The 576716-nt window shown below is 43.8% G+C and overlaps 2 protein-coding genes across 2 annotated transcripts; one reads left to right on the top strand and one right to left on the bottom strand.

The window, feature by feature from the left end:
- Nucleotides 1–98027: 98027 nt before the first annotated feature.
- Nucleotides 98028–290951, bottom strand: MTBP (MDM2 binding protein). The gene is made up of 22 exons (XM_069220682.1): nucleotides 290780–290951; nucleotides 268830–268913; nucleotides 267198–267271; nucleotides 266965–267116; nucleotides 266279–266337; nucleotides 265192–265336; nucleotides 259080–259194; nucleotides 226663–226797; nucleotides 225076–225170; nucleotides 212515–212587; nucleotides 209533–209650; nucleotides 207642–207815; nucleotides 196829–196942; nucleotides 177314–177478; nucleotides 166289–166382; nucleotides 166017–166172; nucleotides 140694–140789; nucleotides 126536–126802; nucleotides 119099–119336; nucleotides 110730–110843; nucleotides 102163–102228; nucleotides 98028–98481 (listed from the first exon to the last, which is right to left on the bottom strand). The coding sequence occupies exons 1-22, from the start codon at nucleotides 290844–290846 to the stop codon at nucleotides 98443–98445; spliced, it is 2640 nt and encodes an 879-aa protein (XP_069076783.1). The 5' UTR covers nucleotides 290847–290951; the 3' UTR covers nucleotides 98028–98442.
- A 448-nt stretch (nucleotides 290952–291399) lies between these two features.
- Nucleotides 291400–425417, top strand: MRPL13 (mitochondrial ribosomal protein L13). Its single transcript, XM_069220683.1, has 7 exons — nucleotides 291400–291535; nucleotides 323108–323231; nucleotides 370401–370494; nucleotides 372391–372451; nucleotides 403792–403878; nucleotides 413761–413882; nucleotides 425134–425417. The coding sequence occupies exons 1-7, from the start codon at nucleotides 291509–291511 to the stop codon at nucleotides 425156–425158; spliced, it is 540 nt and encodes a 179-aa protein (XP_069076784.1). The 5' UTR covers nucleotides 291400–291508; the 3' UTR covers nucleotides 425159–425417.
- Nucleotides 425418–576716: the final 151299 nt, after the last annotated feature.

Raw genomic sequence — 576716 nt, 5'->3', positions numbered from 1 at the left:
TTCCTTTCTAATTAAAGATTTTTGTTAAAAACGAATGCAAAACTCGAATGTGGATTTTTAACGCAGGTTACAAACTAAATTTATGTGTCAGTGGGGAGGCATCTTGGCAATCCTATGATGGTCAGAGTGACTGACAGCCAAGAAACGACTTCCCTCCTAAACGCATATTCATTGTGCTCAACCTGCAGCCAATCCATAATAGAAACATATTTTAAACGGTAAAAAGTGCCCTACAGGAATAGACATTATTGGAAATGGCCCATTTTTGCAGGGTTATCCCCAAACCTTTTGCCCTCTTCCCACAATTTTTTCTGATCTGTTTTTAGGGTCGAGCTTGCGTTGCATGCGCTCACGCATGCGTATCGCAGCGAGACGCTTAAGGTATTAGAAAAGGGCTTGGAGCCCTGTCGACGTCACGTCAGTGTTTTTCATTGGTTAGTGGGCTTGCCTATTAAAATCCGCTTGCTTTCATTAGTCGAAGGCATGCATACGTCATGCATTTTCCGGTGGCTAGCCCTCCTCGAGTGCATCGACCAAGTACAGAAAACATGCGAGGCTCGCTGTTTTCTGTCCGGCTAGTGGACTACTTTTTCTCTATTTTCCTAGTGCGATTTCACTTGGCAGAAATCGAGCGCTTTATACAGTTAATTGCACTTTTTCGGGTTACGTACATAAAAGCACTTTTGCGGTTAGGTGAAAAGTCGGGTTAGGAGTTTACAACGCGATCAGCTCTAACATGAGCAAACGCGAGACCCGTTGCATTGCAAATGCTTGTTACTGGTTTATTGTCTCTGAGCACTTTACCATTGCAGATCAGTGCTAAAGTGCAAGTGGATTGTGTAAATTTATAGATGATTGGTTTATCCAAGATTGGCATATTACATTTACTGGTAAGTACCAAGTATAGTGCACTAAAGCCCATATTGATACTATTTTTATGCACATTTGCATCATTTTTGTTACGCAAAAGTGGCACATACTTACAAAATACAATTATATGTTGTGAGTTTGCACCGCTTTTGCAAAACAAAATAGCACAAATGTGGCACACAAATAGTATAAATATGGGCATAAGTGTGCCCAGGGCCTGTAAATCAAATGCTACTAGTGGGCCTGCAGCACTGATTGTGCCACCCACATGAGTAGCCCTGTCTCAGACCTGCACTGCAGTATCTGTGTGTGCAGTTTTGAACTGCCATACCAACCTGGCAAGTGCACCCACTTGCCAGCCTCAACCCTTCCATTTGGTACATGTAAGGCACACCTAAGGTAGGCCCTAGGCAGCCCCATGGGCAGGGTGCAATGTATTTAAAGGTAGCACATGTATTGTGTTTTTTTCACGTCTTGATAGTGAACTACTGCCAAATTCGGGTTTCACTTTTGCAAGGCCTATCTCCCATAGGTTAACACTGGGATTGCCTTTAAATATCTTTTAAGTGCAATTTCCCATTGGGAGCAGATAGAGAAATGAAGTTTGGGGTCTGTGAACTCACTTTAAAAGTACATCTTTTAGTGAAGTTGGTTTTTAGATTGCCAGTTTGAAAATGTCACTTTTAGAAATTGGGCATTTTCTAGCTTAACCATTCTGTGCCTCTTCTTGGCTGCTGAATCCACGCCTGGGTCCAACTGACAGTTAGGCTGGTTGTGAATTCACTCTAGACAGTGACACAAAGGGTGATGAGGTGCGTCCTGCATATGCTGATGGGTCTTTCTGGGCTAGAGTGGGAGGGAGGAGCTGACCCAATCATCTGAAAGGGCTGTGCCTGTCCTCACACAATACAGTCTCCAACCCCCTGGAGAGTGTCTGTAGCCAGGCCTGGGTAAGGCAGGATCTTGTGAACAGAGACTTTCCTTTGAAGTTTGCCTACTTCAAAGGCAGAAATGAGTATAAGTAGTGGACCCAAAACAGAGACTTGCAGAACACTTCAGGATCAAGAGGAACCTCTGCCAAAAAGAAGAGCTGAAGAGCTGTGAGAAAGAGTACTGCCCCTTTGCTGTGTGTGCTTTGCTGGGTTGCCCTGCAGTTGCTGCTTCTGCTGTGGAGAGGACAAAGACTGGACTTTGCTGTGTATCCTGCATGTGAAGGTTCTCCAAGCGCTTGAAGCAGAGTTTGCCTCCTGTTGGAAGTCGCAGGGATATCAAAGACTTCAAGTTCATCTGCCTACAGCACTGGGAACTGGGTTTTGTGCTGCAACAGAAGAAAAACCATGACAACACCATTGCCTACACCGTGACCCAACGGCACAGCACAGAGCCTTGCCCCACTTTGCACCACAACCCTGGTCTCACCGATGCCACCACCTGATGAAGTCACTGAGCCACTGCTTGCACCATGACCTGTGGGCCCTGCACGTCACATCGCCTCGCTTCATACTGCAGCCCTGGTATCCCCGATGATGACGCTCTACGCTGACACCGACGCCGCTGCATGCTCCTGCCTGAGGACACAGATTGTGAAGAACACAAAGCACTGTCCCGTCCCCCACTGCAGCTCCGGTCCACCAACGCCAACGCCAACGACTTCAGTATCGTCAACAGACGCCACTGCTAGCACCGCGACCCATGTGCACCGCACAGAGCCAACCCCGCATTGCACCACAGCCTAGGGCCTACCAAGGACGCCACTTCAGAGACAACAATGCTGCTGCCTGCACGGCAACCTGGAGACACTGCAGGTTGCACCACCCCACTTCAGACCGCAGCCCTGGTCTCACCGATACCGCAGGATGCCATCACCGAACCGCTGTCTGCAAGTGACCTGCGGCACCACAGGTCGCATTGTCCCGCTTCGCACCACAACCCCAACGCCATCAACGCCAGAGCTCCTGACTTTATCATCTTTGCAGAGTTTGATCTGCGCATCTGACCTTAAGGGCCTAAGGATGCCTGCTGATGCCGTTGACACTGCACTTCGGATCTCATCGCAGGGATCGCGATGCCCTACATTTCCGAGGTACTGTTTGTGGGTCTTCCTGACACTGTAGCTGGCCCGCGACCTCACAGTTGGCCTGAATTGTTCGATTTGTTGTTCGCAACGCCACGATAGCCCCAGACGGAGGTATTGACTTCAAGGAACTGTATTTTTAAGGTAATCCTTGCAAAATTGATATCTTTATTATTACATTTTGGATTTTTCTCGTTTTGATCTTGTTTTACACAGAGAAATATTGGCTATTTTTCTAAAACTGGTGTGGTGTCCTTTTGTAGTGTTTTCACTGTATTACTGTGTGTTATGTGCTAATGCTTTACACTCCAACCTTTCCTGTAGTGAGAAACACTTCTTATCAGTGAAAATCACTGAAGGTCAAGATACTTTCACAGTGTAACTAGACACTCCCTGTCCAGCTGAATGACTAAGTCTAATGTCCATATAGCCAGAAACTATAGTTTGAACAAAATACTTTTTGACTGGCAGCGCTATGACAGGGCTGATGCGTGCCAGTGAGAGTGTGGTCTTGTGTGCATATGAAAGGGATAAATGAACATAGGTGAAAGAGAGCCTGTTCACATGTACTTGGGGCACAGAACACACATTTCCCCGTATGTGGAACCGTTATACGTATAACACACACATACAGTCATTATTTTTAAATGGGAGAATTTTAAAGTGCATAATAGTGTTCTGAAAAAATATTTTTAATCTGGAACATTTTTCCGCACTTGAAAAATTTCGAAGTGTCACATTTACAAGCATCAGGCATCTTGCATCCAATGGCCTGTAGACTAGTTGCCACATTTATAACAGAAAATGCAGCAATTTATTTAAATAGAAGGAATTTAGAATGAAGAAGCATGCTCCACAAAAGATTAAGACATAATTGACTCAATATTTCATGTAAATATTTTTCTTCACTTTAAATTTCTCCAATTAAAAAAAATGACTGTACTTTTTAGCTATAAATATAGCACAGTATCTACAGGCCACTGGGAACAAGAGGCCTGTTGTTTGTAAATGTGACACTTTGAAACAGTACGTAGAATAGTAATAAGCAGATTTCAAGATTGGAGGATCTAAATAATATCTTAGCTGAAGCACTGTCTGGATTCAGTGAAGGTTTAGGTACGGTTGAGCAATGCTTACATTTGGTTTACATGTAAAGTGTAAGAAATATGTATTTGCTAAGAGGGGCTTTTTGCATTTCGCATTTATTGATTTAGGTTCCACATTTGCCTGTGTTAACATGAATAAACTGAGGGAGATTATGGAATTAATGTGTTTTTGTGTAGTCTGCATAGCACTATGACAGCAGTAGCTAGGTATGGCCAGGGGGGGTGGGCGCACTGAGAATTTTAGACTAGCCAGAACACAGGGGTTTTTGTTCTGTCTCCCCTACTCTTTGTTTTATATACAAATGGATTGGTGTATCCAATGGAGTGGCTGCCCAGGACACCCCCAGTTTTGTGAATGTCTTTACCTGTATTATTATATACAGATGGCATGGTGATCATGCCAAGAAGTGCTAATGGGTTAAAGAGCCAATTGGTCATAGATTTCATTTTCGGATGGTATGGGTTAAACAACAAATTTATCCAACACCTTTATTTAACAATGGGTTCTAAATCCATAAAGAGTAAGGCAGCGTTTATCAAGAAGAATGCTTTGTCCCTTTTTCCATCACTTAACTAGCTAGGGATTTCTTTCAATATGCCTAATTCATGTCCCACCTACTGCAGTCCAATAGGCTCAAGGTTGTTTAGTTACGTACTCGCCGCCCTTCGCTCAGGAGGATGAGAGGCACGTCTGATAGCACACAACGTCTCTACATGAAGGGGCCCCCACCCAGACTCAGGAGCCTTAAGGCCAGGGGCAGATCCAGTCAGTGCTGAGGGGCCCCTTGGGTCTCAGGGGCTACCTCACCACGGGGGCTAATTTTACCCTACTACACTCCCCAATAGTCATAACCCTTGTCCTACTGTGGCTCTATTCCCACTACACACCCCAATCCTGACAGCAGTTCACATACAGTGTTGTATATCCATATTTTCGCTCCTCCAGGTGGGTTTAAAGGCTCATCTTCAGTTCAATGTTCAATACAATCTGCTTGTGACCACGCCCTCCCACAATCATGCTGCACTCAATGTCCGTGTTCTGCATATTCTGTTGGCACGTGCTTGAGGCATATGATATGGCATTGAATGACAATTACTGTAAAAAATCAATAAACATGGTTTAATTAAAAGGTTGTTTAGTTAGTGGGAGCAGTTTTTAATTTTCAAACTCGTTGAGAAATAAACCCATTAAACCTCTGACAATTAGATATAGTAGTAAATGTGTTTCCGTAGTTCTTTATGGTACCGCTTGTTGGGGTTACGCAGAAGTGACTGGGTTCAGGCAGATGAGAATGAGTTCTGCAGACATTTCCTTTGTTTCCCCCATAGCAGTTCACATTTTATTTACCAGCACCAACTAGGCCTATCCTGTCTGGAGGATAAAATTAAGTCGACCCTTATCCTCTTGAGGATTTCTATCTGAACTAACCCTAAAGCAACTTTAAATTAGGAAATCATGAGAGTGCCTAAAGGAAAACGTCAGATTTAGGATTCCCTGCTTAGAGTATGTTTTTTACCAACCTAGGCTGTCGGAATTATTTGATGCTCCAAAATATGAGTGAAGTGAAGTGTGTGAACTATGGATTAAGTGGAGATTCTCTAACAAGCAACAGTTTCTCAGAAAAAGTACTGAGTACAGGTAGATCAATTATTGTTCTAAAAACCACTCTAGGATAGGAACCATATTTAGATTGCTTCCCACCTTGTCATTAGTGTAGGACTAATTACTCAGCTCTCGTCATTCCCTTTAAGTTGGGCCCTTGAGCATAATTCACCTTTACATCCATGTGAAAATGTAACGGCCTCAGACTGCATTACCTTTTTTATTCATCTGTCACGTTTAGAGGAACTCATGTATGAATTTTTTAGTACCTTTTTTGAGGACATGAAAAATTTACTGACTGTAGAATAGCTTTTTTGTTTCTGCAGATGTTACCTACTCCGTATGTTATATTACAGGACGCTTTTTTAACGCAGCTGTATGCTTTACTGATGTATTACTGGTGTTTTATGGTTATTTTAAACCAGAATAACCCATATATTGATTGACTGATACTGTTTGACTAAACTGCTGTGTCTATAAAGCTTCAGGACCTTATTAAAAACCTTGGCCCGTATTTATACTTTTTTTTCGCCGCATTTGCGTCGTTTTTTGACGCAAAAACGGCGCAAACTTGCAAAATACCATTGTATTTTGTAGGTTTGCGCCGTTTTGCCACAAAAAGCGGCGCAAATGCGGCGCTAAAAAAAATATAAATACGGGCCCTTGTTTTTTTAACAAGCCTATGGCTTAGTTCTCATATTATCACTGCCTCCACGCCTCAGCGCCATGAAACATTTTTGGAGTACGTGCGCTTTATACGAAAGCTGTAACATAACATAAAGGGTACTGGATAGGTGGGGCTTCCCATGAAGCACACCGATTGTGTACCATGGAATGCCCCTTAGCAACCTATAGCAAATAAGAAACATGGCTAGTGGACATCCACTGATGGAAGGAGTATTGCACCATCTCCGGTTCATAGCGCTCCCTAAGTGGTGTCTAACAGTTAGGGACACACAGCCAGCAGAAGAAGTGTTCCTATTTACTGACAAGGCTGGAAGACTCCACAGGCCTCACGTTAAGGTAAGTCACCATACAAAAGTGCAGGTGCTCCAGCTGCCTTTGAAGCTGTGTAGATATCCCAAAGCACACATCCCTCGGTCCATCACTTACTTTGTCAGCCCTCTGCTGCCACAGCTGTCTCCACCTGCACTTGCCCTTTACCTTTCCACCTGACTACTGCCATTTTTAAAGCGCAGGCGGCAGCCATTCTTAGGTCTGCACCTCGCATGGCGGGACTGGGATCCCAAAGCAGCACTGGCAAACTTTATCAGACCAGCCCCTAAAGGGTGCATAGTGCTGGCGCGTCCTTTAGACCTTATATATCTGTTGATATCTTATTTTATAAGGGGACACATTAGGGGAGGTCGCATGGACATTTGGACTTTGACAGTGAGAAAGGGTATGGTCTCAAAACAACTCATCAATAAACATTTCAATCAATAATATCACAATTGTACATAGGGAGTCAGTAACTTGAACGCACCATGACCTAAGTGGCCACAAATCACCACACCAGTTTAGTACAGTTTAAACATTTATTTATCTATATTAACAAAGCTAAGATCACGTAAATCAAGTGCAGAACCATATGATAAAGATACACAAATGACACTGGCTGTCCAAATCTCCTAAATAAATTCAGCTTCTCCAAAACTAATATTATTAAACACTCAAGAATAATTTTACAGAATAATAACACTATCAAATGAATAATTGAAACAGAATACATTGAGTTATGGCAGATGAATCAGAATCAATATCAATTCATTCAACAGTCAAAGGTTGGGGTATGTGGCACCCTAATCTATTACAGAAATCAGATTGCGCATGTTTGGGCTTCATTCAAAAGTTAAAATCAGGCCAAAATATATTTTGGAAAACAGCTACATACGGCGCTAACAAAACCAGCAGTTTGCTTCTAAATGGGAAAACATAAAAACCTGCAAAAAAACAGATACACAATTTTAGACCTATCCTTAATTGGGTTCAGCAGGCAGCGAGGATTTTCTTCAGCAGAGCATCTTCACTGTCAGCTTCAGATGGGCAGTGACATAAGGGAAATGGTTCAGTAAAAGTGGGCTTAAAGTACCTGAACCGTCAATGGCAGTAAACTAAGATTAAGCAACAAGAACAGAACAGAACAGAAAAGACTGCAAAAGAATTGCAAAGCAACTGAAAAAAAGCTGAGCAGGAGCTAGAGAGACTGAGACTGAGGAAGAGACAGAGTGGGAGAGAATGACTGACTGACTGACTCATCACACAAGGTTTTTTATGAAAGTCTCAGAAAATATGTAAATTGTCTGCCATTGGACAATTACTAAGGTGACTAGGAAAGGACCGATAAAAATCAAGTAAGTTTCATAATGTAACAGCTTTCTTCGGTGGCATCTTTTCAGGCTCCAGTTCTCACGCAGATGTTTTCACCAACTGCTTCTCACAGTGTTCACAAAGTGCAGACTGTACGCCATTGTTTTTCCCTGGCACACTATCAGCTAAGAAAGTTACAAATATGTTGCAGCTAAGGAACATTTCTCATGTGCTGCGCGATGCTCTGAGAAAGAATGAGATAGCTTCTTCCCTTCACATCATCAATTCTAAACCTTTCTCTACATGTGGAGTTAACTAACCTAACGTGGGTTTCAGCTGAAAGAAAACACTCATTTAAAATGTGCAGTGTGAACATTTCACAAGCCCTAAACTAAAACGTTTTGATTTCATAAATTATTAGTTGATCATTGTGCAGTTAGTAAAATACGAAATACATTTCACAGTGTTTTTATTTCAGTAATACATTTGTGTAACATTGTGCATTTATTAGTAAAGTGTAGGCCACATTTAAATGTGTGCTCATGTTATTTCATTTGTGCACTGTTTAAACTTACATTAGTTTAATTAATTAATCACACAATTTGTCAACACTAAATTACGCTCTCTCAATCCCTCCTCCGATTACTAAATAAGTCATCACAAAAGTTACCCCAGTTACTACTTGTATTAATTCTCATTAGTTTAAAATGAAGTTTCTCTAAAATCTCCATTATTTCTTTTATTCACTCTTCGGTCGTTAAGTCTCAAATCGCGATACTTTTCCCTTGTCATTTTTTCAAGTCGTATCTCCTCCCTCCTCAGATCATTTCTCTCCCATTTATTTTTAATCAGTTTGAAAAGATAATAAGAACCTGTAACACAGATGACACATGGAATCACAATCAAGAATGGGGTCAGTCTTTTCCCTACGATTCCCTTTCCAAGATTGCTTAGCCAATTTTTCACACTTATAACACTTGTTCCAATTATCTCCCAAACCCCAGGCTCTTTCAGATCTTTTAAGTCAGTACTCATATTTGTCAGGTTCTTAATAAAATGCTCAATTCCCTTACTATTGTCAGGGATATATGTACAGCAATGTCCAGATTTTTAAAATGTACAGACTCCCCCTTCCTTTGCTAAGGGGTAGTCATTTTAGTATTTATCAACGTTTCAGCTCCAGTAATTTTCGTAAGCATGTTATCCACAATAGTAGACATCTTTCTAATCTTTATGGAATTCAGAACAACTCCTACAGAGGGAATTATTGCTCCAAATATATTTCCAATTATCCCAGAAGTACTATCCCTTTTTGATCTTAGTTTCGGGTTTTCCTTCAAATTTAGTTTGTCATCTATTTTGTCAACTTGATATATCTATGGTAATACAACTCCCAGGTAACAAGTCCCATGCCATCCTTTAGGAAGATAATAATAATAGGCATTTTCCCACAAATATAGTAAACACCGGGAACGGCTGGATCCTCACCATTAAGCATAACGTCCCATGTATTCTTAAAGAGGAATACATGTCTGCACTCACTCGTTCCAACAAAGTTAGTATCAGTCTTCGACTGTGGTCTAAATATACACAGCTTTCCTACGTGTAGGGCATTTAAAGCAAGCTTCCCTTCCATTTTGACTTCCGAATATGCAAAATCATTCTGATTGGTCCTCAACACTAATCCCTTCTCTATCTTCTCCGTCAATGCTTTTCTCCTGTCATCAGTGTGATCTAAGAAAAACTTTTCTATTGGTGAAATCAAGCATGTTAAGTTGTTCCTATGTGCAGAGGCTGTCCCAAATGTTTGCGTCGGCTCAAAGAAACCTCCCACTATATCTATCTTCTTCACTTTGGCCATTTCACTCAAGTGCGGGTTAAGTGGAATATAGGAAAATACTACATCTAGGTTAGAGTAGAAATACTGAATGTATTCCTGATTATAGAATTTTGTTAGTAAAAGACTGCAACTAATGACATGTTAAAAGAAGACTATGATAGGTAACTCCTTTCTGGACAGAAGAAGGAATTTGCATGCACACATAACACTCTCTCGCATCCATTGTTCCAACATATTCATACAGCAAGCAATAGAAAACGTTAGAAGAAAAGTCTCCTTGTGAATTGTCTACGTGTAAGTATTTCTCATCCCTGTTAAACTTCCCTATCTCTGAAAGTGTAGTAATTTCGGTAGGACTACTATAACTATTCTCGAGTGTGTAATGAGCAATTATATTTACAAATAGTAAGCACACTAAACACACACAATTTCCAAAGCAATACACACACATTTACAACACCCTTTAGACTTTGATCTAGTTGGTTTGTTATCCATCCTGTAAAGAATCAGAAAGTTGAAGTAAAAGAAGAGAAAAACTTATGCTGTGCAGCCAAAATCAAAAACGAAAATATCTACTTCACGAATATTTACAGCTCCCTGCTTTCAGTTCTTTTCCTGGCCTGCCATCAAAAATCAGTTCAGCAGGTTGTCAAAGTCAGTTTCAACTTGTCAAAATCAGGTTTCAAAGTATCTTTAAATAGATCATAGTCTTTCAAACAATGACCTCCATTTGCACCTGTAGCATGTAATGTTCTTCTTATTCAGCTGGTACTTTAGTCTCAAATTTCAACTCATAGACAAATTCAAGTTCCAAAATCCTGATCTGGAGATTCACGATCAAAACAAAAAGACAAAATTCTCGTTGCCACTCATCTGTTGTCCTATACATCCATTCAGGACCAGAGTACTTTCTATTTACAACTTTCTTCCTTTGCGTTCTTCTGTTTGCAAGTATTTCTCCTTCGCTCAGCTCATCACCTGTATTTGCTTTTGTTATTGTGTCTGGCTCTTCACATATTGTCTGCAGTAGATCTGGATCTTTTTCATTTGTTTGCGACTCAGGCTACTTGCCTCCTTTTAGTGATTTGTCAGACAGTGTCTCTTGCGAAACTGGACTTCTTATGTAGGATTTACACATTGACTTGATGTACCTGCACCATCTGCCAAATCCAGAGGAGTCAAGTCAGCATGACTTTGATCTAACTCAGCTCCTTCATCAGCTGCTTCAGGAAACGTAATACGTCTCAAATGATCTTCCCACTCATCTACTTCTGGGAGAGTTCTCCTCTGACTTAACTCTTCTGCTACATTTGCTGATTCTCCTTCTTCAGGAACCTCTATTTCATCTCTCAGAGGTGTACCTGGATCTTCACCAGTTTGCACTGTCTCTGACTCTCTCTCTACAGTCTAATTCCTTGCCCCTTGAGACTGCACATCAGTTGTGGGTACTCTCAGCAAAGCATCTTCTAGTGGGTAGGGCACTTTTCTCTTGTGGCTGGCATGAATCCAGTTCGGGATCCCTGCACACTTCACAGCAGTTGTTGTAACAAGAACAACTTAGTGTGGCCCCTTCCACCTAGGTTCCAGACAAGTTGTTTTCACGTGCTTCTTGACCACCAACCAGTAGCCAGCCTGCAGAATGTGACACTGGTCTAGGGTGGGGGTACGTTTGTCACTTTCACCTGATAAGAGAAAGAGCGAACCACATCAGCTAGGTTCTTGCAGTAATCCAGCACAACATCATCTGTTATGTTTACAAGAGCATTGTGGGGACAGCTGGTAATCTCATTGCTTGACCCATGAGAATTTCATGGGTAGAAAGTCCTGTTCTCCTGTCAGGAGTGTTGATCATGCTCATTAGGACCAAGGGCAATGCATCTGGCCATTTCAAATTTGTGGAGGCACACATCTTCGGCATCCGTGCTTTTAGTGTACCGTTCATTTGCTCTACCAATCCAGATGCTTCAGGTCGATAGCTACAGTGCAGCTTCTGCTCAATTTTTAATGCTGAACACAGCAATTTTATTACTTCACTCTGAGTTTCATGCACAATTCAGTCACTTCAAAACAATCATGTTCGACTTCTTGCAACTTCTCAGGCTCAACAATTTTGGTGGGGAGTAATGTTGCTGGGTTAGGTACTATACGCCTTTTTAGAGTTGCATTGGTTGAGCCCAGTATAAGGGACTCATATTTGGTCAACCTAGCATTAGTCAAGTACTGGGTCTTTGTACGTGTCAATAAAATTTCAACAGAGTGAGGGACCAAAACTGTAATGGGATGTCCCATTACAACACCTTCGCATTGGGACAATGAAACACAAACCACTGCAACAGATCGCAAACAGAGAGGTAAAGCTGACGCAACTGGATCCAAAGTAGCAGACAAATATGCTACGGGCTGTTTACTCCACCATGTGCCTGTACCAAGACAGAAAATGCACAAAGATCTATTTCATGACAAAACAACATAAATGGTTTCGGATAATCAGGCTTTCGCAAAGCAGGTGCTCTACACAAACTCTCTCTCAACTCAGTAAAGGCTTTCATGCAAGCTTCATCAAATGGAACCGGTTCTGGGACATCTTTTTGTCAATATTTGCAAAGGCCTTGAAATCAGAGAGGAATTGGGAATCCACTGGCAGCAATAGCTTACCACTCCCAGAAACATCCTGACATCTCTCTGTGTAATCGAGGGATTCATTAGTAGGATGGCTGTAACCCTCTCTTTGGAAACATACCTTGTACCTTTCTCTATTTGGCGTCCCAAATATTTCACTTCTTTCTGACAATACTGTATTTTCTCTGGGGACACATTATGTCTGTTCTCTCCCAAATGATTCAACAAAGCAATTGTATCTTGCCTGCAAGCTTCTCTTGCATTTGAAGCAACCAAAAGATCATCAATGTACTGAACTAATTCTGATTGAGAAGGCATTTCCAATGGTTCCAAATTCTTTTTCAACACCTGATTAAATATTGACAGTGACTCTGAAAAACCTTCTGTAGACATTATTTCTGAATTTAAAACTGAAAAGAATTTGGCTATTCTCATGAAGAGGCACAGAAAAAGAATGCTTGTGATAGATCCACCACTGTGAACCATTCGTCATCACATGGAATCTGAAACAGTATCACTGCTGGGTTCGGTACCACTGGACAACATTTCACTACTATTTCATTAATTTTTCTGAAATCTTGAACAATTCTGAATTTGCCACTTGGTTTTCGCAAACCTATGCGAATTACATGGGCTGCTCAGCACTTCTCTCAGAACTCCTTGTTTCTCAAGATCCTCATTTACTAGAGTTATCCCTTCTATTACATCTGGTGTCATGTGATATAGCGGGGTTTGTGGGAAAAATGCATTAGGCTTGACTACGACTTTGACTGGGTCAACTCCTTTGATCAGACCAATATATTTTCTAGATAGGGGATAGAAACTAATCAGTGGAAACCCTTCATTAACTGAATCACATTTGGTTTGCACAGATGAATCCACCTCATCATCACTAATCATCTGAATAGCAATCCCATCATTTGAAGAGGTGATTGAGCATTTCGTTTTGCACAATAGATCTCTTCCTAGCAAAGAGATTGGGCTTGAGTCACAAACTACAAATGTATGCATTCCCTCAAAATTTCCAATTTAAACAGGGACTTGTTTTGTAATAGGATTCGTTAGGAACTGATTTGCTACTCCTACAACCTGGATTGTTTTCCCAGAAAGTGGTACATTCAGGACTTCTGCTATTCTTACTGTGGAGTGTGGATCTCCTGTATCAACTAGAAATGAGACATTATGACCTATTAACTTTCTGTTTAGATAGGGACCCTTCTGATCCACTTCTAATGAAGCTGCCAACACACATTCTTCTTCATCCGAACTCTCACTCATCATTTCATTATTCGACTCATCCTCACTGTGAAGTGTAAAGTGTTGTGCAGTTTGATTTCTGTGATATAACTTTTGACCCATGTTCTGCTGAGGAAGCATTGTCTACTACTGGACCATAAGAGCTTGAGGTATCTGCATTTGCTGCTTTGGTACCATTTGTACCTCAGGCTGCATTAACTGTGTCTGTGGCATCTGATAATGTGGCATCTGCATTTGTTGCATTGGTTGCATATTTTGGGGACTTTCCATTTGCTGAGGAATCTGTATCTCATTGCTTTGGACATTAAAATTTTGACCCCTCATTCTCGGACCTTTCGAATTTGGGAAAAGATTGCTTTCATTCATCTGTGTAACTACACCATCCTGCACCATCATTGGACATTCACGCTTCCAATGCCCGAAATTTCTGCAACTGTGACAAGGTAACATCCTTTTCATTGCCTGCACATCACCTGAATTGACCATCACATTCGAATTGACGTGCTTACCACCTCCACTTCCACAATGACCTCTACCTCTTGCCTGATTCTGAAACAACATGTTTCCCAGTTGCTGAGGATAAATTCCTTGCTGCTGTGGAAAATTTCCCTGCATTCCTGATTGTGCCGCTTTAATCTGCATCACCATTGCCTTTTCCTTCAATTTCTTCTGCTTCATTTCAATCTCATCACTACAGCATTTCGCGAACTAGAACACCTCATCAACCGATTTTGCGTGCCAACAAATCAAATGACTCTTAAGCATCTGGCTAATTTCAGGTCTGACAACTTCAACAAATCTAAACACAAAGTGAATCATGTCTTTCGGCTCAATTGTCTTGGTTCCACTATAATGTTTAAACGCTTGCAGCAATCTCTCATAGTAAGCATGTATGGACTCTCACTTACTGTGCTGTCCTATCGATTCTCTGCCAATCAATGCTCTTAGGGGAAATTCTCGTTTTCAGAAACTCAATCACTCTGTAGTACGACTTCATTACCTCATGCAACAGTGTACCTATGACTGGATCTTGTGGAGGCTCTTTTGTTGGCCAATCTACACTCCTTTTACATTCAACTCACAGGTCTGCTGGAACCACAATCTGTAATAATGTATTTAGGGCCTCCCACAGAAACTTTGCAAGTTTCACACACCTATCTGTTTGCTGGTACCACTCCACTGGCATCTCTCGCAAACTCGGGTAGTCATTTGTCAATGACAAAATATCACTTCTGCTCCAAGGGACATGTACAAAATATCCTCCTTGAGATTCTCTCATCGGAAATGCCCTATCTGAATTATTATCTGCTAGTTGTACATTCAAAGTTGAGGGAGTATTTGTGTTTACAGGCTCCCCTTTCTTTTTGTCTCTCTTCTTCACCCATCTGCCTTCCCATTTATCCAATGCTTGCCATAGTTGGATACATTGAATTAATCCCCTAATATGAATTTTCATTCCTGGTATTTTCATGTTCTCAAAATCTTTTGAGTCAAGTTCTAATTGATACCTTCTCAACTGCTTCGTTTTGTCAAGATCTACATCATATTTCTCTGCCAGGTCTGTTAAGTTTTGGTGAGTCAGTCCTGCCTTGTGTGTTATCACTCATCATGCGTAACGTTGTTCGTCTTCAGTGTATGTATCTGTCCTATGTACGTCTAACTCAAATTTAAGCATTGTCATGTTAATTGATTTCTCCCTTTCAGTAAGTGTCCTAGCCCTTGTTTCGCTCAACTTTTCTAGCCAATCTGTCAGTTGTTGGGCTGTCATCCCCTGTAATGAAATGTTATTACTGTCTACCCCGGATATATTTTGAGGTGTGGTTCTCGATGTTTCCAGAATCTGTGGAGACCTGGAGCAGTTCAAATCAATCAGTGGACCTGTTCTGTCAAAAGCTTGGTTTGCTGCAGTTTGGATCATAGGGGTTGGGATCATTGAGGTCTGGTTCTGTGGAGTTATGACTCCTGTATGAACATTCGGGCCTATATTTATACTTTCCTGGTCAAACAATGACTCTAAGGCCCTAGCCCCTTATTTATCCTCCAGTGCAAAAATCACGCACAGGAGGGAGGTGGGCCTAAATAATATCGCCAAACTTGCTTAACGCCATTATTTAATGCCTGGGTCAGGGCAGGCGTTAGGGGACCTGTGGGCCTATTTCTATTGTGGAACACCAAGGAATAAGCCCACAGGTGCCCTCCCCAGGGACACCTGCACCCACACCAAAGGGATAGCGGAGGATGGGGGACCCCATCCCAAGCTAACGCAGGTTTGCATCAAGAAGTGTAAATATGGGCCTCAATCTCTCCATTTCTGTGTTTGAAGTGAATATACTCTGTATGCTATTTTCATTATTTCCCTGGGAAAACAACAGAACAACTGGCCCAATTATTATTATTTATTTAATTTTTTTAAGTTTTATTGGTTTTACATTTCAGATACATATTGCAAGCTATACTTTTGTCTACAGCAGGATCCCATTTATCTGCATAGGATACAAACAAACAACCAAACCCCAAAGCCCGCGTCCACTGGTCGTTGAAGAGTGGTTAGTGCCAGTCGCGCTCTGCCCCCACCCCATATGGGTTGTAGCAACGCTGCATTCAGATTACCAAAAAAACTTTTGGGGATGATAATCGGCAAGGCTGCAAAATAATATAACAGCCTAGGCAATATCAGCATATTCGCGATCGCCACCTTTCCTGGAGGCGATAGCGGTAGCTTTTCCAGAATCGCAACAAACCTTTTATGGAGGCCAGCGCTCTCCCCAAATTGCCATCTCTGAGATCTTCCGCGTTATGGTATATATTATGGTATATATTTATCCTGAGGTATTTGAACGTTTCGAAGCACCATTTCAGGCGCCCCAGCGGGGCGGTCCCCTGTTTTTCAGGTGGCCACCTTGCTAGCGGGAACGCACACGACTTTTCCCAGATTACCACTAGACCGGACATGCCTCCAAACTCAGCCAGTAATGGCATTACTGAGGGTATCACCCCGTTGCCTTTCCGAATGTATATTAAAGCATCATCTGCATATAGCGAGATTGCGTCATGGATCCCATTCATGACTATTCCTCAGCTATTTTCCATGGAGCGTACTCTTGCCGCTAATGGTTCCATTGCTATAGCGAACAATAACGGGGAGAGGGGGCAGCTGTGTCTCGTGCCCCTGGAGATTGGAAAGCTGTCGGAGATAACTCTGTCCATCTTCACCCTGGCTTGTGGGTTGGAGTACAATGTCCAGACCCAGCGTGTGTAATTGGGGCCTATTCCCATTCGACGCATTGTGGCCAGGAGGAAGTCCCACTCTAGCGTGTCGAATGCCTTTTCAATATCCAGCGATAACACCATTTCATCGTATGCATCCAGGGGGGTGTCTCCCATTATGCTCAATAATCTACGGATATTCGAGAAGGTGTTTCGCTTTGGTATGAAACCATTTTGGTCGTTGTGTATTAGGGTGTGTATGATGGGGGCTAGTCTATTTGCCAGTATTTTGCAGTCTAAGTTTAAGAGCGATAGTGGGCTGTAAGATTTGACATCTGTGGGGTCACGGCCCTGTTTGGGGAGCACCACTATCATGGCTTCTCTCTGGGATGTGGGCAGACGTTCATTGGCCCTCGCTTCTTCGAACACCTTCAGCAGATGGGGCTTCAAGCGAGACGAGTAGGTAGTGTAATACTCCAATGGAAGGCCATCTATACCAGGCGCATTGTTCCTGGGCATCTGCGCTAGGGCTAAATCTATTTCCCCCACCGTCATAGGAGCTTCGAGGGAATCCCTGTCTGCTTGAGATAACTGCGGCAGGAGAGAGCCCTCGAGGAAGGACTCGAGTTGCGGAGAAGTGCACGAGGTGCGTTTGGTATATAAATTTGAGTAATATTCTCTGAACGTTTCGTTTATCTCGGTTTGTGTAGTGGCCATGTCCTGTGCGTCAACACGTATGGCCCCGATGGGGGATTGCTGTCTATCCTCCCACAGCAGCCACGCCAGCATTCTACCCGATCTATCTCCTTCTGTTTGCAGACGCATTAAATGATAATTATAGTTGTGACAGCGGAGTTTGCTGTCTACTTTGTTATATTTTGAGCGCACTTCTTTTAGCACTTTAATGGGGGATTTCCTTACGTGCTACTGCTATTTCCACCGCTCTGAGCTCCTTTTCTAGTTTGCCGATTTCCGCCTGCAAGGTGCGTCTTACTCCCCACGTGGAGGATATGCATTGCCCACGTACCACCACTTTATGGGCATCCCACTCTACCGCTCGTGAGTTTGCGGTTGAAACATTTGTTTCCCAGTACTGACTTAAAGTGGTTTTCAGTGTTTCTGCAAATGCCTGGTCTTGTAAAGATTCCACTTGCAGTCGCCACGTAGGGATCGCCTGACGTGTCCTACCCCAGTCCAGTGTTACTCTCAGTGGTGCGTGATCTGACAATGTCTTCGCTAGGTATTCTGACCCACTGACCAGTGCTCCTATGTCCTGGGTTCCCCATATTATATCTATTCTAGTGTGAGTTTTGTGTGGGGCTGAGTAGAATGAGTATTCCCTCTGATGCGGGTGGCTCATACGCCATATATCATATAGTCTCATATCGCCTGCCCATAACTGCAAGGGGCCTGTGGTTTTTCTCTTTGCTATTGAGCTCGCTTGAGCATTGGATCTGTCCAGTGTTACAGTTGGTGTGCTGTTGAAATCTCCGCCCCAGATGGCCGGAGCCGATGGGTTTGTCAATAGTGTCGGCATGAGAGTGCCCAGGAAACCTGCAATCCCGCTGTTTGGAGCGCATATACCGACTACAGCTAGCTGTCTACCATCCAGCTGGCCTTCCACTACCACATATCTGCCCCCCTGGTCTATTTTGTGTGCCGTTTGGAGGAATGGGACACCGCCTGCAATCCAGACCAATACTCCCCTCGCGAAAGCTGAGTATGTAGTGCCTATCAGCTCACATCCCCACTTCGCGCGCAGCTCCTGCAAGTCTGCTTCCAGCATATGCGTCTCTTGTAAAATAGCAATGTGTACTCCCAGTCGCCTAAGGCGTGCGTGCACTCTGGATCGTTTGCTCGGCGCTCCCAAGCCCCTCACATTCCATGTCACTATAACATACTGGTTTATGTTACTTTTCACGTGAGGCGCCATGTGGGTTTATGAGATATGCCTATACGTGGGTTCCTGTCATTTAGCTTGGCCTTCCTGGCCACCGCCCCACCAGCAGAGCTATTTATTAAGGGAGCCGTTTGCAGCAGTGTTCCCTGTGTGAATCCGACGCGGGCATTTTTACTAGTTTACTAACCCCTACCACCCCAATTGGATCCCCAATCCTACGAACAACTTGTGTGAAACTACTAAACACGTAAGTGTGTGAAAAAACCTGTATCCGATTGGATTTCCGTGGTGGTGTTATCTTGTCAACCAGATGTGGCTCTTTTGCGGGGCTCACATCTTTCCGCAGACTTAATCTGCTGATACAGTTGGGGGCCCCCAGAATGTAGGTCCGCCCCCCCCTGCCACCCGCGCCCCCCACGTCATTCCCCGAAGTGTTCTTCAACAGTTAGATATGAGTTTGTACAAAAGATACTCGTTGCTGGGGGTGCACGCTCTTCAGGTGCCGCCGCCGCCCTTGAGCCCCCGGTGTCCTCTGGTCCCAACCGCTATTAGCGCCAGCGCAAAGGTGGGACAGTTGTGTGTCGTTAAAGTTCATCCGCGGATCTGGGGGTGACAGTCGGACCTTTCAGCTCTCCTGTTATTGTGGAATCGGAGATGGCCGTGTCGGAGTCCGTGCACATCTCAGGGGTCGTCTTAGCAATCGCAAAGTTGCTTTGCGTGAGTAGGGGAGTCTCTTCCAACACTCTTGCTCTTTCTTCTGCTACCTGGATCGCTTCCTTGAGGCAGAGGTTAGCCATTCCTCATCGCCTTCCGCTCCCTCCCGGGGGCGAGCGAGGCTCCTGGCATGCAGCCATGTCCAAGCGTCCTCAGGAGAGGTGAATATGTGGGTGCGATCCTCCGATACCACTCTTAGTTTCACAGGGAACAACAAAGCGTATTTAATATTATGTTCACGCAGATGCTGCTTGATTTTAACATAAGAGTTACGTTGACTTTGCACTTCCTGTGTGAAGTCCGGATATGCATTAATGATCGAGTCCTTGTAATTATATGGGCCTTTATTGCGAAACTGTTGCAAAATTGCGTTGCGGTCCCTGTAGTTTAAAAATCTAGCAATCAGTGGTCTAGGCGGCTGGCCTGGGGCCGGAGGTCTGCCCAGGATTCTGTACGCCCGGTCCACGGAGAAGAACTTGGATGGAGCTCCATTTAACACTTCCTTGATTAGCCAATGTTCCAAGGATATTTCCGAGTTTGGTTGCCGCGTATTTTCAGGAAACCCCAGGAAGCGAACGTTGTTGCGGCGCGCCCTGCTCTCCGTCTCCTCCGATCTTCTCCGGAGTACTTTCAGCTCCGCATCAAGGTGCTGAATTTGTTTTTGATTGTCTCGAGCCATGGGAGTTAGTTCGGACACCCCTTCTTCAGCCGTTTTCACTCTTTCCGACAGTTTACGGTGATCCACTCGTAATAGATTCAGGTCTTGTGAGACTGCATCTATTCTATTTTCCAGGGAGGATTTAGTGTCCATAATCGCCTGTAATACTTTCTCAAACTGTACGGAGTGTGACATGAGTGTGTTTTCTAATGATTGTAGGGACGGGTTTGTCTGCTGGTCGCTGGGTGTCGCTCCATGAATGTTGCGTTCTAGGTTCTTGGATGATTTGGACCTGCCAGCCATTGTGTCTGCCTAGTAGGTGCCTTGTGAGGTGCAGCAGCGCTCGACTTGGCGTTATCCTCTCGGCAATTTGCCCTTTTGCCGTTTGTTCTTGACGCGATGTGTGCACTCTTACACTCTGGGTTCAACGTTGGCTAGTAGGGCTTGGAGGGAACTTATTCTTAACTTTTGATTAACCAGTTCGTACGTCTGTTTGTTCACGAGCTGATGCGGGGGCTGCCAGCTCACCCGTCAATCTCAGCGTTGGGTCGCCCCGGGGTTGTGTGATGCGCCCCTTGCAGGATTTGAGTCACATGCCCGTTGAGCGGGAATGCCAATCGCCCTGGGGGCAATGATGGAGTCAGGCAGCAGTAGCACAACTGGGGGGGGAAGCGGCAGGAAGCGGAGAGAGGGGAGCAAAGCGAGACGAGTCAAAAGGGGGAGTGGGTGTCTGACCCCCAGGCGGGTCCGCATCCACTCCAGCAGCCGCTGGCCGAGGTCCGGAGGACAGAGAGCAGCCAGTATCTTCCGCCCCGGCTAGGTAACGGGCCCCAGGTGTGGCCCCCCTGCTCTCGGGCCGGGCCCACTCTCGTCCCCTGTGGCCGGCCAGGGTGGGGCCAGTGGGGCCCCTGTGTGGCGCTCCGCTAGTGATGCGCCGCCAGCGCGGGGGGAGAGGCACACGGGTATGGTGCGCCACCATTTTGAGTCTGCCGGGCAGCCGCACCGTGACGGAGAAGGAGCGGGGGTGGAGGAATTCCAGCCGCTCCCCCACTCGGGAGCCGAGCCCCCCAGGCAAGCCCCCCCTCACCTTAGCGTCCCACGGTCACCGGCTCAACACTCAGCAGGCCCCGCCGCGGGTCGAGAGCCACAATCTGCACCGTTCCACGGGCAGGCGTCCCGGGCTGACCCGGTGCAGGCCCTGCTCCCCCCCGACTGGCACGGCGCAGAGATCTCTTCCGATGTGGCACAGTTTAATCCGGCGCGGCGTCCCAGTCCGGGGCCCTCGTCCCTTCCTTTCACGGGCGCTTCGTCCCGCCGCGGGACCGCCGAGCCCCGCTCCGGTCCTCCGGCCAGTCGGGAGGAGCTCCGACCGGCGAGAGAGAGGGCTCTCCTGCTCCCGACGTCCCAGCCGCTCCGGCCACTCAACAGCACAGGCAGAAGCGCACCAGCCCGCCCCGCGGGCGCTGCCAGGGGGGCGCGATTGAGTCTGCCGATCCGAGGCCGCCTGTCACCGGGCGCAGCCAGGCCAGGCGCCACGTATGATGACTCCCGGCCTCGCGGAAAGGCCCCGTCTCATCGGCCCCAATCTGGCCGGCACTAGGCTCCTCCGGGACGCGCCGGCCGGCCGAGGGCAGACCACATCCCCCTGTGTGCCAATGGGGTTCCGGGGGCGCCCTGCAGGATATTTATAGCGAGAATGGGACGGAGCTCGCGAGTTAGGCGTCCATCCCGGCCGCCATTTTGGCTCCTCCCCCCAACTGGCCCAATTGTTACTGGTACCGTTAATGCTTCTGGACTTGTCTGAACATTCTGATCTCTTGGATAAATTATTCCTGAACTCTAGCCTGTCAGGTTATGAATCCCCAACCGAATCCTACAGTACTGTGTATAACTCAGAATGTTCTGAACTCGCTCTGGAGGTACAGAAATCTAAGCATCTCTCTGAATATTCTGAACCTGTACTGGGGACAGTGATCTAGGTATGGACTCTATTTGGACTGTCACTGGTCTCTGGGATACTTGTGGTTGTACTGTAATAATTTGCTTGGAACTTACAGCCGGAATAGTAGGAGAAATCTTAGGCAGCTCAGCTGTCTGCATCCCTGGTGTGTGTGTAACCGTTATAACAGGAATATCAGTTGTAACCTGAACTTGGCTCTGCATACCCACAATCGGCAGTGACATCGGGGCACTTGGATTAGTACTAGTATTTGGCAGTGGTTCTTGTTCTGCATATGGTGGGGGACGATTCCTCAGTAACTGTAATATGAACTCCTCATCGTCTGAATCTTCATTATAAGCCAATGATTTTTTTGCCTCAGCTGACTTTGACCCCTCCTCTTCTGAAGAGTCTCTCGTCTTTGTTTTAGCCTTCTGTTTGACACAACGCTCTGTCTCTTGTGTAATTGCAGGAAACATTGTAATTCCCTGTAAAGTTTCAGTTCTCCAAAATTTTAATTCATTGTCCCAACTAGCCTCTGCTAAAGTCGTTTCCGCTTTTCTCATTCTTCTCTCAAATTTTAATTTCTCTTTATGTCTGGCCACTAATTCCTAAATGGCTAAAGCTTCTAATTGTGCTGGTCTCGGCAGAGGTTTTAAATCATACATCACTTGTCTCAAATTCTGTAATATTCTCAAGTTAAAGGTTCCATGTACAGGAAAAGGTAAACTCCCTTCCTTCTCTGTGATTTTGCACCAATGTTTTAACCAAAGACATGCTCCGGTACCTTTCTCCACAATTACAAAGTTTGCCGGAGTATCTCCTGGTGGACAAATTTCTCTTATTCCAGCTGGAATATACTCATCTCCCCTAAGTGCACTCTTTAATGCTTTGAAAAATGTCATCTTTTGCTGAAATGTGATACAAAACTACAAATTTTAATTACAAAACATGAAGTAATTCAATCCCAAAATCCTTTTCTCTTGTCTCCCTAGACCAATAGCCTCTCACGGTTGTCCACCAATCCGCTTGCGACTCTTTTCCCAACCAGCCTATCTCAGCGCGGACCTATGTGACATCACTCACACGTACACAAGCTGACAAATTCTTGTGGCTTGTCCTCCCGACACTCAAAATCTCACAAACAAATGTGGAATATTGAAAGCACTAATAATAAGTCAACACACCAATTTGTCTGCTTGTTACAGGTAGGGAACACAATCACTTTAGAAGCCTCAAGGAATGTTCGATTGCGGCATTTAACTCTGACAACTACTTATTCTGAACCTTTTTCTGACTTGCAAGCAAAATTCGACCAGCAAATCTTACCCTTGACCAATACCAGATCCTCTTTGGGCCCTCAAGAATCACCAATATCAGTCAAACTATCACTCCTTTTAACTTTCACAAACTCAGGAATTTTCATCAACCACACCCGATTGACCTACTAAAACAGACCAATTACAACAACAACGAAGTATCTCAGATACTTGTAATACCCCAGAGTCTTAGACCATCGCAGGGTCCGTACATCAACAGCCACATGGGCAATTTTTGATCACAAAGCACCACTCTCAAATGAAGTTCAACGACTTCCCTACATACACCCTTTGGAGTATCCACACTCCCTAACAAACTACGTTGGAGTACGCAAACTCCCTAATTCTCACAAACATCTCAATTCACCTGCAATTTGCTTAAGCTGTGCAAGCTCAAATATTAATCCATTCACAGAATCACAAGAGGAACGCTGAGAAACATCTCAAACAAGCATTTGCAGATCCACATTTTTGCAAACAAGCATTGGCAAATCCAAATGTCAAAATTTCAAAGTTTCAAACAAGCATTGGTAAAGCCAACTCTTACAAGAGAGGACCATAAACCTTTCACTATAAAGGCAAAACCATCCTCTGCTATCAAAACTGGTGGCGCATCCTTTAGACCTTATATTTCTGTTGCTATCTTATTTTATAAGGGGAGAAGTTAGGGGAGGTCAAATGGACATTTGGACTTTGACAGTGAGAAAGGGTATGGTCTCAAAACAACTCATCAATAAACATTTCAATCAATAATATCACAAATTTACATAGGGAGTCAGTAACTTGAACGCACCATGACCTATGTGGCCACGAATCACCACACCAGTTTAGTAAAGTATAAACATTTATTTCCCTAGATTAACAAAGCTAAAATCACATAAATCAAGTGCAGAACCATATGATAAAGATACACAAATAACATTGGCTGTCAAAATCTCCTAAAGAAATTTAGCTTCTGCAAAACTAATAGTATTAAACACTCCAGAATAATTGTACAGAATAATAACAATATCAAATGAATAATTGAAACAGAACACATTGAGTTATGTCAGGTAAATCAATAACAATCAATTCATTTAACAGACACAATTTGGGGTATGTGACACCCTAATCTATTACACTAATTAGATTGAACATGTTTGGGCTTCCTGCAAAAGGAAAAATCAGACCAAAATATTATTTGGAAAACATCTACATATGGCGCTAACAAAACCAACAGTTTGCTTCTAGATGGGAAAACATAAAAACCTGCAAGAAAAACAGATATACAATTTTAGACTTATCCTTGATTGGGTTCAGCAGGCAGCGAGGATTTGTTTCAGCAGAGCATCTTCACTGTCAGCTTCAGATGGGCAGTGACATAAGGGAAATGGTTCAGTAAAAGTGGGCTTAGAGGTACCTGAACCGTCAATGGCAGTAAACTAAGATTAAACAACAAGAACAGAACAGAAAAGACTGCAAAAGAATTTTAAAGCAACTGAAATGTGAAAGAATAGAAAAGAATCTAAAGAGCAACTGAACAGAAAGCTGAGCAGGAGCTAGATAGACCGAGACTGAGCAAGAGACAGAGTGAGAGGGACTGACTGACTGACTGACTCCTCATCACTCAAGGTTTTTTATTAAAGTCTCAGAAAATATCTAAATTGTCTGCCTTTGGACAATTACTAAGGTGACTAAGAAAGTACCAATAAAAATCTAATAAGTTTCATAATGTAACGTGGCATCTTTTCAGGCTCCTATTCTCACGCAGAGGTTTTCACCAACTGCTTCTCACAGTGTTCACAAAGTGCAGACTGTACGCCATTGTTCTTCCCCGGGACACTATTAGCTAAGAAAGTTATAAATATTTTGCAGCTAAGGAACATTTCTCATGTGCTGCGCGATGCTCTGGGAAAGAATGAGATAGCTTCTTCCCTTCACATCATCAATTCTAAACCTTTCTCGAAAACACGCATTTAAAATGTGCAGTGTGAACATTTCACAAGCCCTAAACTAAAACATTTTCATTTAATAATTCATAAGTTAATCGTTGTGCAGAGTTAGTAAAATACGAAATACATTTCACAGTGCTTTTTACGCTCTCTCAGTAGCGAGCAAGCCTGACCACTACAATTGAGATTGGGGTGTTCTAACCCCTACAAGAAAATTTGGGGAAAAATGGCAAAAACAGTGATTCTACAACACATTTTTCATTATAAATTTAACTGTATTCATTTTTAAAGCATAATGAATGATTACCTTACAGTGCACCAGGATACGGCAATCTTTATTGGGGCTCTTCAAAGATTCTTTCACTATCACCCCCCCAACAGTGCCACTCACTCTCCATAGCCCCTCATTCACATGTATTTCTTTTGTTTTATAGTGCCTCTCTTACCAGTGTAGGGTGTTGCAGCACTTTACATCACACACACAGATGCAATGAATCAAATGTGTGTAAGTCAGTGTATAGAAAATGTTACATATGACAGAGGGGACTACAAGGTGTAGAATTTACATGTCATCCAAACTGGTAGGCATTTTTTGAAGAGTGCTTGGTCTGGGGAAGCATAAACACAGGATTTAGAACATAACAGTGGTTAGGGTTTCCTCTTCTAAAATGTTGGTATGTACGTCGGTGACCCTTAGCAATGCTGGGAGGAACGACGTTTAAACTCTTCCACTTGGGTCCCATCACACCCCCTGACCTACGTTAGAGGGAAAGAGCAAAACCGAAAGGAGCAGACAAGGCAGCATTTTGCAGCTGCCAGGCTCTGATAAAAATAACATTTTAAAAAATGAGGGGGCATGATGGTGAGGGGTAGGGAGCAAAGGATGAGCGGGGGGAGTGGGAGTAAAAAGAGAGCGACTGAGTGATCCACATGATATCTCTGTCTATCAAATGCCGTGGAATGATGCCAACGCTGATGCACGTCCTCTTAGACAGTGCCTAACGAGCTGAATTAACCATAGTAGACAATGGCTGAAAGAGGCTCTTCAAAAGACCCTTTCTCTTTATGTTTGTGTATGTTGTGGTGTGAAGTGGCAATAGCTCTTGCTATACAGCGGTCTGTGGATGAAACCTACAGAAACACGGGCAACTTAAAATGCGATCCTATCTTGCCATGTCTGGGTTCTGGTTACCTTTACAAACCATTTGCTGTTCAGAATCGTGGTTTATGACGTCACCAGAAATCCTTGGTAGTTAGCTCCGCTGTAATTATGCGTCAGGGGAGCACCAAATCATGCGCCAGGATTGAATAAATTATGCGGCAAGCAGTACTAAATTTGTCAATAAAAGCGTGCTGGTGCCCAAAGCTCTCCTATGAAACACTCGGCTGCTGCAATTAAATCTGCAAATACAGAACATCAAGGCAGCAAATCCTAAAGCCTTCTCGGGCCTCTTTAATCCATTCACAGTCACTCCCTGCCTCTTCAGATCACTCATGTAGCTTTCTGCTCTCTCCCTTAGAACGCTTTTTCTTTTTTCTCTTCCTCGCCTTTCCCATGTGTCTTTTGCTCGCAGTAAATGTCTAATGCAGAAAACTAAGGGCCAAATGTAGCAAAGGTTTTTACCCATTCTGTGTCTATGGAAAAAAGTGTTTGTACATATGGCCCTAAGCTCCGGTCCTTAAGAATAAGTACAGGTGCGCCGCACCGGAAACAAGGACAAACTAAGCACTGGCGGCAAGAAAATCCAAATTACACTGCATAATACAGCAAAAAAAAATGTTTGTATTACTTCATAATTTTGGAGTTTTTAGTTATGGTAACGCTGTCTGGGCAAAGAGTTCGCTTCATTAGTAATAGCTTAACAACAAAATACATAAATAAGCAACTGAAAGATGACCATTTAACCATTGCGAAGGGTCTTCCAAAGAGCGCAAACATATATCACCATGTTTTTAGTAAGTCTGAGCTAGAAACAGTTTTAAAAAAAATTGCAGATTAGGCAAACCATGATGGATGATGTGGCAAATGGTAAATCGAAATAATTATGTGGGAAAAAAAAGCTGCAGAGTAGCATAACTCCATTGGCTCTGAATATAGGGCGATATTGCAGTTCGCCATTATGTATCCTATAATCGCGTGAGAGCATTTTTCACGCTTTATATTGATATAACTCCGTATAAATGATACTTTATCATGTTTCTCTTGGCAATTCAATACAAATTTAAAAGCATATCTTTCATTGCATATTCTTCTTAATAACACCACGTACTAATAATACATTCCGATATGAAAAGTGAGACAATTTAATCTTGTTACTACAATAATTATTTCTTCAAAATGTCACGCTGAAACATATTTGTCTTCATGAAACATAAAATAACATCGTTTCAAATGACATACTACCTACCAGTGCCAGGACTGAAAAAATATTGAAACAAAGCACAAAAGTCGTTCCACTTAATCACCAAAACATACTTTGCTTTTCAGGGAGTCTAATTTGTTGGCATAAAGATGAAACTCTACACATTTATGGGATTTTTCAAGTACTTTTTGTAAGAGGCAAGATGTATCAGATAAAAAATAGATTTATTTCCTAGTTTATGAGTTTAACATACTTTCACGAGATTTTGCATAAAAAAGTATGACAACTCGTTTATCTCAGTGGAAAAGAACAGTGCGGATGCCAGATTTCTTTGGAGGGGGGAGAAGACAGTGTGATGTTGCACAGATAACATTTTTTGAGTTGTTGTAATCCATTAACCGAAGCATATCGATGCAAAGCATCACTGACGGTTTACGCCTACCCTACAAGGGATGTGCACATTTTCCATCAAGATGAAGGTCCAAGCACAAACCGCAAAATCTCCTATCAAAGTTTTCAGAAAAAATAATTTGTGGCCTAAGTTTCCTGGATGGACTTCCAAATTGCACTAATATGACTACACATACTTGTAAATTATGGGTGACATGCTAATACCACGTGGCAGCATCTGTCGGAGCCCTACATCTGGTATCTCTTGTGAAGTGAGTGAAATTTAAGGCAGCAGATATTGGGCCATATTTATGATCCGGCTTGGGCAGCTCTTGTACCAGGCTGCGCGGTGCAAGAGTGGCGCAAACCTTCAGCTAGTTTTTTTAAGCCGCGCAAAGCCACTGTATGTCGCTTTGAATGGCTTCAAAAATCTTCCGTAATGCAACTCAGCACAAATCACGATGGTTTTTGACGCATTTCCAGATTTACCAGGTAACTTGGTTAACCTTGGTAAACCTGGGAATGCGCCAAAAAGATACGCTTCCCCAAGAGTGGCGTAACGAGGACAAATATCTTCATTTCTCCTCATTTTTTCCTCCTTCTATGTGTGACGCAAATGTAGCACACATATAAAGAGAAAATGCATCTCAGGATTGTTTTTGTGCAGGAAGGTGCTCGTTCCTGCACAAAAACAATCCTGCCTACAGCACAGGCACCCTCGCACCCTGGTGCAAGGGTGCATGCGTTGGTGCTCGGCTGCCAGAATGATGCCAGCGCGAGGGAAGAGGACAGGAATGTGCCGTATTGCTTAAATACGGTGCACACCTGCCCTTTCCCTGTGACGCAGGGTAGACAGCAAGTTGAATTGCTGCACTGCCCTGCACCACTAAAGCCATACAGATGCTCCTGAGTGCATAATGCCTTTGTCAGAACCCGTTCAGAGGTCCATGGGTCAAGCGGGAGCAACTGGGACCAATAATGGAGGTTGAGGCCTTTTGCTCCTGATGTCCCAGGGCCTAAACTGGTATGGATCCTGAGCAACTGGGAGAAACTGGGCCAAGTACTCCCTCAGCATTTTACTCCCAGTGGTAGCGCAGGTCGATCAGTCCAAGGGTTGACAAGGGAGCGGGGGCAATAGACAAAGGTTCATGACTCAAAATACTTTCAATATCAGCAATAAATGATTATCCAGTCAAATACTTGCTTGTAAAAAAAAAGGAGCATTCATATACCAAAAAAACCTAAAATACAGCATTCACAAACAATAGACACAGTCCCTCTGGCTCAGGGCTCTAGATTTTCAATAGGGGGTTCCTGAGTTCCACTCCACTCTTGCTCACGTTAGTGGTTATTCCCCATTCACTATTCAGGTTAAGCCTCATTAGCAGCCGGAGTCTCAGGAGTTCCACCCCCACTCCAACTAAAGTCAAAAGTGTTCTGGCTCAGAAGTACCATATGGAAGACAAGTTCTGCTGGGGCTTTCCAGACTGCTAATCAGTCTTACTTGCACAAGCAGGAACTGCACAATCAGAGTCTCTAAGCGTGCCCTTCCTCACAGGCGCTGAAGTTGCAGTGGCTGTCTCCACCGAGTACAGCACACGCAGCCCTGCTGGGGCAGCGGTTGGGTGTCCTGGACTTCCTAACACGTGGTCCTGTGGGGACAGCAGCTCAGTGTACTTGACTATCCTCCCATGCTGGTAAGTTTCCTTGGCTCCTCCCCACAGACGAGTTAGATGTTCTTAGTGCAGATCCTCAGTCAGGGCTTTGGCACGCACAGATTACCACAGCAGATACATTAGCTTGATGATGGTCTTGACCAGACAATGCTCTTTGCCTTATTCCTGGTGGCCCCACCTGCCATATTTTGTCACCGTCCTCATCTACAAACAAGCTATGGCCCAGTCTGCACAGCAGGAATCATCATGATGGACCCATCTGGCATAGGGGCATCACACACTTCACTCCACACATGGGCTACAGCCCGACTGGCACAGCAGTAATCTTAATGGAGACCCAAACTGGTATGCAAGGTTGTCAGCTTCACTCTGTACATGGGCCTGATCAGCACAACAGTAATGTTCACAGTGGCCCCATCTGACATATGGGGTTGCTGACTTCACTCTGCACATGGGCAAGGGCCAGACTGGCACAGCAGCAATCTTCACCGGGGCCCTACATGGCATATGAGGGCACTGACTTCCCTTTGCACACAGGCAATAGCTCATTTAGAGCAAAAGCCATCTCCTCACATCTCGCTTTTGAGAACCAATCATCAGGATCTCCCACTGGACCTTACTCCCTCCAGCACTATCTTCTTCCTCACAGGGTGCAAAGATCTTGGCAAGCAAGCAGTCACTGGTGCTCCAGGACAGGTGATCTTGAATTTCCTGAATGATGTCCCTCATGCAGCTGGGAAACTGGAAGGCATTAGCTTCCAGTCAAGGACACAGGCAGAAGTCTTGCAGAGCATGTCCTTCTCACACAGCCCAACTGGCTACTTGACACTTGAGAATTTGGGGGCCTTGAGCTCCCTGTCTTCTAATCCATTTCCAGACACCAAATGTGATATAGAGCCTGAGTCTTTGAAGTTTGTATTGTGGGTCTTCTTTCTTGTGAAGTGTCCTCTCTTCTGCCATGCCCTTCCTCCAGAAAGCAGTTTGTCACGGCTAAAGTGACTCCAAATCTTAAAGCCCCACAAAACAGGCCATTGGAGTGACTAGAGATTCATCCACAATGATTTATGAAAAAGTTAACCCTTTCCAGTGACTTTTCTCTGAATCAAAGAGTACCCTTTGAAGGATACTGAAGAGCCCGGCCCTCCCTTCCTCCAGTGTGTCCCAACCAGCTCACAGGAATTCAGGAATCCACATATCTCTCTCAGGGCTTCCTATCACTCCTCATTCTCCTCCAGTCAGCCCTGTGTCTCCCAAAATGGAACTCAGAATCTTTAACGTAATGTGACTTTTGCAGGCACACATACACCCAGCACATGCATAACTCACAGGCATTTATCGTACCATTAACAAGCACACATACAATGCGCACACGCAAATAACACATACGCACTGCGCAGCACTACATCTTTCATGTACTGTACTATTCCAGGCACAAAAACACACAGCACATGAATATAACACACATGCACTGCACATCACTACATGCTAGCCTAATGTAGGTCAAGGATGAGTTAAGCACACAGCAGCAGAACTTTACAGAGTAAGCCTGTAGGCCTCACTCCAGTGACACAGGTAAAAAGGCCTGTTCGCTTCTACTACTCACTACACCACCACTGCATTCATACTGCTTAACTCCTGACAAAGGCAGTAGTCTTACACCACTATGGGGGTAGTACTATGGGTACCCATCCTAGTTCAAACAGACCGCAACAGTCCTATGTCATGGCGCACACCCATTATCTGTATTTATCCATGACAACAAAAATTAGTTCCAGAGATCCAGATATCATTAAAGCTGGGGGCTGTCGGGCAGGTTTACATGTCCATAACCATGCAAGGGACTTTTTCTTCCCAAAAGCCTTGTATGCGGATGGCCACCCTTTGACATCCAAATTTTGCAGAGATGATCTTTCCAAGAGTTTAAACCCTATAGGTTCTGTTATATTGTTTAGTTCAGTGGTTCCCAACCTGTGGTCCAGGGACTCCTGGGGGTCTGGGAAGCCTCCTCAGGGGGTCTGCAACTGCCTATAAAATTAAATGATATCAACAGATTAGGTCCCCAGCTTTCAGTAATGACTCATTATGGGGTCCCTAGATTCTAATAAAGGTTTAGTGGGGGTTCCCCGGCTCCAGTAATGATAAAGTGGGGCTTCACAGAAGTCAAAAGGTTGGGAACCATTGGTTTAGTTATTAAGTTCAGGGTAATGGTCATATGTATAATCGTCTTTTTAATGTATTCATTTATCTATTTAGCCCCAGAAAGGACGACAAGTCAATTTAGAAAGCATTTATGCAAATGAGCAATTATAATAGACAGTACATTCTCCTCATAAAGATTTCTTTTGTTTGCAAAATGTTCTTGAGACGGGCAAACTGAGGAGACAGTCCTTAATTTGATGGGGGCAATTGGCACTCATTATTGGGGGCAGGCACATATGTTTTTGCGTTAGACATTTAGCAAGAGTCAGAAAGGGAAAAACAAAGTGGAACAATGGCAGAAAAGAGATGGAAAAACCACAAAAAGTGGCTTAACGCCACTCTGTAAATACGACACAGTGCATAGCGCCACCACTAGGTGATCATAAATATTCCCGTTAGAATTTCCACAGTGTTTTTATTACAAAACAAACAATGAGCAGGTGTGTGGAGTTCTTAGTCTGTTGGTTTGGGGAATGAATAATTCCATCCAAGGATCAGAAAAAAAAGTAAAATGTGGCTTTTTCAAAAGTAGTATACAGACCTACATAACAAACATAACTAAACAAAGGTATTTTAGAAACGTTCATGTTCAATTTGTTTAAAATAAGATCTCAACAATTGTATTTAAATTTAAGATTTAATAATTAAAACCAAACAACTCAGCTAATACTAAACTCACGGCAGATATTAAGTCACAGGAGGTTAAAAAAGCAAACAATGTCCTAATTATGTTTTATAGAAGCACAGTGAAGTTCTGATTAACCCGCCTGGCACTCTTTGGGACACAAATAGAATGTTGGGGTTCTATGTGGAATGTACAGGGAGAACTATTATGTGGTGTGTCCGTTGGGGGTGGCAGTTGGAGCTAAGGTGGGCTCTCTTGCAGTCTTGCTGACACCGCTCCTTATATGAAGTTCTTCTTCAATAAATACCCTGAACTCTACCTTAGCTGCATGGAGTTTCTCTTCTTGATACATTCCAATCCAGAATTTTAGCACGTCACAGTCCTACATGGGGGGAGGGCAGTTATCAAAATGATTTCTTTAAAAAATAATGAGAAATAAACTGAGATCAATTAAAAACTGCCAGGGTGAACATCTTGACAACATCTGCCTTGATGCAGCAAGGCCGTATTTCTTTTTCTTAGCACCCCGTTCTTGACAAGCAGACTGTGCCTGTGTCAGTGTCATGGATGCAGATCAAAGTCAACTAATGGATCACAACGAGGCTGAACAATGCACTCTTCTTGGGGCCATATTTTGCATACGGCTACTTTCCTTGTTTGCGCCACAAGGCACCTTGTAGGCCGGGCTAATCTGGGGACAATGCACCCCTTTACAAAGAATGCACTGCCCTCAGGGCAGCCACGAACCTGTGCTGAAAGCATTGAACTGAAATACAAAGAAGCTGCTTCAAAGTGGTTCTGTGTTTCACAGAGCAGGTGGTATGCCACCTGCACTTTGAAGGGAGATCGCTCCTCTTGTGACTGCACCTGCTTTCAGGGGGATGTCTGGAGGGTCCATGGGACCCTTTGTCCCCTCTACAGGGATGCCTTTAGAAGGCACACTGGAAGTGTGCCAGCTGTCTGTAGCACACTTTCAGTGCGCCTCCTAAGAGCATGTTTGCCTCTGCGCCCTCGTCTCTAATATAGCGCAAGCATACAGGCAAAATGATTCCCTCATTTGCATGGGGCCACGCCCCCATCCAAGTGAGAGAACACCCTCTCATGATAGCTCTGGCACTACATGACTTCATTGTAGAGGCCAACAAAGATTATAAGATCTCATACTGTTTAAGAAATTTCAGGGAAACCTTAAAAGAAGAGGAGAGACTTGTAAAAGGAATAATGGAATTATTATTTGGAATCAGTTGAGAAATGGTAAGTATACCTTTATTTAACCAGGTTCTCCAAAAAAGCGGTTTACCATTTAAAATTATCCATTTATTATACCAAAGAGGACTCTGAAGTGATTGATCTCACAAGAAAAGATCATCCACCAAGTATGGCTTCAATAAAGAACACAAATAAGAAATTACTGTGTGTACCCAGTATTTAGGAGGATGTGGCATGTGTAGAATTTGAGTATGAGAAAAAAGAGAGACAGGAGCTAATTTCAATTGAAACCATAATTTGGTTGAAGGATCCGAAGATGCAAGCAAAAAGCTCTGACAATGTTTAATAATGAAGGCTTTATGATAAGAAGAGAAGTCTGAAAGTTAACACCTCCAACTGATTTTGATAGGTTTAGGCATTGTAGAGAGACACAGGATGGTTTCCAGTTCCATAATTTTTTTTATAAGAGTCTATCAATTGCTATAAGGTATTTGGCCGGGATTTTAATAGGTAGCATCATGAGGAAAAAAATCAACAATTGGAATTACGATCATTTTAATAGTATCCAGGCGACCCCACCATGACAGAAACCTTGCATTCATTTTGTAATTTTAGCAAGAAGGATATCCATATTATATTGCAAAGTATCTTTGAAAGTTTTATGGTAGAAGATACAGAGACGTTTAATCTTGGCAGGGCTCCAGGATAAACCTGTCTCAGTAAAGGGAACTTTACAACTGAACTTATTGAGGGGCATTGCATAAGATTTTTCTATGTTAAGTTTATAGCCGGAGAATTTCGCATATGATTTTAGTTCTACAAAAGAGCTAGGAAGAGATGTTTCAGATTTAAAAGCATGTAGGAGGATGTCATCCGCATATGCTGTATATTTAACGTGAACCTTATTTAACTGAAAGCAGGTGAAAGTGTCAGAGTGCTTCAACTTAAATAAGTAGGGTTCAAGTGCGAGAATAAAAAACATGGGTTAAAGGGGATAACCTTGCTGTGTGCTCCTATGTAGGGAAAAGTAAGAAGATAGAATACCATTGACCAAAATGAACAAACATTGGGAGGAGTATAATAAGAAATTGAGTTGAAGATATTGAGCTCCAAACCCATGCCAATGAAGGGCATGCACTAGAAAGTTCCAGTCAACTTGATCAAATGGTTTTTCAACATCTAGCGCAACTGCTGCAAGGAAGTGGTTGATTTTGACTGCTTTACAAAGAATATTAAAAAAGACTCACTAATTATCCATTATATTCCTATTTTTAACTAAACCTGACTGCTCAACATCAACTAGATCGGGCATGAATTCATTTAGACGGAGGGCAAGTACTTTGGCGAAAGTTTTACAGTCTTTAATAATAAGGGAGATGGGTCTATAATTCTTACATTAAGAGGGGTCCTTGCTTTTTTTAGGGATAAGACAAATCATCCTCTCTGTAAAAGATTCAAATCTTTTATTTAGTGATAGGAAGTGAGTAATTAATTTAAACAGTTTAGGGAAAAGTATTTTCAATAATTGGAAGTCAAATACAACTAAAGAAGGCAAACATAACATTCAAATCTTAGCTGTGTCTCCAATTTCCATGACTTTAAGGTTGTGCTGTCGGAGGAAATCTTGTAGTTTGGCTGGGTCTTCAAAGGTATAAGATTCCTCTTCATGAGTTATTTTAAAGAAGGATGGGTGAACTAAATCATATCTGATATTTAGTTGTGTTCTAAACTCCAAGAAACTTTTTCATCTTGCAGTGGTTGCATTGGAAACATCCTGCGTAACGTGTATTTTGTGTCCAGACCATTGGAGTGGATCCGCTTGTTTAGCTGCAGATAAGATATGTAGTAAATCAGTATGCTGCAAGAAAAGAATAATGATGCCTCTAGGTGTCTGTTCTAGAGATGTATTAGAAGGTTTAGAACCCAAACCGTGAGCCCTTTGAATATTAAAGATGATGTATTCTGGTAGATGGACAATTGAAGGGATAATCCTTTGAAAAAAGCAAATTACGTTGGTTCCTACAGAGTTCTCTGGGATTCCATAAAGTCGTAGGTTCTTTCTGTGATTTCTATTTTCCAAGTATTCTCTAGTTTTTTTTTAGAAGTTCTAATTCCTTTGTCAGACAAGAAACCTCAGTAATAGAGTCCTCCACATCACTGATCTGCAGTTCATTGGCAATAATGTGTTGTTTGTGGGTAAACCATTTCTCTTCAATGCGAATGAAGGAAGCATTTGTTTCTACCCCAAAGGGTTTCAAGGCTCTTATTTCCTCCATGATATCTTCTAGGGCAGTGGTTTTTAAACTTGTTAATGTCACGCCCCCCAGTGGGAAAAAATAAATCATCGGACCTCCCCCCTCAGAATTTTTCATAACTATTCTATTGAGTTAGCAATGTTTAAAAATGTTCAGGATTATTTAAACATTGCAGTTACGTTCTGTTACCTTTTTAAAAATGCAATAAATATGTTTCTGCTTAAAACAAAGCACTATTATCTGCATAATTCTTCTTTTGGCCAGGGCCTAGCAATCCCCCCACCCCTGGGATCACATGGGGCCCCTCTAAGGGGGCCCATCCCCCAGTTTGAAGACTCCTGTTCTAGGGTGAAAGAAGGAGGAGATTTGAAATGCAGAGTTAGAGTCCTTTTTTGATCTTTTGATGGAGGCAGATGTTTTCTTTTAGATATAGCGGACGTTGAAGTAGAGGACCCCAACTGAAGATCACCAGAGCCTTCCACGAGGACTGAGAGGTTCTTAGGCACAAAGTCTTTTTTTTTTTTAGGACGGATAAAGAGTTTAGTAGAAGATGGGAGAGATGATGATTTGTCCTTTTGCTTTAAAGTCCTACCCATGAAGGAAAATGAAGATATGAGGCGTCACTTGGATTCCTCTGGTAACTGAGTCTGTGATGGATAAAATGCTGTTGCCAACTTTGGGGAGCATAAGGAAGATGCGAATAGTATGTTGCACAGTTGGATCTATGTAACTGAAATAACTGAAGAGTGAATTTATGAGTTAAAGTATGAAGCTATAATATTCCAGCAAATGTAGGCACAGTGTGAGGAAATCCTTAAAAGACTTACACAATGGCTAAAACCATTTTTGGAGTAGACAAACATAAAAGAGACAAATACCCCCAGTTGTTTTAGCTAGGGGAGACATAAGTTTGTGAGGTAGTGTCAGAAGGGGGTGTTCCCCTCAATGTATGCTATAGACAAGAAAGCAGGTTTAAGAGTGCCCAGTCAAGGTAATAATACATACCTTCATTGACTGAAGAATAGATCAGGACAGATCAACATATGAACATGGTGCCATCATGTCTGGTGAAACTTCGAGTTTCCGTTTCCTTAACACTGCCAAACGCCTCAAGAAAAAGAGTCTCTCAGGAACATACAAGACTCTAAAATGTGGCCATTGCAGGAATCAACTAGCGGCATAAGAAGGAAAATATGCCAGAATGACATCTGTAAAATATGAGGATGACCCAGGAACATGGCGCCGACCTTCCGATCACATATTTTGGGCTCAGATAGCAGGTAGGTGATAAATCAGCACCGAGCCTTTGAGAAAACACCGGAGCCAACCGGGAGGCTCAAAGTCCAGCAGCCATCTTGGCTAAGTATGCGACGTGCTCACTCCACCATGACCGTCTTAATCAGATCTTTCACTCTAAATGCACCTCAGCAACTGGGTGGTGAAAAACTGGCCACACTGATGCAGATCTCTCCCTGGCCGTCAACCAAGCCACAGAGAGATACAATTACAAGCATTTGCAATGCAGTGGGTCTCGCATTTGCTGGAGTTAGAGCTATGGGCTTTGTAAATTAGGAACTGGACTTTTTCTTGCCACATAAAATCGGTCAACCCTGCCTCATAATTTGGTATTTTCCTGCCACATACTTCCATTGGCCCTAGCATATAACTAAAGCACTTCCATTTACCTTCTTCCTCTATCTGCAGCCAAAAATGAAAATGTTGCCATTTAGCATCCTAATTTGAATCTGCCATGCTAATTCCAATTTAATACCACTTTCAATACCCCACCATCACAGTTGCTGGCTGGCTAACACAATTCCCAAAAAAAGACAAGACACAATTCCCAAAAAAAGACACAAGACAGCCACGGAGGAATAGTGAAATAAGGATGTTACGTTGGCCTGAATCATGATCATAATTGCAATAAAGAGAGATTAATAAAACATATACAATTATCATATAAACCCAATAAAAACCTTTATCAGAAATAAAATGTTGGCATTAGACTACAATGCTCAGAACAGCCCCTGGAGGACATCACAATGAAAATAGCATTTGTAAGAAACCTGGACATGTAGTTAGCTTCTAGATGACATAACCACATGAAAAGAAAATGCCCAAACGTAATGCAGTGTAACCATATATTTAGCCCCTAGAGGGCATAGTGCATTACACATTTTCAGGGCTAGCAGGTCTACTGCAATGATATTACAAACAAGATCCTTAAAACACAAATTACTCTCAGCTGTAAAACAAAAGTTCCAGCCATGAGAGAGGTTAAAAAGACACTGAAAGGTTGGAGAGGTTATTATTTTGGGATCCCCCCTAACCTAGTGTGTGGACCCAGAGATGATGTAGACTGAAAAAGCAGGTTGTGGTGAATGTTCGGATGGTGGTCCCCTTGTCCTAGGACCACCATAGGCTGAGTTTTAAGCAAAAATGTATTGTAAAAGAATGCCATGCAAAGCATTACGTGACGACCGAGTGCAGCGAATTAAAATATCATTTGTAGGAAATATGGTCATGTAACCATATAATTACCCCCTAGAGGGCATAACCACCTTAAAATAGAATGACTCAAAGTTAAGTAGTGAAACCATATATTCAGCTCCTAGAAGGCATAGTGCATTATACTTTTTCAGGCCTAGCAGGCCTACATCAATAGTAAGCCCCTTAGAACACAAACGACTCCCAACTGTAAAACAAAAGTTCCAGCCATAAGAGGGCGGGAGGGGTTATTATTTTGGGGTCCCCTCTAACCTAGTGTGGGGACCCAGAGATTACCTAAACAGAATTGTGTTGTGCTGAATGTTTTGGTGGTGGTCCTATTGTCCTAGGACCACCACAGGCTGAGTTATGGGCAAATATGTTGTGAAAAAGCATGCTTGCAAAGCATTAAGGGTTGAGTTTTCCCGAGTGCAGAGAATATTGTAGTATTGGCACACCCAATAAGCCGAGAGAGCCACGTTGTGGATTTCCGTGTTTTTAATAAAACATTTATCAGTTATAAGTGTTTTTGGGAAAACTATGGAGTGCAGATGGGAGAGCCAAAAGAAATTACTCTGATTAGGTAACAGTGTGAACAATGTGACCAGGGCTTCAATACCACCAGTGGAGTTCACGCTGTTGGCGCTGTGGCTGTCATGGAGCACGAAAGGAAGAGACAGAAGGAAAAAAGTAGTTCGCCCACACTGAAGTATGTCGGCAATCATGCAATTATCCATGTAACTGGGTCAGTCTGCAAGGCGTAACAAAACAGCCCCAAGGCAGGACAAACGTAAGGCATTTACCAACAACATCACAGGATTTTGGAAAAGCAAGCCTACAAACGAGTGAAAGTGATGGGTGTGCGATGGGCCTTGGTTAAAGCCCACAGACACAAGTAGTAGGAAGGGATACCTTTAATCATCATATTAAAAGTGACAGTTATCCCGCCCCCCGGAAATGACGTCATTTCCGGTGGCTGGGACTTCCGGTGTCCCTGAAAGCCCTCCCCGGAAGTGACGTGTGTGCATGGGGGTGTCAAGTGGGATGTGCCCTCATGGTGTCACGTGTTAGCCCTGTGTCTGGGTCCTAGCCCCTGGGTTTTGGCCTATGAGATGTGTAAAAAGTATGACTTAGTGATGTGCACGTGGTTTCAGAGCTTGAGAGGGACAGGTCTGGACATGTCAGACATTCATGCCCAAGTGGCTGTTAGGGTGCCTCTGCATAGGGCTGCAAAGTGGGCGGTCTGGTCAAACCTCCACACTGTTGGCTAATCCAAAAAAGTGGGAATGGTCAAATGCTGCTTTTGTTAGAGCCAGCCTATCAATTTAGAGAGGTAAATCTAAAACAGCTGTGTGCCTATAGGGTTTCCCAGGGACACAGTGGAGGCTAAATTAGAAACTGGCCCAGTAATTAAAAGTTTGAAACACAACAGAGGATGAGGGGCATAGCAAATCTAAAACAGATGTGTGCCTACATTCTTTCCAGGGACACAGTGGGGTCTAAATTAGAAACTGGCCCAGTAATTAAAAGTTTGAAACACAACAGAGGTTGTTGTGGCATGGCTAATCTAAAACAGAGGTGGGCCTACATTCTTTCCCTGGGACACAGTGGGGGCTAAATTAGAAACTGACCCAGTAATTAAAAGTTTGAAACACAACAGAGGTTGTTGTGGCATGGCTAATCTAAAACAGAGGTGGGCCTACATTCTTTCCCTGGGACACAGAGGGGGCTAAATTAGAAACGGACCCAGTAATTAAAAGTTTGAAACACAACAGAGGATGAGGGGCATGGCTAATCTAAAACAGAGGTGGGCCTACATTCTTTCCAGGGACACAGAGGGGGTAAATTAGAAACTGACCCAGTAATTAAAAGTTTGAAACACAACAGAGGTTGTTGTGGCATGGCTAATCTAAAACAGAGGTGGGCCTACATTCTTTCCAGGGGTCACAGAGGGGATTAAATTAGAAAACTGACCCAGTAATTAAAAGTTGAAACACAACAGAGGATGAGGGGCATGGCTAATCTAAAACAGAGGTGGGCCTACATTCTTTCCAGGGACACAGAGGGGGCTAAATTAGAAACTGACCCAGTAATTAAAAGTTTGAAACACAACAGAGGATGAGGGGCATGGCTAATCTAAAACAGAGGTGTGCCTACATTCTTTCCAGGGACACAGAGGGGGCTAAATTAGAAACTGACCCAGTAATTAAAAGTTTGAAACACAACAGAGGTTGTTGTGGCATGGCTAATCTAAAACAGAGGTGGGCCTACATTCTTTCCAGGGGTCACAGGGGGGATTAAATTAGAAAACTGACCCAGTAATTAAAAGTTGAAACACAACAGAGGATGAGGGGCATGGCTAATCTAAAACAGAGGTGGGCCTACATTCTTTCCAGGGTCACAGAGGGGGCTAAATTAGAAACTGACCCAGTAATTAAAAGTTTGAAACACAACAGAGGATGAGGGGCATGGCTAATCTAAAACAGAGGTGTGCCTACATTCTTTCCAGGGACACAGAGGTGGCTAAATAAGAAACTGACCCAGTAATTAAAAGTTTGAAACACAACAGAGGTTGTTGTGGCATGGCTAATCTAAAACAGAGGTGGGCCTACATTCTTTCCAGGGGTCACAGAGGGGATTAAATTAGAAAACTGACCCAGTAATTAAAAGTTGAAACACAACAAAGGCCAAGTATTGCTAGCCTATAACAGATGTCTATTTCCAGGTCCCACCAATCATAGAGCACAGGCATAATTACCACAGTGAGCATGGTATAAGAACCCCCCACCTTCACAGACCTCTTTTTTTCTGAACTACATACTGACATTTGTGGCAAGCAGGGCTGTATCAGGACATCATGGCTGGAAACATGAAGGGCAGAGCTCAGACTTGTGATGCTGAACATCTTCTACTTAAGGTCTGTAAGTGTGGTGTGTGTATGTGTTTTACTAAAGTTTAACAATGACATTAGCCCCAACCTGTTTAACTATACATAGATATGTAAAATGCCTGCTTTAAAAAAATAAATAAAAAACAAATACAAATTTAAAAGCTATTAGTGTATTTTTGAGATACTGTAATTACTTTATGGGTTGGTTTTGTTTAATTGGTACTTGTAGGGTCGTGGGCTATCTATTTGTATTTTTGCGTGAGCGCACTCATTTTGTGGGATGGCTGTATTGTTTAATTTGTACATGTTGACTCTGGGGTTGTGTATGTGTCGGTATTTTGCGGGGGAACACTTATTTTGTGGGCTGGTCGTAGGACTTAATTTGTACTTGCTGGTTCTGGGGTTATGTCGAGGTATTTTTTAGGGTCTGCACTTATTTTGTGGGTTGGTTATAGGGTTTAATTTGTACATGCTGGTTCAGGGGTTATGCATTTGAAGGTATTTTTGAGGGTCTGCCCTTATTTTAGGGTTTGCTCTAGGGCTTAATTTGTACGGGATGGTTCAGGGGTTGTGCATGGGCAGGTATTTTTGTGGGGTTGTATTTTGGGGGTTGGTTTTAGGTTTAAGTTGTACTAGCTAGTTCTGGTTCTCCCCAGAGATAACCAGCGCTCTGGGACACCACGTTATTAATTTTTTCAGAACTGTTCTCAGAGACATGTTTAACTCAGCCTTGGTATTATGTGTTCATACATATATAATTGTGGCTTAGGGCATCTCTGGGGGGTACTGTTATTAACTTTAGAGCTCAGCTCTCTGCTTTGTGTTGCACTGAGCTCTAAAGTTAATAACAGTGCCCCCAGAGATGCCCTAAGCTCTGGGGAACCCTCTGTAATTATTCACTAATGTTAAAATGCTCTCAGAGACCATGTGGACCCTGAGAGCATTTCAGCATTAGTAAATAATTACACCGGGTCTCCCGGGCTCCCGCGGCCTCCCAGGGGCCCTCTGTAATTATTCACTAATGTTAAAATGCTCTCAGGAACCACGCGGTCCCTGAGAGCATTTCAGCATTAGTAAATAATTACAGCGGGTCTCCCGGGCTCCCGCGGGAGCCCGGGAACCCTCTGTAATTATTCACTAATGTTAAAATGCTCTCAGGAACCACGCGGTCCCTGAGAGCATTTCAGCATTAGTAAATAATTACAACGGGTCTCCCGGGCTCCCACGGGAGCCCGGGAACCCTCTGTAATTATTCACTAATGTTAAAATGCTCTCAGGAACCACGCGGTCCCTGAGAGCATTTCAGCATTAGTAAATAATTACAACGGGTCTCCCGGGCGGCCGCGGCCGCCCGGGAACCCCCTGTAATTATTCACTAATGTTAAAATGCTCTCAGGAACCACGCGGTCCCTGAGAGCATTTCAGCATTAGTAAATAATTACAACAGGTCTCCCGGGCTCCCGCGGGAGCCCGGGAACCCCCTGTAATTATTCACTAATGTTAAAATGCTCTCAGGAACCACGCGGTCCCTGAGAGCATTTCAGCATTAGTAAATAATTACAACGGGTCTCCCCCTGTAATTATTCACTAATGTTAAAATGCTCTCAGGAACCACGCGGTCCCTGAGAGCATTTCAGCATTAGTAAATAATTACAGCGGGTCTCCAGGGCAGCCGCGGCCGCTCGGGAACCCGGTGTAATTATACATTAATGCTAAAATGCTCGCAGGGACCACGCGGTCCCTGCGAGCATTACAGCTTTAATGAATAATTACACTGGTCTCCGGGTGGGGACCAGGTGTCCTACAAGGGGTAAGGCGGCTCTCAGAAGCCGCTGGGGGTTCCCTAGCAGCTTCTGAGAGCCGCCTGGATGGTTTAAATACAGAGAATGCCGTGTTTGTTTCAACGCGGCATTCTCTGTAATTAAACCATCCGATCGGCTCACCGAGAACTCGTAGGGGTTCCCGAGGCCTCGGTGATCCGATCGCTTGCCGCCATGGTGCGGCATTTGTTTTTTTTTGTTTTTTTTTTTTTAAAAAGAAGGAGGGTTAATGGCGCGTGGCCATGGTCTGTGGGGCCCTGACCACGCGCGCTAGGGCCCTAGGGGCCCGTACACATATATAAAATAAAAAATAAATGAATAGCGTTTTGGGGGCCTTGGGATTGGGGCTCCCAGGGTCCCTTAGGGCAGCATTTTTTTTTTTTTTTTAAATACAAATAAAGTTTGGGTGGCCTTGAGGGCCCTGAGCACCAGGCTCAGAGACCCCAGGTCTCCATGGGGCATGCTTTTTAAAAAAAAAATATATATATATATATATATATATATATGGCAAGTGTGACCAGGGGTTTAGGAGACCCTGAAGTCTAGGATATTTTAAAAATAGAAAATCACATAAATTAAAAAAAAAATAAAAGCTGTTGAAATAAATAAAAAATAATAATGATTAAAAAATAACTAACCCTGGTAGGGAGCCTCAGACCCCTCAAGTACCCCACACCACTCACCATAGTTCAGGATGGCATTGGATCTGATTTTGTTGCCCTGAAAAACCCAGGACCTCACACATGCTGCATCCACATCCGGCCATTTTCTTTTTTTTCAAAACAAAGACTGTGTGGTGTTGGAATTGGCTCAGCTTGGAGTTTAGACTGAGCTCCGCCCCCACACATGGTTCACAGCCTTGTTCAGCTAAGGTGAAAACCAGGCATGGCTCCTAGGATCCGGTTTCCTGGCTATGTCTTATAGAGCCAATCTTAGAGCTCGTATTATGCAAGAGCGCCACCATGTGGAATTTGTTTATTAAACCGTGTATAGTTTTTGAGAAAAGTTTTACAGTTGTCAATATGTATTTATACTTACAGAACATAGGGATTCAACAATTTGAATCTTGATATATATATATGTATATATATATATATATATTTTTTATTTTTTTTCCCTCAAATTAAAAAAAATATAAAAAATAATTTACATTCGGGGTGCTTTTATGAAGGGTTCTGACCTAGAAGATGAATTGTGGGGTGCTTAAAGGTAAATCTGTCTCTCTTGTACACAGGACTGTCAAGAGTCTGGGGAATCCCATGTGGAAATGGAGACCGTGCAGCAAGGTGAGTTACAGGCCATAGGTCGTTCTGAACTACGTTGTCAGGAATGTTATTTTTTATTTTACTGCTAATGGGAACCCATGTGCTTGCATAGGTTATGATGCTGAACTCAGGTGTGCGATTGCCTCTCTCCAACAAATCCTTCATGTTCAAGATGGGTCAAACACCTTGTCACAGGATAACGTTTCTGCAGGTAAATATTAGGGTTCTTTTTGTAACCCCTCTGAAAACCTAACAAGCCCTACAATCAGACCTATATTTGGTCATCTTAGTGAGTTCGTATAGTCTATGTATTATCTTGTATGTGTAACATTATTTTTTATGTTTTTTATCCCGAGGGGTCCCTATGGATGAAGCGATCTGGAATTTGGATGCAAAGCTTAAAAGCCAGCCCCGCAAAAGGAAGTCCCCTGGTTCTAAGGACGGCCCGCCTATTAAGAAGGGCCCCTCAAGCCGAAAAACCCAAGGTGATTTTTAGAAAATGTAGAGTCTGATGTATACTGTCCTTAGTGTGTCTAAACGTCTTTCACACCCACCGGTATAGCAGCTATAACCAACCCTAATATGTATTTTGCTATCTTTACATCCTAGAATCATCACCCCAGAGCTCCGGAGACGCTGGCCCTCAGCCTGTGCAGCGGATGTCGTCTTTAAAGGTCTGCACTGGGACTGCTCAAAACCCCACCGCGTCATCGGTACACGTGAACCAACCCGAACATCAAGACCCGCCCTGCAACCCCTCTACAGCCACCGATCATGGTCCAGGTACAACTCTTAACGGCACCACACCATCCGTCATAAAGGGAATACCTAGTACAGCGAACACTTCTGCAACAACTATCCCGGGTATGGGGCATGGACAAACGGACATTATCGATCGTACAACACCAAACGCCCAACTGTTTGTACCGTGTGAGGTCTCTGGAGGGTCCCCAAAACAGTGCAGCAGTCCTAAAATAAATCGGTTGTCCTTAAAGAGTCGTAGGAAGAAGTTCCAGACCCCTGAGCTGCAATCTGGGCCTTTAGACCTGTCTTTTAAAAATGTTGTTAAGGTACAACCGGTTCCCCCTAGGGCCCAGAGTTCTAATACCGGGGTGTCAGGCCACACTCTAACCCCTACAGGGTGTACAACTATCCCCTCCGTGTTATATGACTCGTCATTGGAAAATGATCACCCTGCAGAGGATCCTTACTCCCACTGTATAGGACTTCTTAAGGCTCTAGCTGGTACTACCCAAAGTTCTGAAGCCCCGGCATCCCCTTGTGATACTTCTAAGATGATCCCCTCAGGGTTACAATCAGTAGGGTCTCAATCAGTAGCACCCAGCCACAACACTGCCTCTACATCAGCGGCCATTCGTTATTGCGATAAACATTTAACCTCCCCATGTCTGATGTCCCCCGATACACCCCCGGGGGCATACGACCCCACCAGTCCTTCGCCAAGTGCCTGTGCGCAGTGGTCTTCACCCTCCTCATCAATATACCCAGACAGCAGTATAGGGTGTAGCGGAACGCAAAATCAGAGTTTTGGAACACCCTCGAGCGATGATCAGGGCTCTCAAACTCCTGGGTGTTCACACTGGAACCCTGTTTTTACGTCCCGCTCTGGTCCATCAACAGTGAGTGGGGGTGATAACGCCAGCCATTGTCTTATAACCGGGGTGGCTCAGGGAGTTGGCAATCATACCTCTAATGTCATAAGTACGGGCCTTGAAACCAACCTTTCAAACCGTACTAGAGTTCTAGACAGCTACATTAAAGAAATCCATCAGTCGTTCAGACAATTAAAATGCCAGCTCCGTCTAAAAACTTTAAAACTGTGTAAGAACGGCGGTAATATAGCGGCATCCAGAGCTAGCATAAAGGCTTTAAAACAGCTGATGGCTCGGTGTAGAAACACAATGGTCCAAACTTGCGCTTCAACAGTTATAGCCATGGGTAACATACCATCATGACTGGGCGCTTACATACACGGGGAATGTTAGAGGTACATTTACCAGTACAATGGGCCGTAGGTCTAAATATGAAAAGAAGCCACAGCACCTACTTAGTAGAGCTCTAAGAGTTTTACAAGCGTTCAATAGTCAGAGGTCATGTCAACCCCCAAAACCAACACCCATAAGACCTCAAAATATAGAGTTAGGAGGTGCTGATGGTCTTTACAGGCCCTCTGGGGGTGACGGTCCGAGCCGTCTCAGCCTTAAGCAGTCTGAAGGAGACCCATCCAAACTAGGTGTAGGGTCAGTGTCACCATTTGTAAACAACACAAATATTGTTCAGATCGGCGGGGGACAGTTACCAAAAACCAGATGGGCCCATAAGAAGCCAAAGTGGCTTGGTAGCTCTAGAAAACGCAAGGTTGTAATAAAAAAGTTAAAGAAAGCCAGACTCTGCGTTACCAGAAGGTCTAAAAACACATCTACATCTAACCATACCCCTGTGAGCTCTCCAACAACCAGTAATTCTCAAACTGAGGCTTCAGAACCAGTATTTATGGAAAGTGTGAGACGGTATAGTCGAGTTGTAGAGCGGTTTAACGCTACAGAGCACTATGAGGAGTTTAGGTTTGTTAACCTAGATCGCCTACACTCCTCAGATCATGGCATTATAGCTATACATCAGGCTGTGCAAGCGCTAATCGAACGATTGTTACACGATGTGGGTCCTAATGATTTCTTTCAGATGCGTTTTCAGGGACAGGGTCTCAATAGTGCCCTGTTCACCAGACGGTCATCTCGGGATGTGTTTGACGCTGTAACGTTTTTAGAAAACCTATCTAAACTTTTACAGAGCAAGGCTGAATTATTAGCGTACGGGTCCTTTAGAATCATCGCCCTCGTTGTTAGGGGTCGCGAGGGTGGTGCTTCCAGAGCCTTAAAGAGCGTTATGTACAGTAAAATCATTGGCAAGAAATCTCAGTGGTTGCTCGATTTTAATACCGGAGCTACCAACATGTGTCTGGCCGCAAGCATTGCAGGCTTATTGATGGACCGCTCTACCCCAGATGCCGTCATTATGTCGATGGCTGTAGCGGCACATGAGGCACTTCAGATACCGTCTGACAAAATGGTAGGTTTTGGGGATCTGGGCCTTTTTGAGAATCACTTTGCCATGACGGTTAAAGTTCTATACCATGCCGGTTCTTGGAAGTACTTCACTACCAATGAAGGTGTGAAAAACAAGACCGTGTATGTGCTGCATCATGAAAACCACTTTTACGGTGTCTTGAACCTGAAGGGTTTTCTAGGGGCCAAGTATGTGTGCGAGCATTGCGATCATATTTACAACAATCGGACCAAACACCAGTGTGAATTTCACTGTAAAATGTGTCAGAGGGACGGTTGTGTCAATGACAATGCTCAGAAAGTGAACTGCACAAAGTGTAAGCTGTTTTGTCGGTCGCAAGACTGCTTAATCACGCACATCGGCCTAGCCCAATGTGTTCTTAAAGCCGACTGTGGGACATGCAGTCGCTATAAACCTGTCGACCACAAATGTAAAGGCATGGAATGCCCTAGGTGTACCGAGGCTTTTATAGCCGGAACAACACATGAGTGTTACATGCTCAGAAGTCACTACCAGAAAAAAACAGAAGACTATATCGTATTTGATATAGAGTGTACGCAAGAGACGGGTGTGCACCAGCCAAACTATATTTACGCCCACCATCTAACAGGTGATGAGAGCTGGGAGTTTGAAGGACGGTCATGCGTGAATGATTTCCTCATCACGTTCATGCAACCTCGATACCAGGATTATACATTTCTGGCTCACAACTCCAAAGCATATGACTCATTCTTCATTATCCGTGACCTGATACATGAAAAGCTGCCCATTAGTCTCATAACCCAAGGTTCCAAACTAATGCTGCTTAAGGTTGTACCTTTTGACATTAGGTTCATAGACACCTTGAATTTTCTGCCCATGAAGTTGAGCAAACTGCCAAAAGCCTTTGGGTTTGAAGGCTGTAAAGGTTATTTCCCTCACTTTTTTAACACCTGGGCTAATCAGAATTACAGCGGCCCTATGCCTCCGCCCGACAGTTATGGTTGCGAGTACATGATGCCCTCTGAAAAAGATAGTTTTCTACAGTGGTACGATGAAAACCGTGAAAAATGGTTTCATTTTCAAACTGAATTGAAAGCATACTGTCAGGCGGATGTTATGATATTGCGAAAAGCATGCAACCTTTTCAGAGATATTGTGGTGGCGATGACAAAGCGGGTCCTTTTTGTTGAAACCGAATCACTCAAGAGTAAAGAAAAAATAACTGTATACCTGGACCCATTTCAAAACATTACTCTGGCTTCAATGTGCATGTCTATTTATAAACACATGTTTTTATTGCCTGGAACTATCGCCTTAGTACCACCTGACCTCTATAACGGCAAGCAGAAACGTTACTCCACCCCCTCTATTCAGTGGCTCATGTACGTCTCTGCGAATGAGAGCATCTTCATTCAGCACGCTTTGCAGGCCGGCGAATACCGGCTGGGTCGCTACTATCTAGACGGGTATGCATTAATTAACGGTGTACCAACGGCCTTTGAGTTCAACTGGTGTTTTTACCATGGATGCCCTCAGTGTTACAAGCCCCATGAGTTTAATAGACTGCAGGGAACCACGTTTGAACATCTGCACCGCAGGACTATGGCGAAGGCGCAGTATATTGAGAGTTGTGGGTTTGTTTTGAGAACTCTCTGGGAACATGATTGGGTAACTGAGCTATCGAAAGATGGTGAACTGAGCACTTTTATTAAGAGCCAGCAGTTACCTTCACCGCTGGAACCCCGTGACGCCTTATTCGGTGGTCGTACAAACGCCATTCAATTGTACCGTGTAGCTGGCCCTGGTGAGAAAATACATTACTACGACTTCACAAGTCTGTATCCGTTTGTGAACAAGGTGAAGTTGTACACTATGGGCCATCCTACAATCATATACCGGAACTTTAAACCTCTCAAAGAGTACTTTGGAATCATTAAGTGTCAGATTCACCCACCGCGGAAACTTTACTTTCCGGTGCTCCCTTATAGAGTCGAGGGTAAGCTAATGTTCCCCCTATGCCGTACCTGCGCTGAAAGTAAACAGCTTAGCGAATGTCTGCATAGTGATGAGCAGAGGGTGCTGGAAGGGACATGGTGTACCATCGAGGTGCAGACGGCCCTAGAGAAAGGGTATCGCCTAGGTAAAATCCTGGAAGTCTGGCACTTTCCAAACACAACAACCCAGCTCTTTTCTGAGTACATCAACTTGTTTCTCAGAGACAAGCAGGAGGCCTCGGGGTATCCAGAATGGTGTGTCGATGAGCCCTCAAAGAAAAAGTATATCGCTGATTACAAAGCTCGCGAGGGTATTAAACTGAGACCTGCGTTCATTAAGGTTAACCCCGCCCGCCGTCAGCTAGCTAAGCTCTGTCTCAATTCCTTGTGGGGAAAGTTCGCACAGCGTACCAATTTGTCAAACACATCCATCGTCACAGATCCAGATGAGCTTTTTAAGTATATATTTACACCGGTTTATGACATATCCAGTTGTGAATTTATTGACAACGAGACGGCCGTTCTATGCTGGAAATACGCCAAAGAGTACCCCACAACGTGTAACAATATAAACATCTTTATAGCCTGCTTCACAACCGCTCACGCCAGGCTAGAGCTTTACAGGTTGCTGGACAAGCTTCAGGAACGGTGTTTGTACCATGACACTGACTCGGTTATCTTTGTGAGCAAAGAGGGTGATGAAGATCCTCCGCTGGGTGATTATCTAGGGGATTTGACCGGCGAGCTCGAAAAGGGGGAGTATTTACAGGAATTTACCTCATCAGGCCCTAAGACGTACAGTTATAAGACCTCAAACAACAAGGTTTGCATGAAAGTCAAAGGTATCACTTTAAGCGTAAACAATACGATTAAAATAAACTTTGACAGTCTGAAGGGTCTGGTGCACGAATACTCTGCCTCGAGCGATCACAAAAATAGCAAAGCCATTGTTGTAAACCACCCTAGCATTGTCAGGTCCAAGAAAAAATGGGAAATTACAACCCAACCTATGTATAAAACCTTAAGAGTAGTGTTTGACAAACGGGTCCTCACATCGGACTACAAAACACTGCCTTACGGTTACTAAAAGACATTAGAGGCTCGAACTCCACCCAGATATGGACACTAGACTACAACACCCATTCTCCTGCGTTTTAGCAGGTCCCTCCAATAGCGGTAAAAGTTTTTTTATAAAGAAACTGCTAGAAAATGCTCCCGGTGTTTTATCTCAGACCCCTAACAACATTGTGTGGCTTTATTCATGCTGGCAGGATCTTTACACGGAGCTCACCCTAAAGTTCCCCCACATTCGGTTTATAGAGGGTATCCCCGATAATCTCAACGACGATGATTTGCTACCAAAACAACTTGTAAACATGGTCGTGGTGGATGACCTCATGCGTGAAGGCGGGGACCACCCCGAGATTGAGCGGGCTTTTACGCAATATTCACACCACCGTAATCTGAGCATATGCTATATAGTGCAGAACCTGTTTTACAAGGGCAAGAGCAGCCGGTCCATAACTCTCAACGCCTCATACCTGGTCTTATTTAAAAACCCCAGAGACAAACTTCAGATCTCAATTATAGCTAAACAAATGTACCCGGGAAACACCCCGTTTTTCATGGAGGCCTTTAACGATGCTACAGCAAAACCCCATGGTTACTTACTGGTGGATTTGAAACCCAACACTCTTGAAGACTACAGACTACGAGCCGGCATACTACCACCTGACTTCCCTGTCGCCTACACGCCTAAAACAATGCCCAAAACCTATAAAAAGAACAAGTAAAAAGATGTTTATAACATTTACACTCTAAACCATGTAATATAAGGACCCCACAATGTCTGCGAGGTTGCGGCGTAATTTAGGCCTTCTAAAAATGTTGATCACAGCCAGCCCCTCTAAAAGAAAAGCAATCCTTTGCGCTGCCTCGGACGACTTAGTGGCCGCCATTTCAGAAATAGCCCTAAACACCCTAAAAGGTAATGTCCCGATATCAACGAGCCAGTTCCGCGTTCTGAAGAAGAAGCGCCACATTATTAAGAAGCTCAGCAATAAGAGGGCATAGCTCCTTTCCAAAAGAAAACTGTTCAAACAGTCAGGAGGCTTTATAGGGTCGCTGTTAGGTATAGCTATACCCCTAATCACAGGGTTACTGTCGAGGTCCTGATGGAGCACGCCCACAAAATGTACCTCATACCACGGCAACAGCTGGAACATCTTGGCCCTTCTAACACGGATGTCTGGGACATACGCAAAAACGAAACGCAGCGTCTCGATGCTGAAATCAAAGCCATTTTGAACCGAACTGATTTAAAACCCCACGACAAAGCAGGGCTTTACTCAGGAGCCCTTCAAAACTTTCTACAATACTACAAGCAGCTAACCTCTGAAAAAAACAAACTGACGCTGTACACCCCAGATGCTGAACAGCAGCCAGGACCCTCTACGGCGTCTCAAGACATAGGCCCCACACCCACAACGGATGCCTTTGTCTTAGACCTTTTAAAAAATATCAGTCAGAAATATAGAGGGGCTGCTCAAATGTTGCTCAGTAAAATGACTACTACTAAAGATTTGACCACCTGGAACGACCGGGGTGAATTCGTTTACAAAGGGCAGCCGGTTGCTGGTTCCCATATGTATGATCTGGTCCGGGGTCTCACACACGGTAAAACCCTATCGACACAAGACGCTCCTAGAGGCTGGGAGCAGTTCCTAAGTGCAGCTGCGGAACTCAACATTCCCTCCACGATTATCGGTAATGCAGAGAATCGCCGTAAGCTTGAAAGATTAAAAGATCCGGCCCCAGCTGTTTTTACAAGGAGCCCCGCTATATCGACATCACCTTTCTTTCCACAACTAACACCCGTTCGGAACAGTGCTGCTCTTCCTATGGAGCCTAAAAAGAGACTATTCAAAATGAACACCTGGCTACCGCTCTAATTTTGCACACCTGTACAGTTTTTGTTAAAAGTTTTTACGGTTTGAAAAATTGTGCTTCATTTTATATGTTTAACCTTGTAAATGTTAGTGTTGAAACATGCTTGTAATAAACACTTTTAAATTTTCATCAGTAGTCTGCCATCTTTTTGTTTATAAATGGTTTGAAAATGTGCGCAGTGTGAATTAAAAAAAAAAAATGCCAAGGATGAAAGCATGATTAAGATGTTTTTTATTTTAGGCACACATAAGTACAAATAACAGCTTTACAGTACCTTACACTTTTGACAAAGACCATATTCTGCTTTAACAACGTGCGACATTGTCCTGGAGTTTTCATTCACATATTTCATAACAACACCATCGTTGTTTACTAGATCGTCTGAGTACAGATTTAAAAAAATTCTAAACGTTATACCTTCAGACATTTTACTAATAAAGTATATACAATGTTCCCCACATGTGATGGCCATAGGATCCTGTACCCGAAGTTTATTATACACAACAGTGGGTGATGCTTTTTTTACATGTTTGAATATCGGCTTTGTATAAATACTATGCTCAGGGAATTCGGCTAAACTATCAAACACTATAACCTTGTCCACATCCAGAAACAGAGCCGCCCAATGTGCACCACCCCTGTAATGGGGATCGGTGTTAAAGACGAGGGTGCGGGGCCTTTCTGGACCTATCTTTTCAGGTAGTCCATCGCTAGGGTATACCCCTAGAAAGTATTTCTTAGCATGTTTATGTCTACTTAAGAAGTCCCGTATCTCCGTAGTGTCCATTTTATATATTTTTTAAAAAAATTAAAATTGTTATTTTTGTATTTTACACTCTTTCAATGATAGTCAAACATAAGCTGACGGGCGTGGTTGACCTGGATAACGCTGTCGAATACCGAGAACACAACCATGTTCACATTGGCCGCCAGCGCCTGTGTAAAACGTATTTCCGCTTTTAGATTTCCATTTTTGATCAAGTTGTAATGGTCGCCGTCTTCCATGTCAGGCGTCAGGTCGAACGCAAACAGAGTGTAGCCGGCAGCATACCCTTCTCTTGAAACAACTACTCCAGAGTCCCTCAGCTGTTTCCCCCGTTATCGAGACCAGTCCTAGATATTCCCGGACAAAATTTGATGTTCCAAAATTCGGCGTGAAAGGTTTTGCGGGGATCACGGTGCCCTCGTGAACCAGAGCAGCATAGTTGATATCATAGTGTTTGAAGTTGAAAGGGTTTGAGTTGTAGACGCCACTAAAAGCGGTATTGTCCACAAACCCTATGATGATGAGTTTCGGTAATTGCCCCAGAAATAGATTCTGCTGCTGCGTTAATTGGGTTCCGGCGGGGATGCTGAATATCTTCAGAGCAACTCTTTCAATGGCATACTTGGCGTTCGATAATTGTAAAGCTTCAGCATGGGCCAGTCTGACACTTGGGGACACTTTCACTCTCTTTACAAACAGGCTCGCTGACAATATAACCAGTTTATACTGCTCTGCATCACCGCTGATGAGACAGAAAGCGTCTTTGTTACGATTGAGTTTGATCTTAAGATCGATACCGTTGACTAACAGTTTGTCTTGGAAGAAAAGGTCTGAATGTACGCGCCCTAGGAGGTCAAAATGCCTACTGCCAGCGACGAAGCGGGCTCTTTTTTAAAATCCCTCATTGTCCCCGTCCAAAGCCGTGTTCTCCAAATGCGCTTCGGTATCTCGGTAGAAGAGCCCCACTGAAAGATGTGTGTCCAGCGCATTGCGACTATAATTTAGAATACTCTCTATGTAGGCCCTGTAGGCATACATGTTATCACTCTGTGTGACGAGGCGATCGCCTAGGTTAATGTCCACTTGATTAAACATTGCTACGATGGGGTAGGCTATCGGGGCCACTCTAGCATCATCCTCGATGTTGTCACCGTTCGCTTTGGTTATTTTACAGACGAGGTGCAGGAGAGTGTTGTTGAGATCAAGGTACATATCCGTGGACCCCGACACATAAAACTCTATCGGTGCAAGGGGTGTCAGAGCGCCATCGGCGACACTTCCATGAAAAAACTGTTTTCAATGCTAGTCTGTGTGGGTTTGAGAGAAAACAGATCTAACGCAGATTTGGCGCATTCACCCGATGCACAGTGTACGAAGGCCATGATCGATGTTTTAAAAAATATTCGCACTAGAACGAGTTCTCTTCTTCCTGGTCGATCTCTTCCGTCTTACGGCTCTTCTTTTGTGAGGGCCTTTTGAAGTAGTCCGGCGCTTCTTATAGGGCCTTGGTGGACCCCTACGCCTCGAAGCCCTGCGCTTCCTTTTAACACCACCATGCGCTTTATACAGCAACCCCGCTCCTTCTTGGGGCTGTCCATTCATGCGTTCGGCTACCGCAGACGTTACACTACCCACGACATCCTGGGCGATGTTTGTAGCAGCCGCTTTAACATGAGGTTTTGCAATTTCGAACCCTCTTCTCAAAAAGGGCATGGCTCTCCTAAACATGCTCCGGAAGAAACCACCCAATCCCGCCCCATACATAACCGGAGCCCCTTGAAAGTAGGGCTGGGGGCCTCCATACCCCGCCTGAACTCTATAATAGTCCCTGTACATAGAGGGATCCCCGTAGGTTTTCATGATGACCATTGCAGCTGTCTAATAGTCACCTTCGCGCTGTGGCCTTAAATGAAGCTTGACAATAACTTTCCAGTATTTAAAGGCAACCGGCTCCGACTGATCGTTGTACACCATGATGGTTATAGTGTCAAAATGGTTCTTAGAAATTGCAACATAGTCGAGTTTGTGATGTTGTATATTAACCATCGTGTTATTTTCGCCCTGCACAGGGACCCACCTCAACAAAGGTGAATAACTGTCCCCGACCCTCTGCGGCTCTACAATATCGCTATAAACGTAGAGTGTATAAAATCCTCCGTTAATATCGGGACATGTAGGGTCTGGATCCACCTGCCTTTGCTGATGTTGTACGGTCCTTAAAACCTGTTGTAATTTACCACTACATTTAAACACAGTACTGAGCTCTGGGGCTTTAAGAAACACTTTTCTTCTAACGTAATCCAATACCAGATATATATTTGCATACGTCTCGATACTGCCTATAGATTTGTTGATGGCCTCGACTACCGTCGCTACGGTGGGGTAATAGCCGTGTGGGAAAGACAGGTGATAGGTCAGGGTATCCTGAGGGCGCTTTATATGAAATTTCACATCGGCCTTTGTAAAGGTATTCCAAGTTCTAGGGTACTGTATTTCCGTTAGTGCCACCTCCCACGCGCCTTTCAAATCCACTGGTTTTGCAAGTTTCACCGTATAACTCGAAATCTGATTGTCTGGGAACATGTCCTTCGAAGCATTGGATGGCAGCGTGATATAAAAAGGGGAGTTCTCCATCATGGCGCTTACAGCTTGACCTCACACACCGTGCAATGAGCTGGCCAGGACCCAACTGTTAAATTTCTCGGGCCACCCACGCCATTTGACCAACGCCTGTCTCCGGGCACCGCTCCCTTTCCTTTTCAGAACCTTTTCAACCCTGTACACCCTGTTCGGATCGTAGGGCACCTTTTGCAACTCTTCGGTGTAAAAGACACCCGATACCTCTTCCCCAGCGTAGTCTTTTAACCTGTAAATATATATCCCTTCTTTAAGCTGCACACTTTCCACTATGAATATCTCATCGTTGAATGTTTGCTGGTAGCCTTTGGTGAAGACCCCCTTCAACTTTGAAACCCTGACATGATCCCCTTCTTTTAAATTTGGTTTCTTGACCTTCGGCGTGAGACGCCCACCGTACACAGTTCTCCACACCGTTAACGAATTATCCCTTGTTACCTTAACAGGGGCCATTTTGATTGTCCTGTGGTAGGTGGCATTATAAACATCTATAAAAGCCTTTAGAACATCCCATCCACGTATCTGTAGGTGTTGTTGGCGGTGAAATATCGCCACATCTTCGACTTTAAAGTACGGTTAAAACGCTCTACAACAGCAGCCTTTACCTCTGTGTGCGTTACAAAATGTTGAACAGCGTGCTGGTCTAATAATTTTTGGAAATGTTTGTTTAAAAATTCCTTTCCGGCGTCTGTTTGTAGTTTCTGGGGCACACGCCCGCTAGCGAAGATGTCTTTAAAAGCAGATGTAACGCTGGTACCACTTTTATCGTTTAATGCCTCTGCATAGGCGTACTTGGACAAGACATCTATGACTGTTAATATATACATGGCGCCATCGTTATGTTTTGCTAGATCTTGAAGACTGATTATGTCGGCCTGCCACTGATAATCAAGCTGTGCGTTAACAACGGTGGCCCTCCTCTTAAAGCGTCTCCTGGCAGGTTTGTGCAGCGAATAAGCCTCTTCCCCAGCTAACCAAGGGGGTCATTCCGACCCGGGGATGCGGGAGCACCGCCAACAGGCTGGCGGTGCTCCTCAGGACATTCTGACCGCGGCGGTTCAGCCGCGGTCAGAACAGGAAAACCGGCGGTCTCCCGCCGGTTTTCCGCTGTCCTGCAGAATCCTCCATGGCGGCGCAGCTTGCTGCGCCGCCATGGGGATTCTGACACCCCATACCGCCATCCTGTTCCTGGCGGGTCGCCCGCCAGGAACAGGATGGCGGTATGGGGTGTTGTGGGGCCTCTGGGGGCCCCTGCAGTGCCCATGCCAATGGCATGGGCACTGCAGGGGCCCCCGTAAGAGGGCCACACTTTGTATTTCAGTGTCTGCTTTGCAGACACTTAAATACGCGACGGGTGCCACTGCACCCGTCGCACATACCCACTCCGCCGGCTCCATTCGGAGCCGGCTTCCTCGTGGGGAGGGGTTTCCCGCTGGGCTGGCGGGCGGCCTTCTGGCGGTCGCCCGCCAGCCCAGCGGGAAAGCCAGAATGGCCTCCGCGGTCGAGCGGCCATATGGCGGCTCCCTCCAGGCGGGCGGCTCCCGTCGCCCGCGGGGGTCAGAATGACCCCCCAAGTCTTCACACTGGCACGTTTTACAGATTCATTTTCAGCTCGAGCCCTTCTAAATAGAGCTTCGGAGCCTCCGAAACTTCCAACCCCATGTTTATCGTAATAAAGCTTCCTTAAATCCGCATCCGTCATGCTGTCTCCCACCAACACCACGAAATGAAAGACGCCTGTTTTGTGTAAGGTCATTTTATTAAACATGAAAAACATAAAAGTGCGGCTGGGCTACACAACCAACGTGTATTTGACATTTTGTGCTACATAGCTTATAGATGTCATAACGCTGGACCGCTGTGGTCTTTTTACAATCGTACACATAGTACAACACCCACTACACGTTACTCAGAGCATGTCCTTTTACAAACCCTAAGCGCCACAAACTTTGATATTTTTATAGCTATACTCTCAATAGCTCTAGACACGACTTCCCGCTCCCCACGCCTATAACTCTGAACACTCAGGATACTGACAGAATTCAACAGTTCATACAGTTCTAGCCAGGACCATTCAGAACCTTTATTTGTGAGATAATCTTCAGTCATGTTCTCCAAAGCCTCGTGTATCCCCGTCTCAGGTGAAAGTCTTAACTCTCGATTGTGATCTTTGTCCGAGGTCCGGCATTTAACAGATGCGTTTAGCCGTCCATTGATACACCACTTGGCGATACACACATGACTGCTACATTGCAACAAGGCCGAAGGTTCCGAAATGTTCAGATACCGCAGAGTCACAGAATGTATTTCAGCTATTCTTTCTTTAACCAGCACAAAAATCAATCTCCCGATACAGATGTAGCCCGGGTGTAACTCATAGACATCTTGCATCTCGATACCCGGATTCCCCGCCTAAAAGTGAGTAAGTATGGAGCGTTAAGTAACACATTTATGGTCTACTTTTTTTTTATTTTTATTTTTTTTTATTTATTTATTTATTTAATTTTTTTAAAACAGCTTTCGTGGGGCTAAAGACATCATTCTTCTGTTTTTATAATAAATGTCACACATTCGTCTTTCTATAACCCGTTCTAACATACTTATGTCAAAGTGGGGACACATCCCATGCATGCGGTCGAGTTTTGAGCGGGGCTCAGCAGCGTATCGGATCTCATTGACAGCCGCAGCCAAGACCTTAATCATATCACTGTGGACACCTTTCTTCACAGCAGACAGCCCATACACAACCCTTAACAACTTATATACCCGGTAAGGGTCTATCCGACTACAAATGTGGCGAATTATTCTTGCTGTGTATGCATCGTATAACATTCATGAGCCTCCTGTTGAGGCTCATTAATTTTATGCCTGTAACAAAGATCATAATAATCCCGTTTAACACAAGCGTTCACAGCGGCTGCTGCAAAACCTTTAACTGGCCATATGGTGGCCCAGGGTACGCCCGGAGCTTCCTTTTCAAAATCGCGGCTAGTGTAGGTGCAGACACATTTCTTACGAGGCTCTTTGTTCTGGCTTGTAATACTTTCAGACTGCTGGAACAGCATAAGCAGTAAAAATTTACAGCGTTAACCTTTGGAGTTGACCCTTCTAGAGGCTCTCTTTCTTCAGCTACGTTCTAGGGTTCAAACAGAAAGCACAAGACACATTATTAGTTAAAAGTATGACATTAGAGTATACAGGCATAAAAAAAAAAAAAACTGTCATTACCAACCTCCATATTCGCGTCACACTCAGAGGCTCCTCTGAAATCTTGGGAGTCGCAGAGGTCCATTGGGGTAGAAACATCGCCGGAGCTTATACCTGATGGCTGTACAATAGCGGCCTCTGACTCGGTGTCCTCCTGGACGCCCATGTCTTCATAGATGGGCGAATTCGGTGGTGCTACACATTCTTCAACATCTTCAATGTGTATGAAGTTAGATGCAACACTTAATTCATCTTTCGAGGCATTGCTGTCGCTGTCGGCCCCCTTAATAGGGGATATCAGGGTCGACACATCCTTGAGGTTGAGCTTTTCAAGCCGATAGCAAAGTTCCTCTTCAAAACCGGTAACATCGGTATCCTGGGTGGCAGGGACACCCTGTTGTGCATTCTCATCCATCGTAAGAGGGGGTAGGGTCCGGTAATATCTACCAATAGTGTTCAGGGCCCCTGAGGAGGCGGCTTTTCTTGCGATCAGATTGTATCTCTTCATGACACCTTGCAAAACTGTTTCAGCCCTGGTTCACGGTTTGACAGCCCGTTCTAACCAGCTCCTTATATGCAACATTTTTAAAAAAAGGGGGGCTAACACGTGACACCATGAGGGCACATCCCACTTGACACCCCCATGCACACACGTCACTTCCGTGGAGGGCCCTACAGGGACACCGGAAGTCCCAGCCACCGGAAATGACGTCATTTCCTGGGGGCGGGATAACTGTCACTTTTAATATGATGATTAAAGGTATCCCTTCCTACTACTGACACATAACAACAGGTCGGAGAGCACTTGCGCGCTCAACCTAAAAATGGCCCTTCACCCCAACTCTCCTGATTTGTGTAATTTGTCTAGTAACAAAGGGGTTTACAAACAGGCCAGGTCCTTCTGCAAAGCCAAGAGAGAGAAAAAACCTCCAGGGAGCCTCCAGTAGCAATTCCCCAACCACCCCCACAGAAACAGTGTGCTCCTTTTTGAGGTAGGGTAATTATTTCTTATTCTCTCCCTGGTCTTGCAAAAGGGCCCAGGAGGTATCTGTATGCCCTTCACCTTACCCAAGGGGATTATTGAAATTTGAATGTTTTTTTAATTACTTCAGTTGCTGAATTTGCTGTCTTTTAAGATTTGGGCTTGCAGAGACATTTTTAAGAATTTGCAGTTATGACAATACAAACGTACACAAGTCAGTGCTTAATTTGAGCCGGTGGTTTACGGTGCGGGGCACCGGCACTTATCTTGGAGGGAAGGCATTTACTTTTCTGCCTGAAGCATTTAACTGCGAGCAAAAGACACATATGGGGAAAGACGGAGGAAGAGAAAAACGAAAAAGCGTCGCAAAAGGAGAAAGCAGAAAGCTGCAAGAGTGAGCTGAATGGGAATGAAGTCGCTGTAAATATATTAAAGAGGCCCGAGAAGGCTTCGGGATCACGCTGCCTCAGTATTCCGTGCTCGCACATTTAAATGCAGCGGCCGCGTGTTTCAAAGGACAGCTTTGGGCACCGGCACGTTTTTATTTACAAATTAAGAAGTGGCACAAGTCGATACGGTTGGCTAACTTTCATAAAACATGGGATCATTCTCTTACTGCACATCGAGGCATTAGTGAATCTACGTTTGTGTCTCTCGCCCCTTTAAAGGTCGCCAGACTTGTAACACGCAAATACACCAGACACGCCAGTGAACAGCTGTCAATTATGTGGTTTCAAAACTGCAAAGTTTTTGTGCAGGAGCTTAGTGTGCAACAGTGCACCATTATTCCTTTTAAAACAATAGGATTCGCTTATGGCTATCCACCGCCTACGTTTGGGAACAGTGCCACCTGGTGGTGAGAACTAAAAACTGCTCAGTTATATTACTTGAGGAAGAGATGCACGAAGTTTGTCCCTAGAATAAGTATTACTTACTCCAGCCGAAAGCCGCAGTTTGTGCATGCCTACCTCTAGGGCCGGCCTTTAGCATGTGCGAGCTGGCCCCTCGCCCAGGGCGCCGAACCTTAAAGGGGTGGTGGAGATTCCGGCAGCAGTCTCCCTACACTTAGATACAAAGAAAAATATGTTAACACTTTTTCTGCAGCCTGCTAGCGCCCTTGTCTGGTTTGTGTTTGTTATTTTTTGATGGGCTTCTTAAATGTGCCCCTTCGCCTTCCTTTTACTCCTACCAAATGTTAAATACATAGACAATTAAAAAGGACGAGTGGGACGGGGCGCCGAATTTGGTTTCGTCCAGGTCGCTGATTGAGCAAATGCCAGCTCTGCCTACCTCACACACGAGTCACAAAGTCAGAAACACCCAACTGAACCCCGAGTAAAGTCGAAAACATCCAAGTTACCCATAGCTGCCAAGTTTTTAGTTTGCTTATGTGTGACATTTTCGTGTGTTCATTGTGCATACGTGTGACATTTTGGTGATTATGTGCGACTCTCTGAGTGACACCATATCGCAAATGGAAGAAATCAGTCACGTCCGCGGAATTAGATTCGTTTCGGAAATAACTGCTTTTTGCTGAAGGGAAACATAGCCTTACAGTAGTAACAACGCTACTGGAGCTCTCGCGCCAGGATACAAACCTAATTCTGGAAACAATTCCAGTCATAATTCTAGCCCTGCAGTGTGCATCCCTCTATCTCGGGCTACGCCAAAGAAGTAAAGACAGACATTGTGTACTACATTAAGGCAGGCACGGTCCCAGCAGGTCTACCTCACATGTGTATGGTTCAATGTGTTAGTTACTTCACTCTGACATTCGAAACCTTAATTCAACATGAGCAAGAATGTCCTCTGGTGTGCAGGGGCGTCACAGCAGCCAAGCCTGGCCGGAAATACGTTATCAATCAGTTGAGAAATGTGACACTGGAGCACTGACTAAAATATATGCAAAGAGTGCAATGTATGCCAAGACATTTTACCTGTTTGAGATTCCTGATAGAGGTGTGGGTTTCAGCAGTGCGTGAAATGGAAATATAGAAGCGCAGTTACTCTTTGTTCAGAGTACTTGTTCGTTCCTGAGAAGTGCCGGTACTCATCCACTGTGATGTATTGCAACGGTGCTGAGAAGTGCAGGTACTCTCCTCTTCAAATTAAAAAAGTGCAGCTTCTCAGTACCGGACAGTGCCTGCCCATTTAAAGCACTGGATTTCTGTGATTATAACCTACCCGCGTCTGTTGCTGCGGGCACTGGCACCACAGCCAGACAAGGTGGGGTTTAAAGCGGGCACTTAATATTCCCAGAGGTGATGTGTGGGCAAAGCCCGCAGGCCAGTGCCACTGTATTCTAGTTCTCTGGGGGTCAGACTGCCCACACGCTCCTCCAGAGGATGCAGCCCCCTCTGCTGCCTACTCGGGCTGCAGTGTCAAGACGTGCCGCGACAGGCACGCGATCTGCAAAGAAACACACGGAGCCAGGATTCAGGTACTAACTCTTTATTCAAGCTCTCACTAACCATATTCTAACTTTTCCCGCCTCCTCACTCCTATATGCAACTTCTTTAACGTCACTCCGGTGCAACCTATTTCGCACCTTCGGTCAGGGGGGTTTCTCTCACCCACCCCTTCCGCTTCTATTCTAGTGGTGGTGGCCAGTTCCGGCCACAACACTACATCCCTTCCCAACGGGGGAGGAGAGGAACAAATGTAAAAGAGATGAAACACAAAGGATATGCTTGTCGTTTGCACACGGCTGATGATTGGCAGCGAAAGTCTCTTTTCCTTCCGGATGTGCCCTTTCTTTAAGGTCAGTCACACGCATATAGTCTGCATATCGCCGAGACGGGCCTTGGTTATACCTCAGCATGTATCTCCCTTCTCTCGACCGGTCCGACACCTGGATCCTCTCTGCACTTTGGTTGGGTGCCGTCGCTCCTGCGAGTTGGTTCTGTGGTTGTTCTGCCATCGGGCGAACTGTGTGGTGTTCTTTCTGTTCTTCTCTTGTGGGTTCTAGGCATGCAGGTTCCACATCAGAATCTGCTCTTTCAATTGTGTTTTTCCCGTCACTTTCGCTGGGCGCCGTTTGGGGCAGACGTTTGAACAGTGCCGCGTTGCGGGTTACTGTCTCTGGCCCTCGCCGGGCGCATGGTGCGGCGCATGGTGCCCTTCACCGCAGTCACGGTCCACGGCCATGTCTCAAAAGGTAAGCGGAACTTCCCTCCAGGGTGACGGTCTTTTAGCAGGACGGCATCGCCTATTTGCAGGGTTATTTCTTTGGCTCTCCTCCTTTTGGACGCATGTGTGTTGGTACTGGTTCTCCTTGCTGTTGACCTGTCGGGCGGTGGTGGTTGGTTTGCCCATGATGGGTGATGTGGGATAGCATCCGTTACTGTTCTCCCGAAACATAGTTGATTGGGGGTGGCTCCGTGGTGGCGTGGGGCGTGACTCTGTACTCTCTTAGGAAGGTGTATATTGCTCGTTCAGGGTTCTCCGCTTCTGCCACGGCGATGCGGATGACTTTGTTCAGGGTTTTGACAAACCTTTCGACCTCTCCATTTGCTTGTGGCCACCGGGGTGTGACGCGTCGATGTTTGGTGTTTGTTGATGCTAGGAAGTCCGCCCACTCACGGCTGTTGAAAGGAGGGCCATTGTCTGTACGCACCTCTCCGAAGAACCCATGCGTAGCCATCATCTTTTCAAACTTAGGGATGACTGTGTTTGCAGATGTTGAGTGCACCACCTCGACTTCTGGATAGCGCGAGTAGTCGTCCACTACTATGATCATGTGTGAGCCGTCGGGGAGGCTCCCGAAGTCTGCACTTACTCTTTGCCACAGTGCCGAGGGTCCTTTCTCCGTGATGACCGGTGTTGGGGGATCTGGGCTTCCACTGGCTTGGCAGACGAGACACCTCTTGACTGTGTCTTCCACAAGCTTGTCCAGACCTGGGAACCACACTTTGCTCCTGAGGCGGGCCTTGGTTTTGACAATGCCCTGGTGTGCTCCGTGTGCGAGTGATACCATTCTGGCCATCAGGGTGGATGGAATCACCAGGTGGAATCCCCTCAGCAGGCAGCCTTCTTCGCTCACTGAGAGCTCCTGGCGTATGTTGAATAGTGCGTGCAAAGAGGGTTGGGCTTCTTGTGTGCAGAAGGAGTCTGGGCATTGAAGGGGCCTCCAGTCTCCGGTTCGGGTGGCTGCTATGGCGATTTGTAGACATTCGTCCAGGAAGGTTGCTGTTGTGACTTCGCGGAGTGGTATGGGCAGGGGTTGTGCGCGTTCTACCACCAGCTTCACGTATTCTTCCGTCTCTTGGGCTTCTTCCACTTCTTGAGGTGTGGCTTGGCGAGCGTGTCGGGACAGGAAGTCTGCTGGGTTCTTCGTGCCCGGTTGATACTCGAGTGAGAAGTCATACTCTTGGAGCTGTAGGGTCCATTTCTCAATCCTCGGCGGTGGTTTGGAGGATGATCCTTTGAAAAGGGGTAGTAGGGGCTTGTGGTCTGTCACTACCGAGAATGGTTTGCCGTATAGATAAAGATGGAAGTGTTGGCACCCCCAATGGATGGCAATGGCTTCCCGTTCGATCTGTGAATACCGCTGCTCTGTTGGCGTGAGTGTGCGGCTGGCAAAAGCGATGGGGGCCCATACCCCACCTTCTTGTGCCTGTGTTAGTACTGCTCCTAAGCCCGTGGGGCTGGCGTCGACTACTAGCTGTGAGTGGCGTTGGGGGTCAAAATATGCCAATATGGTGTCAGCGGAAAGTGCACTCTTGGTGGCTTGGAAGGCATCTTCTTGCTCCTTACCCCATTCCCATTGGTGGTTTGCTTGTGTGAGCTGTCGTAGGGGCCCTGTGAGGTCTGCGAGGTTTCTCATGAATCGGCCGCAGTGCGTTACCATGCCCAGGAAACTCCGGACTCCTGACACTGATGTGGGTGCTGGGGCTTCTTGGATGTCTTTCACTTTCAGGGGATCCGGTCAGATTCTGTTTTTTGAAAATCGGTATCCAAAAAAACAGATTTCTTGCTTCAAGAATTTACATTTTTCTTGGTGGAGCGTTAGTCCATTTTTTTGTGGTCTGGCAAACACGGCTCGCAACCTCTTCAGGTGCGTTTCGACAGTGGGGGCGTGGACCAGGATGTCATTGCTTACGTTGAGGACTCCCGGGAGTCCTTTTAGGACTTCTTTGATGACGTGTTGAAAGACTTCCGCCGCGCTTGAGATGCCGAAGTTAAGTCTCTTGTACCTACACAGACCATTGTGGGCGGAAAAAGTGGTTATGGGCCATGAGTCGGGGTGCAGCATGATCTGGTGGTAACCTGATCGAAGGTCCATTTTTGAGAACCAATATGATCCCGTTAGCTCACTGAGGATGTCATCTAGTGTTGGGGTCAAATGTCTCTCCCTTTTGATTGCCAGGTTTGGCACACGCATGTCGACGCAGATCCTGTCGGCTTCCGGTTGTTTGGGCTTCCTTGCGACCACGATGGGGGATACCCACGGTGTTGGGCCTGTTACTTTCTCGATGATTCCTGCTTGTTCCAGGAGTTTGAGTTTGCGTTCAACTTTGGGGCGCAGGGGGAATGCTACCTGGAGATGTCTTAGTGCTGTGGGGGTGACTGTGTCATCGATGTGGAGGCGTAGTGGAGGTCCTTTTAGGCAACCAATTCCTTCAAACAATGCCTTGAATTCCTGCTTTAAGTTGTTGAGTGCATTCACATGTACACTAAATGCAAAGTGTACCAGGTCGAGGTCTTGTGCCGCTTGGCAGCCAAGTAGGAATCCTGCACCATTTTTGGAGACATATACTTTCGTGGCTATTCCAGTGGTCTCATGGGAGATTTCTGTCGTGAACGACCCTGCTATCTCTAGGGGTCGCCTGTTCTCAAACGCAAAAACATGTATGTTGGTGGGTCGGAGTGCCGGCAGTGGTTTGAGTAATTTGTTGTATATGTCGATGGCCATTAGGTTGATGGATGCACCTGTGTCCACCAGTGCTGGGATTGGAGAGCCTTGAACCTTGACTTGGCATGTGGGTAGGCGTCGCCCTCCGACGGCGTGTATTATGTGGACTGTGTGTTGGTCATTGTCCATGTCACTGTCTGAGTCTGGGTCTTGCGTGGCTTCAACCATTTTGATGGTTTTTCTTGCGGTGTTGGTCGTTGGTTTTGGTGTGGATCTGCAGACTTTCGCAAAATGGTTGTACTTCCCACACGCGCTGCAGATTTTTCCCCACGCAGGGCAGGTGGTGGGGTGTGGTGCTGGCCCGCCGCACCACTTGCATTATCTGCTCCTTTGCTTTTCTCTGTAGTTGTCTCCTTTTTGTCGCAGTGCATTTGCTATCACTGCATTGGCTGCTTCAGCTGTTCCTTGTGATGTTGGCGCTTGTTCCATGTGGGCTGCTCGTGCCCGTGACAGCTCTTGAGATCGTCCGAGTGTGAGAATGTCTTTCATTTGCATGTTTGGCTGTTGTAGTATGCGCTCTCGTTGTTTTGATGACGAGCACCCTTGGATGAATTGTGCCCTTATTTCGTCCTCTTCATCGGGTAGTGTGCAGGTGCTGGCTAATTCTTTCAGCCTGGCATAGAAGACGTTGACGGATTCATCAGTTATTTGGCGGGCTTGGCGTAGTAGGAACCTTTCGTAGTCCGGGTTTGCATACGGCTCAAAATGTGCGGTAATGGCCCCTTTTAGACTTTCGTAGGTTCGGGGCCGCGCTTCTGTTATGGATTTAAACACTTTATGGATGTCTGCCCCGCCAATGTGGAGAAGGAGGGGTCTGCGTCTCCTCGGTTTGACATCTAGGGCTTCAAAGTACGTTTCGAGGTGTTCCACCCAGACTTTCCACCTCGCAGCTTGGGTGGGGGGGTGCGCCTGTTATGGTGAAAGGTTCTAGTGGTGGTATGCCAGCCATTGCAGGAAAAGAGGAGGGGCCAATCGTTGTGGTAAGGTGGCGAGTGTGTCTTCGGAGGTACGGTAAGTGTTTACTTCTTTACATGCACTCTTTCTTTTATTCATATATATTTTTTTTTTGTGTGTGTGTCCTCTTTGTTTTGCTTGCGTTGGTTGAGAAACAGGGGGGAAAGGGTTTGGAGTGGTGTGATCTGCGCATTGACAGTTTGTTTTGGACGGCTGGTGTGTGTTCTCCTGGCCACCGGGGAGAGAAGACTGCTCAGTGCAGCCGTTATTGTCTGTTTTTTTTGTTTTTTTCTGGTGCTGGGGCCTGTTCCTGGTGGAGTGCAGGGCCTGGGCATGCACGCTGCCGCGTGTGCAGGGCAAAATACTGTCATTTACGGGATTCCTATCCCGTTTTAGGTGCTGGCTGTTGGGGCTGTGACGGCATTCGGGCGGCAGCCGGGGGTTTCTGCGGGCGTTTAGCTGCGCACGCGCCACTGTCTTGGCGCGGCCCTCTTGTGTCGGCAGAGGTGCTGGCTGTCAGCGTTGGCGGCTGGTGACTCACCGCGGGCGGCTGCCGCTGAAATCCCTGGCGGCTTCTGGAGCTCTGATCGCTGGGACCACCTGGAGACCGGTGGTCGGCGTGGCGTTGGTACAGCAGTCCTTGACGGCTCGGGGAGTCAAATCGGGCAGACCTTCTGCTTTTTTCCCACGTTGGCGCTTGTGCCCAGCGGGTATCTGTGCGTCGCTGGGTGTGCAGTGGGTATCGTCACTACCTGGATGGTAGGCCCATTTCTCGTCACCAAATGTCAAGTCGTGCCGCGACAGGCACGCGATCTGCAAAGAAACACACGGAGCCAGGATTCAGGTACTAACTCTTTATTCCTGCCTCCTCACTCCTATATGTAACTTCTTCAACGTCACTCCGGTGCAACCTATTTCGCACCTTCGGTCAGGGGGGTTTCCCTTCGGTCAGGGGGGTTTCTCTCACCCAGCCCTTCCGCTTCTATTCTAGTGGTGGTGGCCAGTTCCGGCCACAACACTACACAGAGGATCTCCCCGACAGAGCCCTCAAACTTGTAGACATTCTCAGACGGTCCCTCCAAATGAAGGTTGGACTCCCAACCTGGTTCTTCTGTCTCCTGTCCGCCCTGCCACCTTATCTATGGCGACGAGCAGTGGGGCGGCACGCGTGTCATGCTCCCTAATGCAAGCAGGGCAGTGTAAGAGGGGTGGAATTCTGGAGTAGGGGCTCCGCACTTATTCTTCTTGAATGTCATGATTTTCACAAAATGGATAACACATTTTAAATAGCTCCTACCCTAAACTACCAGCCCAGCCCAATCATAAATGCTGCGCCCCTATTATTGTATGCGCTTGTCATTCCCATCATCGTAGTGCGTTTGCAGTTTCTGTAAATGGTTCAGTGATGATGAAAAGTTAAAACGTGCTCTATACCCGAGGTGCAGCTTTATCCTCACAACCGAGCGCTTTGGAATTATGTTGAATTCATTTGGGAGATGCTCGCTCCTGTGACGTGCCATTAGGCGGCTTCACGGTCATCATATCGTTTTCACGTTCGGCCCCTTTCTCCAAGTTCTGTCAGGGTTACAGAGTGGGCAAGTGCTCGAAACCGCCAGCGCACCATTCATGTGCAAAAGCAAAGATGCACATCGTAAGCTGTCACTGGGCAAGGGGTGGTAATTGGATGAAAAGGCAACTCGAAGCCTCAGCAGGGGAAAGGAAAGTTTAAAATGTGTATGGAGCAAGTATGCCCAACTCCTTCAGACACTACAGTGAGTTTCTGAGTTCATCAACGGCCCGTTTTGTAAATATTTCACAAATATTTTACCTCTAAAATCTTATCCTCAGGGAGGACACAGGCGACTGACTCTCAGAGCCTCCGGTGTCTTTTCCTCTTGGCCTGCTCACAATGGTCCCTGGACTTAGAATGTCCAAGACTCAGGCAGAGTCGGTGCTCAAATAAGTGCTGGGTGGGTGGGACTTAACGCTGCGCACGTGGGGTGGAAGAAGTCCGTTACCCAATCAGTGATAGTAAAAGACTTCAAGGAGGTAGGGCAGCCCTGCAGGGCAGGTGACAGCATAACACTGCCACTGAAGTCCAATAGGCGGCGCCCTGAGCATTAATGACACGAGAAGGCAGCAATAAGTAGCCATGTATTACTTCCAGGTGACTGAGGATCTGAGCACTGCTGCAAATACTGACTGATTGTTGGCAGAGAACTTATAATAAGGGTGACACTCTCTGGGCCTTGAAAAGATGTGAGAAAATATGGGAAATGCGTTAGTCCGATCCGAGATGCATGGCTTTTGGCAGGGCTAGCGCCAGGGCCGGACTACCCGTAGCAGACATCGGGCATTTTTCCGGAGGGCTGGAAGTGTTGGGGCCATTGTTTTCAGCAGTGGTGGCCGATTTTGTTACTAGGGGCCGGTTTTTGGTTTTGTTGTGGATTCAGGCTATCGGAATATTTCTTGTGAAAACGTTTATTGCCTCACTAATTTCTTTTGAATTAAACTGATAACGCCCCAATAGAAAATTTAAAATCGTAATACTAATTACTAACATGAAAAAGGATTGCTAGGCATAACCTGCTATTGCTTTCAAGTTTTAAAAGCATACTCTGAACTTAACATAACCTGTGCACCTTGAGTCGCAAACTTGCTAGGCTGGAAAATTTTTTGATTAAATGTTTCTTTCATAACCTCTTTTTGACTTGGAAGATGCTACAAAATTTGTCTTAAAAGAATGACACCAGTATTAACTATATCCACCCACTAAACTGCTTTGGAATGCACTGACATGTATTTAGAAAATAACAAATTGCTTGCATGGACATGGGAACGGAGTTGGGGTTACACTTATGTACATTACGTTTGTTCTTGCAGAAGTGAAAGGATGCTTAGGAACCGAGATCTAGATTGCCAATTCCAGCTGCTAGTCAAAGAAATATATTGTGTTAAACCTGCAACATCTCCAGAACATGTTTAGAATTGTTAATAAACATAACAAATAAAAACAAATAAAAGGTATCCTCGGAAAAGAGCAGCAGAGAAGAAGAAGAAAGAAAACGTGCAAGCTGGCGAGCTGATGGCAGAGAGAAGCAGAGCAGCAGGTGACCAGAGGCATGATATCGCCGCTGAGCCAGAGTGACCGAGACCGTACTCTAGAGTGACCACACCGAGCTGACCACAATAGCAAAAGAGAGCAGCTTTGAGAGTAGTAGACACCTGTGAGAGTCACCTGGCTTCAGGTTTGTTTGACTACAAGAGTATTAATTCCGCTGCAGAATAGATTTAGGCATTGTTCTGAGACTGAGGGCCATATTTATACTTTCTGACACAAACCTGCGTTAGCGCAGGTTTGTGTCAAAAAGTATAGCGCCGGCTAGCACCATTCCAGGACGCCATTTTTAAGGAATGGCGCAAGCCGGTGCTAAGGCCCAGTTAGCGTCAAAATACATGATGCTAACCAGGTAGGGGAGGCGTAGGGAAAACTGGAGGTTGTGCGGGAAAGAATGGCGCTAGTCAGGTTAGAGTAAAAAAAAAAATGACTAACCTGACTAGCGTCATTTTTTTGATGCACAACCCCCATGGACATGACTTCTGTCTTAGTAAAGACAGGAGTCATGCCCCCCAGCCCACTGGCCATGCCCACGGGACTTAAGTCCCCTGGGCATGGTCATTGGGCACAGTGCCATGTATGGGGGTCCGAGTTAGGCCCTCCTATGGCACTTAAAAAATACAATTTAAAATACTTACATGTACTTACCTGGGATGGGTCCCCCCCATCCTTAGGTGTCCTTCGGGTGTGAGTGCGGGTGGGTGGCGGTGTTCCTGGGGGACAATGAAGGGCACCTGTGAGATGTTTCCATTGTCTGTGACCATGGAAAAAGGTCCTAACGCCTGCCCTGACCCAGGCGTTAAATAATGGTCCTAATGAGGCTTAGCTCCATTATTTAAGGCCCTCCTCCTCCCGTGCGTGATTTTTACACAGGAGGATAAGTAAGGCGCTAATGCCTTTGAGTCATTTATTGCCCGGGAATGCCTACCTTGCATCTCATTGACGCAAGGTAGTTTTCTGCAGGCAAAAAATGAAATTAACTCCAATATTTTGGCTCTAGACATGTCTAGCGCCAAAATATAATTATGGAGTTAAGTTTGCGTCGGATTTGCGTACAAAAAATTATGCAAATCCAGTGCAAACAGAGTATAAATATGCCCCTGAGTTTGATGAAGAGTTGCAGAATAGAACAATAGCTGTAAGCACATTAGACTGATAGAGGTAGGAAACTGTAGAAGATTGAATACTTTTAACTTTGCTGCAAAGTATTCCCAGACTACGAGACAAGACTATTACAAGTCTTGTGCATTCTGTAAGACATAGACCGATGGAGTAGGGACAGATTCAGGACACACTTCCTGCATGTTTCCTCTAACCTTTTGTTCGATTATTAAAAATATATTAATTAACCTAAATATTTCAAAAACTCCTAAAACACTCTTTATTGACACTAAAAAATTTACTTGTTTGTATTGTGAAAATATTGTTTGCATCTTATTAAATGCCTAACAGCCACTCTGATCTAAAGATCCATACTGAGGGCCCAGACAAAGAATAAGTCGTAGCATGGAGAAAAGAGAGATTGTTTATTCAAACTGTGATGGTGTTGAGTGATGTGCAGTGCACCCAGCAAACCAACTTGAGCTCATAAAGAAAAGCTTACTTTTATTTTCTTTAAAATAGGTAAAGCTGGGCAGTTGGGTGGTATCTAGCCTAATGAGAAAATCCTTGCTAAACTCTTTTGTTTTAACTTGCAGATGGTGTAAACTAGCGATTCACGACAAAGCTCGGATGTGACAACATAAATAATTAATTCATGGGGACAAGGTGGTGCATAGGTAATATATTTAGCTAAATAATTTAGTAGTGCATGTGCCCACTAATTAATTACACTGATGCTTGCTTACTCTTTCAGAAAAGGACTCCAGCCAATCATTGCTAGAGGCAGCTAGACATAATATCAGAGGCCCCCACTACACAGCTGAGGAGCCACACCTGAGTTTAATACATGACTTTGTTTTCAGTTCTCCAATCCCTGTTTTCCACGCCTTCCTAGTTCTACTTTGCAAAGTCTAACATGGTAGAGTTAGCAGGGTAGCGGAGCTAGAGACGTGCTTCTGGAATCAATTCAGCTTCATGTCACTCCCTCAGGAGACCAACACCAGGTTAGTGTTCTCAAATTCCTGACAATCCAAAAATGGACTCACTCGAATCTCTCTCTTTGCAAGATCATGAGTGGTAACTTCAACCCAAAGTGAATGGGAGATTTTATACGGATTGGAGCTACCCTACATGGATCTCCGAACCATGGCCCAAAACAGGAAGCGTCCTCAAATTCGTACCTTATGTTTCCTTCTGAATTGTTCCTTGCATGATTGTTTTAGGTTCATCTGGTCTCAGGACCTGTTTTAGGTGTTTCCAAACAGCTCAACCTAATCATCCCAGATTGGGCGAGGAGGGTCTAGAGGAAGGAAGACTGTTACGTTACTACACAGGGTATTGTTGGAGTCACTACAGACAGACATATCCCGGATCAGAGAGGTCTGGAGTAGGTACGCAAAAAGGGATTTGACAGACAAGGAGAGGACTAAGGCTCTAGAACGTAGTAATGAAGCATCAAGTAAACCCAGATAGTTCCGTAATTTAATTACTTGCATCAAATTTACTTGGCTCAGAAATTACAAAGATCCAGGGCAAGTGATGCTTGCCCAAGAATGAAGGGGAAGGTTTCGATCACATGGTGTGGGACTGTGGGCAAATTTAGGAATACTGGTGCACAGTGGTGGAGACAATTGACTAAGACCCCTGAGACTTGTTTACATAGGCTAGTTCCCAGATCAAAAAAAGTATAAGACCACAAACGAATTTGTGGATTTCACATTCATAATAGCCAAGAGAAGCATCGCTATGTGACGGAAACCATCGGCAGCACCCCTACAAAGCTGTGGCTGAATTATCTTGAAAAGTGGGGAAATACTGAGACATTGACCCAACAACTTCAACTGCAAATGAGGAGGAACTGAGACTAGTACAGGGGCACAGCCATGATAGCCCAGCAGCCAAAAGAGATCACAGGCTCCCCTAGTTCTACAACTTGAGAGCCGATGTGAATTAAAAGAAATAATGAGAGTTCCTGAGAAGGCATCTAAGGCCTTTGTATGAGGAATTTAGGGTAGACGTTTGTATTGTGGAATACAGAGAGGCAGACGTGCACACACTACAGCGCTAGGAGTGTAGCCGGCCAAATAAGACAAAGTCTTAAACTAGGAAAGTAGGACACCAGAAACTAAGGGAAGGAATACTGCAAGTTACAGTGACACCTATTTAGGACCAGTGGCACTCTGCTTGATGAGGCACACAAGGTCTAAAGTTTGAATTTTAGTAGTTCATATAAATTGTCACTTGCAATAATGAGCTGGGCAGCAAGATTATGGAGGTTCTGTTTTTTAATGACTGTGGACGTGACCACTGGAACAGTCTCTACTGGTGCCTCACTTTTATCAAGAAATTAGGCTGATGAAAATAATGACAACAGTATTGTTGTGAATTTGAAAATCAAAATTGATTTAAAAAAATAAGAAAATGTGGAGGACATATACTTGCAATACAATTTCAAATTAGAAAAGTACGGGTGCTTCTTAGCAGGTAGGCCAACTTCGAACAGATAAAAAGCCCTAATTTAATTTTAACATGAAACACAGGGAAATATGATTATTATTAGTGCTCAGAACGTGGCTTTGAAATTACAATAATCTGAAAACATAGTTAAAAGAAAGAAGGATTAATAACAAATAAAACAAGTATTTGCATTTTAGCCATGATGTACAGCATCAGTAATATAAAATAAAAGGTGCAATGAGACAGTAGTGTCATTTTGTAGGCATGCACATGCTCTGTCGCGCATCAGAGCCTGCCCAGTGATGCAGTTGCAATTTTTGCTTTTATATTTACCAATCCAAGATGGATGGGCCAGCAGCAATTTGCTGCTTGGTCCTATGGAAAAAACATCGATTAAAAAAAGAACGCATGGAGGGAGTGATGAGACGGCAACAAGGAGTAGTAGGATTTTAGGGGACAGCAACAGGGAGTGGGAGTGGGAGAAGGTAGAAATGGAGAGAAGGCAGGGGAAGAGAAAACAGCACTCAAGGGAGAAGCACACAAACAAGAAAGCAATGCGGGGGAAGCACACAAGATTGGCTTCAGCACAGAGGGGACTGGAGGAGAAGCACACGAGGAAGACAGCTGGAAAACATGCACTCTCATGAACAGCTTAACCAAAAAGAAAAATGTAGTTCTTGAAAAGTAAGCAGTGGAAGGACAACGAATCAACATCAATCCAATCAGAGGGACAAAAATGCCAACCAATAGTAAGCAATGACCAGACTTTAAGCCCACTGTAAATTCATAATAGGTGTTTAGCAACCATGACAGATTGCATTATCTAGTAGGATCAGCCTGAAAAAAAAGACTAAAGAATGGAAAGAAAAAAACATTGGGAAAGAAAACAATTGATTCACCGGCCCTTGCATGGAAATACATGTTTTTCAAGAGGATGTGCATATGATCAGACAAAAAACATTCATATAGTGTACAAGAGAACAAGTAGGTAAAGTTGGCTCAGTCCACTGTCCCATGTTACACCGTGTTGGGTAAAAGAAAATGTGATTGGCTGTTGAACAGGCCACTGGATGAGGACAGCTGAACAAAATTACCCGTATAATTGTAAGCATGTATGTTTTATTTATGATTTTTAAAATTACATTAGGCTGCTAGAACACAAAAAACGCTGTCTTTAGGTCAGACCTAAAACAAGGTTGTACAGAGGATCAGACGTTAATCCCTTGCAGCAAGCAAACTGAGACTGAGGCGCTAGTGTTTAATCAATGACCTTGATCGAACATGTGCCGCGTTCATTACTGGATGAAGGGAAACAGTAAAAAAGTTACATACCAGTCATCAGTTTTTGGGACTTTTTTTTTGCGCGGAACAGTTGACCACAGAGGAGGGTTGGGATTAATCTATAAAAAGCTAAGAAACAGGAATACAGTTTCAGGCAAGTAGATATGTTTCTTCACTGACCGTGGCAGCAAAGCTTGCAGGCATCGAGTCCGAAGGAGTTTGTGCACAGCCGGGACTATTTGCTGTGAGAACCTGACACAATTCTATGCACATCTAGATAGTGGCCCTTCTTAGAAAACCCTGCAGGGTGTCTACCGAGAACTGCTTCCCAAAGATGAGATAAACGGAGAGACTTGTGCACATTCGGGTAATGTCCAACTGTGCATGGAACAAGCACTACTTGTTGAGATCATTATCATGATAATCTTAAAAAGGGTTGCCACCTTTTTCTCTGAAACAATTAGGCAAAATATTCAGTTGACGAGCCACATTTGCACATTAAGCCTAGAAAGCTCTTTTGAAGTGAACATTTGGCAGCCAGCTGAAGGTCACCCCCTTGGGGAGAGCAAGAACTAAGATTCCTATTGGAGGTTGAAGACTGAAGCGAAGTGTACGGAAAAGCAGAGGAGTCGTTGCTGCGCTAAACACAGGAGTACTGCAGACGTGAAGCACTTTGCAGCAGGTACACAAGAACAGTAATTGCAAGGAAACACAATGCTTCTATTCCCCACAGCCACTAGAAAACTCTTGGCAGTAATAACTCTTCGTGTTTCGCTCGCGTTGCTTTGTTCGAGTCGGTTGAAAGGCGTGCGCTTGAATGACAAGTGATATTATTATTTTTTTTTTTTCTATGAAAGAAAATCGAACTCTTAATGCACGTTTAGAAACAATAGTGTTGCAGTCCGGTCTGTAACTATAGGTGTCAATGAGAAAACCGTTGTCATGGTAACGCCGTGCAGATCGAAAGAGAACTAGCTCGCCTATTAAATAACTTCTTCACTTTAAGGTTCAAATATTGTTCGCCCTCAAGTTTAAAGTTGTAGTGAACGCAAAGCTTAAATCATCGAAACATCATATCAGCAGTCCAGTTTTTTTTATGGCATTTAAATTCTGAAGTAAGAAGAAAAAAAAAAATATCCAGGTGTCCAAATATCTCTCGTCTGGAAAGATTTTTGATTTCGTGACCAGATATTGTTTGATACTTTATTCCATTTTTACTGCATCACTATATTAACCTAGGAAACTCTACAGACCTCCAAATCTCCGTCTGAAAGTGCGATGATATACTAAAACGTAGGATTTAAATTGCCTAGAGAATATTTAATATTTCCTAAAACAACTTCATTTGGGGTTTTTAAAACATAGAAATAGTGTCAGTTTCAGCCAATCAAAACATATAAATCAAAACCCAGTCTTCAGTTGTGATATATGTTTTTTTTTTTTTATTCAATCGTTTTTACTTCGTGTTTGAGACAGATGGAACTATACATCTTCAAGTATGCATGGATTGTATGCATGGATGGGTAAATAAACTGAAGGCATTATATCCTCGACAGCTTACAGAACAGAGTTCCGGGCGTAGGCCTTTTCTCTCCAAACACCTCTTTGGCTTGGCAGGAGCAGGCTGTGGGTCTTTGCTGCAGACATTCACCAAATCAGCTGGATATTAAAGCTATGCCTTCTGAGTGTTGGATTACACCGAGGAAGGTTTAGTCATTTCAATGAATATTCAGGTAGGAGAGTTTAGAAGAGGACAGAAGCATTTTCCGCATACAACATGTAAAAGGTGATTTCTGGATATTTCTAATTGCAGACCATGGAAGGAAGAAGGTTATCCGTCCTATGACACATGGCTGTGATGGATACTGGGCTCAGTCTTTATGTCCAAGCCTGTGCCTCGAATATCACTAAGAAAGGACTGAAGAAATCACACCATCCACCAGAACTATGTGCACAACGAAGCGAGCTCAGTCTTATCTCACCAACCTTAGCCACTACCTACATTCTGGTTTTACCCACATGAAAACAATCCCAGGCTTTCAAAATGAATTCATGCACGTTTATTTTATTTATTTATAAAGTTTCATATAGCATGGACAAGACCCATGAGGGTATATTTTTTTTAAACCCTGATCATTTTGAGAAAACAGTTTTCACAGCTCACAAAAAGGAAAGCGCACCCCACATATGAAGGGGAAAAGACCAGTAGAGTTTCAATGTTGTGAGTCACAGGTATCTAAGTAGACACGCACCCAGTGTATCACATTGACTCGAGTACACATCCACATATTTTGCCAATGTTACATGGAAATGATCAGCAGAAGTGGCAGATCAGTCAGTATCTGGGGTCAGTGTCAAAAGGTAATCACGGTGGGGGTGCCAGATGTCCTTCGGTCTGGAGGTAGTGGGCTGCAGAGAGGCATAGAGTTCACTGGTGGTATCACAAAACGTCATATCTCGTAGACAGGCAGCTCTAGTCAGGGTACAAGGGGTACCCCAGTAAAGGGCGATTTTCCGCTTGGCCAAAAGTAAAGCGAAAGCCGCAAATCGTCATTGGCAAGGGGGCAAGGGTTTAACATATCCCAGGAGGGCTGTCAAAGGGTCTGGGGCTAAAGTACGGCTAAGCATCATAGACACTTTAGAGACAATATCTCCCCAATACAGATCAATGACAGAACAATTCCACGGTAAGTGTGCAAAATCTGCGTGGTCTGAGTTACATTTCGGACAACGGTGAGGCCTCGTAGGGTCAAATTTGGCAAGTGCTTTCGGTGTGGTGTAAGCACGCTGTAGAAACTTAAAATGTAGTAGCTTGTGCCTGTGGTTGTTTGAAATCAGTTTAGTTTGTGCACAGCAGTAGTACCAGGTTTTATCAGGGATAACGTGTCCTAGTTCCTGCTCCAAAGCCTTCCTGCATTTTTCCTCACCAGTGTGTCGCAGTGGCAGAGGAAACATGGTGTAGCCGAGATATCGGCCTGCTGTTGTCTGGGGTAGTGATAACCATGGACAGAGGGAGCAAATCTGGAGGCTCTTCAGGGTACACTGGTGAAGTGGTGAACATAGTATTGTATAGATGGTGAATTATGAATCTATTCACCGATGTTAGGGCTGCATCTCCAGCAAGTTCCATGATTAGTTTCAATCTGCCCTTAAGGAATAGGTCACCAATCGTATTTAAGTGAAGTGTGGCAGGTTTCTGTTGTACTAAATGTCCCTGTGTTAGAGGTAACCAGGGGTTATTTTGTAAAGGTATGTGTGGAGAGTGCAGGGGCAGGTCACCCAGATACTGTTGGAGTTGGAACCAGGCCCAGCATATTGTAGCGAGAGTTTGTATATCCATAGGATCACGACGAAGACCCTTAGGCAGCAGGGAGGAGAGGGGCAATTTGGGCACCTGTGCTCCCTGGAGTGAGCTATGGTGCTCCAGCATCTGGGTGGTACCAGTGATAATCGAAATGGGATTGAGCTACCAAGTAGTATAATCGCATGTTCGGGACTCCAAACACACCTCAGTCGTAGGACATTGTTCAAGTCTGCCATCTGCTACGTGGTCTAGTCCCATCCAGATGAGGCCTATCAAGCGACCGCAGAGAGGGTGAAAAAGCGATTAGTCAATGCAATGGGGATGTGAAGGAATAAATAGAGAAAACGCGGCGAAACCACCATTTTGATAAGAGCAATGCGCCAGCCACCGCCAGAGGTACTTTGATCCATCACCTGCGTGGTGAGCTTTTAAGCCACAGGGACACAGTTCAAACTTATCACTTCCAGTTTGTCACTGTGTAGGAAGATGCCCGGTTACTTAGGGGGATCAGTGCAACATCTCAAAGGGAAATCCAACTCTCAGGGTGCAGTGGCTTCAGTGAGAGGGAATAATTCTGATTTATACCAGTTAATCGATAAGACTGAAAATGATCCAAACTGAATGACCTCACAAATTAAGGGGTGAGGGGTATTCGAGGCGCCGGCTCACAAATAAATAACAAACTATCATTTGCTTACAGTGAAGCTAACAGTGGGCCCCTCTGAAATTGGAGTCCCCTACCCTAGTGTTGCTCCTGTAGGTGTCAGACCAGTGGGTCCATGGCGGTAATGAAAAGCAGGGGGAAGAGGGGACATGATGACGGGAAGGGAGGTGAGACCACCCCATTTACCTTAAAATACGCCACAGGATCCTTGAAGAATAGCACGATGAGATCACAGAAGCCTTTAGGAATTCCCAAATTAGTCCGTGTTACCCACAGGAATGGCCATTCGAACAAGACTTTCTCAGCAACCAACAGGGCAACCGCGGCTGGAAGAGCTGGGGATATCCAGTTTAAGACAGCAAATAGGGCACGCAAATTTATCAAGCTCGAGCGATGCGGTACGAAGCCCGATTGTATGGGGGAGATTGCCCTTTCCATGAGCAGCGGGAGGTGCGTCGCGATGACTATCGAGTATTTTGTTGTAACTCAAGAGTGTAGTCTGTGTGAGGTGCACAGATGAGCTGGATTACCGGGTTTCAGTAGTAGGGTGATAACGGCTTTGCGCAGCGTGGGAGGGAGTGAATCTGCCTTCAGTGATTCCACACATAGCTCCAAAAGATGGCGGCAACAATGTGCATATAGGCTTTATAAAAATTCCCATTGTAAGCCCGTTGAGACCGGAGCCTTGGCACCACTCAGAGCATCAATGGCCTATTCGATTTTGTCGCAGGTGATCGGGGCAGCTAGGAACTGTTGCTGCCCAGGAGAGAGCCACACCATTGACATTTCTGCCAGGTATTCAGCCAATGCGGAATCATCCCTGTTGGAACGCGTGCTGTATAATCTTTGATAGTAGTCTGACAACATCTGTACGACAGAGGTGTTATCAGAGACAGTGGTTCCATCCTCTGCCAGGAGGCTTGTGACATATGTTGCATGGTAATTTGGCTGGAGAAGTTGCGCCAGGGTAGATCCTGGTCTCTCACTCTCCCCATGGAGGCACTACAGCATACTTTCCCTTATAGGTGACCTCCCTCGCCACCAACTCTCAAAATTCCTGCATCAGCTTAGCTAGTTAGGTAGCCAGGAGGTGTCAGGCTCAGTAATTTTGGCAGGGTGCAAGCCCTCAGCTCATTTTCCACCCTAGCCGGGCCAGGACGTATACTACGAAGAACCCCTGAATGTTTAGCGATACACACCCCCCTTATGTAAGCTTTAAAAACTTCCAAGAGGTGGGATGTTTGTCCACTGAACCAGCATTGAGTGACACATACTCCTTCATGGAGTCTCAGACCTCAGCGAGGAAGGTGTCATTGAGCAGAGCATTCTCAGGAAACCACCAGTGGCGAGCTGTCTGATCTCGCATGGCATGCATAAGGTTGTGACAACAGAATGATCGGACAAAATGCGGGGTTTATGGGTGATCTCAGAGCCATAACTGGGTTCCACCTGACATATACCAATGGTCAATCCGTGTCCACACGTTATGTGGGCCCGAATAGAAGGTAAAATCTGTTGTGTGGGGTGGCGGAATCGCCATTTGTCTAATAGTTTAAAAGTGTCAAGGAGTTCAGTAGTGCTTGCAAGGATCTGGGTTTAGTGACTCTGGTGGAGCTGGTGGTGTCAATGGAAGGGTTGCATGTGATGTTGAAATCTCCACCCACGATTACGAAATCCGCCTGAAAGCTTCCCATAATTACAGATAGGCTATGATAGAATTCTGGGGAGTCAGTGTTGGGTGCATAGACGTTAACGAGCAAGATCGACTTGACAGCCAGCGTGCCTGCTACAAGGAGATACCTTCCCTCTGTGTCAGGGATACAGTCATGGCACACGAAGGGTATACTTTTATGAATCAGAACACAGACCCCATAGGAGTATGAGCTGTAGTGGGCGAAAATGCAGTGCGACCCCCATGGAATGACATCTGTGCAATTTGGGTGCAGAGAAAGAGGTCTCCTTAAATCCATGTCAGTTCAGACATGAGAGGACCTGCTCCCTTTTTTCTAGGGTTCTTTAAGCGTTGAGTGTTCCACAACATGCATGTGAGACTAAGTCCATGTGCTCTGACAGTACGTGTGGTCATGGTGTACAGTGATTAAAGGGTTGGCCTACAGGCTCTTGTGAAATAAATGTGTTGTGGAATCCATAAAACACAAATAAAGCCCAATCCCCCAACTCACCCCGGAGGAACATCCTTTGGTGAATCCCCTTAGAAACCCAAGTACTCAAACCAGTAAGCATGGTGATGTACACCTTGACACTGTGGCAGCGTTCCTAGAGCAACAGTTAAAGTATATCTTGGAGGTTTGTTGACTCATTGGTAACATAGGTATACTGGGCCTGTGTGCCTGGCATGATGCATAGCCGCTGTAGTGTCCGACCATCTCCAGTGAAGAGTCCAAGTAGCGCATAGGTGGTCATGGAAGAAAGGAGAGGTGGGGGAGAAGCCCACAGAGGAGGATCCTGCTAGGAGCCCGCTTTAGAGCTAGTGGAGGGCCACCCAGGTGACATCCGTGCAGATGGGCTCGCACTCCATTTGTATTGTTTGCAAAACTGGAGAGCATCCGAGAGGGTTTGTTAGATATGGTGTCGCCCATTCGCCTCTATTCGTAGTCTCGCCGGGTAGAGCATACTGTATTTAAGACCGAGGTTCTGGAGGGTCCGCTTCACATCTACGGTTTTCGTACGTGCCTCTTGTACAGCTGTGTAAAGTCCGGGTAGATGGACAGTGTCACCCCTTGGGGGTTTCTCACGGGCCAGTCTCAGTGCCGTATCCCTGTTCCAAAAATTCAGGAGGCGAGCCACGACCAGTTGAGGAGTGGCCCCGGGTACAGGCCTCTGTCCAAGTGATCTCTTTCCACGACGAAAGTAGTTGTAAAACCTTGCTTGCCAAACAGTTCAGCCAGTAGGTTTTTAACAAAGCCATATGGTCAGCCCATGTCCACTGATTCAGGAATGCCCACTATTCGTATGTTGTTGTGACGGGAGCGTGTCTACAAATCTTCATTCTTGGTTATGGTGGATTTTAATTTAACATGCGTTCTACCTTCTCGTGCCATTCCTGGACTCCCACTGCATTGTCTTGAACTTCGGATATCCTGCATTCAGCCCCATCCAGTTGCACGGTGTGTCAATCCAATTTTTCACCCATGCGGTCTAGTCATTTGTTAAGACTATCAAAACGTGCATCAATAGATTGAAAACCATCATGGTGGAATTATGTGCAGGCTTTCAAAGGAGGGGTCTTGGTGTACTCTTTTGGGGGTGGGGGGAGGGTTTTTTTCAGAATCCAATAGAGGCTGTTGGTGGCAGGGCGTTCTGGAAGCATCAAATGATGGTTTATTTTGCTTGGTGGAGAGGTGATTATCAGAGTGTGCCTTTGTGGGAATGAGCCTGCAGCGCCAGGTGGAAGCCAGATCACCCCAAGACGGGTTGCAGTGGAGGGCAATTCCAGTTGCAGAGAGGGCTGCTGTGAGCAGGTGGTAGCAAGTTGTCTTGTACAGTAGTTAATAATCAGCAAGCTTGTGTTATGGTGACTGAGCAGTTCAGTGGTGGGAGAGTAGGGCTGTAGCGCAGGTTGGCCACCCATGCTGTGATGCAGAAGGGATGTCCACTACAGGAGCAAAGTGGAGCTAGGAGGGAGGCCCCAAATGGATGTCCCCACAGAGTGGCCCGCTAAATGGGGCAATCAGTGTGGTCTGTGTGGAGCCCTCAATCTGTGATGTAGCCCAGCTGCCTCACATGTGCGGAAGTGCTTGGCTCCAGCGCTCCCCGGTACCTGTTTTGTAGTGCGACCAGGTAGAGGGGTGGTAGTATACCCCCACCCTGGGCTGTAGTGCATCAAGCGGGCGTGGGCATCTGGGGAGGACAGGCACTCCATGAAGCAAGTCTGCTGCACATACACAGCTCAACTTCGCCAGCCCAGTAACACTGGCTGATTGTTTCAGAGTCCCTGGGGCCTGGTCTAATCGCACACAGCCTGCAGGTGTGGCCTGGCCTCTAGTCCAAGCGCCACAGCCATTGGGAGAGCATCACTCAGGATCCCGAAGTACAGGGGGCATAGAGGTCAGCGCACATACAGGCAGTGCTCTCCTCCAATCAAGGTAGGGAGGCAAGATGGTGGGACCAACGACCCTTACCAAGGCTTCAACCTCAGTCTCACCTGCAGCCCCTATCGCTGTAGGGACTCCGAGGGCCACGTCAGGCCTCGGTGGCAGCTTCTGTGGAGGGTGGTCTGACAGACCACGCAGAGGGGGTGCTCAGCTCCAATGGACAGTACATCATCCAGCACACTTCAGGCCTCGTTGTCCTGCATGAGCGGGGGTGGATGTGCACCTGGGGGCAACAGGATCAGACGGGTTTCACTGGAGCTTTAGCGCCGTACGCCCGTCTTGGTCGCTGGCATGGCCACACTCCCGACCCATGAGGGTATGAGAGCACTTTACAGATCAGAGGTGATAAGAAACAAGAGACCAAACAACATGTTGGTGAAGACGCATGTTCTGTACTCAGTAACCTACTTTCCATTTGGTATATGACGGAATCATCACTAAACTATAAGGTAATTTCACCTTGGAGACTGGGCATCTTTAAGGGCTGGAGACTGGAAAGGGCATTGAAGAGTATAGTGGCATCTAGAAGTTGAGCTGGGTCTGGCTTCCCCCGCTGGGCCTGAGAATGAGGAGGGACACCTCAACCAGGGATGAGGGGTGCAGGTGAGAACATCTACAGGGGGTGCTCTATGCAATGCAGAGACCCACACACCTAGGCGCACACTAAGAAGATAGAAACTGCTGCACGACTGACGCATACAGGCCCGTATTTATACTTTTTGACGCTAAACTGCGCTAACGCAGTTTAGCGTCAAAATTTTTTGCGCCGGCTAAGGCCATTCTGAAGCGCCATGCGGGCGCTGTATTTATTGAATGGCGTTAGCCGGCGCAAGCAGACCGGCGCTGCCTGGTGTGCGTGGAAAAAAACCACGTACACCAGGCAGCGCCGGGAAAAATGGCGCTAGGGCGTCTTAAAAATGGTGCAAGTCAGGTTGACGCAAAAAATCGCCTCCACCCGATTTGCGCCATTTTTAACGACGCCCAGATGCCATTTACATGACTCCTGTCTTAGTAAAGACAGGAGTCATGCCCCCTTGCCCAATGGCCATGCCCAGGGGACATATGTCCCCTGGGCATGGTCATTGGGCATTGTGGCATGTAGGGGGGCACAAATCAGGCCCCCCCTATGCCAAAAAAAAATAATAAAAAAAATAAAAAATTATACTTACCTGAACTTACCTGAATGTCCCTGGGGTGGGTCCCTCCAGCCTTGGGTGTCCTCCTGGGGTGGGCAAGGGTGGCAGGGGGGGTCCCTGGGGGCATGGGAGGACAGCTGTGGGCTCATTTTGAGCCCACAGGTCCCTTAACGCCTGCCCTGACCCAGGCGCTAAAATCCGGCGCAAATGCGGGGTTTTTTGCCCCGCCGACTCCCGGGCGTCATTTTTGCCCGGGAGTATAAATACGACGCATTTGCGGCGCAGTCATTTTTTTAGACGGGAACGCCTACCTTGCATCTCATTAACGCAAGGAAGGCGTTCACGCAAAAAAATGACGCTCTTTACTCACAGTTTGGCGCTAGACGCGTCTAACGCCAAAGTATAAATATGGCGTTAGTTTTGCGCCGAATTTGCGTCGAAAAAAACGACGCAAATTCGGCGCAAACGGAGTATAAATATGCCCCACAATGTTTATCAAGGGAATCATTCAAGAGTGGCTGTGTGGTCCAGCCCTGTCAAGGGGATGGTCAGGACCTACCCCAGCTGTATCAGTTATTAACCGAGGGGCCAGTCAGAATCTGGCTGTTGCAGGAAATACACTGCTTGGATGGACAGACCTACTTCCTCCTGGGTGCGAAGGGGCTTTTCACAACCGGCAGGAAACACAATACATCCCGGTAGTCAGGCAGGCAACCATAACTATGTCCTCCAGTAAAAGCAAGACAGAAGCCTTATTGAAGGAGATGCCGAACAGAGCTGCAGCCCAGAAAACGGACACCACAGTAAATCAACCTTGTTTGAAATGGAGTCTCTAGTTGGAAGTGGTTTGCACCCTGTCCAAGTAGGGACCCTCATTCTTGTCAGGGTAAGGGAGTCACACAGCTCAGATGACCCCCTGCTCGCCCCCTTGGTAGCTTGGCATGAGCAGTCCGGCTTATCTCAGAGGCAATGTGTAAAGTATTTGTGTGTGTCTATCTATCTATCTATCTATCTATCTATATATATACATACATACACACACACAAAAACACAGTGAAACCACCACAAAATGACAAAACCAGTTCAGAAAAATAGCCAATATTTATGAGTAAAACCAGATAAAAACGACAAAAATCCAACATACACAAGTAAATATATGAATTTTTAAAGATTAAATCTTAGTAAAGCACCTAGAAATACAATAGCTCCAACTGGAGCTATCACAGCATCTTGACGGAGTCGTTCCCAACAATCTGACGCCACTCATGAGGGAGTACGGACCGGTCATGGAGTCACACAGACCTCAGGTACAGTACCTTGGAAAACGATGAGGAAACAAAGACATTGCACTGAGTCTGGGAGGTGAGGCGTTTCTAGAGCCGGTGTGGTGTTGGTTCCTTACTGCTATGCTGCAACGGCATTGGACATGCAGCACCAGTCATTGCACTCAGCGGGGGCCACGGCTCTGGTGCAGGCAGCAGCACGGAGTCCGACAGTGGCAGCGGTTCAGAAGTCACTCTGGAGTCGATGTGCTTATTTCTTCTTGGTTACACCAGAACTCACTCCCAAGGGCCCAGGAACTGGATTTGGCACCACATGGCAAGTCAAGAATCTCAGCAAGTGAGCCCAGGTGCTGGCAGCTGACATCTATGATGTACCCAAGACTTCTTAACAGGAGGCAAGCTCAGTCCATGCCCTTGGAGAACCTTTGGAAGCAGGATGTAGAAAGCAAAGTCGAGTCCTTTCATTCCCAGGACGCAAGCAGCAAGCAGTGGGCCAGAACAGCAAAGCAACAGGCAGAGTGGCAGTCCCTGCTACAGCATCCAGCTCTTGTTCCTGGCAGAATGCCCTAAGTCCAGAAGGATTCTAACTTTGTGGGGTTAGAAGTCCACTACTTCTACCCATTTCTGCCCCTGAAGCAGGCAAACTTCAAAGGAAAGTCTTTGTAGTGCACAAGACCCTGCCTTTTCTGCCCTGGCCCCAGACACACTCTAGGGGGTTGGGGACTGCTTTGTGTAAGGGCAGGCACAGCCCTATTCAGGTGCAAGTGTGAGCTCCTCCCACCACTACAGCTCAGGAAGACCCATCAGGATATGCACGGCACACCTCAGATCCCTTTGTGTGGCTGTCTAGAGTGAATTCACAAACAGTCTAACCCAGACGTGTACTCCACAGACAGGAAGAGGCACAGAATGGTTAAGTAAGAAAATGCCCACTTTCTAAAAGTGGCATTTTCAAACTTACAATTTAAAAAACAACTTCACCAAAAGATGTTTATTTAAATTGCGAGTTCAGAGACCCCAAACTCCACATCACTATCGGTTCCCAATAGGAAAAAAAGAAAAGATATTTCAAGGCAATCCACGTGTTACCTAAGGGAGAGATAGGCCTTGCAATAGTGGAAACCAAATTTAGCAGTATTTCACTATCAGGACATGTAAAACACATCAGTACATGTCCTACCTTTTAAATACACTGCACCCTGACCACGGAGCTGCCTTTGGCCTACCTTGGGGTGACTTACATGTAGTAAAGAACAAGTTACTTACCTTCGGTAACGCATTATCTGGTAGAGACTCTATCTAGCTGCAGATTCCTTACCTTTGAATTCCCTGGCGTCAGCTTAGAATCCGGAATCTTTTTGCTGAGCAATACCCTGCACGTGCCGTCGGGTTGCGTTGTTCGGATCCGCATGCGTCGTCCGGCTCTGCATGGCTTCGTCAGCGTTGTTGGAGCCATCTGTGACATCACAGTCGCCTATAAAGGCACCACCCAGGCACGCGTACATCATCTCTTTCTATTCACAAAACTTCTACGCCAGAAGCGCAGTCATGTATAGAACCAACATTAGTCTGTGCAAAACTAGGGCCCTGAAAAGGGATGATCCCTAACCCTACTAGACATAGCCGCAGAGCGGGGAGGCATGGTTTGGTGTAAGGAATCTGCAGCTAGATAGAGTCTCTACAAGATAATGTGTTACTGAAAGTAAGTCACTTTTTCATCTGATAAGGACTTCTAGCTGCAGATTCCTTACCTTTGAATAGATACCCAAGCCATAACCTCCTGGCGGTGGGCTGTGGATACCACTCCTACACTAAGAAGTCCTATAGGACTGTCCAGGCAGTAATGTGTTGCAAACGTGTGCAAAGACGCCCACTCTGCCGACTGACAGATCTCTAGGACTGGTACACCTCGAGCTAGCTCAGTGGTAGCAGCTTTCCCCCTGGCAGAATGAGCTTGCAAGCCCCCAGGAGGCTGCTTCCTGGCCAATGCATAGCATATCTTGATGCAGAGAATGACCCAGCGCGAAATGGTTAGCTTCTGCACTGCCCGACCCTTCTGTGCTCCAACGTACCTCACAAAGAGTTGGTCATCCACGTGGAACTCTTTTGTGCGGTCAAAGTAGAACAACAACGCTCTTTTTTGGTCCAATCAATGAAGTCGCTCCTCTTCTTTAGAGGGATGAGGTGGAGCAAAGAAAGTGGGCAGGGTGATGTTCTGACCCAGATGAAATGGGGCCATCACCTTGGGGAGGAAAGAGGCATGAGTTCTGAGAACCACCTTGTCTGGATAGATAGTGAGATACAGTGGCATTGAAGACAGAGCTTGCATCTCACTCACCCTCCTGTCAGAAGTTATTGCCACTAAGAAGGCTGCCTTGATGGTGAGCAGCCGGAGAGGATAGCTGTGCAAAGGATCAAAAGGAGCACACACCAGAAATGTGAGGACAAGATTTAAGTCCCATTAAGGCATAACAAACGGCGTAGGGGGAAACATATGTACAAGCCCTGTGAGGAATCTATGTACAATGGGGGATTGAACAGAGAAGGCTGATAAGGCAGCCGAAGAAATGCTGATAAGGCAGAAAGATAGCCCTTGAGAGTCCCCAAGGAAGAACCCTGTTGGGCTAGGGAAAGAATGAAATGAATATCAGAAAGAGGGTCAATAAACCTTTCAGTACAATAATATATGATGCGTTTCCAACAGCAGGCCTATACCGTTTTAGTGGAGGGACACCTGGCTGCCAAAATAACTTTACAAACTTCGGGAGGACGGTCAAAAGCCATCAACTGGTACCGCTCAATCGCCATGTGTAAAGGCGCAGAGTTGACAAGGTTCGGGTGGAGAACCCTCCCCTGCTGCTGCAGCAGAAGATCCTCCCGAAGAGGCAGCCTGATCAGAGGACTGATGCTCATTTTGAGAACCCTGGGATACCAAACTCTCCGTGCCCAATCCAGAGCCACTAGGATGACTTGGGCCCGGTCGCTCCTGATCTTCTTGAGAAATCAGGGCGGGAGTGCTATGGGCGGAAATGCGTACAGGAGGCCTGAACTCCACTTGCGTCAAAAAGTGTTGTCAAGCGATTGCCGCCTGGGAAACACCAACACACAATACTGCTGACATTGAGCGTTCTCTGCGGAGGTGAAACGATCTAATCAAGGCTCTCCCCACTGCTGAAATAGTCCTTGCGCCATCTCTGGATGGAGATACCACTTGTGATCCGCTACGCATCGACGGCTGAGCTCGTCCGTCATGGCGTTTAGAGAACCTGCCAGGTGTTGAACCACCAGGGTTATGCCCTGCTGTTCCAGCCATGTCCAGAGACGCAGAGCCTCTTGACGAAGGGGCCACGACCCCACACTGCCCTGCTTGTTGCAGTACCATATTGCGGTGGTGTTGTCTGTGAACACCTGCACTATCTTCCCTTTCACAACAGGAAGAAATGCTTTCAATGCTAGCCGGATCGCCCGGAGCCCCAATAAGTTGATATGGAGTCCAGATTCCGCCGGAGACCAGAGGCACCTGCTCTCCACCGCTCTTAGATGGCCGCCCCATCCCAGAAGTGACATATCTGTCACTACTGTGAGATCTGGCTGGGGAAGGTAGAGGAGTCTGCCTTTGACCCAATTGCAGTTCACTAACCACCACTGCAGGTCTTTTGCAGTTCCCTCCGAGATGTGAACTGTGTCAGTAAGATTTCTCTGATGCTGCGCCCACTGGAACTTCAGGTCCTACTAGCCTCAGAGTCTGTCTCATCGAAATCCAGGATAGAGGCTGAAACATCGATATCATAAACTGAATATCCTGGACTCGCTGCTTGGGAGGATAAACCCTAAACTGCACTGTGTCCAGAACAGCCCCAATGAAAGGGAACTTCTGAGAGGGAGTCAGGTGTGACTTTGGTACATTTGTAGTGAACCCCAGCAAATTCAGGTGATCCACTGTAGTCTGAAGTTGGGTGACAAGTGCCTGGAGCGTAAAAAGCCTTCAACAGCCAGTCATCGAGGTAGGGGAAGACTGAAACCCCTAACCTGCACAGATGAGCTGCTACCACCGCTATCACCCTGATGAACCCCCAAGGGGCACTGGTGAGACCGAAAGGGAGCACGGTAAACTGAAAGTGCTCGTGGCCCACCTTGAACCGCAAGTAAGACTAGTGGGCCAGCAGGATGGGGATGTGAAAATATGCATCCTACAAGTCCAACGCTACCATCCAGTCTCCTTGGTCTATGGCAGACAAGACCTGAGCTAGAGTGAGCATCTTTAATTTCTCCTATTTGAGGAAGAGATTGACATCCCTTAAATGCAAGATAGGGTGAAGACCCTTGTTCTTCTTTGGAGTCAGAAAGTAGCAGGAGTAACAACCACTACCTACTTCCGACATCGGGAACCTTTCAATGGTTCCCTTGGACAAGAGAGCCGTAACTTCCTCACGGAGCAAGATGAAATGATCCTCAATCAGCCGTTCTTTCAATGGAGGGATAGAGGGAGGGAAAGATTGGAGAGGAGTGAAATAGCCCTTCTATATGATCTGCAAGCCCCATTTGTCCGATGTTATGGACCACCAGTGAGGGAGATGATATTGAATGCAGACCCTGCCACTTCAGCCTCAGAGGCAGCGCTGAATAGAACCTGTCAACTAATTAAAACAGCTATGCGAGTAAGGAAGAATCCCAGATTAGATGCACAGACAATGTTACCTTTATTAGAGGTGGGGTTACTCAAAATGCCACGCATACTGATTTACTATCGCACATCAGAGCTGCGATATATTGTGGAGTGTAACAGGTCAGAAATCAAAAAGTATTGTTTTCTCACGGAACAACAAATTGCTGGCGACTGGGTTTGGAAAGCAGTTTGGCTGGCCAAAAAACACAAACCTTGGGAGCTACAGTCCTCGCCTGTTGCAAGGGCAACTTTAGCTTTGTGGGAGTCGGTGAAAAGTCATTGAAGATTGATAAAGGCATTTCATCCTGTCCATCTCCGCTCACACCGACACCGATTATAGGTAATCGGGACTTTATTCCAGCTGTGGAACAGGGGGCATGCAGTCTGGCAGGATGCAAACGAGTGGGAGATTTCTGGGATACAAAGGGGCCTCAAAACATTTGAAAAAATGAAGGCTGTTGGGATGCCAGGGTTTAAACAAGAAGTTATCTTCACATTAGGCACTAGGTAGCACACAAATTACTTAAACATAGGCATGCAGACCGCTGTCCTCTTATGAACCAACATTGAAAAAGCCAATAGGTCTTGCATATGCTGTATGTTGTAGAACATGGCTAAAAGTTTGTGATGTAGAGGAGAGTGGTGTGGCAGAGAATGGAGTGAAGTGGCGTTGCAGAGAGTGGAGTAGAGGGTCACAGAGAGGCATGGATTGTTTTAGGGTGGAGTACAGCAGAGTGGAGTGTCGTGGAGTAGAGCTCAGTGGAGGGATGTACAGTGGCATGGAGTGGAGGGGCACAGAGTGGTGGGAAATGTTGTAGAGTGGAGTAGACTGCCATAGCGTGTCATAGATTGGAGTGGCATAGAGTGGAGCAATATAGAGTATCGTAGATTAGAGAGCCGCAAAGTGTCAGGGTGGCAGAAAGTGGAGTGGTGTAGACAGGAGTGGAGTGGCACAGAGCAGGCAAGGCTCCTATGTTAGGGCAGAGGAGCACCCCATCTTCCCCTCCAGCAGCCGCTACAAATCACCTTTAACAATTGAAACAATAATAAACCATGTTTATTGTGGTTTTGTTTATTAAAGGGGCGGGCATTGGGGATGACGATGAGGGGAGTACACTGTGCCCTCCTCTCAGTGCGCATGTATGTTTGGCTGGCCAAACATACATACACAGTAGGCTCTCTCCAGCCCAGAAACAGTTGCTGGGCTGGAAAGAGCAAGCACAGGCTCCCAGTCTGGCTGGGAGTGCCCTGGTTGGGCGCTCTCAGCCAATCCTAATGCTGCTTTAATCAGCGTCAGGATTGGCCGCAGGGCAGGCTGGGAGCCCGTGCCTGCAGTGCAGCAAAGGAGCAACGTGGCGGAAAAGCAGGTAAGTGATTTTCTTTTTTTTAATGCACTGCCCCACCCCAGCAAAACCCTGCGAGCCGCTCCTGCAGAGTGTAGTAGACTGGTGTAGAGTGGAAAGCATAGATTGGAGAGGGCACAAAATGTCAGTGGAGAAGAGTGGAATTTTGTAGAGAAAAGTGTCACTGAGGGGAGTGGGTTAAAGTGGCATAGTGTCAGAGAGGAGTGATGTAGAGTGGAGTAGCAAAGTGAAAAACTGTTGTGGAGTAAAGTGGTGTAGAGTGTCAGGGTGTAGTGTTGTAGAGTGGTATAGAGTGCCAGAGTGAAGTGGCGTAGATTGTCAGAGTGGGGTGTTGTAAAGTGGAGTATAGTGGCATAGAGTGAAGTGGCTTGGATTGAAGCAGAGTGGAGAAGACTGTCAGAGTGCAGTGGCATAAAGTGGAGTAGAATGGCATGGAGTTGAGTGGTGCAGAGTGGAGTATGGAGGAATACAGTGGAGGGACGTAGAGTGTCCTGGAGTGTCGCAGAGTGGTGTAGTGTGTCAGTTGAGTGACGTAGAGTGACATAGCATACAGAGGAGTATAGTGAAAGAGAGCAGTGGAGTCGAGCGCAGTTGAGTGGAGTGACATTGCGTCCAATGGAGTAAAGTGTCATGGAGTGGTATACAGTGTTGTAGAATGTCGCAGAATGGAGTTTTGTACATTGGTGTCTCCTAGAGGGGAATGGAGTAGAGTGTCATGGAATGGAGTGGCGTATAGTGTTGTGGAGCAATGTAGAGTGGAATTGATTAGAGTGTCATGATGGCGTATTGTAGAGTGGAGTAGAGTACAGGCAAGTAGAGTGTTGCAGTGTGTCATGGAGCAGAATGCTATATAGAGTGGAATGGCGTAGAATGTCGTAGAGTGGAGTTACGCAGAGTAGAGTAGGCATGGTGTGGTAGCACATGGCCTTTACAGACAACACATTTTCAATTGCAATGATCAGTAAATTTGCACACATACATTTTTACTGATAAAACTATACAGCACACAAAGGATAATGTATGGAAATGGCATAACCAAGAGTATTCATTTGTTTTTATCATGTTAAAATATTTGTTTTCAAAATACTTCAGAATTACAAAAAAAGTGCTTCATTTGTACTTTCCTAATTCTGATATATTCTGCACAGTACATTTTGTTGTGTGCTAGAAAAAAATAACATCCTACAGTCTTTCCTCTCAGATGGCCACCCAGCAGGATTGCTGCATAAGTCCTAGATATTAGACCTCTGTCTTTTGATGCCCAGCAAATGTTGCAAGATCAGAACAAAATTTAAAGTCTTGTTTCTAGGAAGCGAGCACTCGTGGAATAATACAAGGAGTGATGATAAACAGGTGATGCTCCATGGGAGGGGCAAAGACATGCTAAACAGCCTAAAACAAATAGCAAGTTTTCAGAGCCTCCCCCAAGATGTTTTTGCATGCCACAGCTGCTTGGTAGGCTTTAACCAATAAAATAGCTAATCACTAATGCTGACGATAAGAACATTCTGGCTGAGCTCTGCTGGTTTCTTATGGCAGATCCCCACCATAGTAATACTCCAGGATAGGAAAGAATGGTCTCAGAGTTAGGCATAACTCTGACAGGCTTTGGAAAGAGATGTTCTAGGACATCTGCAAGTGCATTTAGCGAGTCCAAATATTTGTAACACTTGGATACATCAAATTATCCATTACTGGAGCAACCTAGGTAAACTGGCCCAAGGTCTGTGGTCTGAGCGAGTGCACAAACAGGGACTTTCCTAATCCTCGATTGACTGATGTGGCAGAAGAGAGGGTGGGGAGATGGAAGTGAAGTTTGTTTTCTTGCTTTTTATTTAAAAAAATATTATTGATATGGAAATCAGAAGCTTGAAATATCTTACTCACAATTTAATCTATAAACCGCATCCCACTGTTTGAGTTGCTCCCCACTCAGATAGAGCACAATTGGATTTTTTGAAGAAACGCTCAGTTGTGTGCAGCATTAAATAAATAGTGGTGTGCAGGCAGCTCTGCTCCGCAAAAGTTTATGGAACTCTGCGCTATGGGCTGCACAACGCAAGCGCAGACAGTCTGGGCTGCAGTGCGCACTGGAACCTGGGAGCAGAGACCAGAGGGAGGCGAGACGAGGAGAAGGAGAGGAGGACCCCCTGGAAGACCCAGGTAAATCCTGATCTCTTTCTTTGTTTTTTGTCATTGTTTGTGTGCACTGGTGGACAAACAAGGACTGAAACTGCAGCTTTTGCTGCCAATGGCCCTGGCCTGAATTCAGGCATAGGCCATAGGCAGTGAAAGCTGCAGTTTCAGGCCACTTGTGCACTGCACATGGGGCAGGCGGGTGCACAACAGGCCTGGCAGTTTTGGTGCCTACGGCCCTGGCCTGAATTCAGGCCAGGGCTGTAGGCAGTGAAAGCTGCTATTTCAGGCCTCTTGGGCACCAGCCTGTCCTGTGTGCACTGCACACGGTGCAGGCCAGTACACAACCGGCCGGGCAGCTTTCGCTACTGTTTCAGGCCTCTTGGGCACTGGCCTGCCCCATCTGCACTGCACATAGGACAGGCTAGTGTACAAGAAGCTTGAAACTACAGCTTTCACTGCCTATGACCCTCCTGAATACGCCCGATCTCAGAAGCACTAAGCAGGGTCGAGCCTGGCTAGCCGAGATCTGGAGCATTCAAGACTCCGCGGGTCATGGAATTCCACCTCTGCGGAATTCAACTGAGTTTTTATTCAACTCTATGGAATTCCGCTGAGTTGGACTCCATGAACTCTGCCCGGGTCTATAAATAACAAGTCAAGCCAACACCCTGTCCCATCTAAAATGCAAAACAAAGGAGCATGCAATACAATCAAATCACAAGAAATTAAGCTTATGCCCAGAGTTTACACATCTTTGTCTCTAAAACAGGCAGTCTAACCAGCTCTCAAAACCATGCTGGTAGCAGCTTAACAAGTTTATATTTTATTTACAGGTCTATTGATTTGCAGAGTGCTAAAATCTTTGGATGCAGCCAAGCGCGGTCAGCCTTAGTAATACTGACTTGTATACATACTCTAGTTTGAAGCTTTATTTAAAAGCTCTTGCTACCAAAGTGAAAATATGAGTTGACTGGTTATGAGTAGTTTCTATTGGAACCAATTTTGACCTTTGTGTTTATGAACAGTAGATACATATTTAAATATGCACCAGGCAGGATGTAGCAAGGTGGTGTTTTATTTCACAAGAACGTCTAATTGTTAACTCTTGATTGTACTCTGTAATATGTGTTTGGTATGTGCCGTACAACTTGGAGCCCTAATTTAATTTATTATTAACAATGTGACCCCGCCTGTGCCAGAATGTAAATGTCCTTTGCAGGTTGTCCTCCAGACACAGACTTCGTGTGGTGATGCATGCAACAGCAGGGTGGTCTCCGGCCTGGAGTATGCACAAAGGGGTGTGAATTTCTGCATTTCACTGTGATCAAGAATGATGAAAGGCTGAGGCTCAACCTAAGGGTCCCCTTTGCCTTGCACAAAGGGCCTTTGTAGTCCCGCCCATCCCTCTACCATCTATGAAAGGGCAGTGCTTCAGCAAGTTTAATCAGCAGCCCCTTGCTAACAAAGGCAGTTCAGTTTCTATTCTCCTCAGCGCAGTACCTGGATTGCCACCAGAAAGCAAGCATTATACCTTCAGTGTCTTGTGCCATGAAACACCCAGGCGATCCAAATGTATCCAAGCTTGTTTTTTTTAATAATTAATACTGTGATCACAAGACATCAAATCCAGCATTTGCAGAATTTCCTTCTCAATGTTTGTATAATTTACCCATATGCCTACTAACATTGCTGTGATCTTGAGGTTACTTCTTCTGTTATAATCAGCTGTTGGTTGTAATGCATTGTCTGTACAGCTTCTAGGTTTCTCTGCACTGCTCAGCCAGTGTATGATGTCATGGAATGATGCTTGGCGACTCAAGGAGTGTGACAGAGGGTGTGCTGAGCAGAAAGGATGCTGCGTCTGGTAGGGTTTCCTATTAAGTCGCTTGTAACCGTGCAACCTTTTCAAAAAACCTATAACCTGTTAAACTACGAGAACTAGCTACCTGTCTTATACTTATGAAGAGAGAACTATTTATTTATAACCGCTTCCTTCGACCAGAGTGTAAAACTCTTGATATTTCCCAATATATGTGTCCCGGGATTACTTTATGCTTCCAACTCCTGCCCTGATCAGCTGACCTTACTGGAGCAGTGGTCAAGTGATGAGCTAGAAGGGGACAGACTGTTCAACTGAATCTAATGCCTACCAAAAGTAACTAAAACACCACTATCTTCTCATGCAAATTAAGCTGTTTATCTCTGCATTCTTGCATCCTCAGACAGGATGCTCTAACTCGAAATGTATTCTCTATATTTCTTAATCCTCAATGAATAACTGACCTTTACTTAACCCCTGATTGACGCTTCTTTTTTCTTTCAATCGGCCCTCTCCTTCTTTTCTATCTCGAGCATGCCTACTCTTTCTGAGCACAACCTTTCCAAGTCACATGCACCTTTCCCTTAGAGTCTATTAATGTATTTCTGCAATTTACCCACAGCTCATTTCAAAGATCACAGGCTCTCACTAGGTTTGAAAGTCATACCCCTGCAACCAAACAATACCAATCCCCTCTTGTTTATCTATTAATGCCAAAGATCTGCATGAATTTACATCCCTTCCTAGTAATAACCACTCCAAAACATATTCATTTTAATCTACCAGAGGAAAAAAACGTAATGCATGCGTGGAATGGTTTGCTTAAGAGAAAAAGACTACTTCCATTAATTAGTACCACTGTCGTAACTAGTAACCTTGGGTTCTTGAGCAGCGTGCAGCGCAGCGTAAAGCACTTTTAACTCATCAGTGGTAGTAAGCGCTACATAAATGCTAATAATGGCATTACACCCCTGAAAGCACACACACCTGGGATTGGTTCAGACGCAGGGAGTGCTGTAGGGAGTGTGGAGGCACTGGCTCCCTTCTGCACTTACTATGACATTCTCCCAACTGGGAGGAAGTTCTGGATGATACAGATATAATGTTCAATATTACATTCATTTGGCTTCTGACATGTTAGTTAGGCACTGCAGACAGGCTCATAGGCTCACTCAGATTACCCAAGGGACCATCTAATCACCTTATTGCTATGTGCGGCTGAACAGGTGCTTCTGAGAGTCCGGGGCAGGGAAGACGATCCCAGCCACAGTGCCTGACTAGAAGGGATTTGGGAACTGATAGGGAGGGAGGGAGAAGATATCTTTGGTACTCGGTGGACAAGACAAATTGTACAAATCACTGGAAACAATATTTGTGTCACTTGGTGGCGGGTTTAAGGCGTTAACTTGTCCAATGTTTATTAGCCTGCTACCCATTACTGGGGCGTCCTAGATATACAGGCCCATGGCCTGTGGTCTGAACCAGTACACAAACACTGGGCTAGAGAAATGCACATTTTTTCAAGCTCTTCTCAGGGGACAAGGATATTCCTAATCCTCGATTGACCAATATGGTGGAAGAGAGGGTGGGGAGATGGGAGGGAGGTTTGTTTTCTTGCTCTTTTGTTAAAAATAATATTTTACTGACTAGAACATGAGATGTTTGAAAGATCCTAATCGCATTTAACCTATGAAACAGACCATAGTTGCTCCCCACTGGCCCGCGGCTGTAGTAGGGGATATCTTTATTTCATAAAATAATATTGTATTTACTAAAACAGAACTGATCCACAAGAAGCACTGGACAATCAACAACAGGTACCAGAAGTGTAGGACAAATCCCCAAGATATTTTTTAAAGAAACCAGAATACACGGAGGTAGTCGAGAAAGGTTGGATGCATCTACTGTTTTGTTTCTTGCTGCACACTGAAAAAGCCACTGACGTAGCACTTAGTGGCATGCATGGCTTCAACAGTCAAGTAATGCCTAGGATAAATAAATAAGTTGTTTTTAGCCACGTGAGACGCCACATGGAGCCCTGTTTTTAATATACTGCAGAAAATATAGTGAGTTCTTATGCCTTTACTATAGCACAGAGCATGCCTCTTGAAGATTAAAAAGAAACATTTCAAAGAAAAAAGAACTGAAGACACATGGCTCCTGGTAACTGGACAGAAAATCAGGAAGAAGCAAGATTTAAGATTTTGATTGTAGCTACTGCAGGCAGACTAACTCAGGTAACTACATAAAGAGGACACTCTCCCTTAACACACCTCTGCACTCCCCAACATCCAGTTTATCACCTAAGAAACGGAAATCAGAAAAGGCTTCACTAATGGTTGCCAATGCCAACTCATTAGAAGCTCCGACATGCTTCTTATGCAATGGATTAAAGTCCTAATAATCTTCCAGTACATTTGGTTTTAAGTCAATAGAAAGGGATAGAAGGATATCAGAACTGCAGTATTTCATTATAAGTGTGCAGTATTCTTTTTATCGGATCCGCCGAAAAGTGTTTGGTAGGCGGTCCTCAGCCAGCTATAACCTACCACCAACACTGCACAGGAACACCCACATTCAGATTTAATAAATAAAATATGATTTAATAGATATCTGAAAACATGTTACAGTAACAATCATATGTACAAAAAGAGAAAAAAAGGAAGCTTACTGCCATGACATTATCAGAGTTTAGCAGATAAACCAATGACCACTTTTTCACTGGACAACAGCCACACACATACTCTAGGAGGAGTGACAGGTGCCTTGAATTAGTAATGCAAAGAAAACATTTCAACAGGGAGGGTAGTATAAATAAATACCAATTCATTTCAGAATGTGTCGTAAAAATTAAATAAACAGTAAAAAGGCAGACAGTGCTAGTGCGGTTGTAGTTCATTAATGCATAAACTGAAAATTCTCTTATATTCACTATGCTTTGTTTAGTTGATACATTTTGTACAAAGTTCATAAACCAGCTCAAGAAGACATTCTTTATCACTTCCGGGTGATCTTCTCCAGTTCCCAATGAATCACCTGAAAAAGATGGGAACACACATTCAGGAAACTAGAATTAAGAAAACATATTTTATCCGTTTGTGTAAAGAACATTGTAGATTCTCCAACATATAGCAAAACTATATATATATATATATATATATATATATATATATATATATATATACACATATATACATATATACATATACACACATATACACACATACATACACATATATATATAAAAATCCATATCAATATTTGTCTGGGATACCAATTTTACAAATATCCTGTTTTGGAACAGGTTTGAAGGATAAAAGTCCAGCTCTCATACATTACTGGTGTAGCGATCACGGACTTAAAGGCATGATCCTAAGATAAGGTGATATGCACACAAAGACGCAGTTTCCTGAACAACTTTTAAAGAACCAACAGCCAGATGTAAGAAGCACTTTGCGTTTGAAAACTTTGCCATTGACAAAATCACAATCTACTCAAGCTCATTTTGCAAAGGAAAAAAAGACTTTCAGAACAAGAGTATTTGCAACCCATTTTAAATCTGAGTTAATAGGGGGCGCGAAAGGGTGTTCCCTAATAGTTTCAATTTGTACTGTGATGCATTAATGGTTTCGCATCACAATTGGGGTGACAAGCTATTGAAAAGTTACCAACCCCTCAAAAGATATGGTAATTTATTTGCAAAGGGGAAGCTGTCCCTTCTGGACAACTTTGTCTTTGAGAACTGAACCAGTGGAACTGGATCTCTGCCTGTTACCTGCCGATATCTTTCAAACACAAAACTTTTTTTAAAGGAATATAAGGTTCTTAAAAAAAGTTTGAAGTTTGCGAATGCATACGCATAGGATCGCGGTCAGCTGTTCCATGAAGGCCACCATCCTTGTGTTCATAGCCAATCAAGAGTCACAAATAGCAACCTGCCTAATTTATGTTAATTAGGCAGGTCGTTCTGCAACCCTACAACTGGACACCATTAGAAGCCAGCTATTAGGACACAGGTTGCATCACAAAATACAGACAAGTCCTAAAAGGTCTGTAAGCGATTTGCACCTTTGTTTGTGCCCTGTTATTACATCGAGCCCCAAACTAGACGTCAATACAACAACAGAACATAGAAATAAAAAGTGGTACTTCCAGCACCATTCCAAAAGCTACAATTTGTTATCAGTGAATACTCAATTGCATCATGGTTCCAATGGGCAGTTTCACAATTGTAGCTGCGAAGAAAATTAATCTGTGAAGCACAAACTTGCAGACAGGCACCAAAAAGATCAATATTTCGAAGGACTGACAATGCTTCATGATGTCACTCTGTAATTCTTACTTTGTGAATTCAGGAAAGCATTCAGAGCTTACCAAGCCCCCAAGTCCTAGATCTACTTAAAGCTCCTGTATCAAAAAAGTCCATACTTCTGGTAAAGAATTTCATGACCCAAAGAACACCTGTTTGTAGGAAGCAAAGCAAGTAACGAGAAGTATCCAGAAACTATTCGTGTGGTGGTTATCAACCAGAGGTAGTATAGGCAGATAAACAGAAACTATCTTTTTGCAAGTTCTCTCAGGCACACGTGACTTACGAGCAGTTTGGCAAACCTTGTGACAAGTATTGCCACTTTACTGCCAGATCACTGAATTTCCACATATCTCCATAAAGGTCTGGCAAGGTTGAACAGTTAAGCTTACACTTGAAGAGTGGTGAAATAACTAGTATAAGCAGCACATGTATCACTCACAATAAATATTATATCCATGAAGTGTATTAATTCAGAAACTACATAGGAGCTTTACAGTCACATACCTAGTTGGCAACAAATTAGCCACGCGTGGCGCTTTCTCCGGAAGAGCAGGATTTGAGCAGCAGCAGTCTTGTGCAAGCGTCCATTGTCTCTTATGTGTGTTTAGACTCTTTTAAAAGTGTGCGATGTGGAGGTGGGGGTGGGGGTGGCACAGTACATGTTGCTCTGTTCCAAAGTGTGAGCACGGGACTGGGTGTTGTTGGAGCAGCCATCAGCGGTGCAAGCTCTTCGGGTGGTAGTGTATCTTGGAAGGCAGGTAGCTCACAAAGTGCTGCACCACATAAGTCGCACTAGCCTCGCGGAGATGTCAGAGTGGAGATACCTTTTCACACTTCTAATAAAGGTGACAGGCCACCACATGGACCTGCTCGCAATGCTATATGTTGGTGTTTCACAAGCAAGGTTGCTTCTTCAAGCACACTTCTCAAATCAACTGGCTTGGGTCAGGCTGGTAGTGCAGCACTGTCTTGAGCCTTCGCCCAACATAACAGCGCTAAGTACTTCAGAGTAGTACCAGCACAACAGATTTCACCCGCTGGTTGTGCGAGGCAGGTACTAAGCACACAGGGCAGTCTATTTTCTCAGCTGGACTCAACAGCGGAGATCTCCTCAGTACCAGAGAAATGCCCTTACCCATTAAAAAGAAGGCAGGTAGGGCTTCTGTTTCTGATCTTTTTCTACATCAGTGTGCGGAGCGTCTTCTAGTAAAAAGGTGAGCCCTGGATATGTTGGTGGGGCTAGTTTACATCCAGTCATGGGAAAAGATGCAGTCTCCCATTGTCCAGTCAAGTTTACATTTAGTACTGATGATCTGGGTGGAAAGAACCACAGCAAACTGCATTTTCCTTTCAGTCACCAGAGCTCCATGGCACTCACTAGCAGTTGAAGCTGTAACTTTCCTTTCTGGGATTCAGGTAGACCGTGTCTGCTCTCAGCACAAGGAACAGAGTGTACTATGGATCAGTAGGCCGCACACCCCTTTCTGTGAAGAGTGAGCTTCTGGACATGGTTTCAGGGCTGCTCTCTGGCCAGCTAACACCCTGGCTCCCTGAAACACGTAAGGGACTTGTGATTTTCCCAGTCCAGTCATTAGGTCAATACACTCACTGCCCGTGCAAAGGAACTGTTCTGCATACACTAACAACAGATAGTATAGAAATGAGCGAAAGGGATATTTCAACATGATTTGTCAGGCTCCGATATGTAAAGAGAAAAATGTGTTTCTCGATGCACAGAATCAAACTAGTCAAGGGAAAGTCTAGCGAGAATGCACCAAAAAAACAATCACACAGAAAAAAGGAGAAATATGGCAATAAAAGAGCACCCTGAGGGCCAAAAGAAGCAAACTGAAAATCTGAGCGCTTCCTACCTGGGACCCAATTAGGTCATCAGATAACTGGTGTGAGGTATGCTATTTGAATACTTTTAATTACTCAATTACCACTCTTTTTCAGCCACCTAAAATTCGCCACGTGTGGGGAAATGCAAAACTGGCATGGGATCAACACCTGTTGTCTTGCTAAATCTTCGAAGGTGACCTTCTTGCTCATATTATGGATGAAGATTCCGATCAAATAGCCGTATATTTATGAATTCTCGATATATGTAACAATAATTACAAAACACAACTGATAAGTAACTCCCTTTATTACTTACTTTTGTATATTTGACTTGGTCTACTTGTATATTTATGATCCATGTGTTTCTAAGTCAATAGGTACATATTTGAAGAGTGAAGCTTGATTATGCAGATATAGCTCACACAATAATGATCAAAATACTAATATCTGGAACAGAAATAAAGTAGACTTCTGAGGTCAAATGTTAATTTCATTGCTGAATCTGTACAATTCAAGCAGAATGTTTGACACAACTAAACAATTTGTAGGGTGCAAAATATTACCTGTTTGACATTGTTGTTTGCAGTTTTCTTCATTTCGTCATATAAACCTCTAGAAGTCTTCAGATCCTAAAAATGAGGCAGACAGCCATTAAACTGTTGCAAGCAAAAAAAGTGTATTTGCATTGTTGCACTTTATATTCAAAGATGTTTCCATCGGAAGCTGGGCACTTATCGCATCACATCTGTAAGCATGCAATATTGACTTTCAATAAGAAATTAGTTACTTTCCTGTATCTCTAGTTCTCTGGTGTTGGTACCTTTTCTAGAGTCACATGCTTGAATCATCCCCATCATCAGGCTGGGAATCTGCTGTACTTTTAAATTTAAATTAGCAATAAACAATGCTAATTGGCAAAACTCCCAGCAACAGTTTTGCCTAGTTCACATGTGCATAATTCGAAACAACCTACATTTCAGCAAACGAAAAGAGCGAGCTCTGCTCTGTACTATATGCCACAATAGAACAGACTATATAGCACAAGCGTGCCAATACCAGGTAGTGAGCCTCTGCCCAGAGAGCAGGGGGGATTTTTTTTTGTCAATATATGAACTAGTGAAACACTGGGGAACTAGAGTTATGGTTAAAAATAAAATCAATTGTCTCCAGCATTAAATCCTTCATAGATTCACATGCTTGAATCTGAATAGCAAATGGTAGTGATATAGCAGGAAGTAGGCTCACTTTCCATGGAACAGGTTTCGTAGTACTTTTTGGCCAACTGCTATGTTCAAGTCCAAGAAGTAGCACTTGATGATTATGTGTCTACCACATAGCTGCTCCACATATTTCAAGGAGTAGTATACTCACATGGAGTGCAGCTGTCACCAACATGCTTCTGGGGTAACAACACCATCCTTGCTCCTATGGATCACTTTCCTTTGTTATAGCAGAATGTGATGTGGCCTGAGAGCCAGCAGGCATTGTCCTGTTTAGATATGGGTTGTCCCCTGACAGGGCATCCAAAAGAAACAATTGGTCTGATTGTCTTGTTTTTAGTTATGTCCATGTCAAATTTTATTTACCTATGAAAATTTAACAAGCGTAGTGCACTCTCAGCTGATGCTGAGATTTGAAAAGAAGGACCCAAACACGGGTGCGTTTAAATGGAAGCCCTAAAGCACCTGAGACAAACATTTGGGTTGGTGCACAAAGTGATTTTCTTCAGTGAAATGCAGAAATAGATCAGTTGCCCTGAAGGACTGAAGTTCCCCAACATATCTTACAGAAGAAAATGACAAGAGGAGTGCAGTTGTTTAGTTTATATATGTAGTAATTGGCCTACGGATGAGCTGAAAGTGTTGAAGCATCAGATGACTGACGCTTTACCTTACTGTCTTGAGTTACCATAGCCCACAGACTGTTAGATCAGGGAAAAGGTCTTAAATTAGCCTTTCATGAGTTGTTTGAGGATCCTCTGGGAAATGGGGGCGGGAACAGCGCTCAAACTTCTGAACCTCGATATTGCTGTCAGATGGACTTTTACTGACATCTATCTAATCAACCTTAAGGTTAGGTAGGTATGGCAGAATCTGGTGTAGTAATATGGAAATCGGACTCAGACCTAATTAGCCTAGGACTATGTGCAAACGCTTTCACTTGGATCAGTCATGACAAGGCTGCATGCTTGTTTCAGTATTGCCCTACAAATGGCAGAGATGTCCAGATGTTCCAGAATTGTGGGTGATCAAGAACTAGGTTGATATGTAGCGTTTTCAAGTCCGCATTCAGGATTTGACCTTTGCTCCTGGTGAGAAGTTTCAGCGCTATCAGTGGACTTCAGGACATCTTAAGGAGGCCTGGGTACCAAAACTGGCATGGTCGCACTATTGTGAAGCCATTTTAGTAATAGCTTCATACATGTTATTTTAGCAAACTAAGCCTGCTGCTGTGCACTTTAACCTAGATATATTTTAGTCAGCTTCATTTTATTATTTTAACAATAGCCACATTTGCGGTCTTGTTTTATTTTCTCTATCTAGCTGATCTTTGCCTCGGCCAGCACTGCATTCTTAAACAAGACATTTCTTTCACTCTGTGCTTTTCTCAAGGCTGCAGTAAGATAGGTTGCTGGCAAAAGTGGTATGCTTTGTCTCCAACGTTCACAGAAACATACTCACTCTTACGTGGGGATCCTTTCTTAGAACATCAGCTGTTTTATTATAAAAACACTACTTTGAACCATGTATGTTAGAGGGAGTTTCCAACCAGATGACCACGGCTGTATACTGACTGCTTCACTGCAGCTGCTTATGTAGACTACAGGCCTCTTGCTCAGGTATGAGGGATGATGTCTTCCCAGGGGAACCTGAAGGGCAGAATTAGAGCTTAACATGCTGTGCTCGAACATAGCCTAGGAAAGAACAATTCTTAACGATCTTAGTGACAATATGGTAGCTTTATTTTTATGTTTCCCTCTCCTTGTCACAATTTTAATCCTGTCATGCATCGTCCTAGTTATTGCAATTCATGCTTTGTTATCTAAAATGCAGTTACTTCAATAAAAGCTTATTGAACTATACTCTGCCTCTGATTGTCCTTGCATATGTGAAACTAATGTAACTGAGAGAAAAGGATGATATCTGAGTGACCACAATTTCTCCGAGGAGTCAACTGTGTCATGCGCTCTGTTGCCCAAAGATCCCTGCTCTTGGATGGAGATGAGGCACTGCTAGTTAGCCGGAACAAAACCTGGATTAGGCCGACAGGTGTCACCTGTAGTGGGTTCAGACTCAGTCCCCCACAGTGCAAGTTATTCTGCCACCCGAATCCAGTAGTCTCATTACGATAATGAGAACCTACGCGACAGCACTATGGCTTTCAGTATCAGTGAACATGACTCTCATGACTTTCCTCAGCACTTTAGGAACAAGGGAAAGTTGTGGAAAGACGGAGGCAAAGATGTCTGAACATGTCATCAAGAAGGCACTGCCTCAGGAGCCGGGTTAGCAGTTCCTGCTTGTGAAGTAGAGGCATTTTTTGTTCATCAGGCTTGTAAACGGGTCTAAAGTAGAATGATCCCACTTTCTGAACATGTGTTGCATTTGGTCATGATGAAGCACCCACTTGTGGCAATCCGATAGACTGACAAAGATTTGTAGGCTTTTGTTTAAATCCTGGGAGGTTTTCTATCGAGATACCCACTGTGCTCACTATTGCCCAGTACCACAATCAGTATGCCCTCTCTGAGAGGGTGCAAGACCTCATGCCTCCCTGTTTAGCAATGTAGTTTATGGAGGTCGTGTTGTAGTTTCTGATCAGGTTAGCCTGGCTCAGTAGCCCTGCAGGAACGCTTGCACATATTTTTAATTGCTCGAAACTCCAAGCTGTTGATATGGGGAGATTCCTTTTCTGACTACAGAACGTTTGACTTTAGCTCCTGCATCTGAGCGCCTCATGGAAGAGTCTGTTATGATGACTATCAGAGGTTCAAAAGGGAAAATGGTGTTGATGTGGTCCGGTAATCACCACAGGAAAGCTTGCTTGAGATGGAGACTTTGACAATATTGTTCTATGAACTTGTGGATTGCTGATAGGGCAGCTCAAGCTCCAGTTCAATCTGTCTCACCAGTAGTCAGCAGAAAACAAATGAGTCTTCATGACAATAGGCCCAGTAGTGACTTGTAAGCCCTGTCTGAGACCTTCTCTCGCCAGGGGAGTTGTGATGCCAGCACCCATTGGTTTGCAGTACACCTTCCGCTGAAGGAAATACCTTGAGTTTTGTGTCTAGGCAAGCTCCCTGAAATTGGAGTTGTGTAGTGGGAAAGCTGGAAGACATTTATACATTAAGTGTCAGGCCAAGGTGACAAAATAGATTGATACAAGCTATTGTGGAGACATAAGAAGTCTCTGTGGAGTGTGCAAGCCATTGTGGAGGCATACAACTTCTGTAGAGTGTGCTTTTTCTAGTCAGTCGTCCAGGTACACAAATACCTGGTGACCTTGTCTCTGAAGAAAGGCTGCCACCAGGGCCAGACACTTCAAGCCACATTTCAGGGCAAAAGGGAGGAGTTTGAACTAACTGTGCTACCCTGCACCACAAAACCTTAGAAACTGCCTGTGGTTTGGCTGAATAGGGAAGTGACACTAGGTGTCCTGTGGATCCAGGGCAGTGAAGACCTCTACTTCTTGCTGCAAGAGAAGGACCTCTTGCACAATAATTATCTAAAATGAGGGCTTGGCTGAATCCTTGAAGCTACATGACTGGACTTGACTCTTCACCTTCCTTTTTCATTAGCAAGAATCTTGAGTAGAAACCTAACTGTCTTTGGGCCTTTGTAATTTTTCAATTGCTCCCTTGAGAAGAAGGATTTTCTACTGGAGTTCAAGTTCTAGTGCTGCTCTCGTTTGAATGGATGAGTAGGTTATATTTTCAGTAATTCAAAGGTGTTTCCGATCTCCATTATCAGAATTATTCAACAGTTGGTGGTAACTTTGGTCCATTTGGAGGCAAAGCAAGAGATTCTTCCCCATATTACCTATGTGGGAGTTAGTGGTGAGACCACCCTCTGGACGTCAAGCGCATTTGGTGTTATTCTGTAAGCCGGACTAAACGGGGCCCCTCTTCTTGCGTGCTAGCAGCCTTGCCTAGTCTACGTTGCTGCCCCTGACAGCTGGTAAAAGCCCGCATTCAAGACATCTATGTCAGTCAATGATGGCTCCTGAGATATCAGTTCCTTTTCTGAACATTGCTTTCACTTTCTCCAGTCTGTACTTTGCATAAAATCCACTAGTGGCATGATTCCGTGCCACATCTGGTGGTCATACTGTTCAGAATGACCACAGCATTTATTCCCTTTATTGATGATGCTACCATGGAGCCAACTCTACATCCCAGGTGAATAAATTACTTCCCTTTGATGATGCTGTTTATGGTAGATTATCTAAATCTTATAATATCCCCAAGGTTCCCAAGTGGAATCTGGAAGATTTTTCAGCAAAGTTCATGTACGCCTGTGGAAGGCATTGTTTGGCTCTACGTCAACCGCATTCCTCCCAGACATGACAGTCAGGGCAGCATGTATGTGCCACTCTAGCACGCTGATGTTTGTTTCTTTCTTGACATCGCTCACACCCTGGGACATGGAGTTTAAAGAACAATTACTTTTGCATGCAAATCTTTAATTTGGAACCTTTTAGATGGAAAAAAAGAGACCATTCCACATAAAGTGGAAGAGGGAGGGCGGTGAGACACAGAATCCACCACAAATAGCATTACCGAGGGTAATTAACTTGTTCTTCAGACTGATACTTCTACCGACAGATTCCTCACCGTTAGAAGAGATACAAAAGCTGTACCTTCTAAGGTGATGGGAATATGAAAAGGCTTAGATCAAAAAGTCCTTCTGGAGAGAACAAAAGAGGTGATCGACCACCTGATGGTCTTTGGAACAATCAATGTTAAATACAACACTCTTTTTGGGTCTAAACAATAGTCTTGCTCCTCTTCCTTTGAGGGTTGAGGTGGAGCAAAGAACGTCTGAAGTATGATGCACTGCCTCACATGATAGGTAGACACAATCTTTGGTAGGAAGATCACTGTAGATCACAATACAAATTTGTCCTGAAAGAAGGTTTTGTACAACAGCTGGGCTGAAAGAGTATGAAGATCACTCATGCGATGGGCTGAAGTTATCATAACAAGAAATACTGTTTTCAAAGTCAAGAGATGTAATGGGCAGCTGTGCATCGGCTCAAAAGAGGTTCGCATAAGAAAGACGAGGACCAAATAAAGATCAAATTGAGGCATCACACAGTGTTTAGGAGGTAACTGATGAGTTAAACCTTTCAGTAAACTCATCAAGGTGGGTAATTTAAACAAGGACAGCTGGTCTGGCAAATGAAAAAAAAAAAAGGGCAAGAGGGTCTACAAATAACCTTTCATAGTGCCCAGTGCAAGTTCTTGCTGGGCCAAAGATGAAAAATAATCAACTATACATCCAACAGTTTGGCCTGCAACAGGTCTGTATTATGGGTGCCACACCAAGCCACAATTGCGTCCCAGCATCAGGTGCAAACAGAGATAATAGAAGGATGCCTCGTGCAAGGATGACCTCCACTACTTTAGGAGGCCAATTAAACACACTCAAATGTTGCAGCTCATTTCCATACTTGGAGATATAAATTATGCAGGCCTTGGTGCAATACCCCGCCCTCCAGCTGTGTCAGAGGATCCTCCCAAAGCAGCAGCCTGATCCGAGGACAGATCCGAGTGCCAGAAGTTCCAGGTACAACACTCTCCTGGCCCAGTTTGGCACCACTAGAATTACTCAGGCCCAGTTGTTTCTGATCTTCTTCATAACTCAAGCATGAGAAACAGTAGAAGAAAGGCATACAGGAAGACCTGTGCTCCCCTCTAGGGGGAATGCATTTTGAAGAGAGCCTTTTTGTAACTCCAGTGTGCAAAAGTGCTGACATTAAGCATTCTTGTTGATGGCAAAAAAATGGAGCCAGTGTTCTACTCACTGCTTGAAGATATCCTGCATCACCTTCTGGTGTAACTTCCATTTGTGACCTGCTAGGCATCACCAACTTAGTATGAGCACTCTGGCGTTTAAAGATCCTGCTAGAAGGTTTGCAAATGGCACCTTTGACCAGTTGTGTGGGTTAAATTATCCACATCTTCTTGGTAGTACCCACCCTCTGCTGTTGGAAATGGAGGCAAGTGCAGTTGTTGCAGTCATCAGTGTTGGAACAGGAGGCTCTGCTGGGCAACCCCTTGCTTGCCTCTCCTCTTGAAGGCTGTAGTGGGATAGATTTACTTATAGCGCTCATTCATAGAATGTCGCTGAACGGGGAATGACTCTGCCCACCTCACCAGACTTCAATCAGTGCTGGACTGCAAGGCCTAATCTCACATGTCCTACACACACACACACACACACACACACACACACACACACACACACACACACACACACACACACACACACACACACACACACACACACACACACACACACACACACACACACACACACACACACACACACACACACACACACACACACACACACACACACACACACACACACACACACACACACACACCTTCACCAAACTCTCCCAAAAAAAGTTCATCCTCCTTGGCTCCTTCAAGGAAAGTGTTGCACCAATCATCAAGCGGGGGCCAAGAGAAATGGAGACTCCCAAAATTATGATTTGCCATGTTAATTTTCATAGGAAACTTTGCCCTCCAATACTGAAAACACAACAAAATGGAACTACACCAAATTTAGCAGAAAGTTAAACCGTAAGACAGAAAGTGTGTTTTTTTTTTGACTTGGTGTAAATCTGAACTGCAGTTTTTCATAAATCTGTGCTTGATCATGAAGGGATTAAAAATTCGGTTTATCTTGATGGTTGGTCCGGCAGCACCGAAATTTAAAAAGAAAAAAAACAGCCCCGGATTGGTGGAAGCAGTTTTTCTCCCGTAGGCCATTTCGGTACTGCAAGATCGTGGTGAGGACTGGTCCCTTGGTTGCAAGCGGTTTGGTTGACCACAACCCAGAGAAAAATATAGGGCCACTATATCAGGATTTGGGAACTTGGTCCTGGTTTCCTAGAAATGTTTACAGTTTAAGGGGACAGGGTACAGACAGCCTGATTCCCTGGCACGAGTGGTGGTGTGTGATGGGGACGGACCCAGAGGGACCACCTCCAGGGGCCAAATTTAATAAAAGCTTGTTTTGAGTTGTGGGTACCGCTGGAGTACCCTGGTTTAGAAAAAATGTAAAATAAAAGAAGAAAATGTGGGTTGCTGTGTGCAGGTGGTGGTGTGCAAGGGCAGGTCCTGCGGCCAATACCCTACCATGCATGGCCTCAGTCAGAATCTGTACACTTGGCCGGAGTCTTGAGCAGTGAGGGTTGAACAAAATGTCTGGGTGGAGGCTAGGGCCTGCACCCAGGCCTGTCACAGCTAGCCAATCCCCTGCTGGCACACGTTCGTAGGCAGTGTACAGCAGGTGCATTGGCTCAATATGGTAAAATAAAAATTAGGTATGATATTAAGCTATATTAACTTAGGTGGGAAAAAATACCTTAGAAAATCACTGAAAAAATGTTAACGTGACTTTAAAGGTAGGTGTTGTATTGCATTAGAAGGCATTTATAAAGCACAATCGGCCAAGGTGTTGAAATAAGAAAAAATGGTGCTTAAACGCCCCCCCAAATAAAACGCAGTGAAATTCACTAGTTATAGTTTACTGAGCTAACTATAACTTGCGCCACGGCATACACTGCTTATGATCTCAAATAATACATTATTCATGAGCTGTTAAATTACCATAATTGATGACATCTCAATTACCTCATTGATGACACCACTGATATCGTCCGGTGACAGCATCCCACACGGTTTGTGGTCTTGAAGTAATTCAACATGGTATATCTGAGGCTAATTTTCTATCACTAATCACATTATAACGGATATAGCCTTTCACCACATACTGGACACATCTGTTAAATCACCCAGATTAGCACCATTTAGGTATGCAAACCTTTACAAAAGGAGGAAGAGAATTCATTTGAAGAAGCATTAGGTATCAGATGCATTAGGTTAAAAATATACCTTCAAGTAGAATTTTGATATTTCGAAAAGACGTTGACAGCAGGCTGTAAAGCACTTGTGATCTTCTCCAATGCCATGTTTTTTAAGTGTTTGAGAAACAACCTCTTTTAGCATCTGCAAGACCAGAGAACATATTTACTCAGTGGTAAAGGCACTTTAGTATGAGCTTACAGTAGATTTGCACAGATTTTACTCAAAGAGTGTGGTAAGCGATTACTTGTGAACAACCTCTTTCAGCATCTGTTACCACACAACAGATTTACTCGAGGAAAAAAGCAAGCCAGTACAATCGTACAGTAGATTCATGAGCTATACCTCAAAATGGAGTAAAGAAACTGCTCATTTAAACAGTTTGCCTGCATTTACTCCCTTGCAGATTGTTTTGGAATAGGTTTCAAGCACACAGATGCTGGACTGACATTAGAATGTGTGTGAAGAAACCTACTGAAGGCCATGAACACTATAAATTAATTAAAATCCCCTTCTTTCATAGGGAAATTATATAACAACTCTAGATAACATGACATTGGGCAACTACATTTTTCATGTCTTGCTCTTCACTGCAGATTTGTAGTGTGTAGTGGCTATTACGTTTTACTCAAAGGCATTAGAGCAGGGGTCTACAACCTTTTCTGTAATAAAAGCTACTCCTGTTCAATGACAATCCGAGCTACTAATATTAGAGTTGTAATAGTGACCACATCAGACAGAGGTACATTAGTGACTACCCTATGCAAGCTGACCAGCAGTAACCACCTTAGTGCATCAGGCAAAGTTGTCAAAAGTAATGTAAAAAGGTTTTATCAATGCTGAATGCCTCTAAATTGGTAATACATCACAGTTATAGCTTCAATGTCCCTGACACCAAGGTAATATTAGTAACGAGTGTCTTCAACGTCCCATGACTTATCATTCAAATATCAGCTTTGAATATATTTTGGAAATTCAATTATTTTTCTCCAAACATCAGATTACAATTTCTGAATAATACACACTTTTCATGTATGGTACAAATATATCAATTTAGCCAAGCAAAAGCTTCTAATTCAGTAGGCTGGGGTGGGCACAAGAGAGCTATCACAGGTAGCAGGAGAGCTATCAGAAACTTGCAAGCTACTTGTTGGAGTAGTCTGCATTAGAAGATGGCTCAAAAGCCTTACAGACCAGCTGCCCTGGAGACATACCCCATAACATCAATTCCACTACATCAATTTAAAATCTACATATTATCTAAACCTCTTATATGGTAACAAACAGGTCACTTACTCTTAGAAATCTTCACTCAAAAGGAGATGCATCCTATTGCAAAATCCTTATTGAAAACCTTTTCAGCTAGAATGCTGGACCTGAAAATGTATCTTTAGCCATCTCTGTTTTCCAGCATCAGTTGATGCGATATGGAGTGGACTGCAGCGTCTTTTGGCCCCAGTAGCAATGACTTGTGGTTTGCTTGTATAGTGCCACACCTCATGGACACGCAAACAGAGCCATTTCAATTCTATTGGTGTTACCTGCCATCATGTTCACCTTCCTTCTCAAATCTTTTTCCAGTACCACAATCTAAATGTTCTGGCTTTAACCCACGTAAAACGTGATGGCATCATATGCCGGACTCTGACTCTTATGCTTCCTGCATTTGGTATCTGGAGAATGATCATTACCCTGCAACACCAAGTGCTCTAGAAAGGGTCTTTAAGAAGCTCAAGAATATCCAAAACTTGCTAAGGAAGCAAATGAGAAGATGGCTAACGTCTCAAGAAGTTCCATGGACAGAAATTGTAGAGTAAGACTGGATGAGTTATCTAAATCAAATGATCCTCCCTCAGGGGGAACACCAAAGAAGTAAACATTCTAGAAATAAAAGGCCAGGATACAACAAATGATGAGCCCGGTCTAGAATCTCGTAGCTCTAATCCTGTGAACTACTCTCTGCATTACAGACACCAGAAGAAAGCAGTAATGGAGTTTGTACTTCTAATCCAAAGATAAAGCACTTCCCAGATAGTCTTTTTAAGATAACTTCACAGACCAGTTGCAAAGTTGTTTTATCCAGTTTAGTTGTGCCATTTATATAGCATGCCTAAACTAGAAAGTCTAGAGAATAGAAACTAATAAGGTTACATTTAGAAGGGGTACAGACTGAAATGGTAAGAAGCGCAGCAGAAGTTACAAATCAAAATAAGCAAAATAACCTGTGCCCAGTTCAGGAACTGCTAACCTCATTTAGGAAACTGTGTGACAGGGTGGGCTTCAAGGTGAAGGCAGTGCTGGAGTAAGGTAAACCTTAGTACAGGTAATAGAATGATCCTTGAGTAATCTGAAACCCGGGAGAAGGACTGCCTCAGTGCAATAGAAGATTTGAATGTGGGACTTGCAGGAGAAGGGAGTCCCTTTTTCTTAGACATCTGGAATCACTATAATGGTAATTAGAATGGCTAGATAGGGTGAGCTGTGGTTATGGATGCCTTGCTGGTAAAAAAGCATACATTGATTATACAGATGGCCGTGATAAATAGACTGCTTGGGTCATGTAGTATGCCAGAGATATGATCAATGTTCCTTGCAGCTTCAACAAACCTAGCTGCAGAATTAAAGATGTTTTTCGTGGTACAGTGTCTGTGAGCGGCACACCAGCAAGTTGGGGTTCCAAAGTCTAGTGTGGATAGCTGTTCCAAGATGGTTGGCTTATCAGAGGTGCCGGATTTGCTTTTTGGCTCAGAGGTGGAAGTTGGCAGCTTTTGCACTTCAATAATGTGGGAGCTCAGTGTAAAAAATGAGTCAAGCATGAACTCCACTAATTTACCTAAGGGCGAAAAGCATGAAGATAAACTTTATTTTCTTAAATCTTTTATGTTTGAGATTTTCATATACCATTGAGTGCCATTAGTATATTGGAGCAGAAGGACTTCAGAGTTTTCCATGATTAGGCAAACTACCTCCATGTAAAGATTGAATAACACAGACTGACCTCTGGGAGACACCGCAAATTGATCCCTTGGTAGATGGGCAACAATAACTAATATTCCTACTGGTGGCAAAAAGATCCAGTGTCAGAGCCTGTTTACACAACGAATACGATCCCAACCACTCTTGTTTGTTCAACTACCACACTGTAGTGGTACTGCATGACAGTGGGGTTGATTTTGGCATGACAGATTTGCTTATCATGTAGTTGAGGTTGGAAATCTTTGCAAGGGTGATTGTTCGGAGTTCCAAAAGGCTGATGTCTAAGAGTCTCTCTAGGTAATACCATGGATGCACTGAATGTGAGGCCTTGCAAATATATCTCCTGCATCCCTTAAAACAGGCCACTGTGTAATCCAGTTAAGATGTTGAAATCACTCACCCAAGAGAAGATAATCTGAGTACTTCCAGCATTGTAAATCTTCAATCACTTGGGGATCCAGAAAAATGTTTTCCTTCAGTGACCCTAAAATAGTTTCTACTGAAGCAAAAACCAATTACAAACTTCATATTGCAAGTGCATCTGTTACACAAGGAAGATGCATTAAGTGAGAGCTGTAATGCCAATCGAATTGGAACCTTTCAAACAATAGACCTCGTAATACTGGAAAACGTCGGTAAGGGAGAAAAGGCCTTCAGAAGTTGTGTCTCTAGATTTGAGCTGATTTAATGAATGATATACGTTAGGGTTGTGGAAAAGCATGTTTATATTACACAGGTTCTTGATCAGAAAACGCGGCATACTGGTCCTGACCGACCATTTACCCAAGTACGGATATATAACAGAAGCTCATCTCGAGTGAATTGTTGTCACTACCATGACCTTTGTGAATACTCCTGCAGACGACAACAAGGCGAAAGGCAGTAATTTGAAATAAAAATCCTGTCCCGCAGAGTAAATCTGTGAAATTCTGTGACAGGAATGTGAAAATAGGAGAAAAGTCCAGGTATTTTAGAGATAATTATGTCAGCATTTGACCTTTTCTTTTTCACCAGCTTCTTTAGGAAGTAAGATTCAAGACAAGGTGGAAATACTCTCCTTCCTTTAGGATAAGGAAATATCTTTAATTGCAGGAACACACATCTTAAACTGCTACAGTTCTACTATGTACATTGCATGTACCTCACTCCTGCACTGGTTATTTGCAAATGTATCCCCTAGCCGTCTCAGATGTGGCAATGAGGAAGCAGATTTCAATCACATGACCTGGGCCATGCAGTGCCCTCCAAACTTTTTCAAGAGGTGTTGGTGAACTGGTCAACCAACTGATAGGCAGATTATATATTCTCATGCCCAAAACATGGCTCCAGGGTTTAATGCCTCCTCCCAAATCCAAAGGGGCACACCGCACTTTTAGCCATCTCATTGTTTCCCCTACGAAGTGATATCGCTATTTGATGGAAATCCTCCTGTCCTCCCTCTCTCACACTCTGGAGGTCAGAGCTTGTGAAATGGGCCGATGCCAAGGACAACACTATCAGGTGCTTGAGATACAAAGCTAAGAAAGCCACAACAACAATGTGGTGGGACACTATTCTGCTGGGGCTGGCCCAGAGGGCAGATGTGAAACTACCATAGGCAGTTCCTTGCTGGGTCAATGGCACCGTTACTCAACTCTGTGGTACACCACAGCCCCATTCGCACTAAAAGGCTAACCGTGCATCCACAGAACTCTTGATATAAACATTATAGCGTGACATGCATTAAGCTGGCCCTTTGACCAGTTTAACCTAAATACTTCCCCCCAGGAAATCATTCAGTGGGAAGTGTAAGGCACAAAAATGAGGATACTTTCTGTTCTGGGATGTGGTGAATATTTCGACGCATGGAAATACTCATCTGGGAAAGACCATTTCCGTCACTTTGGGATATAGTTCCCACTCGTGGTCCTGTAAGCGCAGCCAGCAAAGCAATGGTTCTCACATCGAGAGTGCCTGAGTTGGTACACCCCGAGCACCCTCTCTGAAAACCATGTATTGGGTTTTGTAAGAAGCAGCGAAAAGTAAGATCAAGAGAGTGAAAACATGGTGTCAAACCAGAAAATCATGTTACTCATTTCACAGATATAAGTATCACACTATTGTGAATAAATAGTGAAGCTTATAAACACAGGCCTGTACGCTACAGGGAAGAGTGTGCATTTGATGTCAGTTATCAATATGGTACAATCCTCTTGAACCATGGAGTCCCTAATCAATGTAATACATGGTTACAGCTTAGCACATTTCAACTATATATTGTTAGAGGCAATTAAGCAATAAATTTTAGTCATGGATATAGGGCTCCCATTTCTCCTCGAACAGGTGCATCTGTTCATTCAACCTACATATCGATCTTTCATAAGTTGCAATGTGGACATGATTTCTGTCCACTGATGAGAAGCAAGAGAGGAATCCATCTTCCAATGATGAAGTATATAGAATTCAGCTACCACAGTGGTGAAGCTGGCTACCTTTTCTGCTAGTTAGTGATGCCCAATAATAGCCATGTAGAAGTGCAAGTTCCAAGGAAGGGGTTATATGCAAACTAATTGTAGTCTGCAGGGGTTTCCAAACTACCAGTATGGCTGTATTTTCAGACATAGCCAGAGAATATGCATCATATCTTCACCTATTTGGTTGCACCTCCAGCATGTAGAAGCAGGAATCATTTGTGCTACCTATAGCATGTAAACGATCAGTGCCAACCACAAATGATTCTGAAGTAGCTGAATTCCAGCCGACCTCATCCTTCTGTTATGATCACGAATGAGAAGGTGCCCTCTCTGGTTAAGTAATGGTGAGTGGTTTTGTTGTCAGACAGAACGTTAACAGCAATGCAAGAGAGGAAACCCTTGAAGGTAAGACAAATTACCTTATTTTCAACACATTTATGTGGAGGCGAGACTGTCGCAGATCAAGGCCCCCGCACTGAGATGCCACCTAAATAATCTCTCCATCTAAACAAGGAGGCATCAACCACAACTGTAGCCTGCAACTTTCAGTTGCGAAGAACTAAAAAGACAACACCATTAACAGACTGGAAGGACATCCACCTATGTTGATCTGGGAGGACATAATTGATGATCTGTGTCTGAACTAAGAGGCTAACCTGATGCTAAAGCCATTGTCTCCTTAGGCACCACTGACATCATTGGGTCATGCTTTTATTCTAGATAGCAGATGAACATGCCATGTGGATCCAAAAGTAACATTTTCGTATGGCATCTATGACATGTTTAAACCCAGAAACCATAGGAGGAAAAACGTGACTTAGCTGATGCGAAAAATGAGAAGTGTTGTCGGTGAAGCACAGAGAAGCACTCCAGACCTTCATACATGAGGCACAGAAAAACAGAAACTGGCAGCATTATGTCTGATGTCACATTCTAGGAGGGAAGGGACACACTTGTGTGGTGCTATCTGGTGGCAGTGGAGAACTACTGCTGGGGAAACGTTTCTGCATCCAGTCCGGCACCTGGAGAATATTCATATTGTGAAAAATACGGAGGCAGTTATATCTATCAGAAATCATATTTTCTTCTTCAGATAAATTAACAAGTACTATTGCCAGACCAGACTTACGGCCTGATTTAGTGTATGGTAGATGGGTACTTCATCAAAAATGTGACATATTTCCCATCCACCCTATCACAAGTGCATTATATCTTAATACACTTGTAATAACGCAAACGGGATATCTATCACGTTTTAGATGGTATAAGTACCTGTCTGCCAAACTCTAAATCAGACCCTTACTCTTTTGTCAGTCTAGTAAAACACCAGCAGTTATCAACAGATGCCCACGCTGATCTAGTCTGAATCATGGAACAGCCAACGATACCTTTTAAGACAGGTGGTGGACTAGGTAACATAGGAAATTGAATGCAATGTGAAGCTAATTATGCCATATCATGTATAAGCACACATCTACCTACAGATATATCTCCCTCTCTACAAGTAGTATATATTATAATGCAAAATAGTATTTTACAATAAGTAATGATAAGAATATCAATATATAAGGCATGTATTTAAAAATTCACAATCATACCTACAAAGCAAAACAAATCAAATTAAGAAATGCAAAGCTTCTTTTTTTATACATGGTCAATACATTTATTCAAAATGATAAAACTGAACATTAGTGCATTTTCCAGTCAGGGATCTCTGGCTAAAGGCTGCGTAAAGAACCTCTTAGCAAGCATCATATTGAAAACTGAAATCTCTCAGTCCACTATACAAAAGGCCCTGACGCCCATGGATCATTTAGAGACCCTTAATATTAATTAGTGCTGTATCGAAGGACCCTACAACTGGGCGCCTATTGTGTGAATGTCTCCAAATGAGGGGTTCATTAATGCCAGTTCATGGTGCCCTACTTCTGTTGCTACTCCACCATGCACCTTTTGATTTTGGAGCGGAGTGGTGTGCAGTTCATAAAATTAATACCTGGTGGTTCTGTACACTGATAGTCTTCTCACGCTGCAATATAGTGCAGTAAAGTGCTAAATATTCATGTACTTGCAGACTGCCCATCTCCACTGTAACCTGTAATTTGTTCCCTCTGTGTAATTTTTCTGCCCTGATTTTCTCTACTTTGATCTCTGGTCCATCACATCAGACGCACCAGCCTCTTGGGCTTCCCCTAGTACTTGAGAGTCTCATAGAAGCTATTTGTAAGCCTGGTCCATCTCCCACCCTTACAATCGTCTAACGCCTTTTATGCTTCCTCTGGCGTTTAGTGTATACCTGCAGCCTCTGCTCAGGCTTCCATATTGCTGATCTCCTAATGAAACCCACAGTCCACATCCCACTCACTGGTGGACTCTAACTTTCTCAAGTTCTTTAGCGCCCAGCCCTGTTTCACATGTCTGTGTGTCATGGTAACCACTTACATGAATGTTTTTCCTGGATAAAGGCAATCAATAAAACTATACTTTTTTTTAAAAGAGATCAGTTGTCATATTAGCTTGCTTCAAAAGCACTGATATAGCAATAGAACACTACATACAGGAGAACTGACAACTAAAGACAGCATTGGCTGAAATGGAGTACATTCACCAGCAGTCTCTGGATTTTAATAACCCAGTGGCAGACATGCAACAAAACGCTTTCCACGGTTACCCACAGATTAATTCATCTACATTTTCTAAGCCTCTTGCTGTCTCCAGCTACAGAGTTAACAAGAACTTGTTTTCGAGCAGGTGGAAACAATTATATTAACCATAGTGTGGTTATGTTATTACCTTGCTAACACCAAAACAGGAATTAGAATAAAGACTAAAATGGTTTGGGGTATTAGAATCTGATAATCTGTGAGAGGAATGTCTATTAGTTTTCAATGACAGCAACATTTAGGACCATTTTAAAGTCTTGGAATAGGATTTTAGAATTTGAAAATATGTAGCATTAGATCTTTGTACCCGTGTATGTTTTTGCGATCTGGATTCCTTTGTCTGTTTTGAAAGCTCTTCTGGTTGTGGATTTCCTTTGCTCTCACATTTACTTTTATTATCTTGGACACTGGATTGCTGACCAGGATTAGAAGATGCAGACAAAGATCTCTCTGAGCGAGGTTGTGAGGAAATTGCTGAATGATGGTGTCCACTGCTGCCACTGGCAAGAGATACAAGGGAATCTGAGCTTTCTGATTTAGACAGCCTGAAATAAAAGCAAACAGAAAAAGGTTTTTACAAAGTTTTCCAATTTACACACATAGGACGAGTGAGAATTACTAAAGTAAAATGGCAAATGTAGACTAGAGGAGAGCGCACGACCTCAAAGTAACTGTGCAATATAAACCAGTATACTGTAGAATCTGGACATTAACTGCCTCTTCATACCATACATTACCATGGTTTTATGGGTACCGTCCATTTTTAGACAATGGGATCCTTGGACCGGATGACGCATTTAGCCTTCACTACCTGCTACACTGGTGGTGATAGTCTGCTGTGAAACCCCTCTTCTTGTGAGAGAAGCAGTGCTTATTTGTTATTTTTATGCCTCCATTCTGAACAAGAAGATCTGTATTTTGAGCAAGCACTAGTCCTGGATCTTGACGGACCTTCAACTCCTCCTTCATTCACGCAATGAAAAGCTTAGCCTCCCATTTCTGTACGTTTTTGGGTGCAGCCCCTGACAAATATGACAGTAGCAGAGTTGTCTTCTTTCCACATACACCGAATACAAGAGCTTGAACCAGCTAATAGTGCATCAACAATGATCTTAGGCATAGGTGGATTCTAGTTATTTGGGCAGTCTGTAACGGACGTCCTCTGATTCACAGTTCATTTGCAGGCTGGTTGGTAAACGTTGAGCACAGTGCTCAGTACAGCCCTACTGTTCTGCTCTCAGCAGTCATCATCTGGTACTGATATATCACATCTATCCCACCAGGTGCATCTGTCTAACAGCACACATCACCACTACACAGGGAACTACATTAGTCTAACTGCAGTCCTTGTTTTTATGCAGATATGTGTCATTGTAGCACAAGTGTCCTAGGAAAAGAAATGGTCACTTGCCAGTAAGAATAGTTTTGCAGCCTGAAGAGTTTTCTGGATGCACACGCTGTGCATTATTCCGTCATCTAGTGGCTAGGTCTAGAAGTGGTCGACGACCCCCAGAACAAAAAAAAGGAAACGGACACTTCTAGAATTGGTGGTATGTCCGTCCCCTGTGTGACGTCAGACGGCGCCCAGTATGTTCTTGTGCATAGTAGCCATCTTCAGATTATTTTTTCTGGCTTGGAGTTTGTTGATTTTAGTCTGTTTTTCCCTTCCTACCTGATTGCATCGGTTCCCATTTGTGGGGAGGTTGGTGGGTCACATGTGAATCCAGAAAACTCTTCATGCAGCAAAACTGCACCTACTTGTATGTAACCATTTTGTTTTTGCAGCATGAATACTTTTCTGGATTCAAACTCTGTGCATTAGGTTATGTAGCAGTATCCCCTTCTTTGGGTTGACTGGAATGAAATGAGGAAGTCTTTGCAAACAGGTGCTGCAGTACTTTTTTATCATACTTGTACTACTTTTTTCATTTGTATGCACACAGTAGTGTTCAGCAAATGTGTGAGGGGAGGCTCATGTTGCTGCTGCGCAGAATGGGTCTACAGGCGGGTTTGCCAAGAACGCTAGAGTTGTGCCCTTCTTTTTTGCTGAGTGAGCTTTAGGATGTGAGGAAGGGTCTTCCCTGCAACTGAGTCACAGAATTGTATTGTTTCCACAATCCATCAGGTGATTATTCCCTTTCTTACTGGAGAACCCTTGGTTGATTCTGCGTAGGAGACGAATAATTGGTTTCCCTTGTGAAACTGTAAAATTTCTTGCAAAGAGTATATCAAAGCCCTCCTTACATCCAAGGTGTGTAAAGGCCTTTCCATTTGAGTTTGCAGTTCTTTGACGGATACGGCTATTTAAATGCTTTGGCTGGCATGTAAGTTGCAAACTACTTTGGGTAAGAACTGTGGGTTTGGTCTGAAAAGCACCTTGTTTCTGTGTATTTGCATGAATGGTTCCTGTATTGTTAACGCTTTCTGTTCACTTACTCTGCACAGTGATGTGAAAGCACTCAAGAATGCTGTTTTAAGTGCGATAGATCGGAGGTCTGCCTTGTGCACAGACTCAAAAGGTTTTGACATCAATTGTGTTAGCACAGTGTTCACGTTCCACATAGGTGTTGGCGCTGTTCTTGGGGGAGCAATTATTTTGGAACCCTCCAGGAACCTTTTCACCACTGGTAAGGTGAAGAAGCTGTTTTATGACATGCCTCTGGTGTATGCTACTATGGCTGCCAATTGCACCTTAAGTGTTGAAAATGTTATCCCACTGTCCAACAGGAGCGTGAGGTATGTTAGTACCATTTCCTGTTTTGTTCTGGTTTCCATTGCTTTGTTTCTTGAGCACCAGTTAAGATATTTTCTCCATTTTGCTGCATAGATTTGTCTTGCGGTAGGCTTCAAGGCCTCGCTTAATATTTCCATGGTTCTAGGTGGTAGTCGTAGGTGTCTGAACTCTGTGTATTCAGGCACCAGGCTGCTAGGTTGAGTGTTGCTGGCTCCTGATGGTACACCTTTCCCCTCCTGCGTAGTAAGGACTCTGATCTTGATCATTTGTCCCCTGGACTTTTCTAGTAGGTTTCAGCACCAAGTCTGTCTGGCCCATTGTGGAGCTATTAGGATGAGGTTTGTCCCCAGTTGTCTAGCTTTCTCCGGCACCTTGGACATTAGGGGAATCTGTAGAAAGGCTTAAGCAAATCTCCCTGACCAGGTGAGTGACAGGGCATTCCCCTCTGATTGGTGGTGTTGAAACCTGGAGGCGAAGTGTTGGCATTTTTTTGTTCTTTGGTGTTGTGAATAGATACATTTTTGGTTTGCCCCAGACCCTGAAGATCTTCTCCGGAGTTTCCTGTTTCAGCTCCTACCCCTGTGAGGTGATTTCTTGTCTGCTTGGTCTGTCCACCTGTGTGTTTTCTTTCCCAGATAGGTGGATAGTCTGCAGGTAGATCTTCCCTGGAATTGCCCAGTGCCATATTTCCTGGGCTAGTTTGCCCAGGGTGGATGACTTTGTGCTTCCCTTTTTGCTCGTGTATTGGTTGTACTATCTGTTCGTATCAGTACATTCTTCCCTTTTATGTGTTTCTGAAAGGGCTTCGGAGCTTGGAACACTGTATTCATCTCCACGAAGTCAATGTGCAGCTATGTCACTCCATTGCCCTTGTACCTTCAGGTTGACAGTGTGCGCTGCCAACCCTTTGTAGGATGAATCTGTTGTGATAGTCACAGTTGGAGTTGTTTTTTTGAATGGACTCCCTAAGGTTAAGTTCTTGGATGTCCACCATTGTATCTCCTTTTCTATCTTTGCTGTTACAATCACTAGATCCTCCCACCTCCTAGTGGCTTGAGACCAGTTGTTGCATAATCATTCCTGGAATGGGCGCATATGCAGTTTTGCATGTGTTATGAGCAGAATGCATGATGCCATCATGCCCATTAGCTTCATGACCATCCTCACTGTCAGGGACCGCCCCTCTGGTAATGGTGAGCTTGCTCCACCACCGCTTTAACATCTTCTGAGTTGGGAATGCCCATGCTCTCTTGGAATTTAGTGTCTCCCCCAGGAAAACTTATTGATCAGGTTGCAGAGATGACTTTTTGTGATTTATGGAAAACCCTAGGCTTTCTAAGGTTGTGATTACTGTTTGAATGTCTTATTTTCATCTTTGTTTTGTCTTTGCCTTTACCAGCCAGTCATCTAGGCATGGGTACAAATGTATTCCTTTTCTTCTCAGAAAGGCTGCGACTGCTGCAAGGCATTTTGTAAAAACCCGTGTTGCCGATTTTATGCCAAAAAATAAGACTTTGAATTGGTAGTATACTTTCTAGAGTACATATCGTAGGTATCCTTTATATGCTTGGTTCATGGGCATGTGTAGAAAAGCATCCTTCAGATCTAATGTTGCTATTTAGTCCCCTCTTTGTAGGAGTGGGATTACTCTCTGAAGTGTTGTCATCTTGAAATGTTGTGTGTGGATAAACCGGTTTATGAACCTGCGGCCTTAGGCTGAGGACTTGTTTTGAAACCAGGAAGAATGGGGAGTAGCTCCCTTTGTTTAGTTCTTTTACATGGTACCTTTTCTATTGCTTGATTTTGTAGGAATGTTTTGACCTCTTTCCTACGTTGCACAAGCTCCACCTTTTGATATCTTTTTTGTTTTGGGGAAATTGGTGGTGGTATTCTGACTAGTTCTGTACAATAGCTGTGGCGTATCACATTTAAAATCCTATTGTCCATGGTGATTTCTACCCACTGCTGTGGGCAATTTCCTCTTCTGCTTCCCACAGGTGTTTTGTGGGGGCCTGTTTCCTTTGGTTAGTCACTTATTGATGGCTCCTCCACCTTGGGCAATTTGTCCGCTTCCCCTTCCTCTTGCCTGAAAGGGCAGTCTTGCAGGGTGTTGCCAATGATGGTATGTGGTCTGCTGTGCGGCTTGTTGCGAGCTGGTTTGGTCTTGTTGTGACCCAATGGGAAGGTTATCCTAACTGTAGGTCTTCTGAGTGTGCTTCCACCTCTCCTGAATGCACCTTTGCATTGTAAGGCTCCCATCGCCTTAGCTGTCGCATTGACCTTTTTAATCTGTTGTAATGACTCATCCACCACTGGCCCCAATAGTGCATCCACTGTAAAAGGTTCATTGGTGGAGGCATGTACTTCCTGCATCAACCCTGATATTCAGAGCCAGGCATGCCTCCTTAACGTTGTGCCTCTGCACATCTGCCTGCTGGCAGTGTCTTCTGCATCCAAGGCTGACTTCAGACGTGTTGGTATTGTTGCTTTGACTCTCTTTTTGGCTTCCACAGGAAATTTTTGCATGAGCGTCTCAATTTCTTCCCATTGCCCATATTTGTTTAGGAGGGCACTGGAAGTAGATCTCGCCATTGCGTTGCAGCCTCTCTCTCCATATTTCTTCCTACCATGTCAAGCTGCTTGCTCTTCCTTTCTGGTAGGGGACCTGTTGGGGTATGTGTGTTGCTCCTCTATATGGCAGTATCAACAATGATGGAGATTGCAGGTGTGTTCCCTGGATTTATTTGAGGCCATTAGTTGAAGTTTTATACTTTTTCTCCACTCCGTGTTAACTGCTTTGGCTGTTGCAGGTTCCGAAAAGGCATCTTTGCCCTGATCTAATATGCTGGGTAGCATTGGGAGTTATAGGTACCTCTTATTGACTGACATTAAAGCCTCTAGAAGAAAACAGGAATCTTTTGCCTCCTCCAGTTGGAACCCATATAGGTCGGAAGCCCTATACGTACATCGTGAGGCTGTCGGGCAGTGATGACCTCGAGGGGTATGGATCTACCTCTTCTTCTGGGCTCTCTGTCAAGGGTGTTCCATGGCTCGTTGTCGAACCTCGTCAAAAACTGTTACTTCTTCCCCTTTTGGTTTGTATAACTGTTCTTCAGCTTCCTCTTCATGAGGTTCAGGTGTCGGTAGGGCTTCTAATGCAGATTCCTCCTCCTCAGCTTGGAAGGTTTACAGGGAATTCGTAATTCCCTTAAGGAGGCGTCAAACTCCTTTTGTTGAAGAAGCGCTGCTATTTCTGCCTCTACCTACTCTTCTTCCTTTTTAACGCTTGCGCCTTTTCAACGTTGGGGATGGTCTTTTCTTGGGCGTCAATGGTTTGGCCTTCGAAGGTCTTGGTTCTTCCTTTGAGGTCTCGCGACCTGTATGGCCTTTCAACATTTTAGGTGCTTTGTCTTCATCGGTATCCCATGGCTGGGATCTGTGGGCTTCTTGCGCTCGCAGCTGACCTTCGATTTTGATGATGTCAAGGCTGCCCTGTGCGGCTTTTTGTCCAAGGCTTTAGCCTCCAAGCCTTTCAGTGGTTTACCTTTAGAGATATTCTTTCGGCGTCCTTTGCTGCCTTCTTTCTGTGTCTGCTTCAAGGATTTCGATGTCCAATTCTCCATGAACTATCTCTGCTTCTTCCACATTTTCGCCATTGTCGCTGGACAGTCCCAGATCTTTGAGCGACAACTATGGCTTTTGGCTGCTGGACATGGTTTTCTAGTGTTCCATTCTGTTTTTGGCGTATCCTCAGGGTATTTGGTACAAACGCAGTGCAGGCCTTGCAGTCCTCATCCCGGTGGTCTTTAGGCAGACAGTGGTTGCAGGTTTTGTGGCGGGTCTCGCTGCAAGAACTTGTGTGGCAGTTTGGGCAAAATGCCAAGGTTTTTTTTCCCCATGACCCCTACCTTGCCTCATTCTCAGACCATGCGTTGACTCCGGCAGGGTCCCTTGTCAGAAGGGCGAGTGAAAGATCTTCTCTTCTTTAGTTTTCTCCTCTGCCTGGTTCAATACAGTTTTGAAATTTTCCAAAAACTTTTCATAGCTCCTCTATTGCTTCTGGACCCAAGACCCAATGGCGGAAAAAAGAATCTGAAGATGGCTACTACTTATAGAAACATCTGGAGTGACATCACACAGGGGATGGTCATATCATCAAATTGTGGTTGACGACACCCACAAAAAAAAGAAAAAAGAAAAAAATGGGGTGGAGGGTGAGACAGACCATTCTGGACCCAACCACGAGATGGTGGAATAATGCACAGCATGTAAATCCAGAAAAGCATTCATGCTGAAAAACAATAAAACCCCTTACAAATGACAATTCACTTTATATTGCATTGTGATAACCAAGTATATGGAGCAGGCATTTGTCAGAGCAAGAGTTATGCACAGAAACCTAAGAAAGTTGAAACTAACTGAACTACTGGGAAAAGGGAATCATTTTCTTGACAAGTTTTAGATGACCATTAATCAACTGTGTAATAGAAAAATCCTAACCTTGGGAACTGGAATAGGTGAAACATGTTCAACAGAAATAGACTTTACAGAAAGGATCTATGGGCATCAATAAACCTATGCTGAGTGAACAGACTATAAAGGGTCATAAAAATAAAGTACTACCCAACAGATCACACTGAGCTAGATTCACAACTTTTTTGTGAACATAGGTAGAATGCTGGTATGCAAAATAAATGAACAAAGATGCCTTAAGGATAAGAGTAGTTTTACAACTGTAAATTATAGTCATGGCGGTAGAAAAATGCATCAGCATGGCAGTTTGCGCAATTGTAGCTTTAGGAGTGTAGCAGGAAAGTGGGAGTGTCAAAGATGAAGCTGATGTAAGGTACTCAAACAATCTGAAGGGCAATTCTCTCACTGTATATATATGAAAAGTTACTTTCAAAAAGGTTGTATTCATTGCCTTACATTTGTGGGACTACACAAGGACTGACATAAATCAAACGTGTGAGGTATTTAATAGTTGAGTCTTTGTGTTTGCCTCTTTACCTTTTGCTTGGTATAGGTCCATCTAGATCCTTTGATCTACGCTTTAGCCTTAAGCTTTCTGATCTGATGTCACTCTGCACGGATTCCCCATCAGGAACACTTCCAGGTTCAGACAGAACAGCAGGAGAGGGCAGAGGGCTTAAAACACAGGGAATAGGGCAGCATTCCCTTGTGCATGTTGTCTGGGTTTCATAGCGGATAAGCCGAGATTGAAGTTCAACAAATCCAGAGTCCCTTTCTAAAGCTCTTCTGTTATCCAGGCAGTATCTAGAAGAGGCAAAGATGGAGGATCAAATCAGATTTGAGTGCATCAGGTTTCTCATGTGTCATACTTTCTTTAACATCAGCGTTGCTTGCAAGTTTAGTTCTTCAAGGTAAAAACATTTAACATCCCAAGAGTTATCAATGAGTCATTTTACAGTCCTGAGGATAACATCTGGATAAAAATACAATATGTATTACGTTCCATACACTTGACAGACCAAATATTTCACAACTGCAAATTGTTTTCCCATCCAATTACATTATGAAGCCAAATGCATATTCACATAAATACAAGTTACTTTAGTCATGCTTACATGATAGAAACAAATGTAAAAATATAAAAATATTATCACAGAAACCAAACATACAAAATTAATTACCAATGTCAAGCACCAGCAATCGAACTTAGTCCCAACAAGTATTCTTTGTATGTATTTGAAGCTGCAGATGTTCCAGACCAGTCCTTCATGGAAGATAGGTTCTTCTTTATTGATGTATACACAATTATTTGTTGAACTTTAGTAGCAAAATGTGTGTTTTCTCTCATGTAGTTTTGAATGAAAAACACATGGAAAATCATCACTGAAGCAAAAGTAACCTACTAAACCAACACAGTCAAAAACAGGAACAGCACTCTTTTAAAAACTCTAAATCAAGCCAGTGTCAGACCCACCAGAAACAGTCACAGGCAAATTCAACATGATGATTAGTTGTTTCAAGGAGGAAATAGAAAAGATGAGGACGAACATCTATAGAACTAGAATCAAACACTATTTGACATATACCGCTACAACAAACTCATCTGGACAAACTACACCACCTTCAGCATCTACACCATTGCAAACCTACTCCAATTGATATACTACAAAGACAAAATTCAATCATCAAAAGGGATGTTTAATACCAGAGGAGCAATAAAGCCACTGCTGGACATTGTCAAGGCATCCCAGCAGCCCTCAAGAACGGAGAGTCTTCCCATTGCTAAAGGCAGATCCAGATGACTTTGCCGACTACCAACAGATGGCTCACATACCAATCCCAAGGCAAGATGAATCGAGAAGCCAGTTATGAACTAGCTACATGACTGTACCCGAGTGACTGATGAAGCCCAGGACACCACCAACAGCGTTTCAGTCGTCTCCACTTTAAGTTCTGAAGGATTTGAAATGGTCACTGTGGACTGGGTAACATCCTCTTGTCACCAATAGGCTTTGACAACAACTTCTTGAATGTTTCACCTCCTATGTGACTAACAGTTTTATTAGCTTGATAAATAAATACCTTAAGATCAAAGAGTGCCCTATGACCTGTTGAGCATCTCATGACATTATCTTCTAGCCGGTCAACTTAAGCCTTTTGGTGTACACATGACAAGCAAAACCTCAAAATTCACCTATAGATGACATGCAGCTCCACTTTAATATCTGAGAAGTAAAAACTCAGCATAGCATTATTAGTTCCCATTATTGTCAACTTCAGCTCCCAGATTATATAAAGAACTACCAAGGCTAAGGGTCTCTTTTATCTCTGCTATCTTGCATCCAAATCAGCAAAGCAGGTATGCATTCTTGAGACTTTCAGAAAGTATGTGGGAAATACAGTGGTAGAACGTGGGGTTCTGGCAGAAAAAATACAGTCATACGACCAAACTGGAAGGAGAAGGAAATAAACGGCACTAATAGGGAGAAACAATAATGAGTAGGGAATGAAAGAAACTGCCTTACAAGTAAACCAGGGGAGGCACCACACTTGCTTAAGGGAAAGTTGATGTGGAGATGCCAAAATATCAGACAGTATAAGCACCCTAATAATAGGATCATGAAGAAGATTTTTGATCTAGTACTGAAGGTCAGATACCAAAGCAGTAGTAGGCTTCAGTTTCTTTGAGGTCTCCATTGTGGGTAAAGCTTGGAGTGGTCTGTCAACTCAAGAGTGTAACCTAAACCTTTGGCAGATGGATGTGCACATTACATGCCTCTTAGTATATCTGTTTGGGCCAAAAAATGCTTGAGGACAGTGCAGGATAAAGATCTGGTTTGACTCAGCTCCTGGTCCACGGCACGGCTGATAAACTTTTGATGTAGCTCTTGGAAACTGCCCATGATCGTCACTACCCAATATTCACCTTGGGAAAGAAAATAATGCAGCATCCCCACTAAATGAAAGACAGCTGGCAAGTATGAATAACAAGGCATATATCAGGTCTGAAATGTGTTTCTTCTTAAACATTCTCAATGAAGTTCCAGTTTAAATGAAAACAATTGAGTGAAACTATCAGACTACAGCCTCATCGCTCAGAAGCATCCATTAATCTAGTAGCTTTTCCTGGAGTACTTCTGTTTGAGAAGTCAAGGGCGGCCACTGAAACATGAACAAGTACAGTCTGCTTTACACTTAACTTTGCATAGTGGAAAATAACACAGATGCACTTTATTATTTGCATTTTGGTGGGCTGTTTCATATGGTCCAATTGTCTTTCTCTCGTCCATTTATTAAGACTGAATTATAGTTAGTTACACTAACTGTATAAGAAACCATTGGATATACTAGAGTTTGATGGATTTAGCATGTAAAACAAGGAAACTGCACAGTTGGTTTTATTGAACACAATGCACTAAATGAGCTTGTGAAAGGGAGTAAATCAGGAGCAAGGAGGACATTTTTGGGCGGTGGAAATGCAGACTGTGACAAGGCAAATCCGGGACCAGGTGGTCAAATCCAGGATACTTCACTTGAGCAAACTATATACTTCTAGAAAAATCTCCATGCATTAGTGTATAGACAAGGATACAATGTTTTCACAATTTAAATTATATTTTAAAAATATACTCACTTGGGTATGGTTTGAAAGAACAAATTGCTGCTACATAGGTAATACTAAAATGGCCCATTTGTATACTGCACATCACAAACCAAACTATGTTTTGGCTCACACACAACAACAGGGCCAGTGCATTTTTTGGGAAAGAGTGGGATTATTTCTTCAATCTTTATAAATTTATATTTAAAAATGCCAGGTCAGTTTTTTATGGTTTATGACACTCACTGAAATTACATGAGCCAGATACTACTGAGACCTTCCTGAAATGCCAAGTGCCTTCTTTTTTTCCAGCTGTGGGGTTAAAAATACTTTCAGACAGAGCGTGTTTAGCACACAATAGTTTTAATGTCCAGACACTGTTACGTTGTTTTTGTAAAATAATCCGTATTTAAATGTGTTAAGCCTTAAACAGTAGCAACCAATCTTGTGGTTAGTTTATCACTGCTCGCCCTCACCATGGATTCCCTCACAATGGATTGCCGAGTGAGAAGCTGGGGAGCACAGTCAGCTTTGCCAGGATGATGCCAACATCTGGGCACCAGCACAGGAATAGCAATTTTGTTTGTCAATATTACAGATGCAGTTGAAGAGTCTGTGATTCTCACCTCGTTTTGGCATAGTCACAAAGGATGGCTGCCAGTGCCACCTTGTTGTGCAGTGTTGAGGACTCCTGTGGCTTCAGAGGCACAGGCCAGTAGGGCTGCTGCAGCTAGGGTCTAGAGTAAAGGAGTGATCAAGACATTCAAGGTTTTCAGCAGGGTGGCAGCGGAGAATGTACAGGCAGAAAAAGCCAGACTGATTCAATGGAGGGGGTGCAAGAGGTGGAAGGTGGGTGTGTTGGAAGCCAAGCAAGATCACATAACTATGGGACCTCAAGCAAACAAACTGTAGCCCATGGGTCTGGTGAGGGATGCAGGATCTGGACCTAGGCTACTGCAGTACATGTGGCACTGTATTTACATGACAGTCTCCCCGTTACCTTTGTTAATCTCTCCTTGCTGACCTGCTGTCATGCTCTTTGCACTATTCTGTTGGGAATCAGCAGAAAGCATACACACCAGGAAATCTACACCTTCTCCTTTCAGGTTCCAGCAGGTGTTTTTCCCCATTGGGCAGGAGGCTATCCCTTACTTCTTTAGGGATCACAGCCAAGTTTTACTGCCTCCAATCCAGCCATTTTTCTCCGAACAGGTGTGCAGAGCTTCAAGTCAAAGTGGGTACTCTGAGATGACCCACAGGGCCAGCTTATATCTGGATACAGTGGCAGTTGTGCCCAAGCCAGAGGATCACTCTGCTTCAGAAGGGTCACCTAATACCCGGAAGGAACCATTCATTTAAAGGTGCATCTTTCCTTAGGTGCGGTTTAGTGTCAATTACCACCCAATGGCGCACAGTCACTTTGATATCTTTAGGGCACTGTTTCTGGGCTCTTGCTTCTTTGGCAGATCATGACATCGGATACAAGTTTAAGGGTGGGGGTTTGTCAGGTGTGCAGCAGCAACCATACCTTCTTTCAAAGTTGGATACTAAGAGCTTTTCCTGCCCCACTGAAAGTCATGCAAATTCAAATGAGACTCCTATATTTGACTTTACAAAAACTGCAGAGGGGTGGAGCACAAGGGGCAAGCAAGGCATAAGATGTTGCTAACTTCTGTCTATTGATGATGATGATGTTCCTTCATCATTGTTGAAGACCTTGACATCTCATTGACTGGCTGACCGGGCTCTGTGTGTCCGAAGATGACAAAGTACGGATCACCTCATACGTTTGGTAGCCTTTGAGAGTGAGGCTGCGCCATGCTGGATGGTGCAGTGTGAGGGTTTTCCAAGTGGCAGTGTGGATATTGAGGGACTTCAGTGGGGACTTCAGTGTGTCCTTGTACCAACTCTTTTGTCCTCCATCGGAGCACTTTCCTGAGTGAGGTCTCCGTAGAAGAGCTGTTTGGGGATGCACTTATCTGACATTCTGACAACATGCTCAGCCCGTCTGGGCGTTTATAAGCACTGTATGAACTGATGGTAGACTGGCTTTGGAAAGGACTTTAGTATCCAGAACTTTTTCCTGCCATCTGATTTTCAGACACTTGCGCAGATAAGACATGTTGAAGTGATTGAGCCGCCTTGTTTACTCCCGTATACAGTCTAAGTCTCGCAGGCATACAGCATAGCTGGAAGCACAAATGCTAAGGAGACCTTCAGCTTCGTTAGTATGCTCATCATCAACATTCCCAAACGTTGGAGTGCAAGCTGCAAAAACAGAGATGGCTATCATAAATCTGCAGTTTACCTCAGCATCTATTGACATTGCTCATTAAAGGGTACTACCCAGGTAGGAGAAGTGGTCCACATCCTGCAGTCTCTGTTCATTTACAGTTCTTGCATGAGGTCTGCTGAACTGTCTGATCACTCACCTGGAGCAGGGCTTGCTGCCCAAAATGCAATGTGGATTCCACAAGGGATGTGGAATTACCGACATGATCTTCTCTGTGCATCAACTACGAGAGAAGTGTCAAGAGCAGAACTATGAACCATACACAACTTTTGTGAACCTCACAATAGCATTTATCTCAGTGAATGGTCAGGGACTGTGGAGGATCACGTTGAAATTTGGATATCCTGACAGATTCATACTAATGGTACAGCAGCTTCATGACGGTATGATGGCTCATGTCCAAGATGGCGATGAAACATCAGAGTCCTTGATCAATGGCATCAATAGTGTATTCTAGCAGCCACAATGCTCAGCATGATATTCTTCTACTAATCTGACCGATGCCTTCCAGCACAGCGATGAAGGTGTAGGCCTGAAGTACACACCTAAGTGGAAAGTCTTCAATCTGAGGGACTGCAAGCCGACACCAAGGTGAATAAAACTGTGCTGCAAGATATTCTCTTTGCTGACTATTGTGCTCTGAATGCTAGGACAGAGCCAGAAATGCAAGCCAGTGTGGATAAGTTTCCCACTGCATGCAGCAACTTTAGTCTCACCATCAAAACAACTGAGGTCATGCCCCAGCCAGCTCCCAATGATCCATACACAGAACCATCTGTCTACTACATAACCTTTGAACCATCTTACAACCTTCAGCATGTACAACTCATAATCAGAGGAAGAAATAGGGACCCAGGTAAGATTTACACAGCGAGTGCACGTAAGCAATCACTCACTGGGGTGCAAGTAAGCAATCACCCACTGGAGTGCTAGTAAAAAGGTAAGTATACCACAACAATGGATCCTCTACTACCAACTATTAGTCTTGCCATGGTTCTGTTACAGGGGCAGTAAGTCATGCATGATAAAAAGGAGCACCAATTTGAACGTACTCATAGTTACCCGATAAAGTCTAAAATCCTGTTGGGGAGGAACATTCTTAAACATGTGGTGCAGTGGTTAGAAGACAGTGCTGCACGTTCATACTCTGCTTCCCACTGCGTCTGTGCCAGGAACCTGTTGGATGTTGCGGTCGATTTTGAGGGTGTGATACCCAGTCATGGATAGCCACATATTGCCAATACTCAGAGGCCAATAAGCCATAGTCAGACTGAATTTGGGAGCGTTCTAAAAGATCATTTTGATCATAGAGGTCTCCTAACCTTTTACAGTTAACTTCTTGCAAAGGCAGGAATGCATCCCTCTGCATTGCAGAAGGGAAACCCGGGATCCCAGTAAGGGGGTTTGCAGTGAGATATGGGTGTAGAGTTTTTTTGGCCAGTTTAACTCTATCCCAGGTCCAATGGTGGTGTGTACTACTGGCGAGATGTAAACCCCCGGTGGGCAATGTGTTTTGGGTAACCATGGGATTTTCCAAATATTGATACCAGCAATTGTTTTGTCAATAAAGCACAAGTGCTTTTCAGAGTGCAATCGGCTCCACTCTACCATAGATCCCAGCTGGGCTGCTTTGTAATAGCACATTAAGTGAGGGATACACAGACCCCTCGCCCCCCATCCCCCCTTCCACCTCGCTCCCTCCGCCAAGGGCAGATATGCCTGCTTCCTGGCCATGCATGCTCACCTGCCCTCCCAGATATCGTTTTTAATTAGATTTTGTGGTTTTGCAAGTAGCTTAGGGGGTGGTTGTAATTGAAGGGTTCGCATTAGGTACAGGACCCTCTGCATAGCAGTCATCTTTACGGCCGCTTTCTTAACCAACCAAGAGTTGAGACCACCCTGCGACGACTGCAGGTCAGAGCGGGTAGATGCCACCAAGGCTGTGTAGTTACACGCCGCTGTTCTACCGATACTGGAGTGAATTTGAAGGCCTAAATCCTAAACTCCTTCAGTAGCCCATGGGGTTTGGGAAAGGCAATCTACTGTTGCTTTGTCTTTCTGAGGAACATTGAGATTAAGCTTGTGTAATTTCTGCAGGTTGACTTTGATAGCCTACTAAAGACCCCAAGCTCCTACAATAGTGGGGGTATGGCGGTGTGGGGCTTTGTGAGTGATATCATAACATTATCCAGACATAATATGATTTTATGCTCCCGGTTGCCCATAGTCATACCGGATATTGCGGGGTTCAAGTAAATTTGTTCTGCAAAAGGTGCCATATATAAAGCGCACAGGAGCGGTGAAAAGCTGCACCCTTGCCCTGTTTCCCTTGCTGTACTGAAGGGGCGGGTTGTTAAGGCACTGACTAACTGTGGCCATGGGTCGAGCATAGCTACTCCAGATACACTTCCAGAAACGAGCCCCCAAGCCTGCCTGCGCAAGCACCAACTAGAGAAACGGCCAGTGGCTTTCTCAGTGTCAATTGGTAGGAAAAGGGCAGGTACTCGGGAGAGGGTTGTCTTATCAATGAGATGAAATAGCCGCTTTGTGTTGTCACTACTACCCCTTTGTGGTATAAATCCCGCTTGGTCAGGCTCCACTTGGCCCTGCATGTAGAGGCCCAAAACGGTAAGCAAGGATATTGGTGGACATCAATACATCTACATTAAGAAGGGAGATGGGCCTGTAGGACTAGCAGAGGGTGGGCTCTTTCCCGGGCCTTGGGATGACAGTGATTGTCGCTGCTTGCACTGCGTCAGTGAGTGTACCCTGCTCACTAAATGAACTGTAAAGGCGAGTGAGGAGAGGTGCCAGCTGTTTTGCAAAAACCTTGCAGAATACAGCAGAGAAACCGTCCATTCCTGGCATTTTATCTAATTGGAGCCTCGCTATTGCTGTTAGTACTTCATCTTCGCCTATGTCACTCTATAGCCACATACGTAGCAGTCACTGTGTGGTCTAAATCGTGTTGCCGAGTAGAGTTTGGCATATTAGCTTTCTAAGGCCAGGGCTATGTCGGCATCATTATGAACTGGGTGACCTTGTGGCCCCTGAATCTCAGAGATGCTATGTCCTTGGATTTGGGCCCTCAGTTGCTGAGCAAGTACCTCCCAGCCTTGTTACTGCTGGGATACTTTTGTTTGGTGCGAAGGAGGGTATATTCTGCCCTACCCATTTCTAAAGCCTTAAGTTGCTTTCGGGCCAGTGTTAACTGCCTCCTTACCCTATAGGGGACAGAGTCCTTATGCACATCTTCCAGCTCCTTCAAATGATGCTTCAGTGCGGTACGCTGATCCTTACTGTCTGTGGCTGGCTTGGCTAATATAGCTATAAAGGCAGCTCGGAGGACAGCTTTGAGTGTGTCCCACAATAGGGATGCAGCAATATCGGGGGTGTAATTGTTGGTAAGGAAATTGTGTGAAGTCTCCACAATTTCTTTGAGGACAGAATCTTGTGAGAGCAACCTGGGGTTGAACTGCCATATCTGTTGTGGTAATGGTGGCAAGGGGGTGCGCAGGGTGACAAACTGGGGCCTGATAAGAGTGCTGCTGCTCCAATATCTATAGGAGTAGTGGCCATTGCTAAGTGGGAGGAAACTAGATAATAATCTATCCTGTCGTGATGGGCGACGGAAAAATAAGCAAAATCTTTTGCTGTAGGATTCTGTGTACTCCACACAACCACCAATCGCATTTCCTGTAGCAACTGAGTGACCGCTAAAGATCAAGCTCCTGTTTGCCCGATTTTGTGTGCTGATCAGTCCAGAGCTGTGTTGTGGTTGTGATATATGTACTGAGAGTCTCATGGAAAGGAGTTTACCTAGTATATCTGCTTGAGTCTGAACCACCGGACCCAGAAAGTGTGATGCAAGTAAAATTGCTACTCCTGCTTTTTTCTCATGCCCAAAGAAAAACATTGCTGATAAAACCAGCGGGAACTCAGGCATTTTCAGTTCTTTTTAAGGAGTTGTGTCTCTTGCAGTACTCTCAAAGCACTGAAAGGAGCGCTAATTGTTTCGCTGGAGCATTAAGGCCACAGACATTCATGCTGAGGATTTTGATCATCACGGAGGTCTTGGCTGTGTGGTACCGTTGATAGTGCAGTCCCAGGACACCCCACTGGCGCCTCCTTGTATCCCAGCTTGGTAGTTCTACACATTGTAGATGCAGTAGTTTGGCCACCAAGCATGGTGTGGAAAATGAGGGTTGAACTGGGGATAACAGGTTCTCCAATCTCTAGAGTTAAAAAGTCTGAATGGTCAGGAGTCATGTCACTGAATGTAAGCATAACAACGGGCAAGTCTTGATAGCAGAGCCCTGTCACCGTTTGGGCGTGTGGTCAGCAGGCTAGAGGGCGGTCACAGCCACGTCCCGGCATCCCTTGGTGGGGAATGCTTTTGACCGTGGGGGCAGCATATGCTCCCTCAGCATCCACACAAGCCAGACTGCGCTGCAGTGTGCTAAGAGGAGTCCTGGTTGAATTAAGGCTTTAGATGTTGGACTTCTTGTAACAAGGCTGATCTTTCTCTGTGACTCATCAGCTGTGGGTTTGCCAGGTTTCTTTAAAATGGCCTGGCGGTGACACCTGTCCATGTCTGTGGTCAGGAGCGGACTAATGTGTCGAGGGATGAGTTTCTTCAGCCAGTGGAAGTTTCAGACCTCGAATCAACAGGTCCTTGTCTAGGGTGTGAACCCTGTGCGTCTCATTATTCCAGCAAAAAATAAATGGAAGGGGTGTCCCCATTTCAACCGGACTCCATTCTCCCTGCGGAACGTAGTAGCCAGTTTAAGTGCTTAGCAATGTGATGATGGAGAGGTCCTGGTAAATCCACATCTTCTTCCCTTCAAACATGATCAAGCTATGATCCTTCATTGCCGCCATAATAGCTTCTTTTTGGCAATATGGTGGACCCACGTCAGTATGTTCTGGGGTGTCCCTGGGAGCTTAGAGGGATGCCCGGCCTATGTGTGCGATCCAGGACATTGTCTTTCTCTGCAAGATCAGGCAAAATATGACAGAACATTTGAGTCATGTAAGCCTACAGATTCCCAGTCTGCTTGCAGGGAAACTCCCTTAATTCTTATGTTGGAGTGACAGGATCAATACGAGAGTTTCCAGTTAGTATTGCAGTTCTGCATTCTTATCCAGCAATTCCAAAAGATTGCGCCACTAGCCATCCATTTCCTCCTCTCGTGTGTTGCTGCTCCACTCTAGGGTTTCAACCTAGTGCCCCATGTCCCCCATCTGGTGCCAGACATCTTTAAGATTAGCTGCTACTTCTGTTTCAACGCAGCTATGTTGTCTTACAGGCTACAGAACAAGCTTTACATGCAAGCACATATGATCGGTGCCTTCCCGGAGACTCAACTGTTTCCTTCTTGTGGCGGGAAGCCAGAGGGGTGATGCAACTCAAGCCTGGTCCCCTTCCCTGGCAACTGGCCTATTAAACATGTTTCTCAGGGTGCTATCGTTTTTGGCACAGTGAGTCGCCATCAAACAGTAGCTCTGGTACGCTGTGGATCCTCACTTCCGACAGGTATGTCAGCCGTCCTCATGTACACCTCCCCTGGGGTCGCTCATTTTTGGGTCACTCTTACTAAGCCCACAATGCAGAGGCCTCACCAACGCAGAGGGTCACCCCTGTAGGTCCACTTCAGTTCCTCAAGGGAACAAAAGTACAGAGTGCCAAGGGCCAGCACCACCAGTTCACCTAGCGTTCTCACACCACCCGGTCTCTCCTCTGTACTCAATAGACACCAAGCCGCAGGGTTACTGCTGTTTTCTCTCTGTGTGTCTATGTGTATCACCAGGGGCCTTGGGGCCTATGCAGTCTCTGGTTCTCCCTGAATCCTCTTTGCTGCAGGGCAAGGCTTCCACTCCTCCAGGCCCCAGTCAGCACCCTTTGTGTTGGCCCCGATAGGGTGCTGTCAGTCTGCGCTGGCAGGGTCTAGCTGCTGCTCATCTGGCCACTACCCCCATTAATAGTGGTGCACTGTGGTCTCCCAAAGCCTGCAAACAATGGGCCCCCAGCAGCTCCAGATCCGTTTTCTCCACCAATCAGCCCACTCCTCCCCAACACACTGTGAGCAAAACACGAGCAGCCGTCCTCCGCCCCCCCCTGCAGCCACTACACGGGGCTGCCAGCACTGGTACGGTCCCGTCAGAGTGCTGCTGTTCAGGCCCTCCTCATGAGCCTCTGACTCACTGGCAGTCCCCAAAGCAAAGGCAATGCCATGCGACGGGCAGAGGGACAGGTCACAACACCCCCGCCATGCCGAGGTCCGGGGCAGCACCATCACACCAGCTCCGCCAGGCGCTCCTGTATGTGTCACGCGGCCGCCATATTGAAGTTGAGCTCTTGGGCCAAAGTTGTCTCGCCCGCCGCTCTCTCAGCTACATCAATGGCAGGCGAGTATTTCAGGTGCTGCCTTCGCTTTGGGTACTCACCCAGACCGTTTGTTTGTGGACTTGAGCGGCAGAACTCCTCCGAGTTGCTACTACTCGGGGCCATATTGGACACGCGCCTCATGAAATTGGATTTTTAATGCATATTTAGGAAAAGTAACTTTTAGAAAGGTGCCTTTTCCCTACCTGAAGCACCGGGAGAGTGATTTACATTACTTTTACAGCAGCTGTCTATAAAGTACTTAAAGTTAAAGAGGTAAGAAAACTGCTCCTACACCATGAACAATCGCCTGGGAGTGAGGGGTGTTTTCTTCCCCTGGCAGGAAGATCAGTTGGGGTGAGCCTAGGAACATAATGAACTTCAAAGGGTCTTCCCTGTCACAAGTAAATGTCAGGTGATACCTGGAAAGAACCAGCCTGTGCCTCCATAGTCAGATTGCTATGAAACCTAGTGGGAGGAAAATGATCTCAGAACTGTTTATGCGTGACCGTAGACGAGGGGTCTGCTCATTACCCTGGCCACACCTCTGGCTGGGCACACCTTTTCTGCACAAGGAGAGACGAGTTAACCATCTTGGATTTTGAGAATAGGGTGCATAGTGGAACTGTTTGCAGAAGGGCACGCAGGAACTGCTGTGCAAGTGGCTTGGGTTGCCCTGGGAAATTTTACCCAATGGATTATGGAAGTGCCAGGAGGCACCCCCAACCCACTACCTGATGCCAGGAATAAATTTGGCACTCCAATGCACCCTCCCCTGAACATTCTCTGGACCTGTGGAAGACCAGATGAGAAGTGAACTTCTGTATGAGACCTGTGAGGAAACCTGAAGGGCTGGACCTGCTCCACACTTGTACCCTAGACAAAAGAGGTGGACTCCAAGAAGCAGTTAGCCGACCTATGTGGCTATTGGGACACAATAAGTTAAAAAGGCTTTTTCCCCAAAGTGCCCAATGGACCAGTAGTAACTGGACCTGGAATGGACCCTGCCCGACACCCTGAGAGTCCCCAAGTGCCCCACTGAGGTCTCTGTAAGCATTAGAAACTTACATCTGTGGTTGTTTTGGCAACAGGTGAACATTTGGAAACTTTTGAAAACTTTTCCTGCAGATCTCCAATGCTTCAGCAGGGCCTGCGGAAAAAAGTATCTAAAAGGTAGCTCCAAAATGTTGGACTGGATTTCAGCTTAATCCTGCTTAGAGGTCCCCACAACTCAGAAAGAAAGACTTGGTCCTATTCCGCACTGGCACTTACAAAGTTTGACACAAAATGTATAAGGCTCCAGAGATCAATAGGGACCAACCTGCTTCAGGTATCTGCCCTTTAGTTCCACAGCGGTGTGCACAATTTCAGTGGCAGCCAACACAGGGAGTATTTTTTTCCCTCAATAAATGACAAAATCCCTTTCTGACGTGGGGCCACCTTTTCAACCTTTTAACTTCCAGACATTTATCGGGACCAAACCACTTGGTGGATACAACCCAGACTTCACAGCCTCCTGAAACTGCACCTTGGTCCCGATCTAACGGGTCCATTGACTTACACTGGGTGAAGTATTTTCTTGGTGGTTTTTCCACTTAAATCTTTAATAAATAATGTCTCAATTTCCCCTACATAGATTTTTGTCATTTTGGTGTTATTTTGCTTATTACATTTTTCTCTCTTGTCATAAATTGGAACAGGGCTTATATTTTGTTGCATCTCTGACTTTTAACTAATTTGGAACATCTAAACAGATGTGCTTAGGTTTACATTACTAAAACCTTTGACTGGGTCTAACGAGAAGGGGAAATTTTTACGTGAGGCTGACTTCCGTCCACCCGACTAATATTTCACTTTCTTACAAGAGTCATCAACAGCAATCTTTTGAAAGCCAAAGAGTTAAAAAAAGAAAACCTCACTGACCATAAACGTCTCACAAGATTCAGAGTCACTACAGAAATGTTACTGCTTTGCATGAGCACCCAACTTTGTATGGTGCATTACAAGTGTTTTCAAGTTTCCTACGTTCATACTTGAATAGCTCATCTCATCCAGAGGTATTAAATGCATTCCATTCTGGTACTTGTTCTAAAAGTGACAGCACACACAAAACACAAGAATTCGCAGAGCCAGAAGGTGTAGTCCTGGAAAGTGACCCATGAGTTTGTTCTTTTTCCTTTTTAGTTGGTAACATACACAACACAAATCAAAAGTGTAAAATAAAAATTACAGTTGAAAACAGGCAGGCATATATTGTTGCATTGCTAAAGCTTCCATTAACAACACCAAGCAACCTTGTCTGAAAGTGCTATTCCGCTTTCAGAAACATTAGAGCTGTGAATGATTGTAGCAAGTCTGAAAGCAGAACCAACATGTACGATCCTTCATATCAAAACCAAACTGGAGTAAAACATACTCAAGCCCATGATAATAGCTCCCGGCTGCCTTTTCAAATGGTAACTGCCTCACTTTTCTTGGAGTAAGTTCTGGGGTCAACAGGAATGCATTTTCACTGAAAAAAGGTAAAGAAAACAGTTAAATATTTTAAAAATACCATTTAGAAGACAAATGCATATAATTGGAATAGAATATGGAAGACATACAGGTATAGTGAGATAACAGCACTGTATGGTTTTGGTATTTTGAGTAATACACACACACCCACACATTATTATATATATATTTATATATATACAGCCCCACTACAAAGAGCTGTACAACAGGAGCCATTACCATATTGGTACTACAAGACAAATAATGTCCCTGTAGGTAAGTTTTCCCACATTTACATCGTAAGTCACTACAATGCATGGGACCTTACAAAACAAAACTGGTATGTATAGGTAAGTTAATAGTTACATGCCGGTAGCACTTCTCTGCTTGTTGAACTATGAGGCCAGTGCTCAAGCATGTGGAGAGAAAGCCATGTACCTAATGGAACACATATTTTCACTGCAAAAGCTGAATAAGTGGTCCAGCATTTCAAGTAAAGAATAGCCAAATTCCACACACTACCTGGGGAGCTGGATCATGTATCTACCTTATACAGTTAAATATCTCTAGCTATCTATTTTCACCAGAGAAAAACAAAGGTTAAAGTGATGTCATACATAGGAATTGTAATAACGTTAACATTCCATTTAAAAAAAAAAAAAAAAAAAAAAAAAATCAATTGAACAAAGGTAAAAGGGACATTATAGTTAGGTGAAAATTTCTGGAGGTAAAATATACTATCATGAACTAACAAAATTACTAAAATTCACCAGTTATAGTTATCTCAAGCAACTATAACATGTACCCTAAAATAACTAACTCGCGCCCCCGCCATGCAGTCTTATCACCCATGATTTAATTTCAGGTAATGCAGATATTGAAGTGATGTTATCAATGATGTCATTCAGCTTATCATAAGTGATGTAATATCTAAGGTATTTAGCAGTGCGTCGCGATGGTGTGAGTTAGTTACTTTTGCCCATGTGCAGTAAGGGGTTGGGCGCAGGGCCTGGCCGAAACCCACCCCTAGGCACTAGCCATGTCATGTAACAATATAAAGGTGTCATTTTAAGTAATGGAGACCCTACTGGCTTTGTCAAAGGCTCAAAATAACAACATAGTGTCACAGCCTACTGGCTTTATCCAGGCTTCAGCACATCAACATATACGAAGCAAACTTATTGGTTTTGTCAGAAAGTCACTAATAACCATAATCAAAGTGTATTTCATAAATTCACACATTGCAATGTTTAATAACGGAGACCTTTTTTATATCCGAGGTGGATGAACTTTTTTTTTTTAAATGTTTTTTAGTTTTTTAAACGGTTGATCAAAATTCAAATAGTGCCAAAGTTATTTTATACATATATACACACACACACACACACACACACACACACATATCTACATATCTTACCTAGTGGCGGTCGTACCTAGGTAGTTATAGTTAAGCCTGCTTTTCCATCTTGCTCCTGTGAGAGTCAGACTATGGGATACCCTGAACTCATAGGGGACATAGAGGGACTTCCAAATTGGGCAAAAAAAAAAAAAAAAAAGTGCATCTGCTCCCAGTAGGCGGGATCTTTGACAATGCTCCTATTGGCTGGGAGCCAACTTTTGATCTATTTTACTGCCAGCAGTGATGCATCAGAAGCTGCTCCCTGCAGGCGAAGCCATGCTGGCTCCTGCTTATGTAGAAACACGTCTGGGACTGCAGTGGTCTTGGGGACCCGCCACCCCCGGCCCACAAGACTACGGTGGGTGCCTAGTGTGGGAACCCACTGTTAGCAGTGCTGTGCACTGGGGGATGGTGTCTACGAGGCCGAAATCAGGCCGAAATGCCTCATGCCCCAGGGGATGGAGTACCAGGAGATGAAACTGGCCCGGAGGGGAGGGAGGGTAGGTTGAATGCCTGTTCCTTCTCAGTCATGCCGGACCACAGGAATGGTGTCCCAGGGGTTGACATTGGCCTGCGGGGGAGATTGCATTCACCCCCCCTTTCATAATTACACTGGGGAGGATGCGCTACCCCCAGCACCTCCTCACTAAAAATCACACAAAGAATAGGGTCCTTGTGGCCAGTAATGGCTTGGGGAGGAGGGGTCATGTGCCCTCCTTCCTCCTAAAAATCATGTCAGGCTCTGGGATGAGGTCCAAAGGGCCGATAATGATCGAGGAAGGGATTCTCCTCCCCTAAAATTCACCCCCTACCTTTATTTTAAGCAGTGGCCCTGGGGATAGGGACCCCAGGGCTTAATCAGGCTTGAGTAGGGTTACATAGCACTCTCTCCTTTAAAATAAATAAGGCCATGGGGGATTGTGTCCCCAGGACCTAATGAGGCTTGAGGAGGGGGGCCTCGATGTCCCCCCTTTCCTTAAAATAGAAAAAAAAGGCTCCGGGAGATGGGCACGCGTGCTAGAGTGTGCAATTTTTATTCAGAACAGCAAAATGCACAACTATCCACCTATGAGATTCGACCACTACTGAAAATTTCCTTTTCTCATTAAATGTATTGACACTAAAGAGTAGGTTTAACAATATATAAAGAAAGAAAATAAACTGCAATGTAGGGAAATGTAGCTATTTGCTCACATTGTTCTACCTTTGCAATATTTACTTTTATGCACACTGGTGAGGTTTCATTAGTAGATGCTTGCATCTAGTATAGGGATACAAGGGTGAGGTCGTTAGATGTGCTGATTAATGCTCTGAATGCTTTACCAGCACACAAAAAAAGATGAGTGCTGCATTAAAAAGACATTTAATTTTTTAGTTGTTTAAGGAACCTAAATATCCTACAAATTAATTCAGCAAGGTGAATTACAGGAAATAATTAACAGTCAATACCTATTTTTTGTGAAATGCAAGCTTCGAAACCACTGGGTAATACTCAACACACCTTACCCATGTAATACACACACAGCCATAATTATTGTGCTAACCTTCTGTTTGAAGAGCATCGTTTGCTACATATTCCTGCCATCTAGCGTTGGGCCCTGAAGAATAAGTTGCTTACCGTAACGATCTTTCTGTTGGATACACTTTTTACCTGCAGATTCCTCACCTGTAGAACAATCCCAGTGCCAGACTGGAGCTGGAAACTTCAAAGCTCTTCTGTTACCTGTAAAGAATGCTAGCTTTGGTCGACGCCTGAAGTGATGTGCGATAACGGACCTGAAGCCATATAGTGCCCACCCTGGTGCAAGAACGTCAGTTTCCATTCATTTTTTCCAAGCCTTCGAGGTGAACGGACAGATTGACATTGCCAGAGTACAACAGTACCAAAAGATAAACTGGGTTCTTATTAACTTTCCTTATAACTCATCCACCAAATGGGAGACTGTGGGTCATGGGGAATCTGTGGGTAGAGAATACACCAGGAACACCATTACCAAAGGTAAGTAACTTATCCTCACCTGTAGAACCAATTTCAGATCAATACCCCACCCCAGGAGGAGGACTGATGGATGGTTAGACGGGGAAATTCCACACAGATCTGGTAAAGTGTCTGTCCGTGCATACCTCTGAATCGAGGCAGTAATGCTTGGCAAATGTATGCGGGGACACCCGTGTTGCCACCTTGCATATCTCTGCTACGGGGATCCTCTGGCAAGAGCATAAGTCATAGACTTGGCTCTAATGGAATGAGGTCTTAAATCTTCTGGAGAATCTTTCTTGGCCAAGGTAAAGCAGGTCTTGATGCAAAGAGTAATCCATCTTGAGAGAGAACTTTTTCTGCACCGATTTACCCTTAGCACCACAGTATCCGACGAAGAGCTGGTCATCCAGATATATGTACCTGACACGGTCCAGGGATAAGTTGACTGCCCATCTAGAATCCAACAGATGTAACCGCTCCTCCTTCTTTGAGGGAGAGGGCAGGGGGTAAAAGTCTGGGAGGTTGAAGGACTTACTCAGATGGAAAGGATTCACCACTTTTTTTTTTAAATATGAAAGCAGCACTGCTTCTCAACACCAATTTGTTGGGATAAAATCAGGTAAAAGAAGGACAGGAACTGAGAGCTTGCAACTAGTTCACCTGTCTGGCTGAGCCTATAGCAACTAAAAATACAGTTAAAAATAAAGTGACAAAAATGTAGGTGAGGAACTGGCGGGCACACATGCAGGTAAGAAAAGGTTGAGTTTATTCAGGAAGCTCCAGATCAAGCAGCTGGACTCCACAGTGCGATCCTCCAACTGCACTCTCTTCGCATTCCACATTCTACCTAGAATCCTCCAACATTCCACCTCGGTCACTAATCTATGTCTTGAAAAGAAACATAACAATACAACAGTAGGGTCCCCATAAGAGAAGTCAAGATTAAACTAAGGTCATAGGAAGGTAAAACAAAGGGAGTTGGAGGATGCATATTCATCAACCCTTTTAGAAAATGCCTGAAAATGGGGGACTTAAAAGGATGGCTGGTCCGGCAGACAGAGGAATGCAGACAGGGCAGTCAAACACCTATTAATAGTGCGTACAGCACAACCTCTTTGAGCAAGAGAATATGCGTATTGCAGGATCTGGGACAATTTGGCATACAAGGGATCCACATTATTGCCCACACACCAAGCAGTCAAGTTGCTCCATCTAGCAGAGAAAGCAGATTTGGCTGAAGGGCATCCCACTGACAAGATTACCTCTACCACCTCCAGTGGCGGCTAAAAGGAACGCAAAAGTCCTCTCTCAAACTCGAAGCATGTAGGTGGAGGCCATGGAGATTGGGATGGAGATCCACTCTCCTCGACTGGGAGAGAAGGTTCAGCCTGAATGGAAGGTGAAGAGGGGGATATCTGGAGAAGTGCAGAAAGTCTCCATACCACACCCTTCTTGGCCAAACCCGGACATTAACTTTAACTTGGGCCTGGTGTTGGCGAATCTTCCGCAGAACTTGAGCAAAACATAATGCAGCTGAAAATTCCACCTCAACTGAAACACAACCTCCAAGTCTACACTCAATGAATACTGGAGGGCACAGAACTGCTGCCATTGTGCATATTCCGAGGAGGTGAAAAAGTCCACTTGAAGCACGCACCACTCAGCGAAGACTTCCTGGATTTCCTCAAGTAGAAGACGCTAATCGTGATTAGCAAGATAATGCCAGCTCAGGCTGTCTTGCTCTGACATTCATAGACCACACTCGGTGATTAGCGGTGAGCCAGAGCCCTTGACACTGTGCCTAAGACAACAGTCTCAATCTTACATGCGAAGGAGGTAGGACTCTACTTCCCCTTGCTCGTTGCCACACAAACAGCTGTTGTGTTGTCCGTCAAGATCTCCATAGACCACTCTTGGATGGAGAGAGGTAGGTCTTTAGCCCCAGCTGAATTGTCCACAGTTCCAGCAGGTTGATATCAAGGACCTGATCTCCGATCTCCAGATTCTTAAAGTGGGCTCCCCACCCGAGGGAGGAGGCATACGTCGCTACCACAGTCACAGTAAAGGCCATCTTACAGCTCAGGTTTGCCTCATTCTTCAACCACACCACTTCTGCTGCAGTGCTGGGGGCCATCACAATGGTGTTACAACAGGACTGACCCGTTCTACAATCACTGCCTGTTGAGGCACCACTACAGGGCCCTCATGTGCTAACAAGCTTGTGTGACTTGGAGAATGCAGGAAGCCAGCAAACCTAGGAACCATAGGATTCTTAGGACTGGGACTTGTGTGCCTTAGAATGGGGCCATAACCTGGATTTCAGTAATCCTCTGAGGCAGAGAAACCGCACTTAGAAGGGTAGTGTCCAAAACCAACCTTATGAACCACTGGAAGGTCCACAGGTAAGATTTGGGTACGCTGACTGAAAAATCCTGGTTGTACAGCAGAGATACAGTCAACTGCAGATGGCATGACACCCTCTTTGGCTAACTGGCTTGGATTAACCAGTCGTCCAGATACAAACATAATGAGGATACCTGACCTTCTGAGATGGGCTGCAACCACTGAGATGGGAGCAACAACTTCGGATCTGCATTAAAGGTGCATAAGAAAGGGAAAGGACACTGTTGCACCAGGATGGGCAGTTTTTGGTTTTGGTGTCGTCATCTGACGCCACTGCTGGTGTCAACCAAAGCCAGCACCTCCTGCTGGCGACGCGAAAGCTTTAAAGTTTCCGGATCCAGTCTGGTAACTGGTATTGTTCTACAGGTGAGGAATATGCAGGTATTAATAGCCTTCAGAAGTTTACAACTTGTTTTTCTTTGAAGTAGTTTAGGTCACAAGACCTGTTGTGACTCCACCCTTGGTCCACAACGCACAAAGGCATTGGCTTCACTTCAGTTTTTTGCTCAGCAGGCGAGTAGTGTAAGTGGAAAGCAGTGTTGAAACCAGTGTGTGCTGAATGTTGAAACAGGAAAGAATGAGGGAAAAACATTTATGTTTATCACTGACTTCTGATGGAGAGTGGGCACTTGTGAATCTACCGCCCTACACGCTATGAACAGATGGTTTGAGGGTAATTAACATTTTCCATTTGTAGCATTTATGGCTGAAGATACACATGCCCAACATAGACAGTAATGCAGTGCCTCCTCAAAGCGGTGGCTAGTGAGAGGATGATGATGTTTGGAATAATGTTCTTAGGACAGCTGGGCCAAATAAAGTCTTTTGATGGGCTAGAATATCCACACAGTAGTGCTTGGTGAACATGTGAGAGGTTGACCAATTGGCTGTCTTGCAGCCAACTGCAAAGGGGATGTTACCCAGGAAAGTCAAAGTGGCACTCCCTTTACTTGTGGAGGGGGCACAGGGAATGTCTGCTTGGTCTTAGCATAGCACATCTGCAATTACCAATCCATTTAGCAATGCCCAATTTAGAGATCAATGAATCAATCAGGATTTATAAAGTGTGGCTAATCACCCAATATGGTATCCAGGCGCATGCAGGTCCCAGAGCATTATTTGAACAGCCAGGTCTTGAGGACCATTCGAAATTCTGAAAGTGAGGTGATGGTCTGGAGGTGCGTGGGGAGGCTATTCCAGGTTTTTGCTGCAATGTGAGAGAAGGAGCTTCCTCCACTTCTGCTTCGGTAGATGTGGGGAGTAGCGGCAAGTGAAAGAGAGGCAAGATGTAGTCTTCTCAATGGTTGGTGGAAGTTCAGGCAGTGGTTAATGTATGAGGGTCCTTGGTAGTGTAGAGCTTTATGTGCGTAGGTCAGAAGCTTGAATTGGCATCTCTTCAGTAGAGGGAACCAGTGGAGTTGCCGGAGGTGGGGTGTGATGTGGGTTTGTCAAGGAAGGCTGAGGATGAGTCTGTCTGCGGCATTCTCTATGGTCTTTAGCCTCTGTAGGAGGTGTGCAGTAATTCCTATGTAGAGGACGTTGCTGTAGTCCAGTCAGCTGGAGACGAGGACCTATGTCACGCTGCGTCTAGTTTGTGGTGATAGCCACTTGAAGATCTTACCTAGCATGCACAAAGTGAGGAAGCAAGTGGAGGAGACAGCGTTGATCTGTGATTTCATGGTGAGCTTGTTATCAATGATGATTCTGATGATTCGGGCATGGTTGGAGGAAGTGGGTGCGGGTCCAAGGTCTGATGGCCACCAAGAGTCGTTCCATGTGTTGCTGCTACTGCCAAAGATCAGTACTTCAGTCTTGTCTGTGTTCAGCTGCAGGCAGCTATTCTTCACCCAGTCAGCAACGATTGTCATGCATTTGTGGAAGCTGGTTCTGGTGGTGGAATGGTTGTTGGAGAGTGAGGATGAGTTGGGGGTCGTCTGCATAGGAAATTATATTTAGACCGTGGGATCTGACGATGTTGGCCAGCAGGGTCATACATGCGCTGAAGAGCGTGGAGCTGAGAGATGAGCCCTGGGGACACCGCAGGTGATCTCCTTGGGTTCAGAGGTGAAAGGTGGGAGGTGGATCCTCTGGGTTCTTCCAGTGAGGAAGGAGGTGATCCATCTTAGAGTGTCCTTTGGATGTCGATGTGGTGGAGTCTTTCAATCAGAATGTGGTGGTATACGGTGTTGAAGGCTGCCGAGAAGTCGAGGAAGATCAAAGCTGCTGTTTCTCCTTGGTCAAGACGGGTTTGTATGTCATCTGTGGCGGTGATCAGGTTAGTTTCAGTGCTGTGATTGCTACAAAAGCTGGATTGGGAGGTGTCAAATAGCTGGTTCTGCTCCAGGTATGTCATGAGTTGCTTATTGGTGAACATTTCTGTTACCTTCACTGTGAATTTGAGCAGGGAGATTGTACGGTAGCTTTTGGATTTGGCAGGGTCAGTGGAGTTTTTTTTTTTTTAAATAATGGTCTGACTTTGGCGTGTTTCCAGGCATCAGGAAATGTTACCGTGGTGATAGAGATGCTGAGCAGGGTGGTTACTTCCTGGCCGATTCTTTGGTTTTCAAGGTTGAAAATGTGGTGCAGGCATTGGTCTCTGCGAGCTCCAGAGTGGATGGATTTCATGGTGGAGTTGAGGGAGGTCTTGAAGGCTGCTCTGTCGGAGGCATCCTTGCTGGCGCGCCATCTCCTCTCCAGCCGTTTGATTTCACGTTTTGCTGTTCTGAGTTCTTGGCTGTACCGGCTGTCCTTTTGGGAGGATTTTCTCTGGTTGTGCTCCTGAAGGGGATGATGCTATCAGCGCATTTGATGATCCAGGCGTTAAAGTTTTCCACTCCCTGTTCGAGGTTGGTGGTAGTAGTAGTAGGGTTTTTGGTGCTGGTCATTTAGGGGTAGAAGTGCAAGGGCTGGAGATGCTGAAGTGGATGATGGTCCATGTGAGTTCTGTGACATGGCTGTATTTGATGCAGTTGCTGGAGATAAAAATGGGGTCCAGCGTGTGTCCTGAGGTGTGTGTAGAGTCATGGATGATCTGGGTCAATCCGAAGATGTTCATACTGTTGTCGTTGGGGTTGTGGAAATTTAGGTCACCGAGGAAGATGTAGACCCTGGAGTCTAAGGCTAGGGGCTCAATGAAGTCTGCAGTGGTGTTGTAGAAGCTGGAGCACGGGCCTGGGGAGGGTCGGTATGCAAGGGTGTCTCTAATGGTTGTTCTGTCGTCCGTGTGAAGCTTGAAGTTGAGATGTTCCTGACGCGTCCTCGAAGCAGTGGATTATGAGCATATCTCCACAAAAGAAAGAAGCACTTACTGCATTAAATTAAGAGGAAGTACCCTTGTTTGGTGGAGATTGTTTGGTCTTGTCGTCTTATCCACACCAGGATTCATGTGATCAGTAATGAAGACGCTCCAGGAACAATCACATTGCCCAACCTATAGACATAGGTCACTGGATACATGCCCAGAAAAATTATTTTTTTGAGGTGCATCAAAGGGGGCCTTAGGCCCCCCGCACCCTGGGATTTGTATTACCTAATTTGCTAATTCCTAACAGAAATTTGCAAATTCGGAAATGCAAAACCATTTGCACCTATAGGCATACATATGAAAGAGAGTGATTCCGGTCTTAAAAGCTTCAGAATTCCTTGTGTTTGGTGAAACAACGTTGGCAGCAACTCTGGGAAAGTGATCTTTTTAGAACAGTATATGAATTGTATTGGATCACGTGGCTAATCCAAGAAAATATCTGATGAACTGTGATTATTGATAGAAATGTGAACTGTGGAGTTTTTGAACACTATTACAGCAGGATTATGGGGTCAAAATTGGGGAAAGAATTGGGGAAAAAAGGGCTGCAGAAAAAAGCATGTGGTTTTTCCCCTGAAAATGGCATCAACAAAGGGTTTGTGGTGGTAAAATCACCATCTTCCCAGCTTTCAGGGACAGGCAGACTTGAATCAGCAAACCACATTTTTCAACACAATTTTGTCATTTCACAGGGACATAACCCATTTTTACTATTTTCTGTGCTTTCAGCCTCCTTCCAGTTAGTGACAGAAATGGGTGTAAAACCAATGATGGATCCTGGACAGCGAAACATTTCTGAAAAGTAGACAAAATTCAGAATTCAGCAAGGGGTCATTTGTGTAGATCTTTCAAGGTTTTCCTACAGAAAGTAGCAGCTAAAATAAAAATAAAAAAACATTGAAATTGAGGTGATTTCTGTCCACATTTTCTTCTATAAGTTTTTCCAGCTATGGCAGATTTTTTAAAGCAATATACCGTTACGTCTGCTGGACTCTTCTTGTTGCGGAGATATATAGGGCTTGCAGGTTCATCAAGAACCCTAGGTACCCAGAGCCAATATATGAGCTGCACCTTGCAATGGGTTTTCATTGAATACCGGGTATACAGCAATTCATTTAGTAGAATATGAAGAGTGAAAAATGGGCATCAAGGAAACCTTTGTATTTCCAAAATGGGCACAAGATAAGGTGTTGAGAAGCAGTGGTTATTTGTACATCTCTGAATTCCGGGCTAGCAAGTGATTTATAGGGCATTCTCAAATAGATGTCTTTTTACACACTGTATTACTTTTGGAAGGACAAAATGTAGGGAAAAACATGGGGCAATAAGACTTGTTCTTCAATTCTGTGTTCCCCCAAGTCTCCCGATAAAAATGGTACCTCACTTGTGTGGGTAGGCCTAGTGCCCGCAATAGGAAATGTCCCAATACACAACATGAACACACAGAAAACTGACATGTTTTTTGCCAAGTGCCTAGCTGCGGATTTTGGCCTCTAGCTTAGCCGGCACCTAGGGAAACCTAGCAAACCTATACATTTTTTTTAAACTATACACCTAGGGAAATTTAGAATGACTTGTGGGGCTCTCACCAGGTTCTGTTACCCAGACTCCTTTGCAAACCTCAAAATTTGGCAAACAAAGATTTCCACAGTATTCAGTGATAAGAAGTTCTAGAATCTGAGAGGAGCCACAAATTTCCTTCCACCCAGCATTCCCCCAAAAATGGCACCTCATTTGTGTTGGTAGGCCTGGTGCCTGCGAAAGGAAATGCCCCAAAAGGCAACATGGATACATCAAATTTTTGCATTGACAACCGACGTGGTTTTGGAAAGTGCCTAGCTGTGGTTTTTGGTCTCTAGCTCAGCCGGCAGCTAAGAAAACCTAACCAACCTGTGCAATTTTTGAAAACTAAACACCTAGGGGAACTCAGGATGGCATAACTTGTGGTGCTCTCACCAGGTTCTGCTACCCAGAATCCTTTGCAAACCTCAAAATTTGGCAAATAAAAAAAACACTTTTTCCTCACATTTTGGAGCTGCAAAGTTCTGGAATCTGAAAGGAGCCACAAATTTCCTTCTATCCAGCATTCCCCCACATCTCTCAATAAAATTGGTACCTCACTTGTGTGGGTAGGCCTAGTGCCTGCGAAAGGAAATGCCCCAAAACACTATGTGGACACATCAAAATTATCAACTACAAAACGACTTGTTTTTGTGTGTGTTGGTGGGGGGGGGGGTGGGGGGAATAATCTGCGTTTTTGGTCCTGGGCTCGGCAGCCATGTAGGGAAACCTACCAAACCCAGACATTTCTGAAAACTAGACACCAGAGGCAGTCCAGAGAGGTGTGACTTGCATGGATCCCCCAGTATTTTCTAACCCAGAATCCTCAGCAAACCTCAAATTTGGCTAAATATAACATTTTACCCACATTTCTATGTGAGCTCACCGCACTGGCACAAATTTCCTACCACCCAACATTCCCCTCGGTCTCCCGATAAATATACCTCACTTGTGTAGGTGGGCCAAGTGCCTGTGACAGGGAAGAGCCAAAATAATGTCGAAATTGAGGGGGAACCAAAGCGAGTCCAAAAGGGAAGGTATTAGGCTGACAAGTGGGGCAGAATTTTTATCAGTATAGATGTGACAATGCGGGGTGGCAGGAATTTTGTGGATTCCTGCAGCTTCCAGAAAGTTCCATCATAAAAATATGGGGAAAATGTGTGATTTTAAGCAAAATTGGAGGTTTGCAGGGCATTGTGGGTAAGAAAACGGTGTGGGGTGCATGTGAATCACACCACCCTGGACTCATCCAGATGTTTAGTTTTCAGATGTGTCTAGGTCTCGTAGATTTTTCTACATGGCAGCGTCCCAAAGTCCATAAAGTGCAGCCCTCACCATTCCAAGAGGGACGATTTTGAGAGTTAGACAGGCTCTCATGGCCCAAATGTAAAACCAAAACCCAAAATAATCAAAAGTCCTTTTGCTTGCCATTGGGATAAAATCTTTTAATGTGCAGGGGGAGAACTGAAAGACCGATACCCACTTCACTTGGGGTGGGGGGGACTAACCATGCCCACACTAGTTGGTAGCCACACCCAACTTATTTTTTTTTAAATTCCATGGCATCTAGTAGGTTTTCTGCGATGGTGGTAGCCTCTGATGACGTCAGCCCACAGACGTCATGGGGGAGGGTGGTGGAAGGGGAAGCGATTCCCCTTCCATCCCTGCCCCTAGGCCTGTGGGGGAGCGCCAGCACCCCCCCCCCCAATGGGCCAGTGCCAGGGCGTAATGGTTACGTCTGTGGCGCCCCTGTGTTAAAGCCATTACAGATACAACTCTCTTGGGTGTAAGTGAGCATGGGATATGTGCAACATTTATCTTATACCCTACACTTCAAGGGTAGCCTAGTTCACATTAACATTAACCACAGATATATGGGAAACCTTTACTGCACACGATTGTGTGTTGAGAGAAAGCCAAGTCTCTCAAGATCCTAAACGCCTCTTCAAAACGTACCTTCCGTAATGCATTATCCGGTAGAGACTCTAGCTGCAGATTCCTTACCTTTGATTTTCCCCGATGTCAGACTGGATCCAGTAACTTTTGCTCGAGCAATACCGCTGTGTTCACCATCGGGTGGCTCCGTTTGGCTCTGCAAAGTGTCATTGCTGCCAGAAGTGATGTCATGGTCACCTATATAGGTGCCAACCAGGCATAAGTTACTTTAATCACCACTTTCCACAACAGAAGCACAGAGCCATGACAAGAACTGAAGCAAATGTGTGCCCAAACTAGGGCCCTGAAAAAGGGATTTCCCTAGCCCTAGTAAACATGTTCACAGATCGTGAAGGCATGGGTGAGTGTAAGGAATCTGCAGCTAGATAGAGTCTCTACCAGATAATGCATTACCAAAGGTAAGTTACTTGTTCATCTTACAGAGACTTCTAGCAGCAGATTCCTTACCTTTGATTAGATACCCAAGCCATATCCTCCTGACGGTGGGCGGCAGACCAATGTTTTCATATTATAAAGTCCTTCAGGACCAAACAGGCGACATGCCTGTCCGTAAGGTCCTGACTGTCCAGGCAGTAGTGCTTGGTAAATGTGTGCAGGGACGCCCACGCTGCTGTCAGACAGATGTCGAGGACTGGGGCTCCACAAGCTACCTTTGTAGTCATAACTTTTCCCCTGGAGGCTGCTTCTTAGCCAGGGCGTAGCAGATCTTAATACAGAGAACAACCCAGTGCGAACTGGTCCGCTTCTGTACTTCCCGGTCCTTCTTTGCTCCCACATACCACACAGAGTTCATTGTCCACCCAGAACACTTTAGGTAGAACAACGCTCTTTTTGGGTCCATCTGGTGGAGTTGCTCCTCTTTCTTAGAGGGAAGTGAAGGAGCAAAGTAGGTGGACAAGGTGACAGTTTGGCTCAGATGAACTTGGGTCACCACCTTTGGAAGGAAAGAGACATGGGTAAGCAGCACTACATTGTCTGAAAATATTATTAGTTATGGGGACCTGGATGACAAGGCCTGCATCTCACTCACCCTCCGGGCAGGTGGTATTGCCACTGAGAAGGCGGTCTTGATGGTAAGCAGCCGGAGGGGACAATTGTGCAGTGTCTCCAAGAAAGCACACATGAGGTAAGTATGAACTAAGTTAAGATCCCACTGAGACATGATAAAAAGGGAGTAGGAGGAAACATATGCCCAAGCCCCTTTAGAAACCTATTTACAATAGGAGACAAACAGAGAGGGTTAGTCAGGCAGCCGCATAAAGGCGGACAGTGCAGAGAGACTGCCCTTAAGAGTACCTAAAGCAGAGTTCTGCTGGGCAAGAGAAAGAATGAAAATTAGTATATCAGTGAGAGAAGCATAAAAAGGATCTATAGACTTCTCTGTACAAGATCTTACAAATCTTTGCCAACGGCAGGCATATGTTGTTTTTGTGGAGGAACGCCTGGCTGCCAAGATAACGTTACAGACTTCAGGAAGAATGTCGAAAGCAATCAACTGTTGACTCTCAATCTCCATGCATGAAGGCGTAGGAGTTGACAGGTTTGGGTGGAGAACACTTCTGCTCCTGCAACAGAAGGTCCTCCTAAAGGGGCAGCCTGATTGGAGTATCGATTCTTGTTTTCAGAAGCTCAGGCTACCATACTCTCCGTGCCCAGTCCAGACCCACAAAGATGACTTGAGCCTGGTCGTTCTTGATCTTCTTGAGAACTTCCGGCAGGCGTGGTACGGGCAGATAATTGTACAGGAGGCCTGAGCTACACTCACAACGAAACACGTTGCCAAGCTATTGTGCCTTAGAAACTACAACATGCAATACTGGTGACATTCCATGTTCTCTTTGGAGGCAAAAAGATCTAACCAAAGCTCTCCCCACTGCTGACAGAGACCTTGCACCACCTCTGAATGGAGATGCCACTTGTGATCTGCTAGGCATCAACAGCCGAGTTCATGCACTCTGGCGTTCAGAAAACCACCCAGGTGTTGAACCATCAGGGTTATGCCCTGTTGTTCCAGTCATGTCCAGAGACACAGGGCCTCTTGACAAAGGGTCCACAACCCCACCCCCCCTGCTTGTTGCAGTGCCACATGGCGGTGATGCTGTCCGTGAACACCTGCACCAACTTCCCCTTGACAGAGGGAAGAAATGCCTTCAATGCTAGCGCGATCGCCCGGAGCTCCAACATCTTGATGTGGAGTCTGGATTCCACCAGAGAACGGAGTCCTCTGATCTCCACCTATCCCAGATGGCTGCCACATCTCATAAGTGATGCATCTGTCACTACTGTAAGGTCTGCTTGGGTAAGGGAAAGGAGTCTGCCTCTGGCCCAATCATGGTTCGTAAGCCACCACTGCAAGACTTTTGCAGTTCCCTCCGAGGTCTGAACCACGTCGGAGAGATTTCCCTGATGCTCAGCCCAATGGAACTTCAGGTCCCACTGCAGAGCCCGCATATGCCATCAGGCATGTTTTACCAGCAGGATGAAAGGCCATGAGGCCCAGCAGCCTCAGAGTCGGTCTCACCAAAACCAACGATAGAGGCCGAGACATCGGTATTCTAGCCTGAATATTCTGAACTCACTGCTCAGGAGGATAAGCCTGAAACCGCACTGTGTCCAGAACAGCACCTACGAAAGACAGCATCTGAGAGGGAGTCAGGTGTGACTTTGGCATGTTTATAGTGAACTTTAGCGAATGCAGAAGGCTTGCCGTAGTCTGGAGGTGGGAGACGACAGCCTGGGATAAGTTCGCCTTTAACAGCCAGTCCTCGAGGTAGGGGAAGACTGAAACCGCTGACCTGCAATGATGAGCTGAGACCATCACCTTGGTGAACACCCGAGGGGTGCTGGTAAGACCAAATGGCAGCACAGTCAACTTAAAGTGTTTGTAGCCTACTTGGAACTGCAGGTAATGCCTATGGACAGGCAGGATAGGATTATGAGAATACGCATCTTGCAAGTCCAGTGCTACCAACCAGTCTTTTAGGTCTAGGGCAGACAAGACCTTAGCTAACGTGAGCATCTTCAACTTCTCCTTCTTGAGGAAGAGATTTACAGTTCATAGGTCGAGAATAGGGCAACCCTTGTTCTTTTTTTGGTATCAGAAAGAGAAGAAATAACATCTACTGCCTACTTCTGATATTGGGACCCTTTTTAAGGCTCTCTTGGGCAAGAGAGTCGTAACTTCCTCTTGGAGCAATGACAAATGATCCTTCATCAGCCATTCGAATGTTGGCGGTATTGGGGAAGGAAAGTATTGTAAACGCAGGGCATAGCCATTCCTGATGACCTGCATTACCCATGCGTCCGATGTTATGGACTGCCAGTGGAGGAGATGATGCAGTATTCTCCCTACAACTGGGCCAGCATGGTCCTACAGAACCAAACTAGGAGGGATTTGAGGAAGCAGCTGCCAGGGGCTGGGTGGCAGACAACTTTTGGTTTTCAGACCCTCTAGGTCTGAAAGCACTGCGCCCACGTCCTTGCATAACCTGGGTTGGTTGCATAGGACGGTGGCTGGCATAGGGCTGGCACGGTATCACCTCACTTCTGTAGCCACAAAAGGGGTGCAAGGCAGATGGTGGATGAGGGGTTGCAGAGAGGTCCAAGGAATTGGCCGTAGTCCAAGATTCCTTAAAGCGCTCCAGCGCCGAGTCTGCCTTCTCGCCAAATAAGCAAGTACCATCGAAGGGCATGTCCATCAGGTTTGCTTGGACATCCCCCGTAAAAACAGATGTCCTCAGTCAGGCGTGGCACCTTAAGGACACTGTGGACGTAACCGCTCTGCCTAGTGCGTCAGTCGTATCGAAGCCACACCAAATGGTGATCTTCGCTGCGTCCCTCCTGTCTTTTACTGCTTGGGAGAGTATGGCCCAGGTCTCCTCCGGGACCTGAGGCAGCACTTGCACAACCATATCCCAAATGGTGTGTGAGAAACAGACCAATAAGCACGAAGTGTTCACCACTCTCACTGCCAGACTGGTGAAAGAAAACAATCTTGTTCTCAATATAGTCCAGCCTCTTGGATTTCCTGTATGGGGGAGCAGAAGCTAATGCACCATGGGAAGGGGAGGCTTGGACTACCAAGCTCTCAGGGGTGGGTTGTTGGCTGAGGAAGCTAGGGTCGTCCGGTGCAGGGTGATGGTGGCAGGCAATTGTCCTATTTAAAGGAGCCCCTGTACTGGGCTTGGACCAAGTTACCAGCAGGACATCTGTAAGTGTTTGTTAAAGGGCAAAAGGGATTTGGATGTAGAAGCCCCAGGCTGAAGCACTTCCATCAAGACGTTAGTCTTGACAGCCACTGAGGGCAGTTCGAGGTTGAGTACCTCCACTGCCCTATGCACCAACGTTGCAAAGGAAGCTCCCTTCTCCATAGCCACAGTGAGGGTAGGGCGCAAGCCAGTACCTAGAGAGGTGTCCAGACCTCTGGTGGCCTCTCCTAGCTCCTCATACCAGTCCACACTATTCCCCAACTTATGTTTAAAGGGTCCAGAGACCCCACCAATCTTCTCCCATGCCTGTCTGTGTGAAATAAGGTTCAGGCAATGATCTGGAACCGGAGGGTGCAACTGATGCTGTTCTGGCTCCGGATCGTCGGGAATCAGAATCGGGCTGGGCCACCGGGAGAATCGGCATCAGAGGTCACCTGGGTATGACTGACACTGGTCCGGAATCGGATCCATGAGACCCAATCGGAGCCAAGGCTGCCAACGTGGAACCAGATGGGGCCTTCACCTACTTCACAGGCCCACAGGCTCGCCAGAGGGGTCAGCCCGCTTGAATACACAGTGCATGGCACCGTAAAATTCCTTTATCTCAGTGGGTTTGAACCGACTCTAGGAAATGGGGGGGGGGGGGGGGGGGAGAGGGGGGAGGCGCGTAGTTGAACTGGGCAACAAGCTCTGCAGAACATTGTTCCCTTCTTGTCAGCCGAGGTGAGGTCTAAGTCCTCTTGGACTACTTCTTTTTGTGTCTCTTCCCCAATGGGACAAAGAGGACTTGGGGCTCCTGAAGTGGTCCTACGACCTTTTTCTCGACCAGGATAGAGCCCTCAGAGGTGTTGCGTGTGCCAGTGCCGTTGACTGCCGGGCCACAAGCAGCTTTAGGGATCGCTCCCTCAAAGTCTTCAGCGCCATGGCCCGGCAGTCCGAGTACAACTTGGAGTCATGGATGCACTCGAGGCACCAGAGGCAAACGAGATGGAGGTCTGTAACAAACATGGCGTGGTGACAGCGCCACATAGTTTGAATCCAGCCTTTCTCTAAGACATCCTTGATACACTTGAAAAAAAAAAAAAACTTGACAAACCGTTTAAAAACATGCCTGTCAAAAAGCGACAGAGAGGTAGCTCTCTCCAGATCTGCGCTAACACGCATGGAAAAAAAAAAAAGAACTGGCATGGAAAAAAAAAAAAAGACCGGCAACCGTGCTCATTGGTGGCACCTATATAGGACCACAACATCACTTCCGGCGCCAACAATGCCATGTGGAGTGGAGCCACACGACAGCGTGCGCAGGGGTATTGCTTGAGCATACGTTTCCAGATCTACTCTGACAGCTGGGGAAAATCAAAGGTAAGAAATCTGCAGCTAGTCTATCAGTTTACCTACTACAGACTGCCTTTATCAGTTTCAAAACTCTCACAGTCACCAAGCCTACATTGAGAAATGAAGTTGATATGAGTAGAAAAATAGATACTTTAAACAATGTTTACTCTACAGAGAGGGTATACTCTCTACCACACTGTTTGTAGGCAATACTGTATTACTAAGAACAGAATACATTCTAAGCAAAACATACCCAGAGACACTATTCTGTGAATATGACCATAGCCTGAAGGTTGTAAAGATCATATTAACTGCAGCCTTCATATGGTGCTGAACCCTTTACAGATACACCTCCTTCTAAAACTAAAGAAACAGGTACATAGGTTATTACCTGGTGCACACAGTTGTCAACGTTATGTAGAAATTATCATACAGAGACGATTCTGTCTAATAAATCAAGGCTGCTTACAATACTTAGTACGTACTATGTAAAATCTTTGCCCAGCAGGAAACCTTTTCTGAAGAGCCAAAAAAACTTGTGTGGAACATACTGAACAGAACTTGCCAACTGTCATCCAGACACACAGTTACTCTTCAGTACAAGGATTTATAACATGTTCAATGCCTTTACACATCAATGATATATTAGAAGCACATCCATTTTGTAAACACACCGAGTACCTGGGCACAGGCTGCACAATGTTAGGCAAAAAATAGCGAACTGCCACCATGTAAACTATAGAAGAAACTAGCAAGCTCATTGGATGATGTCTTCAGTGATGTCATTTGCGATGTCATGAGTGATGTCATAGAACATGTCAGTTGTGATGTAATATGTGAGATCATAAGCAGCGCATGGCGGGGCGCAAGTTATAGCTAGCTCTGCTAACTATAACTGGAGAATTTGTGTGTTATTTTTAGTTCATAACGTTAACATTGTCACTGACATTCACTTAACTAAAACGTTACTTTAACCTTTGTTCTTTTGCGTGAATTTTTAAGCTTTTTTTAAATTTATTTTTCTTAATAAAAACGGATCTTCTTATCACACCCAACTATAACTTTACTTCAACCTTAGTTTTTTTTCAATTACTTTCTAGTTTTTTTTTTTTTAATGTAACATAATATTTTATTACCATAAGTAAAGCCACACCCTATGATGTGAGGCCTTTGGCTGTGTGCGGAAGGGGTTTGCCAGCAAGCCTAGCCGCAGGCGTAATCCCCAGCAAGCACGCCCTGGGGACAACCCCAGGCCAAAAAGAAGAAAAAAATGGGAGGAGAGCCACAAGGCAGTTCGGTGAACTACTATAACTTGTACCCCCATCTTGCACTGCCAATAACCTCACATATTACATCACTCATGGCATGTTAAATTACAGCACTTATGATGTAACATTTAAATAACAGCGTTACAGGAAATACTAAGGCGTTCAATCAATGATTCTGACAGTGTGCTACTGGCTTTGTGAACGAGGAGTAATACAACAACCTATAATGGATGGTTGGACATCTTATAAGATTGTTTGTAAGCTCTTTCAAAAGAGGCAAAACATTGATATTTCAGTAGTGAGGCACTTCTGATGGAAGTCCCCATCTTTTTACTTTTATTCACCCAAACGATGGGTGCCGTAGTAAGAACATTTCTTATGTTTGATTAATTAAAATCTTACACAAAACGCCCATAAAACACAATCATGATACAATTTCTTTCAATCAACTTTGGATAACATGATAATAATGTTTATAATCCAATAAATACTTAAAACGTTTAAAATCGCAAACAATCTTTTGAGTTAAATTTGTAACCACGTTCATAAGTGCCCAATAGCCGTTTGTGAAGCGTACGCTGGCAGTGTAACCCTATCCCAGGTCAGATGAATGTAGTAAATATAGAGTTGTCAGAAATATAGGCCTTAAGAGAAATTATGGACCCATGGAGTTAAGTTTCCTAGTAAGTTCACTTAACAATTTAGCAGCTCGACATTGTTCCAAGATACCCTGGGAGTTAAGGCAATGTTTCCTTGAAATGTCTGATGTTGTACGTAAGAAAGATCTGACTGAGTAAAACATGCCTGGACAGCAAGTGGTGCCTGCAAGTGATTCTTGCTCATAGTCACATAGCCTGCACCGGTAGTTCTGGAATTGTTGGTTATCCCAGTATAGCCTAAATTATTTGATTGAAAATAATAAGAACTCCAAGCAAATAATGGAAAGTCTAGCAAGGGCGTAAAACAAATATCGCTGAGCAGACAATGTTGTATGAATCCATTGTGTAATGTGAGTTCTTACTATTGGCCAGGCTAAAATGTCAGCAGATCTGCTAAGCAATGAGAAATGTGTTTTTAGTACGATTTGAGAGCAGAGTGCTGGAGGTTGTTTTCCCAAAGTGACTGAGCCTCCAGGTTTTTGACAGAAAATGGTAAATGCATAGCCCATGGATTTACAGAGGGGCGTCATACAACAGAAGAGACCTAACTGCGACTTTTAGTGTTCCTGGCCTTGCTTTTTAAACCACAGAGCAGTAAGCTAAGAAGTTACCATTACAAGCAAGACCTTCATGAACTAGGCCGAATTCCAGATGAATTTGTGAGCAGGAGCAGCTCCGGGCTAGATTAAATAAATTTCTAAATGTATCACAGTGAGTAAGATCCAATGTTGGGTCAATATGACCTTGAAAGCACGGATGACCATAGCTCATTCACTGAATTAACTTTACTCTGGTTACATTTAATATCAGACTTGCTGAGGGGCTGTGAAGCTTTACGTTGAGTCTACAAAGAGCATATGCTATTGAAGTTCCTTGGTGTTTTAGCTTTGCAAGCTGGCATTTAGGTGATCCTTTTTCCATAAGCCACATGTCCAAATATTAGAAGCATGCGGAATTTCCTAGCGAAAAATGTCTGGAATGCCATACTTTCAGATTTTTTCAAGAATTTTCCAAAGATCATTATGCTGGACTTGGATTGACTCAGTTCTTGTTTGTTTTTACAGTGGGATGTATGGTAGTCATGTAAAACCCTTTGCAGCCCTATGCATGTTTGGTCAAGGAGGACAATGTTATCTGTGTACTATATAATTTGTAAGTGGACATTATGGATCTTTAGGGGGAAGCGGGGACAATTTTGCTGTCCCAGTGGATGCCCCTAAAACTGTGTTACTGAGGCTGAAGAGGTGATGGGCAAGACACAACGCTGTTTTAAGCACCCTGTTGATACAGTTTTTTTTTTTTTTTTTTTAAATAAACCCTTCGCTCTTTACCGAGCTTTATTCGGGACGAGGAGTCGCAATACAGTGAAATTATAACTTAAAGCAAACTGGATAGAATGCCCCAAGCTGCCAGCTTTTCCACATTATTTGTTGATCAATATTGTCAAAGGCTGCTGTATAGTCAATGATGCAAGCAAATAACAGAGGGGGGAGGGTGACTTTAGAGTTAATAGCACCATGAGCCAAAAAAGGGTTAATGTCACAATGTTATCTGTGGTACTGCAGTTTGGTATAAATCCTGTTTGGAACAAGGTTTAGCAAAGCAAATAGCACTCGCCTATAAAAGCTACTGGCTTCTGCAATGTTTTGCAGCCATGCTGTACAGCAGCATAGATGCTTTGCAGTGTAGCTAAAACTGATTTTTAAAAATTGCTATGACGCAGACAGAGCTGTTGTGTTTTTTGTTTTGTTTTTTTAAGTGCATTAGCACTGGATAAATTTTAGCCCTTTTGATATTTTAGACATGCTGTAAAGCAGTCACACTGCTATAGAGCATGGCAACATTCCTTGCCAAAGTTGGCAATGCTCATACTGCATAGCATGAAAAAAGGCATTGGCAGAGCCAATAGTCTCAAAGGTGAAGTCTATTGGCGTTGCCAATGCTTGTTAGGTCTTGGCACAGGTCCTCTGTGATTCTGAGCAACTCAGTTAATCTCTCTATGCATGAAAAAGGAAAAAAAAGATATTTGGCAAAAGATCCTATCACCCAAAGGAAATAATTGCACCCATGTCTTAGCGGGAATACATTTGGAAGCACATAAAATCTGTTGTCACAGTAAAAGCAGATAACATCTGCTGTCAAATAAAACACCCATTTCAAAGGTGAAAGGATTTTTTTGAAGTGTTTGTGGCATGATAAAACATATGTACATGTGCAAAGAGGGTTCAACAAAAGAAACAGGGAGGAAAAAATAAAAATTGTGCCTCAATCACAGCACAATCAGTAGATAGACAGAAATCAAGCTGATGCAATTAATACTTGGTCCTTGCTCCAGCCGAAAGAAGAGAAAGTGAACAACATGAGCAGGCCAATTAGAAGCAGCAAATAAGAGTGAGAATGAAGTCAACAAATGTTAAGCAATCAACGGGCTACAAGCCCCTCATATAGAATATCTCTGGCAAGCGAGAGCACATGCAGTGCCTGTGCTGCCACAGGTGAGACCTAAAAAGGGGCGAGGGTATTATTGGTTGACCAAGTTGTGAGCTCCTTGCCTTCAACATCTAGCAGTGCAATTTTTCCGTAGCCAGAGAGATTCATTCTGCTGCCCTTATTTTTATAGAGTGGACCTATGACTGACTTGTGCCAAGAATCAACAACAGAGCTAGTTAAATGGATGGGTGCAGTAGGTAGAGGTTGATCACTTGCAGAGAGCTGGCCACTGAACATCACTGAACAATAGACACTTTGCTCAACCCTGCTGTGAAGGGCTGGAGACTGAGCTAGTAGGGTGTCAGATGGTCAAGGAGGCACGGCACACGGCCTGGCCACAGACATAAAGCAGTAGTCTACAACAACAGCTTATGCTGTCCAAATATTCACACCTAAAAATGCTTGCAACGGATCTCAGAAACTTTAGAGAAAAAAAAAAAAAAGACATGAATGCTATGCCACACAAGTAGAAACAAGATCTGCAGCTCATGTTGGCTGGTCACGAGTAACGGAGGACGGGTACTGGTTGCAACATTAAAAGAGGAGGAGCTAGAGTCCCGAGAAGGACTATGCATATTTAGGTCTGGTAGAAATAGCTTTGACTGATCTTTTGACATCAAGTAATAACAATAATACATATATATTTAACAGACTGGTCCCTTTGCTTTCTCCAAATACAGTTATATTTTTGATGGGCCCACATTTACACCCATTCAGTTTTAGAGCGGTCAGTCATGACATATGTTTTTAGCTTCTACAGTCTGGGAACCAGCGAGGCAATGAAACCTGTCCCTGGGATGGCAGTCAATGGGGTGCAGAGGATCGGACTGGCATTCTGGAAGTCTGGCAACCCCAAGGATGGGAGCCTGCTCGCAGCAGATCTGTTTTTGAAGTCCATTCCCATCCCCTCGACTGCCCCCCTATACCAGTGGCCCTTCTAAGGCAGCGTCTTACTCTATGTCAGCAGTCACAGCACTCGCAGCCAGCCCTGGGTCCGGACTCCATGTCGGGCTTCACCTACTTCAATCAATCATGGCCGACCCCACGGCAATGGCAGAGGGCTCACTCATCCATTCTGTCTCCACTCTGACTTGTGCACTGCGTTACATAAACAAGGTGAGTAAAGAGGTGGTGGTACCTTGTTCAATGCCTGAAGTGAGTATTAATAAGTATTATGCATGGGCATACTGCAGAGACAACCCTCAACCTTCCGTAAATCATTATAGGTGCTGGGTCAACCAAAGACTTACTTGACCAGTCTGACATCAACTTGTACGCACTGCCAGTCACCACATCTCAGACTGAGTTGAGAAAGAGCGAATGAGCAGTTTGTTGGCTTTTGTAAAAATATCAGAAGGCACAGATGATTAAAGAGTGACGTTGAAAATCTGGCTGTGTACAGTGAATTAGTTACCAGTGATGCAAAATAGGTCATGGAGCCAAGACTAAATGGTGGTGCAAATCTGGGTCGGCACTTCAAATATCTGAATGAAAATTTGAACATACTTTCAGAGTCAGTGAGTGATGAGGATCTGACCTTGTACTAAAAAAATACTGAACAAGGAGGCACATTTAAAGATACATAATATGGGTAATACGTGACAGATATAATGTTAGGAATACTTGACATACTATTTGCATTCTGGATTGATGGTGTCCTGCATAACCTTAGCGCTGATACAACAGGGGTTATTCTTGTCCTTGTGTAGGAGTTTGTGACACGATGATGCCCAGCAATTACCAAAAGCGTGCACTGGCATAAGACTAGTAATTCTTGGTATTTTTAGAACATCACTACACTTCAGTAAGATTTGTCTGCCACCAACCATGTAGCCACTCACTCATTAATGCATGCACTTATTCATCCCTTCAACTAAGACATCAGCCTTTCAATGCACTCAGTCCTTCAGTCTTCCATTAATCTGTCCTTCAATGCATACACTCATCTATCCATTCGAAATTTGTATCATTCTCACATTCAACCCACCCAGACAACCGCACATAGAAAGAAACCCAACAATCAATGTAGACACATCTTCACTTGCAAAGTACCCAAGCCTACTGGCTTGCCAATGCTTGTGATTTATTTTAAATTCACCCTGCCTGTTTGCAATATTCTTAACTGGTTTAGCGTCACCCAGGTTAAAAACAGCAAGGAGCCAAATACTGCAGTAGATAACAGAACACCCATTGGATCTTCAAAATATGATTGAATCTCACACAAAGAACTCACACCACACCACACACACACACACACACACACCCCAGGGAACTACACTGTCTGCCAATGCACACATACGCTCAATTCAAGCTACTCACACACACATTCAAGGCACTACACAATGCAGGTCCTACGTATCTGCACAGTTGCATCTCCTTCCACCAACCACCCAGAAACCTCAGTTCAGCAGGATTCCTACTCGCACACATCCCACACATACACAGAACCTGATCAGCTGGACAGGCATTCTCTTACATCGGTCCTGAAGAATGAAGAACCTCACATTCCACACCAGAGCCGCCTCCTCTCTTTTTTAATTCCGCAAGAAGCTGAAGACCTGGCTTTTCAATTAACGAACCTACCATAGTCAAGGCTAGGCACACATACCAGCTCAGCGTGTGGATACCGTCAAGGTGATGGCGCACTTTACAAATACACATAATATAGCACATCGCATCTTACCCTCGTTGAACCTGCAAGGGCTGGAGCTCCCCAGTAGGCAAGCCCTGTGGTGTGAAATATTTTAGCAGCTCTTTAGCATCCAGTTGGGTCATGGATTCTCTCTGACTATCCTTTCGGCCTAACAATTGCTCAGATGACCCAGTCAGTATAGCAACTCTAAGAGGAAGAAAGTTAAATACATAATTTGTTAAGGCTGTAATTGTTGTAACACAAAACAACAGCGACCACTGCCAAGAAATTTGGAGTACCAAGGGTTAGAAGTTGCTTCTTACCTCATTCTGTGTTTTATTTTTTCAAAATTTTCCAAGTTCTGAAGAACATATCTTTCAGGCCACTCCAGTGGATTTGACTTTGTTGGATCGGGTTCTGGTAACAAGAGATATTTCATCAATTTAAACAGATAACAGTGAAAACTCTTACAGAAAGTTAAAGCACTTTTGGGTTTTGAAGTCAATACAAGTGGAAAACAAAAATTTCTACCTTTACCAAGAAAATATAAGCGCTAAGTTATTATTTAATAAACATGAAGGACAAAGAAACTAAAATAATCTGGATGTAGGGCGGGTTTGAGATCTAATGGTTATAACTAATGGGTTAACAGAGTTGTATGAAACTGTAGAATTTCTACTGCTGAGGAAACTGCAAGGATGCTAAAGAAGTAGACATTTACTAGTGTATAACCAGAGCACGTCAATACGATAAGTGTAAATGCAGGCGAGAAGGAAATAACTGCCTTCGCAGAGAGGTACACCCAACAGTGTAAATGAAACCAGTGTCTAGGTTTTGGGTGATAATTGTAATTTTTTTCTTCTTATATGCATACAATGCCAGTGCCTAATATCGAAGTGAATAAGCACCAGGGCCCACAGTTTCAACCAAAAGCTTGCGTCCTGCGCTATCGAGTGTCAATTTGCTGCATAACCAAGGCTGCGTAGTTTTGGTTCCACCTGATGCCTTGTCACTGCTCCACCAGACTCCCTGTCTCTTGATCTCACTCCTGCAGGTTATTTCATCCCTGCTTTCTTCCTTTGTCATATTTTTCTGTCTTTCTCATCCTCCTTCTGTTCTCATTTGTGATTTTCTATTTCTTTCTCCGAGTCAAACTCTGATGAGGAAACAACAGTGCTGGTCTCTAAAAACGAGTGCCGGTGGGCCCCACCTGCAAGCACCACATCAAATTAAAAACTGTGCAATGCTCTTTTAATGGACATTTGTCTATCTAAAGGATAGCAACAATTACCATCGTAATGGGAACAAGAGCAATATAAATGTTACCTTTTAAATTGCCATTTTATCATCTAAAGCATTTGACAGGGCAATTTTCAGTGTGTGGACAAAACCAGCCAGAAATGGACTGCTCTAAAATGAAAGCTGCTTTACACACAGAAGTGGTTTTAATAACGCTGAGGACACAAAGCCTAATTTCCATCATCAAAGCCAGTAAGTCTGGCCCTTGTATTCACAGAAAGAGACAACATGCAGGAACCCATGCAAGTGCACACGCACACACAAGCCCTGTGCCCATGCCAACATGCAGATGCCCCAATTAACAGGTGTAGGCATCGGATAAAGACACATTGAGGTGCAAATGCACACAGACGATTAGGCATCTGGAAACGCATGTACATACAAAACACACCTTCAAGCACTCCCAATAGTAAGCACTGCCACATAACACACAAACGAACACACAAAAACAACTACAGTCAAACACACACACATTTACATACAAGAAATATATAGAAGGGCAAATTGGCAGAATAGCAGCAACTATTACTAGAAAAGCGGGGCAAGCATTTACAAAGCAAATATGCCCGGCCTATATTAAGTATGTACTCCGTTGTAGTACATTGTTTTTTTTAATAAAAGGGGCTTTCCAATACTGATTTATAAGTATGTGCATAATTGGTACCTTAACTGCATGACTTAGTTGCATAAATGTTATTTACGGATGCCCGAGCTAGAAAAAAAAAGTTGAGCTGCGGCACTGCAGCATTCTGAGAAGTTGGGTTCACCGGGCACGCTCACAGAACAGCGGGCACACGAATGGGAAATAAACGAGCCAGTGCCAGCGAGGTTAACTCCAACCATGCCCCTTCCTGGAGAGATTGGGGTGTCGGTGGGCACAGAAGGGGAGTAGGGGTTCCGGTTCTCCGGACAGGAAGGCTGACGCTACCTTCCGGAAATGAAAATCAAAGGGCCGATGCCCTCAGTTCTGCTTCCATAACTCAAGTCACTACATTCTCTGGTAATGTAGGAGAAGGATAAGTTACTTACCTGTAAATCCTAGTTCTCTTCCAGGGGTATCCTCATCAAAGTCATAAACATTGAATATTCCCGCCCTCGTGCGGGGACCCCGGAGCATATATAAAGTATGAAATATGCACGAAAAATATATATAGCATTTTTAGAAGACAAATTTTCATACTAAACTCATATATACTTATACTTGTCCTTTTCAAAATTACAGTAAGAGAAAAAATAAGCAATGGTGGGATACTGGAGGTGCTCAGGGTCTTAAAGGCACGGTGCCAGAATTTTTATGGTTCTCCTGTGTTAACCTGCTTGCAGCCTATTGGCTAAGAATGCTCCTTTGTTTTCAATGTAGTTTTTTCTTCTTTTTCTCTGATGTTACTACTGCTTATTTCCCTAGGCCCAGTTATGGGGCTTTGGAAAATATTTTTTCTCTTATTGTAATTTTGAAAAGGACTGTTTAAAAAAAGAAAAACTCTATAGAAATAAAGCATTTTAGCATGTTTATGATTATAGTCTGCATTGCTGTTTTACACATGTATATATGAGTTTAGTATGAAAATTTGTCTACTAAAAATGCTAAATATATTTTTCGTGCATATTTCATACTTTATATATGTGTATTTTATATATGCTCCCGGGTCCCCGCACGAGGGTGGGAATATTCAATGTTTATGACTATTGATGAGAATTCCCTGGAAGAGAAGGGACATAATCCCAAGGGAGGGAAAATGGTTTGTTCAATGAAGAACAGGAGAGCAACACCAGATTACTTATTACACGCAAGGAGGAAGAATCAGAGACCATTGTTAACTGACCACAGGGAACAGGAAATAAGGATTCAGGACCCGAGTGCTGTGAGCAGAACTAGTCTAAACACAAGCACATTCTTAGTTCTTGAGAGAGAGAGAAATTACTCAGTAGTTACAGAACAATATATTTTAAAGGGAATTACTCAGTCTTCAACCATATTGTTGGATTAAAGCACGTTAGGTTTGCAGGCCTCGCTAACATTTTATGCAACAATACTTCTAGTATCACCGCAACATCGCAGGAAGTGAGGTCACGTTCTGGATGCCACAAGCCCACTCTGAGGAAAGAAAACTGAGTAACAAGCACCACATCCTGTTACTAAGCGAGTTTTCTCTTTAGAGCAGCAGAGAAGAAAGTTATAAGAAAGTATTTCCCGAACTTCATACCACTGCACTGGGGCATCACTCGCTGACATTAAGAGTATGACATTTTGGGCCAGATGTAGCAAGCAGGTTTGCCCATTCTGTGTCTATCGGAAAATGTGTTCGTACATATGGCCCTTTGCTCCTGGAAGTGAATCCCAACTGCAGAATATTAAAGGAGGGCGTGGCTTGCAAAACAATCGAATAAAAATTTTTAAAAAAAAGTTTGTTTATGGGTTCCCGATTACATCGCTCATAAGCCAGCTGCTTCTAAATTCTTTCCTTAACCTGTTCTGTGCCGCGGATGTAATGGTTACGTCCTGCGGCACAGTGCTGCTGTGCCGAGGACGTAACCATTACGTCCTTGGCACACAGCCCAGAGGAAGCGCTCTCGCTCCCTCTGTGTGCTTCCCCCCACCCCCCCTCCTTCCACCCCCACCCCACCACAATGACATCAGCGCGCGATTGCGCGCTGACTTCATTATCGGGTGCCCGTCGCACAGGAAGCCATTTGCTTCCTGTGCGGCGAGGGTGGGGGCAGATTGGCCTACTATTTTAGGCTGATCTGCCCCCAAGGGGGACAGAAACCACTGGAACGCCAGGGATGTTATTATTTTTGTGTCTTTATGTGGGGGCGGTGTCCCCTTGGGCAAGGGGAACCCCCAACCAAGGGGGCATAGAACTGTTGGCCTTTTGTGCCACCCTTGGTGCCTAAGAAACTTAGGCACCAGGGACTGTGTGTAGTGGATCGGGGGGGCGGCCCCTTGGGCAAGGGTCGCTCCCCTTAGGGGGGCATGTCTTTTAGGGCCATTGCTGCCCCCCTTGGGGGCAGATCAGCCTATTATTTTTAGGCTGATCTACCCTGAGGGGGGCAAAAACCACTAGAACGCCAGAGGTTTTTTTTTTTATTTGTTTATTTTTGTGCAGGGGCGTCCCCTTGGGCACGGGGCGCCCCCCCCAAGGGAGGCATTGACCTGTTGGCCCTAGGAGACAGATCGGCCTATTATTTTTAGGCTGATCTCCCCCCCAAGGGGGGCAGAAACCACTAGAACGCTAGGGATTTTTTTTTATTTGTTTATTTTTGTGGGGGGGGGGGGGGCGTCCCCTTGGGCACGGGGCGCCCCCCCAAGGGGGGCATTGACCTGTTGGCCATTTCTGCCTACCTTGGGGGCAGATGGGCCTATTTTTTTAGGCCCATCTGCCCCCAAGGGGGGCAGAAGCCCCTTAGACACCAGGGATAGTGTGTGTGTGTGTGAATTAGTGGAGGGGGGGCCTTGGGCAAGAGTCACCCCCCCCCTTTGGGGGCACATGTACCAAGGCCATTTCTGCACCCCTTGGGGACAGATCGGCCTATTATTTTTAGGCCCATCTGCCCCAAGGGGGGCAGAAGCCACTTAGGTACCAGGGATAGTGTTGTGTGTGTTTTTGTTTTTTTGGGGGGGGATGTCCCCCTGGGCAAGGGTCGCTCCCCATGGGGACACACCACTAAAGGTATTTTCTGCCCTCCTTGGGACAAATAGGCCTTTTTTTTTTAGTAGGCCGATCTGCCCCTATGGCAGAATCCACTTAGGCACCAATTTCTAAATGTTTGATGGTGGGGTGTTTGTCAACTGGTGAAGTATTTGCATTTGTGATAGAAAATGTTTTCCTCCTTTTTGTTCTAGTTCAAAGCTTTTGCTTTATTTGCTGTGGCTCTTTGCGGTTTTGGCGGTGGTTGACCTGCAGTTTGCACAGTTGCATGTTTTAGGTAAGTAAAAACAATTTACTCCAAAGGAGTATTGTTGCCATGCATGAATTACATGTTTGTAGGGGGTGTACTAAATGCAGGATTGTGTGTGAAATTGTCCTTAGATTTGTGCACAATGGTATTTGTTTTGTCTTATTTCTAATTTGCCTTTCTTTCTTTCTTTTTAGTGGGATATCATTGGTGATTGCTGTGTCTTTGCAGAGTAGTTGCTGGTGAATCAAGCTTTTTCAGGCAAGTGAGCGGTATAGTTTTTGAGTTTATAACTCTTACTAACAAAGCTACATTTTGTTACTTGTCTTACACAGTGCTGGTTGTTGGTGGTGAATTTGTCCAGTTAATTATAGTAGGAAATATCATGGCTAGCCGCAGGATGACCGCTCAGCAGGTGGTTGGTATGCTTTTTTTGGGTCATTGTCTGACCATGATTATGAGACTGACTCTGCATCTGAGGCAGAGGAGGAAGTGAGGGATTCTGGCAGTGATGTTTCTGTTGGAGGGGAATCTTCTGATGAGGAAGCCACACTCAGTGCAGATGAAGGGCCTGTTTTAGAGGAGGACACTGATGTGCCATTAGTGCAGCAACCTGGGGCTGAAAGGTTTCCCTTCTAAGACCTGATCTCTGGGTTGCCCCAAACATGGAGCAGCCAGAGTTGCCTGCCTTTACTGGTCTCCCGGGGTGTAGCGCCAATACAGATAACTTTTTGCCTATCAATTTCTTTGAGTTATTCATGGATGAATTGTTTTTGGAAGAGATTGTTGAGCAGACTAATTTGTATGCGGAGCAGCATTTGAGCGACAACGCTGCTAGACTTAGGCCACACTCTAGAGCTGCCCAGTGGATTCCCACAAATTTGGAGGAGATAAAGAAGTTTTTGGGTTTGACTTTTTTGATGGGGTTGATAAGGAAGCAGTCACTGGCTTCTTATTGGTCAACTAGTCCCTTGATGGCAACAGCTATATTTCCTGCGACCATGAGTCGTAATCAGTATTTGCTTCTTCTTAGGATGCTGCATTTTGTTGACAATGCATTTGCCTTGTCACGAGATCACCCGGATTCTGACCGTCTTTTTAAGATTAGGCCTGTCCTTGATCATTTTGTAGATCGGTTTTCGGAGGTCTATGTTCCAGGCAAAGAGATAAGTGTGGACGAGTCCTTGGTCCTCTTCAAGGGTCGTTTGGTTTTTAGGCAGAACATTCCTAGCAAAAGGGCACAATATGGAATTAAATTGTATATGCTGTCTGAAAGTAGTACAGGATATGTGTATAGTTTCCGTGTCTACACTGGTAGGGATTCCAATATTGACCCCCCTGGTTGTCCTCCCACTTTTGGAGTTACTGAGAAAATTGTGTGGGATCTTGGTAGACGACTGTTCAACAAAGGTCACCATTTGTATGTAGATAACTTCTACACTGGAGTGCAGTTGTTCAAGGAATTGTTTAAAGTGGACACTGTTGCTTGTGGCACAATTCACTGTAACCGGAAAGGCTATCCAAGGGAGCTTGTTTGTAAAAAACTTGAGAGGGGACAGTGCTGTGCCTTGCGGAATGATGAGCTGCTAGCTTTGAAATTTTCAGACAAGAGGGATGTCTACATGCTAAATACCATCCATGATGAGAGTACTTCCCCCGTGACTGTTAGGGGCCAGGTTGCTGAAGTGCGCAAACCTGTGTGCATTTTAGATTATAATAAGCACATGGGAGGTGTAGATAGAGTTGACCAGAGGTTGGAACCTTATACTGCTATTCGTAGGTCTTACGTTTGGCATAAGAAGTTAGCACTTCACCTCTTCCACTTAGCAACCTTCAATGCTTTTATTGTGTTTAGGGATAGGTCTCCAGAGTCAAAGATGACATTTGTGAAATTTCAGGAGTCAGTGATAGGGAGCATTATTATGGTGGAACAGGCCAGAGTTCCTAGAGAAGCAGTGGTGGAGGATGTGGCTAGATTGAAAGATCGCCACTTTGCTGAGCACATTCCTCCCACACCCAAAAAAGACTTTCCAGCTAAGAAATGTAGAGTGTGTTTTCGAAGAGGTATCCGGAGGGAGACTCTAATGTATTGCCCAGATTGTCCTTCAAAGCCTGGGCTGTGTGTGGGTGGTTGTTTTAAGAATTACCACACCCAGAAGAATTTCTGGGAACAACCATGAGTGTAAACTCGTGTCTGTTTTGTATTTTCATGTGTTCAGTTTCATGGTTAGCATTTCTGTCATGTACTTAGAGCTTTTGTGTTTATAGTTTTGTAATTCTTTCTACTTAGTTAGGGGTTCCTCTGTTAAAAAAAAAAAAGAAAAAAAAAAAATGATGCCATTGTGTGTGGAGTGGGGCTTGGCTGAGAGTGTACATATTGACTTGCTGTTGGCTACTGCAACACACTGCCAGCCAAACACCAGTCAACACACTCCCATCAGCTGGTGTGATTGCTGTATCAGGCATGTGGGCGTATGTAAGAGATGGGCTCTTGAGTGGCGCTGTCTGTCGATGTGAGTGTTGTAATGTGCTGGGCCCGTGGCTGGCGGTGTGAATACTCTTGTGCGTGTCATGTATGAAAGGTGTGTGAATGGACTGTAAAGCGGTTGGTGCCTTGTCACGGCTTTACAGCTCACGAGCTGTGAGTCATTGGTTCAGTTTTTTGCCTTTCAGTTATTAACAGTGCATTTCATTTTTGTGAAATCTCTTGTTAATAAAATTTGATCCACTGAACCATCACTCACCCTCATGCCAAATCCAACCAGTATGTGTGGTAAAAATGACAAAACCTGCTCCACTGTAATCAGGCGTCGCAGCACACCTGTGACACGCTAGGTGCCACGGGTGGGACCTCGATGATGAAGCATGCCACCAAATTGGTTGGTGGGTGAGGGGTCTTCTTCACATAACCTAAGTGCGTTTCTTTTCACAATTTTAGTGTTTGGCACATCACGGACGTATGTGGACACATCAAAATGATATATTACAAAACTACCTGTGTTTTGGGGGGGGGGGGGAGAGGCACCTGTGTTTTTGGCCCTGGGTGCGGCCTTCATCTAGGGAAACCTACCAAACCCAGACATTTTTTAAAACTAGACACCCCAAGGAGTCCAGGGAGGTGTGGCTTGCGTGGATCCCCTAACATTTTCATACCCAGACTCCTCTGTAAACCTCAAAATCTGCTTAAAAAAGCATATTTTCCTGACTTTTCTTAGTAGGATCACCGCTCCAGCACAAAATTCCTACTCCCCAGTGTTCCCCTTAGTCTCCCAAGTAAAATGACACCTCACTTATGTGGGTCCCCAAAGAGAGTCAGTCTAAAGATGTATAAAAGAAGAATATGTCCTTATAAACTCGCTGTGCTATCCCCTCTATCTCTACAAGTTTTGGGCCTTATTCTGTTGCAGGCACCTGGCCCACCCACACAAGTGAGGTATCATTTTTACCGGGAGACTTGGGGGAACGCTGGGTGGAAGGAAATTTGTGGCTCCTCTCAGATTCCAGAACTTTCTGTCACCGAAATGTGAGGAAAACGTGTTTTGTTAGCCACATTTTGAGGTTTGCAAAGGATTCTGTGTAACAGAACCTGGTCAGAGCCCCACAAGTCACCCCTTCTTGGATTCCCCTAGGTCTCTAGTTTTCAAAAATGCACAGGTTTGGTAGGTTTCCCTAGGTGCCGGCTGAGCTAGAGGCCAAAATCTACAGGTAGGCACTTTGCAAAAAACAGCTCTGTTTTCTGTCAAAAAATGTGATGTGTCCACGTTGCGTTTTGGGGCATTTCCTGTCGCAGGCGCTAGGCCTACCCACACAAGTGAGGTATCATTTTTATCGGGAGACTTGTAGGAACGCTGGGTGGAAGGAAATTCGTGACTCCTCTCTGATTCCAGAACTATCTGTCACCAAAATGTGAGGAAGATGTGTTTTTTTAGCCAAAGTTTGAGGTTTGCAAAGGATTCTGGGTAACAGAACCTGGTCAGAGCCCCACAAGTCACCCCATCTTGGATTCCCCTAGGTCTCTAGTTTTCAAAAATGCACAGGTTTGGTAGGTTTCCCTAGGTGCCAGCTGAGCTAGAGGCCAAAATCTACAGGTAGGCACTTTGCAAAAAACACCTCCGTTTTCTTTCAAAAAATGTGATGTGTCCATGTTTCGTTTTGGGGCGTTTCCTGTCGCGGGCGCTAGGCCTATCCACACAAGTGAGGTATCATTTTTATCGGGAGACTTGGGGGAACAGATTAGCAAAACAAGTGTTATTGCCCCTTGTCTTTCTCTATTTTTTCCTTCCAAATATAAGAGAGTGTGTAAAAAAGACATCTATTTAAGAAATGCCCTGTAATTCACATGCTAGTATGGTCACCCCGGAATTCAGAGATGTGCAAATAACCACTGCTCCTCAACACCTTATCTTGTGCCCTTTTTGGAAATACAAAGGTTTTCTTGATAGCTATTTTTCACTCTTTATATTTCAGCAAATGAATTGCTGTATACCCGGTATAGAATGAAAACGCACTGCAGGGTGCAGCTCATTTATTGGCTCTGGGTACCTAGGGTTCTTGATGAACCTACAAGCCCTATATATCCCCGCAACCAGAGGAGTCCAGCAGACGTAACAGTATATTGCTTTCGAAAATCTGACATTGCAGGAAAAAGTTACAGAGAACAATTTATGTTTTTTTTCACCTCAATTTCAATATTTTTCTTTTTCAGTTGTTATTTTCTGTAGGAAACCCTTGTAGGATCTACACAAATTAACCCTTGCTGAATTCAGAATTTTGTGTACTTTTCAGAAATGTTGCGGTTTCTGGGATCCAGCGTTGGTTTCATGCCCATTTCTGTCACTGACTGGAAGGAGGCTGAAAGCACACAAAAAATCGTAAAAATGGGGTATGTCCCAGTAAAATGCCAAAATTGTGTTGAAAAATTGAGTTTTCTGATTCAAGTCTGCCTGTTCCTGAAAGCTGGGAAGCTGGTGATTTTAGCACCGCAAACCCTTTGTTGATGCCCTTTTCAGGGAAAAAAACACAAGCCTTCTTCTGCACCCCCTTTTTCCCATTTTTTTTTTTTTTTTTTTTAAAACGAAATTTTCACTGTATTTTGGCTAATTTCTTGGCCTCCTTCTGGGGAATCCACAAAGTCTGGGTACCTCTAGAATCCCTAGGATGTTGGGGAAAAAAAGGACGCAAATTTGGCGTGGGTAGCTTATGTGAACAAAAAGTTATGAGGGCCTAAGCGCGAACTGACCCAAATAGCCAAAAAAAGGCTCGGCACAGGAGGGGGAAAAGGCCTGGCAGCGAAGGGGTTAAGTGGGCAACAAACACACACCCAAGAACTGCTGGAGATATATGAACAGCTGCGTATAGTGACTTCTTTACAGGTCAGGCAGAACCCGCTGGGGGGGGTGGTGGTGGGAGGGGAGGGAGTGCCCCCCGCAGCCAAGAATGGAAGGGAGCTCCATGTTTGTACAGTAAAGGCGGGCAGATAACAGGAGACATCGGTCATCTAAGCATTCGTTTTCTCTGCCCCTTGAGGGCCTGCATCACGGTGTAGTCCTGCACCCAGGCAGTCTCTCCTTGAGGGTGAGGGGGTAGGTTGAGGCGTTTTCCCTGCCAGTGGGCCTTCTCCCATCAAGGCTGTGCAACTTTGCTGCTGCTGCTAGACGTGCTGAGCCTCTAACCATCACTTTTTTGCTGTTCCTTGAAAGATGCAGAGAAAAAATTCAGAAGGACCCTGGCGCAGCCACATGCACAGGCCTTTAATACCGCACTACGAATGCTGCCTCCCGAGGAGTCACCGGACAGGCCGGGGTTCTCTCGGTAATGGAATGGGATGCAAATACGGCCACGGTAGGGACCTGTTTTTTCTGTGAACATAAATGAAAACATTGTTCGGGTTTTATAAAAAGATAAGCATTAAGGGTTCTGTTCCTGGGCCCAGGGGTCTATAAAAACGCAAAAACAGAGACGCCGGTCACAAACATATTCAGAACTGTTTGCGTGTGCTGACATGTAACGTATGTAAGAGATGATACGCGTTTATATGCCACGCAAAACACATCCCTGCTGACAAGCATACGTAGAGAATCTACAGCGGTGGCTGCAAGAAGGAAGAGAGATTTCACAACAAGCGCCTCTAAGACGAAAACGAGGCTACGTACCGGAGATGATCGAGTTTGTGTTCACTTTCTCGCTTCTGGTGTTTAACTCTGTTTTAGGAACATGGTCACTATACAGTGCCAAGAACTGCTCCCTAGTCATGTTAAGGAGCGCCTTGAGGCTGGCCACAGAAACAGTCGGTGGGGCGTTGGCAGTTTCTTGCCTTCCTGAAAGATAAAAAACTATTAATGCAAAATGCCAAAGTTTTACTTGAACTAAGAAGCATACATGAATTAACATCCCAACTTATAATACGCCTGCACTACCAATATCATTTTTCTTTTTAATATTTATAAAACGTATCAACCAAATAACCCTACCTTTGATTTAATCAGATTAAAATACATTCCAAATGCTAGAAAATATATATGTGGTAAAACAATTTGATCTACATGCAAACAACAATCATACTCCCCTTAATACACAAAATACTCACATTTTCAAATTCCTAATGGTGCCACACTTTCCAGTACATTTTTAATACACTTTTAAATATATCTCTGCAGAAATCAGGTGTGCAAAATTATCCCAGTCCGTCTTTCAAGGTAATAAGAATGCTGGGCCGTAAATCATGTAGCTTTGGGTATGACGAGAAAGGAAAACCATTTTGCCCACATTTTCATGCTAATTACAAGAACATTCCAAGAAGTTATAACCACATTTATCTTCATGCCCCGAGTTGCACAAGCATGGCACAGGGGGCTTAAGAGACCCGAAAGGAGGATTTAGCATTTAAGTCTTATACATTAATCTGGTCCAGCTGAACATTCAGACATGGTAAATCAAGTCTTCCGCAAAATACTGTTGTGTCAGTCAAAAGAATATTTTAGAGAATCAGTAAAACTATTTAAACTTTTAAAGTTCAATACCCTCATTTTATTATACAAATGTTAACAGCCCCTTAATATTGCAGTAAATGTCGCAGTCGAATACACTACCACGTTGTGAATTGGGCACAGTCAGCCATTTTGTTTCATTCTGTGGCAGACAAGCAGCTATCAGGCACTATCCTTGAGGAGTCAGTACTGGCTCAAACTGGAATACCAGGGCCTCGGTTACTAATGTGCTGGATTAAAGTTACTTCAGTTTTACCACTGGCTGAGTGAATTGAGCTCAGCAAGCAAGGCTAATAACTACAGGACATAGGGATATGTTGGAACTCGCTGTTCACTGAAGAACCAAGAAAACCAAGGTGGGTGATTAATATTTTAAGGTGATTGCCAAATAACATTTTATTTAAAAAAAAAAATACATTTGAACAGTTATGTGGTAGTGACATGAACAATGGCTGGGCATGTTTTACCACTGAATTGTCCTTGTTACATAGGAAATATAAAATATATTGGAGAGGAAAGTCAAAAAAGTTATGAGAAATTACAAAAATAGTAGGGACATTAAGAGGTTAATCTGTGTTACACTCTAATCCTGTTAAAACTATAACATACGGCGTGCAGATGGAAAATCCCACCCAGACTAAGTTTGTCCTTGTTGGGACAATTTAGTCACTATGCATAAGACACAACTTCTAATGCCTGTGCAATGTGCTGCGTGGTCTACGAGACTAACAAGAACTATGATTAAATACAAACTATGTCTTGAACATCCTGGCACATTACTCTTTCTGTCCTCGTTACAGCACTGCCTGGCAAATATGTAGAGGGCACTAATATCACATACCTTGAGGTTAAGCGACCCAGGAGGTCTGCTACCTACACAGGAGGGACTCTGTCTGAAACTGTTCATTAACAGATTTCTCATAGAGCCCCCACTTCACCAATGTTGATAATCCTGAAGGGGAAGTCCTCAGCATGCACTGCAGCATACTTTCCTCAACACCCAAAGGCTATGTGGTAAGTGTAAGAATTGCAGAATATTCATTTATACAACTGATAACACATAAAATTAACTAAATAGCAACTGAGCTTTACCTTAACGAAGGGTACAAGATAGGACATTGCGCTTAACACACAAACAGGAATGTGGGTTTGAGTAGTAAATACAGATGACATTAATACAAATGATATTGTCATTCTATACATAAGTAAAAAACAGCATCTCAGTCTTAATATATTGTTCAAAAACCCAAAAGGTGGACACAGTGCTGATGCAAGAGGGAACATGACCGACGCATGTGAAGCACATGAAAGAAAGGTAAACCAGAATAATATGCACACCGAAATTGATTTTTTTTTTTTTTTTTTTTTTTAAAGCAGGACTGGGCATGAAAGGAAGATAACTGGCCGTAAAATCCGCTAAGTTAATGTAAACGGGGTTTCGACCCTAGCAAATTCAGGTCATCATCAGGACAAGGATGCACAAAAGGTAGAAGACTGCTGCAGATTTTCACATATACAATATATGATGCCACGTACCAAACCCAGAACAATTTCTAAACCCTGTGGAGAGGAGAGTGCAGACAAGGCCCAGAAGAACAATCCAGAATGTGTGTCAGCCAGCCACACTGGGAAGTGAGAACTAATTGGTCAATTTCATTCACTCCTTTTACAGGTGGTAATGGTAATCAAGTCCGATTAGTAGACAGCACATGAAAATATTAACTAACCAAAGTATGCAAATTGGTTGTACTGAAAAGAACCACCACAAACTGAACAGCTTCTGAGAATTGGAGGCTCATAAAGCACATAACCCAGCTCTAAAGTTGCAGGTGTTGAAAATGCACAGAAGCGAGACTTCCTCCGTGTGCGCTGCCTGACCGGGTATGCAGACCTGCTGGCACAATTCCTGTTGAGTTCCTACAATGCTGATGCTCAGAAATACAGCATCATTGGTTCACGCCAATTATACTGGTGGGTGCTCCATCAGTTCTTTTTGTTGAGATGGGGCAGCATTGCGAATCAAAAATAGCAACAGCAAGATACTGCCAATTAATGCCAATCCCCTGAAAACACTTGAAAAAAGTGAGTAAATGGCTGAAGGTATAACTCCACACAGAGTCTGGAAAGTGCTGAGAAAACCAGAAAATACAGCCTTAAAATTCATTTCTGCAACAAGTCACAATGTGAGAGCCCAAAATCACATATGGGACACCTGATCTCATCCCATAGCAACCTTGATCACTCAGCATCAAGTAATTCCCATTTAAAAGTAACTGGGCAAATCAAAGGGACAGGAATACCCTTCAGATAGAAAGCTAAACTCACCACGGACGCTTACATGTGCTGGGCAAGGCCATCTGTTTACAAAAAATGGCTTACAGAAGTTTTACATTTACTACTGCTAAGAAAAACCTCTGTCGAAGAGCAGGCATTTTTAATCAAAGGGCAACTACCACACCTCATGGATGTAACTGTCTCCTAGCTGCTCAAATATGCCTACAGGAAAATGTTTCAAATACAAAGTGAATTGTAATATTGATGTAGGCAGAGAGATCACCCCATGTGTCAACCATACTGACAATGGCATTTCAGCTACAGTAAAAGGAAACATTTCTAACTTTTCAATGTTAAGCATGATGTATTTAGCTTCAGTGTTTATCTGTTGTTTCCATGTAAGGTTAAAAGCAGCAAATAACTCTTTACAGTTAACGTGCTTCAAAGAAAGGCAGCCATTTTTAGAACTTTTAATGTCCAACTCAACTGCATAATGGACCTACACTGACTTTGTCCTTGGTGTGACATGTCATTTAGATATTTTCAATAGCAGAGGACACAATGTTGTTTAATGTGTAAATGTGGTTGAACAATGTGTTTATACCATTATCAAGAATGGCTAAAGCTTTCTTTCATTTTTCCTTATCTACAGGGAGTGCAGAATTATTAGGCAAATGAGTATTTTGACCACATCATCCTCTTTATGCATGTTGTCTTACTCCAAGCTGTATAGGCTCGAAAGCCTACTACCAATTAAGCATATTAGGTGATGTGCATCTCTGTAATGAGAAGGGGTGTGGTCTAATGACATCAACACCCTATATCAGGTGTGCATAATTATTAGGCAACTTCCTTTCCTTTGGCAAAATGGGTCAAAAGAAGGACTTGACAGGCTCAGAAAAGTCAAAAATAGTGAGATATCTTGCAGAGGGATGCAGCACTCTTAAAATTGCAAAGCTTCTGAAGCGTGATCATCGAACAATCAAGCGTTTCATTCAAAATAGTCAACAGGGTCGCAAGAAGCGTGTGGAAAAACCAAGGCGCACATTAACTGCCCATGAACTGAGAAAAGTCAAGCGTGCAGCTGCCACGATGCCATTTGCCACCAGTTTGGCCATATTTCAGAGCTGCAACATCACTGGAGTGCCCAAAAGCACAAGGTGTGCAATACTCAGAGACATGGCCAAGGTAAGAAAGGCTGAAAGACGACCACCACTGAACAAGACACACAAGCTGAAACGTCAAGACTGGGCCAAGAAATATATCAAGACTGATTTTCCTAAGGTTTTATGGACTGATGAAATGAGAGTGAGTCTTGATGGGCCAGATGGATGGGCCCGTGGCTGGATTGGTAAAGGGCAGAGAGCTCCAGTCCGACTCAGACGCCAGCAAGGTGGAGGTGGAGTACTGGTTTGGGCTGGTATCATCAAAGATGAGCTTGTGGGGCCTTTTCGGGTTGGGGATGGAGTCAAGCTCAACTCCCAGTCCTACTGCCAGTTCCTGGAAGACACCTTCTTCAAGCAGTGGTACAGGAAGAAGTCTGCATCCTTCAAGAAAAACATGATTTTCATGCAGGACAATGCTCCATCACACGCGTCCAAGTACTCCACAGCGTGGCTGGCAAGAAAGGGTATAAAAGAAGGAAATCTAATGACATGGCCTCCTTGTTCACCTGATCTGAACCCCATTGAGAACCTGTGGTCCATCATCAAATGTGAGATTTACAAGGAGGGAAAACAGTACACCTCTCTGAACAGTGTCTGGGAGGCTGTGGTTGCTGTTGCACGCAATGTTGATGGTGAACAGATCAAAACACTGACAGAATCCATGGATGGCAGGCTTTTGAGTGTCCTTGCAAAGAAAGGTGGCTATATTGGTCACGGATTTCTTTTTGTTTTGTTTTTGAATGTCAGAAATGTATATTTGTGAATGTTGAGATGTTATATTGGTTTCACTGGTAATAATAAATAATTGAAATGGGTATATATTTTTTTTTGTTAAGTTGCCTAATAATTATGCACAGTAATAGTCACCTGCACACACAGATATCCCCCTAACATAGCTAAAACTAAAAACAAACTAAAAACTACTTCCAAAAATTTCAGCTTTGATATTAATGAGTTTTTTGGGTTCATTGAGAACATGGTTGTTGTTCAATAATAAAATTAATCCTCAAAAATACAACTTGCCTAATAATTCTGCACTCCCTGTATCTGCCTTAAATGTGCAGCAGCTTCCATCTGCGAAAACTTCCATATTTCGGTATATATTGCATATAAGAAACATGTTGAGCATGGTTTTCTGAGACCTAACCAGAAGTCTTGTAAGTTAGTATCTATAGACAAGAGTCTAAGGTGTTCTTATGCAGCCCTTAATGTGAAAGATTGTTGACAAAGTTTACCCATGCTGCAGGGGGTGGCGATACCAGAGTGTTGTGTGATGTGATGACATAACAAGGGTCAGGTCTGCCAGCTCTAAAACACTGTTAAAGTTAACAAAACATGCATGACAACCATTTGTGTCAAATGGCCACAAGAACCATCCGTTGGGACCTGAAAGTGATGAATTAAAGGTACCATTCTGTACCCAACCATTAAGCTGTTCTTCTATGACATTTAAAATATTTTGCCAATTATCAAATTTTGTGAAAGAGGAAATACTGGGAGTATTCATTTCTTTTATTTATGCTAACCCTAGGCATCTTCTTTGCTGTACGCTGTCATTCAGAAATATTATTTGCAACTGAATAAGACAAGCTCTAAATAAAGTTTCTGTGCCCTGTATTTGCCAATCTTTTGTTCCCCAAACACTCTTTAAATCAATCGATCTCTTCCAGTACTCATCACCTTCTATTGCTAATTGGGAAATTAAGGAATCTGAATAAATCAATTTGGTGTGGGCTAGCAATATTTGCCTTGCTTTCAAAGGAGGTACTTTGAAATAATTGGGTTGAGTATTTTTAGCATCATGCCCAGTGAAATAAGTTAACTTTTCTACATATGTTTTCGAACTCCCCACTGGTGGAGTTGGACAATGTGCCCACTGTGTATAATTATAAACTACTCATGGAGTACCAGCTCTGTGTAGAAAATGGTGTCCATTATAATGATAACAGAACATTTCTCCATAATTTACAGTGTTCATGTAAACATCCTCACTTTTAAATGCAGTATACTATTAAAGCTCAGAAAGCATAGAGTCCACTGTTTTTACATACCAGTGATCAGAAGCAACCCCAGGTGTAATAATGTAATTCACTTATACTTTAAACACATAAGGAATTCCAATCATTTCTGTAGGACCCAAGATATCAAATGCTACTTTATCCCAAACAATCCCATTGGGAAGGGGAACAGCTGAAATGTTCACAAGGGGCAAGTCTCTTTGGGCTTTGTGAGGATAAATAAGGCTTTAAACCCTCATCCACCAGTTCAACAGAAGAGCGTTCAGGAAGGTAATAACCATGTATCAGCAGAAAGAAAACAATGACAAAACCAATCCATGAAAGAAAGGCAAACAGTGTCAATAATATGCACAAATCGTACCATGGACGAACCAAGAATTATGTTTAACCCAGTTGAAAAGTATACATATTGTTGATACAGGTACAGTTGCTGAAGAGTTTGAAGAGAAGTAATCAATGTTGGCAAAGTAACCAGAAGCAGTCTGTGCAAAAACTGGAGCCAGTGCAAGTGAAAGAACAGGTAAATGTATCGATAAGAGGTTCATAACTGACGATTCCATCAGTTTGTGTTGCATTGGAAACTGCAAATTTATGTTCTGGACATTTCTCGTCGAATTGGTGACAGGAATCAACAAAAAGTTCATACTCCGCCCTCCCTAAACTCGGGAAAATAATTTCAGCATTGCTTAGTGCTTGAAGAGGTATATCCTAAATGGTAGTGAGTGGGATACAGGAACCAGCCAGGAATCCTCGAGGTCTACTGTGCAGATGGGCCACATGATGCAATTTGACGTTGTCAATTGAAACAAAACAGTTATCTTTAGAACTAGGCAGCAGGAGTAGAATAACAGATTTGGTACCATCTATTCATTGGCTAGATCACCAACTTTAGGAATCCAGCCAGTGGATGGTGGATAATCCCTCATTCTTAAGGTGGTGACAAGTGCTGATGAATTTTCATCGAGTAACTGTTATATTTCCTGAAAGACAGTGACACATTCACTTATGTCAAATGGTGTTTTGGCCGCCACCGCACCAGGGCCATCAAATTCTGGGATGTGCATGGGGACCCAAAACAAGACTTCATAAGGGGTGTGTCCACCCAAAGACTTTCTAGGCAGATTATTTAGTGCTCTCTGGACTCTGTACAGGTGATGAAGCCAACCACGACCCGATTCTAGTACCCTAGCTGTTAAGGATTGCTTTAAGTCTCGGTTCTTCTGCTTCACAATCAAATTTCCCTTTGGATGCTATGGAGAGGAATAATGCACCCAAACTCACATCGTTGCCATGGTGTCCCTGAATGCCCTGGAGGCAAATGCAGGGCCCTGATCTGAGTGGAATGCTGCGACTGCATATGTTCTGATAAAAACGTGCACATCTTTAATAACAGTTTGAACGTCAGCTGGCCATTGTGGCCACACCCATAGAAATCTGGAGTATGAATCAACAGCAACAAGAATATATTTGCATGTACCATCAGGTTGTAAGGGACCACAATGGTCCAGGTTCACCCACTGCAATGGTTTGTTAAAAATTAAGAGGTGTGTTTGCAATGGGCGTTTAATTGAATTTAATTGAATAGGGTATTTGTAAGGAGCTCGATCACTCACAGGAGCATCCTGGTACTAGCAAAACCATCAATTTGTTGACAAAGGTCACAACTAAGGACATACTGCTTGGTCTGTTTATATAGACCAGGCCACCAATAGCGTTTCTGCAACAGAAAGATGGTAGCCACCACACCAGCATGGGCAGAAGCAACACCCTCATAAGCAGCTTTCATCAGATGTATTCTGTGGTCTTGGTTGGGGATCAGGCAATCACCCACGGCTAGTATTGTTGCAAAGGCAATGCTTTGGGCACTTAAGGGGTAGGAATATTTTGCAGGGTATGCTTTTCATATGGGCGTGCGATCAGCCGAGGCTTTCATTGCAGCCAGTGTTTCACCATCCTACCTCATATGGGAACGGGTTATCGCAGCAACAGAAGCTGTAGACACTGCAGATTTGGCAGCTTCATCTGCGCGAGATCTTCCTACAATGTTTATTCCACAACACTGGTGACCCAATGTAAGTACTACAAGAGCCTGTGGCAGCTTATCTTTGAGATCTGACACTTCGCCCCCCCACAACAATCTGTGTTTTATGGTATTTCTCTTGGAATCTCTGAAACCATTAAGGCACCAGTAGGAAAAGTATTCATTAAAAGATTGGACACAATAACACGTGGGGCCAAACCCCATCTTTTTGAGTACCCTAAAAAAGTATGGCCATCCGAGGGTATTGAGTGCCTTCCCTATATCTAGGGAGGCTATCCAAGGGCGGCTCCCAAAGGACTTTGCTTGGTCCATTAACATAAATAGGCGAGGAAGATTTAAGAAGATGTTCCAACCAGGGATGAATCCGTTTTGATCATAATGCACTAACTGTTGCACGACAGGGGTCAATTGGTTTGCTAGAATTTTCCCTAGTATTTTATAGTTGGTGTTTAATAAATAAAGAGGGCAATATGAGCCCATTAGGATCTGGTTTTGGAATAACCACCAGAATATGTTCGCAAAGAGATGGGGAGCATGCCTTTATCAAAAGCTTCGCTGAAAACTTTAAGCAGGTGTGGTAGGAGAGTAGGGAGATATGTAGAATAGAACTCAGCTGTCCAGCCATCAGATTCTGGTGTCTTGCCTCTAGCTAGCTGTTGGATCGTCTTTGTGAGCTCATCAGCTAATAATGGAGCATTAAGATTAAGGTTATGTGCTTCTTGAAGGTGAGGTAATTGGAAAGTAGTTAGGAATGTGTCAATTAAGTCAGGGTCGGTTAGTGGAGGAGCAGTGTAAAGTTCAGTATAGTAAGCTTAGAAGGCCCCATTTATGGTTTCTTGAGTTTTAAGTGCGTGTCCCGTTGCGTCACATATGGCAGTAATTTGGTGCCTAGGAGATTTGGATTTGGGCAGCCACGCCAAAATTCTACCCGATTTGTCCCCTTTGGCATGCTTCGGAGCTTGATATTCCCTGTAATCCAGCCAACATAAATGTTCCAGAGTTTGTGCATGTGTGTGTCGCAACTCAGAGTTGGGGTACTATGGGTGTATCTGTCAGGAGGTGTTGCTCCAACCTGCGCAGATCTGACTCCAATGTGCTTAATTCCGTACGCAGCACCTTACGAGTGATGTATGCTGTTTGAAACGTGTGTCCCCATAGGACCACCTTGAACGCGTCCCATTCAACTCAAGAGCCCAAAGCTGTGCCAGCATTAGTTGTAAAGTATGTGTCAAAACAGGTAGATATGGTCTCTTGAAACGGGAAGTCAGGTAGTACTTCAATGGAGAGTGGCCAAGTAGGTATACGGGGGGAGGGTGGAGAGCATCCCCAGTTGAGATGTAACAATAATGGGCAGTGGTTAGAAACCGTGCGCCCGAAAATATTTATCCCGTGGATCCCCAGTAGTGCCTCTTCCGTGCAGCAGAGGAGGTCTTTTCTGGTGTATATTGTGTAAGCTGGAAAAATAAGCGTATTCCCTTTGAGAGGGACGCAAACAGCATAATGCATCCCTGGCCTGCATGCCCATAGCCCAATGTGTCAGATGTTGGGAGAGTGTGATAGATCGGGCCCCAGGAATTGGAGGGCCGGAGCGACCTACTACCACGTCTGGAACACAGTTAAAGCCGCTCCCGGCCTCCACCCCCCCAGTAGAGTGGATAAGTCATGGAGAAGGGCATATGTGTCTGTAGGAATTGTGGCTGGTTGATGTTTGGAGCATAGAGAGAGACTAAGGTAATGGGAAGGCTGTCCAGAATCCCCTCCAATACTGCATACCGACCACCGGTGTCCAAACTAGTAGGAGTGATCTGCAGTGGTGTACTCGGTGCCACCCATATAAGCAACTCTCTGGCATACCGCGAGTATGTGGTTCCTAATAGGGTTCCATTGCACCCAAGCTCCGACACACACTCAACTGTTCCATAGAGACAGTCATCTTCCCAGAGACCTGGAAGCACACCAAGACCCGCCTGCTCTTGAAGAAAACCACAGTCGACGCCGCTGGATCTCAAGAATTACTGACCCATCTCTTCCCAGCCAAGGTCATCAAAAAGGCCATCAACTCTCAGCTCCATAAGCACATCGAGGACAACATCCAGGACACCTCCTAATCAGGTTTCAGGAGCAATCACAGCACGGCGACCACCCTCCTCCCTGCCAGAGATGACATCCGTTCGCTCCTCCACCATACAGCAGCCCTCATCTTACTGGATCAATCGGCCGCTTTGGACATGGTCTCACACCGCACCCTCTGCTACATGCAGCCAGCATCCGCAGAAAGGCCTTACAATGGATACGCTCCTTCCTGTCTGGTAGAACACAGAGAGTCAGACTCCCGCCTTACCTGCCAGAACCTAAGGAGATCAGCTGTGGAACTCCACAGGGTTCCACCCTGAGCCCGACACTCTTCACCGTCTACTTGCCCCCCTTCGTATCCATTGTCAGGGACCACAGAACGAACATAGTCTTCTACGCCGACGATACATAGCTGATCATCTCACTGACCGAAAACCCCACTTCTGCCAAAAAGAATTTCCACAACGGAATGGAAGCTGTCGCCACCTGGATGAAGGACAGCTGCCTCAAGTTCAACTCTGACAAGACCGAGATCCTCATCCGGGGACCATCCACATCAGCCTGGGATGACTCCTGGTGGCCATCGACCCACAGCCTCTGCAAACTGAGCCACACACGCAACCATGGCTTAATCCTGGACTAAATCGCTCACCATGGCCCACCAAGTCAACTCAGTCGCATCCTCCTTCTTTCACACACTTCCGGAAGATCTACAAAAAGATTCCAAAGGACTACTACATAACTGTAACCAGCAGACTTGACTATCACAATGCCCTCTACACCTGTAGCACCCAGAAGAACCTGAAGAAATTACAGAATATCTAAAATGTCTCCGTCAAACTCATCATGGACATTCCCCGCCACAAACATATAACCAATCAACTAAGACCTCAACTGGCTTTCTATTGAGAAAAGAATTAACTTAAAGTTCCTCGTTCACACCTACTAGGCCCTCCACGACCTAAGACCCGCCTACTTCAACCACTGAATCACCTTCTTCTCCCCCACCAGACCTTTCCACTCAACAAGCACTAGCCACTGTGCCCCACATACAGAAGACCTCGGCTTGTGGAACATCCTTCGCCTACCTCGCTGCAAAGAGTTGGAACACCTGCCCCTCAGGCAGTCACCATCGCTACCTCAATTCAGGAAGTACCTTAAAAGATGGCTCTTCAACTGAAGCTCTGAGGACAATCCCCCTTAGCGACTTGAGACCCTTACGGGTGAGTAGTTGCACTTTATAAACCCCGATTTTATTTGTTTTCCCTCTAGAGCGCTTGCAAGTAATGTCTAAGTCTACCGCCGTCAAGTGTGTTTCTTGCAGAAGTACAAATGTTATGTTTCTTTTACAGAGGTATTGATAGATTTGATATCACTTTATATGATTAGCCATCCCCGTACATTTCAGGTGAGTAACCAATATCGGTTGGTTAAGCTCTGACCCATGTTAGCCATAATACTAGTGTGTCTAGCCATTTTAAATACATTTCCAGTTATATTCATTCCCCTGGAACACCCGCAGAGAGCCAAAGAGTTACCCCTCTATTTAAACTTGCAAATCTGATGTTGGCACAGCGTTGGGTGAATTGCAGGGGCCTTAGGAGCAGCTTCCTCATGCCTCTCCCCTCCTTTACAGCAACGAAAAGGAGAAAGCAAGGAATGTTCCCACCATAATAGATGGGTCCAGGGTTTGGGCAAAATGCTCAATCAGGTAGTCTGTGCCCCGGTTATGTATCAATAATGCGATGTACTACAAGGTTTGGAGGTCTGTGATAGTCCGAGAGGAGGGGGAGTTCCACCAGCAGCATGCATTCATATTGGTTTCCCATGGGCTCACCGTTAAGTGTTGTGCCACTGCTTGTGGGAAGGCTCACCTAGTCCCAAGTGACTGCACTGCATTCGGTTCCCTCGTGGCACAGATACAAGCAGTGGGAGTGGGCTGAGACCGCCCCAATCGTTGCACAGATCAAAGATGAGCAGTTTTAGTGGTGGGCCAACTCACTGTTAGACAGGAAGAAGAAGGTATTATGTTGGGGTGCGGGGCCCTCACCCCAATCCTCAACGTTGTGTGTAGAATAGGGGTTGGGGAGCACCTCCAGAGGGAAGGACCAGCGAGCTGTCCCAGGCGAGCTCTGTTCATTCCATGGAAAAAGTGCCACCGTGGGGGCCGCAGCCCAGTCTGCCAGTCCGGGTGGGGAGCAGCCCAGCAGAATATGGACCACAATATAGCACCTTCCGATCCCACGGTGCAGGAGCCTCTGCAAGCGTGGCACTCCTCTGAGGCCCAGGGTGTAGGCGTGCATGTCTGCTCGGTGAAGCTCGGTGGGAAAGGGAGATCTACTAGTGGGCAGCCTCTAGCTCAGCAGTAAGGCAAAGGCTATGCTGCATGTCCGTCCAGTCGCTCTCACTGCAATAGAGAGCCGTTTCCAGGTGTCAGGACCACAGGCAGCAGGCCAGGCATCAGAGCTCTGATGTATGGAACCTACTTGGTAGCCATCTTAACCACACCCCGGGTTTCTCTTTGTTCTTAATCGAAATCTCCAAAGTGTTGTGAATTCTTTTTCAGTTTCACATACTCATGTTGATGCTTCGACCGCCTTCTTCTCTTGCTCAGTTTGTCAAGTGAGTGCTGCAAGAAACGAGATGGGCGTGTATCAGTATACTGATATCTGTCCGGTGTTTTTAGTGTTTCAAGAATTCTAAGATTATATCTTTTTTCTGAGGTCTCTGAATGTGGAGATTCTCCTCTTTGGTTTCTTTCATCTTTTTTAGATTTTTGTTTATGACAGTGTTTTTAGAGCCCTCCTATGCTTGCTTGGTATTATCCTTACCGCAGTTACTTTGTAATTGTAGTTTATTTGGTCTGGACCCAGACTATCCTGATCTGTAATGGTATAAGTTTCAGAAATATCTTTGGCAGCTCACGTTCTTGATCTTGTTGAGGAACGTCTCTGAGCTCCTGGCGTATTGCCAATGCTGCTGCTTTCCCTTTAATATTGATTAACATAACTGAGGAGACTGTGGCAAAATTGCCTATTAGTTCCATCCCCAAATCCAGGGCAGAGGTGCTCCATGTCCATTTTGGATTTGTTTTAACACTTCTGGAAGACTCTCAATATTCGGTGTACCATGCGTAGTGGTATAAATTGCAACAAATATTGAGCCCTAAGTGGCACAGTCGTCTGTGGAGGGAACCCCTCCAAATGGCAAGCACACTGCTTGTCTTGAAGTCCGTACGGGGCAACATTGCATAGTGAGCCCATTAGCAAGCAAATACTGTGAGACTGGTTGTCTACAGTTTAATGTTATATTTACTAGTTGTGTATCCACCATATGAAAAGATAGGCTTCAAAGTCGGGAACACCAAATGGGTAATCCTATTAACGATCAAGCTTGAACAACCTACAGACAACAATAGGTAATACCTATCTAGCTGAGGAGGATTTTTCCCTAACACCACAGACTTCTCTGTATAAAGGTAATTAGATTACCTTTGTTATGTGAAAGACTGGGATACTCAGGAGATCCGTTAAGTTTGTGCCTGGCCAAACGTTGGTGGCGCTATGCTGGAAGACTCTGAGTTTAGGGTGGCAGCACCACCAAGTGTGGGTGACTGAGAATTTTTATGCAGATGAAACATAATGCAGTGGTGATTGTCATCATTACAGTGAAAATATAAACACCCCAACGATCCTGGTCTAATTACAAAATCTAGTGAATCCTACCTACAACCTAATGTCCAACCCTGAAAGCATAGTGGTGATAGCCCTTCTGCCTATCCAGTCTATGGGAAGAGTCTCCACCCGATACCTGAAAGACAGGCAAGGGTCTGCCTGTTGTGTTTTGGCAATCCTCCCGGTTGGCTGAAGAGTCAATGTCAGGATCAACAAAGCTGTAGATAGGATGAAGTACGCCCTCAGACGGCCATGGCTGGAATACCCTCTACCCTCCTTAGACCTATGTGGTGTTTATGTAACAAAACACGTTATGCTGTAGGAACAGGCCTGACTTGATATACATTTGGGGTCTGCGGGAGGGAAAAGGGATAGCACGTGGTAGCCCAAAAAAAAAGTACCTTTCTCGCCGCGCCGCTTCAATCCTCCCCTACAGGCACAGGCTCCCAGCCTGCCCTGCGTCCAATCCAAACTCTGCTTTCAAGCTTCTAGCAGCAAGAGAGCAGTCTTAGGATTGGATGGTGCGCCCAGCCAGGGCACTCCAAGACAGAGTGAGAGCCTCTGCCTGCTCCCTCCAACCCGGCAACAAAGTGCCGCGTTGGAGAGAGCCTACTATTCTTGTATGTTTGGCCAGCCTGAGACAGCCGGCCAAACATATGTGCACTGAGGGGGGAGTGCTGTGCACTCCCACTCTGTCCCTGTCACATCCAATGGCCCGCCCCTTTTACAGTAAAATCATAAAAAAACAGAGTTTATTATGGTTTTACTGTAAATGTTTTGATGCTGATGCTGGTGGTGGGTGGTGGTTGTTGGTTGGGGGGGGGGGGGGGTGTTGACTTGGGGTCTCAACACTACTCTGCCATAGCGGAGGAGCCGCCCCTGCGGATTTGTCTGCAGCTGAGAATTGACTCAGTAATTCTTGGAGTGAAACAACTAGGTAAATTATCATGTACAAAACACAACAGCCTTGAACAGGACACAGAATGACATGCGTGCAGAGGACTGATAAATGTAAATCACGAACAACTATGCCTTCTCAGAAAGGCAGCTGATAAAATAGAGATGCAACAAGCTAAAAGTGAGTTATGCGAACATATAATAAAGTGAATAAATAGGTGAAAAGGCACAAGCTATGGGCCTAGAGCAACAATAAGGGTGCCCAACCTAAGTACTAAAAGGAACCCACAAAAGAACCAAGAACAACAAAGAAGATACAGAACATATCTGCATGAATGACATGAACCTTGATGGCTTCCCAACTTTCATGGAATGCCAAGTCACTTGGATTCACCCTGGACACCAACCTCACCCTCAAGGAGCACACTGCCATAAAACAAAGGCTGCCTGGTAAAGAAACTCAGTCATTTTCTTCGAGAAATCGGCTTCAAAACTGCTGTTCAAGCCCAAGTACTCTTGCATCTGGATCTTAATGCCCTACCCAATGGCCTCCCAGACTCCAAACTGGCACCACCTAGAGGCATCCTACACGTTGCAGCACGTCTCAGGGTGCTGGTTGTGATGGTTTTGTAAATGATGCAGCCAGGCTCTGTGAAATAAGGCCGCCAGTACAAGCAGACAACATGGATCGATAAAGCTCAATCAGGATGAGGGTTACGTTATCATATTTCTTCAGGCCCTCAATGAAAGTGCCGAGGTATGTAGGATGCCCTTAAGGGAGGCGATTGTGGAGTCTATGGGGTAATTGAGCAGTGTGTCACCACCATCCAGATGTGAGAATATGACACACTCTAACTCTCAGTCAGGAGAGATGCATTTCTGGACTAAAAAAGGCACAGGCTCTGCAGGAGTGACAGGGTTTTCTACTTCCTTGGGTGAGGTAGAGGCGGGAGAGGAAAGAGTCCTGAAATGCAGTATTACTAGAATACAGGTGGGACACGAAGACATCTATGGGAAGACCACTTCGCTGGCATGAGGGAGGATGCAGAGGAGCTTCGTTACAACCATAACTACACAAAGAGTAGGTGAATCTATGACATCACTACTTGGGTGTAATTCGTAGTGATAACATGTTCTCATTAGAGGCATGTTCAAAGTCAGAGCAGGCCTATAATGAAATAATCTCTACTGCATTAGAGCAACATTTTCGTCTCCCACTCAAGAATAAAGAATTTAAAAAAAAGATGTAATTTTACAAAAGGAATGTGATTCACGCTCTAGTAAGCACAAAGAAAAACTGTGGCAGTGGAAGTATTTCCCCAGCCACCAGTTGGAAAATGTCATTATAGATGTTGCATGCAGACCTGTTACACATTGTAAATTCCACACATGCTTACCATAGTTTTGGCTCGGCTTTCACAGCGTCACTTAACAAGAGACTCAGAGAGATCTAAATTCATGTTTACATTGTGCATCGTCTGCCATAATAAATGGCAAAGGGAATAAGTCTGAGCTTGGCAAACTGGTGCAAGAATTATTATTATTTTTTTTTTTTTATTATTATTATTTTTTTAAATTGCAAACACATGCCACAAAAATAAAAACTAATTAAACATGCTGCTAGCTAAAGCGTGCTGCGATATGCTTACAATAAAAATTTAAAATGTAAGAAATAATCACTGCACCATGCAATTTAATGTTATTGTAAAGGAGACAGTAAATTTAACCAAGCACTCAAATTACATGAAGTTACAATGGTGCAATGTTGCATAAACACTATTTAACAGCAAGTTTAACAAGCATTTGCAAAGCAATAGGTCTCACGTTTGCTCGAGGTAGAGCTATTAGCGTTGTAAACTCCTAACTGGACTTTTCTTGCCACATAAATTGAAAATTTAAAGTAAAACAGAGGACATAAGCAAGCCGAATCAAAGTGCCACGTTGCCATGATCGTGAGCACGAAGAAGATACACAAAAGGAAAAAGAAGTTTGCTTGCAGTCTTACATATCGGTAAACGTGCAATTATCCATGTAACAGGGTCGATGGCTAAGGCGGTAACAAAACTGGCCCAAGGAGGGACAAACGTAAAGCATTTACTAATGATAGCAAAGGATGTCTGAAAGGCAAACCCATGAACAAATGATAGTGATGGGCGAGTGGTAGGTGTGGTTAAAAGCCAACCGATAGATTGCCACAGGCCAGAGTGTTTGCGCGCTTGACCTAAAAAGGAGATGTTAAACAAATAACCGGCTAACTGAGCGCCAGAAGGACAGGCAAAATAAATAGTTGTTATTTATGTAAAAAGTGAATCATCTTTGTTACAGAGGAGGGAACTATTTTAGGTGGATGTGAACATTATGCACAGGCTTTGCGCAGTAATTCAACATGAAGATTTGCAAAGTGGGCTGATCCACTATACCTTGCTGTATGCAGTTGTGGTCAGAAGCAAAATGTGAATCACAATTTAAAAGACTACTGGTTTAAGTACGATGACAAAAGGTCCCTCTATGTATGTATTTATGAATTATTTTGGAGAAACAATATCTTGATGAGATAAAGAGCTGAAGCTGTCTCAAAGGCCAGACCAGACCGAAAAAATATTTGTGTTGTGCCCAAATTTGGTGTTTTTTTCAAACATGTTGCACTTGTTTATTTTTAGCGCCTTCTTTCTCAGACCTGAGCTATGGTTCATGCACTGCTGGATGGTGGCTCGGGTAAGCTGGCTGCATTCTGGCCACAGACACTGATGGTAGTGCTCAGACGCATTAGACAATGCCACCCCCTGCGGGAGTCCGGAGTCTGTATGATGCCAAAGAAATACCCATCAAAGCTGTGCGCAGTTCTGAGTCAAGCTGTAGTGGATGTAGGTCAGGCATTAGTAAGTTATCCAGTCCTGTATTGTTTCCCGAGTTCTGGGGTGTAACAAAACTGCAAATACCAGAAGCTAAAGAATAAAACTATGAGCATATAAGCAACACATCTGAAAAAAAGCAACTTCAGAACTTTTGGACTAATGCAGACTCACATTGTCCTAGTGCCAGTTATGTGCATGCTTGCAGATGCTGTCTCACACACACCATCATGCTATATTACGTGCACACCATTCGCTCACAGGTTTGCTTCACCTCTTGGTGACAAGAATGACTATCACTGTCAGAGCAGACCTGGCCTGGCCTGAGGCACCAGAACCCAACAGATCACTCTTCACTGTAGTAAGTCGTTGTCAGTTAACGTACAATCGACTAGTATAATCCTGGTGGTTGTTGGCCAGTAAAATACATTGAGGTTCCACCCTGTGATCTTCCACGAGCAGATGCTATTATGTCTTTGGAATTTGAGAGCTGTCCTTCATTTAATAAAAGGACGAACAAATCTGCAAGTACCAGCATGCAAAAAGTGGTACCAGGACTGGAGAAATTGTCATGTCCGATATTATTTAGGGTCATGTGTTACTGTGGTATAGACTCTGGAGATATGTTGTTTACTCTGCCTCCCATTGGATCGAGTCAATTGGTTTTATCTCATTTGAAGTATTAAAGGTTTTATTGATTTACAGAGAACTAAAGTCAGGCAACAATGGTCCTCAAATAAAAACATGGCTCCTAACCAGACATTAATAAGTCAACAGGTATGCTAGTAAGTAAATAAAAACAACCACTGGCAAAGCTAATAGTCTGTCATTAAGGTTTGCTTTTTTTAACACATGCAAAGACACAAATGAATAAACGGGCATAGTGGACCGCTGGCTAGCCAATACTTGGTTTTATTTGCCATCACGTGGAAATTGTTTGGCCTTATCAATAGCATAAAGTAAGCACCCCCAGCATGAAAAAAAATCTGCTAAAACTAAATCGTGCATCAAAAACTAATACAAATTTAAACTGCATAGCTGCAAATTAAAGCAACTCAATTTTGAAGTTAGTTTATATGGTGCTCCCCCAGGCAATTAAACTTTGATTTTGTTCCTTTAATTTTTAACAAACAATCACAGCAAAGTCAGAATAGCCTTTGGCATCATGGCAGAGAAGCAACTAGGCACTAAAAGGGTAACAGCACAGGGATGTTGTTGGCTTTGTTTTTGGATATCAGAAAAGCCTGACCACACGATGATCACTCGAAGTCTACAGTTTTTGTTGATCTTGCAACACTTTGGACAGTCATCTTAGAGTTAGGCTGCCCCAGTCGCAAAAAGACAGCTTACCATTACAGCACCTTAAGGTCACACTCACACTTAAGTGTTGACAAACACATTAAATGTTTTCACTTCAGCTTGCATTTTTTAAAGAAAAGGATTGCTTTATGTAAATTGAATCCGAAAAAAGTGTCGTCAGGGTTTATGCTGCAAATATGTGAAATAGTCCCTCATGCGTTGCAATGAAAGCAGTCCACTGGAAGAAGAATGATACACCAATCAGCCAATAGAACGTAATGAGTAATCCTCCTCTGAGGCTCACTATAACTATTTATTGCAACCTTACTGTAACATTGTTTCAAAATGTCTAATACCATGTGCTGCAACATTTCACTTGTTACTTACTCAGAAATTCTTTCAATGCAGAGGCCTGAGCTTGAACCAACTTTTTCTCTCTCTGAATTATTTGTTCTCCGTTAAAACATGGAAGAGAAGTGATGATATCTGTTACAATGCTCTCTAAAGGAACAAATCAAAATGCATTGACACAGATCCACGAACACAGGCTAAAACAGACATTTTAGCGTTCTCTAAAAACTAGCAAATAAATCTTGGACTGTTTACCAGTGAACTTTATAATACTGATTCTCAGTTTCACATCCCAAAACATATGTTATATGTCGCAGCCACCTCCCAAGACAGATACCTCGTAGCCAAAGCTCCTCTTGAATAGGCCCCGCCCTCCTCTTCCCTGAATGAAAGCGTAAAGGGAAACCAAACTCTCCAATTGGCCTGGGACCGAAAACATGCGATTGAGACAGAATAATTAAGATCACCAGTAAATTATCAGACCATTATCTCGTCTACCCGTTTCTGTTCCTGGCCATTACAATATAAGAAAATATGCAGAAAATACAACTCAATACCCTAGGTATGCTAAATATAAATAAACTGTATACAAACTGGAAAGAGCAGAGGCTCTACTAAGAATGGGAAAACAGCAAAATGAAAATCTTAGTTAGTTTACTCTAATATAATATTTCACTAAAATAACAAAATGATGTACACAAACTTGTGAAGTGAGTTCCAGAATGTAATTTCAAATATTAGTGTTTAAATTCCGGTTTATCAATTTAAAAGATTAATATAAAGCCATAAACTGGACATCATAACCCACATGACTATTGATGATATTGCCAGGCCCACACATTCTGCGGGCTTGTGACCTTTCTCAACCTCAAACCCTACCCTTGATTGCTTAGCTAACCATTTCCCTTACATCCACTTAGGATTTGTAGGAGGGGTGGTGTATTACTGAAAAGAAAACAGTATAGTTAGAGAGTTACTGTATTTACACCTGCTGGTACATAGAATGGAAGTAGTGTCATCCCTGGAGGCAAGTGAGGTTGTGCATGTTGAAAGTTAGATAGTGCTCGGTTTACAAATTAGTAAAATTTGGCATGCAAGAAGTATTCCGTGTTAAACAAGGTATTGGTCTAGTGCACCTGATGTGGGTTGCAGAACCACTATTCAAAGTAGGTTGTGGCTTAAAGTCAGAGCCTGTTGTAAAACAAATCTGTGAGAAAAGCCAAAGCTTCTGTTTACAACAGATTATTCACCGGTAGGTGTTTACGCACATGCCCATGTTAAACAATTTTAATATAGTGCTATTGACAAATTCTATGTAACAAGCATGTTTGTAAGTTTATGGCTGTTTATTTCCAGAACGTTGCTGAAGATTTGGAAGCACTGCAGATTGTTGGAGAATATAGGGGTGGCCCAATAAGTGGTGGTTTAACTCTCACTGGGGTTGTAATCATTAACCCCTTTGGTGCGGGCGTCGGCCAGTGGCCGACGCCCACACACCCTCCCTGGTGCGGGTCACGACCAGTGGCCGACACCAGGGAGGGGGTTAAAAATCCTCCGGTGCAATGCACCGGAGGATTATTATTTTTTTTACGTTAGGAGACGCGGAAGAGCTTCCGCGTCTCCATCCCACCCCCCTCCCGCCCCCTTATGACGTCAGCGCGCCGCGAGGCGCGCTGACGTCACAGTTTTTCCCCACCGGAGAAGGAGAGAAGCAGGTAAGCGTTCTCTCTTTTTCCGGTGGGGAAAAAAAGGCCAAAACGGCCTCCCCAGATGCCAGGGAGGCATCGATGGAAAGGGGAGGCTCTCCCCTTTCCATCGATGCCTCTCCCTGGCACTGTTTCCTGGCCGTGGATCGCAGCGCGGCTGCGATCCACGGCCAGGAAATGCCCCTAGGCACCAGGGATCTTCTTTGGGGGGGTCGGCCCCCTCGTAAACGGGCCGCCCCCCCCCCCCGGGGGCAATATTTAAGATAGTACACAGTTTTGGGGGGCGATCGCGCCCCCCAAAATAAAAATAAAAAATAAAAATGGCGGGGTCGGCCCTTGGAACACGGGCCGACCCCAGGGGGGAAAAACAAACGTGTAGTTTTGCCTGGGGGGGCCGATCGCCCCCCCAGGTTAAAAAAAAAAAGAAAAAAAAAAAAGTTGGTGGTCAGCCCTTAGGGTGACCATCAATGGGGCCATTTTTTTTTTTATACATGTGTGCTTTTCCAAGGGCAAGCACACATGTATAAAAAAAAAAAAAAAGATTTGTGACTTCAGTGTCTTGTTTTCTTTCTCTCTCTCTCTCTCTCTCTCATATATATGTGTATATATGTATACACATATATATATATATATATATATATATATATATATATATATTTATTATTTTTTTTTTTTTCAGGACAAGCATTGCAGCGTCCATGTGCAATTTTTCCCCACGGAGAAGGAGAGAAGCAGGTAAGCGTTCTCTCTCTCCGGTGGGGAAAAAAAGGCCAAAACGGCCTCCCCAGATGCCAGGGAGGCATCGATGGAAAGGGGAGGCTCTCCCCTTTCCATCGATGCCTCCCTGGCACCGTTTCCTGGCCGTGGATCGCAGCGCGGCTGCGATCCACGGCCAGGAAACGCCCCTAGGCACCAGGGATCTTCTTTGGGGGGGTCGGCCCCCTTGTAAACGGGCCGCCCCCCCCCCGGGGGCAATATTTAATATAGTACACAGTTTTGGGGGGCGATCGAGCCCCCCCAAACCAAAAAAAAAACGAAAAAAAAATACAAATATGGCGGGGTCGGCCCTTGGAACACGGGCCGACCCCAGGGTGGGAAAAAAAAACATGTAGTTTTGCCTGGGGGGGCCAATCGCCCCCCCAGGGTAAAAAAAAAAAAAAAAAATTTGTTGGTCAGCCCTTAGGGTGACCATCAATGGGGCCAATTTTTTTTTTATACATGTGTGCTTTGGCAAGGGCAAGCACACATGTATAAAAAAAAGGTTTGTGACATGAGTGTCGTGTTTTCTTTCTCTCTCTCTCATGTGTATATATATATATATATATATATATATATATATATATATATATATATATATATATATTTTCAGGACAAGCATTGCAGCGTCCATGTGCTGCTTTTCTGACTTGTTGGTGTGTATCTGGGCTTCTAACAACGCCCACCTCACGCCCATCACTACCACTCGTTCGTGGGCTTGCCCTTCAAAAATCCTTTGATGACATTGGAAAATGATTTACCTTTGTCCCTCCTTGGGGAGGTTTTGTTACCGCCTTGGCCATCGCCCCTGGTACAAGGCTAAGTGCACTTTTGCAGTTACATTTAACTGCGAGCGAACTTCTTTTCCTTTTGTGTAACTCTTCACATAATGCTCATGGTGGCCGTGACGCTGTGAATCGGATCTCTTATGTGAAAGAGTTTAACTTTCAATAATCAATTTATGTGGCAAGAAAAGTTGGGTTAGGAGTTTATAACGCTAATAGCTCTAACTCGAGCAGATGCGAGACCCATTACATTGTAAATGCTTGTTATTCTTGTGTGTGTTGTTTTATAATGGTGAACAATTTCACCGCACTCCACGAGGACCGTGATCAAGACTCCTTGGTGAGTTGAAACACGTTGGTGGTTGACTGCAATAAAATACACTTTTATTTGTACTTCGTGGAGTGCGGTGAAATTTTTCGGCATTAGATAATTTCTAGATTGGTCTTCTCTGTCACTGGGCACATATATATATATGCAACACAAATTGGTTAAAAAGACTGTTGCGCAGTGCACTCCACTGCCGGTGCTCAGTGATGGAGGAGAGCAACCTCGAAAATATTTTGTGAACAAGAATCTCACCGCACTCCACGAGGTTCAAATTGACATGTTTTATCGCAAGTATAAACAATGAAAGAAAAGAGGGACTCATTTACTGAGATCAAGAATCCTTGAGTCGAAACGCGTACGTGGCTGTTGCTTGCAATAAAAGATGTCAATTTGAACCTCGTGTAGTGGGGTGAGAATCTTGTTCACACAATATATATATATGCATGCATGCATGTCTTTTCTGTAGTGGCAGTTGCCATAAAGTAGCTGAGTGGATTAGTAAAGGCAAGCGTTACCTGCGCTTTAAAACTAATGTAATGCCAGGGGGACTATGGAGATATGAGTGGCACTTTTGCTGGGTAGTACTGAGGGAATTAGAATTGGAGGTAATGGGAGGCAGAGCACCAAAAATGACTGTTGCACAGGGTGTGTGGTAAGGTGAAGTAATACATTTTTTTTTTGCTTTTTTCAGCGTTTTCAGAAAATCTGCAGAATTGGAGAAGAAGCGAAGGTAAGGTGACAACATTTCCTGTTGTACACAACAAACATAGTCACAAAATTGCGTGTGGGTATCTGCCTTCTACGTAGGCTAGTAATTTAGAGGGACAGTTTAGCCAGTTGCAGAGATGGCGTCTCGTTGGATGACTGCTGATCAAGCCCTAGCTCGGGTTATGGAGGACAGTTCTGATGTAGGCTCAGAGACTGAGACAGCAGACACTGAGACAGCATCTGAGGGAGAGGACAATGGGGCAGATTCTGGGAGTGATTTTTCAGTCGGCGGAGTCCCATCTGACGACACCTCTTCCAGTGAGTCTGAAGGAGACAATGACGACATCCGTGCTGTCCCTTCGCAAGCACATTCGGGGCAGCGGGACCACATTGGGTTAGCCGAACCCAGAGAGCACGTGCTTGCTGCCGCAAGCACAGAGAGAGTGCTCTCTTGGCAGTCCCCCTGTTTGGTTCAGCCCCAAATTCCACCTTTTACTGGTGACGCTGGATGTAAAGTCGATACAGCTAACTTTTTGCCAGTCGACTACATCTATCTGTTTTTGGATGTTGACTTTCTTCAGAAAGTTGTGCAGCAAACAAATTTGCGTGCAGACCAATTTCTGAGGGAGCGCGGAGGCACTCTAGGGCCCCGTTCTAGGGCACGCCAGTGGACTCCCACTTCGCTGGCGGAGTTGAAGATATTTTTGGGCCTTACGCTCAAAATGGGGTTAGTACAGAAACCCACCTTGCAGTCCTACTGGACGACTCGCACGGTTTGGGTAACTTCCATCTTCGCACCATACATGAGCAGAGATCGTTTTTTGCTACTGCAGCGCATGCTGCATTTCAATGACAATTCTGCTGCATTGCCCCGGGACCATCCAGATCATGACAGGTTGTTCAAAATTCGGCCTGTCGTGGAACATTTGTCTGCCAGGTTTCCAGAGATATATACTCCTGGAAAGAATATAGCAGTCGATGAGTCCTTGATCCTGTACAAAGGACGGCTGCTCTTCAGACAGTACATTGCGAGCAAAAGAGCTCGCTATGGCATAAAGCTGTACATGCTGTGTGAGAGCTCTACTGGCTATGTGTACAGCCTGAGAGTGTATGCAGGGAAGGATTCTACCCTAAACCCTGTAGGTTGCCCTCCTGTGTTAGGGGTCACAGGTAAGATTGTATGGGAACTTGTCCAGCCACTTCTTCACAAAGGTTATAACCTTTATGTGGACAATTTCTATACAGGAGTAGAGCTGTTCAGTGAGCTCTACAACGCTGGCACTGTGGCCTGCGGTACAGTTCGTTGTAACCGCAAAGGATTCCCGCGGGAGCTTGTTTGCAAGAAGCTCCAGAAATCACAGAGTACTGCATTGCGTTCTGACGAACTGCTCGCAGTCAAGTTCCTAGATAGACGTGATGTATACGTGCTCACTACAATTCATGATGAGAGCACTTCTCCCATCACGGTTTGGGGTCAGATGGCCGAAGTCCACAAGCCCATCTGTATACTCGATTACAATAAGTACATGGGTGGAGTGGACAAGAACGACCAGGTTCTTCAACCATACAATGCGTGTCGTAAAACTCGCACTTGGTACAAGAAACTGTTCACCCACCTGATTCAGATGGCAACATATAATGCGTATGTTGTTTACCGTCAGACAACAACAGGAAGACTCATGACTTTCCTTGACTTCCAGTTGTCTGTAATTGAAAGCCTCACTGCTGTTACAGAAGAAGCAGCAGCCTCCACCTCATATGTTCTGGAGGATGTGGCAAGGCTGCAGGAGCGACACTTTGCTGATCGCATACCTAAAACACCCAAAAAGGATCGTCCATGTCGTCGCTGTAAAGTGTGCTCAAAGCATGGAAAGCGGCAGGAGAGTCGGTATTACTGTCCCCAGTGTCCATCACAACCAGGCCTCTGTATCCCTACTTGCTTTACGTTGTATCATACTAAAGCAAAGTTCTGGGAAATCGACTGAGGTTGAGCTGCTGTTGGGTAATCCTTTCAGTGGCAGTGCATGGATACCGAACGTCCATGGGCCACTGCTTCGTTAGGCAAAGAGCCACAGAATTTTACTTCATCATGGACTTCCTTTTGGCGTGGTCGGTGTTCTGTTCAATTAACATGCATTTTCTTCTCCCTACTGCATATACTAGTGGACAGAACATATGCCACATTGCCATGGAGTACCCTTTCTTCACCTGCATGTCTACCTTACTTTCAACAGTAGATATGCTCTCTCAGTTCGAGGAATCACTTTGTAGGGCATACTTGGAAGCCCCCAACTTGCTTCCACAAACTAGTATAGGTTCACTTGGCTATTATACAGGATTAGACAGGACTCTGATGAGAACAGAGACATGGATGGGTAAGGAAAGCTTATGGTAGGAGTGCCTTCACAGGGTTATTGCACAGGTAGAAGGCAGATAGTAAAGGTAGTACAGATGTACATCATCTACACCTATGGATTCAAACCCATTGGTGCCATCCCAGCAGTGAAGGAGAATGACTTGTATAGGTCAGTGTTTGACCTGCTTTTCATGTTCATCCTCCATCAGAACTTAGTAGATGTTCGGTTTGCTGTATAAGTGCATTATAGTCACATCACTGCACATAATGTTGGCTGGGACATATGCTACGTTCTCATGGACTCCCCTATGTACCAAACACTACCCTTTTCCATAGCCTATGACCTTCTCTTTAGGGAACATCATGAGAAATCCCCAGCATGTCTCCCTTAGTTTCAAAGGTAGATATGCTCACTCAGTTCGAGGAATCGCTTTGTACGGCATACTCGGACACCCCCAACTTGCATCCACAAACTGGAAGGAGTTGGATTTAGCGCAGAGAGTGCGTTAAAGGCGCATGAAAAACATGTCTTCCTGAGCCTCAGGTGGCTGTCACAGGAGTCATTAGTAAAGGTTTGTTACGCATGCATTTGGTAATGTTAAGGAAGAAGGAGGCAGGTAGCCTATGACCTTCTCTTTAGGTAACAGCATGAGAAATCCCCAGCATGTCTCCCTTAGTTTCAAAGGTAGATATGCACACTCAGTTCGAGGAATCGCTTTGTACGGCATACTCGGACACCCCCAACTTGCATCCACAAACTGGAAGGAGTTGGATTTAGCGCAGAGATTGCGTTAAAGGCGCATGAAAAACATGTCTTCCTGAGCCACAGGTGGCTGTCACAGGAGTCATTAGTAAAGGTTTGTTACGCATGCATTTTTTTTAATGTTAAGGAAGAAGGAGGCAGTTACTTGACAGGTGGTAAAATGTAGTCAAACTTATTCCGTTCTGTGGCGTGCGAATGTGATGGGCCCTTGTCTGGCAGCGGTAAGTTAATGTGAGTGGAGTGATTGATTGGATTGGGCCCGTGGCTGGCGATATGAAAGGGTTGTTTGTTGTGCGTGAATGGCGTGTGAATGGACCATAAAGAGGTTGGTGCCTGGACGCGGCTTTATGGCCCACCTTCAGAAGGCTTGGTTTCAATATTCAGATACTTTGATAAGTAATCATGCTTTGAAACCATAATTTCTGGTGGTGCTAAAACCAACCAGTGTGAGTGGTGGGTTAACTTTAACAAACTAGTACCAGGGGAGTCCAAGGGTGCAGGACTTGCATGGCTCTCACCAGTTTTCCTTCACCAAGAATCCCCTTGAAATTACATTATGTGCTTAAAAAACACATTTCCTTGCATTTCAATGAGCAGAAGTCCAGGGATCTGCAGGGATCCTCAAAATTCCTACCACCCAGTGTTTCCCCACTTGTCCTGATAAAAACACAACCCCGCTTGTGTGCCTGCGCCTAGTGCATGCTTCAGGAATGAATCACTCCAGGGTTAACAGTAGACCTCAAGCAATGACTACCATTGACCCTTGTGTGATCCATTCCTGTCGCGGGCGCTAGGCCTACCGACACAAGTGAGGTATCATTTTTATCGGGAGACTTGGGGGAACGCTGGGTGGAAGGAAATTTGTGGCTCCTCTCAGATTCCAGAACTTTCTGTCACCGAAATGTGAGGAAAACTTGTTTTTTTAGCCTCTTTTTGAGGTTTGCAAAGGATTCTGGGTAACAGAACCTGGTCCGAGCCCCACAAGTCACCCCTCCTTGGAATCCCCTAGGTCTCTAGTTTCCAGAAATGCACAGGTTTGGTAGGTTTCCCTAGGTGCCGGCTGAGCTAGAGGCCAAAATCTACAGGTAGGCACTTTGAAAAAAACAGCTCTGTTTTCTATAAAAAAAATAGGATGTGTCCATGTTGTGTTTTGGGGCATTTCCTGTCGCGGGCACTAGGCCTACCCACACAAGTGAGGTATCATTTTTATCGGGAGACTTGGGGGAACATAGAATAGTAAAACAAGTGTTATTGCCCCTTATCTTTCTCTACGTTTTTTCCTTCCAAATATAAGAGAGTGTGTAAAAAAGACGTCTATTTGAGAAATGCCCTGCAATTCACATGCTAGTATGGGCACCTCGGAATTCAGCGATGTGCAAATAACCACTGCTCCTCAAAACCTTATCTTGATCCCATTTTGGAAATGCAAAGGTTTTCTTGATACCTCTTTTTCACTCTTCATATTTCAACAAATCAATTGCTGTATACCCAGTATAGAATGAAAACCAACTGCAGGGTGCAGCTCATTTATTGGCTCTGGGTACCTAGGGTTCTTGATGAACCTACAAGCCCTTTATATCCCCGCAACCAGAAGAGTCCAGCAGACAAAACGGTATATTGCTTTCAGAAATCTGACATCGCAGGAAAAAGTTACAGAGTAAAACATAAAGAAAAATGGCTGTTGTTTTCAACTCAATTTCAATATTTTTTTATTTCAGCTGTTATTTTCTGTAGGAAAACCTTGTAGGATCTACACAAATGACCCCTTGCTGAATTCAGAATTTTGTCTAGTTTTCAGAAATGTTTAGCATTCCGGGATCCAGCATTGGTTTCACACCCATTCCTGTCACTAACTGGAAGGAGGCTGAAAGCACCAAATATAGTAAAAATGGGGTATGTCCCAGTAAAATGCCAAATTTGTGTTGAAAAATGTGGTTTTCTGATTCAAGTCTGCCCGTTCCTGAAAGGTGGGAAGCTAGTGATTTCAGCACCAGAAACCCTTTGTTGATGGCATTTTCAGGGAAAAAACCACAAGCCTTCTTCGGCAGCACTTTTTTCCCATTTTTTTGGAAAAAACAAAATTTTCACTGTATTTTGGCTATTTTCTTGGTCTCCTCCAGGGGAAACCACAAACTCTGGGTACCATTAGAATCCCTAGGATGTTGGAAAAAAAGGACACAAATTTGGCGTGGTTAGCTTATGTGGACAAAACGTTATGAAGCCCTAAGCGCGAACTACCCCAAATAGCCAAAAAAGGGCTCAGCACTGGAGGGGAAAAGGCCCAGCAGCTAAGGGGTTAACCTAAGGTGGCATGCCTTTGTGTTCAGCTCCGAAATTTGTATGGTGTATTTTAGCAAACTACGGACAGTTGTCCCATAGGGCCTGGCAGAAGCCATCTTATCCGTGGTAAATGCATATGTGAAACATTTGACTTTAAATTGGAGATCATGAAAAGTCTTTAAGCAGTTGATCCAGCTGAACTGAATATCAACTCTTTTTTTTGAGTGTGTTCAAGGTTTAGAAATAGTGAGACAAACATTACGTATTTGCTATGGAGGCATTTTGTTTGTTACATGGTTGAATGCTAGTAAAAAGAAGGCAACATCCACCAAATCTGCATGATTTTTCAGATACGCTTTAAGTTTAGCATGTGGTTTTTCCCCTGCTACAGGAGCTAATGGTATACCGGGTTAGAGGTAAGTCTAGGAGTGAAGAAATAGAGGTCTATGTCTCTAAATGATGTTTGTGAGGCACTGGTGATACGATGCATTGTTTGGGTCTAGAAAACCCAGCGGTAACATCTAGCACTTAAGTAATAATTGAAAGAATGTGTGTTTACTACAACCCTTGCTCCAAGAATCATGATATTTGTTGAGCCACATTTATTTTCATTTGCATTAATCTAGATATTGCTATATCTTTATCCATCTGTCTATATTAACTGTTTGTCCTGGTGTTGAGCAATGGCCCAAATGAAAACAAGAACATGGCTAAAGATGTGAAGACAGCCTGAATGGACAACCCATTTCCAACTCCAATCGCTAAACCACCCTGTATTTATTGCCCGGTAAGCACAGAGGCAGCAGCGTTGCAATGCTCACCACTTTTCCTGTTTCTCCCTACATCCTCTAAAATAGGCCTCTACACAATATGTGCCTCTAATTGTTCTAACTGTCGTTTTGCAAACACTTGTTCGAGTCTCAATACATGTTTTTAATTTCAAACAAAAGTAAGCCACCAGAAAACGCCAAAATGAAAATCTCAGTTAGTTTACGCCATTGTAATAATTTACTAAAGTTATAACAAAAGGATCGTAAGAGCAAACAAACTTGTGAAGTGAGTTCCAGGACACAATTTCAATTATCAGTGTTTAACTTCCTGTGTAACAATTTAAAACATGAATGATATGCTGAACAAGCTTAACAATAGACGTGAGAGCTCTCTTACCTGAAGCAGCCGACTCAGATTTCTCCTTGAGTCTTCCATTTACTATTGAAAGTGCAGCTCCACCATTAATCTGGCTGGCTGAATGAACCAAGACAGCTTTACAAGCACCTCCATCATCTCTTTGAACCAAAAAATAATAACTACACGTCTCTCCTTTCATGTCCACGTCAGGAACTAAAAAAAAGAAAAGAAAAAAAAAAAACACACACACACAAACATGATTTTGTGGAAAAGCAGAACAATATGATGCATAAGAGAATAGTATTTTCTCTACAGTTTAGACTGAATTGGCCTATTTTTTCTATGTAGAGGCCTCTAAGGTCAAATCCTATGTCAAGCACAACCTTTTAGTTCATAAACATGTGGAAGTTTTTCCAGTTTATTAAAACAAAACAATTGGTGAATGCTTGAATTAACCTGGCCACTACTAAGAACTCAGGCTGCAGTCCAATACACTGTGTTTTGCCCATACTGGCACTCTATAAAGAGACAAGCTATCTGCAGATCAGACCTAGGTAGCTCAGCCTATTGTTTATTTTACCACTTACCTAAAAGTACTTTAGCAGGAGGTTCACCACTACAAAAATGACTTGGATACTTCTGTAGCCCCATACTCACTTTCCTGCTTGGTGTTACGGCTTCAACACCTTTAACCTTATGGTTATAGGGTTGATAACTGTACATAGCCATGGGTCAGATGGAAAGATACACATGAGGAAGAATGGATAAACCAAGAGTATCAAATGTACTCTTGTAAATAAGCTGCACTTGCATTGAACATCAGCTTCCTTTCCCCAGACACCACAGTTCCTACAAATAGCATTAACAGCAAAACTCTGAATAGGTATTCCTTAGCACTATTCCATCAAATTAAGAGTCATCTTGGAGCTAACATGCAAGGCATTATAAGGGGCCTGGACTGAACCAGTGCTCTAAAGATAAAAAATAGAACTTTCATTAAACCTTACTGTAGCTTTTTTAGTGCTAGGGAAGACAGAGAGTACGAATACCTGGTCGAATTTCACAAAAAGAAAACACAATAGAATGCATGATGTAGTACAGTGGGCAAAGGCCCCTTCTTTCTTCCTTGCTGGGGATTAGGCCGAACCAATGCACCAATCTTTCAGAGGATAGTAGCTATGATCTCATCATGTTCCCCTTACCACAATCAATGACGGTTCTGATTGCCTTAGAAGAGGAACTTGAGACAAATAAATTGCTCTAAATGGTAACCTCAATTTATTAATCCTAGGCATTTCCTTGAGAAAACAGATTCCTCTTTTGGATGGGTCGAAAGTTGACACATTCTACATAATCACCAGTCCAATGGCACGTGAAAAAAGGCTTATAAAAGCAATCAATCAACACAATGTCAGGAAAGTTAAACGTGTCGGACACTATTATAAGAAAGAGATATTTAATCACATAACAATTTCTTATGGAGTATTTATTGATTCTCTAGTTCCTTTTCAGGAATACCACAATGCTCATAGATCAATCATTTATGAACTAAGCATCTGCTTACAAGCATAAAATAGAGTGTTACTGCTAATTAAGGGGCTTTGAAGCATGGCCCATTTCCCCCTGAATGCATTTATGGTTGTTATAATGCGGTGCACAGGGAGCTCAGAATGAGTTTTGTGCAGAGTTGAAGAGGAGAATGAGATTATTTACTAGCAGGTTCTGGACCCCGAGGGGAGTTGGACCCAACACTTACTCTTGAAACACCATTCCATTCAGTCTTCAGTCCACAGTTCAAGAGGAAAGAAAACAATTTAAACCATTTGTAATGTATCATGACCTATGACTGTAGCTCCATTCAATTCAAGCCTCAAAATGAAAACAAAAAACAGGAAATGAGAAAAATAACGAATAAGTTGGTTAGTATTACCATTAATCACTTTTGGTTTCCTGGTCATGTATTCCTTCCATTTTTTTGTGCTCAGTTGACTGGCTGAGGTAAAGTAGATGTTGCTAACATTACAATGCATAACAAACAAAGCTCCGACCTACAGGAAATAAAAGTAAGATAATCACAGTAATCTCTCACATTTTACCAAATAAATGGTTGAATATATAAATATATAGAACTTTACCACTTACATTTCAAAATGCTGTAATAGATGTTACTCATACACAATTATAATCTTACCAACCTAGTAAGTGTAAGAGTCTGCATGGACCTCTCAGGTTGCACACCCAGTATCTCCTTCAAGCTGCATACACATTCTGTAAGGGTTGTGTGAGTCCACTGAGCTAACTTGTCAGCTTTGTCTGGCGTGTGCAGGATCTCTGGAAGTGATCATTACAAGTAACAAAGGTTGCTTCGGCCCAAGTACTTAGGCTAAGCATGTTAAACATATTTTTAAGCATATGCCACCAAGGCACAGGTTTATGAACAGAAAGGAGGGCGTCTTAAGACAAGACCTATAAGTTGCTAAAAAATGAAAAACACTGCCATTTCCTTAATATTTAAATAGTAAAGAAATCAACCCCATAAAAGTGCATTTAGTTCTTTATTCAACAATGTATAATTGAGTAAATCAAAGCTGGGATCAATATTGAAAAGGAGCACGAGGGACACAAACATCCCGATCAGATTTCACTTTCTACAAGACTCAATTTAAAGTTTGACTCTGGAAACAATGATAACACTGACTATGCAAAACTTTGTAAGAGAAGTAATGCATCCAGAGATATGAAGATTCCACCTCTCCTGCAGGTTGGGTCTTCAATGGAACTTAGCAGTTAAAGGGCTATGCCAGTCTATTACATGTCAAGAAAGGATCTGTTCCCTTTACAAATGTGGAATAATTACTTCAACTATTATACTGCTTATATTCTGTATGGAAGTAGACAGTCAGTCCATGGCAGGGAGAGACTTAAATTTACATTACAAAATTATGCATACAACTCATGTTTACAATCCAATGCACAGCGACCCCTGTGGTAATGTATATATTCACTGTTCTCAAGCACCATGCTAACTTAAACAAAAGAAAATTAATGCATTCCAGGCCACAATCAATCAATCAATTCAGATAAAAGTGTACATTCAATGTAACATCTACATTTGCTTTTGAAAGAGGGGGATAGAAGATCCTAATAGATTTCCTAATAATAGGGTAGCAATGAGGTTCTACAAACGATCTTCAGTACGTTTGCAAAGTCCATGCCATAAACAATGCGTTGAATGTTCGATCCAGAGGGGACATCTGGTTTGGTGCAGTCATTTAGCATTGTTTTTTAGAGTAATCGTGCAAGATGATGTGAAGCTCTCCTCCGATGCAATTCTAACAGACAATATTTACGATGGGTCAAGTCTTTTTTCTTGGAGCATGTAACTTCATACTGATTCTCATATTCACAAGAAGGGCACAGTGTGGTGTGTGAAAGACTTCACTTGCATCCCACAAGAGAGAGTGGAAGATCAAGCAGAGGTCACAGTGATACTTTAAGTAGGGAGGGTGGTCCGACCAACCCATCCACAAACCGACATCAGGAATCAATGACAAACTGAGGTGTCACTCAAGGTCAGCTGTTTGCCAATCTCGCTCTATAATTGCGCCCCTGAAGGATGAAAGTAGAAAATGGGAGGGCATCCAGGCAATGCTGTAAGTTAACCCTATCATGGGACAGAGGTAACAACTCTAGCAAAAACGTAGTTGGAGCAGGTTCTACACGAGTTGCTTGCATAAAACTCTCATGGAATCATAGATCATGATTCTGTCCGAGGTGTCTAAAATATATGCTACTGAAGTGTCAGAGGCGCCATTTAGGAGCCAAGAACATGGTTTACGGGGTGGCATTCACCTCAACAAATTGGAAAAAACAGTCCTTAGGAGATCTGAATTGTCTTTGAAAACTGATCCAATAAAGCCCCAGATTGGGGCACATAATGTAGGGCAGAAGGAGACAGATACCCCAGACTCATCCAATGTATGGTTTCCAACAAGGTTATAGCCAAAGGCTGTCCCTAGCAACCTAGGAGAATGCTTGGGTTGACTGCAGGAAAGTGGTAAAGGCCTGAAGTAGTTAATTGATTCTTCTGGATGAGATCACTTGTAGACCCACACCATCATAAAAATGGAAGCATAATAGGCACGTAATTGGTAGAGCAATATCAAGTTCAGGACCATACCCATAAATAACTAGCTTCAATGCCTGCAAAATGGGCAGGTGAGGCTCATCTCTGCTCAAAGACCTATAAAGAAGGGAGTGACTAAGGGTACTTTTGGTCAGAGATGCTCAGGCTTTCTGAACTATAGGTAGAAATAGTGAGGGAAACAGTTCTGGCAATAAGGAGCTTCTCATATAGTCACATACAAACAGAAGGAAGCCAAGGGAAAGATATAGGAAGACTGTCAGAAAGGAGACTAAAGAAGATTAAGTGATGAGGATAAGCATCAATGACAGTGCAGAGCCCTTGGAGTGAAAGATAAAAACTGAGGTGAATAACTTGGCAGATCCTGCAGGTATTTATGTGCCTAAATGTAACTCTGCTGCACAGCAAGTGTTCTGTTGCCTTGGCTTTGTAGCCAGGACTTTCCACGAGTACAGAGGGTGGGAACATGAGCAGTTGATGTTTGATAGTCTTTTGGAGAAAGCAAAGCAGTTATAGGGACTGAATAAGACTTTTCAACCCTTAGGGTCACAAATTAAACAAAAGTAAAAGATGATAGGCAATAGCCCCAAAGGTTGAAAGTGTTGACTGAAAAGGTATTTATCAGTCAGTCAGTCAGTCAGTCAGTAATGTGACACTGGGGAACGTACAAACCAAATCTTGATCTTATGCAAAGTTGAAACGTGGATAACAGATTCTCAACACAGGAGGAACAATAGTCACAATGCAGAATGTTGCTAATATACATACTTTTCCACGAAGAGAAGACAGCTGGTCCAATAACAGCTTAGATTTTCCTTTGTGGCTGTTTTTCGTCAAGGTGCTGTGAGATTTGTTAAAGGAAACCTTGAATTCACATTGTGTGCTTACCAGCATTTCACATAATACAATACTATTCTGCTCAGGAGAGCTTATTCTGTTAGTACAATATCTGTTCAATATAGTGTTGAATACTACTTTAAAAGTAACTACCTTTAATCTAGACTACACTTTTTATAGAAAAGATGTCTTTTTATTCCAGACTTTTGAGGTTAGGCATAGTGGCTTTTTCTCCCTTCACATCACCAGTTGGACAGTGTAGGAAGATGGCTATCTATGTAGTGTACTAGATGTAAGGGGACACCGTGCAGGTAGTTCAGGCGACCCTTATTGGTTAACAGGGGTTAAACTAATAATCTCAAATGGTCTCTTTTGTGGTAGTGCGGGGAAGCAGTTTAAGCTCATCAGAGGGTAGTGTTAAGCATTTGTTGAACATAATAAATATGACACACACTCAAGACCAATATTTAGAAAAGTATAGTTATTTTTATAGAATGTTTCAACACCAGAAAAACTTAAAAAGAAGGTAAGTCATGTTGCAGTGTATCAACTTTTGCAAGCAAGTAACAATTCACTCAAATACACTTTTAATTTGCAAAGGGACTTGCTTTTGATAAAGTACTTTTACTGCACAGGGGTCTTTGCAGTCTTTAGGTCATAGGGTGCTAAGGGAACAAAGTCAGAAGAAACACCAACAGTTCAGTTTTACCTGCCCTGGGTCATCTGGGAGCAGAGGTGCTGGATGGGTCAGATACCTTGCTCACTGCATGGTTGACCTAAAAAAAAGAGGAGGGGGGGGGCTGGGATGTGGAAACAGGCTGCAGATGGAGAAAAGTCCGGGAACTACCAACAGGGGACTCTGTGGGGGTCCTGGGAGCAAGGATACCCCACTGATTGTTGTGAACCCAGGCTATAGAGCTCAGGTGCAGTGGGTTTTGGTCAACGGGTGCTCCTGCTTCAAGGCACCCACAATTCTTGGGTGGACCTGCAAGGAGGAGACAAAAACAGGGCAGCAGGTCTACTCTCGGTGATGGCCTCTGCGATGCGGACGTCTCTTGACGGTTAGTCTCCGATTGTAGAGTTGGAGTCCGGTCTGGACTCAAACAAGTGTTGGTTGGAGCAAGGGGTCCAGCACAACGGGTATTGGTAGGTCCTGGTGGTCTTCTCACTTTGTGGGAAGTTGGGTTGATCCTGCTGGAGTTCGGTTAACTCCTCCTTGATGGCTGCTCCATTGGTGGACTGGGTGGCCAGCTGAATAGTGTACCAGACGTTACAGTTGGTACCTGCAAGGTGCAGGGAAGTGGCATTTCCCCTTCAAGTGAGATGCTGACAGCTTTGCAAAGTGCTGGAGCCTCTAAGAGGCTTTTGGAGGATGCACAGCTGCAGGACAAGTCGGGTTGTCACAACTGTCGGGACAGAAGCAGGTGAGCAGTCAGGGTTCTGAGTCAAAGTCCATCAGCAGTCCATGGTTCTCGTTCTTTGACCTCTACTTTCTTTATTCAGACAAATCTGTTCTTCTGGTGTCAGGCGGCCACCTAAACACTGAATTTATGGAAGTGTAGGGTAGTAGCCAATGGGCTACTTACCTTTGGAGTGACTACACCCCTTATACAACCAGTTCCTGTAGGTAGTGGGCATAACACCGTCCCAGAGTTCCTAGTTCCACAAAAACAAGATGGTGGAACCCTTCGGTCGTGAAGCATATCAGGCTGTCCACCTTAGGGGTGCGACTAGCCTGGTAGTGTACCACACCATAGCTAATTTCCCACCTGTCCTCGAGCCAAATGGGCCTCGGGGAAGAGGGTGGCAACTCCCAGGTCTGGGGGAAGCAGGGGTTGCATACCAAAGGTGACAGGGTCTTTGAAGTCCCTGGCCTTGGTATGCAGATTCACTAACCATCCTGCGGGAGGCGGTGATAACACCTTCATCCAGAGCTGGCATTGTTTCTGGCCTCTGGGAGCGAGGACTCTCCCCTCCTGGGGTCAAAAATAAGTCTGTGGTGGCAGGCTGGTCAACACCAGTCAGCCAGCACACTAGACGACTAGTAGGTTTTAGAAGACATATCATAAGTGTCCTCTGGGTGCATGTCATAATAAATCCAAGACTGGCATCAGTCTGGATTTGTTAAGACGAGGTGTTTGATACCAAACACCACAGGTTTCAGTGAGCCATTATGTAGCTTGGTAAATTGTGTTGACCATTGCCCAGTACATACCTTAAGATGGCTTCCCTGTTCACTTGCAATGTCTAAGTAATTCAACTAGACACCACAGGGGCTTATGTAGATATGCCCTTACATTAAATATAATGCACCCTGCCTTAGGGCTCTGAGGCCTGTTGTAGGGGTGACTTACATATATTTAGATACAATGACAGGGGCATGGCACACAATGTGTGTGCCATGTCGTGTTTTCACTTATTGCTTGCACCATTACACGCAATCTTTGATGGCAGGCTGTGTGCTATTTTCAGGGGGGGGAGGGGGTCTCCCTCATGGTGACAATACATGCTGCAGCCTTTAGGGACCCTCTCTTGTACCCAGGCCTTGGGTAACAGGGGTACCATTTGTGTATAATTAGACCTTTCACCTTGTTTTAGGGAAACCGCACTGGCACTGGGAACCTGTTTAGCAGGAACAAAGTGCACCTCAGTCTAAAAACATCAGTACCATTGAGCAAAAAGCGTGGGTGACCATGTCCAAAAGGGGTACTTTCCTACACATAGTGGAAGGGTTTCAAATAAAAGGGATACGCAGACACCATTACCATAGTCAAATATACATTCCATTTAAGGATAATGTTTTTTTATATGGTTGTCCCTTAAAACAAGTTAACAACAATATCCTAATGGTGTAGTAGCCAGAATGTGTTTGGAAAATTAATTTAAAGAACATAGCATGATTATTTTCCAGATGTTTTACAACTGAAATCTACAGTTGAACCAACTGAAATGTGGGATCAATCCAGGAGGCAAGAGAAAATAGATGGTTTAATGAGGCAGACAAGGACCTATTTGTACCAGCCCAACGGAACAACAACATTTAAGGTTTTCTCGTTTTTTTCTTTAATATTAAGAGCGAAGGTAGACGGAGGAATTGATCAACTTTACAGTGTCATGACGTGCTAGGGAAAAAGGACAAAAATGTATATAACTTTCAGAACAGTCTATATAACAGTGGTGAGAAAGAACATTGGGTGATACAAGTAGGAGAATGAAAAACCAAAAAAAATTCCCAGATAAGAAGCAGAGGCATGAGCCCCAATGACACCATAAGAGAGAAAACGAGGAAGACAAATGGCTTGTAGGTATAATTAGCAAGATAGGAGAACCAAGAAAGGACTAAACTGAATATACAGGAGGAGGAAAAACCATCACGAAAAAAGTGGCACCCAGAGTTGCAAAAGCATGATGTAAATCAAGATTAATGTGAAAATGTGAAAGATTAGTGATAAGGATGAGGTGCATGGATGTCAATTATGGATAGCAAGGTGTAGCAGCTGTTCCCCTATGGCTTGCACTTAGGTGGCCACTGTCTGGGGCGCCAGGACACTAACAACAGGAAGAGGTTTTATGTACTCTGTTTTGTTACCTACAGCTTCCACTTTTGGCCCTTCCTCTAGCCACTGAGAAGCAAATAGGAAAGTGGGGGAGCCTTAACGTTTGCACATCAGACTAGTCATCTGACACTACGGGGGCAAAGGGAGCAAGATGTCAACTCTACTACCTATAGCAGTTTGGTGAATATACATACACCAATGGTGAAGGAACGCAGAAAGTAATTTGGAAAGAGTCATCTACAGATAGAAAGCTGGTTTGACGCTGAATAAGAAGGACAGACATGATAGGATGGAAACTGATTGGATGAGAGAGGTCAAGTACTGACTTAAGTAGCAGGAGGATAATAGAATGCTTGACAGAGTCTTGGCAAGCCCAGTCGAGTAGGATAGTCCAGCAATTGAAAGGTTAGACAAGAAGGGAGGGTAGTTAAGACAGGACTATAGGCACGATCAAGCTAGGCCTTTTCAAAAATATGAAAAGGTCTTGATCTGCAAGAGAAGAGGTTGGAACATGACAAAGGAAATGAAATTGATCTAAAGGGGAAGATGTACTGTGAAAAGACTGAGGGATAGGAGAAAGTCTAGGAAAGACATTGGGAGATATACAACACTAAAACCAAAGACGAGGGATGGGAAAGGGTGAGAAACAAACCTCTTGTGAGACTCAAGAATAGAAGGAAGCAGTACAACGTGCATAACTGTAAGAGAGGTGTAAGATGAAGCAGCCCAATTAGAAAAGCGTCACAGACCCAGGAGGGGACATAATAGGCCAGTAAATGCCATATCAGAAAGTAATATAAGGAATGGGGAGTGTAGAAATGATTAGGAAAAGGAAGGGAATGGGGATGGGTGTAAAATAGAAAATGCAGTTTGAAAGAAGAAAAGACATCTGGCTGCTGGTACATAAGGAACACCACATGACTAGTAAAACCCAAAGTTGGTGACTCTCACTGCTACAAAGAAGAGACGTCTGGGTAGTTCCCAAGTTTAGGTGGTGAGCAGCACCTCAGCGTCTGTTAAAAGCACTCTTACAACACCAGCAACACTCTGAAACTGCTCACCTCAAATGTAAGTTTTTCTAGCAAAGCTTTTAACCATAGGATTAGCATAATGCCATCCACGAAGACCCAGAAAGGGACAAAGTTTTTTGCCATTTCTCCAACAGTCTTTGAGGATAGGATTAGCACAGTGCCATCCAGCCCGAACTGTAAAACGGCAAAAGCCTTTCACCATTCCAGGCACAGTACAGTCTCTCATTGCTAGATGTACACAGGGATGAACAAACATGCATGATGTGGAAGGACAGGTAGGGAGGTGTGTCAGGGAATATACAGAATGGTGTGGGCATTCTCAAAATATCAGTACATAGTTCAGGTAGTGAAAAGGGGACGTGATTAAAAGTATCACTTGATTACGAGGTAATATATTTTTCGTTTTGGCACTATTAGATGCTGAAACAGGTGAGACTACCAGATAAAGACCGGCCAATGATTTACGCTCCAACCATCGGGACATTTGATGGACCTGGCGAACCCACTTTGAAGTCAGTGAGAGTTCTCCAAGGTATGCCACTGAATGTGACAAGGTCACTACATCGCCACATGAGTAGCCTAAATTTGTTCATGATACTAAATGTCTATACCCTAGAACTACTCAATGAGTCTGATTAATTATTAGAATGTTCTCACCTGATCTCACATGAGGTGCTAGTTGTGTCATGTGCACAACGGCCATCTTAAGACCGGTTGGCCCACCACTGCAGTCCATTATACACAAATACAGAGAATTATCAGAGGCCCTTAGTTTTTGTCGGTCTTACTGTTATTTTGAATGGATGCATGTTCCATTAAAAAAAAAACCTTATGACGGACATCGATAAATTACGGCAGGTCAAATGTTGGAAGCAACTCACAGCTGTATTATGCAAACTCAAAATTATGAAAAACTCTCCAGTTAGAAAAGGTTTGAGAAACAACAGGTTTTAGTTGTTGTCTAGTAAGCAGATTCAGATTTATTGTTCCTGGTTAATAGTTTGTTTCTGACCAGTATAACAGTAATTGAAAATCTTGTGGCCCTTGGGTGAACTCAGTGAAAATAATGAATTTTCTACTGCAAACACTTAACAACTTTAGAGAGGAAGCCTAATAGTTGATTAGGCATATGTTTCATTAAATGGTGAGGGGCATACAAATAAAGACAAAGATTTGTGACAGAGGAATGTAATTTGAGCCAATGTAAAGGTTTGGAAAAGGCATGTGAAATGGTCCTAGTGATGCAAGGGTATTTAGGATTGCAAGGCACAGTAAGAGGCTGAAAGCCAAGATAATGAACCATGGTTGTTGAAGCTGTTATTTCGCAAGATATTATGTTCTGCTAGCTCAGTGACTAATTATAAGCTGTGCAGTTAGCATGATTTAACAATCATTTCCTACAGTGGTCTTTGGTTCACAACCTGATTTCAATTTATTTTAGGATCTTTTGTTAATTCATAGGCTGCAATGTTTTTAATTTAATTTGTGTTCCATTTTTTTGGGTGTGTGATTTTCATTGATTTTACCTAATGTGCCTGTCCTTCTAGCAGATTATGGTTCTACCAATTGAGCAGGTCTTACTTTCGTAGATTACCTGCCCAGCACATCGGTGCTCAACATATCCTGCTGCCTCTACAACAGGCTCCGAGCAGCTGATGCTCATAAGGGTAGCAGACACTCATGCAGCAGATGCATGCAATGCGTGTGCCAATGGCACAGGAAAGGCAAACTCGTCAGTGACATCTTACCTATTAATGTGGCTTAGATAGAAAGTGAATTTTGAGCATTCACCAGGTTTCAATATGCTGGTCGCGCCACCCAATATTTCTTGAGAGCTCCATTTCTTTCACTAGAAACACTTGCTCCAAACTGCCACAAAGGACAGGACACATTTGGGCCTTTCCAGTATTGTAAAATGCTTCCTCATTACTGCATCAGTGTGGATATGTTTTATTCGTCATGGGAATCTTGATAAAGGAGCCTTTTGCGCCAGATATTCTTTTATGTGCCCCTCTATCTCCAGTCATTTTCAACTGCAGCATAGCAGTGACAAATCTTCCCATCTCTTGGTTTGACAGAAATGCTGCTCTAGTTTTCTGTCTGTAAAACTTCTCTTGCTGCAATACCCGGGGTCTTGGCTGAGGTCTTGTAACTTTTATCAGGGTCTACCACGCTCCACTCTGACAATATTTTGCTAATCTGTTGGTCCTGTGACTTTAATATCTGGGAAGACAACTAAATGAACACGGAAGGCACCAAGGTCTAGGGGACATGCTCTGCATTAGCCCGGACTCAGTTTGTGACCGAGCCCTACTCACCAGCATGGTCATAGGATTGATCTGATCTTTTTCCAATCATGACAAGCTTGCCATCACTTGCTCTCAGCTTCTTGCCTGGTGCCGCCATCATGCTACTGTGTTTGGCAGGATCCCTAGGCACATGCTCTAGGCACTGGCAACACCTTCCGCTGCCTGAGGGTCTGCTGCAAGATTCCTGGCCATAATTTATACTTTCACAACCTTCTTCCAACCTCTTTTCTACAGGAAGTGATTCACGCAACGACTGCAGACAAAAATCTCACAACACATCTTAAAATGTTGCTTGATATCATTAGTCATATTAATCTTTTTCTGCCCTGCAGTTCATTATCTTCGATAAGGTGGAGGTTAAATTTTCATCAGAATGGACTGCAGCCAAAAAACACTGTAAGCCCCTGGAACATAAAGATGAGTACTTAGTAAAACTGCAATATAAAAATTTGCTGAAAAACGCTAGAGTGGTTTTTGACCAGCAATGCATATCTTCCACTCTGAAAAAAAAACTAAGTTGTTTTCTGCATCATTTATATACTCTTTGCTCCCACAGCTTGCTTTCCCCGCCACAGTGCTTTACCTGGAGCTTTATTCTAGTGGTTTTTTTTTCCACGCTTCTTTTGTTTCAAATGAGGCTATTTTGACAAACATTAAATCCATTAACAGGGTTTCACCACTGGACCCCTGTCCTGTGGGCCAGAATACCATTGAACTTTCTGCATAACCTCATCTATCAACTCCGATTTGCAATCTTTCTTTATATGAGGGACTCAGTTCCCTCTGCCAGGACAAAAGGCTTAAAAACCCTAAGGTAGATTCATGTCTGATGACCTATAATTAGGTCTATAGCTTTACTGCCTTCCACTCTAAGATTACAGAAGAGCTTGTCAACATCCAACTGTCAGTCTGAAAACATATTGCTATTACACCTTTAGCCATGTTTGATCCAGTCTTAAGATCGCTTCTAGAAAGCTAGCGTAAGAGCCAAAGCTTGGGCGTGTAGCAAGCGATCCTAATAAACCTTTTACAAGCTGCCTTTAACCCTCCACTCATTTCAGAAAGCAAAAACCTGATTTGTGGGGTGCCTCAAGGCCATAGTCTGCTAAAATGTACGTGGCGTTTCTGGCCCACTTAATACTACCTATCAAACTGGCAATATTTGCTCATGCAGATGACACACAGTTATATGCCTGCTAATTGAGAATAGGACATACCATCAGATTATGTTCAAAGAAGGTATATGTTCTGTCACAGCTCTCTGCCTAAAGTACAACAAAACGAAGTTTATGGGAACAGCAGAACCATGTGCTCTAATGCCTAGTGGGTCTCAATTTGAACACTCATCCATCCCCTCTCCGGTGGATAATGCCAGGAACCTTGGTGGTCATCTCTGACAGGCCTTTTAGTTTCACCGTTCATATGCATAAATACTTCTTCTTGTGTCCCACCACTAAAGTACAATTTTTCCTTTGCTTCCTTCTTCTTTCAAAAAGAAATTAAGTGCAGTCGACAATCACATCAGGGCTGGCCTTTAAAATTCTTCTTTCTGGGAATGCTGCTTGTCACTAAGGCCACAGCACATTCAGATCTCAGGAGACACATTTACTCAGACTAGGCCAGAGTTTTAGGCCCCATATGGCCTCCTATCACTTGCTCCCATAAGAGACCGGGCCATATTGAAACCCTTCTGCATGGACCATCAACTTTCCCACAACACAGCTTCTCTCCTTCACAAAGCCTCACTCCTTCATCAAAAGACTTCTTAAACCTCATATAACCATTCACCCTCTCCCTGATCTTTTTCTGCTACCATGTGCACTTCTGCAAAAAATAATATATATACCTACACACACACACACACACACACACACACACACTTTTCACTTCTCAGATTTTTATAGATCCATGCTAACTAAACACTCTAGTGCCCATCATCTGCTGTTTAGTGTTATGACAACCAGTAGTTGGACATTCTAAAACACAGAAAAGTGTTTTGGTGGTTATGTAATGTTTTTTACAATATTTTATGACTTTATCAAGAAAGCGCAACATCATTTCAAATAAAACATGTCTATTACTGTAGGAAGCTAGGTCTTTATATGGTATATCAAACCGGGGTATACCGTACAAAGAGTCCAGGGGTTTCCTTACTAGTGGATAGGGGCCTGCTCTAGCAATCGCATGGTGCTCTGTTTAGGGAGTAATGTTGTCGAATAGCCTTAGGCTTATCAGAGAGGAGTGTTAGACATCTGCAAATACACACAGTCAATAATTGATGCACACGACTCCAATGCACACCAATTTATAAAAAGAACACATATCTTTATATATATATTTAGGCACCAGAATCAATACGATCAGGTAAGTACATTTTGCAAGAGAAATACTTTTGGGTTTTGGAAGTCAACACTGCATTTTTCAGAGGCGGCAATGTTATCCTACAGAGGAAAAATAAATACAGCATACAGGTGTAGTACACCGACTTACGGGGCCAATCTCCTGGACTTAAGGTAAGTACGGGGCAAGGACCAAGGCCACACCGGGCGGCACTGTGGCAGCTGGGTGCAGAGGTGCAATGCAGAGTGGGGTGCCCAGTGTTAGTCAATGGGGATCAGTCAGGTTAAAAAGAGCCTGGAGGTTTGGACTGAGAGGCCATTTCGGGCTGAACCAGCAAGTGAGCTCAGCTCTCACGATGCTCTGGGACATGGAGACACCTTAGGTTCTCTTCTCCATGGGTCAGGGGCAATGGGTGCAGCTGTGTCTTGAGGCATTGGATTTTCGTCACCAGGAGCACTCGCAGGCGAGGGGGCCTGCAAACAGAGGCTGCAGGAGGCGTCGGTGATTCCACAGTGGGCATATCCAAGGTGGGCTTAGTCTCTTAAGGGCCAGGGACCACGCTGGCACCACTGGCCTACTTCAGCTCCGGCTAGGCCGCACAGGTGCAGTGGTCCTTTCCGATGTCAGGTTTTGGCAGTCCAGAGTCCTCTCTCACGTGTCTTGGGGTGCCTGCAGGATGCACGGAAGCAGCTCCGCTGCACCATGGAGTTCCTGGGTCTTTGATGAAGGCAGGCAGCCTCCCAGACGTTTGGAGGCATAACAGCATGCAGAACAAGAAGACTTTGGCACAATTCGGCAAAAACAGCAGACAGGCCAGCAGGGCTGGTGGCAAGTCAGTATTATTACTCAGTCTTAGTTTTTTGTGTTTTGAGAGTCCTCCTTCTTCGTAGGTCAGCAGGAATTGGATTTCCTGTTTCCAGGGGCTCACCTAAATAATTAATTTAGGTGTGTTTAGGGAAGTGCAATGGCAGCCTGCATAGGCGAGGTGAGGGGTCCCTGGGGTGACAATACATGCTGCGGCCCTTGGAGACCTCTTTGGTGCCCACACCCGAGGTAACTGGGGTACCCTTTACTAGGGACTCGTAGAGGTGCCAGAAGTATTGGCAATTGGGGAACAAATAACAGTTTTAGGAAAGGAGATCTGGCACTGGGGGCCTTGATAGCAGAAACCCAATGCACTTCAAGTCAAACTTGCATCATGTACCAGGCAAAAAGTGGGGGTGACCATGTCAAAAAGGGGCACTTTCTACAATTACACCTTAGTGAGGTTTCTTTCCACATGTTACCCTCATTTTACAAAAACCCAACACCATGTGAGAAACTAATAAGGTAGCAACAAACTTCCCACTTTCCTGCTATATTAAAGGATTTCCTAGTTTGATTACCAGGTAATGCTCATGAGTCAGCCAGACTTAGATGTTTGTTTGATTCTTTATCAAATAAAGACTTAAAATACAATTTAAAAATAAAGTGTCATGGTATGTTTTTATTGTAACAGCAATTTCTCTTACACGAGGCACTATATGTAGTATGATTTCATGAGTGTAGTAGAGGCTAGGTTACAAGAACATGTAATGGATGGGCAAAGAGAATGGAGGATGGACTAACATATAATTGCAACAGTACTTGATAGGGCGCTGAGCTCCATTGGCTTCCTAAAACACATGGCCTGACTGACATACTGGCATGCTGGGTGCTCCGTGGCGTGAGCTTTGCCCTCTCCTCAGAGATTGGTTGTGTAGCGCTTACAGTCATCTTAAGGACGGGAGGGGAGGGATGCAGACATCAACAGTATGAATCAGTTGTAGGGCAAATGAGAAAAGAATTGTGACTGCTGTTTTTGTGCCAGCATGTCACCACTCTCCTGAATGGTGCTGAGGAGACTATGGCCTTTTAATGCCTGCAAAGGACAACCTGCCATTACATAGCCACTTTCTATGAGGTCAGGGATCATGCTGCAATCCATTCAGAATCTACATGGAATACGCCTTCAATTACCATTGGTACTTTCAGAGTTACTTCCAGTAAAGCACTGTAGTCTTTTGTTCTTTTATAGCCACGATTTGAAAGCCCGACGGCAGACAATTCAGTGCTTAAAGAGCTCCACAGGAGAATTGGTAGAGTGCCTGCTTGGGCCCAGAATAAGGGTGTTTTCCTGTGTTGGACTAATTGTGGTTTACGCTATAAACAGAGCTGTCACTCGTATAGTGCTCCAAGACTGCTTAGCTGAAACTCAACTAGCTTCAGCTAAACAGTCTTGGAGCACTTTGTGAGTGAAATCCTCGCTAACCATCCTTGCTATAATCGCAGGAATGGTCCCAGATCTTACATTTGGCAAAGGTAAATTCAAATTTGCCGCGGAGGGTTCAAGCACAGCAACTACAGGAAGTAAACAATTAATCTCAGAGGAATTTCATTTTTCTCCCTCCTGGAGTTTTCATGCTCCTGTTGATTGTGGATGCCATCACTGGGAAGGCCATTTTTTGCTATCATGAACCTTCACAAACGTCATATTTGCAACTGAGAGGTGAAACTGAGTGTGGAAAAAAGAGAAAGTAAACAAGGCTTCAAGGCCTATTGTCTTCCTCTCTATTAGACACCTATGGTAGGAAGGTCAGTGACCATGGAATCAAAGGCCCACTATTCACCCTGAAGCACACCAACTCAGGTGACAAACTTCAGTTTCGTCACCTCTGGAGAGAACAGTATAGGGGCCTTATATTTTTCAGCCTCACGGAAAAACAAAGGGGCACTCACATTTACAATTTGTGGCCTGGAAGGATGTGTCACACTTTTTTGGTACAGATGACGGGTTTAGAACCCTGTTCTTTAGCTTCCAAGGTCAGCAACTTAGTCATTACATCATATTTTTACATACCACAAAACAGGTATATCGCACCAAAATGGTCAACAAGCTCCAAATATATTTTGAACATTATGGCACTAGAAGAGAACATCTTTTAAAAGAGTCCTTGATTAATACTTTATTTAACTTTTTATGTGTAATAGTGCAAATCAAAGCAGTGTTCTGCAGTAAAAGCATGGACACCCACTGCTTCCTGGGCCTATATTTTGGGCTTAAACCACAAAAAAGCCATAAGGAAGCGGTGGAGAGGATAGAGTGTTGTATACATTATCATCAGATCTTATCCTTTCTACAATAGATTTTGCTGGATAGATCCCCCCAAAATCCCTATTTTGCTTTATTTGCAGTGCATTTATGTGGGTAAAATATGCTGTGAAATTAAAGGATACAGTTCAAATTCAAGGTCCGAAATGATGTACTGAGGGAGTTCCTGAACCACCACCATCTGCACAAACTGTAAAACAGGACTGTAATAATGGAATACCTTCAAAGACATAAAAGTATTTGGTTACAAGAATTGTCTAAACATTTTCATTTATTCATATTTGTTAATGATATTTGCGATACCAAAAAACAAAGTAGAACTCTAAACATTCATTGTAAACTGTAGTAATGACATTTAGAGCAAGATGACCTCAAACAGTTGGGGTACCTATAAGCTAGTCTCTAAAATTTCTAAAGCTCCTAAATTTCTATATTCAATGTCTATTAAAAATTGAATCAAAGTAATAAAATTGAGTTTATGTCTCACATTATTGTAAACTTAGTGCTCATTTAGTTGAACATTGGACCTCTCCAAACATACAAACTGACATACAGTACAACATAATATTTGAACTCAAATTACTGTTAAATGCTCAGCCCAGTGCAAAAGCAATAACAGGTATGAATGAATATAAACACAAAACTCCATAATAAACGCACACCAATGGTCACAAGATCACCACCTGCTTCTCCATGATATTATTTTTTGAATCTCTGATGCACTTTCCATCAGACGGGGTCACAAGACCTGCTTGTTGAACGCACTGCAAGGTCTGCCTGTCTGAAAGATATGCAGTCATTGAGCTTCATCGACGGCAACCTAAACTCCATCATCAGCTATTGGCCAACACACTCGTCCACACAGAGATAAGGCGTAGAAACCAGCCCCAGACTCAAAAATCAAACCCAAGCCTATTTAGTGAAACCCCTTTAGATTAAAAGGGATAGTTAAAATACATACACATTAAATATATATATATACACACATACATATATATATATATATATATATATATATATATACACACACACACATACATATATACATACACACACTACTTAAATTCAAACTGAAATAAAGACAACAAATATTTAGCAAGTGTTAACGTTTTTCTTAAAGTTTGACCTCAACAACCCTGAATGTTTGACAGAAGTCATAGTGCATGGTGATCTCTTTCAATGTGAGCCACCATCAACCTACACACTCTTCTGGCATTTATTTATATTTTTGAAAGATAAATGTAGTTTTTAATGCACTCCTGAGACACAGTCTTAAATATTTGTTGTTTGCAAAGTGAACACTTCTTGGGGTAGAATTGTGCTACAGAGACATTTTAAATAAACAAACAATTAAAAATCTATAAAGAGAATATGGATGACATGCTACTGTAAAAAGCACCATAACTCACAGTAAAGGCTAGGACGGAAAAATACGACTGACCACTCATGCCAATCAATGCCTTAAATTGATAACTCAAAGCTCAATACATTTGCAACATTACATTTTAGGCTAAATAAAATGAAGAAAGAATTAAAGTGTGAAACTCAGCTGAAACGTGTGTACAGTATCATTAGGCATCTTAACATGTGGGATGGTTTAAAGGGTTCACAGATGCAGATCTTTGCAACCAAAGCAGACAAGTTTGGTGAAGGTCTGACAGGCACATTTAAAGTAGAAGTACTCAATGAAAGGAAAAATATCGGCCCCTTACCTCGGGTAATGTGCTCAACTTCTTTAGATGTTTATCATCCTTTGTGAATGATCTTATGATTTCATGTAGTGTGCTGTAATTGTTCTTTATTGAGCTTCTTAAGCAGAATTCAGGAAACTTAATTTCAGATCCAAACTCAAGAAGAAACACAATAAGAAAACACTTCAAATACATCACCATTGTTATCCTGGCAAATTAATAACATGCAATATGTGCTTACAAGGAGCCTTTTGCACATGCATAATAAAAAATAAATTTTACTGTCCTGTACCAACTCTTCAGTTAAGCTATCTTTCATAAATGATTATACGATGAGGACTTAGAAGTATTCTAAACCACTACAGTCCAAATCACAAAAAGTCTGTAAGGCACCTGCCTGTGATATTAACATTTCGTTAGGGGACAGGAGGATCATATATAAAAATATAAATATGGGGAAATATGGTCACAGGTCAGCAATGTAATCTAATCAAACACTGCATCTTGCCATGCTCCATAATGATGTGAACACATTCTAAAAGAAAAAGTTACTTACCTTTGGTAACACTCTTTCTAGTTGATACTCTAACCACATATTCCTCACCTTTAGAAAATGCCCAGGTTCCAGACTGGATCCAAAAGATTTTCCAGCACAGCCCCTGTGCCTTACAAGGGGGAGTCACGCAGCTCCATGTCGACTGTGCTCCATCCGGAAGTGACGACTGAAGCCACTGATGTCAGTTTCTTTCTGAATATTGCCCACACGCTCAGAAACAAAGCCCAAAAAGTAATTGCTAGTGCCAGTCTGCAAATCTCTAATTTGAGACCTTTTAGATGGAAAAGGCTCCATTCCACACAATGAGGAAGCAGGAGGGCAGTGGGGAATCTGCAGTTAGAAAAGTAAAGTTTCCTTCTAGTGTATACTTCTAACTGCAGATTCCTCATCTTTAAAACAGAGACCAAAGCAGTACCTACCCAAGATGATGGGACTGACACATACCAAAAAGCCCTGCAGGACCGAACTGACAAAATGCCCTTCCAGTTGTACCTGGCTGTGAGGGAAGTAGAGCTTTGGCAACATGTCCATTGATGCCCACATTGCAGCCTGACAAATATCCAGGAGACGCACTCTGCGTGCTAACCAGTAATAGCAGCCTTTGTCATGGTGAAATGCATCCATCAACACTTCTAGAGATTTCTTCGTGGCCGTTGCACAGCAGATCTTAATGCAAAGGACTACCCTCTTGGACAAAGTCCATTCATGCACCGTACTGCCTTTCTTTGCCCCAGAGATCTCCACAAAGAACTTATTGTCCACTCAATGGTCTGTGGTAGGATAGATGAAAAAATGGGACACTCCTTTGGTGTCCAAAAGATGGAGTCTCAACTCCTTCTGCAAGCAGGGAGGCGGGGCAAAGAATGTTAGGAGAGGGACGGATTGCCCAAAGTGAAAGGAATATTGTTAGCCCGCAGTTCTCTGTGTTCCCATTTGGAAAAGAAAATATTGGGATGCTAATCCATCTAGAGATAAGAAGCAATAATAAAAACAGTTTAAGACAACCAGTCAAATAGAAATACCCAAAACGTTGCATGAAAAAGTGACATCTTGATTAAAAAAGATTATTTGGCATTGAAGGTCAGAGAGACTATGTATTGTCTATTGTTGACGGTATTTTGAGCTCAAGGTTAATAAAAGGTCATCATCAGGACAAGGGGGCAGTGAAGAGCACTGTGCTTTAAAAAGGAACTTAAGGGGACAATTGGTTAATAATAACAACGAGGTTGGTTCAAATTGAACTAAATCAAAGTGAAGAAAACACAAAGGTTAGAGGGTTCCTGATAAATAGAATGGAACTACAGGGTGAATGGTTGCACAACGCTTGCAAAGTAGGATGTAGAACATGTGAAATTGGAATAGGAATAGGGAGGTGGGGGGTTGAACTCAAAGGGAGTACAGTTACTCACACAAGAAGATTAACAAATCAGTCCTGCAGAGTGTGGTGTTAGGTCTGCATAACACAGAGGCAGAAATACATTATTATGCTGAAATGAAAGGACCAAAATGCTAAGTTAAAAACATACAGTTGCACAGGTTTGTAATTAATCTATATGGAAATGCATAGTGGGAGGTTAGTGAATAGGTCAATCTAAGAGGGAAATACAGGAAAATTAGGAGATAACGTCTTTCCTCTTGGACATGAGCCCGAACAAAAGGGTCAAGCATGTCCAAAGCACCACATGGGAAAGAAGGCAGACTGCCCACTGTTGCAGTCCTCGTAGATGGAAAAACTAAGCCAATTAATGATAATTAGGCGCCAAACAGATGCAGGAGGCAGAGGCAGGAACAAATCAAATTGGCCCATGTACAATAAATACCAATCCATAGTCAGGAAGAAATACAAAAGTATGGAAAAGTGAAACGTGCAACGGGACTGAATCACCATCCACTTACTCGGCTAACAGCAATGCCAACATTGATGAGAACAGCTGAAATAACGGTACATGGGAGTATGAGCAAGGAGGAAGTTGAGTTACACGATCACGTAGGGAGCTCAAGCGTGGGACCACTAGACCACACTAAGCAGTTACCTAGACAATGGTGCAAAGTGTGAATCTGCACATTTAAGGAGGTTCCTGATGGAGGAACTAATTAACAAATTTACACAAGAAGATAACCAGTAATTTTTAACACATTTTCGTAGGGTGTGCAACACTTCAATTATCCTGTACCCGAAGGAGTATTTGGGTCCATAATTAGTAGTTAGACTTTAAGCCAAAGAATAATGGTGAAAGTAGTTAATTACAGTAAATAAATACACATGTACAGAGTAAGGACAAGAAGTGTTAATGCACACTATATGGAAGTACAATCAACTCAATTGTTGGTACTCAATGACTGGGGGCAATGCAAACCACTCAGTGGCCCTAACAATTTCTATTGGTACCTTATTAAAATATGTACAACATGATAGAGAGCAATGGAGAGAATGGAATTAGAGTGCTAATCGTTTTGTCATGGATTGGGGCGAGGAGCGACCCGCAAAGGTGAATCTATGAGAGCTGCCTAGGCATCAGCCAAGAAACCCCTAGATTTCATTTGTGCATGGTGCCGGAGTACCACACTTGTGCCAACTGCTCTATCTAAGCAGTCTGTTGTATCCCCAGATCCAATCATGCACTTGCCTACATCCTCGCCATCTTGAACATTCTGTGTCAAATAGGCAAAAAATTGCTCCAGGATGGCTGGTAAGATCTTCGTAACCGAATCCTACAATGCACTGGAGTACATTCAAGGCAAACTGCTAGCTCTGTCCGACCTGACAGTGAGCAGAAAAAACATCCTCTTCTCAAACCCCTCTCAATTATTGTTACCTATTTGTCTAGAGTGTGGAGGGGGTTAGTAAGAAAAGAATTGGGAATAACCCTGCTAGCGTAGGCCTGTAGTACCAGGCTCTCAGGTATAGAGTGCGGTGGGCACATCAAGTGGGTCTGTGGCAACATGCCACCCTTCTGGTTACAAGTGAGCACAAGCAGGGTTCGGTACAAGAGCCCATGAGAGCGTCAGTCAGATTCTCAATGAACGGCAGTATGGGCATCAGATAAGGATTGTCCGGGTTGTAATACTTCTGTTTTTTTTTTTTTTTTTTTATCTCAACGGGAGACATTTGTAGAAATAATACTTGAGCTTCCCACTTACTCAACATGTCAAATGAAGCGGACTCCTCTGTAGAAGGGCTGGGGAAGAGACCAGCTCAGTGTCAGTGTAAGTGCCTCACACTCTGGCTCCTTAAAGGTCCAGTCCATATACAAATTCATCATGTTGTGGGGAGAATTTGTCCCCACTATAACCATCTTCACCAAAGGCTATGGTCAGACTCCGAAACAGACGATTGTTGGAGCACCAGCTTCGGCTCTAGGCAAAGGTGCTGTCCTATCAGTTCAGGATGTATGAGGGCCAGGCACTTAGGGACTGAGCGCAAGAGTGAGACTGATGTCCTCTTCCTGCATGGGTGCAGCATGAATCAGTGCTGGGCGTGGAGTCAGCCCGGAACCTAAAAGCGTTTTCAAGAGGCATAGATGGTGGCCTCCACAGATCCAGGGGGCATAGAGGTGTGCCAGAGGGAGCTAGTAGGGTCCCAAAGATGCAGGCCATGGCCTCCCTAAATGCCTACATCTGTGGATGTGTTGCAACACACCTTGAAATTTGGGGTGCTTCAGAATCAGCTCCTCGATAGGGGGGCCTGAGAGTGACACTGTGGGGCACTTGGACACCCTCACAATTTCTCAGGAGGGTGGCAAGGCTAGGAAGAGGCATGTGTGGACTTCTTGTGTTTCTTCCTGGATTTTGACCTAATCAAGGACTTGGAATGCAATAATGGCCTCTCGCTGGACAAGCCCCAAAATGGGTTGTGTCCTAGACTTCAAGTGGGAGCGACTCATATGTGACTTTCTTCAGTGCCTGTGACTTATAGCCTGGCACTGTAATCTCCAATCGCCTAAAGATGCAATCATGTCATGGAGTTGTGTCGTGACCCTACATACCAGAGACAGACCTTGTGTGGATCTCTTACAGATATGTGTTTGTGATTAATGCCTACAAAAACAGTCGTCACCTGGGGCAAAGCGGAGTTGACATGGAACCGCTCAATGCCACCTACGGGTGTGCCAGGGCTATGCTGAAAAATCTTCCGGATCCAGTCTAGCACCTGGGAATATCCTCAAGGTGAGGAATCATGGTTAGTATGTTTCTAAGAACAGTTTGATTATCTTTGGTACCCATTTATCTAATGTGATCTCCCATCTGAGAAGAAGGGCTGGAACACTGACACTCTCGTAACTCAGTCAAGGAACAGCAGTTCACAGGGTGGGAAAGGGATGGTAAATGACAGCAGGGATATCCAGAACTTTTCAACGCTTGAAGAGACATAGTGGCAAGCACTGCAGCCCCGGCAGAAGGTCAAATGCACCCATGAGTTTGAACTCTCATTAGAAACCCAACAGCCTGGCGAGGAGGAATTCCAAAGGCTACCAATAAAACAAAAATCCAGAGAAAACTATACAAGAAATCACAATTGATGTGGAGTACCACACCAGATGGGAGATGCAAATAAAAGTAATAGGCTGCCTAACTGTTGTGCAAAGGAAGCAAACAGGTCCATAGCTACCTACTGCTACAGGAATCCAAATATGCCCTTCATCGTAACATTCATCTATTATGTTTGTACCCCAGCTTTACCCTGACCTCTTAGGAAATTTCAGTCTACAAGGCTCCACAATCTGCCCAAACCCATACAATCCTAATGATGTGAACTGGATCATAGTCTGAACACATAATAAAGTTCTTCAAGAACAAGTGGCAAGAGCTTCACAGTATAGTGCTGGTCATTATTTGGATCATGGATTCACACAAAACATTGAAACATCTACCCTGACAGTCAAACGCAAATCTTGTCAGATCACAACTTCATATTCATTAACCTGACCAATCTAATCTCCAATGTCACTGGCTGCAGCAATACATTTCCCCCCCCCCCCACTCTGGTCAGGTACATTAAAAAAAAAATATCAGAGACGTTTGAGTCATACAGAACCACAAAAACTAACCTGCCCTCCGCTGGAGAGCCCGAACCCTTGCCTGTGAACCTCTACCAAAATATATGAGCCACTCTTGCTAGGATAGAGCCAGCAGAATCCTGTAAATCCATAGTGAGTATTAAAGCGACCATGAAAAGGTTCAAAAGAAAACTCACAGAGTTGAAACATGCCTGCTGCACCTTGCAACAGCAATGGCAAAAGTTGTACACTGCAGAGGACAACCCTGCCACAACTGCATTTGAAATATTGTAACAAAACCTTTAGAAGAGCCACGAAGATTTGTTAGGCTAAACATATACTATGCACAGGCCAATGAAATATTTAGCAAATACTGCCTATTGTATAATAAGGATATGCCTAAAGCAACCTGTTAGAAATAGGATTCTTGGTTGGCTGAGCTATGCACCCAGGCCAGACAGGAACCACTGCTTTAGTCAGGGTAAGCTAAGTACACACTAAAAAACAACCCGTGCTCAGTCTCTGGTAGCTTGGCACAGTGCAGTCAGGCTTATCTAAAGAGGCGATGTGTAAAATATTTGTGTAACACACACATTAACACAACGGAAACACTACAAAAAGACTCCACACAATAGCAGTGTGTATTATTAGCAAAAACAAGACCAAAATTATAAAAATACAATATATACTTTTCAAGATATGCACATTTAAAGAATATCAGGACTTACAGTGCTCAATAATTCGTGAGTGTCGAAAGAACACTCCCGTTTTGCTTAAAGTAGGTAAAAAGGCAGGGTTTGCAAGTTCTGGAGTGTTGAGGGATCACTAGTGTTGGATCGGGTAATTATGGTCTCGCCAACAGGTTTCCACTACCTTACGTAAAACAACAGAAGAATGTCAATCAACATGACCACCACTGGGTGGCAACCAATCACTAGAGGGGACAAACACAGTAAACCCTGAGATGGTCTCTCGAAACCGGGCTGCAAAGAAAGACTTAGCAGATTGTCAGTGGGAGCGCGGGGAGCTGCAGGGACCCCCGAGGTCCGTTGTGAACCAGTACCTGTTCTGGGTGCTGGGGACGGGTGGATGGGGGGAGGGGGGAGGAGGGGGTGAGCCAGCACAGTGCTGGTTTCCGGCTCTGTCAAAAGTGGCTGGGGTGATATTGAACAAATGCAGCTGATCTGCCTGGCACACAGCCAGAGGCACCGCTCTTGTCTGGATAATCCGCTTACAGGGTGCTGACGTATGGACACGGAGTGCTGGTCTTTGTGGCTGGAAGCAATTGGTGACTTATAGAGTATAGCACTGGGCCTCCCAGAGTGGAGCACTTATCTTTGGAGGAAGAAAGTGCAGACTTTTGGTAGGTTTCAGCTGCTGAACTTGGAGACCCACAGCAGTGCTGGTACAGTAAAAATCTTTGATGGCCCGGATACTTTTAGGCACAGGGGGCAAGCCAACAAGCCCTTGGAGAACACTCGGGGTACAGCAAAAAGGTAGCAGGGAGCAGGCCAGCACACCAAACAGTCAGCAAAGCAGTTAACAAAATGGCAGTCTTGCCTGGCAGCACAGCAGTCCTTCTGGCAATATGCAGATGTAAAGCCAGCAGCATCAGGTTAACAGTCCCACGCAGTGGCTGATTTTAGGGGGGGGAGGGGTGGTCGGAGACCCAGTACTTATATCCATAATAATGGACCTCTGATGTAGGGGATGACTTCAAAGGAACTCTCTGAAGTGCACAAGGATCCCTTTCAACCAAGTTCTCTCTGCCAGTCTAGCTGGGGGATGAGGGACGGTAAATCAGTCCTTTTTGAGGGGACAGGCCACTGCCCTTTGAAGTGTAAGTGTGAGCCCCTCCCTTCTTTCCTGCCTAGGAAGGCCCATCAGTATGCAGATGCAGTTGAGTTTTGTGGCACAAATGTAGCTGTCGCCCAGCCCAGAAGTGTACTGGAGACACGCTGTCAGGAACACAGAGCAGTAAGTAAAGAAAAATGCCCACTTAAAAAAAAAAAAAAAAATGCATTTTTAAATTAGAAGTGTTCAAATCCAACTTCACCAGTACAGAACATTTATCATTACTATTCCAAAGATATGAAACATGACAAAGATACTCCCTTCTGACTGGGAATTACAGCTTTAAAGTATTGTAAGGAATTCGCAATGCTAACCTTTGAATAGAGTAGGTCTCACAGTAGTAAAAAAAACAATACAGGCGGTTTGTCAATATCAGGACATGTAAAACATAAAGATACATTTCCTACCTTTTACTTATATAACACCCCACCCTTAGGGTTACTTAGGCCTTACCTTAGGGGTGACTTATATGTAATAAAAGGAGAGGGTACAGCTTGGCATGTAGTGTTAAATGCCAAGTAGAAGTGGCAGTAAACTGCACACACAGGCCCTGCAATGGCAGGCCTGAGACAAGTTTGAAAGGCTATTTAGGAGGGTGACGCAATCAGTGCTGCAGACCCACTAGTAGCATTTGAAGTACAGGCCTTGGGTACATGGTATACCACTTTTCAACTAAAAAGGGGGCCCTTGCAAACTTGACAGGAGATCATCCCCTGCTGTGGACAAGGGGAAGATGGCACTAACACGCCTTGTCCAATCTGCTACTTTTAATGCAGTTGGCCGTACAATTCTGTAGGAAAGTCTGGAGCAATGGGTGAGAATAATTGGAGCTCCTCTTTGACTGATCCAGCCTTTTCAGACCAACAGCAGCAAAACATTAGGACTGGATCAGCCAAATCATTTGCACACAGTTTGTCCCACAGTAGGCCCAAATAATCAGCCCTCTTGTGTCTTTTATTCATATATATGTTTACCTAAAGACACAACTCCTAAATCCATACTGCATAAACATTCAAATGAAAATGCACGATATGCAAATCCACTTCCACGACAAACTAGAAAACTCAACCAATATCACAATGTCCCTAAACAACTTACCTTTCGGATTGATGACATCAGTATTTGCAGGAGAGGAGCTGAAACCACAGCTGTGGTCATCAAAGCAACCAAGTGCGACTTTGTATCCTGCAACTGGCCCGTAGGCCTCAGAACCACTCTTCCAATATCTTTGAAAGTAAGGAATCTGGGGACAACACTTGAACTTTCAAATCTTGTTTGTTTCTGAAATCAAAGCTTAAGTCCAGAGTATAAATCTCCAGCTCTCCTTACGCCTAAATAATTCCACCACTGCTCCACACTGATGACAGAATGGAGCTGACAAGATATGGCCTGGACGAGCCTGGATTACTGTAATATTTTTGTGAGGAATCTTACTGTGAAGCTACAAAGCCTGCAGCCACAACGTGCCTACACCTCTGTAAGTAACACTACTGACTACCAGTTGACTCCAAGAACAAATTCAAGATCCCCTTTACTTTCAAACCCTAGGATATCTACAGAAACTGGCATCTCATTACACAAGTCCCAGTAACAAAGATACTGTTTTCTGCATCAACTTTAACATGGCAGCCAAAACCCACTAAGCTTAATCACTGGTGATTATTTGTGCATCCAACAACTAATGTTAAATTGGCCCATTTGTTTACAACCTTGCCATAGAACACTACATGATGTATAACATATGAAGCTTAGTGATTTCTGCAGGCAATTGTAAACTATTCCCACAAAACCCACTAACTTCTTTACCGCACTTTGACTGTCCATAAAAAGATCTCCACCAAAATGTCCCACAAGAGGGGCACACCCTAGGACACTTTATGTTCCTTTTCCTTAACTTCAGTTAAAGTGTAAATAAATGCTTGTCCGTTTAACATCTTTCTATATGTTAGTGCTCAGTCATGTAAACAGCAGCCCAGTGCAGCTGATCACAAGGAGGCCATCTGGGTGGTACAATGAGTATCACAGCTCTACAGGAATCAAATGATGACAGAGAGGAAGAACTGGAATTCCTCAGAGGAGAAAAGATCACCTTTTGGGAAAAGAACATTATAATGCAAGAAAACCTAAAGACATTAAAAACAGATTGCAAAGGAACAATGGGCATCCCAACAGAGTAGAAGAAAAGAGACAAAGTTTTACGCAGCAACTCGTGAGATAGGTGTTGGGGCAGATGAAGACAAGCCAATCAAGTTTTATTGCACTCATGGGTTGGTAGATCCTCCACATGACAAGGAACCAGTCCACCTGATATTACCAGGTAGCACAACTTTTGATCTAACAAGAAACCAGGACAACCGCTTATTTTTTTTGGGGGGGGGGGGGAAGTCATCGGTTCTCCATCATTGAGGATTTGCAGTGATCACACTCCTTATGAGGAAATAATTTAGGTCAGGGAGACAGTGTGTGAGACAACGGACAGCCCAATACAGGTGGAAGCATCCCTTTAAGATTTGTATTGAATGGCAGAACCAGCATTTCAAAAATATATGGCTAAGAGAAGTGTCAGGAATCTCGGGCATCTTGCCTGATGATTCCTTACAGGGAAGCAGCAACCCAGACAGAATGTAAATGGGTCCTCAACAACAAAGTAGTGAGATGGAAAATTACGAAGAGACGATGGACCATTAAACCCAACCTGGAAACTTTGAGAGAGGAAAGAAAGTCGGCAAAAGAAAACATGTGCTATGATCAGTCAGTGAAAAACTCTTCATTTGACAGAATACTCCATCCATAAAAGTACATATCCAAAAAAATATATATATATTTTAGAAAACATAAAAGAAACAGTTTTATGATGAATACAAAACTTATACAGAAAATGAATAACGGTCTCTTAACGTGAATTAGTAGTCAAAACAAATAATCATTATTATTTAATATGCATGTAACTTTCTCAGTTTGGGTGCAGCCATGATGTAATAAGGAGCAGCAAACAAGTTTCCATGTTTGGAAGCAATTGTTAAAAAAAAAAAAAAATGAAAAAAACAAATCCTCTATTAGAGACAAAAGAGTTTAAAAGAAGCATAGGGTGCAGGAAACACACCCGCTCAAGTTCACATAAGGAGCAAAATAGTGTAAAATGCCAAGCATTCATGGTCTGGAATGCCACTAAAAAAAATGTACAATATTAAGCCGAACGCGTACAAGATAAAACCTATGTTGGGGATGTGCAAACCAAGCTAGATAAGGTTCAAAACCTGTTGATGGTGAGGTCAACATATAAGCAGTTACTGAGGGCTTGTACAGGGCACCTAATATTCTCGTCTCCTCTCTGTGAGACATAAAACCTACCTTCACTTGTGACTGACTTTTTGCCAATAGTTTCAGGATTGGTGAAAAATGTTTGAACCTTAAATTTAACAGGTTTACCCTGAAGCATGATAGCCAACATATTTTCCGTGCCAGGACAACTAGTTAGAACCTGTCTTGAGAGCTTTGCATTTGTATCAGCCCATAATTTAAACCACAAGGCAAGAGGGGTAAAGTTATTATCGTCCTCCAGATACCTCAATCATGCTTCTGTATGTAAAATAAAACCAGCTGCTGATCTCGGAAGGGCTAAAAGCTTGCATAGGAATCCATTCTCCACTACATGGAGTTTGCCAACAGCTGCACAGCCCTAAACCCCTTCTCCATGCGTACCTACCGCGAGCACTTACTTCTATAAATGTGAACTAATTCTCTAACCGGTTTTTGTCCCAGCCTTTTTGCGAACTTAAACGTAGCATTTATGCCAGCCTCCATTTTTCCTGCCTGATTTGCCACCAAGGTATCCCAACGCCCTCCTGCATCCAATAGAATGCCTAGATAATTAATTAAATTAACTCTCTTAATAGGATTTCCGCCCCTAAAAAAAAAAAGTTTTTAGTTTGCTGTTTTTAGGCCCCCAAAATATAGTAAAAGGTTTCTCATGGTTTATTTTTAGACTAAGATCCAAAATAAAAGCTGAAAAGCCAGTTAACAGTTGTGCGTGTTAACAAAATGATATCATCCACATATAGGAGCAGGGGTACTGCTCGAAAACCAATCCTACGGACATCATCTGTGCATGTAATAAGATGGGACTCAAATGAGTTAATGTAGACAAGAAAGAGGAGTGAAGCTAAAATACATCCCCTTGTCACAACTATTGGGCCAGTACAATCACTCAACTGAGTAAAGCAGACGCTAGTTAATGTGTTCTGGTGTAAGCTTCTTATTAGATTCAATAAAGGGGGCTCAAAACCCACCTGGCCCAGTAGATCCCATAACCTCTACCTATCCACTAAATCAAATGTGCAGGAGAGCTCCACAAAAGCCATGTGCAAAACTCCTTTCTTGGCCAAAACTTATTTATCTTTTATAAGTACTAAAGTCAGGGCCTGCTCCACTGTGCCTAAGAGGACTAAAAAAATAATTTTCCTCCTCTCAGGATTCCAACCTCCCCCAGGACAACAGGATCAATACTTTTAACAGTGGAATATAACAGGGAGATTGGCTGGTAACACTTGGGGGCATTCCTGACTCCCTTATTAAAAATTGGGATTGTAACAGATTCCCTCCACAAAGGGATCAAATCACAGCTCACGGCAGCCCTTAAGGCATTTGTGACAAGAGGGGCCCAAAAAATCAATGTTTGACTTAAACAAGTCGTTCGGAACCCCCATCGGGGCCTGGGGTCTTCCCATTTTTTGCACTAGTAATGGCTTCAGCAACTGAGGATACATTTATGAGTTCCTCTATCCAGGCCTCCTCCTGTACCTGGCACGGCTCAGGGCTGTTTTCAGGAAACCTCTTTCCACCTGGAGACCCGGATTAAAAATAGAGGTAAAATGGGTCATCCATTCATGTGCTGGGATATGACATGCCACCTCTGAGAGTTGATTATCCGAAAGGAATGGGCAGTTGTCCTCATCCCAAAATAAAAATATTATCATTTAACTTGACTGCTTTCATAAGGTTCTCCCATGGTCTTCTCTTTAATTCTTCCATTCTCTGTTTGAAAAAAAGTTTGTAACCTGCCCTGGCACTTTCAACTTCACTATTTATTCGTGGGACAGAATTTGTAGCTGCCTTAAGCTTTTTTAATGCTAGGGTACACTCGTGGTTAAACCACAACTGACCTTGCTTCATTGTATATGGTTTATTTGAGACCACTAGATACAGCCTCGGCTAGTCTTCTACAGTTTCCCAAAATATTGCTAGGATCATCTGCCAGAGAAAGACAATTCTGCAGCACTTTGCGATGGTCAAATACCAATTTGTTAAAAAATATATTAGGATCAAGATTAGTCCACTTTAAACTGACCCCTCTATTTGTAGAGTATTTCATAGCTGGGAGAGCATTTGTAGTATGTATATCGGCCCACAAATGCTTAAATTTCAAACTCAATGGACTGTGATCACTAAAGGGGAGTGATATAACCTCATACGATTCCACAATCCTACATAGATCACTTTATAACAAGACAAAATCCACAGTAGTACCTTTCCTTTTACAAGTAAAAGTTGGGAGATTGGCCTTTAAGCCACCAAAAATAGGAGAAGAGAAAGTTAAATTAAAAAGATAAAATTAGCTTATTGGGCGCCTCGCCATAGGGGGGGAATGTGAAAAGTGCTCCAAAGTAATATTATCAAAACTGGTAAAATCACATAGCCTTTCCCCCTCCAATGGACATTTCTGTACATTAAAATTACGTGCCCACACAATAGAGGTGTCTAAATTTCTAAAATCAAGTATCAAGTAGATCCGAGATTTCTTTTCCCAGCTCTCATAACTATTGGTTGTGTCAGGAAAAATTGAAATAAAAATGTATTATAGAATATGAAGCTTATTAGGGAAATGGACAGCCAGTATCTGTTCATAAGGCCTCAAAAGCTTTAGTTGAGCTTTTAAACCAGAGATTGCAGATGAGGCAAAAGTTACCAGTCCAACCTTTCCTCTGCCCCCATTTGAGGGGATGGCATTTGTACAAAAAGATCTAATACCATTTAAAACAACCTCATATAGGGCCCAAATTGTCTGACAACAAATAATACCAAAATTGCCGATCAGGAAACCCTGCAATATTCCATGACAGGAAACAAAAACCTTTGTTTGAGCCTACGAGGGCTGAGAGACTTGGGTCACCATTTTGCACCCGACATGGGGCCAAAGATTTGAGCTTCCGTTGACCTTAGCAGGGGTGGGAGGGGGTGGGGCTGCTGTCATTACCCTTTTGAAGTCAATCCTTTTCGTCTACCCAGATAAGGTCATGAATCTATTCCGCAATTGTAGGGGTGCACCTGGGAGGGAGCTAGGGCTAGCACAACTTCTTGATTTGCCAGAAGCTCCTTTTGTTGCAAATGTCTATAAAAAAAAACCAGGAGGGAAGACTTTCATAGCACTCACATTACATCTACGAGCTGCTACATGGGTAAGAATGTCTTCCGATGTTTTAGGTTTGCAAAAGTTAACTATTACTGTATCACCCTGGTAGGCCTTTTTTAAAGGACTGATAGCACCTACCCTCCTTACAAAAAGAGTCTCTCTGTCCAAGTCCCATCCAGGAAACACCGCTTTGTTCAGCTAAAACAAAACCTTGTTTCTTAATGACCAGGTGGTTTTCAAGGAACCTGGGGCCAGCCTTGGAACATTTCCCAAGACAATGACCTACTGGCATGAAGCAGGAGGTAGGTCTACGACAGGTAAATCAAAAGAGTTGGTACCACTGCCTTCACACACTTGTTCCACACTAGGGGCAGTAGGTTGCTTTGATTTTTGTGTATGTTCAAAACTCAGGAACTGTTTCAGAGGGGCACTTGTGTTTCTAGTTCCCTCCCCCTTCATATGTTGCCGTGAACCTATTGGTCTCTGGACCCCTCCCTTGTGAAACAGAGGAGGTAAATGCTATGGTTTGTGGTAGGAACATAGGCCTGTTAATCTCTGGAGCCATCCCCTGTAAAACATTTGAAATGGACTCTCTAGTTTGTAGAGGGCTCATGCCAGAATCCCTAGATTCAGCAAAATGTGCTCGACCACTGGATCGCTCATAAGGTTCAGTGATATTAGTTGAGACTGAAGCTAGGGTGGATCCATTGCTGGCAACCGGTCATATGCAGGGCAAAGTTTTAAGCCTGAAAGATCGCTAATATACATCCCAGAAATCCAGGGATATCAAAGGAGTACAGGCAATATCAAATTGACCTAGGAGTGTTGATTTACACCCTTTAGTTGTAACAGCTTTTTTCCTATGTTTGGACAAGGAACTGCATAAAGAGAGATTTCCGTATACATATATGAGGCTACAACCTTTTCAGAAGTCACTTGGGCGACACAGATCGTTGAGGGCAAACTTGATATATTAACTGTTGCTTTTACCAAGTTATTTGCACGGGACAACACACAGATCTGGGCCTCTACTGCAGTGTTTCCTTTTACCATATTTGAAGGCTATATAAGAAAGTCTGGTAGGAAATCTGTTGACAGGGAGAGGCAGTGTTCCACTAGCTTCATCTCATTTGTCACCAAGTCCACCACCCTCACTAACAAATTGTCAATGGTGGAAAAATGATGGCTTTGGTGAGAATCAATGTTTATTGTTGCACTTGCCTTTCTTTTGCCCATAGCTATAATTTAAAATAAACAAGGCTGAAGTGACAAAAAAGTTTTAAGAGCCAAATGGGAATAAAAAACAAAACAAACCCATAGAAGGGGCCCTGCAAGGCCTCTTAGGGGCTGTATCGCGATAAGATGGGCCCGTCTTGGCCCAGTCTTCGTCTGTGCACAGCGGGAAGATGCTGCTGCTTTTGTAGAACATCGGAGGCTCTGCCCGCTGTCAGGTAACTGACTGGGGGAAAAAGTCCCACCCCAGCCTGAGGGCCGAAAACATTCACAAAGCAGTGCACACACCCCAAAGTCAAGGTGCTTGTTTAAATGTCCCACGCTGCGGGAAGATGCTGACGCTTTTGTAGCGCGGAGGCCCCTCCCACTGCCAGGTAACTGCCTGGGGAGCAAAGTCCCATCTGAGCCTGAGAGCCGAAAATGTCCACAATAGCAGTGCGTTCACCCCCAAAATCAAGGCCATTGTTTGAAAGTCCCGCTCTGCATTAAGATGCTGGCCCTTTTGTATCGTGTCGGGGGCCCCGGGCACTGCCAGGGAACTGACTAGGGGATGAAGTCCCTGTAGGAAAGTTCCCTCTTTCTGGCATGGTTACCCCCAATTTTTGCCTCATTTCAGTGTGCTTAGACTGTTTTCACTGGGATCCTGCTAATCAGGACCCCAGAGGTTGTGCTCTCTCCTCCAAATTTGGCTGTCTTGGTAATTCTTCCACCCCACAATTTGCATACTGGTGTACAACTGTAAGTCCCAGGTAGAAGGCATTGGTACACCAGGGGTCTCCCATGGGCTGCAGCATGTATTGTGCCACCCAAGGGAGCCCATACAAACTGTGTCTGCAGGCCTACCCTTTGCAGCCTGACTGAAATGGTGCATGCACCCTTCCACTGCTGGTCACTACACCAGGTCACTGAGAGTCACCTCTATGGTAGGCCCTTTCAGCCCAGAGGGCTGGTGCAGGTCCCTGTGTGTGTCTATGTGCGTGTGTGTGTTTGTGTGCGCGTGTGTGTGCATGTGCGTATGTGTGTTCGGGTGTGCGTGTACACCCCTGCAGAGCAGAATTGCCCTTCTGAACTCCAGTTCCAATTCCCTGGACTTTGTAAGTGTGTGGAAGCCATTTTGGCTATGTACTAGCCACTGATCACTACCTGTGGCCCAGCTGCATAATGGTAACTCCACACCTGGACATGTTTGGTATCAAACATGTTGGAATCATATCCCAATACTGATTCCAGTATTGGTGGCATGATTCCATGCACTCTGGGGATTCCTTTGAGAATTCCCCAGTTCTGCTCCTACCAGTCTTCTAGGGTCTGCAGCCAGTCCGTGTTGCTGCAGCCCCAGATACGATTCTGCTGTCCTGCTGCTTGACCAGCTCAGGCAGGGGACAGCAGAACAAAGGATTTCCTGTAAGAGAGGGGTGCAACCTCCTCTAATTTGGAAATAGGTGTTACTGGGCTGAGGAGGGGTAGCCTCCCTGCACCACCGGACTGCTTTGAAGGGCACATTTGGTGTCCTCCTTGCATAATTCGGATTGCTCCAGTACGGGGACCACTGGTCACTGCTCTGGTGTGAAACACACAAATGAAAAGGGAACGTCCACTCCCCTATCCAGCTCCACCTCTAGGGTGGTGCTCCTCCAGGTGTCCACTTTGTTCAGCCATCTTTGAACCAACATGGGCAGAGGCCTCTGGGAGCATCTGACTGGTTAGGCCAGTTAACCAACGTCAGTGACCCCTCCGATAGGTGGTCACCCCAGAGAATGACCAAATACCCTTTTTGAGATATTTAGGGTCTCCCTTCCACCAGGAACTCTCTGCAAAGACATCTTCTGCTCCTGGCCTATGGAGATGCTGCTGTTCTGCACAGGAATTGAACAAGACTGCACTATCTGAGACGACCTCTCCTAGGAACATTGTTTCCACGGCTCCTGTCAGCACTCTTTGGAGTGGGCAAGACTTCAGCTGCACCAAGAAGCAAGAAGGAATCTCACTTAGAGTGAAGAAATCACTGTCCTGCATCTGCAGGCACCTAAGGCAACAACGTCTGGCTGGTAGGATCTTCTGTCCTCCGGATCTACGAAGATTCGCCAACACAGGTGGTGGTTCTGAGGGATCCCCTGGGTCCTCTCTGCCTTCTGTTTAACATGGGTGATGATGAGCCCTTGTCTCTTCCACTGAGACAGAATCCCTTTGCACTGTGACGTTGCACCAACCAAGGCGTTTTGACACCTGCTCCGAGGGATCTTCAGGATTCAAGTAGCCCCAGTCCCTAGCACTCTACCTCTACAAGGACAGTCTCCTCTCTGCTGCTCTGGCAACACTGTAGTCCTCTTCAGGTGTGCTGATTGGGCCTCATTGCGACTTACTGTCCCTGATGCCAGTGGGTACCCTGTGTGGGCTCAAGCTGCTTTTGCTGGCTCAACTGCCTTCTGAGGGTTAGCCCAGACTCCCCTCCATGGGTCAAGTCCCCAGGACCTTGCTGGTCCTCCACATCTCTGCAAAACATCCAACAGTTTCCTTTGCATTTGCCTGTGCGTGTTGGTGGCCCTCCTGACCACTGACCCATCTGCAATCCGGTGACCGTCAAGGGACAGCTCGTAGGCGACTTCTGGGACTCCTGTGCAGCTCCCGGACACCACAGCTGGACTTCATCCATCACCGTCAATCCGGATCTTCAGGTACGGAAGGGTGGTCCTGATTCTGCTTTCTCCAACCACGATGTCCCCATGTTAGCCTATGGGAAAACCTGGTATCTTAGCTCTCTGCACCCAGCCACTGGGGATACTCTAGGTACATACCTTTCGAGTTCTACTTTCCCCCAGCCCTTGTCTAACTACTCCATATACTGTGGTGAAAGACACCCTCTCGCATTCCATTATTTTAGTATATGGTTTGGCCCCCCCATAGGGCCCTTGCTTATTTATGCTTTTCCTGAGTACTTACCTGTGCATATTTTGTGTGTTCATACCTACAGAGGGAGTTATAACAATGGTAGTCTAGTTTAGTGTGCCTATTTACCTTTATTTTTCAAATATTGTATGGTTCCTTTCATGTGTGATAAGTTACTGTGTGACTACTGTGGTATTGCAAGTGCTTCACATGCCTACTAGAAGTCTTGGCTGCTCACCACAGCTACCCTATAGAGCCCTGGCTGTCTAGACACTGTAGCACTAACAAATTGAGGTTTGCCTGGACCCAGTATAAGGTGTAACACCCTAGGTGTCCACCACACACTGGGCCAGCTTCCGACAGTCCCACCCCAGCCTGAGGTCCACAATAGCAATGCGCTCACCCCCGAAGGCAAGATGCTAGTTTGAATGTTATCAGTGATCATAGGAGCAGAAGCAGGACCAGGTGTTCTCAGTAACAATGAAGATTGTTACTGTTTAGCGCCATCATTCATAAATCAGACTCATCTGGCTGGAATGTCAAATTTTCAATTTTATCATAGGCCCTTGGTGAAGAAGTGGGAGCGACTTGGGATAGAATGTTGAACAGACACAATTTAAGTTTAAGCTTTGGAACTTACTCCAATGTATTCTGTAAGAGGCAGAAAGGACCCGCTGTTTAAAGGTGTTAGAGCAGAGACACAAGAAGATATGATCTTGCAGTCTCCATGGTTAGTTTTACGAGTTAGGAGGGAGGAATTTATTTAAAGTAGGACAGTGCTAATTAGACAGGCTCAGCACTTTTTGGATGACTCTCACAGGCAGGTCTGGATATAGGAAAAATGGACCATCAAGGACCAGTATAGAGCAATTATGACCCCCTCATCAATGGGTAGATATGCAACACCAATCCGGGATCTCAACATGCTAGTGAAGACGAGAAAGGCCCTAATGGCATTGAAAAAACTTCAAGAGATTGAATTTTATACAGGAGGTACAGCTATTTGATAAAGATGCATGACAGATGATGTCTGGGGCCTTCCCATATCAATGTATCTCCTCCACAAACACTAAAACCAAAGGTCTGGGGTGTTTTGGCTGACGGCATGTGAGAATCCTGATGGAAAGCATTCAGAAAGACTAGGAAGTAAGATGACTACTCTTAACTGGCTCCTTAACGGAAAGAAACCCAGCTGCCTACAGTTTAAGCACCGCTTCAGGGCCAGGAAGTGTTCCTTTACCACACAATTCAGAAATTAATTGAGGACCGTATTATGGTCTTAGATGGGAGACAGATTGTTTGGGCCAAGAAGGAGGCACTGTCACTCTGTTAGAAGACCGTAATAGATGGCTAGTAGAATTGGGCTTTGTGGATACCAGGAAATTCATCAAGGAGAAAGAGACTACTTATACGTGACAAAATAAAACTCTCACCAACATGATGACACAAGAGGTTGTAGTCTTTAAGTGCTATGGGACTCTATGAAGGCTGTAGATACAGGGACATGTATAGTGGAAGGAGCTAGACTTACCAAGTTACGCAATTCTGTTATACAAGGCCTTAAAAGCGATCTTCAAAAATTGGTAGGTCATAGTGAAACTCTTTTTTAAAAATATTTAGAGATAGATAGTTATCATAGGGGCAGCTCCAATTGATTGAAAATTCAACAAAGGGTACAGCGGCCGAGAGTTTGTTGGTCACTAAGATGAGACAAAAAGAAGCCTAATCTTACATTTTAGTTGTAGGAAACTGCCCCTTTTTGACATAGTCACCCCTACTTTTTGCCTGGTATTTAGCTTTACCTTTAGCACCCCTGTAAGTCCCTAGAAAATGGCACCCCTGGTATCTAGGTCCTGGAGTACTAAAGAGGTCCCTAAGGGCTGCAGCATGTATTGTGCCACCCCAGGGGCCCCCACGGCACACTCATGACAGTGCAGAGAAAAGTGAAAACACCACACGGCACACATATGGTGTGCCATGCATACAGGCACTGTATGCAGTATAGGTAAGTCACACCTACAGCAGGCCTTACATCACTAAAGCAGGGTGCACTATACTAAATGTGCGGACATATCGGCATGAGCAGGTGTGCCCCTGTGATATCTAAGTTGGTTCTATATATAACAAGTGAATACGGAAGCTATGTTAAGTACATGTGCTGGCTACTTGTAACAAGTTCCCCAGCTACACGATAACCTCACCGAATCCTGGGATGTTTGGTATCAAACAGCTCATATTATAAAGCCTACACTGATTCCAGTGTTAATGGAATTCTGAGTGGGTGCAAGTATTAATAAAACCATCTTGGTTTTTGGTCGAATTAGGCTCACTGGGTGAGGGTTATGCCCGCTCCCCACAGAAAGTGGTCACACACAGGCTGTAGTCACCCTAAATGTAAGCAGCCCATTGGCTACTACCTATAACTCCTCTCAAAGCCCCTAAATTGAGTATTTAGGAAGCCAGAAACTCAGATTAAGAAGAGAAAGACAAAGAGGATCAGCGAGAAAGCAACAACAGCAGACTTGCTCTGAACTTTTGGCACCAAACTCTGCCTGCACAAGCCTCGAAAATTGTGACAAACAGACTCATCCACATGAGCATCTGCCAAGAACCCCAGAAGACTGCCAGCCCTTTGCAAACAGACAGCAATGATGGGATAGGAGGAGGGGAGTGGGGGGGGGGGGGGGGGGGGGACGTGGCAGGCAAGATGGCCAAATAGAAGCTTCACTGCAAGCTCCTGCTCACCACCAATTAGTCCTACAACATCCTGAATTTCTCTCTACCTACTACCCCTCCAGAATACCCCTGCACTGCTCTGGGACACCGCTGGTGGCTAAACAGCACCTTTGGGACCACATGGCAGCTCTTTACCCCGGGACCGTGCGATCTGATCCTCTGCCTTGCAGGGCGGCGGACTTTGCGGCAAGAGGGGCGGGCACGGTGCCTGCAGCAGACCGCAATATACTCTGTTGCCGGAGGTGCTGCCTCCACCCCATGGGCGGCTCCTGCGCCCCGGCTTACTGTGAGCTGCTTGCCAGGGGCCTGCCATCTTGCTTGTGAGCTTGCATGGGATGTGAATTGGGGTGTCACAGCAGCCTGAACGTGCTGGATGACCTACAGCGCTGCCAGAGTCCTCAGCAGTTGCTGAGGCCACAAGAACCCCCACGCACTGGCCCAGAGGTCTGCTGCGATCCCTGCTGACAGATTGAACTCCTTGACCTGTGGATGCCTCTCGGCTACTGGCCCGCAGGGTGTGGGTCGGGGTGGGGCCTGGAGGCCGGATCAGGCCTCTGTCTGTCTGCCGAAATAGAATTAAGGACCTGCCTGCACTCACTCTGGTTCGCCCCCTTCATCACGCTTCTCCCTTGACACCATGGCAGTGAGATCCCCTAATTCCCCCCCCACCTGATTGGACAACACTGATTGGATCCCCGCACCCTTCTGCTGAAGTCTGTTGCACTTGTCTATGCTTCCTGGGCCTAGAGCCCTCGTCAACTGGGTTACACTCGACTATACCCTCCGATAAAACCTGCAGGGTAGCCATCGTGGCACTGCAAGAGCACCTCCTCCTTTGCCTCAACTCTCCAGCCCTAGCTATTAGTAAAAGTCCACTTACTATTGAGGGCACTTGTTGGAGTACTCTAGACTTTTACTCACCTTGCTCCTGGCCCCCATAGGCCACCTGCACCACAAGGAGCTTTGGGGTCCTATCCTGCCTTCACAGGTCCTGCTTCAACGCGACAAAGCTGTCATGGTCAAGGATAGGAACTCCAAATCAGCACAGGCGAATAAGATCGTCAATTACGCCCACCCAGTCCAGCCGCCTACTCGTCCGGATCTGGCAACGACCCCCGGCCCTGGGACGTCAATCATAGACCCAGAAAACCCGACTCCCTCCTTATCAGACCTCATGATGGCAATTCAAAGCTCCAAGACTGAAGTACTTCATAAAATAATGCAGTGGTGATCAAAGTCAATTTGCTGCGGGTTGATTTGCGCAAAGTGTCTCACTTCATGGGCATAACGGAACAAAATATTGACTCACTCCAGCAAGAAGTTACTCACTTGCGCACCACAAAGTTGGCTCTCTAGAAGCTGACCTCCAGATTGGATGACCGTAAGGAGGATTCAGAGGGTCACTCAAGGAGGAATAATCTCTGCTTTATGGGGTTGCCGGAGCAGGCGAAGGACAGTCTGCAGCACGGTTTCTAGAGGAGTGGATCGTGGAAGTCCTTGGCCCTCAAAGACTAGCAAAGTTTTTCTCGATCGAGCGGGCTCACAGAGCGCTGGCACCCCCGCCAAAATCCATGCCCCTCCTTTAAGTCCTAACAACGACTGGCTGGACACTCTTCCTCAGAATCCTGGCCATATGGCACCCCACCAGACCACTGACAGGAGGGGTCGACCTCCTAGCTCTGGGCGTAAGAAATGCCAATGCCGCCATCCGTAAATCACTGAACGATCGGAAAAGATCTTGGTCTGCCCAGATGGAACGCTCCACTCCAGAGATGTGGTCCTGGACTCGAGGGACTCCTTCCAAAAATAGCACAGTGTGTCGGGCACTGCTAGTGATGGTGCCAACACAGACTGAGTTTTTGGGGCTCCATGTGAGCCAGTAAGTACTGTATGTGACCGGGCCGAGCCGAGCCCTGACTGTTTATAACACTGATTCTCTTGTGCCTGGCCTAGCTGTGAGTTTCCTTGCCACAGGGGGATTGTCACCTGTTCACGCAACTCATCACTGACCCTAACATTGGAAATATGGCGTGGATGGTTATCACCTCCGGGATATCACCACTGTGTTATGGGGTTTGTTGTTGTGAGATGTTACAGTTGTGCATCACAGCTAATACCACTGTTCTACACTCGAAATCCCACTGGGACATTCCTGACCTGGAACCTTCATATTGGGTGGAGAGGAGGGGGGGGGGAGGGGCAAGGGTTGGGAGGAATTCTTACTCACTCACGGAGGACACCACATTTAAATTTATGATGTAGAATGTCCCAAGTATCTCCCAATTGGAAAAACATCAGAGTGTACACCTGCCTGCAACATTACAAGGTGTCCATTGCTTTTCTGCAGGAAACCCATATCTGGGGCAATTGCATTCCCTCTCTCCAAAAGAGAGGCCAGCTTTACAGGGAGTGCAGAATTATTAGGCAAGTTGTATTTTTGAGGATTAATTTTATTATTGAACAACAACCATGTTCTCAATGAACCCAAAAAACTCATTAATATCAAAGCTGAATATTTTTGGAAGTAGTTTTTAGTTTGTTTTTAGTTTTAGCTATGTTAGGGGGATATCTGTGTGTGCAGGTGACTATTACTGTGCATAATTATTAGGCAACTCAACAAAAAAAAATATATACCCATTTCAATTATTTATTATTACCAGTGAAACCAATATAACATCTCAACATTCACAAATATACATTTCTGACATTCAAAAACAAAACAAAAAAAAAATCAGTGACCAATATAGCCACCTTTCTTTGCAAGGACACTCAAAAGCCTGCCATCCATGGATTCTGTCAGTGTTTTGATCTGTTCACCATCAACATTGCGTGCAGCAGCAACCACAGCCTCCCAGACACTGTTCAGAGAGGTGTACTGTTTTCCCTCCTTGTAAATCTCACATTTGATGATGGACCACAGGTTCTCAATGGGGTTCAGATCAGGTGAACAAGGAGGCCATGTCATTAGATTTCCTTCTTTTATACCCTTTCTTGCCAGCCACGCTGTGGAGTACTTGGACGCGTGTGATGGAGCATTGTCCTGCATGAAAATCATGTTTTTCTTGAAGGATGCAGACTTCTTCCTGTACCACTGCTTGAAGAAGGTGTCTTCCAGGAACTGGCAGTAGGACTGGGAGTTGAGCTTGACTCCATCCTCAACCCGAAAAGGCCCCACAAGCTCATCTTTGATGATACCAGCCCAAACCAGTACTCCACCTCCACCTTGCTGGCGTCTGAGTCGGACTGGAGCTCTCTGCCCTTTACCAATCCAGCCACGGGCCCATCCATCTGGCCCATCAAGACTCACTCTCATTTCATCAGTCCATAAAACCTTAGAAAAATCAGTCTTGAGATATTTCTTGGCCCAGTCTTGACGTTTCAGCTTGTGTGTCTTGTTCAGTGGTGGTCGTCTTTCAGCCTTTCTTACCTTGGCCATGTCTCTGAGTATTGCACACCTTGTGCTTTTGGGCACTCCAGTGATGTTGCAGCTCTGAAATATGGCCAAACTGGTGGCAAGTGGCATTGTGGCATTGTGGCATTGTGGCAGCTGCACGCTTGACTTTTCTCAGTTCATGGGCAGTTATTTTGCGCCTTGGTTTTTCCACACGCTTCTTGCGACCCTGTTGACTATTTTGAATGAAACGCTTGATTGTTCGATGATCACGCTTCAGAAGCTTTGCAATTTTAAGAGTGCTGCATCCCTCTGCAAGATATCTCACTATTTTTGACTTTTCTGAGCCTGTCAAGTCCTTCTTTTGACCCATTTTGCCAAAGGAAAGGAAGTTGCCTAATAATTATGCACACCTGATATAGGGTGTTGATGTCATTAGACCACACCCCTTCTCATTACAGAGATGCACATCACCTAATATGCTTAATTGGTAGTAGGCTTTCGAGCCTATACAGCTTGGAGTAAGACAACATGCATAAAGAGGATGATGTGGTCAAAATACTCATTTGCCTAATAATTCTGCACTCCCTGTACATTACGTCCTACTCTGGCTATGCTCGAGGGGGCTTGATATGGGTGGCTCATCGACATCATGTCTTGGACCCGGAAGGCCACTATGTAATCCTACATGGTACTTTGGATGGTAGGGAACTTTGCCTTATCAATGTATATGCCCCCAATACGGATTGTGCGGTCTTTTACGCCGTCATGGCTCGGCCCCCTCTCCTTATTTGGCAGCTGATACCATACTAGCGGGGAGAGCAATTGTGTTCTCAATGGTGTCCTTGATCGCACTCCACCCAGGAGTGACACATGATAGGGGCCCTTATGCGTTAACTTCACCTTACTGACATTTGGCAAACGCAACACCCTCATGTTACACAATTCTCCTGCTAAACACCTACCACTGGCACCCATAGCGCCTTGATTACTGCCTGGTCTCAGACACCCTAGCCTCCCTAACCTCCAGTGTATTCTATTTGCCCAGATACCTCTCAAACCACTCTCCAGTTCTACTGACGCTAGGGAGATTGCCAAGTCGTCCCACCATACCGCTATGGCGACTATGTGCGGAGGCACTCACTGACCCTCCCTTTGTGGCTACCGTCACAGACACACTAATACATTACTTTTGGGAAAACTGGAATACCTCAAACAGTAAAGCTACAGACTGGGAGACGATGAAAATGGTCCTTCGGGGAGTCTGTCTTAAGACAACCTATGGAGTTCGCAGGTAGATCGAAAAGGTCATACAGGTACATGAGCGGATGTTGGGAGATATTGAGAAAGCACTTCCTCTTCACCCAGGGCACATGCTAGACTGGAGAGATGCTCAGAAACGCCTGTTAGATGATTGGCATAGGTTGGAGAAACATACCTTCATTGCACACCGACAACGGTTGCATGAGGAGGGGGATACAAGACTGGGGTGATGTTGGCTGGCCTAGTGAGCCAGGAGGCCTCAGGTGCCCCAATATGGCTTCTCGATCTCACACCGCTACTTCAAGATGCTTGATAAGCTCTTAATTGATCTCCTATGGGCGGGCAAACTCCTGGGCCTCTCAACATTAAAGAGACTGTGGTCCCAGAGAGGGGTCGAGGTTCCTTGCCTGGAGCGCTACTAGATGGCAGCTCACCTACAACATGCCATCCCATGGTTAGACTCAGAGGACTCCTGGAAGAAGACCCTCCTGAGGGGCTCTCAAAGAAAGAACTCTCCCAACATTGCTAATGAGGGGCTCACAGGTCCCCATGGCCACGGCTTACCTGATACATCAGGTGGTTGGTATCTGGGAGAGGGCTGTTAAGAAGGTGCTGGGACAAGCCCCATTCACTCTGGACTTGCCCCTTTGGATACTATAACCATTCTGCATGATCGAACGGATGATGTCACTCCAGCGATGGAGATACGGAGGATGTAAAACGCTGGGGATCTTTACCCTGGAGGACACTTTGCTTCGTTCCATGAGGCGACAGAGTCCTTTAACCTGGGCCCAGGACAATTTTTACAATATCAAACAATTTCTGCTACTGCGAGGGAGATATGGCCCATGTTCCCCAATGCTCCACCTAGCCCCCTTGCACTCAGCACGCTGCTTATAACGGCTGGAGGCCAGCACCTGGTGTCCCCACCTTTATAAAGCACTCTGGGACGACCTCCCGAGGTCACCTCTACTGATCCAGGCAAAATGGAAAAGCCTCCTGCCGGACCCTATGATGGGAGGGGACTAAAGGCGCGTGCATGAGGGGACCTGCCCAGCCAGTTCAAACGCCTGCTTTAAACTTACGCATTACAACTTTATTCACCAAACGTATGTGTTTCCCAAAACGCAACACGTCACTTACCCTAAACGCTCAGACACATGTCCCCGATGCCAACACCACACCGATTTTATACACATGATCTGGACTTGTGCTGCCTTATCTTTGTAGTGGCGACTGGTTTTAGATATCCTCAAAAGAGCGAGTGGTTAGACGACCCTCCTATAACTCCGACAGCTGGTCCTGGGTTTGATTCCCTCACCAGCTGGCAAAAACGTAAACAGGAGATTTGTCTTACTAGACCTCACCCTGGCGAAGCTGGGCATAGCTATACACTGGATGAACACTCCCCCACTCCCTCCCCCCCAACTATGCCAAGTGGCTCATAGATATGACAGAACGGGCCACGGCGGAGGAAGTCTGCATGAAACACGCCCACACGGACACCAAATTACAGGATGACTTACAGGCTTGAGGAGTTATGCTTACAGAACTACAAGGTTCTGATACTAAGGAACCCTCTGACCACACTTCTACTGTTGTTCCTACCCCAAGTGGGGGATAGTTTAAATGTGATATATTGTATTTATGTTCCTAATTGCTACTTCTTGGTATGGTTGCATAAGAGCAGGGGGAGGAGGGTTAGGATTTATGTTTCTTACAAACTTTTGCTATTATCTTTTCAATGAGTGTTCTCCCCTTTTGTTTAATGTAAGTACATACTTCCTGGACATGAAAAAAAACCTCAAGAAAGATCATTAAAACAATTCCCAGCAATCTCTCTTGGAGTAGAGGAGCTACTCCTCTGCAGCCCGCAGAGATCAAAGCAGCAGATTCCAGTCCATTGTCTTGCAGCACCCCGGCCAGCCCTATGCTGCAGCCAGCCAGGGAGAGGAACCTGTGCCTCAGATGGTCAGACCTGTGGACCCACCAAGTGTAAAGACACCAGGACCAACCGGAGCCGCACAGCACCAATACCCAAGGTACTGGACCCCTTGCACCAAGCCAAGCCCGTGTGAGTCCAGCCGAGCTCCCACTACACCGAGACCAAGCAGCCATTGTGGGACGTCAGCACCAGAAAGACCCACTTCCAGAGTGGCCCAGCTGTCCTGCTTTGTCAACCTTTACCGGTGAGCCCAACAATCTGGCGGACCTTGGACGCACCCAGCCTAACCAACATATCCACTATGTACCCAAGCACCCCAGCCCAGGTATCCGAGAACTGACAGGGCTGAAATTTCAAGGGTCCTGAGAGAAAGAAAGCACAGTTGGGACCTCCCAGAAGTGACCCCAAGTCCCCCTCTGCAGACAGTTTCCAGGCGACTCCCCTCTTTTCACCCACGCAGCACGCAAGGCTACCAACCAGAAAGCACCCTGTACCCGGACACCCCCGGGCAGGTAGCGAGTAACTGCTGGTGGTACTTTGGACCTTGGCCGTCCTACAACCTTAAGTCCAGAAGGAAACCCCCAGATACAGACCATAAATAACTGTATGCATCATATGCCTTTTTCCCCCATTGGAAAGCATTGCTGTGTTAAGACGCATTTAAGTGAACATTTTACTTACTGGTAAAAATCGTTTTTTTTTTTTTAAAGTACTTACTTGATAACAAAGTTCTTGGTATCAAAATGTACATACAAATGTGTGTTATTTTTCTAAATTGGTCTTGGATTGATTCTTGAGAGCGTGCCTCATTTATTGCCTCTGTGAGTACAACACATGCATAGCACTACTCTCGGATGAGCCTAAACTGCTCGACCACATTACCACAAAGGAGAATTTAGTGTTGTCCTATGTGCCTCTGTAAACCAATAGGAGTTTGCCTGGACTCTTTACACAGTAGCTCATTTTGGTCCACTATATGAAGAGCCAGGTTCCATATACTAGTCATCAAATGCCCAGACGACAATGTTAGGAGCGATAGAGATAAATGGACAGTGTTTGACAAGTTTCACAAATGTAAAGAAATGGCTCCCTGTTGCAGTTATCCCCCACTTTTTGCCTGATACTGACTTGACTGAGAAGTGTGCTGGGACCCTGCTCACCAGGCCCCAGCACCAGTGTTCTTTCACCTAAAATGTACCATTGTCTCCACAATTGACACAACCCTGGCACCCATGTAAGTCCCTTGTAACTGGTACCCCTGGTACCAAGGGCCCTGATGCCAGGGATGGTCTCTAAGGGCTGCAGCATGTCTTATGCCACCCTAGGGACCCCTCACTCAGCACAGACACACTGCTTGCCAGCTTGTGTGTGCTAGTGAGGAAAAAATGACTATGTCGAAATGGCACTCCCCTCAGGGTGCCATGCCAAGCTCACACTGCCTGTGGCATAGGTAAGTCACCCCTCTAGCAGGCCTTACAGCCCTAAGGCAGGGTGCACTATAGCACAGGTGAGGGCATAGGTGCATGAGCACTATACTCCTACAGTGTCTAAGCAAAACCTTAGACATTGTAAGTGCAGGGTAGCCATAAGAGAATATGGTCTGGGAGTCTGTCAAAAACGAACTCCACAGCTCCATAATGGCTACACTGAATACTGGGAAGTTTGGTACCAAACTTCTCAGAATAATAAACCCACACTGATGCCAGTGTTGGATTGATTAAAAAAATGCACACAGAGGGCATCATAGAGATGCCCCCTGTATTTTACCCAATTGTTCAGTGCAGGACTGACTGGTCTGTGCCAGCCTGCTGCTGAGAGACGAGTTTCTGACCCCATGCGGTGAGAGCCTTTGTGCTCTGAGGACAGAAACAAAGCCTGCTCTGGGTGGAGGTGCTTCACACCTCCCCCCTGCAGTAACTGTAACACCTAGCAGTGAGCTTCAAAGGCTCAGGCTTCGTGTTACAATGCCCCAGGGCACTCCAGCTAGTGGAGATGCCCGCCCCCTGGACACAGCCCCCACTTTTGTCCAGGAAGGATAATGAGAAAAACAAGGAGTCACTGGCCAGTCAGGACAGCCCCTAAGGTGTCCTGAGCTGAGGTGACTCTGACTTTTAGAAATCCTCCATCTTGCAGATGGAGGATTCCCCCAATAGGATTAGGGATGTGCCCCCCTCCCCTCAGGGAGGAGGCATAAAGAGGGTGTAGCCACCCTCAAGGACAGTAGCCATTGGCTACTGCCCTCCCAGACCTAAACACACCCCTAAATTCAGTATTTAGGGGCTCCCCAGAACCTAGGAACTCAGATTCCTGCAACCTAAAGAAGAAGAGGACTGCTGAGCTGAAAAACCCTGCAGAGAAGACGGAGACACCAACTGCTTTGGCCCCAGCCCTACCGGCCTGTCTCCCCCCTTTGGAAGAAAACTGCTCCAGCGACGCTTTCCCCAGGACCAGCGACCTCTGAATCCTCAGAGGACTTCCCTGCTCTAAAAGGACCAAGAAACTCCTGAGAACAGCGGCCCTGTTCAACAAAGACTGCAACTTTGTTTCCAGAGGACCAACTTTAAAGACCCCTGCAATCCCCGCCAGAAGCGTGAGACTTGCAACACTGCAACCGGCGACCCCAACTCGACTGGTGAAGAAACAACGCTACAGGGAGGACCCCCAGGCAACTCCAAGACTGTGAGTAACCAAAGTTGTCCCCTCTGAGCCCCCACAGCGACGCCTGCAGAGGGAATCCCGAGGCGCCCCCTGACCGCGACTGTCTGATTCCCAGATCCTGACGCCTGGAAAAGACCCTGCACCCGCAGCCCCCAGGACCTGAAGGATCGGAACTCCAGTGCAGGAGTGACCCCCAGGAGGCCCTCTCCCTTGCCCAGGTGGTGGCTACCCCGAGGAGCCCCCCCCCCCTTGCCTGCCTGCACCGCTGAAGAGACCCCTTTGTCTCCCATTGATTCCTATTACAAACCCGACGCTTGTTTGCACACTGCACCCGGCCGCCCCCACGCTGCTGAGGGTGTACTTTCTGTGTGGACTTGTGTCCCCCCCGGTGCCCTACAAAACCCCCCTGGTCTGCCCTCCGAAGACGCGGGTACTTACCTGCTGGCAGACTGGAACCGGGGCACCCCCTTCTCCATTGAAGCCTATGCGTTTTGGGCACCACTTTGAACTCTGCACCTGACCGGCCCTGAGCTGCTGGTGTGGTGACTTTGGGGTTGCTCTGAACCCCCAACGGTGGGCTACCTTGGATCCATATTTGAACCCCGTAGGTGGTTTGCTTACCTGCAAGAACTAACAATAACTTACCTCCCCTAGGAACTGTGAAAATTGCACTGTGTCTAGTTTTAAAATAGCTATGTGTTTTATGTAAAAAGTATATATGCTATTGTGATTATTCAAAGTTCCTAAAGTACTTACCTGCAATACCTTTCAAATGAGATATTACATGTAGAATTTGAACCTGTGGTTCTTAAAATAAACTAAGAAAAGATATTTTTCTATACAAAAACCTATTGGCCTGGAATTGTCTCTGAGTGTGTGTTCCTCATTTATTGCCTGTGTATATGTACAACAAATGCTTAACACTACTCCTTTGATAAGCCTACTGCTCGACCACACTACCAGAAAATAGAGCATTAGTATTATCTCTTTTTGCCACTATCTTACCTCTAAGGGGAACCCTTGGACTCTGTGCATACTATTGCTTACTTTGAAATAGTGCATACAGAGCCAACTTCCTACAACAAAGCATAGTATAAGGCTGGCACAACTAAAGAAGTGTCCATAAGACAATACGTGCAAAGCGCCCAACTTAACAGACTAACTGAAGAGTAAGTCAAGTCAATATTAATGGCCGTTACTCAGAACCACTGAAGACTGAATAAGGGAGAACACAGGGTGCCCGCTGTCAAGTGTTCTCTTTACTTGACATCTAGAACTATTGGCCCAAAGAATCTGTAGCAATACATAGAGGGAAAAAGACTGGGTAGAAACAAATTTAAGTTTTTGTCATTAGTGGACAATATCTTGGTCACTGACAAACCAAAAAAGCTCTGTAGGCCCCCCCCCCAATAGAAGAATCGCACACATTTTGTAATGTTCTGGGTTTCAAAAATAAATATTTGAAGTCCAAAACAACAGAGTCAAAATGACTGAGGAACAGTTTCTAGCTATAAGAGAATCTATCTAAAAACCATCTAACCTTCTATTAGTAAAGATGCTAGTCATAGTAATTGTAAATATTAGCATTTTGTTCCCATTTTAGATGTTTTCGAGCCAATTTACAAAGACATGAAAGAATTTGTGAAAAGATTATCTAGAGTACTCTTATATGCCTTTGTGAATCAGTCCCAATATCATTTAACACTCGAGATTGGGCATTCCACAAGAATAATTAAAGGGGGCTTAAAAGTGAGACTGATATGTTTATATCATGACATATTACATACAAGAGGGTTGCATTGTTCTGGGTACATAGAAAGCACCAAATTAATGAAGCAAACATAAGAGTTTTCTTTATACTAATTCAGAGAAAATATGGGAAATACAATGAAATATGAAGTTGGACTTCAAAACAGTGGTTCCCAACCTGTGGTCCACAAAGCCTCCTGAGGGGGGTCTGCAACTGCTTAGAAAATTAACTAACATAAACAGTGTAATAAGGTGTACATAAATAAAGTGGCTAAATGTACAATTGAAAATGTTAAAATAGTGTAAATGTCAAGAAATGTGAAATTGGAGGCTAAAAATTAAATTAGTATTCTCAGATTGATTTGTAGGAGCACTGCAGGTGCATCAAGGAGAATATATTATGAACTATGTGGGGCTTCAATTGAATTTAGAAAAGCTCCAACTTCTTAAAATTAACATTTTTATTTTATTTGTTTGCAAATTAAATGAAATGTGTTCTCATTTGAGTACTTTTAATGAAATGCTTGTTTTTTTTGTATTTTTGTGTATTGTTTTGCAATTCAAACCATCAACGCAGTGGGGGGGACCCCAGATTTTAATAATGATTGAGTGGGGGTCCCCGAGTTCCAGTAAAGATTAAGTGGGGGTCCAAAAAGTCAAAAGGTTGGGAACCACTGCCTTAAAGCACTGAAGGCTGTGCAAAACACCTCCCAAGGCACTTTACCAAAGAAGCACGTCAAAAAGGACACACACAGGATTACCTTTCTCTCGTATATTTGAATCTTTCCTCTCCACAATTCTTTAAAGTCCATTATTGTTCCAAGATCATCTGGGGCAATAATGCTAGCCAACAGGTAGTCTGCCATCTTCTGCCAACTAGAGAAGAAAAAAATATATATCTCTGCACAACATTGTAATGGATAACAATAAAGTAATTGGCACCAGAATGTGCACAATATACATCTTATAGAACAAAAAATATATCATAATGCATCCAGCAAGCAAAATCACAGAACATATATTCCATCACTCTCTGTGTTCAGCAGGACTAACTTAGAATCACCATAAATGCAGCTCCATTATACTTTCACTCCACATGTATGAAATTTTTGGGAAACAGGTCTTTTGCGCACTGCCTCATCCTTGCACGTTTCTTGGATCACCCTGTGTGTTTCCGCCAGTGAGCGCAAAAACCATTCAAGTTATCCATATTGTTCTTCGCTTTGTAAATATCAGAGCACTACTCTGATATCAGGGGAACAACCAGGGTGAGGGTCAGTATTATCACCACAACCTAATCTATGTGGTGACTGGCAGTGAGAGAAGCTAAATCACGGTCCAAGAAAATAGGCCTTTTTACCTATATCTCTATAGGAAGAATACCCTTCAGTAAAGGCAGAAGTAGGGCTCCTTACTTTCATCTTGTCTGAGACAAGCATGCAAGCTGCGCATGCAGGTAAGATGAACGTGTGGCGAGCAGAAGGGAACTTATGAATCGTGAGGTCCACTTGAATCCAAATAGTGGTTTCTTGTGCTGAGCAGGTGGTGTCCATCTCCAGTATTCCATCTTATATGTATACCTTTTCTGTTAACATTCCTCAAACCTAAGTATGTGAACAGCTCACTTCCTTTGTTGAGTGTAGGTTTTCCCTGCGGAGAGAGAAACTCATTTTTTTTCTTATTTCCGATCTGGTGTTCATCTCCCTTGGTAGCAGGGACAGATGGGGCCCCATGTCAGAGGTCAGTAAACCTCACACCTCGAACATGCTGAACTGATCTGATGGAGGACCCAGGACTGAGAAAGCTGGGGAGGGGGGGGGGGGGGGGGGGGAAATCAAGCCAGCAATAAGGACAGGGTCCTCCTCCAGCACTGGGGGAGCCTTAAAGGATTCGAAAGGTGCAGCCGATCCTGTTGGCTATGACAATCCACTTACAAACCTCCCACCAGAGGTGTTTAGATATTGGATCCTTCAAACAATATTAGGTTCATTCTTTATCATTTGGCCAAGAAGAGGCCTGCACACCAATGCAGAGGAAAAGACACTGTACCAGGGGTAGATTCTCTCCTGGACTGCTAAACTGCATTCAGACTGTGTCCAAATGTGGAAAGGCTGCACAATGCTTTGCTGCTGTGACCTACAAATAGTGATCCTACCTGTCTGCACAGAAAGAGAAGAGATGCTCCTGCTATTGGCTTTGTGGTGAGATACACCAAGGCTGGACTTGCTCCCACTTGTGCTAAGGACCAGTGAGTGGGCTCCAAAGACTAGTTGGTTAGCCTCTTTTTTTATGGTTCAGGGACACAAAAGCTTTACACCTGCACACAGCCTAGCTGACCAGTTTCTACTGGACTTGCCCTTGATTCCCCTAGTGTAGTCCGTGAGATGGACTCCTAGCCCAATACACCCACCGCCCCACCTACTGGACCCTTGGTTGATGCTAGAGTGTACTCTTTCTCTACACAGAACTGCAACCTTTGAGCCTAAAACTAAAAGATAACTTTTTTGCACAGACTCTGAGGCTCATAACTATTGCTACTTGTTCGCTTATAGGTAGCCTCGAATCTGTTGAGAATCAAGGTTTCCATCAGACCACTGGACTTCGCCTGTCTGTCGACATCGAACCCTTCAGACTCAAACTACAGAGAACCCAAACGATGAGAAAAAGAACCAGTAATATTTCAAGTATGAAGGTAAATGTTTGGCCAGGACCAACTCGGCACCTGTGTCTGACCCACACTTTATCTCGGTCAGCCTGAAATTTAGATTTTGGTCCAGACACCTGCATTAGAGTCTCAGATATTACCACTATAACATAAAAGCATTGATTTATACAAAACTTTTAAAAAAGCATAACTCTGTTTCCTTTCATAAAATTGTTGTAGTTTTGGTGTCTATTTAAAAGAAAAATATAAACTAATTACATTTTTTTTTAAAGGGGTTTATATTGTGTTGCATTTCTTACTTATTGGCTGTTTTGGTACTGATAAATTATTTGTAGTTATTTCCCTTTGACTGCTCTGTGCCACAGCTACCCAGGCCTGAGATAAATTTTAATTTAAAGGACTCTTACTGGACTAGACACGGAAAAGTGATATTATTTGTGAGGTCTCGCAACCACCCGAAACTAATAATTCACTTTTCTTACTTCATTGCAATGACTTCTCGCTTAACCTAGTCTACTGCAGAGCATCATGAATGCCAGTGTCCTTCAGCCTCTGGAACATGGAGTGGTCTACAAAAATTCCCCTCGTGTTCACTTCAGTGAGTGGTAAATCACAATCCATGGTGTATTGCAACTGTTCTGTCAGCCTATTCTATTTTAGCCACATTTTCAAAGACGGGGCCTCTGAGCTAAGATGTCGTTTGGTTCTTTTTTGAAGTGGACATTTTCCTCAGATTACAAAGAATGTGCCCCGACATCATTTGTTAACAGTCATTCCCCTTTAATGTTTTTCTTCTGCAACTCATCCTAGAACACGGGTCTTCAAACTGAGTGGGGCCCCAGGAGGGCCTCAAGTGATCCCGGAGAGAGGGGAGAGGCAGAGACAGGCTCTGGCCAAAAGAAACATTATGCAGATAACAGTGCTTTGTTTTAAGCAGAAAATAATGTATTGCATTTTTTTTTTTAAATGTAACAGAATTTAACCGCAATGTTTGAATAAGTCTAGACATATTTAAACATTGCCAACTTACTAGAATAAAAGATTCAGAGGGGGGACAGATTTATTTTTTTTGTCCACCTGGGGGGGGTGCACCATTAAAAGGTTTGAAAACCTGTCCTAGAACTACCATTGTGATGCCCCATTTTGGATAGTAACAAATCATACAGTATCAACAGTCCACTGTCCTCAATATTTATCAAGTCGTATATTACGTTTCCCATTTTATGACGTTGTTCAGTAAATTTTTGTAAGGCAACTTTTGTAATAAAACAAATGGACAGACTGACATGTTGCTTTAAGGAGTGATTTGTCAAGTGAACTGTTCCACACCCACTTAATCCGACAAATCTCCACCAGGAAATAAAGATCAAATATCTTTCTGGCTAAGAGACAACAGCGATAAGAAATATCAACCGAGGCACAGACATCAACTTTAAATAATAGTGGAGTATCATCTGCATAACAGTACAGCTGGGTGAGCAAAGAGCAAATGAGTTCAGCTAGGGGCCTAAGGTTTACGTTGAATAAATGTGGTGATGTCCTTTGGTGCACCACCACTGACCTTTTAGATTGAAGCAAGGAAAGGACCAAGTGCCACACTCAATCATATTCAAGAGAAAGGAGTGAATGCACTCCAGTAGGGTTCCTCCATTAGTAGGTATGCAGTATTCATTTGATAGAAAATAATGGGGGAAGTGACAAATGCTGCAGACTGATCCAGGAGGAATAAGGCATTGACACTCTAGACATCTTCAGCAAGGCAGGTATTATCTACAAATAGAATGGTGACAGATTCCTTACCCCCCTCCTCACTTAGGGCACATCATCCCAAAATCTAAAAATGTACACACAAGGGACTTCTATCATTGTAGCTGCTAGCATAAAAAGAGCCATAGTTTGGTGGCTGAGTGTATTTAAAGGATTCAGTGACTGCTTCTTCAGTAGCAGAAGAACAGTACTGGCCTTAAAAGAAGCCAGTGCACTACCCTAAGATAAAGATCAATTCAAGATGTCTAAGGGAGAAGTAATCAGTATATGTCTGTCGCCGGGGTGGGGGGGGGGGGGGGGGCTTCACAGAAATGGTATCGGATCAGAGGGTGTACCTAACTGCAGGAATCTAGTAGGGCATATATAGTGGGCTGATCAACTGAAGAAGTTGGGTATCAAGGTGGAGGACATGAGACTAAATTCCTTCCCTTTACTTTAATGGTTCTATTTTGTTATATAAAAAACACCTATAACCTCCCAAAAAACCAGAGCGGCAATAAGGGTAGCTGTGGACATTTTAATGATGATCTTAAACAACGCCTAGTTTGTCAGCAGAGAGAATCCTTGAATAAAAATGTTGACAGTAAGGTTCTCTAGTGGAGGTTTTATATTTAGAAAGCACCATTTTGTATTCACAACTTATACTGTTATCATATCAGTATCACTAAATCCATTCAGTGAGTTTCAAATCACATTTAAGTTTGGCCAGCAAATTGTTGAACCTTGGGGAGCATTTGTCTTAAAACTTAAATCTATTAGTGACACAGAATTCACTGCTGACAAAATGTCAGCACAATATGTCACATATTTAGAAATGGGACTAAACTGCAAATTGTTTACTAGTGTGTATGAGAGGTGGGAAGGGGCTAAGGCAGCTGGTATTAATTTCCTTCAGTATCACACTTGTCTGTGACATTTGAAAATTAGGGATTTTTCCATTAGGTAGAAAAGTGTGCTGTAAAGGAAATGTCTTCAGACCAACCTAGAAGAGAATCTCTAGAAGCCTTGGGTGAAATGGCAAGGTATAGGATATGCCCATCAACATGGTTTGCTGATGTTGATAATTGAAATAATGCACTGGTGTTTATAATTCGAGATAATTACGATCAAGAAGCTCCGAAGATGCATCTATGTGCAGATTAAAGTCTCCCACAGTCATTGAAATTGAGGGTGTTATGCTTAAGAAGAAAGTAACTTCTGCAAATTTGTGGAAAATGCAGAAGGAAGATCTGAGACATGCTGTACTAACATGATGGACAAAGTGACTTGGGCATCTGGTCCAAAAGTTGATTATCAAAACTTTAGAATTTGCAAGACAGAGCGTGTAAGAGGGACAAAAAACGGAAATGTGGATTTAACGAATATAAGACCTCCACTACATTTGGCGCATTGACGGCCTGGGCAGAGAATACTATATTTAGCCAGAATGGCTTCAATCACCACAGCCTCAGATCAATCCTTTAGCCATGTCTCTGCAACAGAAAAACTACTTTTTGAGAGACTACTAAGTGAGCAGGCCTACCATTTGGAGAATGAGGAACACAGACCTTAAGGTTCAAAGAGGCAAGGTGAGACCCAGCATGAGTGGGTAAGCCATTATAACTATACCAGAGATTGAGTAGTTCTGTTCTGGAGTATGCAAACTGTGGCTGAACAGAAGAGTCACTGAAATGAAAGCCATGATGGGTAGTATGACTGGCGTCTTGGCTCAGCTGGGCAGACAGGTTTGCATTTGGGGTGCCTTCAAAATCAGCCAAGGAATAGCAAGTCACTGTACAAAGATGTGTTACTGTGGGAACAATTCCAGTGAAGTAATGCTCAAGTTAGTAATGCAAAATGTTTTGAAAGCCTTTACTTTATTCCATGGATTCATTTTGGTGTGTCATTTGTTAATACTGACACCTGGTATTAAGAGGCAAATGCGTTAGGTGAATGTATAAGACTGTGGCAGGGATTTAGTAGTTATTACTTGTATAGAAATATTACAGAAAAACAGATTTGTCTTTTGTCCTTGCACATCCAACCGTGGCATCGAATTTGTCCACACACATGATTCCTAATGAGCATAAGCAGTGATAAGAGATGTGTTTAATATTTACTTCCTAAATTATAAGAAAACTCATTGTGAAGTCTGTCTCAGAAAACAATTTTCAAGCACTTCATTAAGTTGGCAGTGTGGCTTAGTAAGCTGAAAGCACCATGCATTACGTGGTAACCTAAAAAGTCAGGCAATTAAATACCAGAAAGACTTGCTCAAGTCTATTGTTCTTCAGGGAAGTGAGATATGTAAGAAATTCAATCATGTGAATGTGGCTAACCCAAAGGCCAGAGTCAGACTGGGAAACAAACAAAAGCAGCCCTAGCAAAAGGGTTCAAACCAGTCCCATGCTCAACACTCAGGGTCATTTAGGAGCTACTCCACAGGAGAAGGAAGTGCTTACCCTTTTCTGTCTTTTGCTACAATAGAGATCTTAGCAGAGTGCCACTCCATCAAGTGTTTTAAGGCTCCTACAGCAGGAAGACAGTCTTTGAATTTGGGAGCATCTTTGTCTACTGCCAGCAGAATCACATCAATCATTGCTTTTCCTGTCCAGGGGATAAAAAACAAATCAAAGGCGTTTATACTAATGTGAACGTGGACAATGTCCACCTCAATTTATTACAAATCGCAGGCTCTGCTAATGGATTTATCAGGGGCTAACTGGTTTATAGACACTGCAGATAAGCTTCCATTAGAATGGTTCTAGTTATTTCGACATAAGGACACACATGGCGCTCTATAGTTTTTTGCATAATAAAATGTAAGCTAGCTTGGTAAAAACGAAGGAAACTAATTAATTCACGGTTCTTTTCTAGGTCACTGCCATAATAATAACCCGGGAAATCATTGCTTTCTGACTCTCAGGCTCTATGTTACAATCAGTTCACCACGAAAAACACATTGTCTAACACCCACAAAAGACATTTAATAAGACTGTGTTTCAGTTTAATAATATAACCTCCTAAACTCAGGTTCTGGTCGGTCAAATGAATGTGTATAACTTATTAAAGCATATAGGCAGCTATGTCAAGTGTAATAAGTTATGAATTACCATTGAGAGTTAGAGGAGGCATCTTATGGATCCCTCATGCATAATTAGCCCTACACATACTAAACAGTGGTTTTATTTATATATATATATATATATATATATATATATATATATATATACACACATACATACACATACATACATACACACATATATACATACATATATACACACACACAGTGTGTCTAAACATATTTTGTGCCGCTATGGTATTAAAAAGTTAACTAATGATATTCTCATAAAAGCAAGCTGTTAGGACATGTTGGGCTCATGCTGCAGCAGAAAGCACACATTTTGAAGAAATGTATTACATATAGTAGAGCAATCAGAATTATTCTAGACTTCAGAGGGTTTCAATGATCCCGAGATGCAATATCACAAAACCGCACCTTAAAGGAGCTTCATAAAGAATGTTAGAGGAGCCAGAAACAATTACCTGGAGCAGGAAGTTGATCTGATAAGAGATGTATACTCTCTGCAGACTCCTCAAATAACCTGAAAATAGAATAGGAGAAACAATGAAACTAGCAAACACTTAAAAGTTCACTTCGTGCATCCAGAAATCCAACATAAAGTGCTTCAGAAATAAATCAATTTGCCCTCCATGAATTATTGAGCAAACCTGGCATCTATATAGCTGTGTTGGGGACTAGTGAAATCTGAATATTTATAAATCTGTATATCCCTCAACGCCATGAAGAGCCACATGACACTTTGTGATGGGGGAAGCAGCAAAGACCATTTTGCAAATAAATGTGTGTGTTGAAAATTAAATAAACAAGAGAACCTGCAAGTGAAATCAAACTGACTTGACCTGAAGGTTTTCCATGTGTGTTATTTATAGAAGAACATGCCTAGTCATTTTATGACTCCGGTATTATTTAATGCATGCATTTAGTACAAACGGTCTACGAATTGTAAGAGTCCGAATTTCAGGGTTAAATCATTGAAACTTGGCACAATTAAAACAGTAAACATTCAGCCCAGGTCCATAAAAAAAAAAAAATACTAGATTTAAGAATAGTTGTGGTGATTATAACTGCAGCCTCAATCAACATAGGTGAAAACTGCTTCAGTATCTTTTCATGGCCATAAAGTAGAATAAGTATATAATAAACATACTCCGTTTGCGAAGGTGTATGTTTTTCGCTGTTTTCGTCTTCATCAAGGCTTTGAATGGAACTCAAGCATTCTTCAACTGATGTTTGCACCGACTCCTCACTGCCATCTTGTTCGTTGCTCAAAGAAATTTCTTCCCAAACCGGGTTCGAGAACTACAGCAATAGAGAAAAATCAACCAAGGTAATAACACATGTTTAACCAGAACAGAGAATGAAATACCATTTCACCCATACCTGACAATGGCCATAAATTCCTTGAACAGCGAAGAACCACTTTCTTGGGCCTGGAGCACCAGCCACTGAGCATGCTGAAATGGAAAAACAAGGACTGATGCTTTTTCTTCGCAACCATCGATGAATAATACAATGTTCTGTGTATTGCAAGGCATTCGATATAAAACCACAGTGAGGGCTTTTTCTTTTTACATTTTATATTAAAAAAGGACATGAAATTATTTGGGGTGGGGGGGGTGAGGGGGGAAGGGAGTATATAGTCCTACATTGTACAAAACTCAATATTGCAGAGCTTAAATATTGGCATTCACCTCTTGATCAGAATTCCTGAAAGGTTGTGCATTTTAAGAAAATGTTAAGGATTAAGTTTGTTATAGATGGAGGTTATCAACGTAATTTGTGGAAAGTTTGAGAACGAGACAGATTTTTTTCCCAAAAACCTAACACTTGAAAGCAAAGATAACAAGTCACCCTAAGATGACAAACATTTCTGTTATCATATTTGGAGAAAAAAAATCTAACACCCACTCCAGTATTAAAAAACAAACAAACTGCTCAGCGCCTAGTCTAACAAGCATTGGCAATGCAACGGGTCTCGTGTTTGCTCATGTTAGAGCTGATAGCGTTGTAAACTCCTAACCCGACTTTTCGTCTATCGGCAAAAGTTTATTTATGTACGTAACCCGAAAAAGTGCAATTAACTGTGTATAGCGCTCGACTTCTGCCAAGCAAAATCGCGCTTGTAAAATAGAGAAAAAGTAGTCCACGAGCAGGACAGAAAACAGCGAGCCTCGCATGTTTTCTGTACTTGGTCGATGCGCTCGAGGAGGGCTAGCCACCGGAAAAGGCATGACGTGTGCATGCCTTCGACTAATGAAAGCAAGTGGATTTTAATAAGCAAGCCCACGAACCAATGATAAACACGGACGTGATGTCGACAGGGCTCCGAGCCCTTTTCTAATAACTAAAGTGTCTCGCTGCGATACGCATGCAACGCAGGCTCGACCCTAATAAAAAAAAAAAAGGAGCCTTGCAGGATCATACCTTTTAGCTATAACTTAAAAAACACTTTGCACGCATGCAGCATTATTAAAACAATCTTTTGGGAAAGAATGTGTAACTCCAAGGAATAGGAAAGTGAATGAACTCAGTGAAAAGCACACCTAGAATAGCATTTCCACCCAGAACGTATAAGGCTGTAGATCAATTTTCTTACTGCAGAGTTTTTGTATTGTGCTTTATTGTAGGCGGTAATCCTGGAGTGCCATGTGAATCTCTATCCAGGGGTCCAGTACTGCTAGTGTCAGCAACAGCCTCCAGTTTCAACTGGCACTACCCTTCTTGGCTGGTTTGCTGTAGGAGATGAACACTGCCCAGTTCTACTTGCTCCTAAGTTTCATATCTGTGGTGCTCTATACTTCGTCAAAGTTTTTCTGCAGTATATTTTAACACGAATAGTACTGAGGGCAGCCACGCTGGCCCTGAAGAACTCAGAGACAGGGGATGAGACCTGTCAAATGTATAGAGGGATGCTGGGGAACCTATTGAAGTTGCACGCCAAATGATGAACAACATAAACAAAAAAATATGCGTGAATGGTCACATCTACATTATCAAGAATAATAAACATACCTGGAAAGGTGTTTTCATCTAGATAAGTTGAGGAGTTGGAGTTGCCCCTAATTAAGTTGTAAACCTCACTGGCAGTCGCAAGACCTGAAAATTAAAATGGTCACTTCAATTATTGAAGATGTTTTCATAGATACATAGTAAAAGTAGGTGGGAAAAGGAAAAACAATTTAGAAAAGCATAAAGGAAGAAATGAAAGATGAAAACGCTATTTTGCAGTTGATCTCGTATATTCTGCTATGAATAACACAGAACTGCCCCCATTTCCCTCCCCAAGGCAATAGGCTTCCTCCGTTAATAAGCCAACTTGATCAAGAATCTGCATTGCTACGACCTAATTGCCCTTACAGTCACAATCTATAAACAAATAATGTGTACCTGAATTAATAGAAAAACTGAACAATCAGGTCTACATATGTCACAGTCAGTCAGCTCATGGTCCTGATACCCAAATACCACTATTTCCAATGTTGGTCTCCCCCCCATTCCTCTGCAACTATGAAGTATTACCTTATTTCTAACTTATGACCCTTTCTACTGTCTCTGGGAACCTGAAGAAGGCCCATTTCATGTTACATTGCTAAATGCATGTTCATTATTTTTAGCTACTGTTATTTGCAATAGTATGTCGATTTTCTAGGGCTGTCTTACTGCAAATCTTAGTCTACTCTTTTCAATACACATCACTACAAGGGAGGACATTTTCTCACATATCCTGTGAAAAGTGATACAAAAACTGGGAACAGAGATTTGGGAAGAGCGAGAACAAGAAGTATCCAGGAAGCTGCATCCTAAAGGATGTCTGGTATTCACCCCAGGCATTTGTCTATTGGCTGTGCAGACCGAAAGCTGTCCCTAGCCTCAGCTAGGTATTCCAGTCTCTGTCTCGCTTCTCGATATGGGAGAACTTATTGCAAGAAAAATGTAATACATAATTTTATTTATATATTTTCACAGTGAAAAACCACAGTTAAAAACTGAATTACGGTTCTGGTGCAAATGCCCAAGACCACTCAAATCTGCCAGCAACGAATGGTAGCTTTGGGCCAAATCGACATTTTCCACACAAAATAATAGATTATTTGCTATTCCGGAAATGGTTGCCGCGAGAGTGCACTGTTAGCACAGAAAAACCCATTCTTCCATGCCTCTGTATTACTTCCAGCAGTCATGTGGGTTTGGACACCCCTCATGATGTCCCAACCTCCTCCACCAGCCGCCAAATGCTGTGAATCTGTGGATTTTGTTCTTTCATAACATGATTTTCAAGACGGTGGAAAAAATATAATAAATCCCCTTAATTAGCTATCATAGTTAAAATAAAAATGTAAATGTGATTGACAGGATCCACAATTGTATGAATTACAATTCTAAATGGTAGAGATATATAAAGTGTTAATTATTTCAGGACCAACTACTAAACCTATTTAGATAAAACCAACGAAAGCACACTTCCCGAGTTGAGTACTATTGTAATATAAATTTTGGCGTAAATCTGTAAAGAAGTTTCTGCTGCACGGGTGAGCAAAATTTCTTTGGATCTTCACCAAAATAGGCATGCCAGAGACTTTGGTTAACTAAACGATTGCCACTTGCAGTACATGGGGTCAAAAGCTATAGGTAAATCAATAAATGCCTGGTCGATGGAAGGGGAGGCTGTACCATATCCACACAGGTGTGATCAGCCCTGTGTAATACGTACATATACATTTATATACACACACACAAACACACATATAAATAAATACTATCACGCATGGGCTCTTCATAATGGACATCTTCATTATGTTTGCTATTGACAATGTATTTGTGCCCCCAGCCACCATTTTTGCTACTTATGGAATACGTCTGTGTATATTAAATACCTATAACATATGAACTATATGTCTCATGTATGTTTGTACTAGGCCTAGTGGAGCTTGCCACATAAACGATCAGGTATTTGGCAGGACTGACAATACATTCCTCAATGAAACTGGGATTCCTTGGTCTGTTTTCTCCAGTCCTCCACGTAAGTGGGTATAACTTTCATGGTTTGGTGCAAGAGAAATTGTTCCGATGTGACTAGAAATTCTTCAGTCATGCATCAGTTTCAGCTGCAATTGTTTACCATTTGCTCTTCAACTGGATGGAATTCATATGGGATACAGGTTGTGAGTACTTTTCAGTTAGGCGACCTTCACATCTTCACTAGATTTCATAACTGACACTCATTTCCTGTGGACCCTCACAAGGAGATTTCCGTGTTCCACTGTAATATGAGCTCCTCAGTTATCTTTCCCCTTCACACTCCCTTTTCTGTGGTTCTCTCGCGGTCCCAAAGAGAGGAGGACCTGTTTTTTTTTTTCCAGCTACTACATGCCTACCCTTGCATTTCAAAACTGAGCGCATTATACTCCTATGGACATGTGCCTTCCACGGACCTGATGCTGCTTCAATACAATTCCAGGAATGCATTAACAATGGGTACCAGCATACTACTCATGTTTCATCTGCCCTATCTTCACATTAACTAATATCCGTCAGTGCTCGTCTTGACAACAAATGCAGTTCTCTCACCTAAGCAATGCAATATTTGTATTGTCTGTTTTCCACAGGGCAGTACATCACCTGCCAGAAAATATTTAAAAAACCATCTCACATTCCTCCAATACAACAAGGATATAACTTGTAGCTGGCAATGAGTTGTCCACCATGGGTGGCAGCAGACCAAACAAAACTCACAAGCCTGTTGAAATATGGTTGACAGTAATCTTTACACTGTTAGACATACAACTAAAGTAAACCTAGCTAGCAAAGAGATGCCACTGCAAAAAGATGATACTCCAACTGTACAACATTGGATGATATTTTGTAAAGCCAACAAATACCAGTGTCCTACTCCTAGACTTTCAGTAGGAAAGAGATGAACAAAAACAGAAAAAGAAGGGAACATGGGAAGAAGCTGAGAAGGAAAAGAAAAGTCGAGAGACTACGAGAAGACCAAGACATTGTGCCGATTGCATACTGAAAGGTGGAGAAGATGCCAGTGTTTAAGAGCTAGACAGAAAAAGTGAAGCTGCCTAATTTATAACAGCCGACCCTGGGGACAACCAAATAGTTAAGAGAAGTTGAGTGAAGAAGGCAAAAGGGCCTATAAGGCTGCAATCTTTTCTAAGAGTAGAGGGAACAAGTGCAGTGGACAGTGCAATGGCAGAGAAAGTATTTTGAAAACAGCCAATGGAATACTCTAAGCTTGGGAGGGATAGAATTCAGCCTAGTAGAGTTAAGCAGTAGTCTTGCTGTCGCCTTATGAATGGTTTTTAAAATCAGCGTGTTACATTGGCAGTGTGACTGTTGCACATGCCCCGGTAATTTCCAGATCAGAATATTCTAACTCTCTGAATAATCTAATCTGAATGTAGCCAACTGCAATAAGCTTGTGTCCTTCCTCATTGTTTTAATGATACCAAACCAAAGCAGGACACCAAGACATCATCGATTTGCTGTTTAAAGGATAGTTAGTTATTTAATTTTACCCTGAGGTTTCTGACAACTTCAGCTGGTATAGGCCACCAGAGATTGTTCCAAACATGGCCACCACAGATTGTTCCAAACCTGCTGATCCTTCCCAAAGATAACTATTTCCGTTTTATCTCCATTTTGTTTTAAGTGTTTTTCATTCATCCACGAAAATGACCTCAATTAGGCAGTTTTTAAACCTGTCTTAAGAAGCACCAAGTGCATTGGAGAATGAAACAATTATCTGGAAATGATCCATGTAAGATATGACTTCAAATCCAAAGTTAGATTACAGATACCAGAGGGATCACATATATGGCAAAGACTGCAGAACTCAAGAATGATCACTGTGGCTCATTCAGCTTAGATGAGTCAGATTGTAGTTAAAAGGTGGAAGACTAATAGCCTGACAATTATGGGCGAGATAATTAGTTAACCACACCAGTGCAGTACCCTTCATGCAAAGCTCTTCAAACCTAGGAATAAGTGGGATATGGTGTCAAAGGCTGCTGACCGGTCCAAAAAGACCAAAATGGCCAGACCACCATTACCGAAGATGTTCTTCAGATGTTCTGAGACTGTCAAAAGAGTAGACTCAGTGCTGTGGGCAAATCAAAACCCACATTCTGTGTGCATAGTTACCCAAATAACGATTTAAATAGCAATTACTATTATTTATTTTTTATAGTGCTACTCACCCCCATTGTAGGGTGTCGTAGTGCTTAACATTACACACATACTTTGCACACAGACAATATATCATACAAGCATGTAAATCAATATACAGGAAATGTTACATAAACCAATGAGAGTCACAAGGTGTAGGAGTCACAGATCATCCTTACTTGGTAGGCATTATATGTAAAGAGTTCAATATCATGAGAAACGCAAAGTCTGGATTTAAAACATAAAGAAGTGGTTGGGATGGTCTGTACTAATAAGATGGTATTAGTACCCAAAGAAACTTTTGAAATAATGACACATTGGCTTTGTGGGTTACAGCCAAACTAGACCTTCAGTTATACAGGAGGGGGGAGGGTCGGATTTGACGTATACCCCATGAGACTTGGCAGGTCTGAAGAGCAATCCCAACTCAAGTATAAAACACCTCAAGCCTGGAAGTCAGGGCCGGAAACGGGATATTCTTAGGTCATCAGGGGGCTCCCAGAAAAAGGCAATGGCGACCCCTTTCAGCCCATAAAGAGCAGCTGGTATTTTGAAAACTGGGGGAGCCTTGTTTCTAAAGTTGACTCCTCACACCTTCGTAGACGTACAAGTATTTATTAATTCTCCAGCACACCTGAGAGGAGTTGACAGGAACACCTAAGTATAAGTCTTCTCATATTCCTCTCCAGTGCTGTTCTGTCAACATTCCAGAACGTTCATATGGTGACACTAATGTGCAGGTGGTGACACAGAGTTGAGATTTAGCATGGAATAATTATTTCTTACGGAATCATACTGATGTACTAATTTTAAAAATGCTTTAAATGGAAAAATAAATGTTATCATGAAAATTGTGCCTTACTTAGCGGCCGCCATTAAGTGAAAGGCCTGCACATGTTTATAATAAAAAACTAACACTGCAATGGAAAAATATTCTGTCTCTTTAAAAATATTTTCTCTGGAAAAATAAACGCTGAAATAATACGAGTATTTCTTGTTCTCTCCTGTGCCTCAAGCAAGCAAGGTCACAGTGTGTAGTTATCTGTCTGCCAAGCTGAGCTAAAGTATAAACTGCATGAGATCATCTTGTACAATTACAAGCTTCTTTTGTTTTAATCAAGAGTTTATTCTGTTTTCGTACTAATGGAATGTGTTTCTCTCGAGGGAAAGAACTGATTAGAAAATGTTTCTACTTCTTTGTAACTATTGTCTGGCAGCAAGTGTATTTTGGAGTGCCTGAACAAAGGACTCTACTGAACTGTTTGGAAGTGTGCTTCAGATGCAACAATTAATATCGTTTGGGCTTACGCAAAAGGAAGAAGCAGAAAATAAAAAACATTTACGCTAATATTATGATACTTTCTGATGAGTTGATGTTTTATGATTGGAAGATTCCTTTGCATATGAAGTTTTTAGCCAATCACAGGAGTTTAGTAAGTTTAATTTAATGTCTGAGAATCAGATATTGGCGGTTCAGTGCTTCCTTCACTTCTTATTCTTATGATCTGTCACTTTGACATTTCATGCTGTGCCAGTCAGTCTACTGACATTCTGGTATTCATTTATTTTGAATTATTGCTCATGCTCCATGCAACAATGCTGGGGCTTACTTTAGCGCTAAATGCTTAGAGCTTGTAGCGCTATGCTGCCTGCCTTACATAATTAATTTGATGGTTCCGGGAATTTGGAGCCCAAATTCTAAATTGTCACCCTCTTTTCCTTGCCCAAAATGTCCTGATGCTGATGCTGCTGACCCCCTGATGAAGCTATGTTGTGTGGCTGAATTCTTTAGGATTGGTAAATATACTGCTCTGTGCAATGCTACTTGTCTTGTTTTACAGGTACCAGCTGCTACTGTTTTAATTTTGCTGCTATTTTTGATAGAGCCATAGCCAGATGTTTTCTAAATTAATTTTACTAAAACGTTTGCATGTAGGTGTATGACTCCGGAGAAGATTACAAGTGTATTGAGGCATTTGATTTTTGTTGTAATTTGTCTATTTAGTAGGCCAATCGGGCGTGGTTGGCAAGTCGAATTTGTGAGTAAAGTTGAGTGTACGGTCTTTTTGACAGATTTGGCGAGACTTATGCGTGCCAGGACAGTATCCATTGATCAGCTGAGAGTAAAATTTGCAGGTCAAATTTTGATTGTGAATCTGGGGATCTGTGAAAGAATAATAGCTGTTAGAGCGAAAAGCAGTCAGTGAAAATCTGTAAGGTTCCTGAAGCAACTGTACCTACCTGTAGTAAATAGACACATTTTTTTTTTTTTGGTGTTTGATGAAGTTCTCACAAATAATATTGCATTAGTTTTGAATGTTCTTGAGTGCAGGAGGACAAGCTGCAAGACTTTGTCAGCCGCTGTGTATAAGTGTGACGTAATTTTGTGCTGCGCTGGGATAGGTTGGTTAGTGAGAAGGGTCGCCAACGGATTGGTGGACAACCGCGAAGCGCAACTGGTTGAAAAGGTAGACAGAGGATTGTGGGATTAAAAGTCACTTCCTGATTATTGATTTTTGAAATACATTTGTGAAAATGACATTTTTCAAAGCTTTAAAAAGTGCTCTTAGAGGAGATTAATATATTCCAGCTAGGGTAGGAGAAATTTGTCATCCAGAAGGTACTCCGCCATATATTGTAATTGAAGAGAAAGGTATGGGAACATGCCTTTGGTTAAAACATTGGTACAGAATCACAAGAAAAGACGGGAGCTTAGCATTTCCTGAAAATGGACATTTAATTTGAGAATTTTAGAGAATTTGAGACAAGTAATGTATGGTCTAAGACCTCCACCGAGAGAAGCTCAGTTTGAGGTATTAGCGATCTGGAAGCTAGTAGCCAGACAACAACAATCACTGAAATTTGAGAGAAAAATGAGAAGAGTAGAGAAGTCACTAGCAAAAGCTAGGTGGGACAATGATCAGAGACAGCAGCGACTCGATACCTTAAATGGTATTAGGATATTTCCTGCAATGTCTAAAGACAGAGGGGAGGATGCAAAGAAAGCTTTAAAGAAAACTACAAGGAGTTTTTCTTCATCAGATAAAGACCAGGCATCAAAAGAACCTGACAAGTCTTTAATTAATAATGAGGAATCAGACGATGATGAGTTTATTTTACAGCTATTGAGAAATCGTCCCCCCACCAATATATGTGGCACAAGAGAACAGTCCAAGTACAAGTGTGAATCCTTTTGCACCAACACAGGTTAAGCTATCACAGAGTTCAATACAGAGTAGTCTTAACATGATTGAGAGTTCCACACAGGTTAATCCTAACATGACATGAAGCTCAGTGCAGACTAGTGCTTTAGTACAAATACCAATGCAGAGCAGTCTAAATCAGTCAACAGATTTTGTACAGTTTCCACAACCCAGTGTTGTGTTCCTAGGGTTTATCCAAATGTGCAAATTGTGGAGGCAACAACAAATCTAATAGTGCCAACAGGACTGGTTTACCACAAACCAATGTTGATTCAGTCAAAGCCATCCCAGCTGCTACTAACTCAAATGCAGAACACAGGTGTAATGCAGTCTCAGAATGTAAATGCCAGAATAAGTTCAGATCCAGTGTCTGTACCCGTCACTATTGGTCCACCCATACCGTTGTATACCCAGGGTAAAAATGGTACAAATGGACAGGGAATCCTGAATCAGAATTTAGTGGGAAGAGGAACTGATGAAAATGCCAAAATAGGTACACCTGTGACACAGCCTGCTGATGGAACAAGGTCATTAATAGACTTAAATCTTTTCCGAGTTCTTCTGAATACAGGAGCAGGGCCACCTATAGGTGCTGATTCAAGGTCAATGACGCCTCAACCTCCGAGTATAACTGTACAACAGCTACCTAGTAGTCAGCCTAATAACATCTCATTACGAGGGTTGACAGCTCAACAATTAAGTCAGTGGTTAGAAAGCTGAATACTTCACAAGATGCTTCTAGTGGTGGGAATATTAACTACACTAGGCTTTCAATGGAAGCAAGTGAACTTGAGGGAATCATGAGTGTAAATAGGTTAGAGTCCTACACTAAAGAAGAATTGAGATACTTGTGCTCAAAGATTACAAAGGAATCAGGTGAGATACAGCAACAGTTAGCCGACGTAGCAGACAAACATGGGATAGATTTATCAAAAATGAAACATTTGAGAAGAAGTTATAGGTTAGATTTTGAAGCAAAAGATTTGAACACATGGGATCTGCAGGAATGAAAACACACCATAGAGAGTTACTTCAAGGCATCTGGATATGGAGAACATTAGACAAATGGGAAGGCAGATGGGTGAAGAAAAGAGACAAGCCAAAAAAGGCCCGATACTTCTACTACGGAAGCACTGCAGGATAGGGAAGCAGTGAAAGTTTTGCCAATGAGAGAAATTCTAGGAGGGAATTTTGTACATGTCCCTTGGAGCAGAAGTGACATTTTGTCATTTACAAATGATTACCCCAGGTTGAGGGAGAAACCAGTAGAATGGTACCAGCAGACTATTAGGTTTGTGAAACTTGTAAAATGCCTATGGAAGGATTTGAACACTCTTTTAGAGATAGTTGTTTTAGCAGATTTATGGATTGAATGCAAGAGGAGTGTAGACTGTCCAACAAGTGAGCTGCCAAGAGATCTAGCAACAGGTACACCACCACCTGAAGTAATGAAATATTGCAATAAAGTGATTGAATTTCTAAAAACGATAGGACAGCTCAGGAAGCTAAAGAATCAATTCATGCATACTATGCGACATTGTTAAAAGCATTTAAACATTACAGTGGTACAGAAACAATGGAGCCAAAAGACATGATTCATTTTGTGTTCTGATTTGTTGAGGGACCCAGACCAGAAATTGGTCAGATGATTAAGAGTCATTTGATTTGCTGGCAAGCCAATCCGATTGATGAGGTGCTGCAGTATGCAAAATACTGTAGTGATGAGATTGAATTGAAACAGAAAAAGTTAAAGGAGAAAGCGATGGTGATGCAGATTAAGGCTGCACAGACAGGGATTTAGGGAAGTTTTCAGCCTCAGCAGCAGCAGGCAAATGGCATGTTTCAGAATCAAGGTACATTTCAGAATGGAGGCAGAGGTAGAGGTTGTGGTGGAATGGGAAGTGTTAATCATGGTATGGATTTGAATACAGTAAGGATTCAAGGAGAGCAGCAAGGAAAGAGACTGTTACCTTGTCACGCTTGCGGCGGAATAGAGCATTGGAAAGAGCAGTGTCCAATGGTAAATCAGGGAGGTATGATTCAGCAAGTGAATGATGTCAATTCATTTCAAAATGTGAGAGGACCACGAATGAGAGGTCAAATTCAAAATTTCCAGAATAGTCTAAACCTGCAGCCCATGCAAAATGTACAGCCTTTACAATTGTGAATGCCCCAGTTACAACAGATGCAGCCACAGGTGCAGATGGTGCTTGCACAACAAATTCAAATGCCTAGACAACAAATTCAGATGCATCAAACCCCTATGGATTAGCAGCAGGCTATGCTTTCTCTGATGGTCACAGGTCCAAGTGTGAATCAGAGTAACAATACAGTATACCAATTTTCATTACACAGTGAGGATGGAATAAACGATGAATGGATGTCTGAGAGTTCGGATGAAGAAGAATGTGTGATGCCAGCTGCTTTAGAAGTGGATCAGAAAGGTCCTTATGTTAAAGGAAAAGTTAAAAGGTCACAAAGTTTCATTTTTGGTTGACACTGGAGCTACACGCTCGACAGTGAGATCTGCAAAAGTTCCAGACCTGCCCTTGTCAGGGAAGACAGTTCAGATTATGGGGGTTGCTAATTAATATTTGACAAACCCAATTGTAGAACCAGTTTTGGTTCAACTTGGCAATTTTAAAGCCTTGCACAAGTTTGTGGTTTGTGATTCAAGTCCTGTGTCCTTACTGGGAAGGGATTTATTGTGCAAAACAAGATGTTGCATTACCTGTTCAGATGAGGGAATTGAAATTCAAACAAACAGTAATGATGAAGAAGACCCGACACTTACTGTTAGTAAGTCAGTGCCTGAAGAATTTCCTTTGATCAGTTTTGATGAGCCAGTGAAAGAGGAAACTCCTTTGATTAGTTTCTCTCAGAAATTCCAGTGAAAGATCTTCCTGGTGACTTACAGAAAAGTGTTAAGACTGAAGTTTGGGATCTTTCAGGAAAAAGACATTGGGTTGATAAAAGGAGTAGAGCCAGTTAGTCGCAGTTAAGCCCACTGTAGTTTTTCCTCAGACTCCACAATACCCAACAGCAAAAGATGTAATCAAGTGAATGAGACCATTGATAGGGGAGTTTGTGGAGAAAGGAATTTTGAAAGAAGAGTTGAGCAGCCCATGTAATTCACCAATAATGGGACTGTGGGAAAATTTGACTTGTGCAAGATTTGAGAAAAATAAATGACATAGTGGTCAAGTGTTGCCCAATTGTACCAAATCCAGTTGTGATTATGTTTTAGATCCCATGCGATGCTGAATGGTTCACTGTGGTGGACTTATGTCAGGCATTCTTTTCCGTGCCTATTCAGGAAGGCAGCAGATATCTCTTTTGTTTTAAATTCCTGAACAAAGTCTGTTGTTGGTGTAAAATTCCACAAGGGTTTTCAAAGTCACAATCTATTTTCAACCAGATCTTGAAAAATAATTTGGAATCATTAGTGATGCCACATCAGTCAACATTGGTGCAATACATTGATGATCTGTTAAATGCATCCAAAACAAAAGAAGGGTGTAAATATGATACAATTGCATTTTGAATTTCCTGGGAGACAATGGACATAAAGTGTTCCCTGTTAAATTGCAGTACTTTCAGAAAGAGATAAAATACTTGGGTCATTTGATTGAAAAGGGAATTAGGAAGATTTCTAGAGAGAGAGTTGCAACTACTTTGCAAATGCAAGCACCAACTACTCAGAAAGATGCGAGGATGTTCTTGGGAATGGTGGGTGTAGGAAGTTGGCTCTGTATGTGCTATTTCAAAGTAAGGAATAGCATGCACAGAGTCCAAGGGTTCCCCTTAGAGGTAAAATAGTGGTAAAAAGAGATAATACTAATGCTCTATTTTGTGGTAGTGTGGTCGAGCAGTAGGCTTATCAAAGGAGTAGTGTTAAGCATTTGTTGTACATACACATAGACAATAAATGAGGTACACACACTCAGAGACAAATCCAGCCAATAGGTTTTGTTATAGAAAAATATCTTTTCTTAGTTTATTTTAAGAACCACAGGTTCAAATTTTACATGTAATAGCTCATTTGAAAGGTATTGCAGGTAAGTACTCTAGGAACTTTGAATCATTACTTTAGCATGTATACTTTTTACATAAAACACAATAAGCTGTTTTAAAAGTGGACACAGTGCAATTTTCACAGTTCCTGGGGGAGGTAAGTTATTGTTAGTTTCAACAGGTAAGTAAGTCACTTACAGGTTTTAGTTTTTGGTCCAAGGTAGCCCACCGTTGGGGGTTCAGAGCAACCCCAAAGTTATCACACCAGCAGCTCAGGGCCGGTCAGGTGCAAAGGTCAAAGAGGTGCCCAAAACACATAGGCTATACTGGAGAGAAGGGGGTGCCCCGGTTCCAGTCTGCCAGCAGGTAAGTACCCGCGTCTTCGGAGGGCAGACCAGGGGGGTTTTGTAGGGCACCGGGGGGGACACAAAGTAGCACAGAAAGTACACCCTCAGCAGCGCGGGGGCGGCTGGGTGCAGTGTGCAAACACGCGTCGGGTTTCCTTCAGTTTTCAATGGGAGACCAAGGGGTCTCTTCAGCGATGCAGGCAGGCAAGGGGGGGCTCCTCGGGGTAGCCACCACCTGGGCAAGGGAGAGGGCCTCCTGGGGGTCACTCCTGCACAGAAGTTCCGTTTCTTGAGGGGCTGGGGGCTGCGGTTGCAGGGTCTTGCCCAGCCGTCGGGAAATGGAGTTCAGACAGTAGCGGTCAGGGGGGAGTCTGGGGATTCCCTCTGCAGGCGTCGCTGTGGGGGCTCATGGGGGACAACTTTGGTTACTCACAGTCGTAGAGTCGCCGGAGGGTCCTCCCTGAGTTGGTTGTTCTCCACCAGTCGAGTCGGGGTCACCGGGTGCAGTGTTGCAAGTCTCACGCTTCTTGCGGGGAGTTGCAGGGGTCTTTAAATCTGCTCCTTGTAACAAAGTTGCAGTTCTTTTGGAGCAGGGCCGCTGTCCTCGGGAGTTTCTTGTCTTTTTCGAAGCAGGGCAGTCCTCAGAGGATTCAGAGGTCGCTGGTCCCTTGGAAAGCGTCGCTGGAGCAGGTTCTTTGGAAGGCAGGAGACAGGCCGGTAAGTCTGGGGCCAAGGCAGTTGGTGTCTTCTGTTCTTCCTCTGCAGGGGTTTGTCAGCTCGGCAGTCCTTCTTCTTGTAGTTGCAGGAATCTGTTTTTCTAGGTTCAGGGAAGCCCTTAAATACTAAATTTAAGGGCGTGTTTAGGTCTGGGGGGTTAGTAGCCAATGGCTACTAGCCCTGAGGGTGGGTACACCCTCGTTGTGCCTCCTCCCAAGGGGAGGGGGGCACATCCCTAATCCTATTGGGGGAATCCTCCATCTGCAAGATGGAGGATTTCTAAAAGTTAGAGTCACTTCAGCTCAGGACACCTTAGGGGCTGTCCTGACTGGTCAGTGACTCCTCCTTGTTGCTTTCTTTGTTCCCTCCAGCCTTGCCGCCAAAAGTGGGGGCCGTGGCCGGAGGGGGCGGGCAACTCCACTAAGCTGGAGTGCCCTGCTGTGCTGTGACAAAGGGGTGAGCCTTTGAGGCTCACCGCCAGGTGTTACAGCTCCTGCCTGGGGGAGGTGTTAGCATCTCCACCCAGTGCAGGCTTTGTTACTGGCCTCAGAGTGACAAAGGCACTCTCCCCATGGGGCCAGCAACATGTCTCTAGTGTGGCAGGCTGCTGGAACCAGTCAGCCTACACAGATAGTCAGTTAGGTTTCAGGGGGCACCTCTAAGGTGCCCTCTGCGGTGTATTTTACAATAAAATGTACACTGGCATCAGTGTGCATTTATTGTGCTGAGAAGTTTGATACCAAACTTCCCAGTTTTCAGTGTAGCCATTATGGTGCTGTGGAGTTCGTGTAAAACAGACTCCCAGACCATATACTCTTATGGCTACCCTGCACTTACAATGTCTAAGGTTTTGCTTAGACACTGTAGGGGCACAGTGCTCATGCACTGGTACCCTCACCTATGGTATAGTGCACCCTGCCTTAGGGCTGTAAGGCCTGCTAGAGGGGTGTCTTACCTATACTGCATAGGCAGTGAGAGGCTGGCATGGCACCCTGAGGGGAGTGCCATGTCGACTTACTCATTTTGTTCTCACTAGCACACACAAGCTGGTAAGCAGTGTGTCTGTGCTGAGTGAGGGGTCTCCAGGGTGGTATAATACATGCTGCAGCCCTTAGAGACCTTCCCTGGCATCAGGGCCCTTGGTACCAGAGGTACCAGTTATAAGGGACTTATCTGGATGCCAGGGTGTGCCAATTGTGGAATCAATGGTACATTTTAGGTGAAAGAACACTGGTGCTGGGGCCTGGTTAGCAGGGTCCCAGCACACTTCTCAGTCAAGTCAGTATCAGGCAAAAAGTGGGGGGTAACTGCAACAGGGAGCCATTTCTTTACAGTGGGTTACTGCCACAATTGGATCCCGCATTTTTCAATTCTTTCAAAGCCCTTACAGAAGCTGATTTATAAGGATGCTTCAGATCCCATAGTGCTGGATTAAGAATGGTTGGAAACATTTACTGATCTGAAAGAGAGTTTGTGTCAAGCTCCGGCTTGAGGTATGCCTGCTTACACTAAACATTTCTTATTGTTTTGTCATGAACGTGATGCATGTTATTTGTCCGTTTTAACTCAAATTCATGGTAGTATGAATCGCCTGGTGGCACATTTTTCAGTCACTTTAGATCTGGTTGCAGCAGCTTTACCTGTCGTTTGTGGTCCGTTGGAGCAGTTGAGCAGAGCCTTGTTCAGAGCAAGAGTATAGTGATGGGTTATCCACTTACCAGGTCTAAGACACAGTATCCGACCAGCTCAAGGCTGACCAGATATGAATCAGCAATCTTGAGCTCTCCAAATGTAAGCATTAAGAGATGTACAGTGCTTAAACCAGCAACTTTACTTCCGAATGAGGAAGCAAACATTGATAAATTGGATGATACTGAACATGATTGTCTGGAAATTACAGAGTTATTCACAAAACCCAGAGCAGATAGAGATTCCAGCCTGAAAGAAAATGACCAAGTTATCTTTGTTGATGGTTCCTGTCTGAGAGTTAATGTGGGCACATTAAGAGCAGGATATGCAGTATGTACCATCACTGGCATACTGGAAGCTTCATGGCTTCAAGGGATGTTTTCTGCACAAGTGGCAGAACTAGTGGCTCTTACTAGAGCATGCCGCATTTCAACTCAATTGAAAATTACTATTTACACGGATAGTCAAATAGGGATTCAGCATTGTGCATGACTTTGACCAATTGTGGTCACAGAGAGGTTTCCTGACTTCTTCTGGTTCACCAATAAGAAATAATGAAAGAACTCATGATTTGTTAAAAAGTGATTCAAATGCCTGAAAAGATTGATGTGGTGAAATGCGGTGCATATCAGAGATCACAAGATTAAGGAAATGCATATGGAGATCAAGTCACAAAGTTTTGCGCATTGAACAGCATATCCTCAAAAGGAGAACGGGAATTGTTACCTGAAGATGATAAAAAAACTATGTAAATTATGTGATGCATACTATTGATAATTTGGAGGAATTAAAAACTCTCCAAGACAATGTTGGGAAAGATTAGCGTACGGATTGGTTGAAATTGAAGTGTGTCCAAAGGGACGATGACATATGGGCATCCGGAGAAGGAAAGGTTGTAAGGCCTGAAAATGTACTAACTCAGATGGCCAGATACTATCATGGTCAAGCTTATGTGGGGAGAGATACCATGGTCAGGTTATTCAAGCAATGTTGGTTCAATCCAAAATTTAGACAGGCTGCTGAAGCCGTTTGCCACAGATGTGATATCTGCCAGCAGATGAACGTGGGCAAAGGAACAGTTGTCAACATGGGACAAATTGGCACGGCTGAAGGACTATTGAGCAGAATGTAAATGGACTTCCTTGAGATGCCTGCATGTGCTGGTATAAAATGTGTTAGTGATTGTGTGCATTTTCAGTCATTGGATTGAGGCTTATCCTACAAGGAGAAATGACAGTCTCACAGTAGCAAAGTTACTACTTAGGGAGTTAATTCCACGTTTTGGTTTTCCGGTCTCTTTAGAATCAGATAGAAGAAGTCACTTCAACAATGAGGTGATTAAGTTGCTATGTTCAGCTTTAAACATTGAGAAGAAGCTTCATTGTAGCTACCGCCCAGAAGCCTCAGGACTTGTAGAACAAATGAATGGTACTTTGAAATCGAGATTGGCAATAATGTGTGCATCCACAAATCTGAAATGGCCAGATGCTTTGCCGTTGGTTCTACTGTCACTGAGAAGTACTCCTGACAAGAAAACAGGACTGTCGCCCCATGAAATCCTCATGGGAAGGGCCATGAGATTGCTAGCTGTACCTGCATATGCTCTTGTGAACATTACAGATGATATGGTATTGGACTACTGCAAAGGTCTAGCTGATGTGGTTCACTCTCTCTCATCTGGTGGAAGCTACCACACTGCAACAGTCACAAGAGCAAGGATACAACCTAAAGGCAGATGACTGGGTTATGATCCGAAAGCATGTGAGAAAACTGTGTTTGAAGTCGCTGTGGAAGCGTCCTCATCAGGTCGTATTGATCACAACCACAACTGTGAAGACTGCAGGACTTCCGAACTGGATCCACGTGAGCCACACTAGGAAGGTGAACAGTCTAACGGAAAAAGAAGAGCTGTTGAGATTACCACCACCTGAATGTATTCCAGGACAAGATAACAGTGGCGGCCGGCAGCTTTAGAAGAGAGGGGGGCGGGTGGGAAGCACACACACCCACCCATTCTTTCACACACAGACACGCACATCCATTAACAATACTCATAACATTCAAACATGCACGCACCAAACATTCATTTTAAAACATCACACACTTACCTTCAGCCTCGAAGTCCCAGGAGGGCTGGGCCTGCTGCCTTCCTTAGGTCAGCCAATGTGGGAAGGCAGCAGTCCCAGCCTCGTCACAGAGTGGGATGGGGTCAGTGAGACTGCTGACCCCACCCCACTCTGTGACAAAGTGTCACGGATTGACACTCGCCCTGGGCACTTCAGGGCTTAAACCTGAAGTGCCAGATCAAAGTCAATGGGTGACGCTTTCCTCGTCACCCAGGTGAGGGCGTCGAGGCACCTTTGCTGAGCTGAGGAGGTCACGCCCATATGAACTGTGACCTCCTCAGCCCAGCAAAGTTCAGCTCAGGCAGCCAGTAGTCTGTGCAAATCATGCATGTCTCACTCCTGGCTGTCTGAGCTGAAAATGAAGAGTGTGTCAGGCTGACCTTTGTTCAGCCTGACAGACACTATTCATGAGGGGCAAAAAAGGGGGGGGGGAAGCGCAGAGGGGGGGCTTCACCCTAAAGGACGGGCTGCGCCAACAAGACAGGAGAACAAACGAGCTGGAGACAGTGCCTGAACAGGCTCCAGTTGACTTGCCCGCTCCTGTCTCAGATGGAGTAGAAAGAATCCTGGAAGATGAGGATGAAACGTCCTCAAATGAAACAGTAAAAGAAACGGTCTAAAGACAGCAAGAAAGGGAACCGGTCCAGAGAAGAACTGCTTAGAGGAGGGTTTCGTCAGAAGCAGATGGTCTGACAAACCAGACTGAACAAATGACTGACTCCAGCAGGAACAGAGCTGCGGAAGATCTAAGCCAAACAGATTTGACTGCTCCTGAACTGGTTGTGGGAACGTCGAAGGAGAAGAATTTGAGTTCAATACTAAAAGGAACATTAACAAGAAAATCTCTGAAAGGTGACAACTGGCCAGAAACAAGTTCAAAGGCCAAGAAGACAAATCTGATGCAACCAATACAGGAAGTAGTCGATAACACCAGAAGTGAAGATCTGAGTGATGGTGAATCAAGTGATGGACGAAAATCAAAAAGAAAGAGTGTTGCCAATCGAAGATACTCTGGTCCTGAATGGCCATATGCAACTACTAATGAATGGAAAGAAGAATTTTTGAATTTCTGTTTTGCCAGAGACATTCCAGGTCTATATTTTGACACATGAAGAAAACTGATAGAGATTTGTTTGAGAAAAATTTTAAATTTGAAAACTAAATAAAAGAGACTTTATTGAAAAGAAAATATTTTGAGAGACTTCAATAACCTGATTTTGACAACTTTACAGATTTTTGACAAAAGAGATCTGTGTGAATGAAGCTGTGAATATTATTGAAAAAAAAGAAAAAAAGAAGAAGAAAAAAAAAGACAAAAATAAGGAGGGATTTAAGTTTGAAGACTGAAGATCGAAGACTTGAAAATGTTTGTTTTTTTCTTTTGATTTTTGCTGCATAGCCATATTTTTGTATTTGTTTTACTTCCTGATTCTTTACAGACCGTGGGTAACCACAACCAGTAGAACACTAAAAATAGATGCTGTAAATACATGAGTATTGGTTTGGTGATTGTGCACTTGTATGTTTGGTATTGATTGTGGGTGTGATTGTCCTTAATAAGAATGGGATCAATCATACCATAGCTATAGAAACAACTTCCTCAGAATTAGTGCCTACTCTTTCAACAATATATAGATTTAAAATAGATGACAAACATTTGCATTCACAGGGAGAACTTCTTCTAATGTCTTCTATTGCTTATTGCGTGAATATGTTAATATAATGGATGCAAGAGATTGTTATGTTTGCACACAGATTCCAGTCTGTGTTGAGGAGGGAATTGCCTATCATAGTTTACCGCTTACTTATGGCATAGGTTGTAGTTTTTACTAACACGATTCTATAACCAAGAGTATATACAATATTTCTATGTGGTGTTTTCTTTTGTACCTATCCTTAGCGATCTCAATAAGATAGCTAAGGATAATAACATAGAAATAGTGAAAGGTTTCTTTTGAACCTACATTAATGTTTGGAACTGCTTTTGCGCACTGTCACAATTTGACCTGTTTGCTTTCATCTTTAGAAAATAGCTTTTTAGATTACACACAGGACAGGAGAAGGGCGATCAAGGCTAAAATAGATAAGGGATTAGTTTCACAAAGTCCGGGGATTGATTATGCATACACTGACATTACTAAACAAGGGAGACTAACTTTAGATGTGCAACATGTAGGAAAGCTTTGTATATACAGACCACAACCTAGGGTAGATAAAATATTTGTGGGAATGAGTGAATGTAGACATGTATTTTTGTTTCAGAATAAGTGAATAGTTATGCTAAATGGTCAAGACCGACCTGTGCCTTATGTCTATTAAATCTGTGGGGAAAAAATGCAAATTACTGTCTTCCTAGATGATGGTATGGCACATGTTATTTGGGAATAGACTTCCCAAAAATGTACCAGCTTGATGACTTGAGTAAATTTCCTAAAATGACTGAATTACAACCAAAAAGCGAGAATCAGTTTCTGGCACTGTTGGAGACATATTTGGAGCAATAATTCTTTTAGTGGGAGTTGTTCTGAATTCTATTAAAATTCAGACAGTTGTCGATAACATGCCGACAAGACATTCAGGAGCCATTATTCTTTTGGATACAGAAATGGCTACGGTAAGAGCTGTGACTCTTCAGACCCACATTCTTTTAGCAAGGGAGGGCCGAGGGCAGAGTTAGTAAATTACTAGGCCTGAGTCATTGTTGATCCTTCTTACTGAACAACAGTAAAGAGGTTAGAGGCTTGATTAACAATTTAACAAAAGATTAAACTAAATTAAAAAAAACAACAGAGCTGACTGTTTGGGAAAAGCTGGCAAAGAAATGAATGGGAAACTGGATTGGCAAACTGGGAAAAGGATTAGTAATGAAAATAATATAAGGAGTTTCAATTATTGTGATTTGTCGAATTGGAACATGGGGAATATGCAAATTGTACAAAGTGATCAAAAGAAGATTTGAAAAGAATCAGAGGAAGGTAGAATTTCAATCGGAAAGATTATATGGGGCAAAACTCACAGAGAAAAAGATTAAATAAAAATGTGAGGGAAACAATTTTAGAAAATCAGTGCAATTAAATAAATTTATTTGGGATGCAAGTGTGATGACATATAGTCATCTGAGGAGGGATTGTGAGAGCTGAGATTTAGCGTGGAATAATTATTTCTTACGTAATCATACTGATGTACTAATATGAGAAATGCTTTAAATTGAAAAATAAATGTTATCATGAAAATTGTGCCTTACTTAACGGCCATTAAGTGAAAGGCCTGCAGGTGTTTATAATAAAAAACTAACACTGCAATGGAAAAATATTCTGTCTCATTAAGAACATGTTCCCTGCAAAAATAAATGCTGAAATAATACGAGTATTTCTTGTTCTCTGCTGCACCTCAAACAAGCATGGTCACAGCTGTAGTTATCTGTCTGCCAAGCTGAGCTAAAAAATCAACTGCATGAGATCATCAGGTAGAATTACAATGTTTTAATCATGAGTTTATTCTGTGTTCCTACTAATGGAATGTGTTTCTCTTGAGGGAAAGAACTGATTTGAAATTGTTTCTACTTCTTTGTAACTATTGTCTCACAGCAAGTGTATTTTGGAGTGGCTAAAGAAAGGTCTCTACTGAACTGTTTGGAAGTGTGCTTCAGATGCCACAATTAATATCATTTGGGCTTACGCAAAAGGAAGAAACAGAAAATACAAAACATTTAAGCTAATATTATGATACTTTCTGATGAGTTGATTTTTATTATTGGAAGATTCCTTTACATATGAAGTTTTTAGCCATTCACAGGAGTTTAGCAAGTTTAATTTAATGTTTGAGAATCAGACATTGGGGGTTCATAGCTTTCTGGTTTCCAGAGACTTCACTTCTCATTCTTATGATGTCACTTTGACATTCCATGCTTTGCCAGTCAGTCTACTGACATTCTGGTATTTTATTATTTTGAATTATTTAGGATTGGTAAATATACTGCTCTGTCCAATGCTATTTGTCTTTTGTTTTACAGGTACCAGCTGCTACTGTTTTAATTATGCTGCTTTTTTTTTTTTTAATAGAGCCATAGCCAGATGTTTTCTAAATTAATGTTACTAAAACTTTTGCATGAAGCCCAACATGCTAATTTGAGGTTAGGGGGTGTTTTCTCTATGTCTGTGATTTTACAATGTTTTATTACTGAATCGCATGTATTTAATTTGTCTTACACAGATATTCATGGTATTGATTTGTGTTGTAACTATTGAGTTCAGTGTTTTATTTGCTCTGTTTAAACTAAGATTCTTCAGGCCAATCCGTCAGCCTGTGATGCTTCTTTATTTGTACTGTTTGGTGTTGAGAATAATTTTTGTGACCTTTGCAGTGTTAACATATGGAAGTAAATATTTTAATTTGATACTAAAGGAGTGGTTACTCGTGGCCAAATGGGTCAGGGTGTGTCGTATATTGATTGTTTGGTGATTATTATTGTTACTGTTTAATGTTGTTTTATGAGTCAATATAATTTAAACGAGTCAAAAGGTTCATCGACCTTAGAGCAGTGTTCGATCACTTTTTATTATGAAATAGATAAGCCAAAGGCACACTAACAACACCTGGCACTGTGCCCCCCCCCCCCGACATAAATAATAAACTGTGGGTGAATGCACATAACGTAACATTGCTACTGCTGGGCGTTTCACAAGTGCAGCAAATCAGGAAATTTATGGGGCCAGAAACCCATGTTTAAAATGTTGAGAACTGGACATAAATGTACTACAAAAAGTATTTCTAACCGCAGTGGTTCTGTTTGTGTATTTAAGACGAGTGTTGTTTCTCCTAAAATTTAACAGCCCTGAACGCCCATGAGTTCACGATATCTCTAAGTCAGTAAGCAAATGTATTGCATGATTAATTAAAATATTTACAATTCCATCAAGATAGATAACCACATTATAAGAGCATCACGCGAAAAAAAGCGAGGGCTAAAATCAAGTAGGAAAATAAATTATTGAGCATACATCCTCAAGTGTAAATACAAAGTCTCTCTACCTATGTATCAGTCAATTCACCAGATGAACGAGCGTTAGTCTGAGTTTTAAACAGTAAAAGTGCAGCGTTCCAGAGTGCAAAATGATACGAAATACAACGTGCCATGCAATGGGTCAATAGAAATTAAGAGCACAATCTGAAGAGAGTCAATAATTGCAAATGGCGAAGAATAAGTCTTGATACGTACAAGCCTCGGCTAAAATACCATGCTAAATACCAGGCTAAAGTAAAGAAGCATCCCGAGATATCCACTCACCGACACCCGGTAAGGTGGATTCTGGCTAGCATTGTCGATCTAACAGACATACGGGGTATTTCATTAATATTATAAAGTCTGACACCTTTTTCCAGTTAAAAAGCAGCACCGTCTGATTTTGTTTTGTATGGTATTTAACAACAATGACGAGAGTTAAACTAATGTAGCCTTGGGTTGGAAAGACTAAGAGACTCCATTGTAGTGACTATCGCTACGCTTCAGAACAAGATCAATAATTTCGCCGATATTCCCTATGGTTTGCGTACATGCACATTTTGGGATAACTATTCAAGATGAAATCAACACCAATTATATTTTAACCTTACATCCCTAGCTCACGCACTAGGTTTCTGCAGTTTACAGAATGCGTTCATGCAGCATAGAGAGCACTGCCAAAACAGACCTCCAGTCGTGGCAATCCCGGTCTCTGGTCTACTCTCCCAGCTCAAAAACAGCAGATACCGGTCCATGCCACTGGCACACTCTGCTCTACCCGACTGCTCAGCCGGAGAGCTACTGCTGCTCTATCCCAGCACCACTACAGACCGTTGCAGCATCCGAAAAACCCGCTGCAATCCGACGCACTTCCGCCCAGCGGCGAGCAGCGACAGCGAGGGCGGACAACGCCGTCAGGACAACTGTTGGAAAAAAAGTTTGGTATTACAGGAGGCTTTGATCTTGTAAAATCTCAGGTACATCAAAGGGTGACTATAAAATGCCTTCTTCCGGGCGTTCAAACATAAGTCACTAAGCGTTAGTAACACAAATAATTTGTTCTGTAGTAAACATTTGCAGCCACGTCGCCATAAAATACGTGGTTATGAAAACTAATAACATTCAAATAAACGTATTTACCGGAAAGAAATGAGTACAGCATGAAAACGTAGGAGTACATTTTCAGGACTATGACAGCTCAAAGATGGCCCCTGGCGTGCCGTACGTGTAAAGCGCTTCACCGCTGTGTGGTTTTGTGCGTTCACCATGTTGCTCCGTCAGCGAGTGCTATTTTTTCCCATCATTTCCAGTTCCGGATTGCCACGGTTGATGTGAACGGTCGCATGTTGTTTCCGGCCGGAGCGGTGTGTGTGTGACGCTCCGCTCACATTGAGCCCAGGCACCGGAGCGTGCGAGGATGGCGGGGGTCACCAGAGCTGCACAGGTAAGTCACCCTCAGGTTGCATGCGTCTTCCTCCCCAGCGCGGCGATCCCTTCTGTCGGTCTCCCATGTCTCCTACCCTAACCCTTGTTGTGCCACTCTCGCTCACTCATTCCCATTCATGGTGGAGGCAGTGCTTTAAATGGGCAGGTACTGTCCGCTACTCATTACCTGTGACTTTCTTTAAGAATTTGGTACCTGTTTAGGTCTGATGTCAACCAAGACCTTTTGTTTTTATTAAATCCTGTCTATCTGTCAGCTGGCTTCACTGAGAGTGACAGCATTCTACTGTTTCACAGGGAACATATCCACACACAAAGTAGCTTTGTTCAGGTACAGCTGAGACATTGTTTGCTTTTTGACACCTACAAATATTTTTGCCAATGTTTGTTATAATGATGAGGGTCCAACAGGTCCCACAACAATAACGTTTGACAAAATTAGAAGGCCGACCGCCAATGCTTGTTTATTTTCATGCTTCCCATAATCTTGTTGAAACTGGTTACACTGATTTTCTCATCATAAATATTTTTTGGAGATACTAGCATGCATCAGCACATTTTACTAGAAATGGTACCTAAAATTTCACCGGAGCTTGTTTAGAATATTTTTTTTTTTTCTCAGTTTCATCTTTTTGTGAATTTTTTTTATTTTATTTTGAAAGCAAAGAATCATCAGTCTTGTTTTCAAGCTTCTGCAAATATTTGCATCTAATCGGAGAGTATTCTGGGAGCATTATATGTAGCCTCATATTGTTAAACTTTGCAAAAGTCAGTAGTGCAGTTTGAGCTTACAACATTTAAAATAATAATAATAAAGGCTTTGCAGTCGATCATGAGATACCAGAAGCTCACAGACCCCTTCAGAGTAGCTCACAGTCTTCCAAGTTCATTTTTAAATAAGCATAGGGTCATATTTACCTTTTTATTTTTAAGGGAAGGCTATGTTTATTTCACATTATTATTGTTAGGCTGCAGATAGGAGGGCCTGATAATGAGCTGTGTGCAGTCACATTTATGACCCATGCTGGGGCACAGAGGGGAAACACTGATGTATTTAACCCTTACAAAAAAGTCCTTTTCAACTCCATATTGGAGCATAAGAACACAATTATTTTTCTGAAAAGTTACCTTAATGATTTAAGTTAACTCTTCATTTGAAATTTCTCCCATTTCAAAGTGTCACATTTACAAACAGCAAGCCTCTTGCTCCCAGTGGCCAGTAGACACTGTGCCATATTTAAACTAAAAATATATATATATTTTTTTTTAATGGAATACATTGTAGGGGAGAGTGAATCATATAAAATGTGCCATTTTGGGAGATGTGCCAGACATTTTGCTTACTTTCTCAAAGCCAGACTCCAAATTGACCTGTCTGCTGATTTTATGTTCAGACTTTTCTGTCTTCCAAATTGTGTCTACTCTGCACTAGTCTGTCGATCCACACTTAGACATTCCATACTTTAGTTCTAGCTTTGGGGGATACCTTATGTTGATCTTGTTTGCATTTCTGTTATTTGGTTCATGATTGATATTTAATTTGGCTGACTAACTACTTTTTGCATTCTGCAATGACTCTTAAATTCAAGTAAACCCTTTTGGTTTTGACTGTGAAAGTTTATTTTATTTGCACAAGGGTCATCGTCTTATGAGACTCACAGGGCCTCAGCATGTGTCTAAACCTGTTTGATTTAATAATTGAAAGTGTTGACAAAGGAAACAGGCGAATGAATGAAAAGTGATAAGTATTTACGAGTTTCCTGTAGAAAAATGTTTTCTGTGGCACAGATTGATTCTGTTATTTAATTATAGGAGGGTGGGCATTAAAGCTGAAAGGTTTCTCAGCAGTGACCTATTGCATGTTGGTAACGTTTTCAAATAGAATGAGGAGTGTATATAGTAAAACCAGTCCTGGAAATAGAAAATAATTTGGGAACTCGTAAATTGGGGGTGGCAACAGAAGGGGCAGACCCCGAGGATGGGAGTAAGTAACAGCCTGTGCCTTATCTTTTATTTGTCTCCTACTTATCTGTCAGTCATCAAAAAGTCTTTTTGTGAAACATAGCAAAAGTTACAGACACCTTGGAGCAGGCCCATTGCTTACCGTTGCTGGGCATTCTTGTCACTCTCATTTTCATTTGCTTGCTTCTTATTCTATAGCTTTCTTTCCTCTTCTTGTATTTTCCCCCGCCTCTGGAGTAATATCTTCTTTACCTTCCTTGTAACCAAAGGACTTGTATACTTCCTCTTCTCACGCTCAGCAAACACGTTTTTCTTATTTTTCTTCTAGCACCCCATCAGATCGCCTGAGTTTTTTCGGTTTGTCCCTAGAGTGCTGCCTTTCCTCTCAAGTAATTTCACCGCCCCCTCCCCACTTGCACCATGTAACTGTCACTCCCTCCAGACTAACTTCTCCATTGAATGCTTCCCACTCCAATTATTTCACTTTGTATTCATTTTCCCCACCTCAGATGCTTCCATTTTTGCCCTATCCACTCCACATTGCTCCCCCTGCTTTCACTGTTTCCCCCCACTATTCTCTCCTCTGGTGCCCGCCGCTACCACCATTGTGGTCCTTTTATTAAAAAAAAAAACTTTGAGTGAGTAGCAGCTTTCACAACTGTAAGTTATTATAATTTTTATTTACCACTGCAATGGGCATGTGCCATCTTAGAACAGTAAATACATCATTAAAATGGCTCCATGCGCATGGTCACGCATGTATGGTGATGTAAGCATGCTTATAAATCATCACTCTGGGTCTCCATAGCAGTTGAGTATTTCTCGGCATGCAAGCAAATTCCCCTGTCACAACACTTATGCTTACACCAGGAATGGCACTTTCACTCCACTTACATCAATGTCAGGTGCCTGTTCAGTAAGATGTCTTCAGTCAGTGCTTTGCCTTTGCTGGAGAACACTTTCCACATTGATGGGCCAGCCGCTCAATCAGCAGTGAATGGCTAGAGCAGCGCTTCAGATGTTTATACCTTTGGTCTTGTGTCTGGACCAGGTTACTTGTTTGGCATCTAATTTGCACAGCTGTGACCATTGACACAATTACTGTGAACTGTTTGACTGCATTAAACTGCGACACTCGCACACTTTTTGGAAATAATATATGTCTTGCCAGAGGCAGCAGGCCATGCTCCAAAATGCTGTCAATTATATCCACGTTTATAATGTTGCCTGCGAGTATAGTGATCAAACATATATGTGTCCTGGACACAGCATATGACACTAGCTGCACTGACACCCTTTCAGTGATGAGCTTTCATCTCTGCTTGAAACTGCCATGCTTGCAGCTCTGGCAAAATGTCCTTCAGTTCTCTGGAACTCTGCAGAAGCATTTTTATTATTTATTAAAAAAAAAGTGATAACTTGCACCATTATTGAGTTCTTTTTCACAGTTGTACTTGTCAAAATTACAGTGCTTAATGTGCAACTTCAAAAAATGTGGTAAATAAATCACTCAGTAGTTTCTCTGAGCTTCGGTAACATGAAGTGAAAGGCTTTCCATTCATAGTTGGTTTATCTGCTGCCCGAAATACAGGCTTTTAGTTTTTCATAATTGTTAGTGTCGGTCTTGGTAAAAGCAGTTGTGTTATGTTAGTATGGTAACTATGACTCACTTTGTAGAATGGCTTGTTATATGTTCCATGGTGGTGTTCCAGAGCTTGGCAGTTCCTGCGGAGGTCTGGAGCAGTCACCAGGCTCACCATGTGCTGTCCGTATGCCTGATGTAATAACAAAGTGTTCAGTATACGTGGTCTGTGCTGTCAGTACATAGCACTATTTGGCGTCGAGCTGTGAGATGTGGAAAAAGTGACACCTGAATTACGGACAGCACTTCTCACTGTGGCAGTGACAAGTGTTACATTCGTTCAGCCTAAGAAGAGATGTTAGAGTGGTTCTCGCTGAGGCGTTAAAGCGACATTGCTGTGTTCTGGTCAGGGGGCCTGAGAGGCGCTGAGGCTGTCTTTAACTATGTTGTACCGCATTGCGCGCGTCCCAGTTCCAAGGCACTTTATACCCTCTGCACTCCGCTCATGGTCGCTGATTTTGCAAGCGTCTTACAGATGTGTTTTTTACTTTGGATCTTACCGCGTTACATGTGGATCGATGTTTGTTTGTTCTTTTTTGAATACTTGGCGCTAATTTAACTGGCGAGTAGGCCAGTCGCTGCCTGTGCTCGCACAGCAGCTACCTGTTACCTTGTGTGGTGGCTGCCTTTGTTCTGCATGAGCTTCTGCCAGATCCTGCTCTCTTCCTGTTTCCCTGCACATTGGCTGCGTTTGTTCTCCATGAGCGTCTCCAGATTGTATGCTCCCCTGGGGTCTCTACTTTTGATTTCACCAGCGCCTGTAAACTCCGTACGTCATCTTTAGCTGGAAAACTTCATACATGTACCGAAGCAGAGCAAGCATAAAAAGATATTCTGACTTCTGGCTCCAGCTAGCTTTTTGTTGCAAATATTATCACCGCAAGGAATTTACTCAGCAGAAGCCATCTTTGCTGAGAGATCAGTGGGACCTTAAAAGCCTCAGTTATGCTTGTTCACCACAAAGTCAATTGTTGCCAGGAAGTTAAAGTGCACATGATTGGTTCTTCTTTTTTCCAAGCTTTTTATTGATCATTGGTTTCACAATTTGGCATTGGCGGTTTCCAACATACTTTAACCTTGTCTGCTTCCATATTTGCTGTCACCTTTCCATTCTGTTGAGCAGTAGTTTCTATTTGTATTTTTTTTGTTAATCATGACCTTTATACAGGAATTAGTCACAATGCAAAATGAAAATATTCCACCATTTATGTTTTTGGCAGAACCAGGTGAACGCAAGGTTGAGTGAAAACAGTAGTTGAAAAAATTTGATACCGATTTAATTGCCATTGATGAGTCAAAATTTGCTTCCGCAAAGAAGCTAGCATTACTTTATAATTGTATAAGTGATGAAGGCCAAATCATTTTTGATACTTTGCCTTCTGCTATTTAGCCACCTGAAATAGAGTGGAGTGTTTATATGGAGGCTATCATCAGACTCAACAACCATTTCAAAGATGATACCAGTGAAATGGTGGAAGCGAGGGAAGCTCCTCCTTGAGCACTTTAAGATGAGTGACTGCATTATAGCAAATGGAAGGCTTCCCTCTGATTCACCAGCTCATTACACACACAAAACCGGGGGGAGGGGGGCCCCAATTCTAGACTAAGTAGTAACTAGCTATCAGGCATTCTCCTCGGCACACAAAATAAAAGTAATAGAGACAGCACTTAGTGGTCATACTATGTTAGCATCTCTTAACCTGAAAGTTCTCCCGCTGGCACTTGGGGTTTTGACGGGACAAAATAAAAATTCAGTATCAAAACTGGTAGAACACATTGGACCCATGACAGGCACTTGGGGTTTTGAGGGGACAAAATCAAAATTCAATATCCAAACGGGTAGAGCTCATTGGACCTATGACAGGATTAAGGGGCTAGAAGGTAGACTAGAGTTCGCCTCAGGCAACGTCGAAAGCTGGGCAGGAAATATTTTGGAGAATTTTTCAGTGTTTATGCAGCAGCTACTTGTAATCACTCACCAGAAGGCCCGAGTATGCACGTGGTGAAACCCCGCCTACCCCCACCCCCCCAACTTCTATTGAATAGAGAGATTAATTCCACAAGCAATATAGAGAATACTCTTTAGAAAGAAATACTCTGTTATCCCTACTAATAAGAAGAAGGAATCGTTTAAGGCAGCGTTTAAAAGGAGATGCAATTGACAGATTTTGGATTAATGTAAGGAAAGCTGCATTTAATGGCCAATTTATCCGTTTCTGGTCGATGGTAGCAGAAGGATGTGGCTCAAGAACTAGGTCTCTTCCAATGATCATCAAGAAGCAAGCTGGTCCACTTTCATATCAGGTCTGTACGCATCCATCGTAGAGGAGCATCCCCTAGCTGGTGACTATTTCTCAAATACTTCCCTCTCTCTCTCTGAGATAAATTGAAGAGGTCATTAGAGGCATGCGTAGTTAGGCAGCAGTGGGTCCAGATGAAATTCCTATTCTGGTTATAAAATATGATGATTTTAACTGGAGTAAAGTCTTGTACCAGGTCTTTCAGAGCTGCTATGAAACTAGGAAGACTCCTCGGTCTTGGAAGGATAGTATTATTGTTCCCCTATTTAAGAAAGGGGATCTTAACTGTCCTGGGAACTACCTCCAGATCGCTGTTAGATGCAGTTGGCAAAATAAGGGTGAGGTGATTTAATCCGCCTTTATTGATTTCTCTACAGCTTTTGACAAAGTAGATAGGGTGACGCTATGGAGAAAGCTCTTAAGTTTAGGTATGCCTGGTATCCTACTAGATTTGGTGATAGCCCTCCATTCCTCCGCCTGGTGTAGGGTGTTGTTAGGGGGAGATAGAGGCTTGTCTCATGAAATCCCAACACAGAACGGTTTAAGACAATGGTGTATGTTGGCCCAGTTGCTGTGTTCCTTATACATTTCAGATTTACCGAGCTATTTAACTTGGCGCATGGGTTTCGCCCCCATATTGGGAGGTAGGCCAATAACCTCTTTACTGTATGCTGAAGATATAATCATTCTGGATCAGATGCCAAAAGGGTTACATAATCATCTGCAGGCCTTACAGCAATTTACAGAAGCCCACTCTCTAAAAATAAATTTCTCTAAAAGTAAAATTCTGTGTTTCCATGGTAAGAAGAAGTTTAAGTATGACAAATTCAGCTGGTCATTGGAAACCTAGATACTAGAAAGGGTAAACTCGTACAATGTTTTTGGAAAAATTGTTTGCAGGAACCTTAGCAACAGGGCTCACATAGAACACAACCTAAGTAAGGCACAACCCCAAGCAAATAGTTTGGATGCCCTTTATAAGGCGACAGGCAGTAGACATTTTAAACACCTTTAAGAGGTATACCGAGCAAAGATACCTCCTTCCTTACTTTATGGTTTAAAGCAAGTAAGAGTCTCTAATTGTTTTTTTAGACAAGCTTGAGGGGCTGTGTTCTTAGGAAATTAACATGTGTAAACTCGACCCTCTTAGCAGCAATCCTAAGGCTAGAGATGGGTTTGAGAAGCTTATTCGTGCAAGGTCTGGCTGGGGTGGTACACTGGGTGGTTAGTCTGGAAAGTGTGGTGATGACTCTTTGAGGTCTTTGTTAAAGAAAGAAATTCTGGCTGCGAGATACACTATTGGCAGGAATTTCATATATGCCACAGACCTATTACAGGTGTATCCTGCCTCTCATCTCATACTCACTCCATCACAGCTAAAATACACCATTAGACAAGCAACTTGGTCTGTGAGTCTTCGCCTAGATAAAAAGGCTTGTGCACATAAGCAGGGTTTCCAATCTGTAACGGACACTGCATTATTGAAGGAAATGCAGCCCCATCTTATCTGAAACCTGCCACATGGGATCAGACGATTCTGGCTCCTATTAAGACAGGGGCTGCTTCCTCTCAATACACTATGGGCTAGATGGCATGGATCTTCAGCGACTTGTAACTTCTGTCAAAATGGTATTCAGGACCTGAATCATGTTGTTTTCATTTGCCCAGCCCTGCTGTCACATCGTTGTAGATGGTTACGCCCAATCTGCCTTCAACTTTCTTTACATACTGCATCAGAAGTACTGCAGGCCTTTTTTGACCCTCCAAATGAATTGTTTTGCTGCAGAATGTTTAACTTTTAAATGCTTTTTAAATTTTGTTAATTATATTATCGAATTGCCTTGTAAGAAATGGGTAATGTAACTGTTCATGACCGTTTCTAGGTCATTCATCTTACAGGATTTTTTTGTATGTATGTTTTTATCTGGAACTTCTTGGAGTTCCGTATCATAAATAAATAAACTGAAAGTAATTGTGGCACAACATAGATTTTTCACCTATAGGCAACTACAGCATGAGTCAGTAGGCAGCCTCCTGGCAGAATTAAGGGTGTTATGTTTGACTTGCGACTTTGATGGAAATATAGATAATTACTTTAGGGATCAAATTGTAGTAAACTGCTATGATAAAGGTATCCAAAAAAAGTGCTGCGCTGCCGTAATCCCAATCTTCAAGAAATTGCAAGGGGGATTGAAAGATCAGCGGTGGCCTCTAATGAACTAACCCAAAGTAAAACTTTAACAGAAGTAGAACAAGTCAATGCCATTTTTGCAAAATCTTAGATCGATGCAGGCGGTTCAAAAGTTAACAGAAAAATCAGGAAGCCACCTACAAATCCCAATGCTTCATGTTTGAGATGTGGTTCAAACTCACATTTTGCAAATGCCCAATGTCAACCAGGGATAGGAAAAGACTTGTCTAAAGTGCAGAAAACTTTGACAATTTGTCAGAGTTTGTAAGAATTCCCAAAAGGTCACATTCATTAATGAAGACAGACTGCCTAGAGGGCATGTTGAGGATTCGGAACAAAATGATAGTGGGGGAGTTGTGTCTATCAAAATGCTTGAAGCACAACTTTTGAAATGATTTTGAGACCAGGGGCGGCGTGCCCTATCTCACTGATTGATACACATGGTCATTCAAATTTTCCTCAGTCTTTTAATGAGTTATTGAAAAGACCTGTTCCACTGTTTGCAGACCACCTAGTACTGGCCAAAGGGTTCAAACATGTGATTGTACTAAAGGTGGAGCCATACCACTAGTCCACAAAGTCAGGAATGTTCCAATTAGTGTCAGGGGTCAGCTGAAAGAATATATTGATAGCTTATGTGCAGAAGGAGTTACAGAGTCTGTTGATTCCTCCCAAAGGATTTCTCATGTTGTTGTAGAAGAATGGTAATATAAGGTTATGTGTGGACCTCCGGTCTCTTAATAAAAACATTTTGGTGGATTGTTTTTCACTTCCCAGAATTCAGGAAATGTAGCCACAGCTAGGGGTGGTGGGGGCAAGGCTTTCACCACTTTGGCTCTTAAGACTGCGTACCATCAGGTGGAGTTGAGTGAGAAATCAAAATCCTTAACTGCGTTCAATTCTCCATTTGGGGACTAAAGATTCTTACCCTTGCCATTCGGTTTAGCCTCTGCAGCATCATTCTTTCAAAAGCTAATGTTCAAGCTCTTTGGAAAGTGTAAAAATGTGATGGCTTATCAAGATGACATGTTTGTATTCACCAATGATGAAGAGAATCATAGTAAAGTGTTTAAGGAAGTGCTGGGTGTGTTGCAAGAGCATGGGATTACCTTGAAGAGGGAGAGATCCCAGTTCATGGGGCCGTAAGTGGAATATCTAGGACACATTTTATCAGGGGCAGAAATCAAACCTAAAAACGATCTAATGAATGCCATTAAAGCAAGCCCAGATCCGGTGGACAGAGACCAGTTAAGGTCCTTTCTAGAGATGTTTGTTCCAAATTCACAGACAGCGTTGCTCTCCAAACTGATCCTCTCAGAGAGTGTGAGGTATTTGGAAAAAATGATAGTAGAAGTCCCTGCACTTACTAAATATTCCACATTTTCCTTGAATGCAGTAACGGTTAATGCCAGTGGCATAGGTCTGGGTTCTGTCGTCACACACTTGGTGGATGGCAAAGAGAACACTAGCATTCGCTTAAAGGTTTCTGTCATCACGAGAACACAACTACAGCACTATAGAATGCAAAGCTTTGGTGTGTATGTGGGCCACCAAGCATTTCTCAACATACTTGTCAGCAAGGACAAATTCACTTCTAACCCCACCCACAAGCTGCTTTGTGTATTTATTATCTGGAAAGAACCTTAATCGAGTCAGCCCCAGGCTAGTCTGGTTACTAGCAAGAATGTATGAATTCAACTTTGAAGTAGTACACATTTCCGAGGCTAAGAATGTTAGAGCGGACTTCCTTTCTAGGTGTACAGTAAACATTAGTAATAAGGATCCTAAAGATGAAGATATTGAATATGTAGTAGTAAGGGTTGATGGGTAAGTGAGGGTAAGTGATTGCAGGAGGAGCAATTACCCTTTAGGAATGGAATTCTTATTCAGAACAAGATGTGTGTCAGACAACTCTTAGAAAATACATTAGTAATGGTTGGCTTCAAGAGAAGTAATGTTTGCAGGGTACTCAAACCTTATTTTAAGGGCAAAGACGAAATCTCGGTGGAAGACCGTCTTTAATTGCATGGCAGCACGTCCATGCCTCTGGCAGAGTTGAGGACAAGATTGGTGAACCTGGCACACCAAGACCATGTAGGCTTGACAGGAATCAAAAAGAGGGTGTGGATGTATTATTAGTGGCCTTGGTTAGACAATGAGAGCAAGATAATTTTAGGAAATTGCACTGACTGTAGCGATTCACATAAGTCATTACATGTATTCAAGAGACTGTTGTGCTCTGTTGAGATTCCCAGGGGACCCTGGGTAAAACTTGGTAAGGAGTTTATTGGACAAATGTTTAGTTTGCCAGCAAACATGAGATATTCTTTGGTGATAGTGGATTATTTTTCCAGATAGGTAGAGGGCACAGGGATGTGGAATTCCTATGGACATTTTGTTTGGGGTCAAGGGCAACAAGTTTTTATGTTTACTGTGTCCTTGGGACAAGTAGGCCCAACCCCCTGCAGCACAAACCCTTTGGCTGCCTGTTTACAGAGAGTGGAACTCTCTGCAGTTGAGGTAATGTGTTTCCAAAAGATAATGCTGTTCGAACCTGTATTTATGGTTCATTATTTGAAAGCCTTCATTATTAGGGTGCGTGCTGTAAATAAATGTTTTAAGGTCACACTTCACTACTGACGTTGGTTCCAGTACAAAAAGAAAAAACGTGTACACACGTTGGAAAAGTTTAGGCTAAGAGGCTAAGTATAATGCTCCCAGAATGCTCTCTGATTATATGCAAATGAAGTGTCATTTAGTAAAATGTGTTGATGCATGCTAGTATTTCCCAAAAATATTTCTAATGGAAAATCAGTGTAACCATTTTCAACACGATTATGGGAAGCATGAAAATAAACAAACACTGACAAAGCCAACTGATCTGACATATTTTTATAAGTCTTTTAGTTTCATCAATGCGTGTCTTGTTTTGACATGGCTTTTGTAACACTTTATTGTTGTGGGAGCTACCAGGCCCTCAACATTGTAACAAACATTGGCAAAACCCCCCCCAAAAGTTTTTGAACTCTTAAAGCACACGTTGCCACCAGCGGCATAACAAAGGCCCCGCAGCCGCCCTCCAGGAGGTCCCTTCAGCACTGCACCTGCCCTGAGTGAGTCTGGAGAGGGGGCTCCCCCTGGTTCTTTGCAAAGGCACCCTCCAGTTTTGTTACGTCACTGATTGCCACTGTAGTTCCTGACACTGAACAAAACTACTTTGTGTGGCAATATGCTCCTTGTGGAAGAGCAGAATGCGATCACTCACAGTAAAGCCAGCCGAAAGACAGAGAAATAGAAGTTTAATAAAAACAAAATGTCTTTGTTAACACCAGACCTAATTAGGGACCAAGACACACATGTAGGTAGCTTTTTGCATGTCGCAAACAGCGACTTTCGCTATTTGCGACGTGCAAAAAGCACATTGTGATGCACCAACCCAGTTTTGCGATTCAGTAACCTGGTTACCGAATCACAAAACGGGTTTGCGATTCGCAATTAGTAAGGGGTGTTCCCTTCCTAATTGCAACTCGCAGTGCAATGTAGGATTGTTTTGTGACCGCGGGCGCAAACCAATCGCAGTTTGCACCCATTTCAAATGGGTGCTAACACTTTCGCAAAAGGGAAGGGATCCCCATGGGACCCCTTCCCCCATTGTGAATGTCACTGTAAACATTTTTTCAGAGCAGGCAGTGGTCCTGTGGACCACTGCCTGCTCTGGAAAAAATGAAACGAAAACGTTTAATTTTTCGTTTTTGTTATGCATCTCGTTTTCCTTTAAGGAAAACGGGCTGCATTACAAAAAAAACTGCTTTATTGAAAAGCAGTCACAGACATGGGGGTCTGCTGTCTCCAGCAGGCCACCATTCACGAGGGGGTCGCAAATTGCGACCCACCTCATGATTATTCATGATGTGGGCATTTGCGAAGCCCTTGAGAATCACAGATGGTGTCCAGGATACCATCCTACATTCGGATTTGTGACTCGCAATTTGCAGGTCACAAATCTGAACCTACCTACTTGTGGCCCCAAATTCTTAAAGAAAGTCACAAAAGTGCACCCATGGTATATGTCGTACCCCTATCAAATATTTGTGAACTGTATTTTAGCATGGGTAAATACGATGTGTAGATTTGCTCATGTGAAAATCTATTGAGCATTTGCAAGTTCATTTTCCCTCCAGCCACTTTCTTCCCAACCCTGGAAGAAGTTCTAATTCTGCCATTGTCAGGAGTAAATGTCCAACCTTTCTTATTATGGGAAAATATTAGAGAGAAGCTGGAGAAAATCTTTAAAACATGCAGGTTAGTAGGTTTGCAGACTCAAAGGCATTCCTGCCCTGGAACTATTGGTTACTGCTTCCTCCAGCCCCAGTATGCAGATCTGCAGAAAGGTGGCAAAATAAGGCAATTGCTACAGTAGGGATTGAAACTCCAAGAATTCAAGCCCTACTATGGTAGTAGCCCTGGCATAATCAGAGAGGCTATTAATTGCTGCCATAATTTGTCGCCACACTACATGGCACCAAAGGGACAAGTAGATCTTTTTACAGGACAAGTAGATTTGAGAAGCAACCTGTCCCCTGGACAAGTAGATATTTTAATAAATTCCACACCCCTGCGGGCAGATTTCTGAGGGAGCCTGACACACATTCACTTATCAAACCTTTGCCCAGTTGGTTCAGAAAATAACAATAAATAACAATTCCCACTTGAGTTGGTTACAGATAATGGGGTTCAGTTCAGGTCTTGGCTCATGCAGACTTTTTTAAAGTCATTTGGCATCAAACATTTATCGGTGGCATTGTATAGTACCAAGGGCAACGGAATGGTTGAAAGAATGAACATGATGTTGAAGGACAGTACTCTGATCACAGTGTCTTCAAGGGCTAATGTAATGAATGCAGTTCAAGGAAGGTTATGGGGCTATTCTAATACACCACATTCTACCACTGGGGTTTTCCCATTTATACTGCTGAGGGGTAGGCAGTGCTCTTCTAAATTGTCACCCAACTAGGTGTTAGAGAAAATAGCTGTGGATGAAGTTACCAGAGTTGATTGGTGTGTGTCATAGAATGAAAGAAGCTCAGGAAAAAAGCAAAACAAGGTATTCTTTGAACTATGAGAGAGACGTGTATTTCCAATTGGGGGTTGTGATTAAAATTAAAAGGACCTCAAGTCTGAAAATAACAAATTAAGTTTTTTTGCAACCACATGGGTTGTGATAGTTTCAAACATGCAATTTTGGTGGAAATTGGGAATTGGTGGAGTAAAAGCAGCACTTCAGTTGTCAGGAAAATGTAGGATTCACAATTGCAAAGGGTTGCTGAGGCCTCCAATGAGGGGTTAATCAGTAGAGAACTGATTGAAGTATGAGCCTGTAATGGACGACCCAATGTGTACTCAAGTCCCTAGTCTATGGTTATCAACTCAAGGAGGAGGGGATCTGCATACTTATGATGCACTTTGTCGTACAAGAGTGGACACATTTGTTGTCCAAGATGGGAGTGGAACCATATTAGTCTTTTTACATGAGTTGGTGAGATGGTCAGTGTTTCAGAGGAAAGAGACAGGAGAGCCTTACATTATCCTAGGTATTTGCAGGATTATGTGCTAGATTAGTCACACGTATCGCTAGATGTTTGCAGAGATTCTCTGTGATGTATGTTTCTTCTCAAATGTGTGTGTCTTTGTTTTACGTTTCATAAATGTGTGTATATAGTTGGGATTTTAATTACGTTTTATTTTAAGGAGGAAGATGTTATGATGTTATTGTAAATATGATACACTTTGTAGAACGGTTTGTTATGCATTCCATGGTGGATCTTCCAGCGCTTGGCAGTTCCCATGGAGGTCTGGAGCAGTCACCAGGCTCATGGTGTGCTATCCGTATGCAGCATATAATAAAGAGTTCAATATACGTGGTCCCTGCTTTATCAGTATGTAAGAAATTATCTCCCCATGCTGGTCTCCCATACTGCATCAAAAGTGCTCTTTTTCAGTGTTTATTGCATCATTGCAGATGTCAAAGTCCTTGCTCAACAAGGCTTTGGGCTGCTGGACACATCCAGGTTGAAAGGTAGCAGCACCTTAACGGCTAAGGAGCCCAGAGCTAACGTGCCATCCACAAAGTTGTTCGTGAATGGCAACATTTCAGACCTAGGCACAAAAGTCTAGTAGTGCATATCGTATGATGAGCACATCATTGCACAGTAGCAGAAAGCCACCTTCTTGCCAGTTTTATGCTATGTAATAAAATGGCTTATTAACTTTAAAATTGACACCAGAATCTACTTTTTGTGACTGTGAGACGAAGGCAGAATCTTCACAGAGCATATCCAGACTCTTCAACTGTTAGTGCTGCCCTATCCTTCCCTGCACCCTTGCTTCCTGTTTGCCCATTCTGACACATATTTATGATGGTGAATAATTATTCACAGATACTAATGCTCTAGCAGGGTGTCATGGTGGGAACAAAGCGGAAAATATGCAATAATGACCTTTGAAATAATGACAGAGAGCCAAGGTTTTAAGTCTTTATAAAAAGAGTTAAGGATGTGTTGAGTTCTTTGAGAAACCAGCTATGGGTCAGAAAGAACTCGACCCATTCCGAGCATGACAAAGGTGGGAACAACCAGAAGGGCAAGAGATACAGATTGGAGTAGGTGTTTGGGTATTCAAGGTTACTGCTGTGGACGCAATTTTCATCCTTCACAGGAATCAAAAGGGCCTCAAGGTCGACTGACCTTTTGGAGCCAGAAAGACGTGTGGTGAACCATCAACAATATTTCAACACCACTCCAAACAATTTAGACACCATGACCAATGTGGTCATGGAATGCAAAAAATCCAGTCAGGAATACAGTTAAAAGATTTATTACAAACACAAAGTCATGTAGACAATGCACATAACCCATTTATAAAGCTACATAATCACCAAGGGTTGCCCATGGCATAGAAATTAATTTGGCGAACTACCATTAATTAAACTAAGCATTCAAGAATAATAATGAATAAAGTCAATAAGAATATCTGTGATACAGATATCACACAATGCTCAGAGTTTTCAATCATTAGTTTAATTCAAATTTAGCAGAGTCAATCTCTGGCTGGGCACAGGTTAACCCTACAGCTAATCAAATTAGGGAAATATATGTGTGGGGAGGAACACATGCAGGCAAATTACAGCAAGTATTTGCAATGCAACATGTCTCACATTTCTCAAAATTAGAGCTATTCGCAGTTGTAAACTTCCAACCTCACTTTTCTTGCTACATTAAATGGAAAAAAAGAGCGCAATTGCGCTGCTACAGTTCACTCGTAGTGAAACCTATTGGCAAAAGTGCAATTATCTACTTAACCGGCAAAAGTGCAATTAACTATGTAACAGGGTCGATGTCATGGAAAGTGCTCAACTTCTGCCAAGTGAGATCGCGCTGCGAAAAATGATAAAAAGTAGTCCACAAACCGGACGGAAAACAGCAAAACTCGCATGTTTTCAGGACTTGGTCGCCGCACTTGAGGATGGCTAACCACCGGAAAAGGCATGACATATGCATGCCTTCCACTATTGAAAGCAAGCAGATTTTAAAAGGCAAGCCCAAGAACCAATGAAAGACACTGACGTGACATGGACGGGGCTCCGAGCCCTTTTCTAACTACTAAAGCGTCTCGCAGGCGCATGCGACGCAACCTCGACCCTAAAAAGGACACACATAATTTGGAAAAAGATAATCTTGGACTGCAGATCAGGGTGTTAAATTTCTATAGTCCGACACCCAGGACATATTGTTGGGGTCAAGAGCAACAAGTTTTCATGTTTTTTTTGTCTTTGGGACAAGTAGGCCCAACCCCCTGCAACACAAATCCTTTGGCATTCAGTTTACAGAGAAGGGAACTGTCTGCATTTGAGGTAATATTCGTGTCCATATGGTAATGCTGTTCAAACTTGTATATATGGTTCATAAATGCAAATCCTTTATTATTAGGGTGAGCAATCTAAATAAACATTGTAAGGTCACACTGCACTACTGACAGTGGTTCCAGTAAAACCTGTGTACACATGTTTGAAAAGTTTAACAATATGAAGGTACCTATAACATTTCCAGAGTGCTCTCTGGGTAGATACAAATGTTTGCAGAAGCTTGTAAGCATGATTGATTCTTTGCTTTTAAAATAGTGTTCAGAAAGAAAATACAAGTAGAAAAAAAAAGTTTTGCTAAATTACTTGTGAAATCGTAAGGTATTATTTCTTTGAAGCATCATTTAGAAAACTGTGTTAATGCTTCATGGTATTTCCCAAAAAATATTCATAATGGATAATCAGTGTAACCATTTTCAACGAGATTATAGAAAACATGAAAATAAACAAGCACTGACAAAACTAACCATTCTGACATTGGTTGGCAGTCTTTTAGTTTTGTCAAAGAGTGTCTTGTTTTCCCATGGCTTTTGTAACATTTTATTGTAGAGAGACCTGCCAGGCCCTCGCCATTGTAACCAACATTGGCAAAAAAAAAATTGGTCTAAAAAAGCACACATTGCCACAGTAGTTCCTGGCACTGAACGAAACAACTTTTTGTGCCAATATGCTCCTTGTGGAAGAGCAGAATGCTATCACTCACAGTAAAGCCAGCCGATAGATGGATAGAGAGAGAAATTGAATTTTATTAAAAACAAAATGTCTTGGTTAACGCCAGACCTAATTAGGGGCCCAATTCTTAAAGAAAGTCACAAAAGTGCACCCATGGTGTATGTCTTAGTATTAGTGACTTTCATGAATTTATGGAAGTAGATCAGGAAAATGTACTCCTAGGAAATGTGTGAACTGTATTTTGACATGAGTAAATATGCATGTGTAGATTTGCTTGTGTAAAAATCAATTGTGTGTTTACAAGTTAACTTTCCCTCCAACCACTTCCCAACTCTGGAAGAATGTCTACTTTTGCACTTGTGAGGAGTACATTTCCAGGTTTTCTTGGTATGGAAAAAATTAGGAAAGAGCTGGTGAAAATCCTTAAAACATACAAGTTGGTAGGTTTGAAAAATTCAAAGGCATTCAAGCCCTGGAACTATTGCTTACTGCTTTCTACAGCCCCAGAATGTAGATCTGCGGAAAGGTGGCAAAATAAGGAAATTGCTATAGTAGGGTTGAAATTGCTAGTATTCAAATCCTACCATAGTATTAGACCCGGCATAATCAAAGAGACTAGTATCAGAGCTCTTACATAATGAGATTGCTGCCAGGATTTGTTACTGTGCTAATGATACGAAAGGGACAAGCACCTTTTTTTTTTTTTTTTTTTTTTTTTTACAAGACATGTAGATTTATGAAGCAACCTATCCCATGGACCAGTGGATATTTTATTAAATTCCACACCCCTGACTGCGTTTTGTTTTCTCCTGACAACTGGCCTAGTTCATGAATGTGAAATGTAATGTTCCTGACCTTCACGTAGGCATGTTTCAATAAAATGTATTAACTTGAGTAAATTGTCAACATATAGCCTTGCAAATGTTTCTGATTAAACAATAAGCATTGTAGATTTACAAAAAAGGACCTTGTATATTAATGAGGTCTTGTAGAAGCTTAAGCACGAAATTGCAAACTCCTGAAGAGAATGAATGATATGAACCAGATTCAAAATTATACAGTGTATTGAAAAGAATGTGTATTATCCTAACATGGCATGATTTTGAATCTTTTAAATTTGATTCTTGGTTCACAGTGATCTCCGGGTTGTGGAATTTTTTGGACCTGAGGTAGTTAGTGTTCTCTTGGCCTCAATTACCTGCCTGAGATTGTGAATTGCATTTATTCTTGCTTGTTTATATCTTTTATGTTTGCACTACTCTAAGAGGTCATATTTTACAGTGCCAGTTGTGATTTATATTTTAAAGATGGTAGCCGACGTAGAGATGTGGTTTGATTTTTCTCGTGAAATGGGGAGATTTTTATTACCACTCTGTTCAATATTTTAAAGTTCCTTTTTGAAACAGCCCTCTTTCACCGGCCCTCAGCCTCATATGATTTTTATTTAGTCTCTCTTTACAGTATAGCGGCCGTTTTTATAAACTTGTGTCCTGTAAAAGAGAGACATGTTGGTCCTTTCTCAGTGTCTATTGTATTACCTTTTATATGCTGGATGACTCCATCTCTTTTTCAAACTTGGCATCCTGGCTCACTGCGGCCTCTTTTTTTTGTGGAATTGTACAACGGAGGTAGGTGTAGTGTCCTCCTGGTCTCGGATAGTCCTTTGAGAATGGATATTTAATTTCTTTGTTTGTTTGCATTTTTTTATGCCTGCATTACCTCAACAGGCTGTATTTATATGTGGATATATGTTACTGGCTTGTTTTTGCAATGGGGATATATTCACTAGTGGTATGGGTGACTTTACAACAGTTTAACTCAAAAGGGTGTTTGTGTTTTTATTTTTCTTTCATATTGACATAGCCTTTTCAAGGGTACTTTTCTGCTTGCCATATTCTTGTGAAGATTATCTTGTGCTTACGGGAATACCAGAATTGAGAAATCCCCTTTTCTAAGTATTTGAGTATAGTTCTACTTGCAGTACAAGTAAGTGACTTATATTTCAGTAGTTTTATGTTTTCGTTCTAAATTTCTAAGCATGGTAGAGTAATATATTGCGCATCTCTTTGTGGCTTTTTTATTTTTATTTTATTTTTTAGTGTATTTCAGTGGTTGCCTGGAGTAATGATTGGCAGATTTGCCTTAATATGCTTTTTTTAAGGTACTATGTTATTTTCTGGTTGTTTTATGATGGGCTTTTGCAGCATCTTGTTTTGGTTGGAAATCTTGTTTTATACTTGGTTGTGCATTAAGTTGGACTTGTCTTGGTCTCTGGCCCTAATACTTGTGTCACGTTGTTTAGGTTGTGGCTTCTGTCGTATTTTTGTTTCCTATTTTCTTGCACACCCACTTCTGTGTATGGCTGATTTTTGGTGATTGGCACTTTCCTGTACCCTCACGGTTTTTGTGTGCACTTAGATTTTCACTAGTGAACATTCCATGGGGCATTTTCATGTGTCCACTCGTGGGTTTTAATTTTTAATTGACAGTTGTTTTTCAGTGTTCCTTTACAGCCCTGAATAAGTCTTTATTCCAAAGACAAAAGACATGTTGGCTGTTTGTTTCCATTTCAGTTTGGTACACCATAAAATTCAGACAACATCCATAAGTTAACATTTCCAAGACTGCCTATATACCATTTTGAACACATGGAGACTTTTTGTTATTAGGTACATTGAGAGGAACATTATATCCTTCTGATTTGTTATGCTTTTCATTACATTTTTCACAGTCTGCGAATATATACAAAAAATTTGATTATTTGATATACAAAAAAACTTTTTCATGTCAATATGCATTTTAGTTTGTCAGCTTAGTTCTACTTGTGCTCTGGACTTATGCTCATTACAGCTTATTTAAATGCTGTGTGCTAGAAAAAGACTCTTTGCAAACCACAGTATCCAGCAAGATTATCACATAAATCCTCTCACTTTAAAGAAAGAGAAAGGAAAGTGAACCAGTGCCCTTGGAAGACAGCGCCTGACGTTTGACTTTGGTCATTGAATGCACAGCAAATGTGACGACATAAGAACACGATTTAAAGTCTTGTTAACAGAAATCGAGTTTGAAGAATACAGTAAACCCGTCTTAGGCAGGGAGCCACTTGATCACCTGGGTTCATAAGGCACTTAATTAGGCTGCTGGGAAGCCACTGGTGGGCCCCTGGGGCACCCTGGTGGCAGACCTGGGCAGGGATCTCTCAGACGCTGAGTGGGAGAGGCTTCTTGTTTATCCCCAAATAGTGTCACTCAACACCAGACAACTATACCCACAGGACGTACCTTACGCCACACAGACTGAAGGCAGTCTACAGCGGGGAACCACAGTTATGCCCGCACTACAAGGATGCAGACTTCCTACACATGACCTGGGTTTGTGCACAACTCGGGGGTTACTGGGACCAAGTACTGGTGAAAATTAATACAACTCTGAATCGCTCACTGGAGAACACAGTAGAGACGTGCGTACTGGGTAACTTTCCAAGACCCAAGAGAGTAGGGATCAAGTTTGCTGATCTCGCACTAATACTAGTTAAAAGAAGGATAGTGATGGCATGGAAAAAACCCACAGTGCCAAGAGTTGAGAACTGTGTGGGAGATGCAACATTATGGTGCAGGGCAAACGAGAGCTTTAACTAGGAAGGAGGCCTGGGTTGTACGTAGATGCCCCATAGCACACTTGTAGAAGGAGAGTGCAGACAAATGGGAACACCCGATGGGGACAGACTATCAACGGGGGATGGACGGACCGGTAGACAGTACACCAATTAGAAGGGGGAACGAGGGTGCAAACGGTTCTCCTACCACCCACTGACTGATTGGAATTTTGGAAGTTTGTAGTGTGCTGTGTTTGTCCTGCTGACCTGACACTCCTCTCACTCCCCGGGAGTGGTTTGTTGTTAGTTTATAGGATTAGTATAGCATATAGACAGGGACTTGCACACACATCCGCCGCTGCAGACTAAGATTAAACTATTTTCTCCACACAGCATTTGAGAGTAGCCAACAGGGGAATGACCAAAGTGCATAGACACATGGGAACTATATACTTCTGGGCATACACTGGGGTAAACTGACACACCTTCTGTACTCCTTGTGGCATACCTCTAATGGCACATGGTCACAAAGTAAGAACATTGTTTGGTGTACTTTTGAAATGCTTTCGGTAACGTAAATGACAATAAAGAAACATTTTAAATAAAAACATGGCTTAGGCAATGGGAGGGACGAAGGGAACCTGGAGTGCTGTCAGCAAATGGAAAGCCAGGAAGAGCTACAAACCAAAAAGCCAATGGTAATCAACGAGCGGAATGCATTCCAAGGTCAAATTTCTTAAAGTCCCCAAGACATTTTTACCAAACCAGAAAGCTGCACTGTTTGGTAGGCTACAACCCAAAAATGATCTGTACTAGGTATGGTATGATTGTGTACTACTAAAAGCGTATAGTTTTATAGCATATGTATTATATAACTCTTGAATTCTTTGCACATTTTGGCTCTGCTTATCCTATATTCTGTGCAATACATTTTATTTTAAAAATAATAACACACATATTCATGGTATCTTTTTGTCACGGACTAAAGCCTCATACACCATCAACATATGTAATTATTCTCCCATACAACAACCAGGAGTCTAATGTGTGGGCCTACAGACGGGCACATGTTTAATTAACTGGGCTTTCTTACTGGAACCAGAACATGCATTTGCCTGTAGGTGAAAAGCCAATGAAATGCTTACAGAATATTATGTTCATTTTAGTCATGGATCGACCCCTGACCTACAGTTTCTGGCCCTATCCCCGTTGCAACCAGGATCACAGTTAATATACATTTTTGTGAACTTTGACCAGCGACTACACTTCCTGGGTTCTTTGTCAGCTGCCTCACACTGGATTCAAGCTATCCTGGCTGATGAGGGTTGATACCCCAAAATCGATCCCAGAATGCTTGTTTCCAGTCCAGGGCAGGACCTGGCTTGACAGTTCAGGCTGGACTGTTCCCATGGGGAGCAGAGTCAGGACTGGTTGGGTCCAAACTGGGGTGGCACGGTGAGCAGAAAAAATGATGGATTAGACCCTGATCTGTGACTGAGGGTGAATGTTTGATTTGTTCTGCATTCGTTCCTTTTTTATTTTATTTTTTTATTTTTTATTTTTTTTAATGTTTTTGATGTCATAAGTGGGAAGGGTATGCCCAGATGTGGGTCCTGTGCTCACTGTACTACTGGATTCATGCTGGCCTAGCTGATGAGGGGTAATACCTCAAACCCTTCTCTGGATGATTGTCTCCGGTCCAGGGACAGCCTGGCTTGGCAGTTCGGGCTGGACTGTTCCCATGGGTGCCTGGTCAAGACTTATTTGCATGTGTCTGGTTTCAAACGGGGGTGGCATGGTGAGCAGAAAAAATGATGGATTAAACCCTGATCTGTGACTGAGGGTGGATGTTTGATTTTGTTCTTACTTCCATCCATCATCTATTCTTTTTGCTTTTGTCACCCCACAGTGTTGAGTTGGTGGACCAGGCCCCTTTTGCAGGGTTATCCCCAAACATTTTGCCTTCTCCTCCTATTTTTTTCTGACCTGTTTTTGTTTGCTTTAGGACTCTGGGCACTTTACCACTGCCAACCAGTGCCAAAGTGCATATGCTCCTGGTCTAAATTGTTCTGGTGATTGGCTTGTCCATGGTGTGCGTATTTGATTTTCTAGTAAGTCCCTAGTAGTGCACCAAGTGTGCCCAGGGCCCATAAGTCAGATGCTACTAGTGGGCCTGCAGCACTGATTGTGCCACCCACATGAGTAGGCCTGCCACTGCAGCCTGTGTGGAGTGTTTTATACTGCCACTTGGACCTGGCAAATGCAACCACTTGCCAGGCCTAAACCTTCCCCTTTTTCTACATGTAAGTCATCCCTGAAGTAGGTCCAAGGCAGCCCCATGGGATGGGCAGGGTGCAGTGTATATAAAAATAAGGACATGTACTCGTGTGTTTTACATGTCCTGATAGTGAAATACTGCTAAGTTCATTTTTTACAAGTAAAGTTATCACTTTTTAAAGTTGTAAATGTTTTAATCCACAGAAATGAATGGTTGTATTTTTTTTATTTTATATATATTTTTTTTTTTTAGCACACGGTGCTTGAGATCCGTCAAAAACAAAGACTATGTGGGCCGCAGGGGAGGTGAGCCGCCGAAAAAGCAAAACAATGCGTTGGTTCCTTACTGTGATCTTTCCTCACAGGAAAGGCGATGCATTGACTTCCAGACATGCACCTTGTAAGGCCTCTCTCCCCCATAGGGTAACATGAGGATTGCCTTGAAATATCTTTCAGGTGTAATTTCCCATTGGGAGCAGATGGTGATGTGCAGTTGGAGGTCTCTGAACTCACAATTTAAAAATACATCTTTTGGTGGAGTTGGTTTTCAAATAGTAAGTTTCAGAATGCCACTTTTAGCCATTCTGTGCCTCTGCCTGTCTGTGGAATATACGTCTGGGTCAGGATGACAGTTTGGCTGTTTGTGAATTCACTCTATACAGCCACACAAAGGTAGCTGAGGTGTGCCCTGCATTTCCTGATGGGTCTTCCTGAACTAGAATGGTGGGAGGAGCTGACACTTGCACCTGAATTGGGCTGGTCCTGTACTTTTAAAAAGCAGTCTCCAACCCTTGGAGTGTGTCTGGGGCCAGGTCAGGGAGAGGCAGGGTCTTGTGCACTACAAAGACTTCTCTTTGAAGTTTGCCTACTTCAAAGACAGAAATTGGTATAAGTACTGGACCTCTGACACCACATAGTTAGAACATGGCTGGACTGGGGACATTCTGTCAGGAAGAAGAGCTGGACGCTGTAGGAGGGACTGCCACTCCGCCTGTTGCTTTGTTGCTCTCCTGCTGCTTCTGTCCTGGAAGTGAAAGGACTGGACTTTGCTTTCTACATCCTGCTTTCCAAGGTTCTCCAAAGGCTTCAACTGAACTTTCCTCCTGTTAAGAGGTCTCAGATACATCAAAGGCTGCCTCTGTCAGTGCCTGTGCCCTTCTGCTGAGAGTCCTGACTTGCTGAGTGGTGCCAACTCCAGTCCCTTGGCCCTTGGAAGTATAAGCTGGTTGACCTGAAAGAGAAAATCGATGCAGTGCCTGTCTCGCGGTTGAAGAATCAGTGCAGCGTCTGTTTCACCACAGTTCCATCATCACAGCATGTCTGGATTTTCCGCGCATCACCCCCCGCCATCAGTCTCATCAATCCCGCACTGCAGTAAGGATCCAAAGCTGCGTGCCTGGAAGTCAGCGCATCGCCTTTCCTTGAGGAGAGAATTGACGCATCACCTCCCTTGCACAGTAAGAAACCGACGCATCGATTTGCTTTTTCGGCGCCTCACCTCCCCTGCAGCCCGCATAGTCTTTGTTTTTGACCGATCCCAGGTACTTTGCGCTAAATAAAATACAACCATTCATTCTTGTGGATTAAGACATTTGCAACTTTAAAGTGATACCTTTACTTGTGTTTGTTGGAGTTTTGTCGTTTTTCTTCTTGCTTTACTCAGATAAATATTGACGATTTTTCTGAACTGGTTTGGAGTCTGTTTGTAGTGTTTTTACTGTGTGTGTGTGTGTGTGTGTGTGTTTACACAATGCCTCTGAAATAAGCCTGACTTCTTGTGCCAACCTACCAAGGGGGTGAGCATGGGATATCTTAGCTGTGTGGCTCCCTCACCCTGACTAGTGAGGGTCCCTACTTGGACAGAGTGCAAACTACTGCCAACTAGACACCCAATTTTTAACATGAGTCAGCCGCGACAATCACATAAGCAACCGCATTGTAACCTTTGCACAGGGCAGCATAGGTCCATCTGGAAAGCAACAAGACAGTGTAGGGCCCAGTGTGTTGTTACATATTGTCTCCTTGACTGTGGTCGTCATTGCTTCCATTTGTCTATTTGTCCGGTGTAAAGAGAGAGGGATAATGTGGCTTGTGTATTTTTGTGTGCCAGCTCAGTGTGGCATCTGCCTAGGCATAGTGAAATTTGTGTTCCAGGCCCGGTGATGATGCTTCTCTGAATGCTCAGTTATAATTTGGCTTTGAGCAGGAGACACGACAATATGTTCTCGCACACTTCACCGCTTTGACGGTTTAAGACTACCTACTGCTGTTGTTGCTCTCTTAAACCTGCACTTTTTAATGGGAAACGTCTAGTACTGATTAATTGCCGTTTGCTCACTGCCAAGAGCAGTCACCCATAACTGCTTTAACCATGAACCATTTGTGCTGCTGCACATTAGGTGGCAGTGTTTTCACGCATTGAAAATGTAGTGGGTTTGGGAATTAATACTTGATAGTTTTTTGTTTCATTCCTGGAGCAGCTCTTCAGAGTCACGGATGGGACCAAACAAGTTTACATTTATCTTTACAGCACATTGATTAAAAGTGGAAACTAAAATGCTTTATACTGTTGGTGCCTTCTTCTAAGGCGTTATATAGGCTCTTCAGCACCATAAATCCTCATGTAACTTAGTGGCTGCAAGTTATTTTTACATCCCGGTTTCCTCAGTGACCACTCCTTAGCATCTCTGCACCAAAGATCAAACATTGGATGCTCCGCCTGCATCCAGTGGTTCGCTGGTAACAGTCCTAATCAACTCTTTACTGAAGTATATATGTTTCTCTGGACACAAGTGTAACCCCAACACACTGTTGTATATCTAATCATACCTGGGCACATGTCCTAAAAAAAAAAAAAAAGAAGAAGAGGGGGACTATCCAAGTTAGAAAGTACGCAAGTGACATCATGGCATATTACATCATAGTGCAACACCACAGCACGTGAAACATGTGGCCTCACAGGAAGTGGCATCACAACAAATGACCTCACTGGAACTTGCATCACAAGAAGTGACATCAGATCTTAAAACCTCACACATCCGTTTAGCAAATTTATCAAGAGTACACTTGAGTGCATTACAATATTTGACAAATTAGATTTTGCATTGGACTTGTGTTTAAAAAAAAAAAAAAAAAAAAAAAGTGACACAAACTCTGGCCGTCAACTTATGTATTTATTTTTTAAACTCTGCCACAAAGAAATTGGCAACAAAGGGAAACGTGGCTGCAAATCTCTTCCGCTTGCTTGTTAAGTCTGCATTTTAAAATATCTTATGGGGATAAGGTGCCTGCTTCAGAGATCTTTGTGTGCACAGCAAATCTCCAAGAATAATAATGGTAAGATAACTCTTAAGGTTAACACATTTGCTGCAGTGATCTCCCAGTTCTGATAGATAAGTGGATTAATGTTTTAAACACAGAGATCCCTTTGTTACTTGCTGTTCATAAATTGTAATCCTTCTTAAATAGCACAGTAAGGTATGATGGACATGCGACCCCTACACCTTGTAATCCTCACTGCCTTATGTAACACTTCCTGTACATTGATTTATACACTTATGATTTATTAACAATTTACAATGTGTATGTGTGATGTAAAGGGCTCTGACATCCTGCACTGGGATGAGTAGCGCTATTAAAATAAAACAAACAAAGGAGTAGTATTTAAATTATTTGTGCAAATATTGGGACAGACAAACACATCTTTCAGTGCATACATACCTCTTATATACATGGACTTAACTAAGTCAAAACCATGCCTTTGTTAAGTATTTGTGAAGCATTAACAAGCTGTGTGCCTTTGTTTACTCTCCATTGTATTAGCATCTAAGTGTGAGGATCCAGATAGCTCCCAGTCAGGGTACTGGAACACAAGGAGGCCTGATGGCCCCTTAAATTAGGCCTATACTGTGGGCACAGCTGGAATCTGATAAGCCGCCTCCCAGCCTGCACAGTGCTGCTCAGAATGAAAGCAGACAACTTACAGGTGCTACTGAATGTGTTCTGGTGTCTGAAAATTACACCAGTATGCATTCAGCATATTTCAGTTGGGCCCAACGTCTGACAGGATGTGCCCACACTTGTGCCATGAGTCGTACTATGTTTCGCACTGCGAAAATTACCCTACTCTAATAGCTGTGCTGTTCCCTATGTATGCTGTTGGGTGTATGCCCGGGCACATTAAGAGGCCTCGAAATCATAATGTTACTAGACCTGTAAGTTGAGTAACTTGAATAATCTACTCAACCATAACTGTAATGTACTTGACCTGTAAACAGGCCTCAAAGTTTGTGGTCCTTGGCAAATATTTTAGTTTACAGAGTCACCTATTGTTCTTCAGTCTCACGTATGTGTACCTTCAAATATGTGAGCGAAGCATTTCTGCTGTACAAAAACACTTCTAGGTTTCATTAAATATACTAAACATTTGCACCATGCATAAAACAAATGTTAGAACACATGATATATTACTTAGCTCTTAGTTTTACAATTGTATTGCTACCGGGCAGGAGGTTTTATTTTCAAACACTCACTTTTAATAAATGTTACTTTAGTATGATGTGGTCACACACCGTCATTTACAGACAGAACATTTCAAAGAAATGTCCACAATCCTTCCAACTAACTTGCAGCTTTACTGCTAAAACTATATAATGTATTACCAAATCTGTGAAAATCTGGTTTCAGAAAACATATGTAATCTATGCACCTCACCAAGTTAAGTGTTCTGATCTGTTTTCACCCTATTAAAATATTTTTTTCATCACACAGAAGTACAAACAATGGGTTTTCACAACTAATGAAATATATTTTGAAATATTTGTACAGATGACTAAGCTATTTGAATGTTGTGTGTTCAGGAAAAAAATGACAAAATCCTTGAACTCTGCAGTCAGAAGGAAAATTAATTGTAAGATAAACTGACTTTTGACCTCTGTCTCTGAGCTCAGAGCAAATGTGACAATACCAAGATTTAAAGGCCTCCCTTACTTTCTGACTGAACAGAATACCTGTTTTATGTCAGCTCAACACCAGGGGTGAGTAAGTCCTAAAAATTGCTCGACCTGGTAAAATCTTGGGCGAGTAGAATTTTCGAGGCCTGCATACCCATAGCCAGATACTGAACGTGATAACGTGACAGTCAAGAGAAAGAGTTTGAGAAGAAATACTGTATTTTCAATAATAACTCAAGGTTGAGATAGGAGAATCTTGGAGCAAATATATAATTGTGCTTTTTTTTTGTTGCAATAGAGTATAGAGACGCGTGCACATATGTGTGATGGACAGTTTCCTGCACATCAATTTCAATAATTTATTCCCGATAAATGGTAATTTGGTAAAAAAATGCAGTTTAGAAAGCACTGTATCTTGTTAGCATAACACAAGACTGAGTCAAACAGGACTGATAACATGATTCATTTTTAAACAAAAATTATATTTATTAAAATCACACAGGAAGCTAACAATAGAAAGTGTATACAATCATGATTCTCTAGAAGTCAAGAAAAACAAATTGACAACTTGTAACATATACATGAATTAACATGTAGAAAGAAAAAGTGGGGTTGGGGGAACTTAAGTTAGTCATTGGAGAAATACAGATGCTTAAACATTTTAAAGGATGCAGTCTAGATTTGTAATTGCTCCACAAAGCATCTGGTGTGAAATAGCAATACTTTTATAGTACAACACTAAAATGCGTGGATTCTGACTGGAAATATGGCTTAAACAATAATGGTGCTCTTGTTAGTTAGAAAATAGAAGAAATAAATAACTGTTATAGATCAGTTGGACTAACCTGATTAACTTGACATTCTAAGCTGTAAAGGAAAAACAACTCAAATGAGTGAAAAAATAAGACTATGATTGCGTTGACAAAAAGGAAACACAAGCCACAGATGGAGCCTAAAATTTCATTTTTCACTTTAATAACTGTTTAGCGAGAGCGTGGTAAAAACAGGTGGTTGATGATCATCTAATGGATGAACCTAACTAAAATATTCCCATAACCACGTTGCTCTTTCAAGAATTAAGAACATTGAGATCAAATTCTTGACTAATCAGTTTCTCTTTTCAGAATCGAGATATGTAGAAAAATTAAATTGGAGAAATCATGGTTAAAAACTGATATTTTTGTTCACTAATTATTTGGAGCAATTTGACGGAAAATTGTCAGTTGCGATGGAATTTGTATCTCAAAATGCTAGGGTTAAATCTCAAATACGTGTTCACTATTGTATATAGATTGTCTATCAGTAACATCATGGTGGGCAAAAAAGCAAAGAAAGTATATGGAAACGTTTGTAACTTTGTAAAGTTGTTCTCTTTGCCACTCCCATGTTAAAAATGTGACGTTTGCAACAATTTGCCATAGGCATCCTTATGCAACACCTGGATACTGCCTTTTATAAGACCTACTTTGCAGAAAACAATTGGTGTGCTAGTCCTGCCCAGTGCCACTGCACATATACAAGGCTCATAAAATGTAAAGTTGCAGGGAACAATTCTGCATAGAAATTCCAGATTAGCTGGGTTTGACTGGAATGAAAACGATCTCACTATGAGCAGAAGATTACCATGCAACCTGAAATGTAAATGTTGCTCTTGCAAAGGTAAACTCAGAAATGTTAAACGTTTGCAACGAGCAACACATAGGAAGCTCATTGGTGATCAAAATATTTACAGCCTCAGTTTGAGATGCAGCTGGGTATTCTTCAGTCTGAAACTCATTTTTAAACATTGCAGTCTCAGCATCATCAAAGTGTCTTAACCCTGAGAAATTGCCTGTACTACGATGGCCAAGGTCGCCCTTCGAAAACAACGTTTTGTGGTTTTTTTTTTAATTATTTTTTTCTCCACTGGCTGATATGGTGGAGAAGTGTGGCACAATGGTTAGAGTGCCAGACCCTGAAGCAGAGATCTGGCTCAAGACCAGGGTTCAAGTCCCGCTTCGGCAGATCTTGGGCTCAATTCCCTTGGACCAGATAATTCTCACCTCGGTGCCTAATCTAATTAATGGGTCTCACTCTGCAACTCTGGGCAATAGCTTGCTTAATCTCCACAACGGCCCCACCAGCGCTTGGATATCTGGCTTTACCCTGGGGGTGCCCAGGAGTGGGCACCTCACAGGGAAAAGCCAGGAGGGGTTCCATAGCGGTATGAGTACAGCGCCTTGAGACCCTAACGGTTGAGTAGTGCGCTATACAAGTGCAAAGTTTACAGTTTATATAGAAGTGCTCTGAGCTGTGCTACATTGGGCATTTTGCTTTTAAACTGACATATGAAAGGACCAAACAAACATTAAGGCTTTGTATACCCAGTAGATTCTCCTCAAGCGGTGTCCTGTGTAGTCCCAGAAGACTTTATTTCCACTGACTCCTTAAATGCATCCATTAATTGTATGGAAATGTCTTTCGTGGATATCCTAAAATAATATCTGGTATAGATGTGGTCATCTTGCTTCTACAGTAAACACTCTTTTAACCATTGCTTGCAGAATGTTCATTTCAAGCTTTTACTCTTCTCTATTGTAACCCCTTCTTTCATTGATTGCCAAGCACTCCAAAGCAACCAAAAGATAGAATAAGTGCTATAGAAAAAGAATATTTGGAAATATTGGCTCATCTGACTAAGAAAATGGATATTAAGAAGATAATTTAGGGTCTTTGCACTTTGATTAATAAAAGCTTTGAAGGAATTTAAATATGCAAATTCCTGCTAGTGTAGTTATCGTGTACACTGTAGTACGAGGGCTTATGTATAAATATGCCACTCAGGGCTCTTTTCAATTTATATTGTGCTATCAGTTTATACAAAAACATAAAACATACAGCATGAGGTTAAATAAATAACTGTTCACCTAAAATTCATAAATGAAAAAAAAACACTTAACTAGTATATCCATGCTCTCTGTTCGTATGTATGGGATCTATTTAATGGGTGAATTACCTATAGAGGGAAGATTAAGGTTTCCTGATGCTTTTTACAGACTTTTGTGATACTTGTTCCACTTTCCAACACCTGTAATCCCATCAGTCACTTTAGAAAGGCATTGAAAATAGAACATCTTAGAAACTCTCTTCGGTTACCAACCTTCAATTATTGAAAAAGTACTTTCGAAGCAAATGTATCTGCATGTCCCACTGTCGCTGTTGTGGTGATATGATTAAGTATAATACTTAATTTTAATATTTAAGTGATACGGATGGCAGTAACCAACAATTCTATTTGATAGTAAGGGTAATTTTAATATTTAAGTGATACGGATGGCAGTAACCAAAAATTCTATTTGATAGTAAGGTGCAGCTTTAAAATAGTTACAGTTTTCTTCCTCTTGTGTACATGGAAGGGTCAATGGAAAATGTTAAAACAAAAAAGGAGCATCAGTCCTTTAACCACAGCACACTTTCCATATTTCAGGCTGCCCCAGATAAAATTGAAACATGAGTATTGGAAGTCTGAGATGATATGTTATCCCTCTGCTAAAATGCATGTGCATGCCCCTTACATGTTCATTCAACATCAACCTAAAGAGAAATAAAAGGTGAAATAAGAATGCCATTCAAACTCTAGTCTTGACCGTGATAATTCCATCCTAGATTATTTGTTTTTTGGCTCCTTCCTAACTGTTGTTTGTCTGTCTTTAAAATGTTGTCTAATCTTTATCTGTGAGTTTAAAATTATGGGTGTGCCTATTTTTTTCACATCCTGGAAAAGTGTGTTTCCTGGCATTAATTCCATGGGCTATGTTCAGCCACACTCAGGACACTATTTTGATTTGCAAAACATTTGTCAATTAGGCCCACAAAACTAGTGACAAAACAAGTTTCTAAACCTACCAAGACTCCACTCTGCAACTGAAACCTCAGTGCTCTTTGGAACGTAGTCCAAGGACTGTCAAAAGCACTCCTGTGTCTTATTCCTGATTGGGCTCTACACAAATGCCAAATAACGATTCCAATAACCATTGTTTATGTGAGGCTTTTATTGTTTTGTCTTTTTTTGTTGTTTTTTTTAGCAATGGGCGACCTTTTCCAGAGTGTGGTATCTCATAGATGGGAAGATGCAGCCTCCAGGGAAAATAGCAACAATGTGTGCGATTCGCCTGCAAGGAAAGCATAAGCCCATCTACCATGCGCTCAGTAAGGAACAACACATTATTGTTTTTTAAATTATTTAGTTTGTGGCTGCAAGCAAGCTTACATCTACGTTTAGCGCTGGCCTTTTGCCACTGAGACTGTTTACAGCTGGAATTTATTAACACAATGTTGTTCTTTGGGTTAGTTCTCAAAATGTGCAACAGCAATTGTTTTCTGAAGAATAAAAAAATGTCTAGCTTGCGCGTCAATTTTCAATACTATTAAGGACACGGAGGCGAGGATTATGCTGCTCCCTCTTTGCTGAACATTAACAGCAGCCACTCAAATCTTTAAAACAGAAACTACTTTTTGCAGGTGCCCTAGTAGTCCATACTGTCCACCAATCATATGTCTGCCCCATGTATACCTGTCCGTGCAAACACAGTCCTTCCTCTTTCTTTGCAAGCAGTGGAAATCATATTACTTGACTTCTTAGAACTGGAATCCAACCACCGAACTGAATCTCAGACTTCCACTCTCAACCGGGCTGAAGACCTTGAAACAAAATGTCTCTTCTTCGGTTCAAATCGATCATTCAGGTACCCTTATTATCATTCGTAAGGTCGAACAAAGAAAACAAATAATGCCCAATCCATACCTGTAAAACAATGTATGGACAGCTAAATAAAATTCAACACATTGTGCATAACACATCATTAACAATAGAAACAGATAAATTGTTTTCCAAGTGGGATAACCCTCGCCTCCGTGTCTTTAATAGAATTGAAAATTCTTGACGCGGAAGCTAGAAATGGTTTAATTCTACGTCCGGACTGGAGGCTTCGGTTTGTGCTATTTCAAAGCTGTTCCACCACTGCAGACGCCACATCAACAATAGGTTTGTGATTTAAAAAAAAAAAAAACACTTTGAAAGTTGAGTCCGAAGACCAGAAAGCTGCTGTCATAATGTCCTCTAAATGAGAACTAGTAGTAAATGCCTTAGAGGCCATAGCTCCCCAAGCAGAGTGGGCTCCAAACAGAAATATCTATCCCAGCTTCCCCCCAAACCATCTGACCTATCTTGCCATAGTTTCAGTAGAAACAGGTCAAAAGGGACTCTGTAATGAAATGAGCAATTGTCCATGAATATCTCTGTGAATCTCACGAGTACGCTCCTCAAAAGCTTTCAAACATTTGATTAGACATAGTTTCTGATGATGGGGAAACGCTGGGCAAGAAACACATCTGAAAGCAGCCTTTGTACATCCAGAAATAGCAAAAGAAATCCCTAAAGGAGTAAGTACTCTACCTGCTAATCACCACTGGAAACCACGGATGAGACTTCCAAAGAGGCATCACCACAATCCGCCTTCTATCTCCTCACCTGAGAGAGTACTCTCTAAATCATGGAGAACAGGGGAAATGTGTAGGGGAGATCCTTCTCCCATGTCTGAAGGAAGGCATCCGACCCTAGAGCTAGAGGATCCGGTCTCCAACTGAAGAATCGTGACAGCTGAACATTCAGCCTCGATACAAACCGGTCCATCGAACATGGACCCCACCGAAGATTCAGATTGTGAAACATTGCGGGCTGAGATCCCAATCGCGGCCATCCTTCAGGAAGCGAGAGTTCCAGTCTGCCACCAGGTTGGCGCATCCTGGAATATACTCAGCCATCACTGAAATATGATTTTGGAGGCAAATTTGCCAGAATTGCTTCGCAATCTCCACTAAGACTCGAGACCACCGATATGTTGCCCATGCACAATAGGCTACAATATTTTGCGTGGCGGAGAGAAAGCGAGCGAATCGCAAACACCCCTGCTAGAAGCTCCAGGCAATTGATATGGAGCATCAGTTCCTTCGAGGACCACCAGCCTCCTCTCTCTACCAAGCCGCAACGAGCTCCCCAGTCCCAGCGACTGGCATTCGACTCTATAACTATCTCCAGCACTGATGCGCAAATGGCTCTGCTGTTCCATGCATCAGTGTGAGGTAGCCACCAGGAGATCTCTGCCCTGGCTTTGTCCGACAGCAAAATCTGTTCAGAATAGGACAATCCTCTGCAAAGATGCTTTTTCTTTAATTGCTACAAGGCCCGGTAATAAAGAGGCCCCGGAAAAATAACCTGAATAGAGGAGGCGAAGAGGCCTACCAGTTGTACCCGGGTCCTCAATGATATAATCCTAGAGACAAGGGCACTCCTCAACTCTTTCTTGATAGAATTCTACTTTGTCAGAGGCAATAACAGCTGGGCTTTGATAGAATCGACGTGGAAGCCTAAGAATTCTCTCACTCTGGACGGAGTCAAGATCGACTTGTCTGAGTTGATGGGAAACCCAGATCTTGCAGAAGCTGAAAAGTCAACGACGGGTGCATCAACACCGATTACTCACTTTAAGCCATGGTCAGAATATCGTTGAGAAGTATGAGGCGGATGCCTCTTTCTCTGAGGAACTGCACCACTGGACGTAAAAGCTTGGTGAAGCAACAAGGAGCAGAAGAACGTCCGAAGTGCAAGTTGGTGAATTCGTACTATTGGTCTCACCAACCGAACTGAAGATCTCAGCGGTGCGGCCAGAAAATAAGTACCGTAAGATACACGTCTTTGAGATCTAGACATGCTAGATAGTCTCCTTCTTGCAAAACATCTCTAAAGAGATGGATACCATCCATCCTGAAGTGACAGTAGACTATCCAGGAGTTGTACTCCTTCAAATTGAGCACTAGACAAGAACCCCCGACTTTTTTCTGTACCAAAAATATCGAACTGACAAACCCAGAAGAGTGAGGGCTCGTTCGTACTAAGTGCATCGATATCCCTGTCCATGATATTGCTCTCTACTTGGGGAAAAATGAATGTAACAAGGAGGGGCTGGCTGCTGAGGGGAAGCATAAAACTCTAGTCTGTACCCTTGCAAGGTCTGCAATATCCACAGTGTCTTGAGAAATACATTCCCCAGTCGGAAGATGCTCTTTCAACCTCCCCACCAGAATAATCTCTGAGTATGGAATAATTCTCACCTGTTGATGTCCCATCAGAGGCGTTGAAACCACCTCCGCTATTAGTTCTCAAGCCACGGCCCTGACCTCTCCGGGATCTGGTGGGGTAGAATCCAGACGTAGAATAGGCGGTACCTCGACCCCCTTGTTTGTAGCCTCCTGAGGCCTGGAAAAATCTGCAGCCTGGCGCTCGGCCTCTGTAGCATCTGGCCCAGACAAAAAAGCCCCCACTTAACATCTTTTTGATAGAGGATTGGGCCTTATCCAACGCAGAGAAAGTAGCCACATATTTCCCCAAATAACATACCATTCGCCATGGAGCCTGCCTCGTTAGGGGCCAATTCCGCCAGCTTTGGGTCAATGCGCATCAAAAAGAACCATCTGCTCTCGGTGGACATTGTGCAATTTGCATTGACCAAAAGGCAGATGACTTGCTGAGCCCATTCCAATACGGTCTACAGATTCACGGGAGAACTGGTTTCTTTATCCTGAACTGCAAGTTCCAGGATTTTCATGATGGGACCTGAAATGTCCAGTAGTTTATCTTGGCGACTCTTCCATGCACGATCTAGGCCCTTTTTAGGATATTTAGAGAATCTTTTAATGAACGTTGCCATATTCGGATCTAGTTCAGGCGTATTCCCCACCTTGCCTAAAAGAAAGGGGCAAGGACATTCAGAGCGCAGGGTGCTGTGCTCATCGCGGTCAGAACCCTTCCTCAATCTGTCCTGCACGTAATGTGCCACCTCAATACAAGGGATCCACTCAGTGCAACAATGGTGGACAATATTTTCAGGATCAAAGGACAAGATGCGAGGTATGTGGTCTCCCTCATGCAAATTGCGGGTCTTACTCTTTCCCAAAGGTTTAGGGTCGTCAAGCGCTTGGTCAGAATCTGAAGATGAGGAAGAGGGGGCACTTTCACCTGCATAGAAGACCCCATAAAGGCATCTGGAACCCCCAAGAAAGCAAAGAGCCATACTCATGGTCTTTAATAACCGACGCAGCCATTTGAGCCAGAATTTCAGGTGAAGAGGCTGGTCCCATTGAGCCTCTCTGGGCAATGCCCATATCACATGGCTGGTCATCTCCGAACACAGTCTCAGAGATGGCTTGCCCCCTTAATTCACTCTGGCCAAACCTTTATAAGGGGCTGAGTAAAGGGCTTCAATGCTTTTAATGGGAGCCTGATTTACAGAGTCCTGGTCGTGGTGCCCCGGGGCCTCAAGCAATCTCTCCTCCATGTGAAGTTCGTCTATCTCAGGGAGTTCCTGATAATATTCGTCCTCTTTGGCGTAGTACACTGTGCTTTTGAGCAAGAGGAATAAAGTAGTTCAGAGTAGGGGGGGGGGGGTAGCCCCAGCAGGATATAAGCTCAACCATATTGAGCTGGACTTTAGGCAGTCAAAGACACAAGTTTCAGGCAGCAAGATCGAATTTGGAGGGAGCTCCTGAAATAAAAACCCCTTAGGCAGAGCCCTGAAACATTTATGCACCCCGTCGGGCCTTCAGGGGATAATAGGAATGTTCTCCACACGTGTGCAGCGCTCGGTCCGATCTCCTGACTAAAACGGAGAAAATTGGAACTGAACGCATGTGCAACGCGCAGTATAGAAAGAGGACTGCAGTCCTCCTGAAAAAAGTGGTTGCGGTCTAGGCGTCCAATCGGACCATAAACGTGTATTTAAAAAAAATATAAAAAAAAGAGGGCAATGCCCTTAACATAAACTCTTCCTGTTGGTCGTTCAGATAAGCCTGAAGACGGGTGAAATTAGACACAAGCCACAGGCACTCAAGTATGAACCGATTGCGAACAAGCCAGTGGGGATGTACAAGAGCACCACTGTCGAAGAGCACTGCAACACTGGCTCCCACTCCATGCTGCTAATGCACTTGAGAAAATCACTTGCAATAACGATTTAATGATAAACCAGGAAAAACACTTATCTGCTGGCTGCAAGCAGCAGAGAAAGAGGCAGGACTGTGTTTCCAGGGATAGATATACATGGGGCAGACACATGATTGGTGTACAGTTTGGAATACTAGGGCGCATGGGGAAAAGTAGTTTGTGTTTAAAAGGTTTTTGATTGGCTGCTGTTAATGTTCGGTAAAGAGAGAGAAGCATAATCCAAAGCTTCTGGTCCTGACATAGAATTGTAAATGTTTTTTTTGGCGTAGCCAAATGATCTACAACATGCATCAGCAGGACTGACTCGTAGATAACTTTGTTTGCAAATGCTAGATGGGGGAGGGAGGTACATTTGATATCATGAATAGATATTTTTTGCTCAAATGTGAGGTTAGGTCTATGATATCCAGGGCTTGCACCTAGTTAGGTGCAACAGAACTAGAACTTAGAGTTGTATTAGTGTGTTCAACAATCCAACAGTGTTGGGCTTTCTTCACACTAAGGCTCTTTCTCCACAGTCTGTTTTTCTGGTGTGACAATTCTTGAGTTGGGAAAATACCAATCCAGCAGTGTTTATTTACAGGGTTGTAATATTATTCTTCCTTCCCTCATTGTTACTTATCAATTGATCACATCATCACAGGAGAAAGAACTGGAAGTAAAAAACAATTGTTAATCCTGCCCACCTCTGTGGGTGTTGGTAGAATATAAATTTCCTAGAATTCTTCTTGGTTTTTGTTTGTTTGTTCTTTTGTATTTTTCTCATCTCATGACTGAGATGAAGTGCTATCCATGCCACGCTTCCATTGCCTCTGACCACATCTAAGGCTTCAAAATGTCAGGCACAAGGGGAAAAGAGTAGTGCAACTCATTATCAGTAGGTGAGAGATACAATACCAATCTTCACATTGTCTCAGGTTGGCAGTCTTCCCAGAGCAACTGACGTCAGGTCAGATGTGGAAAAGGTACCAGCAGCTGGAGAAGGTAAGTCATCCTCAGGGTGTGGGCGGCGCAGCGCCCTTCTTTTGACTTTACTAAGTTGGTGTGCACACACATGCTTAGAGCGGGTAGTCCCTGGCTCCATTACAGGCCACATGGTACTTTGCTCCTCCTAGGCAGCCAGAGCTGAAAGATCGGATCATGGTGATTAGGAAATCAGCATTGCGCTTTCATTCCAGCCAGTAAAACACACTGATAGTCATAGGTTACTGGAAATCCTGACTGTAATATGCCAGAATACAAGATTTCTAGTTAAAGAATTGCCCAGCACATCTTCTGAATCTGTATTATTGCGGTTCCAACATGTTCCAGCATGCTCCTATGCAAGGTCTTCCTTTGCATCGGCATGCGTTGAATGCTATGCTACATGAACGGAAAAAATCCAGACAAGATGAGCGTCAGTAGACTTGTGTATAGGGTTTACAAAATGTTACCTTTTGTTAGCATTATTACATGTGTAAGTTTGCAACATATTCTGTTACTTGGATGATTGGCATCTTCATTCTCCTTTGGAAGATGAAGGACAGAGAGGATTTCAGGTTGGTCATCACCTTCGACGTCAATAGGGCCTACTTTTGAACTATCCAAAATACAAGTTGGATCCAGTTCAAGACAGAATATTCCTAGCAGCAGAATACATAATGAATATTTGAATGGTATTCCCTCAAGAAAGAAGAAACGGAGGCTGACTTTTTTTTTGCCTTTATTGCCTCAACATCACGCTGCGGAGCTGCTGTGGCTGAGGGTACAATGGCATGTTGCTTCTTACGTGTTTCTAGTACATTTGGCAAGATTACACTTCAGGAAGTTGCTAATACATCTTCTGGAATAGTGAACTCTAACATCCATAAATTTCGAGAAGAAATTTTCAGTGCATCTTTAAGTTTTCATGTCTCTTTAATGGTGGCTGAATCTGACATCAGGATACAAAGGATTCCAGCTCCAACCTGGTCGTCCAGGAGTGGTAACAACAGATGCTGCTGTGAGGGGCTGGGGTATGACTCTGATGAACCGGGAAATCCATGGAAAATGGAATTTCATGAAGAGAACTGGGGGTTGTGACCGACCGCCGAATGAAGATGGCAGACTGAGCGCAAGCACCCACTAAATAAAGGAAATACCAGCGAACATCCTGGTGACCTGGCACAGGGTGTTGATTTCCATATACCTCTAAATACACTGGCGTAGCAGCAGGAGCCCCCTGGTTCATGAACCTCCTTGACAACGCTAGTGTAGTGTGATGCGCTGGCAGGGATTTCCCCGATGCTGAAAGGCCTCTTGGCTGTGATGAAGAAAAGGGTCCCTGATCAGTGCTGGGGAGCCCGCCCCACATCTGAATGTTCCACGAGTGGGGGCGCCCAGACAAGAGACGAAGGCCTTGCACAAGCCTGGTAGCCATCTCTTTGCAACTTACTGCAAGCAGTTAAGGACTTCAGGTCCACCTTAGAACATATCATTGATACCCTGGCACTGGTTATTAACCGCTTGAGGGTAGATATACCAAAGATATCGGCCAGATTGGGCACATCAGAGCACACACATTAGAAGATCACACAGTGGCCATAAAGCACCTGGAAACAGAGGTCCGTTGCCTCATGAACTCCACCCATAAACACTATGCCCAAGATGAAGACACAGAGAGAATATCTTGGTGCAACAACTTGCGATTTGTGGGCCTCCCAGAAAAAGCAGAAGGTAAAGTAGGTGACCTGGAGGGTCTGGTCAAAACAATAGTAGGCCCAGAACCATTTTGTAGTCGAGGTGACGCAGGGTCCCTGGACCTCCTCCAGAACAAAGGGCATGACCCAGAGCCCTAATAACAAGGATACCGAATGATAGAGACCTGGGTGCAATTCTGAAGGTGGCACATCAAAAAGCCCTATCATTATCAACAATACAGAAGTCATGGTTTTTCCGGACTAGACTCAAGACGTGTAGGCCAAGAGTGGGCTGCGCAACATTCCCTACACAATTTTTTTCCAAGCAAAATTCTGTGTCCTCTCAGTGGGCAGTGCCTGCTTCTTTGCATCACCAGAGGAAGCTTGTGAGAAGTTGGGGAACTAGCGTCTAGCTGGGCACAACAAACGGAGAGAGGTGTACACCCAGGCCAGAAAGACGGACAGGAGCTTGGCAGTGGCAGGCTCAATTGACGGAGGAGCCTCAGGAATCGGAGAGGTTCGAACGTAGTCAATCTTTTACTTCTGGGAGCCAGAGACCGCTGAAGACAAGTTTTACAACCCCTCCACGCCCCAATGGGGCTATTCCCCTACTTCTCTGAGAGTGAGACTTGAGTACTGTATATATTGCATTTTACACTGGTTGTGCAAGTTTTATGTGTGTTTGAGGATTTTTGGTGGGTGGACAACCGATGCCTCGGATTAGGGGGTGGGCGAGATGGGATGGCAGCATGGGGAGGGTTGGCGACTGTGTGTGTGTGAGACGGGAGGAGAAAAGACGGAAGGGGCAACAGGACATGAACATTTTTATCAACTAAGATGACCCTTGGATCCAATAAGCTAACCCTTAAGATTTTATCGTGCAATGTCACGGCCACAAAATCAAGAGGGGAGTCTTTCAGAAATACTTGTACTGAAATGATCCAGACTTAAGACTTTTGCTGGAAACACATCTGGTGTACAATACATGTGACTGCCAGGGCATTTACAAGGTCTTGGCACATTCAGGGTTTACTTCAGACTCACAGAAGATTGGGCATGTTGGCCCGTCAATCACTTCCACTCACTGTCACATAGACATGAATGGACTTGGAGGGGTGCTACTCCACTATTAAGGATGACTAGAATGGCAAGCAGATGTTGGATGGTATAAGGCTGTAAACAATGGCACTATCAAAGATGGGCAAATGGCTGTTGCAGATGCTCATAAGCAGATGATGAGGGCCAAGATTAACAGAATTGCATCAATATAATATAATTAGGGCGAACCAACACTAGACTGCATAATTTCAAGGAGACAAAAGGCCTGATGGATCAATGGAGGGGTACTTGCCTGAAGGAACGGCACTATTCCTATGCTGTCAGTTGAATGAGGGCAAGGTCCTAACTAGATTACTTGCTGTTCCCACAGGCCTGGGGGGGGGAGGGTTGGGGGGCATGGGGTGGAGAGGCAGATTTGGGGATCCACAAATTCTCTCACTGGGGATATCGGGCCACTCTCCGCTATGTATTACCCTAGGCACTACAACAAGGATCTCCAGGGTGAGGTTGCAGTTGTACCACTGGGATAATAAACAACCTCTGTGACGAGCATTGGACCAATATTTTACCCAGAACACACACCCATGCTGTCCAGAATCTTAGTTTGGGTGGCATGTAAAACAGTCATATGGGTACAGCTCATCTCTAGAATAGAGGGCTAGTGTAAGAACAAACTGCAGCCGATCAGGGAATTTGAGATGAGTGAGCCAATGGGAGGGGGAAATACGTGTTATGCCACATGTTACGCTGCTCTTGTCCATCAGGTGGCACCGGCCAGAGAAAACTATAGAGAGATATTGAAGGAAGAAATTTAAACTATAATGTGCGCAAGACACTATCGACTGTATGAAGTGGGCAGTAAGGCAGGGAAACTCCTGGTGCGGTTGGCCCATAGAAAGGAGGGACAGCGATTGGTTTGGCAGGTAAAAACTGAAGCAGAACTCCTGGTTGAGTACGCACCAGAAATCTTAATGTGGGTGTACCAGCCGGGGGGAATCCGTGCTCAGTGGAAAAACTTGAGACGTTTATAGGTAATATTTCTGCCCCCATTTTGAATGAAGACAGGGACTGGTTGGACCGGAAATTAGAGGTGATTAAAATTGGCGAGGACATCAAGCAGTTGAAGAGTGGGAAAACTCTGCGGCTAAATGGTTGCTGTCAGAGAGATTAGTAGTGTCTCGGGGGCACACTGAGAGAACCACTCACCCAAATGTATTATGAGACTTAGAGGGTGAGTTGCCAAGTGATGTCCGACCGGCATAATTGTGTTAATACACAAGAAAGGAAAGCCGACAAAGGATTGTCATACAGGATAATTTCAGTGCTAGACATTGAGGCCAACATTATGGTGAAAGTGCTTGCCAAATGCCCATTTTAAGTAATTGACAAACTAATAACAGCAGACCAATTAGGCTTTATGTCCTGAGGTCTACCTGCCACGTTTGCCTATGTTGTATTCTGGGGTACAGGGGGAGGCTGAGGGATCCAGAGGTACTCCAGTTGCTAGATTCCGCTAGGGCATTTGACTCTTTGGAATGGCCTTACTTGATAGCAGTCCTCGGTAAGATGGCATTTGGAACAGAGTTCAGGGAATGTGTGCAGTTGCTCTATACCTTCCCCACTGTGTGGTACGAGTCAATGGAAAAGTGTCCCAGGAGTTCAGGCTGGGGCACAGGATGAGGCTGGGATGCCCCTTGTTCCTTCTGCTTTTATCTCTTGCAGTGGAACCTCTGGCAGAGTGGGTGAGGTGTGGCACACTGGTGCTGGGTCTCCAGTGGGACCCAGATTGGGGAGTGGAGATATCTCCCTATATGCAGGTAATATACTGCTATAGTTGGCCAGCCTTGAGAACTCGATCCCACAGATACTAAAAATACTCCATATTTGCCGGTTTTGCTGGGGCGCTTATCAACTGGCACAAATCGGTGACATACCAGCTGTCAGATTGGCAGCCCACACAGGCTCCATAGAGTTGAAGTCACCGGGCTTCATATGCCTGGGTATATTTATAACAGTGGATCCCAAAAATGTTATGTGCCGTAATATCAGACTACCAATGCACCAGCACAAGTTGGATGTTGAACACTGTAGGAAACTCCAGCTGTCCCTACTGGGGTGAGCAGCTTTATTTACAATGATAGAGCTGCCAAAATATGTGTACTGCTGCAGAGCATACCATATGAGATCCCTTTTTTACTGCATTTAATGCCACTACACAATCACTACTGTAGGATAGGAGTACACCAAGAATTGCATTACCCACACTTTCCAGGAATCAGTACGAAGGAGGGCACTGTGCTGCCCGACTTGAGACTCTACTATTGAGTAACGCAATTTGTGATAGTGAACGGTTGGATGTTCAGGGACCAGCAAGAGCCCTTGCTGATAACAGAAAGAAAGGCAGTGCTTCACAGAGGATATGTAAGAGGGCGGTCGAAGGTGATTCACGTGCCAGCAGCTACTGTCATCAAAAGATGTGGGACTCAAGTTTCATCATAGGCCTTAAAAAACTAGAAGGCTTTCAGAAATGAAATCTGCTAGGGATTAGGTTAGGTGATGTGTGGATAACACAAGGTATAATTCAGTGTCCAAAATTTCAAACGCAGAATGCAGTGTTTGAGTCACAAAGATACAAACATTGCAAGTCCACCATGCACTGACCGGTAGAATACAGGGTACTTCTGTCACCACTATATTCACACGCCATTTCACACATTTACAAAAACCTATTGAGTATTTGTCGGGCGCTGCTGACCAGCCTTGGAGAAAGGTGGGAATGAGACATGGGACAGGTAGAGGACTCGTACTGGGGCCATGGGCATGTAAATACATATGGAAAGTTTCCATCAGGGCTGGCTTTCTACTGCTGCAACTTAAAATTTTCACTAGATTAATTTCAGACTAGATTACACCACATCGCAAACCTGGATAACAATAGGTGTCTTGATGATGCTGAGGATGCCAGCAGGAGGGTTCATTAATACAAACTTTATATTCCTGCCCACCATTACAGGAGTTTGGGATAGGTGTACGATGTCACCTCGCAAAGGCCCTGGAATCCGCACTGGATCTCAGTGCACGGGCAATTTGGCTGGGGATTTAGGGTGGACCAGACTCTGTGAAATATGCCCTATTGTTTTGCAGTGTTGCACTGATGGTGGCCTATAGAAATATTTTTTCTACTATGGGGTAGTGCAACACTGCCCCAGGTGCAACAGTGGGCACAAAATATGGACCGCCACATGCAGGCCAAAAAGCAGTGTACTAGTCACATGGCTGTCTCTGGAAATTGGAGAAACTTTGGAACCCCTTCAGAGACCTTGGAGAATATGATTCTCTCAGTCATCCTGTTTCTGTGGCCATATGGCCTAGAAATCTAACTATGTGGCTGCCAGAAACACAGTTACGACTTCTCTCTGTACTGATACCTACCTGGTTTGTGGAGGCTAAACATGCCAGCCTTGACCTCTCTGCTGACTATCTGAAAATGGATATGCTAGCTCTTAACAGACACATTTTGGGGGTCGCCACTAGGGTTGCTGTCACTGTATGTTTTTGTTATAACAAGAAAATAATAAATATATATATATATATATATATATTTTTTTCTTTTTTTTTTTTAAAGAAGACCAGGAACTCTTCAAGTTGGACAGAATTGTGAGTGTTTCAGCATGCATTAATTCTGTTCAAAAATAATGTATTGATAATCTTGTAGCCGAGTTACACAAATAGACAATGCCAAACCAGGGCACGATTTCTCAATCTAGTAGCCATGAGTGTTGGGGCATGGTGAGAACATTATCGCTTTCCCCTTTAGGTCAAAGGGAAGAACAATGTAGCGACAAATTCTGAGCAAAGCTTTTCTCTGGTCGCAGGACCCCGTAGGAGTTTCCAAAGAGATTTCCATGAGATTCAGAAAAACATTTCTGGATTTGTTTGCATATCCACAGAACACTAACCTATCTGGATTCTGTTCTTAGATTTTATGCCCTAGGACCTTGAGGAGTGGATGCCCTTGGACGCCTTTGCTGCTGTATGTCTTTCCTTCTTTTCCTCTTGTCCCTCGTTTATGTCTGACCATCAAAACTTTTCTAGCTTTTGCAACAAGAGTTTTCAATTCTATTAAGGACACGGAGGCGAGGATTATGCTATCTCTTTCTTTACTGTTCAACACAGCAGCCAATAAAAACTTAAACTACATTTCCCATGAGGCAACAGTCTAGGTTACACCGCCAATCGGGGTCTACCCCAACCTATATATATATCGTAGTCCTCTAGAGTCCATCCTCTTTCTTTGCTCATAACCGAGTAACTTCAACAAAATAACACCAACCATATCTTCTTCAGAATGGAGGAACAGCACAACCGGTGCAGAACACCAATTTTCAAGGTCCAAAGCCTGGAACATGCTCAGGGAGTCTTTTTTTTAAATCTGTAAACAGAAACATAGTGCCATAATCTCTTGATTGAAGAGAAAACCGTATACATTTTCATAACCTGGAGGGAGGGATATTCAACAATCTATACATTATATCACAAATAATCACTATATCATTCAAATCCTGGGTGGGATAATCCTCGCCTCCGTGTCCTTAATAGAACTGAAAATTCTTCTTGCGAAAGCTAGACATTTTTTCATTCTATGTCAGGACCAGAGGCTTCTGATTATGATAGTTTAAAGCTGATCTATGACTGCAGACGTAACATCCACAATAGGTTTATGATAAAAAAAGCTTAAATGTGGAATCTGAAGACCAATCTGCGGCCCGCATAATATCATCTTAACCTGGAACCTACAATAAAAGCCTTTGAAGCCATAGCCCCTCTGACAGAATGGGCTCCAAATATTGAAGTATCAATACCTGCTTCCTGAATTAACCATTTGACCCATCTGGCCAATGTTGTGGAAGATACAGGTCCAAACGGTTTCTGAAGAGAAATCAATAGCTGTCCACTCAAAGCCCTTCAAAATTCACGAGTGACGTCTTCATACACTTTTATATATTTAACCTCACACAGTTTAGCATTCTCTCTAAAACTTGGATAGGAAATACATGTAGAAGTTGATTTGGTATGTTTAGTGATTCTAAAAGAGACACCCAAAGGAGTAAATACTCTACCTGCAATATCCAGAGCTTTAACATCTGATACTCTCCTGCAGGAAATGAGACAAAGCAACATAGCTAATTTTGCCGACAATTGTTTCCTGGTTAAACCCTCATTGGCTGGCCAAGCCACTAGGAACTTCAATATAATATTAACATCCCATAAAACTGAATACTTGGATTGAGGAGGACGCACCAATCTAATGCCCAATAAACTGTAAAACTGTAAAAACTGTAAACTTTGCACTTACATAGCGCACTACTCACCCGTTAGGGTCTCAAGGCGCTGTACTCATACCGCTATGGAACCCTTCCTGGCTTTTCCCTGTGAGGTGCCCACTCCAGGGTGAAGCCAGGCATCCAAGCGCTGTTGGGGCCGTTGGGGAGATTAAGCAAGCTATTGCCCTGAGTTGCAGAGTGGGACTCATTAATTAGATTAGGCACCGAGGCAAGAATTATCTGGTCCAAGGGAATTGAGCCCAAGACCTGCCGAAGTGGGACTTGAACCCTGGTCTTGAGCCAGATCTCTGCTTCAGGGTCTGCCGCTCTAACCATTGTGCCACACTTCTCACACTTCTGTTCCAGTAACAACTCACAAAATAAAGGATGTTCACCAATCGTTTTACCATCAACCCTGAGATGCTTAGCCGAAATGGCCACCCTGAAATTATTAATTGTTCTATAGGCTAATCCTTGTGCAGCCAAATGTGACAAAAAGTCTGCGATCATATGCACAGAGGCCCCCACGAGATCCACGTTCCTTTGACCGCACCAATCCAACCATCGCTACCAGGCTGAAGCATATCTTTTATGTGTGCTAGGTGCCAAGGATTGGGAGAGAAAGAATTTTGTGTTTTCCAAAATTTTAGAGAATTGGTCTGATCCCCCGAGATTCTCCAAGCCATGAGAGATAATTGCTCCTCCAGAATGAGAGGATGTGGAAGGCACATTGGATCCGACGAGATCTACCGAACTCTGAATCCGACCAGGAGCCGTGCAACAAAGGGCCAATACCACTGGGAACCAAGATTGCGCCTTCCAACAAGGTGTCACCAGAATCTTTCCACTTTTTGTTGAAGAACCTGGGAGAGAATTCGGTGAATCATCGAGAAAGGAGGAAAAGCATAAGCCAGTTCCTCCGACCAGTTCTGAAGGAACACGTCCGAGTTGAGAGCTTGAGGGTCTGGTCTCCAGCTGTAAAACCGCAGGAGATGCGCGTTCAGACGAGACGCGAACAGATCTATCAAAAAAGGACCCCACAGGTGATTGAGAAACTGAAATATCCTGGGATGCAACCTCCAGTCACTGACGTCCCGAAGATATCTGGAGGTCCAATTCGCTCTCACATTCACTGTGCCCGGAATATATTCCGCTGTAACACATATCTGATGGGCTAGACAAAAGTGCCAAAAGTCTTTCGCAATCTCTGCTAACATCCTGGAAAGGGTTCCCCCCTGCTTGTTTATGTACCTGACAGCAGAGATGTTGTCCATCTTCAAAAGAATACAGCACTGGGCTATGACCGGGGACAACGTCTTCACCGCAAAAGAACCCGCCAGAAGTTCCAGGCAATTGATGTGCATCCGAAGCTCCTCCGGGGACCAATGACCCCCTGTTTCCGTTTGTCCACACCTGGCTCCCCAACCCCATCTGCTGGCATCTGACTCTGACTGCTTCCGGAACTGAGGCAAATGTTGCTCTACCATTCCAGGTATCCATATGAGTCAACCACCAAAGAATCTCTGTCCGGGCTTCCTGGGATAACATTACTTGCTCCGAATAAGAGAGACCCTTTCGAAGATGTGAAATCTTCATTCTCTGAAGGGCTCAATAATGTAGGGGGCCCGGAAAAATGGCCTGAATAGATGATGCTAGGAGGCCCACCAATCGGGGGACCCAAATGCTTCACGTAAAATAGATTCTGCGGGTCAAAAGAGGAAGAGGAGGGAGGCACAAGTAGATAACTTCTTTTCCCTCTGGCAAAAGCTCTATAGTATTTTTACAGCCCCTCTGGGCGTATTCTGAGGAGAATGCAGGCAATAAATCATTCGTTGTTAGAAGGGTCTGGGGAATACCGCTTCTACTCGCCGGAAGACGCGCTTGCACAGGGTAATCTCCTGTGCGCATGCACAAGGTCCTGTGAGTGAAGCAGGTTAGAGGAAAGGCCGCATTCCCCTCAGGCCTCCTCGCCGGATATATATATATATATATATATGTATATATGTATGTATGTTCGATGGCATGTGTAGCTGCAGAATCACATGCTGTGCACAGTCCGCCATCTGGTGTTGGGCTCGGAGTGTTACAAGTTGTTTTTCTTTGAAGAAGTCTTTTCGAGTCACAAGACCGAGGGACTCCTCCCATTTCGTGTCACGGTTTCAGGCGGGTCTGATCAGGACTCTGGCTGGGACACCCCTTGAGGTCACCGAATATCCTAAAGAGGTAGTACACTGGGGCAGAGGAGCAGCTAAAGGCATACACGGAAAGGACAGCTATGGATAGGCACAGGAAACAGGAAATTAAAAGCAGAGCAACCCTTGTGTGAACAAACAGGAAACAGATTACCAGTGGACAAACATGCTGGGGTTGTACACAGAGTAAGGCGCAGAACCTCCCACAGTGACAGGGAATCTCAATGCCTCTGTGCAGTTTGCTCTTACAGATAGTCACCCTGCCAGCCCCATAGAAAGGAGGCAGCAGAAGTGATTCTGTCTCTGGACCCTAGAGCACAAACAACGATAGTACTTACATACACAGGACACGCTCTTGTGGGTCCAGCTGGAAACACAGTGGCGATTCCTGAGAAAACAGAAATAGCACACTGTCCCTGTTAGGCACGAAATACAACGTATAACACTGGACAAGGATGGGGGCTGGAATTGCCTCCTGGAAACCAGGAGCCAATCCCAGTACACAGGAGGACACGTATACACTGGTGAAGACTGATAGAACACTTACCAGACACAAAGAACCAAGAAGAAACAGAAACAGAAGGGAACAAACAAAGAGGCAGAGGCAAGAACTAGGAACAGGCTCAGGCTGAAGCAAAGGCGGGACTAGGACTTGAAAACAGGGCGCAAACTTCTGGCTGGGACAAACAGAGACAGGACTGGGAAACTGAGAACAGGCTCTGGCTGGAACAGGCAAGGACAGGACTGGAATACAGGGAGTAGGAAATGGGCAGTAAACAGGACTGGGAAACAGAGAGAAGGTTCAGGCTGAAACAAGGCAGGAGCAGGGCAGAGAAACAGGGAGCAGGCTTTGGAAGAAACCAACAGATACAAGGCTAAGAGATAGGGAGCAGACTCTGGCTGGAACAATCTGGAGCAGGGCAGAGAAACCGGAAACAGGATCAGGCTGGAACAGAACTGGAACAAAACTGGAACACCATCCGACAAGGGGTCTGTAACACAAAGGAATTGAAGTCCGATGCACGACGGGGAGCTTGAGGAAATGGCTGCTTATAAGCAGTTCCAAACTGGGCTGCACAGGAGAGGTTTCAGGTGTGTGTGGTTTCGGACACTTGCAAGTCCTGGAGGAGAGGATCCAGTGAAAAGGAGCAACTGGACTTCTCCCATTGAAAACAATGGGAAACAGAATCCGGGTTTTCCTGACTACCAAGCTGTGCATTATGGGATTTGCAGTCCCAAGAAGCAAATGTAGTCCTACACAAGTGTACCATTGAGAAAAGAGAAACAAACTGGAGTCAGCAAGGAACTCTAGATAGGTGTTCAAGGTGATTCCCAGGCTTCTGACAGTCCCCTTACAGCGCCCCCTGGTAATGGGACGACCGAGTCGTAACAGTATACCCCCTCCCACCAGTCTGCTCAAGAAGAGAAGGCGATCCTTTGGCTGAAAAAAGTTGAAGAGGAAAAGCCACAGCAAGAAAATCCAACACCAACCTTGGTTGATAAGTTTACAGTCCTGCCATAGGTGAATCATCCAATGAGCAAAGCATGTACTAATACCGATATGGGCTCTGATGTCTTTCCTCTTTATTGTTCGATCGATACGGGAGGAGTGCATGGAGTTGGTTTCTGGTGAAGTGGATTCAGGAGCAAGGAGATCTGGAATGGCATTATGGGCAGTATTCTTTAGGATATTAGTTTCCTGTTCAATACTTTCCTCTTTGGAGGAGCTGATTGGTGTATTAGTAACTGTCAGGTCTGTAACACCTTCTGACAAGCAGGATTTGTCTGTTTCTGCAGCAGTATTTACATTGATTGTGGTCTGAGGCTTGCAAAGCATAGAGACTTGGGAAACATGGGTAACTGGTGTTCTCAAAGAAAACATGAAAAAGTCCGAATTTTCTTTTGTCTTGGATGACTTCGGAGTATCAAATTCAGGAGCAACAAGAGTTTTCAAGTCTTTAGAAACTGGATTAACATCTGAAAATGTAGAAGTTCCACAAGCTAATTTTTTAGGGTGATCTTCAGACAAGACTGAGATCTCTTCATTGCAAGTGCTCTGTGGTGTATTCGTGGTATCAGAAATGGTTTCTTTGCAAGGCGTTTCTACTACAGGTAGTTGATCTTCAGCTCTGTTAACACTGAAAGGTTGTTCTTTGAATTGAAATAGAAATGGAGTCTCTTCAGAAATCACCTCTACATTGTTATCTAAAGCTTCAGCTTTAGCTTTTGAATTGATGATGGTTTCTTGCAATAAAACACTAGGGGCCAGATGTAGGAAACGATTTGCGACTCGCAAACGGCAAAATTTGCCGTTTGCGAGTCGCAAATGTGAGTTTCCTATGCAGAAATGCATTTTGCGAGTCGGGACCGACTCGCAAAATGCATTTCCGACTCGCAAATAGGAAGGGGTGTTCCCTTCCTATTTGCGAGTCTGAGTGGTATGCAATACCATTTGCGACCGCGTACGCGGTCGCAAATGGTATCGCAGTTACTATCCACTTCAAGTGGATGGTAACCCACTCGCAAATTGGAAGGGGTCCCCACGGGACCCCTTCCACTTTGTGACTGGACCCAAAAATATTTTTTCAGGGCAGGGAGTGGTCCAAGGGACCACTCCCTGCCCTGAAAAAATACCGAAACTAAAGGTTTCGTTTTTTTTTTTAAGTGCAGCTCGTTTTCCTTTAAGGAAAACGGGCTACACTTAAAAAAAAAAAAAAAAAAAAAAAACTGCTTTATTTAAAAGCAGTCACGAACATGGAGGTCTGCTGACGACAGCAGGCCTCCATGTTTGCGAGTGCCTATTCTCGCTATGGGGCCGCAATTTGCGACCCACCTCATGAATATTGATGAGGTGGGTCATTGCGACCCCATAGCGAGTCGCAGTCGGTGTCTGAGACACCGTACTGCATTGCAAATTGCGACTTGCAATTTGCGAGTCGGATGGACTCGCAAATTGCAAGTTGCAATATTGCTACATCTAGCCCTAAGAACAGTACTTATCATCAGATCTTCGAATACAAGATTCAAGTTCAAGTCTTTAGTTTTAGTGGGACATATTAAATCTTTCAGTACTTGAGCTTCGGTTTCAGATTGCTGGGTTTCAGGAGTCTTTAATTTCAGGGACAAAGCAGGTGACGTTGGTGTGGCTGATTTTACATCAAGATCAGATACCGTTAGCTCAGAGGTCTGTTCTTCACTAATTGTGGAGCTGAAAACAGGATACACATTGGCAGGGATCAGCAGGTCAGGATCAGTGGTTGAGGCTGCAACTGTGTCCAGTTCTAGGAGAAGGCTCTCATTTCTTATGACAGGCTGTTTAGTTTCAGATTGCTGGCTTTCTTCCTTTTCTGAAATCTCCAAGGTTTGCTTTGACACAGAAGAGATTTTTAAACTTTCTGAGAAGTCCATTACAATCTTAGTAACTGCGGGTATTTCTTCACGGTCAGAAAAATCCATTAATTCACTTGAAACCGGAACTGTCTCTTCATTATCTGAAAATTCTATGATATTGTTTGAAAGAGCAGGAGTATCCCCACAATCTGAAAATTCTGGTGTGTGCGCCATTTGAACAGCACTATCTGCAGGTTTGTTCACCGCAAGGCAGGAACCACTGTCATCACTAGATTCAGATTCTTCAACACTGTTGCACAACTTGCCATTAATCTCCAGTAAAGTCATATCTTGGTTTCTTAAGGTGCAGCTATTGGAGTCTGCATCAGAACTCTCTTCTTCCTTTGGCTTTATTTGTTCTGATAGAGGGGCTGAGACACTTCCTTCTGAAGACTCTGATCCATCCTTTGAATCAAGAGGTGTCAAATCTCTGAGATGTCAGAGATTCAGTCAACTGCACAGGGATATTCTCTGGAAAACTACAAGCTGAGAGAGAGTCTGAAGAAGAGGCTGATATATTTATAACTGGAGCTGTCTTTTGACTGTCATTAATAGAAAGGACAATCTGCTCTATAGAAGTCTTTGGAGAGGCACACAAAGTAGCATACTGTTCTTTAAGCCAAAGCTGGTGATCATTTTCTTTTTTCAGGTTTTCAAATTGCCTTGCGGTAGTTTCCATCAGCTGCTCTGTTACTTCTTCTACCTTACAGATAAACAGAATGTCTGGTTCTGGCAACAGTGAAATTTGCATTGATGAAAAGAGCCCATGTGCAAGATTTCTTGTGTATGTTACAACATATTCATCATAGAAGTCTGATATCTGCCTTTTAATCTGCCAAAACTGCTCTTTTAGTGTGTGTATGTCCATATTGTTATCAAACCCACTCAGAATAGAAAGGGTTTAGCAGAGCTTTTAGGGATTGAGACTGGTATATTATCATCCAGTTTGGGAAGAGCACAAGCCTTTTGAGTGGAACTAAGGAATCCCACAGTCTTTACTGATCCATTTGATACAGGTTCTATCCTGCTCACTTGAAAGCATTGAGGGACTGATAGATCCTTACAAGAGTCAGCACAACACTTAGGAATTGAGACTGATGTACTGTCATCCAATTTGGGAGGAGCACAAGCCATTTGAGTTGAACTCTGAGGAACTGGCCTAGATGGGCTGAAGCACTCAACAGAAAACAAGGGAATCCCTAGTGTGGCTTCTTGAACAGTGTCCGGGTTCTTTGTTTTGACAGAGTCCTGGAAGTGAATTTGGGATGCACTAGCATGAGGCGAGGAATTAACCGTCTTTACTTTAGAGTAAATGTCTTGTGCAGGAGTAGCAAAAGCACTTCTACGGTTATGAACATTCTTACTGGCTTCAGCTAATAGATACTGCAAAAACTCATTACATCCTTGTAATTCTTCTACAGACAGGGACTGGGGGTCATAGTCACAAATAACATAATAGTCTATCATTGAAAGATTAGCAAGCCACTCAGTGTAGTACTGAACTTGCAAGTTATGGTTTTCTTTAACAAGTCTATCCTTTAAACTAAGGTCTTTTTTAGAGGATTTCAGAGAATGTATAGGCTTAGAAAGGGGTGTCTTAACATGATAGGAAATCATTTTAGGTCTGTGTGTGCCTTTGCTGCCTGGGGAGCTTGAAATGTTTGATTTGTGCATTCTGTCACGGTTTCGGGCGGGTCTGATCAGGACTCTGGCTGGGACACCCCTTGAGGTCACCGAATATCCTAAAGAGGTAGTACACTGGGGCAGAGGAGCAGCTAAAGGCATACACGGAAAGGACAGCTATGGATAGGCACAGGAAACAGGAAATTTAAAAGCAGAGCAACCCTTGTGTGAACAAACAGGAAACGGATTACCAGTGGACAAACACGCTGGGGTTGTACACAGAGTAAGGCGCAGAACCTCCCACAGTGACAGGGAATCTCAATGCCTCTGTGCAGTTTGCTCTTACAGATAGTCACCCTGCCAGCCCCATAGAAAGGAGGCAGCAGAAGTGATTCTGTCTCTGGACCCTAGAGCACAAACAAGGATAGTACTTACATACACAGGACACGCTCTTGTGGGTCCAGCTGGAAACACAGTGGCGATTCCTGAGAAAACAGCAATAGCACACTGTCACTGTTAGGCACGAAATACAACGTATAACACTGGACAAGGATGGGGGCTGGAATTGCCTCCTGGAAACCAGGAGCCAACCCCAGTACACAGGAGGACACATATACACTGGTGAAGACTGGTAGAACACTTACCAGACACAAAGAACCAAGAAGAAACAGAAACAGAAGGGAACAAACAAAGAGGCAGAGGCAAGAACTAGGAACAGGCTCAGGCTGAAGCAAAGGCAGGACTAGGACTTGAAAACAGGGCGCAAACGTCTGGCTGGGACAAACAGAGACAGGACTGGGAAACTGAGAACAGGCTCTGGCTGGAACAGGCAAGGACAGGACTGGAATACAGGGAGTAGGAAATGGGCCGTAAACAGGACTGGGAAACAGAGAGAAGGTTCAGGCTGAAACAAGGCAGGAGCAGGGCAGAGAAACAGGGAGCAGGCTTTGGAAGAAACAAACAGATACGAGGCTAAGAGATAGGGAGCAGACTCTGGCTGGAACAATCGGGAGCAGGGCAGAGAAACAGGAAACAGGATCAGGCTGGAACAGAACAGGAACAAAACTGGAACACCATCAGACAAGGGGTCTGTAACACAAAGGAATTGAAGTCCGATGCACGACGGGGAGCTTGAGGAAATGGCTGCTTATAAGCAGTTCCAAACTGGGCTGCACAGGAGAGGTTTCAGGTGTGTGTGGTTTCGGACACTTGCAAGTCCTGGAGGAGAGGATCCAGTGAAAAGGAGCAACTGGACTTCTCCCATTGAAAACAATGGGAAACAGAATCCGGGTTTTCCTGACTACCAAGCTGTGCATTATGGGATTTGCAGTCCCAAGAAGCAAATGTAGTCCTACACAAGTGTACCATGGAGAAAAGAGAAACAAACAGGAGTCAGCAAGGGACTCTAGATAGGTGTTCAAGGTGATTCCCAGGCTTCTGACAGTCCCCTTACAGCGCCCCCTGGAAATGGGACGACCGAGTCGTAACATTTCGACTCCATTGCGCATGGGCGTCGACTCCATCTTAGATTGTTTTTTATCCGCCATCGGGTTCGGACGTGTTCCTTTTCGCTCTGTGTTTCGGGTCGGAAAGTTAGTTAGAATCTCGGGGAAAAAAAAAACGTCGGTATTGTTTGCGTTCGGTATCGGGTTAGTTAGAACAAATAGACACCGAATTCTGAAGAGCTCCGGTGGCCCTTCGGGGTTTTTTCGACCCCCCCCGTCGGGGCCTGGTCGGCCCGGCCACACGTGACTTCAAGGCTGATGGAACGGACCCCATTCCCCTTCTGCCCAAAATGCCATAACAAGTATCCGTATACGGATCAGCATCTGGTCTGTAACTTGTGCTTGTCTCCCGAGCACAAGGAAGATACTTGTGAAGCCTGTCGAGCATTTCGGTCGAGAAAGACATTAAGAGACCGAAGAGCCAGAAGATTGCAAATGGCGTCGACGCCGACAGGACAAGAGCGTTTCGAGGAGGAAGAAGAAGCTTTCTCCATCCACGAGTCGGACTCGGAAGAGATCGAGGCCGAAGAAATGCCAAAAACCGTGAGTAAGACGTCGAAACATAAGACTCACGAGAAGTCAACAAAAGCCCAGGGGACGCCACCGCCAACAGGCCATGGCTTAACCCGAAAAATAGGTGACCGATCATCGGCACCGAAAAAGGGCACGCTTGTGGCGAAGTCATCCGACTCAGGTCGAGATACCGCCACACAGCAACCTCTGACCCGAGACAGCGGCTCCGAAAAAATTGGGCATCGAGACAGCGGCACCGAAGAAGTTCGGCACAGAGACACCACGCCGAAAATAAAAAAGGTTTCTTCGGAGCCTAAAAAGACATCCGAAAAAGTTTCGGTTCCGAAACATCCAGCCTCGGAGCCGAAAACAGGTTCCTACACAGAGGAACAAGGATTAACCTCCCAAATGCAAAAGCATAGATTCGGAGAGGAACTTGAAGCTGTAGAACCAGACTATACACAAAGAAGGCTCCACATTCATGAGGACACAGGGAAGATAACCACTCTTCCCCCCCAATTAAAATAAAAAGAAAACTTGCCTTTCAACAAAAGGACAAGCAGCCACAGGCAAAAGTGGCAAGGAAAACAACTCCACCACCGTCTCCACCACCATCAATACACGCATCACCAGTAACAACTCCACCACTGATGCACTCCCCAGCTCATACTACAATGAGTCAGGATGATCCCGATGCATGGGACCTTTACGACGCCCCAGTATCAGACAACAGCCCAGACTCGTACCCTGCACGACCGTCGCCACCTGAGGACAGTACATCTTACACACAGGTGGTCGCAAGAGCAGCTGCTTTTCACAACGTCAACTTGCATTCCGAACCAATTGAGGATGATTTTTTGTTCAACACCATATCATCCACCCATAGCCAGTACCAAAGCCTACCTATGCTCCCAGGAATGCTAAAACATTCAAAACAGATCTTTCAAGATCCAGTTAAAGGCAGAGCCATAACTGCAAGGGTGGAGAAAAAATACAAGCCACCGCCAACAGATCCCGTTTATATTACACCGCAATTGACACCAGACTCAGTAGTTGTCGGGGCAGCTCGTAAGAGAGCGAACTCTCATACGTCAGGGGACGCACCACCTCCAGACAAAGAGAGTCGCAAATTTGATGCGGCGGGCAAAAGGGTGGCAGCACAAGCAGCAAACCAATGGCGCATTGCCAATTCACAAGTACTTTTGGCAAGATATGATAGAGCTCATTGGGATGAGATGCAGCATTTCATACTTACCCAAAGAGTTCCAGAAAAGGGCGCAACAGGTGGTAAAAGAAGGACAAAGTATCTCAAATAATCAGATACGGTCTTCAATGGATGCAGCAGATACGGCTGCAAGGACAGTAAACACTGCAATAACAATAAGAAGACACGCATGGCTGCGTACTTCAGGGTTCAAGCCGGAAATTCAACAAGCCATGCTAAATATGCCCTTTAATGAACAGCAGTTGTTTGGGCCGGAAGTCGACACTACTATTGAAAAACTCAAGAAAGACACTGATACAGCCAAAGCCACTTTTCGTAAAACACCTTTTAGGGGAGGGTTTCGAGGTCAACCAACAGGCCCACTTACCAGAGCCAATATCAGCGGGAAGGTTTTCGGGGGCAATATAGAGGAGGCCAATTCCAGAAGAATAGGGGAAAGTTCCCAAGCCCCAAAACTCCTCAAAATAAACAGTGACTTACAAGTCACACAACCCCATCACATAACACCTGTGGGGGGGAGACTAAGCCAATTTTACAAACATTGGGAGGAAATAACAACAGACACTTGGGTCTTAGCAATTATCCAGCATGGTTATTGCATAGAATTTCTCAAATTCCCTCCACACATCCCACCGAAAACACACAGTATGTCAAAACAACATATAGACCTTCTAGGACTAGAAGTTCAAGCATTGTTACAAAAAGAAGCAATAGAATTAGTACCAAATCTACAAATAAACACAGGAGTTTACTCACTGTACTTTCTAATACCCAAAAAGGACGGCAGTCTGAGACCAATACTAGATCTCAGAACACTAAATACCTACATCAAATCGGACCACTTTCACATGGTTACATTACAAGACGTAATCCCACTGCTCAAACAACAAGACTACATGACAACACTAGACCTAAAGGATGCGTATTTCCATATACCAATACATCCTTCACACAGAAAATACCTAAGGTTCGTATTCCAAGGAATACATTACCAATTCAAAGTGTTGCCATTCGGAATAACAACTGCGCCAAGAGTTTTTACAAAATGCCTGGCGGTAGTAGCTGCACATATCAGAAGGCAGCAAATTCATGTGTTCCCGTACTTAGACGACTGGTTAATCAAAACCAACACGCTAAAACAGTGTTCACAGCACACAAAATATGTCATACAAATCCTCCACAAACTAGGTTTCTCGATCAACTACACAAAGTCACACCTTATTTCGTGTCAAACACAGCAATACTTAGGAGCGACAATCAACACAGCAAAAGGGATTGCCACTCCAAGTCCACAAAGGGTTCAAACATTTCACAATGTAATACAGGCCATGTACCCAAAACAAAGGGTACAAGTCAAAATGGTAATGAAACTGCTAGGCATGATGTCTTCATGCATAGCCATTGTCCCAAACGCAAGGTTGCACATGCGGCCCTTACAACAGTGCCTAGCATCACAATGGTCACAAGCACAGGGTCAGCTTCTAGATCTGGTGTTGATAGACCGCCAAACATACATCTCGCTTCTATGGTGGAACAGTATAAATTTAAACCAAGGGCGGCCTTTCCAAGACCCAGTGCCACAATACGTCATAACGACAAATGCTTCCATGACCGGGTGGGGAGCACACCTCAATCAACACAGCATCCAAGGACAATGGGACATACATCAAAGACAGTTTCACATAAATCACTTAGAACTGTTAGCGGTATTTCTAGCGCTGAAAGCATTTCAGCCCATAATAACCCAAAAATACATTCTAGTCAAAACAGACAACATGACAACAATGTATTACTTAAACAAACAGGGAGGGACGCACTCAACACAGTTGTGTCTCCTTACACAAAAAATATGGCATTGGGCGATTCACAACCACATTCGCCTAATAGCACAATTTATTCCAGGAATTCAGAACCAGTTAGCGGACAATCTCTCTCAGGATCACCAACAAATCCACGAATGGGAGATTCACCCCCAAATAATAAAAACTTACTTTCAAATTTGGGGAACACCTCAAATAGATCTATTTGCAACAAAGGAAAACTCAAAATGCCAAAACTTCGCATCCAGGTACCCACAGGACCAATCCCAAGGCAATGCTCTATGGATGAACTGGTCAGGGATATTTGCGTACGCTTTTCCCCCTCTCCCGCTCCTTCCATATCTGGTAAACGGGTTGAGTCAAAACAAACTCAAACTCCTACTAATAGCACCAATATGGGCGAGGCAACCTTGGTACACAACACTACTAGACCTTTCGGTAGTACCTCATGTCAAACTACCCAACAGACCAGATCTGTTAACACAACACAAACAACAGATCAGACATCCAAATCCAGCATCTCTGAATCTAGCAATTTGGCTCCTGAAATCCTAGAATTCGGACACTTAGACCTCACACAAGAATGTATGGAGGTCATAAGACAAGCTAGGAAACCTACCACTAGACACTGCTATGCAAATAAGTGGAAAAGATTTGTTTATTACTGCCAAAATAATCAAATCCAGCCGTTACACGCATCTCCAAAAGATATAGTAGGATATTTACTACATTTACAAAAATCAAATCTAGCTTTCTCTTCCATAAAGATACATCTTACCGCAATATCAGCTTACCTGCAAATTACTCATTCAACTTCATTATTTAGAATACTAGTCATAAAAGCGTTTATGGAAGGCCTAAAGAGAATTATACCACCAAGAACGCCACCTGTTCCTTCATGGAACCTCAATATTGTCTTAACACGACTCATGGGTCCACCATTTGAACCCATGCATTCTTGTGAAATGCAATACTTAACGTGGAAAGTTGCGTTTTTAATTGCCATCACATCTCTAAGAAGAGTGAGTGAAATTCAAGCTTTTACCATACAAGAACCATTTATTCAAATACACAAAAATAAAATAGTCCTACGAACAAATCCAAAATTTTTACCAAAGGTAATCTCACCGTTCCACTTGAATCAAACGGTAGAATTACCAGTGTTCTTCCCACAGCCAGATTCTATAGCTGAAAGAGCACTACATACATTAGACATCAAAAGAGCGCTAATGTATTACATTGACAGAACAAAACTAATTCGAAAGACAAAACAACTATTTATTGCTTTTCAAAAACCTCATACAGGAAATCCAATTTCAAAACAAGGCATTGCTAGATGGATAGTTAAATGCATTCAAACCTGCTATATTAAAGCAAAGAGAGAACTGCATATTACACCAAAGGCACACTCAACCAGAAAGAAAGGTGCTACCATGGCCTTTCTAGGAAATATTCCAATGAACGAAATATGTAAGGCAGCAACATGGTCTACGCCTCATACATTTACCAAGCACTACTGTGTGGATGTGTTAACTGCACAACAGGCCACAGTAGGGCAAGCTGTACTAAGAACATTATTTCAAACAACTTCAACTCCTACAGGCTGAACCACCGCTTTTGGGGAGATAACTGCTTATTAGTCTATGCACAGCATGTGTATCTGCAGCTACACATGCCATTGAACGGAAAATGTCACTTACCCAGTGTACATCTGTTCGTGGCATTAGTCGCTGCAGATTCACATGCGCCCACCCGCCTCCCCGGCAGCCTGTAGCCGTTTAGAAGTAGATCTTAAACATTTGTACATTTGTAAATATATTACTTTAAGCTTCATTATGTACATACGTATTCACTCCATTGCATGGGCACTATTACTAGCATACACAACTCCTACCTCACCCTCTGCGGGGAAAACAATCTAAGATGGAGTCGATGCCCATGCGCAATGGAGTCGAAATGGGAGGAGTCCCTCGGTCTCGTGACTCGAAAAGACTTCTTCGAAGAAAAACAACTTGTAACACTCCGAGCCCAACACCAGATGGCGGACTGTGCACAGCATGTGAATCTGCAGCGACTAATGCCACGAACAGATGTACACTGGGTAAGTGACATTTTCCATATATATATATATATATATATATATATATATATATATAGACCTACAAATATGTGCACGCTAATGGAGCGTGAAAGATTTAAATAATGCAAAAATCGCTAAACATAATAAACCGGAACGGCAAATAGAATACAAATGGAATACAATTGAAGCACATGAAGGCACTAGGCCGCGCTTAATATGAAACAAACTTGAACAATATTTATCTAGTAGAAAAGAACTTAGCTCTGTGCTGCAGCAGCAAAGAAAGAGGATGGACTCTAGAGGATTATGATATATATAGGTTGGGGTAGACACTGATTGGTGGTGATACCTAGACTGTTGCCTCATGAGAAATATAGTTTACGTTTTTATTGGCTGCTGTGTTTAACAGTAAAGAAAGAGATAGCATAATCAGAAGCCTCCAGTCCTGACATAGATTTCAAGAAGAAGCAGCAGAGGTGATAGTGGTTACTCCTCTTTGACCTTGCAGAACTTGATTTTCTCCCCTACAACCCATAACTCTGCACTAGAAGATAAGGCTATTCATATTTCCCATATTTCCTCTTTTAGCAATATCTGTCTTTATCAGTTTGGAGGTTGAGAGGCTTGGTCTGCTGAAAATGGGGAGTCCATCCCACAACATCCTTCTCTTTTAAAATTCTGTTATAAAGACTGGAAACACTTGCAGCACTGGTGTCCTCTGAAATCGTTGCCTCTTTTCAGTTATGACATCTCTTGTATTCCTCATTTTCTGTCTAAAGATTTGAAAAGAATTTGGCAATTATAACTTTTAGTGCCCAGTGGACTACAGTGAACTTTTCATGAGCTTTGGGTGAATTTGGTCACAGTGAAATTCCATGGTTTAGAATTCTGCAGGGGTTTTCTATTGCTAGACCTTTGTTGGTGGTGTCTTTACTGAGTTGGGATCTACCTTTAGTTTTAACAATCTTTAGGGGTTTCCCTTTTGGACCTTTAAACTCTATGGAGTTAAAATTCTCGACCTTGAAGAGGGTTTTCATAGTAGCAATTAGTTCTGCTAGAACACATGTTGAGCTTAGTGTCCTGTTACGAAAACCTAATTTTCTAAGGATCATGGAGGATGCCAGTCGTGTTCAGAACAGATCCTATTATCTTTGGCTTTAGTGTCTCATGGAGATCCTGAAATCATGCTTCCTGTTTTCTGTCCTTGTGCTTCTTCTAGAGAACAATTATTGTTACATCTACTGGATGCTAAGTGTACAGTGTTGATATGTTTAGAACTCTAAAAACCTTTTACAAGCTCTCGCCATCTGTTTGTTACATTTCGAGATTTAGATCAAAGTCTGAAGGTTTACAATTTAGTTATCTGTGGTTGGATTTGTTCTTTTATCTCTCTGGCCGTTTATCGACTTCACACTCCTCTCTTCCTGAAGCCATTCATGGGAGATCCACTAGGGTTGTGCAGTTTCCTGGGCAGAGTTTTAGGAGGTTGCCTTGTCCGATTTGTAGATAGTTGGGGTTGGAAGGATGTTCTTTTAGTAAGTGTTCTGAGTTCTGTTTTGTCATAATAACAACATAGGATTAATTTAACCAATTAAAATGATATTGAGCATGATTAGTGGCTTTAAGAGTTTAGTTTCAATTTAGTTGAGGTTTAGTCCTCAAAAATGATGACAGGGATTAAGGATGAGGGATGTAGATTAATGCCCTGGTTACTGTCAGGTCTGTCAAACCTTAGATGTTGGAAGGCGAACTTCTTCCTACAAGATCACAAATGCAGCATGAACCCTACAATTCTGTTAACACCTGGCAGCTAATGAAATAAATATCTCAGTAACCATCCGCTCACCCCAAAGGGAGGGGGTTTGGGAAAAGACCACAAACTAATAAATACATTAAAATAAGAATAGATGAACAAACTTCAATTGATGACCATTCATGCCTGTGCTGAAAAAGCAAAAGCAGAAGTCACTTATCTTGTCTTGAACTGCATTTTAAGTAATTTCAAAATCAAAATTCTGTTGAGTTCGAGGATACCTTATGCTTCTGGAATGCCTGTGATTTCACTCCTCGGTGTGTGTAGTCTTTCTCCATAGTGTATAGCTCAGGAATTATCCTGTTACAGATAGAGGAAGAGTAGTCCTGAAGGCATCCATCAGAAGTCTCATCTTAGCCTCAGATTTCTCAGTTCCTTCCCTCCCTTACTCATACGCACAGACTAAAATTATGTTATGGTTCCTGTGGACTTCAACAGCTCACTTCATCAGACTGAAATGAGCTATGTCTAAAAGCATCTGGTTACTACACAAGTTGCATAAACCCTCTTACCAACTTTATACCAACTTTATCAATCGACTTAAAACATTCATCAGTAGTTGCACTCTTAATATTCATTGAAGATCCCTTGCACACACAAAATTACTGGTTACAAACAGAAATGCCCATGCCAGGTTTAGTCTCTGGTGTTCTGTTGGTTTAGGTGAGGCAGATACCCACATGACCACACTGTATCCATGCAGAGAACATAGGAGTCGCTTTTGCAAACCATAGCCCTCACATGGGTGGGCAGTGCTGGAGCCTTTTTGTTTTTACTTCCTGTTGTTTCTCCTGTTCTGGGGTGGGTGGAGGTTGCCTCAAATGTAATGACTGTGATGAGGATGACTAGGTCTAAGGATAATGAATATTGCTGGTACGTTAACAGGGCATTACTCCACCTGTCTAAGTGTTGCATCTTAGGATGGGGCATAAATCTGTAGTGCTGGAGGGTTTCTCTCTCCTGAGATGCAGATCTCTGAATGTTGCGGTTCTTGAGCACAAATGTTTTGCAAGGTTGTGTGTTAATCTGGATTTCCAGCCCCAGTAAAATGAGGGCTTATGAAGGTTTCTAGAGTAAACCTCCGTGTTCCACCAACCTGTGAGTATAGCCTGGTGAAGGGAAGCTTGGAGAGGAGTCCATGCAAGAACAGCACTCCATGCAGCAGGAAGCAGGATGTTAGTCAGTGAGGTTTAGGTCAGCAGAGACGGAAATTAAATCACCAGGTGGGGGAGATATGGTTCAGCTTTCGTACAAGTCCCTGATCTCTGAAGAAAAGAACAGGTCAGCCGTTACCAGTGACACCGACTTCCCAACTTTTAAACTTAGCCTTCCCTGTAGGTCATGGACATTTCCCTTAACAAGCACTGGCAAACCCAGTAGGTCTTGCCTTTAGGTCCTATTGCCTTTGTCAATGCCTATATGCAGAACTCTACAGTTTCAGGTGTTTCCCATCATCAAATATGTGCTTTCATAAATGGGCAGAGATGTGACCACTACTGGTAGCGAAATCACTTATTTACTTGGGGTCCACTGTTTAAAAATCCCACTGTATGTTTCTGATCTGCTTGTACAATTGGGTAATTTTCAGGTAGCTTATTGCCTGTCTGTCTGACTTTGTTTCTGCAGCCATCTTGTGTAGGCAATTGAAGCCTTATGGCTCAGAGCAATCTAGTCTTATTGATGAGATGTAGAGCACAGGAACATGCCCAGTAGGGTTTTAAACAAGAGCATTTATGTAGTGTGTGTGTCCAGACCCTCAAGTCCTCGTAAGATCAGAGTAGGGGGGCACAAGAAAAAACGATCAATGTTATTTTTTCCACAACGTGTAGTGGTAGCTTGGTCTTCAACTTAGGGCTTTGTAGCCAAAAACATTTGCCATCTGAAACTTTATAGGTTGCGAGAATCGCCAAAATTAGGCAATTTTGATGGCTTTTGCCAGCAGATATACTCTGGCACGGCATTGAGAGATGTAGGAATGACAGACTTGTTTAAAAGAAACGAGTACATTTGCTAAAAGCCACTAAGAGATTTTCTTATTTACACAGGTCTCCTCCTCCTCCCTCCCCGGTTTCAGAGTTTTGAAGCTCTGATGCAGGTGTTTATCGGCCTCCCCGAAATACTGCTCAGTCCATGCCAGAATTTCAAATGGTTTCACTTTTTTTCTGTCTAAGTTGTCACTGTTAAAGCTGAACATTCTGCTTAGTATATAAGATGCAGAGAACAAAACGATTACCTGTTAGCTCTTTAACTCCGAACTACTGGACGACGATTAAATCAATTGATTTTGTAACAAAATAAAATGTCCATGTGTGGGACCTAAAATCGATTCTTTGGGTTATTTGGATCGATTTGTTCTATTCCTTTGCCTTCCAGTTCCTTCTTGCTTCTGGTGTGGTACCTTACGTGCCTAGGATTCTGTTTGAAGCCGCGCGCTGTGTGCAGTAGAGGAGTAGGGCCACCTCGGCACCTCCTGTATGGAGGGCAGTCATCAGTGTACGCCAGCACTCAGTGCTGCCATCGGAGCAAGGCCCATCGAAGTGTTCACTTACATGCAGGACAGTGATGCCAGCAATAAGACATGCATAAGTTCTAGTTCAAACATAGCGCCTACGCTGCCAGTGTGGTAGAGAGCCATCCCCCCAAGGACTGTACTTCATCGAGGCGGGCCTCAGTGGCTGTGTGCAAGTGTTGAGGGGTGCTCCGCTCCTTCTCTAGATGCAGAGTCTTTAAGCCTCTGTCAGACGAGAGGTTGAGCCAGTTTGTCTTTGTGTGACCCTGGAGGTCCAACTCCCAGACCAGGGTACAATTCAGCCCACTCCAATGGCCCTGGAAACTGTCACCATGGAGTCAGGCCCTGATGTTCCTCTGGGCAACCACGGTCACAGTCCCATCCTGACAGGGTGGGCCTTTCTCCTTCCTGGCTCCTCCTGTTTGTGGAGACTTGGACCATGGATTCAAGCAAAGGTCCTTTTGTGGGCAGCCACGTTCACAGTCCCAGCCTTTTTTCCTACGGCACCTGCGCTTCTCCGGCTGAGCAAGGTTCAAGCACAGGGACTGATGAGCAGGGGAGAGCCAGCTAGCCACAGATTGGAGAGGGTCGGTACAGAAAGAATTGTAGAAGGCGGGCCTCCTCTACTGTTCGTTCACTTCCAGAATCCTCTTGTGATCATTAACAATAACTGATTTGCCAAATTAATGTAGGAGGCTGGCCTGGTTTGTAGTGAGTAGTACCAAAGTTACTTACACCTTATACCAGGTCCAGTTATCCCTTATTAGTGAAATGTAGTCAGTGCCTAGAAGCCAGGCTGTCTAGAGGTAGCTGTAGGCAGAGAAGCCAAGGCTGAACTAGGAGACATGCAAAGCTCTTGCAATACCACTGTAATCACACAGTACACACATGAAAGCAATACTCAGTGTTACCAAAAATAAAGGTACTTTATTTTAGTGACACAATGCCAAATATATATTAGAGGCTATACTCCCTTAGGAGGTAACTATTATAGACAAAATATACAACAGTAACCAAAATCAGGTACGTAAACAGTCATAAAATAGTGCAAATAGTTAAAAAAACACCATAGGTTACAGTGAACCTAGGGGGAACACAAACCATTTACAAAAATAGTGAAATGCAAATATCTGTTTCCGACCTAGCCAAGAGTAGTGTATAGAGGGGTGCTGGGAGTGTAAGAAAACCCCAAAGGCAAGTAAAGTACCCCACCCCAGAGCCCAGGAAGGCAGGAGTAAAGTACAGCAAGTTTCCTCAGAACATACTAGAAGTTGTGATATGGAATAATGCAAAAACCAAGCAAGACTGCAAGACACCAATGATGGATTCCTGGACCTGAAGACCTGCGGAGAGAGAAGACCAAGTCCAAGACTGCTGAAGAGTCCAGGGAGAACAGGAGTCCCTGCTAACCCGGATGAAGGTGCAAAAGTGAAACCTCTGGTTGGAAGAAAAAGTAAAAAATGCACCAAATAAGACAGCTGTGGGTTCCTGCTTGGTGCAGGAGATGTCCCACGTCAATAGATGAATGCAGGCTGGTTTTCGTAATTGGATTCTGCCAACAAGCCTTGGCTCACGCAAGAGACCCGTTTGGCAGGAACAGGCGCTGCCTGGCCCAGGAGGGACCTGGGGGTCTCAACTCGGACTGAGGATGCAGAGGGTGCTCTTAGCACTTCTGAGAGCCCTCAGAAGACCAGGCAGCACCCACAGGAGTCCCAGAACACGGGGACAAAGGAGTTGCAAATGGCGGTCGTCACAGCACTACACAAAGGAATCCCACGCCGCCGGAGAACAACTCAGGGAGCTGAGCGTCGCAGGATGGAGTGCTGGGGACCTGGGCTAGGCTGTGCACAAAGGATTTCTTGGAGAAGCACACAGAAGCCTTAGGAGCTGCAAAACATGCGGTGCACAGGGTACTGTCTGGCACGGGAGGCAAGCTCTTACCTCCACCAAATTTGGACCTGTGGACATTCAGGGTCGTTTTGGTGTCACCTGTGTTCCAGGATCCATGCTCATCGTCAGGAAAGGGGACCCAGAGTACCTGTTTTCGCTGCAGAGAAGTGCCTGCTGAAGCAGGGAAGTGACTTTGTCCCTCCACTGGAGATTCCTTCAGTTCTTCTGGTGCAGGGTGAAGACTGGCAGCCCTCGGAGCATGCACAACCTAGAAACTGTTGCAGGAGCTGGAGTTAGGGTTGCAGTATCTATCTTGGATACTTTGTTGCAAGTTGTAGAGTTCACTGAGCAGTTCTGCTGCTGTTCCGACTGTAGAAGGTGAAGCAAAGGATGCTGGAGTCTTGCAATCCGATTCTGAGGAAACACCCAGAGGAGAGACCCCAAATAGCCCTGAGAGGGGGGATTGGTCACCTAACAGGTAAGCACCAATCAGGAGGGGTCTCTGACGTCACCCACTGGTACTGGCCACTCAGATGCTTCCAGAGTTCCCTGATCATCCAGAAAACAAGATGACAAAACCCAGGGACACTCTGGAGGAGCTCTGGGCACCACACCTGGGGTGGTGATGGACAGGGGAATGGTCACTCCTCTTTCCTTGTCCAGTTTTGCACCAGAGCAGGGATTGGGGTCCCTGAACCGGTGTAGCCTGGATTATGCACGGAGGGCACCATCCGTGCCCTTCAAGGCATTTCCACAGGCTCTGGGAGGATACCCTTCCCATGCCTGTAACACCTATTTCCAAAGGGAGAGGGTTTAATACACCTCTCCTAAAGGAAATACATTGTTCTGCCTTCTTGGGATTAAGCTGCTCAATCCCCAGGAGGGCAGAAGGCTGTTTTTGAGGTGGCAGCAGCTGGGGCTGAAGTGGAAACCTCAGAACGCTGGTATTGCAGCACGGGGGCCATGGTGGAGCCCCCAGAGTGCATGGGATTGTGCAACCAATACTGGAATCAGTATTGCAGTACAATTCCCAGTTGTTAGACACCTCACATGGCCATATTCTGAGTTACCATTGTGAAGCTTACATATATGTATTGACCTATATATTGTGCACACTTACAATGGCGTCCCCGCACTCACGAAGTCCGGGAAAATGGGCCTGGACGATGTGGGGGGCACCTCTGCTAGTGCAGGGGTGCCCTCACACAGAGGTGCTATGCACCTACCCTTCAGGGTCTGAAGGTTAGATATCTAGGTGACTTTTGAGTGACCTAGTGCAGTGAAAACAGCTGTGAAATAGTGCTTACACTTTCACTCAGGCTGCAATGTGTTTATATGAGCTCCTTATGGGTGGCAAAAGAAATGCTGCAGCCCATAAGGATCTCAGGGAACTCCAATTCCCTGGGTACCTAGATACCATATACTAGGTACTTGTAAGGGGGGGGCTCCAGTATGCCAATTTGGAGTGAAATATCAAGTCATTAGACTATAGTGACAGATTTAGAAACAGAGCGCATGAGCACTGGAGTTCTGATTAGCAGGACTCCAGTGACAATTTAGAAAACAGTGCAAGTACACTGGCAAGCAGGCCACAAACCATACGCACTGGGGTCCTGACTAGCAGGATCCCAGTGACAGTCAAAACACACTGACAATCAAACAGAATTTGGGGGTAACATGCCAAGAAAGATGGTACTTTCGTACAGGTAGCCATAAAAAGTTGGAGCGTTGGTCAATGCCAAGCTGAATAGCAGAAGCACGAGTTCTACTGGGAGGCCTCCCAACACCACAGGCGCATCCTACAGGCATTAGGTTATCAGGTGATCTGCGCGGCTAGTTTACTTACTAGAGGAGACTGATTGGATGCTTGCTTTCTCCACACAGCCAATGGGCTTCCTAGAATTCACCCAGATTCCAGGCTTTGTCCACCTGCTGATCATCCACCTATTCAGACCAGTCTCAGTTGGACAGGAAGTTGAAGCCTGCCATGAGTTATGGGCCTAGTTGCAGGATTTACCTAACAATCCCTTTGCAAGTATTCCCTTTCAAGGATTTGAATTGCCGTTCTTCTTTACAAATGCATGCTAATAGTGCCATCTTGTGGGGACTGTTGGAAAATGCCTCAGAGTTGCGCAAAGTACAGGTTGTTTCCCAGTCAGTGAACGTTGCAAAGTAGTCTTGTTCCCCAATATACTTGATGAAATGTATCAATAAATTCCACCTGCACCAGGCGCTATGAGAGCATCTCCACTCCGCTGCCGATTCTGTGGCTGCGTAAGTCAGCATCCGTGGTTTAAGGTATTTTATACGAACCAGGGATTATTATGAGGTCTCTGTAGCCCGGACTGACAGACACTCCCAGTCCGTTTTACATCACCCCTTCTAGGGTAACCTCCATCATATCGGCCGCTAGGCTGGCCTTCATCCTGTCACCGGCCGCAGCGATAGTGAGATTGCCTGGATACATCTCCATGGCAATATTACCAACGTTTCCCTGAAATTCGAAAAATCACTCCAGAGCCTGAGCTTCAATCTCCACTTTAAAGCACAAAGCAGACATATATTGCAGAACTCACAGATGATGTACTGGAGAATTTGAAGTGAACACTGAATAAAATTGTGGATCGGGCTTCCTAAGAAAATATAATTTTCTTTTGGGAGAAATATCGCGATTCAGAACCTTCACTTGGTCCGTACACCCAGTCACGTTTTGATCCCCGAATGTAGCAGGACGGTTTAAATCTTACTGGGGGGTAATTACCTCCCCATCTCACATTTAGCTAGCAATCATGGCCATTTATGCAGTCACAGGCCCAGGTGTGGTAAAATATCTGATGACTTCCGTCACTATCACCGGGAAATTAAGTTCAAGTTCAGACTAGGTACTTTAGCCACTGGGCTTTGAATACCTGTGTTAAACAAGCATTGGCAACGCCAATCGGTCTGGCTGTAATGGAATGTGGTTTGGCAACGTGAACCATTGCCTGTAAATAGCACGGGAATGAATGTGTTTTTGTTGAAGCAAAGACCTGTTTAATTATAATGGTGTAGGTTAAAAGGTCTGGTGGCACTTGCACGGTCAAGCCAGACTGAAACATTCATGTAGGTTAAAGACTGGCTTCCTCACAACTGTGCTGCAGCCAGAGAAAACACAACTTCTTAACCAGTTATCTAGGGCAGTTTAATAGCATTGGAGGGGGGGGGGGGGGGGGGGGTGTGTGTGTGTGTGTGTGTGTGTGTGTGTGTGTGTGTGTGTGTGTGTGTGTGTGTGTGAGAGAGAGAGACTTCTGCCCTATCAAAACACATATTCCTGGCTCACAATGTGGGTGAAAACAAAGCCCCTCTCTAGTGATTCTCACATAATTGCCCTACGTTAGCTACGCTGTCAAGACAAACCATAAAAACATTTGCTGGCAACATGACAGCAAACCAATGAAAAAACACTTTCTCATATAAAATAGCCAGAACTGTTGGTTTTGTCTGGACTTAAATTGTTCACTTTGTTTGTTTGCATGATTGTACTCCACAGTATTAGGCAATGTGTATTTGTCACGCGGACACGTACAAATAAATATTAGTCAGTATTCAGTTTTCCCTATTGTATGGCTCGCATGCAAGATGTTTCTGCTGGTTTACATTTGGGATCCTGGCTTATTCATTTTGGTTAATTGTCTACAATATTTTAAACATCAGGCGGTTATGTATACATCCCATCGTTTAGTGCTGTGCGGTGTCCAGGTCTGTTCTGATATCTTAATTTCCAGTGTAGCAAGGTGTTGTATCTAGTGCTATCTGAGGGTCTTGGGGGGCCTTGTTCAGGGCGATCTTTCATCCCTAGAAGAGAGTGGATTCCATGTGCACATCCTCCGTGTGCCCTAGAACGTCCGGTCATTTCTCATCCCCCTGACCAGCTGTAACTCAGTCTTGTCAGCTGCTGACCATTCAGGGGCATCCATTATCCAATCCCAGTCTTTGGTGCCTCTGTGTCCATCTGGTCAAGGACGATAGTGAGTCTCACACACTGTAACTAACAGAGCTCCGCTCTCCCTCTTCTTTTTTTTTTTTTTTTTTTTAAAATTTTAAACGCCTCCACCCCCGACACGCAAGCTGTAAGGGTATGAGCTTTTGGTATTTAAATGGTCCTTCCGAAATGTTGCAAACCTTTAGCAGTATTCTGCACTTTTAGGGGAGCTCCGTGCCATGTATAGGAAACGTGCTCTGATCTGTTTGCATTTAGGGCACTTGCCACTTTTCTGGCCAACGTCGTCATAGCTGTGTACGTCCCGGGCGGGATTGGGAAATGCATCAGTTTGAATCTGACATTAAAACTGTTGTGCCTACCATTTCAAAAGCCGTTGTTCGCTCCCCTTCCTTAAGTTCCCTCTGCAGTCTCCGTCCTTGTGTCTTTCTACTCTAGGGTTATTTCTGCATAATCGGTATCCTGAGTGATTCAAATGTAGTTATTATATGTAATATTTTGGAAACGTGCAGTTCATCTGGGAATCGGAGCCATGTGTCCCCTCCTGCCTTCCTTAGGTGTTTTGTAGCGTAGAAAAGGTGCGTCCTGCGCCCTGGGCCTCCCTTCATGTTCGAGTGGTCTCGTTAAGGAATCCACATCCATCTGTGCTCTTTCAGTCCATGTAAGCTCCATAAAGAGTATTTGGGTGTGCATTCGGCGCAGTTTACCATGCTGTTTCATTTGCGGTAATAACGTGTGAGCGACCGTCCTTGTCCTGTTCAGTTTTCATTACAAGAGGTGGAAACATTACGTACATAACCTCTCGTCTAGCCCATCCCCTCGGCAGCCCTTGTAGTTGTGCACTGTTAACTGCGACTCTAGGTAGTATCGCTCCACATCAGGAGCTGTGGTCTGCCACTCTCTCTTCCTCCCTCCTTACCGTCCACCTTCAAAAACAATCCGCGCTTCATCCGGTCTAATGTGGAAGGTGCCGCTTGAAGGCTGTCTGACACTGCACCCTGGAAAAAATGACACATGCATGTTGTTGGATCAGTCCCCATTTATTTTGGATGTTGATGCATTTTAGGCATGTTCACGCTCACAGATCCACACAGGCATGTGATGTTTTGCCCACCTCCACGTAGAGGTTGTCTTGACTTCTATCATCTGTATTTAACCAGGGATGACAGGGTAGGGCAGGTAATATTTCTTTCCACACTAAACTTCATACTACTGGTTCGCTTCTTCATAGTGCTGTAAATAACAGGTGTTTATTATATACAATAGAATGTGCTCCTTTTATAAATCTTAAAAAAAGGAAGGACTAAGGCAGCCATGCCTGGAGGCGAACCTGTGAACTGCACCTCATAAATATGTCCACAGTGACCATTTAACTCGCTGAGCTGCCTACCTGAGCTCAATCAATCTTGGCAGGGGTATATTCACACTCGGCGTGTTTCTTTGTGTTTCTTGGATGTGCATGGATGCATGTAGTGGGGTATCCAGGTCAGACATACCCAAAGAACCCCTTGTTTACTACAGTTAAGGATGTACACCGAGCTCACCCCCCATCGCAAGCATGCAGGTCTTCACTGAGTAGGATTCCTGTTTTTTACTACTTTCTATGAGTCTGTGCTTATATGAGCACGTGGCAGAGAGTTGAGTTGTGAGTCTGAGGAGGGAATACCATAGTCCCACACATCCCATCAGATTAATTAACAACACTGTGCTTGTGCGTGCAGGCTTCCACATGTTGGGGTGTATGCATTTGGGCATGAATGTGTGTGGGCAGAGGTCTTTGTTGGCAACACCGTTTGGAGCACATTTGCATTCGTGTATTTTTGTGGCAGTGGTACAACCACACACAGACCACCGTCATTCAAGTGTCACATCCTTAATGTGAATTGATTCAGATAATTTTTTGAACCAGATTAGACCTCCGCACTAGGCAGTGGCTAGGTAAGTCTGTTTCGTGCTTTTTTGAGAGAGGGAGAGGGTGAGGGATAGACAAAAAGAGAACGAACGTGTACACAAAGAACCAGAGAATTAAGCTTCAATGACAGAAATTAGTGAAAGTGTTCTTGAGTATATAGCGGTAAAAGGGGTTGAATTACTGAGCCTTGCTAGCTTTTGTTGTAAATTTGCCGTTCTATTAGGGGGTCGCTACTAGTTTATGCGCAGGTCTTAAGTTGCCCAGATCTGTGTCAATTTTAGTAGCCATCCTCCTGCAATTGAGCTGTGCAGACGAAGCCTGACCACAAAGCAATTTTTTCTAGATTTGTGCAAATGCCGTTAGAAAGTCGAATTCAATCATTGAATATGTGTATCATTCACAAAACCCGTTGTTTTCTCAGTGCTTGAAGTTCTCGTGTTCCTGAGGCAAAGAGGAAAAAACTACTGGGAACCACAAACTCTCCAAAGTTAGGCGTTTCTTCAAAGTAGAATGTGGCTACAAATCAAGTTTGGAGAGAGCCGTTGAGTACCACACCTCAGATTGCAGCTACTTTAATCTGATTTGTAAAATGTGAAAGGACAAAATAAAAACATCCATTGGCATGCTAATTGGTATAGCTTTATAGAAATGTTGCATTGTATTGTGGCGCATTACAATTAAATAGCATGGGGAAAGATATGTATTTATGTGGAAGCAAGGAACTATGCAATAATATTGGTAGAGGTTAAAAGATAAGATGGCAATTGCACTGCCAAGCCAGAACTAAAAATCCATGTAGGTTAATGACTGCCATCTACCAATGTCTGTGCTGCTGCCAGAGACAAATAGCAAATTATCTAGCTATCTTATACACTTCAATAGAATTCCAATGCAATGTGGGGGACCCTGAAAGTACAAGCTTAGGTAGCTGGATAATTAAAATGATCACAGCTACCAGAGGGCAACCACTTTTTGAGGAAGCACACAACTTCTGCCCAATCAAAACCTGGGCTGCGGGCTCCCAACATGTGGACGGAGCAACCCTCCCCCAAACTTCCTCTAGTGATGATCACATGATTGTCTAGGCAAATGAGCCTGAGAGTTGAAATGCACAATTCTTAATTATGTGTGACTGTTCCATGGCCTTGTGTAGCAATCTCATGTTGTTCCAAGCCTTACCCCCCCAGGGCTGAAAAAGATTTGCCTCCTCTGGCGCGTCGTTTGAAGACCGCTGGTTTAAGCAGATGTGCTGAGGGCGACCTTAGGGTGCTGCTGCTGGTGGTGTAATGGGTGAATCCGGCAGTGAGGCATTTAGGTCCAGTTGCATTAAAGACTCTATAAGTCAGTAAAATAATTTTAAACCGGATTCTCTTATGGACTGGCAGCCAGTGCAAAGTTCTTAAGGCTGCCGAAGCAGAGGACCATCTTCGGAGTATAAGGACCAGTCTGGCTGCGGTGTGCTGGACAACTTGCAATTTACCTATCGTTTGTTTTGTGGATCCAGCATACAGATTATTGCAATAATCAAGCTGTGAAGTAATAAGTGCCCATGCCACTGTCTTCATGGCTGTTAAAGGCAGAAGATCGAATAACTTCTTTCAGGCCTTTATCAAATTAAAACAGGTGCCCACTGCAGTGAGGGCCTGGGGCCGAAAGGACAGTTGAGAATCCTATTTTACGTCCAGGTTCCTTAGTACTTCTACCGTTGCCGGGGTGAGGGGTGGGAGCTGATTCAGGTCACCACTGAGATGAATTGAAAAGGTTTTCCTTGCCCAACTGCATGTTTTTCCTGTGTTGCATTTCAAATAATTGTTTTGCATCCACTGGATAGCTGCAGTCAGGCAGTTTTTGAAGTTCAACTCTGATCCCAGTGATGTCTTATCCTGAGATAATATCAACTGGGTATCATCAGAATAAGAGATAGTATCAATGCCAAATGACGCAATCAAAGAAATTAGAGAGGCCTTCTAGATACTGAAGAGAACGGGACTCCCGATGTTGGTGGTACCTCTTGTGAGTCTTATGGCCCTAACATCACTTTTTGTCGATGATCTGAAAGAAGGGATCACAACCATGAAAGGGTCAGCCCATTAACTCTGCACTCTTTTTAATTTTTTGAAGTAGAACACTGTGAGAGATGGTATGAAACGCAGCAGATAGTCTTCATTTGGTTTCTGAAGACTCGCTATGCCTGGCGTAGATAAAGCGGTAGAGAGTTCAAAGGTCAGGTACCCGAAGGAATACTGCCCTTGTCTGCCTCTTAACTTCTAGGGATGTAGACAAACCTTAAGTCAACAGACCTAAGTGCTCTGGAAAAAGTGCATGGCTGAATACAGTGGTGCAAGTAGTGAGGTGCAGTGTTGGCAAAAGCGCGGAAAGGAAAGAGCTTCGAATTTAACACGCTTAACAATTAGTAGCCCATGCTGGCCATTCAGGTAGGCTGATATGGAAAATGTTTAGTAGCATGCATCAGTGGGCGTGTCACAACATTTTGTATTATTTGAAGACGCCTAAATCGTGTCTATGAAATGCCCAAATATAAAATGTTCCTGTAGCCTAGATGCAACAAGATATTGGCCCGTTCAAAGTTTTTCTTTTTTTGTTTAGTACAGCAGAGCCCATTGTACGGACCAACACAGCATGCAGTCAGGTTCTTTATTTGATGTTCCATTTTAATAAATGATGTTCTAGTTTCATAAAAAAATAATGAAATAATAAAGCTTAATTTTATTTTTAATAAATGGGTATATTTTACAACAAAATTTCTTCGTTATGCTATGCCCACTCTGTATAATAAATAACCTTTTAACTGTCTGAATGTTTAATTTCATGCAATAGAAATTGAGCCATATTCCCAATGAATGTTCAGCAGCCGGCCATAAACATCACTCATTTCAGTATACTTTCCCTGTAACATCTAGAACTGGTCCTCCCTTTCCCTTTTTAGTTTGAGCCTGGCCAGCACGCATGGGCTGTCTAAAAGACATGCTGTATTCCTTCTATGGGCTTTTAACCACACCCACTATTGCCATTCGCTCTTTGTTGTTGTTGTCTTAAAAGCTTCCTTTTTAATCGGTGCATTTTTCAAAATATCCCTCCCTTTGTGTGCTTAGTTTTCTCCCAGGTGATTTCACTGGGAGTACATTTTTGTTAGTCATCACACTACGTTCATGCTTCCTCCTGTTACTGCGTGTGATGGCCCCTTCTCCCACCTACTGTCTGGTTTCGGTATTGCCTTTAATCCCGGTCACGATCCTTTTGCCACCGGGTGTTCTCATGAGTGCTTCCTCACTTCGACTCCCCCTTTCACCATAGCTTCTGTTGAATTGTATTTTAATTCATTCAGTCTATCTCCCCTCCCGCTCTCCCCACCCCCTCTCCCCACCCCCAAGGACTGTTGTATTTTATTGGTGTGCCTTGATTCTTGTTTTTTTGTATTTATTGATTTGGAAAAATACATACAAAAGAAAAATCTATTCCTCGTCTAGGTCTAAAGTTTAATTAAAATTGCTTAAGCCTTGTTCCAGGCATTTTAGGTGGGCCATTTACATCTTCTGTTTCATTTCCTCTTTCACTTTGTAGTCTCCGTGTAGCTCTGTTCAGAACTGCCATCACAAAGCGACCATTTGAGCGAGGACCGGTTCACATATGGTTAGGGTTCAGCACCCTTTTTTTCGCTGTGCTGCATGGTTAAACATGTATAAGGTCCAAAGGAGAGACCTATTGGCTATGTCAATGCTTGTTGCCATTGTTGGTAACGTTCCATTTCTGCGATCTAATGATCCAGTCCTCAACTGTAAACTCCTTGGCTGACTTAGCCTTCTCTGGCACTATAGGTGTTCCATTGCCAAAGCCATTTGAATACACAGTTCTGCACGGAGCTGAAAGGCTAAAGATGTAACTTGTTTAAAATAATTGTGTGATTATTATTTTTTTATGTGTCAAAACTGTAGTCCGTTTTATTCTGAACAGTCTACCAACATATGATTATTTGTATACTTTTATTTATTGCACTTATCTGAACAGTATGGCTTCAGCTTTCACATTTTATATGGAATGGAGGATGCCCTGCGGCATATTTTCCCTGAATTCGCTTATGCTGCATGTGGATGATTGTTTTGGGAATAGCAAATAGCACTCTGCCCACTCCCTGCCTTATATTCTTTCCTGTCCCCATTCCAGTCCAGTCAATATTGGTCTTTTCGCCACGCTTTCTGCTGGACTTGTCAAAATCTTTAAAAGGTACATCCATCCAACAATGATGTAGGCTTACAATGTGTAGATTTATGCATTTATGTGGATTGACAAAAACCGCTCCCACAAATTCTCCTAGAAATTGACCTTCATGGCAGATTTCCATGTTTAGTCCTGCCGCCTTCTGCGGAGCAAGTATGGCGCAAGGGTGCACTTGACGTTTTACTATTTTTATCTTTATTCATCCTTCTGGTTTCCCATGTACAAAAAAATAATTTCCCCTGCACTGCATCCGCTCTTAAGGTAGGGTAACATTTCTCACTTCTGAACATAGGGTGAAGGGACGTCCTAGACTGGGTGGCAGAAGGACGTGGAAGTTCTCTTTTGGAGTAGTCTCCACCCAATTTACACATTTACTCCAGTGTCTGTACTAATAAAGTTAAGTTTGCTTATTGTAAGTGTTTGTGAATAACCACAAAGGTAAAGCTCCTGTCGATGCTCCCCACATTATCTGCAGCCAGCACCACCCTCTCCTAATGCTAAATCCACGAATGCAGATAATTCACAATACTGCCAACACTTCTGCAGCATTGCATGACATTTACAGGTGGGGTATTTAACAAAACCTGAAATCAAGATTTGGGAATTATAACCACGTAGTCAACTTTTCTCAAACTAATATACACTTACAGCAGTAAAAGGTTTTGTGAATGTGGTCCATTGTATCTGCATGCCATCAAACCACAAAAACCGGTTCAACAACAATACATCACATTGCATTCGCATAACACCCTAAATATCTTATGCCTTCCACCTGCTCTCCCACCAGTGCAAAATCTGTTCCTGATAAAATTACTAATTTCCACAAGGTATCTACATTCCAAATACTATGGTTTATGATTTTCAGAATCACCACATCACTGCCTCAAGGCAGTGAAAATTAAGCCGTTCTTCCGTATCTTCAATTCTGTGGTCACTGCCAAGAGGCAGACTGCCCGAGCAGGTGTCTATATGCAACCTTTTTGTGGGAGCTCAACTTGGAAGGAAGACTTCACTTCCATGTTTCAAGCCTGGGGCTCTGAGCATAGACTACAGCAAGATAGGGAATCAGAGGAGTTAAAGCTCATCGGGGACTTCATGATCGTTTGGCCAAAGCTGACATAAGATAATAGTGTGGCGTGCACCGCATGCATTTTCCAAGCCTTCTACCCTGAATGCTTCACCAGAAGGATTGCAGCATTAAGTCAAAAATATTCATTCAACCTGTTTGATTGAGACGTGGTCTCGGGCTACTACTATTTCACCCTCTGTATCTTCATTGGCTGTGAAATGAAGTTCCCAGCAGATGTTGAATGAGCGACAGTGTATAGAAAAATAACCTTCACGTTAATTTCATGACCCTTTGTTCTTAATTTTGACTGTCACATTTGCACAGCCACCAGCTTGGAGATTTTCCATGCTGTCTACCTTGGATCTCGCTAATAAAGTTTCATGGCGTGCAGTTAGAGAATGGTTCCTGGGTGTACTGTGAAACGGTAATGCTACATACTTGGCCTGAGTATCAGTCGCCATGTTGATGATTTCTCTTGCATCAGCTCTTAAGATGGAGTAATATCTCTCACTTCTGAAACTAGCTGCTACCCAGGAAGTGTAGAGTCCAACCTCCTTTCCTTACTTCACAAACCTAGGGTGAAGAGACATGCCTTAGAATGGTGATAGAAGGACTTGGAAGTTCTGTTTGGGCAGCAGAGGATGTCGCCCACGCCCTTCATTACCTGCGGGCAGGAGGCTCTGATATCCGTTTGAGGCAGCATTTTAGAAAAAATGCTTATGTGCCCACTTGTCCTTCCTAGATAGCTACGAAAAAGCTAGTGTTTCATCAGGTGAGATTCTGTACTTTTTGGAGAGCAATGCTAGAAGAGCAGGGGATTGAATCGTGTCAACATGGCTCACTCAAGAGGTTTACACAGCATCTCTTGTAGGCATGTCTATTGACTCTTTACGTCATCTCCTAACCCAAGCCATATGTATCTTTGGTTTTCATATAATATTTTGGTGCTACGCTCAGAAAGAGTAAGGGATAGCTTTCAATTGTAGCAAAGTAACTTCACCCCAGGCTTTAGCTTTGCCAATCACTACCTTACATATTCTCTCAGAACGGAAAGTCCATCGAGCAAGAGATCAAAGCATTTCCTAGTTTAGATCTTTTCTTCAGGCGTCGGGTTCTCTCCTCTCCCACATTAGAGGGTGCCACAGCCTTCTGCTGATGGTCAGGCCACGATTATGTGATAGGTCTATCTTTGTGGTGTAGATTTCTAGGCTCGTGAGGTGGTTATGTGGTATTCCGGTGGCGATTCTTTGGTTTGTAGCTGTTGCCATCCTGGTGATCTTTTTTGGTGTGTTGAGATCTCTGTGTCACAGAATGAGTCTTTTCAGCTTAGGCACTACAACATGGTGGATGTGTGTAGAACTTCACACTTTGACTGTTCACCTCTTGTTGGGGCATATTTAACTTAAAAACATAGTAATCTTGTAAATGCTCACTTACTATTAAGCAAAACCTAGTTGGAGGGTTTCAGAAGTTGGGCGATAGTGTCCAGACTTGTAACGTTGTTGTGTACTTTCTAATTTTCAGGTGACTGCGGAGACCACGTTGTGGTAGTAAACACAAGACACATTGCTTTCTCCGGCAACAAATGGGAACAAAAAGTCTATTCTTCACACACAGGGTAAGATTACAATCACCAAGATCACCTTGTGCCTCTTTGAATGTATTTGAATTATCTCTTCAGCTCCTCAGAACATCCGTTTTGGCTTGGGCACTGTTGCCAAAAATGTATTAATTCATTTAAGCATATAGTTTTCTAATGTGATCTTAATTGCGTGTCTTTGGAGTTTAATGCATAAAATATTTTGAGATCACGCAGTTTTTCATTGGTCTATGTTGTGCACATTAAATTTGTGCTTCATTTTGAACAACATTCTAACAGTTTGGAAGTGCCTATGTGATATCACCACTATTAATTGGAAAGAAGTGGCAGAAAGGGTTTGATTTGAGATTAGAAGGGAAGGTGCAAGGCTTGAAGAAGTACCCTACCTCACCTACAGCACTTGACTTTAAATGCTGGATTGTGAACGCTTACCAGTGTACACAACCACTTCCCTCATAGGATTCTGCGATAGGCACTTTCCTCAACCATTCTTGGTTTCGCCAGAGTACTGTGAAATGCCCATCTCCACCAACGCAGCTCTTCAAGCCAATGTTTTCTTTCTGTGGTAAGAGCCAGGCACAGCCATTAGACAAGAAGGAAGAAAGCATGTCTTTCTCACTCTGCACACCTGTCTTTCTGTATTTTAGGTTGTTCCCCACCAGGGATATTGTGTGTGTCCTGCAGGTAAAACAAGTGTGAAAAGCTGAATCCGTGGAATTCCTAAAGTATGGGTGGCAGTCAGTCATTCTCTCTCCTTCCTTTGATAAGTAATGCAGCTGCATGAAGAATACACTTGAGTGATGTTGAAGAAGTACTGGGATACTTTTGAGCGTGTTAATGTCACCGCTGTTTGGTGTCTGACTCTGACGGACTCAACGGCACTCTGCCCAAAAGCCAGAGTTGGGGCTCGCTCTCTCAGAATTTAAGGCATGAGGCTGTTAACATCTAATACTGTGAAGCATTCTTGTGTTAGTCTGTTGTCATTGGCAATCAGGAAATGCTCTATTTTCCAAGGATGCAGCCTCAAGATGCCTTCGGTATCCAGACCTTAAAACTAAGCACATCACTACTTCTTCTTCTTCTTCTTTCAGGCCTTCTCACATTTCCTGGCCTTTCATGCTTCTTGTAGTATTTGCTTTCTCCTAACACACCCTACTTAACTCGTGTTTATCTTTGAGCGTACATTCTCAATTTTCCTCTGTGGCGCCTACAAATTACAAAATCCACTTGGGATGGATTGGACTATTTAAGGTTAAACATGTTCATCCTCTAAGACGCTGGTCGTTTGCTCGTGGACATGAATTGTAGAGTGACTCGACACACCTCAGTGTAATGCGCAGGGCTACTTAATGACATGTTTGTTGTCCTGTGGTTACCGCATCATCACCCCTGCTGCTTTTGACACCCTATAGCCTTGCTGCAGAGGAAATAATAGAATTTCTGAGTGACTGGCGATGATAGAGCTGTATGCCCGGGAATAGAGAGGCGTTTGGTGTAGCAATGAGAGGGTGCGGTTTGGTGTTGCATGAGTACGCAGTGATGCACCACGTTTTTTATCATTATCACGGGAAGAGGGTAGCCAGGACCTCCATGATGAGCAGGATTACGCGTTTTTTCCTCGTTTAGCTTCCTTACGCCATGATTTGTTCTTCGCATCCTGTGACCGCTCGAGAGGTTGCTCCTGTAGCTGGTTTGGAATGAAGATACATTGTTGCAGCTTCCCAACATAGATTCAATACCCCTTTAGGTTAACTTTTGAACTTTTCATCATTGTGTATTGCATGCAAATCGCAGTGAGTGAAGTATAATTTTGTATTTCTTATTTATTCAAGCACAGGTTTTGCACTTGCTGTCTTTAAATCTTGCGCATTTTATCCAGTTGAACATGTTGAAGGTTCTGTTTGTTGTTGACAGGTACCCTGGTGGCTTTAAGCAAGTGACTGCAGCTGAATTACACCGAAGCGATCCTACAGCAGTAAGTACATGCATTTGTCTGGTGCCATAAGTCCACTAACAATGTTTGTGGCGTTTCAGAGTGTTGTGACTAGTGTTAGGCGCTCGTTCCAAACATGTTATTACAGATAGCGACTGTTCATGAACATCTAACTGCCTCTGGAAACAGTTTCTGGCATTTCAACCCTTTTTAATATCAGCACAAAACAGCTGACTGCCTGTGTGCGTTTTCACTTGCAATAGTGCTTGCTTGTATCTTCACAGCCTCCTTAGTAGCTGGGTTCGAGCATCACTGCATGCACGGCCTTTCTGCCACCAGACCTGGCTCTCTGGAGTAAGCGGCATCACTGCATGCACGGCCTTTCTGCCACCAGACCTGGCTCTCTGGAGTAAGCGGCATCACTGCATGCACGGCCTTTCTGCCACCAGACGACTTAGCTCTCTGGAGTAAGCAGCATCACTGCATGCACGGCCTTTCTGCCACCAGACCTGGCTCTCTAGAGTAAGCAGCATCACTGCATGCACGGCCTTTCTGCCACCAGACCTGGCGCTCTGGAGTAAGCGGCATCACTGCATGCACGGCCTTTCTGCCACCAGACCTGGCGCTCTGGAGTAAGCGGCATCACTGCATGCACGGCCTTTCTGCCACCAGACCTGGCTCTCTGGAGTAAGCGGCATCACTGCATGCACGGCCTTTCTGCCACCAGACCTGGCTCTCTAGAGTAAGCGGCATCACTGCATGCACGGCCTTTCTGCCACCAGACCTGGCTCTCTGGAGTAAGCGGCATCACTGCATGCACGGCCTTTCTGCCACCAGACCTGGCTCTCTGGAGTAAGCGGCATCACTGCATGCACGGCCTTTCTGCCACCAGACCTGGCTCTCTGGAGTAAGCGTCATCACTGCATGCACGGCCTTTCTGCCACCAGACCTGGCTCTCTGGAGTAAGCGTCATCACTGCATGCACGGCCTTTCTGCCACCAGACCTGGCTCTCTGGAGTAAGCGTCATCACTGCATGCACGGCCTTTCTGCCACCAGACCTGGCTCTCTAGAGTAAGCGTCATCACTGCATGCACGGCCTTTCTGCCACAAGACCTGGCTCTCTAGAGTAAGCGTCATCACTGCATGCACGGCCTTTCTGCCACCAGACCTGGCTCTCTAGAGTAAGCGTCATCACTGCATGCACGGCCTTTCTGCCACCAGACCTGGCTCTCTAGAGTAAGCGTCATCACTGCATGCACGGCCTTTCTGCCACCAGACCTGGCTCTCTGGAGTAAGCGTCATCACTGCATGCACGGCCTTTCTGCCACCAGACCTGGCTCTCTGGAGTAAGCGTCATCACTGCATGCACGGCCTTTCTGCCACCAGACCTGGCTCTCTGGAGTAAGCGTCATCACTGCATGCACGGCCTTTCTGCCACCAGACCTGGCTCTCTGGAGTAAGCGTCATCACTGCATGCACGGCCTTTCTGCCACCAGACCTGGCTCTCTGGAGTAAGCGTCATCACTGCATGCACGGCCTTTCTGCCACCAGACCTGGCTCTCTGGAGTAAGCGTCATCACTGCATGCACGGCCTTTCTGCCACCAGACCTGGCTCTCTGGAGTAAGCGTCATCACTGCATGCACGGCCTTTCTGCCACCAGACCTGGCTCTCTAGAGTAAGCGTCATCACTGCATGCACGGCCTTTCTGCCACAAGACCTGGCTCTCTAGAGTAAGCGTCATCACTGCATGCACGGCCTTTCTGCCACCAGACCTGGCTCTCTGGAGTAAGCGTCATCACTGCATGCACGGCCTTTCTGCCACCAGACCTGGCTCTCTAGAGTAAGCGTCATCACTGCATGCACGGCCTTTCTGCCACCAGACCTGGCTCTCTGGAGTAAGCGTCATCACTGCATGCACGGCCTTTCTGCCACCAGACCTGGCTCTCTGGAGTAAGCGTCATCACTGCATGCACGGCCTTTCTGCCACCAGACCTGGCTCTCTGGAGTAAGCGTCATCACTGCATGCACGGCCTTTCTGCCACCAGACCTGGCTCTCTGGAGTAAGCGTCATCACTGCATGCACGGCCTTTCTGCCACCAGACCTGGCGCTCTGGAGTAAGCGTCATCACTGCATGCACGGCCTTTCTGCCACCAGACCTGGCGCTCTGGAGTAAGCGTCATCACTGCATGCACGGCCTTTCTGCCACCAGACCTGGCTCTCTGGAGTAAGCGTCATCACTGCATGCACGGCCTTTCTGCCACCAGACCTGGCTCTCTGGAGTAAGCGTCATCACTGCATGCACGGCCTTTCTGCCACCAGACCTGGCTCTCTGGAGTAAGCGGCATCACTGCATGCACGGCCTTTCTGCCACCAGATCTGGCTCTCTAGAGTAAGCGGCATCACTGCATGCACGGCCTTTCTGCCACCAGACCTGGCTCTCTGGAGTAAGCGGCATCACTGCATGCACGGCCTTTCTGCCACCAGACGACTTAGCTCTCTGGAGTAAGCAGCAGGGTAATGGGTTTTCTCATTTTGAGGCTTTTTAGTGGTGTCCATCACAACAGCAAGTGATCAATTGATTGCATTCTTGAGCATCTCAGAAGCAAAGGTCACTGATTATTAAAAACTTGTTAAGTAGAGAAAGCTTAAGTGGCATGTTAAGGTTATTGCATAAAAGCGTTTGTCCAGCCCGTCTTTAAATGTTAAGGATTCTCAATTAACTTATCCCCCAAATCCCACCCTCCTCTGGCACTAAGGAGGTGAAAGCAGGTATCTTCCCTTTATTAAACGTAGATCTCCACCCTCTGGCACTGTTCCCGACAGCTGCATCGCACCTATATGACCTGTTGCAGAAATGGTCGGCATTATCAATAGCTAATTGTTTGTTGACGTCTTTGCACCTTTGTTTGGAAAGCAGTCATGTGCTCTTAATCAATTGAAGTTTAACACAGCACATCAAAGTACATCTTCTGCTTCTTGTCCGGGCTCCAGGGGACGGAGGAAGCCCTGCTGCTCTGTTCTAAGTGACAAGGAGAAGGAATCCAGGACGAAATTGTAGGACGGTCTCGAAGTTCAAAACCTCGCAATTTCCCTGTACTACCGGCTACTGTGACAGTCCACAAGAAGCAGCCCCTGATAGGGACTCAAAGCTACAACTAGTTGTAATACCAGTGAGGGGTACGATGAACTAACCAAAGAATGAATATCCGGAAGCCTTCTTGGTGTGCAACTAAACCAAACACCTCCAGGACTACCGAAGGTGGTTGTAGCTTCCCGCTGGCTCTGTAGTTTAGAAACTGACGGATCTGTCAGGAAACCTGCCCATTTCAGAATCCGCTGTGAATCGCATGCCCTTGGTGGCACGCTTAGATGTAGATAGCCACCTCGTAGTAACAGTCCTGACTTTAGAGTCCTGTTCACTCAACCAGAAATGCTGCAGAGTTGGCAGAGGTGGTAGACACAAGGCCACCACATTCTAGGGCGTAGGCCTCAACCCAATTCAATGTGTGGCACCACCAGGAACAAGCATAAATCACAAACTATACTCGTCTTTCACTTTGTTTATTGTAGCCCTACCTGTCCACAGCACGAACGATGAACAAAAGGTCAAAAAAGACTTGTCCACTTGTTTGTTCAGAGACCAGCAATTCTACCACAGCACTAGATCACCCAGCATTCAATTTAAATTTAAATGCTTCATACAAAAAATAGCATTTCGTCTTCAAAATGTTCTCCTTTCAGTAAAGTCAGAAACGTCATTTATCGAGAATTCGCCTAACAAATATGCTAGAGAGGGCCCCAGTTGTAGATAATACGTAATACCGTCGAAGCAAATAGGTACTTATCCTTAAAAGTAACATGTAAAGCACCTCAACACATAGGTGTAAGCATTAAATGTTCGCCTAACAAAGAAGCACTTACTACAAGGAAAAAAAAGTTCTCCTATAAAGGGAATATTTCCTGTTTAAATATATAGCAGCTCTCTGAAAAAGCACAATGTGATAGCAAGCTCTAAATTAAAACTACTATAACGTACCGTGGAAAGCTCCTAGATGCGCGTGGTTATTGAAGAACACCAACACTTTGGCAGAATGGCAGATTGCGCCTTTGTAGCCAGCGTTATGTGAGTTGTCTAAGGGTTCACGCCCGCTGCGTGGAATGTTGAAGATGTGGTTTAGCACTCGTGGCTCTTCGCCAGGGCAAAGGGAGCCTTATGGGGAATAGTTATGGTATAGCTGCTGAGCTACAGACCTCCCATTGGAAAGACTTCGGTTTAATTCCCAGCTCATGAACGTACACAATACTTGGAAGTAGATTTGAGTTTGAGTTTGGCATAAGCGGGCTCTGTCACTGATATGAAGAATACCCTGTCTACCTGCTGCTTACCCTGTCTGTCCTATTTAGGGGCAGGAGGACAACCAGCTTTCTGTCAGCGGAGCCCCATTTAGCACCTTCGATGGAAAGCTCCCTCTGCCAGCCCACCACAGTAGGTGCTGTCGAAGTAAGGGCATTACACCCTTTGCACTATTTAGGGTGGATGGTGATGTCCTTTTTCCTGTCCTGCTCAACCTAGCGGTGAGGGACAGAAAAAAAAACAAATATCCCCCACACCGAGGGACATCTTTCCCCGGGTGTGGGGGTTATTTGTTTTTCAGTAACAAACCTTCACTCTGAGAGTTTGTTTCTGAAAAGCAAACGCTTTGCTTAAGTTTGATGAAGACTCAAAACCAGTGGCGGCCATCCAGCAAACCTTTTGAACTGTGACAGGAGTCTCCATGATGGTGGTTCCTATGGAGATCACCTGTGGGCCGGCGGTGAGCTTTAAATTTAGTCGACAGTAGTGCATCAGGGTGGCAGATGTAATGTCCACACCACCCTGATGGACTCTACTCCATTCACCAAAATGTAGACCTGGCCCTCATGCCTTAGTTTGCTTTCTAGCATGGTGTGCATTTTGTAAAAGAAAACAAAAAAAGGATGGTATTTCTGATTGTTTGTTTTTCTAAAGAAAGCAAGGCTGAAATGAGACGGAAAAGAAAGAGCAGTAGAGATAAAGGAAAGGAGGGAGCAAGGAATAAAACAGGAGAGGAAAAAAGGTTGTGATGAAGATAGTATCAGGAGGAAGAGAGATGGGGAAAGCATGGCTATGTGATAATGAAGTAAAAATATGAGGAAAAGGGGGGAAGATAAAATAATCTGGAAAGAAGTGAAGTAGAAGAGGGCATAAGGGGAGAGAGGTAAAGCGAGATGATGTGAGACGTCTTAGAAAGCTGTGTTGCTTCACAGGTTAACTAATTTGTGTTGGGAAACGATCCTTTCAACAACTTCTGTTTAGGTGTCAGAGATGGTAGCAGTACAGAGGCAGACACGTCGAACCTAACTTATGCCCTGCACATCCTGAGTGCCCTGTGTATCCAGGAATCCTCCTCGTCCTGGTAGATCTATCAGCAACATTTGCCATGATCAACTGCAACAGACTCCTAAACACCCGAAGAGACCATATGGAATGGATACAGCTGTCTCAAGCTGTTTTTTTCCTCTCACCGGAAGGATAAAAACCATCAAAAAAGGTCAACTCACTATTCACACCGTCATTTTTTAAACGGGATGCTCCCCGTAAAGCAGTATCATCCACACAACAATCATTCTTTGCATTGAACCCCTTGGTCCTCAGTCACCCCTCATCTTTTATCTTTGAATATACTGATACTCGGCCACATGTGAAAGTTTCCTCTCCTGACTGCATCTCAGAACTCCTTCTGATTCTCAAGGTGTCCATTTCTGGTTCACCATCTAAACTGAATCCTCTAAAAATAGCTCCACTCCTGAGATCACTCCTCAGTCCTCCATTTTGACCAATCTGGTTTTAACTCTCTTAATTTCAGACTGCAGCTTCACCAGATCCCAGGCTTTCACCATGGACAAAAAACTCAGTCTTCAACTTCACGTTTACATACAATCCAAAAGCACAATGCACCAGCTCTGAATGCTACAGGGGTCCAGTTCTTACTACTCTTGGGGCTTATCTGCAGAATCTCCTTACTCTGTGCTGTTCCTAAGACTCGCCTGCTCCCTAACTGTGCCCTTGGATGCCGCAGCTAGGCGGGTCTCAAGAACAAAAGCTCCGAAGATATACTCCTCTGCGTTTCACACTTCATTGGTTATCCCTAAAGTGAATTACATATTTAGGATGGGCTGTATTGTGCACAAACTCTACACTACGCAAACTATTGCAAAATATAAAGTTATTTTCCTGAATAACTTCGGTCGAAGTAGTCCATGCTTTGAAGTGGACGCTGGGGGGCAGCATAACCTAACCTGGTTTTAACTACTTTGTAAATCTTTCTCCCTGTGTTGGCCTTTATGTTTTCTTCGTTGTCTGGCCGTTCCAAGGGTTGATCTCTCTTAAAGTAACATTTTATACCAATGTAGTTAGTTTTGTGTCACTATGAATACACCGCGGAGTTTAATCCCTCTTCCCAATCCATGACAATTCATTGATGTTTCAGGGAAGCGGTATCTTTCCATATAAAAAAAGAAACCTTCTGTAAAAGAAGAAAAATGTAAAATCGCCGCCAACGGCCCTCTTTTTGGGTCGAGCGTGAGAAACAAATGTGCCTGATAAATGGGGTTGCCATATGTACTGAAACATAATATTTTCTCAGATTTCCATTGGCAGCTTTGGAATCTTTGTGAGTCCCTAAAAATGTAGCAACTTTGCAAAATGACTTTCTTGTAGTTAGTGAATAACTCCGAGGAAATATAGGTGACATTTTCAATTTTTCTACACTTTTAGATCTGCTAATCCTTTTTGTGAGGGATTTTCTAAAATGCTATTTATCTATAATACTCTAGAATTAAATTCTAAATGAAACTTGCATTTTAACATCAGGCCAAGAACAGCTTACGTCTTTGAACTTTATCGCATTCATTGACCTCCACACTCAAGAAATTGTTGTTATTTTAGTGCCGAAATATTGATATATTTTAGGTACATGTACTTGAAAACAGTCCCTGTAAGATGTGCTGTACTTTTTATTAGGTCTGATCTTACCTAAAGCCTTTCGATTTTAATAAAATTATATGCTAAAAGGGGCTTTTAGCCAGACCTCAAAAACGTTCTCCTGCCCATTACAGCAAACAGTACGGGTCAGTGCTTCAGCACATTTCAGCCATTGGCTGTCAGCTCTGAGTGACGGCATTCTCCCCTTTCACAAGGAGCACATCCGCACTCAAAGTAGTTCCTTTCAGTACCAGGGCCTGTTATGAATTGTGGTCTTTTTGAGATGAAAACATATTTTTTTTGCTTTGATCCATTTTCTTTTTGTATATGATGATGGCGGAGCATCCCCCCCCCCCCCAAGAATAAAGTTTTGCAAAAACCAAAATAAAACAAAAGAAGCATTGACAAAGACCAAAGGCTGGTGGCCAGTGCAAGACCTATTGGCACTGCCAGTTCACGTTTTAATCATTTTTTTTGTCTTTTAAATATTTTTCTATCTTAATGCTTAAATATTGCCTGTATCTAAACAGTAGTTAAGCGTGAGAAGATCCAGTAAACATTTCTCCCAACTGATAAGGCGTTTTGGTAAAGTCTTTTGCAAAAAAAGATTTATATAGCCATCTTTCTGACTAATATTCCAAAAGTGTTTGAACTTTGCCTCAACTAGGTCTCCTGCTCTTCTTTGCTTACCAAAATCAAGGGATTCGGTGAATTATTTAGGTTTGTGTTAAACTGAATAGAACATCTGATAAAATACAACCATATGATGGGTCCTGGTCTTGCAATATTTTTCCCATAATGGCCGGGAACGTGGCCTAGGATTGCACAGCCCGCAAATCTTCATGGTTACCAAAGGATTGAACATATTTTCCATGCCCTTCATTTTAGCCTCATAGGGCAGTAATCTCATTGTGCTTTTGTGTTTTTTGAAGAATAAAATAATTTTTAAAGAAGAAATGTGTAAAACATTGATATTAGACCCTTAAACATCTTAAAGGTTTTCTGTACTATCACGCTACAGCGCACGCCGTTGAGACTACAGTTCTCATGAGGTGAAGCGCTTAAACAACGTAGCCCGCTGACATGCAGTGTCCACGCTGTCTCCAGTAGCTTACCATTACCATTCAGCTCTACTGGCGGGGAGGAGAGGAAGACCAAGTAGGTGCAAAGGAGACATGGCACCCTTGACGGAGTAGGTAGTGGCGCTTAATATAAGACCGCGAGACAAGCAAAAGTATTGGCATTGGCTGACTCTTTCGTGTCCTTTTTCTTTTCCCATTATTACCTCCATATACTCGCTGACGCAGTCGGCGCAGTGTGTGACTACAGGGACATGTCCCTCGCTCCTCCCATGTGGCATAACATCTTGAAAATTCAGGTTGTTGTTTGGCTGGGATATGTGCTTGAACTACACACCATTGTTTTTTTCTTCCCTACAAACTAGCGAATACAGATAGCACATCCCTACATGTCATTACATGTCATGTCTGTCTCTGTTTCTATGGCTCGACTATACTTTCACATGTTAGTGAATACAGATAACAACATAATCAGAATCAGCATCCTTTTTATGTGTCACGCCTGCAGTGGTTCCCATACTGTTGTCTGTCCTCTAACCTTTACATGGAGCTGCTTGGTACTGTTTCCAACGATATATCAATAAGACAGTGACGCATAGGGGCATGACTAGCTGCCAAGTATGACAGGCGCATATTGAGTGAGCTCTGCCCCAGCGTCTGTTTAATCCGACTATATCAGCCACTATCATTCCCAGCAGTGAAGCAGACTTGGGGGTGGTGAGGAGGGGTGGGAGGGGACACAGCTGTGGATTCAATGCCAGTGACTGGCGAATAAACCAGTGGAGTGCAGCCAGCCACCAGAAAACAACGGAGCTCCTTTGTGGCGCCTGTGCCACGGCCAGCTGTGGATTGTGGCGGTGGTCTCCTGAAAGGCACACCCGGGGGGACGTAGTCATGTTGATTGCTCCAACTAGGCCAGAGTCCCCCCTTTCAATCAAGACGAGCCGCTCTGATAAGTGAGGTCCCCATGGGGATAGATGGCAGTGATGCAGCCTCACATAGTTACTGGTGACTGGGAGCGATGCTCTACGGCTGGACATCCGATGCGGCACCGAGATTTGCTGAGGCCAGCTAAGGCCATAAGTGGTGGACTGCCAAGTTGTTGTTGGGCCTTCTCTACAAGAAACTGGACCAAACACTGCACATTCCGCCACCCCCTCCCCAGTCCTTACCCCTGTTGGGGTCCCCCATATCGGAGGCGATGGAGAATAAGCTGGACCAAATTCTACAAGCTATGCCCTCAACTAGAACTGCATTGGAACCCAAAATAGGCGTGGTCATTTCTGATCTCAGCCTGCTGAGAAGACCACTGCACTGAAGGCACAGTGGAGGACGTGCTCCCATGTGCAATGGAGCTAAGTAAGAAGATCCAAGACTTGCAGGGCCACATGTGTAGGATGGAAGACTGCATGGATGATGCAAAAGGCAAGGTGTACCGGAATAACCTGCGAATAGTGGAACTACCAGAGCACAGGGAGGGAGAGAATGCTACTCATTTCATAGAAACCTGGCTGCAACATGAGATAGCACCACAAGGACTGCTTGATTCCTTTGTTGTAAGCCGGACACAGGGTTCCAGATAGGAGACCGTCTGGTGCCCCCCCTTGTCACTCAATTGTCACATGCATATTGAATTATTGCAACTGGATGCAATTCTGCGCAAAGTGTGCACAGCCAGCCCGCTGTTAGTGGACAGCTCTAGAGTGATCATTTTCCTAGATTTCACAATTTGAGTGCAACTCTACAGATCCTCATTCCTACCTGTGAAGAGGTGACTACGTAAACTGGGCCTGAGGTACGCAAATTAATACCCTGCTCGCCGGAAGATCATGGTGGACCAGATAGTTTTCATGACACCAAAGTACGCCTGGATGACCAGTTCTCAGCACAGGGGCTCAGGACACGGCAACCAACATGTGCCCTGCTGCTGGCCGACGCCGCGATGGATGGAATGGATTAGGGAACCAGCGGGATCGTGCTGTGACACAAGCAAAGACACAAATTAGAGAGGACCTTTGCGTCTGCTTTTAGAACAAAGGATCAGTCCACGTTAGGATAAGGGGAGGGCGATAACACAGGATGTTTGGAAACAGGATATGACTCAACAGTTATCCCACTGCTTACACCACGAACAGTAGATATTATCTAACGGACATAGACATCCCCCAATAATACTCACTTTTTCCACAAGTGAGAGCTTTGGAATGAATCGGAGTTGGCTGAGAAAGGGGGTGCATGCAGGCAGCCACTGCTTACTGCAAGCTGAGGCTAGCCACCTGATCCTCAAAGTTACGGGTGTATGTGCTTATTAGATCACATGCATAGGCTGTCCAGGCGCCGGCTATATGATACTGACTGCATGCAATGGTTCTCTAGATCCCTCACGCAAGTTCTGCACTGACCCATGTTTCTGTATTTGTTGCCCTTATTAAGCATAGCTGCACCAAGTTTTGGCTCATGCTGTCGAGACTCCATTGAAAACTAGTTCCTTTGGTCTTGAACTCAAGTGTCTTCAGTCTCTTGAGTGTGGACGCTACAAGGAGAAAGAGTAGCTCATAACACCCTCTCGGTCGAGTAGGTCATTATTAGACCTGACTAAAGAGTTGTACACCTGGTGCTTGATACAGCCGTAGCTGCAGGAGCTGCTGGAGGAGCCGCTGATTCTGCCAGGGTTGTGCACCTGGTGCCAGCCTCACCACACTGTACGTGCCTTGTTGCCTATTTACTCACTTTGGTAGGGAAGGAGCATGAGTGAGGCCATTTGGCATGGGAAGAGCCAAGGGAGCCATGCACATTGAGCATTCTGGGGCAGTTTCAGCCATGGTCCCTACCTTCCTGTCCATTCAACAGACGGTGACTTCTGGGCCCGAGCTGCAGTAAGAGTATTAACTGTTGTTTTCCACTATCCTCTGCTGTAGTATCGGGAGCCCGCCATCAACCCAATTTGAATTGGCCCCCCCCCCCGATATTTTTTCCCCACTTCTCCCTTTGCCTGTGGTTCTTGGAACCCTAAAGTCATGTATGCTTGTGCCGAGCCCCACCACCTGACCCTGATTAAGCTTGAGGTAGTTGCTACAAACCCAAATGTATTGGTCCCTCCTCCCTGGGGGCCCCCATAGCTCAAGGTATTGTGGTAAGGAAGGGCCTCGTGGGGAGCCGGGGAGGACAACCTCCCCTTCTCCTCCATGGCTAGGCTCTCTCTGTGATACAGCGGCACCAGTGTACACTTGGATGCCTAGTAAGGAGTAAAAATCATGGCTGGGTCAGTTGAGGTGGGGTGTTGCAGAATAGGCGCTGACAGCTTCTGCCAAAGTGGTCAACGTTAGGTTGGTACAGTTGCAGTCAGGGGTTGCATTTCTTCACGGTCTAACCACTCACCCCCATCATTAAGTTTTTGGCACAATTAGCCTATACTACTTGAGTGGAACTTTACCCCCACTGGGCACTGGGATGAAGTTTATCATTGAGATCTAGTTAACACCTTTGTGTGAACTTCCCAGTCATTTCTTTCTGAAATGACAGCCTAGAAATGTAGATCAGGGAAGCTGGTTTCTACTAGACTTTGTCCTAAAACCAAAGAGTTCCTTAAGAAATAAATCGAATTACATCAGAGCTTTGAAAAGGCTCCCTTCTATCCATGTGTATTCTCTTAAATCATCTGGGATCAATACCAGGGCAAAGTAAGAATGTAATACTGCTTTAGGAAGCAATGGCTTATCTGATCAAATCCTCTACAACTGATAAAGGTGACAGAACCAGTAAAGAGACTTTCTGAGTTGCTTGATCCTACTGCGCCCTTAGTGTTGTATTATACTCTGCTGTATATTACACCAACTGTTTTGTCTACCGTTTGCACAGGCAAACCTTTAGTCTCTACACCCCTGATTTCCTCTGCTTCTCCAGTTAACAAAATTCTAATGTCCTTATTCTGAAGCACTCCAAGTAAATTTGTATCTTCAGTCTTTAATTTACCAGGGTCGCTGGCAATGAATTTGAATGCTTCTGTTCATCTCCCTGGGGACTATAGCCATTATTACTAATCTCTCTGTTGTTTGGAACAAATTTTGTCCTCTAGTTTTAACTTGCTTGAAAAAAGATAATTCTGATCATATACTTGACATATTAACTGTGTTTCATTATATCCTATGGAACTTGTAATACAGTGGACAGGATATCTGTCACGTTTATGATGGAGTATCCCATATGCCAAGATCGTAATCAGGCCCCAAGTCCTTTTCTTTAGAAGAGCTATCCAAGCTTGTGGAAGAACTCAATAAAGAGACTAGCAGTGCCTCCCTGAGAGTCCCTCAAGCTTTCTTTCCTGATTTTTAATAGAGAAGAAAAGTGAATCTTGCAATTTCAACAAAGTAGTTGGTGCTATAATTGAAAAAAAGGGCAATAAACAAAGCATCAAGAGGAAACGTCATAAGACAAGTAAAAAGGTACAAGGAAAATAAGATTTGATATTGAGGATGCCACATAGGTTCATACTTCGCATCAGTCAGTTGAGACTTCAGCACCCACATGTACTGTCCATTCTGCTTCTACTAAGGCACTTATTACCCATATTCTGCCTCCAGATGTTGGAGAAAGTGCCCTCATGCAAAAACAGGCCTCCTTGTAATGGCCCTTGGTTGTTAAATCAGACTACCCTTACTCTATCTTAGATCCAGTGGCAGATTCTTTTAATCCTATTTTGCCCCTTTGCTGTCTCAGCGAGCAGGCTATTCCACATTCTCACTGTACCACTACTGAAATGAAAAATCCATTACTCACTCCTGATTTTGTTTCACTGTTGGATGTTGAAATTCGTTGTTTGAATCATTCTCTGTTATTAAAGTGTATGTCAGAAATAGGCCCTTTAAGGTTGATGAGGATTACTGATGTTTCAACAGTACACTTATTGAACTTCTCAACTGATAACAGAAGTAAGGTAACTTTTATTGTAAACTTTATTCTGGAAAATTGCAATTTCTCTTTCAGCAGGGGCATAGACGTTAACCCTATTCATCTTTAAGGAGATTGATATGGCCTGATACACATAAAGTTAATGGTGATAATGCCCCCTTTACGGTCCCTGTAAAGGACCTTCTAAATAGTGCTAAATTAACTCTAATTTTAATTGGGTCAGAAGGCAAATCGGTCACTTATCTAGGATCTGACATTGATGTGTCCGGAGCTTGTGAAGGGGATGATTTATGCAAATTGAATTAGCTTGCAGATGCACTTTACTCTAATCATATGATTAAGCACAAACAAAATAATCCATTTTAGCAAGTGTATCAAAATCCTTCCCTGGATTTTAGGCGGATTTCTACTAAATCCCAGAAGCTCATTTCTCTAGACCCCCCCGGATGCAGCTATTTTCTGTCTGCAGGAGACTTGGTGTGCAGGGCCTTTTGATTGCGATAAATGTTTTGTAATTAGACAGGAAAGGCCACGGAAATAAAGGGATTGCAATTCTGCTTAGTATGGCCTATACTTGATCATCTAAATCTTTTATTCCCCCTTCAATTTCCTTACAATGTATATTATTTAATCTGGAAGGGTACTAATAGCTCAAAGTTTGAGAGCTCCTACCCAATCTTTATATTCCTCCAGTTCCAACTTATTAGTTCATTATTTCATTTTATTTTTCCAATTATTGAAAGAGTGAATATTATTAATTTGATTATTGTGGGGATTATAGTGCAAATGTCTAACCATGCCATTAGTTTCTTCGCTGATAGGGTCAGGGAAGAAGCTTTTATATATTCAAAGCCTTTTCCTTTTGGTGTCATGTAGCACAGATAAGAGAGGTAAGCTTCTGTTCGATGGCATCTGTCGCTGTAGATACGCATGTTCTGCAATAGCTCGCCATCTGGTGTTGGGCCGGAGTGTTACAAGTTGTTTTTCTTCGAAGAAGTCTTTCGAGTCACGGGACCGAGTGACTCCTCCTTTTGTCTCCATTGCGCATGGGCGTCGACTCCATCTTCGATTGTTTTTTTTCCGCCATCGGGTTCGGACGTGTTCCTGTCGCTCCGAGTTTCGGAACGGAAAATTAGCTAATTTCGGAAGATTTTCGTCGGTATTGTTGCGTTCGGGATCGGCGTACTTAGATTCCACACCGCATCGAAGATCGAAGAGCTCCGGTGCCCTTCGGGGTAGTTTTTCGATCCTCCGTCGGGGCCTGGTCGGCCCGACCGCGTGCTGAAGAACGCCGATGGAACGGACCCCGTTCCGTTTCTGCCCCAAATGCCACAATAAATACCCCTACACAGACCAACACTTGGTCTGCAACCTGTGCCTGTCACCTGAGCACAGCGAAGACACCTGCGAGGCCTGTCGTGCGTTCCGGTCCCGAAAAACACTCCGAGACCGTCGAGCCAGAAGACTTCAAATGGCGTCCGCACCGACAGCCCAACGGGAGTTCGAGGAACAGGAAGAAGAAGGTACCTTCTCGATCCAAGACTCAGACTCCGAAGGATTCGACGATACACAAACCGTGAGTAAGACGTCGAAAACCACACAAAGAAACATTTACAAGGCCCAGGGGACGCCACTGCCACCAGGCCATGGCTCAACCCATAAATTCGGTGACCGACCGTCGGCACCGAAAAAGGCCCAAACAGTGCCGAGATCGTCCGACTCCGGTCGAGACACCGGCACGCAGCCTTCTCGGGACCGAGAAAGTGCTGGAGACAAGCCTCGACACCGAGATGCCGGTGTGGACACGGCTCGACGCCGAGACAGCGGCACCGAAACAGATCGACGCCGAGAGGTTTCGGCCCCGAAAAGGAAAAAAGTCACCTCGGAGCCGAAAAAACACGCAGACAAAGTTTCGACGCCGAAACAAACTGCAAGCGACCCAGCTTATACAGAAGAGCACTCGCTAACCTCCCAAATGCAAAAGCATAGGTTTGAGGAAGAGCTACAAGCAACTGATGTGGACCATACGCAAAAGCGTATCTTCATTCAGCAGGGGACAGGAAAAATAAGCACCCTTCCCCCCATTAGGAGAAAGAGAAGGTTGGAGTTCCAGACGGAACAAGCACCACAACCAAAAGTGGTGAAAAGAGTTACACCACCACCCTCTCCTCCGCCAGTGATTAACGTTTCACCAGCACAAACTCCATCTCACTCCCCAGCTCACACCACCATGAGCCAGGGTGACCAAGATCAGGACGCATGGGACCTATACGACGCCCCAGTGTCAGATAACAGCCCGGAGGCATACCCTACAAAGCCATCTCCACCAGAAGACAGCCACGCGTACTCTCAGGTGGTGGCTAGAGCAGCACAATTTCATAACGTAAGCCTCCACTCAGAACAGGTCGAGGATGATTTCTTGTTCAACACACTCTCCTCCACCCACAGCTCCTACCAAAGCCTGCCTATGCTCCCTGGTATGCTCCGGCACGCAAAAGACATATTTAAGGAGCCGGTCAAAAGTAGGGCAATCACACCAAGGGTGGAAAAAAAGTATAAGCCGCCTCCTACGGACCCGGTTTTCATCACTACACAGCTGCCACCAGACTCTGTTGTTGTAGGAGCAGCTAGGAAAAGGGCCAACTCTCACACATCTGGAGATGCACCACCCCCAGATAAAGAAAGCCGCAAGTTTGATGCAGCTGGTAAGAGAGTCGCAGCACAAGCGGCAAACCAGTGGCGCATCGCGAACTCCCAGGCACTACTTGCGCGCTATGACAGAGCCCACTGGGACGAGATGCAACATCTCATTGAACATCTGCCCAAGGACTTCCAAAATAGGGCAAAACAAGTGGTTGAGGAGGGACAGACCATCTCCAACAACCAGATACGTTCCTCCATGGACGCTGCAGATACAGCTGCACGGACAATTAATAAATCTGTCACTATCAGAAGGCATGCATGGCTCCGAACGTCTGGATTTAAACCAGAGATTCAACAAGCAGTTCTCAATATGCCTTTTAATGAAAAAGAACTGTTCGGTCCAGAAGTGGACACAGCGATTGAGAAACTCAAAAAAGATACGGACACTGCCAAAGCCATGGGCGCACTCTACTCCCCGCAGAGCAGAGGGAATTACAGCACATTCCGTAAAACGCCCTTTCGAGGGGGGTTTCGGGGTCAAAGCACACAAGCCAGCACCTCACAAGCAACACCGTCCACTTACCAGGGACAGTATAGAGGAGGTTTTCGGGGACAATATAGAGGAGGGCAATTCCCTAGAAATAGAGGGAGATTTCAAAGCCCCAAAACCCCTACTACTAAACAATGACTCACATGTCACTCACCCCCTCCACACAACACCAGTGGGGGGAAGAATAGGTCATTATTACAAAGCATGGGAGGAAATCACTACAGACACTTGGGTTCTAGCAATTATCCAACATGGTTATTGCATAGAATTTCTACAATTCCCTCCAAACATACCACCAAAAGCACAAAATTTAACAACACACCATTCCAATCTCCTGGAGATAGAAGTGCAGGCACTATTGCAAAAGAATGCAATCGAATTAGTGCCAAACACACAAATAAACACAGGAGTTTACTCACTGTACTTTCTGATACCAAAGAAGGACAAAACGCTGAGACCAATCCTAGACCTCAGAGTAGTGAACACTTTCATCAAATCAGACCACTTCCACATGGTCACACTACAAGAAGTATTGCCATTGCTAAAACTACACGACTACATGGCAACTTTAGACCTCAAGGATGCTTATTTCCATATACCAATACACCCATCGCACAGGAAATACCTAAGGTTTGTATTCAAAGGAATACATTACCAATTCAAGGTACTGCCTTTCGGATTAACAACCGCACCAAGAGTCTTTACCAAATGTCTAGCGGTAGTCGCTGCACACATAAGAAGGCAGCAAATACATGTGTTCCCATATTTGGACGACTGGCTAATCAAGGCCCATTCGTTCATACAGTGCTCAAATCACACAAATCAGATCATACAAACCCTCTTCAAACTCGGGTTCACCGTCAATTTCACAAAATCCAAAATTCTGCCACGCAAGGTACAACAATACCTGGGAGCCATAATAGACACATCAAAGGGAGTAGCCACTCCAAGTCCACAAAGAATTCAAAATTTCAACACCATCATACAACGCATGTATCCAACACAAAAGATACAGGCAAAGATGGTATTACAACTCCTAGGCATGATGTCATCATGCATAGCCATTGTCCCAAACGCAAGACTGCACATGAGGCCCTTACAACAATGCCTAGCATCACAGTGGTCTCAAGCACAGGGTCACCTTCTAGATCTGGTGTTAATAGACCGCCAAACTTACCTCTCGCTTCTGTGGTGGAACAACATAAATTTAAACAAGGGGCGGCCTTTCCAAGACCCAGTGCCACAATACGTAATAACAACAGATGCTTCCATGACAGGGTGGGGAGCACACCTCGATCAACACAGCATACAAGGACAATGGAACGTACATCAAACAAAACTGCATATCAATCACCTAGAACTTCTAGCAGTTTTTCAAGCACTAAAAGCTTTCCAACCAATAATAGTTCACAAATACATTCTCGTCAAAACAGACAACATGACAACAATGTATTATCTAAACAAGCAGGGAGGGACGCACTCCACGCAGTTAAGCCTGCTAGCACAAAAAATTTGGCATTGGGCAATTCACAACCAAATTCGCCTAATTGCACAGTTTATACCAGGGATACAAAATCAACTCGCAGACAATCTCTCTCGAGATCACCAACAAGTCCACGAATGGGAAATTCACCCCCAAATTCTGAACACTTATTTCAAACTCTGGGGAACACCTCAGATAGACTTGTTTGCGACAAGGGAGAACGCAAAATGCCAAAACTTCGCATCCAGGTACCCACACAAACAATCCCAAGGCAATGCCCTATGGATGAACTGGTCAGGGATATTTGCTTACGCTTTTCCTCCTCTCCCTCTCCTTCCTTACCTGGTAAACAAACTCAGTCAAAGCAAACTCAAACTCATATTGATAGCACCAACTTGGGCAAGGCAGCCCTGGTACACAACGCTGCTAGACCTATCAGTGGTACCCTGCATCAAATTGCCCAACAGGCCAGATCTGTTGACACAGCACAACCAAAAGATCAGACACCCAGATCCAGCATCGCTGAATCTAGCAATCTGGCTCCTGAAATCCTAGAATTCGGGCACTTACAACTTACCCAAGAATGTATGGAAGTCATAAAACAAGCAAGAAGGCCATCCACCAGGCACTGCTATGCAAGTAAATGGAAGAGGTTTGTTTGCTACTGCCATATTAATCAAATACAACCATTACACACAACTCCAGAACATGTAGTGGGTTACTTGCTTCACTTACAAAAATCTAACCTAGCTTTCTCTTCCATTAAGATTCACCTTGCAGCAATATCTGCATACCTGCAGACTACCTATTCAACTTCCCTATATAGAATACCAGTCATTAAAGCATTCATGGAGGGCCTTAGGAGAATTATACCACCAAGAACACTACCTGTTCCTTCATGGAACCTAAATGTTGTCCTAACTAGACTTATGGGTCCACCTTTTGAACCCATGCACTCCTGCGACATACAGTTCCTAACCTGGAAGGTGGCATTTCTCATCGCCATTACTTCCCTGAGAAGAGTAAGCGAGATTCAGGCGTTTACTAGACAGGAACCTTTTATACAACTACACAAAAATAAAGTCGTCCTAAGGACCAATCCTAAATTTTTGCCAAAGGTTATTTCACCGTTCCATCTAAATCAAACAGTGGAACTTCCAGTGTTCTTTCCACAGCCAGATACCGTAGCTGAAAGGGCACTACATACATTAGATGTCAAAAGAGCATTGATGTATTACATTGACAGAACAAAGAACATCAGAAAGACTAAACAACTCTTTATTGCATTTCAAAAACCTCATGCAGGAAACCCAATTTCAAAACAAGGTATAGCCAGATGGATAGTTAAATGCATCCAAATCTGCTACCTTAAAGCTAAACGACAGCTGCCCATTACACCAAGGGCACACTCAACCAGAAAGAAAGGTGCTACCATGGCCTTTCTAGGAAACATCCCAATGCAAGAAATATGTAAGGCAGCCACATGGTCTGCGCCTCACACATTCACCAAGCACTACTGTGTAGACGTGTTATCCGCACAACAAGCCACAGTAGGTCAAGCCGTATTAAGGACATTATTTCAAACTACTTCCACTCCTACAGGCTGATCCACCGCTTTTGGGGAAATAACTGCTTACTAGTCTATGCAGAACATGCGTATCTACAGCGACAGATGCCATCGAACTGAAAATGTCACTTACCCAGTGTACATCTGTTCGTGGCATCAGTCGCAGTAGATTCGCATGTGCCCACCCGCCTCCCCGGGAGCCTGTAGCAGTTTGGAAGTTACCTTCAATTATTTATATATGTATCATCTCAACCTTAAATAGGTGCATACTTAGTCACTCCATTGCATGGGCACTATTATTACAATTCAACTCCTACCTCACCCTCTGCGGGGGAAAAACAATCGAAGATGGAGTCGACGCCCATGCGCAATGGAGACAAAAGGAGGAGTCACTCGGTCCCGTGACTCGAAAGACTTCTTCGAAGAAAAACAACTTGTAACACTCCGGCCCAACACCAGATGGCGAGCTATTGCAGAACATGCGAATCTACTGCGACTGATGCCACGAACAGATGTACACTGGGTAAGTGACATTTTCATTTAGACGTATGTAGGGATAATGGTTATCATATTGCAAATGGAAGACTGGCCAAAGATATTCCTGCTCCCTTTACCTATTAGTGTGGAAAGGGTAGTTAATTGATTCTGCTCTCATCTCTTTTCTCACGTTCAGATTGTTAACTGACCTTGAGATATTAGACTCTATCTGAAGTGATCATAAAATATTTTCTTTCAATGTTTGTATAGCCCTGGAGGATTCTTTGCCTTGGAATTTCTAGGGAGATATAGTGCACTCTAGCGCTGCCAATGGTAAAGTACGTTGGAATGCTCATATAAAGAAATTTAAAAGATACACTAGTAATGCCTTACAACATAGTTTAGAGTGTAAGCTCAGTGGTTAACTTTGAGCAAGATATGGTGAACTTGGTGGTAAAGTTTCCAGTACCGCAATGGCCCCACTGGGTAGATAAAAATAAATCTTTAACATACTCCCTTAAAGAATCTAGTCTTAATAAATTGATAAATTACAAAGGTGGCAATTTTTGCCTTTTTTGATGGGAGAAAACGAAAACTGTTAATCTACTAATAAGGTGTAAAAGATGTAAAGCTGCAGCAGGCCGATAAGATCTATGTAAATCTTTGGGAATCTGCTTCCCATAAAGACTCCAGAAGGTACCACGTCTTGTGGAAGCAGAATCGGTTATAAACTCTGCATCATTTCAAGTGAAGTTAGGTCACTGCAGTATGGCCGCACTGCTGCAGGCTGAGGATGTTGTGATTTTGGACCTAATCCCTAGAAGTCTACATAAACCTCTGGCTTGTTTACATACATTTACTGACAGTGACTACTTAAAATTTAACATAATTCAGAGTTAAGTTATGACTTTCAAAGATAAAAGGTGTAGAAAGACTTTTAGGAAGGGATGAGTTGGAAAAAGTTAAAATATACCCGTATTTGGATAAAGGGCCTGATTGAGATATTGGCAAACTAGTTACTCTGTCACAGCGGTGACGGATATCCCGTCCGCCAAAATATAGATCCCATGGGTTATAATGAGACTTCTATTCTGGCGGACAGGATATCTTTCTCTGTTGTGACAGAGTAACTTGTATACCAAGATCTCAATCATGCCCAACATGTTTTCCTCCAATCTTTCAGTAAAGGAACATGTCTTGCATCTCTCTGATAAAGTGGTGGCACATGCTAATGCTCTCTAATCACTTTACAGGGCCCTAGGCTGAAAACACTTCACCTATTTAATTGCTGTGTATAGTCCAGGTATGCGGAATTCCTATCGCCCGACGCTGGGACATCTTGTTTGGGGTCAAGGGCAACAAGTTTCATGTTTATTTTGTCCTCGGGACAAGTAGTCCAAACCCTCTGCAGCACAAACCCTTTGGCTGCCAGTTTATAGAGAGGGGAACTGTCTGCAGTCAAGGTAATGTGTGTCCATATGTTAATACCGTTTGAAGTTGTATTTGTCTATTAATGTTTATTAATTCAAAGCCTTCATTATTAGGGTGAGCGCTGTAACTAAACGTTTTAAGGTCACACAGCACAACTGACAGTGGTTCCAGTAAAAAAAAAAAAAAAAAAGTGTACACATATGTTTGAAAAGTTTAACAATATGAGGCTAACTATAATGCTCCCAGAATGCTCTCTGATTAGATGCAAATGTTTTCAAAAGCTTGTAAGCAAGAGTGAGTGCTTTTAAAATGTTCAGAAAAAAAGCAACTAGGGAAAAAAGTTTTGCTACTATGAAATTTTAGGTGCTATTTCTTCGAAGCGTCATGTAGTAGAATCTGTTGATGCATGCTAGTATTTCCAAAAAATATTCTTAATGGAAAATCAGTGTAACCATTTTTAACAAGATTATGGGAAGCATGAAAATAAACAAGCACTGACAAAGCCAACCTGTCTGACATTTTTTTGTAAGTCTTTTAGTTTCATCAATGCATGTCTTGTTTTGACATGCCTTTTATAACACTTTATGTGGGAGCTTCCAGGCCTTCACCATTGTAACAAACACTGGCAAAAACAAACAAAAAAGTTTTTGATCTTTAAAAGCACACTTTGCCACCAGTGGCATGACAAAGGCCCGCAGCCCCCCCTCCAGGGGGCTCCTTCAGCACAGCACCTGCCCTGAGTGAGTCTGGAGAGAGGGCCCCTCCATGTTTCTTGCCTTAGGGCCCCTCCAGTTTTGTTACGTCAATAATTGCCACTGTAGTTCCTGACACTGAACCAAACTACTTTGTGTGCCAATATGCTCCTTGTGGAAGAGCAGAATGCGATCACTCACAGTAAAGCCAGCCGATAGAGGGAGAAATAGGAGTTTAATAAAAGCAAAATGTTGTTAACGCCAGACTTAACTAGGGACCCAGTTCTTATAGAAAGTCACAAAAGTGCACCCAATGTATATGTCTTTGAATTAGTGGCTTTCATGGATTTACAAGACGTATACCACGAAATCGTACCCATATAAAATATTTGTGAACTGTATTTTAGCATGTGTAGACTTGCTCATGTGAAAATCTGTTGAACGTTTACAAGTTCACTCTCCCTCCAACCACTTTTTCCCCAACCCTGGAAGAAGTTCTACTTCTGCCATTGTCAAGAGTAAATTTCCACCCTTTCTCATTATGGGAAAAGTTTAGAGAAAAGCCGGTGAAAATCCTTAAAACATGCAAGTTAGTAGGTTTGCAGACTCAAAGGCATTCCAGCCCTGGAAATATTGCTTACTGCTTCCTCAGCCCCAGTATGTAGATCTGCGGAACAGTGGCAAAATACGGAAATTGTTACAGTATGTATTGAAGTTGCAAGTATTCAAGCCCTACTATGGGCATACTCAGAGAGGCTATTATCAGAGCTCTTACATAATAAGATGGCTGACATAATTTGTCTCTGCACTACATGGCTCCAAAGGAAATGTAGAACTTTTTACAGCACAAGTATATTTAAGAAGCAACCTGTCCCATGGACAAGTAGATATTTTAATAAATTCCACACCCCTGATTGTGTAAATGTCCCACCAACTTTATCCTGTGCAATTGAAGTCATTGATATGAAATATTGGAACTTTTTGCATAAAATGGAGGTGAAATATGTAGTAAAATGTGTAATCTAAATACACTTGCTTGAGTTAAAAGACCCATTTTGAGGCATACTGCTTCAATTACTTATGTACAGGCGTTGGTTGGCCGCTTCCGTTGATGGGGGTAATTGGCTATTGCTTAGTAATGAGCACTCCTATAGAAGCTTACTCTTCACAAAAGCACTAGGTCAAAGCGGTAAGGTTAGCGGTTTGCATAAGAATTTTAACCAAGCACTTTTGCACTTTAGATTGAGTAGAACTGAGTTAATGGCAACATCCTGCTTTGCACTTAAGAATTTCCGTAAACATAGTATTAGGACTATCAAGATATGATGCTGTGCACAGCAAGAGGAAGATGTAAGTTATACCTTCTACATGCTATGGGATGCAACCTTAACCCCACCTAAAGTGGAATTTGTAGAAATTCTTGCCATGAAAATCTGTTACAGGAGCTTGGAATGGAGTGGCTCTGGGGAATTGATTGTGTGATCTTTGTTCCTACTCAAACTTTAGAGGATGTTCCTTTTGTCTGCCCTTTACTGCATACTAGCCACTGTCTGTTGAAAGCATTGTTTTTTTAAATAGGGGGTTCATTCGACAAAAGAAGCATTGCAAATATTACTTAAGCCAGTGAATTAAATTGTGTTACATTTTTTTACCTTTTTTTAATTGCTTTTTGGATATATGTTGACCATGTATATCTTATAACGTGAATCTCATTGTAGATCTGAATCTTAATACATATTGTATAGTACAAAGATTTGCTGTTGAATGTAGGTGTTGGTTGTGCCTCTGTGAGGTATGATAGAACAGGATTGATGGGCTCTGCTGATCTCTGGGATGTTTCCCCAGCATCTTTTCATGAAATTCATACTCTGGATACTGTGGCCGGTGTAATATTACTCGTCGCAGCATTCTAATTTCCTCTTCTGATGCATTGTCTTGCTATATTTCACCCTCTGTTTATGGTCCGTTTCTAAGGAACCAGTTCACTTTATTTCTGGAGTCGCATGCCTACTCTGCTCCATACACTGGATACAAGATTTGTCCTGGGAATTATCATTCTGGATAAATGATTAATCATTGTGAGTGGAGCAGTGAGACTGGGCCTTTTACATGAATGTATGCAGTGTCTATCCAGGACCAATAAAATGCCACTGATTGAGTGCACATCACTTTATTTTAAAAAAAAATACACAGAACTGCTAGGCAAGAATAAAATGTTGTAACTGGTTTCCTGATTGAAATGTTATATTAGATTATATGAGTGTGACGTAGTAACCCAACCATCACTTTGCTGGAAAAGCTGGCAATGTTGTGCACCTCTTTGGTCTGTCTGCACCCTTTGTGATCTTGGGCATGGTTGGGGTATTCCAGGGGCACTTAGGGGTGCATATTGAAGTTGGATTCTTATTTGACACTGACCTTTGCGCTGAAAGGGGCGATTCATCTCTTCCAACTCTTCCCCTATATTGTTAAAGTTGACCTGGTGCTGTTTTTTGTACTGTTAGACTAAGGCCGATGTTTAAAAGAAATTACAACTTATCATAAAGGAATGAGTCGCAAAATAATGACTTTTAACTTTGTTTCCACCTTGCTCTAACAGATTAATTTTGTGCTCGATGATGTTGAGAATAATATAAGTGTTTTATTGTGTGAACTGTATGTGGCATACAGCTATTGGCAGCTTTGTGTGTAGGCCTTGTGAGCGCTCAGCAGACGAGTGTTTGCATTGGCGAGGTACAGGGTGCTTTCACTGACTGGATATTTGTTGATATTGTAGTTGACAAAGAAGGACTTTGTCGGTTGTCCTCTGAGCCATCCTTACCGTCTGCAACACTTCCTCCTAATGTACCCCAGGATAAGTGGCTAGGTGGTTCCCTGGTTGAGAAGTGTAGGGATACAAGATACGATGATGCTCCTTCTAGCTGGTCAGAGCGGCTATGTTACAGGAATGAGGTGGCACCTCTAGGAACAGCATAGACAATACCTCTGGGAGCTCAAACTGGTAAGAAGGACAGCGACCTTGGAAATGAGTAACTCGTGGCGATATTGAATATTCAGGACATCTTTTTAGCAGATGGTGCGTTTTATAGCACAGTGGAATAACCCCCACCCTCTTCTTAAGAAGACCCTTTGAGTGATTCACTCAGATCTCATCAAACACTGTATCTTCTCGTTGGGCACTGGTATGAGGCAACGCTCAACACTGAAAATGAATATTAGTCTTTCTAATGAGATTGTTTATCAGTAATTTTATCCTGATTTCTGCGCGATTCTTGTTGCCTTAGCAACGTTGCCTAAGGTCGTATGTCAAAAACTAATCTAAATTACTAGATTGACAGTAATTGTTGAGCTCCCTTCCAGTTCTGCGACACGGAACATTGACTTGTATGAAGATGATACTTCTGCCCACCAAAAGGGATGCCATGATCCTCTCCTCTGCTGTTATCTCTGGTGTGTTCTAGATTTTTTTCTTTTCTTTTCAAGCAGTGAATACGTCTTTGTGTTTAGAACTGTCAAGCTTTAGTGCTTTATCTCGCCCAGTAATCTGGTGACCCGGGGACCAGGTCGTTAGCAGGCATGTGATGTGGTGGTGTGTGTAGCTCCTTTCTTGAGCTGTTTTGCATAAGTGCATAGCCAGTGTGCCCAGCACACAATAGACCCTTCGCTTCCCGCGCAATCTGATCGGACGCCCTGCCCCGCGCGCTACTTCCCTCGGCAGCGCCTTGCACTCGTGGTGTCCGTGTGCAGCTGCGTCTGAGGGACGAGACGCTCGGGCTGTGGCGGGGGCGGAGGAGAATCTGCGGCCCCCGGCGCACATTCCTCGGAGGCTCGCCCGAGAGCGGGGCTAGTGTCGGCTCGTTGAGACATCCAGTTGCATAAGGGACGTGAGACAGATTACAAAGGAGGGGGGGGGCGCTGGTGGGAGCGGGGTGAGCACGCGTCATGGAGATGGTAGATACTTGTCTTCATCTGTCATTCCACAGTCTCCTCGGGAACGTTCTGGGGAGATTGTTTTTATTCAGAGTCAGTCTTGTAATTATTGTTTATGTAGGGTATTGACTAATGTCTCTCTTTGAAGTTCTCCGTTCAGGTATTTTGTTCTCATACTTCAAACGGTTTACTGTATAGTTTTACGCTCCTTAAGGGACCGCGGTAAACGCTTAGAAAATGATTTGCTGAAATTTAAATATAATGAGCCGAACGAATGTAGCAGCGCAAGCCTGTCGCAAGTTCCACAGAGTATAATCGAAGGACCCATGAAAGCTGCAAAACATCATTTTTACAAATCAAGACAGCATACTGTAGAAAAATCTATAAATGTGTCATACATATACATATATGTGTGTGTGTGTGTGTGTGTGTGTGTGTGTGCGTGCGCGCTCGCGTGTATGAAAGCTGTACTTTACTTTTAAATACCATTCAAAATCCCTTAAGACATTTCAGTACAAGGAATGTTATTCTTACGTAACAAAAAAAAAATACATTTTCAGGTACTATTGCACAATGCAGACATATCTCCCACTCCTCATTAATGACCTTGATTGTCAGCGGTCCATGAGGCGGAGCTCACAGTACAGCAGGCTGTGTCGCCGGGCATGACCCATGGCCGCACTGTGCACCTACTCCTGGCAGCAGAGCCCTGAGGCATTACCGTTAAGCTTGCACAGTGCCCTTTAATGCACTGCCACTCCATGCACTTATGGAACCTACGTGCACACAGCCTTTGGCCCAGGACGCCAGTCTCTGGGCGCAGGGCACGACGCGCCCTGCCTGGGCTGCAGTGCCTGCTACGCACCGCCTCGGGAGGGGCACGCCAGTGATTGGATGCAGCCACGCACTTCTCCGTGTGGCTCCAGTTTGCACGCAGTTCGGCTCCGGTCTCCGTGCGAGGCCTGCAGAGCGCTGCTTCGGTGTTGCCCGTTTGTCTTTGGCACAGGCTGTGGCCTTTGGCTGTGACTTGCCTCCGGTCTGTGTACCCACACAGCGTACTTCACGCCCTGGGCAGAATGCTTTGGTGGCAAGGTGCAACACAACAGCCTCTGGAAATGGGCACAAACCACAGTCCTTTTAAGTTTAAATTGTATAATTTTTCTATAGCTCTTTCCATATTCGACCTAACTGTAATGCACACTACCCATGATTCAGACACAGTATTATATTTTGTTCTCTAGTTCATTTCCCAAAGAACAAGCACAACAGACATCAGAAAGAGAAAAGCACATGACCACTTGACCTGCCCGCACCTGGCTTGTACCAAACCGAGATCTCCATTACATGCCAGTGTCAAAAGTATCAGGATGTGACTATGCCCGGAGCAAATGTTTCCTTGTAAATTCGAGGTTCCAGTTGACCCTTGTCAGGTGTGAGGCTCATAAGTATTGTTTTAAATTACTGTGCTTTTTAAATTTTAATAATAAAGGGAAAAATAAATGTTCCTGAATGTAATGAAAGAGCAGTCTATAGCTCTGCCACGGCACCTCTTTTCTGCATTTGATAAAGTATCTATTTTGTACCCCACAAATCCTTCAAACGTTAGTTACATAGGCAAACGGCAAATGTAGAAAAGTCACAGATAAGCATGAGGAAACCCTGGCAGCTATGATTCCTCGTTTTGTTTGTGACCCTCATTATTGATTTTTCATTCTCGATCTTAATATTTAATCTTTCCCTTTGCTATGCTTTACTGCATCGTGGGCATGTTCTGTGGCTGGTCGTGCCACTATGACTCCCTCATTAAGCAAGCACTGTTGTGTTGGTTAAGAGACCAGTTCGTATGCCCCATCCTTACTCCGTCTTTCCTGCCTTGGCTGCTGGCAGCTGCCCTCTGGCAAGAATCTTGCTGCTTTTATTATCTGACCAGTCTGTTATCTGACCGAGTCAGTTTCTGTGCATAGGTGACCAGGCTTAACAAGGCTAGCTTGATGGCAAGTTTCTTCAACTGCCTTGTGGTGGGCCTTGTGGTGGTTTGCGGCTTGAGCATCGGCCCCCTTTGAGGTTCTCCCCTGTTACTTGAAGTATGGCAGCACCCATCTAACCGCGTGTGGGGCTGTCACTGACTGCACTACTGGTGCTACCAGTCCAGGTATTAACGATTTTTCGTTGTGATGCTGACTCTTCTAATGGCGACCAAGGACTTCCTTTTTTCTGGGGTAGGCAGTATTCTTTTGCTCTTCTGTCCTCTTATTCGGTGTTGAGTGATGCACACCCATCGGTGTATTTTCCAGATGGACTCTGTCACTGATCATTCAAAGCATTTGTTTCCTCTCCAGTTATCCCTCTCAGCCCTTTTACTAGTTGGCTCCTTTTGAATCCTGGACTCTGTTCAGAATTGCATCCTTCACTTTTCTAATTTCTAATGATTCTCAGTGTTCTGATGTAGTTGGCGGACATCATGAAAACTCGTTCTGTGTATCATCATGAAGTTGTATTATGGTGCGTTCAGTTACTGCAGCAAACCGGGACCCAAGACCTTCTTGCCTTCATATTTTTTGTGGAACTGTTCTATCTCTCGTGTTAGTGGATGACGACAAAGACTAATACAGTCCCTCTGTCATTATATAAACTGGTGCGTAATAGTTTCACTATTGTTTGAAGCTTAGGCCTTGTCTTCCTTGAATAATGCAGTTACAGCCAAGACCCTCTGTTGACTCTTTACTTTTTCCCCAGAAGCCCATGCTGTTGAAGGTGCAAGTGATGCAGTTAGCTAATGCTGGACCAGAAGGTGCTGGGCACGTGGCTTTGCCTCTGAATGTAGGAGGCCAGAAGTTTAGAAAACAACCAACCAACAAAGATTGGTAGTGCCCACTAATGGGTAGATACATGATGAGCTACGAACACCTCACTGGTTTTCACACTTTCAGGCCACGTTCGTAGCAGGTGGCCCCAGCCTGCAGATACAGGTGTGTCACTTTGTGTCAGGTGTGGAGGTCTGGGAGTTAACCCTCTGATCTGAGGTTGAAATAATGTGTGTCCCATCCAGACACCCTGCAGACAGCTTGGCTGCAAACAATTCAGCAAGGATCACAGTGCAGTCATGGTGAACATATAAAAGGCACTTCATTAGCGGTTCACATTTTCAATTGACCTGGGCTGTGGGCATTCCCAGGGTGGGGGGGGGGGTCATAATCTGAGGCTACTGCCAAGCACCCTGCACTTCAGTGCCTCCGCCACCTATCCGGTGAACAGAGCGCAGCGGTAGGCCACACCAGTGGCGGCTGGCAGCATTAGGAGGGCGAGGGGGCCGGGTGGGAAACACACACACACACACTCTTACGCACATTCTTACACTCACACTCTTACGCACACTCTTACACACACACACACACATTCTTACACACACAGACACGCATGCACATCCATTGATAACACTCATACCATTCAAACATGCACCAAACATTCATTTTAAAAGATCACACACACTCATTCTTTCACACACACACACACACGCATGCATGCACGCACATCCATTAACAACGCTCATAGCACTCAAACATTCAATTTAAAACTTCACACATATATATATACACACACACACTCTTACCTTCGGCCTCCAGGTCCCAGGAGGGTTGGGACTGCTGCCTTCCCTAAGGTCAGCCAATGAGGGAAGGCAGCAGTCCCAGCCTCGTCACAGAGTGGGATGGGGTCAGTGAGACTGCTGGCCCCACCCTGTGATGAAGTGTCACTGATTGACACTCGCCCTGGGCGCTTCAGGCCTTAAACCTGAAGCGCCCAGGGAGCGTGTCAATTGGTGACGCTTTCCTCGTCACCCAGGGGAGGGCCTTCAGGCACCTTTGCTGAGCCGAGGAGGTCACGCCCATAGTAGCTGTGACCTCCTCAGCCCAGCAAAGTTCAGCTCAGGCAGCCATGTCTGCTCCTGGCTGCCTGAGATGAAGATGAAGAGTGTCTGTCAGGCTGACCTTTGTTCAGCCTGTCAGACACTCCTCATGAGGGGCAAAAGGTGGGGGGGCGTGGCCCCTCCGCCCTAAAGGACGGGCCGCCACTGGGCCACACTGCGGCTGACACAGACAATGTGCGCATGGAACGGGCATCATGTCCGACAGTGGGAAGTGTATGTACAAGGACGAGCACCAAGGGCCATCACTAAGGGGGCCAGTGCTTAAGTCTGATTGCAGCCCGGGGCTCCACAGTCCATTCTTGTGCTCTCCAGACTTGCACTGAATTCACCGTGCCGCAATATACCAGCTTTTATCTACATAGGTCCAGCACGTAGTGGTTCCTCTCCAGACAGGACCAGTAAGCCTGGAACAGTTCTCGACTTGAAAATAAACTATCTCGCCTTAGCAAGCAGGCGAGCGAGATTTTTGTGGCATGCCTAGGATGTGCCCTAATCCCTTGTTTGGGGTTGAGCTTAACTCCACTTGGTACCCCAAGATTTCTTTTTCACTAAGCATGTTCAAGAACCACTTGTGGCAAGCTGTCTCACGTTCCTCTCGCAGCACCAATCTAAGATAGCACAAATGCTTCAGCGCTTTCTTACCCTAGATCTTCTGCAGAACAGCGCCTACAGACTTCTGCCACACAGACAAGCACACAAAGAAAGAAGCAAAGAGCTTGAGAGGGGCGACTCCTGATGGCCAACCAACCCAGTGCTGCAGTGAGGTTCAACCCGATCACTGCCGCACTTTAAGGGGCCCTCCTGCTGTGATAGTTACCCCATTGCCAGCACTAGAATCATGTTATTGTCAAAAAAAATCTTTAAAATTAATAGAAATGATGCAGTTTTTTTTTATCCTGGTCAATTTCACTGTTAAGTAGCTCATCTTCCTCGCTTCTCAAGGACCTCCCCTCCTGGTGTGAGCTTTTACCGTTTATTAGGTAAGAATATTAGGTAATGGGTTTAGGAAGGAGCATTAAGATTAATTCTAACAACCCATGTTTTAATTTCTGTGTGACAAAGTATGCCCCGTCGGAGCAGGCAAGGTATTGTTTGTTGAGCGCAAAGATGAAGTGTTTTTCTGAATTTCCCTATAACTAAGAGTTGGTCGAGCAGTGCAAAGAGGGCAGAGCTCTACAACCATGGTACAAAGGCAAGGAGCGCCTGTTCGGCGCTTTAATGTGGTCCTTCCGTGCTTCGTTGCCTCCCGATACAGAGCATCATGGAAAAGTTTAAACCAAGTCAAGCTAGTCAATCGCGGCTCTGGTTTTCTGCCCCGCAGGCAAAATAAATCAGAATGAGCAGTGTTTAGCTCAGTTGTACGTTTAACGTGGTTCGGGGAGATGAAGTGTGGAGCTTTAATGAGCGTGCCTGTCTTCTAGTGGAAGTTATTAGCTTTCCTTTCTTATTGAGATGTGTGTGTGGTATGCATGCAGACTCCGTGCACGCACGAGTAACTTACCACAGAAAGCACAAGGTTAGTGCTTTCAGGCACCAGCGACACTCGTAGTGTTGCAGTACCTACCTCGAAGGACGCACGGACGTAAAAGTGACTATTTCCGTTCTCATTAAAGGTGTAGTGTGTCCAGCCTAGTTTCCTGGTAACGCGTGCACCTTTTTCACGCGCTGTGTGTTTCTTTTTTCCTTTCTAGGTCGTAAAGTTGGCGGTCTACGGCATGCTACCGAAGACTCTCCTCCGAAGGACCATGATGCAAAGGCTGCACCTCTTCCCCGATGACGTAGGCACCTCAAATCATTGTGTACAGTGCTGAGTGAATTTTCGTGTCTTGTATGAAACGCGTGTCATTATTGTCGTAACGCAGCTGTCTTCTGTGTGTGCTAATACCAAATATGTGGCTTGCGGTGGAGAAGTGAACCCATGATGGAAATCGGACTCTGAAGGGGGTTAATGAGGTGCCGTCCTGCCTGTCATTCGGCAAATACAACCCACGGATCCACAAGGGGTCCTCCCATCTAACATAGCTGTATGCTCACTTTAGTGACGTGCCACGTGGTGTAAACCAAATACCAGGGATTTCTACAAACAGAGAAGAAAGACTACAGTTTGCATGGCCCAGGGGTACCGTATGATGTTATTGCCAGGGCTCACCATCCTAGAAAACACAGACCGTGAGGCACGAGAAGGAAATCAGTGCACATTGTGCACACAGTGCCATCTGTCTAAACTAAATTTCGTTACACTAGGGGCTGCTAGGTAATTCTGTCCTGAAACACCCAAACACTTGCCTCTCTCCGTGTTCACTCGACGTCTCTAACAGCCAGGACATGTACTAGAATCAAAAATGTTCTAGCTTGTGCAACAAGAATTTTAAATTCTATTAAGGACACGGAGGTGAGGATTATGCTATCTCTTTCTTGACTAACACACAGCAGCCAATAAAAAAACAAACTACATTTCCCATCAGCTCATAGCCTCGATATGACCCGCAATCAGGGCCCACCTTCCAGTATATATAACATAACCCTTAAAGTTCGTCCTCTTTCTTTGGTCATCTAGATTGAACTCAAACACCATCCAGCGAAGTCAAACTCCAACTATGGCTTCTTCTGCTCGAAGGAATAGAACAGCACAACCAGTGCAACATATGTCCAAGAAGATCATCAGGAACAACTCCCTTGAAAGTGCTCAAGTAGTTTTCTCGTCTGTAAAAGAAAATAATGACATAATATCTCCAAATGAGGAAAAAGCATCATATTACATCAGGAGGGGCACTTTTATACAATAATACATCATGTCATATATTAACTTAAAGTTACTCTTGTCACAGGTGGGATAATCCTTGCCTCCGTGTCCTTAATAGAATTGAACGTTCTTGTTGCGCAAGCTAGAACATTTTTGATTCTATGTCCGGACCAGAGGCTTTGGATTATGCTAGTTTGAAGCTGAGACACAACCCCAGAAGCCACATCCACAGTAGGTTTATGATAGAATAATTTAAAGGTAGAATCTGAAGACCAATCTGCTGCCAGCATAATAACTTCTAATCTGGACCCTGAGCTCAAGGATTTTGAGGCCATAGCTCCTCTAACAGAATGAGCCCCAAAGACTGAAACATCAATTCCTGCTTCTTGAAGCAACCACTTAACCCACCTGGCCAAAGTCACCAAAAACCAGGGCCCAAAGGGTTTCTGCAAAGAAATCAATAATTGTCCAGCCTGATTCCCAAGGAATTCACAAGTGACATCCTCATACACTTTTAGACAGTTGACCACACATAATTTAGAGTTGCCTCTAGCGCTTAGGTAAGAAATACATGTAGAATTCGATTTTGTACGTTTAGAAATTCGAAAAGAAACTCCCGTAGGAGTAAAAACTCTACCTGCAATGTCCAGTGCTTTAACATCTGATACTCTCCTGCATGAAATCAGACAAAGTAACATAGCCAATTTTGCTGACATTGCTTCCGGGATAAACCTTCGTTGGCTGGCCATGCCACCAGAAATCTCAAAATTAAACTAACTCCCACAAAACCGAATATTTAGGTTGTGTGTGTGGGGGGGGGGGGGCAGGCACCAAGCGAATACAGCGTAGAAGTTTACAAATAAGCGGATGTTCACCAACCGGTTTACCATCAACACAAGGATGCTTAGCTGAAATAGCTGACCTAAAATTATTAACTGTTCTATAGGCTAACCCTTGAGTAGCCAAATGGGACAAAAAAAATCTGCAATCATTTGCACAGTGGCCCCCAAGGGATCCACAGCCCTCTGACTGCACCAATCCAGCTATCGCTTCCATGCAGAAGCATATCTTTTATGTGTGCTAGGGTCCAAGGATTGGGCGAGAAAGAATTTAGTGTCCTCCAAAACCTGAGCTATTTGCTCTGATCTCCCGAAATCCTCCATGCTAAGAGTGATAACTGTTCTTCCAGAATGGGAGGATGTGGGTGGCCCATCGGATCCAATAAGAGATCCTCTGACCTCTGAATTCGTACCAGGATTGTGCTTTCCAACAAGGTGTCACCAAGACCATCTCCGCCTTCTGACGGAGGACCTGGGAGAGAACTCAGTGAATCATGGAACAGGGGGGAAACACATATGTCCGCTCCTCTGTCCAGGACTGAAGGAAGGCGTCTGAGCTGAAAGCTAACGGATCCGGTCTCCAACTGTAAAAACGTGGAAGCTGCGCATTCAGGCGAGACGCAAACAGGTCTTTCAAACACGGACCCCACAGTAAATTGAGAAAATGAAAAACTCTGAGATGTAATTTCCAGTCGCTGACATCCCGAAAATGTTGAGAATTCCAATCCGCTATCACATTCACCTTTCCCGGAATATATTCCGCTATGACTGAAATCTGATGAGCTAGACAGAAGTGCCAAAGTCCTTTGCAATTTGTACTAGCATCCTGGATCGGTTCCCCCCCTACCCCCCAGTTTATTTATGTACCCGACAGCCAAAATGTTGTCCATTTTCAAGAGGATACAACATTGTGCCTTGACTGGGGACAGTGTCTTCACCGCAAAAGAGCCTGCTAGAAGCTCTAGACAATTGATGTGCATCCGAAGTTCCTCCGGGGACCACTGTCCATGCCCTCTTCCTGCATCTGTCCACATCTGGCTCCCCAGCCCCATCTGCTGGCATCTTACTCTGACAATCTCCGGAACTGAGGCAAAGATTGGCCTGCTGTTCCAGGCGTCCATATGCGTCAACCACCGTTGAAGCTATGTCCGGGCTTCTTGTGACAAAACCACCAGTTCCGAATAGAAAAGACTCTTGCGAAGATGCATGATCTTCAATCTCTGAAGAGCCCAATAATGGAGGGGACCCGGAAAGATGGCCTGAATAGATGAAGCAAGGAGGCCCACCAAGCGGGCAAGAACCCTAAAGGAAATCAAAGGAAGAGACAATGCCTTCTTCAACTCCTTCTTGATGGCAAGTCTGTTGGTCAAGGAAAGTTTCAGTTGGGTTGAAATGGAGTCTATCTTGAACCCCAAAAAAATCTATTTGTTGGGAGGGGTCCAACTGGGATTTCTCTGCATTTACGATAAAACCCAGATCCTGGAGAAGCTGAATTGTCCAGGAAAGATGATCGAGAACCAGACTTTTCTCTTGCGCCATGATAAGAATGTCGTCCAGATAAACTATGAGACGTATACCTTTTACCCTGAGCCACTGCATAACTGGGTGCATAATCTTGGTGAAACACCAAGGGGCCGAGGAAAGGCCAAAGGGAAGAGCTGAGAATTTGTAATACCTCTTCCACCAAAATAACTGAAGAAAACGTTGATGAAGGGTGAAATTGGGAATGGTCAGGTAGGCGTCCTTGAGATCTAATCAGACCATCCAGTCTTCTTCCAACAAGAGATCGCAGAGATGAATGCCCTCCATTTTGAAATGCCGATACACAATCCATGAGTTGAAAGGGTGAAGGTTGAGCACTAACCGAGAACCCCCTCCCTTCTTTTGGACTAAGAATATTGTGCTGATAAACCCTCTGAGGTGAGAAAGAGAAGGAACAAGAAGCCCCTTTTTGAAGCAGAGCTTCAACCTCCCGATCTATAAAGGAAGTCTTGTGTTGAGAAAAACTGAGAGGAGGAGGAATGGAAGATTGTTTGGGGATTGAATACAATTCTAGATGAGTTCCCTTTACTGTTTCTGACACCCATACATCTTGTGTGCTCAGGGACCAGTTGTGTACAAACATGCTCAATCAGCCCCCCACCCCACCCCCAAAATGATTTCCCCAGCAGGAAGAATTGTTACCTGATTGAGTGGGGTTTTGGTTATATTGTCCTCCTCTATGAGGTCCCATGGGATTGCGACCCCTGTATCCTCATCCTCTTGAAGGGTAGAAGTTACAGTTAGATTGGAAGCTGGAGGATCTTCTGCCTCTGTAGTATGGTCGGGAAGTCTGGGGACTGAAGCGGCCTGACGCTCGACCTCTGAAGCGTCCGTCCCTGCTAAAAATGGCCACTATTAAATACTTTCTTGATGGAAGTTTTGGCCTTATCCAAGGCGAGAAGGTGGCTACATATTTGGCCAAGTCTTTGACAAATCTGTCACCAAACAGTAGCCCGTTCACTGAAGGACCTGCCTCTGATGGCGCTAACTCCGCCAACTCGGTCAATGCGGAGTAGAAGGGATTTCCTACACTCCGTGGAAATGGAACAATTAGCATTTCCCAATAGACAAATGGCCCATTTAGCCCATTCTAACAGGACTTCCGGATCTATTACCTCTTGGGTCTCTTGCTTGCACTCCCAAATCTAGAATTTTTGTAAGAGGTCCGGAAATATCTAATAACTTGTCCTTGCATCCTCGCCAGGCTCTATCAATACCCTTTTTGGGGTCTTTAGCATACTTCTTCAGAAAAGTTACCATATGAGGATCAAGTTCTGGGGTCTCCGCAACCTTACCAGAGAAAGGTGGGTGGGGGCACTCAGACCGCAGAGTGTTGCCAACTTCTTTTTCAAAACTTTCTCAGTCTGGATTGTACATCGAAGAGTCCTCGGTGTAATGAGCCTTACGCTTACTTTTGCGCTGGGGTTTATCCTCTGCAGGTGAAGCTAAGAATCGGAAGAGTCAGAGTCAGAAGTATTCTGACTAGTTTGGACGGAGGGAGTTTTTTTTACTCCTGAAAGCCCCATATTCGTGATCACTCAGGACCATATTAACAGTCTGGTCTAAAAGGTCATGAGATGACCAACGAGGATCATTTACATTGACCTCTACCGGGGTGGGGTTCCCCGAGCCTGCGCCAAAGCACCTAACTCCAAAATTGAATATAGGTTGTGCAAAAGGACACAGTGCTTTCACTAAAGCTCTGTTAACTGAGTCCTGAACGTGGAAGTCTAAGGCCTCCACAAGGCGCTCTTCCATGTGCTGGTCATAGTGTCCAGCATCATATTCCCCATACAGGTCATCATCCATATATTGTTGGGCCATGATATTCAGTGCACAATCAATATAATAATTAGAGGTCCCAGGTGCACAAATGTCAATATTGGGGAGCCCAGGTGCCACGAATAAGAAACTGGTTTGCCGGTATAATCAATGCAAGAGAGGAGGAGGAGGAGGGCACCAGAAATTCCCTAGAGCACAGCTCTCACGTATTATTACAGTCCCTCTGGGCATAATTTGGAAGGCATGCTCAAGCGGAGGGGAAAAAGCGATTCAACGAGTGAAAGTGGGTCTGTGTGCATGCGCGGCCGCAACAAGTGAAAGCGGACTGCTCAGGAAGTCGCGCGGCCTTCCCTAATTCTCCTCACCAGCGGGGGTGTACAAATAAGTCAACGCGCGCACCGGAATCTGAAATAAAAGCAAGTCGCTAAATGGAACTTGCGACGAACGGCATGCTGCGAGAAGGAGCGAGCCGTCAAATTTCTTTCAATATTAAGTCTGTGTAACACGTAAATTGAAAGCGCTTGAAGGTACAAGGCCGCGCTCAATCACATACAAATAGCGGTTATAATACACAAGGCGTTTAGGGGAAATGAAAAGTACTTTGCTCTGCTTTGGAGAAGGAAAGAAAGAGGACAGACTTCAAGGGGTATGTTACATATAGTGAATGGTGGGCCCTGATTGGGGGTCCTATCGAGGCTATGAGCAGATGGGAAATGTAGTTTGGTTTTTTTATTGGCTGCTGTGTATTGACAGTAAAGAAAGAGATAGCATAATCCGAAGCCTCCGGTCCTGACATAGAATCAATCAACATTGCTGAGAAAAATAGTGAAAAACTGAGACAATCCTGGCAGATATGGGGCGCATGGTCACTCTAACGAGAAGGACCTTTACTTCTGTTGCTGCCCGAAAAATGCATCTGTCATTTAAGTGAATTTTCAGGTACGAACAAAGCAAGTTACGTAAAATGAATAGAGATTGTAAAAATGGGTATTTCACTTTTGCTCATTTAAAAATAGTCCCGAGAGAGGCGTGGCTTGTCCGTCACAGTGGCCAAATCCCACCAATGAAAGAAATAAGATGCTTTACCGTAGCTACCTCAAAACATTCTGCCGGTATACGAGGCACCTATGAACGCTTTAGCACTTCACGCAACCTGAAACCACCAGGTAAAGGGCGTTATTAACATCACCCTGCAACGCCAACCTCTGTTTCGTGCGATGCTGATTGTCACGAGACTCCCATAGCCCTGCCCACAGAGAGGCCCTCGGTGCACTGTAACCAAAGCTGAGCACACAACAAAGTTGACAGACTAGTGTACCGTTTCTATTCTGCAGGAACATTTTCAATATGATATGTATTGAACGTGTTTTTAGAAATTAAATAAACCATGTTAGAAATGGGGTTTTTGGGTGGCTAGGGTCTGTGCCTAAGCCAGGCAGAACCCACCACGCTGGTTAGGGCAAGTAAGTTACACACCAAAGATAACCTGTGCTCACTCCCTGGTAGCTTGGCACACAGCAGTCAGGCTTGTCCTCAGAGGTCATATGTAAACCATTTGCGCAACACACCAGTGATACAATAAATACTCCACAAAAGAGACTCCATACAGTATTATGTATAAAATAGGTTTGTGTATTATACATATATCTCATTAGACCATGAAAGCATAAACACTGTTTGTAATGCAGTGAGAAACACGAAATGCAAGGCAAAAATGGCATCACAAGAACAGTAGCTTTTTGGGTACTGAAATGCATCAAGGTGCACAAGTCGTCATAATTCTCCAGTATCGGATAAATTGCTGGAAACATAATAGTAAATCATTCAGTAATCTAGCACTCACATCCCCATGAAATCCCAGGGCATGGCATGTCTGTACTCCTATTACCTTTACTGTGGTAGAGATGCCCCAAACCAAGGGCATAAAAGCATGCTGGCCTATTACAGGGAGTACGGTGAACTGTCAATTGCCACATCAGGCTGGTTTCTAGCGATGACCAGGGGCCTCTGTCGAGGCTTTACCCCGGGATACCGACAACTGATCCAGTCCGTTAGGAATGAAAGGCAGCTGCCTGCAAGCGCACAGTGCAGTTGCCAACACTGTGAAGCCCAGCCCCTTTTTGAAGGAAAAAAGGGCCACCTGTGAGGGATTGCAGGATGGCCATATCACCCCTGCGAGTCTCTGCTGACCCCACTGTACCAGGAACCCGCATGGAGGACTCTGTGCAGGAATGTGCTGAGAACAGGGTACAGGGCTGGCTAAAGCAAGTCTCTGTAATGCCAGCCTGCCCCTGGTCCCAGGGCAATGTACCTTGCAGGTGTCAGGCAGCTTCTATGGATGTAGGTATTGCCCTGTACTGCCTTGGGGCTTCTCCTCGGGTCTCTCGGCACAGGTGGCAGTGCCAGGGTGAACCAGACGGTGGGGCCCTCGTACCTAACTGGCCCCTCTCTCCTCAACGCAGCTCTGGCTGCCATCACACCAAGAATGGAATCCTGGGTTACCAAGGTGACATGGGGGCCTGCTTAGGTAGGCTTCTTGTGGCGCTGTTGCGGTGGCACTCCCAGGGGCAAGGTGAAGCGCTCTGCATGCGCTGAACTGGAGAAACAGGTAAAGTGCCTCAACAGCCTGCAATGAACAAAGCAGGAAAGTTAGAGAGTGGAATCCTTTCAGTCACTGGGAGTCCAAACGAGGGGGAGGGGAAGGGAGAGAAGCAATCCTTCCAGTCCCTACAGAATACAGGAGTGGGTCACAGTAGAATGAAGACACAAAGCGCTCCCCAGGTGCTAGGTTAAGAGGGCCAAGGAGCAGGAAATCAGCGATCTCTCTGCACTGGGCTCCTTTGGTGGCACTCAAGGAGGCAGAACAGGGGCAGGCAGGCCAGTTCAGCTCGATGGGTAGCAGTTCCTCCTAGCAGTCCTGATAGTGCCTGGGTCCTCCAGAGTCTGGAAGCAGCTGGAAGCAGGGCAACAAGCAGCAAAGAAATCTAGTGAGTCCTTTATGCCACCCAGCATGAAGCGGAACAACAGCAGAAGAGGAGTCCAGATGAGTCCTTTTGCAGCTCAGCAGTCCTTCTGGCAGAGGTTCAGTCCCAGTTTCAAAAGTGCTCTAAAATCATGGGATCAGAGCCTCTGTACTTGTACTCAAAAATGTCTTTGTTCGGGGTGACTGCAAAGGAACCCTTTCAAGTGTAACACAACCCCTTTCAACCCAGCCCTGGCTCCAGGCATTAGTAGGGGGTAATTCAGCCCATTGTGTGAGGGCAGGACACAGTTTATTGATATGTAAGCCCATGATGACTGTCAGTATACAGATGCCTCTTTTGTCACGCATAGCCCCTCCTGTTTTATGGCTGTCTGGAAAGTATGCACCAACTGTAGTTGTCACTCTGCCATAGACGTGAATTGGAGTCAAGCTGCAAAACACTAAAGTTATAAGCGGAGAAAAATGCCCACTTTCTAAAAGTGGCATTTCTAAAATAGTAATGTAAAATCCACCTACACCAGTAATCAGGATTTCTCATTACCGTTCTAAACATGCCCACTCTACTCCCCTCAGATCAGAAATTACCACTTAAAAATATGAGAATTCCCAGTGCGAACCTATGAGAGGAGCAGCCCTCACAGTAGTGAAAACAAAAGACTGTCACTACTAGAACATGTAAAACATACCAGTACATGTCCTATTTTTTACATATTCGTCACCCTGCCTATAGGGCTATCTAGGGCTTACCTTAAGGGTGACTTAGGTGTAGTATAAAGGAATCCTAGGCCTTGGCAAGTAGTTTGCATTGGCAAGTCAATGTGGCAGTAAACTGTGCACACAGGCACTGCAGTTGCAGGCCTGAGACAAGTTTGAAAGGCTACTTCTGTGGGTGGCGCAATCAGCACTGCAGGCCCACTACTAGCATTTAGTTTACATGCCCTGGGTATATGGTAGACCACTTTACAAAGGACTTACAGGTAAATTAAATATGCCAAACATGTGTAAGCCAATCATACCAAATTTTAGGGGGGAGCACATGCACCTTTGCACTGATTAGCAGTGGTAAAGTGCCCAGAGTCCTAAAGCCAACAAAAAGACAGTCAGAAAAATAGGAGGAGAAAGTCAAAAAGTTTGGGGGTAACCCTGCAGAAAGGGCCATTTCCAACAAACCGTATAATCTCAAAAGTAACAGTGATTTAAAACTTTGTACCTGGAAGACTGCCTTCCTAGTGTGTGTCCATCACCTCAGTAATGCGGTTCTCTAGGATTCTGACACAGACAATATTGCTCCAAGTTTTTTTGTTTTTTTTTATAGGATTTTAAATCAAACACCTTTTTTACTTGGGTATAATGGTACAGTTAACGAAAGGCTAAGACCATATTACTTTTCAGAATACTTGTATTGTATGGTCAGAAGGATTGATCAAAATTCCCACTATGCCCAGTGCACCCTAATTCAGCTCTTATCCTAGTGCTTTCACTTCAGTTTTGTGATTTGATCATAATAGGTGAATCATGTTAGAGCTACATATGTGAAAAGGGAAGGAACTGCATGTGAATATTATAGATATACATAATTCCCACCTCTTGCTGTTTTAAAATATAAATACACACTATTCAGGTATTTTGATGATCTGGAGGATTTTCAATGTGTTTGTTGCTACCAAAAGCCTGTGAGGTTAGAGTACTGTGCTTATTACAGGAAGTAAATTTTCACTTGTTAATGTTTGATGTAAAAGTTCATAATGCCTTTTTTTAAATTTCTAATCAGGCCATCCCTGAAGATATTCTCAAGAATCTGGTGGAAGAGCTCCCACAACCACGCACAGTACCCAAGAGGCTTGATGAATACACACAGGAGGAAATTAATGCCTTCCCCAGAGTCTGGACTCCGTAAGTATTTGCTGGGATCGTTCAAGATTAACTAACCCCTTAAGTCAGGGATACTCAAAGTATGGCCCGGGGGACGCATGTGGCCCTTCTGACCTTTAATTGCGGCCCCCTCGTGAACAGCAGCACTGGGCTGCTGTTCACTTGACAAAGCAGAAAAATTCAAAAAGCTGTGAAATGGGCATACTTTATTTACACTTTATTTACACGTTAACTAAGTGGCCTAGACAACTTATCTTTAGGAACACATTTAAGATATGTTGCACTAGACATGTAAGAGCACGATAAACTGTCAGCGAACTTCAAAAAAGTGTTTAAATGCATGAGCGTTTTACCTTCCTTTGTCCACCCCCTGCCCCCCCCTTTGTGCCCACCTTCGATCACCTCCCTACTCTCGGCCTACTGGCATCAGTGCAGCCCTCGGGCATGCTACAAACTGTGTTTTGTGGCATCTGGGGAAATGTTTGCGCGTACCCATGCCTTAAGTGATGATGGTTTTAACACCCCTAGTTATACAGATTGTGTAGATGCCTGAGTTAGTTAGTTTGCTTGAAATGAGCAGAATACCCAGGGCCTACTAATGAAGCTTTTATCGGGATCTGTTTATATTGTACTGTATATGAATCTGCACACTTGCCACGACTCTTGTTATTCTACGGTCTCAGTACCATGTTCCCTTACTATATCAGGTTGACTAGCTGGAGTGAAGATGTCAGCTGTTCACTAATCCCTGAGGGCCCACATGAGAAGATCTTCCTTTGTTCTAGCTGCCTCAGCTAATTGCAAGGACTGGCAGGCCCATGACATTGTATCATGGATGCCAGTGCTACTTGGTGAAGTGGGCACGACGAGTTTATGGTGCCCCTTCATGATCCGTGCAAGGCCAGGGGTGTTTGCCCCCTGGCATCCTGGGACTCTGGAATGTTCTATGGCTGGTGACTTTGCCCTCTGACTTATGGGTTGGCACATTTTAAGTGTCTTGGGATGTGTGAAACAAACCTAATTCTTCTCTGATTGGCCACAGGGAAGATGAATGTAAGCATTGAGCTTTACTGCACAGTGTACGCGCCTTTGCCCTCCCACAGCACAATCTTTCCCGGTTGTTTCATCCCTTAATTGTAGCCAGAGTCTTGCATCCTCGGCGAGTGCTCTTGGAGGGATGCTCTCTCTTAACGAGCGCGGGTGAAACGCGGCGTACAGTATGCAGCGTGTTACTAGGATCGCCATGTTAATTATCTTCCTCAAAAGTCCCCTTATGGCGGTGCAGCTGTTTTGAGTAGTTTGAGCTGCGAAAGGAATTCTCTGGGAAGTAAAGGCGCGCCTGTGCAGTTCGTCAAATAACAGACAGTTATTTAAAAGTGGTCTTTTTTAGTGAGGGGCTCTTCCGTGCTGCAGTTGTGCGCCTCTGTTCTTCCTCTAACCCTCTGTGTTTATCGCATCCCCCTTCTCCTTTTACTGCGCGAGTGCAGCCGTGTGCCGGGAAAGCATCTGTTCGTCCTCCGTGTGAAAATGGCGGGCTGCGCCTCACCAGCCACCGGCGATGGACTTCAGACCGGGAGCCCCCTAATTGAACAGATAGTAAAACCCCTAATTGTTCCCTTCACGCCAAGTGTAAGCTTCAAGGGCACGTAGTGGGTGGAAATTACAGACCATAGCTCGCCAGTCTGCACGTTTTCATGTCATTGCACTCCAACATTAAAGCGCGCCTCGGTGGTGTAAAACATAAACGCGGCAGCTAGAGGGAGGGAGGAAAGACAGGCAGAGGTAAGGAGGAAGCTTATGTTGTCTTGTTTGTAACTGTTTCTAACAATCGCTGGGAAAAAAACAGTCCGCTTTGGCTTGGTGACATTTTAAACAAACACTTGCAATGCGATAGGTCTCGCATTTTCTTGAGTTAGAGCTGTTGGCATTGTAAATTCATAACTGGACTTTTCTTGCCACATAAATTGGTAAACTCTACCTCATAATTTTGTCTTTTCCTGCCACATAATTCCAGTGTCTCAGCATTTAGCTAAAGCACTTCCATTTACTTTCTTCCTCTATCTTTAAACATATACAATTGGCATGTAAACCTTTGAAGGAACTTTTGGCATTAGTTTAATTCACAAAACACCATAATAAAAATATAATTTGGGACAGATTGGATGGTGAAAGGAAAGAGGGACTCGGGAGTAAAGATGGAGAGGACAAGTGGCGTAGTAACGGTGTCATGGGCCCTGGAGTAACAAAGGAAAATGGTTGACTGGAATTTCAATAGGAAAATACAGAGGTAATTAGAGTTGAGTGAGTTCCGTAGGTCTCTGGGCCCCGGTGCCACTGCACCTGTTGCTATATTGATAACTAGGCCTCAGGAGAGAAAGCAAATTGAGCAGAAAAACAGAAGAGAGAGGAATACAACAGATAAAAGGAAGAAAGATTAGGGGTCGCAAAGGAATAAAAGAAAGGAGGGGAAGAAACAAGAAAATGAAAACACAACTAAGAGAAAAAATAGAGCAAACATGTTAGACAAAAGAAAAAAGGGAAAGCAAATGAGAGGAAAACATGAAAAGTGTGAAAAGAAAGAGAAAATGATCAGTAGAGAAAAAAGAGAGATGGCGAGAGAAACAAGCAGCAAAAGAATCTGGGCATGTATGTATGCACTGACACATTTCCCACAGACACAGAATGGGAAAATCACTTTGACACTTTGGGTCCCAACAAGTAACTTGTGGCTTCCACATTCAGATGGGAAAAAGAGGGATTTATAGTAAAACGTCAGTTGACAGATAAAGATAAGAAACACACCAGAGAAAGGAACGGAGAAAGATTTTTTTTTTAAAAGTGGAAGGACGCATTCCAACTCCAAGGAAAGAGCAAATTAAAAAAAACAAATAAAGCATAAAGAAAAGAGAAAAAATAGTGAGAGAATGAACTCTTGATGAAGGAAAAAAGTGAGGAACGAAACAAGGAAAGAAATAACCAAGTTTTGCGAGTTTGAAAGAGGAGATAGCAAGAGGAAAAAGCAAATTAGAAAAAAAAAAGGGGAGAGGAGTAGAAATAAAGAGTTGAAGAAAAAAGCAAATGTGGATTTTAAGAGCTGGAAAGAGAAAAGTGGGGGAGAAAGAAAACATTGAGCGTAAACAGAGTAAAGGAAAGAACAGAGTGAGCTAGTAGAAACAGACCCTTCCAAATAAAGATGGCAGCTAAGAATAGATTTAATTGGCTCCCCCAAGTCCTCAAACAGAAGTCAGAGTGCGGAACAGCAGGGGGCATTGTAGAACTGCAGGAGGTATATTAGCAGAGTTGTATGTGAACCCCAATACAGCAATATTGGGGCGCTTCAGATCAGAATTGGGGGTATTGCCAGAGGTGTGTCCCGGCCCAGTGCTGGAATACCAGAAAGACAGCGGGTGAGGAATGAGAAACGGAGCGCTGTTTAATTCCTGGTATTGGAATAATGGGGCGCTGCAGGTTGCGGTTGAGGTGCACTGACAGAGTTGTATATGGGCTGCAGTACTGGAATAGTAACGGGCACACAAGGTGAGACATGAGGTATGTTAATGGAGCTATGTGTGGAACCTAGTATTGTCGTGCCAGTGTTGCACAATGCTAGCCTGGAGGTGCCCTTGTGAAGCTGCGAATGGTGCCCAGCATGGGAGTGGCATTGCCTCTGAACTACAGAAGCGAGGAGTCCTGAAGGGTGTGTGTGAGCCTTAGTACTAAGAAGAATTGTGCACTGAATGTTAGAATTGATGGATTCTGGTGGAGCTGTGGTGGTTCACATCAACAATGGCGTTGGATGTTAAACTTGAGGTGCACTGGCCGAGCTGTGCTTCGCTCTTTTAGGTCTAGTATTGGCTTGGCAGTATGGACTGAATATTAGAATTGAGCTGCTGTAATGGAACTGTATGAGAGCGGGGTCCCAGTATAGGAAAGGAAGTGACCTTGCCAGGGTAGACTGAGGTGCACTGATGGAGCTGCACCTGAGGACCCAGTACTGGAACAGTAGTGTGTACTGACTGCAAGAACAGAGGTGCTCTAGCAGACAGCGCGTGTGGGATTCCCGGCACTGGCACGGCTGAGGGCTTGAAGTGTGTGAACTGAGGTGCACTGATGGAGCTGCGAGTGGGATACCAGTATGGAGCAGAAATGGGTACTCTCTAAGGATTGCAGAGCCCTTGTAGAGCTGGGTGCCTAGGCTATAAGCTATTACAAGCAATCCCCCACCCTTGCTCTCAGCACGGGGACCACAGGCAGGCACACTTGGTATAGAAAATCCAGGCCAAGGAAGAGGCCAAGCCAGGCAGCTGACGGAGAGGGTGCAGAGAGCCCCAAAGACCAAATGTGACCAAGATAGCCTGATTTATAGCCTTTTTTTACAGCTAAGCTCAGAGCATGAATGCTCAACAAATGAAAAAGGAAGCTCCCTGTACAGGAGCAGGAAGCAAAGGTGTTTTTGTTTTTGTTTTTTTTAAGTGCCCTAGAGACCAGTTAAATAGGACAAAGTGTAACTATACAATAGTTGGTCCTTGCTCTCACACAGAAGGAGGGACAAAAAGGCATGACTGACTTCTAGCAAGAAAGGATTTTTAAATGACACAAACTAACAAATGAAATCGCTGGAAGCCCACAGAAGAAGTATACATAAACGTATACAAGAGATTGTACGCTTACACTCAACCCAAAAATGTTTCTCATGCGTTTTATCTGTTGTGGACCAGTATTCCACCATCGTCCTCTCGGCTGCTATTTTCTTCTTTGATGTGGGAGCCTAACTGGTGGGTTTTTTTGTGTGACGAGATCGTGGAAAGGCAGACCTGAGGAACCGTCCTGTCTGGTGTCTAAAAAAAAAAAAAAAAAGTTAATGGGTGATACACATTATTGAAGTTTTGATCTGTTAGTTTTAATGCCCTAACAGGCTATATAATGAAAGTGAAGTGCGTCCCATTGGTGTCTCATGATGATTTAAGTGTTGTCTTTGAAACGTGTATTATTTTGAGAGCAATGGGCTGTGACCACTACTTTTAGAACCACACTGGGATCCGGCTGTATTATCACCTTGTCTAACAGCACTGTTCGTTTTACAAATATATTAATGAGTGCTGTGGGTTCATCCACGACAGATGGCATTAAATGAGTACTTATGTCCATTATCTAATTGAAACCTTAGTAATCTGCTGAGGCTACTGATGTCTACTCAAACCAAAAAAAAAAAAACTGGCACTGGCATAGCAAGGGTGCCAGAGGCCCTGGTGAAAGCATGGAAACCGGGCAACCCCGTTAACTGATTGAGTGATTAAATACCACAATCATTTGGGTCCTGCAAGCCCCTTGTTCCCTTGTCCCCGGTCCCACTGGACCTGCTGTACCATTGATAGCCGCTCTTCTGGTCACATGAGCTGTGTGAACACTCCTTGCAGTTGACTAGTGAAAGCAGCTGTGCTTTGTCCTTGGTGGCTGTGAACTCGGCAGGGACAGGTTTCCACTGACACACGGTGTTGCGGTTAATGACGTCATGCATTGGAAGTTGCATCTCTAACATTGACCCTTCCTCACTGTCTTGCAATATCTTTCCAGAACAGTTTATTCCTTCCACATCCCCATATAGCAATGGCAGCTTATTATAAACCACTTCCGAAAAGCAAATCAGAGAAATGCTGTCTCAGCTCGCTGCGCTCTCAAGGGGTGGGGGGCGGTGCGGCCATCAGGGATGGGGGGATAATATTTTATATACAAAATAAAAACTTACCTGATCCACCACCGTGCTACTCCTCTTTTCCCAGTCGCTGCAGGCAAAGTAGCGTCAGGGTTGACTGGGAGCTCCCTGAGGCTAGTTCATGTTGTAGAGGGGGGCCACACAGCCCTCCTCGAGGTCCCACTGATGGCCCAGGGGTCTGGCACCCCTCAGGGTTGGCTCCTGCTATGTCTGGGGGTGCCCACACCCCAGACATAGCTGTTTGCTTTTGCTTGGTGGTAACTGACAGCTCCCACCAAGCAAAAGCAAACAAACTCCGCTTTCTGCAAGTAGAAGCTGTCAAACAGATTCTGGTTCCTTTTATTGGGCTAACTGAAAATAGTACAGTATGGAAGCCTTCAGGGTCCCACATTCTTATTCCTAGAGTATCAGACTTATTTTTTCCAAATGAGACTATACCCAATACTGTCATTGACAGGTTATGGTTGTATGAGCACAGCTGTCATAGCGGTCACAGAAAATTAAAAGGGGTCCTCAACCAAGGAAGGTCAGCTGTGGTCATTTTTGGTAGACCTGAGTGCAGCATTTGATATGGTCTCCCATGCATTTTGCTTAAAAGACTGGAATAAGTGGTGATTTTTGGTCAAGTACAAAAATGGCTCACCTCCTTCTTAAACAGCAGAAGTTTTCAAGTCAGTGAAGGACCTTTTTATTCAGCCGCCCATTACCTATAATGTGCAGTTCCACAGGGATCTTCACTGAGTCACACACTTTTTAATCTCTGCTCACTTGCAAACATGATATGCTCTCATGGTTTCTCAATTGTGTCATGCAAATGATACACAGCTTATTGTTTTCCTCTCTTCCAATACCGGGGCTGTATCAACCCAACCTAATTCCTGTCTAATTGAAGTTGCAGATTGGATAGTGGCCAGTTGCCTAAAACTTAATGGCGACAAGACAGAGGTACTAATAGTTGGTAATTCTTCCTATTGGGGAGACCTCTGTTGGCCCAAGTCCCTAGGAGACCTCCCATCTTCCAAGGCAGAAGAAAAAGTTTGGGCATCATCAATGACCTCAAATTTACCATGGAAGCCCGGCTAGAAAGCTTTCATCAGCCTGCTTTGGACTTCTGGGAGCCCTCTGGAAGCTGCTGAGGTAGTTGCTGAGTCCTGTACGAAGAGTGGGTGTTCAGGGCTTGGTACTATTGCAGCTAGATTATGGAAACCCCTTATATTTAGGGTGTCTGAAATCTGTGATTAAGAAACTTCAAGTGATCCAAAATGCTGCTACCCTGATTTTGGGGGGAATCCCAAACCATCCTACAACTTCGCCTGCATTAGCCTCTCTACAGTGGCTGCAGATACAAAAAAGGATTCAGTTTAAAGGTTTGTGCCTGGCTCATTGTGCTCTGAATAGAGAGGGGCCATAAATTCTACATCATTTGATTCACCCCTACTGTCCCACAAGATATTTAAGATCTAGGAACCTATATTTGCTTGTCGTCCAAATGGTGAGGAAAGCCAGGAGTGGGTGGCACTGTTTTGCACACTTTGTTCCCAAATCATTAAATTCCCTTCTACTTGTCCTCAGACAGAATGACAATATCCTTAGGTTCAGGAAACAGCTTAAACATACTTGTTAGTGTATCACAATGTTCTAGAAGTCTGGCAGACCATTCAGCATTCGAAAGCCTGTCGGGTAGCCATGCGCATAGGAAATGCCTTGAATTGAATTTAATTGAATTCTTGTATAGTAATTCGAAAAGGTCTTCTAGCGTCCACTGGTATTAGCGTTTACTCCGTCCGTTGGTATTGCAGAAGCATTTCCAAATACACTAGTACTTATCAGTCTGAGATAGTCACCACGTGTACACATGGTGGGTGACTTTCTCAAAAATTTATACTGTCTCCTACTTGTACCGTACCAAGATTGGCGCATTGTTGTGTCTGAATGAGACCTTTATAAGCAACATGGGAGACATCATAGAACACCACACATAAAAAATACAATTTCAGGATGCCCACTGACTACCCCTTTCCTTAGGCAGTGCTTCCACCACAATTGGACAAGCCTTTGCAAAGGCAATACTGGTGTGCATTGCCCAAATTAAAAATCAATAAACAAACCTTGGCAAGGGCAATTAGCTATGCAAGATGGGAGTTACCACCCTTAGTTAAACTGCAACTTATTACGAGGTCTTATAAAAAGACTTGTGCCGAATTGTATATGAATTAAAAATTGTAATACCCTTTCCATTCACATGGGAACTAACTTTTCATAAAATCACTGTTGTGTATTTCAGGAACAGATGTGATAAACGTGATAAACATAGACACTGATAATGTATTTGTTACCTTTCATATGTACAGTCCCTTTTCAGTTTCACTGGAAATGAAAAAGGGTATAGAGCCAAGAAATTGAAACAAGCATTAGCAAAGCCACTAGGTCTCACCTAGCAAATTGTTTCTAAGACCAGTAGTACCAAGTTAATCAGAATAATTTAACCTATTAGGATGCAGCCCTCTACCTCAGGTTGCATAAACATTTCCACAACAGTCACCCTGCAAGCTGCGTTAGCACCTTATAATGCATACCTACAGTATGGGGGAAAAACATGTTCAGAAGTTTTATTTCTGCACAAATTTCAAATTAGGACAGTTCATAAGTATTATAAAATATTCTTTCAAAAGATGATCTTCTCTCAAGATTGAATAATAATAAATCTTTGCTTCAGTTTACAAACGTAAGCTCTGCATTATACATCCTATAGGTTGAAAACATAACACAACATATGAGGAATGCTACAATGACAGACAAAACACAGTCACAAGCAGCTTAGCAATAAAGTACTAATGCTAGTTCGTTAAGATAAAATACAGAAAAAGATGTCCCTCCTATTAAAAAAAAAAAGTATTTAAAAAGCGGTATTGTCACATAACCCATGGGGTTAATGCTCTTGCAGGCAAGGATGCAAGTTCATTGACGTTACTAGGCCAAGAAAGAATTCACCTTTGACTAGACCTCCTACAAAACAATATTTAACTGCTGAAGGTACACTCTACTAAAATACGTACAAGCTAAGATGTAGCGTCAATGAATATATTAACAAATACTAACTGGCAATACAAGAAGCCCAGATTTGCAATGCAGTAATGGAATAAAAGCACGTTAGTGTCACATGTCTTTGTGGTGTAGTATCTCTCCATACAGCCTCAATGTAAAGAAAAACGGATCGAAGATTAGGTCAGGGTTGAAATTGCAAGTGCAGGAATAAAGTAAAAACATTGTAATCCTACTTGACCTTGTTAGTGCTTTTAGTTGCGTTACTCAGTGCACTGACCTTCCAGGGTATCTGCAACAACGTCCCAACATGTATTAATAAAGCAGCACGTGGTGCTCGTGGTCCGGTGCGTGTGACCGCATGTAGGCAGAGATTGTTTACGATTTTAGTACATAAACTTGGTATTGAAAATGAAAGTTCAGAAAGTATCATGTAATAAATCAACATGCCGGGTTTTGCTGTATCCGATGTTGACAGCATTTTAACCCCAATTATCAACAGGTCGTGTTCAAGACACTAATGTGTAGACTATGTAGTGCTGAGGAATAAACCAGAGAGAGTTGCGGTGAAGCCCAATTAAGAAAATGTTGCGAGGCAACAGACTGGACCCTTCCCCAATGTGCTTCTGAGAACCGAAACGGAAGCTACTTACTGGGGCGTCATATAAAGGGCAGGTCGTCCTAAATACCTCCAAAAATCAGTAGCGGCCAGAAGGCTAAAATCAATCAAATTGGTCCAAACCCAAGTATGAAATATGGAAAGCTCGTAGAAATGCAGCAATAACCACTCAAACTCGAGTCACAGGTATCTGCATCCAGATGGTCACAAGTTATAAAGCGGGCCAGTAATTCGAAGAAACCAATCGGTGCAGTTTCCGGGCAGTATATCTTCAGTCTCCCAACAAGAAAACAATGTAATTATAAGCACCTTCATCAGCGACAAGACCGCCTCAACTGAAAACCTCTCCCGCTTCTCTTTTTGTGTTCTTATTCATTATGTTTTAAGTGGTTGCTTTATTAATACTTGTTGAGATATTGTTGCAAATACCATTAATTACCCAGGTCTCAACTGGGTCTACGGGTTCCTCTGTGGTCTGTTTTGTGACTTTTCAGGCAGCTTAAATATACTTTGAAACTTGATTGAAAACTAAGGCAGTGTCAGTATGCATACAAAAAACCAAAGCGTCCTTTCAGTGCCTAATGTGGTTATTTCTGAACAGAGGAGCGAGCAAGCTTTACTTTGAAATCATGATCATTCAGTTGCTATAAGGAATACAAATGAAAGCGAATGTATAGTGGTTTAATTTTTTTTCTTCACAACTTTTTGTTTCTTTAAGCATTCTTTTATTTTTAGGCCTGATAAAGACCTCTTGTTGACAACACAAAAAATCCCTACAGTGAGATTAATGCCCGCCCATTGTTTCCATTGGTTGGATTTATTGTCAGTCTCGTTTCCTTGCTTCTTATTCAGTAGCTTTCCTCCTCTTCTTGTGTTTGTCCCTCCCTGGAACATAGCCACATTCCTATGTTTTTGATTGAGTAACTTGTATCCTCCCAGTGCTAATTTTTACGGAACACCATTATTCTTTTTCTTTAAACACTGAGAGTGCATGTGTTTTCCCTCTCTTAACCATGTGTGATTCTCCTCCACCAAATACCCATGCCTTGCGCCTAATGTTGCTCTCTGCCTCGTGTGCTGCTCTCTTTAATGTGCTTATCTCCTCATGCCCCGTGGTGCTCTCTCCCTTGTTTTCTACTTTTAGTGCCTGGATGCTCCCAGGGGCAGCTGTGAGCTTCACAAAAACCCTCAATTAATTTGCACTATAGCAGCGGTTTTTAACCTGTGTTCCGGAGACCCAGTGGGGGCTGTGATGCTTACTCGGGTGGGAGGGGTCCGCAAAAGATTTGAAAATAAAAAATATATTATAAACAGATTAATAAAGTTGAAGTGTGTATTTGTTTGATAGATGCTTGATTCCTTTATTTTGTGTATTGTTTTGTGGTTCATACCTTCGAAATTGCTTAGACCAAGGGTCGCCGGATTCGAATAATGACTCAGTGGAGGTCCCTGGATTCCGGTAGTGATAAACTGGGGCTCCACAGTAATCAAAAGGTTAAGAACCATTGCACATTATCACAATTGAAATGCATTTTTTAATTTACTGCTCCAAGCAGCGTCTGATGTCTTGAATCAGTAAAAAAATATATATATATATATATATATATATATATATATATATATATATATATATATATATATATATATATATTTTTAAATGGCACCCACATATTTGTTGGCACTGAGGTATGCAGGCTGCCGCTCTTCATGACTTTCATTTGAAGTTATTTCCCTTTCCTAATCCTTAAAATGAACGGAGGCAAACGTTTATACCTTTTTGTTGTAGGGAAACGTGTTCTTCCTTAATCCTGCAGGCCGCTCACAGGTGCTGTGTGTGTATATTAAAATGTTTTGCAGGGCTATTAAAGCTTATTCTCTGTTTTGTGCTTTCTTTTCAGACCCGAGGATTTTCGAATAAAATAACCTGGAACTCTCGGAGAAAAGAGTAAAATCAGCAACACGTGTCTCTTATGTCATTTTTGCAAAAATGCCACGTTATTTAAGTTTGTTAAGTTCTCTTCTATCTCTGGAGAGTATTATAAAGATGAATGACTATAAGATAATGTTAACACTGAAATTTTTTTTATGTTATTGAGGGCGAATTAGCAGCGATGCGGTCTGTTCTTTTCCAATGCACTTTGTACAAACCCATGCAATACTTTAAATAAACGATTTCAAATCATTTGATGCGAATTGTGTAAAAACTCCACACAATGTTTTCTCTTCAATTCTGGTTTCAATAAAGAAAATATTTAAAGAAAGCTGAATAAATAATATAGCTGACACAAATTAGATAGATGTATTGGATTGAACCAGAACCATGTTTCTGCAGCGAATAGTTGAATCCCAACACTACAACAATAGTTTACAGTTGTAAAAATATTGGTAGAACAGGGAGCCTGCATAGGTGTTCCGAATATAGACCATCGTGTTGAATGTCAGTCAGGTTTTTTCCCCTGGTCCTTGAAGTTGCAAGGACAAAACAGCCATATCAAATGTGAACTTGCAGGCGCTCCCCACTAACCAGCACACTCCGACAGAAAGTTGACTTCCAAAGCCACAGTAGCTCTGTGTTGCGTGTGATTGAACGGTCTAGTCTAGCTCGTGGGGGCTGGTTTTAGGGAGTCGAGGAACAGTACAGTACAATCATGCGCATAGCTGTAAAGATGGAATTGTGTAGCCAGAATTAACTTAATAAAATGAAAAACAGGATGATGGTGAAGACTCAGAGATGTAAGTACATATACAGTAAATGGCAAGCAATAAAAATCACATTCATTGAATACATAACAAAAATAGAGAAATAAGCTTAGTTGCAACTCGTACACACAATTTCCAATATACTCAATCCCTAAATGACCAAGAACACTGAACTATTCATAAAAATAGAGAGGACCGAGGATCATGAAGGTTTTGCTAAAACAAAGGTAACTCTTAAAACACCTCTTTGAATCTGTCGCAAACACCAGAAAACATATGAAAACACTCAGCCCAAATAGTGCAAACATCTGACACATTCTGAAACAGTAGAATAAGGTAGCTCAGGCTCTCATTTTGAGTATGGAGTAATTTCTAGTTACAGCGGGAATCTGATGCAGGAATACATTCAAGCAGTATTTCTACATTTTCAAGGATCTGCAGGGTCTCACTCGGAATACAGATGCATTCCAAAAAGAACCATACCCATTCTTATCAGTAATTCCAGGAACCGGAATACTGATGTGGTATTCCCAGGCCTTGCAAGATTAAGTGGGTTTGAAACCACGTAGATGTTATTTCCCAATTTAGGGTTAGGTCCAGTTGGTCCTTTGAAAAGTAACCTAATTATCCTAGCAGATCCTCGTCAAAAGCTCCACAATCATGGAGGAAAGATCTTGGAAGTGAAGGGGGAAAAAGGTTGTCTGACTCGTAGGTGCAGGTAGTGTTTAAACCCACTTGAATAAGGACACACACACTCTGGGCTGTGCAGGCCCTTTAGCAGATATCAGAATCCAGCCAGCATACACACCAGCAGTGTGCCGGACCTCTGCAATGCAGCAACAGCAGCCCCTGTACTAACACACTCACCCCATCACCCAACCCTCATGGCTTGGTGTCACTTCCTGGTACTCGGGCCCTTTTAGACTGGTGAATGGCTTGTTTTCTGCCAGGAGTGTGCTTTACAGGCAGAGTCACCACTTAGCACACCAGCTCTTGTAGATTGTTGGATTTTGGGCAGCTCTCACCTAGACAGCAGTGAAGAGTAGAAAATGTGTGCTTTACCTTGCATCTCTGGATTCGTTGGGCTGGTGCGGAGCTTCACTTAGGCTAAGTTAGAAGCAGTAGTGTATGCAAACTGAGCTTCAGCGGCATGTGTAACCAATTTCTGCTCTTCGGGAAACGGGCCACATGGTGTTCCACACTCAGGTCTGTGCCAATGGGGCTCAGATATAAATAAAAGAACAGGACTTCTGCCCTGTACCGATAACTGACAACAGAACTTAGTTGCTTTACATATGTTTTATGACAGTCAGTTAAATTCATTCACTTTTCTACAATTCATCAATCCACTAAAAATTTATATTTTTAGATTTGCTCAACATGTTTCAGGGCTTCAGGCAGTCTATTCCATAGTAGCGTTTGTTAGAGTGCAAAATAATATGTACAACATTGCAATTTCAAGAATGGTAAAATAATCATTAAAAAGTATTTATTATACTCTTTGAAGTTCATCAGTTTTGCATTATTATTGAGTAGCACGCACTCCATTAGTCCTGTGGGTCAACCCGCCTCTGCCACCACTTTCCAAATGCTTGGCTAATGTGAAAAATTTTTTTTCCCAGTTTTTAAAGTAATGATTGTGCGACCAGTACACAGGAGTCTTCGTCTCAATAATTCTTAGATTGTCATAGTTTTAAAGAAACATATGGAAAAAACCTTTACAAAAAACATGATGTTTTGTGACCCATTCCATCCTGATGCCTCTAGTGTATTGAGAAACTAAACCCAACAACTTCGAGAACAAAACGGTAATTCTGAAACACTGTGTTCTCCCTCAGTGAAGTACAATACACAATGTTATGTTCTTAGTCCAGAACGATGATCTGTGTTCTGTAATATGCTGACGTTCTTTGTGTTGCTTTCTGGCAGGGCACTTGGTCATATAAATTAATTATTTGCTTTCACATGTAGTGTAGTATTTTTATTTTTTGCTAATGTGTTGATAAATTAATGTGAGACCCTGAAGTACTTGGACGCCCAAGATAGGTCCCCTTTTAATGGCTGTTAACATTTGCATTGCTTTGTCTGTTAAAAATTCAGCTTTATCCAAATTGTCCCACTGGCTTTTTTTGATGACTGACAATCTGTTGTGACTATGTCATGTCTAATGCATGGTGGAAACCTAATTATTTGGCACACAGGAGGCTTGTCCGTTACTGTGAGTTTGCACCGCCACTGCATTTTTCCGAATCCCTGCAAGTGTTGAAAACTAGTAATGGGGTCGCAGTTCGCAACAGCACGTGCCGTTAGCGTTTTTTTTTTTTTCGGTGTGCAAGGTTTTGACCAATTTCGAGCGATTAGGTAACTATGTCTTTTCTCAAGAAGGTGTTCTTAATATCGGTACCGATAAAACATGGAATTAGAGAATTGGTTGAGGATGGTGGGTGGAATATGAGATGAGAGAACGTGGGAGTTGATTTAGATAGTGCACCCGATGGGATCTCCATGTAGGAGCCTGGTTTGACTAATGATGGTGGGTTTGCTGGCAGTCTGCGTAGTTTTGAGAGCTAAGAAGTCTTTTGGCAGAGAAGATTGGTCCCCTTGTTTCTATCTATTTTGTTAGAAGCAGTAAAGTTGTGTTTAATGGGGGTGATTGTTGGCAGATGTGTATTAAGTGGCTCCTCAGTCCTGGCAGCAAGGGTGTACACATAATGACGACAAGGCAGACAAGTGGGCTACATATTGAGGCAATATGAATGCTTAGGGTGTTTACTGTGTTACTGGAAAAGAACTGGCAGTGAGAAGCTGAAATTAAAGATAGAGGGGTGCAGTTGGTAAAGCTGCCAAATTGTAGGTTGAGCGCTTGGCGAGGGATCTGTGCTTCAGTGACCTGAGTTCAGTCGGAGACTTTCTGCAAATTACCCAGTGACAGATAAGCAAGCACGGCCAGAAGTGTGTGTGGGGGCAGATTGTGCTGTACCTGAGAATAAGCATAGTTTAGAGATTGATAGCTTTATTGAGTAAGTTCCTTGGGTTGGATGTCAGCCTTTGGTGTTACACCGGAAAGGTAATGCCTTCATTTTTTATAGTGCTTTCCCCTTATAACCATTGTGGATAACAGGGCTGTTGTCACGGACTTTAAAGTTGTTCAGTTTGCTTACCCATGGAAGATGACCGGGTAAGTCTGTCCTGTCCGATTCCAGCTCTTTATATGCAAATCACTGCCTCCATCTAGAGAAGTGCAGTATTCATATAATGTAATGTACCCTGGTTGTACATTATACAAATATTGAAGGTAATTGAGTTCTTTTCATTTAGAGAAATGCGGCCACCGACAGGGTGCCTATATAGGACCATGATACTCCCAGCTTATCTAAAATATCCTTTTAATTTATGGTTGGGGGTACAATATTAAGAAGTGGGCAGTTCTGTTTTCTCCCTGGCACTGAGCTCACAAGTTATAGCAAGACAAGTATAAGTAGCTGTTTCACTCCTGCTTTTTCACTGCATTCTCAGAATTCAGACCCCGTTCGGGATTGTGGAGGGCGGAGGAGGTCACAAGGTGGACCGGGTCTAAGGAGTACCCAATTTTATACACATTTTGCAGAAAGGGAGTGCGGAGGGTTACTTTTTTTTCTTTCTTCAAATATTATCTAGCTACTTCTCAGACATAACCTTTGTGCAGGTGATGGCTCTCACAGCTTGTAGCTATGGGTCTGGCTCCAAGTAGAAGTATCCAAAACCAGGCCACAATTTAATGTGGGATCTCTGCACCTGGATGTCGATAGCCTTCCTAATGCAGTGATCAGAGAATGACAAAAGATTCTTCTTCACCCTGAGCAACAGAAATTACAGTCCCAGCCCTCATCTCTACCGTGTACCAAATGGTAGTGCTTGGGAAGCACTAATCAAAAGCCCTTTGCTAACGATGTCCTCATTGAATTTCTACAGTTAACCCAATTTCCCTTACTTTGGTGTCTGGGTCTCCAACCTGGAGCCACAGGCAGGCAGTTCACTTCCACTGCCTGTTGGAGCTGTTCTAATTGTGTGCCAGGCTAAACCAGGGGCGTCCAAATTGGATCCTTCGGACCCTAATACTCCAACTCTCACAACACACAGAGCCCTACTACCAGCAATGTGCTGTCCTCTCTCTGCACATACACAGAGGGTATCAGCGAAGGTTCTTGGTTGCACGTTAGAGTGGAACTTTGTATGAGATGGGCCAGAAGGGTCTCCTGTCCCTGACACAGAGAACAAGGTCTTGTCACACTCTTATTTCACAAAACATGTTATGCTGCCACCACCACTTTATGAAATGTACCAGAGCACAGATAGTCTAATGCCCCCCTAAGAAGGCACTCTTGGGAGGAGATAAGCTCGTTCTATATGGAGTATAGTGGTAATGAGATCAATGAGATGTAGAATCGGGCGGTGGCTGGTCTGAAGAAAACTCTGATAAGATGTCTGTTACTTATATTGTCAAAGCTGGGACTCCTTTCAGCCCAAGAGGCTCTCGACTCTGAACAATGCAGAAGAAGCTGGGACCCCCATCAGGAAGCCTTCTCAATGCTACTGTACTCCAGATTGAACGGGTTTACCTCATCCGGCTACTGCAATGTGACTGTTTTGCCCAATCTTGGCAATATATAGCAACATAGGCCCTGTATATAAGCTTGTCCTGATGATGATCCTATTACCTAAAAATGACCAAAACGCCGTAGACATTGCATACATAACCCTTCTGTGGATTAACTCATAACATTGAGGGGCTGTATTTTTATGATTTAATATTGATACAAATATTGCTCCTTTAAGCCACAGGTATCACTGTTGTGCCTGTGCGCTTTCCCTTTCACGTTTGGCTCACCACCCACTGGAATTTGTTTTGAAAAATCTCTATATATTTTTGTATATTTTAACATTGTTTTACATTTAGAATATTGATTGCTATTTCCTCTTAATTTCTGTCCTCGTGGGGAGCCCTGTAGCCGCCCTCACTTCCAGGGCAGTGAGTGATAGGAGTGAATGTATGAGACGGACTACTGTGGTATGCTTCACTGTGGTTACACGTCTGATGATCAGCATTGGTATTACAGTGCTCCTCCAGTAAAGAAGTGTTTTCCTGCTCCCACGCATTTGCTTCTTTACCCTATTGTTGATGTGTCCTACACTGGTTTGTCATTTGCCATGCAGTTGTGTTAGGCTACTTGGAGGCGGAAGAGGTGTCTCCTTTCATTCCTCTCATGTACCACGTATTTGTAGAGCACAAACCTTAACACCTATGAGGGTATCCGGGCACTCGTAGCTGGTCTTGAGTCAGGTCACTAGGACATCTTATCAAAGGTCACAATTTGCTTTATTAAAAGCATATCAACGGTCACCCCTTCGATTAAACGTCATTAGGAGCATTGGTACCATGGGTGAAGGTGCATATAGCCTAGATGTGATTCTGATTCATGCCAGCTTACAACCAGATGTCATTTGTTTTTTGCACCCAGAGGAAGAATTGTGCCAGGCATGCAGGGGGCATTTGAGCTCCATTTCGTGCTCCAGGGACATTTCCCCATTACAGATGGGGCTATAGGCACTTGCTTAATCTCTTCTCTAATAGCCATTGTGCAAGCAGTGATTCTGTGCCTGCGCAGTGTCAAGGGAGCATTTCCTCATGGGGGGGGGGGGGTGGAGGGGGTACGGCCCCAGGGCCCCTGGTGAATGCGGGATTGCATTGCCCTGGATTCCATGCCTCATTACTGATGTAGGCTTAGGCTAAAGGGATTCTCGAGAGGCGTATTAACTGTGTGCTATTTAGAAAGTCGAGCCTTTTCTAAGGGGGTACATGGGTTCCCAAAGAGCCAAGAGTGTACTCACAGATGCGGATGGATTGAAAGAGAGAACAAAGGACTGGCAAAGAAAGCAAAGTTTGTTTTGACATGAAGTGCTCCCAAGATTGTGTTTTTTCAGGTGGAAAGTTGTATAAAGCTTAACTCTCTGCATCGGTTCAAACACATTCTTTCTGATTATTCCGAACCTACCACATTGATGAAAACAATGTTAATTTCTATCTGTTCTGAGGTTGGAAAGTGCCGGAACACTGTCAGAGTGACATTGGTGAGCGAGATCGTATTACTGTCCTTGGGTGTGCATGGAGGAACAAGACGGTCAGTGTTATGCAGAATGGTGCATCGCCGCCCCCCCCCCCCCCCCCCCCCCCCCCCACGCACTGCAGAAACTGACGAGGGCCCCCTGAGTCTCCCATATCTCATTAATAGTCTTTGGCCTTGGGTTGAATACCCCTCACTCTGAGGTGTCAGGGGTCCCCTACGCTGCACGTGCTTGTGTTCCAACCCTGATTATACATGGAAACAAATAAAAGCAGGGGGCGGCTAACAAGCAGTCAATTTTCGCTGAGTCCTCTGCATAGATTGAAGAAAACCTAATGACAGGAAAAATGGGCAAGCACCAGCCACGAAGGTACCCTGCAGAAGGAAAGAAAGAGTTTAAGAAGGCTAGTACCGTGTACCAAGTATGTTGGTAACTGGCTATGGTACCTTTTCAGTCAGAATCGCAAAGAACGGTCTAATGGAAGTGTGTTTACAGTGGTGAGCAGAAGTGAGTGTATTTGTGACAGACAGGAGCCCAATTTGTTTGCAGGCAGCATGTCAGATCCGAGCGGAGAGAATCATGAGTGGGGATTTGATGACAGATTGAAGAGAGACGGGCTTTCGAGTGGTTTTGACAAAAAGGCATCCGAGAAATGAGACTGGAATTAGCTTGAGTGATTGACTGACTGATTATATGTGAATATATGCAGGGTGCATTAGGTTGCCAAGTTCAGATCTTTTTCTAATCTTCGAGTGACCACAAATTAAAATGTCTCATTACCAAAATGCTACATTTTGATTGGCTTCTCGCTGATCAGTATCTAGTCAGTCAGTCAATATTTGTGAAGTGCGGCTACTCACCCATGAGGGTCTCAAGGCATGGGGGCGGACCTCATCCGAAGAGCCACGTCTTGAGGTTCTTCCTGAAGATGGTGAGCGACGGGCTTTGTCTGAAGTGTAGGGGTAGGTTGTTCCAGCTCTTTGCTGCAGTTTAGATGAAAGATCGTTCTTCGGCGGTGGTTTTGCGGATGTGAGGGATGGTGGCCAGGGCCATCTGGGTGGAGCGGCGTGATCTGGCGGGGGTGTGGAACAAGACGATGTGGTTCATGTAGGCTGGTCCTGCGTTGTGTATGGCCTTGTACGTGTGGGTGAGAAGCTTGAAGGTGATTTGCTTCTCGACCGGTAGATAGTGGAGGGTCCTGTTTTGCTTTTCACTAATGACGGAGCTGAAACACTCATGCACTGATAAAAATCTCTGGAATGCGCTGCTTAGTCCACAGAAGACATTTATTATTTCACTGCGCAAGGTTCCTAAAAGGAGATTAGCAATGTTGAAAGCGCACATTTACAAATAGTCACAACAATTAAATGAAAACATACACAAATGATTCTCCACTGCAATATACACAGCAAATATATGTATCTATATTATAATGCAAAGCAAATAATGAATTATAAATGCATCACCGTAGGGCCTGTCAGGTGCTTCATCTCTCCTGTCAGTAAGCAGATGACCCCGTTTGACTGTGAGAAAGAGAGATCTTACCCTCCCAGGAAATACGTAACAGGCATCCGACGTTTAGAATCCTGATTGAGGTCTCTCAATCTCCTACTGTCGATTTGGGTCTCTTTTATATTTTAAAAAACCAAAGAAGGAGCTTTATGGAAAAACCCCTCCTGCTTTCGCAAGACGTATTAAAAAATGCTGGCTAGTTTAGGTGTGCTTTGAAAATAACACGTTGGGATTTGGCCACAATCCCAAGACGTCAAGGCAAAGCAAGGCCGTTCCCTGCAGTCTGAGTACATTCTTATCAGCCAAAGCCCCTGGTGAGAAAAAAAAACGAAAACAAGACAGAATGCACAGTGTACAACGTGAAGCTTTTAACATGCAGCGTCTAATGCTAAGATAAAGTCAGTAGGCATAGTGAAGCTAAGGCTATACTGAATACAAAATGGAGTCTGTAACTGCTGAACACTGGACAGCTAAGCCAGGTACAAAGTGGTGCAACATAGAGTCAGTGGTCAAAACACACATTTCACTACAGGTCCTCAGGTGTTAGGAGATGTGTTCTCACCGAGGGAGGTCCAGAATGAGTCTGGCGGCGGCGTTCTGGATGAGTTGAAGTTTTTTGATGCTCCTAGTTAAGGTGCCGGCGTAGAGGGCGTTGCCGTAGTTGAGCTTGCTCATGATTAACGCGTAGGTGACTGTCTTGCGACATTCTGCTGGGATCCATCTGAAGATCTTCTGAAGTATTGTAGCCAGAAGCTGAGACAGATACAACCCACATATAACTACGCCCTGTTTGCATAAATCTGGTGTTTAAGGACTTCCGTGTGTATCATTGGCTGGCCTGGTGAAGGCTACCACCTTTCTATGTAATGCTAATATTTTGAGGTTGTCAAATGGGAAAAGGGTGCAACAGGATTTCCCCCATTAAGATATTAGAGGTCCATGGTGTCTGTGCTGCACTGAAGGTGGCTTAGTGGTAAGATGGGTTGGCTGGTTGGGACTGGACAGCAATGACTTTCCTGTAGAGTGTTATTGAACATAGTCACATATGCTGCTACTGGCGGTGTCTGAAGCGACTTTTAGTATAGTGGTATTACTAGTCGCCACTGTTGAGATTGTAGGTTTGTAGTGTGGACAGTTTTATGTATCCTTTGCGCGTTAGCTTCAGGCTTTAGGCCTTTGTGCTCTTTGCCCTGGATGTATTTTATTCTTTTGCTCGCAGCATAGAGCCTCTGTGCATTTTGCTCTAAATGCTTTTTATTCGGCTTCGTATTGTTATTTTTCAAATAACCAGTTCTACGGTCTTGTTTTATTTTTTATATCACACTGTTTAGCCTACTACAGCACTGGAGTCTTCAATAACACTTTCTTGTTCACTCTGTGCTTCAGTCAAGGATACAGTCTGGTACATTGCCGATAGACGTGGTAGGAGTTTAGTCTTTGGCATTCTTGCGTAGGTAAATTTTGTTATCACACTGACATATTAGTTATATAAACACTTCCTTGTCCCAATACACGCAAGAGGGAGATTCCTACCAGGGAACCACAACTAGACGCTGACAGCCTCGTTGCAGATGCTGAACCAGATCACAGGCCTTTGATCAGGTATGAGGGTTGATGTCTTCCCAGGGAATCTGAAAGGCAAGTTAGAAGCTTAACATGCTGTGCTCGAAATAGAACGAACTGAGGGAGAGTAGAAATTATTAACACCATGATAGCGTTATTCTTATGTTTCACTCTCTTCGTGACTATTTCAATCCTACTGTGTTGTATAGTTCTGGTTATTGCGGCTCACGCCTTAATATCTAAAATGCAGTCGTTTTATTAAAACAATCTATAAAACTCAAACTGCCTTTGTCATTTGTATATGAGATCATACTGTAAAAGAGAGAGCTGGTTTGGATCTGAGTGACCACGACTTCCCTGAGAAGTTCCAAAGATGTCATGCGCTCGGCTGCCCAATCATCTCTTCCCCTTGGGAGAAATGAGGCACTGCTAGTTAGTCGGAGCAAAACCTGATTTGGGGTGACAGTGGTCCTTCCAAGTGGGTAAGACTTAGTCCCTCACACCAGGAACAACCCTGCTACCTAGAAATCCAGTAGTCAAATTTAGGATAATGAGAGCCCACGCAACATGGCGCCGCCAACGATTGGTCTGGCTCTAATTTTCGGGTCCGGCTGACTCTCTCAGTCTCATATATATATTGACTGCTCGGTTCCGTTAACGGCGACGTCCGTGGCGCTGAGGATTTCCGCCACCACGAGATAGGTGCCTCCTATTACTTAGTGGTCGGTTGTTCAAGCTTGAACTTTTAAAGGAAAACCCTGATATTGGTGTGCTTTCTTTGCCCTAGTGCTATTGTTATAATGGGGAATCCTCAAGTAGTGAACATAGCGCTTAATATGCGCCAACCGCTCACAGGACATCTGATGGCACATGGTCTGACGAACCAAGGGGGTCCGGTCACGTTTGTGGTGGACGCCCATGCAGCTTATAGAACAGAGCTTTTTTATTCTTGGGTAGTATTTCCTGTAGTAGATGGGGGTACAAACACTTTTCATGAATATACTATTGCGAATGTCCCTGGACAATACAGGGCATATGCATACTTAGAGATACCTTTATCTTATCAAGAACACCATAATTGGCTTGATGGCGCCCTCCCACACACCGTAGCACAAGTTAGGTTAGGTCCACTGAGTAATGATGGTCCTACCTGGCCTTTATTGGCTACATACACACCATATCCTGCGGTTGCTGACTTAGCAGTGGCTGTAGTTCGTCGTTTATATATAGACTTAGCTACTACATACAGAAGACTGGTTCAATTTGTAATGCAGACTTTAAATACTAATGCAGCACGTGCTGCTCCGGCGCACCCACATGCAGTGGTTCCGGGTATCAATCCGGCCACCGTACACTCCGTTATGGGTAAAGTACTGGCTAAACGTGAGGAAACTCCATTTTGGCTGGCGCAAACAATTCATACGCTGGAAGCAGTATTTCCCCATACGGGACCTCAGGATAAACATAGAATATTGACAATGTGTTTGCCGTATGGAATGGTTCCTACTGTGGATCATTGTAATACTTGGGGCACGGTGTTTGCCGCACTCTACACTACAGCACACGGTACGCCAACATTGGCTAATCTACCGGAAGTGCTAAAACAAATTCAAGATGAATATGGGGCTGCCCCAGCCTTAGATTTAGGGATGCAGCTGATGGGCAATTTTGCCCCAGTCTCTTCTATTATTTTGAGTAATCTCAAAGGGGAAGCAGTGGCACTAGCCATAAAGTGCGTATGCGTCTTTGAGACAACCCGCAACTTAATCAGGAGCTGGAACTGCCGAGAATAATAGCAGAAACATATTTGAGTATCGGTCGTGATAGCCTTGGGGCTAGGCCGCAAAAACCCCAGTTACAGGGTAAAAATAGTAAAGATACAACTAAACAACAGCAACCTGAGGGTACTAAAAAGCGCTGGGGGAAAAAACAACAAACACCTAAGAAAGATAGGGGACAATCTCTGCAACCGGAGACCCCACAGAATAGGTATAATCTCAGAAATAGGGATAATTTGAAGACGCTTGACAGATATCAATATACTGATACATGCCAATCTCGTTCCTTCCAGGACTCATCGGAAAAGAGAAATGAGAGAGGTGGGCGGTCAGAGCGGAGAACAGAGTACGTGAAACCGAGACAGGAATCACAACGCTCAGAGGAGGTTTCTGTCAAGCAAGAAGAAAAACCGATCCAGCAAAAGCCGCAGTTTAAAAAGAAGAAGGTGGTGGCGGTCTCAGTTAGACATGCCACTCAAGAAGAGAGTTCTCTTGAAGAACAAGACATGGGCGTTGGCACTGTTAGACAGCGTGGCAGAGGTCACAATAGTTCGCCGGAATCTTCTAGAGCATCTGGAGGTGAAAGCAACTGATGACTTCATACAAGTCGAAACAGCAGATATGCGTGTCTCTGAACCCGATAGAGTTTATACAGTGACTTTACAATTGGAAGGCGACATTGAGCGCACAATAAACGCCATCTTTGGGGACCATGTGGTCAAATTGTATGACATTCTGCTGGCCGAACAGGATTGGCCCCCAGACTTTGTTCGCGACTGTCCAGTTGGGGAAGAGGTTATTACACCTTCTTTCTCACCACTTGTTCCGGGAGAACTAGCAGAGTCCTATAGTAAAACATGGGCTGTGGCACAGGCTCCCGCCCTATATAGAAATAATGTGGGGTGGGATAGAAATTCACCTTATCATGTAATTCCGATAAAGGGGGAACCTCAGCCGCAACCGCAATATCCTATAAAATTTGAAGCAAGGGCATCGGTAAGGAAAATAATTACACAATTGGAGTACCAGGGAGTAATTGAATCCTGTGTCTCGCCGATGAATAATCCCTTATTTCCAGTGGCTAAACCGGACCATTCTTATAGGATAGTGGTGGATTACAGACATTTAAATGGACACACGCACATATGCAATACAAAATTCACACAGCGCAGCGCTCATGAATAATATTGTGCGTAAGAAATACAAAACAACATTAGATATCTCGAATGGATTCTTCTGCCAAAATATAGCGCCCGAAAGTAGGGACTATACGAGCTTTAGTGCGTTTGGCTCGTAGAAAAAGTTTTGTCGTCTGCCTCAGGGGTATAAGAATAGCCCAGGACTATTTTAGGGCTCGTGTAACTGAAATTCTGCACGAGTTGGACCCTGAAGCTTTGTCGTATGTTGATGATATTTATCTGACAGATGATGAGTTACTGCAACATTTAAGGCGGGTAGCCCGCATTGTTGTGGGATTTGCTGAAATTGGCTACAAATTTAATAAAAAAAAAAATCAAACATTGCCTTCCTTAGCGTCATTTTCCTGGGATATGAGTTGTCGAATGAGGGCAAGAGCTTAGCGCCACACTTTTTGGAGAAATGTGCTGAGTTGCAACCTCCTAATACGGTTCGGAAACTCCAGTCATTATTGGGGTTTCTAAATTTTGGCAGAACTTACATTCCTGATTATGCTACACGTATAAAAGCATTATACGAGTTGATTCGCCCGAATTTTTCGAGTAGATTTTGGACGATTGAGCATACACATATTCTTCGAGATTTGCAAACTGATCTCTTAGCAGTAAAGCATTTACACACACAGGACAATAAAATGCATCTGGTCATCAGGATTATACCTGGTGCCGTTGTATTTACGTATGTCACCTTTAATGAAGGTGAGAAAGTCCCTATAGCATACAAGTCCCACTTGTATTCGGCTGCAGAGCAACGTGTTGCGCAAACTGAGAAAATTCTCACTGCTGTACAGATGGCTGTTATTAAAGAACGACCTCTTGCCCAGGGCCAACGCATAATTGTCGTTTCCCTGATTCCGGCCTTAGAGGCTGTTACAAAAGCGAGTGTTCCTAATTCGAAAGCTTTACACCCGCGATGGATACAATGGGCAACGTCTTTGACAGCCACTGATGTAGATTACATATTTGACCCTAAACTGCAGACTCAAGAATTCCTTCAATATGAAATGGAATACCCAGTTCCCGCTGTCACATTGCCTATTGACCAATATGAGGTGGTCATGTATACCGATGGCTCTGCGCAACCAGCGGTTGGGACTAAACAACAGTATTCTGCTGCATGTGCGGTAGTGAGCGGCTATATGGAGGGGGACGTGTTCTGCCCCCGACATAGTTATACACAGACCTTGGGAGATTGTACGGCACAGTTGGCTGAGCTGAAAGCTCTATTGTTAGACTTGGAACACGCGGATCCAGCGATATTTACATTGCTGGTTTGTGATTCCTATTACTGTGTTCAGTCTTTCAATGAATATTTACACTACTGGAGGTTGAATGGGTTCAGAGATTCCAAAGGTAACACCATTAAACACAAATTGCTGTGGGGGAAGGTTGCGGATCTGAAAGAAACGCTTCCTAATGTCCATGTTGTGCATACACTTGGACACAAGCGCGTTGGGATACACGTTGCTGGGAATACTTTGGCTGATGAAGCCGCAAAATCGGCAGTGGCAGTCGCCACTGTAGCCGCAGTAACTCGTTCGAGTTCCAAACCAGACACAGAGATTATGGCTGCCATAAAGGCTACGGCTGATGGCACACCGTTTCCTAAAGGATTCCCTTCTAAATATAGTTACTGCATGGGTGGTATGCTAAACGCTGTAGTTCAAATCCCAGGCGTTGGTGTATGTGAAATGCCCAATAAAATTGAGCAACCTCGTTTGATTTCTGCAGCACATGAGGGGGCGGCATCTGCACATGCCGGCGTGGCTGCCACCATTTCATTGTTACAGGCTCGTTATTGGTGGCCTGGTGTCTATAAAGAGACGAAGCAGTATGTCCTTTGTTGTGATGTCTGCCAACAAATTAAAGTTTCCACGGCTAGACGCCCACAGCAGACGCCCCTTCTGATATCAAATAAACCTTTACAGTGTGTGTACTTGGATCATTGTGGTCCGCTGACCCCAGATAGTGCATACAAATATATATTGGCTGCTGTAGATTCGTGCTCCAGATTTGTGTGGGTCTGGCCACAGCGCTCGGCTGACGCTTGAACTGTTATTAAAGATTTGCGCATCTTTGTCGATACATATGCAGTTGCGGCTTTTCATTCGGACCAGGGCCCTGCTTTTGCCTCTAAGGCATTCAGGAACACCATGGCTTCGTTGGGGGGTCCAGCTCCAGTTCTCGTCTCCATTTCATCCCGAGGGAAATTCTGTCGTGGAGCGTTTAAATCGCGGTTTAAAGCAATCCTTGACGGCCAGAGTTATAGGTACGGGTCGTAGTTGGCTAGCCCACCTGTATGGAGTACAGAGAGCACTTAATAACTTGCCTAGAAGGTCCCTGGGGGGTCGTACTTCATATGAGTGCCTGTTTGGAACACAAATGTATGTTCCTGATCTAGATGGTCCTGGTGTGGAGACGGCAGATATGCCCTTTGACATAAATGATCGTGTCACTGTTTTGCAGGATTTACAACAATTCCGTGAAGATAACTCTTCTGCCAGTGCTGCCTCCACAGGAATTAAGGATGAACCAGTAACGCCTACTGGTTGGATTCCCAGGATTGGGGATCTTGTGCGTGAAAAGGTCGCGGTGAAAAAAGAATTTGGTCCTTCCTATCGGGTGTCTGTCCCTGTGCTAGGGATCTGCGGCACAAGAACTGTAATTTTGCCACCGTTGCAAGGGGCCAAAGGAAATCGCTTTGCTTCCATTGATAATGTCAAGTTACAACATGTGGCCGATTCTGCACAGCAGACCAAGAGGGACACCCAGTAGTTCCGGAATCCCTCTCACTACTGGGGAAGAAGTTCCGCTGCAGGTGATTTGCACCGACGCTATTTCCTCTCCGAGCTTGGGGTGGGTGGAAGATGATCTTGCGATTGTTCCACTGACGGTGAATAATTTGGAATCTTTTGATCAAGTTGCTGTAGGTTCTACTGATATTACTGAACATGTGGTTTATAGCATGCCAAGGCGAGAGCCACCATCTGCTTCTTTGTTTACGGTAGCACCTTTTGCGAGAACTGCCTCGGGCTGCTTCAATACCACTGATGATACCGTGTCAGACTCCTCGTCCTCTTCAACACCAGCCCAGGGTCCACGTAAGCTGCTGTGTTGGCTCAAACATACCTATTTTGTTGTCCCTTGGAACTGTCTGTGGCTTTTTATGACTGTGTTGACTCTTTTCCTATGGCTGGGGTTTGTAGTTACCTTTTTTCTGGTAATACATGGTCATTTTCTTCCTGACCGATCTGACATTGAGCACGTGGAGACGGTGTTGAAACCGCATTTTTCGTCACATATGGTTCAAAGAGACTTGTCCTTTGTGAACATTTCTGCTGTACCAATTCTGGATGGGATTGTGTGGGATAGAGTGATGTTTGATATATATGGTCCCACTGAGATGATTCAGATACCGTATGTTCTCAAATTGTCAATGAATGATATCGTAATACCAGGCATTGTTTCTGATGATTTGGATGTAAAGACAGTGGATTCTATGTTGACGGAATTGCAATATTATACTGTCTATGAAAATGAAGATGCTTACCTATTTAGAGATAATTATGGTGACATGTTTTGCTACAATTATTATGGACACCACTTTATTCATAAAGCTAGTAGTCCTAAATCGATATTTGAATATATGCAATGGGAACATTGCCCGACTCCTCCACAGGGGAGTTCTAAAACGTATTCTGATAAATTTGCATATTTTTCTGGGCATCATCAACAGAGTGCTAAGTCTTACTATTATAAGGTTACTCCGCATACTCATAAGCAAATGTTATTGACTGATACTAAATTACTGTATTCGAATTTGTTTGTATCTAAACTTTCAGTTGAGGGGTATGGATACTGGTCCAAAACTGTTGATTTGAAAAGTGTCTGGGGTACGAAGAATTGGCAAATGCTGGGTAGGGACACATTGTTTAGGGCATGTATTATTCCTGTCCAAATGATTTTTCTGAATGACACTGTACAACAGACTAGCTGTTTGGGCTTAGCAACGATTAGAGACTTGAATTTGCCTAGCATCCCTGTCCCTTCCAAATTGAAAAATTGGCAGCAATATCTTAATGCCACGTTTAGTGAGCTTACAGACTGCGTCCAGAATGGTACGCTTAACACTTCTTTGATACGTCCGGGCGAGTGGTTATTGTGGCCCATAGACACTAATGGGTGTCATCAGCGTTTTGTCACCTCTTTGGGGGGGTTCAGGACTAGTAGGGCAGACCCTTGCTACATATCACTAGAACATGCTGATAGCATTACTACATACAGTGTGGGGAAACTTTGTCAACAATGGTTGAAGTCATCCACGCTAGATGCAGTTAAGACACATCTCACGTTACTGTCTAATGATACTGACTTGCAAGATTTTTTGTCAGGACCAAGAATACCCCGGAAGAAACGTTTTTTGTATGAAGTATATAATGAGATTTGGAAGCTTTCACACCAAGTGGCAGCGGCCCGGTTGAGGCAAATTGATCAGGAAAATTTGATACAGGCTTTGTCTGTTGTGGATAATGGGATGCATACCCTTTCAGACCGTGTATACACAATTGACAACATTGTATCCTCTGCTATAGACATTATTAAATCTGATATGTCTTCTTTATATCATGGGCAGAGTCAAACGCGGTCCATCATGCAGTTGGGTTGGACTCTACAGACCTTGAAGGCAGGTCGCGTTCCGTGGCAGCACATTCGTGCCAGGGAGATATTTATTTCCTTTAATTTGACACGTCAACAACAGCTGATGGCTAAGAAGGAAGCAACGTATGTTATGTTAAAAATTGAAAAGTTTGAGAAATTGCCTTTTACTGTGGCTGAGATTCCATCAGCTGAGTGGTTGATTCATGGGGTTATTAATTTACCTATCTCCACTCTGCAATTTACTTCTTGTTTAAAGCACATTCCGGTGGGTAGATATGAACGGTTGGGAGACAGTTACATACATGAGGTGTGGGAGCTTCCCTTTCTATACAGATGTCTTAATGGTATGAGGGAGGTTTTTCTTAGCGGTAGCGAATGCGAAACTTCAGTCAGCCATTCGATGGTTTGTAAACCGCTGTCATTGCACGGGGCGTGTAATGCCTCGATTTGTAACTTAGCTTGTTATCTTAAGGGAGTTCCAGTCCTGGTAATTAAAAACACTTTCCAGGTGCTTTCAAACGGCAGCTACGTCCTTCTTAACAGTGAACCCTGTTGTGGCATGCATGCCGGAATAGTTTACGTGGTCGTTGTCACCAAGGCCGTTATGTGCTACAGGAATGTGTTGTTTCCCCCCACTCAAATTAGGGAGGTAGCGGACATCTGGCCTCATATTGCTACTTCCAAGGTGAATTTCGACAAGTTGAGTCGACTGAAAGCTCTATTGTTTCAAAAGCATGTGACCCTTACATCTGCTAGCGAGACCTACGCACTTCAGGTGGCAAGGTCATCAGCGGAAATACAGTCCCTTTTAAATACTAACTTTCCGAGTCACTTTGGTGAACTCGTGGGACGTATATTTAATGCGTTCAGCACTGCTAGAATTGCACATTTTTTCAAAGCCGTTGGTGTTGGTTTTTCTCATACCTTCTCTTCCATATTCGGTTTAATACCTTCGGCTATTCATTCTATTTTCGGAAGCATTTTTGGAGGATTTCCGATTACTTTGGCTTTTTGGCTGGTGTTTTGCTGTTGCTGCTGTTCTTCCGCAATGGCTGTCCCACCGCGACGAGATCCCATATTGGCGCTCCCGTCAGCGCAGCTGTGTCGTGAACGCATGATGCAGCATTTTGGAGCAACACTCCTGGGTCGATTGGAGTGTGACTGGTCTCTGTCATTCCGACCGGTTTTGGATTGTGTGCAACCCGTGTTTAGGTGCCTTTGGTGCTCGTTTGAACATGCACTGGCTCTCTGTCTCTCACTGCAGCGCCCCCCGGTGGTCGATACTGATCCTTTGATGTTCCCGATTAGGGCTCATTCCCAGACTTGTGCACTACGGTTGCGTTAGCTTCGTGAGGCAGTTTATGAGATTCCCTTCCTGGAGGAAGATGGTATTGTCTCGTTCATAGGCCCTGCACGGGGTGCCGTCCTGGATGCTTTTGGGGCTTTGGAACACACCTGCTCCATGATAGTTTTTGGTGTGGATTTTCCGGTATTGACATCTGTCGAAGTGGAGGATCTCCTGCTTTCCGTGGCTTCTGTCTAAGATTGGATTTTTATTTATTGAAATTGACATTGTATTGAATTTGGCTTTAACGTCACATGCTTTCCAAAATAAATTTGTTTTCTGCTTTGCTGTCCTCTGAGCTTGTCGAAATATATTTGATGTATTTTTTTTTTTGGTATCTGGGGCATATTTTTATATTATTAGAACCACTTGCTATCGACAAGGGGAGGGTGTAGTGTGGACAGTTTTATGTATCCTTTGCGCGTTAGCTTCAGGCTTTAGGCCTTTGTGCACTTTGCCCTGGATGTATTTTATTCTTTTGCTCGCAGCATAGAGCCTCTGTGCACTTTGCTCTAAATGCTTTTTATTCGGCTTCGTATTGTTATTTTTCAAATAACCAGTTCTATGTCTTCTTTTATTTTTTATAGGGAATCTGAAAGGCAAGTTAGAAGCTTAACATGCTGTGCTCGAAATAGAACAAACTGAGGGAGAGTAGAAATTATTAACAACATGATAGCGTTATTCTTATGTTTCACTCTCCTCGTGACTATTTCAATCCTACTGTGTTGTATAGTTCTGGTTATTGCGGCTCACGCCTTAATATCTAAAATACAGTTGTTTTATTAAAACAATCTATAAAACTCAAACTGCCTTTGTCATTTGTATATGAGATCATACTGTAAAAGAGAGAGCTGGTTTGGATCTGAGTGCCCACGACTTCCCTGAGAAGTTCTAAAGATGTCATGCGCTCAGCTGCCCAATCATCTCTTCCCCTTGGGAGAAATGAGGCACTGCTAGTTAGCTGGAGCAAAACCGGATTTGGGGTGACAGTGGTCCATCCAAGTGGGTAAGACTTAGGGGGTTATTCCAACTTTGGAGGAGGTGTTAATCCGTCCCAAAAGTGACGGAAAAGTGACGGATTTACCACCAGCCGTATTACGAGTCCATTATATCCTATGGAACTCATAATACGGCTGGTGGTATATCCGTCACTTTACCGTCACTTTTGGGACGGATTAACACTCCTCCAAAGTTAGAATAACCCCCTTAGTCCCCCACACCAGGAACAACCCTGCTACCTAGAAATCCAGTAGTCTAATTTAGGATAATGAGAGCCCGCGCGACAAGTTGTTTTGGTCTAGAAGCACAAGCTGTCATCCACCAAAAGGTGTCATGCTTAATCATCAGGCTTTGCTCCTTATCAGCCTGGCACTGCAATGCCCAATAGCCCCTCAAGGGGGCTTTTGACCAGAGATACCTAAACTTATCTGGAGGTCTAGACGTATGTCGCCCACAAGTGCATGTGGGGATGGAATCTATAAGAGGGATGGATTGGTCTATCAAATATTTAAAATTAACTAAAGGTTATCTAATAGAATACTTTATTATTGAGGCCTTTGCTAAGGGTTAAAAAATTGAGAGTCCTAAGAAAATAATGCTCCCTGATTGCTTCAAAATCTTGTCAACGTTTCATGCCCTCATTGTCCTACCAGGATCAGTTGCAATTCACCAGGACCTACATAAAAACCTAATCTACTGAAGTGACTGTCCTATTCGATGATTATAATTCCACCTGAACGTGATCTGCCGGAAGTGTTAGAAAGGAAAAATGATTTCTTTTCTAACTTTCATCCCTGATTTAGATGTGTTGTCCAAAAGAAACAACAGAGCAATGCTCCCTTTGCTTCGTCTGGTTAGGCAACTTTCCTATTGCACCTGGCTAGGATATTTATTTTAGTTGAAAGACCTGGCATGTACTGCACACAAGTGTGAAGTTATCACGTAATGTCTTTTTTTCATCAAGCGCCAATAAGATTTCAAAGTTCAGCTCCAACGCAATTTCAAATCAAGAATACTGAACTGGATTCAGATTGTTAAAAGAAAAGGTAATAAACTCCTGCTTCCAGTCATTTACAGCAAGATATGTCCATTGAAGTACTTTTGGCTTGGCACTCTTTTTCTGTTAGATCTTTTGTTCATTCGGGACCTGGAACTATGTGAGCGTGTCTTGCATGTACCCAGTTCGGGAGACCTCCACACTTCACAGCTGTAGTGGTAACCAGAACTACCTGGTGAGGACCTTTCCAGCGCAATTCAAAACACGTTTTCCTTACATGCTTCTTGATCATGACCCAGTCGCCTGGACTCGGGTCATGACACAGCTCCTGCTGCGGCTATACTGTAGCTTCTCCAGCCTGATAAGACAACGAATCACATCAGCACGTCCTTTGCAATATTCAAGCACTAAGTCATCCGTAATGTTCACAAGCATATTTGCAGACACTGCTGGCAATCTCATTGCTCTTTCCATGATAATTTCATGAGGTGACAATCCAGTCTTTGTGTCGGTTGTATTGTGCATACTCATCAAGATAAGAGGCAATGTGTCTGACCATTTCAGTGTTGTGGTTGCAGATACATTTGCCATTCTGGATTTCAGGGTTTCATTAACCTGCTCTACAAGTTCTGAAGCCTCAGATCTGTAGCTGCAATGCAATTGTTTGCTCAATTTGAAATTGCTGCACACATTTTTAGGACCTCGCTGTTGAAATGAGTTCGTTGGTCTGATTCTAGAGAAGTCAGAAAGCTGAAACGAGGTATAAACTCTAAGCAACAGCTTTGCTACTGTGAGACTAACATTTCTCCTACTAGGATAGGCTTCGACCTAGTGTGAGAAAATACATTCAGTGACTAAGACATATCTCAGTCCATTGCATACAGGCAGCTCGATAAAATCCAGCTGTGTTCTGTTGAACGGTGCTTCTAATCTACCAATGTGACTCAGTGTAACAACCGTGTCTTTTCCTACATGCATCTTTTGGCATGTGACACATCTGTGGCATGTGGCTTCTGCAATTACTCTGAATCTAGGGTTAAACCATGTTTCTGTGAATGTTCCGAACACTGGATCTCTACCTATGTGTGCCTGTCCCAGGTAATGTCTCACTATAGGGGACACTGCTTTTCCTACACTTGAAACCCAAACATCATCTTCGTTTCTCTTAACACATCCTGCTATGACCCAACTTTGCTGCTCTTCCTCAGACACTTCTTCCTGCAGTCTCCTCACTTTCTCCCACGTAGCTACAGCAGTTAATAGGAAATTTTGACTTGTCTCATCTTGTGTATCAGTGACCCACTCTCCATTGAGGTAGGTTGTACTAAGGGCACAAAATCTGGCACATTTGTCTGCATAAGTATTTCCTAAAGTTACTGTGAGAAAACGGGCCCCGAACCCACCCTACTTACCTTGCATGATTCCCAGAGTCCGCACCACCGGCTCCCGATCCCTCACAAACTCCTACAATAGAAAGAGAGAAAGGATAAAAGCATGAAGAACACAGAGACAAATGAAACTAACAACGGGCTGCCATATTTTCGATCAGCAGGGCAGAGCTTCTGATGACCAGGGCCAATCCTGCAAGACTGAATGATAAGAAAAGAATGCCAGAGCTACTCAGGAAGGAAGCAAGGAGGAGTTCGGAGAGGATCAAGTAAGCCAGATGCGAATTGGTAAGAGCCTGTCTGAAGCAGATGTGCAGGAGGAAACCACCAGCCTGGACGAAGCACCTGACACTTGGAGCAAAGAGTAGTACACCCCTCCGGAGGATGCTGAACAGCCACTGCAACTCTCCTAGGGATGAGTCTTGAAAGATGAGTCTTAAAGGAAAGGGGAGCATGTATGTTTGGGGAGGTCACCCTGCAGGTGGTGTTGCAAGAGTTTTTGTTTTTTCTTCTTTTCTTTATTACTGTAGCATGCTAATTAGCAAGGGTTTGATTCAGCGCTAACAGACTGGTTCTTGTGTTTCAAGGAGCATGGCATCTCTGACCCTGTTAAAAGGGTAATCCCGGACACTCCGTGAGGTTAACCGAACGCATGCTGGAAACCCTATGACCCATTAACAGGGGGAAAGTGAGAAGGCGGGTGCGGAGAGTAACATAAAAGGAACCTTGCCCAGAGTATTTTTTTTTTCTGAAACTCATTATTTCCATGTTGGTTTCCTCTTCTTTTCTTATGGCCAGCACAACTATAGTCTATGAAAGGACTCTACTCTACACATGTATAGATCAATAAAATGCACAACAGGTGTGGTGAGAGCTAAAACTGACAGGGACATTTCTCCTGTTCTCACACTTACTGCTATTTCTCTTTCTTTGAGAATGTGCGGTGCTGCCATGTGGACAGAAGACCCTGAAAACCCAATGGATCCATCATCACCACCCTTACAATTGTTTCCTCATACCAATAACACTAATGAATACCAACATTCTGAATCCTATCTGGCCTCTGCGTTTACATATCTGCCCAGCTCTCCCACAGGTGGTGTCAGATGTGGGATCTGGCGATATGGAGGCTGTGGTCCACAGTATGCCTGAAAGCCAAGAAAAATTAGAGAGAGCCATGGACAAGTTCCTATCTGTAGTGGCAGAGAGACCCTCTATAAGGACTTAGGCCAAATCCAGTCACAGGACACCACCATTGGTAAACTCGACCACGTTCTGGGACAGCAAAGGGGCCATGCGGCTTTACTCTCTGTGGTATTGCAGAAATATGCCAAAGGAGAGTATCTGGACTTCTTTTTCAACAATGTCTAGCACATGGCTCAGGCTGTGGCATGGCTGGCAGATAGGTGAGGACAATATCTAGGCCCTTTGGTATCAGTTTGGGGTGGACAAAGAAGCCTACCATGTCAGACTACGCCAAAACAGAGAAGGGTCACAGGAAACAACTCATGACTTGTTCTTCCCCATCAGAGATATGACAGATCAGTGGCCCAAACCTATCCCCACTTCCAAGGATGAAATTATGGAAAAGATATACCTGAAACAATATCTTACTTCTCTCCACCCCCGATACAGAAGTAGGTCCAACAACATGCTCATTTGACCCTTGAAAAAGCAGTAAAGATAGCAGATGCAGTTACAGTTACAGAAAGGGCGCAAGGAACCTCATTGGAGACCTCCAGGAAGAGGGGGGGCATAAGACCTCTCTGGTTATAAAACCTGAGACTGTGACAATGAAGCCTGTGCCAGTACCACAACCCCCACCCCCCTTGCAGGACTGTAATGCTTCCAGTGTGGTGGCTATGGACACATTGCCCAGTTCTGCCCACAGAAGGAAGAACCTTTTGAAATAGGAATGGTTCGTACTTTGTATTGCACTCCTCCCACAGAGAAACCACCCTATCATTGTCGCCTTTACATCAACAGTGAACCCGTCGGCGCCCTTGTGGAAACGGGGTGTCTTCAGGGAGTGATGCATCTCCAGGTCCTTCCAGGGGGTATAACCCATACCATTGGGTCTGTAAACAACCAATGTGTACATGGAGATAGCAAGAGATATCCTGTGACAGAAGTTCAAATCCAACATTGCACTAATCCTGTAGTGCCCCTCAAAGTTGCTCTCATACCAAAACTGATAGAAGCTTTGATAGTGGGGAACGACTACCCCAGTCTAGAAACCCTGGTTCAGGATTCAGGGAAGGAGGGGGACACATGGTGGGGAACCACACCCTTTTCCCAGGCTAAAGACCACGATTGGCCCTCGTCCAAAACACAAAAAAGCAGAAGGCAAAGACAGGAGGAAAGGAAAGCACCTTGAACCGTACTACCGATATGCATGAATCAGGCCATCTGGGAGACGGATTGGAAATTCCAGGCCACCCAATGAGAAGATCCCATGTTTCAAGAAACATGGAATGTCGCTACAGAGCAGGAAAATCCTGGCCACATTGGGCGGGCTGTTGTACAGAAAGGGAGGGAAAACACAGCCCCGGCAACTGTTGATACCTGCTCCTTTTCATGGAAAAGTCTTGTTTCCAGCACACAGTCATCTCCTGAGGAGTCATTTCAGTACAGAGCAAACCGAAAAAGCCCTTCTAGATAAGTCTTATTGGCCTGTCTACCAACAGGTGAAAAAGTACTGTAGAGAGTACCCCATATGTCAAAAGAACAGTTGTTATTGTCTTTTTGATTTGGACTATGGACACTAAGAACATTTAACTCAGATATAATTTTGAATGTATATGATATAATTTGTGGCAAAGAATGTCAACAAATTGGAACTAATAAGATTTGAATATATTTTTTCACTTAGAATAACTGAGTATAATTTGTTTACGTGTGCGATTACTTCATGTGTATTTTGGGGTAACTTTTGTTACTAGATCAGGGTTATTGGAGGGTGTAACCCTAGTAATTGCACCGTATACCACATGATACAACACATAGCTATTATATGAGGGTGGATGCGCCTTACACTCATTAATCACCTCCCCTTTCTCTTTTGAACTTAAAGCAGGAAGAACACAGAGACAAACAACACTATCAACGGACTACCATATTTTTGAATAGTAGGGTGGAGCTTCCGTCAACTAGGACCGATCTGGAGAGAGAGAAAGTGGACAAAAATGCACTAGAGCTGCACAGGAAGGAAGCGAGGAGGAGACTGAGAAAGGAGAGGATTAAGGAAGCGAGACGCAAATTGGAGAGAGCCCGTCTGAAGCAGACTTGCAGGAGGAAACCTCCAACCTGAACAAAGTGCCCAATGCATGAAGCAAAGAGTGGTACAGACCGTTGGAGGACGCTGGAGAGCCACCGCAACTCAAGAGAGTTTGCGGCATAGCGGGTGAGTCTTGAAGGGAATGGAGCATTTATGTTTGGCGGTTGGGAATGTCCTGGAGTGTTGTCACGAGATTTTTTTCTTCTTCTTTTCCTTTGTTGTTTGCTATATCACGCTAATTAAAAAGGGATTGACTTGGTGCTAACAGGCCGTCTCTTGAGTTTCAGGGAGCGTGGCGTCTCTGACCCTGTTAAAAGGCTAATCCCTGACACCCGATTAGGTTATCTGGATGCACCCCAGAAACCCTGTGACCCATTAACAGGTGAAAAGTGAGAAGGCAGGAGCAGAGAGTAACATAAAAGGAAACCTTGCCCAGAGGGTTTTTGCAAAGCTCCTTATTTGCATGTTGGTTTTCTCTTCTTAAGAGTGGCACTACCCCATTCTATAAGAGGACCCTACTCTACACATATGAATATCAATAAAATGCACAACAGGTGTGGTGACAGATAAAACGGACAGAGACATTTCTCCTGTTTTCATACATACCGCTATTTTTCTTTCTTTGAGAATCCGGGGTGGTCCCATCTGGACAGAAGACCCAAAAGGAAAACTATTAGGAGTGGATCCACCATCACAATCCTTAAAAGTGCTGTTTCCTCATACCAATAACACTAATAACTACCACCATTCTGAATCCCACCCGGCCTCTGCATTTACGTATCCAAAACAAGTATAAACTATTCAAAATAGGTTAAACATGCACTTGTTAAATATTGGGTCTTTTGACTGCTCAACAAAATTGATACTGAGTGGGGAATCAAAACGTTCACTGGATGGCCCATAACAATGCCTTTGCACTGTTCAATGCTGACGCTGAGAGCAGCAAAGGCCTTTAAACAACCGAGCAGCGCTGATGCTACAGGATCAAGCATTTCAATGCAGTTGTGTAAAAACTGAGGGAGCACATTCATCCCTCTTACAGCAAAATAAAGTAAAACATTTGTTATTATCAGACATTCCCATAGCTGGCACTCGGCCTTGGCCTTCTCTAAGCTCTATGAAGGCACGTATGCAGTTGTCATCCAGTAGTACCAGATCAGACACATCTTTGTGTGTCAGCCTCTGTAAAGGCCAGGCCAAAAGGGAAAAGTTTGGAATCCACTGATGATAGTAGCTAACCATTTCCAGAAGTATTCAGACTTCTTTCTGTGTGACAGGTGGATTCATTTTCATGATTTTTTAGATTCTCTCTTGTGATACTTTCCTCACACCTTTCTTAGTGTGGTGACCTAAATACAGAACTTCCTTTTTTCAATACTGTAATTTTGCTGTGCAAACTTTATGACCATTTTCTCCTCAATGAATCAAGGGAGCAATCATATCTCTTCTGTATGCTTTTCTGATGTTTGATGCAACTTATAAATCATCAGTATACTGGACTAAGACGGAAGAGTAGGGCATTTAAGGCACCCCAGATTCTTCTTTAAGATCTGGTTGAAAATGGATTGTGACTCAATATATCCTTGTCAGACTCGGCACCATGCCGAAACACAACTGCTGAATTTGAACACGAAGAGGAATTGGCTTTCCTCATGCAATGGGATGGAGAAAAAGACTTGACAAAGATCAATTAAAGCAAACCATTCTGCTTCACAGGGGATTTTAAATAAAATCACTGCTGGATTAGGTTCTACGGCAAAACATGGAACCACAATCTTGTTAACTTTTTTACAGGTCTTGGACTATGCATTACTTTCCATTGGGCTTTCGCAATCCTAAAATGGGCCAGTTAAATGAACTTCCTAAAATCTCTTTCAGGATACTGGGGAACAGGGTCAAGACTGATTTGCATATGGCTGGGTCCAAGCTGGTGTGGCGTGTTGGGCAAAAAGGCAATGGATTAAACCCAGATCTTTGTGACTGGGGATGAATGTTTGCGTTGTTCAGCATTCCGTCCATCATCTGTTCTTTTTGCTTTTGTTGCCCTAAGTGTGAAGGGTGTGCCCAAGCATGGGTTCTGTGTTCACTGTGCCACTGGATAAAAGCTAGCCTGGCTGATGAGGGGTGATACCCTGCAACTGGTCCCAGGATGCTTGATTCCAGTCCAGGAAGGACCTGGCTTGGCAGTTTGGGCTGGACTGTTCCATGAGGAACAGGGTCAAGACTGATTTGTATATGGCTGTATCCAAAATGGGGTGGCGTGGTGGGCAGAAAAAATAATGTATTAAACCCAGCTCTTTGAGACGGAGGTGAATGTTTGAATAGTTCAGCATTCCATCCATCTTCTGTTCTTTTTGTTCCAATTTTACAGGGCACATCTTCCTCATTTGTTCGAATAGCTATTCCTGGGGTGTGCAGCTAATAGAACAGTTTAGCTTACACAGTAGATCACATCCTAGAGAGCTTACGGGACTTAAACCGACGACCACAAATTGGTGCTCGTCTTTGAATGAACCTATTTTTACAGGGACATGCTCTGTTACAAAGTTGGTCAATTGCTTTTTTGTGACTCCTACATCCTGAATTCTCTTTCCTGAAAGGTGCAAATTTGGCACTTTTGCTGTTTTGACTGTGTAGCGTGTAGGTCCTGTGTCAACTAAAAATGACCCATAATGGCCCACAACATTGGCATTTACATAGGGCCAATGTTGATCTACTTCTAAGGATGCACCTAGCATGCAATTCTCATCGTCCGAACTATCAGTTTGAAGAATTTCTGTAAATTTCTCATCACTCAGGTCCGTTAGGGGAAATTGTGATGCTGTCTGATTCACATTTCATTTGCAATTTGATTCATGTTTTGTTGGGGAACAATCACTTGCTGCTGTGTCATCGGGGCTTGCAGTACCTGCATCTGCTGTCCTCGGGACACATTCACATTTTGCACTCGGGGTCTTTGAACTCTTTGAACTTGATTATTGCCATGCATCTGAGCAACTCCAGCATTCTGCACTTGATCATTCACATTATTATATGGACACTCCTGTCACCAATGTCAAACTTCTGCACGCATGACATGGATAAGTTCTTTTTAAAGTCTGAACAACAAGATCACCTCTACTTTGATCTACCTGAACACCATGTCCTCTTCCTTTAGGCTGGACAAAATTTGTTACCTGCTGTGGTACTCCTTGTATCATCCGCGGATTCTGATTAACTTTCTGTGCAGCTTTCAATTGCATTACCATTACCATTTCCTTTAATTTGCTCTGCTTTAATTCAAATTCATCACTGCAATACTTTGCATAACGCAGCATTCCATCAATCACTTTATTCTACCAACAAATCAGGTGCTGCTGAATCATTGAACTTACGCCTAGCTTCAATCCCTGTACAAATCAGACCACAAAGTCTTTGGCTTCTATTGTTTCAGTACCACTATGCTGTATGAAGGCCTGCAACAACCTTTGATAGCAAGCATTGATCAACTCTTTCGACTCCTAGGCTGTTCTGTCAATTTTCTGCCAGTCAATATCCTTTGGGACACTTTATATTTCAGACACTCAAACTCCTTGTAATACTTGTTCATCACCTCTTCAGATGGTGCACCTGTTACCAGATCTCTTCGAGGTTTACTACCAGGCCAATCAACATGCACTTTGCATGCAGTCCACAAATCAGTCCGAACCACAATGTCAAACAAAGTATTCAGATCTCTCTGTTTGTTTATACCATTCTACAGGCTTTTCTGTCAATCTCCAGTAATCACTGGTGAATGACAATATATCATTCCTACTCCAGGGTACATGGACATAACTTCCACTTGGTATTTCTCTCATGGGCGTAATTGTCACATTTATCTCAGCTTCATTTGCTCCTGCCGGAGGCACATGTGGCTTTGCTATCTTCTGATCTTGTTTCTTCACCCATCTACCTTCCCACTTACCCAAGGCTCCCTGTGGCTGAATGTATGTAATCAATTTCTTAATGCACAATTGTATTCGGAGATCTAATGTTAACTATATCCTTTGTGCTAAACTCTAATCTGTAACTTCTCTTTAAAGGCTTTTATTTATCTAAATCCACATCCTATTTCTCACCCACTTCAGCTAATCTCTCATAACCCAGTCCTGCACATTGGGTAACATCTTTGCACATGAACTGTAGTTCATTTTCTGTGTAAGTTTCCAGTTGAGCTATGTCTATTCTTCCTAAAATCATTCATTTTAATTCCAAATTAAATCTGGGCACAATCATTGATCTATCTCTTTCAGGTGTCTTTTCTGTTATGGTATTGCAAGTTGTCATACTTGATGCACCCTGAGGTCTCCAAATGTTTAATCAATACGTCAATTGTTGTGCTGTAAAACCTTGCAAAGTGATATTATTTATCTGTGGTACTTCTCCTTGCAGAGTGCTGAAATGTACATTCGGGATTTGATCAGGTTTGGTCATGAAATGAGGAGGGGTTCCCTGAGGAAACCTCGCATCAGGAATAAGTCCTGCTTGATTTAACATTGGGTTAGAATCTGCAACTCGAGTAGGGGTCAAAGGATGGACAAGGACAAGAGAAGCTGATCTCTCTTTTTCTGAATTATTTGAATACACTGATCTCTGCATACCAATTTGTGATATTCCAGCAGATGTAACTGTTTTATCAGGAACAGTCGGGACATTTTTGAATGGGCATTACTTCCAAACATACCTGAAGCATACAAGAGAACAACTGGACCTATAGTTACAGGGACTGTAAATGCATCAGGACCCATAAGATTTGTCTAATTCAGAGGAATTGTCATTCCTGCGCTTTGTCCTGTTAACCCAGTATTTAAACCTTATCCTGTTTGACTTGGGGTAACATTTGACATTGACTGAACTGGACTAAACATTGGCACAAATGGAGTCTGGATACAATTTTTGCCTAGGCGGAGTCACATACGATGACTGCACATTCTGACTTGCATTAGAATTGGGAACGACTTGGTTTACAACTGGATTCAGTACTGGCTGAACTGTATTAACACTTGAAACTGATGGATACACTATGGGAACCTGTGTCACTGAATTTTCAGGTGTACCTGGCACTACCTGATTTGGGGTCTGAGCAACTGGAGCAGTTGGCACATTCAGGGTTACATTTTGTGCTGCTTCACTTCTCGCTCCTACCTCAACTGAGTGATATGGATGCGGACGATTCATCAGGATCTGATTTATAAACTCATCATCTGAGTCACTCTTATATGTTACTGTCTTTTTATCCTCAGCTTCTGTTGCCTGTTCTGTCTTTTTCTTTCTAGACTTTGGTTTAGGGCGGCTTGCACCTTCTTCATTTAAAATAGCTGAAAACATTCTAACATCTTCAATCACATTTGCTCTCCACATTTTCTGTTATGCATCCCGTCTAGCCTCTGAAAGTGTTTTGTTTTCTGTTCTCATACTTTGTTGTCTCGTTTTCTTTCGTGATACGAGTTCCCAAAGCCTAAGGGCTTCAAGCTGTGCGGGTCTTGGAGGCGATTACTCTCATATTATTTGCCTCAAATTATCTATAATTCTTAAATTAAAAGTTCCTTAGTGGGGAAATGTTTATGCACCTTCTTTCTCAGTAATCTTGCACCATTATTCATGCCATATACACGTATGAAATCCTTTGACAGATGACACACAATGACCTGGCATTCCCTCGGGTGGGACTTCTATGCCTTCTCTAACTGAATGAATGCATCTCCTCTTAACACACACTTTAATGCCTTAAACAACTTATTTTTTCAATTAAAGTCACTTAATCTCAATAGCTTTCAATCAAATCAGAAAGTGACTTCAGTCCCAAAATCCTTTTCTCTCAATATTCTCACCCAGCAGCAATGCAGCACTGCCACCAACACCAGTGCGGCTTCACACCAACCGACCCATACCAGTACGGCAGAGAATGACGTCTCACTTACTTCTTTCAGCAGCTGCAGTAACTTTGCAATTGTCTCTCACACAATCATCTAATGCAAAATATTGTGAGCAAAAACCAACAACCTGTCTGCACACTACGGGTAGGAACTCAAACACTTCAAAGGTGTATGGAGATACACTTTCCAGCTGTAGCTTTCACAATTACATGACAAGTGAAACTTGACTAGCAATTCTCACTCGGGTGATACAGATCCTCCATGTGCACTCAGGATTCACTTAATAACAACCACTAGCTTACATTCACTTGAGGAAACCTGTTGGAACTGTCAGCGACGTCTCATGGCAAGTACCTCACTGTAGACAATAAATTAACCAAGTGTCTCTACACTTGTGCATTATCCCGGGATCTTAGGCTTTGACTAACCCATCAACAACCACAATTTTGAGCAACAAGCGCCATAATCACTTCAAGTACAACGACTCCGCAAAACACTTCACAACATAACACTTTAACGCAATCTCCAGGCCAAAGTAATGCATGTACAAATCCCTATTAATACTCACACATCCATCACTTGTAGGCACAATGCTGGAACTTCACCAGTTTTCGCAACAAACCATGGGAACAGAATTCAGGGTTGACAGTTTTTGGGCTGGGCAATCACACAGGGCTGATCCCTAACTCCTTAACACTACACTTAAATTCCCCTTTGGAGGACAAGCCACAACTCTGCTACCCGATCTACTTGAGCATTTTTATCCTTCGCAGGAACCAATCCCCTTTGAGGTTGATGGATCTTTGGACCCTGCGACAGGGTGTGGTAGAACCACTAACACAATTTTAATACAAACCCAATTAAGTTGCACATCATGACCAATGTGGCCACGTAAAGAAATCTCCAGTCAGGAATAGAGTTAGGGATTTATTACACGCTCAAGCTTAAAAGCCATGTAGACACTTTCCAAGACCAGGTTATAAAGATACAATCTCACCAAGGGTTGCTCAAGGTGACAAAATAAGTTCAGGTGAACTAACAATAACAGAACTAGGCTTTTAAGAACATAAATACATATAATCTACAAAAATATCTGAGAATCAGAAATCAAGCATTGCTCAGGATTAGCAATCATCAGTCAATTCAATTTAGCAGAATCATAATTTAGCTGGGCACAGGGGTAACCCTACATTGGCCAAATCAAGGAAATACATGTGTGGAGCCGAACACATGCGGGCAAAGGACAAAAAATGCAAAGGAGCAAAAATAATTTGGAAAAAAGATAATCTTGGACTGCAAGTTACTAGCAAAGGTGGACAAAAGATAGGAAAAAAGAAAAGCATCAGCATAGCAGAAGCTCAAGCAACAGTCTTCTGTGTGTGGGGGTAGAAGAATATCTATAAATCTCAGTGGGGCATCTCAAAGGGGTAAAGCAAAAGAGAGGAAGATACCTCTCCAACGGGCACGGTATTCAGAGATTCTTCATCGGCAAGGGTACTAGAACTCCAGAGATCTGGAAAGCATCTGAGAATTTGATAGCATTCTGACCAAAGGCCAACTGGTCATCAGTATAGCAAAGTTTATACAACATTCAGATTCGTCAAAGGTAGCAGTCCATTTTACATTGAATAGAATTTAATAGAAATCGATCACATGACTCCAAACTTACTACAATAAATCTTCCCAGGTCTGTCATAGGAACCTCTTTCATCTATGTAGCTCCACACGGGATTTAAACATTTGTACAGTTTGTTAGTCCATGGCGCAGGATGGTCCAAACTCAAGCACACTGTTACACTATCTATGCCTAAACAATAGGGACCTATTACCAAAAGCTAGACCTCTCATGGGAACAAAGTCTGAAAGAGCTCACGTTAAAGAATGAATCAGAATTGCCTGCACAGTCACAAAATACAGCTTAGTATACCTCACTTAGGGTTAACACAAGTTAATTACACTAATACATTGAATTAATACATTTAACACCTTTAATATGCAACTTATGAATTCAACATTAATAATACCTGCATTAATATGTGTGTTACATTGACTTTAAATGGACAAAACGATTTCTGGTAATACAATCCAAAAGGTATAATGAGGAACTACATTCCTCTATTTTTGCGTGCATATTCAAATCAATATTAATTAGAAATTCAATATTGTTTCAATACATTCTATTAGTCTAGAGTCTAAATCACACCATAATGTCCATTTAATCCTTCTAACATTTAATTTATTACAAAAACCACCTGTGTTGAACTCTACAGTGTAAACGAATGCACATTAATAAAGATGTGTCAGTGCAGCTCCTACATTCAAGCCATTGGTACATTGATTAACATAAGACATAAACTGTCACATTTTGATGACTTTTGTGACATGAAGGACAGACTATATCTCCTCCTAAAAGCAGATATTAAGCAGGGGAAAGTACAAATCCTAATCATTCTCACTATGGTGCACACTCCCTTCTGCACCACAGCGCAAGAAGTGAGTATCACATGAAGGAGCCTAATTAAATAAGCAGCACATGGGATGACCGCAACAGCAGGCCAATCTTAGTAAATATGACTCTGCACTGTGCTTTCCACTTGTGCAATAAAGCACAGCTAATGTGGTTGCTGTAGTGTGTTAAATGGAAAGTTACTAAATTTTCCTCCCAGAGTTTAAACAGCCCAATTAAAAATTGTTTTGCACAGATAGGTTTTACTAAGCAATATGCTTCTGCCTAGTCACTGCTAGCTACTTGTGACACGAAGGCCTAAGAGGGGGAATGTAGAAAAGAAGATCCCCTAGATGGTAGAATTAATTCTGGCACTGTCCATGAAGAGCAGATCTAGGTATTGAAAGAAACCTGACCCAAAGAGGTAATCTGTGTGTGAGCCGAGAGCAGACAGGCACAAGGGCAAATACTAGTTTCACAATGGACCCTTTTAGCCTATCCGGACATAGCTATAGGGCAGGTCAAAAAGGTGCTTGCTTCTGCACAGCAGGGCAGGGGAAAACACACCTTTTCTTCCACAAACAGGTCCCTCAGCTAGTGGGCCTGTGGACACTCTGCAGCCAAGTGTAGGCTAATTGGTATTGAGAAAAGACTGTGGGGGTTATTCTAACTTTGGAGGAGTGTTAATCCGTCCCAAAAGTGACGGTAAAGTGACGGATATACCACCAGCCGTATTACGAGTTCCATAGGATATAATGGACTCGTAATACGGCTGGTGGTAAATCCGTCACTTTTCCGTCACTTTTGGGACGGATTAACACCTCCTCCAAAGTTAGAATAACCCCCTGTGTGCCTTATTCACAAATATTTTGCTACAAGTAGGTGTGACTTAGTGTTGTACTACTTCTGAATTCAAGGAGTAAGCCAAGCTTATTCTAGCTTACTCCTTACTTGCTCCTGGAATCCAGGGTAAGCCAGGAGTAAAACAAGAGTAACTCAGAGTAAAATGTTGGTGGATCAGACCTAGTGTGGGAGAGATGGTCACATAATGATGACCGAAAAGCAAATTGTATCCATGGGAAGGGAGGAAGTGTGCAAACCAGACAGAGGCACTGCTTCCTCATCTGAATTTAAAGATGGATCGTTCTTGGAGACCCTACCATCCTCAAAAATGAAAAACCTCCCCATTTGTATTCCTTGCCTTATGGTAATGAAAAGCTGTGTCCCTTTCCAATTCCTTTTAAAATGTGTAAATGTCTAAAACACCAGTCTCTGCATTGCTTTCCCCTTAGTCATCACTACAAGGTGTTCACATGATAATCTTCCCTTCAACACCCCCCAACAAATCCTCTTAAAATAACATTAGCCCAAAATGTATAAAGAGGAAATTTTCCTGAGTAATCACATCTTACATAAATGTTTACACCCAACTTTCCCACGTTCTAGGTATTTCCAAAGGGGCTCTGCTGCAGGAGATGCCAGTAACCACTTACAGTTTCCATTTCAGTCACTTGCCCAATGCCCACACCAGACAACCATCTCCACCCATGGTTTGCATAAAGTAATTTATTTTTTCGTAAGGTAAATTACATGAGTGCACAACCCATCTTGGCGATCCTGCTTTTTACCATAGTAGATCAACTCCTATTGCTAGGGATCTGCACTCACTGTGGCATAGAATGATTCACAATTTTGGACCTGTTTGCTTCCAGTCATATATATTCTTTCCACTTGGGAGGCTTCCTCTTCCATCTTTTCTTCGCCAAAGTTCATGTTCCTTCCACAGTTCTTCAGATGTCATTGCAACCTTGAAATCCACCACATGCCTCTTCCATGTACATATAAAGATATTGGTTGACTGATCCCTCACTGTTCCATGCAATGCAATTGCAAGTGAAAGTAAATCCAAAAGGGAAAGTCCATCTGTAACCGATGTATTCAACTTCACCCTTCTCAGTAATAGGCCTTCAGTTTTGCTTCCTCTTTTAAATCGTTCCAGAAGGCGCCCCAGTTACCATATAAATTTACCACTTGAGTCTTACAAAATTGTTTCTATTATTTTCAGGCTTGCTGAGAGTGCCTACCTGTTCAGGATTGCTGTTCTGTATTCCCTGGGATCAAAACAAAACTTCATAGATTTTAGTGTTGCCGGAATCAATTACTGAAAATGAAATCAATTCATATTAAAACTGGCCTTAAACATAGGAGAGGGGATACAATAATTAGACTGCCATGGACAGACAGAATGAATGTGAGGGTATGTAAGTATTATTTCCTGCGACCTCACAGATTGCATGTGAAAGTTTGTAGATACACCTTAGAAATCTGAGGGTATATCCCCACTATATCACGTTATATATATTGCATGACACAGATATTTTATCACCTAACCATTACATGGTAAGGTAAGTCTAGGTCAGTAGGATAATAACTATACGCCCATAGTGACGATGTAGGAGACGTATTGGATGAGATATTGTTGTATTGTATGTAAATATAATGTCATACATCCATTCTTAGGATTGTTTTCATTGTGTAAATTAGAGCCAAGATCAAACAATTAAATGTGATGAACATTTGAAGTAGGTTGTAAGTACTGAAAATAATAAGAGATTTTTGTAGTTTCAAAATAATAAGAAAATATGAATGGAAAGGGAAACAGAAAAATGTATATAATATTGTTTGATACCTACATAATATGTAGGCTGGTTATTTATTGTTTGGGTAAGATGGACTTGTGTCCTAAATCGGTGGATCACCTTCCCTGCCAAACATGTGGTTCCCCCACCTCATTTATTAGGGCGCAGGACTGCCAAATTTCTGATGGTGCATTCAGTCAGCAGGGACCTTTGATCTGTAGCAGACTTCTAAGGTTGTGTGTGCAGGAAACTGGGTTTTTGAATGAGGGCAGGAAGACCGTTCTCAACCATCAACCACAATCCTTGCGAGTGCGAACCACCAACGTCACTAAATTAACCTGTGGTTAACTCTTTGGTAGCTTAGCACAAAAGCAGTCATCCTTAACTTAGAGAAAATAATTCATGCATCACTGAAACAGTAATAAAATGAGAATGCAACACAAGAAAAATCCCAAACCAATTTAGAAAAATAAAGTAAATTATAAAAAATAAAATGACACCAAAACAAATAAAATTAAATCAGTAGAACCGGGGACATGTAGTTTCAAACTCTTAAGTAAAAGTAGCACCAAAAAGCAGGAAGCGTCAACTGGGGTTATCTGGTTGTGCCATACTGGGGCAAAGTAACAAGTTCAGGCTGACCACAATAGAGTGGGGGCCAGCTACAGGACCGAGTTCGGCCCCCTGTACAGTGTACTTAGTTGTACTTGGGCTGAGATGTGAGGTCCTGTGTCGAGTTGCGTCTCTCTGGGTCGGTTCTGATGAGGTCACCTATCAGGAGCTGTGAGATGCTGCAATGCGAGATCCTGCGCCGAGTAGTGTCGCTATGCGTCGGTTCTGATGGGACCACTGATCTGGAGCTGCGAGGTACTCCGATGCGAGGTCCTGCATCGTGCTGCAGAGGATCAGGACTCACTCCAGCAGAGACCAGCAGCAGGGCACAAGCAGGTGTAATTGGGTCAGGTCAGCTGGGCAGATGCAGAACAGGCAGATGTTATGTCCTGGTAGCTCACAGAGGAGGCCAGCCAGCTAGTCCTTGGAGTCACTCTGGTGGTCCTGGGTTCAAGGAGCAGGTCTAGACTGCCTTCCGCAGGCAGTAGAGCAGCTCTTCTGTTAAGTCTTCCACAGGTCCACAAGGGATCTGAAAAGGTGGTTCAGAAAGTTCAGCATTTATACCTGGTGCCAGCCTTTGAAGAGGGGGCGACGTCCTGGTCACCCACACATCTAGTTTTCACAAAGTTCTCCCCTTCCAAGTCTCCAAGTAGGAAAGGAATGGAGGGAGGGAGAGGGAGAAATATATATATTTTGCACAACAAACTGGACTATGCAGGCTGTCCTTGGCGGTCCGGGTTCTGGTGACCCAATTCATCCGAGCAAAAACCTTCTTAATATAAAGAAGAGTCCGGCCTCCATGGCACTGTCAAACGTCGTTTAATACAAAATTCGATTTGTAGGCATCCACACCCCACACGTTTCAGCTGTAGCCTTGTTCACGGTAAAATTAAAATAATTATAAAAGCAGCATTTTCAGAATTGTAACTTAAAATTCGACTTTAGTCCTCCCTATCTGTTCCCAATTCGACATTAGCACTTATTAAATGTAATAAAAACACAATTTTATTCAATGGGAGAGATAGACCTTACAGTACTGACTAAGATTATAGGAGTTTTCACTACAAAGTCATGTAAAACTTACAAAGACGTCCTGCTTTTTAAATGTACTGCACCCTACCCTATGGGCCGTTTAGGGCCTATCTTAGAGGTGACGTGTTAAAAAGTAAGGTTTAGGTCTGGCAAAAGGTTTATTTTGCGAGGTCGAAATGGCAGTTTAGAACTGCACTACAGGCAGGCCCTAGACATGTTTAAAATGCTACTTTAGTTGGGGATACAATGAGTATTATGGGCCCACTAGCAGCATTTATAGGCCCTGGGTACATGTAGTACCACTTTACTAGGGACTTAAAAGTAAATTAAATGTACCAATCAGGTGTAGGCCAGAGGTACCATCGTTAACGGAGAGAGCACACGCCCATATTAGTAGTTGTGAAGTGCACAGGGTTCTATTGCCAACAAAAACTAGATTCAGAAAACAGGAGGGGTAAAGGCAAAACGTTTGGGGGAAGACCACACAAATCACTTTGCAAGGCTCATTGCTGGGTATTTTCAGAGGTTTAGGTTTTCTTTTTACTGTGAAGGGCAAGTGTATATTTGTCCCCAGCATAGGACAGTCTTCCGAAATTGGAATTTGTGTATAGGAAGTGTTTTCTTTCTGAGGATTGGAGGAGGCAATATATTTTCCTTGCAGACTGCAAATGCACATTTGCAAAGTATTTATGCTTCCTTCCATAAATGTACACCTGTAACATTTACGCATGTGAAAATTATTTTGAATGTGGGAAAAATGTAATTCCAAAAAGAATCACATAACAAAACTGTGACAGTCACAATTTGTGAGAAGCACTGCTGGATGCCTTGTAAATTCCAGTTTAAATTAAAGTTGACAGGCCGAGTTCCCCGGAACAGGAATTTTGCACTTGATGGGGGAAAGACTTAGGGACCCTGTCAATTAGTGCTCAAAGATACCTAGGCCCTTATTTATGGGGATTTGGCTGGGACAACAGAGCAAGTCACATTGCCGCACTACCCTACGCCAAAGTGAAAGCGCAGGAACCCATCATATTTATTCAATGCAGTGCATTCCTGTCCTTTCCCCCTGTGTTGGTGCCATTTTGTCAGCCTAGCTCCAACGCAGACACCCTTGCACCATGATGCAAGGGCGCCTGTGTTGTAATCAGGGTTGATTTTGTGCAGAAAAGCCTTCCTGCACACAAACAATCCTGAGAGCCATTTTCCTCTTTCCATGTGTGCTGCAAAGTGCAGCCACAATGAAAGAGGAAAAACCAAGGAGAAATAAAAATATTTCTACTTGTTACGGCTTACCTCAGGAGGTGCAAGGTATTGGCACATCCCCACATTTGCATGGTTTTATAATTCTGGGAAAGCATAAAAAGTAATGGGTGTTGCGTGGGAGAAACTACCGCAGTGCCCACAGAACGCCCTCCGAGCGTGGAGTAAGGCAAACCAGCGATTTGTGCTGCCTCGCCTTACTTAATATCTATGAGGCCAAGTGGCTTTGCGTGACCTCATAGATATGGTTTTGTAGTCTGCGCCACCAGAGCGTCACAAAAAGTGACGAGCTCCCGGCACAAAGGGCTCATAAATATTCCCCCAAGTCTTAACACAAAATTATTCCCACCTATAGTGCTTGACCCTCTGGTAAATAAAGAGTTGGGCAAGTCTAGGATTTACCAAAATCAATAAAGTATAAATATTTAGCCAAGGGTTGAATGTATACAAGACTTTTAAATGTTTAATAATTGATATATACTTATATATAATATATTTTCACAGTTTTGATTTAAATTATTCAAAACTTGATACTGTACTTCGTGCACCAATGTTGTATGAAATGGTCCAACGTGATAATCCCATCACGAGAATGGTAATCTCATGTGAGGTTAATTGACACAGTAGTCATTACTCACTACACAGTTTATAAAATAGGTTCCCAGGCCAAACACACTCTGCAATATGCAGGAACTCCCAGTATTCATACATTTCTAGGGTTCACAAAGTTTGGGCACATCCCTAGAAAGGAGCAGACAGAGAACCAATGCATGCTGTACAGATATAGAAAACGAAAGATTTTTAAGCAGCTGATGTTCGCAAAACTTTATAGAAAATGGACATTCTCATTAAAAAACAGAGGATTCATAATCTTTCGCCAAAATGGAATACTTTATGGCTTATTTACAAGCCCCTTCTGCCACCGTTGCATCCATTTTTTTACGCTGCAGCAGCACATAACAGTCCCCAACCCCACACCGTATTTACAAACTGGTGTAATGGAACTATTGGTTCAGTTTGTAGACCCTTTGCTCCACATTGTACCTGCACCAGGTATAATGTATGCACAGGAGGCGTTCCCCCGCAGTGAGGCCCTTAGGAATGGCGCAGTGAAATCACTGCGTCATTTTAGCATCATTTTTTAAAGCCTGCTCAGGGCAGGCATTAAAGTGACGCTGTCCTTTGTTCTATGGGCCCCCCTTGCTTTGCTGGACTACAGTCAACATTTTTGATGCTGTTCCAGCAAAGCACCACAATTGCATCAGATATTCTAACGAGCACTATGGTGCGCTGTATTGTAAATACAGTGCTACCATGGTGTTGTTAGGACGGTGCCGGGCGGTGCAAGCAAACCAGTTTCTTGTAAATGAGGCCCTTTGTGTCAATCTTATTTTTTAAACAATAGTCATAAACCTAAATATCAGAGCACACTTAAGTAATTAAACTGAAAAAAAGGCAACAAACCCTTCAATGTCAAGGGTACCTAAATAGTGAGCGGGGTCATGTCTTAGAGTTTGCATCTCTACAAAGGGGTGCAGGTTATATGTTGACACACACCAAAACGGCAACACCTGGGACTCAATGTGAAATGGAAAGGTCCCCTCATTCCAGCTAGTTGGCTAGTCAACTGTGACCTGGACTACCGCATGCAGCAGGGCAAAAACAAGCAACTGAAAGAACAAAAATAAGTAAGCTTGTTGCAGGGTGTTTTGCAGCCCTTCTTCTCCAAGGCTGTTCGCCCTTGTCTCTTAGTGATTGGCTTTGGGGTGTCCATGGATGTTTGTGGACACTCACAGTATTGAGGCATGAATCTTCGGCAGCCTGCTTCTGGTGCAGGACACAGAGGGCTCAGCTCTTTTCTGGCTCTCAGGACTCCTTGGACTGGCTAAAGGCTTCCGCACAGGGCTCAGTCGTAAGAAGCAGCAAGGAAGGCAAACATGGTCACAGGCTCAGTCCAGGAGGAAGGGGTCAGCATGCCTCCTCTAAACTCTGGATGCACCCCAGCAGCAAAGGTCAATATAGGTAGCATTCAAAACAAGCATTTGCAAAGCAACAGGTCTCGCATTTCTCCGAATTAGAGCTATTAGCAGTTGTGAACTCCCAACCGGACTTTTCTTGCCACATTAATTTGAAAAAAAGAGCGCAATTGTGCTGCTAGAGTTCACTCGTAATGAAACCTATTGGCAAAAGTACAATTATCTACGTAACAGGCAAAAGTGCAATTAACTAGGTAACAGGGTCGATGTCATGCAAAGCACTCGACATCTGCCAAGCGAGATCGCTCTGTAAAAAAAGATAAAAAGTAGTCCACAAACCGGACTGAAAACAGCGAGCCTCGCATGTTTTCAGTACTTGGTCACTGCGCTTGAGGAGGGCTAACCACCGGAAAAGGCATGACGTATGCATGCCTTCCACTAATGAAAGCAAGCAGATTTTAAAAGGCAAGCCCACAAACCAATGAAAGACACTGACGTGACATGGATGGGGCTCTGAGCCCTTTTCTAACTACTAAAGCGTCTCGCAAGCGATACGCATGCGCAAACGCATGCGACGCAGGCTCGACCCTAAAAATGGCAAGTGAGCCGCTGGGCGACTCCAACTTTTAGACACAAGCTGGGATTCCAGGTGCCACTGCCCTCCTGTAGGGTCTCAGGTCAACCTTCCTGGGGCTTCTTTGGCACGAAGAGCGAAAAGAGAAAGTTGGGTTGGAGTTGTTATTTACTGGCAGCACTTGTCGTCCATCTTGCAAATGTCATTCTTACATTATATGATAAGTGTATGCAAACAGTTATGGATAACTTTTAAAACAGGTGCATTTGTAAAGTTTGCAAAACCTTTTATCAAAATTCTTACATGATAATGTTCGCAAAAGTTTATGCTGCTAATGACTGTGCATAATGATTGCAAATATTATATTTAATTAAACAAATAAAAGTGAAGGGTCATACTCTTCCGAGTGGACTTCACTTTTAATGGGGAAGGTCAGCAGGTGACTCAACTGGATACACATCTTGACACCCAAAAAGCTCAAAATCAGCTGCTAGCAGCCAGGGAAAGATCCAAGAAGGCAAAAAAGGGCTACTCTTGTAGGACTCAGGGAGGAGAGACCAAAGTGGGTGTCCTCTCTCAGGGCTAACACAAGGAATGACCTTGAGGGCACAGATCTGCAAAATGGGGAGGAGGGGAGACAGGGTCTGCTCGACCTGTTGCCAAATCAGAAACGTCACAGGGGTGCTGCCAGAACAAAGAGGAAAATAATGACAGTGGTGCTCGCTGCAAAGGATGTCTGGACGTTAGTCATTATATAGAGATTGGCCCATGGGAGCAAAGTTGTCACTCTTCTGAGCATCAGGCTCTAAGAGCCACATGTATTGAATACTCTTGTGTTTTCAGAATCAAAGATTTCATATATCGCAATCTGTGTAGAAAACAATACATTATATTGTTAAACCCTCACCATGGGGAGATTGGGTTACTACAGCAGATTTTCTGCTGACCTGTGCTCTTAAAAACAAAAATCTGATCATTGTTTTTCAAACCCAGCTATTAATGCATCATTTAAGAGTCACGTAGTATTGCAGCTCACGTCACTGACTTGTATTCAGTCGTTCAGGGATTATAATTGGTTTATGTTCATTATTTTTGCAAAGCACACAATGTAAATGTATTACTTCTATATCATGTACCATTAATTTCCACAACAATTTTATAATCTTATGTTTTGTTTTATATATACTTTTAAAAAAAGCATAAAAACGTTGCTGCCCACTGTAGGCCTTGCTTTAGGAGAACACCAGTTTACAGGGTGGAGCAAAGTTATTGACCCGTCGTCGGACAAAGGTTGCTGCCATCATGGTCTCTCAAGACGACTACCGAAAATAGGCCGACATTGTGATTTAAGGCCTGTCTGATTTCCAACCATGAGAGTGGTAACCAGGATTTGTGACAATATCGGACGGAGTTATCAAGTTTCACCAACTAAAAATAAAATAACATTGTTAAACATGTTATTTCGGGCAAGCGTCTCTGTTTATATTGCATTTCCTGGCACGTGTGCAGATTCCAAAGTCGAAATGTCATAACATTTCAGGGAGCTGCTGCTGTGTACCTCTGCCAGCTGAACTCTAGTATTCCCAGCTGTGACGGCGGAGCACAGTTACTCACATCAACCGTGACACGAGCGTGCTTTACTTACCTTAATATCCACGGTGGATCTTGTGATTGTGTGAAATGGAATGACGTGACAGCAATAACTAATTCAAAAATGTGTGAATGTGATGCTTGTCCAGATGTTAAAAAAACATATATATGCACTTGGCCTTTTCCTTTTATTGAGAGAATATGAACGTGAGCCCCATTCATCATGTTCCGCTAATCCAGTTGTGTTTTCGCTCTGGGCCTGTTAGACAGATGTGTTTTAGATGGTTTTATTAGGTGTTTTACTCGGGAGACTTAGCCGAGACAATTTGCTAGTTTGAATGATTGTTATGCTCTGTGTAGTTTTCGTCAAATATGTTATCTTTATATTAAATCCTGGTCTCGTGTCAGCCCTGTGTTCTTCATGTTTTGGAACTGTGAAACAGAGGAGTTGTGCTCAGTGCTTAATTTGTAATAACAACGTGCCGGTGCTCAAAGCCCTTCTCTCAAACACGGGCTGCTGCAGTTAAATGTGGGAGCAGGGAATACTGAGGCAGCATAATCCTGAAGCTTGGCTGTCTGGCCTTTTCCCCCTCCTGTGCAGAGCCTTTTTTAGGCTATTTGGGGCAGTTCGCGCTTAGGCCCTAGTAACTTTTTGTCCACATAAGCTACCCACACCAAATTTGCATCCTTTTTTTCCAGAATCGTAGGGATTCTAGAGGTATCCAGAGGTTGTGTGTTCCCCTGAAGGAGACCAAGAAATTAGACGAACAACAGCGAAAATTTCATTAAAAAAAAAAAAAAAAAAAAAATGGGGAAAAAAGGGCTGCAGAAGAAGGCTTGTGGTTTTTCCCCTGAAAATGGCATCAACAAAGGGTTTGCAGTATTAAAATCACTGTCTTCCTAGCTTTCAGGAACAGGCAGACTTGAATAAGAAAACCACATTTTTCAACACAATTTTGGCATTTTACTGGGACATACCCCATTTTTACAATTTGTTGTGCTTTTAGCCTCCTTCCAGTTCGTGACAGAAATGGGTGTGAAACCAATGCTGGATACAGGAAAGCTAAGCATTTCTGAAAAGTAGAGAAAAGTCTGAATTCACCAAGGGATCATTTGTGTAGATTCTACAAGGTTTTCCTACAGGAAATAACAGCTGAAATAAAACAATATTGACATTGAGGTGAAAACAACAGCCATTTTTCTCCACGTTTTACTCTAACTTTTTCCTGCGATGTCAGATTTTTTAAAGCAATATACCGTTACGTCTGTTGGACTCTTCTGGTTGCGGGGATATAAAGGGCTTGTAGGTTCATTAAGAACCCTAGGTACCCAAAACCAGTAAATGAGCTGCACCTTTCAATGGGTTTTCACTGTATACCGGGTATACAGCAATTCATTTGGTGAAATATAAAGACTGAAATATAGGTATCAAGGAATCCTTTGTATTTCTAAAATGGGCACAAGATAAGGTGTTGAGAAGCAGTGGTTATTTGCACATCTCTGAATTCTGAGGACCCCATACTAGTATGTGAATTACAGGGCATTTCTCAAATAGACGTCTTTTTTACACAGTGTCTTACATTTGGAAGGAAAAAATGCAGAGAAAGACAAGGGGCAATAACACTTATTCTGCTATTCTGTGTTCCCCCAAGTCTCCCGATAAAAATGGTACCTCACTAATGCCTGTGACAGGAAACGCAACATGGACACATCACATTTTTAAATTGAAAACTGATGTGTTTTTTGGAAAGTGCCTAGCTGTAGATTTTTAACTCTAGCTCAGCCGGCACCCAGGAAAACCTACCAAAACTGTGCATTTGTAAAAACTAGACACCTAGGGGAATCCAAGATGGGGTAACTTACCCCATCTATTACCCAGAATCCTGTGCAAACTTCAAAATTTGGCAAAAAAACACCTTTTCCTCACATTTCGGTGACAGAAAGTTCTGGAACCTGACAGCAACCACAAATTTCCTTCTACCCAGTGTTCCCCCAAGTCTCATGATACAAATGGTACCTCACTTGTGTGGGTAGGCCTAGTGCCAGTGACAGGAAATGCCCTAAAACACAACGTGGACACCTTACATTTTCCCAAAGAAAACAGAGCTTTTTTTTTTTAAAAGTGCCTAGCTGTGGATTTTGGTCTCTAGCTCAGTGGGCACCTAGGGAAACCTAACAAACCTGTGCATTTTTGAAAACTAGATGTAGGAGGCTGGACTGGCTTGTAGTGAGTACCAAGGGGTACTTGCACCTTGCACCAGGCCCAGTTATCCCTTATTAGTGTATAGGGTGTCTAGCAGCTTAGGCTGATAGATAATGGTAGCTTAGCAGAGCAGCTTAGGCTGAACTAGGAGACGTGTGAAGCTACTACAGTACCACTTAGTGTCATATGCACAATATCATAAGAAAACACAATACACAGTTATACTAAAAATAAAGGTACTTTATTTTTATGACAATATGCCAAAGTATCTTAGAGTGTACCCTCAGTGAGAGGATAGGAAATATACACAATATATATATACACAATAGCAAAAATATGCAGTATAGTCTTAGAAAACAGTGCAAACAATGTATAGTTACAATAGGATGCAATGGGGAAACATAGGGATAGGGGCAACACAAACCATATACTCCAAAAGTGGAATGCGAACCACGAATGGACCCCAAACCTATGTGACCTTGTAGAGGGTCGCTGGGACTATTAGAAAATAGTGAGAGTTAGAAAAATAACCCTCCCCAAGACCCTGAAAAGTGAGTGCAAAGTGCACTAAAGTTCCCCTAAGGACAAAAGAGTCGTGTTAGAGGAATAATGCAGGAAAGACACAAACCAGCAATGCAACAACTGTGGATTTCCAATCTAGGGTACCTGTGGAACAAGGGGACCAAGTCCAAAAGTCACAAGCAAGTCGGAGATGGGCAGATGCCCCGGAAATGCCAGCTGCGGGTGCAAAGAAGCTTCGACTGGACAGAAGAAGCTGAGGTTTCTGCAGGAACGAAAAGGGCTAGAGACTTCCCCTTTGGTGGACGGATCTCTCTCGCCTTGGAGAGTCGTGCAGAAGTGTTTTCCCGCCGGAAGGACACCAACAAGCCTTGCTAGACGCAAATCGTGCATTTGGCGTTTTTGGACGCTGCTGGGGCCCAGGAGGGACCAGGAGGTCGCAAATTGGACCTGAAGAGAGCGGGGACGTCGAGCAAGACAAAGAGCCCTCACTGAAGCAGGTAGCACCCGGAGAAGTGCCAGAAACAGGCACTACGAGGATGCATGAAACGGTGCTTGCCGAAGTTGCACAAAGGAGTCCCACGTCGCCGGAGACCAACTTAGAAAGTCGTGCAATGCAGGTTAGAGTGCCGTGGACCCAGGCTTGGCTGTGCACGAAGGATTTCCGCCGGAAGTGCACAGGGGCCGGAGTAGCTGCAAAGTCGCGGTTCCCAGCAATGCAGCCCAGCGAGGTGAGGCAAGGACTTACCTCCACCAAACTTGGGCTGAAGAGTCACTGGACTGTGGGGGTCACTTGGACAGAGTCGCTGGATTCGAGGGACCTCGCTCGTCGTGCTGAGAGGAGACCCAAGGGACCGGTGATGCAGCTTTTTGGTGCCTGCGGTTGCAGGGGGAAGATTCCGTCGACCCACGGGAGATTTCTTCGGAGCTTCTGGTGCAGAGAGGAGGCAGGCTACCCCCACAGCATGCACAAGCAGGAAAACAGTCGAGAAGGCGGCAGGATCAGCGTTACAGAGTTGCAGTAGTCGTCTTTGCTACTATGTTGCAGGTTTGCAGGCTTCCAGCGCGGTCAGCGGTCGTTTCCTTATCAGAAGGTGAAGAGAGAGATGCAGAGGAACTCGGCTGAGTTCATGCATTCGTTATCTAAAGTTTCCCTAGAGACAGAGACCCTAAATAGCCAGAAAAGAGGGTTTGGCTACCTAGGAGAGAGGATAGGCTACTAACACCTGAAGGAGCCTATCAGCAGGAGTCTCTGACGTCACCTGGTGGCACTGGCCACTCAGAGCAGTCCAGTGTGCCAGCAGCACCTCTGTTTCCAAGATGGCAGAGGTCTGGAGCACACTGGAGGAGCTCTGGACACCTCCCAGGGGAGGTGCAGGTCAGGGGAGTGGTCACTCCCCTTTCCTTTGTCCAGTTTCGCGCCAGAGCAGGGGCTAAGGGGTCCCTGAACCGGTGTAGACTGGCTTATGCAGAATTGGGCACCTCTGTGCCCAACAAAGCATTTCCAGAGGCTGGGGGAGGCTACTCCTCCCCTGCCTTCACACCATTTTCCAAAGGGAGAGGGTGTCACACCCTCTCTCAGAGGAAGTTCTTTGTTCTGCCATCCTGGGCCAGGCCTGGCTGGACCCCAGGAGGGCAGCTGCCTGTCTGAGGGGTTGGCAGCAGCAGCAGCTGCAGTGAAACCCCAGGAAGGGCAGTTTGGCAGTACCAGGGTCTGTGCTACAGACCACTGGGATCATGGGATTGTGCCAACTATGCCAGGATGGCATAGAGGGGGCAATTCCATGATCATAGACATGTTACATGGCCATATTCGGAGTTACCATTGTGAAGCTACATATAGGTAGTGACCTATATGTAGTGCACGCGTGTAATGGTGTCGCCGCACTCACAAAGTTCAGGGAATTGGCTCTGAACAATGTGGGGGCACCTTGGCTAGTGCCAGGGTGCCCTCACACTAAGTAACTTTGCACCTAACCTTTACCAGGTAAAGGTTAGACATATAGGTGACTTATAAGTTACTTAAGTGCAGTGTAAAATGGCTGTGAAATAACGTGGACGTTATTTCACTCAGGCTGCAGTGGCAGGCCTGTGTAAGAATTGTCAGAGCTCCCTATGGGTGGCAAAATAAATGCTGCAGCCCATAGGGATCTCCTGGAACCCCAATACCCTGGGTACCTCAGTACCATATACTAGGGAATTATAAGGGTGTTCCAGTAAGCCAATGTAAATTGGTAAAATTGGTCACTAGCCTGTTAGTGACAATTTGAAAGTAATGAGAGAGCATAATCACTGAGGTTCTGGTTAGCAGAGCCTCAGTGAGACAGTTAGGCACCACACAGGGAACATATACATGCACACCTATGAGCACTGGGGCCCTGTGTGACAGGGTCCCAGTGACACATAGATATAGGCCACAAACCTATGAGCACTGGGGTCCTGACCAGCAGGATCCCAGTGACACATAACAAACATACTGAAAACATAGGGCCTGATTCTAACTTTGGAGGACGGTGTTAAACCGTCCCAAAAGTGGCGGATATACCACCTACCGTATTACGAGTTCCATAGGATATAATGGACTCGTAATACGGTAGGTGGTATATCCGCCACTTTTGGGACGGTTTAACACCGTCCTCCAAAGTTAGAATCAGGCCCATAGTGTTTTCACTATGAGCACTGAGGCCTGGCTATCAGGATCCCAGTGAGACAGTGAAAACAGTGACAAACACCCTGACATACACTCACAAACAGGCCAAAAGTGGGGGTAACAAGGCTAGAAAGAGGCTACCTTCTCACACTAGACACCAAGGGGAATCCAAGATGGGATGACTTGTGGGGCTCTCACCAGGTTCTGTTGCCCAGAATCCTTTGGAAACCTCAAAATTTGGCAAACAAACACCTTTTCCTCCCATTTTGGTAACAGAAAGCTCTGGGACCTGAGAGGAGCCACAAATTTCCTTCCAGCCAGCGTTTCCCCAAGTCTACCGATAAAAATAGTACCTCACTTGTGTGGCTAGACCGTATGCCCGCGACAGGAAACACCCCAAAACACAACGTGGACACCTACATTTTCCCAAAGAAAACAGCGCTGTTTTTTGCAAAGTGCCTAGCTGTGGATTTTGGCCTCTGCTCAGTCGGCACCTAGGGACACATACCAAACCTGTGCATTTTTTAAACATTTGACACATCCAACACTCACATCGACAGACAGCGCCACTCAAGGGCCCATCACTTACATACGCCCACATGCCTGATCCAGCAATCACACCTGCTGATGGGAGAGTGTGGACTGGCGTTTGGCTGGCACCACCAGCCGAGCTCCACTCCACGCACACCGCCAGCCAAGCGCCACTCCACGCACACCACCAACCAAGCGCCACCTCATTCACACCACCAGCTAAGCGCCACTCCACACACCGCCAGCCAAGCGCCACTCCACACACCGCCAGCCAAGCGCCACTCCACACACACCTCCAGCCAAGCGCCACTCCATGCACACCATCACTTTTTTTTGTTTTTAAACAACAAAGAAACCACTAACTAATTATAAATAAGTACAACACTACAAACACAAAAGCTCTCACTGAATACATGACAGAAATGCCAATCGTGAAACTGAACATATGAAAATATAAAACAGGCAGTTTTCACTCACTGTATTTCCCAGAAATTTTTATGGGTGTGGTAACTCCTGAAACAGCCTGCCACACACAGTCCAGGCTTTGAAGGGCAATCGTGGCAGTACATCCGGCTCTCCCTCCAGATACCTCTTCGGGCACAGACTCTAGATTTCTTAGTGGGCAAGTCTTTTTTGGGAGTGGGAGGAATGTGATCAGGAAAGTGGCGATCTTTCAATCTAGCCACATCCCCCCCCCCCCACTGCTACTCTAGGAACTCTTGCCTGTTCCACCACAATAAGGCTCTCTATCAAGGACTCCTGAAATTTAACAAATGTCATCCTTAACTCAGGGTATCAATCCTTGAACACAATAAAAGCATTAAAAGTTGCCAAATGAAACAAATGGATGGCCAACTTTTTATACTACACATAAGACTTACAAAGAGCAGTGTAAGGTTCCAACCTCTGATCTACTCTATCAACACCTCCCATGTGCTTATTGTAGTCCAAAATGCTTGCAGGTTTGCGCACTCCCGCAACCTGACCCCAAACAGTCACAGGGGAAGTACGCTCATCGTGGATGGTAATTAGCATGTATACATCCCTCCTGTCTGAAAATTTCAGAGCTAGCAGCTCATTACTACACAAGGCACTGCATTGTCCCCTCTCAAGTTTCTTACAGACAAGCTTCCTTGGATGGCCTTTCCGGTTCGAACAGATTGTCCCAGAAGCAACATTGTCCACTCTGAACAATTCCTTGAACAACTGCACTCCAGTGTAGAAGTTATCTACGTACAAATGGTGACCTTTGTTAAATAGTCGTCTACCAAGTTCCCACACAATTTTCTCACTAACTCCAAAAGTGGGCAGACAACCAGGAGGGTTAGTACTGGGATCCCTACCAGTATAGACCCGGAAATTATACACATGTCCTGTACTACATTCAGACAGCATATACATTTTAATTTCATATCCTGCCCGCTTGCTAGGAATGTACTGCTTTAAAACAAAACGTCCCTTGAATAGGACCAAAGACTCGTCCACACTTATTTCTTTGCCTGGAACACACACCTCTGAAAACCAATCTACAAAATGATCAAGGAAAGGCCTAATCTTAAAAAGACGGTCACAATCATGGTGACCTTGTGGTAAGGCTAAAGCATTGTCAACAAAATGCAGCATCCGAAGAAGAAGAAAATACTGATTACGAGGCATTGCATGGTTGCAGGAAATAGTAGCCATCAAGGGACTAGTAGACCAATAAGAAGGCAGTGATGGCTTCCCTTTCAACCCCATCAAAAAAGTCAAACCCAAGAACTTTTTCATCTCTTCCAGATTTGTGGGAATCCACTAGGTCACTCTAGACTGAGGCCTAAGTCTGGCAGCGTTGTCCCTCAAATACTGCTCTGCATACAAATTAGTCTGCTCAACAAAAATACATTGTCCATTAACAACTCAAAGAAATTGGTGGGCAAAACGTTTTCTGTATTTACTCTACACACTGGGAGACCATTAAAGGCAGGCAACTGTGGCTGCTCTATGTTTGGAGCATCCCAGTTGTCAGGTCTTCCAAGGGGAAACCTTTCAGCCCCAGGATGCTTAACTACTGGCACATCAGTGTCCTCCTCTGAAACAGGCCCTTCATCTGCACTCAGAGTGGCCTCCTCTTCAGACGATTCCTCTTTGACAGAAATCATTGCCAGAATCTCTCACTTCCTCCTCTGCCTCAGATGCAGAGTCAGTCTCATAATCATGGTCAGAAGACGACTCAAAAAGCATTCCAACAACCTGCTGAGCGGTCACTCTGCAGCTAGCCATGATCCTTTATAACAACAAATGCATTGCCAAACAACAACAACCAGCACTGTCTAAAATAAGTAATAAACAAAGTGTGGCTTTATCACAAAGAGTTATATATTCAAAAACTATACCACTCACTTTCTCGAAAAAGCTAGACTCACCAGCAACTACTCTGCACAGAGACAGCAATCACCAATGATATCCCACTTAAAAGAAAAAAAGAAAAGCAATCCTGCATTTAGTACACCACCTACAAACATGTCATTCATGCATGTCAACAATATTCCTTTGGAGTAAATTGCTTTTACTTACCTAAAACATGCAACAACACAAACCGCAGGTCAACTACTGCCAAAACCGCAAGGGTCCACAGCAAAGAAAGCAAAATCTTTGAACTAGAACAAAATGGAGAAATAAACTGTTCTAATCACAACTACAAATACTTCGCCAGTTGACAAACCCCACCACCAAGCATTTACAAATTTTCCCTGTTGCCTAAGTGGATTCGGGCCAAATAAATAGGCTGAGCTGCCCCCAAGGGGGACAGAAATGGACAACATTCTGTGCCCCCTTTGGGGGGTAACCCTTGCCACTGGGGTGGCCCCCCTCCACACAAAACACACACACACACACACACACACAAGATCCCTGGTGCCTGCGTAGATTCTGCCCCTTTTGGAGGCAGATGGGCCTAAAAAAATTGGCTGATCTGCCCCCAAGTGGGGTAGAAATGGCCAACAGTTCTGTGCCCCCTTTGGGGGGGGGGGGGTGATCCTTGCCAAAGGGGGTACCCCCCAACACACAAAAAACAAAGGGGAAGAAAAAAAAAATCCCAGGCGCCTTGGTGGCTTCTCCCACCCTTGATGGCAGATGAGCCTAAAACAAATAGGCCGAACTTCCCCCAAGGGGGGCAGAAATGGCCATCACTAATGTCCCCCCTTTGGGGGGGCGACCCTTGCCCAAGGGGTGCCCCCAAGACACAAAAAACACACACACACACACAACACAATCCCTGGGGCCTAATGGGTTTCGTCCCCCTGGGGGTGAGATCAGCTGAAAACATGGCTGATCTAGCCCTAGGGGGGGTGGAAACACATAAAAAAATATTGCCCCAAGGGCAGCGACTTTTGCCTAAGGGGTGGCTGCCCTAAAACATTATTTAAAATATAGTCCCTGGTGTCCAGTGGGTTTCGACCCCCCTGGTGGCAGATCGCTTATGTCCCCAGGGGAGTGACCCTTGCCCAAGGAGTCGCTCTCCAACATAAACAAAAAACAATCCTTGGTTTCTAGTGGGTAGATTCCTGCTCCACGATCACAAGCCTCACCCACGGTCGTGGAACAGGAATCTACTCAAAACATGCACATGGGGAAAGGAAAATCTCTTTCCTTTCCCCCTGTTTCTGGTTTCCACCCCCAACCACCCCCCAGGAGAAAGACTCACCTTGAGGACATCCTCTCTCCTAACGTGCTGGAAGCAAATAGCTTCAAGCACGTCCCCGGCAGCATTTGATGATGTTGGCACGCTGTAAGCGCGCTGATGTCATCAGATTTCTGGGGTCGGGTGAAAGGGGAAGCGATTCCCCTTTCATCCCTGACTGGGGTGTGTGGGAGGGAGGCCCACGGGGGAGCGCTAGTGCTCCCCGTGGACCTGCTGCAGGATGAGCTGGTCTCTCGCCACCTCACACCCGGCACCGTAAGGGTTAAAGCCACCCGCTGCCCCTTCAACTCACTCTTGCACCTTTCTGCTTTCTCCCATTGTGACATTTTTTTGTTTTTCTCTTCCTCCGTCTTTCCATCTGTGTTTTTTGCTCACAGCAAATGCTTGAGGCAGAAGAATAAGCGCCGGCCTTCAAAAATAAGTGCTGGTGCTCCGCACTGGAAACAACAAGCACAAATTAAGCACTGGTTGTGCTACCCGGCTGGGCAGCAGGTACTGTACTGTCTCTCAAAAATCTTACTTCAACATATTATATGGACCCATGTTTTTGGGATGTGAAATATTTTTATGCATTTATGTTTTTGTGTATCATCAACAGTGTGCAGAGTGCATTTTTACACTTGACTTAACATGTACACACAAATACTTTTAAAACGGTTTTTCTATGATAAGTAGGAGTGCATTGTTATTTGTATTCTGCTCTTGATGAAATCTTCTCAGTCTTACAGCTTGATACATTCACCATGGTCCTTCCGTTTGTTAAATGTATCCTCATTCACATAATGTGTTTTTATTTACATATCACACTTTGTTTGAAGCATCTCCCGATGATATTATCATGGAGGGTGCTTAATAATTATTCATTTAGTGTGGTGATGGTGCTCCGGTGTTAAGGGAATATGACGTTTATTTTTCATGCGCTCTGATTTGCTGATGAAATGTTACATTTGCACACACCACACTGAGTTTCCAAATCCTGTTTCATATCCACAAATAATGTATAAAAAAGCCCCTTGATTTCAGGGGTGAGCCAAAGAGATTTTGAAATTAATTTCCCTTTCGTACTAAGGATGCGCTCTGTTTTTCTCCTGATTTTGCTGCCCACTTGGGACTTCTATTAATTTCTGATTTTTACATTTTCTGTATAACTCTGCACCCACAGATGTAATGGAATTCACTTGGCACAGCCTATTTTTTAATTCTGTTATAAAGTTTTCCCATTGATCTAGAACTCAATTATTGGGTGGGCTCATTTTACTTAAAATTGTACTTTCTGATTTTTGACATTTGGGAGGTGCCTTAACGCGGGAACACATTACCTCATGAAATCGAGGTTGAACACTGTCTCTGGCCAGATAAGAATTTTGGGATGTCAAATTTTTGGGGTACTCATTTTTGCTCCTACACTGTAGAAAAACTGTGCTCTTTGCAGATGCCCCCATTTGGACTACTAGATGCTGGTTTGTCGAATTATTTGTTGACATGGTGACTCCACAGTTGATAAAACATCACCCCCTTGTAAGCCCCTTTTAAATGGTACCCAGGGCATAGGTGGTAAAGGGGTCTAGAGGGATGCATCACAAATTTGTGCCACCCAAGGTGACCAACAGAAATGGCTGATAGAAAGCCTGCCATTGCAGAGTGCCAGAGCGGTGCAAACTGCTCGAGTTCTTCTGTGCCTTCACCATGAGTGGCACAGCCCCATGCACTGCCTTATATATATATATATATATATACATATATATATATATATCTATCTGTCAGACACTCCTAAGGAAGGCCTCTGCAGCCCAGGAGGCAGAGTGCATTTATTTAAGGTACAGGTATGTAAGCACAAGCATATATGCCTCCATAGTGTCCTTTCCATTAAGGTACACTATAAGTGCAGGCTGGGCCTCAGGACAAGATGGGACTTAAGCATGGACAGATCCGGGTTGCTAGCTCCATTATGGTACCACCTAGATATGTCAAGTTTGGTGTCAAACAATTTGCTTTCTCTTCCCAAACACAAAGTTGATGTTCAGGGATGACTGGCATGCACCCAGGTGGCATGCTAGAGGTTGCCCACCTATTTTCCACCCATCTCTTTCCTCTGGCTAGTCAGCCCACGCTTTTTCCTGCGCTTGCTGCCACCAAGCCAGGTTATTGACCTTCTGCCAGGCAGCAAGGATGCTCCTAGAAGTCAGAGACAAAGGCTGAGGCAGGAAGGAGGTCACGCCTCCCGCTCCCCAGCCAGACTGGTGAGTAGAGCCATCAGGGTGTTGGGCTTCAAAGGCTTCACCGCCCCTGATAGCCATCTGAGCTGTCCCCCAATGGATGAAACAGCCCTCCCCCTGCCCACTGGCACATTCGTGTGGGGTCAGGTGGGAAATTAGGTATACAGGACAGTTCACACTCCCAGCAGGCTGACCACACCTCTAGGGTGAGCAGCCCAGTCTCTGCACTAAATTTCTATCTCTGGTATCTTATGAGTGGCAGGAAAGAGGGTTCTGGGAAGCTAAAGGTGACCACCCCATCGGGTATGATCACCTCAGGGGCGGATTAGCTGAAGGAGCAAGCTGCCCATTGGCCACTAACTCCCCTAAATCCAGGATTTAAGGGACACCCCTGATACTAGAACCTCAGTTCTGACCGACCAACTTCAAATAAGGACAAAGGGGAGCTCTGCATCACCGACAACTGAACTCTGCCCACTGCACCAAGGCAAAAGAGGTATACTCTGCCCCTGATGCAACAGACTGGTAACTGTGTGAGTAACCCTCATCCTTGGCTGAAATTAGTCACTCCCAACCAGAGGGACCCTTGTGGAGGTCAGAAGCACCCTCATATTCCCTTGGAGTAGGGACACTAGTCCCCTGCAAACTGCAGGTAAAAATGGTCACAGGATCCAAAGTTTCACCTGCCATTGGGTCCACCATGGGATCGATGAAAGTCTGGTGGTCCAGTGTCTTCTGGGAGTTGAAGTCTCATCTGCTTCCAAGTTTCAGGCCTCCACACCGCTCTCCCGGACCCCGTGAAGTTCCCAAAAGATTTCTGCACCTTTACTGCTGCCTAGGCTTGTTGGTGGCCAGTCCGGTAACTAACCCCGACACTCAACGCTACAGTTGCAGGGCACATCATGCAGGCTGCTTCCTACATCTTCAACCCAGCCCCAGCTAAGATTTTGCATCCCTTTGTCTGCACCATAATGTAAATAGTAAAGCCAGCACCAGCGTAAGCTCCGTTCAGCCCTACAGACAGCCAGGACAACTCTGCACCCAGACCCCATGGACCAGGTAGAAGTGAACTGACTGTCAGGGCCTAGTTCTAGGCCCCAGCAACCTTACCCTGTAAGAGTTTCCAGCAGCTTGACCTTGTCATCAGTGGCTTCCTGCCATTGACTTCAATGCAGGACCCGTTCAGCATCAGGGACAGCCGGGACAACGCTGAACCAGACACCACAAGTCAGGTGATCTTGTCCTAGGGATTGCACAACAGTAACCTTGCAAAGGTTCCACACAACTAGTTTTCTAAGTGCTATTTTGCAACCAGTGATATTTCTCCTGAGACTTCAATGCAACATTTAAATGCCATTTCTGTTGTGATTTAATTTTGCTCCTAAAATCTGTAACCCCGGTTATCCTGATTCAATTCTGTTGGTTTTGGTGTCTAAATTAAGATAAACAATAAGCTAAATTTTTATGAATTGATGTTAGATTTCTTTCGAGTCTTGTCAATTACATATTGCCCATGTTGGTGCTCTGAAATGCTTAACACATGTTCCTCTATGTAAAGCCTGACTATTCTTTGCCATACTACCAGGACTGAGCCAAAGATTTCCTAGCATGAATCTAAAGACCATCTCGGGGGTATTGTGAGAGCATTACATGGTGAGGACTAATGCCCAGACCACATAATACTTCACTTTCCTACATACACTCTTGTGTAGCAGAGGATGGTAGCACATTAAAAAGCACCTCCTTTCTGCTTCAAAAATTCTCTTTGTGCTCAGTCCTTTGTGATAGTGGATTTTACCAGGTGGATTATTCTGGAGGATTTTGCAAAGAACCTGACTTGCAGTCCTGGCCCTGAACAATTTGAATTTTAAGTATGAATAGGGTGGAGTGAATCTGATGAATTGTGATTATATTTGATATGCCACTGATGTGCAGTTGAGGTTTTGATTTTGTGCTTAGAGATGGATTATTACGCTACATGTGAAGTGTTTGGATCTGAGAGGCTGATCCTGGGTTTGACTGGTGGTTTGATCATTGTTGTTTTGAAGTAGTTTTCTTATTTGTGGTTTTGTATTGAAGAAAGGATTCAGTTTAAAATTGTTGGTTTGATTATCAGATTCGTCAAAATCTAAAATCTCAAGATTTTGTGCTTTTACTTCCTTGTATAAAGTAGTGTGTTTTGCAAGGCACCACAGGCACACAGAGTCTTTGCTGAATTAACACATTTTCCTTTCTAAGAGATTGTGCATCTAATCTGGGTTGATGTCTCTTTGCTCCTAAATGCACAGGCGTAGGTTAATCAATCAAGAGTGGACTACCACTGGACAGTCTGCTTAGTGTGAATTGAGCTTAACAAGTGCTGCAAAGGTGCTGCTATAATTTGTTGTTTATGAGATTTGTCTTATTCCTACTTTCTGATTTTCTTCCTATTTAGGTTGAGCGGACAAAGTTTATGTAGATGATTTATTTAGTGTGAGTTCAACAAGAAAGGCTTTGCAATTATTGTCCTCATTCATTGAAAAGTCACACTGTGATTGGTCAGTCAGCCAAAAAGCCACACTGGAATTTGTTAGATATCACCACAGATAATTGCTATCACTGTTTGGTTGCTGACAGAGCCACACTGTGACCTGTTGTTGTTCACTAGTTTATTCTGTGAGATTTTTGGATCATGATGAGAAAATATAATGGGGGCTGTGTTGAAAAAGCCTAAAATTTCTATTGTATCTTTTACTGAGGGTACTAAATTATCTGCAAAGGGAACGCCTAGATATCATATGATGAGGGATATTGAATATTATACGTGTACCTGGACTTTTGAATTGAATGAATATACCACTTCTGACAAGGACTTACAATTTCCTTTAGAAGGTGCCTTCAATATTAGAAAGCTAGATCTCTTGACACAAACTATGAATGACGAAAAGCCATTACCGGGACCTATACAATTTGAGGTGCTGAATAAATAGGATCGAATGGCTAGTGAAAAGGTGAGAAAGCATGTCATAGCAGGTGAAGGACTCATTTAGCTAATGGCTTGATAGCAAGTTGGATATTCGGATAAGATGTTGGAGAGAGAATATGATGAAGGGAGCAAGCGTTTTCCTTGCAATAGTCAAAGAGACAACAGAATACAGAAACCTGATGAGGGGAACAAAGAAAAACAAAATTCGATATTCAGATGAGGAGAGGAAGATAGCCTTTTACATGATCTTTTCAATTCTAGACCCCTGCCATATACCAATGTTGCACATGGACAGGGGGGAGGATGCCTACCAAATTACCAGGTATGAGTGCACCAGGACGTAGTACGGGTGTAGACACAAAAGGAAAAACCACATTTGCGGTTGTGAGTAACATAGCTAGTGCCCCATCTGAAACTGCAATAAAAGCATTGCCGAGTACTCGTTGAGATACTATAATTGTTTCTCTAACTGCAGTTGATCCAACTGCTGCCATCATTGAGGAAACCCCAACGGAGGGAATTATTATTATTGACCTTTAAAAGATTGAATATGGAGAAACTGCACAGCAAACAATTGACCTAAATAGATTATTGACATATAGGTGGTCATTACAACCTCGGCGGTCTTTTGTGAAGACCGCCGAGGGACCGCCGTGCGGAAGACCGCCAGTAGTGGTGGTTTGCCGCTCGGCGTATTATGACCGTTGGCTGCCCTCCGTCGTTTTTCCAATGGAGAGCCGCCAACAGCCATACTTGAGGGCGGCGGGGAAGTGGAGGTTGCTCCACCTCCACCACCACGGAAACAGAACACCGCCCAGCTAATCACGTCCTGTGGTTCTGCGCGTTGGTGTTCTGTTGGCGGTGTGGTGTCGGCGGAGCTGCCCCCATGGCTCACGTCCCCTCCCGGCGGATCGACGGAACAGGTAAGTCGATCGTCTGTTAGGGAAGGGGGGTGGGTGGTGTTGTGTGTTGTGTGGGTGCATGGGGGTGTGCGTCTGTGTATGTAGAGGGGGGGTGTGAGTGTGTGGATGCTTGCGGGTGTGTTGCGTGTGTTGGGAATGAGTGCGTGTATGTCTGTATGCATGTCTGTATATGGGTGTGCGTGTCTGACTGAGTGTGTGGATGTAGACATGTATGTTGGTGTGTGTGCATGTAGGTGTGTTGGTGGTGCCTGCGTGCGTGTTGTGTGTGTGTGAGTTATGTGATGTTGGGGGTCGGGGTGGGGAGGGGGGCCCTGCCACCTTTGTGGGGTGGCAGGGGTGGTGGGGGTGTAGGGGAGGGAGTCGGGGTGGGGGGTGGGGGAGACCCCTATCAGTGCCAGGGAAGGAATTCCCTGGCAGTGATAGGGCTTACCGCCATGGATTTCATGGCGGTTCCTACCGCTGGAAATCCACGGCGGTAAGCCGGGTCGAAATACCGGCGGCGGTATTGTGACGGCCGCTGGGCTGGAGGCCCAGGTCACCAGCCTAGCGGTCGTCTTCGCCCTGGCGGGCGGAACGGTGAAGTGGCGGATAACCATAGCGGTAACCGCCATGGTCATAATACTGAAAAAAAGACCGCCAGCCTGTTGGCGGTCTTACCGCCGCCTTAACACCATCCGCCAGGGTTGTAATGACCCCCGTAATGTTGATGAAATTTGATCAAAGAAGCTGCAAATTAAGCCCATGAATAACTTGAAGAATTGGCTGATGAATGTGAGGAACACATCAGTAAAATGAAGACTGTTAGGTGCAATTGTAAAATGGATCTGACTAATGATGAAATAAAGTAATTCAGGGCCATATTTATACTCTGGTTGCGCCGAATTTGCGTCGTTTTTTTCGACGCAAATTCGACGCAGAACTAACGCCAACTAACGCCATATTTATACTCTGGCGTTAGACGCTTCGGGCGCCAAAGTGCCCGGAGTGTGCGTCATTTTTTAGCGTGAACCCCTTCCTTGCGTTAATGATATGCAAGGGAGGCGTTCCCGTCTTAAAAAATGACTCCCAGGCCTTTACGTGGTATTTATACTCCCGGGCAAAAGAGACGCCCGGGAGTGGGCGTGGCCAAAAACGGCGCATTTGCGCCGCTTTTTAACGCCTGGGTCAGGGATGGCGTTAAGGGACAAGTGGGCTCAAAATGAGCCCAGAGTGCCCTCCCCTGCCCCCAGGGACCCCCCCTGCCACCCTTGCCCACCCCAGGAGGACACCCAAGGACGGAGGGACCCATCCCATGGACATTAAGGTAAGTTCAGGTAAGTATTTTTTATTTTTATTTTTTGTGGCATAGGGGGGCCTGATTTGTGCCCCCCTACATGCCACTATGCCCAATGACCATGCCCAGGGGACATAAGTCCCCTGGGCATGGCCATTGGGCAAGGGGGCATGACTCCTATCTTTACAATGATAGGAGTCATGTTGATGGGGGATGGGCGTCGAAAAAAAATGGCGCAAGTCGGGTTACGACGATTTTTTCGACGCAACCTGACTTGCCCCATTTTAAGACGCCCATACGCCATTTTCCCCCTACGCCGGCGCTGTCTGGTGTACGTGGTTTTTTTCCACGCACACCAGGCAGCGCCGGTCTGCTAGCGCCGGCTAACGCCATTCAATAAATACGGCGCCCGCATGGCGCTTCAGAATGGCGTTAGCCGGCGCTAATTTTTTTGACGCAAAACTGCGTTAGCGCAGTTTTGCGTCAAAAAGTATAAATACGGCCCTCAATTTAATAACCTCAAGAGCACAAATTAAGGATTCAATTGAAGAGACAAGAGAGCGGAGTGACCTAAAGAAATACAGAGAAAGATGGAAGAGAGGGACATCAAGTAAAAAGACAGCTTCAGAGACAGGAAACGAAGTGAAGGGCTCAACTAGTTATTCAGAAATAGGGTTGTTTCTCAATGTTCATTAAGGGAAGTATACAGAGGGAATTATGTGCATGTGCCATGCATGAGAGTTGAGCTTTGACTTTACCATAATTGTTTCAAAATTGAAGGAGGAACCAGAAAGGTAGTATAAGGCTGTTCATAGGTTTACAACCATTTTGAAATGCTTTAGACTAATTTAAATTTGTTTTTTGAGACTGCAGTTCCTAGTGATTTGTGGTCTTCGTGCAAGGTTGCTTTTGATTGGTCGACTGAAGAAACCAGCAATGTTGCACTTGATAATGCTCCTTTTGATGTGACAAACACAAGCAGGTGATTGAGCATTTGAGAAAGACGGTCCCTTAGAAGGACAATAATTGAGCAAATATTTTGAGATCCTCATAACAGTTGAAGGAGTCAGTCCATGCCTACCATGAGAGACTCATGCTGATTTTCAAAAAGCGCAGTGGAGTCGAAGATCCTGAGAAAGATGATGCTGGTGGTTTAATTTCTGCTTTTGTCATTAATTTGCGTCCTGAGTTCAGTTATCATATACAGCAGAGTGTGATGTGCTGGCAAACAAAGAACATAGATTACATTTTTACTTTTGCAAAATATAGCAGTGATTGATTTGATGCAAAGCAGAAAAGAATCAAGGGGAAACTGACGGTTGCCCAGACAGCCATTGAGAGGGTGGAGGAATCAATTGATGGGCTCTCATTTAGGCTATGTACTATATGACAATGCTGGAATAATGGGATGTCTTCAATACGAGGTTTGCAAATGGGAAATGAGATGATGCAGATGCAAGGTCGTGGAAGAGGGATTGTGAACAATTCTGGAATGAATGTAAATGATGATATGCTGAAGATGTTAGTGAATGTTTGACTTGTTCAGCATTCTGTCTATCATCTGTTCGTTTTGCTTTTGTCACCCTAAGTGGGAAGAATATACCCAGACGGTGGTCCCCGGCTCACTGTTTCACTGGTTTCAAGCTAGTCTGTCTGATGAGGGGTGATACCAAGAAACCTGTATCAGGATGCTTGTTTCCAATCCAGGGAGGACCTAGCCAGGGAGTGTGGGCTGGACTGTTCCCATGGGGAGCAGGGTTAAGACTGATTTGCATCTGGTTAGGTGCAAACTGGGGTGGGAATCAAAGAAAATTACAGATTAAACCCAAATCTGTGACTGGGGGTGAATTTTTGATTTCTTCGGCATTCAGTCCATCATCTGTCCATTTTTCATACGCTGAAGAAGAGCACTGCTTTTCATTTCTGTGGTAAAATAGAACACTGGAAGTGGGATGTTGACAAAATCCAGACAGAATCCGGAATTAATTTGTTTCTTACATGCAGAGAAGTGTGAATTAGACACAGATACCTGCATTAGCCCAATCTCAATCAGCTCCTGTGCAGAGTTTGCATGATTGATCAGTCAGTTTCGATGAATATGCCTACGTCCCCAGTGTTGCAGCAAAATAAGAAAACAAAATGCCATATAATCTAGGGTATTAACAGAATCTATTAACTCAGAGTAATGATTTTCCTCAGTTTTCCACAGAAGATAATTCCCAATGACCATAACTGGGGGGTAGAGGGGGATTGGGGGTGGGATTCCAAGGAAGGTGTGGGGAGGATTGCTTACTTGGAGCCATCCTGGAGTTCCATCAGAGTGGTCCATACCTAGACGTTGAAATCAATGGTCACCCCATTTCTTGCTTAATAGATACAGAAGCTACCCAACACACAGTTCGTTCTATGGAGGTCCTAAACCTACCCCTCTTGGGAAGCGAAGTCCATATTGTAGGAAAAGGTGATAAACAGATTGTTTATCAGGTAACAGCGGATGTTCAGTGGTGTTACATTAGCCCCCACAGCCCCTGCGGTGCTGGGGGCCGCTGAGCTCTAGTGGCCCCCCTCAAGTTTCATCAAGCCACTGCAGCTATCTCTTTTAAAATAGGACCAATAGAAAATAATCATCAGTTCATTCTCTGATTTAATTCCTGTAAATTTATTGGACAGACACTTGGTTAGCAAGATAAACTGCGTTATTTATTGGACCCCAGATGGTGTTCCAATTGAAACACAATATAAATATTCAATCTTTAAAATTGAATCACATGAATCAAGAGTTCAGCTGTTCCCAGTCCTGACAAAAGATTTCTCCCCCGCACTCCAGGTCTCCAGGCTCACCTGCAGGTGGCTAGAGAAAAGATGGAGAAACAGCAAGTCCCCGGAAGGCTTCAAGGCTTTCAAAGTTGCTACAAAGCCTGCCACCTCATCAGAGTCACCAGGAAAGCCACCTTGCAGGAAAGCATTAGCGCAACCATTCACAACACCAAAGAGCTCTTCGCCATGGTCAAAGAGTTTGCCAACCCCCAACCAGAGACATCAAGCATTCCTCCATCTCAAGACCTTTGCGACAGGCTAGCCAACTTCTTCCCCTGGAGAATCAAAAACATATACGACAGATTTGGATCCCAAGACCTTCTGAGCCCTCCAACAAACCCCCCCCCAGATCTATCTCATTGAACCACTGCAGATCCTACCCCATGGACCACCCTCACCACAGACGAGACCCGCACCATCATGAGCAGCATCCACTCCGGAGCCCCTCTAGATCCCTGTCCTCCCCGCATAGTCAACAAGGCCAACACATCCATCCCACCCGAACTCCGACACACCCTCAACTGTTCCATAGAGACAGCCACTTTCTCAGAGTACTGGAAGCATGCTGAGATCTATCTGCTCTTGAATAAACCCACGGCCGACCCCCTGGACCTCAAGAATTACAGCCCCCATCTCTCTACTGCCTTTCCCAGCCAAGTTCATTGAAAGGCCATCAACACTCAGCTCTGTAAGCACATCAAGGACAATAACATCCTGGACATCTACCAATCAGGCTTCGGGAGCAATCACAGCACAGAGACCACCCTCCTCGTCACCACTATTGTTCAAGTTCCACACGATCTCACACCTCATCCTCTTCTCTAGCGGGCTCCACGCAGCTGGCATCCATGGAAAGGCCCTGCAATGGATACGCTGCTTCCTGTCTGGCTGAACACAGAGAGTCAGACTCCCGTCTTACCTGTCAGAACCTACGGAGATCAGTTGCGACCCCACACTCTTCAACGTCTACATGGCCTCTCTTGCATACATCATCAGGAACCACGGACTGAACATTTTCTCCTATGCCAATGATACCCAGCTGATCTTCTCACTGACCGAAAACCCCTCTACTGCCAAGAGGAATTTTCACAACATAATGGAAGATGTTGCCGCCTGGATGAAGGACAGCTGCCTCAAGCTCAACTCTGACAAGACCAAGATCTACATCCTGGGACCATGCACATCAGCATGAGGCGACTCCTGGTGGCCATCGACCCTCGGCACCCTCCTACCCCAACAAACCACGCATGCAACATCGGCATCATCCTGGACTCATCGCTCACCATGACCCGCCAAGTCAACTCAGTCACATCCTCCTTCTTTCACACAATCCCACTTGTCCGTAAGAGCTACACATGGATCCCAAAGGACTGACGCAAAATCGTAAACCATGCCCTGTTTACCAGCCGACTCAACTGTGGCAACACCCTCTACACCGGTACCAACCAGAAGAACATCGAGAAACTACAGCACATCCAAAACACCTCCACCAGACTCATCCTGGACATTCCCCATTGCAAACATATCTCCAATCATCTAAGATACCTTCACTGGCTCACTATCGAGAAGAGAATTAACTTCAGGCTCCTCATCCAAGCTTAGAAGGATCTCCACTGCCTAGGACCCACCTACCTCAACCACTGCATCATCTTCTACTCCCCCACCAGACCTCTCTACTCACCAAGCACTAGCCACTGTACCCCGCATACTGAAGACCTCGATGGTGGGAGATCCTTTGCCTACCCCGCGGCAATGAGCCAGAACACCCTGCTCCTGCACCTCAAGCTGTCACCATTGCTACCCCAATTCAGTAAAAACCTTAAAACCAAGCTCTTTGACTGAAGCTCAGAGGACAAACCCCCTCAGCGCCTTGAGACCCTTACAGGTGAGTAGTTGCACTTTATAAACCCTTATTTGAGTTGATTTTGATTTGATTGTTTCAATTACTGATGACATTGTTCTAGATTACTGCAGAGGCCCAGCTGACATGGTGAAATCTGTTTCTCACAGGTGAATTTGGCAAAACCGAGAGAAGAACCTCAAAACCACTTGTTAAACCCAGGTGACGTGTTTGTAAGATGTGCCTTGAGGAAAGATGGCATGGCACTCATCAAGTGACACTGGTGACTAACACTGATGTAAAGTGTGCTGGAATTCCACAGTGGATCCACAGCGCACATGCGAATAGAGTGAAGGCAATGGATGGAGAAGTGGTCAAAATAACCACTGAGGGAAGCTCAACTTCGCAGCAGGGATCCAGAGGCGGGCGAGGGGGGGGACAATTTGAAAGTGAAACAGGTGAAGACAAGAAAGTTATAAACAAGAAAGTTATAAAAGTTCTGGTCTATGAAAGTCAAAGTCCTAGTGATGGTACCAGTAGCAGTGCTGTCCAATTTCAAAGAAAGGATAAGAGTGAAAAGAGTGAAGAGCTGTTACAATGTCAAAGATATGAGAGGCAGCACGAAAAGTATTCTCTGAGCCATGCAATTAAAGACTTCAGTTGAAAATGTGAGTCACAAGAATCCCCAGAGGAAGAAAACAGTTTACAGTGAATTGTGCATCAGGGTTTGAGTCCATCAGTGAGTGGAGAAGATTTAGCAGTAGTCACAAATGAAGATACAAGAGCTCAAGCAATCAAGTCAATAGAGAGAACCTGCAAAAGAAAGCACTGGTCGAATGACAGTCTAAAGCCAATCAGTAACAAATCTGAAATTATTGAACTAGGGCTAGAGCACAGTGAATGACCAGTTACCAAACAACTAGCAAGAAAAAGAACTCTAAACAGAAAATATGAATCACTTCAATATGCGGATATAGCATAGGAATCTGAGTGAGAAGAAGAATCAAAGCCAGAAATCTACATTTCCAATAAGCTGTTGCTAAAACACCTTTGAAAGTGAACCTGAAAATTAACTTAAAGAAGAACCAGCTTGAAAATCCTAAATGATTGTGTAATAGTCTCAATCTTCGTGTGCGGTCTCTGCTGAGCTCTGATGTAGGAAGAATAGGAACACATCATATACATCACATACATACAAACATAAGTTCCCAAACCCCAATACAAACATTGTAGGCTAGAGATAGTTGTAAACCAATGTAAGTAGTGAAAGGCTTAATACATGACATGTTAAAAAGGACAGACTGTGGGTTCAATAGAAAAGGCAGGTCATATTTAGAACAAACAAACACTTATTACTTAGGAAACTTATACACATGCTGCATTGTTAAGTGAGCTGTTAGCTGTGCTGAAATACACAAGAGGCCCAAACCTCATTAGAATGAGATTTTTTCTTTGGAGCTGCACCAACTGTCACTTTCAAAATCTTCACTTAGCACAAACAGGGTGGAACAAAAGGGTGTATCCTGCCTTAGCGCAAGGGTCCTGAAACCCACATGTCATTCATATCTTGGTGAGGGGAACTCTGTAAGGGTCAGATAAGCATTTGCACAACGCACGGCTACCGAGAGCATCATGTAACATATAATCATTTGTCGTGCAGAAAGATAGAGATGTTGAATGACGTCAATGTTACTTACCCACCCATGAGGCGACCAATAATCGTGCATGTGCTCTTTTCAAGAGGTGCCTCTCTCCTATTATCTTATCTGAACTGCTCGTTCTTGCTTAAGCCAATGCTGAACTTGTCACTGTAGTTTTTTGTGTTTTTTACAGTATAAATACCACTGCTTGTGAACTAGAACTTTGAACTTCAGTCATGGACTCTATGTTGAGACTGGCTGTCGTTCCCAGCTGAAAATCGATTAAACCGATATTACTTTGTCAAATTGATCTGTCTTATTTTATTAACAGACTTCCTTCTAACATATTGGCCAGCTAAGCCAGGAGCTCTACTTTGATCTCACCAACTGCTGGATTGGGGGCCCTGCCTGTCTCCACGAGGTGATTTGTGCACTTTTTAAAGAGGTAAGGGAGATGCCTACGTTTAAGTAAAAATCTCTGATTTCTAGGGGACGGATGGGACTCATGTGTTTGGCATTAAGGTGGACAAAGTACGAGATCTGTTCCTTTTATTTTATAAAGACATTTACAATTTTGACACTGCAATGTATATAATTTTGGTGTTGGCATGCAAGATTGTGTATGAATTGATACAGTATTAAGGGATCCAGGTGGTAAGTCCAGAAGATACAAGGAACTTGACTAAGTAGTCAAAAGTGGTCAAGAGTAGTGTTGGACTTTGATGAAGGTTTGTGAATCATATAAAATCGGAGGACAATTTATTAGAATATTGAAGAAAATCTATCAGGACCCAAGCGGAAGAATATTGGTTAGCAGTACACTTACTCCTTTAGTAAAGATAGAAAGAGAGACGAGACAGGGGTGCCCATTATCCCCTCTATTATTTGATCTTTATATTGAACCATTAGCCTGTAGAATTAGGAGAGATAAGAGAATACCACCTTTCCGGTGTGGAGACCTGGTTAAGAAGGTCTCTTTATATGCAGATGATCTAATGATTTATACAGCGAACCTAAGCCAGGCTAATCCACTTCTACAAGTGTTAACGGAGGATTTTGGGAGGATCTCTGGTTATGCAGTTAATAATCAAAAGACTGAAATTATGGCATGGAACATGGAACTAAATGATGAGGTAGAAAATGTAAAACAAGAAGTCAAATATTTGGGGATTACGGTAACACAGGATTTATGTAAAATGACGGAAATAAACCTTGCTCGGGTTATGAGGGAAGTGGACCTTTTACTAAGGAAATGGCAAAATCTTCCACTAACTATCAGAGGTCGGATTAATGTGGTAAAAATGGTGCCATTAATGTTTAATAAGGTTGTTTTAAAGAAGTTGCAAGGGAAAATTAGTAGTTTTATTTGGGCATCAAAAGGTGTTCGTATATCATGGAAAAAGCTCAGGAGAAAGAAAGAAAAAGGTGGTCTGGCAGCTCTTGATATAAAGTACTATGCATGGGCATATTTGTTAAAAAATGTAAGACTGAGTTTTGTTGCATGTCATCATTCTGAGCTGGGGCAGGTGTTAACTGTTATGATGGAAGGCCAGGAGGTTCAGAGAAGTTTTTTGTCTAAGTTAGGGGATCCGAAGTTCTTCAAAACAATTTGATTTAAGATATTATATGTTTGGGCAGTGTTGTGGTATGAGGTGAGGAAGATCACAAAGTTGTCATATTATAATGAATATGCGCCGATTTGGGACCCTCCTGAATCCCCGGAGTGGACTAAAGACGCCCTGGCTCTTCCCCGAAAGAGGCAGGTTTGTTGCAATGGAAACACCTTTGGTATAATGGTGAACTTAGAGACTTTGATAATCATAACATTGAGGTAGGAGGAGGGCTGTCTAAGTTCAAATACCTACAGATGAATTCCTGGGCTGGGAATGTAGCAGAAGAAGTGGGAAGTACTAATAGACTGGTGGACCAGATGCAGCTGGATACCTCGATGAAGAAGGATGTGGCAAAATGGTATTGGCTGATGTTGGATATTGTGAACGGGGAATTTAACCTCCCGGAAGAAATCTGGAGGGAGTGCTTGCTGGAGCTGCAGCTTAAAGACCTTTGGTAAGTATCTACTACACTTTTGTATAACACTGTTAAACCTGCTACGTTAAGGAGAAATCATCTATTCTCTATTTACAGAGCCTTCTGGACTCCCAAAAAATTGTCCATGCTGAGACAAGATAACGTGGTGAGGTGTAAGAAGTGTGGTTCTGCATCAGCTGATGATTTACATATGTTTACTGACTGCCCTTTACTTCGTACGCTTTGGCAAGAGGTGGGGGATGCAGTTAATGACATTCTTCCCTCAAGCTCAAATGTAAGACCTTCGATGGTGATGTTTGGCTGCTCATATGAGTCATGGAAGATGGGTAGAGATGGAGCTAAACTGTTGTTTTATATGATGCTGGTGGCGAGAAGGGAGATTTGTAGGAAATGGATCAGCCCTGTCCCCCCTACTTTTATTGAATGGAAAAATTCTTTAATTTACTATTATAAGTTTGACTGTTCTAAAGTTTGTAAGAGGATCAGATTTTGGAATCCGCTGAAGCAATGGTTGGGAAGTGGTGAGGTATAAATAGATAGGAGATGATCCTATGATTATATCCTTCCCTCTGCTTTCCGTACTAGAGTTTTGGATGGAAGGTTTGTCCCGGACAGGGGTGACGAGGTTAGGGATCGGAGGAGTGCAGTTGGGTGAGAACCTTTGCTGCCCCTCCTCCCCCCTCACCCCTCTATTGGTCATGTGAGAGAAATTTGGAAGATGTATGAGGATCAAAAAGAAGAAAAACAAAAGAGTAATGTTGGACTTGGGGCTGAGCAATCAGTGTATGTTCTAAAGAACACTCAAGACAACCTAACCCAGACCTTAAGTCTGGAAGTCACAATTTGTAGTTGCAAATAGTGAAAAGTTGTCCCCTCTATGAATCTGGAGGGAAGTGACCAGTAGTATTTTGTTTGCCCTAGTATGAAATTAAGAATTACTGTGTATGTATATGCATGTATAGATAGAAATGTGGCCACATAATAATGTCAATATATAAGTTTATGTTATTTAGTGAATAATTTAGGAATAAGTATCAGACCTCCTATTCTTATGAAGGTTAAGTTATAACAGAATACGCAAAAGTAAAGTAATTGACTGGATTGAGCAACTGCCCCAAAAAAGTCAACTAATTAACTCCACATCCCTGAATTAATTATTCATTTTTATAACGGTCAGGCTGTCGCCCTCTGCAACAGAACTGACCTTAGTAGATCAGCAATATCAATACCATAGAATCATTTTTTTAAAGTTAGAAGTTTATGAATGCCTAGGTATTTATAGTATATCACCTCTAGGCCTTAAAGCAACCTACATTGACATACGAGAAATGCCCGTTAGACAATTATAAATAATTATTCAAAGAACTACTATAAAGACATTGTCCTTCAAGTTAAATGTAGTGTTGTAGCCTCATGAACCCCATAACAAATACTGACACTACTAACTATTATCCCCATTATGAAATTATAGAGCCTCAAGATTGGAGGCAAGATGAATTTTAAAACAATATAGACTGGGACATATACACATATCTTGATGGTATACAAATAGAAGAAGAATTATCAGCTACTATACATACAAATATATTTAACTACCATTCAGATAGATGTGAACAGGGCCTTCGCATATTTAGAATAAAAGAGTTTGTTTTGAAATCTACAAAACCTGTTGCAGTTGTCTTTCTAAGAGTGAGGCACCCATTTGAAGGCCTCTTAAATATTCTGTTTAATTTTTCATGTGTGACACTGGTGCCACCTGGTGGCCAGAAAGTGAATATATTGAAGTCACTGCAATTTTTCAGTGGAACCATGGGCAACAGTCACGTGAATTCCCTGTAATAATAACAGACTCATATTTAGCATTGGACCTCCTACTGTATGCATTTATTAGGGACCTCCCAGTGTGGAATATAGGATATGAGTAACTTACAAACATGTATGTATATCACAATAACATTATTTTTTGTTGTGTCAGGCAAACAAACCACTTAGGCCAAACATAAATGCACCTACCTAATAACTATATAACTGAACAACATATTTCAGAGATTAGGGATATATATATATATATATATATATATATATATATATATATATGATATTCACCTTCACAGCCTAATAACAGTTTATGTGAAGCCTGGAAATACCCCAAGAAGTAAATAGAAGTCCATTTAGAGTGTAAACCATGTAGTACAAAGGATTAAGTTCACTAAACAGACATGAGGTCTCCTTTAGAACACATGGTTAAAGTTTTCTCAGGAGACAAGGACAGGATAGGAAAATACTGTAAGGAATGGCACAAAGCAACATTAAAACTTGCACATGCGTGGCCCAAAGAGGGTACATTTGATAATACAACAATAGAACACATGGCCACCTTCCTACAGAGTAAATTCAAGGGAAATAAACTAGAGAAAAGGAAGATCACACTAGACCTATGGAGGGTCTTTTGTGAAACAAATATGAATGAGTCAAATACAAAGCCTCAGACCCTCCCTTCGGCTCCTCCACCGCCCTATCAAGACGTGCATTTAAGGTTAGGCAGTGCAAAGGTACAGGGCATGTATACGATGCAACCTGGTGCCCCACACTCACTACCCACCTCTTCACATCCCCCTGCTGTGGGATATACAGACCCCGAGTATAGCCCACCATTAGAATGTTTTTCTGAACATAGAGAATATGTCCACCCATCTCCATGTCCTCAAATGGCTAGTACACCACGGGAAATGTTAGGTGGGGACAGTACTAAATACATAGGGGCAGTAGATGCTACATTTACACTTCATTTGGAGAACAAGATGTCCCCTACTAGGAAAAATGAAGGTATACCTAATGAGTTGTCAAGACAGGCACAGAGAATAGATGGAGCTAGAAAAAAGAAAGGTGTTTTGCAAAAACCAAGTACCAACATTAAAAATGAGACAAGAAAGTAAGCTTACACACCAGAATGTCCTCCCACAGAGTGAGTGCTGGAGATTCATGCACCCAGGAGAAGAGGAGAATAGTGTAAGCAAGTGGACAGTGCACAGTGCAGGAAGATGGATGGGTAGACCAAAAAGCGACTTGGGAAAAGGAGGAAGGGCCCTTGAGGCAATGATTGAACAAGAAGGACTAGAGGACACAGTCTCCACACATAGCAGCTTAGGTGAAGAAGATCTGGATTTAGAAAAATCCTACAAAGGATCAGAGGGGCATTAGTTGACATCACTGAACCTGTTAAAAGAATGTCCCTTCTTGAGGACCTTAACAGGGAACATTCACAATATGCCTGTGAGGGAGAAGAAAACAATAAGACAGGACAGACTTTACAAAAGAAGCCAAGAGAATTACAGAGATAAGTATTTGATGGGGCGAGAAAGGGAACATTTGATATGGTAGGAAAAATGACACTGTGGAAAGACATGGCACATGCATTCCCTGTATGCCCTGGCAATAATTTGACACCCAATGAAATAGTAGCTTAGTGTGAAAATAGTTGGTTAATGTTGTCCCTTTTACTGACAACCTAGCAGGTTGGACAGAAGGATTGGCATCACAGGTGACACCATGGCCGCGAGAGGGTTCCTTTGAACCCCGAGACATGGCTAATGCAGAAATGTGCATTTTTCAGGGCACAGGGGATCCTTACCCCTTATCCCTACATGCAGAAAAGTCTAAGAGTGTGGCAGAAATATGCTTGTAAGTATGACTCTCGTCACCCTACTGGCAATAGGACTACAGTCCTGTCACAACTGCCCTTGATATTCAAGGGCCCAAAGGAGCCTCAGCATATACCATGGCCCCAGATGGACAAAGAAAATCTTAAAAAACAGTTACCACAACTTGCTGAGGGTGCTGGGAAATGGATAGCAGCTCTGGAAAAACATACCACATGGATTACTCTTGCAATAGGGGACATTAGGAGTTTACTAAGTTCCCTTATGAGAGATGAGACAGACCTACTGTTCACAAAGGCAGGAGTAAAGGATGTGACATTGATCAACCCAAAATGTGATGGGGCACCCTTTAATAGAGTAAGGGGAATTGTTTGGAAACACCTGAGGAAAATGTATCCAAACAGGCCAGACATTGGATCCCTTATGGCACAAACAATGCAGCCAAATGAGGACCCAGCCCAATTCCATAGCAGAATGAAGGAAAAATTGACAAAGGAAGTGGGGGAGAGTTGGGATGTAACTGGACAGAATGCAATACTATTTTACAATATAGTGAAAAAGGGACTGCCAGCTGAAGTGCAGGATAAATTAGATAATATAGTGGCCTTAGAGGCCAAACCATGGATAGAGATACAAGCACACATAATAAATTTTTGTAAGAAGAGACAAGAAAAGGAAAAGAACAAGAAAGATAAAATAGAGAAAGCAGCAGCTAAGTTGGTTCAGCAGAAACTGGCTAAGAAAACGGAGGAAGGAATTGCCACTGCCACCACCCAGTTAGCTGCAGTGTCCCAGGGAGTGCCCCCTTCAGGCACCCCAATGCAACCCTACCAGTATGTCCAGAGAAGCAATAACAGGAATAATGGAAGCGAAGGGCGAGGAAGGTTTGGGGGAAATAGAGTAAACACATTCCAGAGTGGACAGACATGCCACTATTGCAAGATGACAGGACATTTCATTAGAGACTGTAGGTTTAAAAAGGAAGATGAACTTAGCAACCAGACAAGGGCAAATTATGGCCAAAAATGGCACCGCCTGGTGGCATTGTAGCACAACCTGCCATGAGTCCCCAAGTGATATATCTCCCACAGCCCCAAATACAACTGCAGCCTCAACCACAGATACAGCCTCAACCACAGATACAGCCTCAGCAGTTACAACAATCAGTGCCACAAATACTGTAAGGGCCACAGCAGACAGTGCAGCCCACCTTGCAGCACCAGAACTTACAAGGAGGGGAAACTGTCAGGGGAGGGAACCCATTCCAGCAAAACTACATTCGGAGGATATGCCCAATGAAGGTTCCCAAGGAGAAGTCTCATGTGTCCAGTCTTATCAGTAACCCACAGGTCAGACGAGGAACCCACTGTGACGGTAGCCATAAATGACAAAGACTACACCTTTTTCATCGACACTGGGGCCACTAGGTCCTGTATCCGTGAGAGGGGACTGCCATTGTCAAATTTATCAATGGACACACAGGGGTTCTCTGGTGCTGTAATGAGGGTTCCATTCACTAAACCTGTGGAGATGGAAATAGGGGGGAGGTATGCTGATGGATGTTTCTTATTCTCCCCAAATGCACCAGCTAATCTGTTAGGACGTGATCTCATGGCAAAATTAAACATGACTATTCACTTTGAAGAGGATGGGACTATGATCTGTTCAACACCTGGAATATCTAGTACACGCATCATGACAATGTAGATATTTTATCCTTTACTAGAGCAGTGTACACCATCATAGCAGAAACACCGGAACTGACAGGGAATCTAGTTGAATTACTCAAGAGATTTCTCTTTAGACGACAGGGCCCCTATTTTGAAATATTAGACAAAGACCTCATTCTGGAAATAGAGGCTCTAGAAGTGTCCCCCACCTATGCGCCACTGATGGCAAGTGATCACACTGGTGCAATGTGGGCATGTGTCATCTTTTATGATCCCAACATGCAGGTGAACAGCATATCAGATGCCCATTTGTTTGCTGATGACCTTAGAAGGACAGAGATTGTTTTTCAAAACAGTGTACCTCTACGCACCACACTGGAGACAAGGCCTGTGATACCAATAAGTGTCTCCAGTCCTATCAAAGAAAATTACCTTGCGCAGGTACCCTCCAACTTGTGGACAAAAGGCCCTTATGATGTAGGCCTCGCCCGCACAGCAGTACCGTTCAGAATAATTTTGAAGGAAGGAGCAAAACTACCAAAAGTGAGACAATACCCTCTTTCCAAAGAAGCAGAGGAGGGCATTGCACCTGTCATACAGGCATTTGTGGAGCAGGAAATCAAATACCCAAGTGTATCGCCCTGCAACACCCCAATTTACCCAATAAGGAAGGCCAAGGGAAATTTGTGGCGCATGATTCAAGACCTGTGCCCCCTTAATGACATAGTGATACCAGAATTCCCTGTAGTGCCTGACCCATCCATCATCCTAACCAACATACCCCAAGATGCTAAATACTTTTCAGTCATCGACTTGAAGATTGCATTTTTCAGCATTCCCCTGCACCAAGACAGTCACTATTTGACTGCATTTTCCTATCGCGGTTCACAGTACCTTCATTCCCGATTACCTCAAGGATACTGTGAGTTCCCTAGTGTCTTTAACAGGACGGTCAAGAATGACCTCACCAATTTTCAATGTGACAGCACAGTGTTGCAGTATGTTGATGACCTACTGATCTGTAGTCCAGCAGAGGAGCAGTGTAGAAAGGACACTGTGTCCCTGTTGTGCACCCTTGCTCAAAGAGCTTACAAGGTGGACAGGGACAAATTACGGTACTTCCAGGAAGAAGTTCAATACTTGGGGCAACTACTGTCGGCATCAGGCTGCCGAATTATGCCCGGGAGAGCAGAATCCATTCAGCAGATGACAGAGCCTGAGAATGTGAAAGGAATGCAGAAGTTCCTAGGCTTATGTAATTATGTCAGACAATGGGTTTTTGACTACAGTACTTTAATATCCCCAATGCTTGAATCTATCGAATAGGCGAAAACACAGAAAGACAGGATAATATGGACTACGGAGATAGAACAAACCTTCAGTAAGCCAAAAACAGAGATAACAAATGCACCAGTGTTAGGAACACCAGACTACAACAAAGAGTTTTTTCTTTTTTGCCACTATAATGGTCAGGTGATGACAGCTGTCCTCACCCAAAAGTATCCTTTAGGCCACAAACCAATTGCATATTTTAGTGGCCCACTTGATTCTGTCATGAAAAGCCATTACCCTAGTGAAAAAGTACTAGCCACAGCAGCCTTTGCAGTAGAAAAAGTACCCCCATTGTCATGGATGCACCTCTGACACTGTATGCTGAACATGCTGTGTTTGCAATAATTCAGGAAGCTAAAACAACATTAACAACACAGAGAGTATCAGGCTACGAGATAATATTATCATTACCATCCTTGAAGGTGGTTAAATGCCACATAGTCAATCCTGCTACCTTCTTTGCACACCCCCTTTCAGACACTGACGATGATGCCCATGATTGTGCCACATATACTCCAGATGAGTGTAGACAAGCAACAGAAGACCCCATTCCAGGTAGTGTTGTATATTTTGTGGATGGGTCTTCCACAATAGATCAGGACACAGGGGTAAGACATACAGGTGCTGCAATGGTCAGAGCGATGCAGCACAACTCTTCAGACACACTGCAGATAACCGAACAGATAACTTTGCCATCTCAATATTCAGCCCAGGATGCTGAATTAGTAGCTTTAGTGGCAGCCCTCAAACAAGGGGAAGGAGACACAATAACAGTATACTCTGATTCAGCCTATGTCACTACAACAGTGCATTCCAGCATTATGCGGTGGAACAGACATGGATTTCTCAAGTCTGATGGAAGCCCTGTCATGCACCGCCCCCTTTTAGAGGACTTGATACAAGCTTTAACACTGCCAAATGCAGTTGCAGTAGTGAAATGCGCAGCCCACACTAATGGTCAGGATTTTGTGTCCTGTGGAAATGCTCTGGCTGATTGGGCAGCCAAAGATGCAGCAACATGCCCTCTTCGTGATACACATACCACAGTTTTGTTAGCTAGTGAAACATTGACACCTTCAGACCCTTTGAATGCATCCAGACATTACATAGAGACAGCTCATCTGCATATAAGAGAGATACAAGAAAATGCCCCAGAGCATGAGAAACAGTTGTGGGAAGCCAGAGGATGCCTACAGACAGGAACAGATTTAATATACAGACAAATAAGCAAGCAAGCATTGCAACTGATAGCTCTAAACCGGATACATCTTCCTTCACATACTGCAAGAGACAATATGTCCCTCCAAATACGTCAGGATTGGTTTGTCCCTAGCTTACATGAGATGATTACAATGTACATGCACACCTGCACAGTGTGCCAGCAGTATTCACCAAGTCCCACCTTTAAGGTAATAGCTTCCACAATACCTCGCCCACAAGGTCCCTTTAAGGAACTGCACATTGATTACATTGATATGATTGACAGATGCAATCATTATCGCTATCTTATAGTTGTAGTCTGCCCATTCTCAAGGTGGATTGAAGCAGGACCTTGTGTTCACTGTGATGCCAAGTCTGCTGCTAATTTTCTGATCCATGAGGTAATACCGCAGTGGGGTGTCCCTGAGGGGATCAGATCCGACAATGTCACCCACTTCGTCAATAATATATTTTCTCTCCTCACCACCTTGTTAGGAATAACACACAAATTGTCCTCAGCTTATCATCCGCAAAGCAAAGGAACTGTGGAGCGCCTTAATGGCCTCCTCAAGAACAAAATAAGTAAACTATGTGTGACATTGAAAAAGAAATGGCTATACTGTCTCCCATTAGCACTCTTTGCTTTGAGAAATACCCCAGGATCAGATCACCATTTGACTCCTCATCAAATAGTGACAGGTAGAACAATGAGCACATTTGTGCCATCAACTGGCCATAAGTTGGAGAGTGAGAGTGCACCTGAAGTTGTACAAACTGAAATGAATGAATACATGTCTGAGCTAACCAAAGTTGCAAAGTTCTTCTCTAAACAGGTTACACGTGCAGCCAATAAGCGCGCCCACGCATCTCCTGTAAAGGATCAACAAACACCATTACCTTTGGGAACTTTAGTATATATCCGCAATTTTGTAAGGAAGTGGAAAGACTGCAAATTCAATGGACCCTTCCCAGTGACAGACAGCACGACTACAGCAACGAAAGTCCAAGGCCACAAACCATGGTACCACCTCCTGGAAATTCACCTGGCCCGATCATGCCATTCATCCCTTTGGACACCGAGCAGGAAAAAGAGGGGGGAGAACAGGCGAAGCAACCGGAGTAAAGCCTCCCTCTAAAGCTCCAACATTAGACAATTCTTCTTTCCATTTATGTATTTTATGTTTGTTTTTCCTCCTCGGTGCACTGATATTGATGTTTTTAGCCCTTGGGTATTTTTTTTTTTTTTATCCTGTATCAATTATTACATGCATGCGTAGAACTGTTGATAATGGTATTGACAATCACCCTCTCCATACTGCTTTGTTAGATAATATGTGGTACCAGCACATGCATAGTATAGGCACATCCACATCCAACACCAGTTGTTATGTATGCTCTCTCATCCCCCATGCTGCTGGAGTAGATAGATTGCATCTCCCTAAAGAGGTATTCCCAAACATTACACATTGTCTCCTGCACCTATTTTTGTGCAGAGTGAGAGCACAGCTACCATCAACTCACGTCAGTCCTGTTACTGCACTAGTTAACACATCTAGATTTGACACCACCCAAGAAGTCCTACAAGTCCTGACAGCAAAACAAGAGATAATGGAAGAGATATCAAAAATGAAGAAAGCAGGGCAAAAAAGGTCTCATCCAGATTGGGAAAAAGGGGTATTACATGAAGGCATTTTTGGAAGGTCTTTCCCATCATCTGAATGTAGTAACTATTTAGCTAAACCTCTGCCCCCTGATTGCGCAGGCAGGCCAGTTCTTAATATTACAGGATCAGTATTTGCCCATGATGAATGGCATACCGAGGCCAAGGTCATATGTAGAGCAATATCATTATGGAATGGCAATGAGACACAAGGTCCACTAAGTTTTAATAAGATAATAGGCCAATGTCAGGAAATATGGGATGCAAACATACAGAGATATACATGGACAGAAACTACCATACACCCTAGAATAGCAATGAAATTAACACAGTTTTCTCTTTGTTTCAGAGGGAATGGGACAGTGAAGGTGGGGAGTAACCTCAACTGCAACATCACCACCTACAACGCTGATATGCAGGGCGGCACCTCCAGCCTAATGGATCACTACTGGATGTGTGGGGCCCAGCTCCACATACAACTACCCCTGAACTGGAATGGCCTCTGCTCCCTAGTGACTTTGCACACCAGGTGTGGACATCTCTCAGTTACATGATCATCCCATGAGCCGTCCAACAACCTTGCTTAACCATTACCGGACAAAAAGAGCTGCTGAGTATTTTGGTACTGCAGTGTGGAAAGACGTTCCACAGGAACATAGACTATTTAATGATGCCCAAATCTTTTTTGGTAGCATCCTACCATTTATTCAGGCGAAAGCAACTGCACGCTGGCTGCAGATCACGCGCTTTGAATTGATGAAGACCATAAATGCAACCGAAGATGGGTTCAATGCTATCAAGGAAGAACTCCGAGCCCTTAGGCTGATGGTAATGCAACACAGATATGTACTTGATTTAATGATGGCCATGGAAGGAGGGGTGTGTAAGAAGATTGGATCGTTCTGTTGTACTTATGTGCCGGCCAATGATGCGGACAATGGGACATTAACTCAGGTCATTCAGACATTGCATGATCTACAAAAGAAAATGATCGATGAGGGGGGTGCCCCTGATGGATGGTTCGAGGGCTAGTTTGAATGGGTTCCGTCCTGGATATCGGGGTTGTTCAAGGCCTTGTTGCCTTTGATTGTGTGGTTGCTCTTGATGTGTCTTATTTTTCAGGTAATAATAGCATGTTGCAAAAGGATGACAGCTGAATTGGGAGGGACAGAGTAGTGGGTATGTGGTGATTCCCCTAGTTTCATTAGTAGATGTGAAGGTATGAAAAGTAGTTGAATAATCAACTTGAGGGGGGAATGATGTAGGAAGAATAGTAACACTTCATATAAATCATATACCTACAAACATAAGTTCCCAAACGCCAATACAACCATTGTAGGCTAGAGATAGTTGTAAACCAATGTAAGTAGTGAAAGGCTTAATACATGACATGTTAAAAAAGACAGACTGTGAGTTCAATAGAAGAGGCAGGTCATATTTAGGACAAAGAACTTAGGAAACTTATACACATGCTGCATTGTTAAGTTAGCTGTGCTGAAACACACAAGAGGCCCAAACCACATTATAATGAGAGTTTTTCTTTGGAGCTGCACCAACTGTCACTTTCAAAATCTTCGCTTAGCACGAACAGGGTGGAACAAAAGGATGTATCCTGCCTTAGCACAAGGGTCCTAAAAAACACAAGTCATTCATATCTTGGTGAGGGGAACTATGTAAGGGTCAGATAAGCATTTGCACAAGGCAGGGCTACCGTGAGCATCATGTAACACATATTCACTTGTCGTGCAGAAACATAGAGATGTTGAATGACGTCAATGTTACTTACCCACCCATGAGGCAACCAATAATCGTGCAAGTGCTCTTTTCAAGAGGTGCCTCTCTCCTATTATCTTATCTGTATTGCTTGTTCTTGCTTACGTCAATGCTGAACTTGTGACCGTAGTTTTTTGTGGTTTTTACAGTATAAATACCACTGCTTGTGAACTAGAACTTTGAACTTCAGTCATGGCCTCTATGTTGAGACTGCCTGTCGTTCCCAGCTGAAAATCGATTAAACCTATATTACTTTGTCAAATTGATCTGTCTTATTTTGTTAACAGATTTCCTTCTAACAGCTTGTGCGAGTTCTAGCAGAGACGGCATTCAAAATGGGTGACGCATGAAGACTGACTTGACGGTTGGTGGTGGCAAGATGTCGAGCAGAGGTTTATGTGCTCCGACGCAGCATCTGTTTACGACAGATGCCGCAGGACCCACGTGGAGTCTATTTTAAAAAAAAGGAACCTTGGTTGTTTAGACGGAGAGTCTTACCATAAGGAGGCAGTTGTAGTTTTCTCAACCCTTGTAGCAACGGAGTCCCTGTCCTATTGTGAGGAAGATCGTAACAATGTGAGGTGTTGCCAGTCAGCGAAGCTCCCAGTGGACTGAGAAATGGTGTGGTGGGTATGTTTAACAGTTTTTTTTCTTCGTTTTCTTTCTCTCCACAAGGCTGACTGCTAGACAGACATCTTTTGGTGAGTTTGTCATTTTTCTACGGCCATGTTGGGGTGTGCAGGCAATTGACATAGAACCTGCATATCCTCTTGTGGTCATACTTTCTCTGCATGGTGATACGCACACCTATTGGTGGAAATCAAAATGATTATCTTATGAACAAATTATAAAAGATTTACAAAATATTTGTTTGCAATACACTGTATTCACTCAGTTGTGTTTCTTTTGAAAAGAAATTGTGGTTACATTTAATTTATAATCGCTGTTTTTGTTTAACATTATGTTTAATTTGACAACTTAAGTCTATGTACAGTGCATTCAATGTAATCTGTATGTTATATCCACAGTTGACATATTCTCAGCTAAACAAATATTAAGATTTTGACTCTCACGCATAAAGGAGAGCTGGACAGACTGAAGTAAAAAATTTGGATTTTCGCAGCAGGGAAATAAACTACAGCCTTGAGCACTGTTATTTGAAATTTTTGAAAATAGTCAGTATGCAGTCAGTAACACCAATCCCACCTTTTTTAGAAGTTCCTGGATCGCCACCTGTTCTGTGGAAGAATTGGTTGGATGATTTTGTCACTTATCTGGGAGCTGTTGGCGCCACATGTTTCAGACCACAAAGAAAAAAATGTGTGCTGCTTAATTCATTAGGATTTGAAGGAAGATCCATTTTCAAACATCTGCCACCTCTGGTTAGAAATAATGAAGATGACAAAGAATTTGATGATTATGAAGAAACAGTAAAAAAAAATAGAATTACGTTTTGACATTCAGCCAAGCCTGTTTGTTTTAAAGACATACATTTTTCAAAAGAGAGCAAAGAACTGGAGAGGATGTAGACTCTTTTGTATCAGCTCTGAGGAAACTTAGTGCTGACTGTCAATTTGAAACTTTCACTGAACAACTAGTCAGGGTCCAGTACATTTGCAAGTGCTCTGAAAAGACGATTCAACAGAAACTCCTATCCATGGGTAATCCTTCTCTCGAAGAGACTATTCATACAGCAAAGAGCATTGAACTATCCAAAAATTCAGTAAAGGAGTAAGAAGATAAGATGTCTGAAGTAGTTGGTGCAGTTAAATTTAGAGAGTCAAAGAAATGTTCACATTCACGAAGTGACAGTACGCCTTTCTTCAAACAAACTAATATTTGTTTTCGATGCGGGAATGCAGCGCGTAACAAAATCTTTAAGTCTTGCCCTGCAAGGATGGCAGCCTCCAGGATATGTAGAAAAGTTGGCCACTTTGCCCAAGTGTGTCAGAGTGGGAAGCGGCTTGGAAGTAATGGGCAAATGTACAAAACACAGAACAAGGCCATTGGTGTGGCTAATGTGCCAGAATCTGTGTGTGACGACATAGACAATATTACGAAAATCCAAGAAGATTTGAGAGATATGGTGATGGTTGTGGATGACGCTGGTGATATGTCTGTGTGTGTTGACCCTTACATTCAAGTGGGTATTGGTGAGAAGAAAGCAAACTTGCTAGTTGACTCTGGTGCATGAATAACCATGATTACCCAAGAATTGTTTGATGAATTATGGGAAAATAGATCACTTAAACCCCCAGACAGAGCACCTGTCTCTTCTGAAGGACGTAGAATAGACCTGGCTGGATTTTATGAAGACGTCTTAGAATTCAAAGGTAGGAAAATCTTTGGAAAAGTGTATGTCGCGATTAAGGGTTTGTCCATTCTTGGATGGTTTCACCAAGGACTTTTCAAGATGGTTCTTAGACCAGGTACGAAGGAACAAGTGTCTGTTGTAGAATCTTCTGATTTAACAGAGAATATTGTTAGCCAATTTCCTGATTTGTTTAGTAAACAGTTGGGTATGATCAAGGGGTTTACTCACCAGATCAGAGTTAAGGATCATGCTATTCATGTGAAGCATAAATTGAGGAGTGTGCCCTTTAGTAACAGAGAGCAATTAGAGAAAGAGCTTAATGAGCTGTGTTCTAAGGGTGTGATTGAACCCATTGAAGCAGCAGTATGGCTTTCACCTTTGGTTGTAGCTAAGAAGAAAAATGGGGACTTGCGTGTTTGTGTGGACCTCTGCAATCTCAATAAGAACATTGGGGTAGATTCACATCCTCTTCCCAGAATTGTGAAATTGTTGAATAAGATTGGTTGTTCTAAATGGTTCACAAAATTGGATTTGGCATCAGCTTACCATCAAGTTGTTCTTGACCCTTTATCAAGACACTTTACAGCATTTGTGTCTCCCATAGGAACATACCAGTATTGTAGGATGCCTTTTGGTCTGGCATCCATTGCAGCAGTTTTTCAGAGGGCCATGTACAATTTATTAAAGGACATCAAGGGTGTGGTAGTGTTCCAAGATGATGTCTTAATTTTTGGTGACACTAGAGAGGAACATGATGGAACACTGTTTCAGGTTTTGAGAGTATTACAAGATAAAGGCGTTGTACTTAAGAGAGAGAAATGTCATTTTCTTAAAAAGAAAGTGGGGTTCTTGGGACATGTTGTGTCCGAGCAGGGTGTGGAGCCATGACCTGGTTTGGTAAGTGCTATTTTGGATGCTAAAGCACCTGTTGACAAGCTGGATTGAAATCATTTATAGGGTTATGTGAATTCTATTCCAGATTTGTAGAAAATTATGCATCCAAGATTCAACCCTTAACTAACATGTTGAAAAGAAGGGTCCCTTTTTTGTGGGATAAGAACTGTCAAACAATCTTTGAGTGGATTAAAGCGCTGTTGGCTGGCTCTAAAATTTTGAAACCTTTTGATTCCAATCTTAAATGCACTATCACTGTTGATGCGAGTGGATTTGGTCTGGGTGCTATTCTTACTCAAAGTAAGGATGGTGCAGAAAACACTGTAGGTTATGCGTGTAGAGTTCTGAAAGGCACTGAAATCAATTTCTCTGTAATTGAGAAAGAATTATTGGCTTGTTTGTGGGCGAGCAGAAAATTTCACCCCTACGTTTGGGGTAGTCATTTTGAACTACGTACGGGCCACAGTCCGTTAATTGCTATTCTTTCAGGAGTCAAAATTAACGATCAAACCCCTCGTATTGCCAGATTTACAACTAAGCTTTTGCAATATGACTTCACGATAACATTTGTTTCTGGCAGTAAAAATGGTAGAGCAGATTATTTGTCTAGATTTCCAATTAAGGAGATGGATGAACAAATGTTTGAGGATGAAGAACAGGAGAGCTGTTTTATAGCTTCAATTGATGTAGAAAAAATGAGCGTCATTAGTGAGAAAGAATGTAGAGCAGAATTGGCAAGGGATGAAGTCTTGCTTCAAGTGATGAAATATGTGAAAGGTGCCTGACCCCGAGAAAAGAATGTTTCTTACCACTTTCAAACTTATGTTAAGGTTTCAAATGAGTTATCCATTGAAGATGGAATACTCATGCGTGATCGGAAACTAGTACCTCCAGAGAGTGTGAGAACCAAACTGATACAGGGAGCGCACAAAGGACATTTGGGAAAATCTTTGACCAAACGCAGGTTGCGTGAGGTGTTCTGGTGGCCTAATATGGATAAGTCTGTTGAGGATTTAGTGGATGATTGTGTGATATGTTCCAATGCTGAGAATAGGTTCATGGTTAGAACCCCGCCCATGCAGCCCATTGATTATCTAACAGGACTGTGGGAAAAGATAGGAATTGATTTGGTTGGCCCCTTCAACATTCTACCTTTTACATCAAGGTATGCTGTGGTAATCATGGACTATTATTCTAAGTGGCCTGAAGAATGTTTCATGGGTGAACCTAATTCCAAGAATATTGTGGATTTTCTGAAGGATGTTTTCCTAAGGGAAGGGTTTCCTTCATCTATTGTGTCAGACAATGGTGTTCAGTTTGCTCTGGATTTCAAAGTTTTTTAAAACAAGGTGGAATTACACATTGTAGAAGCTCCTTGTAAAACCCACAAACCAATGGTCTAGTTGAGCACATGAATCGTGTTTTAAACAACTGTGTATAATGGGCTGTTGCTAATGGTTGTGTCATTCAAAAGGCTGTACGTTCTATGTTATGGTTTTACCGTAGCACTCCGCATTCCATGACTAAGGTTTTCCCATTTGAGTTGTTAAGAGGTAGGAAACCCTCAACAAAAATTTGTCCAGGATGGATGTCCAAATGGGTGAAGATGGATGTAATTGAAGGGATAGATTAAGTGGTGCGTACAAATGTTGAGAGCTCACAGGAATATCAGAAACAATATTTTGATTCTAGGAAAAAAGTTACTTCTCAACCTTTTAGTGTGGGTGATGTGCGTATAAGAACTCCCTTACTTGTTAAAAAACGGCTTTCAAAATATAGTGAGCCTAAAGTGGTTGACAAAGTTTGTGGAAATGCCATTCATGTTGACAAAAAACACTGGTGGAACAAGGCAAGAGTGGTCATGTTAAAAGGGACAGTAGGGAGTAATATTGATGATGTGGATGTTGACGGTTCAACTTCTATTGATCATTCAGATAACTCATTACTCAAAGCTCAGGGTGTTCCTCAAAGGAGTAAACGTTCTATCTCTTTACCCCTGAGGTATCGCCATGATGATATGGATGTTGACGGTTCAACTTCTATTGATCATTCAAATAACTCATTATTCAATGCTCAGGGTGTTCCTCGCTGGAGTAAACGTTCTATCTCTTTACCCCGGAGCTATCGCCAATAACTTCTGGGTTAATTGATTTTATCTACTATTACAAGTGCATTGTCTGCATTTTGTTTGCATATGTCTTATAGTATATCCTTAAGATTTATGTCCATTCATATTGTTTTTCCGGTTGCTTTTGCTTGCCCTGTATTGCTCACTTGTGTGTACTTTTTTACTGAACTATTTGTTTCTCATGCATTAATGAGATTAAGTTTTATTTATATTTCTGCATTTTGTTTTTTCTTTAATGTTAACTTTGAAATTATGAAAGGATAATGTAATAGTCTCGATCTTCGTGTGCGGTCTCTGCTGAGCTCGTGCGAGATCTAGCAGAGACGGCATTCAAAATGGGTGACGCATGAAGACTGACTTGACGGTTGGTGGTGTCAAGATGTCGAGCAGAGGTTTTTGTGCTCCGAAGCGGCATCTGTTTACTCAATAAATCCTGCTTCAAGCAAATCAATTCTTGTCATTTTCACTACAGATTGTCAGTTACTAAACCAAACTAAGATTTTTTTTTTTAAATGTCACCAAAAGAAATTACATTGAGCAGAAAACCTATTGAGAGAACTTTTTAAAACTGTAAAAATGCCTTTATGCCTTAACTCAGGTAGTACAGTAATTTCTAGCAAGTCTCTATGCAATAATGTTCCTAGAGTTTTTAATAATAAAGTTGAGGCAGTGTATCGCCAACTGGAATTAAGTTTCAACACCAACTTTTGTGCTTCGGGAGATGAATCATTAGGCCATAGCAATGAGTAGTTTAGCGAGTTCCTTCTTTAAAAGGAAGGCAATATTTGCAAAGTATTAAAGGTTAAGGAATGCTGTACCTTTGTACCTGATAATAATAGGGTTAATAATGTGTATGTAGAAAATACCACTAACATTTCTTGTGACATTCAAGCTTTAGAAGAGCATGGCATATAGGAAACTTTTTTACTAATTTTTCACGTAAAGTGGGGCAATAAACAAAGTTGCTGCTCTGCGTTGCATGAAAGGGAGACAGCAGTAACGGGCCGTATCAGCTAAGATATGCTGTATTTTTGATGCCTCCTAGCACTAGCTTACTGTGTGCTGCCTAGCGCCAAAGCAGACGTCCTTGCACGATGGTGCAAGGTGCCTGCGTGATGGGCAGGATTGGTTTTGTGGAGGAAGGGACACCTTCCTGCACAAAAAACATCCTTACAGCTTTTTCCTCTTTCTATGTGTGCTGCAAAATGCATCACACATGGAAAGGGGAAATAATGAGTTGAAATAGAGATATTTCTTCTTGGCATTCCTCACACCCATGCTCCACCTGTGGAATGCTTTCCAAATGCAAGGTAATGCAAGACAGTGCAATATGCTGCCTTGCGTTACTTGTGTTGTCTTGCATTACTTTGTATTTACTAAACTGAAATGGCTTTGCATGGCTTATTAAAGAACAAAAGTGATATTGAGTCGGGGGCTGGGCACACATTTGCACATCATTAACAGTGTGCAGTGTCCATTTTTATACTCAATTTAACTTGTCTGAATACATATAGTACTGGTGCTTTGGGACACATTTTCTATAATGTGTAGAAGCGTGTTTTTAAAATGTATGTAATGAAGATTTGGGTGTACTATATGATATGGCTGTGGGGCCCTATCATACATTACACTCAGAAAAACCATCTTGGGTCCAATTAGGCTCATTCACTTTACTTCAAGCTGAACCCTGGTTACCTGTGACTGAAAGCAGTAAGGCTTGGCAAAGGAGCTGTATGTAAAGCATTTAACAGCACTAAACAATGAAATAAGAAAGTGTTGACGTGTGTGTTTTAACAAGAAATATTAATACGAAGGCTTGCATATATTGTGTGATGAAGCTGCATAGAAAATGTGTTTAACGTAGAAAAATAATGAACACATTTGAAATGTGCCCACGGAGAGTGGTTAACAATGTATACGAAGACTAATGAAAATGCTTATTAATTTTGAAATGTTATGCAATATGTTTTCATTTGTAGTAGTATATCATAACTGAGGTTACATGTTAAGAGTTTGCTTCATTTAATAAAGGCCTTAATTTAGCAAAGGTCTTGGCCTAGCTGCCTAGCCTCAGATGTGAATTGTATTTCTAACACGTTTAATATGCTGCTTTCTTGAAGGACACGAAGCTGTACTTTTCCAGAAGTTATGTGTTTGTAACCGTAGTAAAGTTCTTCTTGTGTGAACCGGCTTATTCGAAGGCGATGTTCTTGCTAAATGCAACAGTGTAATCCGTAACAGGTGCAAGGGTAACTCTCCTAGGAGAAGACAATGAAGATACTGACTGGAGTGCGAACTGCAAAATTTTTGTTACCTGACATTCCAACCGTTGAAGACGTCAATCTCTGGACCAATCCGTGACATGGGAACTGTGAATTGTCGAAAGTTCTAGTAAGGTGTTTGCAGATTATTGGACAGAGATACGAATGCACCAAAATTAATCCAATAGGGAATTTGGGAATAGTTTGACAGTTTTGACTTAACCGCAGTGCACAAGGAGAAATCAGCCATTCTTTCGGACACTCCTAGCCACTTTTCATCAATCTTCAGACACTCTTTCAGTCCTAAGCCATTTAGACGTTCTGTCACCCCCCAACCATCCTCTGCCACTTTCTGCCATTACTACGAAGACATTCTGATATTATCTTCTTCTCTATCTGAGGGAAGTAAATCATCCTCTAGCTATGTTATCTTATGTGTCTTGAAAGAGACGTTGCTTAACTTAAATGCTAAAGACTTTGCCCCGTTCTAACTTTGCCTGATGATGATCAACTGATGTCCTGAGGACGAAGATTGACGCTGCTTGCCGATCTGTTGGATTGGTAACTATCCAATGCAAATTGTGATTGTCTGTTTGCCTTTTCTTTCTAGATACCAACTGCTATTTTGATAGAGGCCTTAGTTTAGATGTTTTCTAAATTTGTGTTAACTAAACGTTTTGCATGAAGCCCAACATGCCAATGCTAATTCGAGGTTAGTTGAGGTGTTCACTAATAGCCTATGCAAATAGACAAATGACTGAGATCTTGCTTTGTTGATTCATGTACTAATGAGACTCTGCTAAGCTGATTCATAATAATGATGTGCATCATAATCTGAATGTGTATAATCCAGGCATTGATTAAGTTGTGTTTCTTTGTGCTGATTGGCAAATAGTATTGTCTCTGATGTGTTTCATTGCTATTGAGATTAACCCACGTGATATTAGACTGTTAAAATAGGGAAATAAATGTTCTAACTTCTGAATAAATTGGTGTGGTTATTCATGACTGAAAGGTCATGGTGTGTTCAATTATTGACTTCTATTGATTGTTTATTGATTATTGATCAGTTATATTAAATGTTTGTTGACTTATTGATTGATGATGGTAAGAGAGTATTTCGTGCTGGGAAAGTCTCCAAACGAGGTCCGAAGGTTCATCGACCGAATTGCGTCCCCTTGTAAGTTTACTTATTAAGGCTCTGACGCGCTAACAGTTTTTGGTAGCAGTGCGGATGGTTTGACCCTTTGGGGCCCCAGTACGAAAGATCAACAGTTGGGTAGAGTTGATGGTTTAGCCTTTGAAGCCCCAGTACGAAAGATCAACAGTTGGGTAGAGTTGATGGTTTAGCCTTTGAAGCCCCAGTACGATAATCAACAGTTTTGGTAGATACGGATGGGTTTGGCTCTTTGAGGTCCTCTGGTACGGATGGTACAAGGTGAAACGGTTTGGTGGTAGGCAAGGTGTACCGAATAAATTGGGTTTTGTGTTTTTATTTCTCTTTTTTCAATTATGCAAATTGGAGAGATGATGTCTCCCTAAGTCCCAAATGACTTTCCCGGAATCTCGGAGCTTGCTGAAGGAAGTTTGAGTATGTTCTAGTGATAGTGTGTATGAAGTAGGTTTTGCGCTTGCACAGCTTATGCAAATCACAGGTGAATTGTGAGGTTTGTGAGAATTTTAGGCCAGAGGATGTTTTAGTAGGAGTGGGCGTACTCCGCAGTATGAGTGTAGGGAAGTTGGCGAACTTCATGTGAGTGTGGCGCTTTGTGTTAAAAAATTGTCCACGTGGTTGTTGATGATGTACGGACCCTGTGTGGTCTAGGACTCTGGAGTATATTGATAAGTGTATGAGACACTTGGTTTATGTTGTAATTTTTTCGGTTTAATAGGTCGATTGACGAGTCAAGTTTGAGTCAAAAGTGAGTGAATGAAAACTGCGATGGAGATTTGGTGAGTTCTAAAGTGCACTAATACAATAATCCATTGACAAGTCGAGAGTAGAATTTGCGGGACAAATTTTGCTTGCGAGTGTGGGATCTGAGAAGGAGAAAGTAGCGGTCGAGGCTAAGCGAAACCTCTGTAAAGTTCTGAAGGGATTGTGTTACCTTTCCTGTAGTAAACCGGCAAATTTGGGTTTTGAATTTGGTTGGTGCTCGCAATATATTGCATTAGTTTTGTATGAATTGAGAGTGGGAGGACAAGCTGCAAGACTTTGTCAGCTGCAGTACATGTGAGTGTGACGTCACTGAAGCTGTGCTGGGATAGGTTGGTTAGTGAGAAGGGTCGCGCGCGGATTAGTAGCCGTCCGTGAGAGGCAATTGGTTGGGAAGGTAGGCAAAGAGAATTCTGGGAATAAAAGTCACTTCCTGATTTGATTGAGAACAGAATAAAAGACAGAAAGATGACATTTCTCAAGGCTTTAAAGAGTGCTTTAAGGGGAGATGTATATAGTGCTTTAAGGGGAGATGTATATATTACCGCAAGTGTAGAGGAGGTTACACTGCCAGAGGGTACACCGGCTTACATTGTAATGGAGGAAAAGGATGTTGCGCCATGTCTTTGGCTAAAGCAATGGTGCAAAGCGCCGGCGAAAAGTGGGAGCTTAGCGTTTCCTGTAAATGGAACGTTCAATATGAGGATTTTGGAAAATTTATGGATGGTGCTGTATGATCTGAAGCCACATCCAAGACAAGCACAGTTTGAGGTGTTAGCAATCTGGGAGCTAATGGCAAGACAGCAACAACAACAGAAATTTGAGAGGAGAATGAGGAGAGCAGAAAGGACACTAGCGGAGGCCAGATGGGATTGTGTACAGAAAGTTTGGAGAAGAGTTAAGCTATTTCCAGCGATAACCCAAGAGGTTGAAGGCAAAGGAAGGAAAGCTACCCGTAAAACAGACAGAAGTACTTCCAGAGACAGAGAGGCTAGAAAGTCCTCTATAGAGATAGACGACTCAGACGATGATGAGTTCCTTACTCAGTTACTTAATGATCATCCACCACCATATGTGGCAGATAAAAATGGCCAGAGTACCAGTACATGTCTTACAAGTTTGATACAAGAGAAGGCGACGTGATATTAGACTGTTAAAATAGGGAAATACATGTTCTAACTTCTAATTAAATTGGTGTCTTTATTCATGACTGAAAGGTCATGGTGCGTTCAATTACTGACTTCTATTGATTGTTTATTGATCAGTTATATTAAATGTTTGTTGACTTATTGATTGATGATGGTAAGAGAGTATTTCGTGCTGCGAAGTCTCCAAATGCGGTCCAAAGGTTCATCGACCTAATTGCGTCCCCTTGTAAGTTTACTTATTAAGGCTCTGACGCGCTAACAAAAGTCACATAAGAAAGAGACACAACAATAATTTATTAATTTTTAGAGTCCTTGATCATCAAAATATACCAGAGGGTTCTGCTGATATGAATTTTTAAAGCATTAAATACTTTTACATCAACCAGAAACAAGCATTGGCCAACAAAAAGTTTGTAAACTTTTGAAAAGTTTCAAAGAGTTAGTCCGGCAACTCCAACTCAAGTTGGGTGACCAGTTATGACATGGCAGAGATCTAGGAGGCAAGTAAGGATACTTTGGGCAGTTACCTTGCCACCAGATCCTTTTTCATTCCAGTTCCAGCCTTTAAGGTACAGCCGCCATATCGAACAGTGGAGTGATTCTGATGCTGGGGACACAGGATGGAAAGATGCTCAAGGTTTCTTATGCTGCTGTGCGGTTGACAGGGGTAAGTTCTGGGTGAGCCCTCGGTCCCTGGGTGAGGTGGGGTGTCTTTGGCCACTGAACCTGAGATCCTACTAAATCTTTTTTTATGATGGTAGAAGGGCACCTGCAGCAGACCTTCGGTTCTCTCAACATAGCGGTCAGTCTGCAAATTTTTTGTGGGGGCTAGTGTCGCCTTTGGGTGACAAATCCAAGAGATGCCTGCTCAGAAATGCTATCACCATTTGTCCTTCAAAGGAAGTTTGCCCTCTGAACGTCGCCTTTTTGGGTAACACCCAAAGGCCCATGCAGGGGGAGGAGGTCATACCTCACTCTGCGGCAACTGCCTTCGTTCCTGAGCCTGGGAGTCCATTCACACATCTCCCTAGGTGGGCAGAAAGCTGTCTGTGTGCCAGGGCCCTTGTAAGGCCACTGGACTAGCTGGGGGACAGAGTGGTAAGTGAAAGTTGCTTAACTTTAAAAGTGACATAAATGTGGACTTGACTAACAAGTTGCATTTAATGCCACAGTTAATTTGATACCTTACAGTACCTAGTTGCATAGTCTCATGTAGAATTTAGCGCAGCTGGGATGCCAGCAGGTAACTCAGTGTTAGCCAGTGGGGCTACTAACTTTCCTCAGCAAAACAACAACTTTTAGGGTTTTGCAACTAAGACATATATGTAACTATATGTATTGCTTAATAATATTCAGATCCTTGCCTTAGGGCTTGCTATGCCTTCAATAGAGGAGACTTACATATAATATCAAGGGACTTGGGGACATTATCATTAATTATGTAATTGGCAAATTTGAACTGACAGTGTGACACTGCCTTTCCAGAGTCACACTAGCAGGCTGGGAGCCATGTTTTCATTTTGTCACAAACAGAGTGGCTCATCCAGTACTGCAGCCTTGTGTGGACACTGCCTTACATGGCCTGGGTACCTGGGTACCATGTACTAGGGACTTAGAAGTAAATCAGTACCTGCAGGTTGGGGACACCCAATACAACATATCTTTTGTAAAGGAACTGAATACTGTCACTGAGGTCTGGACAGAAGGACTAAGTGCACTCTCAGAGTTGAAAATACAGCAGCTAATAGTCCAAATGGGGGCACAAAGTGGGGGGAAACCTACAAAAAGCTGGTTGCCTTACATATGTTAACTATGCCACATTTGAATTGAAACACCATCTTGTCCAAGTTGGAAGTCATCTCTGTCACTCAGTTTGTTTTCCCCCTGACCACTTTCTCTCCCTCAAGCGACATTAACATGGAGGGTGCTGAAAAAGTATTCATGTAGAGGGATACTCTTTGGGTGTTAAGGTAATATGATGTTTATTTTTTTGTGCTCTGATATGCTGATGAAATATTACATTTGCTCACACCACACTCAATCTGCAGATCCTGTAATTTATTTTGCATGAATAATGTATAAAAGAAAACCTTGATTTTGAGGGTGAGCCAGAGAGATTTTGAGGATTCTTTCCTAATCTATTAAGGGTGCTGTCCGTTTTTCCTCTGGATTTTGTTCCCCACTTGGGATGTAGATTAATTTCCGATTTTTACATTCTCTCTGTAACTCTGCATTGAAAGTCTTCATGGCATTGAATCTGTCCTTTTTATTTTTGAGCTCTGTAATAAAACCCATTACCTTTTACCATTGAGCCAGAACTCAATTACTGAGTGGCCCCACCTAAAATGGTATTTCTGAGTTTTTATGCTTGCTAGGTCCAAGTGAAATGTGGGAACTCAGAGTGAGTGAAAATTCGGGGTGCCAAATTTTTTGGATACCAATGTTTTCTCCCACACTAGACACGGGACAGTGACAAGATGTCATCTCTGTAGATTTGCTTGTCTCCCCGTGATGCAGAATATTAAGCAGTGTAGTTCATTATGTGCACATTACATATTCACTGACATGGCATTGCACTGACTAGGGTAACATGGCATATCACAGCAAACAACATATAACATTCTACTAAAGGAAAATGTAGCATAAAATAGTACAAGTATGAAATAGACAAATATAACAGCATAGCAAAAAACAGCAGAATATAAAAAATCGCATAATATTAAAAAACATAGCATAGTGTAAGGTAGCTTAAAATATCAAAATAACAAAGCGCAGCAGAGAATAGCAAATAGCATAGAACATAACACAGCAAAGCACTAAAATGAAACAAGGAAAAACTAACTTTTTTCCCCAATTCCTAAAATGGGATTGTATATTGATACAGATTTGGAATCTGGAAAAGGCATGTTATCGGCATCCCTTCTAAATACCGAAATGGTACACCACGTACCAATGTGTTGAGACTGAAATCCAGACACAAAACATGGAATAGTTACTGCGACCTCAAAAGAGCGGTAAACTATTTGCAAAAGGGAAGAAAAGCCATTGGGCCGCCCTCCCCTTTGTTTATTGAAAAGGTTTGTTGAGAATAGGCAGCAGTCCGCGAAACTAGAGACAACTCCGAAGAAACAAAAACAACCCTTTTCTTCGAAACTCAGCCCGATTTCCTTTTAGAAAAATGGGTGCAAATTTTTTACAAGTTTGCTTTATAAAAAAAGTGGTCAGCAGACATGTTGATCTGCTGACCTCAGCAGGCGACCATTCCTGTGATGGCCGTCAATCGTAATCAGTCACAAATTGCAACCTACCTCGTCAATTTCAAGAGGCAAGTCGGATTGTGACCCACTACGAACAACCAGTTTTTCCTACACTGGGTCATGGTTTAAAGAAAGAGTAGTCTTAGGTCCATAATATACCACCGTTTAACCCCTGAGAAGAGGAGGACTTAATGGACATACGAGACTGAAAGTAAGATGCAGTCCGCCTGCTTGCCTTGTTGGGATAAATGTCATGTGTTATTGCATGGCCAACACATAAGAATAGACATGCACTGGGAGAAGGATATCTGCTTGAAAGTGGCCAATAGCTTTCAGCATTTACAGTAGCCTTGAAGAGCTCACTAGGTTATCCCGAGAGGGAGACATATGTATTTATCTATTCATAGACTGCAGATCTTGGTGTAGTGTGTCAGTGCCCTGGGTAAAGGATAACAGAGCAATTTACGAAATAGTACAGTGGCGATGAAGCAATTGGTGTAACCAACAGAATTCGCATTACTGTAATAAAGGAGTGGCACTGAACAGGTGCTTTTGAATAGTTCAGTTCAGTCGGTGGATGCACTGAGACCTTATATCTAGAGAGAAAACTTCCCCTGCTATTTCATTCTAAGATACTCCAGACAATCCGGACAAAAATAGGAACTTTCAAATGAAACAACAGATGTTCTTGTGTGGCGAGATCCCTTCTATACAACTCATGTTGAGAAGGAGGCGTTGGAGTACTGGGCATTCACATGTACATTATGGCTGGTCAGCTAATCTCATTCTTAACAGCTTCAGCAAAACCTTGGTGTCAGGTTGAACAAGTCAAGAGTCCTACTTTCCAAACACAGCATGCCCGCACTCACTATGGCCAACTACTATCCTCCACAGAAACAACACTAAGCTACTGGCCTCAGATGGTGAGGTCACCCCATGCAATGACCTCTCTATTGCCACTTACACAATAGTGGGCAATCCTGACTTCCCACTGGGCTTATACGGCCGCGTCTATGCAATGTGAACAGGTGGACCGGCATAAGACTAGGTATGCTATACAACTAGGGGTCCCCTCAGAGATAATTGCACCAAATTACTTCTTATTGGGCCCCCTAGACTTTTATACACTAATTCAGCTACTGCGCTGGGCGAGGACTCCTGTTGCAAGGTTGAATGGGTGAAGGGACTTGACTCAGTTAGAACTTCTGGTCTATTAGGGGGAGACTCCATAGGGCTTTAGAATGCAGTCAAGTTTACAGACCAGTCTTACGCTCAGAAGTAAAATGTAGATATGGACCTAGATATCGCTGAAACAGCCTACAAAATAATGCTCAGATAGTAGCTAATGCTGGTACAATAGACATCGATTTATGGCAGCCCTGACAGTGGTTGGCAACACTGCCACGAGCTTAGTACCTGCATATGTGGTGGCCATGTGAGAGGGTGCAGAACGTCTGGCTACAGGTTGTTCACCACATCAAAGACATCACTGGAACCCAGGTATCTATGGACCACCTGATGGTTCTATTAGACGAAGTAGACAGGAAGGGCTTATTTCCACTTTTCACCCCATGACAAGTTCATGTCCTAACTGTTACATTCAGCCAAACTGACAGTGGTGAAGAAGTGGACAAAGTCTGATCCCCCACCCTTAACACTATTGCATGGCAAAATCTAGAATCTTTACACCATGTAGAAACTGATGACGATTGTCAGGACCCCAATTCAGAGGACACGGGCAAGCAGGGTGTTACTGGGTCCAACTATGGGGATCGAGGCTTTTTATTCCTGATGTCCGGCAGCCCAACCTCCTAGGGATTTTGAGCAACCAGGCCAAGTACTCCTTCAACACTTGACTCTCAGTGGTCGCGCGGGTTGAGCAGTCTGAGGCTTCTCAGGAGGAGGTAGACACAGAGGGGTGAACATAGGCTCACAACTCAAAATATGTTCAGCAGCACTAATAAATGATTGTCCAGTTAAATACTTTAATGAAAAAGGAGTATTTATATACTGTACAACCACAAAGTGAAATACAGCATTCATCAAGAACACACACAGTCCTCTGAAGTCAGAGCTTTAGTGTTTTTTTTTACAGGTGTTTTCCTGAGTCCCACTCCCATGTTGCTAGCGGTAGTTGTCATTCCCCACTCATGATAGGTGACATTCAGGTTTAGCCCCACTAGTAGTCTGAGTCTCGGGAGACCCACTCTGCTTCCTATTAAGCCAACAGTGATCCAGTGTGGATGTGCTATATGGCAGGCAAGTTCCCCAGGGGCTATCAGGCCCATAAATCAGCCTTAACTGCACCAGCAGGACCTGCACTTCCAAGCGCGCTCCCTTCACGGGCGCTGAAGCTGCGGTGGCTAGCTCCAGTGAGTTCCTCACAAGCGGTTCTGCAGGGGCAGTGGTCGGTTGTCCTCATATTCCTCACAAGCTGCAGTGCAGCGGTAGCGGCCAGAGGGGTCCTCTACGCTCTTCCAATGCTGGTAACTTTTCTTGAATCTTCTCTATAGGTGGGGCTTGGGTGGTAATTCGATGCTCCTGGAGCTGGTCCTCTTTTGGGCTTGGGTCCACATGGTGGTCTCTTCCTCTCAATGCTAGTCTCGACCAGATTGTATTCTATTCTATTTCTTGGATTTTTAAAGCGCATGGCTACCCAACACTGAGCTTCCCAGCACTAGAGGGTTTGCTAAAGTGTGGAATGGAAAACACGTTACGGGAAAAGGTAGGTTTTTAGCAGTTCCTAAAGCTCAGAAAGTTGTTTTCCTTTCTCAAGTAGGTAGAGAGAGAGTTCCAGAGCTTAGGTGTGAGATAGGAAAATGATTGGCCACTGCACCTGGCTCTCTGAACCCTGGGAACAACCATAAGATCCAGGTTGTCTGATCTGAGAGCCCTCTTAGGTTGATAGGGAGTGATTGGCTGATGAAGAACTTTAGCGCCTTCTTTTGTTTTGACCCGATGTACCAAATATAGAGGGTCATTCTGACCCTGGCGGCCGGTGGCCGCCAGGGCCACCGACCACGGGAGCACCGCCAACAGGCTGGCGGTGCTCCAATGAGCATTCTGACCGCGGCGGTTCAGCCGCGGTCAGAAGCGGAAAGTCAGCGGTCTCCCGCTGACTTTCCGCTGCTCATTGGAATCCTCCATGGCTGCGGAGCGTGCTCCGCAGCCATGAGGATTCTGACCCCCCCTACCGCCATCCAGTTCATGGCGGGAAAGCCGCCATGAACAGGATGGCGGTAGGGGGGGTCGCGGGGCCCCTGGGGGCCCCTGCCGTGCCCATGCCAATGGCATGGGCACGGCAGGGGCCCCCGTAAGAGGGCCCCAAAATGTATTTCACTGTCTGCCTTGCAGACAGTGAAATACGCGACGGGTGCAGTAGCACCCGTCGCACCTTCCCACTCCGCCGGCTCGATTACGAGCCGGCATCCTCGTGGGAAGGTCGTTTTCCCCTGGGCTGGCGGGCGGTTTAACTGGAACCGCCCGCCAGCCCAGGGGAAAACTCGTAATACCCGCCGCGGTCTTTTGACCGCGGCGCGGTAATTTGGAGGGCGGGATCCTGGCGGGCGGCCTCCGCCGCCCGCCAGGGTCATAATGAGGCCCATAATGCCTTGAATTGTACTCAACTGGTTATAGGCAGCCAATGGAGGATTTTTAATGCTGCCCGAGCTGACTGCATTTTTGGGAGACCTAGTAGTGTTCAGGCAGCGGCATTTCAGATGATCTGGAATTTACTGGTAACTGATGTGGAGCTGCCCAGATAAGAGAGTTACCACAGTCAGGGTGTGATAGAATCAGCCCCTGGATCAGTATTCTCCGAGGCTGCACCGGGATTCATTTCAGGGTTTTCAGATCACTCTCCTTGCCTTTGCCGGGTGGCCCCACCTAGCATTCAGGGTTGCCAGCTGCACTCTGCACTAGGGCTACAGCTTGATTGTCATCGCAGTAATCTTCACAGTGGCTCCAACCAGCATACAGTCGCCAGCGTCCTTCTGCACACAGTCTATGATCCAACTGGTGCCAAAGCTGCTCTCCTCACACCTCACTTCAGAGATCCAATCACAAGGATTTCACATTGGACCTCACTCCCCTACAGGGTCTCTTCTCCCGCATTGAGACACATGGGTCTTTGCAAGAAGGCAGGCACTGGTGCTCTGGGTTAAAGGAGCATATGGTCTTGGGTGATGCAGGTGATCCCTGGGTAATGTCTCCTCAATCAGCTGGGGGACTGTCAGGCTCTGTCCTGCAGCCCTGGTGACAGGCAGAACCCTTACAGAGCTACTCCTCTTCGCACAGCCCGACTGGCTGCTTGACAGTTGAAACTCTTGGGTACCTCAAGCTCCATTTCTTATAGTCAATTTTCAGACACTAAAAGTGATTTAGAGTCTGAGGGCCTCATTATGGTTCTGGCGGGTGGCGGAGGCCGCCTGCCAAACTCTTTGGGTTGGATGACCCCCACTTCGGTTTTCTGCCCGCTGGCACTATCATGAGTTTTCCGCTGGGCCAGTGAAAAAAAACAACCCACAACATTGACGCTGGCTCGTAATCGAGCCATGCAACAATGTTGTGGTGCGTAGGGTGTGAATGCACCTGTTGCGCTTTTCTCTGCCTGTAATTCAAGCAGTGAAAAGCACAACAGGCTGCAGGAACTATAAAACCTGGTGGTGAGCTTCAAAGGCTCAGGCCTCTTGTTACAGTGCACCTGGACACTCCAGCTAGTGGAGATGCCCGCCCCCCGGAGAAAGCCCCACTCTTGGCAGGAAAACTAGGGAAAACAAGGAGGAGTGACCACTTCAGCTGGGACCGCCCCTAGGTGTCCAGAACTGAAGTGACCCCCTCCTTGCAGAATCCTCCTTCTTGGTTTGGAGGACACTGACCAATAAGATTAGGTCTCTGTCCCCCTCCCCTAAGGGAATGGACACTGGAAGGGTGTAGTCACCCTCTGGGACAGTAGCCATTGGCTACTGCCCTCTGACCCCAGTAACGCCTCTAAATTCAGGGTTTAAGGGCTCCCCTGAACCTAGCTCGTTAGACTCCTGGTGACCTCAAGAACAAGAAAGAAAAAAAGGACTGCTCAGCCGACCCCCAGCAGAGAAGACTGAAGACACCAACTGACTTTTCCCCAGTCCTACAGGCTTGTCTCCAGCTTCTGAAGCCCTGCAACCAAAAGGCGAGTCATCCTGCAGGTCCAGTGACTTCTTAAAAGCCTCAAGATGACTGCCTGCACCTGAGAGGACCAAGAACTCCTGTGGACAGCGGCCCTGTCCAGAGCAAAACACCGACACAGGACTTCAGAACCGCCCCGGATCTGCAAGTCCTGCCCACTCTGCATTTGACGCCCACGGTCCGTGTCCATGTGGCCCAACCAACTAGATCTGGTCCCCAGGTGAATCTGTCCTAGTGTCACCCTGGGTTGACCCCTCCTGTCCAGCGATGACACCTGCAGCCTAAATCCCAAGGTCCCTCCTGAACGTGAGAGAAATGGACGAAGATTCCAGACGCCAAAAGGTACACCTGCACCTGCACCTGCAGCCCCCTGGCCTTGGGGAATGTGACCTTGAGTGCAGCAACGTCTAGCAGATGGCCCTCTTCCTTGTCCAGCCTTTGGTTTCCCAGAACCGACCCCCTGGACTTCACCTGCAGCATCTTTGTGTCCCCCGGGGTCTCCCTATAGGAAAGCATTGGAAGCATTGGGACACTGATGCCATGTTTGCACCCTGCACCCGGCCGTCTATGCACCGCTGAGGGTGTATGTTTGGTGCTGACCTGTGGCCCCCCTGGTGCTCCTCTAAACCACCCAGGTCTGTCCTCAGTAGACAAGGGTACTTACCTGCAAGCAGGCCTGATTCCGCGTGCCCCAATTCTCCATAGGAGCCCATGTTCATTCGACCTCAACTTTGACCTCTGCACCCAGTCAACTCAGTGTTGCTGGTGGTAGATGTTTGGGGATAACTTGAACCCCAACCTGTGGACATCCTAACTTCCGGAGACTGGAACTGTAAGTCTTGTACTTACCTCAAAACAGTTCTAACTTTTCTTCCCCCTAGAACTGTTTTTGAAAATTGCACTGTCAACTTTTAAAACAGATTATTACTATTTATTCGTAAACCGTATAACTTGCCAATATGAAACAAAATGGTGTTTATACATATGTTTGATACTTACTTACAAATGTACTTACCTGAAAACTGACTCTTGTGGTTCTAGAAATAAAGTAACAAAATATATTTTTGCTATATTAAAACCATTGGCCTGGAGTTAGTCATTGACTGTGTGCTTCATTTATTGCCTGTGTGTATACAACACATGCTGTGCACTACCCTCTGATAAGCTTAACTGACCGACCACGCTACCACAAAATACTTTAGCCTCTGTTAAGCCTCTGTGGAACCCCTGGACTCTGTGCACATTATAACTCATTTTGATATGGTATATACAGAGCCGGCTTCCTACACCAACAATTTCTCTCTGGCCACCAGAAGACAACTAGAAAAGGCAAAAATCGATCTAAATACCCTATACACAACTAAGAGCAAATATATGTTATACAAACTCAGGATTTGTCACTATGTGCAAGGTGAGAAGGTGAGCAGGCTGCTGCCCACACAACTCCAGCAGTGGGAGGCAGTGATGGCTATTCCTGTGATCTGCTCTGCAGCAGGACCACTGATCAGGAACCCACAAGACATAACTTCTAAGTTTGCTGCATATAACCAGAACCTCTGCAGCTCTAGCCTTTGGGTAGACAGGGAAAGGGAGGATTGATTTTCCTATGGCCTGCACCTTCCATGTTTAAATGAGGAGGGCAGGGTGCTCTTGAATGCAGACATCTCTAAGAAAGAAATCACCCAAGGCTTATCCAATCTTCCATATAATAAAGATCCAGGTGAAGATGGTTTCCTCAGAGAGTTTAACAAGTGGATGAAACAGGAAATACTAGACTCCCTATATACGATATAAAAAGAAGCGGAGCAGACTGGTAGTTTATCCAGTCTTATCAAAAGAGTACTGATCGCTGCCCTCTCAAAGCCGGAGAAGGACCCGCTTCTTTGAAGTAGCTACCAACCGATATCACTTCTCCAAGTGGATATAAAAATATTAACAGGGATATTGACCACTCGACTGAAGCGTGTTCTTCCCATGCTTATTCACCATACTTAGGTCAGTTTTGAGCCGAGGCGCATGTCCCATAACCATTTGTGCACACTAAGCTATTTACTCCAAAGACCTGTAGGATGACACTTTGGCCTAATCCCTTAACATAGAGAAGGAGTTCCATAGAATCAAGTGGCCTTATATGTTCAATACCCTCAGAAGATTTGACCTAGGTTACATATTTATTGCAGAAGTTAAATGACTCTCTGAGGCCTCGGCCGCTCATGTCAACTGAGGTGGTTTCTTATCAGACCCTTTTAATGTACAGAGGGCCATGCACCAGGGATGTCTCTCTTGCCTTTTTTGTTCTTTTTAGCAATGGCTTCCCTGGCAGCAGCAATTTGTCACTCTACCGGGATTGTAGGGGTCCCTACTACTGCAGGCCCTTTTAAAATACTTTTATACGTGGACAACAACCTTCTTATGCTTACAGACTTACTTCACTCCCTTCCCTCATGGCTACCATATTAGACCTTGCTGATATATTGGGCTATAAAGTTGATTGGTATAGCAGCAAAGCCCTCCCGATGTAGAAGGTGACGACTGTGGTGTTTATAGTTGATTATCGATTCCAATGGAATCCAGGGACCTTAAATATCTAAGATAAGTAAAGTCCCTAAAAGCACAAAGCGCCACTCACTGTTATCTTGTTGTGCAAGACCTGGCAAAAGTTACATGTTCAGACTGATTGCGATAGAGCATGGGCCGGATAGTCCCACTGAAAGAGTTCTTCTACGTCATGCACAAAGAGTTTGTTCGTGGAGGAAGGTGTTGCAAAGAGCAGGGTGAGCATCACAAATGGTTGTCGGTGTAGCACAAAGAGCTGGCCGGGCCTCCCGGGCGGTCGTTGCTTTAGCCCGAAAATCCTGTCAGGCATCGCAGGTGGTCACGCTGAAGCTTTTCATTGGCTGTCACTGTGATTTGTTGATGGTGTAGCGAGAAGTGCAGATTTAGAGCTGCCAGGTGTCGATGGCAGTCGATGTACCACAAAGAGTCAGGCTCGCCGGAACTGCACTTTTGTGGGCGGTGCTGGTGGCAAGATCTCGGAACTGAGAGGCACCTCTTGGGGATCAGGAACTTGCTGCAGCAAAGACCAGAAGGGCTCGGGAAGGTCCAGTTGCAGATTCAGTTCCAGGGCAGCTGGGCAGTTGCAGAGAGCCTCTGAAGCTTATTTCCCTTTAGAGTAAAACAGAAGGTCAGCTGTCTGACACCTAGAGTAGCTTAAGCTTGGATGAAGAGTGCAGATCTAGTCTTTCTTCTCAGCAAGCAGAGCAGCAGACCACAGAGCATCAGAATAGCAGGGCAGCAGAGTGGTAGTCCTTCTGACAGCAAATGAGCACAAGCAGAACAACTTCTGTAGCATCCACAGGTCCAGGAGTGTACTGAAAAGTTGAGTTTGAGGATCCCATATTTATATCTGTGCCCACTTTGAAGTAAGAGACGTTTCTAGAGAATTTACTTTAAAGTTCTTGAAGTTTACTGCCTTCTCTGCCCTGGCTCAAAGCTGGCTGCAAGAGCAATGAAGGGGTGGCATGTCCATTGTGTGAAGGCAAGGCACAGCCCATTCAGTTGTAAATGGGACTGTGTGGGCATCACTGGGGTGTTACTTAGGCATATCAGCACAAACACCTAGAGGTTTTGGCGCAAAGCTCACTCTATTAAGATAGCTGCACCTGGCTTTGCATCAAAAAATAAAACCTCCTTGAAGCAGACGCTAACAAGAAGTGTTTTCATTGCTCATAGTAAACCATGTGTTGCAAGTGTGCTGAAGTGCATAGCACACATCCAGTGCCTGGGCTCCTTCTATGTTTGTGTAGACATAGGAATTTGTGCAACCTTCGAGTACAAATCCTAAGTCAGGCAGCAAACAGTGACATTGGCACCATGTTGTGAGACAGTGTATTATGCAAGGCAATCTTGCTAGAGCGCCAATTCAAGAGATGACTGCAGCAGCAGGTCAATCTTAATAGATATGGCTCTGCGCTATATTTTCCCATTTGCTGTTCTGCCTTGTGTTGCATGGAAAATTTGATCATTTGACCTGTGGCAATCAAGATAGTAATCTGTACTGGAAATGTCTTATTGGACTTGGCGTTCAAAAAGTATACTGTGGGTTTGTCTTAAAGTTCAGGAATCCTGGAAGGATTGCTTAGCCAAATTGTTCTTGATATCTCAAATTCAATTTCCATTACCTAATTTATAGACTGTTTGGCAACTTATCTGTATCTACTTGCCTTGTCTTTGCCTCTGGGAAGAAATGTAATTGCTAAAATTATTCATTTGAAAAATGTTAACTCTCGTAATAAACTAAGGCCCATATTTGTACTCGGTCTAGCGCCAAAGTTATGGAGTTAACGTAATTTTTTAACCGTGAAAAGCTACCTTGCGTCACTGAGATGCCAGGTAAGCTTTCCCGGCAAAAAATTACTCTAAGGTCCTTGCGCCTAGTTTATTTTCCTGTGCAAAAATTGTGCACGGGAGGGAGGCAGGCCTAAATAATGACGTTAAGCTTGCTTAGCACCATTATTTAACGCCTGGGTCAGGGCAGGCATTAGGGGACCTGTGGGCTCATTTCCCTGGTGGAACACCATGGTATGAGTCCACTGGTGCCCTCTCTAGGCCCCAGGGACACCCCCACTCACACCAGAGGGACAGCGGAGGATGGGGCACCCCATCCCAGGTAAGCACAGGTAAGTAAAGGTAAGTATTTACCTTTTTTTATGCCACAGGGGACCCAGAAATAGGCCCCCATACATGGCACAGGGTGCAATGGCCATGCCCAAGGGACCCTTGTCCCCTATGCTGGCCATTGCGGTGGTGGGCATGACTCCTGCCTTTTATAAGGCAGGAGTCATGTGGTATGGTAGGTTGAGCGTCAAGAAATGACGCTAATCTGGTTAATCATCTTTTTTTACTCCAACCAGCCTAACGTAGTTTTTAACGCTAAACCCCCATCTTCCATACCTACACCCCCACCCGGCTAACATAATTTTTTTTATGGCCCACTGTTTGTGCCGGCTAGTGCAATCCCATAAATATGGCACCCGTCCAGCATCTTGGAATGGTGCTAGCCGGAGCTATACTTTTTCACGCAAAACTGCGTTAATCTAGTGTCATCTAAGGACCTGATTATTAGATCTGTGGTAATTCTGCAGAGGTATTTTCTATACATACTTTGCCATGATGTTCTGCTAAATTGTTCTCCTTCCTAAATGTTGATTGTATTACCTGTTTCACTTATTATGATAGCTTCTATTTGCTGTAACTCTGTTTTTTCACTTTTTTTCTCTATAAGGCTATCACTTGATTCTCTCCTTCTATCCCTCTGGCTCTTCTTCATCTTCTTTTCTTTTTCTTTCTTTATTTAAAATGTGGGTCTTTGATACTGCATTGCCATATCTACCTGACTCAATTATATATTTGATATGCATTTATAAATATAATGTTGATTATCTGTCTTTAGTCACAAAAGCATATCTCTGTTTATGCATTGTTAATGTTAATATGCTTGATTGTTAATATAATCTCTTAAACAAAATGATTTTCTGCTGAAATGTGGTGTTTCTGATTTGGCTGGTAGTTCCAGATACTGAAACTCATAATCAGCTTCTACCTAGCAAATGAGGTGTCTCCCAACAGAAAACAAGGCCCACATACAGTCTACCACATATCCAAGCACCATGCAACATAAAACCACTCACAGAAACTCCCATCAGATTTCAAGCCACCAATGTTACATCACTAAAGTCATAAGGATTGGTAAAGAAACCCAAGTGTCTCAAAAAGAAAAAAAATTGCATTGAGGTGGAGTTTTATTGCTAAAAGTAGATAGTGCACAAACTATAATGTTTTTGGAAATTAGGTTTCAATGACTATTTATTATTTGTGCATCATCAGGTAAAGTTTCTTGACTTATTTGATTCCAAAATATTTGTTTTCATCACACTTCAGAATTACAAAAATTCATTTGTGTTTTTCTAATTGCTGATATATTATGAAATATTTCTAGAGTTCATTATAGGTATTTAACTTTTGTTGTGTGCCAGAAAATAATGACATCCTGCAATCTTTCCTTTTACGCTTCCTATACCCCGGTAAGACATTCACATAGCTCTTTATATAAAATCATCTTTCTTTGTGTCAGAGAAAGAAAATATACACAAATCTTCATCTTAGAAGAGTAATCAGTAATGTGTCTGAAAACATAGCTCGAAATCTGACCTCTGTCATTGAAGGCACAGCAAATGTGACAAAACAGAAACAAAATGTAAAAGCATATTTGTTGCTCATTCGCCTTCTGACATCCAGCATGGGTATTCCAGGGGTCCTGCAGACCAACTTTTAGCACCTATGATCTCAAGAAAAGTCCTGGTCTTCCTACCCATCTTTCCTGTGCAAAAGCAGGCACTTCAGTTGTGTGATGTTCATTGAGGTGGATTGAAAAGGCAATCAATTCAAAATCCCAACATGAATTTAGTATAATGCAATGCCAAGACATCACCCAAACCACCATGGGCCCACACTCGATAAACCTCTTGAACCCAGTGGGTAACAAAAATCCCTGAAGCCCCTCCATGTACTTTGCAGGGGGTCCCCTGAAGTTTCGTTACTCCACTGCTTGAACCACTGAACAGGCCTTGGTGTGGCCTTAAGACAATGGCCAGGTGGAATAAACTGCATTAACAAAGCCACTCGCTCAGCCTCTGTTATTGTAGGGAAAACATTAGGCTCTGCATTTGACCCATTAGGAACAAATATGGCATAAAATCAAGGTCCACTGAACCCTCACCACCCCAGTCACTTTTTAAATACATGAGTTCAACTTTGTTGAGACCCTCTGACATTCCAAGCTAAAGGAAATCAAGTTACATGCAATAGGATGACTGTGAGGTCCACCCCAGATGCACAAAACCAAATGTGTCTTAACAAACAGGATAAACATACACCAGTTTTCAAAACAAGAATCAGAAATACTGTCAATTGCATATAAAAGCCAATTGCCTGTGGTATTTAGGAGTAACAGGTACCACGGGATGGTACAGATAGATGTAGTGGTTGCATGTGATGGACATGTGACATGAAAAACTGTATGTTGTTTTTCTGAACATTTGGCAAAAGAGGCCTATTGGCATATTACACATTGTTTTCTTTACAACTTATATCTGAGATTTACTATTCCCACTCCAACGTAAGCAACAATATGGAGAGTGTTGGAGCCTGAAGGAGCCAGCTTTATTATTCTCACTCTAATTCAAGCAACAGTAGGAAAGTGTTGGACTCTAGAATGGTCAGATTTATTATTCTCACGCCAATATACGCAACAGTAGGGAAAGTACTTAACTTTCAGGAGTTAGGCCCCGATTACAAGTCTGGCGGGCCTAGAATCCTAGATCCCGACAGGCTGGCAGTGGTGCTGGTTGTAACCAGCCAGGGCAGCGCTGAACTCAGCCCTGCTGATTAAAACCTTGTTCTCCACCAGCTTTTTCATGGCAATTCCACTGCCATGAAAAGCCTGGTGGAGAACAAGTGCAGGAGGCCACAGGGGACATGGCATGGGCAGTGCAGGGGTCCCTCTGCCCAGCACCCTCGAAATATGTACTGTCTGCTGTGCATTTCAAGGGTGCTGGTGCCCCATGCGTGCAACAGCATTGTCACTGGCTCTATTATAAGCCGGCGGCAATGCTGCCGCACCTTTCCCACTGGGTTGATCGGCAGAAATCTTAGTTTTGGCCAGTCAGCCCAGTGGGAAAGTCGTAATGGGGCCAGTGGGGAGGTTGCCAGCACTGCGGCGAGCTCCCCATCGGGAGGTTGGCAGACGGATGTTTCCATCCGCCAAACTCATAATCAGTCCCTTAGTCTCCCTATTTCCACTCCAACCTCAACAAGAGTAGGGAATGTTCTGGACTTTGGAGAGGTCAGGTTTGCTATTCAAATTCAAACATAAGAAACAATAGGGAAAGTGTTGAAATTTGGTGGTGTTAGCCTTACTATCACCATTCTAACACAAGGAACAGCACAGAAAGTGTTGGATTTTGAAAGGTTAGCGCTTTTATTCCAATTCAGGGTAAGCAAAAATAGGGAAAATGTTAAACTTAAAAAGCTCATATTAAATTCTTCCTATCCTAAGTTCAAATATTATAAATTGCATAGATAAAATATATTTCCATAAACATATATTAATATTTTAACATGATAGAAATGATCAAAATTATTAAAAACTAAAAAAACAAAATTTAGATATTAAATTATACTCACATTTATATGAAAATGTATATCAATTAAAACAATCAAAACATGGATTTAAAATACTTCTCATTTTATTACCCTTAAATTCCAACAGCAGCAAATTAAACTATTAACAGAACCAAATCACAATACAAATTATTTAAAAAATATATAAAAAATTTAAAATTATTGATTACAGCAAAAACTTTTAACAGAATATAATTAATACCAACACTATTGAAACAATTAAATAATTAACACAATTAATTATCTAATTAACCAATTAACAAATTTAAAAAGTATTACATTTTTAAATTATCGATTGAATGACTAACAAATGTACATAAGGAATAATATACTTAAACTCAAATTAAACAAATTAGAATCAATTAAAAATATACACATTTCAAAATATATAAAAAATGGCCCATCCTATTCCCCTACAAAATCAGCAAAACCCCAAAATAAAATCGACCCAAAATTAAAAAAAACGTAATATATATTAGTAAATCAAAAAAAAGAAATATTAAAACTCAACTAAATAATTAAAAAAACAATGCTATGTACAACTGTATTTTAAAAAATGATACAGAAGACTTTTAGGAAACTATATTATTACTTCTATATTCTGCCCCACAATATTTTTTACACCGCGATTTTGTGGACACAATATTTATGCCTCAGAGTATTTTTATTAAATAATATTTTAGTAGAATACAACTTGGAAGCCATGCAGGATTTTATACTCTCAGAAGCTATGAACAACTTTAACAGAGTCTTGTTCTCAATCCTTTCACTTCTAGAGAAGTGGTTAAGTGTGTCTGATCGCATAGCATCAAAGCTGACTCAGATACTTCCCATCCTACCACACTCTACTGGAAAACGGGATGTAGCGTCCCAGACAGAACCCCCAACGGGGCTGAGAAAATCGATAGCCCAAGATACGCTCCACCACATTAAACCCCGAACAATGGATCACATTAGCCCAGCTTGTGAAGTCAAATCCAGACTTGCTGTTCCCCCGGCAACTGGAGCAAAGCCCAGCAAAACTATTCATTTACCAAACATCAGTCATGAAACCAGTTGCTTAGTGATGGAAAGTGGATTATTGGTAAGGACAGGTAAGTACCTACACTTAGCAATAGGCCACTAACCCCCCTACGTCCAGTTAGGTCACAATAAATTAATCCTAGCTCATCCCTTGGTAGCTTGGCAATGCGTAACAAGGCTTAATTTAGGAGACAGGTGTGTAAAGCATGTAAAAATCACAAAACAGTGAATAAGTAAAACACAAAACACAATAAAAATGCAACACCAATTTTTGTAAATAGATTATATTTCTATCTTTAAAATGACACCAAATTGATTAAAATCGGATAAGGGGAACCAGAGATATGCATTTTTAAATAATAATGTTTTCTAGCACACAGAAACTAAGGCCCATATTTATACTTTTTGACGCATACCTGCACTAACGCAGGTGTGCGTCAAAAAGTATAGCGCTGGCTTGCGCCATTCCAGGACGCCAGCTGGGCTCCATATTTATAGAATGGCGCAATCCGGCGAAAAGGGTGGGCTAGCGTCCCAATAATTGACATTAGCCAGGTAGGGGTGGGGGTATGGGAGATGGATGTTTACGACCAAAAAATGACGCTAAGCTGGTTAGAGTGAAAAAAAGATGACTCTAACCAGATTAGCACAATTTTATGGTGCTAAACGTGCCATGCCACAAGACTCCTGCCTTAGAAAAGGCAGGAGTCATGCCCACCACCCTAATAGCCAGCACAGGGGACAAGGGTCCCCTGGCATGGCCATTGCACCCTGTGTCATGGAGGGGGCCCATTTTAGGGCCCCCAATGGCACTTTTAAAAAATTAATAAAATACTTACCTATACTTACCTGGGATGGGGGTCCCCCATCCTCGGCTGTCCCTCTGGTGTGGGTGGGGGTGTCCCTGGGGCCTGGGAAGGGCACCTGTGTGCTTATTCCATGGTGTTCCACCATGGAAATAGGCCTACAGGTCCCCTAACGCCTGCCCTGACCAAGGCGTTAAAAAATGGTGCAAAGCAAGCTTTGCACCATTTTTTGACCCCTTCTCCCCCCCGTGCGTGATTTTTGAATGGGAGGATAAATAAGGCACGGGGGCCTTAGTGTCATTTTTTGCCCGGGAACACCTACCTTGCATCTCATTGATGCAAGGTAGTTTTACGCAGGCAAAAAATGACTTTAACTCCAATATTTTGGTGCTCGACATGTCTAGCGCCAAAATATAAGTAGGGAGTTAAGTTTGCGCCAGATTTGCGTAAAAAAAAATGACGCAAATCCGGTGCAAACAGAGTATAAATAGGCCCCTAAAAGTGTCAAACTGGTCCTCTGGTCACACTTGACCGGGGCAAAGTCAAAATTTGAGGCTGATCGCAATGGAGCCCTGCTCGGCCACAGCAAGTGGGCGGTCTCAGTCAAAAGTTTACCTTCGGACTTAGGGCCTCATTATGAGTTTAGCGGCCTCCCCACCACAGCTATTATGGGTTTCCTGCTAGGTCGGCGGGCAGAAACCTAAGTTTCCGCCCACTGGCCTAGCGGGAATCAGTCTACAGCATTGTCTCCGGCTTGTAATCGAGCCGGTGGCAATGCTGTCGCCTGCAGAGTGCACCAGCACCCTTGCAATGTTCACTGTCTACAAAGCAGACAGTGAAGATTGCAAGAGTGCTGGCCAGGCGGGGCCATGCACTACCCATGCCAAGTGCATGGGCAGTGCACGGCCCCCCCCGCGGCCTACTGCACCTGTTCTCTGCCAGCCGTCTCATGCCGGTGCTACTGCCATGAAACGGCTGACGGAGAACAAGGTTGTAATTCCCAGAGCAGAGTTGCTTGCAGCACTGCCCTGGCAGATTAGGATCTCCGCCACCACCCGACCGCCGGGATCCAAGATCCTGGCGAAGCTGACAGTTTCCTTGCGGTCTGATTGCCAGGGTTGTAATGTGGCAGTCGGACCACCATATTGGCGGGGGACAAGGCCACCACCATGAGTGTGGCAGCCTTTAGACTCGTAATAAGGCCCTTAGTGTTTTTCTTGAAGATTTTTCTCACCGGGACAAAGTCACCAATCCAATCTGACCTCCCTGGAGCCCTCTCCGGATATGTGCTGCAGTAGACCTCGGTGAGGAATTCTACCTTTGAACTTAGATGATTTTTCAAGATGGAAATCTTCGTCCGAGCAGAAGCTGAAATTGGATCCGATAGAGCTCAAAAGCAGGCACTTCAGTTGTATGATGTTCATTGTGGTGGATTGAAAAGGCAATCAATTCAAAATCCCAACATTAATTTAGTATAATGCAATGCCAAGATATCACTCAAACCACCATGAGCCCACACTCGATAAGCTTCTTGAACCCAGTGGGGTAACAAAAATCCCTGCAGCCCCTGTGGTCCTAGAGGGGGTGATCCAAGAGGCCCCCTCTGCAAAACTGGAGCCGGGGCCCCCCTCCATGTACTTTGCAGGGGGTCCCCTGAAGTTTTGTTACTCCACTGCTTGAACCACTGAATAGGCCTTGGAGTGACCTTAAGAGAATGGCCAGGTGGAACAAACTGCATTAACAAAGCCACTCGCCCAGCCTCTGTTATTGCAGTGAAAACATTTGGCTGTGCATTTGACCCATTAGGAACACATATGGCATAAGAAACAAGGCCCACTGAACCCTCACCACCCCAGTCTTTCAGGCAATATAAAGTCACATGTTAAATACATAAATTCAACTTTGTTGAGACCCTCTGACATTCCAAGCTAAAGGAAATCAAGTTACGTGCAATAGGATGATTGTGATGTCCACCCTAGATGCACAAAAACAAATGTGACGTAACAAACAATATAAACATACACCAGTTTTCAAAACAAGAATGTGAAGTACTGCCAATCGCATATAAAAGCCAATTGCTTGTGGTATTTAGGAATAACAGGGACCACGGAATGGTACAGATAGATGTAGTGGTTGCATTTGATGGACATGTGACATGAAAAACTGTATGTTATTTTTCTGAACAGTTGGCAAAAGAGGCCTATTGGCATATTACACATTGTTTTCTTCACAACTTATAACTGATTGATTGTGTGCATGTATTTCTGGTACATGATGTAAACTAAAATAAAGAAAATGTGTTTAAAAAAATGAAGGAGAAGTACTGCCAATGAAATCAAATGATTGATCTTGAAAACAGTTTCGGAGTATGCATTCCCCAAATTTGTGCTTTTACTCTGGCGCCATTTTAGATATTTTGAAATGTCCCTTTGTAATTGGAGCCATCATGTCTTGGGGAAGTCATACTTTTCACAGTCTAGAGGAAACTATGTTGCAACTAGATTTGATAAAATACCTGGATGCAGATTTATTAATTTTAGTAAAGACAATGCAGCAGCCAACTTCGTCGTAGAATGGTGAAATATCAGCGACAGAAATATGGGCAACCAATATTTCACCCCACAAAATATTAACTACACAAATATTAAGTTTACATACTTTGTATGTAAAGTAAAAACTATCAACAACAAAAATAAAGAAGACCATTATATCGTCAAAATATGGGTAAATGTGTTGAATTTTAAAGGTTATATAATATACTAACATTTAAATATATTTTAATTTATTTTAAGAATAACATTACATTTAAAAAATATACTTTTACTATGTAAACATATAAAACAATTTACAACTTACAAACATAAAAAAATATATATACTTTAAAGTAATTGTGTGAAAAATCAACATATTTATACCTAAAAAGTAATAAAAGTTCATTACACTTTTAAACAGCAACATGAACAAATAAAAATATACAAACATCAAACTGAAAATGTTACTACAAAATATGAATAAGATAAAAATTATTTACAATAGACTAACATTTAAAATTATATTAAACTATTAAAAAAAAAAATTAGACTGGAGAAGTCAAATTCATTTCTCCCACTTCAACCTGACCAATGGTAGGGAAAGTGTTGGATTTGATGGGGTCAGATTTACTATTCCCACTCCAACGTAAGGAACAATATGGAGAACGTTGGAGCCTGAAGGAGCCAGCTTTATTATTCTCACTCTATCCCAAGCAACAGTAGGAAAGTGTTGGACTCTGGAATGGTCAGATTTATTATTCTCATGCCAATATATGCAACAGTAGGGAAAGTACTTAACTTTGAGGAGTTAGGCCCCGATTACAAGTCTGGCGGGCTTGGGACGCAAAACTCGTGATGGCGGTCAGACCGCCACATTACGAGGTTGGTCGGCAGACCCGCCAACCTACTGCCATCCCTGCCAGGATCCTAGATCCCGACAGGCTGGCGGTGGCGCTGGTTGTAATCAGCCAGGGCAGTGCTGAACTTAGCCCTGCTGATTACAACCCTGTTCTCTGCCAGACTTTTCATGGCAGTTCAACTGCCATGAAAAGGGTAGTGGAGAACAAATGCAGGAGGCCACAGGGGGCATGGCATGGGTAGTGCAGGGGTCCCTCTGCCATGCACCCTTGAAATACGTACTGTCTGCTGTGCAGAACGGTATGCATTTCAAGGGTGCAGGTGCCCCCTGCATGCAACAGCATTGCCACTGGCTCTATTATGAGCCTGCGGCAATGCTGCCGCAACTTTCCCACTGGTTTGATTGGCAGAAACCTTGGTTTCAGCCAGTCAGCCCAGTGGGAAAGTCATAATGGGCCAGTGGGGAGGTTGCCTGCACTGCGGCGAGCCCCCCATCAGGAGGTTGGCAGACGGATGTTTCCGTCCGCCAAACTCATAATCAGTCCCTTAGTCTCCCTATTTCCACTCCAACCTCAACAAGAGTAGGGAATGTTCTGGACTTTGGAGAGGCCAGGTCTGCTATTCAAATTGAAACATAAGAAACAGTAGGGAAAGTGTTGGAATTTGGTGGTGTTAGATTTACTATCACCATTCTAACCCAAGGAACAATACAGAAAGTGTTGGATTTTGAAAGGGTCAGACCTAATATTCCAATTCAGGGTAAGCAAAAATAGGGAAAATGTTAAACTTAAAAAGCTCATATTAAATTCTTCCTATCCTAAATTCATATATTATAAATTACAGACATAAAATATATTTCCATAAACAAATATTAATATTTCAACATAATAGAAATGATCAAAATTATTACAAACTAAAAACACAAAATTAACATCTTAAATTATGCTCACATTTATATGAAAATGTATATCAATTAAAACAATAAAAAAATGGATTTAAAAGACTTCTCATTTTATTACCCTTAAATTCCAACAGCAGCAAATTAAACTATTAACAGAACAAAATCACATTCAAATTATTTAAAAATATATCAAAAATATAAAATTATTGATTATAAGAAAAACTGTTAACAGAATATAATTAACACCAACACTATTAAAACAATTAAGTAATTAACAGTCAAACAACAAATTAAAAAATACTATATTTTTTAATTATCGATTAAATGACTAACAAATGTACATAATTATTAATTTACTTAAATTCAAATAAAATAAAATAGAATCAATTAAAAAATATACATATTTAAAAATGTATTTAAAAAGTCCCATCCTATTCCCCTACAAACTCACCAAAACACCAAAATAAAATTGACCCAAAATAAAAACAAAAACGTAAAATATATTAGCAAATAAAAAAAAATAAAAAAATAAAAAACTCAACTAAATAATTAAAAAAACAATATTATGTACAACTGTATTTTAAAAAATGATACAGAAGACTTTTAGGAAACTATATTATTACTTCTATATTCTGCCCCACAATATGTTTTACACCACAATATTGTGGACACAATATTTATGCCTCTGAGTAATTTTATAAAATAATATTTTAGTAGAATACAACTTGGATGCCACGCAGGATTTTATACTCTCAGAAACTATGAACAACTTTAAAAGAGTCTTGTTCTCAATCCTTTCACTTCTAGAGAAGTCGTTAAGTGTGTCTGATCACATAGCATCACCTGTCTCCATCCTCTGGCTTCGATCTTTGCTAAGGAAGGAAACACTGCGGAGGGTCAAACAGTAAATAAGTGCAATGAACCGGATAGCAACATCACTCCAGTAGACCGGGAAGTAGCGGACTGCTGCCCGGAATGTATTGCCCTCTTCCCAGACATTGGCTCTGCAAAGCTCTTAAATAGATCTAGACTGTTAGCCCTTTTCTATGCAATCCCTCAGTTGAGAGTGGTCGGGTCTGGCGACCTGAGGGCTGTGAAATTGATCACCCAGCATCCTGGGCTAGCATCCTGGGCTAGCATCCTGGGCTAGCCGCAAGGGAGAACAACTACACCACAAAGTTTGAATTGAATTCACTCTACCTGGTATTACCAGATTGGTGCTCAGCCATGTTGATGACTTCCATATCATTGAAGTCAATGTTCTGCCCTGCTCAGGTCTCAACCACGAGGGTGTTGCTGCATCAGGTCCTCATCGACTGCAAACAATATCCACTGACCAGGAGTGTTTTTCGACCCATAAGTTACCAGGGGGAGAAACGAAGAGTAACCCTGAGACCACAAATGGAGCAATACATAAGAACTTGTGCATTATGTTGTGCAAGAACTCCAGGGCAATTGAGGTCCTAAATCCCAAGAGCAGAGAAATTAAGACTGTATGTAGAGACGGGGCATGGTTAGCAGCAGCGCTGACCAAGCGCCCGGAGACTATGGCAGAGGAGGTTTGGACTAAATATGGTTGACTTCGCCTCATGCGACAGCTGGCCTTACTCAAGTGCGCTCCCCCAAAGTGGACATGATGGGCTCGGAAGACAATGACTACCCTCTTGTACTATCTTGGAACATTTACTGAGGTTGATGACTGGTTAAAGTTTATTGAGAACTTCTCTATCTGTTGTTTATAGGAAACTTGGGCCCTTCAGGGAGTTAGTGTAAATGGGTTTCTTGAAAATAATATTCAGGCTGCTAGGAGGAAGAAGTGATGGCCCTTGGGGTGGACTTTCTGTATGGGTGTCCTTGTCAGCAGCTATACTGACATCCAATGTTCAGCACGTGAGGATTTGGTTGTCGGTTACAGAAGACAGAGTGATTGACATACTTAATGTTTATCTTCCCCTAGGATGGTCACCAACAGTTCAGGGAATATGGGAACATTTTGTGTCCTACATTGGGAGTGTTAAGGTAGCTAACTGGAAGCTACTAAAGGAGGGGAAAACAGGGAAGTACCTGCTTCTGAAATGTGGCGATTTTAATACGCAACCATACAAGGCGATTATTAACAATGAGGTCCTAATCGAAGATCGTTGGCAGGGTATCCAAGAAACAGCTTTGGTCAACCTTAAACCTAGTAAAAAGGGGGATGCGTTCTCTGATGTTTTGATGAACTATCATCTGCGTTTAACTAATGGCTGAACTCCCTCAGATAGCTTTGGCATGATGTCTTTTGACAGTGGGAGTAGCCCGTCATTAATTGATTATATTTTAATCAATGTAGAGGGTTGGGAATTTGTGTACGATTTGACTGTTGCAAGAAAGGAGGAAAACGATCATGACCCTGTGGTACTCTGTTAAAAGTTTTGCTCATGGAGGCATGGCAGTGCAGATAAGTCTCGGGTGGTCAGTTTTTTCCCCAATGATTACTCCATCTAACATAGAAGGAGAATAAGAGAGAGCACTGAGAAACATCAACATGATCTCCCTCTCCTTGAAGATATTATGGACAGATTTGGATCTATAGTTATGGAACCTCTGTGTACTGATAATGTGAAATTGATGATAGCTTATGAGGGGATGGTGAAGGAGCTGATGGCTCTGTGGTCCAAGCCTTCGGGAACCAATATCATGGGCTATTATGGAGGGAGACAGAGTGCCGGAGCTCAGTTGGTTTGATGATGAATTTTACAATTTTGAAGAAAGATGTTTCTGCGCCGCCCTGATCCGGTGCCATTCTGGTAAAGAGTGTGAACTGCTGTTCCAGTAGTGCTGGGGAAAGTACAAGTTCTTCTTGAAAACTAAGAAATCGTGGCATCACCTAGCACTTTAGAAGGAATTGAGGGAGGGGGTCTCCCATGGGAAAGATACTACAAGGTTTTGGGAGTTGGTTACACTGGTTGAGAAGGGAGTAGTGATTAGTGTAGAAATCCATATCGACCCAGTGGTGTGGACCAGGCATTTTAGTTCTTTATAATGTACCAACCCCATAGTTCCACTTGGTCTGCATCCACCCCCTGAGAGGGCTTACACTGATCTCCATGTAACAGTTATTTTGTTACCCTAGGTTGAAAGCGCACTAAAAGAAATGAAGAGATACTGATTTAGTGCCTGTTGATATTTATTGCGAGGAGCCCCAGTGCCAGGCCAATATCTGCACCAAGGTGTTTATGCTGCATTAACTGGCAATGCCATGCCCCCCTCCTGGCTCTCCGCCTTTACAGTGCCTATCTTCAAGAAGGGAGACCATGATAGCCCATCCAACTATGTCCCAATCTCTCTTCTTGACTAGGTGGGTAAAGGGTAAGATTTTGTTAAATCTCCTCCAGGGATGGGTGGATGCTCATAACATCTTGACAGAAGTTCAAGCTGGCTTTCAGTCATGAATAGGGACTGTTGATCAGGCTTTCAGGCTCTATATGATTCACAACAAATTTACTGTAGTTAGGAAGTCATCATTGTATCTTATCTTTATAGATTTGAACGCAGATTTTGACCTAGTGGACAGAGAGAAGCTATGGAGGTCCTTGCTGGATATAGGAGTAGATCCAACACTCGTAACAACTATAATGGCCCTCCACACTAGTCATATGGGCAGTCAGGTATGATCAAGGGGGCGGGGGAATGTACTGAGAATGGCATCCGGCTAGGGTGTGTGTTGGCACGCCTTCATTTTAGCCTTTTCTTGAATGACACAGCAGAATATTTGATGGTAGACATCCCCATTATAGCTGGAAAAAGGGTGCCACAACTACTTTATGTGGATGACACAGTATTAATGATGTGGACAGAGAATGCCACCCATAGGTTTTAAAATAGATTTGGGGAATATTGTGCTAGGAAGTCACTGACTATCAACGGTAGCAAAACAAAGAGTATGGTACTCAGGCCATCCCCAGTTTCAAGTTGGTTCCTACGATTGAGGGTGCCCCTTTAGAAATCATTAAGCAGTTTGAATACCTATGTATCTGTTTCTTAGGGAATTTACAATGGAGTAATCAGGTGCAGAAGGCAACCCAAGTCCTTCGACAAATGGCTGGTGATGTACTGAAATTTAGGTGCAAGCCGGTGCCAGCAGCATTTGTATTGTTTTGAAAATATATAAGCATAGGGTAGTGACAGCTGCACTCTATGAGGCAGAACTCTGGGGGTTTGTGATTGTGTGATCACTCCAAGTGGCCGAGAACAACTTCCTTAGAGCCCTGCTTAGGTTGGGGCCGGTTACCCTACTGGTGGCACTTTATAGGAAGCCAAACTTTACTCCAATCTCTGAAACTGCAGTGTTAAAACCAGTCTGTTATTTGGTCAGGTTAATTAGAAATCCAAAGGATGCAATTTATTTAGAAACCCTAGAAGCGCTAACCACAAAAATGAGTGCAGGGGGGAAAACATGGTCAGCTCATGTCTGGAATATCTTAAATGACCTAGAGATGGGATTCCGATGGGCTATGGGCTGACCTAATTGAAGAGCCGCACCATGTGCATATGATGATGAAGAATAGCCTGGATTTAAAGCCAGGATCCATTGTACACAAGTACTTTAGCAATACCCACGGTTCCATGTGCACTGAGTATCTGGATGTGTTCTATCCTGAGTTAAAAAGAATGGTGTATGTAAAGTATAGGTTGGGCATCCTCCAGACCAGGGATTACTTAACCTGCATCTTCAGGCTTGCCGCGGGATCGGACCGCTGCAACTGTAGCTTTGGTGGAATAGATAACATTACCCACCTCTTCCTGTTTTCTAACAAATGTGATTCTCCCTGACAGCCCTCGCTGATTCCCCATTTTAGGTCTGGGCTGTAGACAGCGCATGTGCTGTATCGAAGAGACATGCTGTATTCTACTTTGTGGGCTTTATGAAGGTATAGATTGGCAGGGCCACTATAATTATGTGATTGTGCGACTGGAACTTTAAATGTATTGCAGCATAGCTACGAAGGCCAGGTTCTCTTCCAGTCAAATTAAGGAAGTGGAGGTACTCCAGCAAACAGCAGCAGCTCTTACTTTACAACAAGAAGAGAACAAGCATTTGCAATGCAATGGGTCTTGCATTTGCTCGACTTAGAGCTATTAGCGTTGTAAACTCCTAACCGGACTTTTCTTGCCACATAAATTGAAAAGTAAAAGTAAAACAGTTTCACATAAGTGAGCCGATTTAAAGCGCCACGGCATGAGCGTGAAGCGCGAAGGAGAGACAGAAAAGGAAACAGAAGTTTGCTTGCAGTCAAACCTATCGGCATTTATGCAATTATCCATGTAACAGGGTCGATGTCACGCAAAGCGCTTGACTACTTCCCAGCGAGATGGTCGTAGTGTAGTCCAGAAGCAATGCGGAAATTATGGGGTCTCATATGTGTTCAGTAGTTGGTCGGTGCACTTGAGGAGGGCTAAACACCAGAAAAGGTATGACATATGCATGCCTTTCACTAATGAAATAAAGTGAATTTTAAAAGGCAAGCCCACACACCAACAAAACTGATAGGCATGCAGTGGGTGTGGTTAAAAGCCCATAAAGAGATTACAGCAGGCTAGAGCGCTTGCACGCTCGACTCTAAAAAGGTGCAATATCACATTCCTACTTGATGCTTATCTGTAAATAGGCTTGTAAATCTTGTTCTTATCTGGTCACATTTGCTGTGTCTTCAAAGACAGGTCAAATGACAGACATTTTTTTCCGAGGGGCCAGTTTACTTTCATTCTCTGACTTCAAACTGATAAGTAGAAGGTTTTACTGCACTTTGAATCCCAGTAGATGCAGTGCTTAATTTGTGCGTGTTCTTTCCGGTGCTAAGCACCGGTACTTATTTTTGAGGGCCAGGGCTTATTCTTCTGCCTCAAGCATTTGCTGCGAGCAAAAGACACATATGGAAAAGACGGAGGAAGGGAAAAACGAAAAAGCGTCTCAAAGGGAGAAAGTAGAAAGCTGGAAAAGTGAGCTGAAGTGGTAGGGGGTGGCTTTATATGGACTGAAGAGGCCCGAGATGGCTTCAGGATTGCGCCGCCTCAGTATTCAGAAATTTAATTGCAGCAGACTTTGGGCACGGCACGTTTACAAATTAAGCACTGAGTAGATGGACATAACACTTCATTTTAAAAGTGTAAGGCGATCTGGCAAAACATTCAGAAATTGTGACTTTTTCTTGGAAAAGCACCGCATTTTCGTGTGGTCATTTATTATTGAGATTTATTCCGCTTCAAGGCGCCATTCTTGCAAACATTTTAATTGCTTAATTGGCTATTACAAAGATTCATGCCAAGGTCACATTTATTTTGCCATTCATGTTGTGGATGTGTTTCCAAGGGAAGAGCTCATGGGGGGGCGCTCCCAATGGACTGCTGGATGCAGGTAGAATTTGCTTTAACATCAAAGAACAGTCCAGGGCTAATCCCTTTTAATGAATCACTGTTCGCAGGAGGTGACAACAGGTGCTGGGACAGACACTGGTCATCGTAAGTAAATATTTTTGGTGGCTAAAAGATATTGACAAAGCCAATAGCTCTTGCATCGTCGAGACCAATTGGTTTTTCCAATGCTTATTACATTTTAGAGATGCCAATTCTGCATTGGCACTGTGCATGAGGTCAGATGCTCTACATGTAGTTAAGGCTGTAGTGTCGTCCCTATGGGTTTAGTGGCCCTGTTTGAGAGAACTGCCCTTCGTATTAGGGACTAGTTCACTCTGTTAGCTTAAGAGACCCTCTTCATTTCGTACCACGTGTGAATTACATACTTTGCGTGGGCCACCAGAAAGAAGGCTGACTACCCATTGTGTGACATCTTACACCCTAAGGGCCATATTTATACTTTTACATGCAAAACTGCGTTAGCGCAGTTTTGCGTGTAAAAGTTTAGCGCCGGCTAGCACCATTCTTGGACACCAGCCGGGCGGCATATTTATGGAATGGCGCTAGCCGGCGCTAATGCCCCGTTAGCGTCCTTGTAAAGGACACTAACTGGGTGAGGGAGGCGTAAGGAGAACTAGAGGTTGTGCGCCGAATTATGGCACTACACTGTTTAGAGGCAAAAAATGCCTCTAAGCTGTATAATGCCATTTCCTGGTGCACAACCCCCATGGACATGGCTCCCGTCTTAGTAGAGGCAGGAGCCATGCCCACCACCCCAATGGCCATGCCCAGGGCATGAATGTCCCCTGTGCATGGCCATTGGGGCCAGCGCCATGCAGGTAGCCCCAAGTCAGGGCCCTCGAGCGGAAAAAATAATAATACTTACAGGGACTTACTTGGAATGGGTCCCCCATCCTGTGGTATCCCTCTGGTGTGGGTGGTGTGGGTGGGGTGGGGGTGGGTGAGGATGTCCCTGAGGGCAGGAAAGGGCACATGTGGTCTCTTTCCATGGTCTCTGACCATGGAAAAAGGCCCACAGGCTCCCTAACGCCTGCCCTGACCCAGGTGTTAAATAATGGCGTTAAACAAGCTTAGCGCCATTATTGAAGGCCCCCATCCCCCTGTGCTTGTTTTTAGCACGGGAGATAAATATGGCGCTAAGGCCATATCATCATTTCCTAGACGGTCACGCCTATCTTGCATCTCATTGACGCAAGGTAGGTTTCCACGTCCAGAAAATGATGTTAACACCATAATTTTGGCGCTAGACATGTCTAGCGCCAAAGTATAAATATGGAGTTAAGTTTGCGCTGGACTAGCGTCAAAAAAATGTACGTAATCCAGTGCAAACAGGAAATAAATATGCCCCTCAGAGTCCTATTCTGTGTACTTACGTGGTTCGTCCTCCTCATGAATTTGTTGTCAACTTGGTGGGAAAGCTATACTGTTCTTAATGGTTAGTTGATTTATAGAACCCAAGTATTTTCTTCCTGCACTTGCAATTTTATAGACCTCATGATTGTTTATGATTGCTATACTGGGATGTAATGTTGAGTTTGATCATGACCATGCTTTTTAATGGATCATGTTTAATATATTTCTCTTTCCTTTTTTTGTTATTGAATTTATTGCATGTTTTAAACTATGTTTTAATTATTGTATGGCTGGCAGCTGAAAAAAGAAGGGGCATATTTACGCAAAGGGGACAGTTCCCAGATAGGGGAGCCGGAAAAAATGGCATTTTTGGCATTGCACCATTTTTACGTCACTTTTAGCACCTGCTAAGAGCAAGCATTAAAAGGGGGCTTCCATTCTTTAGAATGGGTCCCCATGTACTCTGCAGGAGTAGCGCCAATATTTTGACGCAACTCCTGCAGAGTACATCAATAGCGTCATGAGAAATAACGCTATTACCCCCTCCCCTGCGTCATGGTGGCGGTAGCGGGGTGCTAAGGGACGCAGGGAAGTGGCGCTGCACTTGGTGCAGCAGCACTTTCCATAAATCTGCCCCTAAATTGGACTTTGACTTAGTAGAATACCAAAATTGCAGCATTACATTCCACAAGGGGAACAAAGCAAACGAGAGCCATATATATTTGTGCAATGGCCTTTTGTTACTGTCGTCCACTGTACTGGTGCACAAACAGACTGCCTTGTGTCCTGCAAGGCTTTAGCACCATGCTGCAGAGGTGTGTGAGATGTTTACCATAGGATTTGTCCCGGAAGCATATCCTTCCAGTACAAAATCAAATACCTAGAGAACATTTAAAAACATTTCACGCATTGGATGTGCGCTGTGCAGTGCAGCACACATCCAGTGAGTGAAATGTTGGGACAAATAAATACATTTCTACAAGTTCGTACATGCTTCAATTATATGTTATTTTTTGGCGCAAAGCCTGATCTGACTATTTTAGTAGATAGGGCTTTGCGTCAAGAACTGTGGGTGTTTGCAGCGAACCAACCATTTTACACCCACGTAATACCCCTTGTCGCAAAGAGGTGCAAAACAGTGCAGCCTTCCAAGACTTTGCACTGCTTTGTGTCACTTTACTTTGTGCTGGCGCAAAATATTATTATATCTGCCCTAAAGCCTCCTCAATAACACATTCTGACATGCATAATTGATACACAGCAGGGTACAGGTGGCTTTTTGTCTTCAGGGCTCTCATCAAATGCATAGGGGCAGATTTACAAGCACCTAGTGCCACCTTGACGCTGCCTTAGCATAATTTTTATGATCCTAAGGCGGCGTTAAGGTGGCCATTCCCCCGTGCCATATTTACAAAGTGGTAAAATGTATGCATTGTGCCACTTTGCAACCCCTTACGCCACATTATGCCTACGTCAGGCATAATGTATGCAAGGAGGGCATTCCCACGCAGGGAGGCCTGAAAAAATGGCACAGTGAAATTGACAAGATTTCACTGCACCATTTTTCCCGTAATATTTAGCGCCTGTTCAGGACAGGCGCTAAAGTGACGCACCCATAATAATCTATGGGCCTCCCTGTGCTTTGCTGCACCAGCGTCAACATTTTTTATGCTAGTGCAGCAAAGCGCCACAACAGTGTAGACAATTTTGACAATGTTGTGCTAATGACCGCCATGGTGCTCCATATTGTAAATACAGTGCAACTATGGTGTCGTTGGGGGGGGGGACAAGAGCCACACAAGAAAAGTGTTTTTTTGTAAATTTGACCCATAGAGTGCTCTAGGAAGACAGACTGAATGAAGTGTCCTTAGGGCGAGTTCCAGTTGTTCTAATCGTTGGAGTCTTGCCCTTTTTCACGTGCACGCACACCAGGCCACACGTACAGCCAGAGGTAATGTTATCCACGCAGGATCCAGAACTGCCAGACCGCTTCTATTTATTTCCATTTCAGTGAATCCCAGTCAGTTGCTGGCTTAGTTTGGTTCCAAAACATTCTGGCAAATGCTGACTCCGGTCATCTGGAACTTGTGAAGGACTAAAGGAGAAGCACATTAAACAGATCTGAAAACGAATTCAAGTCTATGGCAAAATATTCCTTGACGTGGCTTCGCAGCTTACTGTGTGACATAATATTTTAAACATTTAAGGCAGTGCACAGTTGTAGAGGCCACAAAAAAAATATGTTTTCCCCATTCACCGAAAGGAAACGATGGTGCAGGCAACAGCAGCCAGGGTTACAAACCCAGCACCAGCCAGGGTGTCCAGGCAGAGTCCCAAGGAAAGAGGAAGATGAATTGTAGTAAAGAGGAGAATCAAATACTCATAAAAGAGGTGACAAAGCATGAACATCAACTCTGTGTCACCTCACAATTGCCATTTGGGAAGAAAGAGGCCATATGGAAGTCCATTATGGATAAAAGCAACAGTGTAGGGCAAGTCAAAAGGACAGTGACAGCCTGGAAGAAGCCCTGGCACGACTACAAGCGCAGGATTAAGGAGAAACTGGCCAGTAACTTCAAGGTAGTCAATGACACCAGAGAAGGAGGACTTGAGGTCCAGGAGGAGCTGGCATCATTGGAGGAGCAGCTGGCATCAGTCATCCCAGCCAAATTGGTGGCAGGAATGGAAGGACATGATAGTGCAGTTTAGTCGCACCTACAAGGCACACAAGGTAAATGGCAACAAGGGACAATATCAACACATTTGTCAAATTCCGCAGCGCAGAATGCTACGTTTCTGCACTGCACTGTGCTGAGTGTAAGGGAAAGGGATGGAAATGTCTATACGTCCAGTCACACATCATAGAAATGCTACTTAAAAAAAGCACTCACATGTTGCACAGCCAGGTTCACATCTGTTATGTGTGTTCAATCCATATGTGATGTGCTGCACCAGTCCAGCTTCACCTTTGGGTCTTTGAACATTTTGAGCAATGTATAACATCAGTGTCCAGGACTACAAGTCCAACAATACCAAGCACAAGATTTGGACTGGAACACCACAACATGGCAGGACACAGGAACCCTGACTACCCTGACTTGGATAATGCATGTCCCCTTGCACCATGAGGATAGTCTGTTTCTTGTGGGGCCATGTAGCCAAATCTGGACTGCAAAGCAAGGGAATGGAATGTGGGTGTCAGAGGATCAATTTCTCACCTGAAAGTAGAGTTAGATGATGGGCATGTGAAGTACCGCCACATAGGACTATGTGCAGAGCCATGTCCAGATGGGCATGCTTACAACAATAGTAGCCCAGGGCAGCACAGAAAGTGACCATGCTGTGCTGACCTGCACCACAGGAAAAGGGGAGAAATGCTGTGTATTCTAAAAAAAGATGCATGATCAGGCTTCTGTCTGTGTGGGACAGTAAGTGAAGTCACTGAACCTAAATGAGAATTGCCAGAGGTGTCATGAAAACTTTCAAGTGAGTGGGGTGTCAGTCTAACAATGTGTGATATTCAGCAAATAATCAACTCTGGCAACGATGAAATGGGCTGAGCATCAGTGCTAGATATCTACCTCGTTTGACTGTGTATATCCCCCCAGAGTTCGCACTCACTGGCCACTGTTTAGGCAGATGGCACACCCATGGTAAGTACATGCACTTACACATTCCTGCACTGTAGCAGGTTGCTAGCTGTGTGGAGTAGTATGGAAGCTTGACCAATATGACTCTTTGCAACATGAATACACAATGTGCATGCCAGACAGCACAACAAAGCCGGCTGCCATGGTGTAATGTGGGTAAGGCTGCCAGCAGGATCAAATTGAATACATCAACAAACATTGTTCACTTTCACAGTAGCTGTGGCCTGAGCAATAGCCACAGGGAATGCTAGGTACACTGGTGACATTGGACAATGTTGGTGCAATGTGCACAGTAGTGCTGTGAATACATGAACAAAATGTGAGCCACTGCCATCATGAAAAGAAGTGCCAATCACCAAGCTGAATGTGTACCTTAATACAAAATGTTTGCACTGGCAGGGCAGGCCAGCAAGGTATGTAACTATGTTTTAATGTGCTCCTTCCACCAGGGTGGGTGCCCTTATGGCTGCCCAGCATCAACACAGTCACATGTGCAGCATGTTGCAAGGGAGCCCGTGTTTCATGCAGGATTGTCTTTGTGCAGGAAGGCATAACTTCCAGCTCAGTAACAATCCATGGAGGCATTTACCTCTTCCCACCTGTGCAGCCAAATGCAGCGCACTTCAAAAGAGGCAAAAATGAGGAGAAATAAAGTTATTTCTCTTTCTTATGCCTGCCCTGGGTAGGGAAATGATTTTTACGCATGTCCAGGTTTACCCATTTTGGAAAATCTGGGAATGAGTCAAAAGCCATGAGGGTTACTTTGGAAGAAAACCCACTGCAACATCTAGGGAATGGCCACATGAATGCACAATGTGCATGCCAGACAATACAACAAGGCAGACTGCCATGATGCAGTATGTGTAAGACTGCCAGCATGATCAAACTGAATACATCAACAAACACTATTCACTTTCACAGTAGGCGTGGCCTGAGCAGTGGCCACAGGGAATGCTAGGTACACTGGTGGCATGGGTGCAATGCTGTGCACACATGAAAAAAAAACGTTATCCATAGCCATCATTAAAAGAAGGGCCAATCACCAACCTGGATGTGTACTTTAACTCAACATATTTGCACTGGCAGGGTAGGCCAGCAAGCTGTGTAACTGTGTTGTAATGTGTGGTATGACACAAACAAACACCCTTGTCACACAGTGGCATGTGAACGATGTACAGACACTACCATCTGAAAAGCAACTACATTGACACTTCCCCTATATGCATACAAATCACACAGGTATCAAACATCAATGTTGAGTTGAAAATGAATGAGGATAAATACTGTAAGTTGGCCTGATAACTACTGTCAACATCTAGCATTGATCAACAGTGATATATATCTATTTTATTGCAGAGGGAGAAACAACTCCTCCTTTCCAGCTGCATGTCCAGGAACATCAACCTTCTGCCAATTACATCCTGCCCCTCTTGGACGATGACACCATCTAGCAAATCCTGGTTTGCATTGTTTCACCTTCTCTGGAGTGGGAGGGTCTGACAGCGCCATTGGGTATCCAGAGGAACTGCCTATTACCCAACCTACCCCATCAGCAAGTCCCAGGCCAGCTCTGGACTCCGAGAACCCACAGGCAGCAGTAGGAATCCAGTGGCAGATGTTGAATGAGGTGCAGGCTGGAATAGAGACCACTTTAGGCACCCTAGAGGGAGTCTGTAGATCCCTCAGTCCCAGTAAGGACACCTTTGATGAAAATAGAGGCACCTATACTCCGCTCCAGAGATTGGAACAGTCCCTGGCTGACATTGCTGGTGTCATAAAGCAGAGGCAAAAGAAACAGCCCTGCCAATGTGACACCAGTGAGGTTGTCACCCAACTGGGGGCTATACCTAACATCCTTCAATCCATGGAGCGGAAGCAGGACTCCTATATCACAACAATGGGTGCCTTCCACCGTGACATTGTTGCTGTGCTGATGAACCCGCAGGCCTTTCTCAGCACTGTGCTGCCTTTCTTGTTGGCACACGCAAATGCTGATGTGAACAAGAGATCTACATCTTCAGGCTCTGATGTGTGTGTGTGTGTCAGATGCCTCCTGCACAAATGCCAACACCCTCAGGGGCACACCACACATCAGAGGAGGAAGAGGTGAAATTCCCCATTTTCTGATGCAAAACTTCTAAGTAACCTTCGCTGTGGCCCTTGTCCAGTTTCCATTTAGACCTGTGTTGAGTAACATGCCATCACCCTTGTAATCTGTCACTGCCTACTTTGTGTTTCCCTTTCTGTTGCCCTTATTCATTTGTGGACTGTCAATGTTGCCTCCCTTCTCTAATGGCAATTTGGATCTCCTCCTCACTGGAATACTCCTCTCCTTCACATGTCACACGACATGTATCCCCCGTGGACTCTGTTTGGACTTCTTTCACTCTAAAATAATGTTGGGGTTGTTGCTGAAATAACTACAACTGTGATCCTTCATATTTACACACATGCAAATAAATGCACTATCTTTAACCTGTGTGTTGTATGTCTGTTGGTGATTGGACAAAGTAGACCATGGTGGATGTTCTGACCCTAAAGATACTTCCTACTACCTAAAGGGAATTGTGTATCATAGAGCCATGGACAAACCTACACAGGTCAAGGGGAACAGTTTATGTGACCCTGAAGGGGAATCTAAAGTAGCAAGTAGTTACCCAAGGCCACAATGATAAAGTGCAACAAATAGCATTCAGTCAATGGTAAGGGTGAATGAAGTTACAGCACAGGTGGGGACCACCTGCATGGATACTAGCCAGCAAACAACACAGCTGTGACAATTAAATGGTGCAAGTGTGAGTGTGTAAGTGGCTTTCATCAGTGTGACCCACAATATCCTTGAATAGTGACAATGGTTTGATATAATCACCTATTCATTACATGTAGCATAACTTACACACACAGTGCAACAGTATGCAAATACCTGTTTTGGGCTGTGTATCCATTCACAGCAAGAGTGCCACTTACAGTGCACAATCATGTTTGAAGATTCCTTAAGTGATTCCATGGCAAACTTGACAGGATCTTCTCCGTAGGTGTTTCACCTAGTTATACATGTATACAAACACTGTCTGGAAATCCTACAGCATAAGCTTAACACAACCTAACCAGATATGACAACTCCTATGCAGTTAATCATAAAGCAGTCGTGTAAGTAGAAAACATTGTTTATTAATGTATATAGGAAACTTATAAAACTTAAAAGTAACTACACTACACTACCTTACTTATCTAATCTATACTATGACTAAACTAACCTATGCTAACTAACCTACCTTAACTCAAATTTATCTTCACCTACCTAACCTTACCTTATACTACTCTACACATATAACACCACAAAAATATTAAACATCAAACCCCCACCATGCTTAGTACATACTTTCACACAATAACAACATAAACTACAGCTAAACACAAACTACATAAACGTTGAAAGCTAAACAAATATATATTTTTTGTATTTTTGTTTAATTTTTTCCTTTTTTTGTTTTTGGTATCCTGCACATTAACCCCCACCCACTTAATAACCTACCCACCCATATCCCCAACGAACAACAATTCACTCATAAAATGTTAAAATTACTAAAACTAAACTAACCTATGCCAACACTAAAACCTATCCTAACCTTTGCTAAAATACTGCTCAATAATAACAAGATCTAACAAACAGGGAAAGGGCAAATGTCCGAGGGAGGCCTATATCTGGTCCGCAACCCTGTCGACTGACTGCTACAAAGTGTGGATCACCTGCATAAGAGTGCCTACCTGGAGTTCCAATCCCACCACACATAGGACCTGATTTCAGGAAAGTGGTGCTGCACCCAGTGCAGCAGCACCACTTACCTTGCGCCACTTAGCGCCCCCTACCACCACCATGTGAGCACTGTATTTAAAATACGCCACACCATAGTGCAGGGTGGGGGGCAATAGTGTCAGAATTCCTGCCGTTATTGATGTACTCTGCAGTAGTAGCATCAACATTTTGGCGCTACTCCTGCAGAGTACATAGGGGCCCATTGTATTCAATGGCATCCCCCCTTTTAATGCCTACTCTGAGCAGGCGTTAAAAGTGCAGAAAAAAATTGTGCCATTTTGACGGCCCCCCTAACGGGGGAATGCCCCCTTTGCATACATTATGCCTGGCGCAGGCATAATGTAGCTCAAAGTGTTACAAAGTGCGCAATGCATGCGTTGCACCATATTGTAAATATGGTGCAGTGTTTTTGCCCATCTAACGCCACATTAGCGTAAAAAAAATTATGCTAGTGTGTAGTTAGCATGGCGCTAAGGGCTCTTAAATCAACCCAGTAGTTTTAAGTTTGAAAAGCCTTTCAGGGCCTGTCTATCAAATTGGTGGGCTGTCCGGTGGTTGTTGGCATGGGCTGTGGTGCCACAGCTGACCGAGCAGTTGAGGGGTCAGAAACAGCAACAGATCCATCACCATGGCCCACATGTACATTCTGGCTGGTGCCTGCCTTGTCCTGCCCTTGTGGTCTCTGAGGTGTAGACTTCCAGGTCCCATCCGCCTTACCTTCAATGTACTGATGAGCCATGCACTGTTATGGCTGTCAAACATACCTGATGTGGCGGTATCTCAACAAACATGTCAAGAGGGCCTTTTACTGGTCAGGCATCATGTTGGCTGTTGGAGGAGAAAGAAATATGTATCAGACAAAGCTGAACTAGGATCTGTTTTAATCAACAGTAGGATTACGTTTTTAAGGACATCACATGTGGCATCTCTGTCCCAAAAATACTTTTTTTGATAGAAAAATGATCATCCATCATAATAAACATTTACTTATCCTAATTTAACAAATCAAAAGTATTTAGGTGTTGCCATTGTAGGTATATGAGCAGTAAAAATGTTTTTGCTAAAGACACACAGCTACAAGCCCATGGCCTATATGTACTTACCAACAGGCTCACCAACTTCGAGTCTGAGACGAGCAATGAGATCTGTCTCCCGGCTGACCACATCTGCCCATCTGTGCTTGGGTTGATGGACATTCCTTTCTATGCTAAAGACACTGATCATGAGTAGTCCCACTGCTGCTTCCTCTCTTAGGCAGGTTAACCCTCGCTTCCACTATCCCCCGAGGCGATCATGTTCGACAGGTAGTGTAATAGGAGCCACATGAAGCCACCAAACTCCTCCTCTGAGAGGTTTTTGGATCTGCCACTCCTTGACATATCTCTCCCCAGACAAAACACCCTCACCTAAAAATTAACCTAAAACGTCCCCCACCCCAAACCTACAAACCCCTTAAAAGAGAAACATCCAACAATACAATGTACAAAACAATACAAAATACAATTACAATACACAAATAACACTTTTGAGACACAACAGGGACAGCACAGACACAAGAAAGACCAAAACACTTTACAACTACATTGTAGGTATGTCAGCAGTAACTGATTTTTGCTATAGACACACAGCTACAAGCTCATGGTATATATGTACTTACCAATAGGTTCACCAACTTCCAGTCAAAGATGGTCAATGAGATCTGCCTCCTGGCTGACCACATCTGCCCATCTGTGCTTGGGTTGATGGATAGTCCTTTCTGCGCCAAAGACACTGCTCATGTGTAGGCACACCTTCTCCCACTGTTGCTTTCTCTCTCAGGTAGGGTAACACTTGCTCACCCTACCCCGTGGCGATCAAGTTCGGCAGGTAGTGGACTAGGAGCCACAGGAAGCCACTAAACTCCTCCTCTGAAATATTCTTGGATCTGCCCCTCCTTGACATATCCTGCCCCAGATGAAACACCCTTACCTAAAACTTAACTTAGCCTAAAACATCCCCATCCCAAAACTACAATCCCCTTAAAAGAAAAACACCCAACAATACCCACCAAACAATACCCCCCCAACAAGACAGTGCACAAAACAATACAAAATACAATTACAATACACAAATAACACTTTTGGGACACAACAGGGAAAGCACAGACACCAGAACCACCAAAAAACTTCACAAATCCCTTAAGTAAATACCAAAGACCTTCTTCAGCCAGCACAGACAAAAAGACAGTAAGTAAAAGTGAAGGTAACTTCACACTTTCTGTTTTGCAGCAAGGCAGAGCCATTGCATCATTTCCTGGGTGTATGCGGCATGTATTCTACAATTGGGTTGATTTTTGAAAGCATCATTTGAAAATTAGGCAATGCGGGATTTACGCACAAAGCATGCCAATGCACAGTGCGTTATTTGTGATGTATTGGTGTGGATGCATGGCTTCCGAGTGACGTGCTGTTTGAAATGCATCACGCAAAAGGCTATTTCTTGTGTTTTATTGACGCTACTAGCCTATTCTGTGTGGTTCAGTGTAGTGTATTGTGCAATGCAGGTAAACAATCCCAGGGATCAGTTATCTTGATCAAATATTATGAGCTGACATGCTTAACAACTTGAAATGTGTTGCATGTGTATGTTAACAACGCACATATTTGTGACTGATTGCATTAATGGTGTGGACACTAGGACATGCAATATATCACTGTGAAATACACTGACATATTGAGAATTCTTGACTTATTTACATGTCTCACAGTTTGTATCGTGCTTGGCTGCACGTAGATAGCTGTGTAGTAGTTTTTTTTTATTACACAGATATTGCAGTCCTATGCAAATGTAGTGCACATTGCAATACATGATTATGCCAAAACTTGGGAAAAATACTATCTGTATTCCTGACATAGGATGTGTTACAGATGCAATACACACTCAGGGAATGACATACACTGTTTCAGCCAGTCTATAGATTATGTGGCATCCAGGACACAGACTGACTGTCCAGAGTATATGTCTAGGCCTTTTTGACACCTGTTAATATGTGCAATATAACATTTACCAGACGGAAATATTCAATGACCACCATATAATGTTGTGGGACACACACATCTGCTGTCTGGGTTTGGTGCCGGGAACAATATGTGTGGAACATGTACATTACCCCTGCTGAAAAGTGTTTGCCTAAATTGTTAGCCTATAATTTGGTCATCACAATGCCAGCTTCAGTAGCCAAAACAAGTGTGATGACTTTCAAGAAGGTATGTGTTTACCATTACCATACATCACACTATTTGGCAACAGAGAGGGCTTCTGTGAACTTAGAATGTGGGTAGGCATTTACACTAGATGGTCAGCTGTGCATTTTCTGACACATTATGCCCCTCTAACCTGGAATGCATGAATGCATGCTAGGTTGGCAGAAGTGATACTGCATGCAGTCATACCTTCACATATATTGCTTTTTTAATCTCTGTGTCCTCATTTTACTAACACAACATAGATGGAGTTGTAGAAGTGACAGCATTGTTTGTATCAGAGTGAGACACACCAACACGGTCACACACATCCCTGCAGGTAACAGCTGCTTCCTTGCCTAGTGGGGCAAGTGTGCCAGCATTGGGCCTACATAGCCAATCCAGCACTGGCACAGTTAAGGACTCCACATTTATTTTTATTGTGTGAGATGCCACAGTGATTTTGCTATGTGCTTGCAAACACTGTTGTAGCATATGATGACTATATGGGTTTCACTGTGTGTCCATGCACATCATATATGCCTCTGTTCACAGTCATCGGACTATGAGTTCACTATACTGGGCTCCACGAGTATAAGGGAGTACAAATGGCTAAATGAACAACACACACACATAGGCCCTCATTACAACATTGGCGGTGAAAGCCGCTTACCGCCGTACAGAAGACCGCCAAAACACCAAAGCGGAAGCGGAATTCCGCCACGGTCATTATGACCCACAGCTCGGAATCCGCCAAAATCCAGACACCCACACATGTCCGCCACACCAAAGGTCAGTGATAAACTGGCGATAACAAAACCTCCACTGTCACGCCAACAGAAATATGCCCACAATATCATGATCCACAAATCCATGCAGCGGTCTTTCAACCGCGGTATTCCATTGGCAGTACACACCGCCGCGCTCAAAATACACACAAATATACAAAACACTACCACATTGGACAATTCCAAATACACACACCTGATACACATACACACACCACTCCCACACACCCAATACAATATAAAACACACACCCACATCACCCACAAACCCCTACGACCACAATTGTGACAGAAGGCCATAGAGAGACACTACAATCTACAACCAAGCATCCACAGGCACACAATACCATCACCCACATAACATCCACGCACCTCACTCAACACACCACTAAATATCACCCCACATATCACAACACACACCACTCCACATATCACCCACACCACCCCATGGCACGGCAAAGACACCCCAGGTTCTCTGAGGAGGAGCTCAGGGTCATGGTGGAGGAAATCATCCGGGTAGAGCCACAGCTATTCGGATCACAGGTGCAGCACACCTCCATAGCTAGGAAGATGGAGCTATGGCAAAGAATAGTGGACAGGGTCAACGCAGTGGGACAGCACCCAAGAAATAGGGATGACATCAAGAAGAGGTGGAACGACCTATGGGCGAAGGTGCATTCCGTGGTATCCAGACACCACCTTGCGGTTCAGAGGACTGGCGTCGAACCCCCACCTCCTCCCCCACAACTAATAACATGGGAGGAGCAAACCTTGGCTATTCTGCATCCTGAGGGCCTCGAAGGAGTAGCTGGAGGAATGGACTCTGGTAAGTCAAACCTTAACTACTATGTCCCCCACCCTACCTGCATGCCATCACATACCCCCACCCTCACCCCCATCACTCCTACTCCTCACAAATGTCCCAATATCACAAACCACACATCCCAACACCAAGCCCTGCATGGAACAACAAAGCATGGACACCCATCACCAATTCATGGCCACTGCACATACCCATACACCCCCCTAAACCATCATCACACAAGGTCCCACACAGGAATGCAAGCACTGGGGTACACGGTCACCCACCCATTGCACACCATGGTACACCCAGATGCAATAATCATGCTTTTACACCCTTGCAGGACTCCTACCCAACGTCACCACACAGGAGGGTCCACACATGTCCACACCACCAACAGACGTGTAGGGATATCCCCAGACCCAGACAACTATTCCCACTGATTTGGTTCCAGGTGCTCACCTAATAGCCAAACACGGTGCCTCTGGAGTTGCCCCATCACATAAGGGGACCACCTGCATGGATACTAGCCAGCAAACAACACAGCTGTGACAATTAAATGGTGCAAGTGTGAGTGTGTAAGTGGCTTTCATCAGTGTGACCCACAATATCCTTGAATAGTGACAATGGTTTGATATAATCACCTATTCAATACATGTAGCATAACTTACACACACAGTGCAACAGTATGCAAATACCTGTTTTGGGCTGTGTATCCATTCACAGCAAGAGTGCCACTTACAGTGCACAATCATGTTTGAAGATTCCTTAAGTGATTCCATGGCAAACTTGACAGGATCTTCTCCGTAGGTGTTTCACCTAGTTATACATGTATACAAACACTGTCTGGAAATCCTACAGCATAAGCTTAACACAACCTAACCAGATATGACAACTCCTATGCAGTTAATCATAAAGCAGTCGTGTAAGTAGAAAACATTGTTTATTGATGTATATAGGAAACTTATAAAACTTAAAAGTAACTACACTACACTACCTTACTTATCTAATCTATACTATGAATAAAATAACCTATGCTAACTAACCTACCTTAACTCAAATTTATCTTCACCTACCTAACCTTACCTTATACTACTCTACACATATAACACCACAAAATTATTAAACATCAAACCCCCACCATGCTTAGTACATACTTTCACACAATAACAACATAAACTACAGCTAAACACAAACTACCTAAACGTTGAAAGCTAAACAAATATATAATTTTTGTATTTTTGTTTAATTTTTTTGTTTTTTTTTGTTTTTGGTATCCTGCACATTAACCCCCACCCACTTAATAACCTACCCACCCATATCCCCAACAAACAACAATTCACTCATAAAATGTTAAAATTACTAAAACTAAACTAACCTATGCCTACACTAAAACCTATCCTAACCTTTGCTAAAATACTGCTCAATAATAACAAGATCTAACAAACAGGGAAAGGGCAAATGTCCGAGGGAGGCCTATATCTGGTCCGCAACCCTGTCGACTGACTGCTACAAAGTGTGGATCACCTGCATAAGAGTGCCTACCTGGAGTTCCAATCCCACCACACATAGGACCTGATTTCAGGAAAGTGGTGCTGCACCAAGTGCAGCAGCACCACTTACCTTGCGCCACTTAGCGCCCCCTACCACCACCATGTGAGCACCGTATTTAAAATACGCCACACCATAGTGCAGGGTGGGGGGCAATAGTGTCAGAATTCCTGCCGTTATTGATGTACTCTGCAGTAGTAGCATCAACATTTTGGCGCTGCTACTGCAGAGTACATAGGGGCCCATTGTATTCAATGGCATCCCCCCTTTTAATGCCTACTCTGAGCAGGCGTTAAAAGTGCAGAAAAAATTGTGCCATTTTGACGGCCCCCCTAACGGGGGAATGCCCCCTTTGCATACATTATGCCTGGCGCAGGCATAATGTAGCTCAAAGTGTTACAAAGTGCGCAATGCATGCGTTGCACCATATTGCAAATATGGTGCAGTGTTTTTGCCCATCTAACGCCACATTAGCGTAAAAAAAATTATGCTAATGTGTAGTTAGCATGGCGCTAAGGGCTCTTAAATCAACCCCGTAGTTTTAAGTTTGAAAAGCCTTTCAGGGCCTGTCTATCAAATTTGGTGGGCTGTCCGGTGGTTGTTGGCATGGGCTGTGGTGCCACAGCTGACCGAGCAGTTGAGGGGTTAGAAACAGCAACAGATCCATCACCATGGCCCACATGTACATTCTGGCTGGTGCCTGCCTTGTCCTGCCCTTGTGGTCTTTGAGGTGTAGACTTCCAGGTCCCAGCTGCCTTACCTTCAATGTACTGATGAGCCATGCACTGTTATGGCTGTCGAACATACCTGATGTGGCGGTATCTCAACAAACATGTCAAGAGGGCCTTTTACTGGTCAGGCATCATGTTGGCTGTTGGAGGAGAAAGAAATATGTATCAGACAAAGCTGAACTAGGATCTGTTTTAATCAATAGTAGGATTACGTTTTTAAGGACATCACATGTGGCATCTCTGTCCCAAAAATACTTTTTTTGATAGAAAAATGATCATCCATCATAATAAACATTTACTTATCCTAATTTAACAAATCAAAAGTATTTAGGTGTTGCCATTGTAGGTATATGAGCAGTAAAAATGTTTTTGCTAAAGACACACAGCTACAAGCCCATGGCCTATATGTACTTACCAACAGGCTCACCAACTTCGAGTCTGAGACGAGCAATGAGATCTGTCTCCCGGCTGACCACATCTGCCCATCTGTGCTTGGGTTGATGGACATTCCTTTCTATGCCAAAGACACTGATCATGAGTAGTACCACTGCTGCTTCCTCTCTTAGGCAGGTTAACCCTCGCTTTCACTATCCCCCGAGGCGATCATGTTCGGCAGGTAGTGTAAAAGTAGCCACATGAAGCCACCAAACTCCTCCTCTTAGAGGTTTTTGGATCTGCCACTCCTTGACATATCTCTCCCCAGACTAAACACCCTCACCTAAAAATTAACCTAAAACGTCCCCCACCCCAAACCTACAAACCCCTTAAAAGACAAACATCCAACAATACAGTGTACAAAACAATACAAAATACAATTACAATACACAAATAACACTTTTGGGACACAACAGGGACAGCACAGACACAAGAAAGACCAAAACACTTTACAACTACATTGTAGGTATGTCAGCAGTAACTGATTTTTGCTATAGACACACAGCTACAAGCTCATGGTATATATGTACCTACCAATAGGCTCACCAACTTCCAGTCAAAGATAGTCAATGAGATCTGCCTCCTGGCTGACCACATCTGCCCATCTGTGCTTGGGTTGATGGATAGTCCTTTCTGCGCCAAAGACACTGCTCATGTGTAGGCACACCTTCTCCCACTGTTGCTTTCTCTCTCAGGTAGGGTAACACTTGCTCACCCTACCCCGTGGCGATCAAGTTCGGCAGGTAGTGGACTAGGAGCCACAGGAAGCCACTAAACTCCTCCTCTGAAATATTCTTGGATCTGCCCCTCCTTGACATATCCTGCCCCAGATGAAACACCCTTACCTAAAACTTAACTTAACCTAAAACATCCCCATCCCAAAACTACAATCCCCTTAAAAGAAAAACACCCAACAATACCCACCAAACAATACCCACCCAACAAGACAGTGCACAAAACAATACAAAATACAATTACAATACACAAATAACACTTTTGGGACACAACAGGGAAAGCACAGACACCAGAACCCCCAAAAAACTTCACAAATCCCTTAAGTAAATACCAAAGACCTTCTTCAGCCAGCACAGACAAAAAGACAGTAAGTAAAAGTGAAGGTAACTTCACACTTTCTGTTTTGCAGCAAGGCAGAGCCATTGCATCATTTCCTGGGTGTATGCGTCATGTATTCTACAAATGGGTTGTTTTTTTAAAGCATCATTTGAAAATTAGGCAATGCGGGATTTACGCACAAAGCATGCCAATGCACAGTGCGTTATTTGTGATGTATTGGTGTGGATGCATGGCTTCCGAGTGACGTGCTGTTTGAAATGCATCACGCAAAAGGCTATTTCTTGTGTTTTATTGACGCTACTAGCCTATTCTGTGTGGTTCAGTGTAGTGTATTGTGCAATGCAGGTAAACAATCCCAGGGATCAGTTATCTTGATCAAATATTATGAGCTGACATGCTTAACAACTTGAAATGTGTTGCATGTGTATGTTAACAACGCACATATTTGTGACTGATTGCATTAATGGTGTGGACACTAGGACATGCAATATATCACTGTGAAATACACTGACATATTGAGAATTCTTGACTTATTTACATGTCTCACAGTTTGTATCGTGCTTGGCTGCACGTAGATAGCTGTGTAGTAGTTTTTTTTTATTACACAGATATTGCAGTCCTAATCAAATGTAGTGCACATTGCAATACATGATTATGCCAAAACTTGGGAAAAATACTATCTGTATTCCTGACATAGGATGTGTTACAGATGCAATACACACTCAGGGAATTACATACACTGTTTCAGCCAGTCTATAGATTATGTGGCATCCAGGACACAGACTGACTGTCCAGAGTATATGTCTAGGCCTTTTTGACACCTGTTAATATGTGCAATATAACATTTACCAGACGGAAATATTAAACGACCACCATATAATGTTGTGGGACACACACATCTCCTGTCTGGGTTTGGTGCCGGGAACAATATGTGTGGAACATGTACATTACCCCTGCTGAAAAGTGTTTGCCTAAATTGTTAGCCTATAATTTGGTCATCACAAGGCCAGCTTCAGTAGCCAAAACAAGTGTGATGACTTTCAAGAAGGTATGTGTTTACCATTACCATACATCACACTATTTGGCAACAGAGAGGGCTTCTGTGAACTTAGAATGTGGGTAGGCATTTACACTAGATGGTCAGCTGTGCATTTTCTGACACATTATGCCCCTCTAACCTGGAATGCATGAATGCATGCTAGGTTGGCAGAAGTGATACTGCATGTAGTCATACCTTCACATATATTGCTTTTTTAATCTCTGTGTCCTCATTTTACTAACACAACATAGATGGAGTTGTAGAAGTGACAGCATTGTTTGTATCAGAGTGAGACACACCAACACGGTCACACACATCCCTGCAGGTAGCAGCTGCTTTCTTGCCTATGGGGGCAAGTGTGCCAGCATTGGGCCTACATAGCCAATCCAGCACTGGCACAGTTAAGGACTCCACATTTATTTTTATTGTGTAAGATGCCACAGTGATTTTGCTATGTGCTTGCAAACACTGATGTAGCATATGATGACTATATGGGTTTCACTGTGTGTCCATGCACATCATATATGCCTCTGTTCACAGTCATCGGACTATGAGTTCACTATACTGGGCTCCACGAGTATAAGGGAGTACAAATGGCTAAATGAACAACACACACACATAGGCCCTCATTACAACATTGGCGGTGAAAGCCGCTTACCGCCGTACAGACGACCGCCAAAACACCAAAGCGGAAGCGGAATTCCACCACGGTCATTATGACCCACAGCTCGGAATCCGCCAAAATCCAGACACCCACACAAGTCCGCCACACCAAAGGTCAGTGATAAACTGGCGATAACAAAACCTCCACTGTCACGCCAACAGAAATACGCCCACACTATCATGATCCACAAATCCATGCGGCGGTCTTTCAACCGCGGTATTCCATTGGCAGTACACACCGCCGCGCTCAAAATACACACACATATACAAAACACTACCACATTGGACAATTCCAAATACACACACCTGATACACATACACACACCACTCCCACACACCCAATACAATATAAAACACACACCCACATCACCCACAAACCCCTACGACCACAATTGCGACAGAAGGCCATAGAGAGACACTACAATCTACAACCAAGCATCCACAGGCACACAATACCATCACCCACATAACATCCACGCACCTCACACAACACACCACTAAATATCACCCCACATATCACAACACACACCACCCCACACATCACCCACACCACCCCATGGCACGGCAAAGACACGCCAGGTTCTCTGAGGAGGAGCTCAGGGTCATGGTGGAGGAAATCATCCGGGTAGAGCCACAGCTATTCGGATCACAGGTGCAGCACACCTCCATAGCTAGGAAGATGGAGCTATGGCGAAGAATAGTGGACAGGGTCAACGCAGTGGGACAGCACCCAAGAAATAGGGATGACATCAAGAAGAGGTGGGACGACCTACGGGCGAAGGTGCATTCCGTGGTATCCAGACACCACCTTGTGGTTCAGAGGACTGGCGTCGTACCCCCACCTCCTCCCCCACAACTGATAACATGGGAGGAGAAAGTCTTGGCTATTCTGCATCCTGAGGGCCTCGAAGGAGTAGCTGGAGGAATGGACTCTGGTAAGTCAAACGTTAACTACTATATCCCCCACCCTACCTGCATGCCATCACATACCCCCACCCTCACCCCCATCACTCCTCACAAATGTCCCAATATCACAAACCACACATCCCAACACCAAGCCCTGCATGCAACAACAAAGCATGGACACCCATCACCAATTCATGGCCACTGCACATACCCATACACCCCCCTAAACCTTCATCACACAAGGTCCCACACAGGAATGCAAGCACTGGGGTACACGGCCACCCACCCATTGCACACCATGGTACACCAAGATGCAATAATCATGCTTTTACACCCTTGCAGGACTCCTACCCAACGTCACCACACAGGAGGGTCCAGACATGTCCACACCACCAACAGACCTGTAGGGATATCCCCAGACCCAGACAACTATTCCCACTGATTTGGTTCCATGTGCTCACCTAATAGCCAAACACGGTGCCTCTGGAGTTGCCCCATCACATAAGGGGACCACCTGCATGGATACTAGCCAGCAAACAACACAGCTGTGACAACTAAATGGTGCAAGCGTGAGTGTGTAAGTGGCTTTCATCAGTGTGACCCACAATATCCTTGAATAGTGACAATGGTTTGATATAATCACCTATTCAATACATGTAGCATAACTTACACACACAGTGCAACAGTATGCAAATACCTGTTTTGGGCTGTGTATCCATTCACAGCAAGAGTGCCACTTACAGTGCACAATCATGTTTGAAGATTCCTTAAGTGATTCCATGGCAAACTTGACAGGATCTTCTCCGTAGGTGTTTCACCTAGTTATACATGTATACAAACACTGTCTGGAAATCCTACAGCATAAGCTTAACACAACCTAACCAGATATGACAACTCCTATGCAGTTAATCATAAAGCAGTCGTGTAAGTAGAAAACATTGTTTATTAATGTATATAGGAAACTTATAAAACTTAAAAGTAACTATACTACACTACCTTACTTATCTAATCTATACTATGACTAAACTAACCTATGCTAACTAACCTACCTTAACTCAAATTTATCTTCACCTACCTAACCTTACCTTATACTACTCTACACATATAACACCACAAAAATTTGAAACATCAAACCCCCACCATGCTTAGTACATACTTTCACACAATAACAACATAAACTACAGCTAAACACAAACTACCTAAACGTTGAAAGCTAAACAAATATATATTTTTTGTATTTTTGTTTAATTTTTTCCTTTTTTTGTTTTTGGTATCCTGCACATTAACCCCCACCCACTTAATAACCTACCCACCCATATCCCCAACGAACAACAATTCACTCATAAAATGTTAAAATTACTAAAACTAAACTAACCTATGCCAACACTAAAACCTATCCTAACCTTTGCTAAAATACTGCTCAATAATAACAAGATCTAACAAACAGGGAAAGGGCAAATGTCCGAGGGAGGCCTATATCTGGTCCGCAACCCTGTCGACTGACTGCTACAAAGTGTGGATCACCTGCATAAGAGTGCCTACCTGGAGTTCCAATCCCACCACACATAGGACCTGATTTCAGGAAAGTGGTGCTGCACCAAGTGCAGCAGCACCACTTACCTTGCGCCACTTAGCGCCCCCTACCACCACCATGTGAGCACCGTATTTAAAATACGCCACACCATAGTGCAGGGTGGGGGGCAATAGTGTCAGAATTCCTGCCGTTATTGATGTACTCTGCAGTAGTAGCATCAACATTTTGGCGCTACTCCTGCAGAGTACATAGGGGCCCATTGTATTCAATGGCATCCCCCCTTTTAATGCCTACTCTGAGCAGGCGTTAAAAGTGCAGAAAAAAATTGTGCCATTTTGACGGCCCCCCTAACGGGGGAATGCCCCCTTTGTATACATTATGCCTGGCGCAGGCATAATGTAGCTCAAAGTGTTACAAAGTGCGCAATGCATGCGTTGCACCATATTGTAAATATGGTGCAGTGTTTTTGCCCATCTAACGCCACATTAGCGTAAAAAAAATTATGCTAATGTGTAGTTAGCATGGCGCTAAGGGCTCTTAAATCAACCCCGTAGTTTTAAGTTTGAAAAGGCTTTCAGGGCCTGTCTATCAAATTTGGTGGGCTGTCCGGTGGTTGTTGGCATGGGCTGTGGTGCCACAGCTGACCGAGCAGTTGAGGGGTTAGAAACAGCAACAGATCCATCACCATGGCCCACATGTACATTCTGGCTGGTGCCTGCCTTGTCCTGCCCTTGTGGTCTTTGAGGTGTAGACTTCCAGGTCCCAGCTGCCTTACCTTCAATGTACTGATGAGCCATGCACTGTTATGGCTGTCGAACATACTTGATGTGGCGGTATCTCAACAAACATGTCAAGAGGGCCTTTTACTGGTCAGGCATCATGTTGGCTGTTGGAGGAGAAAGAAATATGTATCAGACAAAGCTAAACTAGGATCTGTTTTAATCAATAGTAGGATTACGTTTTTAAGGACATCACATGTGGCATCTCTGTCCCAAAAATACTTTTTTTGATAGAAAAATGATCATCCATCATAATAAACATTTACTTATCCTAATTTAACAAATCAAAAGTATTTAGGTGTTGCCATTGTAGGTATATGAGCAGTAAAAATGTTTTTGCTAAAGACACACAGCTACAAGCCCATGGCCTATATGTACTTACCAACAGGCTCACCAACTTCGAGTCTGAGACGAGCAATGAGATCTGTCTCCCGGCTGACCACATCTGCCCATCTGTGCTTGGGTTGATGGACATTCCTTTCTATGCCAAAGACACTGATCATGAGTAGTACCACTGCTGCTTCCTCTCTTAGGCAGGTTAACCCTCGCTTTCACTATCCCCCGAGGCGATCATGTTCGGCAGGTAGTGTAATAGTAGCCACATGAAGCCACCAAACTCCTCCTCTTAGAGGTTTTTGGATCTGCCACTCCTTGACATATCTCTCCCCAGACTAAACACCCTCACCTAAAAATTAACCTAAAACGTCCCCCACCCCAAACCTACAAACCCCTTAAAAGACAAACATCCAACAATACAGTGTACAAAACAATACAAAATACAATTACAATACACAAATAACACTTTTGGGACACAACAGGGACAGCACAGACACAAGAAAGACCAAAACACTTTACAACTACATTGTAGGTATGTCAGCAGTAACTGATTTTTGCTATAGACACACAGCTACAAGCTCATGGTATATATGTACCTACCAATAGGCTCACCAACTTCCAGTCAAAGATAGTCAATGAGATCTGCCTCCTGGCTGACCACATCTGCCCATCTGTGCTTGGGTTGATGGATAGTCCTTTCTGCGCCAAAGACACTGCTCATGTGTAGGCACACCTTCTCCCACTGTTGCTTTCTCTCTCAGGTAGGGTAACACTTGCTCACCCTACCCCGTGGCGATCAAGTTCGGCAGGTAGTGGACTAGGAGCCACAGGAAGCCACTAAACTCCTCCTCTGAAATATTCTTGGATCTGCCCCTCCTTGACATATCCTGCCCCAGATGAAACACCCTTACCTAAAACTTAACTTAACCTAAAACATCCCCATCCCAAAACTACAATCCCCTTAAAAGAAAAACACCCAACAATACCCACCAAACAATACCCACCCAACAAGACAGTGCACAAAACAATACAAAATACAATTACAATACACAAATAACACTTTTGGGACACAACAGGGAAAGCACAGACACCAGAACCCCCAAAAAACTTCACAAATCCCTTAAGTAAATACCAAAGACCTTCTTCAGCCAGCACAGACAAAAAGACAGTAAGTAAAAGTGAAGGTAACTTCACACTTTCTGTTTTGCAGCAAGGCAGAGCCATTGCATCATTTCCTGGGTGTATGCGTCATGTATTCTACAAATGGGTTGTTTTTTTAAAGCATCATTTGAAAATTAGGCAATGCGGGATTTACGCACAAAGCATGCCAATGCACAGTGCGTTATTTGTGATGTATTGGTGTGGATGCATGGCTTCCGAGTGACGTGCTGTTTGAAATGCATCACGCAAAAGGCTATTTCTTGTGTTTTATTGACGCTACTAGCCTATTCTGTGTGGTTCAGTGTAGTGTATTGTGCAATGCAGGTAAACAATCCCAGGGATCAGTTATCTTGATCAAATATTATGAGCTGACATGCTTAACAACTTGAAATGTGTTGCATGTGTATGTTAACAACGCACATATTTGTGACTGATTGCATTAATGGTGTGGACACTAGGACATGCAATATATCACTGTGAAATACACTGACATATTGAGAATTCTTGACTTATTTACATGTCTCACAGTTTGTATCGTGCTTGGCTGCACGTAGATAGCTGTGTAGTAGTTTTTTTTTATTACACAGATATTGCAGTCCTAATCAAATGTAGTGCACATTGCAATACATGATTATGCCAAAACTTGGGAAAAATACTATCTGTATTCCTGACATAGGATGTGTTACAGATGCAATACACACTCAGGGAATTACATACACTGTTTCAGCCAGTCTATAGATTATGTGGCATCCAGGACACAGACTGACTGTCCAGAGTATATGTCTAGGCCTTTTTGACACCTGTTAATATGTGCAATATAACATTTACCAGACGGAAATATTAAACGACCACCATATAATGTTGTGGGACACACACATCTCCTGTCTGGGTTTGGTGCCGGGAACAATATGTGTGGAACATGTACATTACCCCTGCTGAAAAGTGTTTGCCTAAATTGTTAGCCTATAATTTGGTCATCACAAGGCCAGCTTCAGTAGCCAAAACAAGTGTGATGACTTTCAAGAAGGTATGTGTTTACCATTACCATACATCACACTATTTGGCAACAGAGAGGGCTTCTGTGAACTTAGAATGTGGGTAGGCATTTACACTAGATGGTCAGCTGTGCATTTTCTGACACATTATGCCCCTCTAACCTGGAATGCATGAATGCATGCTAGGTTGGCAGAAGTGATACTGCATGTAGTCATACCTTCACATATATTGCTTTTTTAATCTCTGTGTCCTCATTTTACTAACACAACATAGATGGAGTTGTAGAAGTGACAGCATTGTTTGTATCAGAGTGAGACACACCAACACGGTCACACACATCCCTGCAGGTAGCAGCTGCTTTCTTGCCTATGGGGGCAAGTGTGCCAGCATTGGGCCTACATAGCCAATCCAGCACTGGCACAGTTAAGGACTCCACATTTATTTTTATTGTGTAAGATGCCACAGTGATTTTGCTATGTGCTTGCAAACACTGATGTAGCATATGATGACTATATGGGTTTCACTGTGTGTCCATGCACATCATATATGCCTCTGTTCACAGTCATCGGACTATGAGTTCACTATACTGGGCTCCACGAGTATAAGGGAGTACAAATGGCTAAATGAACAACACACACACATAGGCCCTCATTACAACATTGGCGGTGAAAGCCGCTTACCGCCGTACAGACGACCGCCAAAACACCAAAGCGGAAGCGGAATTCCACCACGGTCATTATGACCCACAGCTCGGAATCCGCCAAAATCCAGACACCCACACAAGTCCGCCACACCAAAGGTCAGTGATAAACTGGCGATAACAAAACCTCCACTGTCACGCCAACAGAAATACGCCCACACTATCATGATCCACAAATCCATGCGGCGGTCTTTCAACCGCGGTATTCCATTGGCAGTACACACCGCCGCGCTCAAAATACACACACATATACAAAACACTACCACATTGGACAATTCCAAATACACACACCTGATACACATACACACACCACTCCCACACACCCAATACAATATAAAACACACACCCACATCACCCACAAACCCCTACGACCACAATTGCGACAGAAGGCCATAGAGAGACACTACAATCTACAACCAAGCATCCACAGGCACACAATACCATCACCCACATAACATCCACGCACCTCACACAACACACCACTAAATATCACCCCACATATCACAACACACACCACCCCACACATCACCCACACCACCCCATGGCACGGCAAAGACACGCCAGGTTCTCTGAGGAGGAGCTCAGGGTCATGGTGGAGGAAATCATCCGGGTAGAGCCACAGCTATTCGGATCACAGGTGCAGCACACCTCCATAGCTAGGAAGATGGAGCTATGGCGAAGAATAGTGGAAAGGGTCAACGCAGTGGGACAGCACCCAAGAAATAGGGATGACATCAAGAAGAGGTGGGACGACCTACGGGCGAAGGTGCATTCCGTGGTATCCAGACACCACCTTGCGGTTCAGAGGACTGGCGTCGGACCCCCACCTCCTCCCCCACAACTGATAACATGGGAGGAGAAAGTCTTGGCTATTCTGCATCCTGAGGGCCTCGAAGGAGTAGCTGGAGGAATGGACTCTGGTAAGTCAAACCTTAACTACTATATCCCCCACCCTACCTGCATGCCATCACATACCCCCACCCTCACCCCCATCACTCCTCACAAATGTCCCAATATCACAAACCACACATCCCAACACCAAGCCCTGCATGCAACAACAAAGCATGGACACCCATCACCAATTCATGGCCACTGCACATACCCATACACCCCCCTAAACCTTCATCACACAAGGTCCCACACAGGAATGCAAGCACTGGGGTACACGGCCACCCACCCATTGCACACCATGGTACACCAAGATGCAATAATCATGCTTTTACACCCTTGCAGGACTCCTACCCAACGTCACCACACAGGAGGGTCCAGACATGTCCACACCACCAACAGACCTGTAGGGATATCCCCAGACCCAGACAACTATTCCCACTGATTTGGTTCCATGTGCTCACCTAATAGCCAAACACGGTGCCTCTGGAGTTGCCCCATCACATAAGGGGACCACCTGCATGGATACTAGCCAGCAAACAACACAGCTGTGACAACTAAATGGTGCAAGTGTGAGTGTGTAAGTGGCTTTCATCAGTGTGACCCACAATATCCTTGAATAGTGACAATGGTTTGATATAATCACCTATTCAATACATGTAGCATAACTTACACACACAGTGCAACAGTATGCAAATACCTGTTTTGGGCTGTGTATCCATTCACAGCAAGAGTGCCACTTACAGTGCACAATCATGTTTGAAGATTCCTTAAGTGATTCCATGGCAAACTTGACAGGATCTTCTCCGTAGGTGTTTCACCTAGTTATACATGTATACAAACACTGTCTGGAAATCCTACAGCATAAGCTTAACACAACCTAACCAGATATGACAACTCCTATGCAGTTAATCATAAAGCAGTCGTGTAAGTAGAAAACATTGTTTATTAATGTATATAGGAAACTTATAAAACTTAAAAGTAACTACACTACACTACCTTACTTATCTAATCTATACTATGACTAAACTAACCTATGCTAACTAACCTACCTTAACTCAAATTTATCTTCACCTACCTAACCTTACCTTATACTACTCTACACATATAACACCACAAAAATATTAAACATCAAACCCCCACCATGCTTAGTACATACTTTCACACAATAACAACATAAACTACAGCTAAACACAAACTACCTAAACGTTGAAAGCTAAACAAATATATATTTTTTGTATTTTTGTTTAATTTTTTCCTTTTTTTGTTTTTGGTATCCTGCACATTAACCCCCACCCACTTAATAACCTACCCACCCATATCCCCAACGAACAACAATTCACTCATAAAATGTTAAAATTACTAAAACTAAACTAACCTATGCCAACACTAAAACCTATCCTAACCTTTGCTAAAATACTGCTCAATAATAACAAGATCTAACAAACAGGGAAAGGGCAAATGTCCGAGGGAGGCCTATATCTGGTCCGCAACCCTGTCGACTGACTGCTACAAAGTGTGGATCACCTGCATAAGAGTGCCTACCTGGAGTTCCAATCCCACCACACATAGGACCTGATTTCAGGAAAGTGGTGCTGCACCAAGTGCAGCAGCACCACTTACCTTGCGCCACTTAGCGCCCCCTACCACCACCATGTGAGCACCGTATTTAAAATACGCCACACCATAGTGCAGGGTGGGGGGCAATAGTGTCAGAATTCCTGCCGTTATTGATGTACTCTGCAGTACTAGCATCAACATTTTGGCGCTACTCCTGCAGAGTACATAGGGGCCCATTGTATTCAATGGCATCCCCCCTTTTAATGCCTACTCTGAGCAGGCGTTAAAAGTGCAGAAAAAAATTGTGCCATTTTGACGGCCCCCCTAACGGGGGAATGCCCCCTTTGCATACATTATGCCTGGCGCAGGCATAATGTAGCTCAAAGTGTTACAAAGTGCGCAATGCATGCGTTGCACCATATTGTAAATATGGTGCAGTGTTTTTGCCCATCTAACGCCACATTAGCGTAAAAAAAATTATGCTAATGTGTAGTTAGCATGGCGCTAAGGGCTCTTAAATCAACCCCGTAGTTTTAAGTTTGAAAAGCCTTTCAGGGCCTGTCGATCAAATTTGGTGGGCTGTCCGGTGGTTGTTGGCATGGGCTGTGGTGCCACAGCTGACCGAGCAGTTGAGGGGTCAGAAACAGCAACAGATCCATCACCATGGCCCACATGTACATTCTGGCTGGTGCCTGCCTTGTCCTGCCCTTGTGGTCTCTGAGGTGTAGACTTCCAGGTCCCAGCTGCCTTACCTTCAATGTACTGATGAGCCGTGCACTGTTATGGCTGTCGAACATACCTGATGTGGTGGTATCTCAACAAACATGTCAAGAGGGCCTTTTACTGGTCAGGCATCATGTTGGCTGTTGGAGGAGAAAGAAATATGTATCAGACAAAGCTGAAGTAGGATCTGTTTTAATCAATAGTAGGATTACGTTTTTAAGGACATCACATGTGGCATCTCTGTCCCAAAAATACTTTTTTTGATAGAAAAATGATCATCCATCATAATAAACATTTACTTATCCTAATTTAACAAATCAAAAGTATTTAGGTGTTGCCATTGTAGGTATATGAGCAGTAACATATTTTTTGCTAAAGACACACAGCTACAAGCCCATGGCATATATGTACTTACCAACAGGCTCACCAACTTCGAGTCTGAGACGAGCAATGAGATCTGTCTCCCGGCTGACCACATCTGCCCATCTGTGCTTGGGTTGATGGACATTCCTTTCTATGCCAAAGACACTGATCATGAGTAGTCCCACTGCTGCTTCCTCTCGTAGGCAGGTTAACCCTCGCTTTCACTATCCCCCGAGGCGATTATGTTCGGCAGGTAGTGTAATAGGAGCCACATGAAGCCACCAAACTCCTCCTCTGAGAGGTTTTTGGATCTGCCACTCCTTGACATATCTCTCCCCAGACAAAACACCCTCACCTAAAAATTAACCTAAAATGTCCCCCACCCCAAACCTACAAACCCCTTAAAAGACAAACATCCAAGAATACAGTGTACAAAACAATACAAAATACAATTACAATACACAAATAACACTTTTGGGACACAACAGGGACAGCACAGACACAAGAAAGACCAAAACACTTTACAACTACATTGTAGGTATGTCAGCAGTAACTGATTTTTGCTGTAGACACACAGCTACAAGCTCATGGTATATATGTACTTACCAATAGGCTCACCAACTTCCAGTCAAAGATGGTCAATGAGATCTGCCTCCTGGCTGACCACATCTGCCCATCTGTGCTTGGGTTGATGGATAGTCCTTTCTGCGCCAAAGACACTGCTCATGTGTAGGCACACCTTCTCCCACTGTTGCTTTCTCTCTCAGGTAGGGTAACACTTGCTCACCCTACCCCGTGGCGATCAAGTTCGGCAGGTAGTGGACTAGGAGCCACAGGAAGCCACTAAACTCCTCCTCTGAAATATTCTTGGATCTGCCCCTCCTTGACATATCCTGCCCCAGATGAAACACCCTTACCTAAAACTTAACTTAACCTAAAACATCCCCATCCCAAAACTACAATCCCCTTAAAAGAAAAACACCCAACAATACCCACCAAACAATACCCACCCAACAAGACAGTGCACAAAACAATACAAAATACAATTACAATACACAAATAACACTTTTGGGACACAACAGGGAAAGCACAGACAACAGAACCCCCAAAAAACTTCACAAATCCCTTAAGTAAATACCAAAGACCTTCTTCAGCCAGCACAGACAAAAAGACAGTAAGTAAAAGTGAAGGTAACTTCACACTTTCTGTTTTGCAGCAAGGCAGAGCCATTGCATCATTTCCTGGGTGTATGCGTCATGTATTCTACAAATGGGTTGTTTTTTTAAAGCATCATTTGAAAATTAGGCAATGCGGGATTTACGCACAAAGCATGCCAATGCACAGTGCGTTATTTGTGATGTATTGGTGTGGATGCATGGCTTCCGAGTGACGTGCTGTTTGAAATGCATCACGCAAAAGGCTATTTCTTGTGTTTTATTGACGCTACTAGCCTATTCTGTGTGGTTCAGTGTAGTGTATTGTGCAATGCAGGTAAACAATCCCAGGGATCAGTTATCTTGATCAAATATTATGAGCTGACATGCTTAACAACTTGAAATGTGTTGCATGTGTATGTTAACAACGCACATATTTGTGACTGATTGCATTAATGGTGTGGACACTAGGACATGCAATATATCACTGTGAAATACACTGACATATTGAGAATTCTTGACTTATTTACATGTCTCACAGTTTGTATCGTGCTTGGCTGCACGTAGATAGCTGTGTAGTAGTTTTTTTTTATTACACAGATATTGCAGTCCTTTGCAAATGTAGTGCACATTGCAATACATGATTATGCCAAAACTTGGGGAAATTACTATCTGTATTCCTGACATAGGATGTGTTACAGATGCAATACACACTCAGGGAATGACATACACTGTTTCAGCCAGTCTATAGATTATGTGGCATCCAGGACACAGACTGACTGTCCAGAGTATATGTCTAGGCCTTTTTGACACCTGTTAATATGTGCAATATAACATTTACCAGACGGAAATATTCAACGACCACCATATAATGTTGTGGGACACACACATCTCCTGTCTGGGTTTGGTGCCGGGAACAATATGTGTGGAACATGTACATTACCCCTGCTGAAAAGTGTTTGCCTAAATTGTTAGCCTATAATTTGGTCATCACAAGGCCAGCTTCAGTAGCCAAAACAAGTGTGATGACTTTCAAGAAGGTTTGTGTTTACCATTACCATACATCACACTATTTGGCAACAGAGAGGGCTTCTGTGAACTTAGAATGTGGGTAGGCATTTACACTAGATGGTCAGCTGTGCATTTTCTGACACATTATGCCCCTCTAACCTGGAATGCATGAATGCATGCTAGGTTGGCAGAAGTGATACTGCATGTAGTCATACCTTCACA

Source organism: Pleurodeles waltl, chromosome 2_2 (genome assembly GCF_031143425.1).
Source record: "Pleurodeles waltl isolate 20211129_DDA chromosome 2_2, aPleWal1.hap1.20221129, whole genome shotgun sequence".
Taxonomy (NCBI): Eukaryota; Metazoa; Chordata; class Amphibia; order Caudata; family Salamandridae; genus Pleurodeles; species Pleurodeles waltl.
This window is presented reverse-complemented; position numbering and strand designations above follow the sequence as displayed.

Excerpts from the sequence above, each read along its gene's own strand:
- MRPL13 (XM_069220683.1), top strand. The coding sequence starts at position 291,509 with ATGGCGGGGGTCACCAGAGCTGCACAG. Across the intron at positions 291,536-323,107 it reads GGGTCACCAGAGCTGCACAG|CAATGGGCGACCTTTTCCAG; the intron begins GTAAGTCACCCT and ends TGTTTTTTTTAG. Across the intron at positions 323,232-370,400 it reads GCCCATCTACCATGCGCTCA|GTGACTGCGGAGACCACGTT; the intron begins GTAAGGAACAAC and ends TCTAATTTTCAG.
- MTBP (XM_069220682.1), bottom strand. The coding sequence starts at position 290,846 with ATGGACCGGTATCTGCTGTTTTTGAGCTGGGAGAGTAGACCAGAGACC. Across the intron at positions 259,195-265,191 it reads GTAGCAAAAGACAGAAAAGG|TTGGCAGAAGATGGCAGACT; the intron begins GTAAGCACTTCC and ends TTTCTTCTCTAG. Across the intron at positions 209,651-212,514 it reads TGTCTTCTCTTCGTGGAAAA|GTCGGAGCTTTGTTTGTTAT; the intron begins GTATGTATATTA and ends TATTTCCTGTAG.